This window comes from Lagenorhynchus albirostris, chromosome 6 (genome assembly GCF_949774975.1).
Source record: "Lagenorhynchus albirostris chromosome 6, mLagAlb1.1, whole genome shotgun sequence".
NCBI lineage: Eukaryota > Metazoa > Chordata > Mammalia > Artiodactyla > Delphinidae > Lagenorhynchus > Lagenorhynchus albirostris.
The window spans coordinates 68,803,139-69,379,854 of record NC_083100.1 but is presented as its reverse complement, the minus strand read 5'-3'; the positions used below and the strand labels follow the sequence as shown (position 1 = coordinate 69,379,854).

At 36.3% G+C, this 576,716-nt stretch overlaps 3 protein-coding genes and 2 non-coding genes across 8 annotated transcripts; 1 reads left to right on the top strand and 4 right to left on the bottom strand.

The window, feature by feature from the left end:
* Positions 1-14,374: 14,374 nt before the first annotated feature.
* On the bottom strand, positions 14,375-70,382 carry IFIH1 (interferon induced with helicase C domain 1). 2 transcript variants are annotated; one of them, XM_060152766.1, is made up of 16 exons: positions 69,614-70,375; positions 62,296-62,464; positions 57,674-57,814; positions 43,137-43,241; positions 37,671-37,891; positions 30,254-30,464; positions 28,977-29,194; positions 27,699-27,815; positions 25,167-25,290; positions 24,367-24,639; positions 22,828-23,087; positions 20,251-20,400; positions 19,275-19,436; positions 15,826-16,016; positions 15,262-15,355; positions 14,375-14,879 (listed from the first exon to the last, which is right to left on the bottom strand). In XM_060152766.1, the coding sequence occupies exons 1-16, from the start codon at positions 70,067-70,069 to the stop codon at positions 14,700-14,702; spliced, it is 3,072 nt and encodes a 1,023-aa protein (XP_060008749.1). In that variant the 5' UTR covers positions 70,070-70,375; the 3' UTR covers positions 14,375-14,699. The 2 variants fall into 2 exon arrangements, with proteins under 2 accessions (XP_060008749.1, XP_060008750.1); XM_060152767.1 differs by lacking the exons at positions 14,375-14,879; positions 15,262-15,355; positions 15,826-16,016 and adding an exon at positions 16,024-18,947 and having other exon boundaries at positions 69,614-70,382.
* Positions 70,383-91,968: 21,586 nt separating this feature from the next.
* On the top strand, positions 91,969-112,760 carry GCA (grancalcin). Of its 3 annotated transcripts, none has more exons than XM_060151479.1 (8): positions 91,969-92,113; positions 96,233-96,391; positions 101,341-101,410; positions 105,221-105,264; positions 105,539-105,686; positions 109,145-109,258; positions 109,598-109,656; positions 110,305-112,760. In XM_060151479.1, exons 1-8 carry the CDS (start codon positions 92,087-92,089, stop codon positions 110,329-110,331), a joined length of 648 nt encoding a protein of 215 aa, XP_060007462.1. In that variant the 5' UTR covers positions 91,969-92,086; the 3' UTR covers positions 110,332-112,760. The 3 variants fall into 3 exon arrangements, with proteins under 3 accessions (XP_060007462.1, XP_060007461.1, XP_060007460.1); XM_060151478.1 differs by having other exon boundaries at positions 110,032-112,760; XM_060151477.1 differs by lacking the exon at positions 110,305-112,760 and having other exon boundaries at positions 109,598-109,911.
* On the bottom strand, positions 102,550-102,658 carry LOC132522566 (U6 spliceosomal RNA). The gene has a single exon (XR_009541300.1). It is a non-coding gene; the product is annotated as a U6 spliceosomal RNA (small nuclear RNA).
* Positions 112,761-121,864: 9,104 nt separating the features above from the next.
* On the bottom strand, positions 121,865-571,937 carry KCNH7 (potassium voltage-gated channel subfamily H member 7). The gene is made up of 16 exons (XM_060151475.1): positions 571,862-571,937; positions 569,959-570,189; positions 268,339-268,494; positions 249,050-249,478; positions 244,455-244,475; positions 236,314-236,528; positions 187,275-187,700; positions 175,097-175,496; positions 168,888-169,087; positions 149,658-149,910; positions 146,513-146,718; positions 144,654-144,753; positions 135,928-136,179; positions 130,943-131,111; positions 123,499-123,691; positions 121,865-122,134 (listed from the first exon to the last, which is right to left on the bottom strand). Exons 1-16 carry the CDS (start codon positions 571,935-571,937, stop codon positions 121,865-121,867), a joined length of 3,597 nt encoding a protein of 1,198 aa, XP_060007458.1.
* LOC132522507 (U11 spliceosomal RNA) lies at positions 293,479-293,612 on the bottom strand. Its single transcript, XR_009541249.1, has one exon. It is a non-coding gene; the product is annotated as a U11 spliceosomal RNA (small nuclear RNA).
* Positions 571,938-576,716: the final 4,779 nt, after the last annotated feature.

Here is a 576,716-nt window from a genome sequence, read left to right as displayed (position 1 = left end):
TTCCTCAGCAAATCTGTGAGGATCTTCAGTTACTCTGGAAAAATCTTTGGCTGTGGCTCGCAGTTCAGCTTTGCTTCAGGGGATATAAGAAATTAAAGGTTTAGCCTCTGAATCCACAGAAGGCTTAATTTAAAAAGGACAATTTCTGACAAGTTCAGAGGAAAAGGGAGTGGGTAGAGTTTCAGAAAAGGGGAAGTCTGGCAAGAGAATGAGTATAAGGGAACTGAGGGTATAGAGGAGACGTGGGTGGTGTAGAAGGAAAGGAGGAAGATGGTGCTGGTGACTGGTGCCTCAGTTAATCTTAAAAATCTTATTTTGCAGAGAAGCAATTTTAGACTCCTGATAATGTTGAGAAGCCTTAAAATACCAATTGAAATAAGCATTCCACTAAGCTCTGGAAATTTTTGAGCTATTGCAGTCCAATTCAGTTTTAAGGAAATTAAATTTAGAGATTCCGAAAGTTCTCCATAATGGCCATTGATATTCTAAATTGCCTTTGGTCAGGTGGGTCCATTTTTTTGGAAATGAACATGAGGAAAAAGCACAGCTTTTAAACATAAAATTGACCAGAGACCTTGTAGGGGGACACCCTCAAAATATTTAGATAACTGGGATCCTATTCTCAGAGGTTTTTCTCTCGAGTAGAGAACAATTTTCAAACAGCTTAAACAGCTTATAGCACAAACAGCTCAATTCAAACAGCTTGCAAGCAGTACCAGCCAATTCTAAGGAAACAGCTTGGTCCCAGAAGAGTGAGGCCAAAGGCTTTTTCAGCCAGTTTCCAGAGAATAGCCCCTTCCAAAGGAATAGGCCAAAGGCTGAAAACCAGCAGTTTCAGAGAAGCAGACCCTGTTCCCAAAGGAATTAGCCGAAGGCTTTTTTAGCCAGCTTCAGTTGAAACAGACTGATCTCAAAATCAAACCAAAATGCCAAAAAGGTACTCATATAAAGAACAAGGCTTTAACCGGAAAGACAAAACCTTAAAATAGATTTCAAATAAATCCTGGAGAGCTTCGAATGCAAAGAGGATGTGAGTTCTGATCCAGGAGAAAGAAGTGCTTTCAAACTCCAGGGTTGGCAAGAAAGCAGTGAGTGACAATGGGCTCTATTGTGGATACTGCACCTGTTTGCTAACCAACCCCAGAGCCATTGGAGGTCTTCTCTGGTCCCAGTACAGGTCAACATTTTGGTAGCTGGAAATATTTATTTGGAAATAAATAGATTGCCAGATATTTCTATAGCAAAGATAGGTTCATTCAGGATCAATAGACAACTGTAATTCAGGATCTGCAACAATGTGAGCCACATGCAAGTCCCCGCACAGCAAAAGAAGAACTCTTTTACAGAGGGGAAAAGGAAGTTGAGAGGGCTATAGTAAACAAAGAGTCCATGGCTTTTCATTGGCCGAATCCTTGCCAGGAAAGAAGAGGAGGCTTTCTTCTTCCAGTTGGGCTCTGCTATCCTCCAGGGCATGAGAGCTCCCCCTTGTGGCTCCCCAACTGTACTTAATTGAGGTTTCTGTTTATTAATTTTTTACACCAGCAACTTGTAGTTTAAAATATATACATATAATAGTATCAGAATATTATAATTAATTATAAGAGCAATCATTTGATCAAATTCTAGAGAGAGAGAAAAAAGTCTGTGGAGTTCATGTGCCACATTTGTGGGACTTTAAAAACTTTTTATTGAGGTATAGTTGATGTACAATATTATATAAGTTTCAGGTGTATGACATAGTGATTCACAATTTTTAAAGGTTATACTCCATTTATAGTTATCATAAAATATTGGCTACATTCCCTGTGCTGTTCCATGCTCATGGTGGATGACTTGGTGTAACAATCAGTTTGAATGGCAAGGCTTAGCTAATGTGGTCAAGGAGTCGTATGGGAGCCTGTGGGATCCAAAAAGACTGTGGGCTGTCTGGACCATCTGGTGGCTAAGGGATTGTGCTTTTCCTCTAATTAGCACCGACTCTGATGCAGCAAGTTCTCCCTTTCATGCTGCCTCCTCAGAGCTCATACTGATGAACTGTCACAGGGGAGGAAGTTGTGAAGAAGGATAAAGGAAACAGCAGGCAGGAGAGAGGAAAAGCAGATGGTGGACTCTGTGGAAACACGCAGTCTGGTCAGGCATGAATTTGTTGTCCTATAATGTGATGCCACAACTGGTTACACTGAGGCATGAGTGCAAACCCACAATTTCTCTCTTGGCGAACACTGAAGGTCAGAGAAATTACTTTTGTTGTGATACAGAGGCATGGCCTTTTATTCTGTTGTTACCCTGTTCCTACTGTAACAGGAAAAAGGAACAACAACATTGCCTTCTCCCATATAAACTCCCATTTCCTGATGGAAGGTAAAAGAAGAAAATCCCCTTTGTTGAAAACAGGAGGGACCATGCTTGACTGCATGAGGACTTGCTCTAGTTTTGCTTTTATTCAAATAAAATATTCAATGTGCATTACTCGATATTTTCAAACGTAATCTTACAGCCCGAAGTACTATTTATGCCAGGATCTCCTTATCTGTATGATGCACACAATTTGTCCTTCGCTAAATGTAGGGTCCCTCCTTTGAAAAATCCATAGTCACTGACCTCTGGGTGCCATTACAGTATCAGCCTAGTGGTAAGCCTAATATTTCATAGAAGCACAGAGACTTCTATGGTTTCAGTATTTCTAACATGGTCATATCTTAGTTATAGACGAGATAAAAATACCCAGAAAAAAATATTTTTTCATAATACTTCAGGAAAACATCCACTTGCTCTAAAATTCTTTTCTACCACCCCTCTGAATGTTTCCAGGACGAAAGAGGCAGCAAGGTTTTTGAGGAAAAGACACACTGTCGACCTTGTGTAAGATTTTATCCAATCTTGAATTTGTGGGCTAGAAAAGATTTGCAGGACACAAAACACTTTTAATCATTATTTTGTTACACTTCATTTAACAATTAGGTAATAGAATACTCCAGACATTAAACCAGTCACAAAAGCTTTGGTAAGAGAAAAAAATCAGATGGAGAACCAAGAACTAAGTACCTCATCTTATTTAGAGGACTTGAGGTATAGGGGCAGGGAGGGGAAAATGATGGGAATGATGCCTTCCTTCTTCCACTTCCCTAGATCATAATGGTCTTCTCTGTAACAATAATCAATTGATTATGACTTGGTGAGATCTGGAAGAAAGCCATCCGAAGTGCTGTGCAGAACAAACTGTCATTAACCTGGACGAGTGTGTGTGTATGTGTGTGTAAGACAAAGATATGAAGTCATCCAAGAGGGCTAAAGGTGGAATAGTAACAGCCAACAATCTCCAGGAGAATAAAATCAGATGTTTGCGAGTCACAGATCTGTGTGGCAGACAAGCCCACGTTTTAAGACAAGGGAGATCTTGACTTCCCCCTTCAACAGGATTGATTTCCCCTTTCTCATGCTTTGACCCAGTGCTGATTCATCCCAGTTCTGACCATACCCTTTACTCAGTTGTCACTTTGGCCTTTGGGAGACAAAAGATACAGGAAAAAAAATAAAGATAATGGGAGTGAACAGACATATAGAGAGGAAGGGTCAGAGAGGGCTCTGGCCTTGTTCACCTGAAGGTTAAGTCTAGTTTAGTACCCGGATGTCAATCAAAGCATGCCTCCTGCTTTTTCCTCACTTCACTTCAAACAGTGCCTATAATCTTGCTTTTGTAGAATAAAGATGACTTTATCTTCTCTCTTTACCTGGGTTCCCTGGAAACAGATTCTGAGATAGAGAGATGCAAGCAAGGTTTGTTTTGGGGGTGAGATCGAGAGCAGAAAGATCTCTCAGCAGATCCACCAGTAGGCAAGTGAAGAGGGCAGGATGGGGCAGTGAAAGATGCTGACCAGCAGTACGATTGCAAAGGAAGCCTCATTATACGGGGACCTCAGGAGCTTGGATGGCCCTTCAGAGTGTTCCCAAATGAAGTAAGGGAGGAGAGGCTTGTGTTCCCTCATTCACCAGTCATTGGGTTCAGGCCACCCCAAAAGGGCATAACCTTAGGGGAGAATGTTCCCAGGGCCTAGGGTAGTACCAAGTGAGGGAGGCAGCTGTGGGCTCTTGGGAGCCATATTCCCAGGGCTGGGCCTGGGGGTATCCCAGTTCTGAAGATGGGATCTGAGCAGAGAACTATGGTGTCCATTATGTTCTCTCACAAGTAATTGTTTTACCAGATTAAAAAAATATGCAAAACCAGGAAGATAAGACTTTGGAGAAAATGAGAGAATTCAAAGTTGGATAGTAACTTGCAAGGAGAAGATTGGAACTTCACATTTAAGCTGAGTTTTATCTATGTCCTTCTTAAAAAATAAAATGTCTAAAATGACACTATCCACTATAATGACAACTAGCCACATGTGTCGATTGAGCCCTTGAAATATGGCAAGTCCAAATTGAGATGTATTAGACGTGTAAAATGCACGCATTTTGGAGACTTAGTGGGAAAAAAATAATGTGAAATATCTTATTAATAATTTTTACATTGTTAACATCAATATAATATTTCTGTTGTAGTGAGTTAAATAAAATGTTATTAAAATTAATCTCACCTGTGTAAATTTTTCAATGCAGCTATTGGCAAATTTTAAGTTAATTATGTGTATCATATGTGTATTGGACAGAGCTGGTCCAGAATAATCTTAAATCTTGACAAAGTGTCATGATCTCAAGCCACAGCCTAAGACAGAGCAGCACTGAAAGGGCCACAGAATGGGGAGTGCAGAAACCATCTCCCCCCCTTACCAGAAATTCACTTCCCGCAGCCGCATAGCACAGGGAGATGAGCTCGGTGCTTCGTGACCACGTAGAGGGGTGGGATAGGGAGGATGGGAGGGAGACGCAAGAGGGAGGGGATATGGGGATATATGTATATGTATAGCTGATTCACTTTGTTATACAGCAGAAACTAACACACCATTGTAAAGCAATTATACTCCAATAAATATGTTAAAAAATTAGATAAATAAATAAAACAAATTCATTTCCCTGGCCTTACTAACACGGGAACTCCAAAGCGCCTTATTTAGCTCTTGAGAGACCAAGGTAGCACCTGGGTCATACAACCAGTTGGGCCTCATTTGTAGAGTGGGAGTGGATGGAGGAAGTAAGCAAGATTCATTGTGCCATCCTCTTTGGGAACCAGAGCCTCTGGCAAGTAAAAGGTTTTGCTTTATTCACAAATCAACAGATTCTGACTCATTTCAAACCTTTTCCTCAGGACAAAGGAATTGTATCTGCCACAGCTCAGTGATCAGTTTGGGTGGACCAGGGAACAGCTGGAGCCCATGAGCAAGCTCTTGGACGTAGTGAAACAATTACTCCATATGCCAGGAACATGACCACATGCGGCACTAGATGACGACCAAACAGAACTGAGTCACACTGAGAGCAAAAATAAGGTAATGTAAAGAAGTGACTTGTATTTGTTTCTATCACCAACTGTGCAGCAGTCCTTTTGTACTGATTTTGTTGATTGCCATCAATTCTATGCCAGCCGTGTTTTCCCCAGCTCGTGATTTTATTTCAACATCATCCAGAACCACTCATTTCTCTCGCTCTCACTGCCAAAGACCGAGTCCAGATTTTCATCACCTCAGCCCGAATGACTGCAACCAGCTCCTTCCTTAATCTTTTTCCTTCCAAGTTTTCTCTCTTCAGTATGATTTAGCTTGTTAACTCCTTGTAGACCATCTTTTCTAAAACGCGTCACTCCACTGCGCAAAAAACTAGAATGACTTCATTTGTATTGGTCACCCAGTCAAACCAAGCTCGGTCTGGCATTCCAATAGATGTGCAAAGCACATTCATTTCTCTTCTTCCTTCTTCCTCATTACCTCCGTTTGTAATGTATTTCCTACTCTTTCCCTTTTAAGATTATTTTAAAGAACTATGAACATCTATTATACACAAGGTATTATTCAAATTCCTTACTTACTCTAATTCAGAAGCTTTTCTCAATCCCTGGCTTTTCAGAACTCTACAATACCTATACCACAAAATTATTGTACACTCATATTTTTCCTGATAATTTTGTGCCTATAATCTTTGAACTCTCAACCTATTTAACTCCCCAAGGTCAGAGATTACTCCTTATACTTCAATTCAGGAAAGGAAATTAATATTTATTGAATGCCTTCTTTGTGTCAGTCACTGTAAAATGTGTCCAACATTTGTTATCTGCAATTTCTCTGTATCCACTTTTCCTTGTATGTGTGCTTTCCCTTCATTGTTTCCGTATTTCCCTGCCAGACTGCCCCAGTGCCTGATGCCAAATAACACCGACTCAAGTAAGAAGCAGATTTACTTGTGTTTTGGGACAACGATGGTAGAATTTCCACTGGTAATTTCTACTTGGGCTGCAGCCTCCTGCCTTGCTTCTGGGATTCCCTCTCTCTTCGACATTTTCTCCCTTCCTCTTTAGCCCCTTCTAAATAATTCTGTTTTATGCAAAACATTTAAGCTATTTCTTTGACTCATTACCAATGCCGTAAAAAGGTCTCATCTTCAAAAATAAGCACACACATTAGTGGGGGCATTCTAAAACCAAGGTATTTCTCTCTCTCAGAGTTATTCTGCGAGTTTTAGTTATTTAAAAATATGTATATATCATACACACATTTTCTTGTTTCATCCTCTCAACAACTCATTTCATGGTCTTTCATGTAAGATAGGAATTTGGGGTTCAGTTACTGGTATTATAAACCTGATTTTTTGGATTCAGAAAATGAAATTATTTAGTGATAAAATACATTCTGTCCTTTTTCTAAATTTTTTGGTTAGAGAATTGGTCAGATGCATTTGAATCATTTCCTATGTGAAATTCAATGCTTATACACAAGAGAACATAGTTGGATATTTGAAAATTATAACTTCTTATGACTAATTCTCATATTCCTTTAGATATTACTGTATGAGTCTGAGTTCAATCTGGTTGGAGAAACCACAGAGTAATTTGAACAAGTAAATTTTAATATAAATAATTATTAACTACGATGGGATTGGAGTAACAGAGCATTAGCTAAGAAGAAGTAAAAAGAACCCTAAAGAATATCGAAATAGCAGACATAGGAAGCAGCCACTTCCCTTGTGGCTGAGATAGGGCACCCAAGGCCGATTCAGACCTTATTGGATAGGGCAACTGCAGGTTACTGGAAGCAAGGAAGTTGCCATGGTGCCACCAGAACTTGCCGGAAGTCTGTCTACCTTTTGGAGCATGCTAGAAATGTGCTCTCTAGGGACCAGGGAAAGCTGTTCAAGGGGAGGTGTCTTACTGGAGATGCTCTACACAAAACTGCCTGGGAATATGCGGTTGCTGGTCACTGAGTGCTGTGGGCTGCCATGCAAGACCCTGGTGCTGGAGAAAGCCGTGTGTACTGCAGGAACTTGTTGCTAGAGAAGCCACTCAGGCTGCCGAAGCCTGAACCAGGAAACAAAACCGTTTCTTTCTGCACTGCCTCTCCAGCACCCTCTACAGGCAAACTTTAATGTCATGCCCACAGGCAAAGCAAAAATGTTTAAAGGGCCCAGATGCATCTTTAGGGAGCAGATAAAAAGGTTGAATTTGGAGATCAAAAGCAATAAATTGATAATTATCACTGTTATTTTCTGATATTCCAGGGACTAAAAATGTTAGTATGGATATTCACAAAAATACCCCACCTCCCAGTGCACACTTCCAAGGTGGAAAAACCCTTTGTGGTTCGGGCATCCATCAAGCCTAGGATAATGAAGGGAGAGAAAGAAATGAACACAGTAAAACAATACTAATTTACATTAAAAGGAAGAGACTGGGAGAAGGAGTAGGGAAGATAAAAAGTAATACAGGATGATATAGGGAAGTAATTTTGAGGAGTTTTGAAAAGAGAAAAAGAGGTGGTGAAGTAGTTCTCATGCATAATGTTTTTGTTCTCATGTATAATGTATAATGTTCTCATGTATAATGTGTTTCTTTGGGAAACAGAGTTTAAAAGATTTGAAGATATTTTTATAATATGCAATTTCCATTTGGATTTTTTTTTTGCATGCCAGAAAAAATATTTAAATTAATTTTTAATTAGTCTGGCTGTTGATGTTAGGTTTCTTGTAATACAACTTCATGCTGAGAGAAGCTATAAACAGAACCAGCTATATTTGGGTTACACTGACCATAACATTTTAAAGCCTTGTGAGTCCATCAGATTTTTAAACATTCAGATTTTTTTCCTTTTACACACCAAGAATAAACATAACAGAACTTAGTCTAATATCCTGCACATAAATATTTATTAAAGTATTATTTCTACATTTATTATTTCCAATTAGGTTAGTTCTGATACTGTGTGGCAATCTTTTTCTCTGTTTCTAATTAGTCAGTTTGCCTTCATCAAAGCATGTTTAAAAATCTTTACTACTTTCTTTATGTCCCCAATGTCCATCCTCAAATCCCAAACCCAACTCAGCAGATAGCCTAGTGATTGATGCCAGTAGAATAATTCCATCAGCCTCCTACTTCTGTACCTTTAAGCTGTATCTTTTATTCATATTTATGTTTCTCCTGCTTTAGAAGCAGCAGCAACTATCCTTCCACCAAACTTAGTCTTTCCTGTGCTCTTGGTTTCATCCTCTTTCTTCTCCCCCACATTTTGTTTCAACAATTATGTCCTCATCTCTCCCTCTTGAATCTTGACTCTCTCCTTGTTTCTTGACTCTAACTCCTTGGCCTGTACACAGGCTTGAAACTTTGGATTCCCTTTCAAAATTTTTCCCCCATCTCTTTCCTTCTTTTATTTTTTTACAATTCCCATTTAAAGATCATGTATGCTTATTACATCCATTTCTTCACCTCCCCAAATTCACTCTCTGTTGAAGAATATCTACCAAGCTCACTTGGTATAGGTCAGTTTTCCTTAGCCCAAACACATAGTGCAGTCAAATTAAGCACTCATTTCAAAGCTTTCTAAAGAACATTTTTTAAGTATCCTAATCATTGGATATTGTGATTAAAGATGTACACAGCATCAACTATCCATCCCTCCATCCACCACCTTGGTTCCAGAGCAAACTATGATTGTCTAGGCATTCTTTTCTTCACACTGTTTATGAGGTAATGACCTTACCTGGGCCAGAAGATGACTCTTCTGGGCCAGTTGCTAAGGCCTTTGTCTTGCAGAATGTTGGAAAAATAGGATTGTGTCTCAAGTCATCTTTTGAACAGGATGGCTATGATCAGAGCACAGGCATCTTACAATTTTCCTGCTGTGTCTAGCTTCATTCAGAGAAGTCCTGACCTCTCCCCATGACTGTTACATCAAAAGTTGACATCTTCTTTCATCAGTCTAGTCCTTTTTCAAACCGTTACAGAGGAGTTGAATCTTTTTAATACTATTTTATAATTACTTAGGTAGATAAAATGATGTTTTTAAATTAAATGTTATGTTATCTACAAAACTCTCATCATTTGTTCTGGTCATTTTAGCGTGATAAAAATCCTTACATCTTAGTGAATTAAGATCATTTCCATGCCTGTTAAGAGATTCAGAATGAAAGAACTAACAATCCAACAATCCATTCATCCTATGTGTGTACAATAAAATACAAGCACTCATTAAAACAAGCAGAAGGCAGAGTTTGAAGGAAATATTTAAGCTGAAAAAATGCTCATCTTTGGTTCATTATTATTTTATATATATATATAACTGAATTAAACATTTAAATTTCTTTCATAAATGTCAAAATAATGTCCAGTTTTTAAATTAGTATGTAAAAATTAATATATTTCATCAAATATATTCAACTTAAATAGTGGTTCAAATGTATTCTAACAACTGCATGGTTAAATATTACTTCCTATAAACAGTCTGTTCCTCTTCTCACCTAGAATGTGGCCTTTAATTTGGATTTTAACTTATAAACTAATAGGGCTCAGCACTATCTAATGTCATCCTCAAATGAGATGCTTATGAGATGATTAATTTCCTGTAAAGAGGGACTTGGTAATACTCTGTGTAGAAAATATCTAAAAATTTTAAAGAATATCTGCAATGCTTTGCTTTCCATATATATTTCATATTTTATAACCTATGGTCTGAAAAAAAAAGTTTAGAGATTTAGAAACAAATAAAAAACCACCACCATTTGTACTGGACATAAATTACTGTTTATATGCTACAGTGGAATCTGTCTCTCTCTCTCTCTCTCTTATCATGCAATTGCTGGCCTGCTCAGTATAACATTATTATATTATTATTTTTTAAATTTGTATACAATTTTAAAGGTTACTTTCTATTTACAGTTATTACAAAATATTGGCTATATTCCCTGTGTTGTACAATACATCCTTAAGCCCCTCTTACACCCAATAGTTTGTACCTCCCACTCCCCCACCCCTATATTCCACCCCCATCTGCTGCTGGTAACCAGTAGTTTGTTCTCTATAGCTGTGAGTCTGCTTCTTTTTTGTTATATGCACTAGTTTGTTGTATTTTTTGTATTCCACATATAAGTGATATTATAGTGTATTTGTCATTCTCTGTCTGACTTATTTCATTTAGCATAATGCCCTCCAAGTCCATCCATATTGCTGCAAATGGCAAAATTTCATTCTTTTTTATAGCTGAGTAGTATTCCATAGTATATATATACACCACATCTTCTTTATCCATTCCTCTGTTGATGGACACTTAGGTTGCTTCCATTATTATATTCTTCTTGAAGATGAAGACAGACTCTAATTAAAATTGTATCTACATGACAGACCTACTTAAGTCCTACAGCCACTTAATAAAAAAGTGTTGATCTTTCTATTTATATTGATACCTATCTTTGTATTGCACCTATAGAAGATCTGAACATTAAATCCTTCCTCTAGCTACACTGCATAGCATATTCATAGCAATCATGTTTCACCACAGCTACTACTTACTTCTTGAGATAAGCCCTCTGGGCTAAACATTGAGTGTTTATAATACTCATAATCAAACATAGGTCTAAAATTTACTATTATTAAGCTATACCCACAGCTGTGCTTCTAATACTGCTTCTGCTTTTCTGGAAACTCTTACTAATATATTCTATACATATATTATATTGGGAAATTACGCAAGAAACCAAATGCATTTGACAACTACTGGGTGTGTTTCATGCAGTATCCAAAGTCTCATGACAGTTCCTCAAGGCTGTTATTAACTTCCTATAGTCTCAGAGAGATTAAATAACTCAAGTCACAAAGCTGGTGGGGATCCAAACCCAAGTTTGTCTCACTTCATGCTCTCCCCATAAAAACAAAGATATAAAATTGTATATCTAGTACGACTAATTAAGGAGAAATTCACAAACTGAAAAAAGACAAGCATTCACTTCAAATTAACTTCATAATTCTTAGAAGAAAATAAAATAATTTTCTTGTTTTTTCTTTATTGCTATGATTCATGTAGTTGTTTACCAGATTTTGGAAATGAGCACTTTGTTATGCTCAGGGTGCGTGAACATTACTTTCCAGGGATGTGCTCTCCGTTCTAGTTCTGAAAACATGAACTATGCTAGATGCTGGGAAGTGACACATGGATTTTGTCTTTGAAAAACAAAGGATGTCTGCTGAAGAGGTGGTAAAGAAGGACTTATACCTCTGTGGAAAGGCATCAGGATGAGAAAGGATCAGGGTGACCAGAAAATTCTGTAGCAAGAATATTTGGTAGGAAATATCAGTAACACCCAATAAGCAATTTACTTTGGGGCTGAACATCGCTAATTTTCTCACTTCCTGTAGTTCTTTCCCATTAGCACCTAAAAGTGTTCAAGTCTCTCACAGCTTAAAAGCAATGACAACAAGAAACACCAAATCAATCCTCTTTGGCTTTGGGTTCAACCAATTGAAAACAATGCCAGAAGCCTTCCTTTCCCTAAGCCTTCCTTTTCTGCTCTGATATAGGGACTATTAAATTGCAGGGAGGAAAATATTCACCTCTCTTATAGCGTTTTTCACTTTCAACAATTGCTTGTGACTTGCACTGATCATCCTGTGGAAAACCATTTCTTACCCATTTTTGTGTTGCCTCAATGCCTTATATTCAAAATATCTGTATAAACTATAAGTTACTGTATCTTAATTTCATATGGTCTGAAATGATTTCAGATTTTTGGTAGTAAGCCTTTACATTTCTTATGCCCAAGGTTGGCCAATGATCTATTGGCTTGGAAATGCTTGTTGTTGTAAAATTTCCTGACCCCTTTGGGCCTTTCAAACCTGCCTTAAGGCGCATGACTCCAGCCAGTGTACCTGTTCTGTGAGACCCCTGCAATGCCCTTCAGCAAATAGGAGCTACCTTCAAATGTGTAATGTATTCAGTAGATATTTAGCCCACAGCTGATGTTACCACAAATCACTAAACAGGGTCTCCATATGAAAGGAGCCAGGGAGCCAGAAGCATGAACTATGAGAATGCTAGCGTTGTAAGGAAACGTTGATACCATTTAATACAATCTCTGATTTTCCAGGAAAGCAAACACAAGCCCTGTGAAGTGAGGTTGCTCAGTCACCCAACTAATAGAAGGTTTTGTGGGTACTGAAACTCAGGCATCTAACAGGGTGTCTACCTGTCATGAGCATATTCTGTTAAATGACCTTAAAATGTCATGAGTATTAAACTGTTCATTAACAATCAAAACGTTAGAATGATTACAATTGTTTTTGAATGCATCGTAGTTTGAGTTCTCAAGTACAATTGCATATTAAGTTTTATGCTACTTGAAACATGTATTTCAAACCTTTTCAGTAGAAATAATACCTCTTTACTGAAAAAAATTACTAGAAAACATAGATGAAAAAACCCTGATATTTGCTGACACCTTAAAAACAGTCTACATATGTTACGGTAGTATATTTAGTTATTTTATGCATTTGGTTTCTTGCATAATTTCCAAAATGTTCTAGAAGACAGCAATACTTTAAATGGAGTCAGCTGGAGTTTTAAAAAGTATTTTAAGAAAACCACTATCATCTGTCCTCTTGACAGAATGTTCTAGAAGACAGCAATACTTTAAATGGAGTCAGCTGGATTTTTAAAAAGTATTTTAAGGAAACCACAATCATCTTCTGTCCTGTTGCATTCTGAAGAGCTCTGACTGGTTAATATTCATCTTTGCTTAGGTCTTAATCAAAAGATTCAAATCTACTGTTAGATTGAATTTAATTAATCCAAAAACCACAGAAGAATTTACTTTTCACTCCCTCCAACATTTTGTTTCTCCTTAGTCATAGGAGGTAACTTTCTCTGGAGCAGACCACCTGTGAGACGGGGTAAGTGTGGGTTAAAATGGTCAGCTGTGGTTCTGTCTTTATCATGTGGTTCTTCCATGACAAAAGAGGCTGTTTATTTGCTGGGAGAATGTTCTGTTGTACTGGGCCCTGTGTCTATCTCCAAATGATCACACTTAGTTCAGGAATGCTGACAACGTCCCAGACACAGAGAGGTTACTCTTCTGCTTAGGACTAGGGAGTGGTAGAGGTAGGCATTTTCTATTTATTCTCCAATGATCCAGCATCTGCTGCCTGCTCAACCCTGTATGAACCCTGGACATCTCCACTGACACAGGAAATCTTCTGTGTATTCATAACTAGTCTAGGATTTAGCCTCCATTCTTGTTAGGTAATTTTTGAGCACAGTGTTATGTTCATGGAGGGAAAGCTGTGGAAGTAAGCCTTGACCTGCCTGATGGCTGCTTCTCAATAATACCTTGCCTTTCATGGTGCTTCATATTTTTCAAAGTGCTTTCATATATACACACATATGACTTAATCACAAAAACTGGGAAGCAGAATTCTAAGAAGGCCTCCAAGATCTCCGCCTGCAGTGTATATTCCCTGAAAATTCCCCCGACCTTGAGTGTGGGCGGGACCTGTGAGTATGATGGGATTACAGTTAAGACTGCCTTAGCGGAGTTGAGAGAGTCTCCTGCTGGCCGTGAAGAAGCAAAGAGCTGTGAGAGGCCCCGTGAGCAGGCCACGTGGTGAGGGTGCCCGTGGAGCTTAGAATGATCCCCAGTAGACAGCTAGCAAGAAAACAGGAATCCTAGTCTTCAGCTGCAAGGAGGTGACAGCCAGCAAACTGAAAGAGCTTGGAAGTGATTCTTCCCCCAGTGTATCTGGATGAGAACATCATCTGGCTGACGCCCTGATTTCGGCCTTCTGAGACACTGAGCAGAGGACCCCGCCTTGACCTCTGGCCTACAGAACATATGCAATAATAAATGGGTGTTGTTTTAAGCCACTAAATTTGTGGTAATTTGTTATGAAGCAATAGAAAGCTAATAAAAGCAAAGGCAGATAATACCATAACCATTTCACCAACAAGGAGACTAATTCAGAAAGATGAACGGATTTGCTTAATTTTATTCTTAAAATTAGTGACAGGACTGAGATTAGTACCTCAGATCCACATTTATACCCGAGCATTCTTTCCACTGTACTATAATGCTCCACACTAATGAGTTTTACTGGTAGCTTTTCTTTACCTCTGCCCACTAACAAGGTAGAAATTGAAAGTATAATATATTGTCTTCTTGCATACAGCTCAACACAGAGTAAAGCAATGATTTTTATTTATTCTCACATCAGTTCTGTAGTATAATGAAAACAATCATCAAAATCATGTTAAATGTTAAGTTGATAATATTTTAAAAGAATCTTGAATCAAATGTCAATCTTCATCACTAAACAAACAATATTCTGAATAGTTAAGATCGGGAAATGTTATTGGTAATTCTACCCACTTTTTGTATTGTTTCTTAGGTAAATTATTTTTGAAAATGACTACAAAATTCTTTATTTTGAGACAAGGCAAATCTAGGCCTTTGTGCACCATCATCGTTCCCCAAGCCTGGAAAACAAAAGAGAGAACAAGAGGAAAAATTAAATGCACATTCATGGCTTCCCTGGTGGCACAGTGGTTAAGAATCCACCTACCAATGCAGGACACACGGGTTCGATCCCTGGTCTCGGAAGATCCCACATGTCCTGTGAGCCAACTACTGAGCCCGCGAGCCACAACTACTGAAGCCCGCGCACCCGTGCTCCGCAACAAGAGAAGCCACCGCAATGAGAAGCCCGCACACTGCAACGAAGAGTAGCCCTCCCCCATGCACAGCAATGAAGACCCAATGCAGCCAAAGATAAATATATAATTTTTTTTTAAGAAAAGCACATTCAATTAAGAATTCCTTTCGGCCAAAGTAAAATTAAGCCCACAGCAATTTACTTACTTGGCCACATTCTTTGCAGATTATCTCTCCATTTGTTTGATAGTCAGCAAACTTTGTTTGCAGTGCTTTGTTTCCTCTCACAATGTACAGTTTCCTAAAATTATCAAGGAATCAGAATCACCCCTGAGAATTCACACAGGACCAGTATGCAGCACATGGTACGCATTGCTGGGCTTGCCACTTGTCCACATGCGTGCACCAGCCAGCACCTCATCCCTTCTTCCAGATCAGCAGGCACCTCTCAAGGGGTATGTGGCCTTTTGTAGCTTCTTTCAAGTCTGCTGATTACTTTAACTAGACTTAAGTTGTTCAAGAAGTTGAGAACAAATATGAGCATTCACAAACTGATGTGCCTTGGATGAAAGTGGCTTTCACTTCTCCTTTCCTGCCCCAGTGCATATATTTGAAAACTGTACACGAAATAGGGTTTATAATTTGGGGGCTGAGAAAGGAAAGTTCTGAAAAATAATGAATCTCATTTGTACTATTTTTGGAAGAACATTTACAATACAACCTGCTTCATCCCTTATAAAGAAATTTAAAATTAAGTCTTCCTGGACTTACTTGAACTCTGGTGTCATATTGACATGGTGCATCTTTTCAATTACGTGGATATCTTCTCCAGAGCAGGCTAGCACACTACAGTTTTTACAGAGAAAACTTATTAATGATGGGTTGTCCTTGAATTGCTTTGCAATACTTCTCCTGATTTTCATTTTCTTTTCCAATATACTTTGCATCTGTAATTCCAAAATCTGCATCAAGAAAAGAATATTCAATGTGGTCTTTTTCATAGTTTCACTGAAGTAAGTCTCCTGGAATTCAGAGATCTTAGACAGTTATGAAAATGTACACTTGACTCATGAAATTCTATACTTGGTCTAGAAATAGAAGTAATGAGGTGATGGTCCCCAAAGAATTTAGTATAGAATCTTCTCCTGTAATCACAGAAATATGGAATCCTCAGGTGTTCAGAACACAGCCCATTCCATTTTAGAAAAGTTCTGTTGTGAGAAAGTCTTTGGCAATATTAAAAAAAAAAAAATCCCTCTAAGCCCCACCTCCGTTAGTTTTAATTCTGTCTCATAAAATAAGTCTAATTCTTCTTCCACGTGGAGTCTCTTTAAAGAACTAAACACTGTTACTTCATCACCCTTAGTCGTTTCTTATCCATGATAAGCCCCCGGTTTCTTTCATTTTTCTTCATATGTTGTAATTTCCAGACTCTTAGCTATCTTTATCTCCTCTATACATTTGTGACAGAAAATACTAGTTTCCCACTCAGCAGCCATTCTTCATAGGAACAGAACTATAATTTTATTCTGAGTGGAAATATGCCAGCTAAATGAGGACATTTCCAAGCCAGTGGCCTTTGAGACATAAGATGTTGAGTGAAATTTCCAGGAAAGTTCCTTAAGTATCAGATAGTTGGCATGGGCACTGTTGCCTTTTCCATCTTCCTCTTCCTTCCTTCTTAGAGTGAACATGCAGCAGCTGAAATTCTAAAAGCTTTGACCTTGAGAATGGAAGCCAAATAATAAAAGGGCAGAGAAGAGAGAGAGAGGAGTTTTGGCTTCCTCATGACGTCATGGAGCGATTGTATGGGTCTAGATTGCCCACTGCCCACATTCTTTATATGAGAGAATAAGTCCTTAAATTTTTCTATCCCCCATTCTGTGGCTAGTAGAGAAACTTATCAATATTTCATAACAGAGAAAATATAGGTTGTGAGAGATATAAAACCTGAGGTAGGGACTGGCCATTTCTCATACCTATACAATTTCACAATAGAAAACCTAGCTCTTAAATAATTTACCTCCAAACTAAACCTCTCAGAGATGACAAATTTATATTAAGTTGTGGAGGAAGCCATTGTTTTCCTTAAGATCGAAGGAAAGTTTTCAGTAAAAGTAAACTACCAGTGCTGAGGAGCAAAGCTGAATGGCCCTTCTCTTTGGCTCTCGCCTCTGTGTTTTAGACCATGATTTGAGGCAGCCATATTTAGCACAGAAAAGAGAACAAAACCTTGCAAGTGAGCCTGCAGGCTATGACATAGTTTAATCAGACAAGTATGAAGACTAATTTCCCATGTAAATTATAACAGTGTAATGAATTGAAGTATTCTGTTCTTTAAAAGTTTAATTAGGTTGTTCTTGCAAGCTATTTACAGGTCAGGGAGCTGGTGCAAAGATGATTTGGCATACAGGAACAGATACATGTGGGCAACTAAGAAACAACTATGAGCTTGACAGAAAAAAAGGCAGCAAAACCGAGGTCAGTGTTTGGAAATGTAATCAGGACACCGGAAACCAAAAGAGTAGCTCTAAACTAGTAAAGAATATGAAACAATTAGAGGGGCAAAAAGAGAAAATAAATCATAACAAATATATGGGAGGCACAGCTATGATCAAAGCCCAAATAAAATGTAAAAATGTGGCAAATGTTGTTGGGTGAAGGCCAGGGAACATGTTTAACACCTTCAACTTGCTCCCAGAAGTCTGATTTGATTGAAGAAGCTTTTGGTTATGTATAAACTCAGTATAGGACATGGAAAATAAACCTCCCCTTATGTGTCAACTCTCACCATTGATTAGTGGTTGCTGAAAGTTGTGTTGAGGAAGTTCTTAAATCAGAAGAAAGGAGTTCTTTGACCTGGTGGCAATGGGTGCTGGGGGCTTTGTACAGAGTAGTGGTGGCATATACCCCACGCCATTGCCATCCCTTCTCTGGGGTTGTCTACCTGGAGTAGTTTCAGGAGAGTAGGTCTCTTAGCCAAAGGAGACCTAAAAATGTAGTCCATTCCAGGGCCCCCAAAGGGACTGGGTCTTTTTCTAGAGATTATCTGGAAAAATGTGACTCATAAACTCCAGAGATGGTTCTAGAGTTTATACAGAACAACAGGTCTTGAAATATCAACCTTTGAAAACATCCCACTTGACTGATTTATTTAGGACTTTAAATGTAAAACAATAACTTTCCAGGGGTATTATATGGCCACAAATGTTTGATCTGACGCCACAAAATGTTTGGTTTGCCTTATATTTAAAGGGGTTTTAAAATATAAATTCATGTAGAAACCTGGCCAGGAAACCTTGGAGTTGGTTATAGCAATGCACACCAATTTGAAAGCATCCCTTTTGTGAAACTCTATTTAGGGTAGAGCCAATTCCAATGTTAAGAAACTAACATTCACACCCATATGCAAGGGTGTGAATTTTCTTCTAAATGGATTGTTTGCTATTATAGTAGTTACAGTCTTTAATTCAGTGGTATGGGGGATTTCCTGAAATATTGTAGAACTACATTCTTCCTTCACTGCATTCCTCTCACAACTCAAATGACTCCATGCTAGTAAACTGAGATGCAGCTAGATGATATATGATGTATTTTCTTACCATTCAGGGCTAGCCTCAATGTCTCTCCCTCTAAGAAGCCTTTCCCAAACACCAAACCTAAAGTGCTCATCTAGAAGCTTGTTTCACATTGTCCTGTTCTAATTCTCCAGCTCTTCTTTCCATTCGATGTATAAGTTGCCTTATTTCTATTTATTGTTTCCCCTCCTCAAATCTCACCATGTACGTACTCGAATATAAGTTTCATGCAGCAGGGGTCTATCTGCGTTGCTTGCCACTATGTTCTGTTTCTACAATGTTGCCTGACACACAGTAGGCAGTTCACAGATATTTCTGGAATGAAAAAATTGTGCCTGTACCGATTAGACCCGACCAAAATGACCAGGTGTCGTTGAACGAGTGAGTTGCACTAGTCTTTCTGGATTAGTGACAACCTAAATTTATATTATCCAAGTTTATAGAACGGCTCCCTGACAATTTCTGCCCACCATGGATCTTGATTCTTTGTATGTGAATCTGGACTCAGCACAGCTCATCAAACTGGAATTTATAATTCAGCACAGTTTCTGTCTGGAGACTTAGCCACAGAGATATCAATGGTAACCACAGGCAGCCATTTTCAAGGGAAAACCAAAATTCAGAGCTGGCCCAAAACAATACCTTACGAGCATACTCCTCTGGTTTCATATTTTGAACACGGTCTATAGCTTTATACATCATTTTCTCTCGGAAATCATTAACTGTCTCACGTTCAATAACTCCTGAGCCTCTTTGGGCAACCAGGACGTAGGTGCTCTCGTCAGCTCTGGCTCGACCACGACTCTGAGAACAGAAAGAAATCAAGTCAATGAAGGACTATGCCTTGCTGTGAATGCTCCCATTTTTGTCCTGGAATGATATTCACTGCTCAGTCTCCCAGTCCTCCAATGATCCCTCTATTCTCTGTAAAGTTAATTATTTTTCAGTCTTTATTAGTCGGCTATTTCAAACTCAAAATGTACCTTAATGCAGAAAAAATGTTCTAGAATGAGGGTGGTTAAGTCCCCACACCAGCCTTCAAAAGCCTCAATAACACAAGACTGTCCTGTCCCGCCTTTCTGTTCCCCGGGGCACCCCTCTCAAACCCTGTGAACCATCAACAGTGGTTTGGACTGGGGAAGTCCCACTGCCCCCCTCCTCGTAGGAGGGATGAATGGGGAGAAGGGCATCTCTGACCTTGCCACCAGACCTGTGGAGAATGGTGCTCTGTTCCTGGCATCCTACCTTCAACGTTGAGCACGTATTTCCATGAAAACATGCTCAACATGGTGATACATTTCTATAGTCTTCTGTATAAAGTGATAATATTTAGGTACATTTTCAGTAAAAGAAAATGTTATGGCCTTGCCCAGGAACCTCACTATCAACTCTAATATCACCCTCATGAAAAATGCATTCTGAGTAGTGAGGCACTGAATAACACATGGACCCCTGAAATCCAAGTATTTCTTAATTTGGTGGCTGTCTGGTTATCTGGTTGATTTCTATTTTCGTAGGAAAACATATATTTTTAAAACTATGTGTGCTGTTTTACTAAAAGAAAACAAAACAAGAACACAGAATCAAAAATTAACATAATTGAGGTATTTGAATGTACCTGGACCATGGCTATTTCGTTAGTGACGAGACCATAACGGATAACGATATTACATTCTTTAATATCCAGACCTTCTTCTGCCACTGTGGTAGCGATAAGCAGATTTATTTTTCCCGTGCGAAATTTACTAATGACTTCTTTTTGTTCATTCTGAAGAAACATTTTAGTAAATTAAAGGTTGTAACACTAAACACATTAAAATCTTCTAATTAGGAAAAGAAATATTAAATTGCAACTGGTCAGTGTAAATTAAAGGATTAAATCATACACGGATTTGCTGCCATCTGTTTTTGGCATTGAACAAAGACATGATGGTGAGACAACATTTGATTTCCAATCTGGGATTACTATACAATGACAAAAATATTTCCATCCTCCAGTCTGGAGGTGGGAAGGCCATCATTTATGCCAAGGAAATAAATTGATGGGTGACTTGGGAGGAAGAAAGGAGATGCTTTCAGTTGAGAAGAGGATACAGCAATGAGAAACTAAAATAGGCTTTGCTTTTTACTATTGATACATTAATTTCAGACTCTTTAACAGAGGATAAGATGCAGTGACAATTTTAAAGATATAGTTGGATTTTGAGTCACAGAGAAAATACACACGGTATACTGCATTTGGTCATTTTAAGAGACATTCAAGCAAAAAAAAAAAAAAGAAAGAAACATTCCTGGAAGAAACTGAAAACATTGGCTGCCTCCAGTGAGGGGAACTGGGAGACTGGAGGACAGTGGTACATCCTGTACCTTATTAATTTTGAAAGAGGTAAATATATTATCTGTTCAAAAGGATATAAATAAAAATGAAAAATGTTATTAAAAACATAATTAAAACAGCTATATTTGTGGGGAAATCTGAATTTTCAAAGTTAATGTAGGTAAAGAAATCAAATATGCACTCTGGCCCTTGCATAGGAGGAATGATTGAGCATAATTCTAGCTCGACGTGGCCAGTAGAGTTTTATTTTCATAACCATTCTTATCAAAGCTGTTGGTCCAGTGGCCTTTGGTGCACATTCACCCTATCTTTTGCCCCCAAACATTAAACAAAAATACACCTGTCAGACAAACGTATGTTCTCCTATTCCCATCCCTTTCTTTTCAGAGGCAGCATGTCAGGTGTCTTTATTTGACTCCTAACTGCTGGAGAATCCTGCAGAAAGATCGCTCTCCAGTCTTCTCTGATAATTTCTCCTTCTTGCACTCATATCCACTGATAAAAACTTACATGTTTTTGGATTTTAGCAGATGTTTTTGCCTTCATTCACAGGAGTAACTTTAAAAAGGAAAATTTCAGACACAGTGTCAGACCCTCAAATCATATCACATAGATGCTTAACTCCTCTTCCAATAAGTCCAGCTCAGTTTACAGGTGAGGATGTGGGGAGTGAGGAAGGGGGCATGTTCTAAATTTTGGCATGCAGCCACCAAGTCTGAAATGGATAAGGAGCAAAAACTAGCTTTGAATGCATACCTTCCATTTGTACCCCATCTCTTTTCAAAGAGGAGCTGAGGCCACATAAAATCAAAGTCTTAACACTAAAGCTAATAGAATAAAAACTTAAAAACAGGACCAAAAATGAAAGAGTATAGGTATATTACTTGCAAGGATTAACACATAGGCTGAGAAAATGAACTTCAATTTTGCCTGTGAGTTTCCTGGAAGCTAGGGCAAAAAGGGAAACATATTAAGTAAACCAGCTCTCATCATAAAAAAGGATGTAAACTCCTTACCCAACAAGGAGTTTGTTTTTTGAAAGAAAACAGTGCATTCTCTGGCATAAACTTTAGAGGCAACTTTAACATGAGTACGTGTAGAGAGTATACTGAGAGTTATGGTGAACAATTTCAAGAATGACTATTTTTCAGCAAACATTAAAACAGATTTAATTTGCTCCAGTGGACCAAATGATGATGAGCATAACAGAACTGAAGTGTCCCCTTGTCCAGCAAGACTGAGGACCAATATGACTTCAGAACATTTTACTCTAACAAGCTATCCTGGTTTCACCCATGCTTATAATCTCTATGACTGTCTTTTTTCTCTCCCAAGTGTTTTTTTAATACTGTGCACAAAAGTAGTATAATGAATTGAAAACAAAACAAAACAAATCTTAAAAAGGAAAAGAAAATCTCTCATAGTCCTAAATCTCTAACACATCAAATGTCTTAATTTTTCCAAATTCCCTTAAAGATCTCATTCTATGCAAACATATTTTACATAATTCTAATTATAATGCACACATTTTTGTGGGAATTTGATTTTTCCACTTGATATTATATTGCAATTGTTTTCCCATTTTGTTACTAAGTTTAAATGTCAATCATTTTTTGCAAAGGAAACTCAATCTAGAAAGTTCCTCCAAGACTGTGGAAAAAATGATTCCTAGAACAATGGTTAGCCTATCAAATACCACAGATTGATTGCTATTAAACAATCTTCTTTCAAGAACAAGTGTTTCATTCCATTAAAGTATTGGTGGGTTGGTGGGAAGATTGATGAACAAAAGACTACAACTAAACTGGGAAGGGAAATAACGGCATAAGGAAAAAAAATCCAAAAGGATGTTTTCACCTGTGTCATAGGCTTGAACTCACTGCTGTGTCCAGCTCCAATCAGATGGTGGGCTTTGACTCCTACTTCTGCAAATTTTTCATTTTCAGTAATCCACTGGGAAAGGGCGTATGCACTTTGTCGTGTTTTTGTGAAAATTATTCCTCGTGCTGATTCCTCGGCCCTTGTATATTGTTCCATTATGGTGTTTCTCAATTTGGTCAGCTTTTCATTTTCATGTTCTGGGTTTACAGCCAGCTTTTTCAACATTTTCTTATTTTCTTTAAGAAATAATTAGTTTATTTATTTTCTTTTTTATTGACGTATACTAGATTTACAATGTTGTGTTAGTTTCGGGTGTACGGTAAAGTGATTCAGTTATATATACATAAGTATTACATATATTCTTTTTCAGATTCTTTTCCATTATGGTTTATTACAAGATATTGAATATGATATTACAAGATATTGAATATAGTTCCCTGTGCTACACTGTAGGACCTTGTCACTCATCTATTTTATAAATAGTAGTTTGTATCTGCTCATCCCAAACTCCCAATTTATCCCTCTCCCACTATCTTTCCCCTTTGGTAACCATAAGTTTGTTTTCTATGTCTGTGAGTCTTTTTCTGTTTTATAAATAAGTTCCTTTGTATCATATTTGAGATTCCACATATAAGTGGTATCACATAATTATTTGTCTTTCTGTCTGACTTACTTCACTTAGTATGATAATCTCTAGGTCCATCCATGTTGCTGCAAATGGCATTTTTTCATTCTTTTTTATGGCTGAGTAGTATTCCATTATCTATGTATATCTATATCTATCTATCTATCTATCTATACCACATCTTTTGTATCCATTCATCTATTGGTGGACTTTTAGGTTTCTTCCATGTCTTGGCTATTATAAATAGTGCTGCTATGATTGCAGTGTTTGCATCTTTCAGAATTAGAGTTTTTTCTGGATATATGCCCAGGAGTGGGATTGCTGGATCATATAGTAACTCTATTTTTAGATTTTTGAGGAGCTTCCATATTGTTCTCCATAGTGGCTGCACCAATTTACATTTTCACCAGCAGTGTAGGAGGACTCTCTTTTCTCCACACCCTCTCCAGCATTTACTATTTGTAGACTTTTTAATGATGGCCATTCTGACTGCGTGAGGTGATACCTCATTACAGTTTTGATTTGCAAGAAATAATTAGTTTAAATTAGTAAAATATGTGAATAACTGGAAGATTTTATATAATGAAGTACTAAGATGTTCAACTACAGTTAGTCTTGTGCCATATCTAATAATTAGGCTAGTCTTTAATATAAATTTATTGCAGTCATCTTGACAATAAAACCAGATGACCAAATGATTAATTATGATCATACAGCTCATGGCTACTTAATCCCATCGATCAGAAACAGCCCCAATATGAGGGGGATTTCTTCTTTCACAATGAAAGATTATTTTAAGAGGGACTTTTGGAGAGCTCTTGAGAAGCAGTGGGTTCATGCTAAAGAGGTAAATGCATAAGACCATGCAAAAATGTTACACTGATTCTTACCCCAAAATAAAGTCATGAGAAATCCATCTGTCTCATCCAGCTTCAAAGGTTTCTTTTCATCACCTGCATCTTCATCATCATCACCATCATCATCACTCTCATCACTGTCATCTCCTAGGACTGCAAACTTCTTTTCTTGCTCATCATTGTAGAAAGTTTCAAGGTGATTATATGCATCAATCATTCGGATTGTATCATTAATTTGTAGGGCCTCATTGTACTTCCTCAGATGTTCTGCACAAACACGATCTTTGCGATTTCCTTCTCTTGCAGCTATGAAAAATATGTTATGTGGAGTGAAATAATGATAGAACACCCCCTCAACTGTGCTGTGGACTTGAATATGTTTATGATACTGACTCGAAAATAGGCTTCACCATGTTTTTGAAATGAGCAAATTAAGGCTCAAAACGTGCCATGAGCACTAAAAGGGGGCAAGTTTTTTGACTCCTAGACTTGCTACTTGTATTCTGCATCAGCAAGAAAACATACTTGACTCATGCTGACTCAGAGGAATGGCATGAAAAACATATTGTTTGCGTTTGCATTTGAAAACAGAGTTACTAATATTTATCTTAATATTTTAAATATACAATAAGTGAAAGACTCTGGAGATAAAGAGAAAATGAATTGGTGCCTCTTTCCTTAGATAAGGAATTAGAACGTGTTTATCCCTGTCCTACTCAGAACACAGAAATTCCATTGCCTATTACACTTACTTTCGGTTTGCTTGGGAATATGTGATCTGGAATCATGGCATAAGCATGGGATAAATTGTGTTATGTCAAAACCCAAATTACCTTGTTTTTCCATTTGAATGAGCCATTGTTCATAGGGTTGAGTTCCAAAATCTGACATTGGACTAATTTGGCAAAAACTTTGAATCTTTGTCATTATTTCTAGAAGTTTATCTTTAAATGGATCCTAAAAACAAATTATACACTTATTCTTACATGTTTATGTTGCTGAATGAATAACATTATCTTTGTTAAAATAATCTCCATGTTATAACAAATTTGATTCAGAATCTTTGTCTAGACAAAGTAACAAGTCACTCTGGTCACCTCTTTGTACACTGATTTTTTTATCAGCTTCTCTTCTACTTCCAGCCTCGAGCCACACCACACCAATACCAGGTATCCCTTCTGGAATTTCCAATTTAAAAGTTTACAAAAATAAAATTAATGAATGATATACACTTTGAATGCTAATAGTAATTTTAAAAATATATATTAAAGTAATGCACCAATTATTTAGAAAGCTTGTAATTTAATTTAGAAAGCATTCCTTTTTGAAGAACTGGTTTCAGTATTATTTCTACCAAAATAAAAAGTTAAAAGGTAGAGTTTTGAAAAAAGCCAGACACAGAAGAGTACATACTATAGGATTTCAATTATATAAAGTGCAAAAGCAGTCAAAAGCCATCTTTGGTGTTAGAAGTCAGGGTAGTAGTTATCCCACGGGGGGTGGGTGACTGGAGGGGAGAATGCGAAGTTTTGAGGGTTGTGGCAGTGTTCTGTCTCTTGATCTGGATTTTTCTTTTTTTGGCCGCACTGCGCAGCATGTGGGATCTTAGTTCTCCAGGAATCGAACCGGAGCCCCCCTGTATTGGAAGGGCAGAGTCTTAACTACTGGACCACCAGGGAAGTCCCTTGATCTGGATTTTGGTTATACAGGTGTGTTCAGTTTATGAAAATACAGCAATCTGTACACTTACAAGTTTGAACTTTTCTGTACGTGTGTTATGCTTCAATAAAAAGTATAACCAAAGTTAATTAAGTTAAAAGGTAAGATGGCAAATTCTTTTAAAATATACCCTGAGGGGACTTCCCTGGTGGTTCAGTAGGTAAGACTCTGCACTCCCAATGCAGGGGCCCCGGGTCTGATCCCTGATCGGGGAACTAGATCCCACATGCATCCCTCATGCATGCCGCAACTAAGAGTCCGCATGCTGCAACTAGGAAGTCCACATGCCGCAAACAAGAAGTCTGCGTGCCACCACTGGGAGCTGGCACAGCCAAAATAAATAAATTAATTAATTAATTAAAAAATAAATAAATAAAATAAAATATACTCGGAGGATGTTGTGGATTTTTTTTTTAGACTGAAGGTCAAATATATTCATTATCACATACATATAAATGAGATAAACATACCAATTAAAAGGTAAAATGCTGCGAGATTTAAAACTCAGGTATGTCCTACATACAAGAATCAAACATTCATAACATTCTCAAATTGAAAAAATTATATACAAGAGATAAATTATATAGGAGAACAGATTAATAACTATTACTTTGCTCTTTTATTGAGATATAATTGACATATGACGCTATATTAGTTTTTTTTTTACATCACTTTTTTTTTCACACACGCACACTGTATTTTATTTTTACAAGAGATAAATAAACTGACACCAAGCATTGTAAATGGATGACCACAGATGTTGTGGATTTTTTTTAATGATTATGATTAGAAACATACATTTAAACTTATCACATAAAACTGAATAAGTAACAAAAAGTGAAGAAAAATAAAGTACATTCAAATGTGCTACTTCAGCTGGAATAGATAGTGCTGTTTTTCAGAATTTCCAAAAAAGAATGACCTATGGCAATTGGTTGCTAACGTTAGTTCAGTTCCTACATTTCAAACACAATGTTATCTGTTATGCATAATTCAACATCCTTATGAGGTAGATTTGCAAAGATTACACTTATTATCAAGTACACACAGCTAAAATTTATGATGCTTTTTATATTTTACAAAAGAAAGTACTGACATAATGTACTGGTTATAATGTTCAAACTGACTCTCAGTTGGTTTTTATAATCAGTGAAGGTGTTCATCACAAAAATACCATTAAATTAAATATTTCACTGCTTTACTGTAAGTATTTTCATAAGAAAGTAAATGTGTCAGGTAGGTAGATTCCCATTATCATTGCCAACTGTAATCTGTTACCTCTCTTCAATGTCAGGAAATCAATTCTGGAATTCATCAAGAAAGTAAAAAGAATAAGAGAAACTATGGTGATCCCTCTAGTTTAGCCTTACAACCCTCCTCATCCCCTCCGCCACCCCTACCCCATCGTGGCTCACATGCAGTCAACCAACTACTGAGATACTCTTCATATAAACTAGAAAACTGAATGAAGAATTGAAGAGAGACTTCACAGCAGTGCTTTGTTGCCCAATATCAATAAAAAAGGAATAACACTGTAACTTTTTTGCTAAAAATTTAAAATAACATTCTTCACAGGGTCAGTATAAATAATCTTTGCATCGTTCAGTTGTGAACCATCAAATGAATATAAAAATTTAAGCACATACTTCTTTGGTGTCATCTGCGATTACGAACTTTTTACATGGCTCCTTTATTTGGTCTTTAAGTTGATCCGTATTTTCTTTCACGGTTTTAATGGTAAATGCATCAAGATTGGCACATATCTGAAAAAGAGACATTTTTCAATATTCAAATACTTTTCCCTTTCAATTGATTCAATGTAGAATTCTTTCTCATGTAAGAAGTAAGTAGCATGATTTGCTAAACATAGCATTTTAGTATTGTTTTACTGTGGATCTGACTAACCAAAAACATTTATTCTGATAGATTAAAAAAAGAACTTCTAAATCAAGTTGGTGAAAAATTCCAGAAAAAAAAAGTATTTATTTTCATTCCTTACATTCCATTTTCCAGCTGGAAAAATTGACATGGAGAGAGTACAGAAAATTGCAGAGATGGGAAGAGAATGGTTATGAGCTAACCATATTACATGAGGCATTTTAAGGGTCATCTTGACATCCATGGATCATATTACCACTTTCTTCTACATATAAAAGCGGGCAGTGCAAAGACAGGAGCAGCCAGAGCCCATGTGCCTGGATGTGGATTGGAGTTAGTCCTTAATGCTAGTAATAAATTATATGTTGGAACCAATAATTGTGCTCTTGTCTACTCTACGATTTTTACTGACCTCAACTTAAAGGGACTTAACATACAAATGCGATGCCTTGGTGCCAACATACTTTGTGAGTTACTCTGAATTCATTCAATGCTTGAGATCAACAATAGTACTTTATGTGTTGTTACCATTTGGGGGCAGCTGACAAGAAATACACCTTTAATTAAAGGTTCTCATATCTCCATTTTCCTATTTAATTTGAACTGCCCAGAATCCGAGTATCACACAGAACAAAAAAAGGCACAGAAGAAAATATACAATTTAGAAACTCAGGGAATGTGTATAAAAATTAGAAACTTTCATAGTTTATGCATATTTCTATATCAAGTAGATCATTAAGTTTAACAATAGGGGTAGATATTTAAAAGAAGGTATTTCATTTGTCCCAATTTTTCACTAATTACGTTTGCTTTCCACAATTTTTGTGATATTGTTCTGTGTCATAGTTGTTTATTAAGGTACTTACTGTTTTGTAGAAGATTGAGTGTATTTACTTTGAAGTGTATAGATTTCACTTAAGTGATGATCATGGAATACCATCTTTCATGCGCGCCATGGCACTTGGACTTGATCTTACCCAAGAAGCACTGGCATTTCCTTTAACTTTGGTTTTCTTGGTTATGCATAAAGTTAATGATTTACTTACTTTTAAAATGTGTTCTTCAGCTTTGGCTTGCTTTCTGGCCCCTCCAACACCTGGCGATGCTGTCAGTCCCAGTATCTGAGGTAAGGGAATCACTGGTTTGTCTTCTTTCTCAAGTCTGTTGTTTTTCAACTTCTGGTTCAAATAACGCCTCATGATGTTATTATAGACTTCTTCTTTGTTGGTGTGATGGCATTCATCAATAATGATGAGAGAAAAGTCTTAAAAGAAAATTCAAATGGTTCATTTGTCCATCTTGGCAAGGTACAGTGTAAAAGTACCTTTAAGCTAGGAAACTGAGCAGCCAAGCACCTTTCACCTTTCAAGGGGAAATGTAACTATCCTAGCCACCTGTATATACAGATGTTTGTGTATATTAATCATGAAACTATCCCTGTTAAACACTATCCCCACTTAATAGATGAGTTTTGGAAAATTTATAGATCTAAAAAGTGTTACGGGATGGACTTCAAACCCTGGCTTATTCCTCAAAACTCTCAGGATTACATTTTTGTTCTTTAAAAAATATTTAATTTTAAGTTGGTGAATTTTATTTTCATTCTATCAAATGAAAAACATGATTTAAAAAGGAGTAATTTTACCTTGTTTTAACATTGCATTTAATTATTATGATTATATATACTTCTTTCCTTACCTCTCTCCTACCTTTTCTTCCCATCCCCCACAAAATAGAAAGGATTGTATTTATTCTATGGAGAAGAAGGCATATCTTACAGGATCCACTAATATGTAAAAAGAACTTGTCGGTAATTAAAAATACGGAGTGAATGAAAAGTCCAGTAAGTGTTTGATTTAATAATTATATTCTTATGCAGAATAAAGTGATCTAATTAAAAACTTACCCAACTTTTTGTTTGCTTCCCTAAGGAAGAAGGGTTTGAATGAAAACTTAAGCAATGGAAGACAATCTAAATCAAAATTATCGAGTGGGAGGTTAGGGTTAGCAGATGTAAGCTTTTATACCTAGAATGGATAAACAACAAGATCCTACTGTACAGCACAGAGAACTATATTCAATAACCTACGATAAATGATAATGGAAAAGAATATAAAAATGAATGTATTATATGTAGAAATGAATCATTTTGTTGTACAGCAGAAATTAATACATTGTAAATCAAGTATACATCAATTAAAAATTGACAAAAAATAATAAATCAAAATTAATCAACATTTTAAAAACTATGTAACTAATACAGCCTCTGTTACTACCTTTAGTATTACTAATTCTTTTTACAAAAATAAACATTTCAACCAACCTGACAACTGTACACCATCATCTTCGCCTTCTTCTAAGTTTAAAAGGGAGTTTTCAAGGATTTGAGCTGTACTGATAATAACATCATGAGACTTGACAACTTCTGGAAATGTTATTTTCAATTGGGTATCACCACTTAATCTAGTAACATGATACCATTTCTTCAAAAATGGTTCGAACTCTTTGCGGAAGAGCTGTTCAACTAATGGTACCTTTAAAAATGCCAAAGTTAAAAAGAGAGAAAGAGCATTGTCAAACAAAAGGAGTATTGCTCAAAGGCCTACTATGTGTCGAGCATTAACAGAGGTGTTTGCGTTATCAGTTAATTAGGTGTAACAACCTATCCATCATTCCATTCATTCACGTGTCAATAAGTATTTATTGAATGTCTATTAGGTGTAGACATTGTGTCTGGGACACAAAGATGTTTAAATTATGGTTCACAACTGTCAGGAACTCATTCTAGCTGAGCACATGGACCAAGAATCAACAAAACAAAACAAATTATCACAACACAATGTGATCATTCTCCCATGGAAACACATAGAAAGTGACAGCAAAATGGAAGAAGCAACTGACCCCTCAAAAGAGGGGTTTAGGAGGAATTTTAATCTTGTAAACCATGGGTCAGTGACGAGATAAACTGAAACTAAGGCTTAATAAGAAATAAATTTTGAGATTGTAAAACAGGGTCAAGCTATAAAGGGCTGTGAACACCAAGCAGAGTACTTTAAATTTTGTATAACAGTTCATAGGACGCTTATGAATTGTTCTGTAGAGTTATTTTTTGGGAATCAGGCCAGAGGCAACCTGCCTAAGGAATTGGAGGAAGCAGAAAACCAAAGGTGAAGAGGCAAGACATTGCCTAAGGGAAAGGATGGCGGTGAAAGGATGGACTGCTGGACTAGCTTTGGTGGCTGAGAAAGAACAAAATAGCAGGTTCCTTAAAAAATAAAAATTCAGTAACCATATGATTCAGCAATCCCACTCCTGGGTGTATATCTGGAAAAGATGAAAACCCTAATTTGAAAAGACACATGCACCCCAGTGTTCATAGCAGCATTATTTACAATAGCCAAGACATGGAAGCAACCTAAATGTCAATCAGCAGGTGAATGGATAAAAAAGATTCGGTATATATACACAATGGAATATTACTCAGCCATAAAAGAGAATTAAATAACGCCACTTGCAGCAACATGGATGGACCTGGAGATTATCCTACTAAGTGAAGTAAGGCAGACAGAGAAAGACAAATAATGATATGATATCACTTATATGAGGAATCTTTAAAAATGATACAAATGAACTTATTTTAGAAATAGACTCACAGACATAGAAAACAAACTTATGGGAGTTCCCTAGTGACCTAGTGGTTAGGATTCCAACCTTTCACTGCCATGGCCCAGGTTCAATCCCTGGTCGGGGAACTGAGATCCCACAAGCTGCATGGTGCAGTCAAAAAGAAAAAAAAAAAGAAAGAAAAGAAAAACAAACTTATGATTACCAAAGGGGAAAGGCGGGGGAGGCATAAATTGGGAATTTGGGATTAACAGATACACACTACTATATATAAAATAGATAAATAATAAGGACCTACTGTATAGAACAGGGAACTATGTTCAATATCTTGTAATAACCTATAGTGGAAAAGAATCTGAAAAAGAGTATATATAATATATATATATATAAAACTGAAGCACTGTGTTGTACACCTGAAACACTGTAAATCAATTATACTTCAATTAAAAAACAAAACAAAAACAAAAACACCAAATCAGTGAAAACTCTTTCAGAGAGGCTGTCCAGTGAGTGCGTTGGCACTGAGGTGACTCCACCTGATTGCTGACTCACAGTATTTTCACATTTGCTAACAGGTCAAAGTGCAAATCTCCGTGAAGACCCTGACCTGCAGGACCATCACCCTGGAGGAGGAACCCAGTGATTTCATGGAGGATATAAGTGAAAGCTAAAATCCAGAATAAAGAAGGCATCCCCACTGGCCAGCAGAGCTCCTCTCTACAGGCAAGCAGATGGAAGATAGCCCCACTCTATCTGACTACAACTTCCAGAAAACATTGCCCTTGCACCTGCTCCTCTGTTGGAGGGGTGGCTGTCAATTCTTCAGTCTTTCATTCACAATGCCCAAATGATGGCATTACTCTTTGTTCTACCCCAATTTACACTTAGAAATTACCAGCTTCGGTAATAGCTGAACCTGTTCAAAGTGTTAATAAAGGTTTTGTTGCATGTAGAGAAAGAAAGAGCTGACTCTCTGTATGTTGTAGTGCCTGCTGAAGGTGGCTGAGTTGACACCTCAAGGCTACACATCACTAGTCATTCAGAATAGCTCCTATACTGGGGAAAGGAATAGCCAGGCCATCTTGAAGGTCATATCCTAGGAGAATTTGTACAATGGAAGCCCAGGAGTGTACAGTGTGGCAAATAGAGTTGGCAGGAAGAGTTTCAAGGCCAAACATCAAAGAATGTGCATTATACTCCTCATAATTTAATTACCTGATAATGTGATCAGTGGTTATCTCTCTGCAAGGTATGCATTATTCTTTTTTTTTTTTTTTTTTTTTTTTACCTGAGATGAACTCCACTTATGTGAAAAATAAGGGCTGGCTGATCCTCCTGGCTGGAGAGAACTGTGTAGGAAGAACACATCTTTGTATTATTATTTAGTAGAAATGTTGAGGGCTTCTAAGAGTGAATGTGGAGGGGAGGAGGGGTTAAATGGAATCCATGAATTCCAAGGAAACAAAGTGAATCAATAACCAAGTTTGGTAAGTGAAAGAGCATAACACAGGGTAGAAAGAGAAATTTTCAGTTAGTGTTTCCCGCCTACCCACCCACCTCCAAGCCCAAAGTGAAGTCTCTTGTCTACTTGCCACAAAATCAATTCAGAGATTTGGAAAATACAGACTCCTGAGCCCCACCCAAGAACTACTTAATCTAGGGACCGACCATCTCTGGGGACTGAGTCTTAAAGCTTGTGCTTCTTTTTTTTTTTTTAATTTATTTATTTATTTATTTATTTTTGGCTGCATTACGTCTTTGTTGCTGCGCGTGGGCTTTCTCTAGTTGCCGCCAGCAGGGGCTGCTCTTCGTTGCGGTGCGCAGGCTTCTCATTGCGGTGGCTTCTCTTGTTGCAGAGCACGGTCTCTAGGCGCGCGGGCTTCAGCAGTTGTGGCTTGCGGGCTCTACAGCACAGGCTCAGTAGTTGTGGAGCATGGCTTAGTTGCTCCGTGGCATGTGGGCTTTTCCCGGACCAGGACTCAAACCCGTGTCCCCTGCATTGGCAGGTGGATTCTTAACCACTGAGCCACCAGGGAAGCGGAAGTTTGCCCTTTTATGAAGCTTCCAATATGACATTTAGTTCTTTTTAAAATCTGAGAACCACAGCTCTTATCTTTCTTCCACAAAGTCATTTCCAATTCACTTTTCTAGAACCATTCTTTTCCTTCTACTTATACAAGAAAGAGGAAATAATCTAAGAAGGAAGTCAGCAAAAAAGATTCTGGGGAAGAGAAGGAAAATTAAATTTAGTGAGATAGCATGCTCCAGAGGAGAGAAAGTGAGCTCTGAAAACAACTGCTCCAGCTACTTGCTTATTGTGTGACCTTGGACAAGGCTCTTAATCATCTCGATTTCCACATTAATAAAGTCAGGAAAATATTAACCTGTGGTGGAATTGTTATGAAAATTAAATGAAATAGAGGCTGACATATTGCCAGTACTCAGAAAACTTCCCTGGTATTTCACCATCCTTTTATTCTAGCAGTGGAGAATGACAGAAGGGAGGACCAGTTCACTTCAGAAGAAAAGCATTCAAGTCTCAGCTCTGCTGCTAATTGGCTGGATGACCCCTGACAGGCCAATCAAAGCCTCAAAGCCTCTGTTTCCTGATTGGTAAAATGGAGATAATTATGGTTACTTCAAAGAATAGCTGTGTGGTTTTAATGAGATAATATAAAGTGTAATACAATATTTATTATTATATTAATACATATCTCTCATTTCCTAGACTGTAGATTCCTTGAGGGCAGGATCTGCATTTGATTTGTCTTTAAATACTCTCATGTTGTTGAATGATTTAAGAATCTCTATACTATGGAGTGGCATAAAAACCTGAGGTTCTGCCCACAAAGGGTGGGCCGAGATCTTCCAAAGAAGCCGCATCTTCTGGTCTACAGAACAAAAAGACAGTGTCACGGGTGGTAGCAGGTGTTGGAAATCCTGAGACTCACTTTGGGTGGTGTTGACTCCCTACTGAAGGACACAGAGAGAGCCAGATGCAAGCCTGACATGGCTAACTGGGAGGCATGTGGGCCTCTGGGAGCCTTTTCCTGAGGTGTGACAGAGTGCCTGCCAAGACTAATCAAACCCAACTGCTACCCACTTCTGCTGAATCATATGGGGCTGCATTATAGCATCTGAAGGAACCTGGGACTTCTCTCTCATGATGTTGAAGCCCTAGATAGGAAATAGAAAGTCTGGGAACACAGGTGGTGTTTTCATCTTTCCCTGCCTGTAAAGGTGATAACTTTGGAAAGGATGGAGGGTGATAAAAGTAAATGGTGTTAGGAACAGGATTTCTCCTTCCTAGATCAAGGGTTATAATGCCTTGCCATTGGGCCAAATACAGAACGCAGGTTATATTGACTTATTGGGTCTGAGATTACCTGACTCAATCAAAAAGAATTAAAGCTGAAATTAGTTTAAAATTCAAAGAAATGGGATAATAGAGTAAACGATTATGACATAGATGGACGATCTAGTGGAGGGATTTCTAATAATTCTTAGGGAAAAACAACAGGGAAACAGATGAGGAATTAGACCCATGTCCTTAAATGTCTACACAACAATGCAATGAATATGAGTAACTAATGAGGATAATTTAACATTTAAACATGGCTGCAAAGGTGCATTTGTAAGTAACACCTTGATCCAATGGGACAAAAGATTCGCAACCAGAATACAGCACTGAGAGGATAAGGAGTTATACAAAAAGGAAGGTGCGTGAGATGCATACAAAAACATGAGACCTGAAAAGATCAATCAAGGTGAATAATATGAAAAAAATAAATGTAAGTATTTGCATTTAGGCTCAAAATTAACTGCACAAAAATAACAAGAGAGGCCTAGTGTCACAGATTTTCAAATGAAAAGGAGCTGAGGATTCTTAGGTTATAGAAAACTCCAGATGAATCTGTGGTGCCAGAACTGGTGACAAAGACAAACCCAGTCACGGATCAAATGTCACATCTCATCTCTCCCATACTCTGCACTGAGACTATATCTATAGTATTTTGTCCAGCCCTAGACACTGTGTTTTAACAGGGTTTTAGATAATGTCTGGAAAAGTATGAGCTCTCAGGATGATGAAAAGTCTGGAAACCATGTTATATGAAGAACATATAAAGCAACTGGAAGTATTTATCCCAGGAAACTAAGAGAAAAATCACTTTAGGGTCACATGATGCAAGCCTTCCTTCTCTATGTGAAGGGCTGTCATAAGGCAGAAGAATTAAGGCTCAGCTTACTCTGTATAATCACAGAGGAACGAACACTAACAAATCAGTGTGTATTCCAGAGAAACAGATTTTGATGAATGCAGGTAGGGCTTTCCAGCAGTGACAGTTGTTCAAAGAATGGATTGAGCTGTCTTGTTAGAAGGAGGACCTCCTTGATATGAGAAGTTACTCAGCAGAGGTGAGAGAACCACTCAGCAATGGATAAAAACTGGATCTCGAAGGAGTCTTTCAACTCTAATAGTCGATGATGCGGTGACCCGATGAGGGAAGAAAAGGAAGGTGATGAATCAAAAATAATTCATAGGTTTTGAGGCTATGTGCTTCGGAGGAGGTAATATAACGAACAGAGAGACAGGCAAGTAGGGAAGGAGAGCTCTTTGGGAGAGTAGATGAAGGGAATGAGTTTGAGGAAATGGCAGAATGTTCAAATGGTATCAAGAGCATCAGCTTAAGTGGTTTCAAATCCAATTAACTTTGTTCTCTTCTCTGGACCTGGCACTTAAGGCCCTGCTCACTGGTTAAGGAATTCCACTTTATTAGTTATAAAGGAAGAAGGGATGGAAGAAAGAACTAATATTTACTGAGTCACTCTTAGGCTTTAGATAGATTATCTAATTTAAACTTCCAACCCTGTATAGGGTAGTATTCTTTTATTCACTTTACAGATGAGGAAACTAAAGTAAGAGAAGTTAGTGATTTGCCCGAGATCAAATTACTGGTAGGTAGAAGTTGTATTAACACCTGGATTTCTTTTATTCCAAAAGATAATATCCTTAATAAAGGAAATACATGAAAAGCTATGGAAAAAAATTCTAACGTATCACCATTACCACACACACACACATACACAAAAACTGTTCTAATAGTGGGCATGTAAGAATAAAGGAGCAATCTTTAGGCTTAGCATGTACATACAAAGTACATTTGGAGCTACATGACGTAAATCATTAAGATAGTGGATTCTGAGTATGTTTCTTTAGTACTGAAAAGCAGGTTGCAACTAAAACTTTCAGCAGAACAGAAATCCAAAAAATAGAGGAAAGTTACATATATAGTCTATTACTATAATTTCTGTAAAGGAGTAAATGAGAATCTAGTTACCATAAGTAATGGGAAAAAAGACTGTTTCTGGTCATGGAAAAGTGTACTCAATTTTACTCCATAAAATGGCAAATTTATAAGTATAAAATTTGCAAATTTATAAATTAATAAACTCTGATGTATCTGAATAAAGTTCAGGTAACTAGATTTTGTTTAAAATGAAGGAGACCTATACCTGTTTGTGAAGATAGCCTTCAAAAATCCTAAGATATAAACACTAAAGAAAATCTCAGTTGCATTGAATGATATATGTATATATTTACATATACAAAATATCTGAAAATTATTTATCGATTTAATTTGATATAAATCAGCCAAATATTCACTTAATTTTCTCTTCATCTTCAAACCACATTGCATATATTCTGAATAAAGAGACTTGCCACTTTTGACTAAGGGTCAGTGGTTAAAGAGACTCTAGAACACAATGTTTAACCCTAGATTCCAGGGATATTTTGAGGTCATTTATGTTCATATGCAGTGATAAATTAGTACCAGTTCACCTTAAAGAAAATCTGGGTAAAATACGCTTTATACCTCAGTTACAGCCATTTAACTTAATGTTCTGGCTTAAGAGAAAAAAAATCGACTTTAACAGCTAATAACTGAGATAGTACATATAGCTGGAAAAGCAAAGATTTAAAATAAATTACTTATTTTGACATTTTTCCTAATTAAACTAAATGTGTGATCCATTGTTACAAATGTCACTATACAAATGCTTCAGAAAAATAAAATGAAAATAAACCATGTTCTATTTATGTGCTGTTTGAATACCTTATTGACAAGGACTATAACTTTTCCAAGTTCAGATGCTTTTTTCTTCTTGTCCAAGTGATCCTTGGCAATGTAAACGGCCACTCTGGTTTTCCCACTCCCTGTAGGGAGGCATATAATGCTATTCTTCCCCTCCAAGGCTGGCTGGGCCACTTCCAGTTGGTAAGGCCTGAGATGCATTTCTGGCTCAGGGGATGCTCTTGGTACCGCATTCTCTTCATCTGAAGGAGGTGAAAAGGAAGAAAAATAAGGAAATAGGCAACAAAATAACTAAGGCTAGGAGGCCTGAAACTGAACACAAATATTGTGGCTTAAATTCCCTTTCACGTGTGGTCCAAACCAAATTTCTATTTCCTGTACCAAATGCGTGTCAGCTCTCTGCAACTGCAGGATACAACCCAAGCGCTATGGAAGTGGCCTGGGGAGATGGGGGTACAGAGGGAATGAATTAACAGGATGGAGGCCTAGGAGGGGGCAACACAGAAGAGTCTTTTCACAGAGTGGACAAAGCCAAGTGGAAACGACTGTGGTGCAGACTTGGCAGTTTATGGTTCTTAGTGCATCAGACTTGCCATTTCTCTGTGGAATCATTCTGCCCCACTTTTTTCTCTTAGCCTTTCCACCAACAGATCAAGAGGAACTGGGAAAGTAGGACTCATTAGTCCTCCTTGTTCTGTATTTCCCTTCACTTTTTATTGCAGAGAAGTATTAGAGCTGATGCTACTTTCCTTCATTTGAAAAACTTTACCTGACAAACCAAATACCAAAGAGCACTTCTATCTATCTATCTATCTATCTATCTATCTATCTATCTATCATCTATCTCAAATATCTAAAAATGGTTTCCCCCAAATCCCATTTTTGCCATTTAAGACAAACAGATTAAACAGAAGCAATATTTAGGGAAAAGGAAAACCTCCCGTGCTAGCCTTTAGTTTTTATGTTTTCACTGAAAGATGAAAAACGATTTTGTTGGTTTTAACTGAATTGTAACTAATTTTGCCATTTGGTTTTGAATGTGATTTTTATCACTTCTTTATAAGTATGTCTCCACGTATTCATATTTTCCTGAAATTCAAAGCACAATATATTAAAAATATTTCCAACTAACATAGATTTCTAAATTTAAAATACTGACAAAATAAGTACTAACATACATTAATTTTATAAACATTAGAATCAAATCATTATAATATATCTTAGTTTAAATATATTTTGTTTAGAAGTGACCATATTTATCTAATCAGTCAGGGGAAAAGATCTAAAAATGTATAACTTACCATGTGGAATGCAGTAAAATAAATATTACATCAATTTAAAAGCCCATCTTATGCTTTACGTAATTACAGAAAAAATGAAATGACAGCACTTATCAGTATTTCATTACACGTGAAGTAAGCGTTCTTTCTCTTATCAATGATTGCAATAAAACTAAACTAACATAATCCCATTAACTTCAAAAAAGTTGCTGATTGTTCCGTTTCAGGAACTGGATGATTCTATTTAACTGGGTTTTAACTTGTTGTTATAGCACTATCTGAACAGGTAGGAAAATTCACACCAAACACCACTTAGTAAGGGTCATCTACTAACCTGGCAGGAAATTTGTCTTCTGTATGGATGAGTAAACACATGCAATACATTTGCATTATCATTGGCTCATCTGCTGATTCATTTCCTATGACTGTCAGGAAAAACTCATTCAAGATCACCAGCTTTTAAAAACATACATTGACAAGTTTTCTTTCCATGCTTGTTTTGAACTCTATAGCAATTATAATTCATCTTTATTATATTTATGTAAGATTCAAGTTGATTTAAGAATATCATTATTTCTCTAAGTGGCTTTTATAGATTATCAAAATTCTAATATTCCACCTATATTTTGAGCATTTGCCACCTAACTTTTACCAAAGAGCCAGAATGTTTGCAAAGGAAGATGTACTTTAAATTGTGTTTTAACACCAAGATCCAGGAATTTACTTTTGCTAAATTGCCATTTGAGACAGGAAATTTATTAAAAGATATTAGCAAATTCTCTCTATTTAATTTCACTCTAGGTACATTTTTTCATAGATTTAAGAAAATAATAAAATTCAGCTTCCCTCAAAATAGTTGCATGTACTTTTTTAATAATCATTTTCCCCTTTTCTTTTTCATGCTTACTACTATATCCTTGGGTAACAAAAATTAAAAAGAGAAACTGAGACCAATTTTCTAAGTCTCTTTTCCAGGAATCTAAAATGATGTCAAATGAGTAAGACATCAATATCCCTCATGTATATTAGATATTTGTTGTACTAATACGCTTAAGAAGAGTTAAGAGCTATCGTGCTCAAAATTTAATTCTTGAACCAAATGCATGACGTTTACTGTTACTTATCTAGTCATGTACCACTAATTCATTCCGAAGTAAACATTTACTGGGTGCCTACTAAATGCCAGGCACTCCCAAGAACACAGTCCTTGTTTTCAAGGACTTCAGAGGCTAGGGCACTCCACTACTGCCATTGAAAATATCTGGCTAGTGGACAGCTCAATATCTTTCATATTTTTTTGAGTCAAGTCCAGGAAACTTGATGGGTGCCCCCAAGTTTAAAAGAGAGGCACAGAGTGAATATGGAAAAATTAGAGCTGGATTCATTGTGAGGATAGCATCCAAAGAAAAAGAGCTGGGTGAGTGCTAAATATTCAGCCTGATTCTTGCCTTATCACATCCTCTGACATAGGGATGGAAGAATGTATCCACATAAGCAACGAAAAGAGAATTTTCTCTTCTCTGCCACCAGAAGGAGAGAATTGGGCTGGTATCAAGAAGCCAGGAGCCAATTTCCTTTATAAAAAAAAAAAAAAATGTTTGGGTTTTGTTTGTTTGTTGTTTTTGGCTCTCTTTGAAAAGCAAAATCAATTAAATGCAACAACGAAAATGGTATTTAAAATATGCACAGTCTTTGAATAACACTGTGCCCATCCTCTATGACAAATATTAATCAAAGATCTTAAAGTTATACTATACCATACAAATGGTCAAAAAATGAAATCAAATAGGGCTTAAATAATAACATTCTATTGGAACTACACCATGTGGCAAATTTCATTCTCACATTGATTTTGACAGCTGAGTTATTCTTGGAGAGAAAAGGTCTGTCACTGCATGTGTTTGAAATCGACAAAGTATTCCTTTACCTATAGTATGTAACCCCAGAAAAATACACCATTCCAGCTGGAGAAATATTAACAGATATTACCTCGAAATAGTAAGGAAACACTTTTTATATATCAGGCCAATGTGCACTGCCAAAAATATTGCCACTTTGAGAGAAGCAGTATATCTCTCTGAGAATGAGAAACAGAAAAACAAAAAAGCCTCCCATAGTATAATTAGAATATTTAAACTTTAACAGTGCCACTAATTATGCTTTACTAGGGCATAATAATATTTCTAAGAAGGAACTTAATGTCACGTCCATGATCCTTATGGCCCATCATGTAACCTCTGAAGGTGGACAAAGGGCATGTGGAATAGGGTCCGTTTGATGTCAACCTCAGAAGTTAAAACATAATCCCAAACACTGCAATGCTTTCAGTGATTCAATATGTGTTTAATCATTCACAGTTTACCTAAACCTGTTTTTGAATTGATTTCCACTTCAGCCTATATCATGCACCTGAGGGAAAGGAATTTCAGAATTTTATAATTTCAGAATTTTGCTACCCGCTATGCAATTTTATACCCACTAGTCTTTGTTCCTAAACACTGACCATCCAGAGCTTCAATGAGTGCCCTTTAAAAATGTGTTTGTCTTCAAATGTATTTGCCTTTGAAAATGTATTTGCTTTTTAAAAGTAGGCTGCATTCAGATTTATCATGTCTTTCATGCCACATTGAAGACTGAAAATCAGTAAATAGTTACATTTGCTAACAGCTCTAAACTGACAAAATTCCCGGCATATAGAGAATATCCATTAAATATTTATTAAATGAATGAATATTGTTGAAAAGCCCTTACTTAGACAAACAAAAATTAGGATGAGGTTCAGAAGCTTAAAGCAACCATAAAGATGTTAAATATTAGCTAGAGTATATTTTGAGTTCTAGCATCAATAGCATTTAATAAAAATGTTAAATATTAAATTTAACAGTTGTATAACAAGCATAGAAAAAACAAATACAATCTACAGATATATGCACATGGCAAGAACTTAATAAACACTGACTAAATTGAACAGAAAATTAATTAACCCTTTTTAATTAACATTAAAGTTATGACTGACATTTGGTGAATTGTGTTTCCTCAAACCAACTTGTTCTAAGAGATTCAGTGGTGTTACTAAGAGAAAAGGGCATTTAAATAAAAGAGGTGATACATTCCAATTGGGAAAGCTTTTAGGGCAGATGGCCATCTTTATGTAAACTGTTTTGCCCCTTTAGGCCTATTGTAGATGTAAATTTCTAGAATCCTTCTGACAATGCAGGATAATCTAAAGTACACAATATTTTCTCCGTGTTTTCTACAACTCAATCACAGACGAATGAAGAATGAAGTAATTTGTTCTTAATTTGCCATTTTGCTTCTGCCTCTTAGCTGGCCACATTGCAAAACATTGTTTTTTGTTTGTGCTAATTTGTTAAGTTTAATTATAAAATATTTCAAACATATAGCCAAATATTAGAAAGTAGTGTAACAGACATCCAAGGACCCATCATCCATTCTTAAAAGATGTTAACATTTTACCTCAGTAATAATAATGGAAGTGCACATTCAAAGAACAGAAAGAAGAGATTTGAAATCGATCAGACGGACAAAAGTTGGGGAGTCTGATAACAGGAAGTCTTGCTAAAGTGTGGGGATTGGGAAGAGGCACTCTTATTTATTGCTGGCGGGATATTCAACTGATATGAGGAACAATTTGGGAAATACCTAGTAAATTTCTCATTTAGTGATGAAAATATTTTGCAAACTCAAAGAGGTGTTCATACAAATTGAAATTCTTTTAACTATATGTGTAAATTCTAGCTCTTATTTTAAGAAGGACTCATTATATGCCATTAACTACAGTCATACGCATCTTATTGATAGTATTTTTTATTTATAATGTATTTTAATTTTTAAAAATTAGGGGTTGGAAATAAATGTACAAAATTGAGTACATAATTTGAAAGCAGTCAGATTAATTGAAACAGATCACATAAATAACATAGATTACATGATTCTATGGAACGTGGCATATGCCAGACCAATAAGCTATGTGCTGGATCAAAATTAGAGAGCTTGATTCTCAGACTTTTGTAAGTTGTACTTTTAAAGAAAGTGAATGGCAAAGTTCCAAAACTACTTCAACTGTAGAAAAGAATTGCTTTAATTGCATAAATACATTAGGGAGGGTATGAACAGCCCCCATGCTTTCCACTATATGGTGTCTTATTTCACACTTTTTAAGGTTTACACAACAGTTAGGCAGTACCTGAATCATTTCCCATGGCGCCTGAATCACTGCCCATGTTGCTGTTATGTCCAAGACTTTCATCTAAGCAGCTGACACTTCCTTCTGCCAAACTTGTGTCTGATTCTGCAAAGGAAAACATTTTAAAATATTTTAAAAATATTTCTGAGAATAAACGTATTTTAACTGCACACCTCTACAGCACACAGTACATACAGTTCAATGCAAGTGGAGAAGGCACACCCAGACGACTACGAATAAAAGGTAAGAGTTTCTGGCAAGCGACGTTTAAAAACTCCACCATGGATGAGCAGCTGTCGGGGACTGAATCAAATACATATATCTACCTACTTAAAGCACCATTCATCCAATATGAGAGGTCATGCAAATTTGTAAGGGTTTATGACTTTTGTCGTCCCCCTATGTGTACATTTTGTCCAAAAAAAGAAGACCTAGGCCTGATAATGTCATTTAAACAAAAGTACTATATAGAAACCATTGAGTCATTTTCATGTAAAATGGTAGAGAATTAATAAATTATAGAAAAAATTAATGAATTAATGAAGTACATGGTTCTACTGATAGGTTATGAAAACAGCAGTTCAGTGATACACATAAAATCTCACAAAGAATTTACTCAGGAAGAATATCATGAAAGCCTGGCATTGCAGTGGCACTAGGAGCTTACGTGAAGTTGGAAATAATTTTTTTTCTTTACTGTACGTCAACTAAGCTTCCATCAAAGAATTACAATTAATATGAGGGTCAAGGGTACGTCTTTCACTTATTAATCCTGATTTTTTTCTTTTCAGTACTCAGTATCAATTCCTTTTGAAAACCTTCCTTCCGTCAAGGGAAAACTTCCCTCCTTACAGTTTATTTCCAAGGATTTATGCAATCCCACCCGCAAGGATCAGAACTATTGCTAAACTGGTAAAAATAAATGAAGGATGGTTACAGATGTTGGTTTTGGAATTAGAAAGACTTGTGAAATTTTCTGTTGGCAATGCTGTGAGCCTAACTTCCTTCCCTTTATTTAAAATGGGGCCAGTAGAGGCACAGGCTATTGTAAAATAGCTTATTACAAAATAAGCTACAGGATGTATTGTACAACACAGGGAATACAGCCAATAGTTTACAATAACTATAAACAGTATAACCTTTAAAAATTGTGTGCTCCTGTAACCTATATAAATATTGTGCATCAACTATACTTCAATAAAATAACTATAAATGAATAAAAGAAAAAATAAAATGGAGTTGGCACAATTTATCTCACAGGATTTGACAGCCATGGAGTAATATTAGGTACAACAAGCTCTTTGCACTTTAATTACTGGTGATTGGAAAATGAAATTAAATTCAAGTAGTTGGTGGATTACTAGGGCAAGATGTCATTTAAAAATCTCTTGGGAATTCCCTGGCTGTCCAGTGGTTAGGACTCCGTGCTTTCACTGCTGGGGCCTGGGTTCAATCCCTGGTTGGGGAACTAAGATCCTGCAAGCCATGCGGTGCAGCTTAAATAAATAAATAAAATATCTTTACAATTCATAATATTTCATAATATTTATATGTGTTAGATAATTATTATTTTATGCTAAATCTTCAAAATGCACTAAATAAATTATATTAAAGAAGGCTTAAGGTCTGTAAAACTAGTCTGAGTGTCACATATTTAAACTGGAAATAGAAACGGGTGAAAAACAGACAGATAGTATATTATCAATAAAATGTCTCTGGAAAGGGACAACATACAACTCCTTAAAACTACAAGTATCTTCTTTTTCTTTAACCGGTTATTTCATTTTTTAAGTCAGGTATGTTGAGGTATAATTTCCATACTGTAAAATAATCACTCTTTTTAGGTGGATAGTTTGATGAGTTGACAAATGTATAGTTTTGTAACCACCATCACCATCAAGATTTTTCCGTCACCTCAAAATCCCCTCAAGCCCCTTTGTTGTCACTGCCCTCCTGCGGTCCCCTGGCAATCACTGACTTGGTTTCTGTTCCTAGGGTTTTGCCTTTTCCAGAATATCATATTAATGAATTCAGGCAATATGTAGCCTTTCTGTTTGGCTTTGTTAACTTAGCATAAGACATTCAAGATGCATCCACATTGCTGTTTATATCAGTAATTTGTTCCTTTTTATTGCCGACTACTATTCCATTGAGCATCTGTGACGTGTGTCTGTGACATCTCCCTTCCAACTTGGATAAGCCCATTTAGCTTGGGAAATATAATGGAATTACAGCCAATGCCAATTAAATATGTAAGATAGCTTTCTTAAAAGTTAAAAGAAAGCTTATAAGAAATTTGTAAAAAAAAAAATTGTCAATGGACTTACATACTGTTTAAATATATTAGCACAACACAAATATACTCATGTGAAAATACTGTGCTTACCAGTTGTCATAGATTAGCTTTGAAACTCAGATTTGAGGAATCCCTTATGATCACACGGGAAAGCCTGTATATCTCACTGAGAGGTTTTAAATATGGCACATTGCAATTCCCAGAGGTATGCCTTGTTAGGAACTCAGAGGCGAGTGTGGGATAGAACTGTCAAGTAGGAGAGCGTTTTGGGCAGATGTACTGATGAAAAGAGAATATGAGTTGTAAGGAAAAGGCAAGGTGTAAAATGAGATGGGGAAAATGTCACTGCAAGGATAATTCTAGATCTAGAAAGAGAGACCAAGATTTTTAAGGCAAAAAAAGTGAATTTTGACATGCTTTTCACTTGTTTTAAATGTGGTATTGAGAACTGAAGACAATGCCAAAAACACTGAAAAACACTAACAAATATTATCTAAAACTGAACACTGTATCTTTAAGTTTTCCACTAAGTATAATCCACATGGAAATTATACTTGATTTTCATTTCATTTTCTAATCACTAGCAGTTAAACCACTATCCTAGAACTCCTCCGTGTATATGTAAAGTCAGGATTTTCCCCAAGCTTTGTTCCAACATACATAAGGTTTGGGAGAGCTGCTTAATGCAATGTGCATGAATAATTTATGAATATTAAAGAAAGTTACTACCAAAATAGGGTATTATTAATTAAGTTTATTATCTGGATTATTCTGATTTAGCAGACAAATCTGCAATGTGTCAGAGGACACTGAGCTCAGTGCTTCCACAGATGTAATGCAAGTGATATTTTAAGCTCTCAACATCCTATGTGGTAGATACCTATTATCACCTCAGTTTCATAGGTGAGAAACCAAGTCTCAGAGAGGTTAAATGATTTATCCAGATCACACAGCTAGAATAGAGGAGAACTGGGAGTCTCATTTTCTGAATCCAAGTCTACCATTCCACTGTTTTTTTTTTTTTCAAGCAACTTAATAAAGTTTATTTTCAAAGTAACAAATGAAAACTTTTCATGGTTAAGATGAGCAACTCCAGTTTTTCTCTTCCTGTGACTTCTGAGGTTTGTTTTTTTAAATAGATGTTTATTGGAGTATAATTGCTTCACAATACTGCGTTAGTTTATGTTGCACAATAAAGCGAATCAGCCGTATGCATACACGTGTCCCCATATCCCCTCCCTCTTGAGCCTCCCTCCCATCCTCCTTATCTCACCCCTCTAGGTCATCGCAAAGCACAGAGCCGATCTCCCTGTGCTATGCTGCTGCTTCCCACCAGCCAACTATTTTACATTTGGCAGTGTATATATGTCGATGCTACTCTCACTTTGCCCCAGCTTCACCCTCCCACCCCACATCATCAAGTCCATTCTCTATGCCTACCTCTTTATTCCTGCCCTGCGACTAGAGGCCAAGAGGCACATGAAAAGATGCTCAACATCACTAATCATTAGAGAAATGCAAATCAAAACTACAATGAGGTATCACCTCATGCCAGTTAGAATGGCCATTATCAAAAAATCTGGAAACAATAAATGCTGGAAAGGATGTGGTGAAAAGGGAACCCTCCTGCACTGTTGATGGGAATGTAAGTTGATACAACCACTATGGAAAACAGTATGGAGTTTCCTTAAAAAACTAAAAATAGAATTACCATACGACCCAGCAATCCCACTACTGGGCATATACCCTGAGAAAACCATAATTCAAAAAGAGTCACATACTTCAATGTTCATTGCAGCACTATTTACAATAGCCAGGACATGGAAGCAACCTAAGTGTCCATCAACAGATGAATGGATAAAGAAGATGTGGCACATACATACGATGGAATATTACTCGGCCATAAAAAGAAATGAAATTCCAGTGCTTTTTGCCCAATGCATAGCATGGCTGATGATCATTGTAAAGCTTTGTAAACAAGAAAACAGTACTGTATCCATAGTGTTAAGTGAAATGAAAGGTTTTTTTTTTTAAGTTTTCATTGTAATGTCAAGTTTTCTATCAATCTTGAAGTAGCTTATCTTTCCAGGAAAAAAGTTAGAGATTATTTTATTTTGCTAACTAACATCTCTGATTTCACCCACAAACTTTCATTTACTTTACTTTTAAATATCCACACTGTTTTTTTATAATTTTTATTTTATATTGGAGTATAGTTGATTAAACATCTGCACTAAGTTTTAAACATTTTCTGCACACAAATAAAAGAAGAGCATTTCTATCCTTCTTAAAAATTAAAATTAATTAAAATTAATTGCAATAATTCGGCTAGAGATCATTATGAAAATGAAAGTGAACATATAGAGGTCTATTTCTTTGTCATTTTAAGGGTATATAAATCTCCAGTTTCTCAACACAAAAATAATTTTGTTTCCTTGGCAGCAAATTCTTATTCATTTGATATTTTTTTGATTTCATAGAAATAGAAGTACTAAAGGAAATAACTCTAATAATTAAAGAAAATATATTCTCTCCCATAACATTGAGAATACCTTTCCCAGAGATTTTCTTCCTGCATTCACCTAAAGAAATCATGTTACACACACACACACACACACACACACACACACACACACACACACACACACACACCAAAAAGCCAGATCAAAAATGTGTTATGTGGGGCTTCCCTGGTGGTGCAGTGGTTGAGGGTCCACCTGCCGATGCGCGGGGCGCAGGTTCGTGCCCCGGTCCGGGAGGATCCCACGTGCCGCGGAGCGGCTGGGCCTGCATGTCCGGAGCCTGTGCTCCGCAGTGGGAGAGGCCGCAACAGTGAGAGGCCCGCGTACCGCAAAAAAAAAAAAAAAAAATGTGTTCTGTGATGACAAAATTAAGCCAACCTATTGAGTTTATAAGCCAAGAATTCCTACAATTGATTATATAGGATTATCATGTTTCATTCTTTGTATCAATATTTTTCACAGTATCAATCTGGACTTATGTCCTAATGAATAGTCATGTGTCTATGATTTTAAAATAGATCAGATAAATAGTCAATTGGAGACTGGGTGTTCCCATGAAAAGAACATGTGCTGTGGAGTCAAACGGATCAGTCTCCAGATCTGAGCTCAGCCACTGCTGACACGTGACTTAATCTTTAAAATTTTTAAAAATATCGATAGCAGTTTCTACTTTCTCCTTTATCTTGAGAATGATTCTGTTAGATCAAGGAAATAAATCTTTAAGAGAAACAAATCTTAAATTCTCATGAAGTTGCTATTTAAATGAGCTTTGAATATTAGAGTTAGATTATATAATAAGTTTAGTTAACTTTTAGATAGGTGTCATTTCCTCTAGGAAAAATATCAAAGCTAGCTATGAAACAGATTAGAAAACACTGGTGATTCCTGTTAAAGAAAAGCTGTTATTCCTATCAAAATCTATTGGAATGAAGAAAAACAATTCTCATCCAGTTAAAAGATAGGATTTCTAGAATAATTTTGTAAACAACACAATACAGAACAGCTTTGCTTACAATAATAGTGTCTAAGACCAGTCCATAAGCCATGGAAAAAAACTGCCTCATTTTATAATCACATCTTGAATAGCTTACTAATATGGAAGAAATATTAACTTGAATCTGAGAAATTTTATATTTAACATCTTCTGGAACTTTAAATACTTTAAAATATTTTTAAACCATTTAGAAGCCAAAGAAAATTGAAATTAAAAAATTTCAATTGAAAAAAACCTCTTCCTTGAAAGCCTTTTTAGATCTATTCCAATGTAAAGTATGCCCTCTGCTGGAGAAATGCTATTATAACAATTAGTTGATAAGTATACTGTTTATTCAGCCCAAGAACTGAGTGAGTTTCACTAGATAAGATACAGATTGGTTCTTCTACCCCTACCAGGTAGTGTCCCTCCTATTTTCAGCCTAAGATGCATGTCTAACTCCACAAAAGATTTCTCCTCTTACCCCTCGCCTCAGGCTCTCAGTCTCTTTGCTGGAAAATCGTTTTGCATTACATTAGGAAGGGGGCCAAGCCTCTGTGCTACTGAGAAAGAGGAAGGGCACCAACAGATCCATTCTCCTGAGAGGTAGTGCTTACAGGGTCTGCAAATAGTCTACTTTCACCTGCTAGTTAATGGTATATTTATTCTAGTTCTGACCTCGTGACGCACATCAGCTTCACTTCTTCAATTATCCCCACCTTCCCTCCAGTTGCATAATCTCCACAGTCTGGAACAGCAAAGACCACCCCTAAAGCTTCAAACACATGTGCACGTATGGGCACAGACTCATGAGCTTCTTAAGTGTGCTTACTGTCATACTAATAATACCTAATTCCTTTCCTTTTGAAATAATCTTTTTTGAGAGGAGATAGAGGACTTTTATTTTCAGCTCTATGTATATGGATTTGTGTGTGTGCGCACACACACACACACACGCTAACATTTTGGTCTGTCAGACTCTGCTCTCTGTGCTGGGGAACATGTGTTCCCACAGAATGGAGAGAAGCCACCTCCACCCACCTTGCATATTCTCTCCTGGATCCAAGCTTCTAGGAAATGAGTTCCCCAAAGAGAAAAAAAAAAAATCTCCTAGAGCCACAGGCCCACGTCGCTATCCATGGAGCTCCTGTGCTCCTGTTTATAGAATTCACACTGCTGAAATGTTTCAGCCAGAATTAAATTGGAATTGTGTATATTGATGTTGGCTGAAATTGTATCATCCATGCCCTTTAGCCTTTGGACTTGGGTCTCAAAGGGAAAGATGATGATTCAAGTACAGGGTTGTGGGGATAACCATACCCACTAGAGTGACCCATTCATTCATTGCTAGTCAGCAGCAGAGGCAAAAAGTCCAAGAGCAGAGTCAGTTAAGAGTGATAAGCCTGATGACCACATGGGAAGTAAGTCTTGGCAATCCAAGGTGGCAAGATAGAAGATCATGAACTGGAAACCTCTTTGGCTGGCAGGCACCCTTAAGGAAGAGCTATTCAAGTTAAGTAGACCTGAGGAAAGTATGGGGAGAGATTTGTTTAAAGGTATCCTGGTAAATATTCAATAGCAGCTCTTGGGGAGAAAAAAGCGACAATTTTAAAGTGTTTGCCAATATTGCTGGTATTCATATTCCCACCATGGCTGATTTCAAGCTACCAGCATGACGTCACCAAGTGGAACTGGGAAGACACTTGCACACTGGGCTCCTGCAAGCTGGAAGGAGCCCATTCCAGCACCCTGATGGATACATCCCTCTAACTAAGGACTTTCCCACAAACGCCATCTGAAATAATCACACGTGCTTTGGGCTAATATTCCATAATTGTCCAAACAACGAATGATAAACATTTAAGTATTGTTTTGCCTTAGGACAAGGCTTTGTAAAAATCATAGTAAGAGAAACCCACTAATTCTCATTGATCCTAGAAGGCTTCTCTCCAGCCACCCTCCTCCATAAATGTTCCCCTCTAATCCAACTGTTTCCCTACCCACACTTTTTATAAAACTTTGCTATGTTTATTACAGCTGGATTTTGATGTGTTTATTATAGCTGGATGAATTTTTTATAGATTTTCTTTCCTAGAATTTTAGTTTTGCAGCAAAATTGAGTGGAAGGTAGAGAGATTACCCATATCCCCCCACTCCCACATAGGGATAGCCTCCTCCATTATCAATATCCCCTCAACACACACACACACACACACACACAACACATTTTGAACTTCCCTATACCTGCACTTTTGCTCATGGTGTCCGTGTAACGGGAAGTGTTGGCTACCACTTCTGTTTACAGGTCCAACACAGGACCTTCAAGGTGCAGATGAACTGCCTCACATTCCTCCTCTCTGGTAAGCTTTCTCTAAGTTTTCCTTCTTTCACCAGGCTTCTCCCCTCATCCTTTAATACCTTCTCTTTTGCTAGAGATAGATTACTGTCTCTCTTTGAGGACATGAAACTTGTTTTCTTGAACGGGATTATAAACTCTCTGAGGGTGAGGACAATACCCCAGTGCTTGGTTTTCTCAGTAATATGACCTGACTAACTCATTCTTAGCTTCTAGTTCTCATTCATATGCCAAAATAGAGAAGGTAAGGTCTAATGATCAAATTAAAACACTGCTTTTGTTAAAACTCTGCTAAAAAAGCTTTAGGCTTGTAGTCATAAAAAGATGTCATGAAAATAAATCCAACATGTATTAGCTGCGCAGTAAAGCGGTTTCTCTCCATCAAAATACTTACATTCTCACTCCTGAGATATGAACAGTCACCCTCCTAGAACTATTATGCAATTTGGAGGTCATATAACTACCCTAGACGGCTCTTGGTGGGTTTCATATAAAATACAAACCTATATTATCCTTTAACAAACACCAATATCAGCATCTGTAACAGCATCTCTTCCCCCCTCTCCCTCTCTCTCTCTCTCTCTCTCTCTCTCTCTCTCTTTCTCAGCTCATAATAATATTTGCCTTTTGGATTGCCGTAGTAGTATTTCTACTTCCCAATAATTAATGTAACTAAATTTAGAAAAAATATAGATGTAAAGGAGAGCTATCTTAATTCAGAGCAATCATGTAACAGTATGGGCGATCTCCCACAGTATTATTGCAGACCGCTACATCAATTATCTTTCCCACTAAGCTCTCAAGGTCTATGTGGTATGTATTTCTAGAGATTCTAAAAATCTCTAAATTTCTAGAGGTTAGTATTATAGAACATTATTCTGGTCCTCAAGTGCAAGGATAAATTTTGTGGCATTTTTACAGAGATTACTATAGACCAAATCTAAGATTGGACTTCGGTCTATAAAAAGGGAAAACAAAACAACAACAAAAAAAGTGCACTAACAGATTGGGCCAGAAAGAAGGAGGCTGTTTTATAAAGGTCAATTTTTAAACCCCTCCTACAGAAGATGATCTATGCAAAATATATCCACAATATATTCCAAAGCATAATGTCACCGGATAAACCTAAGGAGTGGAACATATGGGGGAATATGAAAAAGAAGGTACTAAAGTCTGAAAACAAGCAGGTTGGTAAGCTCATTAGCTTGGGTGGAATTTTAAAATCTTCACGTGAACGAATATATAAATCAAAATATACACATGCACTCACAGTCATGCGCACTGTGTATTCACACATGGCACACTCACCCTGTACGTTATAATCGTCCACCCTGGAACAGTGACATTCCATTCTCTTTATAAATGTCAAAGCGCCCTCTGCTGGCCAACCTGCGGTACTTGCATTTTCTAGTTTCATAACAGGGAGATCAACAAAGGATGATAGAAGAAATTTGGGGGATTTTCTGTGGAACTCTGCATAAAAGTAAGTTCATTCCAAATACAGTAAATTTTATTATTTCGTTTTGAACCTCATTTGCTTTATTTTTTATTTTATATATGTCATTAATTCCTAAAATAGTATATTAAAAAAGTCAATGTAAAATAACCACTCACTTATTTTAACAAAGCAACAGTAGCAGACAATTAAAAATGATTGCATAACCAATTTTACTGTAAGCCTATAGGATTAACATAAACCAGATAACTGTGTATTTTCTATAATTAAAATATTTTTAATAGAAGAAAATGAATGTGGGCATTGTGCCCCTCTGATGTTTTCTAGGGAAGTGTGGTCTAGAGAAACACCAAAGTTTTCCAATAATTTCTTGTTAGAAAATAACCAGTGACCTCAGAAAGCAGAATTATTACATCCAGCAGTAAAGTTCTATGAATAGTCTGAGAACTATTCAAATATCCTTTATAAATGGTTGTATTCGTGTGGAAAAAGCAAATTTAAAAAAATGGGGTATATCTTAATTATTAACCACTTTTTAATGGGAAGAAGTTGAAAGGAGAAAGGAAGAAGAAATGCCAGCCTCCGATGTGGAGGCATGACAAAATCCCTGTCCAGAACTGTCCACTAGGGAATTCTCATCTATCACCCCAGGCTGAAGGAGAGATTAAATTTGGTGATTAAATCACTGATTTAATCACTGAAGGAGTGATTAAAATTGGTTTCAGGGTGGGCCACTATTACTAATACTAGTGTGTCTTACCTGTCAGGTGTGTTAAGGAGTAAAAAAGGCTAAAAACAATATATAAAGAATCTTTGCATTAAAACTATAAATAATTAACATTTGTATCCACAAAGACTATTATGCACTGAAAAACAATATTTTAGAAACTGATGTGGAAATAAAAATTAGAGAAGTCTTAATTTAAAATCAGAAATAATTCAAGTCACATTTTTTTTCCTATGAAAATTCATATTTATAGAATGTGTGTAGCTTAAGTAATAAGTTTCTTTCAATGCTACCTTGGTAACTGTATTTGAAATCTAAACCCAATGTACCGAAATTCAAAATAAAGATTATATATTGTAAATATCATTAAGCTACACACAAAAAATTATGCAAATAAATATTACAGATTATTGAATATTATCTTATTTATTTTGATGGTTAATCCTGTAAAAGAATGCCAACGTAGGCAAAATCCTTCTACAGTTAATTTTGCAACAAAAACTTCAGTCCAAAGAACTACAATAACTTCTTTGGGTTAATGATACTTTACAAGTCATTTACATCAGTAATTCTTTCTGAAGAGCAGCAAGAAAAGAAATGAATACCTGGAATGATCCACAACATCTATCAGAAGAAGAGGCAAAGGCCTAAAGCAGAAGCACTCCATTTTCATAAATCAGATACCCTTTCTTACTGCTCTGGAAAGGACCAGAATGCATTGGACGAACCTGTTCCCAAATCCACATGAGAAGTCCAGACACCACAAGAACCTTACAGACTAGAAGACTGCTAAAGTCTGTGAATTGGATGGAGTCCTCAGGTTACTGTACAGTTTGTTGTACTCTCACATGTTCTCAGACTAGTACACATTTTAATAGTCTGTACTTTTCTTTCACAGCACTTACTGTGCAGCTATAGAGTGACTACCGTTTGACATGCCCATCATTTGAAAGCTCCATGGGAGCAGAAGCCACATCTGGTTTGCTCCACCACAATATTTACAGTGCTGAACACTGAACAGTGCATGCCTGGCACATGATAGGAGTTTAATAAGATTCGTTAAATGAAAGAAGTGAAAGGAAGGGAGGGAGGGGACTCGAAGAGGGAAAAACAAACCCCTTTCTGTCCCTTAAGGCCATTATTAAGATCCAGATTTTTTTCACTTGATGCAGCTTTAAGTTTTATATTAAATAGTAAGAAAACAGATTTTTTAAAAAAGGTTTTGTCTTTAATTTTGTCCTTGTTGAGACTCAGAATGCTCCACAGATAAATAAACTACAGGCTGACAAGATGCATTAGGTTGGCAACCTTGGATGAAAAACCTTCATTTGAGATGCAGGATCAATTCCCAGCCTCAGTTCTGGCTTCAATTCTTTCCAGTGCGAATTTAGAAAATAGCCAGTAACCCACAGAGATGTCGGGTAGCCTACCAAGGAAGTTTATTAAAACGTGAAAAACCCACATTCAGGTAGTGGTTTTGGCATTCCTATGCAATCATGATTTCTGAAAGAAAGCGTAGCTGCTCAAATGAAGAAAAAAAAAAAAAGGTCCTCTAGAATTCAGGGTTAAAAGCTTTGCTATTCTGCACCGTAAACCTTGCTACTTAAAGTGTAGTCCAAGACCAGCAGTAGCAGCATCACCTGGGAGCAAGTGAGAAAGGCAGAATCTCAGGCTTCGTACAGAACCTACCGAATCAAAATCTGCATATCAGTAAGACCTCCACTTCCAGGGGACACATAAGCACACTAACGCTTCAGAAGTATTCCACTAAAAGAACAAACACCTTAAACAAGGCTAAATAGCAGGCAAACTATAAAAGATCTTGATACTATTTTATGACAAAAGATTGCTATCCTGTATATTTAGCTAATTCACATAAACCAGCAAGAAGAATATAAAATACCCTAATAAAAAAATAGGCAATTAGCAACAACAAAAAGAATGAACTTGTAAAAACATTTTTCATTAGAAAATAATTCAAGTAGTAAAATACCAAACTGGCAAAGTTTAAAAATAATATTACCCACTCTTATAGAATAGACTTCAGGGCAGTAAGTACTCTCCTGTACTGTTAGAGCACATGTAATTTGGTACAAGTTCCTGGAGTGAAATATAACATTAAGTATCAAATGTCTAAAAACTGTAGAAATCATTGATCCAGAAATTTCAATTATGTAATATGTTTTTAAGAATTAAACTGGGTGGGGTAGGAATGGATTGGGAGTTTGGGGTTAGCAGATGCAAACTATTATATAGAGGATGGGTAAACAACAAGGTCCTACTGTGTAGCACAAAGAACTATAGTCAATATCCTGTTATAAACCATAATGTGAAAAAGCATGTATATATATAACTGAATTACTTTGCTGTACAGCAGAAGTTAACACAACATTGTAAATCAACTATACTTCAATAAAATAAATTTTAAAAATAAATTTAAAAAGAATTAAACTGAGACATAAATATGAAGAGAGTTATGCAGCATTATTCATGATGTAGAAATTTGGAAACATCCTACATGTTCAACAGTTGGTTAATTAATCACAAAGCATCCAATGGATAGAATTATTATTCAATTGTTAAAAACCATGCTGTAGAAGAACATCTAATGAATTCAGGAGAAATGCCATTATATATAAACATCCAGGTATGTAAACAAAACGGGATACCCAAATGTGAAGAGTAATATATCTTACTGTAAAAGTGTGCGCGACTTTTTCTTTGTAGGATTCTATGTTTTCCAAATCTCCTGCAATGTAGCTATATTACTTTTCTGAGTCGAAAATAGTATACTTTGTAATAGTGTGATGGAGTCAGCTCATACAGCACAAGAACAATTGTTAAATTTTCTAGAATTTCATGAGCCAGTTGTTAATGTTAAGCACAGGCAATTTTAAAAATTAAATTATATGGACTTACTAAAAAAATTATATTAAAACAAAGGTAAGGAATACTTAAAACTCATCAATTTCTAATCATTTTACTAGATTTTACAATCATCAATGATGTTGAGGCTATTTAAGCCTATTGTTTCCGTATAATGGAAATGGCAAATAGTGGTGCGCTACTGCACATCTCTTCCTGACTTAGTGTTCGGTGACATTATGTGGGCACTTGAAAGTAGCCTTAGTGGGAGTATTTACACCATGAAGATTGGCATATGCTACAAATCAGGGCTTTTTTCTTTTCCTCCGAGAGCCACTTGGTAAACATTTACCAGCACACCAGACTTCAACCTGACTATTTCTAGTGAAAAATGAATGTGGCCATTTGGGGGACAGAGGGAAGGAGAGAAGGATTCTCCTATTATGAGCAAATTAGGGAGGGGAAATAATTAAATTAGTTTGATTCTTCCAGGGCTGTTTCATATCTAAAAGGCGGACATGGTGGATCTAGTACCCACACCAATTAGTTACTGAAATTCAAACCAACTCCTGTTTAGCACTCATTCATCTTCTTTTCTAAAGCCTTGGTTTTGATCTCTATAACCCAGTTGAACCTCTCTGTGACACGCCAGTCTGTAAAAAGGGGAAAACGTAACGGCCTCATTTAATTCTCAGAAATTTGAATGAGTCAAACTAATTCATGGGGACTACCCTGGTGGTCCAGTGAGTAAGACTCCATGCTCTCAATGCAGGGGCCTGGGTTCGATCTCTGGTCGGGGAACTAGATCCCGCATGCTGCAACTAAGAGTTCACATGTTGCAACTAAGAAGCCCACATGCCACAACTAAGAAGTCGCATGCCACAACTAAAAGATCCCACGTGCTGTAATGAAGATCTCACGTGCCACAGCTAAGACCCGGTACAGCCAAAATAGATAAGTAAATAAATAAATCTTTTTTTAAAAAAACCCACTAATTCATATATTTGAAAGTACTTCGAAAATCATGAAATGCAGGACTTGCTTATGATATTTACCACATGACAAGGACCATGGATACCTTATAAAATAAAATTAGAACCCACTGTGCTCATGTTCATAACATATTAATATTGCATTAGTTTTAAAACATTTTTAGACACAAAGAGCAATTATTTTCATTTAATCTCCTCCAGAAATATTATTTTAACATAAATACTCACAAAACCCCAAAGCCCCAAATTTCTCCCTCTGTTTAATAAATCCTAATGTCATCAATGCAGCAACTGATTTTTCCAGAAGTAGTTAATTAGTGCATGTAAAAGTATGTGTGTGTCCCAAGTACCTGAAGCTACAGAAGAATCTGCAAAAGACGGTTCCAATGAATTATTCTCTATGTCCCAGGCCTCCAGACTGGGCTGATCTGTGGCTAAAAGGAGGGGCTCTTTGACCTCAGGACCATCTTCTGGCGATAGATTCTCAGACTCTGTGAATAAAAGTATTAGAATATAAACAATAGTGCCATGCAAGTTTTTATACAGTATAAATAACTGTCATTGTTATTTTGAAAACAGAATAGGGGTTCCTAATAGAGATTAACCTGAATATACTTAAATACTTTGAAATTCTAAACAGAATGTAAATTGTATTGCAATGCAAGTTTTTATACAATATAAAGAGCTGTTATTTTTATTTTGAAAACCAACTGGGGTGCCTAGTAGAGATCTGCCTAAATATACTACAATACTTTGACATTTTGTAAGGCTTGGAACATGTTTTTATGTTGTGACAAAGTATTTTTATTTTTTTATATGAACACAGTGAGTAATTCTTTTGTGATGACTAAATTTTATCTAAAAAGCCAATATAATAAGTATTATGCTAATCATAAGTGTGACGATTTCCTATCTGACCATCAACTTTAGGAAGTAAGCCCCTTGTTCAGTGACACAAAGTCACACGTAAGGCTGCATTAATGAAAATGCAAACTTGATGGTAGTTTTCTTCAGCTTGTGCTCTAGCCTTTTTGTTCTCTCACTGCGTGTTCTACACGAGATGTACATATGCTTTAATGTCAGCCTACATTCATGTATTCTGAATTTCTGGAGATTTTTTTTAGAAATTTAATGAAATATTCTGAATCCTTCCTTTCTCCTTCCCACCATTTCTTCCACCTGACCTTTTTTTCTCTTCAGCCAACATGTATTGAGTGTTTTCTTAAGACTTTTGAAAGAAAGTTACAAAGAAAGGCAAGAGTTTCTGCCCTTCTGAAGTACAATGTGTCAGAGACTGATGCCATAAAGAAAATTTCTTAAAGTATCATTTTCGATTAACCCATCTTAAAGAATAAAGAGAAAATGTGTGCTGTGTATGGAGAATTTCCTGAAGAAAACTGTTCTGACTTTGGAGTTTGTCTTTAGACAGGATGATTTTATAATATTTGTAGGTACCTATTAAGTATGTTTGGGGTTTATAATAATAATAGTCAATTTATTTTGTGCTTTACAAATGTTAAATCTTTTAACCCTCAAAATAATCCTGGGTAATCAGTAATATTATGTCACAGAGGAGTAAACTGAGGCACAGAGAGGGCAAGTACCCGGTGAAAGTCACACATCCAGGGACATGAAGGAGCCAGGACTCATTAAGTGTCAGGATCCAGAGCCCAGGCCCCTGTGTTAGTCAGCATGGGCCAACATGATAAAGTACCATAGATTGAGTGACTTAAGTCACAGAAAAGTATTTTCTCACGGTTCTAGAAATAGGAAGTCCACGGTCAATGTACCAGCAGGTTGGAGTCTGGTGAGAGCATGTTCCTGAGGTTGCAGAATGTCACCTTCTCGCTGTGAACTCACATGGTGGGGAGAGAGAAAGAGACAGACATCTCTCTTCCTCTTCGTATAAGGCCTCAGTCCTATCAGATTGGGACCCAACCTTTGGATCTCATTTAACCTTAATTACCTCCTAAAGACCTAGCTCCAGATACAGTCAACATTGGGGGTTAAGGCTTCAATATATGAATTTGGTGGCAGGGGGGCTCGATTCCATCCACAGCAGCTCCTACCACAGCTAACTTTGAATAATGACAGCTAACTTTGTTCTGGGCATCAAGACCTGCTAGAAAAATGGTTAGATTCCCTTAATAATATGTACAGGTTAGCAAACAATATTTAAATTCCTGACTCCCCTGATTGGATTTTCAGTGGAGGACATGAGAAGTAAGCCCTACTTATTTGGAATGAGTTGGTCAGAAGCACCCTGACTGCTGGTAGGGGTAGTGAGAGTGTAAGGATGCTGAGTTCCAGAAGGGGATTGCATCTTCCATCCAACCTTCAAAAGAAGCTTAGAAATCCCTTTCTACTGGGCTCCCTGTCTTTGTAAGAGCCCACATATCTGGGGTAATAGCCATCATCACCCACTTTGGTTGAAAGAAGGAAAAGCCCCAAATGTAAGAGGATCCTGTCAGGGGACCAGGGAGGGCGAAAAGGATGATGGATAATTGGTGCCACTTTTTTCTTTTCAGGAGGCCTTTATCCCTTTTATAAAGTGTTTGGCCTTGGCCAGCCGACATTATGTGCACAGGCTAGGAGAGTTTGGATAAACTAGTCCCCAAGCCATTCTGAAACAGACATGTAAAGACTTAATCATAATACGAAGTTATGGCATATTATAAGGAAAGTAAAGAGGAAGGCATGTGAATATTAGATGAGGTATATGATGAGGCGTGTTATTATACAGGTATTATGTGTATATATACTTTACCTAGGATTGCTATCGTTCAAAGCATTAGAATTTGAAAAACCGCATTAGCTTCCAACAAGGCACCTTGTAAAGTGGAACTTAAAAATATCTTAGAAAGAAATATGTTGTATGTAACTTGTTGCTCCGCTCCCCCCCAACAAAAAAAAGACAGAAATATGGCGAGACGTTGTCTATGTCAGGAGAAGCTAGAAGACTCTTAGAGTTGATCTTTTAGACTTTTTCCTAAACTAGTACACAACCGTAAAATGGGTAAGTACCCTCTACTTTGGGGGATGGATATAATAAGGTCTTTTGTGATCTGCAAGGCTGCTCTTTCTAATATCCCTCGATACACTGAGGCCAAAATTTCCCAGGGAACAAAAAAATTGAGACTGCAGTCATTTCCCTTTGAAGTTCAAGTCCTAGGGTGTTTGTCATGGATGGAAATGGTCCCACGAGGTCTTGAAAGGGAACTCATCATGAGAGGGTGTGATCTGCACTGGAGTCCAGCTCATCCTTGAGGTATGTAGGAGAAATTTGGCCCCATTATTGTATGTAAGTTTGGCCTGAAGTCCCTTTAGAATTAGCAAACTGGCAATAGAGTTACATTGTGGAAATAATAGCTGGGCCATAATATATAAATGCAAAAGAACCCATAATCTTGATGTTGCAAGCAAGTGGCACCACTGAGCCCATTCCAGAGAACTGAAGCAAAATCAAGGTGCTTCTACTGAGAGGGATTTTTTTTTAAATACAGTTACACTTTGCTGTGGAAATAGAAACAATGACAGTAGAAACTGGGGGACCTGCTAGTGGACAGATCATGGAATTACTGCTTGGCTTTTGAAAGCTGGATTAACCACATTTGGCTGAATAAATCCCCCTCAAATCCCTAGATAATCTCAAAAAGGGGAGCCTCTTGAGCTTTTCACTTTGTGGCCATCCCAAACATATGACACCATACAGCATTTGCTTTGGGCTGAAGCAAGAAGACCTTCCCTAAACATGGATTACACTTCACTCCCCACGATTCATTTACACACAGGTCCATTAATACTATTTTGTAATTCTTCTGGGCTTTTCAATATTTCATAGTAAAAATATTTGTGTGTGTTTATGTTTGTCTCTCTCGCTATATATACATATACACACACATACGTACACACCGTTGTGTGTATGTGTATATATACACTAGATATATATACACACAGATATATATGTGTATATATATTGTGTGTATTTCTAACCACTGAGCAAAATTAAGCTATTTCATAAATAATACAGCATAAAATCATAATATGCTGTTTACTCTAATAATTTAGTAACTATCTGTTTTTCTTTTGCATAAGTAACTTAGAAAATTGTTCACTGTGTTTTTTATTCCATTAGGAAGTGTGGTTTATGGGAATGGGGACTTTGTCTCATTTAAATCCATATCCCCAGCACCTAGAACAGTGTCTGGAACTCATTACATGTTGATTGAATGACTGACTGAATAAAAGAAGTGAAGTAAGCTTGAAATGATTATAATCATTTAACTTATATATAATTGTGAATAAATTATACCAATTATAAGTTGGTAATCATTCATTCCCAATTAAACTTCAATTTGTCTTACATATGATATTTTTAAAAGCACAGGAAACATACTCTGTAAAGAAAAATAAGATGGCAGATTATATTAGATTTACAAATGATATATGTAAAAGAGCTCTAGAATGTTATTTTTATTATTATAATTGAATACTTTTAAAAACTCCCAGAAAGGAACACTGTGATATGTTAGCAATTACAGACCTTTTATCAAATGTTTAATAAATTCCTTAAAAATTTATATAAATGTCCAGAAGACTATGCAGCAGTTGTAATAATCACTAAAATATTTTCTTCCAATTTATTTGTCTAGGCAATGTTAAAATTATCTTGATAAAAATCTCAGACAATCACTTTGTTTCCAAAATAAGATGGGAAATGGAAAACATGTTGGACAAGGAGTCAGCTGCCAATATTCCAGCCCAGCTTGCTGAGTGCTGTGGTCTTTGGAAGGTTCATCTTTTCCCAAGCAGCAGTTTCCTCATTTGTAAAACGAAGAAAACATACCTCTCAAAATCGCTTGAAATTTTGATTCTAAATACCCTAGTATTTGGCACTGTGTCTACAGGTTTCATTAAACTCTCAGTCACTAGGCGAAACGCAAAAACCCTTCCTTTGTGGAATTAGCAATACCTGCATTGCTTTCATAGCAATCGGTGCCTGTTAACTCCTGGGCAAGCGCATCGTTTCCTGTTTCCCTCAGCACAGTCACAAACGTAGAAAACCAGTTTTCTTTCTGCACGATCCTTTTCAGTAGCTCTCTTACCCCTGCTTCATTTCCATTATTTTCTGCAGCAGAAACCTGTTTTAAGAGAAAAGTAGAATTAAAGAAGTCCAACTACCTTATGAATAAATTTAAACAGGAACTAGCCTTTAGAAAAATTGCACAATTAAGCATATGTATAAAGGCTCATATTCAAATACTAAAGAAAACAGCAATACCGCTTACAGAAATTTTGGATTCTAGGGGGAAAAAAATCCCTGGGCCAATCCCCCTTTTAAATATACACTATTTTTTTAAGCTATTGAGATATTCAAAGCTGACACTTAGGAAACATATTTTACCTCCGCCATTCTGAATAAGGGGTGCAAAAGAAGGCGTCTTTAATTTCTAGCCATGTTATGTCTATTTGCATCAATTTCTTTCTGTATATCTAGGGCTTGCTACATCTTTTCAACTCATGGAGTCTATAAACAGGAAATCAAACATTTCTTATCCGACCTCTCTTTCTTCACTATTACCACTATGGAATAAGTAATTACTATCAAACATTTATATTCTTTAATATTTGTATTATTTATTACTGCTATAATATATTTTTTAAAAAATTTGTATTTACTTAACATTATAAGACATTTATTTCTATATTCCTTTTTTTAAGTATTGGGCAGAAGCATTTCTATATCCATTCATTACTATTTTTAACCTTCATTTAATTTCTCCTTTAGATTAATCTAGTAAATCTTTTTAAATGTGAATCATTTGTGTAATCCTTATTACAGTGCATCTCCGCAGTTCTTAATACAGCACCATACATTTGGAGAAAAGATCACATTTAGACCAGAAATAAATTAGGCAGGACACCATCAACTTGCTGGGCCATTAGTCAAGCCACTTCCTCTCCAGACCTCAGTTTCTACATGTGTAAAATGAAGCAACTGAAATAAAATTACAGCATTTGTCCATCCTAGCTGCATGTTAGAATCACCTGAGGAGCTTTAGAAAATACTGATGTCTGAAATCTACCCCCAGAGATTCTGATTTGTCCATGGGGGGAAACCAGAAATTTTTTTCAAAAGCACCTCTTGATTCTAATCAGCAGCTTAGGTAAGAAGTACTAACTTACATACTCTCAAAGGTCTTTCTCAACATTTGCCCATCTTCTACATGTATAATATGGACTATTCAGCTAGATTAATTGTTTCCTACGAATTTGTGTATTTTCTAGTCCTATAAATATACACAATAACCATTTAATTTCAGGAATTCACATTTTTGGAACAATGTCTGGTACAAATTCAGTGTTTAGTATTATGATGACTGGGAAAAGCATCTATCTTTACAAACATTTCACCAGCAGACACTACTTCGTACAAGATTATACCACATGATTTCTACCCAAAGAATATGTTCGTTTCATCAGCTAATAGATAATGTTATTATACATGTTTTGCATATATCAACCCAACAACTCTGAAGAAGATACCGATATTAACCCACTTTACAGATCAGAAATCCAAGGCTCAGAGAAGCCCAGTTACCTCCCTAAGGCCACAAAGCTAGTAAATGGCAGAGGTAGAATTAGATCCCAGGCATTGGCTTCAGAGGCTGAATACTGCCTTACTGAGCTGTAAATATAGCTGGTAATTGTCTCCAATTTTAAGTTCATTTTCTGACAAGAAGTGGTTAAAATGACTACTTGACTTAATAAAATTTAGGCGATTTCAGTCCATCTCCCCCACAGCATTTCTAAGCAGATTCTTGCTCCTTTCCTACTTTTCTTTAATTTTGTTAATTTTCTAATGGAAATTCTTTGTCTTCTCTGATGTTTGTAACATCTCTATTTATTACCTGCTAATTTAAGCAGTAGTCTCTAAAGATGCTAAATGAGACTGGTTTGAGCACCTTATTTTAACTCAACCATTTCCATTTTTAATTATCTCAGCCTTTTATCAGCTTTAAACTCATTCCACAAAAGTAGTAATCAGAAAGCATTTCTCTAAAATGAACAAGTGAAGCACTGTAATAAATACTTATACTTAAAAACCTAAGCATATTATATCCACTAAATTTTCTTTGACTATTAACCAGTTAGTCGATCTTTACTGTAGAATTGTATTTGTCAAGCTTGCTTTGTCCTTACTGAGTTCGGGCATTTGAGAATCATTATGCCATTATTTCCTGCAAGTATTTTTATTATTTGAATGTGGAACTACATATATAATACCCGTGCAATTTTAGCAGGGTCATCAAGATTCTGAATTTTTAAGAAATCTTCCTAGTTTGGGTGCTAGAAAGTACATCAAATCCCTTTAAAGCAATCACACAATGTTTTTTACTTAATCTGTTCTCCTATATATAAGATCCCAATAGGGCTTCCCTGGTGGCGCAGTGGTTGAGAGTCTGCCTGCCCATGCAGGGGACGCGGGTTCGTGCCCCGGTCCGGGAAGATCCCACATGCCGCGGAGCGGCTGGGCCCGTGAGCCATGGCCGCTGAGCCTGCGCGTCTGGAGCCTGTGCTCCGCAACGGGAGAGGCCACAACAGTGAGAGGCCCGCGTACCTCAAAAAAAAAAAAAAAAAAATCCCAATATATACACTTGATTACTGAAATTCTTGAGAAATGAATATTTAGACTTGAGCCTGAAACAGGACATATAATGATTCCCACTCATGTTCCTTCCCCACTGAATGTATTCTCTGAATATGAAGTTAAAAATGTCTATGGATACATTGTTAACTAATTTATAGAGTGTAAAATAAATATGAGTTTGTGGGTAATACAGTTCAATGCTTTCATATCCTGAATTCTTTTTTTTTTTTTTTTTTTTTTTTTTGCGGTACGCGGACCTCTCACTGCTGTGGCCTTTCCCGTTGCGGAGCACAGGCTCCGGACGCGCGGGCTCAGCGGCCATGGCTCACGGGCCCAGCCGCTCCGCGACATGTGGGATCTTCACGGACCGGGGCACGAACCCATGTCCCCTGCATCGGCAGGCGAACTCTCAACCACTGCGCCACCGGGGAAGCTCCCTGAATTCTTTGATCTATGTTTTTTCTAACAGAAATCAGTAGAGAAACCAAAGATATTTCGTTTAAGCACTGGCTTGCCAACACAACTGTAAAGTTAGATAAAAATGCTTTCTTCCCCCTCAGAACAACCGTAGATAGCTATTTAAATATAATGGTGACCTTTTAATATAGCAGAGCTCAACCCTCAGTACCAGTAAATCAGGAAGCAAAACTCTTACGTTAAAAACAAAGAATTTTTAAAGAACAAGTTCCCTCCAAAAGTTAATGTCTTTCTGAATAACTATGTATTGTCACAATGACATAACTAATTTCTTATTTGTACTTTTTGTTGCTAATAAAATTCTTACCCATCCTAATTTACCTGACATTACAATGAGCTAGAAGGAGATTAACTCTAATACTCAACTTCATGTAGATGGAACTGGAGGGTTTCTAGTTGGACTGGTGATATTATCTGCGGTTCTACTGTGTAAATGAAAGGTACAGAGTGTCTTCTAGGACTATAGATGTTTGATGCTTTGAACTGGGCAGGGCTGAAACATGCAGCTTACTTAATCTGTTCAAATTGATATTAAGACAGTGTGGAGGGGCTTCCCTGGTGGTGCAGTGGTTAAGAATCCGCCTGCCAATGCAGGGGACACGGGTTCGAGCCCTGGTCCAGGAAGATCCCACGTGCCGCGGAGCAACTAAGCCCATGTGCCACAACTACTGAGCCTGGGCTCTAGAGCCCGTGAGCCACAGCTACTGAGCTTGTGTGCCACAACTACTGAAGCCGGCGTACCTAGAGCCCTTGCTCTGCAACAAAAAGAGAAGCCACTGCAGTGAGATGCCCGCGCACCACAATGAAGAGTGGGCCCCGCCTGAGGCAACTAGAGAATGCCTGCACAGCAACGAAGACCCAACACAGCCAAAAATAAATAAATGAATAAACAAATTAATTAATTTTTTTAAAAAACACTATAGAAATGTTTACCTGATCCACAGTTCATGGCTGTCTAAGTCATGGATGTGCTACGATGTCACTTAGCATCCTAAATAGAAGCAGGCCAGTACAGGGACACCCCCTTGCTGTTAGGGAGCGTTCTATTATAATGATCTATAAAGTGATTCTTGTATTTATTGCTGAGTCCTCAGTGTTTGCAATAGTGCCTCACATATACTAGACATTCTTTAATTATTTGTTAGAAGAATGAACACTGATCAACACTGCATCGTAAACTCCATGAAAACACAGACAGTATTTGTGTTATTCTCCAATCATTTCAGCACTAGCATGGTGTCTGATGCAAGGTGCCGCTCCATAAATTTAAACCGAATGAATGAAAAATCAGGCGATTAAATAAATTTCTTTGGGTACCTGCTGGTCACAAAACTAAATCTAGAATCATGTTTTTAGAAGTGCTTACGTAAGAGGGACAGGGATTGGGAGGTGGAGGTGAGAATCCAAGACCAAGTAGAAAGTGTCAACCGGAAAACAGGAAAAGCATTAAAATAAAATGTTTTTTAGAAGTTCTGATTTCTTAGTTAAATGCTATTTTAAGGTGTCAAAAAAGCAGATTTAGAGATCTTATATTCATCATCCACCCATCCATTCCCCAATGCCTGGCAAGGCAATTCATTACTCCAAGTGTTTTCATTTCTTATTCCAGACAATTTCTTGGAAATAAATCCAATCAATCAACACTTATTAAGCACCAATATTATACTTAGTCCTAACTGGGTTCTGTTTCATCCTTAGATGAAAAACATTGTTTCTCCCTCAAATCACAGTTTAATCCAGGGACTTCAGGAGGCAGATCTCAATTTCAACATGGGGTATTTACCTAAATCCCTGAAACTTTAAATTCACAAGGAAATGTGACCAAATAAATAATAGAAGTCACCATCATAAGCAAACAGCTCTTTCTTATTTATAAAGCCTTTTCATAAACACTATTTCTCACTCATGTTCAATAAAATACTGTGAATGAGAGAGGAAATTATTATTATGTCCATTTTCATGGGTACACTTAGGATCAGTAAACAAATAATGTAGTCCAAAGTAACGCAGATGGTAAGAAACAGAGATAGATCTCAAATCCAGGTCTTGCCATTCCAAATTCCCATGCTTTCCCCACTACCCTTTGCTGTTATACGATAAACATTCCTCAAGGACCCCATATCAACATGCTGGGGATTCTTCTAAACCCAGTGGTGCCTTTCCATCGTCCGCCATTGATTCCTTTTGAGACTGATGGTACCTGGAAAATGACATGTACAAAAACTATTCCAAAGTTTCACGCAGACACTATTGCTCCTTTGAAAGCCTCAGATACATAGCTCCTCTAGCTTTCAGGGCCTCCTTTGAAATACGACTCTGAGGGAGAATTTGGGTTGCTTTGGCCTTAACTGCTACCACTACACAAATGTCCCTTTACTCTGTATCTTCTTTGTGTCAAATCCCTTGCATTCCTGCTAGCTGCCTCCAAGCTTGCCAGAATCAAGAACTTGGATAAAAACTAGCTGGCAGAAATTCAATCCAGGCAAGACAAAAGTGATGCTGATAGGCAGACATATTTAGAGTAAATAAGGAGAAGTGCTGTTTCGCTGGCAATCGGGACATCGTACCCACTAAACATAAACAGCTTTGTGGTGTTACTGGACTCTGTTGCTTCTGGACTTCCTAACAGCTACTGTGGCTGGAAATGCCATCTTCCATCTCCAGCTGGCTTGAAGGCTGCATACTGTCTTCCAAATTAAGTTTCTGCCACAGTGATGTACACATTTGTCATATCCAGCTGGACTACTATAATGCGTTCTAGCTGGTTCTCAATACACAAAACTACATAAACGTTACCGACAACAGTGTAATGTAATTTACTAGTTGGGAAAACCAGTCCTCAGAATTAGAAGCATGCTTGGGTCTTTGGACAGGCCCTATGGCTGTCAAGTGGACGAAGGAGTATTAACTTTAGTCACTAAAGACCAAGTCACATCATAGGCTGATATGAGTCCCGTGCCCAGAACTTTGTAACAAGGATACAAACAGTTGATGAATTAAAAAGAAAGAGAGAAAGAAAGTGTCAAAAATCATAGCATGTTAGACTTTGACCCTCAAAATGGGTTTATTTGCCTACATGCCTTTCAAAATAAGACTTTTGACGCACACCCTGAGTAAGTCAGATTTAAATAGGTAAGCATTTCTATACTCCACAGGACATCCTCGCTCATTGAAAAACAATGAACAATAAAACATTAAGTGTAAAGTCACCTGTAAAATCCATCCTGTCAAAATGCCACGTAAAAAGTCCACTATTCTTTTATTAATATGAAAAACTGCAACTAGCAACATATTTTTTCAGTTAATTATCTCCAATTTTTGATTCCCAGAGAGTTGAAACTTTGAGTAAAGAAAAAAAAAAGTGTGTGTGTCTGTGTGTGTGTACTATGTAGTTTCCCCATTTGGACCAAAATTAAATGGTATAGTGCATAATATAGGCCAGAGATGGGCAAATGTTTTGTTTAAAGCCCAGATAATAAATATTTTAGGCTTTGTGGGCTATACGTCTCTGTACAAATGCTCTTAAAGCGCAAGAGCAATCATAGCATGTAAATGAATCAGCACTGGCTGTGTTCCAAGAAAACTTTCTTTATGAACTGAAAATTTACAAATTTAAACACCATTCTTAGCTTTCGGGCTGGATTTAGTCCATGGATCATGGTTTGCTGATCCCTGTTCTATGGGACTTTATAAAATAAGACATAAAATTTCACACCATCAGGAACTAAATCCCTAGCTCTGCTAATGTCTTCCTGGGAGAACTTCGGCAAGTTATTTAAACTGCCTCAGTCTTCTCACCTGTAAAACGGCACAGTTAATAACATAAAAAAACCTCAATAGATTATTGCGAGCATGAACTCTGATAATACATTTTGCAAATGATACTAATTGCACACAGTAAGTGTTTAATAAATGTTGTCTATTAGCATACATTATTATTCTAAAGTTAACTCCTCTTTAGTTTATTTCAGTGAAAGAATTAGAAAAGTAGCCGTTTTCAAAATTATGTTTTTAAAAGCCTAGATATTCTCTTCTCAAGGAGGGATCCAAATTTACCAAAAGATATCAAAGAACATTTGGAATGGGGCAAATGGAGGAACAACCCCGAGTTGCAATACCTGTACCTGCCTACAAGTCCAGCTCCATTTGAACTGACACCTACCCGATTTCTGTCTTCAACTGTCAACAGCTCTTCCATCACACATCTATCCAAGACATCTGTAACCAGAAGCTTGTCCACCAGTGTGGGCTGAAGGAGGTTCAGCAATTGGAGACACTCATCGTGAGCATTCTCAAAGGATGGAGAGGGCAAGTCTGTGAGCTCAGGGTTCACGTAGCGGGCGGCTAAGGGGTTGCCTGCTAGCCGGAGGGCGTCCACAAACATCCTAGTCCAGCCGAGGGGCCAGACCCCCTTCTCCAAGGTGTTCAGAAGCAGATCAGCTGCCTGCATGTTCCCGGTGGTGGCGGCCGTCCTCTGAATCTGCTCTTTCACCTCTGCAGGTAGAAAGGTCAGGTAGTCCAGTACTGGCTCCACCTGGATGTACATTTTCACTCGGGCCCTGAAACACGAAATGAGATAGCAGAAATTCTTGTCTGCGGAATACCCATCCGACGACATCTTTCCTTCTCAGAGGTCGGAGAAGATTCTCCCCAATAGACGGACAAGTTGCTGTTCTCAGCTCAGCGGATGAGATGTGTGGCCCGCTGCTTTGGAGCGGCAGGGTCTGCAGCGATGCTGCTGACAACGACGGGGTTGCCTGCACGACGCCCAGGTGGGCGCGCGAGGGCGCGGTCGCACCTGGGCAGGCGGGCAGGTAGGCAGGACGCGGCGGCGGCGGCGGCGGCGGGCGCTCGCAGGGGCTGGGGACCGGTGCGCCTCGTCTGCGCACTGGGGTGGAAGCTTCTGGGCCAGCTTTCCGCCAGGCAGTTTTATAGTTTGCCTGATTACGGTTTCTGTTTCGATTCTCGTCTTCAGGACTTTCCACACGTAATCCTCCGGGCGGGGAGTGTCTGGTCTGGGAGGAGCTACCCTTTGGTCGGTTCCGGTATGCACAGTCCTTCGGTCAAGGGCCCTGTGGGAAAAAGAAAAAGAAAGGGAATTCTCTCTTCCAGCGAGTAAGACAGCAGCGCTCCAGCAATGCCAGCGGGTATTTCGTCTACCTTGCAGGGTTCGGCCTTAAAATTCAGACTTCTTTCCCAGGGCCGTCTCACATCACCCCTCGTCAGCTAAGATGTGGAGGGGGTGCAAGCGCGTGACTGGGGGCTTCCCAGCCCAGAGGGGAAGAGAAACTGCCACAGACCCTGATGTCAGCAGCAAGGTGTTAGCCTTGGCTGGTGAATGCAGGCAGCCCCTGGCCGCGCCTGAGTGGTCAGATTACAGGGGACAGGCAGAGAGATGAAGCTAAGAAGACATCTTTTCAGAGATGTGTTAAGCCCAGAACCCCAGGATGAAGTGACCGCTGTACCCTTTCCAGAACAAACCTGCCCTTCTGTGGGTCCCCAAGAAGTAACTCTTTGGGAATTTGTGGGTGGGTATGCAAACGAGCAAGTAATGATAAGCAATTAACTGTATCGCCTCATGCATAGATAGTAGTATTTATTTGGCTTTGACCAAGGCCTGGTGACAGATGCTGAAGGACTTGAACCACCAACTCAGCTTAGGAGGAAGCCAAGACTGAGGGTTTCCCATCACCCAGTATGTAAGTTCCCCATATTCTTTAATATACAACTTTCCTTTAATAAAACAAAACAAAATCCCCAACAACTTATTTTTGATGTAGCTGCCATTCTTTTCTTGGATTCAATACAGCAAGTTTTGGCTGAAGCAGCTAGGAACTTAATTAGCAACTAATGTACCAACTTGTAGTAAACATCAACATTTGTCTATGTCATGAGGGAAGAGACACCCACACTAAGAAGTGGCAGCTTTGGTTCAGTACAGAAGCCACATAAATGTGAGTCCTTCACGTGGCTACTCATTCAGGTGTTCTGCAACCCTGGGTGACTGTGGGTGGTAGTTTATCTGCTTCATAATGAGAACCTCATGGTCCAGAATTATATGGAGGAGGAAGGGGTCATTTAGGCTGTCAAAAAGATATATTTAGGAAAAGGAATCTGCTAGCAATGCACATTCAATGAAGTTTGGATAGGCCAGGGAAGCTTGGTGGAGTTTGGGACTGGATAAGTGAAACACAGAATCTTTGTATTTACCGGAGGCATAGAAAATACCCAATTGAGTACTTTATAGCTGTCGTCTTATATTATTTGCTAATTATATTATGTAGCTAAGCCTTTTTTCTTCCCCAAGGATTGTAAGCTGCTTGAAGAAAGGACATATTTACACAGGACCAATACAATACTCTACAAATAGTAGGCCCTTGCTGATTTTCCCCCTGAATGGGAATTTTATTTGCCTTGACCCGGCAGCTGGCTTAATGTCAAACACACAGTGAAAGTTGTTGAAGTGAAATAGAACCTTGGCCTTGCAGGTGAGCCTGATTTATGCTATTCTTTGCTGTTTCTTCATAAAATATTACCATATCTTTATTTACTTTGGAGAGTTTATCTTGTAGGTAGAAGATAACCACATTAGACATTTCTACAGAAGTATTCAAATTATCAATTTTAGTTATGTGTCTACAAAGATATCTGTTAGGGCTATTAAAGTCCCCCTCACCCCCTCAGGTGCTGGCAGGTTTTATTCAGTATGTTAAAGCAAGAACAAACAAACCAAAAAATATTCTGTCCCCTGTTACTCATCCGTCCGTCCTTTAGTTTCAAACATTGGGGAATAAAAAGGGGTTGCTTATTAAATATGGGGAAATAATGACATCTTCTTAACACCACAGAATTGCTGTCCTGGTGAAAGAGGGTCAAAAGTGGAAGTTTAAATGTTTGGTATTTAGATTATATCATTCATTCAATCACTTAAAAAATTGTTATTAAGAACCTACTATGTGGGGCTTCCCTGGTGGCACTTAAGAATCCGCCTGCCAATGCAGGAGACATGGGTTCGAGCCCTGGTCCGGGAAGATCCCACATGCCGCGGAGCAACTAAGCCTAAGCCCATGTGCCACAACTACTGAGCCTGTGTGCCACAACTACTGAAGCCTGCGCACCTAGAGCCCGTGCTCCACAGCAAGAGAAGCCACCGCAATGAGAAGCCCTCGCACTGCCAACGAAGAGTAGTCCCCGCTCACTGCAACTAGAGAAAGCCCGCGCACAGCAACGAAGACCCAAAGCAGCCAAAAAATAAATTAACTAAGTAAATCTTTTTTTTAAAAAAAAAAGAACCTACTATGTGACCAGTGTTGCTCTAAGAGCAGTTTATAAAACTAAACAAAGTTCCTACTTTTATGGGTCTGACATTCTAATGGGAGTGGGAAGACAGAAAATAAATAATAACTAGAAAATATACAGTGTGCCAGGTGAGGATAAGTGCTATGAGGACTCTGGTAAGATCTAGCTAATAATGCACATTGCAATTTCACTGGTTGATTTTTCATATAGATGCCCTCTCCTGACCCTCACCGTTAGCATCACATAATACCCATCAATAAAAATTATCAATACATATTTACTTTCAGGTAAGAGTCACTTTGCTGCATGAAGATTGAGTGATGAGGACTGATCCTGCGGGAAAATATAAACCTCTTTATTTTCAGGAATCTACCATAGTTTTTTTTTTTTTTTTTTTGTGGTACGCGGGCCTCTCACTGTTGTGGCCTCTCCTGTTGAGGAGCACAGGCACCGGACGCATAGGCTCAGCGGCCATGGCTCACGGGCCCAGCCTCTCTGCGGCATGTGGGATCCTCCCGGACCGGGGCACGAACCCGCGTCCCCTGCATCAACAGGCGGACTCTCAACCACTGCGCCACCAGGAAAGCCCTACCATAGTCTTGATAGAACCACTGCTGGAGGAAAGAAGTTGAGGAAAAAGAAAGCCAATCTCTCAAAATGTATCCTTTTTCTTCATCTATATTTTTGCACCATGGTTTAGTTTAGTTTATTTTTTGTTTTAATAGGGGTTTCCTCTGTCACATTTCTTCATATAACTTTTATTATCATCCTCCTTATTGTTTCTAAACATAAGTTTCTGTTTCCTTTCTCCTTTGAGGTAGGAAGTCATACTGTACTGTATCTTTTCCTTTTTTCTAGAGCTGCCTTTTCTTTTTAAACCCAAAAGAAGTATTTCAGTCTCCATCAGTTTTAAAAGTCACCTTTTAGCATTTTGTTTTTTAAATTGTAGTTCAGGAAGATGCTAGATAACAGATTCTTGCTGTTATCCAACTTACCATTTGAGTTTTCTACAGCTAAGAAGTAGTAAAAATCATAACTGCCACTTCTTTGACAAACTAGAACTACAATTTAATGGCCACACATGGCAGTAATGCCTTTTCCAAAGAAAATGACAATAAATTTAATTTGATGAGGAAATGCTTCTAGAATTGATGCTCTGTTTTTTTCACTTGTTTACTAAATTGTATCAATAAAGAGCCTATTCTGTGTAATTTACAGTTAGATGCCCTTTGACTAGCAGAATAGAGCTGTGATTAAGCTTAGAGACTGTGAGCTCAGGATATCAGGATTCACATCTCAGCACTGCCTCTTAATTGCTGTGTGATCTTAGGAAAATAACCTCAAATTTCTCAGTTGTAAAACGAGAATGATAATGATACCAGTACTATGTCATAAGGTTGTTGGAAGCACTTAGCACTAGTCCTGGCATGTTATACATGCCCTATACATGACTGCCAGCATTTTTATACAAACGATGAGTAAGAGATGTTGCTAGCCCTCAACGAATGTACAGTTGATAGAGGAAATAACTTAGTTATACACATAAACATTATATAATAACTAGCCATCTAACTGATACTTACACAGGATCCCTTTTTGCAAGAAACAAAAGCTGATAGGCTGATTTAGCAGAAAAGTTTATTGAAAGGATACCGTTTATATGTCAATGCTACTCTCTCACTTCGTCCCAGCTTACCCTTCCCCTTCCCCGTGTCCTCAGGTCCATTCTCAAATAGGTAGCTAGTGGGAAGCAGCCGCATAGTGCACGGAGGTCAGCTGGGTGCTTTGTGACCACCTAGAGGGATGGGATAGGGAGGGTGGCAGGGAGGCACAAGAGGGAGGGGATATGGGGATATATGTATATGTATAACTGATTCACTTTGCTGCACAGCAGAAACTAACACAACTCTGTAAAGCAAGTATATGCCAATAAAGATGTTAAAAAAAGGATATTGTTTATATTTCAAAAACATAAATAGGTCCAAAATAGAAAAAAATTCTAAGTTTACTAGATCATGATACCCATTTCTTAATTACTTCCAAAAATTCAGTTATAAACTTTTGGTTTTAAGTGTGCACATGTGAAAGCTTTTCAACATAATGAAAAGTTTTGGCAAAAAAAATCAGGTGTCAGTGAAACATTTTCCAAACATCCATTTTTCTCAATACTTCCTCCATAGCTTAATTCCTTTTAAAAGCAGTTACTTGCATATTTTCACACCTTTAAAACAACACCTTTACCTCAAAGGCATAAATTGGCTGAGCTTTTCTTTTTCTTTTACTTTATTTTACAATAAATGCTCAAGAACAAACTACAGTCAACTGTAGGTAGAGTGCCATTGTCTTTTCCTTGAAATCCTGGTTGACATTTAGCTGGTGAGCACTGTGTGGTTAGGTGTCTCGGCCTGTGTCCATTCTGAGTGAGGAGTGCCTGCTCTAGTTGCTTAATACCCACCCCATATACTTAGTTAAATATTTTCATTTCACCTCTGCTCCTATATAGCTGACAAAGTCTTGAAGTAGGATTAGGAGACAGAAGTTATTGCTGTAGAATGAGTTATTGAAATCAAATATTGAGATAAATTGAACCAAACTTTTGAGCTGCTAAATCACATGGTTACACTAAGATTTCAAAAAAAAAAATAAAGCATTGTCAATTACAAATTATTTTTATTATTAATACAGTAGATTATATCAGTTGCATTTTAAAATCTTATTTCACTTTTGTCTGATCACTTACTTTTTTTTTCTTTGAGGTATGCGGGCCTCTCAGGGAAGGAAGCCCTGATCCCTTACTTTTAAGTTTGTATTGTTGTTTGTATTTTAGGATATGTCATTATATTTGTACATGTAAAGATTTTCTAAATATACATATATATATATTTATTGGGGTCCGTGTTCAAATATTTTAACTGATAGGGATCAAGAACAAAGTACTTGGGGCTTCCCTGGTGGCGCAGTAGTTGAGAATCTGCCTGCCAGTGCAGGGGATACGGGTTCGAGCCCTGGTCTGGGAAGATCCCACATGCCGCGGAGCAACTGGGCCCGTGAGCCACAACTACTGAGCCTGCGCATCTGGAGCCTGTGCTCCGCAACAAGAGAAGCCACGATAGTGAGAGGCCTGCGCACCGCGATGAAGAGTGGCCCCCGCTTGCCACAACTAGAGAAAGCCCTCGCACAGAAACAAAGACCCAACGCAGCAAAAAAAAAAATACATTTATAAAAAATAAAAGAACAAAGTACTTGGAGACTACAGCTCTAGAGAGCTTCCCAAGGGCTAGAGATTGTGTTAAGTTTGAAGAGCAGTATTAATAAGAATGAAGGGGGAAGGTGTGGAGGTGAAAGGAGAGAAAGCTCCGGGAGGAAAAGAAATTCAACGTTTAGATCGTAGAAGTAGAATATTCCAAGTTGCTAGCGTTATTATTGCTTTGTGACAAGTGTTGGTATATTAAGTTAATACACGGAACTTGAATATATTTCATAGCCTATTGCCAGACATGCTGCCCAGCAGATTTGTTCCAGAATTGGACCCTTTTTAAAAAATTAATTTTTATTTAAAAAATAGTTTATATTCACTGTAGAAATTTCAGAGGGAAAATCACATCATATTGAAGAAGATTATATGAATTACTTATAATCCTATCACCCAGAGATAGGCATTATTAATATTTCAAATGCATTTCCTACCAATATTTAATTGCACAAATATATGTGTAAATGCATGTGTGTGCACATACCTATACACACTCAACATCTGTTCATCAGAGAGTGAGCTGAGGTGACCTCAACTGTGAGGAAGAGATCTCCAAGGAAGAGATCTCCATTGGTAGATTGTATTGACATTCCAAGGGGAGAAAGAATCTGTGAGAGATTCCCTGCGGCAGGCGTGGCCAGGATATAATAAGTTCATTCCTGAGTTGCCTTTGCTGTACTGACTCTTCTTAGTCCCAGGTCTTCCGTGAAAGGCTGCCACGTGTAATGGGTTTGTGTTGTGGTGCTTTGGTTAATAAAGGAGAGGCAGTGGCCCCATGTGGTGGAGCAGAGCTACACAGAGAGAAAAGTGTATCTGTAGAAAGTGAGACAGGGAGCATAGATTGAGAATTCCATCCAAGAGAGACAATGAGAGCATAAGCCCTCTAGGGATTGTCAGACATCTTAGGAACTGTGCCAGACTCACCATGCTCTACAGGATACGAAGGGCCATCTCAGTAGGCATACTTTCAGCTGCCAGGTAAAGACGATGCCTGAGTAGGTGTGGCCCAGCAACAGGAACTGATTTTTCTCACATAACAAGAAGAGCCAATGATTCATTGAGGTCAGAACTCTGGGATGTGTCCTGTAATCTTCTTGGCTTTTCTCTCATGGTTGCAAAATGGCTGCTACAGCTCTGAACATCATTTCTTCCTACAACTCCAGTTAAAAGTAGGTTGTAGCAGCATGGAACATAGAGCTTCTCCCACTTGCCTTCTCCACAGTGAAGGAAAACAAAAGTGTCCCTGGAGTCTCAGAGCAGAATTTTTTTTATATGTCTCATTGGCTAGAACTGGGCTGTGACACCGCCCCTAAAATAAAGTGATACCTGCTCAAAATACTAAAATATTCTGATTTCTAATAGTAAGACACTGTTTGTCACAGGAGCTCAAGCCATTTTATTTGACCATTAAAATACAAAAATAACCCAGAGAAAGCTAGAAAAATTTGTTTTTTAGATGCTTTCCTTACCTGAGCACACACATTGCCCTTGAAGAGCACCCCCAATAGGAAGTACCAAAGCAGCCATTCAATTCTTTGTTGTGGTGGCAAAGTGAGCTAGAAAGTTGTTCTCAAGCCCAGTTGTATATTTGACTCACAGGGAGACATATATACAATTATTTATTGCATCAGAATCTCCACAATTGGAACTTTATTGTCAATTATTTCTCCTTTCAATTCCACCTGTGATTCCACTCTCTAGCCAGAGTTGAGAACTAGAGATGAGGGCCTCTGCTAGCCTGGGGCCAACAGAGAGTACAGTGGAGTCTCGTTACTCGCTATAAACTCACCCTGAATTAGCAAATATGGAACGACTTCTCCTGGGGAAGTATTAGGTTCCTGAGAGCCTAATTCACAACATTTTTAAAACCAATCAATGCATAACCTTGCTCTGTGTGTGTTTCTATTTAAAGACCCCTTATTTAATATATATTGTTAATTCACTGACATTATACTCAGGGTCAACAACACTGTAACTCACACCTGAATGAAGCTTATCTAACACATATTTCTCTTTGAGGCACATCACAGCCTTCCAGTGCTTGGATACACTAGATAACACCTCAGGACTATGCTTGGGGCCATTTAAAACAGTGAAATCACCAACAAAAAGCACAAAAATATAAAAAATTAGCACTAAACATATGATGAAAAGGACACTGGTTTGCAAGGTGAAAACTGAAACGAGTAGTAGAGCATCCCCTGGTTCAACCTCAGCTAGGAAAATTAAATTTTATAATATTTAAAAATATTTAAAATAAAATATTTCCTGATATACGCCTAAGAGAATTTAATTTTTCTCCTCCAAATTCCTAATTAGAACGTGTGTATCCGTGTGTTGCATTTGTGTGTCTATATGCATATTTGTGTTGAGGGTATAAAGATTCAACAGCTCTAGGGGAGCTTGCATGGTCCTTCCCACCCCTCAGAAGTGGTACACAATTTTAGAACTTAATTAGCACAGAGGGTTTCATTTCATTGACTCTCCCTCAAATGCAATTAAAAACCTCAAGAGGGACGTATCGTACTATGTGGGAGATTTTAAAAATTTTAATGATAGCGTGGTCCAAATTATTTTGTTACTACAAATGATCTCTTTTAAAATACTTTAAGATGAAGGATTTATGATTTTAACAGATGGATGACTGTAAATAAGACTGCAAGCTTAGACTGTAAGTGATGTTTTACATGTCAGAAATATTTTGTTTTTCAGGAATAGACTGCTTATGTGCACATAAATGTGCTGTGTGTTGTTAATTAGGGATTAAGAATAATAGTAACATACAGTATTAGTAGAACATCACAATGAACTCTAGAGAAAACCTGAACTTCCTCACAAAATGAATTCTAAAAGCTGGCCCAGAATCTCAGGTGAGGCCAAGCACTGCCTGTGGCTTAGTAAGTTCCCTGGACCCTAGATGACCCAGCAGACCCAGAGCAGCACAGGCCAAGTCCTAGACATTCAGGTGTATGCACGCCCTTCCCAGAAAGGCACTTGCCTTGATTCCTTCCTTCCTTAGGCTCCTCTGTAGAGCTGCTGGCTGCTGATGGTGTTGCCTCTGCCGCCACCTTGTGGGGTTTTAACTAACAAATCTTAATTGTGTCAGCACTGGTTTGGCTGGTCTCAAGTAAATGAAACTGTAACTAGGTACAATTATAGATTTTTTTTTTTTGCCAGATAACAGAAAAGGGATATAATCTACATTCCCCAATGGGAAGATAATTTAGTATAAAGTATTATATCTTATAAAAACAGAGAACAGAAAGAGGACTAATTTATCTGCTAGTAGGGAATTTCCCCATTTTGCAAAGGTGCACTGAGATTCATAGAAGTTGTATTATTCTGCCCAACGTCACACAGCCAATAGACGAACTTGGAGTCAATTATCAATCTCTAAAATATTTATTGCACAGTTCCTTCAAGAGTTAAAATAGACAATAATGACTAGAACCAATTGTTTTAAAATGAAGGTTTTATTGTTATTCCAGTATGATGAGGACAACAGATCAGGAGGCGATTGCCATTGAAAAAACAGTTTGTTAGGGGCGTCCCTGGTGGCGCAGTGGTTGAGAGTCCGCCTGCCGATGCAGGGGACACGGGTTCGTGCCCCGGTCTGGGAAGATCCCACATGCCGTGGAGCGGCTGGGCCCGTGAGCCATGGCCGCTGAGCCTGCGCGCCCGGAGCCTGTGCTCCCCAACGCGAGAGGCCACAACAGTGAGAGGCCCACATACCGCAAAAAAAAAACACACAAAAAAACAGTTTGTTACAGTTTCCAAGAGGAGGGGGCACACCAGACCGTGCAGGACCACATAGGGAAGCACCAGGGTCAGTCAGGAGGTAGAAGGAGTAAGGGGAAAGCCTGGGGTGGGAGCCTTTATTTTGGTTTCCATGGGAATGACCAGGCAAGGCAGGGTAAGCAGGGTTAGAATTGGCTGGTTTGAATAATTTTAGCAGGCTCTGGGGCAGAGAAGCTGTTTCTTCTAGGTGCCTGGTATCTGGCCCCAGGAAGATTAGTGCAGAGGATACTGCCTCTTGACAAGTAAGAGCCAGAGAGAGGAGATAGTTCAGAGTTTGGGCTCTGGACTGGCTAGTTTGCGATGAAAGGCACACTCCCTGTTCAGTCTTTTGCTACCTCTAAGAAGTGGTTATTCCTGGGAGGGACAGTCAGTGAGGACCCAGATCCCAGAACATTAAAAATACAGAAAATAAGAAAATGTAGTTAGTGTGCCAATTAACATATTCTCTTGAAGTCAGAGAGTGTGTCTGAATGAATGAAATCAGTAAATAAAGGGAAATTGTTCTGTTATAGGTATTATTATCTGCATGATATGGTTAGCTGATAGTTTTCTACATGAATGTTTCTCAGATATCAATCAGGAGGAAATATCAAAATTGATCTAAATATCAACTATTTTTTTCATTCTTGAATAACTATCATAGGGTCATAAGCTTGAAGATACATGTTTGCTTAGTTAATACTTTAAGGTGGAGACTATAATCATTTAATTTTTCCAATTTATACTGAAAAACCTCTATTTTAGGCACGTGCATTTTCCAATAGAAATCAGTTCTGTTTCCTTCCAAACAGTTTTTTACTTTATGTGTACATGTATTTAAAATACTATACAGAAAGACATTTTGCACAGGAATTTTAATTTTTAAAAATATTTGATCTTTCTTACTCATATACCTAGATATTTGCTATGTCCTCACTCACACCTTTTTGGTACTTTCTCTTGATTTAATTACGTTTTCTGATATCACTAACTTCCATTTTGAAAATTTATGAGCAAACTGCGGCCTAAAGATTCTGTTGCTAGGTTACATCCTCCTTTCTCCTCCCTGCACCACCCCACCTCCTCTTCTGGGCTGGTTGCCACAGTGCTTCTTGTAATGGGTGGCTCGAGTCTATACTGGAATCATGGTGGCTGAATAAAAACCTGGATTCTCTTTCATTCTCCCTCTCTCATCTCCATAGCCTAGTTGCTCAATCAAGCATTTGGATTTAATTAAAGAGAGATTCACCATTTGATATAATTATTCTATAAATACTAACTTTAGGCAACTTATCTGGATTTTTGCCTTACAGAAAAATTATGTAAGTTGAGTCTCTAACTGAAGAGTCATTAAACTTTGGCAGGATTATAAATGTAAGTTACGGGATTTATTTTTGTTCACTGTGTTTGATCTTTTCCACTTGCCTCTAAGGATCCATGCTCCACCCTCCTCTACATTGAACTGTTCCCTGGGAGGCTGACCTTTATGAATTGTGTCCTTGAATTCTCTTTTTTCTGATTGGGATTAGCCAGTGGAAGCATTGAAAGGAAATCGGAGGCAGGGAAGAGAGTGAGGCTGTGGTATTTGTTCCTCAGTTCCCTTCCATCCAGTTCATTGTGCATCCCTCTACTGAAGGTCACGTCAGGTGGTCCACTCCACACAGCTACTACCTCCAGGTTTCAGTGGCTGCTTCCTTGCCTTGCCCCCTCAGTCTAAGGGTGGTAACAGATTCTCACTTTTGCTTGCACTGAGATGCTATATCATCCCTCTTTTTTTTTTTTTTTTTTGCAGTATGCGGGCCTCTCACTGTTGTGGTGTCTCCCGTTGCGGAGCACAGGCTCTGGACGCGCAGGCTCAACGGCCATGGCTCACGGGCCCAGCCGCTCTGCGGCATGTGGGATCCTCCCGGACCGGGGCACGAACCCGTGTCCCCTGCATCGGCAGACGGACTCTCAACCACTGCACCACCAGGGAAGCCCTTTTCATGTGTTTTTGGCAATCTGTATATCTTCTTTGGAGAAACGTCTATTTAGGTCTTCTGCCCATTTTTGCATTGGGATGTTTGTTTTTTTGATACTGAGCTGCAAAGAGCTGCTTGTATAGTTTGGAGATTAACCCTTTGTCAATTGCTTCATTTGCAAATATTTTCTCCCATTCTGAGGGTTGTCTTTTCATCTTGTTTATAGTTTCCTTTGTTGTGCAAAAGCTTTTAAGTTTCATTAGGTCCCATTTGTTTATTTTTATTTCCAGTTCTCTAGGAGCTGGGTCAAAAAGGATCTTGCTGTGATTTATGTCATAGAGTGCTCTGCCTATGTTTTCTTCTAAGAGTTTTATAGTGTATGGCCTTACATTTAGGTCTTTAATCCTTTTTTTTTTTTTTTTTTTTTTGTGGTACGCGGGCCTCTCACTGTTGTGGCCTCTCCCGTTGCAGAGCACAGGTTCTGGAGGCGCAGGCTCAGTGGCCATGGCTCACGGGCCCAGCCGCTCCACGGCATGTGGGATCTTCCCAGACCGGGGCACGAACCCGTGTCCCCTGCATCAGCAGGCGGACTCTCAACCACTGCGCCACCAGGGAAGCCCTTTTAATCCATTTTGAGTTTATTTTTGTTTGTGGTGTTAGGAAGTGTTCTAACTGCATTATTTTACATGTAGCTGTCCAGTTTTCCCAGCACCACTTATTGAAGAGGCTGTCTTTTCTCCATTGTATACTCTTGCCTCCTGTATCAAAGATAAGGTGACCACATGTGCATGGGTTTATCTCTGGGCTTTCTATCCTGATCCATTGGTCTATACTTCTGATTTTGTGCCAGTACCATACTGTCTTGATTACTGTAGCTTTGTAGTATAGTCTGAAGTCTGGGAGCCTGATTCCTCCAGCTCCATTTTTCTTTCTCAAGGTTGTTTTGGCTATTCAGCGTCTTTTGTGTTTCCATACACATTGTAAAATTTTTTGTTCTAATTCTGCGAAAAATGCCATTTGTGGTTTGATAAGTATTGCATTGAATCTGTAGATGCTTTGGGGTAGTATAATCATTTTCACAATGTTGATTCTTCCAATCCAAGAACATAGTATATCTCTCCATCTGTTTATATCATCTTTAATTTCTTTCAACAGTGTCTTATAGTTTCCTGCATACAGGTCTTTTGTATCCTTAGGTAGGTTTATTCCTAGGTATTTTATTCTTTTTGTTGCAATGGTAAATGGGAGTGTTTCCTTAATTTCTCTTTCAGGTTTTTTGTCATTAGTGTATAGGAATGCAAGAGATTTCTGTGCATTAATTTTGTATCCTGCTACTTTACCAAATTCATTGATTAGCTCTAGTAGTTTTCTGGTAGCATCTTTAGGATTCTCTATGTATAGTATCATGTCATCTGCAAACAGTGACAGTTTTACTTCTTTTCCAATTTGGATTGCTTTTATTTCTTTTTCATCTCTGATTGCTGTGGCTAAAACTTCCAAAACTATGTTGAATAATAGTGGTGAGAGTGGGCAACTTTGTCTTTTTCCTGATCTTAGAGGAAATGCTTTCAGTTTTTCACCATTGAGAATGATGCTGGCTGTGGGTTTGTCATATATGGACTTTATTATGTTGGGGTAAGTTCCCTCTATGCCTACTTTCTGGAGAGTTTTTAATCATAAATGGGTGTTGAATTTTCTCAAAAGCTTTTTCTGCATCTGTTGAGATTATCATATGGTTTTTATCCTTCAATTTGTTAATATGGTGTATCACATTGATTGACTTGCATATATTGAAGAATTCTTGCATTCCTGGGGTAAACCCCATTTGATCATGGTGTATAATCCTTTTAATGTGCTATTGGATTCTGTTTGCTAGTATTTTGTTGAGGATTTTTGCATCTATGTTCATCAGAGATATTGGCCTATAGTTTTCTTTTTTTGTGACATCTTTGTCTGGTTTTGGTATCAGGGTGATGGTGGCCTCGTAGAATGAGTTTGGGAGTGTTCCTCCCTCTGCTATACTTTGGAAGAGTTTGAGAAGGATAGGTGTCAGCTCTTCTCTAAATGTTTGATAGAGTTCGCCTGTGAAGCCATCTGGCACTGGGCTTTTGTTTGTTGGAAGATTTTTAATCACAGTTTCAATTTCAGCTCTTCTGATTGGTCTGTTCATATTTTCTATTTCTTCCTGGTTCAGTCTCAGAAGGTTGTGATTTTCTAAGAATTTGTCCATTTCTTCCAGGTTGTCCATTTTATTGGCATATAGTTGCTTGTAGTAATCTCTTATGATCCTTTGTATTTCTGCAATGTCAGTTGTTACTTCTCCTTTTTCATTTCAAATCCTTTTGATTTGAGTCATCTCCCTTTTTTTCTTGATGAGTCTGGCTAATGGTTTATCAATTTTGTTTATCTTCTCAAGGAACCAGCTTTTAGGTTTATTGATCCTTGCTACTGTTTCCTCATTTCTTTTTCATTTATTTCTGATCTTATCTTTATGATTTCTTTCCTTCTGCTAACTTTGCAGGGTTTTTTTGTTCTTCTTTCTCTAATTGCTTTAGGTGTAAGGTTAGGTTGTTTATTTGAGATGTTTCTTGAGGCAGGATTGTATTGCTATAAACTTTCCTCTTAGAAGTGCTTTTGCTGCATCCCATAGGTTTTGAGTCATCGTGTTTTCATTGTCATTTGTTTCTAGGTATTTTTTAATTTCCTCTTTGATTTCTTCAGTGATCTCTTGGTTATTTAGTAGCATATTGTTTAGCCTTCATATGTTTGTATTTTTTAGTTTTTTTTCCTGTAATTGATGTCTAGTCTCATAGCGTTGTGGTCAGAAAAGATACTTGATATGATTTCAATTTTTTTAATTTACCAAAGCTTGATTTGTGACCCAAGATATAGCCTATCCTGAAGAATGTTCCATGAGCACTTGAGAAGAAAGTGTATTCTGTTGTTTTTGGGTGAAAATGTCCTATAAATATCAATTCAGTCCATCTTGTTTAATGTGTCATTTAAAGCTTGTGTTTCCTTATTTATTTTCATTTTGGATGATCTGTCCCTTGGTGAAAGTGGGGTGTTAAAGTCCCCTACTATGATTGTGTTACTGTTGATTTCTCCTTTTATGGCTGTTAGCATTTGCCTTATGTATTGAGGTGCTCCTATGTTGGGTGCATAAATATTTACAATTGTTATATCTTCTTCTTGGATTGATCCCTTGATCATTATGTAGTGTCCTTCTTTGTCTCTTATAACAGTCTTTATCTTAAAGTCTATTTTGTCTGATACGAGAATTGCTACTCCAGCTTTCTTCTGATTTCCGTTTGCATGGAATATCCTTTTCCAACCCCTCATTTTCAGTCTGTATTTGTCCCTAGGTCTGACGTGGGTCTCTTGTAGACAGCATATGTACCAGTCTTGTTTTTGTATCCATTCAGCCAGTCCATGTCTTTTGGTTGGAGCATTTAATCCATTTACATTTAAGGTAATTATCGATATGTATGTTCCTATTACCATGTTCTTAATTGGTTTGTGTTTGTGTTTGTAGGTGTTTTCCTTGTCTTGTGTTTCCTGCCTAGAGAAGATCCCTTAGCATTTGTTGTAAAGCTGGTTTGGTGGTGCTGAAATCTCTTAACTTTTGCTTATCTGTAAACGTTTTAATTTCTCCATCGAATCTGAATGAGATCCTTGCTAGGTAGAGTAATCTTGGGTGTAGGTTTTTCCATTTAATCACTTTAAATATATCCTTCCATGTCCTTCTGGCTTTCAGAGTTTCTGCTGAAAAATCAGTTGTTAACCTTATGGGGATTCCCTTGTATGTTATTTGTTGCTTTTTCCTTGCTGCTTTTAATATTTTTTCTTTGTATTCAATTTTTGATAGTTTGATTAATACGTGTCTAAGCGTGTTTGACTTTTCGTTTATTCTGTATGGTACTCTCCGTGCTTCCTGGACTTGTTCACTATTTCACTTCCCATATTAGGGAAGTTTTTGACTATAATGTCTTCAAATATTTTCTCAGACCCTTTCCTTTTTTCTTCTCCTTCTGGGACCCCTATAATTTGATTGTTGCTGCATTTAATGTTTTCCCAGAGGTCTCTGAGACTGTCCTCAGTGCTTTTCATTCTTTTTTCTTTATTCTGCTCTGCAGTAGTTATTTCCACTATTTTATCTTCCCGGTCACTTATCCGTTCTTCTACCTCAGTTATTCTGCTATTGATTCCTTCTTGAGTATTTTTAATTTCAGCAACTGTGTTGTTCATAACTGCTTGTGTGCTCTTTAGTTCTTCTAGATCCTTGTTAAGTGTTTCTTGTATTTTCTCTATTCTGTTTCCAATATTTTGGATTTGATAGTAAAATGATTTACTATCATTTCTCTGAATTCTTTTTCAGGTAGGTTGCCTATCTCATCTACATTTATTTGATCTTGTAAGCTTTTACCTTGCTCCATCATCTGTAACTTTTTTTTTTGTCTTTTTTTTTTTTTTTTTTTTTTATGGTTGGTGCTGTACTCCTGTCTTATTGGTTGTTTGACCTGAGATGTCCAGCACTGGAATTTGCAGGCAGTTGGATAGAGCTGAGTCTTGGTGCTGAGATGAGGACTTCTGGGAGGCCTCACTCTGATTGATATTCCCTGGGGTCTGAGGTTCTCTGTTAGTCCAGTGGTTTGGACTTGGAGCTCCCAGCACAGGAGCTTGGGCCCGACCTCTGGCCTGGGAACCAAAATCCCACAAACTTCATGGCACAGTAAAAAAAAAAAAAAAAAAAAAAAAGGAAGAAAGAAAGAAAAAAAGGAGGAGTACAATATCAAAGAATAAAAAACAAAATAAAATTAGAAAGATAAAAAATATATTAGGGGGCTTCCCTGGTGGCGCAGTGGTTAAGAATCCGCCTGCCAATGCAGGAGACACAGGTTCGAGCCCTGGTCTGGGAAGATCCCACATGCCGTGGAGCAACTAAGCCCATGAGCCACAATTACTGAAGCCCGTCCACCCTAGAGCCCGTGCTCCGCAACGGGAGAGGACGCCGCGATGAGAGGCCTGCGCACCACAGCGAAGAGTAGCCCCCGCTCGCCGCAACTAGAGAGAGCCCACACGCAGCAACGAAGACCCAACGCAACCAAAAATAAATAAACAAAATAAATTTAAAAAAAAAACCTACAAAGAATTAACTTATAAAAATATATATATATATATTAGGAAAAATAAAAGTATAATTGAAACGACTGCCACAAGGAAAAAGGTTGGGGAGGGGACGGGGCAACAAGCCAAAAGGAGGGATCACTAACAAAGTATAAAGAATAAAATAAAATTAGAAAAATAAAAGATTTATTAGGAAAAATAAAAATATAAAAGAATCAACAACAATGAATCAACAAGGTAAAACAGAGCCCCAATCTAAAAGAGGAAAAAATAAAGAAAAAGCCTTGGCAATGGGTGCGGAGTTTAGCCGGGGGTGGGGTGGATCTCAGGCAGGGGTGGGGTTTAGGCTGGGGTGGGACCTTCGCGGGTGGGGAGTTGACGTTTAAGCGTGGGGCGGGGCCTCTGCTAGGACCTGCTGAAGAAGGTAGAGGCAGCACATTGAAATGAGGGCCTCCAGAGGGTGGAGTTCTGGAGTTTGCAGGTAGGGCCCTGAGTGAGGGTGTGTGGGTGGGGTTTAGGCCCAGCTCGTTGGAGGGGGTCTCCGAGTGTAGAGGTGGGGCCCTGGGTGGGGGTGTAGGGGCGGGGCTTGGGTTCTGCACAGCAGGAGGGAGGCTCCGAGGGCAGAGGATTAGGCCCGGGAGCCCAACAGGCTTCCCCGTGCCTGAGTGGACAGGGAAAGCACTGGCCCCTTTCCCTTCTGTTCCTTTACGCCCTGCCGTACCGTCTCCCCCAGTGTCTCCCCCGTCGCTGCTGGACCCCTAACCGTGTGTGGGTCCCGCTGGGTGTAGGAACTCCTCCCCTCCCCCAGCTGCCCCTCAGGGGTCCCGGAGGTTCGGCCTTTACTTTTGCTCCCCCTTCCGTCCCTCAGGACCTGCACAGCTGGAGAGAGCCTAGGTGGGCAGAGGATCAGGCCCCGGATCTCAACAGGTTCCTGGGGGTCCGAGTGGGCAGGGGAAACCTGGCCACGCCCCCTTTTGATCCTCTGCCCTCCCAGTTGTTCCCTAATTTCCCCCTTCGGGCGTGGGATCCCTTCCCCTCCCCCAGCTGCCCCTCAGGGGCGCCTGTCCCGTCCCGCCTCCACTTCTCCTCCCCCTTCACTCCCCCCATGCCCCACGTCCTACCCGGTCGCTGGGGGTCCCTCCCATCCCCTTAGGTGTCCGTGGTCCCCCACCGGTGCCTGGTAGGTGCCCTAGTTGTGAGGAGACGTGAATTCCATATCCTCCTAATATGCCATCTTGATTCCGCCCCTAAAATTGTTTTTTATGCATTACATTTTCATAAGATGATATTGTTCATACAATGCTCCCTGAATCATGGAGCAAATTTTCATTACTATTACTGTTGGGCTGCACTAAGCAGCCCTGCAAGCCCTGTACTTAACCAGTTTCAACACGGAAGAAAGAGCCCGGAGTCAGCAACAGAGACATCAGTGGTTTATTGGATGGGGGAGCTTAGACATCTGAAGCAAGGTCCTGGAGCGACACCCCTCCATGTGTGGGGGACAGTGGGAGGACATGGGGCAGTCTTTGCTCCGGGGACAGTGGGTTACCAATTATAGGGGGAATTGACATCAGGTTGGCTCATTGGTTACCAGGAAAACCAGCAGAGGAGCACGCCTCTCACTGCCCCTTTGATAAGCTATCCCTGTGGCTAAAGTAACAGCGATTAGCTAAGGCAAGTATGTGGGGAGGTTAGTCAGGTGAGTAGGGTGTAGGTGAAGCAGGACTGGTCAAGCAGGGGATGTACAGAGACCAAGAGAACAGCCATCTTGGGTGGCCTGATGATACAGTTACTTTAAAAAAATACTCTTTATTGACTTATTGTAAGTTCCTATACTAGAAAATTTATAATATGAAAATTTATAATATGAAATACTAGGTTTAGAGACAGAGATACAGCAGACTATAGTGTAGAAAATCCTTTCTGTATCTCACATGAGAGTGTATGGGAGGTAAAATCAATTTCCCTTTACCCTTCTGAGTTCTTGGCTGAGATCTCCACGACAAAAAACAGATGAACAAGAGAAAAAAAAAGCCCAGAGGTTTATTAACACGAATCCTCATGTATGCATAGGAGATACCCAGAGAAAAATGAATAATTCTCAGAGGTGTCTTAGAACTTCAGCTTAAATACCATCTTCAGCTAAAGAGAAAAGAAAGGTGTGGGGAAACTAGCTATGGGGAGGTTACCAGGAAAAGAAAGATAAACAAACATAAGATTTGTTATGCAGATTTAAGTCCCTGCCTTCTTTATTGATAAGGGACTAAACTTGTCTCAGAGTATTCATTTCTGTCCTTGGTAGAGAGGGGAAGAGGGACCCTTTGGTCCTGTTGTTAGGCAACTGGCGAGTAGAGAGCTTTTCTTGTATCTGTTTCTTCTCAGTTGCCTTCAGTTTAAAATAATCCTTATGCCAAAGTGGCATGTTTTGGGGTGGCATATTCTGCTACCCTTCAGTAGGAACTTCCCTGCGTAGTTCTTTCTCTAAGAAAGAGACACATTGCCTAGAACTTCAAAGGATCAGATATTTTATCCTACTTGCAAGCTAACAAGTAGCCTGCCACAATTTCATAGAAGTTGACAGAAGGCATGAGATTCCTCTGTCAGAGACAAAGAACTTTGTTACTTACAGCACAGGCAGCATGAGCTTCAGGTTCTCATGCATTCCTTTTGCTCCCAAGTTCCACTGAGTGAAATGGAGCTCCTAGGTGAGTGATGCAGAAGCAGTGGGTTTGAATCAGCACGAAGGAACTCTAAGCTTAGGAAAGTCCTGCTAGCAAACCTAAGCAAACTTTGCCCTGGAAGGAGAAATTAGCTTTGCTATCTTACAGCAAATCTTCTCTCTGCCCTTGAGGAAAATACAATCCCTATCTTGAAACCACATGTGTAGAAATGCAAGGAACCCATGGAGTTTTGAAAAAAATGTAATGCATTGGTAAGGCTAGTATGATGAAAAGAAGATGCACAAAAATTCTGACCAGAGATTTAGACTAAGATTGTAAACGTAAAACACTTGATCCTCTCTGAGTATTTCTTTGAATACGCAGTTAATCAATTAGAATAAAACTTCGCAATGATTTGTTTTGCTTTGTAATGCTTTATCACTTGATGCTTTAATGAGTCAAATGTTCTTTCCTCTTATCAAATTGGTTTTACCATCCCCCTTTATTTATTTATGCCAATAATTTAACCTCACGGGCTAAAGTATTTCTTATTGTGTTAGGGGAACCAATGCACATTTTGTCAAGAGTGGCTTGTACCTTAGCAATCTTCCTTTCTATCTCTTCCTGAGAAAATTAGGTTTCACAAAGTTCAACAGGTTCCTCCTCTGTAATATAACTGACCAACAGTTACTCAGCTTTGCAAGGTTGATTTCCTCTGCTAATAGATGACATTTTCTTCCACATTCTTATTTTTAAGAAACATTTTAGTAGTTGTCTTATTCTTCAGAGATAACTCAAAATAATATCATTATGGTCTTTTTGTTTGTTTTTAAACTAAGTCTACAGCTGTCTGGTCACTGTGTGTGTCCTGTCCTTTTCAAGCTGGAGCTACAAAATTCATTTGAGCTCCAGAGAAAAGCAGAACTGTCAATGACTATTACTTAATAAATCAAAGTAATTGAGCATTTAACTTTGCACCAAGTGATTAAAAACCAAGCTGTTCCTCGGTGGATATTGTGAGGCCAACTGGCCCGAGGCAGGGGAACACAATCAGATTCACAGATTGCATCAGACCGAAATCTCCGGACCACCCAGTTCCAGAAACTGCCCTGGAGACATTCCGGACCACCCAGTTCCAGGAACTGACCTGGGGACTTTGAACCCAGACCAGCCTTCCCGCCTTTCGAGGGGCGGGACTAACGGTCCCCCAGGATACCCAAAAAGACCACCAAATAAGGAATACCCTGCGCCCTCCCAGATTCACCACACCCTTTTCCCTTCTTCCCCTATAAAATCTTGCCCAACCCTTGCCCGGGTGCGACTTCTCTGGCCCCTTTCTCTCGTACCAGTGAACCTCGCCCGCGAGCGCTCCCTAATAAAGCTCACTTGAAGCTTTCCTCTGTTTCGCGGTGCCGTTTGTTAAGATCCGACCTTACAGATATAATTAGGAGGCACAACTTAAAGAGTTTGCCCAAATGTTGAGTCATTTGTCGGGTTGCCAGATAATATATAGGATGCCTTGTATATTATCAGCGTGTAAACAGCGAATAATTTTTTTGGTATAAGTATGATCCAGGCAATGTTTGGGACATACTCATATTTTAAAATTTTCATTTTTTTTTTTTAGAATAAAATTTAACTAGGGCTTCCCTGGTGGTGCAGTGGTTGAGAGTCCGCCTGCCGATGCAGGGGACACGGGTTCGTGCCCCGATCCAGGAGGATCCCACATGCCGCAGAGTTTCTGGGTGCGTGAGCCATGGCCGCTGGACCTGCGCGTCCGGAGCCTGTGCTCCACGGCGGGAGAGGCCACAGCAGTGAGAGGCCCGCGTACCGCAAAAAAAAAAAAAAAAAAAAAAAAATTTAACTGGACATCTGTATTTTTATTTGCTAAATCTGGCAACTGCTGGTCACCATTTATGTAACAAACTATAATAACCTTTTGGTAAAACTTGGTGTCAAGAGAGTTTTAGCCCAGAAGCACTACCTTTGGAGTAGAGGTCAAGGTTTCATAGTTTTGATGATGTGACATCAACGCTACGGAAAAATAGATGTTAGTAACTCTTCAAGTTTTGAAATTCATAGATAAGTATTCGGTAGCCCAGCTTCAAAAGAGTGGAGGTTAAAAGAAGTCATGCACTTGCTGGTCTGGGTTTCTAAGGAGAAAAGAAACCGACCTACAGAGCCTTTCCAAAGAGGGTTGAAGTTACTGTTGCAAAGGATTCTCTGTTTAGCGAGGAGAGAGCGCAAGACCCGAGCGAGTCAATAAAAGAGGAGTAGGAAAAGGCTGGCCGCGTGAAGCCAATCAGAGACGAGATGGATGGGACTAGCCTCGGGGAAGGGGCGGGCTTAGGTACTATAGGCTCCGAAGGGCCGGTCTCAGCCAATCCAAGCTGAGTAGGGCAGAGCTGGACTCCGGGGGGGGGGTTGGTCTCGAGGAAGTGAACGGCGCGGCCAGCGAGTCGGTCAACCTCACCTTCACCTGCAGCTGTACCTCCGCTTTTCTCCCAGCCTGGCGGACGCTGACTCGGAGGGTGACGGTTGACGTTCGCAAGATTGTCATGGCCTACCCGCGATACGGAGGAGGGGTGAGTCCTGGCCGCTTCGGCGCGGCCTCTGCCTCCGCGGGGTGTGGCGCTCCGGCGGGCGGTGCCAACGTGCCGGATCCGCCTTCGGTCGGTCCCTGCTAACTTCGCCCGCCTCTGGTACCCGGCGGCGCCGGGACTTCGCGCCGTGTAGGAAGCCGGGGCTGGGGCCGAGCGGGGAGCCGCAGGTGTTCTGGTCCCTGAGGAACCCTTAGACGAGTCCTTGTGGAGCCAAGGGTGTGGAGTGTTTTTAGAAATTTCTTCCCTGGAATGGAGGAACAAAGCATCCTTTTTCTTGTTCCAGTAATCTTTTGTGGTCCGCCCTCTGTCCAATCCTCCTTACTCCCTCCTCCCCGGTTTTGCTAGACATCCTTTTCCTGAATTTTTTGACCACTTCTTTTCTGTTCTCTATGTTGCTTATGAATAAATTAAGGTATGCTAAATGTCTCCTAATGTTTACTATTCTACCAAGGACAGTGTTCTTCTAGAATTTTGGGGCGGGGATGGGGGAGTGGGGAGGTGGAGAAGATTATACTTTCTTACGTAACTGTTTATCCTGCATCACTTTTGGGAGTTGGGAGTTGTGACTGTAGTATCCATTATGGTAACAGGAAATAAAACAAAATTTAAAATTTCAGTTTACATACATATTTTTATTTTAGGTAAGTGTTATAGTGTGATCAGTATTTTCAAGCATAATGATACATTTTAAGCATAGAAAGCTTATACAGATGAGGAAGAAATAGAATAAAAAATATGTTCCAAGAATAAAAGGAAAAAGGTAAAATTTCTGAGTGTTCCAGAAGAGCCTTTTCATTTCTCTTAAAAAAAAAAAATGGGTAGGAGCAAGTATCAGGTCATTATAGTATGTAGATAGCAACGGATACTTTCCAAAGAGTGATGTAAGACATCATTTGTGAATGTCAAGATTTACAGTGTATTAGGCATTGCTTAATGCCTAATACATTTGACTTAAGAACGTCAAGTGTCAGCATAAACTGTGGGGAAAAGTATATAACTTTTCAACATTGTTTTAGGGATAGGGAAGCAAATGTTTGAAGAACACTGACATAAGGTACAGCTGGTATCCTGAGGTATGAAGTGGAGTTCTATGCAGCCTGTTGTGACTTATTACACAGTTTATATGTGCAGAATTCTCCAGGGTTACAGATTATATGATCTAGTTTATCCAAAGTAACCCTCACAAAATGGACAAGTAGTTGAAAATTTCTGGGACGAAACTAGGGATCAAAGATAGTACTAAAGATTCAAAAGTGTGCAAAACTACATGAAAATGACATTGCTGACACAAGTCCAAGGTTTTCTTCAGTCGCATTACCAGGTCATGACAATGATGACCTAATGGTCAGTTTTGATTCATTTGAAACTATTGGGAAGACAACTTGAAATATGAATTTATTATAAACTACTTTTCAGGGTTTACTTTGTAGGCTAGGGGTCTGAGTTTCCCTCCATGTGGGCCCTTCCACATGGGTCTTGAGCTTCTTCATGCTGGCCATGTTCTAAGAGAGAAACTAAAGCTGTGTGTCCTCTTAAAAGTCTTAAGCCTGGAATGCATGTGGTGCAGTTTCTACCAGATAAAGCTGAAACAGGCCCAGCCCAGATTCAAGGGAGTAGAGAAAGTCTTTGCCTTTGCAGGGGAAAGGTTGCAAAGAATTTGCAACCATCTTTAATCTGGCCTCCAGCAGGCTCTGACATTTTTGGATTTTGGAGAAGTTAATATTGCGAGACAGGAAGGAAAGGTAGATAGAAGGTTATTCCTAAGGCCAGGTTCTTCATATAATACTGCTTGCCTGACTTTGATTAAAAAACAAGTATGCTGAACCCTCCAGGCATACATGGAGATGCCACAGTAGAGGGTCTATAGCCAGTCTCCTGGCACCACCTCAATATGAGCTTTTCGCTAATAGGCTTATATTTAGTTTGGCCTCTCTTCTTAGAAAAAAGTTTTTTCAGTTTTCCTTCTGTGAAGCTTAAGGTGTGAGGGTCTCCAGTAAGCCTTAATTTCTTGGATGTGCCCCAGGCCTTGATTGCCCTCCACGTCCTTGGAGGCCTTGGAACCAAAGTCTAGGTGTTTGTTTTTTGCGTCAGAGCAAAAGCTGCTTTGGGAATTTTGCTAATCCTTTTACCTCTGGGTCTAGACTTGTCCCCCAGTATTGGCCTGGAAGTGTTTCCCCGTATGAGTGAGGAAATTTTACCTTTTTCCTTTAATATTAAAAAATAATATTTTATGAAAATTTTTTGTGTGTGTGTGAAGATTGATCTTATCCTAGTTACCCTTATTAGAAATAGGAAGTTTTTTTTTCCTTGAATCAATATTTGTAATTTATAGAATTTAGATACTTTTAGAAGGCCCATTTCATTTACATTTTTTTTTTAATTTTTAAACTTTATTTTATTTTACTTTTGGCTGTGTTGGGTCTTCATTGCTGCGTGCGGGCTTTCTCTAGTTGGGGAGAGCCGGGGCTACTCTTCATTGCGTGCATGGGCTTCTCACTGCGGTGGCTTCTCTTGTTGTGGAGCATGGGCTCTAGGCACGCGGGCTTCAGTAGTTGTGGCTCATGGCTCGCAGACTCTAGAGTGCAGGCTCAGTAGTTGTGACACACGGGCTTAGTTGCTCTGCGGCATGTGGGATCTTCCCGGACCAGGGCTCGAACCCATGGCCCTTGCATTGGCAGGCGGATTCTTAACCACTGCGCCACGAGGGAAGCCCCTACATTTTCAAATGTATTGGTAAAGAGGTGTTCATGAGCATTTGTTAATATGTATTTTTTAATTTGAATTCTCTTTGTGGTTATATACACTTCTCTTTTTTATTCCAGAAACTGGCCTGTCCTTTGACAGTCTGTCTCTTTTCAAAGAATAACTTTTAAACAGTTACTTTTTTTTCGAATTCATTATATTGTTTTAATGTTTATTGTTCCCTTTCTTATACTTCATTGCTTCATAATCTAGTTTTTGATCCTTGAACACATTTCCTGGAGCTCCCATACTTTCTGCATACCTTTTGCCTTTACCATATCCCATGCTGCAGCTTTTCAAACTGCCACTAAAGCCTCCTACCTTTTGCCTTTTTCCCCCTCTTAGAATTCTTTTCTCTTTTTGCCCATCAATCTCTGCTTATTCTTCAAAGATGCAGATCAAGATTTTTGTTCCAAATGGAATAATGAACAATCTTGATACTTATTCCTCCTCCAGACTCATTAAAAACAGTGAGCAAAATATCTCTCTAAGATATAAAAAAATGTATACCAAGTTCCAAAGTGAAAAGAAGACAGTAACCAGAGCCATAGCAGGAAACAAACAGTATGTAGTCTCTGGGGTCAGCTTTATATTTGAATCATGATCTATTTCTTACTAGCCATTTGACCTTAACTAATTCAGGAAACCTCTTGAAGTTTCACATCCTCACCTGAAAAAAGGTTAGTACTTTCATATCTCACTGAGTTGTTGGGAAATCAAATCACATGGTAGATGGAAAGTAGTTAGAACAGTACCTGCAATATAAAAAGCTCTCAATAAACATTAGCTGAGTATTATTATTGTTGGTATTCTTGTTGTTGTTATTCTTATTATCAGTTTTGAAGAGGACTATTGTTGGAATTATCACTTTATTGTTCTGTTCATTGATATCTTGCTTTTTAAAAAATAAATATTTTCTAATGGAGGGGATGTTTCAGCCCTATGCATCTTCCCATGATTCATTCACAGTTTTGTTGTATTGTATTTACCATGTATTTGTATGTGTCTTTAGGTATACTACTTCTTAGTTTTACTCTAGGTGAAATTTTCTTGTATTTTTTACTTTTTGCTTCTTGTATTTTTTACTTTTTTAAAGTGTGCCTCATTCTTAGAGGCTAGAGACTTCTTTTTTCTTCAACACTTTAAAACATGTTGGATAACATTTGTTGATGAGCTGAATTAAGTAATGCAGGGCATCTCGCAGTTTGTAGTTAACAGCTTTTGTGATAATTTGGGAGCTTTCAGTAACTCGAGTTTGCTTTTCAATGGACTTCTCATAAGTATTTTCTTTTAAACCACCTTCAGTGGATAATAGGTAATATTTGTATTAATAACCTTCTCCTTTTTCACTCTTAATAGCTTGGAAATTTTAGCAATCAGATGCAAATGGGACAGCCAATGCCAGGAACAGGGCCAGCTGTGCTCCCTGGTGGATACCCTGCATACCCAGCTTATCCGGACAGTTATTCCTCAGCGGGAGACCCCATGTGGACATACTTCACTGCTGTTGCTGACCAGGTAAAATCCTAAATATATAGCACAAATATCAGTTTTAAAAACTGATTGCAACTTAAAACAAATGTCAGCTCTTTTATTTAGTGTGTCATTTTAAATGTATATGAAACTTGCATTTTAAACTTATCTAGACTCATTTTCTTCTTGAGATCAGAGATGAGGGTAGTCATAATTACCTCATTAAAAAGTCTGTTAGTTTGATGTCTGACATGTTAGGAGTAACCAGGGTGGTGCGTGGAGATTGAGCCAGATAGGATCTGCGAAAAAGAGATCTGTATGTAAATCTCCTTGAGGAAGCTGGGGCAGAGTATCACAAAGGAGACTTGTAAATTGTGGGTGTTTCCGGGAGAGGCTTGAGGATGGTAAAGCAAATCAGGAAAAGATAAAGGAAACAAGGCAGAACGAAGGGACAAATACCAGACTAATGAGCAGAGACAGAGATTCATACTTGGGTCTCAGTCACAGTCCATGTCTCTTTTCTTTTATAGTGGTCAAGAATGATTTATTGAGTGCATAGAATTTCATAGAAGTTTGGTAACATTTTCCATTCATTATTCAATCACTTAAATGTTCACTAGGTCCCATGTGCCCTTCTAGAAATAGAGGATATGCACAGAATTATTACGTGTGGCAGACACTTTGTTTTGGCTACCCGAATTCCATTCAAAACCTCCTTTTCCCTTTTCACGTGTGGTAGCGGTTGGAAAGCCCTAATACCATCTCAGACACCTTTCTATAAAGGCAACCATGTGCCATAAGACTGGCCATTGAGATGTAGGTGTAATTTCTTTGGGATGCTTTCCTTTTCCAAATGAGGAAAGCTTTCCTGGAACTAGTGTTGGCCCTTTCTCTGCCTTCATCCTACTGCCTGGAAAGGGGACTTGCAGTATGGAGGTGCTGCAGCCACATTGTGATCTTGAGGCAACAAGCTTGAGATAAAGGCCTATGGATGGGGAATGTGGAAACATGGAAAGAGACTGATGGCCTCATTAAGTTGCCACAGAGTCTTGTTCTGCATAGCCCCAGACTTCTTGTATAAAAACAATAAACATTGATTTGTTTAAGCCCCTTTTATAACATTTTCTAATTGTTTTGTAGTTAAATGCAATCCTAACTGTTGCATTATGCCACTCTTATCTGCAAGGAACTCTTAAGTATAATACTGGGAATAAGTATGTTATCTATAGCTGACTATATAATAAATCCATTTTATAAAATTACAACTTAAAACATAAGAACCAGACATATATATTTAGAGACTTTTTTTGACTTAAGAACTATTTCATTGTAACAGTTGTCAACAATAATTTGCTATGATTGTACTATTTGATACTTTCCTTAAATTTTTCAGTCTTGTGCTTTTGAATAATTAAATTCCATAAGGACGTGGCCCTTGTCATATTGTCTTTTACCCAGGAGGCACTAGGATTATATTAGTCATTGAATGGATGCATAAACTATCTCATTTTCAATTTTTCATCCAAATATTTAGACAGTTCTCTTATATGATGAATTTTGTCTGGCTTTAAGGGTTCAAGTGTAGTATCAGATTTATACATTATGATCCTAGAACCTAGTTACCAAACTCACCTCTGCAGCTATATTCTTTTTTGATAGGCCTCATAATTAAAGATACTCTGAGAAATGTCCAATTAAAAGTTTCTGCAGTGTCCCTTTTTATAGGAGGATGTTTTCCTAACAGTAATGATTCAATCATCAGTTGATTCAGGGAAATTCTGGTTAGTACGTTCATAAATACACATAGGAACACACACGTATACACACAGAAGTATCTTGATAATACCAACAACTTTAACTTTAATGTGCACACTGCTTGCATTTTTCCACACAGCAGCTCTGTGAGGTAGGTCAGATGGATGTGCTCTTTTATTATAGATGAGTAAGTAGAGATTAAGATTGATTAGCCTAACAAATAGGACTTGAACTTGAATATCATTTCGAAATCTTGCTGCCTATCAGTTAACCCAACCAAGGGCAATTGATTTTTTGTTAATTATCTATCTAAAGCTCTTAATATTTAATTAGAAAATGCAGTTTTCTACCCCTAATGATAGGTAATTTAGTTGAGGGTTTAGATAGTTGATCACAATCCTCAGCTCAAACTGCCTGTAAAGAGATCCAAAATGATCCCTTGGATTTTCTCCTTATAATTTAGGAAGACACTGCTTGTTAGTTAATTAAGATAACATATTTTTATAAAATGTATTAAATACTAGTGTGATGTAGTGTACCAGGATAATGCTTTCTGATAGTGATAAATAACTTTCTGCAAAGCTATTCAGGTTATTAGAAAAACTCCAAAATTCTATAAAAACACATGCAAAATAGAATTTCATTCGTTAATTAGGTTTTAGACTTTTAAATTTAATCCATACTTGAATGAGAAATTGTAATAGTTTCAACCTTTTGAAATAGTAAATGAATATGGCTACAACTGTCAGAAATGACTACAGTTTAGTGAAGAACCAAAGGAATTATCTACATTCTACCAAACAGCTAACTTGCTTTGTACTAGATACTGGGCTAGGGTCTGGGGATGAAAGGTAAATGAAACTCAGATACTGACCTAGACGATCTCTGTCTAGTCAGGGAGATAGACCTGTGGGAAATGATAACGGTACAGGGAGAGGCGTGCTCAAGGTGAGTGAGTGAAGATGATAGCAACACCAAGAACATCCTCCGACCCTTATACTTGTTCTCTTTGCCTAGAACTGCACTGTCCAAATTAAATAGAGTGTGAGCCACAAACGCAAGCCACATGTGTAGTTCTCAAGCCTCCAAGTAGTGCATTTTAAGGAGTAAAAAGAAATAGGTGAAATTAATTTTAATAGAATATTTTATCTAACCCAGTGTATCAAAAAAGATTAACATTTCAACATGTAATCATGTAAAACTTATTAATAAGATATTTTACTCTATGTCGTGGTTACTAAGTCTTGGAAATCTGGTGTGTATTTTACACTAACAGAACATCTCTCTTCAGACTAGGCACATTTAAGTGCTCGGTGGAATGTAGGGCTAGTGGCTTCTGTTTTGGACAACTCGGGCCCAGAGCACTCTGCCTCAGATGTCTGCATAGCTCGCTCCTTCACTTTCTTCAAATCTCTCAAAATTCGCCTGCTTTACCAAAAGGCTCTGCTTTACCATCTATGTAAAATACCATTGGCCTCCTCGCCGTACTCCACAACACTCCTTCTTAGCACCTTTACTCTGCTGTATTTTTTCCCTCAGCACTTACTACCATCAGATGTAATTTCTGCTTTACCGCCTGTCTCCCACCACTAAAATGTAACCTCTATGAAGGCGAGGAATTTGTTTTGGACACGGCTTGGTACTTAGTCCATTTAATGGTGCTTGAACATGTTAGGTTGTTCAATAGATATGTGTTAAATGGATGAATTTCTTATTCTTTCTAAATGGAACATATCTGTTCATTTATTTCTCTGCATTTTCTTAGCATACTTGTTTTAATGATTGCTCTATAAAATTCTTTCATCCTGTATGAATTTGTTCTGAAATGGTTCATTCTTGTGGACTGTCTTTCTGAACATTAGATTTTTCCACATACTTTGGAATATTGGTTCCTTAAACTTACAGTGAGTGAAGTTTTTGTTTATTCTCCTCACCCCTCCCCTAACCTTTTGTCCCCTTCCACGTTTCCCTTCCTCTCTCCGTGTCACCCTTCCGTACCTAGTGGTTTTGTGATTTTCCCCACCTAGATTGTGTCCAGAATCAGACTTCACTGAAATATAAAATCCTTTCCCTTGAGTTAAGTTGTTCTAATAAATACTTGGGTTTATTTTCCAGAAACAAGCAGACTAAAATACAATAAATAAACCAGTACATACTTTAATATCTTAAAAATGTAAAACCGTCAGGTAAATCTAACAGGCTTGATAGACCTAAACAGGGTCAAAATCAAGAGACAAATGAAGTGAATGATGCAAGCACAGGGTCAGATCCTTTGTTTAAAAACTGGATATTTATTCACAGAATTTTTGCGTTAATTTTTTTAATATCGCATTAAAACATAACTGTGACTACTGAGTTTTCTTAAACTTCCTTATATTTAAAGGTTAGTCTCTCACTTGCCTGATAATGTTTATAATACTCCTTAGAAGTGTCTATAATACTTCTTAGAAGTAGTTTGTAAAAGTTTTGTTTTTTTCTTGGGTTCTTACAAATTACGTGTTTTAAATTTGCCTCCTTAATCCTTTCTCAGAGCTGTTGTTTTGAATTTGTGACAGTGTATGTGATGCTTCCAAGTAAATTACTCTTTATTTTTGTAGAAAATAGGATGAGGTACTGAAACATAATGAGAGTATTCAACCTGTTTCACTTCCATTGTGGTTACTTGTGATAAAAAAAATTTTTTTCCCATAGGAAGGTCAAACAAGAATATTTGGACAAAAAATCAGAGGGGACTCTAAAACTTTGCTGAGGTTAATGCTGTGGAGGAAAAAGATATTTTCTCTTCCCAGTTAAAGATTCAGTATCCTTTAGAAATAATCTCCTCTCAAAATGGGCATGAAAGGAAAGTGTTTGAGACTTCTCTGAACGCATTTTAGCATTTTAGGCATTTTTCTAACTATTTTAAGTAGAGGTATAATGATTCTCACAAGGTATTACTTTGCACTATTATAGGACAGAGTGATTATGCTATTTTTCAGAAGTAGAGAATACAACTTATATTTGAAATACCTGAATAATTTAATAGAATAAAATTCGATTGTGAAAAAAGTATTCATGTTGTGTGATGTTCTCTAATGTGCCTTTGCCGTCAATAATTATCTCTATAATTTTGTAGTTGATAATAGAGTAGTATTTTGAAGATTGCATATTTATTGATCGGCCTAGAACAGTTAGTTAGCATTTTAGTATGCTTTTATACAGCTGATTTTATTAATCAGGTTATAATTATTTTGTAACAGGATGGTGAAGTGGATGCTGAAGAACTTCAGAAATGTTTAACACAGTCTGGAATTAGTGGAACTTTTTCTCGTGAGATCTTTTTTTTTCTCTGTTAAAATTGGACTAGGAAATTCATTTTCTAACTTTTTTGTTTCTATACTTAAAATATTAAAAAAAATTTTTATCACATATACATGCACATAGTTCAAAGAACCAAATAATTCTGCAAAGCCTGTTATGAAAATACTGTTCAGCATGCATTCCTCCCTCCCCAATGTTAACCGCTCGCAGAGAAAATCTCTTTAAAGTTCTTCAGCTAATTCTTTTGAAATTTGCCTCCATATCTCAAAATAGCATGCCTTTATCACTATGGATTTTCACTTTTAATGATCATCAATTATTATGTCCTGCCGTGGGTGATGAGGATGTAACCCTCTCACCTGTGTCCCTGTACTCTACACAGGAGCTCCCTCATCCATCTGCTGTTAAGTAATTTTCATTAGCTCACTAATCAATATTTGCCTTATTGTTACTATCTAAATGCTCTTCCTGAGTCTTATAATAATATATGATTAATTTTTCTTTTAATGTAACTTTTTGCTTTTTCTGAAATTAATCTTCATCCAGGAGCTTTCTGTTGTGCTTCGTTTTCTGTGCATAGCTGTCATGCTTGCACTCCTGGAGCCCTTTCTTCTCTCTCTTGAGTTGGATCTCCCCTTCATTCCATCCCTTGTTGTCATTTTAAATTTGATAAAATATATTGAATTAGCTTCTTAATAAAAGTGCATGGGAGGTAAATTTTTTGAGACTTTCTCTGAAAATGCTTTCATTCTATCCTCAGAATTAAGTGATTGGCCAGGTATAGAACTCCAGATTACAAATCATTTTGACTTAGAATTTTAAAGGTATTGCTCCATTGTTTCCAGCTTCCATTGTTGCTTTATCTTTTGTTTCCTGCCTGTATGTCGTTTATTATTACTGTGTGGAGGCTTGTGAGATCTTCTTTGTCCCTAGTCTGAAATGTCACAGTGCTGTGCCTGGTTGTGTGGGGAATGCAGTGGGCACTCCTAATCTGAGGACTCATTTGCATTAGTTCAGCACTGTTTTCTCCATTTTTTCTTTCTGGAATGTGTCTTTGGACTGGGTCACTTTTCTTACCTTTTCTCTCCTACCTCTTATTTTCCTCTACTTTTGGGGAAATTTCCTCAACTTTATTTTCTTTTTCTTTTTTAACTATGGGACGCTTCACAGAACAAACTTGCGTGTCATCCTTGTGCAAGGGCCATGCTACTTTCTGTATTGTTCCAATTTTAGTATATGTGCTGCTGAAGCGAGCACTCAGCTTTATTTTCGAAACCTTCCATTGAGTCTTTCATTTCTCCTATCATGTTTTTAAAATCCAAGAGGCTTTGTTCTTTTTTCATGAATGCGATGTCTTCCCTTATCTCTGAGATTGTTAATGTATTTTTTTTTAAGCTTTTTTCTTCCTACATAACCTACTTCCTCCAGTTTTTTTCCCCACGTTGTTTGTTTGGCTGTCTTTCATGTTAGGTGCTTTTCTCAGGTGTCTGATGATCCTAGCTTGCTCATATTTAACTAAAATGCCAGTTAGAAGCCCTGAGAGCCAGGCTGGGTGTTGACTGTAGACTTCAGAGTCTGGTGGTTTGGCTGGGCAGTGTGTCCTCCAGCACTGGGTATCAGGATCTTTCGGGATTTCCTTTGGGGCTGGTTGTCCAGTTGATCTTCTGTCTGGAGCGGAGGAGGGAGGACTCATCAGGGTTCTCAGGCTTTTGTAAATTGTCATTGAATTTCCTTGTCTTAGTAGATAGTCCTGTCCTCATCTGTGCCTGGTTTCCTGCAGTGCACAGCCCTCTCCAGAGAATAAAACCCCAGATGTCTACCGGCGTGGGAGTAGCCATCCATGTAGCTGAAGCAAAGAGGGGAATTTGGGGCTCTAAAGGCTCCTTAGATAGACATTCAGTCAGTCCTTCGGTTTTTGTCTCTACATTCACACCCATTTTCAGACGTACTGCCAGTCCTTAAACGTTTGGAGTCTCCTCCAGGATAACCAGGCTGCTTCTCAGGTTGTCTTATTGCAAGTTCAGGAAGCCACTTTCTCAGATCTAGGTTGTCAACTTAGGTCCACCTACTTTTCCAACTTGCAAAATTTTATTCCTTTGTTTTCTCTCTCATTCTCTTCTTCTCTAAAGGATTACAACTTTTAGAAATTCAGTTTAATTCTGCCCATTCTAATGGAGTGTGGGAAGAAAGGGAAAATCTGTCAACTTTCCTAAAAATTCTCTCCCTCCAGTCTTCGTCAGACATATTTAATCTTACATATACTTGGTCCTATTTTGAGATTGATTGAAGGTCTGCTTATTTGATGACTCAATTTTTGTCATTTATTATCATCAATTCAGATTCTCCCACTTAATGAATGTGTGCCATGTTAACTTTAAGGCAAAACAGATGTCATTTACTTGACAAAATGATGGAATGCCATTCCAGAGATTTCTCCCCCTCCTTGCCTGAGTAGTTTTTGTATGAAGGAGCACTGGGCTCCAATCCTGACTCTTCCACCTGTTAGCTAGTGAACGTGGGAAACTTTATCTTTCTGGGCCACAGTTGCTTTATTTGTAAAATTGGGGCTAGGATAGGTTTGGCATGTTTATGTGAAATCACAAAACACACACTACCTGGCTCATAGTAAATGCTATTCACTGTCAGTTGAATTGTCAGTCTGAAAATACTGTAACCACCTATTCTAACATTGACACCATATGAAACATTCAAAGAAAGCTCTTTTAACTTTTGGATTGTTTTATAATTTTCTTTAATGGGTCTAAAATTTAGCTGAAATAGTTTTTTTCTTTATAAAAATTTCAAAATATTTTATCAAATAGCATAAAGTAAAATAATTTTAAGCATTTTTATTTATTCATTCATTTATTTTAATGAGCTACTAGTAAGAACTTTGTAAACTTGACTGTACTGACATATCTCCTTTATCAGGACTATGTGTAATTAGTCTTGAGATAAATCAGCATGCTAGTTGAATGTAATTGTGATAAGGTTTAGAAAAATTAAATTCTGCCTAGTGAGTCCTCAGTTATAGTTCTTTAAATATGAAAGTGTTAATATTTCTAATAACCCCTGATTTTAAGATAGCAAACTATCTTGTTATCTTTATTTCTTCTTCCTTTCTTTTCCCCTCCCCCAAGAAAAAACAGTTGCTTTCAGTTCTGAAGCTCATCTTTTTCTTACTTGGTTGATTGCAGTAAACTACCAGATGGTTTACCTACATCCAGGTCCATCTTACTTTACTCTCTAGTATGTTCTTTGTCAATTACTGTTTCTGAAATGGAAATTTTAGAATTGCCCCTCTGTTTCTTAAAATCCTTTAGTAACTTCCATTGGTCTAAAACTTTAGGGTGGCATTCAAGACTTTCGTGACCTGGTCCTCATCTGGCTTTCTGAAGTCATTATATGCATATGCCTCTCCTTCCCATATACCCCAAGCTTTAACCAAATCTCTAACACTTTCAAGTTATGTGATCTCAGCGTATGACAACTTCTACTTAAACCTGACTTGGCATTTGTGTTAGGAAGACTGAAGCCCTCCTTTTCACTTGTTTAATTTTCAGTATTTTATAATTGCTTATTTAATTACCCAAATCCCCTTACTAGATGTGAGTAGTATGAAGGTAGTAATTTTTATTTTAGTCTCTCTTTTTTTTTTTTTTTTTTTACTATGCATGCCTAACATTCAAAGTTTGTTCATTGGGTGATTGTGTATGTTTGGCAATGTGTAAATGTTTTGTTTTGGAAACAGAAATTGTTGTAATTTTATATAAATAAAATCGGGCAGAATTTAATTCAAATAATAAATATGTTTTATAGCCTTCAGTTTGGAAACCTGCAGAATTATGATTGCCATGTTGGATGTATCCTTGACTAAAAATAGAAAATATTGGAATATAGACTATTAAGGCAATTGTTAGAGATAAATGATCATAGTAAACTAGAGAGTTTAACAATACTTTGTAACATCCTGTTTGAATTCCATTCTTTTCCATTTTTACACAAATCTATTTATATGCTAAATTTGGCTAACTCTTGCAGAAGTGAACTTAACAATATTTTAGTCAATTATTTGGAGTTTGGGGTCCAGGTAGATTCTTTGGTATCAAAATTTATTTTTGTTAATAAAACTATCAGAGAGATTACACAGGAAAAATGGGATTTAATGAATTCAAAGAACTTTGGGCAGCTCTTAATGCCTGGAAGCAAAATTTCATAACTGTTGATAAAGACGGAAGTGGCACAGTAGAGCGTCATGAATTGAATCAAGCCATTGCTGCTATGGGTAAGAATATTAAATTCTTTAGAGTCGATCCAGGTCATCTTTGTTCAGATGAATATTAATTGTTTAAATTTGCTAAGTAATAAAAGGGTATATTATTTCACCAGCTGTTGTCCAATTTGATTTCAAGGTTATAGATACATTCTGATTTAAGACCTTCAACAAAACCATTTTATTTCTGAGTTTTCCAAAGATGATCTTTCATACACTCTGGTTGATAAAACAATTTCTGAATTTCCTTTGTTGAGTATACTTAAATTTATTCTAATTGTTTGTACTCACTTGCCATTTATATTGTATTCTTTTGTAACTTGGTAAGATCTCTAATTTGACAGCAAAGCCTTATCTCAATTACAGGTCTCCATACATAGTCTAGCTTTCTAGCAGTAAAACCTGTTTTTTTGGTTTTTCTTCTTTTTTTTATGTAGTGTAGAACACACAGCAGACACCGGAAGACCTCAAAATGGGAAGTCTACATTTTAGAATATCTTAAAAGACTGTAAATTTATTTTTAGCACATCTCTGATAAGCTGAGGTTCTCAGTCTATTTTCTTTCAAAAAGTGATAATATAAATGGTGTTTAACTTGTTTACAGTTAATGCAATTTTAAGTAGGTTTCTTAATTGTATTTACTTTCGTGATTTTATTTACACTCATTTTTAAACAAAATTCTTTTGTAACAGAACTCACTTTTTGAAAGATTTTATTTAACTTTCAGAAATCTGAACCAAGTGCAAATTACCTCAAATTCCAATTTAAAGTCAAAGCCATGATTAGTTTCGTTGTATCAATAGATGTTTTAATAGATGGTCATTTTAGGGACAGTCCTGGCCATATAAACATGTATAGTTCAACTATAGTCTTAATTCCTAATGAATTAAACTTGGTTCTTAATTCAGCACAGTGTTGGAAAATTAATATAACCAATTGCAAAAAAGAAAACCACCGAAGAGTTCACATAGGCAGTTGAGTGTAACAAAGAGGTATTCTGTATTTTTCAAGTTTAAGGTCTTCAGATATATTTTAAGATATTCAAATTATTTTTGCTGAGAATGCTATGGAAAATCTTATGAATTTTATCAGTCCCACATCCAGATCATAATTCTCTAATAGAAAGCTCAGGGCTTATTTGCATATAATTACATTAGTTTGCATATATGACTTCTATTAATTTATACCTTTCATTTACTTTTAGCAAGTTTCCTGGATTGTATTTCATTATAGCTATGCATAGAATTATCTTCTGTTGCATTTGTTTTTATTATTTTTCCCTTTGACTAGATTAATGTCTTTTGTCTAAATCTACTAATCCATTAATATATAAAGACAATAATTCTAGGCCAGCATTCTTCATAGTAAAGTGTACACGTTCATTAAATACATAAGACAATCTCTAGGGGTGCAACAAGTGGAATATATTAATTTATATTTTTAATTACTTTTATTCCATTCTTTTTAAATTTTAGTTTTATATATACTTTAAAATGTAAATAATCAAATAGTAATTCATGTATAGAATTTAAAACTAAATGAATACACATATAATGGGAGTGAGTGATCCAAAACTTTTTACTCATAGAAGTACACATTCAAAAACTTTTGGAGTCCACTGGGCTAGACAATAAAGAACCAAGGAAATAGTAAGAAGACTGTGGTTAAGATGAAAATCTGTGAAGAAACAGAATAAGGGTTATAGGACAAAATGGAATAACATTTTCCTATTTCTCCCCCCTCTGAGTAACCATGTTGATTCTCAAATTTTCTTTGACTATAAAAGACACTTGTAAGCAATATAGTCAATGGGAAATATAGGTTTGAATGATAGCAAAGATCACTAATAACCTTTGCTTTGATTTTCTTTTTTTTAATAGATTTGTTGTATTTATTTATTTATTTATGGCTGTGTTGGGTCTTTGTTGCTGTGCACGGGCTTTCTCTAGTTGCAGCGAGCAGGGGTGCTCTTCATTGCAGTGTGCAAGCTTCTCATTGTGGTGGCTTCCCTTGTTGTGGAGCATGGGCTCTAGGCATGTGGGCTTCAGTAGTTGTGGCTCGCGGGCTCTAGAGCGCAGGCTCAGTAGTTGTGGCGCACAGGCTTAGTTGCTCTGTGACATGTGAGATCTTCCTGGACCAGGGCTCGAACCTGTGTCCCCTGCACTGGCAGGCAGATTCTTAACCACTGCACCATCAGGGAAGCCCTCAATTTCATTCCCTTTTATGGCTGAGTAATATTTCATTGTGTATATATACCACATTTTCTGTATCCATTCATCTGTTGATGGACAATTAGGCTGCTTACATGACACGGCTATCGTAAATAGTGCTGCAGTGAACACTGGGGTATCATTCCTTTTTATGGCTGAGTAATATTCCATTGTATATATGTACCACATTTTCTGTATCCAGTCATCTATCATTGGACGTTTAGGTTGTTTACACGTCCTGACTATTGTAAATAGTGCTGCAATGCATATTGGGGTACATGTGTCCTTTGAGTTATGGTTTTCTCAGGGTATAGTAGTGGGATTGCTGGGTCATGTAGTAGTTCTATTTTTAGTTTTTTAGTGAATCTCCATACTGTTCTCCATAGTGGCTGTATCAATTTACATTACCACCAACAGTGCAAGAGGGTTCCCTTTTCACCACACCCTCTCCAGCATTTATTGTTTATAGATTTTTTGATGATTGCCATTCCAAAGCAATCTACAGATTCAATGCAGTCCCTATCAAATTACCAATGGCATTCTTCACAGAATTAGAACAAAAAATTTTACAATTTGTATGGAAACACAAAAGGCCCCGAATAGCCAAAGCAATCTTGACAAAGAAAAATGGAGCTGGAGGAATCAGGCTCCCCGACTTTAAACTATACTACAAAGCTACAGTAATCAAGACAGTATGGTACTGGCACAAAAACAGAAATATAGTTCAATGGTACAGGATAGAAAGCCCAGAGATAAACCCACACACATGGTCACCTAATTTATGACACAGGAGGCAAGAACATACAATGGAGAAAAGACAGCCTCTTTAATAAGTGGTGCTGGGAAAACTGGACAGCTACCTCCAGTCCTCCCAGAAACACCCAGAGCTCTGATATTCTTTAAAGAACTATAAAATTACAGGGTTGAAATATTGATGCATTAAAAAAACCTGTGACATACACTAGACCTTATTTCAAAATCAAAATATATTTTAAAAACACAAAAAGATAATTATTTTCTTTTTCCTAGCTATCACTTTTTTACAAAGCTAGAATTGTGAGAATTATGTACCACCTCACTATTAGTAATGAAACCTTTGATCAATTTCAATTGGAATGTGTTTTGTTTCTAATGTATATTTTTATGTAATGAATTTTGAATGTTAATTTGTTTTATGACTTTATTAACAAGAATGCATTGTTTGTTGTGTTCTTTTGATGTTTAGTTTTGGAAGTTTTAATCTAGCATCCCTTTTTCTAGGTTATAGGTTGAGTCCTCAAACATTAACTGCTATTGTTAAACGTTATAGCAAGAATGGCAGAATTTTCTTTGATGATTATGTTGCTTGCTGTGTGAAGCTTCGAGCATTGACAGGTATGGACCATTTATGGGTACAGTATCATGTAGCTTTTTTCTTGAATGGTGTCCCTCACTTTCTTCAGCAAGTTGATGGTATTATGTATTTTCCCCCTTTATTCATCTATTAAATCTAATCAGAGCTTTAAGGCTTTAAAAATTTAGGATTATAAATAGTGAAAAATTGTTATAGCTCAGTTTTGGAAAGTTTTCTTCATATCTCAGTTGCCTGGGACATAAAATCACTTAAGATTTACTTGAGTATAAAATTATTCATTTTTTAGTACCTGGGGACACCAAGTATTTAAAACTATAGATTTTAAATTATAACAGAAAAAGTAATTTTTTTGTTTAAAGATTTCTTTAGGAGAAGAGACCACTTGCGACAAGGGGTTGTGAGTTTCATATATGAAGATGTAAGTATCCTGTATTACACTTTTGATATTTATACTGTGTTCTGTATATGTTTACAGTTGTCAAAAAATTTAAGTGATCTCTGGTTTCAGTACTGGAAATAATATATTTTAGAGACCATATTCTTTATGTTTTTCAGCTTAACGCAAATGTAAGATTCAATCGTGGTAGAAATACCAATTTGACTTTATAGTAAACATAAAAATACTTTTAAATTTTATGACAGACTTTTGGCAGTTTATGTTCCAAATCATTTTTAAGGGCAAAACTACCATTGCTTTTATAAAGAGTAATTTACTTGTGATGGTCTTTCTTCTAAGAGAGAGAGGAAATTTTCATCTATGATAGGTAATGGAACTGTTCATTTCTCATTTCAGATGGTTGCTGTTAACCTGATTCCAAGTTTGTTTTGTTTTTAACTGAAGGAGAGGTTATATTTCACATGTTCTTTAGTGTTTCAAGGTTTTGTTTTATTTTTGTTATGTAGGAATTATAGGGTCAACTTCACCCTACTAGTATAATACTGGTTTGAGTTACAAGCCTTAGAAACTCAAAATTTCTCCTCTTGTGAAAATGCTTCTGTAGAATATAATTAATCAAAACCAAAACCATTTTGTTGTTACCAGCTGGTGATTTTGCTTATGTATTAGTTTTTGCAGGGCACTATGACAATTTGATAGTCTAGAATTTGAAGGCTGAAGAAATACTGTGAATTTCTCTGCTTGGAAGAAACGAACTGAACTACTTTGAATTAAAGCTTTTGGGGCTTTTCCATGTTCCTGTCTGTTAAATCTCTTCTCTTTCTATGTGTTTTTACTTTAGCTCACCATGCAAAGCAGTAAAAGAGATGTTTTTGTATTTGTAATATTTATATAAATTTATAACTTTAGGGATATCTGCATAATAAATATTGGTATATGATTAAGTGATATAAATACCTCTTAGTTTTAATTTTCTTTCTTACTTACAAGATAGATTATATAAGAAGCCAAATGATGAAGGCCTAGATAAAACTAATTTATACTTACCTGAAGGTTATAAATTATACTTGGAAATTTTGTTTGTAGTTGTTGGTATTTGAGGGTGAGCCAGAAGGGGAAGCCTAGATTTTGCGCCATCTTTGTAATAGGGTTTGTTCTTTGATCACATAATCAGAGAACAGAAACTCATGAGTCTTTGCCTGTGAAGAAGAAAATTGTACTTCCTAAAATTTTATCTTAAATCACCTTAGGTGAACCATAAATTAAACTATGGTGAAATAAAACTACAGGAGGCATTGTTTTTCCTTTTTAAATTTTTTGCAGTATATATTTTTCTTCAATATGTTTTATTGTCTCCTGTGGAAAAAAATTATTAATAAACATAACTTTTTTCTCTGTGCTTTATAGGTAACCTAAAATGGCATCTTTTTCTAAATCTAGATTTTCTGGAAATGACGTATTTTTAATGAAATGTCAATATTTAAATTTGTCCTTTTAAACTAAATTGTTTATACATAATGCTGTTAACTGTATAGAAAGTTTAAAAAACTCCAGTAATCTACCACTTTGTTTAAATGTTCAGAAATTATAAGTTTGACTTTCTTGACAACATTAGCCAGTGATTTTGGCATTAGTAAACCAGTAAGTCTTTACCACTAGGTGTAATGTGGGTCCTAAGCATGGTAGGCATCATGGAAGCATTTTTGAGTGGTGTTTTTAACAAAAATTGCAAAGTGGAGTCACCAGGTCCTTAGCATTTAAGATTCCTGGTATAAGCTGCTGCAGTTAATCCAGTCCCTTTCTGGGCAAACCCCAAAGTCTTTCTTAATGAAGTTTTAATAAACCACATATTTTTTCTTACACTTTAACTGACTATCTTCCAGCTTAACGGTGCAAATGGCATAATCTTAATATGGCTCGTGACCAAATTAATAGTTTTTCATTTAAAAATTTTTCATTAAAAATGGAGGATGAATGGTAGTATCTTGAACAAAAACCTTTTATAAACTTTCACTTTAAAAAAATCCTAGAAAGGAAGTAATGTATATTCATGTTGATATTGATAATTTTATGTAATTACCTGTCGAATTCATTTGGTCAGCTTTATAAAAATGTGTGAATAAATAATCCATGTAATTTTGTCCTCTGGCTGTTAATTTTTTTTTCATGAACATATATTTGATAATGTGAGAGCATGTTAACTGAGTCATAAAAGATATCGAATTCTAATTAGAAGTGTTGTAGGAAAAAGCTAATGTAAACACACTATATCATTCATGTTGAATAAGGGTGATACTATGACTCAGTAGCATGGAATCTTAACATCCGATTTATACAGGTGGTTGTTACTGTCCTATTCTGAGGTCAATTATAATTTTCCTTATTTGGATGCTCATAGTTGAGGTAAAACTTTTAAAATGGCTTGACATGACTCATGTAAGTTTTGCCAAATGGCACTTTGTGTTAGAACTTCTTCACACAATTCTCTAAGTCATCCTTTTCCAAAGGTGTTCCTATGACTTTTGGTCATAGGAGGTCTGTGAAGAAGGAGTTTCCATGACCAAACGTATTTGGGAAAGTCTCACCTTCCTCAGGGAGCTTAATAAAGCCTAAGGTACAGAAAATCTCATTTAATTTTATTTGACCCAGTTTTTTCCGAACTTTTTTTTAAACCACAGAACACTTCCTCTTAGCAAAACTAATGTTCCATGCCAATCCACCCCAGTTGTCAGACAGTTCTTTTGCACTTTACATTAGATGGATAATTACATAAACATTAGCCTTAGAGAATATATTACTAGGATTTTTTTGCTGAAATGCAATTCACATTTTTGATGCTTTAAAATAATTAATGTAAACAGACATCCATTACTAAGGTAAAAATTAAATAGTTTTACAGGGAGTATGACTGGAATATGAATATAGTTTGGTAGTTTGTACTGGTTAACTCATGCCCCAGTTTTCTTATGATGATGTAAATTATTGAATAATGTACACTCTTAATGTCTAAGTGCTTTTATTTATCCAATAAACATGTTTCCATGTCATTTTGAGAATTTTTTTAATAAACATTCAAATAGCTTGCTGTAAAGTTTTGCATCATACAAAATCTGTTACATATATATTATGAGATGCTTCAGTTCAAATAACAGTGCAGTAATTCACCTATGCCTAAAAGACTGCCAAATGATTAAATGTCAGGAATTACACTTCTATTTCGAGTGGCAGTTTACACATTTTAAATTACATCAAGGGGAGATTAACACTATTGGAATCTTAATTTGGTCCACTTTAAATGTTATTTCAAGGACTGCGCTCAATTGATCTATCAAGCATGAATTCAGAAACAAAAAGTAATAAAAAAAATGTCAAGTGATATGTTTATTTCCAGAAAAGGCATTTACCCTGGAAGAAAGTAAAATTTATCAATGTAGTTAAAATCTGTGTAATTAAGAACATAAAAAAATTAATTTGTGATGATTTCTTTAAATATACAAATCAAGTTCACCTGTTATGGCATTACTAAACGACAAACAAAAGAAATACTACTTGTCAGAAGGGTGCTTTTCTTTGTCCTTTTATGTTTGACAGACTCATAAATGATATGTTTTTTTTGTAGCAGTTTTCTGGGAAATTAATAGGAATAGATTTGTCAAAATCTGGTAAAATAAATCTAGTGAGTAAAATTCAATACATTTTTCAGGTTAGCATATTTTTCTTTTAAACTTTAAAATGCAACCATGGGTGTTTGATTACTTTGAAACTTGTATTAAAAGATCACATTTTTGTTGGTCTTAATCAAATCATTTTCATAGCAAATTAAGCATTTTGAAATAAATGTACAATGCTAAGTTATCATCTAAGAGTATATCTTGACTTCATAATAATATTAGATGATACAAAGAAAAAATAAATATTTAGAACTTCTGTTATTATAGTGATGAATGCAGGCAGGATTTTAAATGACTACTGTTCAGATAATTTGTAGTCTAGAATAAGATCATAACATCACATATGTCCATATTGAATTCAAATTGTCCTGTAACTTAGGATTCTGAGCACAAAACTACTTGCCAGAAAACTGGGAAAGTTATGAAAAATTTCTCTGTCTCACTATCAGCTCAGTATTTGAATGCTGGGAAACCTGCGTTTTTGTTTCTTGCCATGTCTTTTTCTACTTATTTTAAAAAACATATAGTAAAGAAAAGAACCTTATATTACTTAACATTCGTTTTACCCATGTAGCTTGGTAATATGCAGCTTTGTGTATTACATTTTGAGCATTCAAAGCTCAGATGTGCTTCTATATCTGAATATATAGTAAGTAGACCTTGGTGGCACTTCTGTGCTGCTATGATGTACCACAGAGGGAATGAGTAGGCTCCTTGCCTATGTGCTACTTACGTTTTTAGGTGTGCCCCTTCTGCAACATCAGAGATGGTGGCAATTTGGAAATCTTACAGGGAGTGAGAAGAATTGGTCTAGGTCATTTAATACCTATATTCAGAGACAAGTATGCCAGGAATTAGTACCCCTTCTGATACTGTGTGTGTGTGGGTGTGGGTGCAACCTTTTCCCATAAGCGTAAAAATATGAATATGTACTTTACAGATATACACATATAGTCATTTGCATTTTAGTTGACTGTATTTAATCACGTTTTATCTTGTTATGATTACTGAAATTGCAAAGGATAACCTGAACATTGCTAGTATGGATGTTCTAGAAACATACTAATTAAAGATCCATATTCTTTTGAAAATTATAGGCCATTTAAAAATGATTTTCGGATTAATTGAACTTGTGGATACATATTTAATTGCCCAAAGCTATCTAAATGCATTACCCCCAATTTATCTTAAGGCAAGAGACTAAGTTTTTAAATATTTTGCTTTTTCATACTTTGATACTTATTTTCTAATCAGCTTCACTTGTAGATATCAATGCAGTGCTTTCTGCTACTCTGATTTCATTTTTTATTTATCAAGTAGAGAATGTTCTCTTGGTTTTTTAAACGTTAAAAATGAATGGTAGGTATTCTCAACCTTAAACAGACTAAACAGCCCTTAGCTTAAAACATGCCATATTATGATGAACCAATTTTATTTAAAAGTTTTCTTTGAAGATAGTTTGATGTTTTAAAAAGTAATAGATAAATGATTCCAGGGGAAGAATTAAGAATGTATGAAACTTAGGCAAATGAAAATAATATCCCAGTGTTTTCATTCTAGATGAAAAATATGTATCAAGCATACATTATGAAAAACTTTGTCTCACATGTAAATTAAAGCCTGATTAGCCATCAAAAATTTTAAATAATCAAACAATAAATGTTTTAGTAAGTTACTGTTGTGTTCTCAAGAGGCAAAAAGTGCAGTGTTTTTATGTTTCTTTAATTTGAGATTTAATGCTTTTTACCACTCAGTCCAGCTTACTAGCGCCTCAGTGGAACTCAGTAAAACTGTAGCACTGTTACAATTATGTGATTTTGTGAAATACATCAGCACCACCATGCCTGTATCTATCACTGTACCTAGCAAAATGTTGGAAAGAGTTGGCTTCTCTAATAAAAGTATCCTAAGTAGCTAATGAGATTTACTTTCTTTTTCCCCAAAATAATTTCTTTTACAAATTCTTGAATTTTCATGTATAAATAGATCAGAAATTATATGCTTCATTCTTAAATTATGTATATATACTATATTTTCAATACAACTTGTACACTTTTAGCTACCAAAAATTTGCAACCATTTTTACATGAAATTTACAGTTTTCTTATTTACAGTTATTTGTGGAAGGTTATTGCAAAACTAGTTGTGCAAGTAGATTACACTGTCAATATCACATACCAATCTTTGAAGAAAATATTTGCTAAAAAATAAATATTTCTGCACAGAGTATTTCAAAAGCATCATGATTTCATGCTACGCTATGTGCATAAAGACTAGGAAATATACGTGTTTTGGTAGATTGTTTCATTATGTTTAAAGCATTCCAAAGTACTACTACTTAACCAATGTGAGCGAGCTTCTTTATATCAGATGACTGACGTTTTCAAGTAATTACACACATTACTGTTTGAAATGTATTATTTTTTAACTGGCAAACATTCTGGTATACATATTCCTAACAAAAGTATGGAACACAAATTTCAGCTAAAAATAGGTAATATGCCTTTAATTAAAATTGGCAGGTGCCTAGGAGATTAAAAACTAGGGATCCCCCAATATTTTTATCCTATTTCCTTAATATTTGGAAAAAGAGTACCGTATTATTTCAGTGCTATTGTAATTACAGGGCCATTTTGATGAGGCTCTTTGGAGGAGTTAATTATAAGATTACTGATCTTTGAATTTTACACCTAAATAACATAAGAATGATGGAATTGTGTGGAATTTTCTCAAATACTCAAACAATGTATTGTCAGTATTAAAAAACACAGTTTAAATGTTAACAGTTGTGATTATTTGATTATTTTCAACTTAAAAACACCATTAATATACAGACAGTGGAAGTACAAAGAACATAGGTAAAACATATAGTACTTTAAAACCACAGCTGTGCTAAATTATTCTGTGTCTCTCAAAATATAAATGAATTAATGTAAGTCACAGATGTCATGACTGCAATTCAGTAATTCATCTGGGTTTTGATACTAGCTTTTCAAGAATAACCATGTTAATATTGCCACTTCTCAAAATAAAAATATTTTATTGGGAGCATTTCTGTATTAATTCTTGGTATTCTCACTTAAAAGTTGGATTATGATTGGAAGAACAATGCAATTGGTCAGTTTTATGGTTCTGTGTTCTTAACATTGCATTCCTCGAGATGTGTTATTCTATTCATAGTAATAATGTGTCAGTTTTAAATAAATTTTAGACATCTCTCTCAACCCCCACTTAATAGTTTACATAAGCCTTGTAATAATTTCTTTTATGCTGTCAATTATTAATAGTTATTAATAATTCATGTCTTTTGTGTATTGCATATTCTTAAAGTGTACTTGTACCACAAGAGCATGTAATGAATTATTGTAAGCTTGGGCACTGATCACTCACAATACCTAATGCTTTATAAAGCATTTAAAAACACAATCCATTTAGTTTTTAAAAGGTTGACATCACTGCATAGTAAGTTAACGAGAACCACAAGAAAAACACCTTTAAATGAAAACAGGTGAGAGGGAGAAGGGGCAGCTATTGCATACCTAGAAAACAATTGCAATGTAAATGTAATTTTATGGATCTTGGACAAATGTAATATTTGACAAATATTGGGGTGCTATGGCAGAGGAAGCTTCCCTAATGCTGGCGTTCTCCTCTGACCAGATGCATCTTTGAGAGTTGTGTGAGAAACACCTTATAGATTTTTCTCATAAAGGTTAAATGCAGGCAGTGTCAGGCAGGGGAAAGAGCACTGAAAGGTTTTTAGAAGACCTAAGTAGTGCTACTGCACTGGTACCACGAGACCACCACCTTTGTGATGATGCATAAGTCACACGATGATCTTATAGTTTTACGGTGCCTTGTGGTTTACAAAGCACTTCTGCAAATATATTTCAGAGACCCCTCAACACCCCTTCAAGATATTTAAGATGTTGTCTCATTTTTATAGTTTTGGATACTGGGGCTCACTGAGGGTCTGTCTTGACAGTGAGTAGAGGAGGTAGGATCTGAATTCAGGCTTACCACACTGAGTCTCTTGCCGTTGCTACCACTGCACACTAAAGCTTAGGCAGGCTACGTCTGTGTAATGTAATGTCTGTGCCATGAGGGAGTGGGCCTAGATGCCTGAAAAGAGCCATTACAACTGTGAAATTCTATTTTCTGAAAAAACACTATTTTCTTCCAAAATTGTACTTTGAAAATTATTTTTAAATATCCATTTGGGAACTATCATGGATGTAAAGAGGCTTCCTTAGTGAACCAGTCTTCACGGAATACATTCTAGTCATACTGAATTCAACAGATCATCTTTGCACACTTGGCATTTAACATCACTTCAGAGTAGAGATGTTTGTAAAGATGAGATTCATAGTCTCACAATTATTATTGTGAATAGTATTACTTTAAAGCTATAAACCTAATAGTGCAAAATACAATTAGGAGAGAGACACCAATAGCTACACTTGAGTTTTTCTGAATCGAAAACTTTAGTCTCGGTAACAGCTATTTAGTTGGAGACATTGCACGTTGTGCAAAAGCTAAATTGTGGAAAATTGTTTGTTTTCCTGATTGAACATAATGTTATGTTCCTGGATGAGAGCCAAAGAATCTAGCATTTTTGAGCACCTACCATGTGCCAGGCACTTTCCTACATGTTATCTCATTTCCTCCTCAGGTGTCTTCAGGGCAGGTGCCATTATCTCTGGAAAAAGACTCAGGGAGGTTAATTAACTTGCTCAGGGTCACACAGCTATTAATGGAAGAACTCATGGTGAGACCCAAGTTGGTCTGACCACAGAACCCTGCATGGGTGATTCTCAAAGTGTTCACGTGCATCAGAATCAGAATCGTATGGAGAAGGGCTTGTTATAATGTGATTACTGGCCCCACCCCCAAAGCTTCTGATTTAATAGGTATGGGTGACGCCCAAAAATATGTTTCTAACAAGTTCCCAGGTAGTTGGAGCTAGTGCAGCTAATTCGAGGGCCGCCCTTAAGGATATCATCATCCTGTCTTTCAGGTGCCTCTTTGAACTCACATGATAGACACATTTGTTTTACTGCAAAAAATGTGATTAGAAATCGAATAACATTTAAATTTTTTTGTAATTTATAAACATTTTAATTTACAGTTAGAAATCCACTTAAATAATTGATCTACTTTTGGTTTTAACCATGGATAACCCATTTGAAAAACTCCAATTCACTTTTAGTAACTAGTTCTACCAGATTCCTTTTTTTAACCATGAAAGGCATTCAGAGGAAAGATACTATTGTTAATAATTCTTATTTTAGATAGGCAGATCAGGTGATCAATTTTTTCCTTAGATAATATATGATGGGATTTTAAAATAACATTTGTATTAGGACTTTGTTCTTTTAAGTATTTGAGAACCACTGCTAAAGATCAACCTCCAAAAGGACCTTGTGAGTAACATACATTAAACCCTCATACACACATTAAACCTGACACCAAATTCTACTATGGCCTGATTCGGTTTCCTTACGTTCTGACTAGAAGAGTCAGAAAGTTCAACTCTGATGACCAACCCATTATAATAGACTTAAGAAACTGTACTGTCCCAGATGTGCCCCTACCTTCCCACGTTTGTTGAATGAGTGATTATTTAAAAACCCTACAAGGACATTGCTTCAGCGTTTTTCATTCCTGGTTTTCTCAACTAATTAAGAGTATGGGACTCCTCTATAGGAGGATAAGATCTGATAAGTCTTTCAGATCTCTGCCTAGCAAATAATACCATCAGAAAACATCTAACCCAAATAAACTTTAGATATTAGATGTCATTTTATTTAGGCCTGGAGACCTAAATATTAATATTATATATTATTTTAAATATAAATATTTATATTAATATAAATATTAATATTATTTTTAGGTGGAAGGCAAAAAGAATTATGTTAGTGCTTTTAATTACCTAGAAGGAGAGCGGTTGCTATACTGCTGTTAAACCTACAGCAGTGAAACCTGGCTCTCAGCAGGCTCCCAAGATGGAGGGCTCAGACTGTTTTTGCTACCGCCCATGGGGAAAGTGACAGTGACTTCAGGCATTAGATAGATATTCGGCTAGGACAAGAGGATGAATCTTGTAAATTAAGATAATTCCTTTGGTTTAAGTCATTGTAGCTACTAAGTCTTCTGACTTTTATGCCTGACTCACCACATCTTTATACTGCTTGGGCTCTTTTAAAGCTAATATCCTGTAGGAATGGGCCTTCCTAATCCTGTCCAACTCTCTGAGATTTTATCAAGCAATTCTTTTATGTTGAGGAATTAAGAAGAAAAAAGGTTTATGTTATACTAGAATTTAAACAATCTGGATGCTTGCACACCCGTCCCCATCTTCCTATTTCTTCGTGCTTAGTTTTTATAAAGAAGTATAGAGACTATGTGTGGAAGGCTGAATTTTATGCATGTCATACCAAATGTTGCAGCTGAAGCGTTCACTAATCAAACAATCAGATCTAAATTCCTCACCTGCCAAATCCTCTCCTTCTACAAATGAACATCCTCTGGTGAATTCATTCTGAATTTCTCTGGAGCGTGGACTGACAATCCTTACGAAACTTGTTGCAGCTGCAAAGATCTGCCTACATATGGAAGTAAAATCCCTAAGTTGTCCTCTGAATCAGAGGCAGCCATTTCTCTCTTCCCTGCTAGGTACCCATAAAAGTTTGTTGAATGAGGAAAAGAAAGCATTGGTTAGTCCCTAAATTTCTATCTGCGTAACACCAAATGGTTTGGAAAGCTGGTTAGAATTATTATACTCCTATTGAATTGACTGGTCATTCTGTCATGTGTACTTGATCGTTAATGTTTTTGTCTGCACAAATTTAGCAGGGATAAGAACATGCCTGTGCCTACAGATCGCATCCCCCTACAGATTAGCAATTTATGGAACCATTAAAAAACATATATGGAGTAATTTAAGGTCGCTTTAATCATATTTTAAGTAGTGCAAAGTTTTTTGTAAATTTAAATAAATTGCTTGTATCTGAAACTAATATTCTAGTGTCAAAGGTAAAAGTAAGTCAATAGATTATATTTCTATCCTGGAGGGATAGATATTAATCCATTTAATAATGTATACAGATATAATGTCTCTTTAAAAATATATGTGAGTATAAAAATTAGTAAAGGATAAAGAAACTTGGAAGGATTTTCACAATTTTGTTCAGAAGGAGAGGATACAATGGGCCAGTCCATAATAAGTTAAAAATTGTATTCAAATGAATTGAAAAATAAAATTTCTCAACTAGAATTTGACTAATCAGAATCTTAAATTAGCTTGCAATTTTTCTGTACCCTGATTTTATGAGAGGCATATACCACCACTCCCCCAAAATAATCTAACAGTCGAATATATTAAAATATATTCCATGGTATATTCTGATATTCTGGAGTCAATATATATTCAGCCCAATCCATACAGGATAGATTTTCATTTAATCTTTGATTAGCAAATGTATTTGAGTAACCAAATAAAATTAAAATTTTTCTGCTGGTTTGTGCATTTTCTTTATACGTAGGTAAATGCACGTTGTTCTTTTACAGCCGGGATTAGAAAGCCGTAGCACGGCATATACTTCATGGAAGCTAGTTTCGCCACACAAATCCACTAAAATTGTACGTTTTGGGGGGAAGAAAACAATGTGCATCAATAAACTCTTTTGATCAAATTCAGGATTGCCCTAAAATATAAGTCAGAAGAAAGCTGTGGATATCAGTTTGCGTCTGTAGCACTTTAGCAGTTCTGAAGAAGAATCCCTCCCACCCCACCCCCGCCACCAAAGAAAAAGAAAAATTAGAGAAACTTGTTTCTGAGCATTCAAGGAAACATGCCAGTGGAAAATATTTTAGGGAGTTTGTGAATTCAGTTAGAGACAGAATTTTAAATAGAAAGGCCTTTTTGTCCTCATTAAAGCTGGCCTATATTCATGTATTTGGAGACGGTTTCCTCTACTGTCAGAGATTTATAACTCTAAAACTGTATATATATATATATATATATATATATATATTTTTTAGCGTGCGGGAATGAATGTAATTTACTATAAACATCTCAATCCAGAAGGGTATCTGTCCTCAAAAGTGACAAGGTTCCCTATCTCCCCCTTGAACTTCCATGAGTTGAGGATCATCTGAGTTGCATCCACGAACAATTTTATCCTTTGCTTTCTTATTTGCTTGGAAGGCATTTTCGTAACAAAGTATGGGTTTAGTAAAAGCAGTAACTAGGAGTCTCCATGCAAGAGAAATTGGAGTTTCCTAACATGCACATGATTTAAAAAATAAAAATAAAAAATGAGGTGCCTTGAGATGCTGGCAGTTTTAACATTTGGAACAAAAGAGTTCATAGATATATTTACATCCTAACTGCTCAATTTTACCTTACAAGCTTCAATTTAGGAAAATATACAGTACTTTTGCATATAATGGTAACTTGTGAGCCCCTGAGTCAAGTAGAGAGGATTTAAATACAAAAAAGGAAATCAGCCATTAAAAGCACTTACATTGTATGTGGAATAAATAGTACAAAATGATTATTTCCCCGGAAGACCAGGATCAGAAACATGCCTATGAAGACCCAAGATTCCTACAGTGCTTAGGGATGAATCTGTCAAAGAAGGATGCCTAATTGGATGAAGGCAAGTTTTTCTTTGCCTCGGGGGGTGAAGCTCTAAAGAGAGATCACTGTCTTGTTTTAAAAGTGAAGTCAAGTTGTCTTCCGAAGCTGTGTTCAGATGCACCCCACTTGAGAGGGATTCTTTGGATTTAAGTTTAGATTTTTCAAGGTCTAGAAATTCAGGACACTGATAGAAAGAAAAGAGAAGAAAACATGCTTTTATAATTCATTTGGATGTATTTCTAAAATGACACTCATGAAATCTAAACATGTTTTCTTTTTCCATAAATCTGTATTTGATTAGTGGTATTAACCAATCTTTCCCTCTCAAAGGTGAGTCAAAATACTGAAGGTCAGGTATCAGTTTAGATAATCCTATATAACCATTCCAAGATCTTTAATTTTACTTTGAAGCCATATCAGATTATTATTATTATTATTTTAAACACAATATTTCACATTGAGTTTTCCAGATGAGTTTTAATTCAAAATTCCCAACAAAACTAGGATCAAAAAGGTGGGTCATTGGGTGAGTACATTTGGAAAACAAGGAGAAAGAAAAAAGAAAGGAAGGAAAATCACCCATCCCTTGGCAGAAAATATTATCTAAATCCACTGAAAGCAAAAAACAAAGTACATGGTTTTGCATGTTTCTCAGCCATTCAAAACTCGAGATAAATTATGCTTTCATATTTTAGAAAAATTGCATTATTTTCCTTCAGTCACATTACCTCGTGCTATTAATATAGTTTCATTCCCCAGAGCATTTTGCACTCAATTCCCAAACTTCTAAAAAAGTTTTTACAAGATAGTTCTGTAAATTCTTGTTTAAATCATTGTTCTTAGGTCCAGTTTGGCCACAGTGTTTAAGTAATTAAGAATGATTCCCAAAATAGAATTCCAAAGGAGTTGGACTTTTCATATTAACATAATTCAAAGGGTTCCTCACAGGACTTCAGAGGAAAGATAAGGACACTAACATTCCTCTTACCATCACCAAGGTGAGAAAAGTTTAGAGCTCCCTGGTGATGGGTGGGGCACAGATGTGGTTACTAGTCTGGTTACACTTGGATCTCAGGTCTTGCTATTGCTTGTTATTGCTGCTATTTCTCTGCCCCTTCCTTCCTGAGACCCTGCTCAAGGGTGCCTCTTGTCACTAGAGCAAATTACAAACCTTTATTTGAAGCATTTTTTGGACCCAGGGCTAATCCTTAGCTTTCAAAGCTCTACCATTTATAAACTTAAGTAGATTGATATTTGAAAAAAAGCTTTTTCTTTAAAAAAAAAAAATACTAGTGTTTTAAGATCATTCTTCTAGGTCCATTGTTCCCAAAGTTTAAATGAGCAAAAGAATCAGGGGTGAAGGTCGGGGTTGGGGAGCTTGTTTAAGATGGAGATTACAGGGCTCATTCCCAGATGTTCTAGTTGAGGAAAAACAGAGATGGGGATGAGAATCTGTATTTTCCACTGCAGCCCAGGTGATTCTGATTGAGGTGGTCCCTGGAAACACACTTTGAGAGGCACTCTTGGTTATATGCTATCTATACTCACTTGTGAGGAAGGACTGAAACTTCGATCCGTCTTGATGGATGCTACCGGATGACTGGTTCTCATCAGGCGGATGACGGGTCTCTGATACTCTGTTCCTGTAGTTACCATACTGTAGGCTGGGGGGACCACAGTGGTTTGTTTCTGCAGCAGCTGTAAGATGGTCTGGACGTCTGCAGTCATTTGGGATTCAAGTCTGCAGGACAGACAGAAATGGGGGAAGACAGTCCTAAAACTGTCCAGGATTGCAAAGCATTTGAGAAAATTGCAGCAACACCAAAGAACAGAATTATGGCCCTGCTTTAAACAAGAAGGACAGGAGAGGGAGCATGGAGATGCTCACTTTCTATATCCCACTAATGGCTCTGATAAAGATCGTTGCTTTCCTGTTCGTTGATCTTAACAAAGAAACAGCTGACTGAAGAGGCTACATTTTCACAGTGTACATTGTATTGCATTTTTACAATTAAGCTTTATAGATTTCAAAATGTACAACGCATTCAGAATCCATTTTTAATCAGTCATTCTCTGCTTTTTATCAGGTTTTGGTCAGTTTCTTGTGAATATTTTATTTACTGTTTAAAAAGATTTCATAGCACATTTCTCTTATAGCTGCAACAAGTGGATAATTTCTTATGTGTTCCAAATTTATATTATCTATATTTTACTTTACCTCTCTCCTATAAACATCAAATATTGTATATCATTCACTGTATTCTTTCCTTAATGTTAAGTACTGTCAAATGCTAAATTCCTTTCCCATCTACAGTTTGGAACCTTTGGTAATTAAGAAACAGACCAAACATAAAAGTTCACTTGCTTCTGTAACCCATCTGGTTTGCAAAATACCAGTCTGATCATTTTTTATCCCTAAAGCTCACAAGTAGCCTACTGGCCTGTTAATTTCATTCTCACTTTAAATTAAAATTCAAGGGAAAGATAGCAAAATACAATGGATCTGATTCCCCTCCTTTGCATGTGTTAACAGTATTAAAAAAGGATTTTGTGGGTCTAAGAACAGAAAATTTGGACCATAGGCCTCTTTAGAAAACTTTTCTTTTAACTCTTTACTTATTTGTGCTTACTATTTTGTTTCAATGAAAAATACAAGGAAAAGGTAAATCTTACCAAAAATTTTAAATCATAGACTAATTTTGCTCAGTTACATACATGCTGCATTTGTGAAATTCAAAGTGGAGAGAACTTAGCCTTTGATTTGAGAGAGAAGAGAATAAACCTGGACAACATGAGAAAAAATCATTTTTTTCCTTTTAGTTTTTAACATTGACATTACAAACCCTCCTTCTGAGAATCATGTTAACACATGATTTGTGCAGGTTTTCTATATTTGGTATACATAGCCATATAGCTTAGCGTCTTCTAAACAAATAGCTATAAATTATACATGATTGTGCCTTGCAAATGTCAAAACCACACACTGAAAAAGAAAATTTGAATTATCAACTAGTTTATGTATCTATTTGTTACCCATTGTTCCGATCTAATATTTTTATGGTGCCAGCTAAACAGAGGAGACTCATTATTTTATTATGCATCAATTTTTTCTTTCACACTTCAAGGTACAGCACCCCCAAATCTTCCCTTATTCGGAATTAATTTCTCTCTCCTCTGAGCCCCCAAGGAAAATTCTACATCCATTGTAAATATTTCTGTGTGAATTTATGCCATCATTAACAGCATTGAATATGTAGGGAGTGGCTTACACATTACATGTAAAAGGCTTTGGGCGTGGGGAGTGGAATAATGAAAGCTTCATCAACAAATGGGATTCAAGACCCAATAGAGAGTCAAAAATTATGATAACGATTTTGAGTCCTCACAAAACCTTTGTCAAACAGCAGGGGTCTCCAAGAAACAGGAGCTCTGTCTCATAGATTCTATCTATTTGAATAGTGTCGATGAGGGAAAAACCTATTGGAAGTGTGTAATAGCAACATGCTACCATGAGTGGGATTCCCAAACACAAGACCATCACATGCTGGTGCAGGGTGAGAACAAGACTGTGTCAACATGACTTAGCTAAGACAGCAGACGACCTCTGTCAACATGACTTAGTTGTTCCAGGAAAACTCTGCCTGGGAAAAATAAGTCTAAGGGAATAAATAACTTTACTCCTTCAGGAAATTTCTATAGATTAACTCACTGGAGACAGCAATCTGCTCTTTTGAACAAATAAACTTGCTTAATCAAACAAATTTTATTTATCCATACTTGCTTCAAGGTCCTCATTTCACTGTGTCCATCAATTCTGAACTATTATATTATGAATTTTGCCCAGATCCACTCAGTTTCCCACCTTGAAAGGCCCAGGCTCCAAAATCCTATAAATATCCTACTTCTGACTTCCCCTTCTGAGATAACACTTCAGACTCTGTCTAGGTGGTGGTCTCTCTTCCTGCAGTGACTTTGAACCAAACCTTAGTTTGGTTTTATTAACCAGTAATCTGATATTTTGGGTAGTTCAATGCAATGGATTCAATGTTTATGTTGAAATGCTAATGGTGAAATCCTAACCCCCCATGTGATGGTATTAAGAGGTGTGGCCTGTGGGATTTAATTAGGTCATGAGGGTAGAGCCCTCATGAATGGCATTAGTGCCTCATAAACCAGAGCCCCAAAGAGCTCCCTTCCTTCTTCTACCATGTGAGGACAGAGTGAGAAGTCAGCCGTCTATGAACCAGGAAGCTGGCTCTCAGTAGATACTAAATCTCCCAGCAGTTTGATCTTGAACTTTCCAGTCTGCAGAACTGAGAAATAAATATCTGTTGTTTATAAACCACCCAGTCTATTGTATTTTTGTTATAGCAGCCCAAACAGACCAAAACATTCAACAAAGAAGAGCTTTAGTGAGGAATTTCTTTACCATGCATAGGTTGTATTTTCATGTTTCATGGCTAGGTTCTATCAGCTTAATTGGAATGGACTCTTCTAATGACACAAGTAATCTGCTCTACTCTGGAAGAATTACAGAGAATTTAGAAAAAGTCCAGCTTTGTCTTTAAAACAGAAAAGAATAACTCAATTTTATAACTTTTTTTTTTTGTCAGTGAAGGCATATGCCACTCCAAAACAAGCCACTTTGGCATATTGATTCTTTTGAGCTGTAGGCACTTGGAGAACAGCAAGTGTGGGGAAAAGCTTTCTCTGAACTTCCCTTATCTGCCTAAAGGCAGATCTTCCAGAAGGAACTCAGTTGTCATAAATCCCCTCCCTGGGAGTTTCAACAACCAGGGAAGATCGACTTCTGTCACAGAAGAGGCATCACACTGAGACAAACTTTGTCACAAACTGTCATACCTCCCATCTATTCTTCTAAGGACCCATTCACCTTCCTAATGATCATTCATTCTCCTCTAAGAGACCTACATCCCCCAGCCCCTTTCCCTATTAAGATGGTATTAAATCTTCAGTTCTAAGGCACCTCAGGGAGTTACTAATTTTCCCTTGAGTATCTCCCATATGTACGTGAGGTACACATGTTAATAAATTTATGTTTGTTTTTTCTTATTAATCTGTCTTTTATTATAGGGGTTTCAGCCAAGAACGCAGAAAGGTAGAGGAAAATTTACTTTTCTTCCCCTACATCAGCATAGCTATACAGCTGTGTAAAATGAATGTTTTCATTCACTTATGCAAAGACCCACAGTGTACCAGGCACAGAGTTCTGCAAGGGATGGAATCCTCACTGAAAGCTTTTACATCCTCTAGGGCCTCGCTATGCAAAGCATGGTCAAATCTGGGAGCTTGTTAGAATGTGGAATCTCTGCCGATTCCAGACCTAGACTTAGAATCTACCTTTTAACAAAATCCCCAGGTGATTCGAAAGCACATTAAAGTTTGAGAAGCACTGCTTTAGGATCCCGATATATGTATATCTGTAGGCATAATACATAAATATGTAAGAACATTTCTTAGGTAAACTTTTAACCCTGCATATAGTTTAATTGGCCATTAAAGCAGAAAAGCAGCAGCGGCCAGGACGATTCAAGATGGACCATTTATATTTGTTTTTATTGCACTGTGTACTTAATATGTGTATTTGGGTGAAACAAATGGGATAGAATTCACAGTTCTACTACATTTGAACAGAATACTGAGGCTAAACAGAGTAGACCCAACTCTAGAAAGAGTCCCAGGATTCTTACCCTGCAAAGTTGAAGTCTAAATTGAGCTCCCCTTTTCAAACTTGTTTTCTATACTTTTGCCTTCTAGAGTAAACTGGAGGTAAGAGGTTCTTGGAGATGGCAGTGCAGTAAAAATGCCATGTTTTGGATTTTAAACCCAAAAGAGGCTAAGGTGAGTCAGGCAATAAAATGTTTGTGACAATTTCAGAGCTAAATAGGAAGAAGTTAGTCAAAGAAAATAATTATGTTAAAAAACATACAGATGCTAGGACATGTCAAAAAAGATTTAGTTGCAGTTTGGCTGTGAAAAAAAGTATCATAAAAAATTCATTCTAAAACTAATGTAATAAAGTAACAAGAATTATTAGTATTAAAGTACGGTTACTAGCCAAATGGGTCCTGGATGTATATGCCCTTAAAAGTTTACACTTTCGGCCCCAGGACATATTAAAGGCAAGTATTTTCAGTAATCTTTGATTTACACTAGCAGCAATGATTGGTATCCATGACGAGGCAACAAGGGAATCTTAAAATCTCAATTTTCATCCAGAAGAAAGGTCCAAATCAGGAAACACAGAAACATATGAAAAGCAAGAGAACATACTCAGACAAACATCAATAATGGAAGTTAAGCTCATTGTTAATCATATTTTACTGGGGCTTCCCTGGTGGTCCAGTGGTAAAAAATCCGCCTTCCAATGCAGGGGACATGGGTTCGATCCCTGATCGGGCGATTAAGATCCCACATGCTGCGCGGCAACTAAGCCCATGTGCCACAACTACTGAGCCCACACGCCCTGGAGCCCTCATGACACAACTAGAGAGAGAAAACCCGCATGCCACAACTAGAGAGAAGCCCGCGCACCGAATCGAAGACCAGACGCAGCCAGAAAAAATAATCATATTTTACCTAATTACAGCACTTTCTATTTTGTAGCATATACACTCTCCACATGTATTACCTTAGTCTTTACAACAGTAATGCAGGTCAGTATAGGGCAAAGAAAGAAACTGAGGCTGGAGAAATTTAAATGACCTGACCTAGTCATCCTATTAGTAGTTAAGTAGAAGAGTTATGACTTTATCTAGGCTAACCAATTGCAAGTGCTGTGTGAGTATCATGCTGAAGAAATCACTGCTGTCCCTGTCATTAATCCATTCATTCAGTAATTTTCCCATTTACTCCAGGAATTGAATGCATACCATATGTTTCACAATAAAGGAATGGGCAGGAATCAAGGAAGTTAAAGTTCAGAGATCACCCTTTTATCAATTCTTTCGTGTGTACAGTGTATATTTTGACATATGTTATGGCTAAAAGATCAATGTAGCTTGGTATAAATAGCAGGGAGAGATAGTAAATGTACTAATTAACTAAATATGCTTCTCTGAGCAATAATAAGTATGATCGTGTCAAGTTCTTAAACCTTAATTAGGAATTACTGACTCTAAGTAAATGATAGTTTGTTTTAATTTTCTCAGATAAGTTTCAATTTTACAAGACTTTCATTTGGCACTTGAGAATGGGATATAGACCTCAGTTTTTTAACTTTTAAACTTTGATTAAATTACATGAAAACAAAAAATACAAAATTAAATCTTTAATTCATATAGTATTGTCATACTTCTGTTTGAAATTAAGGCATACAAATTTATTTCAATTTACAAATTTGTAGGTTTTCTGATTCCTTTTGTCTGTTTTAATTGCTAATTCATCTTTCATGGTAATGTATGTGTGTGTGCATACATTTTTATGTTTACTGTATTGTCTGACACTGTTCAATTCAGGCATAAAGATTTAAAAAAGTGATAAAACTACAAGCAGCATTGATGAAACACAGAACAAAAATTAAGCATAGATAGCTAGCTTATGTAGTATAAACAAAACTCATAGAATGTGGTAAGTATAGAGAACAAGAAAGCAAGTAGCTTGTTACACATGGGCAGAATTCATAAGATGCATTAAATACACACAGCATGGTAGCAACCTGCAAGACATCCCAAGGATAGAATCGAAATATGATGTAACAAACCAGAGCATGGCTTATACATGGAAAGAGATGGAAAGAACAAATTATTCTCCTGTCACCTCTGGGTAGATGACTGCCACCCCCAAGTTTGGTCACCCACTGGTGACACACACACAGTATAATCTCCTTCTGACGCCTCACGTTTTTTACCTATAAAGGCCAATAAAACACATGGCTGTTCGGCAGGCTAACTGAAATGCCACAGCTGTGGCCAGGTGTACTTGGCCTTACATGTCTGTGATAGAGCAAGTGTGTCATTGGCACTGGGGAATTATTTTTATCTGTGGACCCCTTTTGTGCAAATCTAAACTCTGGTCCTCATAACCACACCTTCAGCCTGGAAGGCTGATGAGGTATATATATATATAATTGCATAAATCAGGATACAGGTTGTATGGTTCTTTTACCAGGATTGCGCTTATTAGAAATGTGTTAATTACCCCATCTGGAGCCCCTCATCACTCACTGTGTGTTTTAAATTGATTTAGTAAATCCTGTGATTTGAACATTTTAGTTTAATCCATGCAGTTTTCGGTCTGTGACTACTGGAATACCTTGCCCAGTGATGTCCTGGAAACTACCTTGAATCCAGGTCACTTTCCACATGTAACACAACTAAAGCAATATCATGCTTATACATCTATTTTTTTTTTTCCCTGAATGTCATTGATCAGTTTAATTTTAAGGAATCCATGTAGATTTGGGTTAAGGGGTTCCATCCTTCCTAAAACCAAAATTTATTCTTTATCTTAAAAGGTTAGAGATCAAAGATGGAGGGAAAATGGAGAGGATCTGGGTTCTTAACTCAATCACATTTTTGACAAGTTGGTTGAAAAACTAAATGTTTAAATCATTTTGTCAATATTCTTAAAAAAATACCGTACCACATAACTAAGTTACCATGAACAGCCAAAAAGTGCAAAAGGAGGATTGAAAGAGGAAGGGTGTTAGTCAACAAACTAAATATGAATTATTTTGAAGGGCTAAAAAACGTTTCTTAGGCAGCCAATGCTGATGATATACACTAATTTTATGACAAGTAAAGAAAAAATAGGATTCATGCTGCCAAAAGTGTGAAGCGTTCTAAGTAAATGCTCTTTGAAAAACAGATTAATAATTCTGTCAACGTGTAGTCTTCTTTTAAATAAGTAAGTGTATAAAGAAGTGTATATGCCATCTATGGTAGGACGAATTTGCTATTTACAAAGAGTAAGGCTAGACCCAGCTAAGGGCTTGGATTATGTTTTCCCTTTGCCTAGCTATTGCTTATACCTGTTAAGCTGTTCTTGGAGCAGATCTAATCTTTGCTCCACTTCTCCGTAGGCGAGGTCACTTTCGGTTTCAGAGATGCCCCAGGCAGCTCTCGGAAGCGCTGAGGGACTAGACTCATCAGCCTGAGTTCCGGCAGTCTCTCTTTCCCAGCTTCTGGTGTCAGCGATATCTGTGGGAAACGGCAAGATGGAGGTCAACTTCTTTGGGTGCCCATTTGTAGCTCCAGAGACATCCACAATACAAGCAGGAAGGGATCTTGGAGTTTAATGGGAAGACAGAGAACCAGAGTGACTCAGGGACCTGTCCAGGGGCCACAACCAGTTGGTAGCTGAATCTCATCCACCCCGATCCTGTCTGCCACTTCCCACACCCATTTCCATACGAATAAAAACATACAGCCAGTTATGAGTCTTGAATACAATTTTGTCTTCTTTCTATTTTGTGCTAAGAGGAAAACATGGATGGTCAACCCCGAGCTCTGGTTAGAGAGCAATGACTTTGTGCTTTACATTTGGGAAGAAACAGCACCATTTGTATGTACTGCTGCACCTCAGGTTGAAGATTTTAGGGCTCTTTCACCCAGAATAATTTGCATACTTCATGATTCAGAGGGGGCTCAAGAAGAGACAGCCACGGGGAAGTGAGGATGTTCAGAGGGATTCCCTTAGGCCAACCCAACTCAAAGCAGAGCCAAGGAACCATGAGCCATTAAAGATGGGAAGAGTCCTAAAGTCTCTAGTCCTATGACATTATTTCATGTTTTTATGTTTCCTTGTAGCTCCTTCTACACTGTCCTTTAACGTATTCTGTCCATTAATTTCCAATATTTTTTCTTGGGACTCTTCTATTTAGAATATTTTTATGCTGCTATACTTTAAAACATATTGTTTATCTGTTCAAGTCCACTTTTCAGATGGTCCTCATGTCTGTTATGTTCCAGACACTCTGCTAAACGTGGGGGAGTTAGAGATGAAGAAAACATAGGCCCTGCCCTTGAAGAATTCAGTCTAGCAAGGTTTTAGTCATTTTCCTCACGGAGATTCATTTTCTGAGCCTCATTTAATTTACCGTTTCTCCTACAATCTGTATTTGCAAGTTGTCAATATTTGAGGGCAAATATAATATCTTACTTTCCCTCTCAGTCCTGCCATAAACGTTTGATGGCTTTTGCTACGCTTTCTTCCCCTCTACATTTCACGTATCTAGAGAAGTACTTAGAATGATTAAAAGGCTGGGAAATAAAACCCAGGAAAAAATACCAGTGGAGTTGGGAGTTTATTTCAGAGATAAAGAAGGAGCATCTTTTCCTCACTGGGAGGGCTGGTGGGAGGAAAATACTGTCTAGAACTGGTCTTCATTTTTACGTGGAAATAGACTTGAATAACAAAAAGTGATTTTGCTTTGATAGAAAGCCTTTTTTTCCCCCCCTTTGGACAAGTAGTTATGATTAAACACTGACAAAAGTATGTAAAATTAAGGAATTTATATCCTTGGCTATTTTAAAAATTGGATAGAAAGTAACTGATTTGCAGAGGGTTAGCTATGATTCTAGAAACAAGGAACAGGATTTGTAGGACTTCTTGAAGTCCCTTTCCTACAGTTTCTCCAAAAGTACAGTCAGATAGCTCAAAAGCACCTCCTATTCTCCAGCAGCAGACACAATTTCTGTATCTTTTCTTCATGGTTTTTCTATCACTATACTTTTATCACTGAATACACAGACATATCTACTGAGGTGCCTACAATTTCGGCTTCAGATGGGTGAAGCTCTAACAAAGGGATTAGCATATCCAAAGACAGTATTAGAAAAATATAAGGTCAGGGTTCCCTGTACTATTGAAATGGCTAACAGACCTCAGAGAGCTTGCTATGAATTCCAGAACAGTTCTTTGTGATTAAGGCTTCCTTAGACTATGGAAGGCTGGTGTTTTGTTCTTTTTAAAGTGACAATATATAATTACCCTTGATACTTAATCAAACACAACAAATGAAAATGAACATCAAAAAACGATAATGCTGAACTTTTAAGTGCAGTAATACATCAGCAGATTTTCACTGAAAAGTATGATTTATTATTCACAGACATGTGACTATTTAAAAGGCAAAACAATAATATGATGTCTTAGTACACTAGGTTTTCAATTTTGGAGAATTATTGCCAAACAAATATTCAGAACACACATACTAATGGTCAGATGATGCCAGTGTTTCTCCCTGTCTAGCCTCTTGCTAGACAATAAAACAAAAACAGTAAAAACTGATAGGATGGAAGTTACATATTATGCTCAGAAGTTTTGTGCTGAGAAAGCTTAGAGAATTTCCACTTATGCCTAATAGCTCTCATTCTCAAATCATATATAATAAACTGATTTTTAAATAACAGTGGTGAATCACATGCAATAAATTACATAGGATTCTATTTTTTCTTCAGTGCTCAAGAACAAAACCTGATAATCTTCTCTTAACAAAAAAGAATAACTGTAAACTATTGGGTAAAGTCTTCCTTGATGATAATTTACTCTTTTATTAAAATCAGTAATGTGTGATTAGCTTATTTTAACAGCAATATGAAAGAAAAAAGGAGTTCAAAGGGGAAATCCTGCTTAGTAGTCTTAATCAAAATGAACATCCTTGTAGATACTTTCTAAATATAGCTCAGAAAAAATCTGCACTTGGTTGCCTTGGAAAATGTTGCTATAGTTGCAAGACACATTTCTAGAAATGGATGAACAGAAAGTAAACTTTCACTTTGCTCTGGGTACACAATTTTCCTACAGTCAACTTTTGACCTCAATCTAAGTAGGATCAGAGTCCATTTAGTTTAATTTTTTCTTTTCAGTTTTGTCTAAAGGTGCTCCTCTGTTGGATTCAGCATGACAAATGCTAGAAATGTAAGTGGCATTTCCATTGATGATAAAACTAAAATTTGTGGGGATTTAGGAGCTCAAGCTGCAGCAGTTCCAGCTACACCCTACATCTTATTCAAACCCTTTAACATTGCACAGTATCTCACCTTAGAAAATCACTAGGGAATGAAATTTGCAGTGAATAAAGTTTTAGAATTCTCCATCGGTTGATCGTATTGATTATCCAGGTTAACCATGTGTCACACTGATAGACTCTATAACAACATCAATCATGCTTATTCAATTGACATGAGTATTTAACTATGAATTGTAAAGGTAATTATTTATTTGAATAGGGATCGCATTGTAAACTTTTGAAAATTAAAATTTTAGATAGGTAGATATTAAAATGATCTGTTAGAATACTATCTTTTATTGTGCATGTAGAATAGCTAATTAAAAATAATTGGAAGAAGTGGCAAAGCAAAATATAAGATGAAGGGCATGAGAATTCACCATCAGCGAGAGTCACTATAAAGTCAAATCAAATCCCCAAAATGTATCATTAACGACTTGTCACTTGAGACTTTAAAACGCAAGAGGAAAACAACAAAAAGTATTTTGAAAAATGTCAGGCCCACGTTATGCTGACTCTTGGAAATAGTAGGATGGTTCAGCAAGTTCTTCAGAACTTCTGCCTTCCATGATACAACCTGTTTCAATTTTTAGTACTTCCCAGAATCCGTTTTCATAAATAACTAAAACGGGACGTTTGGTAATCACATCTAATATTCCATTCTTCCACTGTGATAAATGAGGTACTATTTTCATCCACTTCATCAAGATTTTAGATTGTCCAGAGAAAATCTGCATATATTCTTAGCTTACTTCAACTTGGGGTCATGGCAAAAGCTGATTTGATAATATAGGGAAAGTAACTCAGGAAAAATGTAAAGCCTAAACATCCTAGATTCAGTAAAACTTTTGTTGTCAGATATAGTCACTTCAAATAATGGTGACAATGACAGGTAATATTTACTTACTCTGTGTCATAATTTTGTATCCTGCCAGGTCAAGAACATCCTATTTTTCCTTCATTTCTGTTATATTCTTTTGATTTTTTTGCTACACCTTCTTCATCTCTACATTTTTATATATCTAGGAATATGTTCAATGATTAAAGGGTTAGAAAAGAAAAGCTGTGAGAAAATACTAAGCAGAGTTGGGGATTTTATCTCAGAGAAAGTAATTTATGCATGTTCTCTTGTTTAGTAATCACAACAGACCAGTTGGTTAGAAGATATTATTCCTATTCTGAAGATGTGCAAACTGAGTCTTAGTGGGGTCTGTCAAATCACTTACTGAAAGACATAAAGGGAGTAAGTCACAGAGTTGAACTTGGAACCCAAGCAGCCTGCCTGTACCTGTTCTTGCACCCACTTAGCAAGATTTAACAAGATCCGTATATCTAGCTCCTGATGAGAAGTTAATTGTTCTTTCATGTGACAGTCCTCAAGTTTTCCTGAGTTTTCCACCCTTTAGCATCTAATCTGGATATACTGATTAAGCACAATTACCCAGTTATGCATATTTTCTACAACAAAACCCATATATTTGGGTATCCGTTTTAAACAAATGTGTTCAACTGAGTTGGATCTAAAAGCATATTTTATTTAGGAGCATTTCTCCCCATTTTCTCATAATTCTCAGTAAACTGAAATTCTTTTTGGTATTTATTGCATTTTTATTGCATTGGTCTTTCATGCTATTAAAAAAACAGGTTTGGGGGTGAGGAATGGATACAGAAGATACATACAAGAATCAATGGGTTTGCTCTCTTCACTCATCGATCTCCTCTCCCCACGGAGTCACTACAACAGACATTCCTACAATGTCCTATGTGGCATTATGTTAAGTCTGCCTGGCCACACAGACCCTCCTATGCTATAATTGGGAATAATGACCACTATTCCAGAACCCTGAAAACACTTCGTAGATGATCTAAGGTTTGATCTTTGCAAATATATCACAAAATTGCAGATTAGATTAATGTGCGGTATGGTTCTTCATTTGTGCGAAGTCACCATTTTGTGATTAGTCCTGAGGAAAGACAACGAGATTCTGGAGAAACTTGATTACCTTTGCAAGAGTGACTTCTTTTATCTATGGGAATTCTTCCTGAGGTGGGTACTGTTTCTTCAAGATCAAGTCCAGTTACTTTCCCTATTTCTGGAGGAGAATCTACAATTCCTGAGAAGAGAGGCTTTTGTTCATCGTCAATAGAGGAGATGAAAGATGAAGATCTGCTTTTTTTCTCTTCAAAGTGTTTCTTGGACCTCTGATAATGTCTTATGGTATCTACAGAGTCTTCGGGATCATTTGTAGTGCTTCCTTTGCCAAAATCTATCAAAGAAAAGTTATTTTATAGAAGAGAATCAAATGTGAGACTCTATGCCTACTGCACTATCTAGTGCTACATAAACTACCTTTGTCATAGTGATTTTTTTTTGGAATAACTTTAACATAGATTTTTTTTAAACTGCCAGAAAAGTTGTTCTTTCTCTTTTTCCTACTGAGAATGGAACTACTTAAGAAGACTTTTTTTTTTCATAATTCACAGGACATTAGATTATCTTAATGAGATATGCTATTTGTTCCAAAATTAAAAGAATATCTGTGGTAGTAATAGCATTTATATCTCTGAAAAAAAAACTTTAGGATAACTTAAACCTTATTTATACATGCTCAACAGTCATTTGTATTCTTAAAATATGGTGTACTATTTCTTGAAGGAAATGAAAAAGTGAAGAAAAATGTGTCCCAATTCTAAAATGTCACCGCTATGCAGCTTACTGTTTGTTTTTAACCTTCATGCCCTCTCATCTGTGGTGGTCATTCCACATTGTGAAGGTCAAAACCGGAAGCCTCCTTGTGGTACAGGCTGGCAGGCTGTACTTCAACCCTAGTTCAATGCATGTAATGGCCTTGACATTCCAGGCAGTTTGGTTGTGCAGGATATTGCAAAGAATATAAAGCTTAAATACAGTAATTAAGGTAGGTTTACTTAATTACATTAAAGACAGTAGTGCATATTAGCTGCTTTATACTGAAATGTCAGGATAATTTCAGCCTTGCAGGTTGTGTTAGAACATATTTCAGCAGGAAAAACTCCAAGAGACAAAACCCAGAACTTGTTCCCATTAGTGTCCTGGGGAGACAGTATAATTCTCCATCTGGTTACTGCTAATAACTAACCCACATACTCCAGAAGGTATATCATTTTCTAGAGAAATGTTTAAGACGGTGTCTCCATCTATTCTCCGCCTGGTTGTGCTTACTTTGTTATTTATAGAAGGCCAAATGAACTGATTTAAGGCCACTCCAGAGAAACTTCCAACTGTTTTTTAAAATTCCCATATGGCACAGAAATTAAACAGAGATCTTTTTCTTTTATTTAAAAAAATCATAATTTAAAATATGAGAAGCTAGAAAGCAGCCCAAGGTAAAAATGGATAGAGTTTAAAAACCAGTTCATGGGGCTTCCCTGGTGGCGCAGTGGTTGAGAGTCCGCCTGCCGATGCAGGGGACAGGGGTTCGTGCCCCGGTCCGGGAAGATCCCACATGCCGCGGAGCGGCTGGGCCCGTGAGCCATAGCCGCTGAGCCTGCGCATCCGGAGCCTGCGCTCCGCAACGTGAGAGGCCACAACAGTGAGAGGCCCGCATACCACACACACACACAAAAAAAACCAGTTCATGTGAAATGGTTATTAAGGAGTTAGTTTACACCTTGCCAATTAAAGTTCAATGTAGTGCAAGCAGATTGCTTAATTTATTTTCTTTAAGATTCCCCACTTGCTCAGTGATTTCATCATTACTGAGAAGACCACAGACCTTTCCAATCTCAAGCATTGTTGACATCATTGATTACTCAGTATCACTTATATTTCTCTGCTCAACCACTAGTCTAGGTGCCTGTAAATCTCCAGATCAACTCTTCTTACACAAGCCCTTTCTCTCCAGTGTCACGGACACAGCCTTCCTTCATTCTTGTCATCTCTTCCTCTGTTTCCTTTGATTTTAACTTCTCCCCTCCTGAAAATCTGATCAACATTTCCCCACTTTATAAACATATCATTTCATTCCTCAAAAAATAATAGTTTCCAATTTTATGCTAGTAAATGTGAAAAAAATTAGACACTTCACTTCTCTAAATTATATTCATACCTGCTTTGTGAATTGCATCAGTTTGTTGCTCCTAAGTAAATTTTTGTGCAGTTTGGGCACCAATGGAATTTGAACCAACAAAGGCTTCTCATCTTCCCCAAAATGCTTTTCTTTTAAACACTTTCGTGGAATCTTTTCCAGCAGAATCAAATGTAAACTGAATTAACATCGAACTCATATGTCTCTGATATAAGTAAGGATAATGCTAACATGGATATTTGTAATGAATGGACATCACACATCATTAAATCACTTCGCCTGTTTGGCTTGAAAGACCTTGGGAGTTCTCTGTAGATTTGTAAATCCTCATACATAGTAAAATGTTCTGTCCCACCTACCACATGGGCCTTGGTCTTAGTTTACTAAATTATGGCTTGATTTTGGATGCTTAGGCACAAATTCATCAGTCAACGTATATTGTTAAACTGAATTATAACCTGTTGATTTCAACTCGGGACATGTGTTCACAAAATGTGGTGAATGAGGGATTATTATTTAGTTCTCTAGTGAACCGGAGCAAATTATTTCATATACATGGCATCTAAATCCTTTAGCAAGAATTTCAGGTAAAAGTAGGATCATGAAAGAAGAAGACGTTTGATATCCTTGAATTTTTTCTAATACAGAGGGGAAATGACTCCACATTTACTTCTGTGTTCATTGCCACTGGATCATCAGCCAGCTGCGTTTTGGAACTCAGGCCATGTGAACGGTTTCTCTGATGCAGCCCAACTGCAACATTTTTCTATTCCATACTAGGTAAATCAAAGCTTCAAATCTGATCATTTAAAATGACAGTTGAAATGACAATCTATTTGTGGATTAAAAATGGAAACTGCTGGAGGTTGGCTAATGGAATACATGATATTGGGCTGAAATGCATTATAATTGGCTTCCAGGTACCTCTAGATTTTGATGGCTTGTTCCATTTCTGGTTAAACTGGATTATTTAATAGACATTAAGTAGCATTAGGTACTATTTTCCTTAATGTTATTCTTAATGCTATTTTATTTTATTTTATTTATTTATTTGCGGTATGCGGGCCTCTCACTGCTGTGGCCTCTCCCGTTGCGGAGCACAGGCTCCGGACGCGCAAGCTCAGCGGCCATGGCTCACGGGCCCAGCCGCTCTGCGGCATGTGGGATCTTCCTGGACCGGGGCACGAACCCGTGTCCCCCTGCATCGGCAGGCAGACTCTCAACCACTGCGCCACAAGGGAAGCCCTGCTATTTTATTATTATTATTTCTTAATGTTGTTTTCTTAAATGCTATGTAGAAATAGTATTCCGAATAGTAATCTGAGTAGTTTTTACATTTTCCCTTTTGCTAGAAATGAGACTGTATAATCATTCCTGTTACCATCGTTTTACAAAGAAAAAAACCCCTGCCTATTTAATTAAGCCTCGAATTTTTCTCATTTAGATGACTGAAAACTTTTTTAAAAATCCCTTGTTTCTGTAGGCTGACAGTTCACCTCCTTCCCTTTCCTCACAGGATCCAATTCTAAAGCAGTTGTGAATTGTCTTGTAGGTGTCTCTCTGTGTTCAGGATGGATTGAAGAGCATGGAACGAATGTCCTGATGGAGTGGTTGACCCATCCATCTTAAGAATGATTATATAAAATTCTTACATTTCAAACAATCTGGGAACAAATGCTTGTGCTCTCTCCGTTATTTATGGAGTCTTTCTCTCAGGTGATTTATCATTTTTATTTGTCAGACCCAACAGGTGGACCCAACTTTTGGTAAAAGAGAGGCATTTAATGTACTCTCTCAGCATTCGCGTTTAAGATTTCCTACTGGTAACGATTTTGAGATGAGTTGAGCATTTTCCAGCCGAATGCATTAAAAAACATTTATTTCATTGGAAAATTGGAGTCCAAAATAAATTTCTTCATTTGATCTCAAGTACTTTAGTTCTTCTCTAGCATCAAAGAAAGTTGAAAGTGGATTAGACTCATTTTTCTATATAAATAAAGTTAAAGAATTTATCTTAAAAATTAAAATAAAGATACATTTATGTATTACTGAAATGGATAACAAAAGCTAATCATTATTTATTATTGGAGAAGATATTCCAAAGAGATGCCAAAGTATAATAGCAATATATTTAAAAACTTAATAAAATTAGAATTTGACCCACCTCTATTCTGTAAAAACAAGTTTAACAGTGTATATATTTACTCCTAACTTCAATAACTTTCACAGAAGTTACTTATTTTGGAGAAACACTTTCAAAACTTTACTGACTTTTGTATGGCAATGTGAAATCACTAAACCAACATTACAAGGAGATAAGCTTTATTGCTATTCTTTGAAACACAGGTATGATGAGTTCAAGACCTCTTTCCACTCATTTTCTGGAACACTAGATTTTACTAGTTGATATATATAGAAGTGCCCATTTCAATAAAAATTACATGGGTAGGGAAATGAGAAAATTGCTCTTAGGATGTGTATATCTCTTAAAATGGGTTCCTGTTTTTTAATGAAATGTGTGGCACTATCTAAATCCAAAGTAAAGAAGATGCTGAACATTTTTCACCTTAATTTCCATCCCTTTGGTTGGTACAGTCATATCTTTAGCACATTTTAATTTTTTTTCTGTTTTCTGTGGAGGCCTGTTAATTGCTGTTCTCATTGCATTATTCTCTCTCAAAAGGTCACTGTCTCCCTAAGTCAGCCATTAGTAGCTACTTTGATATTGCATTTTCCGTTCATAGAAAAAGGTGAACAGAATATTCCAAATATTTGGTCACAAAAGTGCTATCAGTAAAAAATATATATATGCTTGTGTGTGTATCTCATGTGTCATTTTACATGCTATTGTACTAAAATTTATGTATATTATAAAATATACACAACATAAAATTTTATTTTATTTTATTTTGGCTGTGCCGCACAGCTTGTGGGATCTTAGCTCCACATCACAAAATTTTAAAAGAAGTATTCCCATAACCCAATAAACCACACTGACACACTCTGAAGTAAGTACAATCCAACTCTGAAGACCAGTTAGAGACTATTTTTCAACATGTTCCAAACGGTTATACCACATTTATTTCTATTCTGTCCAGCTATTTTGCCAATGCTTGTGATCACTAAGGAAGTCATTGAAGATACATTTTTATTCTTCACTTTCTGTAAAAATAACATTTTACTTCCCTCTCAGGAACTATAACATCTCCCCCTACAATGACCATAGTCAGTTCGGGGAGGTCCTGGGTACCTCCATGCCAGAATTTTAGGAAGGAAAGAGAACTTCTTGAATATATCTTCAAAAAAATACAAGGTGTCCTCAAATTTGGACAACTCTTACTTGTCAGGAACTGAGTTTATATTCTTAAAAGAAATGTGCAGCCTATGAGGACAAGCCACTTTCATCTACAAATGCATTTTAGGAGAGAAGTGATCCGATACGTTAAGCTTCTATTTAGTTCAAGTCAACGTGCAGAGGTTCTATATATATCTTTTCATTTTTAATATCTCTTTTTGAATGTAAGCTCCTTAGCACCACGTGGTAGACATGATGGGGGGCGCTGTGCAGGTGAGAGTTGAAGCCTGAAGAGTTCCAGTGTTGTATTGAGTAGGTCGTGAGTGGTAATTGTAAGACTCAACCTCTGTCTGTCTCCAATGGCTAACCACGTGTTCTTCCCTCTGGTTCTTGATGCCTCTGCTGATTAATTCACAGTCATCAGCACTCTTGGATATCTGCCCTCAAGGTATTGTTTCAAATGAGCAGTAAACCAACTCTAAAGTAATCAATACATTTCATGGGCAGCTTTTAGTTTATGTACCCTCCATATCATTTAGTATCAATTATCTTCTGAAAGTTCTCTGCTCTTTATACTTACTTATATGCATTTTCCTCCCAGATATTGATTCTATATCAAGAAATATAGAATGAGCGGCCCTTTCAGATCTTTAGATTGGGGTGATTGGGATTAAATTGCTTTCAGCAAATTTTAAACTTGCCTATTGCACCATGGAGTCCTGAAGACTGGAATAGGCTCTCAGGCTCTGGATAACTGGAGTTAATTGTGTTTTCATGTTGACCAAAAAGTGCTTACTCACTGACACACCAGGAAACTTCAAAGAGCTACAGGCAGGCAAATCCCTTACCATCAACACTTTATATAAAATGGGTCTTATAGACTAAGCCTGTGATTAAAGGAAAAGTTTTCAGAGTCAATAGAAATGTCTACATGCATGAGCACAATATAAATTGTGACACACTCAGGGCCTTGTCAGGAGATAAAAACGTTAAGTTATTTAGCTTGAGAATGAAGAAACTAAACAAGATTGAAAGGAGATTTAATAAATCTTCAACTGTATGGGGGACATTATTATATAGACAATATCGTCAAGCTGTTCTTCATTTCTAGTGAGATCAAAATATGAGATTAACTTCAGGATAAGGGATTTAGATTAAGTTGACAGAAGAACAGCTTGACTGTTATGGTTCTGATTTTAGAAAAAGTCACTAGGAGAATAATGAAGGACATTGCAGTAATAAATTATCACCTATCTATGAATGGTTTATTGTTCTGCAATCAGCCAGAGGAGTCAACAGTTAGCCCAATTCAACAGATATTTATCAACCATGATTTGCTAAAAGAATCTGCAGTTTGATAGAGAAAAAAGACAAATGTACCAATAACCACTGTACAGGGCAGATTTTGAAAATAAAGATCTTCCTTGATTTACAATGGGGTTACAGCCCAATAAACCCATTGTAAGTTGAAAACATCATAAGTTGAAAATGCATTTAATATATCTAACATACTGAACATCATAGCTTAACCTAATCTACCTTAAACATGCTCAGAACACTTACATTCGTCTATGGTTGGGCAAAATCATCTAACAAAAGCTTATTTTACAATAAACTGTTGAATATCTCATGTAATTTATTGGATACTGCACTGAAAGTGAAAAACAAAATGGTTGTAAGTGTATTGGCTGTTTCCCTCTTGACCATGTGGCTGACTGGGAGTGGCGCTGCCCAGCATCACAAGAGAGCGTCACAGCGTATTGCTAGCTGGGAAAAGATCAAAATTCAAAATTTGAAGTATGGTTTCTTCTAAATGTGTATTGTTTCCACACTATTGTAAAGTGAAAAAAATCACAAATTGTTTCATTGTAAGTCAAGGACCATCCGTATAACAACGGGGAAGTGGCTTAGGAATTCAGGAAAGAAAGAAAACCTATATTTTTGAGGAAATCAAGAAAGGGTTCACACTGAATATCACTGAAGATTAACCTTGACAAAAAAATGTAATTTAACGGATGAAAAAGTGGTGTGGTATAGTTGTGTGTGAGTGTGTGTGTGTGTTTGAGGATAGGGAAGTAAATTCCAATTAAGGAAAGGATATAAGCAAAAACACAAAAATGATGTACGTGAAAGAGAGGGTAGCTGAGTTCATTTGAAATATAGGGCAAGTTAAAGCTAGTAGATGCTCTCCCCTTGGGAGAGAATCCAGAGGGAAGAGGGCCAAGAAAGAACTTGGATTAAGAAGGCAAAAGGAGGAAGAGAGTCATATGGAAAATGCTCAAATGCTAGTTCATTAACTCAGTCATTCTTTCAACAAATATTTGTTGAAGACCTGCTGTGAGGCAAGCACTGAAGCTTCAGGTGACTAAATATTTCCCATGGGGCTTGTGATCTACAGGCAGATATCACGATTAAATGATGATGCAAATCATATGGAAGTACAGCTGGAATAAATGCTGCAAAAGAGAGGAGCTGATGGGGAAGGCCAGGTTAGGGTAGTGAAGGAAAGGATGGTATGAGATAAGACTGAAGAGGTAGGCATAAACCTACCCTATGGAGAATTTAGGGAATGGGAAGTCTTTAGAGGGCGTTAAATATGTGGGTGACATAAACATACCTGCATTTAGAAAAAAAAAAAAATCACCAGTGGTCCATTGTGGAGAATAGATGACAGAGGGCAAGTTGGGAAGGTGAGTTGAAATGTGTTTCAGTATTATGGTAGCTTGGTCCAGAGTTGTGGCTCTGAAGATGGAGAAAAGTGAAACAATAGAGACCTAGTTTGAAGAGTAAATGGATGTGTTGCAGGTGCCACTAACAAGACTTGTTACCAGGGTGGATGAAGAGGTTGAGAGATGGCTGGTTCCTAGATAGATCTGTTTTGTGCAGTTTATAGAATGGTGATGCCATTTAGAGACACGGCAATTGATGGAGAGAGAGGTTTCCAGCGGGACATCATGATTTCAATTTAAGAAATGTTGAGTTTGAGCTGCCCTTGCGATTTCAAGTAGATGGCTTAATAGGCATTTGGATATATGAGACTGAAGCTCAGATGATCTGGGATTAAGATATAAATATGTACATCTCCTATGTGAAAATATAATTAAACTATGGGTATAAATGAGATTACCCAGGGAAAGAGTATGACATAGAATAAGAAAAGAAGAGGGCCTAGGATCAGGTCTTGAGAAACACTGTTGAGAGCTGTCAATCAGAAACCATATCATTAGCTACTGAACAAAGCAAAGGATTTGCCTTCTTAAAATCTGAATAAAGTTTATCCTTGAAATCAGAAGTATAATGAGCATTTAAGTAAGAAGAACTGATAACAACATGTTCTGCATTTAAATTTTAGAAAAGAATGAATTACCTTTCTCTCCTTCACTATCAAATGACAATCTCCTTCTGCGTAGTTTACAGTTGTCTCCTTCAGAATCATTCATGGACTGGGATTGTAATAAGAGATCAGCCTTTGTTAATGGAACGTGAAGATAAAAATGGAAGATTATTCAATTTGAACACAATATATCATCAGTAAACTCTTTACTATTTCATATTATTTCAACCACTTTGAGATTTAATTATTAGATTGCAGGCAGATAGCTACAATACTTTGCTTAATGGTTTTCTCTAAATTATAAAATAGTCTGCTAGAATAATCCTAGTAGTTTCTCCACCTAATGGGGAAATCAGAGTTGTAGAAGTTATTTATCAGAAATGTTTGGGGATGATGTTGTCAACATTTAGAGACAACATATTCCTTCATGCGGAATATATTTTATGTAACTTGGTAAAGTTAAATAAAAATAATAATAATTTTAAAAATTGCAGAATCTGCATTACTGCAGAGAAAAAAGTGTAAACCAATTATAATTAGCTATGATGTTTAAATTACATGGTAATGATGGCAAGGTTAAATTTCACAAGAATAAATATAAGGTTGAATTCAATAAACACTATGCTCTGAACCCTTGATTATTTTGTTCCCCATTCCTCCTTCCTCCCTCTTGTAAACAAAACTGGAAGTTTCCAAATATTTTTTTGGTTGCTGCCTAAACTTTTTATGTAAATAAGTTATCTGAGGTAGATGCCTGTTGTTTTTAAAAGCAAAGTAAGAATGAGGCTGGTGATCTCAAACTGCAATTTGATAGAATTCTGAATTAAAATCATTATAAAAAGAATATACTCTTGGTAACGAACCTCTTACCACCTAATTATTTTTCAACTTTTCAGCTTTTTGAAAAGAAGTAACTATCTGAGCTGGTGCTTCAGGTTATCGAATGGTACTCTTGTGACCTTAAAATCTTTGTCTCTCACAGCACCCTGGGAATGACTGTAACTCCAGGGAGAATGAAATATACCACATTTTACCTAACTCTTGACTTGAGGATCTTTTATTTGTTAGCATTAAAATACACTGGCAAGTGTCAAAACATTTGGTTTCTGACAAAAAAGTATTTAGAATTGGAGTTGGGGTTATGAGGTTTGGGGGGAAGGGGATGGAGGAATAACCTAGCAATAAATTGTGGGCTGCAAGATAAAGTCTATATTCTTAGAATACTCGTAGGTCATAAGGAAACATTTTCATAGTGGAAGAGGGTGAGGGATATAAGGGTTACACTCTCAAAATTCATCCTAGGTGAAATCATATGTAGAATTATTTAAAATATTATTTCTAGTAGAGTAAATGTTCTTCATTCTGTAGCATTAATTTTGACTCAGGTATAAGCCTGATTAATTTATACTTCTGCAATTTAGAAATTGTGTTAAATATGGGCCTAAATTTTAAGAGTTTAACTTCTTCATAATTATTGAAAAGGTATCAGTAAACAGTTTATGGTGTAAATAATAGCTGAGAGAATATTTTAACCTCTTTATAAGATAAACTCTTCTAGGCAATTTTCAATAGACTAGAATCACCCATTTATTACGAATAATTGTCACACTTAATATAAACCAAGGCTATTATAAATCAAATATGTCACCCAAGAGTTCCTAAAAGGTCAAATTTAATTGAACTACCTAAAATTATTCAATATACTTGAAAGAAATTAGACTGAATTCCTTCTCTATAATTGAGAAATTCCAATATTAAGTTAGCTTTTCCTTTCAAATATTCACAATTGCTTAAGTTTTTCTACACTAGTCCACTTGATCTTTCAGAGGTATCTGGGCAATCCAAGAATAAAATAAAATGTCAGAGTACAAAAGTAAGCAGGCAACATATACCTTTGCACTTTCATGCCTTAGGTTGAAAGTCAACTCTAGGTTTGTGAGAAAGTGATCAGAAAACTCAGGATACATGTCCAAAACCTCTAGCAAGTCTTCTCTCTGGATCTTATGCAAGTCACAGTACGTGAGAGCTCTTACATCTGCATTAGACTTTCCAGGTTTGGCATAAAGATGAACCATTTCTCCAAATATATCATTTTTTCCTAAAAAAGATAAAAGGAGAAAAGGAAAAAAAGGAAATAAAAGGAATCTGAACTTAATGTTTTCCTTCTGAAAGTAGAAGGGGACCACTGACCAATCCCTGAACCAAAAATTTCATAGGTAAGACCCTACAGCCAACAGACACTTGGGCAGCAAAATTCCAGTACCTCGTACTGGCTGCCCCAGTCATGTTTGTTCACTGACCGGAATTTTGTCTCTTAGAGCACTGGTCCTGGTATAATCCCCATTACTTCCTTGTTTTGATTCTTTGGCTAAGCATCTGGAATGCAGCAAACACGGCTCTAGTCTGCTATGCCACACATTGCTAGAAAAGAGTCTTGCCAATAGTAGGTGTGGTCTAATTTTGTCAACCTAGGAATATGGGAAAGGCTGTGGAGAGTCAAATTTTAAAACTTTCTATCTCAGGATGGTCTCGGGAGGTGACGCCAAACATGGGGTTTTGGTGGAACTCTTTTAACACTTAGAGGACTAAGGGTACAATTTGAACATACCCTGTTTCCTTTAGTAACCACTTTTGGATTTGCCCTTAATAAAGTTGCCCAATTGTTTAATAAATCTAGTTACATTTTCTCAAAAAAAAAATACAGTCATGCTTTTTTACTATATGGCCTTTCTTCTAAAAGTGTGCCCTTCCTGCTTTTTTGCCAAACCTGGGGTTATTTCACTGTCTGGCTTCTGATGGGCACCCTCCGCATCCCCTCTGCCTAGCCACGTGTCACCTCTTTCCTAGGTGCCCTTCAGTGACGAGGATGATAATGACAGCAACAACAAACGCTGAGGACTAAGTAGGTGTCAGGCACTGTGTCAAATGCTTAGTTGTATTATCTCACTTGATCCCCAAAATAACCTCATGAAAAAATTACTAATTATTATCCAAATTTTATGAATATGGAAAGAAGATTAAAGAGAGTAAACGGATTAGGTCAAGGTCACCTTCTTAGTTGGGTGAAGTAAAGGGAGGGAGAGAGTGGCCATGACTAAATCCCATGCATTCTGACTCCAGTCATAATCTTTGCACCCTTGATATATTTCATCTTCTCCCAATATTCTCCCTGAAAGTCATGGCCACTTAGATTTTTCTGTCTCTGAATGTCAAGGCACTTAAAAATCATACCTATGGAATACATGCGTAATAACTACTGATGGATTCTTGATTACATAACTTTTAAAGGTAGTCAATGGCAGCGTAAAATGTACCTTCTTACATATATCCTGAAGCGTCTTTTCAGATTTAGAAAAAACTCCCTGGATCTGTTACTGTAGTTTTTGGTAGACAAGTTCATATATACCCGACTATGGAAACTACCAAGACTTTTAAACAATAATGTTCATGTAAAAGAAAAATGCTGTAATGTTCTTATTCTAAATGTGAATATAACGGGGAGAAATCAGATGCCATATCTTTATAAGAAAAATTAACATTGGAGAGAATACATTAACTGTAGTTTAAATAAATACTTAGCTTTTCGAAATAGAATAAATAATCACTATTTCTGAGGATTTTAAGTGCAGATTTACATGGAAATGGAGACAGAAAAGGAGAATCTCTTGAAATTCTTTATAGTTTTGATACTTCAGTATAGATATTATCAGAGAAAAGCTCTGAACTAAATTCAGCATGAGCTCCGTATTTTAATTAGCTACGTGACTGTAAATGAGCAAAGGGTAAAAAATTATTATTTTATAAAGCAACAAGGCTTGTTACCTTCCTGTAGAAGTTAGGGATGGCTGATTTGAAGATCAGGAATGCAATGATGTGTGCTCCTTCCCTGGCAACATACTAGAGCAAACTGTCAAAGCCAAATCTGGTGAAAATCCCACTTTATTGTTTAGCTGCTAAGTGATTTAGAATATGTTTTTAGCCTGCTTATTGGATCGTAAACCAAATTGTGCATCTGGTCAATTTTGAAAAAATTTTCAAAAGGCTCTCATAATAAAATTATCAAAATAAATAGGAATCTCTCAAACATCTTCATTCATGTATTGGGTCCTGTGCTATGCCCATTTTGGTTCTGCGTAGCAGTGAAGAAAACAGACAATATCCTCGTCCTTTTGGATGTTAACATCAAGAGTCAAGTGAAAGGAAATCACTGACTTATTTGCTTCTTATTTAAATAGAACCAGATTTAATCTGCAGGAAAAAAGAAGTGCACATGTTCACAGCCATTGGGGGTGGGTATTCTCATGGGGAGACGGAGGCTTCAACATACTGGCTAGGGGATAGGAGAGGACAACAACTGATCTAGTTTCTCTCTGCTCCCTTGTTCTTCCCCATTGTTCTAATATTCTAAAGAAATCTTACAAGTTCGCAATGACTAAATTTATTTTTGAAGTGGCAGATTGGATAGATGGACTTTCTTTTGCACCCAAACCAGTTTAACTTATTACTAATTTTCATCTCCTCACCACTTTTATCCCTAGGTGTTAAGTTTATAGCCCTATATTACCCAGGTAAGGACTCATATAATTCTGTTTGATGGGACACAGCAGGTAAAGTGCACAGCAAGTAGATGAAATTCATCAACATATAAACCCACTTCATGACAGGGCATTGGCACATGCTAGCAAGTATGCTTACTACGTATATATTTTATTTAAGGTGATAAGATCTCAGCATGAATCCAAGATCCTCTAACATGAAAAGGAAAATGCTGACTATTTTCATATATCTGGCCTCAAAAGCTTAAGTAGGTGCCAAGATGGAAGCACTTACACACCAGAGAAAAAGTGAGACAGTCAAGAAAACATATTTTCTGCAAGGTTAATTTGATTTGAATTGAATTTTAAATAAAGCTTTAAAATCACTCATCAGTCTTAGTACTCATAAATAAATAGGAAAGCCCTCTTTTCTATCATTTTAAACTATGCATTGCACTAGCTAATAACTGAATTTGTGACTATCCAATTCTAAAACACTCACCCAGAATAGCTACCACAATGTCATCTTTGAGGATTTCAATGGAGCCTCTGGATAAGAAATAAAGTGCAGTGAGGACGTCCCCACAGTGAACCAGGGTATCTCCTGGAGGTGCATGGGTGGTCTTGAACTTCATTGCCAAAGCTCTAAGGCAACCTTTACTTGCCCCTCGAAAGGCTTTGCAGTTTTGCAGCAAAGTCTGGTTGAGATGTAGACAAATGTCAGCTTGTAAACATTCTGGGAAACCCTTTAGGACCTGAAGAAAAAAAAAGAAAGAGTTTCATACTACCGGCGCACAGGGTTACCTCCACCTGAAATAAAGTATATTTCGCGTTCACAGAACTGCAGGTGTAGTAAATGTCACAAAGGAGTTTTTACAATGCTTCTACCTCGCCTGCCTTAATGAATACTTGCTTTGCTGAACATGTCAGAATTTTAACTCAAATACTTGTTCTCTGAATTAACTGCAGGCATTCAGACGCAACGCAAATGCTGTCTCATTAAAATGTAATGCCTACAACGTTTCACACTGCTTCTCATTTCCTGCATTGTTATGTAGCACCATACTGTGCACAGATATAATGCAATGTGACGATTAATAAGACATAACTAATGAAAGGTGGTACAACTAGAAAGACAACCTTTAGAAGGAATCTCAAGTCAATTTGGACTACTATCTCTGGTACACATCTTCGCTATAATTGGGAAAAATAATGATCCTGAAATAGCCACGGTATTTGTGTCATATACCAGACAGTGTCATATACCATATTGTTAGACCTTAGCTAACAATACTTGGGATATTTATGTTTCATATGCACATTATTAGTACTAAATATTTTGATAAGCACTGAAACTAGAGAAAGGGAAGGAGACAGGCAAACGTACTGTAAAACTGTAGTTCAGTTTTCAGAAATGGAAATTGTGTCAGAAGTTACGATGCATACAGAAACCTCCTAACAGCTCTACTGTTTTGACAACCTATTCAGTGACTAAATTAAAACTCGTAAAAAAAGATTAAACAATAGCTTGTGATGAGTGCTACTCAATTTAAATTGAATAAAATTTTATGTTATTAAAAAAAATGTCCAGTATACAATGGGTCAAGGATACTCAACTCTTCTGTATGTGTCTTAGCTATTTTGGGTGGCATATAGAAATTTTAATTCTCAGGTTGACTCTCTTCTGTCAGTAAAAATGAATCCATTTAAATATTCTTTGGAGTGGAGGGAGAAGGCCTTATATAGTGCCTAAAAATGTAATTTTAGGATTTCCTACCTTTTTGGGTCAACCTTCTTATTGCTGTCCACTATAGCTAAAAGTAATAATAAATTATTTGTGCAGATAATTCAAATGCATGTGGCCCGTAGAGAAACTTCAAATTAGATCATATTTGAGTTAACTCACAATTTTTACTATGTTAAATATTAAAGTAACTACAGGGGTCCTGTGTCTGCAGGACCACTGTGTGATGCAATTGGTCAGACTGATTGTGATGAGATACAAAAGGATCAATGAGAGACCTGAAACATGACAGCCACTGTTTCCAGTCTTATTTCCTTCATTGTAGGGTCACCCACAGACATGGGTCAAGGGTGTTTTAGAAGAAAAGCCACAGGATATAAATTCTGGTCATGAATTTGCCACAGGCTGATGCTTGTGCAAGTCACTTGATCCATCTGTGTTTCTTTGCCAGAGAATAAGAGCCTTTGCAATATTGGAATTTGTCGTAAGTTACCAATAAATAGTGTGTTGATTGTAGGACCCTGCTCATCCAGCTCCAATCAGCCATAGAAACTCAGACTTTTACCTTAAAGATCCTGTATTACCTGGCTCAGAGTCCCAAAAAAGGAGCTCTCCTCTGTCTGAGTTCCTAGGCACTCCTCTGAAACCTCTCCCCTTAACTGTAACCTTCAGGCTTCACCTCCATGACTGGACACGGGTCCGATTGCCTGCTTAGACTGGAGACCTCTCCAGAATGATAACTTGTCTTTGCCCATTTCTGCCTTTGGAGTTGGAGACTCTTTTCCCACGCTTTGCTGGGATCACAAACAACCCAGCTCCTCTCATGGAAGCAACCCTCTAGTTTGCTGGTCCTTCTACCTGTCTAAACTAATCACATTCAATTCTTTGGCACGTGATGCTAGACTAGAGTTAAGCTAGGTTTGGACACTGTCTTCTGAAATGGGGCCACTTTATTTGGAGGTGCTATGTTAGGAGCAAACCCCAGTTCACTGGCTTCTCTGCATATGATTTACTTTTCCTGCTTGAAGCCCACTATTGTGGTCTCAGTGTAACTCTCAGATGTCCCCATACAGATAAAAACATAAAGAACATTAGCCCAAGTAACAGATATGCCTATTTTTCTCTTAGGGTTTATCTATAAAGGCATTTTATATTTCACATAAATGGAGATATTGCTACCGTTATAGTAGTTGGAATGAGAATACTGAGCTTACAGCTGTTCTTTCTGTCATTTTCCTGAAGTTTCTCAATTATACTTTCTGAATATAGCCTGGTTATAGAAGGAAAAATTGTGCACATGTGCGTGTGTGTGTGTGTGTGTATGCATGCTTTGAACTGGAAGATGCAGATGAGATGATGAGATAGAGGTAGGGGTTATTCACTTCTCTGGGTGCGATATGAGCTATGGAATCAGATAGGCATGAGCTCAAGTCCTTACTTTACTATGTAAAGTTCCATCCCTTACTAGCTGTGACTTTTGTCAAGTCAATTAAATTTTCTTGAGATTCAGTTTCCTTTATTGTAAAAATAATAATTACCTCACAGGGTTGTGCCCACAATTAAATGTCATAATGAAAGTAAATCATCCTGTGCATTGTAGATGTTCAGTGAAAAGTGTACTTCTAGCTTTTTCTGCTTTTTTTTTTCCTCACACATATTTATTGTTCCTAAAGAACTGTTGCATTCTCTTTGCTAGAAATTGAGAGATACATGCCCAATGTGTTCTTTTCGTTGGTCTCTTTGGTGAGTAGGAAATTCACCACTAAATTTTGTGTTCCATTGCCTCAAGAGAGTTTAAGAATTCTTTTTCCTTTCATCTCTCTAACTTTTGTTTCCTGTTTCTGACTTGTGTTAAATATTTTGGTTTACTTTCACTTAGGTTTTCACTGTGAATTGTCTTAAATCCTTTTTGAGAGTGGTCAGTTACTAAATCAATGTACAAATATGTTCTTGGAATTCCAATATTCTTAGAATCATCCACAAAACCTTAAGAGCACTTGAGAAAGTTTTTCAACATCATTCTCAAGTGTCTTTACTATATGTTGTCAGCCCCTAACACTCAACCTATTAGGAGTGGCAATCACTGGAGAGAACGACCTCTAATAGGAGGTACCATAGAGTTCCGTGGAGAGGACTTTGTTTGCATGGGGGGAAGATACACAGATCTTAGCATGAAGGACTTGTCTAGATTAAGTAATTCTCCTGTGTTAGCCCTTAACTGACTTTCTTAATTTTCTTAAGTGAGTTACATAGATCATTCAGGTAACACTCAATAGAAGTTAAGATTTAATAATTGAATCTCTTCCTAGCCCAGAGGTTTGGATGTCTAAAATAAGTTAGCAGCATCGGAATCTGGCTATGCCTAAGTAAAGGGATTTTAAAGTGGGAGTTATAAGAGAGGGAGCTGTATTGGAACAGAGGTAGAAGAAGATTGAAAAGAGTGGGAAGAAAGGGTAAGTTTAAGTGGATATTTATCCAAGGCACCCCTTTCCATTGGGCCCAGCCATTTTACCTTTCTTGCTTCCAATGGATAATCCTTTTTTGTCAGGTTTGGTTCCTCTGCTAAATTACCTAACTTGGAGCTTCCTCATTCAGCACTCAGATAGTGGCATTTTACCAGGCCTAGCAGATCTGGCTAAAAGACTATCTATGCCAAGTACACAAGTACAAACCAGGACACAAGCTGGTTTAATGATTATTATAGTCATGTTGCTACCCTCTATACAACCTTCTAGTTTGTCAAGCTCTGGAGCTGCTGTGAGGGTACTTAGCACCTTTCACTGTGCATCTGGAGCCATTGTTTTATGGAGTTAGCCTGTTTTCAAAGACTAAGGAGCATCACCCAGAATTCGTTTCATGGCCTGCAGCTTGGAAAAGCAGTCCTCATTCTTTTAGCAAATATTTATTAAGTATCTACTGTATACCGAGCAGTATGCTAAGCATGAGAGCATAGCAATGAATAAAACATGTTCTGAAAATATCCCTGGTCCTCAAGCCTTTAAATGCTCAGATTAAAAAAAATTATAGGGTTAATCAGAATTTCCCACATTTTCAGGCCAAATCTGGACATCTATAATGCACATTTACAATACTAATTGTTGTTCAAAGGAACCCTCAAGGGAACAGTTAATTTAAGGTGAGTAAAAAGCTGTAATTTCACTTTTCTAAAGTTCCTGAAAGTTCCAGAACATTTTTTTCAAGGCTGATAAAAATTCCATATCTTAATTATGGTATAAAGTCACTTGAATATTTTATAAATGTAAGATTAACTTCCCTTTACTTGAATTTAGGTAGACAAAACTCTGTGGAACTCTCAAATTATGTAAGACAAATGAGACATTTGTTCTTTTAAGTGAGTATGGAGTGCTTTTTGTGATTATTAAAAGAAATCAATCCCATAACTTAGCATTAGAGAGCCCAAAGTTTAGGGACATTCAAACAAGAAGCACCCAACAACCACAAAACAGGACAGAAGTATTAAATCAAAGTAAAACTGAAGAAATTATACAAAGAGAGAGCAAAAATAGAAATAACTATGCCATAGAAAACATCTATCAAACCCTATTATTCCTTCCTCAAATTTAAGATACCAGATTTAGTGTTTGCTGTTTCTTAGCCTGGATCGCAAAACACTCTCTTTTGGTGGTATGTACACGTTCTAGGTTATGTTGGAAGAGCATCAACAATTGAGTTTTTACCAAAAAAACACCCTCTTCCATAGTGTTTTGAAGTTTTGTATTTGCTTTTGAAAAAAATCAAAATATATTCTTTAATAGATGCCCCTTATCTAGATAGTATTGGAAAGGTGACCATGGTGAAATGAATGGTTTCTGGTTTGTTTCACTTAGCACAGCTGCAGAGAAGGAAGAATTCCTAAAGAGACGCTAAAAAGGGCACATTGAGAAAGACAATCTGAGTGTGGCAAATGGTTCCCCTAAATAGCAAATTAATCATAGAAACAGCTTTGGTAACTGTGATAACTGACATTAGGAAATTTTCTGGGGAAATTCATTGGGTCATTAAATACATGTAAATCTTGACAAATTAAAATTAATCAAAACACAAATTAACATTCCTTATGAAACACTAAACCTCAAGCATGATTATTAAGTAGATTATGCAAGAAATATATCAAATCTTAAATTCTGCCCTAGAGTACAACCTTAATATTTTATAGCATTTTTGATTCTAATAGAATTATTGCTTGCTATGTGAGCACTCTAGGCTTGATAAATCTTTAGCACTTAAAATACACTGAACCTTGCTTTTTGTTGTTTCTAGAAGTTAATATTCTTCTTTAATGGATTCCATAATTTTGAGGTCATCCCAGATTATATTATTTCTATGATTATGGTTTATCATTAAGTGATAAGAAGCAGATATTTTTCATATTTCCTCGGCAATTACACATTTAACCACTAATCAAGGTAGGTAGATTCTTTTAGTAGTTTTAAACATATAAATATATATAGCTCTAGTCTGAAGCTCAAATTGCTTTTTCATCTACTTTCTTATTTTACTTTCATGCGGCTTATTATTTTATTGCATAGGGCCATCGTACCTGGCCAGATTGCTGGCAAAGCAGGGCACTGTAGAATCCATGACTAAGGGCTTTTATAAGCCTTGGGAAAAATAACTAATTTTCTACATGCAACTTTTCAACATATATCATATGGTTACATCATTTAGGAAAAAAAATAACAAAATCTTACTGCACACAGACACGGAAAACAATGTCATAAATCCTGAACAAGTTCTGGTGCAAGTAAAGGTTCCTTGAAAAATGACACAGAGTCCTCCCTCCTGCATCTTCCCCTCCCCTCTCCTGCAGTTCCCATCCCCAGTTAACAGCATAACTATGAGATGTTCCTTTGCTTTCAGAAGGACACAGTCGGGGCCTAGGATGAGTTGGAGTGTGGGTGATGATGCGCAGGCAGAGGGGATTTATTACTTTTGCATACATATTCTTGCTACTCCAACTCTGGAGCCTTCTGCTAAATCAGCAAAAACCTGACTTAAAAGGATGCGTTAGGATTTCTGAAATACGGCCTCAGGGGAAAACCTTGGAACTCACTAGGGTTTCTAAAGGTAACAGGAGGGATCAGCATCCTGAGAAGCAATTTGAGGACCTTCCCCTCAACTGCCCAGTTACTTGAGAGAGGGAATGAAGGAGGGGATGGACAGAATTTAACCACAGTGGATGAATGGACATTTTTGCAAATACTTTTTTACAAGTGGATTGATTGTAGACGATCTGAGCTTGCTTACAAAGTAAGGAAAAGGGAGGTGCAATCTGCCAGGTGATGAAAAGAGTGATTTAAGTACCACTTCACACTTGATATACCATCTTGAACTTGGATCTAGTTTTATATTTCAGAAAAAATTTCTCGTGTATAATATTTTAAAATCAAATCTTCTTTTGATTTATCAACTTTATATAAGGAATATAGAATGGTGATTTCCCCATTTTTCATGTGAAAGCTGAAGTATAAGTGCATTAAGGGATTTTATTTGTGGAAGAATTAAGACTCCAAACTTACTCCAGGATTCTTCCAACTATTGTGACTTGCCATAGCTGTTCATCAGATTGGATTTCAAAAGTCGCTACTAGTATGGTGAAATACAAAATGTTTCCCACTCATTTTATTTATTGGTTTATCAGTAAGTAAGAAAGAATAAAAATGTAGCATAAATGCCATTTTCTTTTTGTACCAGTTAGGGAATTTGTTCCTCAGAAAGATTAAGGCTAGACAGCAATTCAATTGCTTTCTAAGGAAACTGATGGTTGTATCAGCAATTATATAACTTTTGCAAAATAGCAGAAGCTCTCAAAATAGTAGAAGTTCTCTTCCTCCACCTATTAGATTCCGCTTCTGTAAACTATGTTGATTCTCGTTACCCAACGCTCTGAATGTTACATATTGTTGTGTCCCTACACATTTCTACTTCTACCAGTTGAGTTACAAACCAGCAGTGTATGTTCTGAAACCTATTTATGTCAGCTGTACTTGTTCAAGAAATTATGTAATTCAATCGTACTACACATAAAAGAATGAAATAAGTACGTGTAAAGAAAGAGAGCAGGGTTGCCCCATCCCCACGAAAATAAAGCTAAATGTTTTGGAAAACCTTTATAAAGGTGAGTCATTTTAAACAAATGCAAGCATAGATAATTTTTGCACTACATGTGAGTGCTTAAATATTTATAATAGTAGAAAAGTTTATAAAGTCCCTTAACTCTGACTGTAATCCAAAAAACAAGAAAAAAAATTATTAAAATGTGACTAAAAAAATCAGAAGTACGTGAAAATTAAGAACCACACTCTATGATAACCTTTGGATCCAAAAAGAAATAATTTACAAAGCAACAGAAGGAGAACATTTCATGTCAAAACCCATGGAACCACAGAAAAACTTGCATTGAAAGGAAAATATATAGTCTTAATGTCTTAGATATTATAGAAGGAAAGACTCAAACAATAAAAAACCTTAAAACAACTGTTAAGAATAATAGGACAATACAAAGAAATAAAAAAGAGGTACGGTAATGAAGGCAAATTCTGAAAATGAAAAGAATAGTAGCAAGAATAAATTAATCCAAAGGCTAATTCCTTGAAAAAGATCCAGTGAAATCAATGAATCTTTCAAAGGCCTGCTACAGGAAAGAACAAAAATATACAAATTTAGCAATGATAAGGCAGACGTACCTACTTATACAGAAAAGACTGAATAAATGAATTAAAAGAGAATCCTACAAGCAATATTGTAACAACTTTGAAAACCTAGATGAAATGGATGAATTTTTCACAAAATATGAATCACCAATATTGACTAAGAAAGAAATGTAATAAATAATTACTGTAGTAGAGTTAGTGATTAAAGAACTACCATTAAAACCACCAGGACCACATGGCTTAACAGATGATTTCTTTCTAACATTTAAAGAGTGTATAGGGAGACCTTCAAGATGGCAGAAGAGTAAGACGTGGAGATCACCTTCCTCCCCACAAATACATCAGAAGTACATCTAATACGACCCAGCAATCCTACTACTGGGCATATACCCTGAGAAAACCGTAATTCAAAAAGAGTCATGTACCACAATGTTCATTGTAGCACTATTTACAATAGCCAGGACAGGGAAGCAACCTAAGTGTCCATCGACAGATGAATGGATAAAGAAGATGTGGCACATATATACAATGGAATATTACTCAGCCATAAAAAGAAACGAAATTGAGCTATTTGTAGTGAGGTGGATGGACTTAGAGTCTGTCATACAGAGTGAAGTAAGTCAGAAAGAGAAAAACAAATACCATATGCTAACACATATATATGGAATTAAAAAGAGAAAAAGGTTCTGAAGAACCTAGGGGCAGGCCAGGAATAAGGACACAGATGTAGAGAATGGACTTGAGGACACAAGGATGGGGAAGGGTAAGCTCGGACGAAGTGAGAGAGTGGCATGGACATATACACACTACCAAATGTAAAATAGATAGCTAGTGGGAAGCAGCCGCATAGCACAGGGTGATCAGCTCGGTGCTTTGTGACCACCTAGAGGGGTAGGATAGGGAGTGTGGGAGGCAGACACTAGAAGGAGGGGATATGGGGATATATGCATATGTATAGCTGATTCACTTTGTTATAAAGCAGAAACTAACACACCACTGTAAAGAAATTATACTCCAATAAAGATGTTAAAAAAAAGGGAAAAGTAAATAACAATAAAGTGGATTTAAATAATAAAGAAGAGCTTATAACTATAGATCAATATCACTATAAAATAGTTGCAAAATTCTAAATAATTTACTAGACGATAAACTCAACAAAGTATCAAAAAAACTATGACCAAGTAGGATTTATTGGAGGAATGCAAGGAGATTTTTAAAGTATTAGTGTTAACGGTGAAGCTATTTTCATAAAGTCAGCTATTACTATTCAAAATTATTCTGGAGAATCTAATGAACTAATAAAGAAAATAAATAGTATTTTTTAAAAAAGAGAATGAATTTATCTCTTTTTGTTGCTGATATAATTGCATACCTAGAACATCCAAGAGTTAATCGAACAAACAAAAAAAGAATGAGGCAAATAATTTGTTAAGGTGGCTATAAGGAAGATAAATAGTTTATATATTATTTATAAGCAGGTAAAAATGGAAATGTGTAATATATTTCATTTGTTTGACTAAGCTATATAAATTTAAGAATAAATTTAATAACAAAGGTAAGAATTTCTAAGAACATTATAAAATCCTGTTGAAGGAGATGTAATTTTTTAGGATCTAAATCAGTGGCTCTCAATCCTGGCTACATGTTAGAATAGAAATATAAAAATACTGATGCTCTGACTTAGCTATAAGCAATTCTGGTTTAATTGTTGTAGGGTGGGTCTGAAGCACTAAAATTTGTTTAACATATTTCAGATGATTTTAACGTGGGGCAAAGATGAGAATTTAATATTGAAATTTCAAAATTATGTAAAAATTAATATAAAATTCATAGAAAGGAAAGTGTTAGCAACAGGAATACAGTCCATTCTCTATCCTTGCTGAGGAATACCGGGAAAGAAAAGTGACCAGCTAATGACAAAGATTAGTGACCTGCTCCTGGCAAGCACACTAAGGGTGTGGGGCAGCTCCTATCTATGGAGTGTTTTTGGCAGGACGTGTCTAGTTTAAATTGCTTATGATAAACAAAACTTTCATCAGTAGATTTTGGTGTTTTTTTTACCTTCACCTTAGATCATTTTATTTCACATTATTTAAACCCTGTGTTTGATTAGGATAGTGAACAAGCTGTGACAAAATTCAGTGTATGTTAGATTAACTAAAAGTAATGTTGCATAGAAGTTTTGCAAAAGAAATGTTGTCTGGTTTTAACATATACTATCGACAGGGAAATGCAGCATGACCTGGCTGTGAATGGTGTTAATAACCTGTTCAGGTAGAAGTAGGTGTGATAAAGATCCTGCTGCCCAACTTTAAAGAATGAGCAGCCTTTTATCTATCTTCTACCCAGAACTAGACTTTTCTCTACTGTTTCTTCACAGATGATACAGAAGTTGGGAAGTATTCGGTCACATCCATCCACGCATCCACCAACAATTTCCCATTAAAGTGAATCCCTGTGTTCACTCCTCACTCATAAGAAATAAATTTCAAAGGCAGCTTGTACTGGAATAAACTGATCTGAAGGCTTGCAAAGCACTTGGTATCTTCTTAAGATCTTGGAGTCTTTAAATTATAGCTCATATTAATTTTACTATTATTGTTATTTTACTTTATTAATAACTGTTAGGCTAATGTTCTTTCAAAAGCAGATTTGTTTTTTTTTTTTTTTTTTTTTTTTGCGGTACGCGGGCCTCTCACTGTTGTGGCCTCCCCCGTTGCGGAGCACAGGCTCCGGACGCGCAGGCTCAGCGGCCATGGCTCACGGGCCCAGCCGCTCCGCGGCATGTGGGATCTTCCCGGACCGGGGCACGAACCCGCGTCCCCTGCATCGGCAGGCGGACTCTCAACCACTGCGCCACCAGGGAAGCCCAAAAGCAGATTTGTTTTAATGTCATCAATAGACCTATAGGACATGACTTTCTGGAAAATGTCATGTAAGCTATGTAACTTCCAGACTATAAAATGTGAATGTTTAATGACCCAAAATGTTACATTCTGCTTAAGTGTTATGTCATTGCATACACAGTTTAGGGACCTCCCATGTTAAATCTGAGTCAGAACACATACTAATATGCAAAGAAGGATCTCTATGCTTTGCTTATGCCTTATGATTACATATATTCTTGAAATTATTAGTAAACTTTAATATTGGTTACAAGTTCTGATTTTTGTGTGCCAGATTTGACAGCCTGATCTTTGGGTTGTCTCAAAAGCCCAACACGGAGTTTGTTGTAAATGAGTTAAAATAGTCATACATTTTATATGGAAGAATAAATACTCTCAAATGCCCCCCAAAATAAGAAAAACAAGATTAGTAAGAGTGGACCTATCTTGTCAGAAATTGAAGTATGGCATAAAGCCACTAAGTATAAATCTTTATTATATTGCCATAGGAATGGACAAATAGAGCCAATTTGGGAGTAAAGATAAGTATTCCAATTATACCTAATAATTTAATGTGTAAATCAGGTGGTATTTAAAATCAACAGAAAAAGTACTATCTTCTATTCATGTGAAGAAAATTTACAGAACTACATGTCAAACATATTCAGAATTTCTTCCAAATCATATAACAAAACTTAAAACCTAGGAAACTACTTGTACAATCCATAGGTTTAGTGAGACCTTTGTAAAACAGGACAGGATCTCTGAACTGTACAAGAAAAGCTGACTCATTGGATGATATTAAAAAACAAAAAAACTTTACAATTCAAAAGATACCCTAAACAAAACCAGCATATTGAAAAGAGATTAGGAACAAATTGCAATATAGATGACAGATACAGTGTCAATGAACTCTTTGTCTATAAATTATAAAGAGTTCTTAAAAAATGAGAAGAAGGGCTTCCCTGGTGGCTCAGTGGTTGAGAACCCGCCTGCCAATGCAGGGGACACGGGTTCGATCCCTGGTCCGGGAAGATCCCACATGCGAGGAGCAACTAAGCCCGTGCGCCACAACTACTGAGCTTGCGCTCTAAAGCCCGCAAGCCACAACTACTGAGCCTGCGTGCCACAACTACTGAAGCCCGTGCGCGTAGAGCCTGTGCTCCGCAACAAGAGAAGCCTCCACAATGAGAAGCCCGCGCTCGCCACAACTAGAGAAAGCCCGCGCGCAGCAACGAAGACCCAATGCAGCCAAAAATAAACAAGTAAATTAATTAATTAATTATTTTAAAAAATGAGAAGAAAAAAGTAACCAAAAACTATGCAAAAATGTTATAAGTAATTCATAGAAAAGAACATCTTGATTAACTACTCTTCATTATAATGCTCTGACCTCATTGCTGGTGTTACCTACTGTTAAATATTAAGCACAGCTCATAGATAATGCAGGTAAAATCAGAGTTAGAATCTGGGCCAAAGCGCCCATCTTAGAAAACACTACTAAGGCCCGATTTTCCCAGCGTCCACATATTGTGACTCACAGTCAAAACTAGATAATGGCTCGACATGGACCTCTATGATTCAAGTACAATAATTACACCTGTGTGGACTGAGTCTTTGGTTTTCCCTCCCACTATGGTAGGTGTTTCTAACTACTGATTTGTTTCAGTTTCGTGTGTATTGTAGAGCACTCTGATCTAAGGAGATGACCAGTAAAGTGGGAAAAATTATCTACAGCACATATGTAAATGATTTAGCATCGCTCCAGAGCATTAAAATGCACTATATGAGGTGCTGGACCCCAAGTGAGGAAGATTCTTATCAGATAGTCCCTAAGATGAGTGTAGAGTTCTGCTGGGGGTAGCCCACTTGACTAATAGGAGCCCAAGATGCAAACTAAAATAGGTTCTTTAGGAATATCTGGCACGAAAGAGGCATGATTATATATTTTTTTCCATCCACATTCAACTCCATGGATAGCAATATGTCTAAACCAAGAAAAACAATTAAAATATATGTACTTTTCCTGAGTCTGATGCCTTAAGGCTATATAATCAATTGGATTAGATGAACTACTTGTGCTTATTTTCACCTTTAAAAAATGATTTAAAATATCTGGTATATTGGGTGGAACTTTACATATCCATTTTCAATATAAATCCTCAGGCTATTGGTAACGTCTCAGAAAATTCTTTAACTAAAGTAAATATTGGACTTTTATTTTGGGAGAAATTGTGAATGGTTTGATTTTATTAGGTTTGATAAGTGCTGAGTTCCTCTAATATTTTAATTTAATGGACCGAAATTCATATTTCCAAAGAATATTTTTAAAGTGAACTTTGATGTCTCTATTTTTTGTTATTGGCTAAACCTGTGTTGAGTATTAACTGAGCCTAAACTGAATTGAGCTTGAATTACTCCTGTGCTTCTACTACTCCAAAGAAAGTATTTGGCAACACATCACACTCTTCAGCATAAGAAATTGCGCTCGAGTCCTGTTTGAATAGTACCATAATTTTTAAAAGTTGAAAAACAACTTGAGATATCATTTCCACCATCCTACTACTGTGAGAGGAACATTATTAACAAATGGAGACACTGAAGCATAGAAGTGTGTTCATCACCTCAGCATGGTATTTCTGCAATGACTCTTTTTCATGTGTAAAGCCCCAGACCATGCTGTCATTATTTTTCTTGACTCAGAAATGGCTAAAGATCAGATCCCACTGTTGATGAACTTGCTTTGCATTAAAACAGCACGGTGTCAGATGTAAATAAGTCTTTCTTGTTGATGGTTGGAGACCAGGCTGAAGTGACCATCATCATTTGTGAAACTTGATTGAGCATATACAATTTGTAACCTGAAAATACCAGATGCTTGTCTTAAGCTCGATATTGTTCATGTCAGGGGGCTCCAGATGGTATTTGTTGTGTTCTGTGGCATTTTTGAGACTTTAGGATAAATAGCCTTGGGGAAAAATAGGAAGGACATGTGACTTGCCCTTTCTTAAGCACCTGTGGTTCAGGTACTGGCTACAGTTGGTAAGTATGTGTGTTAATAGTAGATTTCTTGTGAGTGCAAAATTTTACTACCTATCCAGTTTTTGCAGAGCCAGGCAATTCCTATCAACTAATCAGCATGGAGATGAAAACATCTCTTAAGGTGCATTGTAAACAGCATTACTTTAATTCCACTCCTAAGTAGTAACTAAGTATTTCGTTTTTAAATGGGTGGATTTACTTGTTAGGCCATTTGGACCTAAGTGTAGAGAAGAAGCGTATGTCTTTCAAATTAGGCAATATTTGTAAAGCTTTCTATACCTTGACTGCTAATTTTGAACCGATGCTTTTTTGTTAAACTATTACTGGTCAAATAAAAAATATCAATCTAAATTGTAGGCTCACCTATGCAAAAATTGTATTATGCTGTTTATATCTTTAAACATGAGTGATTTTATTTTCTGAAGACTTCTTGAAAACAGGGTCCCCATTGGAGGGGTGGTCAGACATGAAGGGCATCATATTTGTAGTCATTTTATTTTAGCTCTATGAAGAACTAGTTAAAGGTTTTTTATTGTATGTATCAACTTCAGTATATAAGGGTCATTAGAAAAAGGTAAAGGGGGATAAAAATATTATGGTAGAGACAAGCCATGCTATTTTATAAATTTTGCTTTCCTATGGGGTTTAATGTCACAAGGATTATTTTATCTGAGTTGCTTAATTGGACATACTGAAAGAGCTTGAAATTACATTTCACTATGGTGTATCAAAACAGGACATGAGTGGAGTGTATTTGAATGTGAAGGTCTGCCACAGATGAAGTTATTTAAATCAGTATAGAGAATGGATGCAACAAAATTTTTGATGGAGTAGAGTTAGATTGTAGATGCAGGTTAATATTAGTAGTTACTAGTTAAATAGATAGTAGTTAGTAGTAGTAGTAAGCAGTTAGTAGTAGTAGTTATGGTCAGTAGTCAGAGTTAGCAGATAACAGAGGAGCAGGAAAAGAGTCATGGAAGGAAATGAAATCAGATTGTTATTAAAATGCTCCTTAGAAATAACATCAGCCTCATGAAGTAGGAATTTCTATTAAACAATATGTCATTCTTCATTACTTTCCTTTCCATTTTGATTGGCTTTGCTTGTTGGGTCCATGATAAGTGTATGTTTTGTCACTCAGAGTCCTACTGGGATTCTAAGCAATTTTAGCCGACTAGGTTGACTCTTGATTGAAATCTCTAAAAATTCTCCCTTGTTCAACTCTTCTCCTATCCTACACCTTCTCCTTTCTGAGGAATTCATTTAGTCTCTGCTTGATCAAGGAGACTGGACCATGTAGTACAAGTACCATTGGGTCTTCCCCTTTATTCCTCAAAACCAATGCCGTCACCATTTTTCTTTTCTCCCCTGCTTATCTTTAAGGAAACCTCACCAATCTGCCTTGCTGAAGAATTTATTTCTCTTTCTAGGTTCTTATTCCAACTCCTTTCTACAACTGTTTCCCAAATTTTTCTCCATTAATGTCCCAGACTAAAAAAAAACTCAATTGTTCCCCTTTCTTCCTAAAATAAATTAAACAAAAATGTTTCTGGATTACCTGCCTTAATTCTGCCCTGGATGTCACAAATATGTGCCTCTATTCCTGTCCTTGTCTTTACCTGAAATGATCCCCTTGGGTTCTCTGCCTTCCACAGTTCTACCACTCACTTAGTTCTGTGGTTTTTGAATAATATTCAAAGCAGAATAAAATGTTCCATGAAGGAGACTCAGAGGGAACAAGAGAGTAGGCAGCAGGCAGATGAGACTCTACATCCTCAAGCAGAAAAACTCCCATGATAATTGTTTTACACATTTAGCAAATGCAGTTTTGGCGCTTTAAAACTATTTGAAAATGACGTGTTGAATGAAATTGCTGAGAGGTTAAGTGACTTGTCCAAGAAAAGTGGCATGTTGAGAACTAGTACTTGGGTCTTCTGAATTTTTATTCTGTATTTTTTTCTATTATTCAGGCATTACTAGGGAGGCATTTTTAGGTAAGGAATAACATTTTTCATTGAATGTTCATAAAGGCTTTTCTTCCACGCAAATATAACTTAAAATTATGGAGTGGTTTCTGTCATAAGTGATTTATTTCTCTCCATCCAGAATGATGGATAGACCATGGTTATTGGTGCCTTTATTCATTCAAGCCATGCTCCTCTGTGTGCATGGCTCAATTCTACAATGACATGGAAGGTGATTTTCTGTGTTTGGCAATGTTGTAACTAAAATCTCTGTTGGATAATGTCTGAAAGTTTCAGTTTGGGTTATAAGAAAGCTTTAACTTGGAGAAATTCGTTGAGATGCTTTCAGTCCTAATCTGAGAAAGTATTGCAGAAGGGAAAGGATTTTCCGGACTTGACCTAGGGACATTTTTGAGCTAATTTTTACTACTCCTAGGCCTGACATAATATGCAAAAGAACACCTTCCTTTCACTAGCTTCATTATTCTGACCCCTTTCCTTTTGCAACCTGAACAATTTGGTTCAACTGAAAGGAAGCCCATAAGTGTTCCCAGAATGCGTTTGGTTCTGGAACATTCTGGTAATAGCTGTTTCACAAAAAGCAAAAGATGCAGGGAATAAGAAATATGGGTACATATTCTTTCTTATGGAGTAAGGAATATGGCTACAATTCTTTCTTATGTTTTGTGATCTATCAAGGAATCAAATATTTTGGCTTATGAAAAATAATTTTAGGTCAATTAATAGAGTGTGACTGAACATCTTATACTTCATTTGGACATGGTTAAACAGCAAAAATGACCTGAAATGTTTCATGAGAAATTATGTTTAAGGTTATACTTAAATGAAATAACATGGAATGCTGATGTAAAATACAACAGTTTGATGTACTTTTATGTATCACAATACATAAAGTTAAATCACTTTAAATTGTTATTAAATTACAATTTAGTTAACAATAAACTAACAAGACAGGGATTTAACGATGTGCTGTTAGAGGTAAAAAATCCACTTAGATTTTTTTTTTAACCTCTCAATAGTCTAAGAGTACAGTTGCTTTATTCTAATCAACTTTCTTTTGCACATTGTTCTTAATTAGCAAGCATCTTCCATTTGCTGAGTTTTCAGAGTTATGTTGCACTTTGATTTTTTACTCACATTGCAGTCACAAGATGAGAAATGTAGACACTGTGAACAAACAAGAAGTTCGTGCAAAGTCAAGCTCTCAAAACCACATGCAAGACTTAGTGGCACATGGTTTAGAGCTCACACACTCCAGGATCATGTGAGACAGGCATGCAGATGAGAGGAAAGAAAAGCACCTACATCATGAAAATAGAGGATGATGAAAGAGAATGACATTTTCTTCATGACAGTTATCTAATGCAAACCGTATACCCATAACCTTTACCAGAGTGAAGGAAGGGGCAGATAAGTGACTTTTTGTGGGGAGGGGGAAACTTTATATAAACGTTATTAGAGGTCAAGTTGTTGTTAAAGTTAAGGATTTCTATTTTGTACTTGGCCTCTTCCAAGTTATCTTTCCCAGTTTCTTGCTTTGTATTTCCTCTGCTACATCATGCAAAAAAAATCAGAACTAACATTGGAAATCATTTAACAAGCTCTAAACCTGACAGATAACAAGGGTGATCTCCACAATTTACACGAGAATTAAATTGGATATAAATACCTCCTGTTCTTACCGGTGGGTGTTGTGATTCCATGTATTAAGGTGTGAAGCAGACAGGAAAGAGATAAATCTTTCATAAGTACATTGTAAATAGGCAAGTGGTATATAAACCATATTCATAGGTAATAGAGTCAAACAATGAAAGGTCAATAGTTTTCACAAAATAGACTTTATCACACAAAAAAATGGCCACGAAACTAGAGTTATATGGAGAGGGGAAGTAAAATAAATAATTGTTTTACTCCGGTTATTGAAATAATCTGGCAGTATGGAACAACAAAATTGAGCGACATGTGTTTTGATTAAAAATTCTTGACACTGCTTCAGCCAACCCAGCATTAGAGAATCCCCAATAGTTTCTGAATGCTGATATCTTCATTAAACAATAATAGGGATGGAAGTACATAAAAGTGACCAATTTGTAGGTAATTTCTTATGAGATTAAAGTGTTACCTTGGTGAGATCAATTTATCAAATGAATTTTCACAAGTAACTTTGGGATAATCAGAAATAACTCATGGGATTCAGTTATGGCTTTGTATGAAATGTGCTGATTGATTAGCTCTTCAAATTAAAAATTTTATGATGGCATGCCCTTACTTCTCCATCAAATAAATCATGCACAGCTATGATAAGCATCATATAAAAATATATCTTTCAAACTGGGCAATATTTGCAATGCGTTCTGTACCTTAACTGCTAATTTTGAACCTTTTCTTTTTTTGTTAGGATATTGCTGATCAAATTTTAAAAAGTCAATCTAAATTGCATAGGCTCACTTATGCAAAAATTGTATCATGCTGTTGATGTCGTTAAATTTTAAAGATTCCATTTTCTGAAGAATTTTTAGAAACAGGATCCTTGCCCAATGGAGAAGTAGCTAGATGGGAAGGTACTATAATTCTAATTTTTTTTTAATAGGTCTATGATATGCTATATAGCTTGTATTTATCATATATCTTTAGTAATCAATCTCTATAGCCAAATAGCTAGGTCAAAAAGATGTATGCAATTCTCCTAATAATAAAAGAAGCTCTTTGGATCAATTAATCTTATTAGTTGTATTGATTTTTGAGCACTGATAAAGGAGGGAAGGGTTATGAAAAGTGATTGTTGATGTTGAATTTGCTTGAGTTATGAAGGAATCCATATTTCCCCCTTGAAAGGAAAGATGCATTAAACCAGGTACAGTAAAAGGGCACATAGTTAATTGATTAAAATATAGAAAAATTGTCCTTAACAGAAACATGAAACTTCCTATTATAAAATGTTTATGGTATACTTAAGCTCCTTAACCTCTCCCACAAATCCTCAAAATGTCCTATTTTAAAAAAATATTTCTGTTTGGGGGCATTATAGTTATTATTGTTTATTTGTAATGTCTTAATGCACATGGGTCCACCTATTTTTTGGGGTGCTTGGCAGCTAAGCCAAGTGGTGAAAGCCCAAGTCCCAACTTAGCAATGCTCTCCCTAACCAGAAGTGGGAGCTCTAATACACACAGTTATATCAGTTTGCATCATGTTATAATGCCTTTGCCACACAGTGTAACTAGATATAGCACCATGCAATGCCATGAATTGAGAATGAAAGACTATCTCCAGGGGAGAAAATAAACATCCGAGAGAGGGAAACAAAAGCAAGGGGTTCAAAGCTGGTGAGACTGGCTTATCCATTTTGGCTGTAGCTATAACGCCTGAGGGGCTCCAGTTTTGGAAAACAGAAATACGTACCATGTTCATGTCAATGCCATTGGTGTAAGTCCATGCATGCTGGAAATATTCTTCAAGCCGTTGCCTCAGAGGGTTGGGGATTTGGTGAAAGCGAATGAACTCTTTTACTCGCAGCATCTGCATGTGGTACCTGGCAGTTCCGGAGTATAGTCTTTGGATAATTGCTGATACGTTCCCAAAAATGCTTGCATACATTAGTGCTGGATTGGATAAAAAACAAAGTTATGGGGGAACGACTGCACTTGGGGATATTACATCTTGTCAGAATCTCAAATATGTAGATTTTTACTATCTCAATCCGTTTGTGAGGGTTTACCACTGGCCCTAGGGGAACAAAGAAGTCAAGTCAAAACTATTGTAAAATTTATAATTTTGATGGTAAATTTGGAGAGGAAAAATATACAAATTCCCCATGGATTCTCTATATATTCAAGTAGAAACTCAGACTGTTTACAATATCAACCTGTAACCAACCTAGACTATTGACTAGAGATAAAATGTGTTTAAAATAAACATTTCATTTGTAATGTGATAAGAAGGTATGTCATGGGGTTACCACACAGATCTGTTTTCTGGAAGTGGAGTAAAAATGATAATTTTTAAATTGTGACAACTCCACCTTAGCCTCAAAGCTAACCTTGCAATATTATAAACCTACTATAAATTTTAAGATTATTCAGAAGATTTTGGATTTCCTAAGGAATAATAAATTGTTTTAAGGAACTCATAGTTTCCTTAGAATGTTTATTTATATGTAATTTTTAATCTATTAAAATTCATTTTTATAGTATTTCTATATGAGAAACAGATATCTTTGGCTTAGACTGTGAGAATATAGTTTTATTTTTTTTTAAGAGAAAAATAGAATACCTCTTTGTTCTTTCATCTATGGGAAGAAAAAAACTAACATTCAATACTTAGAATGCCCTTTTTAAAGCTTCCAGGGCTAAATATTTATGATTTAACATAAGCTTTTTAAGCATCTTGTCTTTCTTTTTAAATTTGTATTTAGTTTCTAATAATCGTAAGAAAAATACTACATACTGTACAGAAAGTCACATGATGATACAAGCCCTAATGTCTTGACCTTTGGACATGTGTCAGACACTTACAGAGGAGGTAACACACATTTAAGGCACTGGAACTGCAAGGTACCAAGTAGGTGGGGAAAAAAACCCAACAACTCCTTGAAGTGTTTATTTCAACAATATCCAACCAACATATTTTTTTCCCCAACACGTCTTACAAATCACTACCTATATAAAACACTTCATCATTTTTAAAGTAGATGTTGGCCAGATTCAGTCTGTGTTTTAAAATGACTTATCTTCTTGGTCATTTGTTTTCTTTTCCATCTTATTTTTGTCTCTTGGTTAGCATGGTCCTTGTTTACCATAGAAGTCCCAGGTAAGAGAATGTCCCAGACAAAGAGGCAGCCCTTTATTTTTAATCTATTTAAAGGGATAAAAATTGGGGAGATCTATAGGGAGGCTGAACTGGGATTTGTGAAAGACAGTAATTCTCATTAAGGTAGAAAAGCTGTTTAGGTAGTATCTTCCACAGGGGGGCAGAAAAACAAAACCTGGGCCTAATTTGAGTAAATGCATAGTTGATTAAGAAGGGAGTTAGCAATACTTGTCTGAAATGGATTTCTGCGATTCAAGGAGATTCATGTGAGAAATACGTCCTACTCTGCCTAATTTTAGTGTTGGAAATATTTATGCCTGTTGTTAGGTGTCCAAAGTACCTATCATGTTCTCAGGAAATAGTTTAGTTAGTACAGATTTTCACTTGATTTAATTAGAAGGCACATAATCAGTGCTAGTTATTTTACTTAAACCACATAATTCCGCAAAGAAGAGTCAGGGAAAACATTCTTATTTTGCTTTTAATAAATACTGTGGTTTTAACTGCATACTGTCATAAAAATGAACCAAACATTAGTCTGGATCATAAACACGTATTTCCACTCATTGACAGGATGGCAAAAATCTAGATTATAAGTATATAGTTGAATACATGAATAGTGTATATTTTTCTAAGGAAATTCTATGCTAATGGATTTTTAAATTATAATAAAGGCATACTTTTTTTTCTATTTTTTAGGAAGCAAATGGAGCTAAAGTCTGTAAGCCAGAGAGAAGCACAAAATGATTATATTCTGTATACGTTAATTAGTTAATGCCCATCGACTGGCATAAAATATGACTCAAAAGCAAGTTGGTAGACTATATAGGCATTTCTTTCAACTCAATATTTTGTTTAGCTTTCCTTAATAGAAAATTCTTCCTTCACCAGAATGGTTTGTTTTACGTTGCAGTATTATAAAAATAAAACAGGTATAATTTAAAATGTCAGCACGCCACACTCAAAATCTGAGATGCTCACCAAACTAATGAATTTAGGGTCACTGGGTAATAGCTGAAACATGCTGATAGAACAAATACACTTGCTTTTCTATCTAGTACACAAACTTAAAAAAAATTTTAACTTAAAGAAGTAAATTTTAGTGATGTGTAATTTAGATATAACAAAATGAATCTGTTTTAAATGTATAGCTCAGTTAGTTGACAAATGTATACACCTCTGTTAGCACAATCAAGATATAGAACATTTTCAACATCCCCAAAAGATTCCTCTGTGTCCCTTGGCTGTCTGCCCACTGGTTTCTAGGTTGACCCTAGACAACCACTGAGTTCCTTTATGTCATCACAGATTAGTTAGCATTTCTTAGAAGTTCATGTAAATAGAATCATAATGTACATATTCATTTGTGTCTGACTTCTTTTTGCTCAGCATATTGTTTTTGAAATTCATTGTTTTGTATTTATCAGTGGTTTGTTCTTCTTTTAATTGATGAGTAGATTTGCATCACATGGCTCTACCACAGTCCATTTATCTCTTCTGTTGATGAAATCTCACTGCTTCTAGTTTTTGGCTATTATGAATAAAACTGCTATGAACATTTGTGTACAAGTCTTTGTGTGGGCATATATTTTCGTTTCCCTTTGAAACATCTAGGAATAGGACTGCTGATCTGTGTGGTATGTTTAACTTTATAAGGAACTGCCAAACGATTTCCCAAAGATGGTGTGATTTTACATTCCCACCAGCGATATTTGAGAATATCATTGTTCCTCAACCTTTCCAACATTTGGTATTATCTTATTTTAACCATCACAGAGTTTTAATTGCATTTCCCTGATGACTAATAACATCTTTTCATGTATTTATTGGCCATTAATATATCTTCTTTTGTGAAATGTCTGTTTAAAATCTTGCTCATTTTTAAATTGTCTTATTACGGAGTTGTAAGAATTCTTGATATATACTGAATAAAGGTCCTTTTTTAGATCTAACTATTGAGACTATTCTCTTCCAGTCTATCATTTTCCTGTTCCCTTTCAAAGTGTCCTTTGAAAAGTTGAAGTTACTAATTTTGATGAAATCCAAATGCCTGTATATTTTGTTCAGTTTTCTGTTATTTAAAAAAAAAATTATAGGGGTATGGTAAGGTTTCAGTTACTCCATCATGGTTAAAAGCAGATATGCAATAACTTTTTTTTACATGTTATAAAAAGATGTTTGTCAAGCAGGTCAGAGATGAAATACATTTGTCTTTGGATACTGATTTATGTGTTTTTAAATTTAAATGTATATATTATATTTATAATATTTTAATAAAGATATAAACATATATTAGAACACATAGATATAAATATGTGAGCATAGCTTGTATTCCTATTTATTTAATGGCCGCTTACATTTTTCTTTATTTTTCGTCTTGAATTGTGTATATATGTATATTTTTAAAAAGAATTCTCTGGTTACTGTTCTCTGTACACATTCAGCAGCACAACTGGTGACTGTCTTTGCAAATAGATGCTTTTAAAAATGTATCTATAGGTATTTGTGTTATTTGAATTTAATTAGATGATAGCTTTAATGTTTAATTTTTAGTTTCCTTGAATTATATTGTTGTAACAGGGATTGTACATTGCATTGCTTTCTACAACTTTGCTTCAAACTTTTATTTTAGAATGAAGATTAGTTTTAAAGAAGCTTAGGGATAATGAGAGTTCAACTTGATAACTAGACTATATCAACTTTAACGCGCAGTAGTATATATACAAAATTTTACATTATATTTTGGATATTTTATTTTTAGGTTTAAATCAAGTCACTCATGTAACTGAGGTGTATGTACTTAGTATAAAAATATAACCAAATACAGAAAACCAAATCATTTTCTAATACAGTTGGATCTAAATGGAAATATCATGTGTAGATATACACATATACATCAAATGGCTAAGAAAATTTCAAGGCATGCTATTATTGCTAAGTTTCTAGTCTTATTTTACCTTTTATGGCATAATAGCTCATGATAGAATTCTCTAGGAATATCTATAAACTTTTTCCTATGTGACACTAAGCTTTACATAATCCCATTTTGATTAAGTTTTGTACAAGCAAGTCTATTCATATAAAAGATATTATGTGGAATATGGATGTATCTTAGTCTACTCAATTAACAAGAGTGTTTTCTCTTTTCTTAAAAGATAGAATTCATCTGCAGGAAACAAATATTCTTCCTAAAGAATCAATAGAAATAGGCTAGTGCCACTTTTAAAAAAAGAAGGCAGAAACACAGAAAGGAAGGAAAGAAGGAAGGAAGGAAGGGAGGGAGGGAGGGAGGAAGGAAGGAAGGAAGGAAGGAAAAAGACAGGAATAAAGGAAGAATAAAAACTGCCAATAATTTCCTGATTTAAGGATTAGAGATTGGGTATAGAGCAAGTAAAGAACTGAGTTCTCTTTAGTTTAAAATAATTCACATGATAAACAGTACTATGTATTTCACTTAATCCTCACAAGCGGTAAGGATTCCTAAGTGGTGAACACGTTAAACTTCAATGCACTTAAAAAATTCTTCCTTGCAAATTCTAAGTTTCAAGATGCAAGTTGTGTTTTCTTTAAAAAGAGTATACATACATATATATATATATTTTTTTCCTATATGGGTGTATAAATAATTAAAAACAGACATTTTTCTTTTCTTTTTTTGTTACCAATGCCACTGAAATTGATAACCACTATAACGTATTAACTAGCAGTTTCAATCACAGAGTGGGACTGTGTTTGTTCTGAAAGATTCAGTCTCTCTGGAATGAATTTTTCTATTTTTTCAAGTAGGCCTCACTTCCATTTCCTTCTGAGTGCAATTCTACTTTTGTGTTTGTGGCAAGACCTGGTCTGAATTTGCAGAATATCTTGAGTTATTTAAATAGAATGTTATCTGCCTATACAATCTTACTAAAATAAAGACACATATATGAAAAGCAAATTTTAAATACAGTGAACAGTAAACTGGGTGAATCTACTTAAGTTTCATTAATAAAGCTTATCTAAGCACATTTTATTAGACAACATGTTAACATTTAAAAATTAACTCTCTGGATCTACTTTCTAATTTGTATGCAATGTAAGGATGATGCTCTTTTTCAAGCTTTAAAAATCCATCATGCTTTTGTCAACTGCTGTCTGCTATCAGCAAGGTTATCTTTAGTGGTTCCACAGTGTGATTTTTTGAAAAAATATATTAATATTAAAGTATCTTTAGTTTTACACAGATTTTTTTTCTTATTCCAAAGACTATACCTTATAAATGATGCACATGTCAATACCCATTGCAGGGTAAAGGGCAGTCACTTAGGTCCCTGACATAATGTCACAGGGAAAGGAATTTTTAGTCAATGACAGGGGGAAAAATATATATATATCTGTATGTATGAAAGGTTATCTTACATTATAATTAGTAGGGTGATATTTATATATCTATATCTATAGATACGTAAATGTAAGCTAGTCTTTCCCATTCTAATCTGGCCTCAGCTTGAAACAGAAAATAACCATTAGTAGTAAATTACAGACATGTTTTTACATCAGTAAACGTAAACTGCAAGTCTCAGTTCCTGAATCCCAAGATCCATGTCATTCCAGTTTTATGCTCCTGAGGTCATGAAAGACCTTTGGTGTCTCCCCTTCACAGAGAGAATCAGATCTGATAGAATATAATACCCGTATATTTAATCCTATTATTTCTACAACTTTCTATAATTTTTTTCTTTGCCTTATTCTGAATGTTCTAGAGATATCAATTTTCTGATATTATTTTATCCTAATAGATAACAAAAGAGAAATCTACTTACAGCCAATCAACATGACACAAATTGAAAAGATTTTCTCCGAATTGGTGTTAGGCGACACATTCCCAAATCCTACACTCGTTAAACTGCTGAAGGTAAAATAAAGTGCTGTGACATATTTGTCTTTAATGGATGGCCCAGAACTTGAGTCACTGTCATTGTAACGTTTCCCAATTTGTTGTCCTAAGGAATCCAACCATCCGATTTTGTCAGTCAGGTAGGGCCTTTCTACGTTCCCAATCGCATACCAAATACAAGCCAGCCAGTGAGCAATCAGGGCAAATATGCACATTAAGAGCATTAGAACAGCAGCCCCATATTCTGAATATCGATCAAGTTTTCGGGCCACTCTCACAAGACGAAGGAGTCGAGCTGTCTTCAAAAGACCAATTAATGTTGTTGTCTGTGGAAATAAATGTGCATGGTCAGAAACAGTTGGTAAACAATTCAGTGTATGTTCCTGTGAAGCAAAGTAAGTAGAAACAGGTTACAACAATATGGTAGCACTGAAGATGACTATGTATTTGAATTAAGTATTAAGGTTAGTTGTTTGTTTTTTTTTAAATTTTACACCTGCTTTGGAAAGTACCTTGAAAGTTTGTAGTACATTAATTCAGTATCTTGGCATGTAAGACTTATGGGACAGAGGCTCTATCTGCTTGGTTTCATGCTCTAACCACATGCCTGGCACATAATGAACACTCAGTAAATCATTCATTCACCAACAAACATTCCAGAGTGCTACTGGTGGGCCTACCAAGGGCCACACACTGGGATTATAGTATTGAACAAACAGTCATGGTTACTTTTATAATAGAAAAAGACATTTATTTACTAGACAAATTGTCTTATGAAGTGAAACAAGGGCTACTGTCTGTTGGGGAGAGATACATATTTTTAAAATAAACATATAATAAGATCATTTCAGAGAGTGAAAAGTGTGATGATGATAGTAAAACAGAGTGATACGATAGAGGATGTTCAGGGGCTTGGGTTGGGATGGGGACCACTTTAGGAAGGAAGACCAAAGAGAATCTTGCTGGGGGGCTGACATTAGAGTTTAGAAGGGTTTGAATAATGCGAAGGAGCTAGTCAAGAAGGCAACTGGGAAACATATTGGATGACTGCATGCATGCATGAAGTACTATATTTAAATTCATTTTTTCTTCCTAAATGTGTTGAATTGATAAATTGCTTCTTGATATCCCAATGATATTATGTGTTTTGCTTTGGGGTATGATATGTGTAACTAACTGCACGATTATTACTGACCAGGTATCTAATGATAGGACACTTCTATATAATAACATGATACTTAACTGGTTGTTTGGATTTGAAATCTGATAAGTACAAATTACAAGTTCATTTCTTGGGTTTCCTAAATAATGTCAACTATAAGTACTATATAATTCACAGGGCATATAATTATTTCAGAGTTACATGGCGTTTACTGATCAATTATTGAGTCATTTTATGTGTTTATTGTTGTTTATTTCTCAAAGTACATCCATCTATGTTAAGAACACATGTTTTAATTAAAGAAATAACATGTGGTATAACTATCACCCTATATCTTCATATTGACTTGGTGGAAAAAGAGCTCTAAATATCAAGAAAATATTTTCATTAACATTCTATAATAAGTGTTATAGTTTTTTTTTTCTTGAGCCAGAGTGGACACAAGGGAAGGGAAGATTTCTCAGCCTCCCCTGACTTCTTTTCAGTTAGTATTCAAATCCTCTAGAGATGAGAGGAGCTTGTGTAGTTGAGATGTTCTTATCACAATTGGATTCTGGTCTTTGCTCATTTAGGGATGGGTGGAGAGGAGAGTCTTCTCTGTTTCCAAAGCTGAGTTATTATTTTTCAGGGTGCAATAAGGGAAACAGTGTTTTCTTCATCACAAATTTAAAATTATATCTCTTCAAAGAATGAATGGTGAGTTTAAGTGAGTATGAGGTGTTTTCCTGGGAGAGATGTCAACTTTCCACTACTTGTATTGTCAGTGTTTCAGTTTAGCAGTTATAAGTTAGAACTTCAGAACAAACTTAGGTCTGAAATTCTGCTTCCATACCAGTGTGTCACCTTGGACAAGTTATTTACTTAATCTCTAAGTGTCAATTTTTTCATCTGTAAATGGTCATAATAATAACTCCTTCTAGGGTTGTAGGTAATACCCAGTAAATTTTAACTGTGTTTTTATTTGAATATCCCACACACTTTCGCTTCCATCACTAAGCAGGAACTTTATATTGTAAAATGGGTTGACAGAGCTACATATTTTCCAAACGTGTTACTTTGATAGCTGGAATTTCAAATGGAGGCTTTTGGACACTGGTCATTCAGCTCCCTATGGAAATTGCAGGGATTTTTAAAGACAAGAACGTCATCTATATTCATTGACTACTCAGACTCTGGTAACAGAAATCACCCTGGTTCAGCGTAACTCCATTTCTACATTTCACAGCTTAAGTTTGCATGTTTATTTTTCCTCCTAGCTTGGTTATCTATTTACTTGTGTTGAGAAATCAGAAATATTTGAGGGTTATTATTATTTGATTTATTATCAAAACTGCCTTTCGTTGGAACAATATTTCTGAACCTCAAAATAAATCACATATAATGACATTTCTATAGGTATTTGGTTAACGAAGAGAAATGCTTCAAAACAAATGAGCTGTTTTAATAACATATTGTGATAAAAGTACTAATGACTCTTCTGGCTGTAAAGATGGTAGAGTAAAATGACGTTATGAAAAGAAAAGGAATCAAATCTGCTGTATATGCCACTTCCCTTCTTTTTGCCTTCCCCCCAAAGAAACCTCTGGTGTTTCTTCTAGAGTTATGTCAGAATGAGGTGAAACCTAGATGACAGTAAGTTAAGATAAATAAATATAATATATAATAATACACAAATGACCTCTTTTCTGGACCAAAAAAGTTTAAGAAATAAGGTACATGTTGAAGTCTCAAGCCAGCTGACACAAAATAACTGCAGAAGGAGGGGGAGATGGAAAAGAAAAGGGAGAGGGAGATGTAAGGGTCGGGGAGAGAGATTACTTTCACCTGCATCATAAGGATGAATGAATATTGACCTCGACAGTCAAAGCCATTCTCTTGTGATTCTGTAACGTGTACCCAAGCATAACTACATATGCTAGTTTGACAATGTAACAAATGACTTGGGTTTTTTTCTGTTGTTATCAAGATGCTGCTAACACGCCTGGGCATTCTTCCTTAGCTACAGTTGTGTACAGCACATCTTGTAGATGACACTTAGGCTTGCAATAACTCTTTCTTCTTCTTCTTTAAATGTCTCTTTAAAGATTTAAGGCATTTTGCCCCAGATTACACAACAGAGAGAAGTGATTGCACCAAAATCTCAGAAAATGTAGACTAAAAAATGATCCATCTCCTCTTTCAGATTTGTTGGAGACTGTTAGTCTCCATAGTTTAGTTCAACGAGCTACTATCTTTGTATTATCTGCAAGTCAAAAATGGGACCAACAACCACCTTATAATTGTAGTTGTTGGCTGATTAGAATATCTTCAGAATGCATGGTTATCTCACAGTATATCTAATTTCATGTAATACCCAGACATATGAAAATCTACCTTCGTTTTTTTTTTTCATTTTTTGAAAATAGAAATAAAACTACCCTTAAACTAATGACAACAACTTTTAAATTGTAGAGGTAAAGAAGTTTCTCTTAGGTGGTATTTATTGAACTTCTCACTGGGAGACAAATATTGTCTTTATTGTTACTTTTGGTAGAGATTGAAAAGGCATAAAAGCTCACTGGAGGTAAGTGTAATCATTATTATAAAATATAAAGACATCATGATAATAAATAAGATCTAGAAAACGGTTAACTATTTTGCAGTAGATTGAAACAAGGTCAACTGTTTTCCAGTCCTGTCCATGAATATATAGCAAAGGAGATCATAATAAACTCTAATAGGTCAACTCTCCACCTCATCAGTGCCCATGTCATCTCAAAATTCAACTCCTTCACTGTGATTGAATGACATTTCAAACTCTTTTTTCCTGAATGCCACAGTAAAGAAGGCCTACTTGACTTTCATTTTGTCAGAATTTTCAAAAAATGTAAAATGATTCTTCCTCTGAAAATTTAATTATTCAAATTTCTGAGTAGCTGATGAATATCATCGAATTTCAATTTTTAAAAAATGTACCCACATCCATAGTTCATTAAAGCCCTAGGTACTTTTTTTTTATATTGAGGTAAAAGTTAGTTTCCTTTATTAAGTATGACTTTCTTAACTGAACTTTAATTAAAAATATATACTCTAAACAACTACAATTTTGTCACTATGTTAGATACTAGACCCAGACTCAAGAAAACTATGTGATTTTTTTTTTTTACTAGACAATTCATAATAGTTCAGGCATTCTCTCTTAATGTAAGCGGAATTCTTTTTGAAGAGCTAGAATTAGAATAGGTGATTTCTTATCAGTATTAAACAACTCTCTACTTAAGAATAAGTTTGGTTACAGTTAAACTGAGAAAGCATCATCAATAAGAGAAAATCTCATGCTCAAGAATTTTTCAAAATAATTTTGAAAAATAATTCTTTCTTTTTAGTAAGCATTTTCAAATACCTTACATTTAAAATGCTTTATTTCAGAGGTTTACTCCCTAAAATCTTTGCCTATAGTAAGTGGATAGAATTATTCTTTTATAAATGAGGAAATATAAGTATGTGATCTTTGGTTTTGCCTACAGGTTGTTAGGATGAATTGTCATTGAAACTTTCTACTTAATCCATCATTCTGTCCTCTTTGTCAAGTAATATTTAGGTACAAATGGGGAAAAGGGAACACTTAGTGAGTAATACATTTTATAACTCCACACTCATGTTTTATTTTAGATTTCATTTCTATTCCCTCTAAGTTCTGGTACTTGTATTCATCATTCAATAAATTGCCCAATAAAACTCAATAGTATTGAAACTAGTTTCCATTTGTTTTGTTCAGCTTGAGTCACACTATTTCAATATTTCTAAAACACACTCACTACTACAATCAAAGAGCTATATTTTGAGTGTGTAAAAAACCTTGCGGGGGGGGACATGTAGCTTAGCCTTCCTTAGTCCGTACCAAACCTCACAAATTCCTCCAAAAATGGGCTTTTAAAAAGAAGATTTTAGGGACTTCCTTGGTGGTCCAGTGGTTAAGAATCCACCTTCCAATGCAGGGACGTGGGTTCGATCCCTGGCAGGGGAACTAAGATCCCACGTGCCACAGGGCAGCTAAGCCCACACAACAGCTAAGCCTCCACAACTGCTGAGCCCGCGAGCTCTAGAGCCCGCGCGCCACAACAAAAAGATCCTGCATGCCGCTACAAAGACCTAAGACCTGATGCAGCCAAATAAATAAATATTTTAAAAATAATAAATAAAAAGATTTTACAACCTCCATTATTTAATAGCTTTTACTGTCAAGACACTTTTATTTTTGTTTTGTTTTGTAATTAACATTCTATTTTGCTGCAATTTGACCTCTTTCTCTTTAGTTATAGTAACATGGAAAACTGGTTATCAAATGATTCTAAATAGTATTAGGCAAATGTTACAGTAAATAAACAATTATGAATGTTATGTTATATTTTTAAAATTGGAATTTGACTTGTTCTGGAAACATTTAACCAAAAATTGTATCTTATGCCATCTTTAGCAAATTTTATCAGTGGATCACATGTAAATAATGGATAAGTGATGAACTTAATGCAAAATTTTTTGATGGAATACACTTATATTTCCTTAGTTCAAAAATTATTCCATTGTGGACCTGTGTGTCTTTGCTTGTCATGGCACAGATTTTTGGAGACATGACCAGTAGCCTCAAGTACAAGCCAATGGAAACTTCTGCCTTAATTCCCAAGAACTATCTAATAAGAGACTTTATGTGTAGACACATATATGCATGCAGGTCTTCAAAATGTTTTTTGTCACTTAACTTTGAACATGAGTATGTCTAATGTTTTATAAATTCATTTCCAACAAACTAATGACAACTATTGTAGAGATCAGGTTCGGAAAGAATCCTGACAAGATGATCAGAGTTTCTATACAGAGGCCTGCTACGTTTTTCCTTGTATCCATTCCATGATTCATCTATCAGACTAATGAAGCAAACATATCAATGTGAGCTGAAACTCCTCTTTTCTGTGAACTTTCTGTCAAAGGCCTTGCCTGCATTCAGAATTCATAAAAAATAGCAGTGAAGTGTGAAAGGAGAGAGGTCAACAAAGCAAGTAATTAATCAAAAGAATATTACTAATTTTCAGGGGAGGAAGAGTTTAATGAAGCAAGTAACTAAACAGGGAGCTCTAGATTCTAACTACTAATATCTCTGAAAGTAAAATTTGCCACAGAGAAGCAAACTATGGAAAAATTTGAGGCAGATAATGAAAAGTTGACTTTCTGGAGACTGAACCAATAATACTGTTCCTTCGCATCAATGATATTGAGGTAATTTGCTATGGATGGCACGATGCTTGATGATGCAAAAATTAAGAAATAGAGAATCTTTTCCTTGGTCTGTCCAGATGGCATTAGCATCAGGAAGATATTAGTATTAATGACATAGGCAAGCCCAGTTACTGCCACTATTCATTTTCAATGACAACAGGTCTTGTGGTATTTGTATACTATATGGTATACAGCACAGCTATATCAGTAAACATTTGTAGTTATCACAGTCACAGTATTTCTAGCTATCTACATATTAATATATGCATATAAACATATCTATCTGTATAAATGCATGTACACACATATATATCAATACATTTATAAGTGCACACATTCTATGCAACCCTTTATTAAAATGCAACTGTAAAGAAAACTAACAATATCCCATTTCATATTGAATTTATTGTTTAAATATGGACTTTCTCATTATCAGTAGGTACAAGCATCTGATAACTTCATTATATCTTTTTATGCAGACATGCCTGAAGCATTTACATATTCTACTAGGTATTTTATTATGAACATTTCTTTTGTTTTTCCTTTATATTAAGGGTGAGCATTATACATTATATTTGTGAAATTATGTATGTAAGAAAGCTATATTATCTATGACTTTTATTTAACAATACTAGAAAGGGGCATTATAAAATATTTGTTATGTTAGCTCTGATAGGGCTGGAAACCAACACTTTATAGCTCCATGACTCTAATGGGCATGACTTTTCTACCCTTTCTACCTGGAAAACTTCCACTGGTAGTCAGAAACTTCCCCTTCCATGCTCACATGTCCCCTTGAATATAGTACTATTAAAGCTGTTACCAGATAGTACTCTACCTGCTCATCCGCTGCTCTCCCAGTCTAGGATGCAAGCTCTCAGGCAGTGGGGTCCTCGTCTCACTCTTTTCTATAAACTCAGAGTCTAGTGCATTGGCACTTAGGACTTTTCCAATAAATGCTAATTGAATGAATGAACCTACTTGAGAAGGGAGTTACCATAACCTTTTCTAGAAATGGCAAAATGAATTAGGTCAATTCTTGTTAAAACTATTGAAAATTTACTTGAAACTCTAATCAGTAAAGCAGATAAAATCAAGCTACTCTTTGTATAGTGGAGATGGATGGTTCTGAGTCTTATCAGCCTGTCTTCTGTCAACCTTTGAGGGCCTCTGAGACTCTCGGGCACCTCCATGAAACCCCAGTTTGAAAAACCCTGGACTAGATTACCCCTCATCAGAGTGACCTCTAGCTTAATGATTTTAGAATTTGTCACTTAATTTGGGGGCCAAAATCCAAAGAGGTTTTTTTTTTTCATATTCATATGATGAAACTTTCCAAATTAGTCCATTTGAATGTAAGATCTCTTTTCTCTGGAAGCATTTCTTTTCTTTTTTTCTCAGAAACAAAAATGAATGCTGAATAGTTTTTATACTCTTGTAATATGGTATATTATACACTTTTGGGGAAATTTTATTCTGAAATATCATTACATCCTGAAAATCCTGATTATAGTTATGGTTTGTATGTAAAAGGGGTATCTTCATTGTCACTCTTGAAAAATGTATGAAGTAATCCGATCTGTCACTGGTCTTGTTACCCTTCATAGTTGATTCTTTTTTGTTGTTGTTGTTATCCATGGGTACTTTTTTTATTAGAGAAGAAATTAACCATTCACACTAGAGGCTACAGAAGGAAATTAGCTTAATTTTGCAGTTCTAGAACAACCTTCACAATAAGGGATTCTGAAGTTTTCAGAGTGAAGAGGGGAAAAGGAGAGAGAGAAAATCATTTAGAACAGTGTTTCCCAAATTTGGCTACTTTCACAGACATATTCTTGGGGGAGGGGGATACAAGTTTTCTATGATAACATTTAAAATTTTATGTTTTACTTTTGTTTATAATCTAAACAAATTAATACACACTTGCTAAGGATCCCTGGACAGCCATCTTACATAACAGAGTGTTGCTATGTGATTGCAGCATCTGCTCTTGTACCTCTGATCCCCGTGGCACCAACTGAGGACCTCACTTGTCATGTGACGTCTCTCAAATTGGGTGCTCAGACCCTTTGCAGAATTGAACATTTCCTGTGAGATCTGTGAGTTGTCAAGTTTCAGAACACCGTTAAAGTAGGATAGGGTGGGGTGGGGATGGTGGCTAGGGAGACACTCTTTGACAATACACATTCAAAATACCTACTGATTTCATAATGCAAATTCTATAAAGTTAAACTCAACAAAATGTTTCAGACAGTAGCGGAAAACCAACTATAGATTCATCCTAGGGTGCCTGTGATACACTTGGTTGAGAAACACTGATGTAGAGGTAGAAGAGTCCCAGCACATTGAGAACAGTTGGTAAGAAATGTGTGCCAAAGAGAAGGAACATCTTTTGGGTCAGTGAGTGAATCCTAAGCCATAACTTGTCATGGTCTTTTGGAACCCTAAGGGCCAATCCACAAGAAACCCAAGACATCCATCAAACTTCTCAGACCTGTCATTTTGGGCAGGTTGGTCCACTTTTAATACTGAGTCAAACGAAGAAAAAGCTCTTTTTGCCCCCCAACCTGCCCCCCTCCCCCTTTATTTGGGTTAACATATTTTAGAATTTTAAGTAAACAGTTGCTGTAGTTTGGTAAAAGTAGCCCCAGGTCCATCCACCAGGAAGTTTCATCTCTGATTCTTTATGCTCCTTCCAGACACACCCCTCCACTTCCTATCCTTGATGCAGACCTACTTCTCCCTACCACATACCCCAAATTCCTGTGCTTTGCAAGACAATAACTGTCCTCAAAACATTTCCTTTCTGTCTCTTTCTTCAGGATTCCTAGCTGCAACTAGCTAATCTAATAACTACTATACGATAGTCTATCAATAAATCTCAATAAATCTACTCAGTAAATCTTGTTGAATAATTTAGATATTTATGGATTAATGTGGTAACACGTACTTTTTAAAGGGAGACTTCATTAAGAAACAGGGACTTTAATCCAAAGGGATGGGAAGAAGAAAAGAAGCAACCTTTGGTAAGCAAGTACTACCTACCTGCTACTGGTCTAGTCTCTTCATATATGCTGCTTTATTTTTAGAAATCACAAGAACCTACCTCTCACCATTTTACAGAAAAGAAATAAAGTCCTAAATGAATTAAATATCTTGCTTAAATACAGCAAGTAAGAGGCACAAAGGCGAATCAAACCCAGGTGTGTCTGACTCCAAAGCCAGGATCCTTCCCATATCATATCACATTTCAAAAGAGAGAGGAGCAGCTTTGGAAACAGGGAGGAATCTGGGAAATTATACAAATCAGAGTGAAGAACTGGAATTGCTTTACTTGAGGCAAACTTCATCTTTTCCTTTATGCTACATGAGAAAGATGATCCAGACACCATTTTTTCCCAAGACTATTTCATCCTATATTAATGTGAATCACATAAATTTTCTCTTGTTTCAGCTCACTTGAAGTTCTGTCTGAAACAGTGATTACTTGAATTACATACTTTAATAAACTTTTATTTTCAAGTGATGATATAGTAATTGAAATTCAACTGATCAAGTGCTGCATCTTAGAATAATTAGCATATTCTAATACTTGTTCGATTGCTATTGATTAAATATCATTGGTAAATCAACTTGCCCTAACAATCTTGTTTGCCTATTTATTGTTTACCCATTCTTTCATTTCACTAAGCTGAAATTTAATTTGCTGTTGGTGTATATATTTTAAAATTTGAAAGTGAGGTTTTACTCTATTTATCAATAAGAACTTATTTGGTGTAATTACATGGATTCCCCCATTGTAAGAAAATCATAAAGATAAATATTGTTTAAAGAAGTATTTCACTTTCTTGCCTTTTAATTAAAAACCAAAGTTAGGAATATCTAACATTAAGAGTTCAACTAGTTTAGCAGCAGCTGATTTTTTTTGAGTATTTTGCTAGAGTTTTACATATATTATCTCATTAGAGTCTCAAATTAAGAAAAAAAACTTAAGCAGGGAAAGTAATATTATCATCCTTATAGATGCAGAAAGTCAAGTTTGAGACTTTGTCTAAGGTTTGTAGAATCCAGGAAGAATATATTGTTTCATTACCCTGCTCTTAATTCATCCACAGTTAGATGGGCATGCTCTGTGGGAGAGAATTTACTTCTAAACCTATTGTTTCCCTCGGCTGAGGAGAATTCTCTTGTCCTCAAGTGCTAATTGGTTAGGGAGCAACCATCTGCAGAGGGCGTTTATGATATTCGATCTCCTCTTGAAAAAAACCCAAAACGATGGTGAGGCACTGACTGATACTTAGGTAGAAAAGGACGCTGAATTTTAGTTCTTTTTTTTTTGGCCACGCTGCGTGGTTTGTGGGATCTCAGTTCCTGACCAAGGATTGAACCCAGGACCAGGGCAGTGAAAGCAGAGTCCTAACCACTGGACCACCAGGGAATTCCTGACCCTGAATTTAAAAAATTCAACACACCCAGGTTATCTTTCTCAATCTAATCCCTTAGATCTACTTTCACACCTTCTGTAAAACTTTGTTATAGGATCCAGGAAATTTATTTACAAAAAATTAGTGCAATAAATTGGACGAGATTTTAGGAGAACATAACTTGTTTTAGATCAAAGAACACTTTGAGAAGAATCTGATTAAAAATATGGACTTTCTATCCAGAATATGCACATCCACTTGTCAGATTTCCTTAAAATTTCCAACTTTAGGGGACTTTCCTGGTGGTCCAGTGGCTAAGACTCTGCGCTCCCAATGCAGGGGGCCCAGGTTCAATCCCTGGTTAGGGAACTAGATCCCACACCCCGCGACTTAGAGTTCACATGCCACAACTAAGATCCCATGTGTGGCAACGAATATCCCTCATGCTGCAACTAAGACCCGGCACAGACAAATAAATAAGTAAATATTTAAAATAAAAAATAATAGGGTGAAATAATATTTTTAAGAAATTTCCAACTTTATAAGATAGTGGGGACACGAAATATTTTCTAACCTAGGTATTATTATGATTATTATTTTTTTTTTTTTTTGCGGTACGCGGGCCTCTCACTGTTGTGGCCTCTCCCATTGCGGAGCACAGGCTCCGGACGCGCAGGCTCAGGGGCCATGGCTCACGGGCCCAGCCGCTCCGCGGCATGTGGGATCCTCCCGGACCGGGGCACGAACCCGTGTCCGCTGCATCGGCAGGCGGACTCTCAACCACTGCGCCACCAGGGAAGCCCCCAACCTAGGTATTATTTAAGAGAGAGTTTTGAATAAAACATTTCAGAAGATGCCTCTTACACATAATTTGAACATAAAACAAGTCCCTGCTCTTGCAAACCACAATTATGAGTTAAGAAAGAAAGAGGCATCTTCATCTTTGACAGTTTTATATCCATAAAGTTAATATGTAGAAATTATACATTCTGGGAATGTGCTATGTGCTATGAAACACTTGTCTCAAAGTTTAATTTGTTGTTTAAAAGATAGTCTTTACTATTTCTTAGCAAAAATAGAAAGAACTGTGAATTATTTGCAATGGCAAAAATGTTCCATTTCATTTTATAGCATTTCCAATTGAAAATGAATTTTATCTGTGTGATATAGAAAGTTTGTAAAGCAACCGCTGTTTTTGCAGTTAAAATAGCTTCATTTTTATAACTTCAATCTTTCAGAAAATAAGATTCTTAAGCAGCTCTTACCTCATCAGAACCAGATCCAAAAATCAGCAAGTCAAAAGGAATTGCTGCAACCATGTCAATCAGGAACCAGCCTTTGAAGTAGTGTATTGCTATTTTGGCTGGATCACTTACCACTTCTTCATTTTGATTTACATATGTTGTTCTGAAGTTTATTAGAATATCTATGATAAACATAATATCCACAATCAAGTCTACCACATTCAAAGGGCTACAGGAATAGCCACATTCTCGTCTTTTCTGTTCTTCTCTGTCATTGAGGAGAAAGGCTGCAGAGTAGGGAGTGAATATAGCAGTGTATATGACCAACAGCAGAATAAGCCAATCCCAGACGGCCTTGAAAGGACTGTAGTGCAATATTGTAAACTTGTTGATGCGTGGTGTCTGCAGTTTATATTCTGGTAGGACATCTGCTCCTAAAGAGAGAACCTGAATACAGAAAAGAGAATCATACACTACATAAAAATGTGATTATTTAATCTCCAAATCTATAAAAATATTAAGGTAATTATACAGCAAAATCTTCTAGAAAAAATCATGGAATTGTGAAGTATGTACATTTAAAGGAACCCATATAAGCCCCTACCATCCAGTATATTTGACCCCAGAAAACCTCATTGGTGTTTCTTGATAAATATAATTTTCACTAAAAAATAGTGAATATTGTCACTGAGATACTAAGGGTTACTGGTTCCTTTGGAACATACTACTACTCAGAAATAAAAATACATAGCAGTTTTTAGAAAATCATAAAATCAGTTTAATACATGAATAATTGTTTTCAAACTTAAGAAAGGATTGGCTGTAATGATTAGAAAACAGTCTACTTGGATTCATGGTCATATTTAATTTACATATATTTAATTTATAATTAAACTTTGATAAATTAAACTCAACTCATTCAAATCTTTAATTAAAATTTCCCACCTGCAAATCTGTTTTTAACATTAGAAAAAAAGGGACATGGGATTAAAATAAACACAAAGGAGACTTTTTCCTAAAAGGTTGGATTATTTTATATTCTGGGACAAATATACTTTCACCTGAACTCCTTCATCACATTTAAAGAACCATGTGGAAAGAATGGTGCAAGGAGATATTCAGAATATTGACCTGGAGAGGCTGCAAGATTCTTAGCCATCAAGGGGTACTTAAACTCTAAGATTCATTCTACTTAATAAAGCATTGGGTAGACTAAACTAATTCACCTTTTAGAGTCTTAGTTTATCTGAAAAAATAAGAGCTAAACTTGAATTGTGACACTACCCAGTAGAAAATTTCCATGTAGATTTTAACTTGTTTATAATAATAAATTATCATGGCAAATTTCAATTTTAAGTCTCATTTTCATTGTCATATACCATATGTTTTTTCACATACGAGTTACTGTTCTTATCTTAAAAAGAACTTGAGAAGTTAAATAACCCCAAATGAAGTGAAACATGACTTTTAAATATAACCTTAGTTCAGTTAAAATAGACAAAGCTGTTTTTAGATAACAGCTAAACTGATTTAATTAGCTTTGAAAAAAATAATAAAGAATTGAGAGTAAAGCCCAGAGTAAATTTGAACTACAATTATATGGTGGAAAAGGAATATTATTTTAAGTTGTGAGAAATGACAGGAATTATTAGTCAAAGAGAACTCTGGAAAATAAGTGACTTCACTGTTTATGAAATACTAAAAATCCTTAGAATCCAAGATCTATATCTATATCTGTATCTATATCTGTATCTATATCTAATTTCCAATATCCAAATAAGAATAATGTTTGGATAATCTATCAATTGATAAGTGCAGACTGATAGAACTCTATCCTGTTATGCTTAATATAGAAACCAATGTATGATATTTTGGTTTGGAAGGAATGGATCATCTTATAAGACGTCATTATGTAACGTTCCTTTCTCAAAAACCAGGGACTACTCAGTATGTAGAAAGTAAAATCCAAAACCTTATTTTGGCTCTCAAAGTCATCTAAAATATGGACACATTCTATCTTTCAGTTCCTTCTCCTATTCTCTGTGCACTCAGTTTACTCTGGCAACATGACTACATTTTTGAGATCTTCCCAAATCCCTGAAGTCACAAATTTCTCTCATTAAAAAAAAAAGAGTATATAATCATCCAAAGAGAACAAAAAAAATTATTTCTAAATATGGGGATATTGTCTGAGCTTGCTTCCTGATTAAGTTTCATACTTCTGATACCTATCTCCCAGACGGGACTATTTGAATACTTGTTTTAGCAGAAGTATAAGTTAGAATACATCCAGCACCTTGGAGTTACCCTTGAGAACTAAAAACTGTGGGTGGAACTCTTTCCATCCCACATATGCAAACATTCATTTAACAGTTAGAAGACTGTTGTGCTAAGAGTGGAGACTGAAAAACTGGGAAGACACTGTCCCTGAAATCACAGTTTATTGTCGATTGGTAGAGAGACGAGGAAGAAAATGAGAGCCTTGCTGAGGTTCACTCAGCTCCTGGGGTTGGTGGTAGCGCTGCGGGGTGTCATCATAGGGGACTTTTAGGCGAAGATGGCACTTGAACTGAGACTTCGAGTAGGAAGTGGTAGGGGTGATGAAGTTGGAATGGGAAGGCCATTACAGGCAGAGGAAACAGAATGAACAAAGGTGGGGATGCATAAAACAATGCATTGTGTGTTCAGGAATTATAAGCTGCCTTATGTTGCTGATGGATTAAATGCAAGGGAGTGGTGGTGAAGGATGGCAGCAAAAGACCTAATGTGACATGACAGAGATCTCAGGCTTTCTCCTTAGGTTAGCGTTGCTCACGTTTGAATAAAATACAGACTCCTTTTGAAGGGAAAGATACTTAGGGCAGAACTCCAATGATGATTATATTATTCTTATTTATAGTGGTAGGTAAATATGTACAAAAATAAAACTAGGTTGAAACTTTTCAAGCTTACACATCTTACTATGACTCTTGTGGGCTGAATTGTGGACCCCAAAGATACGTTGAGGTCCTAATCCCCGTGAATGTGACTTTATTTGGAAATAGCACCTTTGTAGATGTCATCAAATAAAAATGAGGTTCTAGTGGCTTGGGGTGGGCCCTGATGCAATAACTGAAGTCCTTATAAAAAAAGGGAAGTTTGGATACAGAGACACGAAGACACACAGGGAGAATGCTACAAAGACAGAGAGAATGAAGGCAGATAGAGATGCAAGCCAAGGAACACCAAGGATTGCTGGCAGCCCCCAGAACCTAGAAGAGAAGCATGAAACAAATTCTCCCCCGGTAACTCCAGAAGGAACCAGCCTTGCCAATACCGTGACTTTGGACTCCTGGGCTCCGGAACTGTGAGAGAATAAGCTTCCATTGTTTTAAGCCACCCATTTTGTGGTATTTTGTTACGGTAGCCCTAGTGAACTAATACAAGGACAAATAATGAAAACAAATGATTTACAAAAATATTTACAAAACCAGTGAATTCATACTACCATCACTAATTCAATATTTGACATATCTGTAGGTCAAAAATGGTTGAACTTTGGCTATCATGTGTGGTTTGATCTAATAGGTAAAATAATTTTCTCTCTTCTAACCTCAGTGCTTTTTTTGCAAAAAGTATGTAGTCAGAATAGAATTACAAACTTCAAAGATTTTATTGCTGTATTAGGATAATCTAATCTAATCTTTAATTCAAATTATGCTCCTACTAGGCTTTGAAAGCCCATTTAAATGGTGCTACTTAATACTCTAAAAGTTTTTTATTTACTTGGAGTTGACTTTAACTTTGAGGCATTATTGAATTCTATATTAAGTAATAAATCAAATTATCTCTGGAACTGGGATCAGAAATGTAGTTCATTTGTTAACTTCCAACATACCTATCAATACTGAACCACTGAAATTTGGTACATACAACAATGGAGTGTGTTTTGACGATGCATTTTTAGTAACTGGTATGGTAACAAACCTTATGATATAGGTTCTTAAGCTTCTTCATGGCTATACCTGTGTTATATGATCACTCAATTCTGTCACAAATTTTATTAGCCAAATGACTTCAAAAACTTATTTATACAGCATGCTTTGGTATCATGAACTCTCGTAAATCCACATGCCATCATAGGCACTGAAATCAGGTAGATGGCAGTACTCTGTTATGAAGTGATTATCTTATTGATTCAGAAGATTATTGTACTGTTTTAGGTTTTACCAAGAGAGATGAATTTTTAAGATTTTCCAGGAGCACTCATGGACATTTGAGAATATTCCTTTCTGTGGTTGTTGGTTTGAGAATTGTTAGTTTACTAAGCAAGGAGGTTGAGGTGGCCAAGTTTAGTTGCAAATACATGCATCTGGCGGTGGAATGGAGGAGAAAGCAAAGAGGAGTAGAGAGGCTTAGAGATCACTTAAGACTTCGGTACTAAGAAACATAGGTAAATGAGGAGAGATCAGGAAATCCTGTACTAGGAACCAGGTGGCAGAGACAGAGAGGAAGGACACATTTCAGAAATAAATTCATCTCCGGGTGTAAGAATGAGGAGTGGAGAAGCATTTGTTTCTTTATGGTTCCAATAATGAGTCTTATTAGAGCCAATCATGGTAATTACAATCTTTGAAGGCTCAACCAGGTTTGGAATAAGGGAAAGAGCCCTAAATTTTAAATTTGAAAAGCTGGGTTTAAGTTCTGGATACAATTTTTCTGGTAAATCATTTAATCTCTTCGGATCTTTTTCTTATCATCTGTGTGATGGGGACAGTAATCTTTGCTCAAATAACCTATCCATACAGAGCTACCATATCACATCAGATACTTTCTATAGAAGTAGCTGATAAAATGGGAAATATTTACATAAAGTAATTTCATTATTTTTTAGTGTTCTTGAGTTACTTGTTTAAATCTTGAATCTAACGAACCAAATATAACCAAAACATATATGAACCAATTGGAGAAAGTTGAACACTGCCTGGATGTTGATAATATTACGGTATTGTTTCAGTTATCTTCTCCTTAGAATAAATTAGCTAACACATAGTGGCTTAAAACAATAGTTATTTTATTATTCATGATTATATGGATGAAAAGTTTAGGCAGGGCTTGGCTGGGCCATTCTTCTGTTCCACACAGTGTCAATTGGGGTTTCTCAGTCATAATCAGCTGGTGGCTGAGCTTGTGTGGAGTATCCAGGAAGGATTCTCTCACATGTCCAGTACCTTGGTGTGAACAGTTCGAAGGCATGGTTCACTCAAGATGCTGGAACAAATCGGTCTCTCTCTCTATATAATGTAATATAATATAATATAATATAATAAATATAATGTAATATAATATAAATAATATAATAATCATATTTACATATATATGGTTTCTCCATATGGTCTTTCCTTTCCTTGGAGCTTCTCCATACGGTTTTTTTTTTTAGCTAACAGGGTAGTAAGATGTCTTATGTGGATGTTTAGTACTCCCAAGAGAGAAGTAGAAATATCTAATCCTCTTAAAGTCAAGGAGTAGAAGTAGTATAGCATTACTCCTGTCATATACTACTGGCCAAAACAGTCATAGCCTAGCATAGATTCAAAAAAGTAGAGAATTAGTCTTTACATTTTGATAGGAGAATGGCATGCGTGTGGAAAGAAGGAATTAACTGTGGCCATCTTGGAGACAAGCTATTGCAGAAATTGTTGACGAGTATTGTTTTTAGATGTGACAATGATGTTGTGCTTATGTTTTAAAAATTGTCTTAACCTTTTAGAGATACATAAATATTTGTGGATGAAATGCTATAATATTTGAGGTGGGCTCCAATAAAATCCAGAGTGAGGGAAGGGAAAGGTGAGAGAAAGTCTGGTTATATGCAGTGTTAGATGTATGTTGATTTTTATTGAAACTGGGTGATGGGTATATACTATTCTCTCTATTTTTACAATATGTCTAAATTGTTCAAAATAAAAACTTTTAAAAAAAGAATTATAGAATCTCAGTTAGAAAGGTCTAAGATATTGAGGATGGGTCTACACATATCACCACGGGGGCTTGCTCCTATCAGAATTGAGTTGGTTCCTTGTTAGGCAAGTTAGGATTCCTTTTTCTACAACAGAATGTTTACTTTACTCTCTGCATATCTAATTCATATTATGTTTATCTCCATTCAGTCCACGCAGACTGCACACAATCCCAACTTTGCCCAGACTTGAACTGTTTCTCCTTAAATTTGTGTCACATTGGTGGCTGGGACAAATCACATTATAAGAAGATAATTGGATGTGCTAAGTCTGTAGATGTCCATTCCTCTGAGTATCTTTAGCCATATTGCTCATCAAGTTAGATTAAAATAAGCCACTTTTCAAGATCCATCAGGTTAGGCCTCTTATTAAAATATTTTTACTTCATTAGCATTTCAGATTCAAGCGTTAAGCTTTCATTCTGGATTGATATAAGAAGCATGTTTTTGCATTCTTTCCTCATAAAACTAAATGCAATGTTTATGTTGTTTAGTGTCATTTTTTGCAAATATTTGCATGATATATACATATTTATAATTCATTTCTAGAAAAAAATGGATCTCTCTTGAGAAATCAAAAGGTTTCATATCTTTTTTGTTTCAAAAGTGACAGTTATTTCATTACTTATAGTTACTTTTTTTAATCTTACAAAAAGCTGTATGAGTTTAGAATTTCAGTACCATTATTTCTCTTTCCCTTTATATTGTTTTAATCATCTTATTTCCATTTTAATGTTCTAAGTGCATATATCTTTTATAATGCCACCTCATACTTACTTTGGAATTGGATAAATGAATGAATCGTTAAGTCCCCCAAAAGTTAAAATTAATTATGACAGTGCCTGGTAGTCATTCTGTTGGAAACAAAATATTAGATAGGTAACTAATTGTTCCAAAAGATGTAAATAGGATTCTAAGGGGCCAATGATTGAAAAGAAAAAGTGTGCTATACAGTCTGTTACATTTTGCTGAGAGCCAGCTTCTCCCACGCATTTGAGTAATAACACACTTTAGAAAGATAAAACATGATTAATTGAACTATTATAAGGATTTTCTTTTAAGAGAGAAAGAAAAGCGGGGAAGAAACCTCACTGTATAAAAAAGGGGAACTTCATGGTCTCCAGAAAGACACTTCTATTTTCTTTCCTCAAAACCACCACTTAAATGTACAGTTTAATACAGCCGAAAATGTGGTTTTCTTTACCAAATACAGTTTTTCTCTTTGCTAGCACATTACTATTTGTTTAACCTCGAACAGTTAAGTGTTACATAAAACCAAAATCTTTATAGGAAACAGCATTATTTATTCAATGAAGATCTACTGTGAAAATTTTGTGTGAACACCAGGATTAATAACCACTCTTCTCTTTTGAAAAGTGCAATAGGGAACCATTAAGCCTTCCAAAAGATTATACAGTACTTTGGGCAGCTGTTAAACGCCATGCTGAGGTGTTGGTAGAGACTGCTCATGTGTTATTTATCCTTTTCTTGGGACTTGCAGTTAACTAATAGGCTAGCTGTATTTTTATCTATCAAAAGAGTAGTCAGTAACAAAATGAATCAGATAGATTATACAGCATCAGAAAAGATTGAAACTCCCCTGGCTTTTAAGCATCTGATTTGAGAAATAAAGTAAAACCTGAGTAATTTTCATTGAAACAGGCAGCTCCACTGATGGTTACCCAGATATTTAAATTAAAAGATGAAAAATAGTCACACAAATAAATCAGATCTGTACCATAGGAAATTTTTTTAAATAAATAAAATACTAAAATTAGGTAGTAGAATCACTGCAGCATTCTGTATTCAAATAACTTTCTAAGGCTTAAAGTAGACATTTAGTCATTTGTGTGTATGTGTGCACACACGTGTGTGTATTTGTGTGTGAGTGTTGGATTGAGCCGTGAAGATTGTATGAATTTGTGAAAATAAGAGTCATCTAGCTAAATGTCAGGTTTAGTGTTTTGTTTTTGTATGTTCTGTGTATGTTAATATGAGAAATATCTGCTTCTTGGGCTTCCCTGGTGGCGCAGTGGTTAAGAATCCGCTTGCCAATGCAGGGGACACAGGTTTGATCCCTGGTCCGGGAAGATCCCACATGCCGTGGAGCAACTAAACGTGTGTGCCACACTACTGAGCCTGTGCTCTAGAGCCCGCAAGCCACAACTACTGAGCCTGCGTGCTGCAACTACTAAAGCCCGTGCGCCTAGAGCCCGTGCTCCGCAACAAGAGAAGCCACCACTGTAAGACGCTGCTCACCGCAACTAAGAGTAGCCCCCGCTCGGTGCAACTACAGAAAGCCCAAGTGCAGCAATGAAGACCCAACGCAGCCCAAAATAAATAAATACAATAAATAAAGTTAAAAAAAATAAAAGAAAAATATCTGCTCCTCAAAATACGTGTGACTCTCAGAATATGAAAGAAATAGGTTAAATAATATCTTAAACATTTATAATACTCTTGTATTACTTCAAATATATGCATATTAAAAATGACAGTTTCTTCCAGAACCATAAACTCCTCTTAACTTCCACACCGATGGCCAGCTGGACAGTGGCCCTCGGTTCCGGCTCTGTATTCAAATAATTTTGAATCAGCCCCACCCCTATGCCAGGCTGATCTGAGAAGCTTGGGGTATCACCTTGTTGCTGATACCAGATACTTTCTGGCCTAATGTTTGCTTTCTTGCCTGCCTCTTCTCTCCTCTTTCCTTTCTCATGGAAACTATACACATGCACGCTTCTCTCCATTTTCTTCATATTTGTTTTTAAATGGACATAATTTAAGGAAAAATGGAAATCAGGAAAAGGAGCACTTGGCACAGCAGTTCAAATGCACGGAGGAATGAGGAACAGCCTTAAAGATCAGGGAGAAGTACAGGGTTTAGATAGGACAGTTTGAGATCGATGTGCCAGATACCAATTCAAGGAGTTGCCCGATAGATGGAAGGTCTGGGATTGGGCTCCTGAGGGGGTAGGAGCCTGATATTTCATCCTGCAGAGGCAGTGGCTCAAGTTCTGGAAACTAGACTCATTTGCCAGGAGGCTGTAAAGAAAGAGGGAATCCACTGGAAATAACTACAATGTGGGATGGAGAAAAAAGCAAGGGAATATTCCCAGGACTTAGCACCTTACCTGAATATACATAGCAAGTGCTCAAAATAGTTGAACGGGCATATTTGTAGCTTAAGAAAAAGAGACAATGACAGTGGCAAGAAAGAAGATTCACGAGAGAAAGGATTATGATAGAAATAGCTGCTGTCACCAAAATTTGTTGTTCTCCCTTCCACGGAGTAGAGTTGTTGCCAGAATGTGTCTGTCTGTCCAGCCAAGAACACATTACTCAGCCTCATCTGCATCTAGCTATGGTCATGTGTCATGAATAGTTCTTCCTGGCCAAAGCCTTCAAGAAGCAGGTGTGTGATTCTCTATTCTCTCTTTTTCCTTCCATGGCATAAGTCAGATGCTTCCAAGGCTTCAGGTCTGTAAGTCCTATGGGATAGGGGAGCCCCCAGAGGTAGGAAACCTTGGTCACTGAATTACCAAGAGGAGGAAATTATTCACTGCATAGAAATACAGTTTCTGGTATTGCTTGAGCATGAAATATAATATTGGGATAAGCCTCAATGTTATGGGGGTTTATTAGTTCCAGTGCTAGCATTAGTGCTAACTGATACTTGGATATTTAATAAGACAAAGTCCTCAAACAGGCAGGAGGGAAACATCAAGTCCATGGTGTATCCCATCTCTTCCCTCTGCTCTCCCTTGAGGTTTAGTTTAATAGAGTCACATCACCGGTGTTAACAACTTGTAAAAGACCAAGAGAGCCACATCTAAATCCAGCTAAGTCACATGAACCAGCACACTCATTATTCTGGTGACTTTTTCAAGGGTGGGGTGAATAAGGGGTAAAAAACCACAAAGGAATAGTTATGTTCATGCTCACTTCACTCAGTCAGACTCTTTCTGCCCAGGCGTCCCCAGAATCACTATCACGGAAAGGAGGACAATGGGGAATGACTGATACTAAGTGCTTTCTCCAACACCTTCTTCCTTAGGCAGGGGAAGACCGAACTCATGGCCACAGCTGCCACCACCGCGACCTGGGAAAGGAGCGGAGCTGCCCTGCTCAATGTCTTCTGTCAACCTATTTTGACCCTTGCTCTTTTCTCCTTGAAATATGGTGTATTTGATGACACTGGACTCCTGAGAGAGTTCCTGCTCACCTCATCAATGCTATCTCTTGGAGAAAGAGGAGAGTTAACCCTGAGTTACCAGAGCCAGTATTGAATTATGACATTCAATTCTCTCAACAGTTCTTTGAAATAAACATTATTATCTCCACTTTTTATAGAAAAGGAAACTGACTCAAGAGAGGCTGAATAATTTATCTGAGGTCTCAGAGCCAACTATAGTATTATCAGTCATAACATCCCTTAACTTTATTGAGTGCCTATTATTTACTGAAGGCTTGACAGGCACTCTCACATTTAAATATTACAATTTTACATCAGAGGTGCTTGCTATGAGTTCAATTGTGTCCCCCCCCCAAAGATGTGCTCTACTTCTAACCCCCAGTACCTGTGAATGAGACCTTATTTGGAAGTAGGGTCTTTGCAGATGTCATCAAGGTAAGATGAGGTCATACTGGATTGAGGGGGGCTCTAATCCAATGTGACTGGTGTCCTTAGTAGAAGAGGAGAAGAGATGCAGAGACAGACACACAGGAAGAATGCCATGTGATGACGGAGACAGAGATTGGAGAGTTGCATCTACAAGCCATGGAACACCAAGATTTCCAGCAACAAAGGAGATGAGAGAAAGGCATGGAATAGATTTTCCCCTGAACCTTCAAAGAGAGAAGTGGCTCTGCTAACACCTGGATTTGAGACTTTCAGCTTCCAGAACTGTAAGAGAATAAACATAGGTTGTTTTAAGCCACCTAGTTTGTGGTAAGATAAGATAAGATATCTTATCTGTGTAAGATAACCCAGGAAATTAAGACAATGCTATTGTTTATTCCACTCTACAGATTCAAAAACTGAAGCTAGAGGCTAACTTCCCAAAGTTGTCTGGTTCCATAGGCCTGTGTTCTTATTTACAGCAGCATATCAGTATTCAATTCATTTTGTCTTGGAGACAAAGCCTGTGGTTCTGTTTTTTTTTTAAACTATACATATGTTTCCAGAAGAAGAAATTATTTTGCAAGGGTATGTATATTTTCATAGTTGTCAAAATGCCTTTAATAAAATCCTAATCACCTTTGCCAAAATAGTGAATAAAGAGAATTATGTACAACCCCTTCTTGCCAAGAGCCTAAATGCCACTCGTTTGGACAAACACACGTGTATAGGATACAGGAAGAACAAAATAGAAATGTTAGATGGCCATGATGGGCACCAAAAATAATAATAAAGACAATTTTAATTAGCAACCCATAATCTGTCAAATATTGCAGAATAAGCCAGACTCCTGACTGAGACAGCCCTGTTACATATTCCAGCTTGGCCATTTCAAAAAATGTCCCTGAGTATCAGATTTCTTAACAGCAAAATGAGGACAGCAATCGCTACCTCATAGGCATCTGTAAACTAAGTAAGACAACAAACATAAAGTTCCATATATAACTCCTGTTTGGTTCACTATAAACATCCAATAAGTGGGTATTACTATTATGATTTTAGGCATATTTAACTTGAACAGCTCAAAATTAAATGATAAATAACATTCAATGTCAATTATAATTACTGACTGAAGCCAGTTCTCTGATGTGACCTTTGGAGCAAGTCAATTATGCAAAGATAGAGACAGCAGAAGACAGATGGTTAGGCCTCTTGGTTATGTGTGCTTGCTGGTAAGATAAAATTTTTTCTTTGTTTTTGAACATCTGTTACGCTATATTGGCCTGTGGGCCATGCATAGAGTGGTAATTTAGAGAATCAACTATTTTTTGAAAGCCCTCAAACACTTTGAAAGGACCCAGTTTAAGCAAGCAATAGGAGAGTTCCTCATAAAGCATATGTCGTGGAACTAGGGAACATTCAGTGGCCTGCTTGGAGTGCCTATCGTAAAGGAAACTGAACACCTGATGGGTGGTTGGGGAAAATGACTCTTGGGTATCTTCAGAGAGTATATGAATTTCTCTATTTTGCTGTAAGTAAGGGTACTTCTTTTAAATGAATTCAGTAAGTATTTGTGGAATCCCTGTCAGTTTTAAATCTTGAGTGTACTTCCTAAGGATCCTGTAGAAATTATACATGCAACAAAATCAGTATAGCTGATCTCTGAGATTCTGCAGTTCTCCTATCTCTCTTATCTCACACTGGTTGTTTACTCAGTTACACTATAACAGTGTGGTTTCATTGTGTTTGCTGTATTATCATTGGGTTAAGGCTTAATGTATTTTAAGGAAAAAAATCAGAAACAGTCTCCATAAAGATTCCAGGATAAAGTTCTCATCACAGGAGATTTTTTTTTCTTTTTATTGTATCTATATGAGATGATGGATGTTGACTGAAACTTTTGTGATACTCATTTCACAGTATGTGTAAATTAAACCATCATGCTGTACATCTTAAACTTACATAGTCATGTATGTCAATTATTTTTCAATAAAATGAAAAAAATTCCAGGATGATGGGGAAATGTAAATGTGTATATATATATATATATATGAGCAATCACATGATTATCTAACACAGTGTATTATTCCGGGATATATGGGTGGGTTTTTGTGAACTTCCTGAAATTATTTTTAAAAAAATTTAAGAAGTATGGTGGTATTTTTTTTAGGGAAAATGTGTTCATGTTCTTTTTTTGGATTCTCAAAGTCATCCAAGACCTACAACAGTTAAAAATCCTAACTTATGACGTGAACTTCTATGGGTCTCTGAATTCCATAGAACCACAACACATGTATAATCATCAAGTGAGAGGAAATGATAGAGAAGGAGAGGCAAAAGAGTAAGAATAGGAAATGTTTAGAGAGAAAATGAAGCATAAATTAATGGAGGTGGGCACTAGCAGGAAATGTGCTCAAAATTAGAGTGAACTCAAAGATGGCATCTTGACTGAAGCACAGGTGAGCTCTTTCTCCATTACTGACAGATATTTTCTGAGTACAGTTGGCCCTTGAACAATGCAGGGGTTAGGGGCACCAACCCTGCTCCCAGTTGAAAATCCATGTATAACTTATAGTTGACGCTCTGTATCCATGGTTCCTCTGTATCCAAGGTCCCAACCAATGGCAGATCATGTAGTACTGCAGTATTTACTATTGAAAAAAATCTGTGAATAAATGAACCCACACAGGTCAAACCCGTGTTGTCCAAGGGTCCAACTGTATCTACAAGATGAACGGTCTACTAATTCTAAGGCCTATGTTTTGCTTTTAAATAACTTGGGTTCAGAGATGGTTTCTCATTCCTGTTAACTTCCCAAATGAGAAATGCCCTCCTGTCAAGTTTGAGAATATCCAGTTACTAAGTAGCCTTAGCAACTGTGACCTTCCTACCAAATTTGCAGTTGACAAGTCTTACTCGGTTGGGCCAGGTCTGATGATAGTTAGTAAAACTTGACTCTAATTGCGGGAATCCACTCAAGTGGTTTACTTTAGTAACAAGTTCTTGGAAGGCCACCATTTGCCTCCTGGATTTGTTCTTTTTGGAGGTCTGACAAGTTTCATTAGGGACCCAGAAGAGCAATAAATAGAAAATGCCAGACTATCTATAGATCAACTCAATACAACTATAAGAAGTAAAACAAGATGCCTTCTACAGAATCAGGTGTTAAATCATCAATTTTTCTTTGTTTTTCCTTTCTCCCATCCCCCTATCTTCTTTCTCCCTTCTTCTCTCCCCTCCCTCCCTCCCTCCCTTCCTTCCTTCCTTCCCTTCCTTCCTCCCTTCCAAAATGAAAAGGTTTAACAGAAGTCAAACTTCTGCAAAGAGGAATTATGAATTAGTTCATAAAATTGTTTACTAGATTCTAAACTCCCTGATGGACTTAACCACGTTTGCTATTTTTTTGTACTTCAAACCACCCCATATCCATTGCTGCTGACACAGTTATTCAATACATATTTTTCACTGGATGACTAACCTGCAACACAAGTGGTCAAAAATACATAAGAAGAAAGTTGGTTATGTGACAAATTATTTTCCTGTTGTTTTAAATTCAAAAGGCTTATGAAAAATGTCTTACTAGGACTCAGAAATAGCCCCTAAATATGGTATGGTCAGCCCAATTACTAAAACTCTGAATGTTTTCTCCATGTTCAAACAATGGCAAAAACAAACAAAAAACTACCAAAAAACAACAAAAAAAAACCCTACAAACAGCAACAACAAAAAAGGTTAAAAAAAAAAAAGCATTCTATATTCTAAAAATTACTGAATATACCTGCACAACAAGAGAAAATTTGAAAACGATATTAGATTTTAATCATGATGTATTATCTGCCCTTCTAAGAGAGAAAATAAGCCAAATGTTTTACTGAAAGCCGTCACAAATCTTGGAATTAAATCTGAGACTGATTCTACCATAGCTAAGAAAGAGTTATACCTAAATGCTGGCTAGAAGTGGCAATGAGATAACTGTTTTTGAGAGCCAACTATCAATCAAAGTTGCTCTTTCAAAGTCATACAGAGGAATCTTTGGTAGTTCATTCAAGAAAATCACATTTGACCTTTTAAGTACATAACTTTAAAGCAATGGGTATATGAATTATCTGAAATAAGTAAAAAGAAATAAATATGGCATTCTTGATTATTTAGAAGACTTGATGTGGAAGCATAATTTTGTAGCAGAGATCCATTAGTTTGCTTTTGTGCATCACCTCGCAGGAGTAACTTCCTAGGAGGTAATTTATCTTGATTCTAAATGGTCCTGAATTCCATTTTGCCTGATATTATTCTTAACATCTCACTAGACATTTTTTGTACCTTGACATTCTTTGAAAAAAACCTACTAAGATATTTGACTCCTATCCATGTCTCCTGGGGTGAGGTATGAATCTGCAAATGCCTATCTGAAACAAAAAGGATTATGCAAGTGACACAGAAGAAATGAAAATCAAGCCAGTTTGTGCCTTCTGATGACAAGTATTGCTTTCTCCATAACCTTTATCCTAATAACTGTGTAATAATATGATTATGTTCATGCTTCAATCTCCTTGATTTCTTTGTTCTTGCAGTTTTTAAGTCTTACTGATAGATAAAATATGCCAGTTTTTTCAAATACAGCTAAAAACTGTTACAGTTTCTCTTTTGTCAGAGACACATATGAAGAGCCAAAGACATATTATTGCATTTGAGACCTTTTGCCACATTTTACATGGTAAACAGGAGCAATGTCCTTTAACATAGCTCATTGCGTAAATAACCCTTCTTACTAATTTTGCTTTATGATAAATTTGTGTGTCTCATATATTAAAGAGTCAATGGAAGAAATTTTATATTGGCATCTAACTCAGTGGTTCCCCAAGTCTTGGATTTCACAGTTTGGTTAAATTAAAAAGAAATGGGGTATATCACAGGGTTGTCAGGGTTTTATTTAATCAATTACAAATGTCAGGGAAAGCAAATATCTTTTTCTATCATCATCATTTAATAAGATATGTTAATATAAAAAATATAAGGAAGGACAAACTCTTAGAATAAAAGGCAATAATTTTAAGTAAGTATATTTAGTTTTATGAAAACCCGACTATACCGCTTTATTTTTCTCATTTTGTTATGGACAGTACAAAAGGTGTTATCAGAAAGTACTGCTCTGCAGACCAGGGTTTGGAAAAATTGTCATATTAATTATGTTAATTATAAAATACTTGGGTTCAGTTAAGTGACCTCTAAAATCTCTTCCAGCCCTAACATACTCTAAGTTTCTGACTGTTAACTGCATTTTTTGTACTGTAATTTACTCTGCTAGTCAAGAGTGGTTACTGTGTTGCCGATATTGAATTCAAGCTCTATTAGGAGAGGGAAGATTTCCAAAATATAAATGTAGGATGCATTTTTAATGCATAAGGATGTATCCTATATACTTATTGGATAGGCATTTGCCTTGGGATGCATAAGGATGTATCCTATATACTTATTTAGGATACATCCTAAATGCATAAGGATGCATAAGGATGTATCCTATATACATAGGATACATCCTTTTTTAATGCATAAGGATGCATAAGGATGCATCCTATATACTTTTTTTAATGCATAAGGATGCATTAGGATGCATCCTTATGCATAAGGATGTATCCTTATGCATAAGGATGTATCCTATATACTTATTGGATAGGCATAAGGATGCATCCTTATGCCTAAGGATGTATCCTATATACTTATTGGATAGGCATTTGCCTTGGTAGAGCAGGACTTAATACCAGCAGGCCACTGAGTACAAAGATTTCTGCCCAAATATATTTCATGTTTAATCCCACTGTCCTAGAGTGAAAGCTGCCTCAGATCAATAACTTTGGTCACAAAGATATTATTCTGTGTAGGGACAATTCAGTGAGGTATGCTGAGTAATGATGTGCACCGTATTCTTGTTGAGGGTATAAGCACGACCTGACAATAGTTAACTGTATATTAATGTTATACATTTACCCCAAATCCATTTAGTATCACGTAAATGTGCATACTGCCATATAGTCATGCATCTCTTTATCCCATTTTTATCTTTTCCTCTATGCACTTTTAAGTAGCAATGGATCCAGAAAAGGCATCTATTTCCTAGATAATAGACTGTTTACCGTTCAATTATTTTTCAAATCCACCTTTAATATTTCTTTTTATAGAGTGTTCCTTTGAGCTAAACTCAACCTCTGAAGTAATCAGAATTTACTCAGCATCGCAGTCAAACTTACATATTGTTAGTGTGCTGTCTTATTTCCCTTTGTTTAATTGAATGCATCTACTTTGCCACTATAAGCTGGGTGGTTAGGGGCTAAACTTATAACTGTGTTGAGAATGAGTGTATACATATAATGTGTGTGTGTGTGTGTGCTTAATCGATGTTGGTATGTTGCCTAGAGTCTGAAAATAGCAAGAGAGACACTACATTTTTAATGTGCTAGGGAACTCTTGCTTGGCAATGTTGTGTCATGAAAGAAACTTAGATGTCAAAAACACATTTCTGTAATTCACTGTACATGTTGTAGATTAGGAATGATTAATTCTCTTATAAAGCAAGTGGCAGCTCAGGCTGCCATCTTGACTAGTATTACCTCCCTAGTAACTAGTTTTGGTTCCTCATTCAATTTGAGGACTGGTAATGGGTTTTATGTAATTGCCACTCAGCAAAAATACTCAAAATTATCTAATTGCTGGTAAATTCTGGAACAATTTAACTGGGCACTAACATTATAAATAAGTTGTGGAATGAGGACAGGTAATTCTAATATATTAAATATCAAATAGAGTAATAATGAATACTAATAGAGTAAAGGGAAAAATCTCTCACAAATGAAGAAATGCATTGTTTTATCAATCTTTGCTTATATCTGCTCTTGAGGGAAAGAGGTAGATTACCCCATAACCAGCATGTCATTTCCAAATAATTCTGTTTGACTTCAGGATGGATTTTAGTTCTTTCCTATGACAGTGGAAGGCTTTGTTTGGGGAATTCACAAGATATTAAAAGAGAAACCATGCAGCCTAAAGGATCCCACACTGACTGTGGGCTTGGAAGGCTATGTAAATTGTCTGCCTTTCAGGGAGAGTTTAGTCAGCAGAAGTTATCATGTCACAGAGTAGCTGGAAGTGACTCTTTCACCAAAGTTTGTGAAATCAATGTCAACTGAATTCTAAGTGTAATCCAACATGTCCGATCAGCTGGTGACCTTGCACATTTACGTGACAGCAGCAGACGTTGTCAGCTGCTCAGGTGTTTTGATGCTACATCTCTTGGTCCTCTCCAACTTGAGAGTAGCCACCTTGGCAGTGGTGGACTCAGCAGTGACCCCCTTTAAAATGCATTTGGTTATGAACCTTGGCAATTGTTTTTCTTAAGTTGGAGGAATCTGATTACTGGCTACTTAATACACTCCAAGTTCCAGTTAGAGAAGAAAACTTCAGTAGCAATCTTAAAGCATTAAAATAATTGGGCCACCAAAATATAAATAAAAATACAAACACATTCTGACCTTATGCCTTTGTACTAAGGAATATAAAACTGTTAAGTCAACACAACTGAAATTTGTACATTACCTAGCTTGCAGTTAGCTATTCCAAATTATGCAAGATTATTGACAAAATATCTTGGCAGAAGAATTTAATATCCTACTTCTATATCTTGGACAAGCTATTTATTCTTTTTTATAATGTATTTGAAAAGTTAAAGTGGTATGTAGTAGCTAAACACTGTTACGATATTCTTATTTTGTATAGAAAAAGTTGTCTTATGGACTCATACAAGATAACACATTTGAGAACAAAAATAGACTTCAATGTAATGGCTAAAATTGCAGGAAATACGAACTGAGCAATGACGATTTTTGACCTTGTGCCAGAAGTGCTGTCAGAGGTGGTCCCTGCACTCAAGTTGCTCTTGAACTAACCCGGGGAATGAATGCGCAAACTAATAATTTTCATAAAACGTGCCAAGGGCCAGCCAAGCAAGGTCCATCAATTGCTGTGAGGCCATCTAGGGATGCTTGACAAGGGTGCTGAGTAAATCCTGAAATCTTTTTTTTTCTTTTTCAGTTGGAAATGACATGCTTTTCATGAAGAAGCCACGACAGTAGTAAAGTTTGGAGACATGCTCACCAAGATCATTTAGTGGGACAAGGGCTGTGGTCTTTAAGGCTTTCTATGAATAAGAACTACCTAGAAAGCTTGCCAAAGGCTGATTTCCTCCCCTTTGCCCTCTGAGTCTAGGTGAGACTCAGAAATCTGAATTTTAACAAGCATCTAGAGTAAATCCAAAGCAGTGAGTCTCCTGGTATATAGCTGTGTGTTGGTAGATGTGTGTATGTATGCTGTGTGTGTGTTTAGTACATGTGTGTATGTCTGTGTGTGTATGTATTTGAGAATGGGCAAAGGAAGATTGGGGGTGTGGAGATGGTGTGGATAAAGAGATCTGTGGGGAGCAGACTGTGTGAAGTTTTAAATGCCCATCTAAGGAGTTTGGCTTGGGAAGCAACGCAGTTATTATGAAGTTGTAGACTTCAAACTCCTAAATAACCGGAAGTCAGTGGAAGAAATACACTTGTGCCAAGAGTTGCACAAGGATTATTTTATTTAATTCTCACAATAATTCTATAAAATAAGTATCATTACTGTTTCAAGTTTCAATGAGGAAATTAAAATGATGTTAATAAACCTGCCCAAGGGTATAAAACTGATAAATTGTGGAGCCAGGATTAGAACCCAGGCAGCCTAGCTTTAAATGAACTTAGAGACCATTTAATATTGTCTTTATGCTCTGTGTATAAAGGGTCTTATATGTCCCATTAAGAAGCTTAGACACGTTCCTAAGGACGATTAGCAGATTTTAGCTGACATATCAAGATTTGCAGTTTTTTTTTTTTTTTGCGGTACGCAGACCTCTCACTGCTGTGGCCTCTCCCGCTGCGAAGCACAGGCTCCGGACACGCAGGCCCAGCGGCCATGGCTCACAGGCCCAGCCGCTCTGCGGCATGTGGGATCTTCCCGGACCGGGGCACGAACCCGTGTCCCCTGCATCGGCAGGCGGACTCTCAACCACTGCTCCACCAGGGAAGCCCAAGATTTGCAGTTTTTAAAGACCACTTTGCCATAGCAAGGATAGTTTGATTAGAAGAGATCAAAATCAGGCCCTAAGACTAATTAGAGGTAGTAGCTATAATTCCGGAGAGAAATATTGAGGCCCTGAATTAATTCCCTCAGTGTGATAGGCAGCCTCTATGATGACCCCCATTGATTTCTGTCTCCTGAGAATTAAGGTCTTTATATAATCCCTTTCCCTCGAGTGTAGGGTGGACATATTTGCTTGTTTCTAATGGATAGAATACAGCAGATGTGATGGGCTGCCGCTCTCGATATTAGGTCATAAAAAGACTGTGGCTTCAGTCTTGTGTGTGCTCTCCCACCCTCTCTTGGGCCGCTTCTCTGGAGGAAGCCAGCTACCACCGTGTGAAGCAGCCCTGTGGGGAGGCCACATGGTACCCTCAGAAGAGAATCTTCCGAGGCCAGTTATCAGCCTTGGGAGTGAGCTTGGAAGCAGAGTCCTCTCTAGTCTAGCTTTGAGATGACTGCAGCCATGACTGTCACCTGACTGCTGCCTTGTGAAAGACCCTAAGCAGAACTACCTACCTAAGCGTCTCCTTGATTCCTGACCCACAGAAACGGTGAGATAATAAATTCTTGTTATGTTCAGTCACTAAGATTTTGTAATTTGTTTCTCGGCAAAAGATCACTAATACATTGAGAACTCTCATCCTAATCATCATATATTCCACAGAGCCCTGGAGACACTTGGTATATACGTGGCAGGTTGACACTGTTTTATGATGTCATTTGTGTACAGAATACTATGTAGGAGGATTTTTTCAAGAGGATACTCCTGCCTCTAATTGACAGTAAAGGTCTGACAAGTTCAAATTGCCTTATAATAAACTGGTTTTGTCTACTTTTCTAACAAAATGTATTTTTGGCATTTCCAGTATAATTTTGGAAGACCTGATAGCGAACACTTCTGCCGGCTAGCATGGCATGAGGCCAGAGAATGGAGCTTGCATTCCCAGCCTCCGTCCCAGACTGCCCCTCACCCTGGATATTAAGCCAGCTCTTTATGCCATATTTATGTAACAGGTGTTCCAGTATAGCTGTTATTGTAACACATACAGTACAGCCAAGTGACTGTTGAGATATACAGCACATGTTTTTGATAAAGGTGAGATTATTATATACTCCTATAGCTGAATTTCACAAGTATATAGGATATTTATAACCCTTAAATAACTGCCTTTCATTATGTATTCTCCCCCAAACAGCTGACGAAGAGGGCAAAGTGGAGTCCTTGAAGGTCCCCGCCCACCTGCAGCGTGTACTTTCTCAGTCCCATGAGTCATGGGCTATGTGCCTACAGTTGGCTCAGAGGAGCTGGCACCCTTGAAACTGCAGCAGTTGCACTAAACAATTACCAGGCTCTGACTGAGAAAATTTCCCATGGGGGACAAAGAGCCAGCTGGGCATTGCTGGTGCTTGCCTGGTGGACGTTTGTTCGTTTGTATGAACACTGAAATTCCTAAGGCAGCAATCAGTGGGTGAGATAATTCAGCCCAGAATACATTAACGCAGAAAACTGCAACTGGAGAAGACCCTTTTGTGGGGGGACCTCTTTGCCTTCAGCAAAGCAAATTGGCAAGCCTTGTCCTGAACATTTAGAACCCGGATGAAGCCTCCGAAGCTTGGCATCTCATTAAAGGAGCCTGGCGCCCATTAATGAAATTCCATCTATCAATCCTCAGCTTTCTCATTGTAACCTGCTAAAATAATGTCCTTAAACTTTCTGGTCAAAATTACACTGGAATTTTATACACAGAGCGAACTTCTAGTGCTAATCTTCCAAGACATATTCATTACATCAAAGGCTGTATCAAAATATTAATATTCACCTGGATTACTGTCAGATAATACCTCAGAGCACCTTTAATACATTCAGTAATTCAGAAAAACTCATTATCTTGAAACTATCATTTACTTTGTTATGAAGACAGGTGTTAAATGAGGTGATTTTTATAACAGATTTTATATCTTTAATGTAATATATATTTAAAATACAAGTTATAAATCTTAAATTAATGAAGGATTTCTTACCAGTTCATTTTAAATTATTTCCATTTTGCCAAGCTATATATCACTTGCTCTGCATCTTTAAAATTATAGCTTCATCAGTGCATTTTATCAATACATTTAAAAACATCTTTAAACACAACTAATCTTGAGATAATCAATAGAACAGAGGTTAATGCCTATGCTCTCTGTAGTAAATAATAATGGCAGAAAACATTATGCGTCATTTCCTTATGAGTTGAAGAAAGAATACCTTTCCAGAGAATATCTGCCAATTTGAAGCTTCAAAAAATAAGATCCAGGGGCTTCCCTGGTGGCGCAGTGGTTGGGGGTCCGCCTGCCGATGTAGGGGACGCGGGTTCGTGCCCCGGTCCGGGAGGGTCCCACATGCCGCGGAGCGGCTGGGCCCGTGAGCCATGGCCTCTGAGCCTGCGCGTCCGGAGCCTGTGCTCCGCAACGGGAGAGGCCACAACAGTGAGAGGCCCACGTAACGCAAAAAAAATAAATAAATAAAATAAGATCCAGTTGTTACCTCTAGTAGAAACATAGCCTCTCAGATTTTAAAAGTGGTTATGCATATGATTAAGTCTCACATACAAGCTTTTATTACAGCAATAAAAATGTGCATTGGTCAGAAGCAGGAGATGCACGGCTGAATCTCATTTACGTTTCATTTGCCTCGGGTGTTAGGGAATAGGACATGTAAGGCTCAGGCCAGCCACATGAACCTTGTCGCTCACTAGCATCTATTAAAACTGAGATTTAAAGAAAAATTTTCTAACTGCAAGGAGAAGAAAAAGAAGAGTGAAAGAGGGGCATAAAATGCCTGCCTGGGACTTGGTAACAATTAAGGGCAGTATCTTGAAAGTTCAGGGGTTTATGCTCGTTCCTGACATTCTGCAGATTTTCCTGCCATGATACTTCTTCAGGGTTGGGAGTGCTCACCTCCTAGCGTGGACTCACTCAGCAGGAGACGAAAGCCCTGCAAGCATCACAAGCGTTCAGAGCTTAAGGAGCCTTTGGAGAGTAAAGGAGCAGGGGGGTGCAAGAGGCAAAGCCAAGACCCAGGGTTTGTGGAGTACAAAGGTGCCTGGCAGCCTCACCAGCCACGTTCTTTTCTTTTGACTCTTTCTCCAGTTCCAGTTCTATCTTCCCCGACAAGCAGACTTGAGAAAAAAAGTCAACAGGGTCTTCCCTGTAAGCTTCAGTGATAGGGTAGGGAAGGAAAGATTTTAAATGGAAGAAGCTTTACTTATTTTATTTTTGTGCAGTTGGCAAGCCCTAAAAAAATCAGCCTGCGGGCTTCCCTGGTGGTGCAGGTTGAGAGTCCGCCTGCTGATGCAGGGGACACGGGTTCGTGCCCTGGTCCAGGAAGATCCCACATGCCGTGGAGCGGCTGGGCCCGTGAGCCATGGCCGCTGGGCCTGCGCGTCTGGAGCCTGTGCTCCGCAACGGGATAGGCCACAACAGTGAGAGGCCCGCATACCGCAAAAAAAAAAAAAAAAAAAAAAAATCAGCCTGCCATTTCTGTCTTCACAAGGAATAATACTGACACATACATATATGAAGCAAAAGTACTATAAACTCTACAAGATATATTGTTCTAATGCTTCCTTATTTTCAGTCTCTTTATATTACTGAATGAAATGTTCAGCTCTTAAAAGCCAAATACCATAATAGATTTAAGAGGGAACTTGGTAGAAATCTGGCTCCACCTTGCCCCCTCAAATATATGCCTACTCTTCCTATATAGCCATCTATCCATCCATCCATCCATCCATCCACTCATCCATCCACCCAACATTTACTGAGCACCTACAATGTATCAGATACTGGGAAAGCCATGGAAAACAAAAAAAATGCAGTTCTGTCTTCATTGAGCTTACATACTAGTGGGGGAAGGCAGGCATAACACAAATAACTACACAAAGATTTGACTACAATTGTGATATGTATGATAAGTGATAAGAAGAAGGTGCCATGAGGGTGTAAAACTGGATGAATTTAACTTAGTCTGGTGGGGTGGTGGTTTAGGAGAGCAGCCTGAGGAAATGGTATTTCAGCTGAAATGGGTTAGATATATAGTGGCACATAGGGTGAGACTACAGACAGGTCAGGATCACACACCTGGAATAACTGCCTTGAGGCTCCCAATCACTTCCTGGACCGAGGAATCTAGGCTTCTCCTGTAAGAAGCTCTCTCCATCTCCCATTAATACCTCACCTCTTCCCACTTAGTTGTTCTTTACAGCTTTGGGAGCTTCACTGGTTTTCCCATGTGGATTATAGAATTACAGATTTTTAGAGATGCAAGTGGGCTAATAGTTTGTCCTGCATGCAACCGTGACCTGCTTAAGGGCACGGAACATCATGTGTTACCTTGGTGGGGAACATCCTGTAGATTTCATCTACTTGTTTGGCATAAAAATTTTAAGTTTAATAATAATTATTTGTAATTAGCACATTCATTCTGTGACTCTTCTGAAGTAATCCTTGAATGTATATTTTGGTCTCTACTCTCATAGGCTAAACATTTCCTTAACCCATTGTGCAAATTCTCCTCTCCACCTCACCTCGACCCACGTTAGAGAATGCACAAAACTATTTCGAACCAGGTCGTCTTCTGAATTAATTCAAATTCAAAACTGCATAAGTCTGAATGAATTCAGTTTTTAAGCCTTCAGTATTGAACATTATAGCTCTTCATCTTCCAGACCAACGTGAAGCCACCGAATCATAAGCCATTGCAATTTATGGTGCTAATTTAATTTCAAACCTGCTTACCTTTGGTCTAAGTTAGGCCCATGGGCAGGTTAAGCTCCTGACCTACTTCAGAGTTTCTTTTATGCTCTGGAATTCAGCACATTTTATAGAGCAGGTAAACTCTAGAACAGGTCATTAATCATTGTAGCTCCCTGGGCTAGCTTGGTGCTTTTAAGAAGGAAGCAGAACTGATACAAATAAAACATGGGGAATCTTTATTTTGAAAGCTTCAGATTTGTTCACAGAAATCACCAGCGAGGGGAGAGAGGTAGTATACCCTAAATTTAGGTAAGTGGAGATGACTCAATTACTGGAAAGCGTTAACTTCCTCTAACAGGAATGGGGAAGATGAGGATTTAAAAGTCTTCTTTTAAATTACATGAAAGGTCATTCAATATCTTGAACTTATATCTAATATTTACTGGTAAATTGAATATACATTATTTATCTTTTAAAACAAATTCCAAGGAAGCATATTTATTATTAATGAGAGCAAATGATCTGTACCCTACCAAAATTCGGTTGAATGAGCAATCAGCTTTCACAGTCTAAGCGTAAATTAAGTAATAATACATATTTTGATCCTTGTTCAATTTTTATAGATTAGATAACATTTATATGTACAGTCATAAGACAAATAAGCACTCCAGGGGCACTACCTGAGGAAACTGAAGGACCTAAGATAATTTGGTATGGAAATTAAAAAGTAGGAGGTCATAATGACAACTATAATGAGAACAGAGCATTGTTCTGGATGCTGTCTTCTCAGTTCCACCGCTGGTCCTTGGCCCAGCTCATCCTCATATCTATAGCACCCTCTCCACTATTCCAAATGCTGCTCATCATTCACGGGCCAGAACAAGTCCTCTGTTTTCCATGCAGTTTCTCCCAACCATGTTGATAAAACCTTCATCTGAATGCTAACTTCAAATATAGTCTGGCCCATACATGTTACTCTTTAATTATAGACAGCTCTGTAATGTATTTTCTGATTATGTCATGTATTGTAGTCTCCCTACCTAGACTTATCAGAGGAAGTCTCTGTGGAACGCTGCTTGTGAATAGCAAGTAGACAGTGTCTTGTGTCACAGGTACACAATAAATGATGTCTCCCAAGGTCAGAGGCAGCAGAATTAAACTCAAAATAAGGAATCGTGTGTGTGTATGTGTGTGCTGTGAAAATTGTTCCTACTTGTATGATGACTGAAGTATAGACTGGAACCAGAACTCCAGAGCTGTATAAAATATTTTTACTACTTGGGGATGCTTTTGGAGAGGTCTTGATATAATCCTTACTAATGCCTTTTTAAAGTTCTATTAGTTCCTGACTTTTCATCATTCTTAGAATGGAAATACGTGCAGGCTGATCCTCAAGATAGAGGGATGGAATTTCTTTTAATTTCCACCTCATGACAATGTCATTTTAGATTTTATTTGAAGATATTGCAAATGTAACCTGATATTCTGTGAAGAATGATTTTGCCAAGGAGACCATGATTTCTTGAGGGTTTAATGAAGCTATTTCAAGACTTAAGGAGAGGAAGGAAAATCTCTAGTTGAAGGCAGCCTTTAGATTAAGCTATGAAAAATGGAGTTCTGATTCATTCATGTAAGAATTTTGTTTTTTTTTTTAAAATCTAGGTTATGGAAATGCTACTATTTTAAATAGCCACCTGTGGTGTATGCATTTTTCTTGCTTTTCCTGACCAGTTACTATATTGCAAATGGTCCAGTCTATGGTAAACACAGGAAGCCCACCACATTTATAATTTATTTTGAATCACTGATGCCCATATTTCAGGAGAAGCCTGTTTTACTTGAACCCCTAACTCCTTCTGAGGGTAAAGAAAGGGGGATAATTATGGCAAAGGGGATTGGGTATTACCTGAGGAAGGTGGAGTGGTAGGGAATTTGGGAGGATACAGATAGAACCAGAACACCTGCTTTTTAAAAGTATCTTTTCTTTCACCTGTCATCTCTTCAGCTCCTTCGCCCATGTTTCCATCAATAAAAGATTCATTTGAGTTAATGAGTTTCTCCTTCAAGATACAAATATATCCCAGAGAGAATAAAATTCCATTTTTCATGCAGCTATTTATTTATTTGGCTGTGCTGTGCGACTTGCGGGATCTAGTTCCCTGACCAGGGATCGAACCTGCACCCTCGGCAGTGAAAGCGCTGTGTTCTAACCACTGGGCAGCCAGGGAATTCCCTCATGCCGTTTTTTATATGAAATACTCTAATCAAATTAGCAACATCCAGAAAACGTGGATTTTTTTATTACAAGAGAAGAACTGAGGGAATTTATTTTTAAACAAACTCTGTTTATAATTTTGTACATTACTTTAGAGCGTGTGGGTAGTCTATCAGATAGTCATCCATGATACGGAAGGAGCATTATGGAGTGGAATATAGACCAGGTAGAAGCGCCTACCTTATAGAGCCAGAAGTTATGAGGTTTAAAAATCTCTGCACTGGAATAAAGATGCAGATGTAGAGAATGGACTTGAGGACGCGGGTGTGGGGTGGGAGGGTAAGCTGGGACGAAGTGAGAGAGTGGCATGGACATATATACACTACCAAATGTAAAATAGCTAGTGGGAAGCAGCCACATAGCACAGGGAGATCTGCTCGGTGCTTTGTGACCACCTAGAGGTGTGGGATAGGGAGGGTGGGAGGGAGACGCAAGAGGGAGGAGATATGGGGTTATATGTATACATATAGTTAATTCACTTTGTTATACAGCAGAAACTAACACAACATTGTAAAGCATTATATTCCAATAAAGATGTTAAAAAAAAATCTCTGCACTAATGTTTGTGTGTGTCTTATGCCCTCACTGCCCATGTCTCTAGCTGGCTACCATCCTTTAACTTCTCGCCTCTTTCATGTTGCAATGTAGGCATTACCTCCCCTGCCTCCTCCAGGCTAGGTATGATGTCCCTTCTCTGCTCACAGATAACCCCTTTCTCCACAGTAGAACCTTTATCACACTTTGTTATGGGTTCTGTTAATCTTTCTATTTTTGCCCACTTGATGGGATGGCAGGGACATGTCACCATTGTAACCAGACTTTCTAACACAGCATCCTATCAGAGTAAGCACTCCACATGTATCTGGAGAATGCCTTGGACCTGACACTAAACATTAATGAGTGCCTACAACAAGAAAGATATTATCCCTACTTAGATGCTAATTAAGGATCCAAGACAAAGAAGGATCAAACAATGTAGCCTAGAACATTGGCACTGTTAGGTGATGGGGGCTGGTATTTGAATTCAGGTAACATTCTCTTATCTCCACTCAGAAACTAATGGTATCAGAGTCTCAACCTCTTACAGTTAAGCCCAGACTGGTCCACCTCAAGGTGTGCTATCCGGCACACCGACTCCCTATCATTTCCTGCCTCTTTCCTCATTGGTAAAAAAGACAGAGTATATAAAAGGAGGAATACAGTTAACTTTCATGTGTCTTATTTGACCTGCCTGGAACTTATAAGGAACTCAATAATGTTAAATGAATGGACATATGAGGTCCTTATTCCTTCTTACCAAAAAAGCATTATCAGAAGTTAGAATCTTCTCTTGTGCATATGAAGAATGTACCATATAAATGACATTTTATCTAGTCTAGTCTGATTACCAAATGATCAGTGTGCTAGGTTCTTTGGGGTATATTTTTAAAAGATGTGATAAATTCTATTTCTCAAGGTATAGTTAAGAAGATGAAAGAAACTCATAAACTCATGCATATACACAAATATCTATATATCTATCAATCTATCATTTATCCATTTACCAAGAAATACAAAGCATCGTGGAAATAAATCATTTGGTTGTGTGAAAATAAACCAAGTATTCTTAGATTAAAGATGGGAGAGGTCAATGCAAGCTGGGAAGCCTGACAAATTTACCTGGAGATGATATGGATCTCAGAAATGGGTAGGATTTGATATACAGAGAAAAGGATGGTAATATTGTAAGTCTAAGGATCACTGCAAACAAACCTCCAGGTCTTGTCATAAGCAGGGCGAGTGGAACTTAAAGGAGACTGTTTGCCCAGAGCAGACAGTATGTGCTTGCAGGAAAGTGGGAAAGCACACATAGTGTTAGAGGGCTTTCGGGAGAGGGAATATTCAAATGTCTTCTACAGAGTGTGTGTGTGTGTGTGTGTGTGTGTGTGTGTGTGTGTGTGTGTGTGTGTGTGTGTGTGTGTGTGTGTGTGTGTGTGTGTGTGTGTGTGTGTGTGTGTTGCTTTCCAGGAAGATGAGAAAAGTTGATTCCAAAGTATATATGAAAGTTAGTTCATGTGGGTTCTAGTACAAAAAAGGAATTTACCCATTAAAGTTTTCTAAGACAGTGTTGGGAATAACTGTTTCAAACAATTCCAGTACTTGTAAATAAATACATTAAGCTCACAGGTTGAACCAGAATCAAGGTGTGCAGCAGGTCACTAAGGTTAAGCATTAACAAAGCAAGAGAAGAGAATGATGTTATTGGTCTGTTACTTTGTGCAGCTACAGAACCTTGGGAAATTAAAAATGCTGCAGAAGCAGGTTCTCCTGGGCTTTATACAGATTAATCAGGAATCTTTCCTTCCTCTACTGGATAACTACACTAAAATAAATACTTCCCTGCAAACTTCAAAGTCTGTTCTTAATGTTTTCTGGAACACAAACTGAATACCAAGTGCCAGTTGAATATAATTATATCGCAACTACTAGCAGGTTAATTTTCACATGTTGTAACTTAAAATTCCTAAAACTGTCATGTGCTAATAATTGTGCTCTGAGTTTATTCTCAAGAGTTGGGGATGAGGATTAATTCCTATTAATAAGGAATTAACTCTCCATCAGCTGTGGAAATAAAAATAGAATTCAGAACAAATAACAAAGTATATTTCTGATCTTAGTATGTTTTCAAATTTCATTCTTGAATTTTATAGATTTTAAAATAGATAATTTAATATTCCATATGGGTGGGAACGAGAGATGTGTGTGTGTTAACTACATCAAAAATATTTTAACAAAAGTCTTCCATTACAACCAATAATTTCAAAACTTTACACTGTAACCTCTTCAAATACTGTGGACAATGGGCCATGCTGCCTAAATCAAGTTTCAGGTTATTTCCTCCATCCATGAGGCATATATTTCTGTGTTTTGCTATGGTCTTTTGATATGAGCTTCAATTTTACATACAATGAAAGAGGTTCTGCAATATGAATTACTGTTCTTGATAACATTTAGGAATTCTTTCTTTCAATGATAAAATCAATTTCTTAAGAAACAGAAGTTCACCACTTTGTTGCTTTTTTATGTTCTTGTATATTGTGTCTCTTCTCAACAATTAATATAAATTTTACATTTGAACCTGCTGGCACAAAAATAGCATTAGATTCTTTTTTTCTGAGAATATTCTCAGAACGAAAGAGTAATAGCAGTTTAAATTTCAGTGACTGTGTTAAAAAAGTTGTTCGCTTCCCCACAAAGATAATTTTCTGTCCTATACCCGAGGCAGATAATAGACTATTGGAACAATCTCATTGACAATTTTTATTTTATAAAGGAGGTTTCCTTCAAGGCAGCACTACAGTATTTCTCTCTATTACATTCTATGTTTTCTTTATTGCCGAGTCAGAAACATGGCAAAGAAGCCAGAAGACCACACTGTTAGGATGAACCCTAACTTATCCAACGTGCGATAATTCTTTTCTTGGCAGTTTGATACGCCAGAGAAGATTACTGCATGGAAATGAAATAGGAACTAAGGAACCTGTGTCTCTGTTGTTTTCCCTGAACTTAAAAAAAAGGGAGTTTCACGATTCAGGATGGAACAAAACTGCCTTCAAAGCGAGACTCCTTCAACCTCCCTACACACTGATCGTTTTCCCCTCTCTACCTGAGTAATTCTAAAGGAGTAGTTTGGATTCAAAATGCAGACAAATCTGGGGTAATCTGTGTAAGAACCATATTCAGAATCTTAAAATGGCTAATCAGAAGACTAAGCTGAGGGGTTATTCTAATTTATTATAAAAACAATATAAAACAATTCTAAAATGCAAAAATACGGTAATGAACTCTCTCTTTTTAAATATCCAGCAGTTCATACCTTAGTTTTTACTCACTTTAAGTAATAGATTGTGTAGAGTGGACAGTAATACTTATTCTTTGGAAAATACTTTTGTTTTAAAGTTAACCTTATACTGAAATCTCATGCTTGCAGTTGTTCATTTACTAGCATTAAAGTTCTCTGTTCATCAGAATTTTTTCATTCATTCCTAAGGCAGAAAGCCTAGGAAGAGGAAAGAAGTCTTTCTTCACTGGAAACAAAAAGTAGGCTGGTAGGATCAGACAGTGGTAGAAAAAGAATGAAAGGGCCTGACAGGTAATAGAGTAGTCAATTTTGGAAGTAATTCAGGTGCCTGCAGGTAGGAACACTTGGGCGCCTGAAATCATTCTTTGCCAATACCAACCCATGAATAATGAATACAGCTATGGGCATAATTTACAAATGACAGCTTATCACCTGAAACAGGATTGTACAGCTCAACTGACAGCTGCCATTCAACCAAGAAACAGCACCAGAATATTCCTCTCTACTATTAATACATTCTTTTTCCCTTTTGGCTTGCGTTGCTCAGTCTCACCTAATGTTGTTGCCGTGACCTGAAAATTAAGCCTGTGTTCCTCACAATGGTATAGGGATTTCTCAGCTTGACTCTTCACTTCAAATGAAAGAAGGATCAACAGGCACCAGAAACTAGATCTGCCTGCAGATCCTTTTTTAATATGTTCTGCCACATCTGAAAAGGAGAACTGAGACACCAATAGGAAATAAAGGAGCCAAGGAAGTACGGAAAGTAGCATGATTATGTGCCCTGGTTCTCACACCACAGACCACCTTGTCTCTGTTCCCACCATTACAGTAACATCCTTAGTGCCACCAACCTCAGGACACTGGAACAAGGGGCAGAAAGAGAGGTTTTTCCATTCTCAGCCTATGGCCAACTTTAGCTATGCTACTCTCAGAAGAAAGAATTAGACACTTTTTATGTATGACCCTGCATCCCACATTTTTCCATTTCTACCTAATTGAATCTAAAAGAGTAGGCTTCAAAATACAGGTATACTTATAACAAATATTTAAAACAGAAAAGGAAATAAACATGGTATTTAGAACAGAGAAGGAAATATATACGGTATTTTTTCCAGCTCTTCTGTACTGAGTTCTATATTTGGTACATTGTTAGGAAAAAAACCTGAGTGGACTTCACTAAAACAAGGAAGAAAAATGTACTTCCTATTATGTACTACCTCCTTCCCACCAGTATTACCTCATGCTTGTCCTAACCCTCTTTCTTTTAAAAATTAAAAAAATTTCTAACACATCCATGTTTGAGTTGAACATATAGTGCTCACAGTCATCTGTGAAAAAACATTTTGTCTAGGCTAGTATTTCCTAAAAAATCTTTCCTCGGGTTTCCCTGGTGGTGCAGTGGTTGAGAGTCCGCCTGCCGATGCAGGGGATGCGGGTTCGTGCCCCGGTCTGGGAAGATCCCACATGCCGCGGAGCGGCTGGGTCCGTGAGCCATGGCCTCTGAGCCTGCGCGTCCGGAGCCTGTGCTCCGCAACGGGATAGGCCACAACAGTGAGAGGCCCGCGTACCGCAAAAAAAAAAAAAAAAAAAAAAAAAATCTTTCCTCAAATATGAATTCACGATATCAATAGATGTTATATAAAGAAAAAGGCAAATTAAAAATGAATTTTGTCATCAAAAATGTTTGAGAAGTGTTGGGTAAATTTTTTTTTCAGATTTCTTTAATTTAGGACTTCACAGAACTTTTGTGTTAATTTGCCATGTTAATTTCTTGGGGGAGCAGGTATTACTTGACTAAGAAAAGCTTCTTCTAGGAAACAATTGTGAGACCCATGTTTTGAGGAAGACACTTGAAGCACTCTGGCCTAGGCAAACTCTTAAATGGACATTGTTTCTTAGAGGGTTTACACGAGAAATCAATATGGCAGTAAGCCTGTTTCTCCAATATGAGTTGTGTAAGTAAGCTTGAACATGTTTTTATTTCAAAAACAAATACACTGTAATTAAAACATCATAAGAATATATAACTGAACCAGTTACCTCATTGAGAAATCTACAGAAAGAGTGAAAATGTACAATAACAATGAGGAAATACAAACGCTAGGTCTCTACTAGGTTCTTTTTTCAGCTTTAACTTTACAGGCAGAATGGAAGATTGGGCTACACCCATGTTTCCCAAATTTGCCTGATCTTAATAATGTGGGAGTAGAGGCTGCAAATAGAGTGAGAATTGTTAAAAAGTCACAATCCTCAGGTTCCACTGAAAATTACTGAATTTCCAGGGGGTGGGAGGACACAGAGAGAGAGAGAGAGAGAGAGAGAGAGAGAGAGAGAGAGAGAGAGAGAGATTTAGTTCCAGATGATTCCATTGATCAAAGAGTTTAAAAAAATAAACCAAAAACCTGGGCAAGATGATATTTAAGTGTCCTTTAAATTTTAAAATTCTGTGAAGATTAACTGCTTTTTAATGAACTCTTTCGGAGCAATTGAGTTTCAGTGGGTTTATATCTAACTACATATTTTCCATTATAAATGAGATTAGCACAATACAGAGAAGTAGAGCTAAAGAGAAAAATATATTACTCACAATTTCACCACCAAGATAACCAATGAGACCTTTTATTTTATTTTACTTTCTTATTTGGGATTTCCTTCAAATTAGATTCCATGGTTGAATTCACTTCCTAACTCAAGGAACAGTCCACAGCTACTTAACATTACAAGACCTTGGGTTGCTTGGGTATGTGAAAATGCCATGTCTGCTCTGAATTTCCATAGCTGATAAAAATAATTAATTCTCATCCTATGAAACATGAAAAATTACTGCTTCTGCCCACTCTCAGTAGGCAACCCACCTTGAATTTTGTTTGTCCCAACCCCTAGGCCATGAGGGCAAAAGAACAAAGGAACTCTCTGTCCAGTGCTTCCTTTCTGCTCCAGAGTTTGACTTTAACCCAAGGCTTATACTGACTGGGGGGATACAAACTGAACCACCTTGGCAACAGATAGCTGCAATCTTTGTCTTGGTTGCCATAGCAACCAGGCGATTGCTATGTATGCTAAGCAAAATTATTTTTACCTGTCTATTCTGACCACTGGTATTTTACTTCTTTATTTCAAGCATCTATTTTCAATCTGGTTTCTTTGGCTGACAGAACTTTTAAAGGAAAGGGGTATTTTTCCTCCTTTCATTTAAAAATGTCTGATGAATGTACAAAACCAAACAGGTGCTTTTTAAAAGCAATTTGTACATAAATGATTGCTTTACAAGCTATGGCTCTTAGTCAGCGGCTACCAGGGATGTTATTCCTTCATCATTTAGAATATAGAGAAGTATAACTTTTGAGCTAATTAAGATTTTTAAAACTGGAAAGAAACTTTATTTATTTATTTTATTTTTATTATTATTATTTTTTTTGGCAGGCCTCTCACTGTTGTGGCCTCTCCCATTGTGGAGCACAGGCTCGTGACGCGCAGGCTCAGCGGCCATGGCTCACGGGCCCAGCTGCTCCGCGACATGTGGGATCCTCCCGGACCGGGGCACGAACCCGTGTCCCCTGCATCGGCAGGCGGACTCTCGACCACTGCGCCACCAGGGAAGCCCAAGAAACTTTATTTTAATTTCAAATATGTCAGCAAGTGATGAATTTTGATGTGCATATAGTAATTAGTGAAAATAGAAAATTAATCTTTTACTTTTTAAAATTACACACGTGTTTTCAAAATAGCATCCTTATTTTACGTTTAATATCTATATAGCACACAACATGTTTGCAGTAGTCAATTGCTACTTACATGTCTATAGTTTTTATCTTTTCCTCATCATTCCCTAGATTATATATTTATTTGCCCAGAGAGAACTAGAAGACATAATCCAGGATCTCAAAGATCAAAGCTTTGCATTCAATCAAAGGCCACCAAAGGCAAGGACGTTGACTTATACATTTTTGTATCACCATTGTACATAAGACTTTGACTTACATTTAGTAAGCACTCACAAAGATTGAATCAATAATTATCCTGATGAATGTGCTTTACTCCTACTTGCAGTACCCACATATATTGTTTTTCATTTCAATTTGCATGTATAGACACAGACCAAATCCAGAATAGGAGGAAAATATTGGATGGTGATTTCTGTTTTGCTGAACCAAGTTTGATGGTATTCTATAAATAACAGTAAGATAATAGATGCAAAATTAATGTCACATTAAATTGGAAGTGTTCAGAGGCAATTTGGGACTCCTGCACTGCATTTCAAATTTAATTTGGAATTTTGTGTTTGTTACTATTTCTGGCAGTTCAAGATGATCTGTACAGTTTTATTGAGGTTTGCAGGATACTTAGTTTAGGCAAACAATGAGGTTTAGGAAAACATTTAAATCATACTGTAGAAGTATTGTGAATGTTGTTTTTTGTAATTTCAAGAGTGAAGAATCAATGAGGCTTTATAAAAATAACTGTTGAAAAAACAGACTTTTCAATTAAGTGTTATTTTTATTTTTTTTGTGGTACGCGGGCCTCTCACTGTTGTGGCCTCTCCCATTGCGGAGCACAGGCTCCGGACGCGCAGGCTCAGCGGCCATGGCTCATGGGCCCAGCGGCTCCGCGGCATGTGGGATCCTCCCGGACTGGGGCATGAACCCGTGTCCCCTGCATCAGCAGGCAGACTCTCAACCACTGCGCCGCCAGGGAAGTCCTAAGTGTTATTTTTAATTCATGACTGTGATATTGCGATTTATAATGAGAAATATATATTTGGTCTTAGTCCTCATTCCTGGCACAGAACTCTTAAATCTTTGGAATTTCCTACATGCTGAGAGAGATAAGTTGTCATTTGTTATGTCAGTGAGATGACTTTTGGAAAGCTTCTAAGTCAGCTAAGGATGGGGGTTGGTCAACAGTGGAATCAACCTCTTGATTAAACGGTTGGAACTGTCAGTCCCACTCCTGATCTCCAGGGTGGGGAGAAGGGCTGGAGGTTGAATACATAGACAATAGCCAATGAATTAATTAATCATGCCCATGTAATGAAGCCTCAATAAAAACCCTAAAAGGAGGGGGTTCTGAGAGCTTCCAGGCTGGTGAAACAGAAGTCTTCCTTGTGCCATCATGCTGGGCCCAAGCACCACAGGGACATAAGCTCCTTCATTCAGGATCTCACCCTATGTATCTCTTCATCTGGCTGTTGATTTGTATCCTTTAATATCTTTTGTAATACATTGGTAATCTAGTGAGTAAACAGGTTTCCTGAATTCTGTGAGTCTCTAGCAAGTTAATCTAACTGACGGAGGGGGTCATGGGAGCCTTCAGTTTAAAGCCAGTTGGTCAGAAGCACAGGTGATACTTGTATTGCAATTGACATCTGAAGTGGGGGACAGTCTTGAGGGACTGAGCCTTTAATCTGTGGCCTCTGATGCTATCTCTGGGTAGATAGTGTCAGAATTGAGTTGAGTTGTGTAGAACACCCAGCTGGTGTCAGAGTCTGAATTGGAGTCATAATTAAAATGACATTATTATTGAAAGTATTTTTAATTTGTAGTTGCATCTAGAAGATATTTTTTAATACTGTCAAAGAAGAAAATTTAGGAATAAGTTTCTCTAGTTTGAGGGAAACTACAGAAAGCATTAAGAAAGTTTGTACTATTTACCTGAGATGATATATATTTTCTTTAGCTTTACTGAAGTATAATTGATATACAAAAATTACACACATTTATAATTTTAAACATTAGCAAATAATATGAAATCAATGCTATCTCTCCATTACAAATCAATCTCCATTTCTAAAGAAGTACTGAATTACAAATATTGTTTTGGATTTCTGTCAAAAGTAAGTATAAATTGAGAACACTGAATCATGAAGAGATAATGAGCATATTTACAATGGACAAAATTCAGTGAAAAGTGAAAAGCTAATACTTAGAGCTCTTTATGTCAGCAATATCAGTGTAATTTTGCTTTTCCTGCATCCAAGTGGCATGCCACCAATAAAAAAAAAATTTCATCATAATCAAAAATTAGCTTAAGAAAAATGGGACATGGGGAGACCTTCAAGATGGTGGAGAAATAAGACGAAGAGATCACCTTCCTCCCCACAAATACATCAGAAATACATCTACATGTGGAACAACTCCTACAGAACACCTACTGAATGCTGCAGAAGACCTCAGACTTCCCAAAAGGCAAAAAACTGCCCACGTACCTGGCCATGTGGCTGACAGGGTATTTGTGCTCTGGCTGGGTGTCAGGCCTGTGCCTCTGATGTGGGAGAGCCAATTTCAGGACATTGGTCCACCAGAGACCTCCCAGCTCCACGTAATATCAAATGGTGAAAGCTCTGCCTGACATTTCCATCTCAACGCTAAGACCCACCTCCACTCAACGAACGCAAGCTACAGTGCTGGCCACCTACTGCCAAACAACTAGCAAGACAGGAACACAACCCCACACATTAGCAGAGAGGCTGCCTAAAATCATAATAAGGTCACAGACACCCCAAAACACACCACGGGGTATGGTCCTGCCCATCAGAAAGACAAGATCCAGCCTCATCCACCAGAACACACGCACCAGTCCCCTCCACCAGGAAGCCTATACAACCAACTGAAACAACCTTAGACACTCGGGGGAGACACCAGAAACAACGGGAACTGTGAACCTGGAGCCTGCAAAAAGAAGACCCCAAACACAGTAAGTTAAGCAAAATGAGAAGACAGAGAAACACACAGCAGATGAAGGATCAAGGTAAAAACCCACCAGACCAAACAAATGAAGAAGAAATAGGCAGTCTACCTGAAAAAGAATTCAGAGTAATGATAGTAAAGAGCATCCAAAATCTTGGAAATAGAATGGAGAAAATGCAAGAAACGTTTAACAAGGACCTAGAAGAACTAAAGAGCAAACATACAATGATGAACAACACAATCAATGAAATAAAAAATTCTCTAGAAGGAAACAATAACAGAATAACTGAGGCAGAAGAATGGATAAGTGACTTGGAAGATAAAATAGTGGAAATAACTCCCGCAGAGCAGAATAAAGAAAAAAGAAGGAAAAGAACTGAGGACCGCCTCAGAGACCTGGGACAACATTAAATGCACCAACATTTGAATTATAGGGGTCCCAGAAGAAGAAGAGAAGAAAAGGGACTGAGAAAATATTTGAAGAGATTATAGTTGAAAACTTCCCTAATATGGGAAAGGAAATTGTCAATCAAGTCCAGGAAGCGCAGAGAGTCCCATACAGGATAAATCCAAGGAGAAACACGCAAAGACACATATTAATCAAACTATCAAAAATTAAATACAAAGAAAAAATATTAAAAGCAGCAAGGGAAAAACAACAAATAATATACAAGGGAATCCACATAAGGTTAACAGCTAATCTTTCAGCAGAAACTCTGCAAGCCAAAGGGGCGTGGCAGGACATATTTAAAGTGATGAAAGGGAAAAACCTACAATCAAGATTACTCTACCCAGCAAGGATCTCATTCATATTCGACGGAGAAATTAAAACCTTTACAGAAAAGCAAAAGCTAAGAGAATTCAGCACCACCAAACCAGCTTTACAACAAATGCTAAATAAACTTCTCTAGGCAAGAAACACAAAAGAAGGAAAAGGCCTACAATAACAAACCAAAATCAGTTAAGAAAATGGTAATAGGAACATACATATCAATAACTACCTTAAATGTAAATGGATTAAACGCTCCATCAAAAGATATAGACTGGCTGAATGGATACAAAAACAAGACCCGTATATATGCTGTCTACAAGAGACCCACTTCAGACCTAGGGACACATACAGACTGAAAGTGAGGGGGTGGAATAAGATATTCCATGCAAATGGAAATCAAAAGAAAGCTGGAGTAGCAATTCTCATATCATACATAATAGACTTTAAAATAAAGACTATCAGAAGAGACAAAGAAGGACACTACATAATGATCAAGGGATTGATCGAAGAAGAAGATATAACAATTGTAAATATTTATGCACCCAACATAGGAGCACCTCAATACATAAGACAGATGCTAACAGCCATAAAAGGGGAAATTGACAGTAACACAATCAAAGTAGGGGACTTTAACACCTCACTTTCACCAATGGACAGAACATCCAAAATGAAAATAAATAAGGAAACACAAGCTTTAAATGATACATTAAACAAGATCGACTTAATTGATATTTATAGGACATTCCATTCCAAAACAACAGAATACACTTTCTTCTCAAGTGCTCATGGAACATTTTCCAGGATATATCATATCTTGGGTCACAAATCAAGCCTTTAAGAAATTTAAGAAAATTTAAGAAAATTGAAATTTAAGAAAATTGAAATCATATCCACTATCTTTCCTGACCACAATGCTGTAAGACTAGATAACAATTAAAGGAAAAAAAAAACTGTAAAAAATACAAACACATGGAGGCTAAACAATACACTACTAAATAACCAAGAGATCACTGAAGAAATCAAAGAGGAAATCAAAAAATACCTAGAAACAAATGACAATGAAAACACGATGACCCAAAACTTATGGGATGCAGCGAAAGCAGTTCTGGGAGGGAAGTTTATAGCAACACAATCCTACCTCAAGAAACAAGAAACACCTCAAATAAACAACCTAACTTTACACCTAAAGCAATCAGAGAAAGAAGAACAAAAAAATCACAAAGTTAGCAGAAGGAAAGAAATCATAAAAATCAGAGCAGAAATAAATGAAAAAGAAATGAAGGAAACAACAGCAAAGATCAATAAAACTAAAAGCTGGTTCTTTGAGAAGATAAACAAAGTTGATAAACCATTACTAGACTAATCAAGAAGAAAAGGGAGAAGACTCAAATCAATAGAATTAGTAATGAAAAAGGAGAAGTAACAACTGACACTGCAGAAATACAAAGGATCATAAGAGATTACTACAAGCAACTATATGCCAATAAAATGGACAACCTGGAAGAAATGGACAAATTCTTAGAAAACCACAACTTTCCAAGACTGAACCAGGAAGAAATAGAAAATATGAACAGACAATCAAAAGCACTGAAATTGAGACTGTGATTAAAAATCTTCCAACAAACAAAAGCCCAGGACCAGATGGCTTCACAGGTGAATTCTATCAAACATTTAGAGAAGAGCTAACACCTATCATTCTCAAACTCTTTCAAAATAAAGCAGAGGGAGAAACACTCCCAAACTCATTCTACGAGGTCACCATCACCCTGATACCAAAACCAGACAAAGATGTCACCATGAAAGAAAACTAGAGGCCAATATCACTGATGAACATAGATGCAAAAATCCTCAACAAAATATTAGCAAACAGAATCCAACAGCACATTGAAAGGAGCATATACCATGATCAAGTGGAGTTTACCCCAGGAATGAAAGGATTCTTCAATATATTCAAATCAATCAATGTGATAGACCATACAACAAACTGAAGGATAAAAACCATATGATCATCTTAATAGATGCAGAAAAAGCTTTCGACAAAATTGAACACCCATTTATGATAAAAATCCTCCAGAAAGTAGGCATAGAGGGTATTTACCTCAACATAATAAAGGCCATATATGACAAACCCACAGTCAACATTGTTCCCAATGGTGAAAAACTGAAACCATTTCCTCCAAGATCAGGAACAAGACAAGGTTGTCCACTCTCACCACTATTGTTCAATATAGTTTTGGAAGTTTTAGCCACAGCAATCAGAGATGAAAAAGAAATAAAAGCAATCCAAATTGGAAAAGAAGAAGTAAAGCTGTCAGTGCAGATGAGATGATACTATACATAGAGTATCCTAAAGATGCTACCAGAAAACTACTAGAGCTAATCAATGAATGTGGTAAAGTAGCAGGATACAAAAGTAATGCACACAAATCTCTGGCATTCCTGTACACTAATGATGAAAAATCTGAAAGAGAAATTAAGGAAACACTCCCACTTATCATTGCAGCAAAAAGAATAAATACCTAGGAATACACCTACCTAAGGAGACAAAAGACCTGTATGCAGAAAACTATAAGCCATGATGAAAGAAATTAAAGATGGCACAAAGAGATGGAGAGATATACCATGGTGTTGGATAGGACGAATCCACATTGTGAAAATGACTATTGTACCCAAAGCAATCTACAGATTCATTGCAATCCCTATCAAACTACCAATGGCATTTTTCACAGAACTAGAACAGAAAATTTCACTTTGTATGGAAACACAAAAGACCCTGAATAGCCAAAGCAATCTGGTGAAAGAAAAACAGAGCTGGAGGAATCAGGCTCCAGGACCTCTGACTATACTACAAAGCTACAGTAATCAAGACAGTATGGTACTGGCACAAAAACAGAAATACAAATCAATGGAACAGTATAGAAAGCCCAGAGATAAACCCACACACCTATGGTCACCTTATTTTTGAAAAAGGAAGGAAGAATATACAATGGAGAAAAGACAGCCTCTTCAATAAGTGGTGCTGGGAAATCTGGACAGCTACATGTAAAAGAATGAAATCAGAACACTCCCTAACACCATACACAAAAATAAACCAAAATGGATTAAAGACCTAAATGTAAGGCCAGACCTTATAAAACTCTGAGAGCAAAACATAGGCAGAACACTCTATGACATTAATCACAGCAGCAAGATCCTTTTTGACCCACCTCATAGAGAAATGGAAATAAAAACAAAAATAAAGAAATGGGACCTAATGAAACTCAAAAGCTTTTGCACAGCAAAGGAAACCATAAACAAGATGAAAAGAAAACCCTCAGAATGGGAGTAAATATTTGCAAACGAAGCAACGGACAAAGGATTAATCTCCAAAATTTATAAGCAGCACATGCAGCTCAATATCAAAAAAACAAACAACCCAATCCAAAAATGGGCAGAAGACCTAAATAAACATTTCTCCAAAGATATACAGATTGCCAACAAACACATGAAAGGATGCTCAACATCACTAATCATTAGAGAAATGCAAATCAGAACTACAGTGAGGTATCACCTCACGCCAGTCAGAATGGTCATCATAAAAAATCTACAAACAATAAATGCTGGAGAGGGTGTGGAGAAAAGAGAACCCTCTTGCACTGTTGGTGGGAATGTAAATTGATATAGCCACTATGGAGAACAGTACGGAGGTTCCTTAAAAAACTAAAAATAGAACTACCATATGACCCAGCAATCTCACTACTGGGCATATACCCTGAGAAAATCATAATTCAAAAAGAGTCATGTACCACAATGTTCACTGATCTCTATTTACAGTAGCCAGGACATGGAAGCAACCTAAGTGTCCATCAACAGATAAATGCGTAAAGAAGACGTAGCACATATATACAATGGAATATTAGCCATAAAAAGAAACGATATTGAGTTATTTGGAGTGAGGTGGATGGACCTAGAGTCTGTCATACAGAGTGAAGTAAGTCAGAAAAAGAAAAACACATACCGTATGCTAACACACATATATGGAATCTAAAAAAAAAAAAAGTTTCTGAAGAACCTAGGGGCAGGACAGGAATAAAGATGCAGACGTAGAGAATGGACATGGGGAGGGGGAAAGGTAAGCTGGGACGAAGTGAGAGAGTGGCATGGATTTATATACACTACCAAATGTCAAATAGATAGCTAGTGTAAAGCACAGCTGCATAGTACAGGGAGATCAGCTCGGTGCTTTGTGACCACCTAGTGATGTGTTATAAGGAGGGTGGGAGGGAGACACAAGAGGGAGGAGATATGAGGATATATGTATATGTATAGCTGATTCACTTTGTCATAAAGCAGAAACTAACACACCATTGTAAAGAAATTATACTCCAATAAAGATGTTAAACAAAAAATAAAGAAAAATGGGATATGAACTTAAACAAGAGATAATGCATCCTGAATGATGGTTTTATTCACCTGCTTTTTGCAGAGTTTGAGGAGTTTTAGAGAAAATATACCACATTCTCTTCCTTATTTCTGTAGACTCACTTCTCTAATCAGTTACTAGTAAACATTTAGATTAGGATATTTTGCCATACAGCCAAATGTTACAGGTATTCCCCAATGCCATGCTAACTTCTGAGTAGATTTAGGGGACAGATAAGAAAACAAAACAGAATTAAAGAGGATGTACTTTAGAGATTAAGATCTTCACTCTTCGAGTCAGATGATCTCGGTCTGAAGCCCACTTTCACCATCTACCGTGTGACCTAGGTAAGTTGCTTCCTTCTTCCTAAGCTTGATTCCTCTTCTATGAACTAGAGATGATAATAATAGTACCAACTCACAGGAGTGTTATGTGGATTAAAACTGATAATCTGTTAAACCACTTAGCATAGAGCCTGGCACATAGTAAATGCTCAATCAGTGTCACCTATTATTAAATCTATCATAATTCTATTTTCACGCCAATAATATACTTAAATAAATCCCAGATAATGGGAATTTATTTTAGGTTTAAGGTTCTATGTAGATTTCAAAATTATATGGCCTTTTAAACATTCAGAAATTTCTCTCTTGTGACCTAAGTCTCTTAGTGATTACTCCTGAAACTAATTATTTTGAGTATTCTCCTTAGTAAAGCTATAAGAAAACTATAGTTGTGGACTAGTAGTAATTCTTTTCTTCACCATATGTCTTTCTCATGACCACAATATGGGTTTCTATTAAGTTCACTAGACATTTCTTTTAAGTAGTAAAATAATAAGTTGCGGAACTATTTGCTCATAATTTGGCCAGTACTGTATATAAAGGACACTCAAACTACCTTTAGTTTCATAATATGATCTTGTAGTACTTATTATATTAGCATTTGCAAATGCTATTATTATATGTTGCTGTAATATTTTTCTCCAAGTAGTTTATAACCCCTTGAGTAATGGTACTACGTTTTATACTTCTGTGTCACTAGAGCCTACCCAGCATATAATGTGCATTTATTTTGTGTGTGTGTGTGTGTGTGTGTGTGTGTGTGTGTGTGTGTGTGTGTGTGTGAGATGCTGTTAGTCTGCATTCTTATCTTCATCTACACAATGGGCCACTGTTGTTTTGTTTTCTTTCCTTAGAGCCCTTCCTTCCCCGCTGCTTTTTTCTGGTGTGGTCTGCAGTCAAGGGCTATACTTCTTCCACCACATGGCTGAGCACAGGACTCAGGTTGGCCAATCAGAGTCCACTATCTCGGGAATTGATATGGACACTGGTGGAGAGAAAGCCTTTCCCATCAGATCACCAACTGTGAGTATTAGGTAAGACAGAAGAGTCTAAGGACCTTGCTTCCATCAGATGTAGCATGAAGTCAATACAGAAGAAAGCAAGGCTGAGAGGAGAGAATGTCATCAGCTGTTCAAACAATGAATGTAGCTGTGGCCCAAAGCAGACCTGCCCCTGCACTTTTCAGTTATGTGACCCTATAAGCTGACCCTCCTCCTTTCATTTTTTGCTTAAAGTGGTTTCACTCAGGCTTCTATTACTTGCATTCTGTTACAGCACTGACTGATAGAGCCTTATGTGACTGGCCAATAAAGATTTGAAACCCACAATGCCATCTTCTTAAACCTTCTGACATTCTTATGCCTGTCTAGGGAGAGTGATCTAGTACAAAATTTGTAAGAGCTGAATGTGACAACAAAATGATACATTTAATCCTAAAGCTCAGCATAACATCTGAACTAGAACTAGCCTCAAAAATAATGAAATGATATGAGAGTGTAAAAGTTTGGTTTACTTTTATTTAAAAGGGGGCAGATACAGCCAAGAATTTGATCCTTTACTGAGAAATGCAATCGCATGGTGAAAGCAGATCTTTGCTCTTCACCCACACATTTCTTCCAATTCATTGTTTTCTCTCCATCACTCCACTGAAATTTGGTAGTAATTATCCAACCAAGGCCCCACTTCCCCAAAGTGGACCCTACTACACATTTGCCTGTACCAGGTGGATTGTAGTTAAGGAAGAAAAAACCCACATCCTCTGAGAGTTATTTTCTACTTCCTTCAATGAATAGAGAAGGTCAGATGGAATATGACATAAAGAGCTGATGCACGCAGAAGTTTGGCCTCTCAGACCAGCCACTAAAAGGAATCTTTGGACCTAAAACAACAGCAAGAATGAGAATCTTGCTTGAGGGAAGAGTTTGGAAGGCAAGCATTTGCCTTGGGAATTTTTTACCCACAGATTTACTCTTGCTTAATTCTCTCCAACACCTTTGGTGGTGCATTTCTGAATTTTTTAAGATTCTTAGGTGCTGTGTCTTACGTTAGGCTCTAGTAATACAAACACCTCATGCTTCATTCATCCATTGGTATTCACAGTTTCCCAAATGTGCCCCACTCCAGATTCTAACACACAATCTCAGAAAATTCTCAAGTTTCAAAACTCATCTAAGAGTTTATATTTCCCAATCACCACCCCAACCTCCCAATATAGGCAATGTTTCCTCTCCCAGCACTCTCTGCTCTCTGAGTTTACCTATAGTGTAATACTTCACATTGCATTACAATGCCTATGTACCGAACTTGTCTGTCTCCATCACTTCTTGAAGGCAGAGAATTTGCCTTTTAATATGAATTCCCGGAACCTAACACTGTACATACTAGCTCTCAATAAATGCTTGTTGAGTGAATAAAAAAATGCACAGATGCATGAATGAATGAATAGATGAATGGATAGCAACATGGTCCCTGCTCAATAAACTCAATCTAGCTGGGGAGGCAAACAACTAACTGGCTAATTAATAATTAGCAAAAGTACAACAGAGATAAGATCCAAATGGTGAGAGAGTATAACAATGAACAGAGATGAATTGTTTCTTTCATTTATGCCTTTTTTTTTTCTTGATGTCTGCTCTATTGTTTGTGCTCAGAGGAGTGTTTAAAAATCCTTATTGAATGACTGATGAACAAAGCCCTGATATCTTTTGAAAAAAGGATTACCATACAAGTCCATCAAGGGAATAAAACATATTAGAACATTAGATAACGGAAATACTGCTGGCTGCCTACAGCAAATACGTTGAGAATATCTTGACAAGGAGGATTTCCATGTAGTCCTAACAAAGGTAATAGTAAAGTTTCTGAGTCACTACAAAATTATTTCTAGAGACTAGGAGGCAAGTGATACTATATGTTGTGAATATGGGGGTTCCAGAGATAGCTACAATCAGGAAACTTCACAAACACTAAATGAGAAAATAGTTATAGGCTCGCTCTGCTTTCAAGTGCTTAAAAAAATTTCCAGAGGCTACGTTTGCAGGAGGAATGTCTCAGTATTTGATCTCCACCTTGTTTGGTTTGACATGTTGACAACTGGAAGCTTTGCTACTAAGAGCTAAAGGGGGCCTAAAAAGAAGATAGAGCGAGCCTACATATCCCCTTCTTTCTAATTTTCAGTCTCAATCTTTTTCCAGTCCCTCATCATTTCTGGCCAGAACCATAGCTACTTAAGTGTTCTGTCTCCAGAATCTCCTTCCTATCACTGTATCTTGTACATTGTTAAAAAAAAAGTGGAAAAACAAAAAAAAGTGTTGTGGCCTCTCCCATTGCGGAGCACAGGCTCCGGACGCGCAGGCTTAGCGGCCATGGCTCACGGGCCCAGCCGCTCCGCGGCATGTGGGATCTTCCCAGACCGGGGCACGAACCCGTGTCCCCCGCATCGGCATGCGGACTCTCAACCGCTGCGCCACCGGGAAAGCCCACCTTTGAAAGGTTTTTTGCCTGCTCCTCAGCCTGGGGTAGTTCAGAGGCTGTGGGGAGGGGCACTCCATGATGATTTGGGTGAAGTATAAGAAACTGTAGGAAAACTATGGGGTTTTGTTGTGGGCCTCAGTGTCCCTCAGTGCTAAGTAACAGTTTTAAACATTTTTTTAAATGTTAAAACAAGTATTGTAATGTTATGGAGCTAAATATGAAAGTCACAGGATTTTAAAGAGAAAGCATGAGACCTTAAAAGAATGCTCACCTTTTGATGGCAGCTGTTGCATTTTACTCAAACCCCCAAGGCACTTGAGGAGAAAGGTATTGAAGAACCATCTAGAGGGGAAAGTTCCAGCAGCTCCCCAATCTGTAACAAGCCCCTGCCCAGCCTAGCAACTCCCTGGCTCAAGAACCTACTTGTTAGGAGAAGGCACGTGGACTTTTGTGCCTCTACAACTTTGTTCTTGCTGTTTCCTCTACCTGGGATTCTCACCCCTTCCCTTGTCTGCTCGGTCAACTTCTCTTGCCTTCCTTCCTTCAGTAAACGTTCATGAACTCTACTCTGCCAGGTGTTTTACTAGGTCGTGGCAGGGTGCAGATAAAAGGATCCTGCAGCGATAGTGCAGAGGGCCAGGAGAAGTCATACAAGAACATTAATAAACAGAATAATGGTTGATGTTGCTTGCCATGTACATAGCACCTTGATGAACACTTTCCACACATCATTCTATTTAATTCTTATATCAACACTGAGAAATGAGTTTTGTCATCACTAAAACTTGCCTCCGTGTCACAATAAATGACTTAGCCAGAATTAAAGCACAAGAGCATGCGACTCTGAGTTATGCTTTTAAACATCACTCACTACCCAGTTTGATAAGTAACCTTCTGGATCCGTCTTAAATGTCCCATCTCATCTGTTTTTCTTCTCTGAAATTTCCTCCCTTAAAGTATAATTACTTTCCCTCGACCTGTGTTCCTGTATTCTTTAACACCACGATTTCATTAGCGCTATTGGTATAAATGTTTCCTCTCACCAGGCTCAGAAAGTCCCAGTAGAGGTGCCACCTCCGATCCATGTGTACATTCATCTCCTCCTGGCACAGTGGACCTGCTGAAGGTGGCAGGATAAGGTAGGCCCTGTAGTGAACCAAGCTCATGAAAACTTTGCAAAGATCAAACTTGGCTGCCCACAGGCCTTAGGTATGTTTTGTTTGGCCTATAAAAGCATTTTGAATTAGTTTGCCAACTTTTAGAAATAAAGAGTTTATCTTAAATTCTGGATTTCTAGATTCTTTTTAAAATTGGAAGATTTGAAAACATTGGTCAAGCATTCTTGCATGACCACAGTTAGCTGGAGCTGAGTGGCAGCCATCTGCTCAGGAGGGACTCTGGGCTCCGTAAGTCCCTGTAGCCCCTACCATGCCTGCTGTGCTACCATGACTACTTTACTCACTTACGCTACTGGCAGGACCCTGACCCTAATATCTGCAACCAGCCCACTGTTCAATTTCTAAAATCTCTTTCTATATATCCATATGATGATTATGGTCTACAAATAATATATTTTTTGAGTTAATTGCAAGTAAAATTCAAAGCTATCAAAACGGTGTCAGTACAACACAAATAACAGTAGACTATTCATTTATCACTGTTGGGCTCAGTTTACTAAGTATAAGTTGAGAAAAACAAAATGCCAAGGGTAGAAAGCCTAATTACTACATAAATATCAAAATATATATTTGAGTATGGCATGTATAATCTCTCATCTCAAATAAATAGAGACTACTCAGGTCTATTTACAACTGATTCATGGTCTTTACATAGCTATTTTAGCTCACATTTAAGACATTATTTACAAACTACTATAGTGTTGTTTGTAGTGATTACAATTACAAAAAACTATATTAATGTAAAATCTTAAATGCTTGGGATAGAGATTGGGGTCAAGTTTATCTTTATATTGTGACTGTTTATAAAAAGATTTGCTAAGCAAATATACTAGGTTAAATTGTTTGTAAAAAAACAAAAACTGTTTACTTGGCACAAATTTTAGACTCATGAATTCCCAACAATGTAAGTGCATTGTAAGCAAAAGCTGGGTATTGCTTAGGTTGGTATTTTGATATAATAAATACAAATCATTTTTCTTTATTCTTTAAAACAGGACTCTTGCTAGACAGTACCTTTTTACCTTAGTTCAACTTGCAATATTTTTTTAAAAAACAATAAAATATTGTTCCTGTGAAATATATTGTTTCACTCTGACTTTTCATCAACTCAGACAGTTCTTTTCCCCAATTCCACTGACTTATACCTGACTCTACTTAGTAGTGTAAGTGCAAAAAGAGGGCCACAGTTAAGAGTAAATCCCAATTAGTTGCCTAAACCTTCGATAGACACATCCATTATATTAAAAAAAAACACATGCTTTAATAATGCAAGAGTTGGCAGCAAAACAATAAATGCCCAAACATGATGAATAGCTGGTTAACCACTTCTGCAACAAAAGGAACAAGAAAACCAAGCCAGCCCATTTTTGCTTAGTCTTGCAATAGATAAAATCATAGTCTGTAGTTTTATTTATCTATTACATTAGAGGGTCACCCAACTTCTGAGAAATTGGAGTGCAAATAAATGGCTTACCTCTCTTAATATTCATTCATAGGAAAAGGAATGAGTTTTATGGTGCAGAAAATAACTTTAAAAACAGTTAAAATTGATAGTAAAATCGTGTCCTACCTGGGTAACTTTCTCTGTCACATTGTGTGTTCGATCTTTAACTTTGGGTGCAATAATGGTTTTATCTGAAGAAGGAGGGGATGTGTTCTTTTTTTCAGTTTTGACATCTGAAAAATTCAGAGTGAGCTGTGGAATCTTGTTAATGGTGCTGTATTTGTTGAGGTTTGAATCCGACGTGGATCCCAGGAGGCTTGACTTGATATGATTAAAAGGCCCTAAAAAATTGGAAAGTATTTGTAAAAGCAATATCAGGAAAAATTAAGAAAGAGATGGTCTTGAATGACCTGTTAGTAATCCATGACCATTGTGACCCTGATTCAGATGTGACTAAATGCAGCTGGCTGATACCTGTTCACCATCTGACATATGGAGAGGCATGTGAGTATCCAAGGATAAGATGGTGCCCTAGGTGTGCACCCAGAGAGCAGATGACAGCTTTAGCTGTTAACTGGCTTCTTTCATTAAAGGCTGGAATAAAAGAACGAACTCTACTCCCTATTATTGGCTAAATTCTACTTTCAAAGTTTCTCAAGAATTTCTTTTTTTATAATTTAAGAATTATTCATGGAAGGACTTTTATAATTTAGGAATTATTCAAGGAAGGTGAAAATCATGTTGGCCATGAAACTTCTGAATGGCTGTCTAGCCTGCTCCAATTCGTATTACTCCCTTCTCTGTGCCATAACAAGTGACAAGCCAGTTGTGTTCTTCATATGCTTCTATTATATGTATGAGATGCTTCCCAGAGATTCTGAGAGTTAAGTCCAGACAGGAATTTCAGGTAACAATGAGAAGGACAAATGTCATTTATGTGTATGGGTGTGTGTGTGTGTGTGTGTGTGTGTGTGTGTGTGTGTGTGTGTGTGTGTGTGTGTGTGTGTGTGTGTGTGTGTGTGTGTGTGTGTGTGTTATGTGGACTATATTGAAAAATTTGGCTCCTATGGGAGAGTTTTAAATCTTTCCTTTCTTTTCTTTTTTTCCCTTTTATTTAGATTTAAGACTGACCACTTTTTGAGGGGGAAAAAAAACATAGCAGAAGAATGCTTTGGCAAACATAACTTAAAATTGAAGTGACCATAGTTGGGTAAATAAGACTTGTCTGGGGTTGGCAGCACCTGGTTACATCTTTTTTTTTTTTTAACCATGCTATACATTAGATACCCAGATCTTATTCCTGGAAATTTGGACTCTTTGACCAACGCTAGTCACTTCTCACATTCCTTTCTTACGAAGACAATCTGGCACTGTGCCAAGACCCTGGGCCCCTTAGTTGAGGATAAGTACACTGACCAGCTACATATTCTTTTGAGATGAACCTATTGTCTGTTGCTTATAGAGAGTCAAGAAATGCTCCAAAGAGTTTCTCCTTTCTTGTATCATTCTATGGCTACATTCCCAGCCTATATCTTAATATTTAAATTTGTAAAATATTCTAGGACTTCAGATTTCTTAGATATTGTCTTTTTCCCAACTCTAATGTCATATTTTCACTGCTTAGGTGACTTTACTGCACACAGGGATATTGACATGAAATTATATAACACTGAGCTCAGGTATATACTTAAATTGTATTTCAAACCCTTAAGCATACTTTTCACACTGTAACAGTACTTCACCCTAGAGGCATCTGTGGGGGAATTTTTGTTTGTTACAGTGATGGGAGGTGTCTATTCTCTCACCATGAAAAATTGACCCAGATGTCCCAACGGGCATTCATGTAGGTGAAAAGCCTATTTATAATGATCTGAGCCTTGAACTTGTTTCACATATTTTAATATACACTGAAACTTTCAGAGCTACAACTGCCATATAGAATGAAGATTTTTACTTTTTTTTGTTCATAACTTTACCAAAAGTTGTTCACCATTTTGGAAGACCAAATCACTTGGAGATACACTACTTGTGTTATTTGAGTTGCCAGTACAAAATTTCAGACTTCAGGTTACAGTCTGTGTTTGTAGCTGTCACATGCAAACATATAAATGAAGATATTTGAATCTTTTTAAAACAATGTTGGAACAAAATATTATTAAATTTGCAGACAATTATAGGAATCACACCTCAAATCATTAATAAAATTTCTGCTAAAATATTTTATATTATTGATCTCCTATATATGTAAAATGATATATGATACAACAAAAAGAAGCCTATGTTAATTTTTAGGTAAAAAATAAACACCTGGAATGATTTAAGAACTCCCTAGAGATCTGCCACAATGTCTCCATAATGTCTTTTTTATTGAAGTATAGTCAGTTTACAATACTAGATTAGTTTCAGGTATGCAACATAGTGATTCAATATTTTTATAAATTATACTCCATACTACAAAATAATGGCTCTATTTCCCTTTGCTGCACAATATATCCTTGTTGCTTATTTATTTTATACAAAGTAGTTTGTATCGCTTAATCCCATACCCCTATCGTGCCCCTTCCCCCTTTCCTTTTGCCCACTGGTAACCACTAGTTTGTTCTTTATGTCTGTGTTCTCTATAATGTCTTGATTGCCATTTCTTCTTCTAATCCATCTTCTAGTTCCCATTGCTTCTGAAGGCGTATGGTCTGCAAGGTCTTTTTTAAGTATTGGAGGATAAATATACATCCTGATGTTTAGTGGGATTTCTTTCTCCTGTGCAATGCATTACTATTGCATTGCATGTTATCCCATAGGGAATCATTTTGACATTAAACTTAAAACCAAGGGCCAGTTCATTTTTGTGGATATCATACTTTCTCACTTTCTCCCCAGTTGATTCTGGCTTTATTCCTAATTTAATTTTGATTATTTACTATTTTAAAAATTTATATATAAATAAGTCCGATCTGTCATTATTTATTCCAATAGTGGTTTTTACTTGGTTATCCCTCAGTACTCCTGCTCTATCATTTTAGCCAGTACTTATGTGGATTGTTTTATATGTCTTTAATGTTCTTAAAACCAAATTTTTTTCTTATTTCTGATAATCACATTATGTCTTCTAGTATAGTTATATTTGAACATTAACATATTGAGAGAAATATTTTATTATAAACTACTTTCCTTTTAACTCCTCCTTTAAATTAAAGTTAAGGAATAATGTTGAACTTTTAGAAATAGGTTAAATCATCTCTGAACGTCATTTCAGGATAGTAAAATGAGTATAACAAAAAGTTGAAACGAGGGGACATTAGTCTGATAGGGCTGAGAAACCAGTGGCCAATACACATCACACTAAGATTTGGCCTCAGAATATTACTTTATTGCAATCTGTGTTTTAGCTTCTCTTACTTACTAATGGAAAACCTTTCTAAACTGTTACTCTATTCTGTTTTTTTTTAATGTTAAATCTAGGCATTTAAAGAATTCAGCAGAACTTAAAATACTGCTTAAAATAATTCATGCATGCTTAGATAAGGCATTCAAAATCTATTTCATCTTGTATAATAAAAATCATTATGCTATTTTCCACTGATTTTGAAGCAGATGTTTACATGCTGGGGTCTGTTAGTGTCTGCAAGATAATCAGTGTCAGCTTAGGTTTCTCTGAAATCTGTCTAAACTCTAATCAAAATAATTTCCTACACTTTAATTAAGAAACATATTAGTAATATCCTCATTTTACCAGTTGTAAGCCCAAGCAGACACAATAGGAGGCCAAAATGGAATAAGAATCAAGGACCAGAAATTAGAATGCAGGGTTTCCTATCTCCTAGGTCTATATTCAGAAAGGCCTTGGTTGAGGACTTAAAGGTGAAAGGCAGCCTCCCTGAGTGTGATCATAAACAGATGGCATTTAAAATTCTAAAGAAAGAAAGGAAGATAACCTAAAAAACAAAGTAAATGAATTTAAAGAAAATAAATGGGCAGAAATAAAGGGAAATAGTAGATTCAATAGAAAAGAATGTAAAGCTCAAAAGTATTCAGGAGGACTTGATATTCTTCAGAGAAACATTTGCAGAATGGATGACCAGATTAAATTTTCTAATATACTAGTAGGAGATGGAAAACAGGTGGCCAAGAAGACTAAACCAACAGCTGGATAAAGCTCTAATATATTACAAGTGTCTGAGTAAATATAAAATAAGCCAGGTTCTAGCTACAAAGAAATATACTGCATTTAAAGATCAAGCTAGAGGCTAAAGCAACATCTAGGAAGAATTTTAGACTAAACGTATTTAAAATTTTTATGATAAGGTTATTTCAATTTATCATGAGTTACAAGATGCTAAAGGAGAATATATTCTCCTTAAGATGGTGCTGGAAATATAGCTAAGGACATCTGATAAATTTTAAAAAATAATAATGTTAAAAAAAATAAATAAATAAAGATTATTGCTCTTGAGAGCCAAATGGGACGGGAGGGAAAGAAACCAAAAAGATTAAGGTTGTTTTCAAATCATCAGGTCTTTATACAATATACCTTACAGCATGAGTTTATCTGGCTAAAGTTTAGTAAAACCTAAATTGCTGAAGTGGCTTAACATCAAAGAAAATGTGAATGCAGTGTTCATTAATTGGATTTTATAAAAGATAACTGTCAATAAGCATAAGGTAACCAGTTTAACATTAAAAAATATATAAGAATTAGTCACCAAATTATTTATACTCAATATCCATATTGTTTGTTTCAGTGCATAACATATACTTTATAGAAGAAAACTGTCATGACTGAAGATCAATGTGCAAATTCTTATAAGATCACAAATACTTGGTATGGCCAATGCAGCATATGAGATACAAGTTGTATCAGATCTGTTGATTTCCTTTGTGTGTCTGATAGGTTTTGTAGCTAGAGAAATCTTGGGGGTAGTTTTGTTTCTGACTCATATGCCAGATTCACAGACAAGTTGGAAACTGAACATATCATTGTCAGTGGGATACAGAGTTACTTGGGATAATGAAGAGGTGGATGCAATAGAAGGGTAAAATTATTTTAATGACTGACTTACTAATAAGGGTAAGTGGGGTTAATTTTTATGATGACTTGGAAGGCAGAATAAACAGAAAAACCACTAGGATTAAGTTTGCCTCCCACATGTTAGAGAAATTGTTTAAAAAGTGATGCACACACTCACACATACATATAAATAGCATATGCAATTTATCTGAATTAACTTTTTCACTCTTTGATAATGGGTTACAATTTTGGAACTCTGAAGTCTTATTTTAAAGAGTCAGAGTGCTAAGGGAATTATTAAAGGAAAACAAAATTGATCTTAAGAAAGGAGGTAAAATGGAAATTGTTCCATTTTAGCAGAAAAGCTTGAGTACCAATTTGCTGTTTTTATACTGTGATGTTACATCAAGAATAGAAGTAACCGGCTAGTATCTCTGTCCACTCAGGATAGATGAAGGGGAAAACAATTACATTTCAGCAAGAAGGATTTCAGTTAGCTCTTTGTATAATAGGCAGTAAAATAGATTTTCCAAGAAAGTTAAAGAATGGAATCCTCTAGAGATAAAGATGCTTCTACCACCTGTGCAAGAGATTTAGCCAATACTCTTGCCTGAGGGGAATAAACTGCAGTGGATGATATTGAAGACCTTCCAAGTGCATTTCTAAATCATTTATTTTATTTTGTTAAAGAAATTATTTTTGGTTGAGTTAGATACTGAAAAAACTGTAATTATGTATTTGCATACAAAGAAGTGTAGAAATTTATTATTATTATTATTGTGTTACACGGGCCTCTCACTCTTGTGAGAAGACGCGCAGGCTCAGCGGCCATGGCCCACGGGCCCAGCCGCTCCGCGGCATGTGGGATCCTCCCAGACTGGGGCACGAACCCGTGTCCCCTGCATCGGCAGGTGGACTCTCAACCACTGCGCCACCAGGGAAGCCCCTGTTTTTTATTTTTAAAATTTTTATTTAAATGTGGTTTAGTGACAAGGTCACAAAAATTTAAAAAGCACACTAATTCATTGTTCTATATCTAATTAGCATATTAACTGCTCTGTGAAAATCTCAAAGAGCCAGGCACTTAAATATTTTTTAAAGTTTTCAAAATCAGAGCCTGAACACATAATAAGGACATTGGAGGGCGCATTTACATTAAATTTTTATTAAATTGCACATGTTTTATCTAATTTAGGAGTTTAACTTTATAAATATTAATATGTGAAAACTTTCTGCAATGGGTTAGAATTTCCTAATCCCAAATTCTGACTTTTATGATTCATTTTTATTCAAGGACTATTGCTATTAAAAAATGGAGGATTATGCCCATCGACAGACGAATGGATAGAGAAGATGTAGTATATATGTACAATGGAATATATTACTCAGCCATAAAAAGGAACAAAACTGGGTCATCTGTAGAGACGTGGATGGACCTAGAGACTGTCAAACAGAGTGAAGTAAGTCAGAAAGAGAAAAACAAATACCGTATATTAATGCATATATGTGGAATCTAGAAAAATGGTACAGATGAACCGGTTTGCAAGGCAGAAATAGAGACACAGATGTACAGAACAAACGTATGGACACCAAGGGGGGAAAGTGGCAGTGGGCGGGTGGTGGTGGTGGGATGAGTTCGGAGATTGGGACTGACATGTATACACTAATATGTATAAAACAGATAACTAATAAGAACCTGCTGTTTAAAAATAAATAAAATTCAAAAAAAAAAGAAAAAATGGAGGATTGAGGAAAAAAGGGTTGGAGATTAAATGGATTAGTTTGCAAGAAAAAAATGAAATTAATGTAGTTTGAAAGACAACTATGTGAACTACTAGTTTGAAAGATTAGCAAGCTCAATTTTCTATTTATTGAGAAAAATTAGATTTATTTCTCACTGCATTTAAAGATCACTGGAAAATTAATGTCTAATAATTTATTGCTAATTGTTAAATGCTAAAGCCAGTCATATTTCACACAGACCAGTTGTCAAGAGCTGTCTGTATTCTGTTTCTTGAGGTTATGTTCTGAATTATATCAATGCAAATCACTACCCACAGCTGACACTAATTTGCTCCCTTTTAGAAATCTGAGTGGACAGGCCAAGGATAGAATAATCATGTGTATGAAATTCCATCCTGCAATTGGAGGTCCTCTACATAGACCCTTTTTGAAGTGCTTACAAAATAAAGTTAGGCTGGGGAGAAGCTGCCATGATTTCTCTTATTTTCAAATTACCCTGCGCTGCTGACCAGAAAAGATCTTTAGCTTCTAGTGGTCTTAATTCATAATCATCACCAGCTCTGAGTTAGTTAGGGAAGCACTTGAGAAATCAATATACAAAACTTCACAGTGATCGGAGCAGCAGTGACATACAGAAGAGGCCAAAACAGTGAATTCTAAGTAATGATGGTTACTGGTGGAGACGTGTCCATGCAACACACATGCACAAATGAGTCATTGTCATCATATGCACACCGACAGCAGCATGCATAGCCTATGTTAAAGGACTAAGCTCCAAAAGTTTTCAACTGGATGAAAATATAATATGTTATATTTTGTGATTATTTGCATCTACTATAATAGAGTAGAAAAACTGAAGTGAATTTCCAATTTTTAGTCAAATCCAGATTTATACAGAGGTATTGCCCAGTTAAACATTACCCTACAGTAGCTGTAGGTCATGCTAGTGATTTCAGACTTATATAGGACACAATTAAAATGACTGAAATGTAATATAGAAAAATAGAAAATGACTATCATGCATATACAGTTTACTACTACAGTAAGCTTAAAACCATACCCCCTGCCATCCAGGAACGTGAAACTAGTTTTAAGGAAACAAAAGAGGAACAAGTGAAGTGATGCTGTCATGTAGCACTTTGCTTATTTTATTTATTCTTGTACTCAAAAAGGCTTTTTTCTTTTTGGCTGAAATAGGCTTATGTGCCTCTTTTATACCGGAATATATTTAGCTTAATATTTGCTTCTTTCCAAATTATTCAAATATTTAGGAAGTCTTCAATGTCAACCTAGGCTTATACTTCTTGCAGGAAAAAGGAGTTCATAGTCATATTGGTGGCACAGCTGAGAAAGTAACAATGTCTCCAGCAAAATCAAGCCATGATGTCTCCACCAGGCACCTGGGCTCACTAAGGGCAGCATGATGTTGCATTGAACACGGCATACAGCAGGCAAGTTAACATGCCGAGTAAAGGGGCAATCTAAGCATCAGATGATGAAATTTGAGTTCATACATTACCTTTAACATTGCGACCATTGTCTGTTTTGAGCACATAAGGAAAAAAAGAGAGAAATATAAAAAGAAGACTAAAATTATGTTATATGCACTGAATAACTTCTGTAACAACAATCAGAGAAAACAGGATGTAATGATTGAAAATTTATCTTTGAAATTAACATTTTGTACTATTCAACCAAGTAAGATGCATATGCTAAAAATATCTGCCATCATAAGCATCTGTGTTCAAATATGTGAAACATTTATCTCACTTAATTTAAATGGATTCCAAGATCCAGATTTGGAGAAAGCCATACCCACATGCCTGCAATTGTGACAAAAACTTTCAAACTTGTCAGAAGTCAATTTTAGTGTTACTTCAGCCATCACTTACAAAGAAAAACTACACAGCATTTTGCATGTTAAGTAACGTTTTTCATATTTAACCTAGTGTGTTAATAGAAAAATGCTTCTAAGACAATGGTTTACTTTAACAAACCAACTTGCATTATTAATCACAATTTTATGAACTGTTCTTCCCACAAGTGTTCTTCAATGTACATTTTGAAAATACCAAATAGTACTCAAAGAGCCATTCTTAGGCAAAAGTAATTATAAGAAATCAGTGAAAGATTTGACTATTTAAAGGTAATGTGAGCTTTAAAAATTTATGTTGTCCACAATGCACTCAGTGTAATACCTAGAAAATTTAGGAAATTTGTTTATATTATAATGGATTTGTTGTCAAATCTCAGAATGGAGTGTTTGCAGATTTATTCTGAGATTAGCATTCTGACTCTTTGTTGCATATATGCTACTAAAAAAATATTCATTACTAGTTTTGAAACAAACAAGCTTAATGTAAATGAAGTCATGTTAAAATCATTTAAATATATCCAAAATTTGAAAAATCTGTTCCACATTTGTTGACATTTATGCTAATGCTGTTCATATTTAAAATCTTGGGATATATAATAATTGTTTCAAATCTTACAACTGAGGCAATTTCAATAATGCAGTATATTGAATTGCTAGCATAGACACTACCTCACATAGAGATGCACAAATAAAGTTGTGACCTTACATGTCAATGCTCTGCTCTCTTTGAGGGACCATAACAAACAAATAGCGTTAATGGAAGAGACCTCGATTACACAGAATTAATTATCTCCATCAGAAGCTAGGCCAACAATCATTAGTAAAGTAATAACTGCTTGCAAGCAAGTAGTTAAATATTACAATTCTATTCATCAACCTGGAAATTACATATAAAGAGTTGCAATTTCCAAAAAACCAAATGCTCCGAAGTTACATTATATAGTTAATGCTGCTTTGACATTCTGAGGCAGAGCATGTGGTCTGTGTGCTGGTGCTAGCTGAGATCTGCTTGTTGACAATGTAAGTGCAGAAATTGACACTGTATGTGCAGAAATTAGAGTAAGCACTAAGAGTGCTTGACACTGTAAGTGCAGAAATTACACTGTAAGTGCTGACATTAGAGTAAGCAGTAAGAGTCTTGTAGCAGTTTGACAGAGTAATTTTACGTCTTTTCAATTTAATAATACAACAATTGGGGTTTATATTTTGTATGTCTATTTTTTAAAATTTCATTTTCTTGTAGTGCAATTTTACTGTATTTACAAATATATTGGTATGTGATGGATAAGAAAAACATATTCTGGTCCTTCACCACAAATGATTTGAGAACTATGGTTCTAAGGTATTTGATAATATAGATTAAATGAAAAGATAATATAAAATATTATGCACTGATATATTTGCAAATTATTTAAAGTTCTATAAATATAGCCTATAGAGGAGGGAATTTTTCTTCTTGAGTGAAGAGACAACAATCTGAATTCGAAATCTGGTGCATGTGGGATTTAACCTATTAAAGAGCTACATGAATTCATAAAATTAAAATCAGGTTTAAAAGTTTTCCATCTTGCCTTATCAGTGGCTCAGTTTCTAAAGTATATTAATTTATAAAGCTTTAGGAATTATAGGTTCGCCTATGCTAATCAATGACTTTGTAGCTAAAATTGAAGTACAAAATACCCTCTGAATTTATCTGTTGGTAGTCAGACATTGACATTAGCATCTGCAAGCAAGTGATACAGTTTTTTGGAAATAACATAGCTTGGGTGGGAGAAGAAAATTGAGGATGATCTCAACACTGAGTGTCCCTGAATAGAACCTGTACTGAGAAGCCCAAAATATTAACACATCCTCTTCCATAATTGTATCAGTAACTGTGTGCTAAATGGAGACCATATAAAATTGAAAACAATAAAGTTAAATCGTGAAATCTGATCTAACCTACTCAGCACCACTGTCAGAACACAGGCTAAAAGTCTGTACCATGCACCGAATATGTATCATTTAATATTGTTTCTGAATGTTATTACACTGTAACTCAGGTTCTAGGCAATAAGGCCAATCTCTGAAAAGTCAGTATGCTTCCTAAAGATGACTACACAAATTGGACTAACAAACAAAAATATATGCTGGTCATTTGAATTATCATATTGGATTTACTGTTGTTCAGCCATAGGATCCATTGCTCAAAGACCAAATTTCAGAGATTTCATTTAGTCAGGAGAGAGTGAGCATGCTGTGACTGGATGCTGTAGAGCCTTACACAATGATCCAGTTTGGAAATTGTCCTTGATTTTATTTTCCTTTTCCCTTTGACTTTCTTTGGACTAGAGATTAAAGTGGATTTGCTAATTGCTCTTGTACCACATCAAATCTATCTCACAGAAAACTGTTCTTTTTGTTTCTTTGACATTGATTTGTCTCTCTTTGAAGTTTTTCCTGCCAACTCATTTTCTTTCACCTCTTCTGCCTTCTCTACTTCACTGCACCCTTTAAATAAAGATCCCCACATGATTCAATCCTAAAACTGGTTTAAATTTCAGAGTACTACGGAACAGATAACTCATTATTTCCTGATGGTGTAGTTCTGGAACATAATTCATGAGCACGATCCTCTCAATGTCACACCAAGGCTTATTGAGTTCCTTCCATGAAACAGGCAACTGTGCTGGAGACCAAGGCCATGGAGCCAACTATGCCAGAACTCCTGTGCTAGAGAAGCTCTCAGCGACATCATTATTTGTTTGTATATCTAATAGGAACGCAAGACATATAATGTGGAATAAATGTAGAATGTAAGAAATGCTATAATATATGTAAACACTGCCTTGCACACTCAGGTGTGAAACCATTTAATTCTTCGGGTTTGGAAAGGAGAGACGGGTCCTTATGACTATGAGTAGTAGTGTGAGGAGGGACAAAGTGAGGAAGAGTATTCCCAGCAGAACAAAGAAATGAAGCACAAAAATGCATGATATATTTTTGGGAAAGGCAATTATTTTTGTGCAGGTTTAGAATTGAGTATATAGTAGGGGAGGAAATCTTGCAGGGGCTAGAAATGAGGCTTGAACACTAACTGTGGAGAGTTGGAAAATTGTCTAGTACCCTACACTAAGGAGCCCCGTGATCAGATATATGTTTTAAAAAGAAAACTAGTGGCAGCGTGGATGACGATGGGATCTCGAAGGAATAAATACCACAGAAAGGACAGTGGGCCTCTCAAGAACCCAAATCTGTAGAAAAGTGAGACTAATGTATGCATGCAATGGGTACCCTGAATCTGGACCTCCCCAGAGAAGATGCAATGACTCAACAGACCCTTGCAGCAAAGTTTCATAGAACAGGAGCGAAGGAAGAAAAGCTTTGCATGGATAGATTGTGGATTCTGGAGACCAGTCCTGGGTTTGAGGGCCAGCTCTGACATTCTATAACCTTGGACCAATTATTTATTTAACATATCTAAGCCTTAGTTTCCTCATCTATAAAATGGGCTTAATAATAGATCCTAACTCATAGGGTTGTTGTTATGAGAATTATAAGAGAATCAATGTGTGTCAAGCACTTACATTGCCTCACTCATGTAAATATCCAACAAATGTTATCCATCATGTTCATGATGGATTGCTTTTAGCATTGCCTTTTACTTTCACTACTGGCTAATACATGAATGTGACCTTGAAGCGGGCAGAGAGAAATAAATGAATTTTGACTTTGCACGTCAAGTTGTTTTTGGTTGAGCCCCTTCCCCCTACCTATCCTTTCCCTGCTCCCAATTAGTGTATAGATTTCTGATCACTCAGTATATCACATTTCATACACCTCTTCCTTTAGAGAGAGTTGGTCGATAGAATAGTCCTGTGACAGCACACTACTCTTTTTTGCCCAGGTCTTGACTATTTACTAAATGTAGCACAATTAATTATGCTTGAGATGATAGTGTCATCACCTAAACAGGTCTTATATTAAGCATTAGTTAATTAACACTCCATAAAGTAAGCAGATAATAGTCATCATTCTATCTCAGAAAAGGATGAAGAAGCCGGGAGAAACCAAATTATTCACTAGGGCTCAAAGAGGAAATCAGTAACAACTCTGAATGTAGAACTCATATTTTTAATAGACTCTACTCACATTTCTTCTCCAAAGGTATAAAGATTAATGTCAAAATTAAACACAATAAGAAATACCTTTCTTTACCCCGTAACATATGTTTCCATATTTTAAAAATACAAACATACCTTCACTGGCATGTCGGTCTCTAAATATGTTCTTGGGGTGGACACTGAATCCTTCTATATCCTGAACCGATGAAGCCCTCCGTATACTACAAATGCTTTCCTTTGATCTGGAATGAGTCAGCTGGGAGCTTGACTGCAGCATGTCGGGATAGAGTCGGTCCCATTGCCTTTTGGGAGAGGAATGGTCAAGAGGTCCGGATATATTCACCAAGGGGGAACATTTGCTGGGCTGTATCAAGGCTTTTGTATCATCTGCTTCCGAGGGGCTGCAGCTTTCTTTAGTAGGAGACTTAAAGTGCTTCATGGCTACGGAATCATCGCTGTGCTTAGATGAATCGATCACTACCACATCGGGATCTTCTTGTGGTAAAGATTGCTTTCTGTAAGTGAGAACTCTCAGACCAGGGAACTTGAACCCAAAAAGTTTCCCTACAAATACAAACAGGAAAGAACACTGTTACAAGACAAAGGATATAGCGCCTAAAACAAACAAATGAACCTTGTTGACTCATATTTAAATACTGTGTAAAAAATTATTAATACTTAAGTCATTTTACAGTCAGAATGAGGTATATTGTAGAAAACTTCTCTAGGACCAATGTGAATTATCATATAGGTTGTAAGAAAATAGTGAAATAATTTTACCATGTTTCTGATGGTTAGATATACTCCAGCTAAATAAAAGCATTATTTGGATGACGCAAGGTTTTTTTTTAATAAACTGAAAAAAAAATCACTATCCATCCATTTTTTTAAAGGGAAACTGAAGTTTGGAGCACAGTTTAGAAAGGAATGGATACTTTGTATAAAAGGGCCAGCTACAGGAAAGATTATATTATATTATATTGTATTATATTATATTATGTTGGGGTGGAGGTAGAGGGGGATGTAATTGCATTGGAAGTGGAGGAAAGGGAATGGGGGGGGTAAGGCGTTGGCCTGACATACCTGGAAGGTTTGTATTGGATAATATTGCTAGTCAAGTGTGGATGGGAAAAGTGGGATCAATTACATATGTCCTCATTCTGTTTGGGATTCTTGAAAAGCTTTTGGTTTCAGAGAGAGATGTACACATAAGAATTTCTTTTTCCTGATTATTTTTTGTTCCCGTGTCAAAGAATATGGCATGGAATGTTAAACATATCTCAGAGAGGTTGATGCTTAGAAGTGCAACTAAATATAAACATTAAAAGGTAGATATTAAAAATGAAAATATTAGCTAATAAATTTACTGGTAGTAAAAAATGCAAATTAAGACAAGATAATATCATTTTCCACTCTTCAATTTAGCAGTAAATGAAGAAAAGAAACATAACATCTGGTGCTGGCAAAGAAAGCTGACGAGCATTCTGACGCTTTGCTGGTAGAAATGCAAATCGTTACAAATTCTTTGGAAAGTCATCCTACAATATCTATTAAAGTGAAAAAATACACTTTTCACTTGACTCAGCAATCTCATCTATAGGATATTACTGTACAAAGGCACAAAAACTAGATACAATCTTAATATCCACTAGAAGGAGACTAGTTGAATAAATGTGGCATTTTTATACTTTGGAATCTTATGATGTTCTTTAAAAAACAATAATATGTTTTGATTAGAAGGTTATTCAAATACAGTTTTATGTGAAAAGGCAAGTTTCAGCTTAATGTGCTTATGGTGATATTATTTCATTAAAAATAATAAAACCTTATATTTGCCCATATAAGTTGCATGGCAGTAGAGAAAGATGTGGAAGAACATATTCCACAGTTTTAATGTCGACTGGCTCAGTATAATGTATGCATTCCTCTTTATATATCTTTATTGTTTGTTTCATTGAGCATGCATTCTTTTATAAATTAAAAAAAAATAAAAAGGTAAAACTTCTACCCCTAGAAGAAATGAAAAGATAAGAGAAAGCATTCAAAAACTACTGCATAATTCAAAGCTTTTCTAAGTATTGTCTACAAGAAAATGCCAATTCTAATTTTTGTTTCTGTTCTACAGTAGCCTAGGTCCACATCGTCCCATGGCTTTACAATCACATGTTGCCCTTCGAGTCAGTCAGCTGGTGTATCTGGGCTACAATATTATCTACCTCCTTATATTCTTTAAATGTCATGGGCACCATTATCTTTAATATATTTACTATGAACTTTTTCTCAATGCATTGATGATTGTTTTAAAACATGGAAGAACACTCTCAAAACTTATGAAATTTTCTGCATTATATTTGAGTATACTCTTCCAGCAGATGGTCTTATCTACACACATATTTTCAATTCCATCTTTAGCCCAAAGACTCATAAATCTATAACTCAAGCCTAGACTTATTCTCTTAGCTCCAAACCTGCATTTTTTTAATGCCAAACATTATTCTTTTTTTTTAAGACAACAAGAGTTTATTTATTTACTTTTTTAACATCTTCATTGGAGTATAATTGCCCCACAATGGTGTGTTAGCCCCTGCCCCACAACAAAATGAATCAGCCACATATATACACATGTTCCCACATCTCCTCCTTCCTGCGCCTCCCTCCCTCCCACCCTCCCCATCCCACCCCTCCAGGCCGTCACAAAGCACGGAGCTGACCTCCCCGTGCTATGTGGCTGCCTCCCACCAGCCATCTACCTTACGTTTGCCAGTGTATATATGTCCATGCCTCTCTCTCGCTTTGTCACAGCTTACCCTCCCCCCTTCCCATATCCTCAAGTCCATTCTCTAGTAGGTCTGTGTCTTTATTCCTGTCTTACCCCTAGGTTCTTCATGATATTTTTTTTTCTTAAATTCCATATATATGTGTTAGCATACAGTATTTGTCTTTCTCTTTCTGACTTACTTCACTCTGTATGACAGACTCTAGGTCTATCCACCTCACTACAAATAACTCAATTTCGTTTCTTTTTATGGCTGAGTAATATTCCATTGTATATATGTGCCACATCTTCTTTATCCATTCATCCGATGATGGACACTTAGGTTGTTTCCATCTCCGGGCTATTGTAAATAGAGCTGCAATGAACATTTTGGTGGCTTCATCAACATCTTCTCTTAGAAGTCTTAAAGACACCTCAAAATCCTGTAGCAAATCCAATCTCATAATCTACCCCTCAAAGTCCAGCCCTTTTTTTCAGTGAATGGCATCACAGTCCCTCTAGTGGTATAAGCCTGAGACTTGCTGGCTATTCTAGTAGTTACTCTTCTCTCTCACCTTCATCCCCTGAATCCAATTAACCCACTAATTGTGTTCATTTCACCTCCTGAATATCTTTTTAGTGTTTTCACTTCTCTTATCTCCACTGCTCTCACTTTCTGGAGATAAGTAATTACAGTTCACCTGATTTCTTGCGATAAGATGCTAATCATTTTCCACATTTGAATCATATTGTCTGTCCTTTAAAAAATACTAACTTCTGATCACGTTAGCTATTATTTAACCTTTTATTACTCCCAGTAACTTCCTGCTTTGGGCATGAAGATATCACTAGCCCCACTATCTGCAGCTTAATTTTTCCTCGTTGCTCTCTAGAATCCAGCCATATGAACTTTTTTTTTTGCGGTACTCGGGCCTCTCACTGTTGTGGCCTCTCCCATTGCAGAGCACAGGCTCCAGACGCGCAGGCTCAGCGGCCATGGCTCACGGGCCCAGCCGCTCCACGGCATGTGGGTTCTTCCCTGACTGGGGCACGAACCCGTATCCCCTGCATCGGCAGGCGGGCTCTGAACCACTGCGCCACCAGGGACGCCCCCATATGAACTTTTTAATTCCTCCAGAGGCCTGTGCTTCTTACAGATTCAGGGCTTCCTTGTGTTTGATAATTTTTACTCTTCCTACTTAGTACATCCTTTAGGGTTTTTTTGTTTTGTTTTACGGAAATCTGTTGCATTTCTTTTTTAAAAAATTTTTACTTTATATTGGAGTATAGTAGATTAATAACGTTGTGTTAGTTTCAGGTGTACAGCAGAGTGATTCAGTTATACATACTCTATAAGAACATCCTTTAGGTTTTAGCTCCAAAGTCATTTCCCATGGGAAGCTTTTCCTTCCTTCTGAACTAGATTAGCATTCCCTTCATAATTTTCATAACAGCTCATAGTTATACACTTGTTGACCTTCTGATTAACATTTCTCTCCCCTAGTGGACTGTAGGAAGAGCCCCTATTTTGCTCACCAAATCCCAGTTCTAACAGAATGTCTGAGAACTGTAAATGAATTTCCACTGGCAGATTCTAAACTGATAATATCCTTCAATTTTGACTGTGGAAAAACTAATATTTAATTGCTCTGACCAACTTAACCAGAGAATCTTAGTCTCCTGGAACTGTGTTTACTCATATTTACCAAAAATGATTAATTGAGTAGAACCCAGTAGCTGATGGAAATGGTAAACTTTATACCATGCCCTATATACTTGATACAACATAGTTAATTTTCACCTTTTTTCCGAGGTTATTAATTGTTACCATTCTGATTCTAGAGCATACACAAAAGTGTTTTCAAACTCCTCAACATCTAGTGAATTTTATGTAAAATACCTATTACAGAAAATTTTAGAATTAAGCAGGCTAAGTTCTTACTCTAAGCTTTCATTTGTGTGCTAGTAGTTAACAGTGGTAAATATAATTGAAATAGAATTTATTGTTCTGATAAAAGACATGACACAGTGCACAAACTCCAAGTACGTTCAGCATTAAACTCTGGATTAATTAGTAGATGAGAGTAACCACTGTGTGCATATACAATTAAATAATGGTGCATCACAGTATCTATTTTGCAAGCACTCTTACATAATTCTACTAACAACTTTTATATGCTCAAGTAAATTGCCAAGTTAAAAATCAGTGAACCGCATCAAAGTCATTTGATTAGTTTTTAATGCACTAGGAATTGAGTTATAAAGCAGTTTACAAATAATTCTGCAAGCTTATTACAATTCACTGAGGTCAATGTCTACTCTTATTCATTTTTCATCAGTTATTACCCTCCTCCTTTAAAAATAATTCACTGCCTTTCTTAAATTAATGACTGCACAAGGCATTTAGTTTGCTCCTACAGTTTAGTCATATCCAAGGTGGTACAGATGGTCTTTTCTGCATCACTAGGTTAATACGACCATGCTATATTGCATTACAGATTTAGTTGTCGAACCGCAGTTCATCCGGAAAGAATACACATTGAGAATTTTGCTCAACGTTAGCACTTTCAGGCATGAAGTATAAAACTTAGATGAGTATAATCCTGTTATGATTCTTAACATTAAAAAAACACCCTTGTAAGTTGTCTCCATATTTAGTATATTTGCTTTCTAACTTGAATAACTAAAAGAGATTCTACTTAGCCTATTAGCTACTAAAATGTTCAATAAATCTGAAATAATAACAACAGAATCAGGGGTGCTTTGCACATTTTTTAACACATTCCCCAAAATAATTATAAGTATTGATAAACTACTTACATAAAAACATAGTTTTGTTTAAATGCACCATTTTTCACTTGAGAGAAGTGAAACTTATAATGAACTTATAATTAACTACCACTACAATGTCTTTCTCAGGACATGTCACTTCTGTGAAGCTGCTGAAAATAAATTTGGAAGCTGCATCTTCATACACGCTGTGTTACATTTAACTAAGAGCTTTTTACATCTCAACCAAGAAGGCACACAGATATTCCCAGTGTCTTTCTCTTTAGAAAGCCTGTAATTATGACTTCAATCTATATATGAATAAATGTTAAATACTTGGCCCAAGGTCAAATAGGAAATCAAGGTAAAATCAAAATAAAACAGCAATTTCCTTGATTTAATTTCAGTTTTACCCCAAACTTGGTGTTTTCTTGGTCCTTAAATATCCACAAGAGAATCTAATGAGAATCCTAACTCTCTCCTCTAAATAATGCAGATAAATGCATACACACTTTTTTTTATGATCTCAGAGGTCGAATAACAAAATCCTTCTCCTCCAACCAAAAACCCCTCCATTAACCTCCCCTAGGATTCCCTAGGATTAGTTGACTCTTAATATTCCTTCCAGTTTTGAGTTTCTTTGCATGTATATTTATACTAATCACAGTTCACAAAAAATTACAATGATCACAACTACATTTCTACCCTTATGTCCTGTGGGAATGGGACTTTAGAAAATGGTTTTACCAGCTTTTCTAAATTAAGAAAACCTCATCAATCTGAATTATTTCTCTGTCTTTCTCTGTCTCTGTCTCTGTCTCTCTCCCTCTCTCTTTCTCTCCTCTGGGAGCTGATTCTTATCTCCTAGAGTTTGGAAGAAAACTATTATGCTAATCTTGACATGAAACAATTTTCTAACTTAAGAATATACCTAGGGATAGTAGAAACAGTAATATTTTTTGCAGAAAACCAACTATATCTGAAAAGTTCTCCATATATTCCCAATCACTTAATTTCCTCACAATTACAAATTCCCAATCATTCCCTTGGTTTAATTTCTCATCATTTCTACAAACTCTTAGAACTTTGACTACTTAATAATTTTACTACTAAAATCCAGTTAAAGATGAATTAGAAGCATCTTACTCTTGCTTGGTTCTGCTTAGCTGAATTATAAACTGAAAAGCAGAGAAAAATTTTAGTTCCAGCAGTCATTCAAATCAGAGAATAGAGTGGGGTAAGGAGAGGACATATGTGCGTGTATTTGGGTGGGGGGAAGTTGTGAAGGCTACGAGCAGAGATATTTCCCCTCACAAAGGATTAGGGGTGCTGGCAGGTATCTTGATTGGATCCCTGAAAACAGACTGTGCAAAAGGGTTTTGGGGAAGTGTTTTCAGGAGATATGCCTATAAGGAAAAGAGGAAGGAAGGATTGATAAAAGCAAGTAAAACTGATTAGAAAATGTAGCTAAAGCTTCAGTCAGTTCTCCTGGGAGCTGTGGAGCTGGGGTAGCCCTTCAGAGTTATGCCAAAATGAAGTTAGTGTATCTGGTTTTTATCTCCCTGTTGCAGCCAGTCACTGGCTACAGCTACCCCATGGGAAGGGCCATGACCTTGGGTAAGGCAGTTCCTCGCCTTTGACTACAGCTTCCAATGAGGGGTGGAGCTGTGTCCTGAAGTGGCCAATTTCCAGCAGCTGTCCCCCCTCCCGAGGAAGGTGTCTGAGGCACAGTGCCTATGGTACAGATGGGGAAGGATAGCCAGTTTGGGGTCTGAAAAAAAATTATGATCTGAATAAGTCTACTATCAGCTACTATCAGGCAAAATAAGAATTCATGAATTAACATCAATGTACCTTTCTATAATCAGGGTATTCACAAGTCTGACATTTAAATTGGAAGCCTTAAAATCACTGTGGGACTTTTCTCCAACCAAATAGCTCTGGATGTGCAGAGAAATAAAACTTTAATCTCTGAGTCAGAGACAGCAGCAGATCAAATTTCTTTGGAGAAACAGGGAAGATAATTGACATATCTGACTTTTCTCTTTAGGAAGAAATTTCCACAGAGGCACCCAGCAAGGAGATGTCTTTCTTACTAATGTGTTAGGAGTATATGATGATGCCCATGGGCTGCTAGAGCAACCCGTAATATTGTCAAAGAAGGCAGTACTTAGCTGTTAGACTGGGGAAAAAATATAATTCAGTGTGAACTCAGTACTGACCTGGCTAACCTGATTAGTGGGTGACACATGGGGCAGTGCAGACAGTGCAGTCCTGGTGTTAGTGACAACAAAAGGTCACCAGGGAGTCCAACGACCTGGTAAACCTGCAGCTAAATTTGGGACCCTTTAAAGGAGCAGATGTGGTCAGTAAGGCCTTGAAAGACTAAGACTCCTTGGACATTTCCTAGGGCGAGAGATACCAAAGAAAAAGCAACATCTTACAATAAAGCAGTAAGTATAAGACCAAATAGGAATCTTGAAGCAATGTGAGTCCTGATCCAGTAGTGCAGGACACATGTGTGGAGATCAGGAGAAGTCACTGCTGTAGCAGGAGTGAGAGTAATCATAGGAGCTGTAGCAGCAGCAGAGATCTTCTGGAACAAGTTCACAAATGTTGATGATATCTGAGAGACACTGCTTCCAACCTAGCTGGGTCATCATGAGAGCAAAGAAGCAGAAAACACAGGTTTAGAATAAGGGAGATAGGGCAGAAAATAGGACGGGCTGGTGGACTGCTTTTGCCACCCAAGGTTAAAATCTGTCCACGAGGAGGCACTGGAAATTAAAGCAAACACATCAGTATTATATATACCTAATTAGTTTCCATTTCTATGTGATAACAGCTTAATAAATCAATGTATGATTTACCATACTGCTATTTTGCTTCTGTTTTATAGAATTCTTTCTTTTCCAAATGCCAAGTTAAAGAGTCCACTCATGTTGTGTGAAAGTAGTAACATCTTTTACCTAGATTGACCCAAGATGGCCATGTAGTCATTACGTTGACAGGGACTCTTTTGATGGAGTGTTCCAAACACAAATGGTACAGAAGCCAGTTACCCACATGCTGTAAGAATAGGGACTGTCCCTGATTTGGGTGTTGCTAGGTAACAAATTCTTCCAAATGGTATGCACACCGGGTCTCTGATGTGGACATGCTGATTTAGGCCATCATTAACATTCATTGCTAACGAAAGGATAAAGCATATTTTTTCAACTGTGAGTAATTTTCTTGATCTTAGAAATACGTATTTTGCTCACATCCTAGGGAGGAAACGGTATAAAGTTGACTGCAACTTATGACTGAACTTTTCTCGGATTTCTTTTAGCAACCATGTCACGGTTCCTTTTTCTACAGCAAATTTAATCTTTAAAAAGAGGAAACTTCCAAACACATGATAATAGTAAACATTAGTTATGTTGTAAAACCTTTAATTAAATTCATCTGAATAACAGATTGTTTCTATAGTAATGCTTGCTGAGTGGGAAACTCTGTATTACTACCGTAGCTCTTCATCTTTAAAGAATGACTTTCAGCTCCAATGGAGAATAGCAAAAACATTGTGAATGCCCTTTTATAAACCAGCTATACAGAAAATTTCTTTGTTCCTTAGCTTCAGGTCTGAACACTGAAATACAAATTTGAAGGAGTAAGGTAGCTATACAGGCAAATATATTTTTTATGTGTCAGTTATTCAAAATATTGAGTCCAAAGCATATGAATGCATTTTTAATGGCTTAAATTAGCTAGGTAGTTGCCTAAATGACCAACTGTATTTTTGTGTATAGACTTTGCTTCAGTTGAAGCTTTTAGAGTAATTCAAACTTTTATTTTAGTAAGCATAAAGATAAAAATTCTCTTTTGATTTGGAGAGTATAATTTTAATCATTTCAAAGATAATGGAATCTCCTTTATAATACCTTAATGAAATGAAATGAAAAAGTACACTTTTGAAAATAACTGTGAGAATAAGATGCTATAGAAATTTAACTTTATTTTACTATATTTTTACTTTTAGCTTCACTTAAAATTTATCTTTATGGTTTTATCTAACCATTAAGTAACTTAGACTAGTAGTTCTCAAACTTCAATGTGGATCAGAATGACCTGAAGGGCTTGTCAAAACACAGGTTGCTGAATTTCTGTGTTTTTTTTTTTTTTGCGGTACACGAGCCTCTCACTGTTGTGGCCTCTCCCGTTGCGGAGCACAGGCTCCGGACGCACAGGCTCAGCGGCCGTGGCTCACGGGCCCAGCCGCTCCGCGGCATGTGGGATCTTCCCGGGCCGGGGCACGAACCCGTGTCCCCTGCATCGGCAGGCGGACTCTCAACCACTGCACCACCAGGGAAGCCCTGAATTCCTGTGTTTCTGAATCAGTTGTTCTGGTGTAAGGCCCAAGGACTTGCACTTCAAACATGCTACAAGATGATGCTGACGGTCTTACTCTTGGAGAATCACTGACTAATATGCATTCAGTAGGGAAAAAACCCTTAATTACTCAATATAACAATAACATTCATAAATTTATACATTCTACAAGTATGTATTGGGTACTCACTATTTGCCAGATATTGGGGATACGGAAGAAAACACAACAGCCCTCCTACGAACTGGAGCTTAAGTGTTCCTGGCTACTTTAAACAAGGTAGGCTTCCTTAGTTTTCCACAGCTCTCACCTCTCTTGCTCTCTATTTTTATTCCTGGCCTTACTTAGTCATTTATGTTTCTTGTCTACTAGGCAAACGGATGTGTCAGTGTGGTAGCAGAGACACGTGTGAGGTATCATCATGTCACAGGGTTAAGAACAGGAAAATCTATCTGGGTGAATTAGGAACTCCCCATAGGTAAAGGGTCCTTTGGAGAAGGTATGCTAGAGAAAGGAAGGCAGTCTAGTAGAGAGGGCACTATGCTATACAAACAAGGTGGTATAAAATGTATGTGGTTTCAAAACACCACCACTGAAACATGGGGTATGACGGCGATGGCTTGGGGGGCGCTGTGATGGGAGATGAGGCTACAGAGGTATCTGAGGCCACAACGTGTGTCTTTTGCTTAATGCACAGGGTTTCGGAGTTTTCTAATCTTAGGCAATAGAGAACCATTATAAAGAATATAAACAGTGGAGTATTATGATCTGATGCACAGTAGTGGGACATGGGATCCTGAGGAAAAGAAGCTGAAAGCAGAGATACCAATTTTGAGATCACTGCAGCAGATGTGTTGAGGGCCTGAGTAGGTAATTACAGTGGGCTGTATGAGAGAGATATTCAGGAGGTGTGCTTGAGAGAATTTGATCACTCTTCGGTTGGGAAAAGAGAGGATTAGAGAGAAGGAGAAGTTTAGCATGATGCCCAGGTTTCTGGCTTGGGTGGCTGGGATGATGACACCATTCACAACGTATGAAGAGCAAGAGTTTTTGACGGAATAGAGTAGATGGTAATTGGGACGGAAAGGCAAGTCTTAGCTTGAAAATGCTACATTTCCAGAAGTGCTAAAATCTTCCAGAAAAGATGTCCAGTGGGCAGTTGGATATATGAAGTTATAAGTGATTGGAAAAGTCTAGAGACAGGTGTGGTCTGGAGATACTGATTTGAAAGGGAGCCTTTATCCTGTAGGTCACAGATAAGTTTGCCCAAGCAGGGTGTACAGAGAAGATGACTAAGAAGAGGAGAATACTAAGAGCAGCTTCTCTGGGATAAACAGTGTTTAAGAGTTTCTTGTTTAAGAGGAACAAGAAAATGGTACTAAAATAGCTGTCACAGAGATCAAAAGAAGCAAAGGAGCGTGGTGTCATGAAACATAAAAGAACCGAGAGAAGGGAATCGAATTTAGCACAGTACCTTCAACCTAGAGGATAACACTGAGAGCACAACGTAGAAAGCTCATTACAGTGGGCAGAGGAAGAAAGGAAATAAGGGAGATGATGAGAAGGTGTGGAAAATCCAAATGCCTGTAAGAAGAGTCAGGGGACAAAAGTAAAGAAAGCCAAGTATGAACAGCAACAAGGAGAGTTGAGGACTGTGGCAAACTGGGGAGTACACACCGTCTAAAGGTGCGGTCAGTATTCTCTTCCAGCTTATTGCAAATGTGTGGCCACATACTCATCTTTTTCCAAAATAAGCTAGATATGTTGTTTTGGCTGTGCCATGCGACTGCAGGATCTTAGTTTCCCAACCCGGGATTGAACCCGGGCTCACGGCAGTGAAAGTCCAGAGTCCTAACCACTGGATGGCCAGGGAATTCCCCAGACATCGTAATTTTAGGTGTAATCTTCCAATTTTTAAATGTTGGCAACACATTTAACTAATTGAAACTTTGAGAAAATATTATTTGATGTAAACAGAATGTATCTATTGAAGTATAGGCTATTCTCAGCAGCATGAGCAAAAGGGAAAGCCGGTAGAAAACATAGCTGACAGAGGGGCACTGGTAAGGACAGATTTGGAAGGAATGGCAGAGGGAATGGGTTTCAAGTGGAGATGTGGACCCCAGTTAAGATTTGCCTCCAGGGGTTGAGATATATTTGTTGAGGGTGGGCTGATTAAGGGACTTCTTGCCCAAGCCCTCCCCTTGCTCGGAGGTGTGGAAGGGGAGGTGATTTGTCTGACATAGGAGGTGGATTTGACATGAGAGTCATGAAGAGCCTGGTGGAGTTCTGAAATACTTGCTAAGGGAAAGAGATGAAAAGTACCTAAAAAATTAGGATCTCATGTATAATTTTGACTTGTAGTGTAATCATTTATAAATTAATAAATGATAAAATTCAGTATTTTTCTGTGACTAAAAAGACTTAACTTGGGCCTGCTTTCTTGTTGGGATATGTTTCAAGTTTAGTAAAATGAGAAAATTTCATGGATTTTTTTGACCGTGGTGGAAACAGTAAGTTAAGTACACTTAAACAAAAAACTATTTTAAAATGATAAGAGGAGTGAATGTTATTAGTTAAAATTTATTTGGGGATATGAGCTTAAGGTCAACATTTATAGTGGCTCAACTGACTCTTTGGTTTTCAGACAGGATAAGAACATAGAATGCATTAATTTTCTGTTGGTTGTATATTGTTAAATCAGGAATTTTTTGTTTAATTCAGGTTCCCCCCAATCCCCTTAAAGAAATTTTTAACAAATGAAAATGTGTATGTGTGTTTGTGTGAACCAGACTGGCGATCCTAGATTTCTGCTATAAAATAGAAGAAATATAAGACTTAAATATACTTGTAAGTAATGTAAAATAAAACTTTAAAATATTTTATTTAAAATAATGAAAACAAAAGCCTCACACTTGACAATTAACTTTGAAATTAATAGTGTAAGCAAGGACACATAATTTGGTTATCTTTCCTGTTGTGCAAATATTTCATAGAAACAGATATTAGAGCAGAAAAAAAGAGAACACATCTTCCCATTGCTCTTAGTTCCTTTAGATGTGGCCCCCTTTTAGTTGGTAGTAAAAGTAGAATTTTCTCTTCTACTCAGTATCATTTCCACTTTTCAGATTGCAGAGTTTAAACCATCAGTGAGAAAATGTTTAATTATATCTTTTATTTGGTATTTATATTTATTATGTAGTAATTAATCAACTCCGTTGTGCAGTATATATCAATTTGATAGACCTATCAGAATAATACTCCCTCCTGTACTTGCTTCATTCCAGGGGACTTAAGACATCTATTTGTGGCTGGTCCTGTATCTTCGACAGAGATTAAGTTTGTGAAAAATGAGTTCTTCCCAGAGAAAGTTGCTCACTTTTGCTGTGCTGTGTTCCTGACCCAGAAACTAGATATTTGTACTGAGAATTGATCCACCTTTTTATTCAATACAAGTCTCTAGGTTTCCAGAATTTACTCAGCCAATTGATCATAGTGCCTTTTCATGATACATCTTTTCTATTGTGTACTTAGCTCCTTTTCTATTACTTAATATTCTCAATTTAATACTTCATTTCTTTTTCATCTAAGTTTCTTACAGCTCCTTCACATTTTTCCCCTTATTTTGTTTACATTTCAGGAGAGGCAGTTGAATATATAGAAACCCACATCATCTCAAACAAACAGTAGCCTCTCCCCATTACTTTCACTTAAATTCCAACACAAGGGCATGCCTACCCCCGCAGACACACACACACTTACACCCTCCTTATTTAGATAAGAAATTAAACTTTTTGAAAGTTGAGATGTTTCTGCAAAAAAGGGTGTATCAAAATTTGATTTGCTTTTATTTCCTTATTGGGTTATTTGTTTTAGAGGCTACCGATGGAGCAACAATGTTTGAAATAGCCAACATGTTATTTCACACAGGTAATAAAATTATACTTTAAGAAAAAAAAGGAGTTTTCCAAAGATCAGAAATGATACAAAGTAGAAACTGGATAGTATCAGAAGCTACCAAATATAATTTGTCTCTCTTTAACTTTTCTGCTTGATTTAACAATCAACTCCTCAAAAACTGACACCAAGAGAAATTTAAAGCATATAATGACAGGAGGTATAATCGAAACCAATATAATGGTTGTAAATAATAGGTCTTTGTAATGCTCTGGAAACAATTTTATCTGCATATTTGTACTCTCTCCAAGATTCCCTATATGAGGGACAGCTGCAGTGTAGGGAAACCATTCATGTTCACATAATAAGAAACAAACTACTGAATTTGCTATATGACTTGCACAAGAGATGCCATTTTAATCCTAGTATAAAGTTGCATAGATTATGTATGATACCTGGGAGGCTACTGTATAGATAGTCTTCCATTCAAGATATCAAAGTTTCAAGTCTCCATTTGTATTTCAGTTTGAAATGAATACGTTTTTTTTAAATCCCCTTTTTTGTCATAGGGCTGATACACTACTCCCTTTTTTACTCCCATCCAACTTGATGGACCATGAAAAACAGCTATTTTGGGAGGAAAATGAAGACTTTTTGAAGACAATAAAGAAACAAAACTAGGCTTCCCCCAGAAAAATTATCTCATTGACATTCACTACCAAAATACAGGCTGACATTACCTAAGGTATACTCTCAGGAACCATTCAGTAATGACTAAGTTGGTTAGTAGAAAATATAAAGATATCAAAAACAGTCATCAACTTAAAGGAACAAGTCTTTAGTATTACAATAGTTTTTTATAGTAATTCAGTTTTGTTCTAAACATGTCACCTGGGAGACTGACAGATTGGTGGTTTTAATAGAGAGTTTTTCCCAAGTGTGATATTGCTCAGAATAAAATATTCAAAATATTGGAATTGTATTACACTAATATATTTGTCCCAATATTGCCTTAACAGGATACTGTACTGTCATTTAGACGTACCTAAGGCAGTAACTGACTATGAGAAATTTTCAGCTGGAGTACATTTGATTTAGTATTAATTCAGTTTACAACATAGGCTTTTGGGACTGTGTTTTATATTTTACATATATTTTGCTATCTGATTTACATATAATATAACAATTTCTTTATGCAAATACTACAGTTTTGTGACAAGGCTTCCAGCTTCCCACAGACAATGACAGTAACTTAAATTTTCATTTGCTCATAGATCCTCCTAAAAACCACAGAGATCAATAAGGGAGGCAAATAAAAATACCCATAAACTATGCCTAAAGAGTAATTAGAGAAAGAGACATTACAAACTTTAATTTATATGTAGTCAGGGAAATAAATGCCGAAGACCAGCAGAATTGGCTAAGAAGAGTACACGGCAATAGTCAGGCAGAAGCTAAGTGGAAAAAGTGGTGGGGCGGGAGTTCAGAAGTCTCCTTAGAGTAATGGAACACATATCAAATAGGGTTTAACCTTGGGAGAAGAGGTTTAACACTGAGTGAGAAATACTGAGAGAAGTTCTGTGACCTTAATGGACAAAGCATTGCTTACTAGAGAGACAATAGAAAGTGGCTAGAAAAGTGCACAAGACTCCAGATATCAGCCTTGGAAAAGCACTACATCTTGGAGAGGGGGAGGGATATTCAAAGGTGGAACTGTCCCTTGGAGGCTGGGAAATAAGGAAGCAGATAAACATAAGGTCCCCTTATTAATATAAGAGGGGACAGAATATTCAGAAGACAAAAACAAGCAAACAACAAAAACAGGCAGTACCATATATTTTAAAGAACAAGTAACCCCCCTACCCACAAACCCTCCAAATTTACAAACTCCTTGCTATATATGAATGAGACTTGGAACTGAAAAATTTTTAAAGGCATGCAAACAAGACCTATTCCCTTTGCCCCCCCCTCAGATTTCTTGCTAGTGATGGTCCAGGAAAGACCTTCATGAATAGCTATAAACAAGAATACTCTAATATTCATACAAAAATATCATAAAAGAAAAACAGGAAATGGGAATAAAAACATACTTTGCAGAGGAAAGTGTGCTAAATATCTGGTTATGAAACAGGATAGATATATAACATCCCAAAATAAATTTAAAAAATTCAAACCAGTAATTAGAGATATGAAATAAGATTATAAATTAGGAACTCAAAAACATAGAATAAAAACTGGACAAATAAGAAAATGCAAAGCAAGAACTGAAAGAATACAGGTACTAAATTCAGGAAAGAAAAAGACAAAATCATCTAAAAAATTAAGACACATTACAAGCAAACCACAAGAACAGAGGCTAGAAATGAGAGAAGCTAAGAAAATAAAATAGAATAAAGAGAGAAAAAAGGACCAGAGGAAAGTGATGGATATGAAAGACAGGCAAAGAAGGTGCAACATCCATATTATTTGCGTTCCTGAGGAAGACAAACCAAAAGAAATAAAATATTAAAAATTATAATTCAATAAAATTTCCTGAACTATAACATGAATTGAATGTACGTATTGAAAGGGCCCACCATGTATCCAGGAATATTGACTTAGAACGTCAAATCCAGACATACGCAAGCAATAGTTTTGGGCTTTAAAAGTCTGTCTTGGTTTGAAATAGGAGTATTAAAATCTACCATTATTAATTTATTTCTGAAATTTTCTGGGACTTGGAAAATTAACAAAATCCCTTACAAAGGGCAGACAAGTGGATTGGCATCCCATTCCTCATTAGCAACATTTGATGCAAGAAGAGTGGAACACTATCTACCAGGTTCACAGGGCAAAAAGTGTGGGCCAAATATCTTATATGTACCCAGGCTGTCCTCCAAGTGTGAAGGCTATAGAAAAATAGTGTTGATTTACTCATGAACATTTACTGAAAAGGTGAACTTTATCCAAGAAGTTATGTTTGCGGAAACTTTGACAAAAAGACAAGTAGTGAGCATTGAATACATTTCACTAGAAGTTTAAGGCCAAAACAAAAGTGAAAAGTATGTAAATTACATCCTCTGAGAAGCTAGAAGTATCACAACCAAACAAAATGGAAGGAGAAGGAAATATAAAATAAGTTCACTGAGTGCCTTGTTGGTAAAAACTGGGAGTGAAATGATATGATTTGACAAACTGAACGGTAGAAGACTAAGCATACTTAGGAGTGCAAAGATACTGATACTAGTTGAGCTGGATAATCTGAATAGTCCAGTCTCTGGAGAAAATAATTGTTAAAAAGCTACTCCACAAATAAGTACCAGGTTTAGATGATTTTACAGGGGAATTGTACTTAACTTTTAAAGTCCAGATCATCCCCAAACTCTTTAAATGGTTATGTAGAGCATAAAATAGAGAAGAAACTCCAAATTATTTTCCTAAGTAATTCTAACATTGATAATAATACCTAACGAAATTGCATATACATATTCAAAAATTGGAGAGCAATTTCCCTGACGAGGATCGATGCAAAATCCTAAATTAATTTTAGATGAAAAGAATTCAGTATTACAAGATGAAATACATCATGTCCAAACGTGGTTCCTTTCAGGAATGTAAGAATAGTTCCATGTTAGTAACTCTATTAATAAAATTTACCATAAAAATAAGGAAACAGAATAGCACATTCATTTCCACAGATGATGAAAAGGCAATTTACAAATTTTAACACCCATTCTTAATAAATACAAGTCAATGGAAACTTCTATAAAATTATAAAACACATTCCACTCAACCACATGCCATCATTTGAATTAATGGGAATCACTGGTGGCGTTCACACAAAATTCAGGAACAATTGATGTTCACTATCAGTTTCTTTTTAATGATATGTTGGAGGTAATACCCAGCACAATTAGACAAGAGAAAACTATTAGATGTATAAGAATTGGAAAGGAAAATGTAAAGTAATCTTTATTTGATATTATAGAACATCTGAAAGCCTCAGAACAATGTATAAGCCACTGCAAACTAAGAAAACTCACTAAGATAGACCATAAAATTAACATACTCAGAAAAAATCAGTAGCCTTAAAAATTATTAGAAGATAATAATTAAAGAGAAGATCCTATTTATAATAGCAGCGACAACAAAACATGTTAAATGTCAAGTAGCAAAGTAAACAATAAGGAAAAATTTTAAACACTCCTGAAAGACACAAAAATTAGATTTAAAAATGAAAATACATATACATATTCCTGTATAGAATGACTCAACATCATAAAAATGTTACTTTTCCCCCAATTAATTTATAAAATTAATCTGAATCCAATAAAAATACCATAGGGAATTTTTTTTTATCCAGACAAGTTGTTTCTAATGTTCATGTGGAATATGCAACAAGAAATAACCTTAAACCCTGAAAATTAATATTAAAGAGAGTATGTCATATAAGAGGTTAACCGTATATTGAAAACAGTGTGATTCTCAATGACACAGATCAAGAGAACAGAATAGAAAGACCAGAATATACTCAAGCACGTAAGAAAGTTTAGTATGTGATAAAAGTGATATCTCAAATTACTGGTGAAAGACAGACTTTCTAATAAATGATGTTAGAACAACTGGAAAACCATTGATAAAATGACAAATTAAATTTATAACTTGCACTATAAACCAAGCTAAACTTAAAATGGATTAGAGATCCTAAAACGTAAGTCTAGAAAAAAATATGAATTTATTTACAACCTTGGAATGGAGAAAGCTTTTCTAATTATGACTCAAAAATTCAGAATCGACAAAAGAAAAGGTTGATAAATTTAGCCACATTACAAAAAAATAAAGGCTTCGTGTGACAAAAATTAGGAAAAAGATAAAAGACAATTTGCTGGGGAAGCGATTTGCCATTTATTCCACAATTTAAAAGAAAAAGACAAAAAAGCTGAAAATGTATACAAGTAATGGACAATTGACAGAAAAAGAAATGTCCACAGTGCTTAAATATGTGAACCTCACTCATAATAAGAGAAATGTAAACTAAGCTAATTGAGGTATTGCTTCTCACTTATCATGACAAAAATCGAGCAGACTGACTCACTCTGTTAGCAAGGCTTTGGAGGAAAGATATAATACATTGTATTTTATACATTGTATATACAATATTATATACAATGTATATACAATACATTGTATTGTATTATATAATACATTGGTATTCGTGTAAAATGGTTCAAACATAAGGAGAGGAGTTTGGCAGTATCTAAAAAGATTACATATTCATTTACCCTTTGACCCAGGAATACCACTTATAGAACCTTACTCTGAAGATAATTTTGTCGAAGAATGTACATATACACATGAAAATACATATGCACAATTCATTCTGCCATTATTACAATAGCCAAAATTTGGAAACAACCTAAATGCCCATCAGTAGGGGACTGGCTAAATAAGTTTGGTATAACCAAGTCAAATGGCTTTGAAAGCAGCTGAACACTTCTGTTAGGCACTGATGGGTAATGTCAGCTATGGCTTTTTTATATACAAATTATTTTACATAAAATGCAAACATATTTTGAGAACTGAATCAAAATGAAGCATGTATTAAAATTACTACAGTAGCAGAGTATCAAGAGCATTACGTTGTCTTTTACTTACGGTTTACAGTTTTGACTGGTAATATTGTATTTAGCCTCTCTGGGGAAGCAGAATTTTCTTCATCTGACACATATTCAAAATTAATGATGAACATCATAGCCACGCCCTCTTGGTTTTTCACTGGAATGATGTGAGTGTTACAAATGAAAGTAGAACCTAAGGAGATTAAAAAAAAATGAGTGTAAGGTCAAAAATATGCCTTCATTTTGGAGTGTCAGTAACATTAAAATTCTAACAAAGCCCTCAATGACCACTGAAATTCAATTAAAATTTGATTTTTTTATTTCATATTTTATTGCACATATATTTATGTAAAAATGCACAGATTTCCCAGAAAGATTTTACAGGCAAATTCAAGTACTACAGTATGGAAAAATGGAATCAAATCTTATTTGTTTTTATACTCACCACTTTAATAATAATAAAAAAAGACATATTCTTTAACTTTATAGAAATAACTGTCAGCCTTTTCTTATATATTTTAATTCTGAATCTATATAAAATATAGCTCTATAAATAATTAAGATAACTCATTTTTTCTCATCCTGAAATAATCTCAAATTATTTCCTTTTTCTTCTTTAATTTCTTAGACATCAAATAAAAAATGACTGACTCTGTCTTAAACATGTCCTAATAATTCTTTCCTTTTCCGTGTAAAATTCACAATGCCCAAATCACAATGATTTTGTTTGGTTTGTATTCTGTTAGAAAATAAGAACAAAACTTTTGTCTATATTATTGTGTTAATTTGATCTTTTTAACCGGGAAGGTGATATTCTTTTAAAAGCACAATTATAGGGCTAATAAGATACATTTTATTAGAATCTCCTGGAAATGAAATGAACAAAGGGATGACACAGTTTACAACTAACCACTGACATCCATCCTTGAACAGAAAACCCAAGTCCCAAGATTTAGAGAAGACAGTCAAGAAGCTAACTTCTTTTAAATCAACTGACTTCTGGGGTCTGACTTCTAAAGCTGAGTATTCCCTCAGAGCAGTTTCCTCACACATTGACCCTCTGAATATTTTCTTTAGTCGTGGTGATGGAAATCTCACAGGTTAGGGATTTATTTGGGTTCAAAAAATATTGTATTTTTTAAAATGCAAAACCTTCAGGAAGAGTTCAATCATTTAGGCAATAGAGAGTATTTTGATTGCTTTCTCTCTCTCTCTCTTTCTTTTTTCTAAACAATTAGCTGGGACCCTTTTGCATCTTGAGGAGAAGGACGGTTCAATGTAGAGGCAGGATCAGGGTGGGAGCAAGATCTGTCTGGCGTGAAACTCCGAAGGGAGATGTGCAAAAGTGAGACTGTCACTGGCAAAGCCCATTGGGTCCCCAGGAAGAATAAGATGGAATCTAGGTGATAAGATAAGGTCTAACTTCTTCTTTTGTGCTTAGTCTAGCTTCACTTGCTCATAGGGTGCCTCGGGCAGCAGCCTTGCACCCAGCACTTCAGACCAGAGTTCCTAGTGCAAAATGGCTGCGCCCGAAACCCCAACTCAGTGGGCCGCGTGCAGAGTTGCTGCGCCCTTGGCACTGCAATCTGGAGCCTAGAGGAGCCTTAGTTCCACCCCACTCACCAGAACTCCACCCCGCTTCCCCACAGTTGGAGCACTATAAAGCAGCCCCGCCCACAGCCTTTGGGGGCCGGGTAGGCGGGCGTGGGTGGAGGGAGAGCGTGGACTCTAGAGCAGGAGCTCACACCTCCTCTCCATGCTTTGATCAAAGAATAAACTTTCCTTTGCTTCTGAACTGCACTCAGTCTTCTTTTGTTGGCTCGAATGACATTGGGCAGGAGGACCCTCGTTGAGGACCAACTCAGGAGGGTCGGTAATAAGGGGACCTCAAGAGGCTAGAGACAGGGTCATTGAGAGCTCCAACATCTACTGTGGACGCTCGTATTCCGAAATGGTGTTCCATGTATGCTCTCACTATTAAAAACAAAGTAGGAGAAAACTCTTTCCTTTCTTCTCATCCCTGTGAATTGGCTCCTGCTGCCAGAGCTGAGAACAAAGGCTACTGCTAATATTGCTATAGATTGAGACATCACAGGTCGCAGGGCTTTTGAGGGTGGCCCTGGAGACCTAATTATTATTTATGAAATTGTTTCTATGGGTTAATGTGTTCCAATTTCCAAGGAACTGATTTACAAATACACTTTTAGAACATAGACTCTCTGTAAGTTGGGGATGCCTACGTGCTAGTTTTGATTCAGATTTTCAAATGTGGGTAAGCCTCGCCAGTTTGAAATGTAGACAACCTTATTCATAATTAATTTCATTTTTTTCTATAGATATGGCCATAGTTTTGCAGCTATTGGAAAGGACGTTTTAAGAATGATGTGCTGCACCTTCACAGTCTTCAGCTACATCTTCAATTCATTTAATAAAATAGTTAGCTAGAGCAGTTGTCAGTTTCCATGGTAACAAACAGGATGACTTTAGTAAACAGAAAATAAGCAATTTAGGGCTATTCCATTAGCACTAAAAATAGAATTGCTTCAGGCCAGGCATCACAATACAAAATGATTAAACAGAGAGTCTGAGGAGATGCTAGAAATAGCCATTATGTATTTTGCTAATGAACCAAAATACATATTGATTTTACCACTTAAAATGACATTTCCTGGATCATTTAGAATACCATTGTGAATTCACAGATTTGTTACTTCACAGTTTCAAATCTTTCAACGTTTGAGGTTTACTGCTGATTGTACAATAAAACATAAAGCACAGATTTTTGAGAGATCAATAAATAGAAGATGTAGGGATAGAGATCTAATAGGTTTGTAATAGGGCAGAGTAATTTTGCTTTCAGTAATAAGGGACAAAAATCCTGTTTTTCAATACTAAGGCTGGTACATTTACTGTCCAGTGCAAAAAATCATACAATTATAGTGCTTTATAAAAAAGTTTGGCCATATGCATTGGTTCCATAAACATACTGAGTAAGTGTAATTAATCTAGGATTACTGCCCACTATCATTGTTCCCTGCATGTTTCTATTGAGCAATATATCTCCTTTAAAGTCAACTGAAGACTCACATTTACATTTTTTTCTCTTTTAGTTTTTGGATTTAATGTCTCCATCAATCTTGCATAGACTCCTGGAAAGCAGATACTGAAAGGAGATATATGGAATTTATAAGAGGAGAAGAATCTAATACATTTTACAGTGCAAAAACAGTTTAGCTTGCATAATGCTACGAACTCCAAGTTCTGTTAAGATACTACTTTTGTAAAGTAACATTACTCTAAAAAGTCATTATTGTGTGTTCCTAAATACTTTTCTTATTGCAACAGTGGGAGCAAGAGAAATGGAAGCATAACCCAGCAAATACTAATCTAGCAATGAAGACAAAAATAGACACTTTCAATAATGTATAAATAAGAGAACTAAAAAAACAAAAATCTGGAAATAAAAAGTTCAGGCCTTGGTGAAATAAACCTTGTATTCAAATGAAATTAATAATGTTTTTTTAAGAAGCAGCTTATTTAAAATAACATTATCCAATGATTATAAAATTATACATGCAATTATACTAATATTAGTTAGGTTCATTTCCATGTTTTGTCTCCTGAGTGAAAACACTGTCAAAGTGGGAAAGCCTGCTTAGAAGGAACAGTGCGAATTTTAATAAAATGTTTAGAATGTTAATTTTTAACTGTAGCCACAGAGCAAGCAAACTCGTGATAATCTGAATAGTTACTCCTTTATTAATTAACTCCTAGGGGCATTTTTAAATAAAATACCAAGACTCTTCCTTCTGAGCTGCTTGAAAGATGTTTTATTCTACTTTTGTACTCATAGGGTATCCTTACCCTGAAATCAAAAAATGTCTACTGAGCGCCTAATATTGGGTCAGGCACTGGTCTGAGTTCTCAGATGGTAATGAGAAGAACAGCAGTGAGAAGACAAATCAAGGTCTTGAACTTGTAAAACTTATATCCTACTGGGGGGACATAATTAATAAACACATATATCAAGTAAAAATAAGTACAATGATGAAGAAGAATGCAGAACAAGGTGGTAGATGACGACAGTGGTAAGGAAATGCTTCTCCTGCAGAATGGCATGTAAGCAAAGACATTTAGGAAATGGGGAGGGGGGCTATGTAGCTCTGTCAGTGCAAAATCCTTTAGGTGGAAGCATGGCTGTGAGCTCAAGGAACAGTACGGAAGCCAGCGTGGCGGTTGTGGTGTAGGAAGGGCTTGGACAGTAGGTAAAGTTAAAGGGGAAGTAGGGAGCCATACCTTGTAGATTGTGGGGAAAGGATAAAGGGTAGGAGGTTGAAGCTGGCTTCCCATTGCCTCTGACCTGAAGCTGGTTGGGAACTGTAATTTTAAAAGTGAGACCGTTTGCGTAACAGAAAGTAACCAGAAGGCTTTATTATCTGGGAATGACCTAATAAGGGAAGGATCTGCCAAACATCATCCAAAGTAAGTGGGGAGTTACTCTGGGGAATAAAGTTTAATGGGACGATGAAAAATAGAAGTTAGCTGCATTTTGTTCATAGTCTGAGCTTTGCACTGTTCAGTAGAACTCATACGGGTGTAAAGCTCTTAGAACAGTATCTGACATGGAGCAAAACTTAACAATGTGAGCTATGCCTCTTGTTGGAGGGTCTCCAGAGGGGCAAGTTAACTCTCAAGTCTATGTAATTTCCTCCAAGCTTTTACCATTCTTGGAACCACAAGCTACACTGTTTGCTTGTATTTCTGGGCACCAAGTGGAGATTCTTCTTCTCTGAGCTGATAGGTTTAGTGAATGCCTCAGAGTTTTAAATTCCTTTCTTTCTAGTAGATTGGGGGGGGGGGGAGGTGCTCTTTGAAGATTAAAAAAATATCATTGGAGACCTGTACTAGAAGAAAAACTAAACATAGCAAACTTGGGATACAAAGGCCTTATCAAAGAGGCAGCATTGTTTTTTAAATTGAAGAGCCTATTAGAAAAGCAAAAAAGGACTGTTATACCTCTTAGAAGGAGAAAGCTACCCAGTCACAAATGACTTAAGATATAGCCAAGTGGAGACACAAGAGAGAAACAAGACAAATTTGTACTTGACTCTTCAGTATGTAATGTTTCCTTTTATTTCATTTTTTTAGAACCTCTTCCATCTTCTTCTGCTCTCTCCAAGCCTTCAAGATGAAATATTATGCCTATCAATGAGGTGCATCATTAGATATATTAATTTCTCATAGAATATTGATGACATAATGGATTACCACTTTCTGGATACTTTTTTTAAGGGGAGTAGTGAAAAACAACAATCATCACAAGGTGAGCTCTAATGTGGCCTCTATATAGAAGAAATATTTTGGTTGTGTGAATAAGACCTTTCAGATATCCCTCAGTTCACACCACGTAAGTCATTGCTTGCTGATATCAATATCACTTTTGGACAATTTACGACCTAAAGAACGGGAGAGGACCATCATGGAATCCTGGAACAAGATTCATCCCCGATGTGACTATACTCAGGAGGTAAGGCCTACAAGGAGGTAATTAAGGCTAAATGAGGACATAAGGGTGGGGCCCTAATCTAATAGGACTAGCATTCTTATAAGAAGAAGAAAAGATATCAGGAGTCTGCACACACAGAAGAAAGGCCATGTGAGGACCCAGTGAGAAGGCAGCCATCTGCAAGCCAAGAAGAGAGTTCCTACCAGAAACTAATGCTGCTAGCACCTTGACCTTGGACTTTGTGCCTCCAGACTATGAGAAAATAATTTTCTGTTATTTAAGCCACTCAGTCTGTGGTGCTTGGTTATGGCAGCCTGATCTGACTAAGATGCCCTGAGGTGGAGCTTGTCAGGGCAGGCAGCCAGTGTTGCTAAAACAGATTAAGCTGAGAGGAAAGTGGTAAGAGATCCAGGTCAGAGAGATAACAGAGCAGGGGAGTGGGGTGGGAGTGGAGGGTGGCTGAGGAAGCAGCGCTTTGTGGACATTGCAGTGACTTGGGCTAACCATGTGAAGCCGTTGGGTGGATTGAGAAAGGGAAGTGGTAGGCTCTGGCTGCTGGAAAGACATGGACACATGAAACATTTTTTGTTAGTTTGTCAAGTAATTTGGTTTACATAGACTAACTGTATACTAGAGCACAGAGTGTGAACTGGGAAGTGATGGACAAGGCTTGAGCCATAAAAGGTCATGTCCTGACGGCCTTCTATGTTCTTGAAATTCACCTTTTGGTCTTGGGGATGCAGTGATTGTTTCAAGTATGAGAGTATCTTCAGAGGAAGTAGTTTAGTGTACAGACTGAGGACATGGCTCTTTCAGGTCCTAGTGATGTGTTAGAGAAGTAATTTCAAAAGGTAGAGGAGCTATTTGAAGAGACAGAAGGCACATTTAGAAAGACTATTAATAACTCATACAATATCATATCAACAAGAATAAATGGAATAGGTAATTCCAATGAGCCCATATAGTCTGTTTGGACTTGTGGACTGGGTCAAACTTGACTGCTTGTGGGAGGCAAGTCTTCTAAGATTCGCCCATTCTCTTACTTTACCAGTCACCTGCTTAAACCTAAAGGAGTCTAGTGAGAGCACAAGAGGAGGAACTATGTGAGCTAACAAAAACACTTTATACAAAAAACATTATTAACAAAAGAAGTGAGCTGCGCCTCTGACAATGCATTAGGTCTAAAGAAACAAGCTTAACGTAATAGTCACCAACATACACAGATTTAACGTAACAATCACCAACATGATTAAGTTGAACAATTGTGAACGTATTTAGATAGTTTAGGTATCTGATGGAGTAACATGGGACTAGAAGTACCCTTTCCAAATTTCCAGGAGAGATTATATATATGCCTTTTATTTGCAAAATGAAGAACTAGCCTAATTTACACAAGCCTGGTTGTCACGCTCATACCCTGTGCGGTAGTGTTAGCACTGAAATGTCAACAGCATGAATTATTTATTTTTAATTACGTCTTATTTAAAACAATTTTAAACATTCAGAAAGTGCTGAGGCAGTGCCAGTGAGTAGTAAATTCCTTGGATATGTAGCTCTGTGTAGTCCCTGGAATTGGACAGACATGGCTCTGCTATTATTTGCTGAGTGACCTTGGGCAGGTTACTTAATCTCTCCAAGACTTAGATTCCTCATCTGAAAAGTGAGGAAAGGAAGAGAGAGTACCCCACTTCACAGTACTGTTGGGAAGGTGAAATTAGGCAATACATTGAAAGTACTTAGCATGGAGTCTGGTATGTAGAAAGTAAGCAATAAACAAGTTTTATTGTTATTAAATGGAGTAGGAAAACCACTTTCTCAACCATTGAAATGGTGGTTCAATTTCCTTCAAAGGTTTGATGATGAAATTGAGTCATTCAGCTCTTAAGGAACTTCAGAGATAAATCCATCAGCTTAATCCCCTTGTCTTCAGAGGAGAAAGTACATCAAACAGCAATTTGAACAGAATGAGAGCTTAGTAGATGGAAGATTCTTTTATCTTCTAGTGTCTTAAAATGTGTCTCCTTAACTTTGTAGTGACGAGGCCCTTAGTTTGATTCCCATATTTTTCCTGTCCCTGTGGACTGTCCTATTGTCTGTAAAAAGTATACTATATACCAGGTAACTTTTGTGATAACAGAACTCTGTCTCTTTTGGCAAGCTCCATAGTGCAAAGAATTTGGTATGTAGTAGAAATGTATGAAGCAATCTTTATTTCTGGATTTGCTCGAGAAGTACCATGATCAGTAATGAAAGCACATTTTAGAAAGAAAGGTAATAATAATAGCGAACGTCTATTGGGTGCCAGCCACTGTTCTAATGGCTTTATGTGCCTTAATACATTTGCACCTTCACAAAAGCTTGATGATGGTACCATTATCATTCCTATTTGCAGATGAAAAGTAAGCCATGCACAGTCTCTCCTTGCCCTTGATTTTGGGGCATTTCTTCCCCTTTCCATGACTCGGTAGAATACTTGGTTCCAATTCCTTCTTTATGCCAAGACCCTGAGTTCCATGATTTTTAAATCAGGTAAGTTCTAAGAGGTTTTTATCTTTTATAAGCAATGGCCTGAGAACTAAAATTCTTTCCACTTCTTTCTCTCAGTCTTGCACTGTCCTCCTGGCTTAGGCAGAATTCCCTTCTGCTACTTGGGAGGCAGGAAGGCATCATCTATCTGTCCAGGCTTGCCCAGCCCCACATTCCATTTGAATCCATCCAGTCATACATTGCCCCATGACCACTTTCCATCTCTCCTTCTTTTTATCAGCTCTGGGCTTTCTGAGAATAAAGGTGCTCCACTCTGCTCCCTCAGTCCCTGTATACTATCTTTACTACTACTATTAACAACTATATAATTAAATCATGGCTACTATTTTCTGAATGTCTTCTACGTGCCACATGTTTCTCATGAGAAAACTTTATCTCAAAGAAGTTTCTCAAGTAAGTAGTAGAACCAGGCTTTGAACTCAGACTTTTACAGTTTTCGCTCTTTCTCTTACATCAGTGTTTCCCAAACAGTGAGATGTTAATCGATGCTACCGGAAAGGGCTTTCTGTTAATGATCCAGTTTGGGAAATGTTCTCCTCTAGAAGATGCTCAACGCACATCATTGTATTAGAGGTTTTGAGAAGTTCTGTAAAAACAAGTATATATTTACTTTGTTTAATGCAGCACTTCCCAAATCAACTTGACTCTGAAATACTATTTTAGAGAAATTTGCAATAACATCCAGCTCCTTGGAATGCCATTGGAAAACAGTGAATTGGGTTAGCTCCCTCCCTGCTTTAAAGACATCCTGCTGAGAGGGAGGAAAATAAATATCATAGGTCACCTAGATGCTTAAGTGACAGGGAACAAGGGGCTGAAGCAGGAGGGGAAAGAGAATGGCACAGGCCAGTGTTACCTATGCAATACATTTTGTGTGGTGTTGGTCCTGATCTATGCTCTCAGAAATCCAACTAAAATAGCATTGGCATATTTGATCACATATTTTGCAGCAATGGTTTTCCCATAAGCTAGAAGGTTACCACTAAATGAAATATGATAGAGCACTTCACAGACTAGGTCTAGTTCATACCATTTGACAGAGATCAGGTGTTAAAGCACAGAAGCCCTCATTCAATATCCATTACTATTCTGCATCAGATATTGCATGAGAAAACTCTGAAATCTGCAAGGAAATATTTTCACTCTGTTTTCTCAGGAAGTCTTTCCTCTTCATTTTCAAAATGTGAACATATGTGAACTTACAATTATTTGTTGACTCTCACTCCTTTCCACTGACGCTTCCTCTGTTAACATTAATGTTCAGGTGTTAGGTTCTCATCATACTTGTAAACTTGATGTTTGAAAAAAGCAAGTTTAATTGTCTTTCTAAACTTGATAAACCGCTAAGAAATTATTTGGGAATTGAAATAAGGAAGAAAAACTCTTACACCTTGTCTGATTCATAAATTAGACTGTCTCTGTAGATGTACTATTATGATTACCCACTTCCTAGCCCTGGTTCCCATTTAATTTTTGAGATTTTTGGATTGAATTAGTGTATTGGGACATATAAGTGTTAGAACAAGCTGAGGCTGATTTACAGGCAAACCAAGTCTACATTTGTAATCAGGAACTTTTGGGGCATGTTTATGACAATTTTTTAATGCTTTGTGGTTTTTACACCAAGTAAATGTTTGTTATTTGGTTCAAAATTTTTTTCATAAGACATACTCATGTTACCAAGCCTCTGATACACCTCAAGCAAGTCCATCCCACCCAACTGCCATTTACCCAGTAAAACTGCATTAACACTGAACCAACTGGACTGACTCAACATAAGAGCAAATCTGCACTTCACCCTGGTATGTACACACTACTGTCAAGGTCAAACACAAGTAGAATCCTGAGGCCAGGCACCGCCACGCGGATGTCGTTGCTGATGAAGGCTGCGCACGGCCATATGCCTGGTGTGCTGTGTGCACGGTGTATTCTTGGTTGTTGGTTTGCTCTCACTGTGTTTGCACAGAACTTGATGGGGTTAAAATTAGGCTCTGTAGGCCTGTCTGGGACAAAAGTGATAGAAGCAGAAAAAGGTGAAATTGAAGATATTTCTCTAGGTAACTTAACCCTCCTCTCTTTTCACAAAATTTCCTATTCCGTTTGACCATTATAACTTAGGATTTTCATTTTTATTTTTTAAATGCCTAGGCTATTTTCACAAAATAGCAGAAGGAGCAGAAAGGATGTCCTGTCCTGGAAACTAGTGAAAGCAGGGCTTTTTCTCCCATTGGCAGCGTTAGTGGGGAACTGCTGGGCTTTGACACCAGGCTTTGGGGCATGTGGCTACTACAGATGTTCTCTATTCCCGAAGGCTGCCAGAGGCATGGACCTGCCGCAGACGCCTTATGGAGGGATTGCTTTGCAGTGGTTCATCTTGCCCTGCATATATTTTTCCAGAAACGGTTGCACAGCTACACAGAGAGATGTTCTATTTAAAATTCACCCAGACCACACTTCTTGTTGCTTTTGCGTTTTACCCATACCAGGATTCACGACCAAGCCTAGTGCCTTTTCAAGGTAGCAGAGTAGTGACTGCCCTGGTCCAGCTACACACTGAGACCACAGAGAAAGATGTGGGGTGGGATGATCTGATTGATGCACACAGCAACATGTTAATCTGAGGGGCAAGATGTACTTTCTGTATCCACGAGAGAATGTACAGTGTAATGGTTAAGCATAGAGCCTCTGCATCAGAATGTCAGGGGCTAATTCCTGGATCTGCCACTTGGCAGTGTTTGATATTAGAATAAGTGACTTCAATGCTCTGAGACTCAGTTTTTTCCTATCTGTAATATCAGGATGATGATGTTACCCATTTCACGGAGTTATTGTGAGGATGAAATGAGCCAATATCTGCAAAAGTTTAAAACCTTGCCTTGTATATTGAAAGAAGTGTCTCATCATAAAGAGATGATCAAAGCATAATTTTGAGTTCTGTAGCCAATCATATCTTTAAGTTGGGGAGAGGGGACAAAATGTGCTTGTAATATACCCATTTCCCTTGTGAGCATCTAACTGCCTACGCACACTCCGGATTTCCAGTCCTATTGGCCTCTAACTTTATAATTCCCTCCCCAGACCTTGCCTCTGATGTGCCCTTAGCCCTAAACTTCTCCTGTCTTATCTTTTATGAAAATTTACCAGTCCATATATCTAACCAAAGGTCTTCCCTAAGCACTTGCTGACAGAGATACCTGGGGCTTAATTTTCAGATAAATCTCAGCTCTAGTATTTGAGATTTTTTGCAGATAAACCCTCTGCTCTTTGGTTTTACCCATGACTAGAAATAGGCTGGACATGTGCATTGGGAGGAGGCTGAGGTCTGTGAAAGCCAACCACATGCTCCTGCATTGTACCTCCAATGGGTTTTATTATTTTTTTTTAATTAATGAAAATATGTAATATTAATAGTTATTATTTACTGGTGCAGATGGCTGACATTTTCCCCTAGTTTCCTCACTTTATGGAAGAGTTAGAAAAGAACATTTTTAAAACCAGAGGACAAAAGGGGTTAATGTTACTTTAAAATTACATTCTCTCTCTATATAAATATATATTAAAATACCAAGTTTTTTCTCTGGATGCAAAGATGTTCATTCTTTTAAAAATGTCTAAAAAAAAAGGAAAAACATCCCCTTTCCTCCCCTCAAGTCAACTTCTGTGCTCCAGAAAATCTTCTATTCCATAAGTCTGATCGTAAAAACTTCAAGTATTAAAGTAATTTGTACATGTAGAGAGAAAAATGACTTTTTCAAAATATACAGGGGCAGCTGTCAAATTGATGTATTATATATTGTGGTTCTGTTTCTTGAAAGAATTTTTTCGTTATTTTTACATCTAACAAAGGAAAAAATTAAAAAGAGGATAAGAAACGATTCCAGTGGGATGATTTTAACATGCAAAATGCCCCTGGGGTTTCTTCTTTGCTTGCTTTCTTCCTCCTTACCTGCCCACCCACCCCCTCCAACACACACACACACACACACACACACACACACACACACACACACACACACACACACACACACACACACACACACACACACACACTCTTTCTGTAAAACTTGAAAATAGAAAGCAAAAACCCTCAACTTGTAAATCATGGGATTAAAGTTGATTACTTACAAATGTGAACTTTGGATCACTGTATAGACTGTTAAGTTTGATTTCTTACTATCTATTGTTAAATAAACTGAGACAGGAAAAAAAAAAAAGCCAGGGTTAATTCCATCAGCTGAAGGTTAAGCCTTTAGCTTCTCTAAATGGGAACCTCCATCTGAATGTCAATGACTCTTTCTTTTTGCCTGATGACTTTGAAGCTGATTAGTGATTCTGTATGTCAACATGTTACCTCTCTTAGTTAATCTAAACCCACTTGATAGGAACTTCCTGGAGATAAAGTCCTATATCAGAGAAGTTTCTCTAAAGATGGGAATTTCAGGCACTATGGTGAGCCAATGGTAGAGATGTTTTGATGGCAATGGAGACTTTTATCACCCCTCAAACGGTAAAGAAGAACTGAAAAAAATATTAGATAGAACACACTGGTGAGATTTCAGTAGACATTATAAAACCACTAGCAAGGTTGATCTATCATGTATTACATTTGAGAAGAAAGAGATTCAGAGTTTTAAGATGAAAAGACTATTTCTTAGATTCCTTTCCTTTACTGTCATTGTAAATTTCTAGGGACAAAGAAAACAGACAATATTATTACAATTAGTGCTAACAAGAACAGGAAACGAATCAACATTGAGTCATCTAGTAACATCACTGGAAAGCACAGTAAGAAGGCCCTATTCCAAAATTTTGATTGACCAGAAGAGATTGGATTGATGCCATTAATGTTCTTTAAAATGCTGCTCCTTCTAAGAACTGCACCTAAGAAACAATCATGTATTTCAAAGTGTCTTCGTGTGGACTTTATGGAAAGCTTCCCAGAGAGGTGACAACAAGTTGCATCTTAATTAAGAATGCGTTAAGTATTTCCAAGCTCATCTCAGAAGCCATGGTGATAGGGAATGCTTGACAAAATGTATGGACAGTGAATGGTATCTGAGAGCCCAGTTGGAGGGAGAAAAATTGAACAATGGCATATGCTGCTCCAAAGCCACATCCTCTCTAACAAGGCATTGAGATTGGGGTATAAGCATTGTTGGTGTTTCTGCTGGATTTCTTCAGTTTCCCTTCCAGGCTCACTCTGCATCCTTTTTTTCCTGCTCAGAATGAAGAGAAGATGCTGAAAGGACTCTGTTATCCTCTGAATTCCAGTTGGGTTTTAGCCAGTGGGGATTTCCGGTAGGAAATCGAAGGAAGGGAGGAAAGTGATGGAGTATTTTTTCCTTACACTCTAGTCCTACTGGGTTGCAGAGAGTTGGATGCATCCATCACTAAATTTCAGTTTCTGGCAGCCCTCCTATAGCCTCAGGGTTCCAGTAATTATCACTCCCTCTGCCTGCCTCTTCGAATGGCTCTTCACTGTTACTCAGCCTGGAACACTGCACCATTCCTTATTGTGCTTTTATATGTTATTCTTTTGTTAACTCTCTTCAAATTACTCGATTTGAGCATTCAAAAAATATTTGAATATTGATTCATCCAAGATAAAAATACTACAAAACAAGGGAAGTAAGTGGAAACTTGGTAAGCAGACATTCCATATTTAAGGAATAAAGATGTAGCAAAATACTGGGACAATGAGAATAAATCATACATGTTAAACAAGACAAAGAGAACCCAAAAAATTAAGCCAGATAGTAGTAATAAGGCAGCACATTTGTCCCCATATAGATTGGCAGAAATCGTAACCATGACTAAATGTGGGTGTCAGGTATTTGGATATGATAAATGACTTTTTGAGATAAAATTCCTTTAGAATTTCAAGGAAGCTGAAATGTCATAGGTTTAGCTCTGAGCAGTGGTCAGAAGAGTGGTAATTATTAAGTAGTAATAGCATGATCAAATTCAACATTTTAATAAAAGTGAGGGGAACCAAAAATATCCATTGGAAGGAGGGTGCCTAATGATAGAAAACAAAGAAACAGCCAAACTGACAGAATATTTAAAACATTTTTTAAAAACTACTCATTAATATCCCAGGGGAAACCTTTAAGTCATTTAAAAGCACCACAATGTATTTCGAAGAAAGTAACTTGACCACAAGTCCTGCATGATTAAGTGATAAAACTACACACTTGAATGAAGAAAAAAAAAAAAATTAAGACTTTTTTCCGAAGTGAAGAAATTATGAAAAAAGAATCAGGGAACCTAGTAAGAGTCAAATGTCAAGTGTAAAAAATTAAGCAAAAACTAATTTGAGGGACACTTGCAAATAATTTCTAAGTGATTAATTAAGTTAACTAAGTTATTGGATGATTAAAAAAAACAAAGGCAATGAACTGGGGAACAAATTTGATCCCTGTAGAAAAGGAAACTCAGCTAAGAATTCTATTAGACGTGGAGTAGTTCTAGAACCGCATTATATAAGCGGAACGCATTAAATGTGTTGTACAAAACCAATATAAATAAATCACCTCCCATGATCAATATTTAAAGTACTCAAGGTGTGGTGCTGGCGCCCAAAGTATGTAATTTATTATTTTGATGATCAATATGCTGGTGAGCGTGATTCCCATGATAAGCATTTTAAGAGGGATCAACAAATTAGAGCTCTTCCATACCAGGCAAGGTGTTGGCAATGGTAATAAATTGTAGAATACTGTAACCCTGTTGAGAATAATGTGTTGGTGGAACGGTAACATTTTTCTGTAAGGCAAAATCTGGTCTATTTGATCTATTGCAGATTTCTGAGTTTAAATAAAAACCAAGCAGAACCAAAATGAAAAGATAAATAAAATGAAGGAAAAGGAGAGAAACTGTTAGCTGGCTACTCTGAACCTAGCATTGTGGTAAGAATTTTAACACACCCATTAAATACTGACAGCACTCCAGAGGTGGGAATTACTGTCTCCATCTTATAGAGGGAAACAGACTGAAAGGGTTCCATAACTACATCACTAAACTGGCTGAGGTCGAGTCACCATGAAGAAGGAGAATCCAGACCCTTGCCCAGGTTTGGCGGGTTCTAAGTACCCTGTTTATTTAAGTAATTCATTTAGACTTAAAAAAAAATTTTAACAGATATTTACCAGAGATTTTAAAAATTGAATGACAGTCTCATTTGGACAGTGTTTTGCAAAGATAAGGAGCTGATTCAAAAATAAGAAAGAAAAAAGGAGAGAAATAATCAGGCATTTCTATGCCTAGGACTTGTTAACAGTGTTTGGTAGGTAGAATTCTAAAATGGTCCCCAAGATTTTCTGTCTCTGGTGTACACATCCTGCATAATCCTAGCCACAGTGAATATGATGGGTTTAACTCTCACAATTCATTTACATCATATGGCACAGTTGACTTTAAGAAAGGGAGATTATCCAGGGGAACCTAACGTAATCATTTGGGACATTTGAAGGCAGAAATTTTTCTCTGGCTGGTCACAGGAGGGGGAGTCTTTGCTGGTCCGGAAGAAAGCAAACACCCTATTTTGAACAGCTGAGATCAGGAGCCCCTAGAAGCTGAATGTGGCACCAAACTAAGAGTTAACAGGAAAGCAGGGACACAGACCTACAACCACAGAAAATGAATTCTGCCATCAACCAGTACACCTGAAGAAGACCTGAGCTCAGGTGAGAACCACAGCCTGGGATGATAGCTTGATTTCAACCTGGTAAGACCCTGAGCAGAGAACCCAGCCACACCGTGCCCAGACTTCTGACCTCCAGAACCATGAGCTAATATATGGGCATGGTTTTTAGCTGCTAATTTGTAGTATTTTATCAGGCATCTGTAAGAAACTACTACACAGCAAAAATTACTTCTGGAACTTGTCTTATCTGACATTTTTACAAAAGTTCAGTAAAATCACAGGGAGCTTGTGCATGTTGTATAATTCTGACCTATGGGGAATACACTGAATAGAGATTTAGTTATGTTGACTGTGTGGAATGGCAGAAAAAGTTTCAGTGTGGGTTTGAAGGCAAGGCATTTTAGGAATAATTAATCCAGATGATATTTGCAAGATGATGGATTGGTCTCAACCAGCAATTATGAGTCATTAGAAAGCTACAGTGAGCATTTTCATTGCTGCCCATAGACATAGGCTCAGCATGCTCCTGTTGAGTAGACCAACAACATTTCTGAGCACATCCTTAGGAAAGGTATTGGAAACTCACTAGAAACAAAAGGTCTGTAAAAAGTATAGGGTTAATCCATTCCCAGGATAATATAAAGAGTTACCCTTCTTAACTAGACATCAGGAAGTGCATAAGTGATAGACAAGTTCCCCAGATATGCAATTAAAACGAGCAACAGGCCAAACTTTCTTAGGAAGTATACATCTTACAGATATACCCCTTATCTGGAAAATTAAAGATTAACGGACTATTCTCAAGGTTTATAAAAATAGATAAACAGAAGGACTGCATATTAGGTGTATTGGAAAGAATCTGTGAGTCCAGTTAGTGGGGAAATGCTGCTTCTTTTCTTTCCAGATGTTTCCTTTCATGTCCAGAAAGCTAGATTCGCATAATACTCCCGACCCCTCTCCATCCCTTTGGTCACTTTGCCCTTGGGAAGGTAGTGTGATTTATCTGGTTGGCAGAATTGGGACAGTATGTTGGGAATGTTTGACTCAGCTCTTCTTTTTACCTCTTAAGAATAAGCCTGACCAAAGGGAGCACATTTTCTTCTCTCATGTCTCTAACTGAGTAGATAAGGCTGTTGTATTCTGGGGTTTAATATTAGGAAGTCTAAACCTCCCAAAAATATAACCAGAAAATGCTATTCGAGACATTTTTTTGAGTAGTAAAGGTGAAGTTTTGTTCCAGGAATTGCACGCTTTTATCATATTTTTCCACTAGTTTAATGTTTGGTGTGTGGTAGGGAAGGAGGTGCTATTTATTGGGTCTCCTCAAAGGTCTTAATTAGAACAAGAGAGTTCCTCCTAATGTTACAAAAAGGAATTCTTAAAATTGAAACTAAAACAAAGCATAGTTTTATTCATAATTATTAGTATATTTAAGAAATTTGTTACTTCAAGATGTACAGGATGAAATTACAAAGGACATCAAGAAGGGTTTAATGAATCTAATTATGATACATTTAAAAGGATTGATCCCCTTATTTCTGAGATGACATAACTGGGTTGTTATATCATTTTGTATAGTATCCTTGGTATGTTTTAATTCCTTTGCTCATTATTCATGCAATAATCTAAACCCTTGTGGCATTTTTAACATTTGAAAAAATTTCCAGCATTGGAAAGATTCCTTATGTCAACATATAAAGACTAAAAATCACCTTTAAGCCTCAACATGGAAGATTGGCAATCCTCGTTCTCCTGAGTATTTTTCTTTATTCACTACCACTTTACAGCTTGGGTTTTTAATTACTAAATTCTTGGTACAGATTGTGAATTTTACATTTCATAATTATTCTAAGAGTTGTTATGAGCACTATGGAACCAATGGAAAAGTATGACAAAGAGTAATTAACCTTTTAAATACAAATCTTCCTAACAAGACAAAAGAAGTGACAAAAGAAAGTCTAAAATGAAGACACTAACTGGCCATGTTAGACACCTCATTCTCATAGTTCCTTGGACCCAGCAGTGAGAAAGATACATGTTGCCTTCATCTAAAAAACACAATTTAAGAATCGTAGCTTTTCTCTTCTCTTTGCAGGAATCTAGGGAGTCAAGGGCAATGTAACAGACAATCCCAAAGGGCTCCACTTACCTTTTAATCTGAATCTCCCCAGCACTTTTAAAAGGATTCTGTACTTTATTATTCCAGTGTACACTGATAGTCTATTTCACAGGATTCTCTTGTGTTATTCCTGTATAAGTTAACTTCCCAATTTGAGTATAAAATGAAATTATGCCACTCTTGGCTTGTTTATGTTTATTAAAAACCACATAACCCTTCTGCACAAAGGTTTTGATTCAAGTTTAATGAATAAATAAACTTCCAATAGTAGGTTCTACCAGAAACTGCATGGCTATAACTCATAGTAGATTTGGATCTGAAGTAACTATGTTAGTTGCATTTGCTTACACACCCCCGGTGTACTTCTTTATAAGATTTAGGGAATATTGGGTTATCAGTGACTTAGGGATCCTAACTTCAAGAAACAAGTCGCTTCATCCTTGGCATAGCTACAGAGATAGTTCAAAATCATTGTGACAAAAAGCAGTAAAAGTAAGATGTAGTTTACTCCATACCCTTTTGTGTCATTTTGGAAGGATACAACTAGAATGAACTTATGCGTGAACACTGAGGGAAATGAGTGAGGATTACAAAGAGAGGTATAAAATATAACCACGCTTGTGTTCTTATCAGAATTCAGCACGTGAATATTTCTATGACAAGTGTCTCTAGCTAGTCATACTCTTCTTAAACTTTACATATTTGGCTACTTTACTGTGAAGAAATGAGCTATGCAATTCTTTGTCGTGACATACCTCACTGGGAGTGTATTAGTTTCCTATTGCTGCTACAACAAATTATTACAAACCTAGTAAGTTAAAACAATATGAATTAATTATTTTACAGTTCTGGAGGTCAGAAATCCAAAATGGGCTGGCAGGGCTGCATTCTGGAGGCTCTAGGGATGAATAAGTTTTTTTGTTTTTTACAGCTTCTAGAGGTCATCTGCATTCCTTGGTTCATAACCCCTTCCTCCATTTTCAAGCTATTAATGTCACATCGTCTTCATACTCTCTTCCTTCCCTCTGCTTCTGGGGTCACATCACCTTCACTGACTGTGACATTCCTGCCCCAATTTTATAAAGACCCTTGTGATGACATTGGGTCCACATGGAAAATCCAGAAGAATCTACCCATCTCAAGATCCTTAACCTAATCATACCTGCAGAGTCCCTTTTGCAGTGTAAAGTAATACATTCACAGGTTCTGGGGTTTAGGGCATAGACCTCTTTCCAGGGCCATCATTCCGTGTACCATAGGGGATATACTTTATTTATGCATGTATTTGTCTACAACACTTCTAGAAAAAGAAGACTTCATATGAATCTAAGAAGCCAAAAGCTTCTGGTAAAACATTTCATACATGCGTCCACATGACTCCATGTAAAAGATTTATTATGTGAAAGTTGCCCAAACATCTAGCAGTCAGTGGGGAATCCAGAATTGTCAAATGAGAGGAACTTGGTTAGAAGGCGAGGAATAGGAAACTGGTCAGAGCTGTGTTTTCATAGCAAGCTTGATGTTTCTACAGGGATCTTACATGTATTTGTAGGAGGATTGAGATCAGGGGCTAATGAAACTATTGGAGTCAAATTCTTCCCTTCCTCTCCTCCATCAAGCCAAACCTCTTGGCTCTATCACTGTTAGTGTTTGAATATCCTGCTTAAAGGAGCAGAGAAGAAGAGATAAGACGGGCAGGTTGGTCCCGCTGTGTGAAATTTACTTGGGGTTAATACCAATTAAATAACTCACTCTCTGACATTTTGTATTAATCTTTATGTCAGTTCAATGTTAGCATGCTAATACCTCAGTTTCATTCAATTTGTCAGTATCTATGGTTGATATTCTTTACCCAAATTCTGTCTTCAGATATTCACATATGTTTGGAACTTACTTAGTCTTTGATTAGAATTTTACATGACATAATGAAATAAAGGTTCTCTTCATGACATGCTGAACATAATACAGGCACCCAAAGTCCTTAACTAAACTTGATTATTTATGGAGCCTGATAATATTATGGGGAGTTTAGGTTTTTGATTTTTCTAGTTTTTGTGGTCCTACATATTGGTTTTATTAGAATTTTATCTGCATGTAGATGAGCAGACTCATGGTTTCTATAAGGGTTTAGAGTTAATAAAGCATATGCCATATGATCATAAAATATTCTGATCTATTTGAGTAAAAAGTTCCATATATTTTAAGATACTATTTTTTCTGGTTTTCTTGTTTATAGAATCCTATGTGTGAGATACTTTTTAAAATAAGAATGTTCATTGCAGTGTTTTATATAATAGCTCAAATTGTAAAAAAAGAAAAAAATAATTAAAATAGAACTCTGGGTACATTTTACATATGTTTTTGTAAATTAGAATACAATGTGGTCATAAGGAGAAATGAGGCATATTTCTATGTATTGTTGTAAAACTATATCCCTATGATATAGTGAAGAGTTAAAAAAATTAGCTTGAAAACTAAGCATTTATGATTCCACAAAGTTTTGCTAAAAATGTATACATGTAATTATGCACGCTTAGAATAGAAATCTGGAAGGAAACACACTTATACATCAAACTGTTACTAATTAAAACTAACACTGAATACTTATTTTATTCCAGACTCTGTTATATGTATTCTGCATGTATCATTTTATGTAGTTCCACAGAAAGCCTAAGAATTATTATTATTTTGATTTTGTAGATGAAATTGAATCACAGAGAGATGAAATAACTTGCCAAAGACACTTGATTATCTAACACTATCTTTGGGATGTGAATATTAAAATGACTCTTACCTCTACTTTTTTTTACAGTCTATGCTGGAATTCTCAATAATGAGTGTGTATTACTTTTATAATTATAAAGAAGAAGAAAGGTATTTTTCATTTGGGGAAAAAAAAAGATCCCCACAAAAGAGGAAATCAGTGGGTAACACCTGGTTGCAATTTACCAGCTATGATACATTATTTAAAATGCAAGAAAACTGACACTTGAAAACCTGTCTTACTGAGTCTTCAAAATCCATTATTTTTAAAATAATGGATAAATAAATAATAAATAAAATTCAGTTTAGATCCCCAAATCCCCACGCAAATAACTGAATAAAAATTCAATGTTTTGTCTTCGCATGCTAGTTCCATCTTTTCCTAAAAATTTTTACAGTAAGCTTCAAAACGTGAAATAATGTCTTCATTTTAAAGTTAGTTTATAGAATTTTAAAAACACATAGCATCAATATAATGAAATCACTAAATGATTTTAAAAATCATGTTGGTTTTAGTTAAATTGTATTAATGGATTTATAGAATGAAACAAAGGACAATCACGTCTGGAAAATCATGCAGTAGATAGTGTTCTGGTAGCTATTGCTATGTAGCAAACCACCCCAACAAATAAATAATTTTTTATTATTTTGCATCGTTCTGTAGGTTAAGTTCTGAGCTGACTTGTTCAAGCTTAGTTTCCTTCATGTTTCAGTGAGATTTCGGTTGTCATTGCAGTCATCTGAAGGCTGGACTGGACTGGCTATCCAAGATGGTGCACTTTACATGGCTGGCAGTTGAAGCTGGCTGATGATTGAGAGCTTAAGTAGAGCTACTGACTGGAATGCTTACATGGACCTTCAAATAGCTTGGGCTTCTCAGAGAATCGTGCCTTAGTTTCTAGAGGAAGCATCCCAAGAATGAGTGTTCAGTTGTGAGCTTTACAGGAGGCAGAAAGGGGAAGCTGCCAGGCCAATGAAAGCCTAAGCCTGGAACTAGGATAGCATTATTTCTTTCATGTTCTATTGGTCAAAGAGGCCACAGGGTCCACCTATATTTAAAGGAATAAAGAAATAGGCTCTCTCTTTTGATAGGACAGTGGCAAGAGATGAGAGATAGGGGAGATATTGGTACAGCTGTCTTTGGAAAATGCAACCTGCTGCAGTCGCTTAAAAAGCAACCTTTGCCTAATCTTTGCAAAATATATCTGATATAAAAAAGTTATTATGTCATTGACAAGGAAAGGTTAAATTCCTGGATATATGAGCTTGGTTACCACAGGCTATCTCTTCCTAACTGATAGTGACTACTATAAATAAAGCTGCCTAGGCCCCTTTACATTTCTGACTGTCTATTTTTCTGTCTCAGTTTGTTTTTTTCTTTTGATCACTGGTGACTGGGAAATGGAGTATGCAGAGTGGGAAAAAAAGGTTGGGAGTAAAGAGTGAATCCACAGAGGGGATATTTCTGGTCAAACCATGAGAAGTCTGTGGATAATTGCTGTTGACCTACAAAGTTAATGATCAAAAGAGGGAAGATCATTCTTTCTATATAACTGTGACAATATCATACATCTTTGTACCTCATAATTTATAAAGACCTTTCATGTATATTTCTTGTTTTGAGCCTGCATCAAACTCATCTTATGGATCAGTAACCTGAGTGATAAGTAAGTTAAGTGATGCCCTTAAAGTCACATAGCTAGTAATGGAGAGTGAAACAGGTCTTCTGTCTTCAGAACCCTTTCCTTTGTATCACAGTACCTTTACAGACTTTTACTGCCAAAACTGTTTGAAAAGCAGGTAAGAAACAAGAATGAGAAGTGGGTAAGAGTGAAGACAGACGTGATTTTGGGCAAATAACTTAATTTTTTTAACCTAGAAAAGAAAAATGCCTTCCATGTATAAGTGTTGGGAAGATGAAGTATGAAAGTGTAATAAAGTCAAAGAGTGTGTCTGATAGATGTCACTCATAGTCCTATTACAGCAATTATCATTAGTATTACATTAAAGGGAATTTGGTACAGTAGATAAATCATGGAGTCAGACAGATCTAGTTTTTATTTTTCAATGTAATCAGTGGAAATTTCTACATTTTTTAAGGCAGAAAGTCACTTTGTGAGAATAATTTTCTGACATTAAAATTACCTGGGAAACTATTGTTGAACTTTGTCCATGTATATTAGTCATATTTTGAAGACTACACTGTGGATAAAGCAAGTTTCCAAATCTCAGTAACCTACTCAAAAAATGCCTTAGTTTTTGCTCCTACTAATATAGACTAAGGTAGCTGTGGGCTGTCATTGGCTCTGTTCCTAGATCCTTCTTTATTCCAGGATCCAGGATAAAGGGGCTGTCACTATTTGGGGCACATTGTTCTCATGGCAGAGGAAAATTCAATGACTGAACCACGCAATGCCTTTTAAAACTTTTGTTCAAATGCAACATATATCACTTACACTCATATTTCATTAGCCTAAAACATATGGTTAAACTCAACATCAATGTGACAAGCATACTTAATTCTTCTACAGGAAGATGATTAAATAATTAGAAACAATAAAAGTCTATTTTAATCCAAGATAGGAATCATGTGACTGCTAAACTTAAAGTTCCTGGAGGCAAAAAGAAACATTTGAAATATTTTTAAGTACTCGTTTCTCAGTGCCTAGCACACAACTTCGTACACTGTAGGTGCTCATTAAATATTAATAGATGAATGCATGATATAGGCAAACGTTAACATGTAGCAAACCCTTACACTGTGACCCTTCGTCTCTCCATGCTCCAAACTGAAGAAGCAATGATTAAAATTTAAATTTCTATTGTTAGCCTAGATGCGTATTCAAATATACTCAGAAAATGAATAAAACACCCTTTATATAACTGCAATCATAATGAAGGAGAGCAAGCTATTACATGCCATTAGGTGGAGTTAGAGTAGTTAGTTCATTCATTCAGTAAACAGGTTATTAGACCTTTCTATTTGCCAGGCACTGTCACAAAGATGTATTTAAAGATGAGTAAGGACTTCCCTGGTGGTGCAGTGGTTAAGAATCCACCTGCCAATGCAGGGGACACAGGTTTGAGCCCTGGTCCGGGAAGATCCCACATGCCGCCGAGCAATTAAGCCCGTGTACAACAACTACTGAGCTTGCACCCTACAGCCCACACGCTGTAACTACTGAGCCCACACGCCGCAACTACTGAGCCCACATGCTGCAACTACTGAAGCCCGCATGCTCTAGGGCCTGTGTGCCACAACTACTGAGCCCGCGCGCCTAGAGCCTGTGCTCGGCAACAAGAGAAGCCACTGCAATGAAAAGCCCGCCCACAGCAATGAGGAGCAGCCCGGCTTGCTGCAGCTAGAGAAAGCGCGCGCGCAGCAACAAAGACCAAACGGAGCCCCCCCCCAAAAAAAAAATTTAATAAAAAAAAAAAATGAGTAAGACTCAGGTGCAGCCCTTGCCCTTAATGAGCTGTAGTGACACCTTAGCAGGTTCATAGTAAGTTTGATGGTGAAAAGTTTTGCAGATTAATTTGTTGTTTTGATTTTAAATTCCCAAACTAGAGTGGGGGAAGTGTCTGTGTGGGGATATATAATTATTTTAATAAATCCATTTTCTTTGAATAATAGTCCACCTAATCTAAAGAATATGGTAATTTATTTTGAATATCCTTAAAAGTAGGAGGAAACATTGCATAGACAGATGTCTCAAAGATGCCTCAAATCATGAGCAAAATTATCTTTATATTATGGGAAGCAACTATTTAGAAGTGTATGCATTGTACAAAGTATTAGATTTCAACCTTCAAACTCTGTATCATCTTGTGAAAAGAATTTTAAATTATTTTGATAAGACATATATATGTGCAGAAAAAATAATACGGAGTGCTTTAATTGACACTTTCTTCTGCAAAGACACCATATTCAAGAATTTTGCACTTCCTTTTTTTTTTAACATAACAAGACATATCTCAGCTACATACCCAAGAGATATCTAGAGACTGATTAGGGTGTAGAGTGAATACTGGTGGAAACAAAAGGAACATTTCCTAACGTAACTTAAGCATTAAGAGCCAGAGAATTTAAGGAACTAGATTCCAGAGTAATAGACAATTTCTAAAGAACTCAGTTACAAGAACACAATTAAAGAGCTCTATATTAAAGAATCCTAATGAATCATTTGAAGGAAAATCAATGTAAAGAGTCAGCTGTGAATTGAATATAAGTTGATAAATAAAATTACATCTTCCAAGATCTCTTCCTAATTATCAATCTATTACAGAAAACAGGTGGGTTTTTTGATATTCAAATAGCTTCATAAGTTATTAAAAATTACAAAGGACATATTAATTCCCTAGCGAAACAGTTTTACATTAAAAAGCATTCTGAAAATTGGCTTATTGCCTTAACTGTGGGATCTGTTTCTGTGGTTAATTAACATGACATTTGATTCTTTTTTTTTTTTCATCAAAAAATTTATTGCTAGAGCTCTAGAAATTACAAAACCTGTGACAACACGCATGTTTGGAAAAACTCTACATTACCATTCTAGCTGACTGGAAAAAAACACTCTGCTTTTCCAGACTAAAAAGCAGGGGCATCAGGACCAACGATCACCAGCTGCCCAGATACCAAAAAATTATGCTTCTGATATCTCTCAATGTTGATTCCAGACGAAGAGCAAACGAGCTACCTTACGTGTGCCACTCTCGACAGAAGCCCTTTTTTTTTTTTTTTTTTTAAAAAACACTTCGGTAGCTATTCTTTTTTTTTTTTTTTTAATTATTTATTTATTTATGACTGTGTTGGGTCTTCGTTTCTGTGCGAAGGCTTTCTCTAGTTGTGGCAAGCGGGGGCCACTCTTCATCGCGGTGCGCGGGCCTCTCACTATCGCGGGCTCTCTTGTTGCGGAGCACAGGCTCCAGACGCGCAGGCTCAGTAATTATGGCTCACGGGGCTTAGTTGCTCCGCGGCATGTGGGATCCTCCCAGACCAGGGCTCGAACCCGTGTCCCCTGCATTGGCAGGCAGACTCTCAACCACTGCGCCACCAGGGAAGCCCCAGAAGCCCTTTTTGACATTTGATTTTTCCTAATAAAAAATAACTCACACAATGCTTTTTAAGATTATTATAATTTGAGGTTATTTACTTAGGTTCATATAGACGTCATTTTAGGGACATTTATAAGAAGTGTCTTTAAAATAAATTTTTTCCCCTCATATACTACAGAATAATTTTGGAAATAAATATAAAGAAGAGTCAAAATTAAGTTATTCATCCTCCTGCATGCCCACAACCAAGTGAGGTCTGTGATGGGGGCAGTGATCAAGGGACACTTCTAGTGTATGTGCCACCCAGGTACTCTGCTCCACAGCAGCTGCGCTGTGACTGTTTTTTCCCCTCGCAGTACTTGAGCTGGGTTTTACTCTTTCCAGTTGGTTCTCCCATCTCTCTACCAATACGGCAGTGCTCTTGATCTGAATCACTTACCTACACTCTGTGAATTTCTGCAAAGGCTTTAACTCTCTCCTTTCTTCTGCCTCTCTGTCCACCTCCTCCAGAACTACAGTGAAACCCAGTTCAGGTGACAATCAGAAGAATCCCACTTTCTCCCTCAAGTTGCAATTACCCCTTGCAGCACAATGCACTAGGTATTCCACCTACTATGGGCTATGGTACAAATGTATGCTTTGAGTCCAAAATCAAAAATCTGGAAAAAAAAAAAAAAACATGTCAAACTATATTAATTAGAGAGTAAACTGATCACAAATTGCAATGTGGAAGGTATGGTTAAAAATAAAATATGCCTTTTTAAAAATTTTACTCAAACTTGAGTACCATTTTATGTGCCCCACTTTTATGTGTCCTACTCAAATCTGGTGTTTTTAAAAAAATAAAGTTCACTTTGAAATTCTTATATCCAAAGCTCTGTTAAAGGAACCATTTTTATAGATGTTGTGAGGTCTTGTGAGTTATTTTAGATAAATTTTAGTCTGTACACAGCCTAAAATAAATAAGTGAAAGAAGTAAATAGTGTTGGGGTAGGAAATTTACAAATAAGAATAAAAATAGTTATGCAGAGATGCATTTTGGGGGAATTCATACCCAGCCCTAAACTTTTTCTTTTTGCTTTGATCCACTAAAGGGGGGTGCAAGGGAATAAGAATAAAGTGCATCAAGTTCTGATATAAACCTAAAATACAAAATAGAGCCTTTTCTTAAAAGAGTTGTACCAGTGTAAAAGAATAAATAGATGGTCTACCGGTGGAAAAGGCGTAAAAACCTTTTGATGTCAAATGGTTTAGAAGTCATGGAACGATAGCATTTTAGAACTCATCAGATTCAGGCTCTTCAGTTAACAGATGAGGGATCTGAGCCAGAACATTGAAGGAACGAGACTCCAGAGTAATGAACAATTTGTAAAGAACTCAATTATAAGACCACACTTAAAGAGTTCCATATTAAAGAAGAGTAATGAATCGTTTGGAGAAAAATCAATGAGTCAGCTGTGATTAGTAATGGCAGAATTAGTAATAAAAGTGATGAATTATGCCAGAAGCTGCATAAAATGTTCTTAATATTTACCATTAATCCCAGTACCAATATTGTTATTTGCAAAGATATTATATTTTAGAATGTTTAAAAGCAAGGATATAAAAAACAAAAGCTCATCTCTCTCTTAGTTTACCATTTCTATGACTTCACACTTCACTACGAAGAAACCCATAACCATTATTTCCAAGTTGTCCAACTGTTTCTTTTGTGTCATTGCCACTGTCAGTCTTTGGTGTAACTGTTTTAAAATCGAAGCTTCATTGAATGCACCATGCATGAAACAAATGGGACCAATGAAATGATGATGATATTTATATTGATGGGGTAAGGTAGCCCTCCAAAATGTGACTGCATAAACTGTATAGCTGAGTTATGGCTGTTTCTATGTGGATAATGGCAGGCAAAGGGTGTGAGTGGGTGTGTAACTGAAGTACATTTGTCTCAGTGATATTTAATAGATGGAGTTCTGAATTATGTGAACACAATTTATAATGTAGAGCTGTAGCACAGAAATGTATTGGTTAACGAAACAGGATAGACTTGTTCTCATCTTTAACAATGGACACCCACTGTGGGCATTAGTTACAGCTTTCTGAAATATTGACTTTCTGACATATAAACTTGACCTGTATGTTTGTCTGTGATGAAGTTGATTCTCTTTGGGGGTAACTTCCAAAAAATGGTGAGGATGCCAAGTATAAGAATAATCCTTGTGTGGCAAGTAGCCAGAACATTGTGTTCCCCAAGTTCAGTAAAGTCAATGCCAAATTTCATTGCCACAAAATTTATGAATCGGGGAAACAAGTTTTTCTCTGTGTTTGGAAGTTTACATTTCTGAAGCATTTCTCTGCCATTTCAACGTTTCCTATGAATGTATCTGGTCTTAGAGGTATCTGTGCTGGAAAGTTTTTTTCACCTCCCTGCAAGTAACTACCTTGTAACTACCACATCAGAAGAGGAACAAAAGTAGCATGCCATTCTGGCCTCCAGGAGAATTCAGGGCAGAGCAGAAGCCCTAGGTCCAAAGGGAAGGCTGTTCCCACTTAGCCAGGCTGGGAACACCTGGGAATCATCATATAGCTGGGTGACCAGCAACCAGGATTAAAAAGGGGACAGAGGGACAGAAGAGAATATGTCCCCCATAAACAGTCACACCCAAGCTCTGACTGTTTAACCTTTGTGTATAAAAGGATACCTGCAATATTCGAGGTTAGAAGTGTTATGCCTTTGAAGTAGTCAAGTATGAAAAACTTGTGTTTTTCATATGAACACACAGTTTTAATGTCTATATCATACTTCCAATACTGAAACTGAAGGATAAAACAGATAAAGCTATCTTGATTTCGTGAGCTGTTTGTTCTAAATACAAATTTTATTTTACAAGTAGTTGTGATTTAAACATATTGCAAAGTTACAGAAAATTAAAGCGGCTGTAATCAGACTTCTTAAAAGGTGACTCTTCAGGCAATGGCTCATTCTCTGATTCACCTTCTTGAAATAACTAAGTATGAGGCCATTTTTCCAAAATGTGAGTTTCTGCAAAGATGTCTGCTGTTAAAACGGAATGATTCTTATATAAAACCAAGGCAATCGGCCAGCTTCATACTTAAAATATAGAATTGGAATAACATTTCTCTTTTCTTTCTACAATTTGGAAGTATCACTTCCACTGACTATTGAATTTCATAGGCTCAAATATTTTTGCTCAGTAGGAGATTTCTCTCAGATCAGTAATTTTTATTTACATTCAACCCAGGCCATCCTTATGCATCTAATTTATATTAAAAACCCATGACGTATAATAGGTATGCTTTCCTCTTCTTTTCCCTTTAAGCACTTTCCTTTCCTTTTATTTATTTACATTTTTGTTGTAGCTGTTGTTTTTGTTGTGAAGTAGTAGCTGTCGTTGTTAAAAAAAAACAGCATCTCATTTTCTTTAAAACAATTTTAAGTGAAAATGAAAACTTTGCCTTTGCATTGTGATTACAAAATTTTAATTAAAATGTATTATTGATTCACAGTGTGGGTAATTTTATTAAAATATTGCTCAGATATGTAATTAAAGAGTTAGGTAATTGAGACAGGCTTTAGTTGTAAGGGTGTGGGTTTCATAGGGTAACAGACAGCTCCTTCAGTATGTAACATGCTGTTGCATGAACGCTGAACCTATCTCTTACTGGAGCGTGGGTGTCCTGGGTAGTGTTCTGAACTGGCTCAGCCGTGGCGCTGGGGTGATTCTGTGCTGCTGTGTGAAGGCAAAGTATAAAGTAGTGGATATTTCTGGTGTTAGCTACTCAGAGAAGAGAGGCCTGCCCTTAGCTCAGATGTCAGAATATGGGAGGCAGACTTGTCTCTTTGTGGGCCCTTCTCACTTGGGGCCGGGCTTTGAGAAAGCCGAGAGTATCGCCAGGTGGTCAGGGAAGGGTGACCTCTGCCGGGGAGAAGCAACTTGCTGGAGAATGGCAAATGGAACGGGATCTTCCAAACTGGCTCTCCAGTGTCTATGTTACTTTCTTTGTCTTGCCCATGTTGCTATTCCTGGGCTCTCAGTAAAGTCTGATTTAAATATTCTAGCATAAACTCAGCCCTTCTAGAATCCACCTTCCGGTTGGGTGTCCACACTGGCGCCACCACAGCCCGGTGGGACCACAGCCCGGTGGGACCGTGGTAATAGAAAAGAATGCTTGTCCTTGTGGAGATCCTACTGCTATTGCTAACATTTGAGATAAGGGTAGAGCTTTGGTCTTTCTTCCAGCTATCACTTATCTGACTCAGAAACACAAGGTCACTTTCCATAGCATAACTATTTTAGACGCTTGTAATTTAAATGACTGCCACTAAATGAAAGGTGGCATATCCACTGAGTTTAAATGTGCAAGTTATAAGCACCTCCCAGGCAAGGACAACTGACAAGGGTTTGAGTTGGGTCTCTGCCATGTATTATCTGAGGAAACTTGCTTACTTTATCTGAGAACTCAGTTAATACTCCCTTGTGGCTGGTTTTCAGCATGAAATCATATAATGACTTACATGAAAGTGCTAGACACATAAACAGTACCATTTAGTAAGCAGCAACTGATAACACCTCTAAGGTATGTAGGCATTTACGTTTTAATTATACCACCTCATACTGTACTTTTTGGTATGGAAATTTACACACACCCTTCTCAGTGATGGTTTTATTTGCATGGCTTAGAACACAAGGTGGTTATGCTTTTTCTAACTAATGGTAAAGCTAGGATGAAATGGCTTAAGTCTATCAGATAAAAAAATGCCTTTGCAAAGAGTCAACAGCTTCCTGTGTTGTGCCCTTGAATTTCCAGATATGACTGCTTACCTACTATTCTTTAAAAAAAAAGAAGTAAAAACTGAGTTCAAAGTTTATAAAGTGCAAACTAGAAAAACTAACCCAGCATGTTGACTGTTGGATGAAAGCATATAATTAGAGTTCTGCAAATGAGATCCTTTTGGATATTAAGAGGTGACTTCATGGCATTGTCTCTTTATGGCTATAGACAGTGTCTCAATCTAACAATCTGTCAAGTTAAAAAAAAAAAAATTAGGGCTTCCCTGGTGGTGCAGTGGTTGAGAGTCCACCTGCCGATGCAGGGGACGCAGGTTCGTGCCCCAGTCCGGGAAGATCCCACATGCCGCGGAGCGGCTGGGCCTGTGAGCCATGGCTGCTGGGCCTGCGCGTCCGGAGCCTGTGCTCCGCAATGGGAGAGGCCACAACAGTGAGAGGCCCGCTTACCGCAAAAAAAAAAATCCTAGTTCTCTCCTTTTCCCTTATCATTCTCTTGTCCCTGGTGTTTACAACAATGATTTATTGTGTGATTATTTAAGGGATATATTTTCCCAATAAAACTAACAGTTATTCTTATCAGAGGCTTAAAAATTTAAAGTTTTCATTTGTTAATAGCAATAAACTATTAAAGTTCAAAATTACTTTCTTTCAAAACTTAAAACTGATGTATTACATTTTCTTCTTCTATATCCTCCTCTCCACATAAAATTCATTTTAAAACAATTATAACGCCATATATGTTGCTTCTTTGATACTGTTTTTCCACCTTCATTTTTACCTTTTTTTTTTTTTTAACCTCTTTTCCAGAATCTCTGTGTAGCATGGTTAGGACTTGTATTTTTCCTACCTGGTTTACAGATATGACCCAGAGAGTTTAAATGACATGACCAAAGTTAAGGAACAAGGCAGAAATTTCACAGATGCCGAGTCCAGTTAAAAGCATTAGCGCAGACCTTGAAACAGAATGTTATATTTGCAGAATTCTTAATGAATTTTTTTAGCTCTGCCAACATGAAGCAGGCCATGCACCCCTGAGGAAATTGAGGTCCAGAAAGGTAAAAGGTAATTCATTAACCCCTAAAATTGCTTATACAATTAATCTGTTCTGTTTTCTTTCTTGGAAAACCTTGGGAAGACCCTTTGTGGTAAATCTAAAGAGAAATTTATACAGGTTATTTTTCTTTATTATATATTGCAGAATATTTTATAAGTGACCTTGACCACTAATTCTTTGTAACATTAAGGATGAGAAGGATTATTGGTTTAGGATTAAGGAAGTACAACATAGTATTTTTGCATCCATAAAATTACTTCATGATTCTACTTCTGAGGGTCATTAAGGGCTAGATCTCCACTCTCTTTATTTTTAGCATCCCCAGATCAATATATCATCTTCTGTATCGAACTTCTTATTCCATATTTGATGAGTTCAGAATATTTATAATAGCTTTCTACAGTCTCTCCAAAACCCCACCTGGTTAAAATAAGTTTAGCATTAGGTTAAACATGTTATTGGGAGCGATTTTTATTTTTGAAGGCTAATTCAGCTCAGCGATGGATTAGTGATAGCATATCCCCTTAACCTCCAAAGTAATTTGTTTTTATGTTCTCAGCTTGGAATCATGTCCTCATATTAATATTTCATACCAACAAGTAGGGGCCTCAATGTGTCCATCTGTTATACTGGCATAATGCCTGCCACCCATATCTGAATATTGCCCTTAGGAATGAGTAATAATTTTCAGCCTTCTTCAGTTATGTTTTTGGTTTTTGGGTGTTTTTTTTTTTTTTTTTTGCATTTGGTCTTTTCTAAATGATGCTTAGACTAGAGTAACATACGATATATTTCTTTCCTGATCATCACTCATTAAAATAACATGTGCAAATAAATTGCTTTGTTCAGAAAAAAATAACTAGCCCTAAGAAACATCTCCATTACATGAGTTAGACAACAAAGGCAATCTAAATAGATTTTAATTATTTAGTATATTCCTCCACTGGGATATGTTTTACATATAAATGTCGGGAAAATTAGCAGCATACAAAATATCTTGATAAGAAGTACCAAAGGGTGACAATTTTTACTGATTGGTAAAATAAGATGGAAAGGAAAAAAAGGCAGCATTATGTTTCTGTATGAAAGATCTCAACATGTCCTGTTAAACAGTCACCAGTCGAATGGTGGTTCAGTTACCCTGATGCTGTAGAGCAGAGACTTGTTCCCGTGATTCTAAACACATACAAGAACAATGCAAATCTAAAGTCAGTCCTTGGTCCTCCAAGATCACTGCAAGGGATGTGAAACTGTATTTTAAAAATTTCATCATCTGAAGAGTTTTCTTGCTATATTTTAAGTTTGGGAGCAGAATAGTGGGTAGGAATGTACTGACACCTTGGATTCAACTATTAGCTTTTTTATTCTGAGGTATCTGACCTTGGACAAATTACCAGACTTTTTGTGCCTCTGTTTCCTCATCTATAAAATACAAGGATAATAAAGGGTTTTGTGGGGATAAATATAATAATGGCTATAAAGTGCCTAGTATACTAAATAATAAATATTAGCTTATTATTTATTGCTTTAAGATACTATAAGTCACTTTCATCTATCCGGGAACCATGCCCTGCCCAGTTAATGCTCACAGTGGAGAACAGAATGTCTTTGAAAGATGTTAACCTAAAAGGCCACCACCTTCTGCGGAGTCTACCACCACCAACCCTTTCCTTCTCAAAAGAGGTATCTGTTGTTTGTTACTCTGCATTTTCCTTTTCCATCATATTTCAAGGAGTTCACCAACCTCACAGTCAGAACAGTTACCTGGATTTATTATGTTTTCTAAATCTATTTTTATGTAAAGCATGGTCACTTTGTCCTAGTCCAATTTTATTTAGGGATAGCATAAAATTTTGAAACTTTCAGGTGCTCAATAAAATCTTCATAGGTATTTTCAGCTCATTTATTTATAATAAGATGAGAATGAGGTTTCCTCAGACTTAGTCCCCTATGGCCTAGCCTGTGGGCAAAAACAACCTGCCTAAATTGAACTACTTGTCTTGAAATATATAATCATTAAGTACAGGAAGGGAAAATAAGAGATTGTCAATTTACCACCTTATGTAAACGACATTTATTCATTAACTCATTATTCATTTAATCAGGAAACATTTATTAAGTACCTAGTAAAGACCAGGTACTTTTTACTAGAAGCTGCAAAGACAAGACAGTTAATTGCCATTGAAGGGTTTTCAGTCTGGTGAGCAAAGGTGAGGGTTAGGAAGAGATCAAATCTGTAAACACCAAAGTATAACATTTTCATTTCAGCAGCTGTGAGTGAATTAGAGTGGCACCCAAAGGAAAAGTGGAACAATTCTACCTGGGTGGCTAAGTGTTGGGAAGTGCGTTTATTGTTCAAAAACCTTTGGGGAGCCTAGTCTTAAAAGATGAGCAGGATTTGATCAGCTGAAGGGGGATGGGGGAATTCAGGTATTCAAAGGATATGGTCTAATGATGACATGTGAGTAGTGTGAGTTTTCACTGAACAAAGACAGAACTATTACTATTGATATAGCTGTTTATGACATGAACTCAATACATACTACAAGAAAACAAGATAACTGAAAAATATGACCATTCCTTAGGAGGAAGATGATAATTACAAAATTATCAGTTCAGCTATATATCATACTCCAAAATAACTCTCCACATTCTGAAGTCAAATCTTTTTCTAATAAAATTGGAATTTACAAAGGGTTCAGCACAAATAAGACACCTCCTTTTAACTCTCCTTCCTTCCTTTCTTTCTGAATAATTCAGTCCAAAGGCCATTAGGTGAGGTTAAATAAGGTCGGCATCTATGTAAAACTGGGAGCTGGAATTGAGTAAAAGTGAGAACATGTATCACTATCATACATGTTAATTGTCTGAACCCTCCATGAGGGCAAGTTTTTTTCAGGCTTCTTCCTTCTCATCCACCTCCCTACCCCCAAGCTGAAAGCAAGTATGGCTCATGGGAAGCAACTGATGGAAACGGTAGGAAATGCTGTAAGTCACACCTACTGTAAGTTTTACTTATTTATTTTTATTGTTGACCTCTTTTCTCTAGAATGTAAGCTTTATAGGGTAAGTGTTTTTACTATTCTTCTCACTGGCTACCATAGAGCCTGGCACACAGCAAGATCTCAATAAATAATTTTCAAATTTAAAAAGTGAAAAGAATGATTTGCACAATACAAATGCATATGAAACATTGTCATTTATTTTAACATCTTTAAGGCATTAAATTAAATACTTTGTATAATCTCTATTTCTAGTTGATTACATAATTGAAGCATTATAATGAAGCAAAGGTTAGTGACATTTTAATAAGCATTTTTTTCTGTGTTTGGAATTTATTGCTGAGTTGCATGGTGAGCAGACTCAGTGTTTTCGGTATATATGTGTTGAAGAATGAAGTTAAAGCTATTAGACAGTATAAAAAAAAAGAAAATCTAAAGGTATATAAGAAATATGTAAAGGAAAGAAGTCTAGCCAGAGATAGTGAGAAGAATGTAAAATTTGGGGGGATTTTATGAAAGTTATTTTAAATAAAATCAAATGTAAATAGAGCTCAAATAGCATAAGAGAGATTTATCTTATCTTTTTTTAAAAATACATTTTTGGCTTCTTATAGTATCTTTACAGTTTTTCTCAGATATTGCACATATGACATAAATACAACTGTAATTTTAAAAGAAGTCATAAATTTTGGTTCTGAAAATAATTTTCATGAAAAAACAAATATAGCCTAATAATTTTCAGACGGTGTCTGAAACTAATCCCTTCAAAAAATATTGTGAAATGGTGGGGGAAAAAACCTATATAAATTAAATATCTTAAATTGTATAGTACCTAGCAAAGTCAAAAGGGAAATTGTATTAGGAGATGGAAGAATTCTGAAATCAAGCCATGATTGACTGAGAGACCCTTAAGGATGAGAGTACTAGCTCATTCCTGTTTATTGTGGCCTTATCTAGCCCCCAATGCCTGAAAAAGAGGAGGTAAATAAATATTTCTGGAAGAAATAAATAAAAAATGAATGAAAGTTTCCATTTAACAAAGGCACTATTAATAACAATTAAATTATAATTAAAAATAGATGTAGAGATTCAAGCTGAAAAACCATAGAAAACACCAAGCTAATATAATTACTTTGCTTGGGAATTTAGAAAAATTTTATTTATTAATTACATGTTCACAGAATTGTTATAAAATGTTTATTATTTTAATATGTCTCCAGAGAAGATTATTTCCTTCAGTCCACTAGATAGGTACAAATATATCTGCTACCTTTTATTTTGTGTTTACATTGTATAAATCTAAGTTAGAATTAGACAAATTATTCTAGGTCCTAGTTTGGAAGAATTATTCAACGTGTTACGTTCAGTAAGGTTACTCAACTATTTTACAGATATATTGCTATATATTTAATTAGCAGGAAATTTTTGTTCTAACTTTTAAGGTAAAGAGATATTTGTATCATAGTTTAATACATATGCAAGTAGTTTGTTGCATATATTTACCAGGAAAAAATACCTGTGAGAATGGGTTGCTATATAAAGTATGAATGTTATAAAAAGGGCAGAATAAGCATATTTGTGAATCATAATTTGTCATTTGTTCAAATTATCAAACCTCTTACTCTCAAGTGGGTAACTTTTTATGAATTTGAAATTTGTCTTAAGTTTTGGTATTTAATCACCTTCAGTTACATAATTCACCGACTATCCATTGAACAAGTCTATAAAACACAGGTGTATTTGCATCTCTATGGCATAGATATTTATATTTCTCATTGGACATCACAAACCATATACACTAAAGATCAATAAACATGAATGTTTAATATGGTGCAAATGTTACTGCTTGAGAGAGCTTGGGCTGTACGTACTAACTTTTCATTAGTCATTCTTCAATTTGACAGAAGAGCCTGTCTCAGCTCATTATTTCTGGGTTTTAATGGTCTCTTTTTAACTTTAGCACAGTTTTTTTTTTTTTAGTCTTAATATCTTCTCTTTGTTAAAAAAAAAAGAAGGCATAAAAACTCAATCATATACCTGTTAAAAAGTTGGCTCAATAGAAATGTAATATTCCTTTATTATGGTCTCTTAATACAGTTATATAAATGCACTTGAAGTGTAGGCTATTTACCTAATAGATAATAGGTAATAGATTGTAATGACTTTCTGAAGCAACTGAGGGCAAAGCCCTTTTTTTTGGTTTTTCATTTAAAAAAATTTTTTTTCATTTGTTTTTCATTTGAGCATTCAATGTTATGAATGCCACGTGAACTGTCTAGAAGAGAAATCCCCAAATACTTTAGTAGTGTTTATCCCTTCCGGAACGAAAATATAGAAAGCTGGGGCTGAAAGGAAACTGAGCTCATCCTGCAAGTATGAACATGACAAGAACAAAACTGGGTGGTGGCTGTGATACCACAGCCAGCCCTTGCAGGTCCAGAAAGCCTACTCCTTGCAGACTCAGTTCCATATTTTTTCTCTATTATAGTATTACCAAAATAGGTTTACAAAAGTAGACCATTAACTGTTGTTTCTTGTCAGGATCAAATAGTTTTCAGGTAGAATACTAAACGCTTGGGTAGATGACAAGAGTAAATATCGCATGAGTTAACCTTGGCATAGAACATTAAATGCCAGTAGAAGTGTTGGGCACGGGAGACTTCCACTCTCCCGATTTTCCAGTTACTGTGGTAAAACTGTAGTGCTCATTCCAGGCATGGCCTCAGAACAGCCCCAGGCCCCTCCTCTCTAGCTAAGTCAGTTGGCTGGCAGGCTTAGCCCACCATCCAGAGCTGGGAATCTAAATCTGGGAGGTTTAGAGCTGTAAAGCCTTCTATTCGGGGACACAGGATCAAATCACATCTGCTGCTGGTTTGCTCCTGACCTTGAAGATCAAGTAGACTAATTGGCCTTCTGCCTTATTCTTCAACCCTGTATCCCTTTCCACACTTACCCTACTCCTGCCTTCGTGTCTGAATCCCAGCCTTTGTAACCTGCTTTGCTCTCTACTCCTCTAGGCTAGTCTCCCATGGGAGACTTCTGCCTCTATCTATTGTCTGGGGCTCTGCTACATGCAGAGAAACTGCTCACCTGCCTGCCTGGAGTTCCTGACACTGTGCTTTACTGCCTGTCCAGTCACCATCTTAACTTCAGTTGGATCTCCTCATGCCAAATGACGTCCAGGATGACCACCTTTGCTTCCAACCAACCATGTTTCCTGCATGTTTTGTTCTATTATGGTGCTTCTTCCAGCACCAGAAGCTGCATCTCACACCCTAGAGACTGACATTCCCAGGGAATAGATACAATTTCAGGTCTGGCCACTATTGTCTGCCCCTTTCTTCTGCATGTAACTACATTGCCTGGCTACATCCCAATGGCATTTTCAAATACTTTCTTACGTCTTTAAAAAAAAAATAGCATTTATTTGTGAATTCACTAGGAGTATAATATTTTACTTTGAAACTAAGAAGATTATGCTTAAGTGATTTGAAATGGGAGAAATAACTAAAAAAAAAATTGCTTAACCAAATCACTACTTTAGTTAAAAAAAAATCCAAAACTAGCTCACAGAGATATTTCAATTTCCCAGTTAGCCATAGAACTGTAAAATTAATTTAAGCCAAACAATTATTTTTGCAGTGCTTGAAGCATTATGAATGATGTTACAGATAGTTGACTCACTTACAGGAAATGGGGTTTTGCCATGCATAAACAGTTTTGAGAACCACATAATTTGGGCTGGATTTAAAATAGAACCCATCAGTTTTGAAAGAGGTATGAATTTGGCAAAGTGCGTTTTTCGAATAGCAACATTCATTCTTCGCATAAAGAGAAATCATGGCTGCACACCAAGTAACTGGTTTTTTTTTTCTTCTTCTTAATTGATGTAAAGAATTCAAATTCTCTCATGGAATTTTCCCTGTGACTTTACTAACTGTTGGTTTGTTAAACTTTTTTCTCTAACACTATTTGAGGGTAAGAATGAGGAGTTCTTGAGGCAAAAGACAAGAAAAATTGCTGCTCCTTTAAGTTCTCTGCAACTTTGCTTGAGTTACATACCCGCTCTGGCTTTCCTTTTCTTTTTCTGTAAAATCAGGGGCTTGAGGATAGTGAGAAGGAAGGAGAGGAAATATCTGCCAAGTCTAACATCAAGATTTAGGAGTCAGGGAACTTGAAATGGAACCGATTCCTTACTGAGCTCTGTTCCTTAAAGGCAGAAAACAAAACAACCTGGAACTGTTATTAAAATCAGCCACCCCTTCTTTTTATCTAGTCTTAATGTTTCCCTATCTTTCTCTTAAATCTGTTTTTCCTCAACAATGTACCTCATTCCACTTCCCCTCAGAATTCCATCACAGCCACAAAAATATTTGTCGTTTTCTTCCCTTTTGGCAAGAGAAGTATCAAGGAAAAAAGTGGTGAATCATAGATTTTTAGAGCTAGCAGGGACTGTGAGGACGACCAAAAAAGTATTGTAAACAAGAGATAAGACATGAAAAAGAGAAAGGAAAGTTTGAACTGGATCTGGTAGGACTGGGAAGAACAGAGGCTCTTTCTACCAGAATAATGTATTGTAAGCTCTTCCTGCAATTTCTGTTCTCCCTCTACCTCACTTAATGCCACATCAAATTATATTAATATCTTTAATTTCATAGACAGGGAAGAAAGCAGGAGCAGTCACATAATGAGAAACCAAAAGAGGTTTCAAAGTTTGCTGCTCTGGAAACTTCTCTGGAAGCTGGCCTAATATGGGGGAAAAAAATTGGTGAGCCTTAGGTCAAAAGCCTTGAACTTTGGACTTTGGACTCTGGACCCAGCTTGGCCATTTGTATGAGTTTTCCTGAAACTTTAGCCAAGGCACTTAACCTAATTTCAGTTATTTCTATAAAATAGAGGGAATATAACCTGTTCTTTTCCTCACAGAGTTCTATTAACTTAGATGAGAAAGATTTCTAGGGAGAGAATTTTATAAACTACAAAACACTCTTGCATAAAGTACTTCAATTATTTATTTTTCCTGGGGTGGACTTGCCCAGTCCTCACTCAGGTAGCATGATTTTATTTAAAAGACAGTCTTTTCTAGAATTTTCTGCAAGTTCCTGATTAAATGAATGAAAAAAATAACTTCATATATTTATATTACCAGTGTCAGGTTCTTACCACGTAGGAGTTGCTATTTTCATTTCACAATTGAAGCAATAGCACCTAACAAGGTTAAGTCACCTGTCCAAGGTCATAGAGCTCCTAAGTGGCTAAGATATGATTCCAATCTGCCTAATTCCAAAGTCTATGATTCTTCCACTAGAATGCTGTGCGCTATGGTTCCAAGGAATACTGAGACAAATCCCTATGCTGCAATACATACACAGGTCAAATGTGCTTTAGTGATTTGCGACATTTCCCACAGAAAGTTTTTCCATAGCATCTCTAGAGCATGACACTCATTGGATATTCTCTTCTCCCATCATTTTTACTGATTTATTTGGTGCTGACTCAGATCCTCTATAAGCACTGAGTGGAATCAAATTTGGGAACTGACCAGAACAAAAGGCAGAGACATTTTTTAAAAGATGGGGTAGATTTGAGCAAAATTGTCAAGAAGGTGAGCATGTGTTTACTCTTGCCCAGGGCTCAGTCTGCATCTTTTCTTTCTTTTAGTCCTTTTTCCCTTTTGATCTTTCTGTCAGAACTAATTCTCAGGAGGCATCTGTTTTTAATTGTTTATATCTTAGTGGGAAGAAATGTGGTTGTTAAGCAGCCCTGCCCTGGGAATATTCATTATAATTCATTATCTATCATCTAGTGAAATAATTTGTTTCTGGATAGAAGACTATCATGAATCAAAGAAGTGGGAGAGGGCTTTGGAGTGGGGGGTGTGTGTGTGTGTGTGTGTGTGTGTGTGTGTGTGTGTGTTTACTTATTGATTTGCTCATTCAATGAGTGCCTTCAAAATGCCAGGTCCTGACAAGACAAAGATGAACAAAATAAACATACTCCTGGTCTTCATAGAGCTTAAAGTCAAGTAAGGAAGGCAATAAATAATCAATTACAAATAAAATGTAATGAATGCTATGACGGAATGTCATGAGAAAATACTGACCTTGCAAATCTACTGTGTGTCTGTGTGTCTATGTGTGATTTTTGGAAAAGAGTGAGCCCTTCAATAGTAGCTTAGGCAATAGCAAAGGGGGAGAGATGAAAGTAACATTTACTGAACAGTAACTTTATTTGCCAAACAAATATCTATTTATTCAGGCATTCAATATAAGTTATTTCAAGGTGTTTAAATAGTTGTATTTATTTTGTGCTTTAAGCTCTCAAGTGTGTTCCACATACATATTGTCAGTCTTCATTATAGCCCTGTAAAGTAGGTATTATCATTCCCAATTCACAGATGTTAATGACGTGTCTAATAAATGACAAACCAGTTAGTGATACAACCAAGGCTTCTGATCCCCAGGTTTGGGCTCTTGCCAGTGTCTGAAGGTCAATTCAATGCCCAAGTATGGCAGACAAGGTAGGGCACTGCACCTAGGACCTCAGGGAGACGGGGTTGAAGCTTAGATGACAGTGAAAGAAGAAATTGGAGTACTTTGCTTACATCAGGGTTTTTCCTTGGGCTGACTCTGAAGGTGGCACCCAGAGAGATCATGCTGTCTCATTCATGGCATAGGAACTGAGGGTTGGAATATATCTATTTACATATGGAAAAAAGAATAATTGCTGGTTGTGGAAGTGAGACCTACTTCTTTTAATAAGCATCCTTTGCTATCAACTGGGAAAATAAATAGAGTTCCTATGAGGACAGTCCTACCAAATTACTATTATTTTCAGTTCTACTAAAAACAAAAATTAAGTTTTCATTCAGGTTTACGAGATTTTTACCTAGCAAGGTAATCAATTTTACATTATATCTGCCTGTCTACTGAGACACCTACATTTGGACTGACTGGGTAATAAAATAATTCTATTTATTATTGAAATCCAGCCATAGCATTGAGAAAAACATATGTCAGGTTTATTTATTTTTCTCTAGGGTCATTTATGAGGCTTATGGGGGCTGTGTGAATCCTTAAAAGAGTGATATAAATTATTTGAGCAGAGAGCAAAGGCATTTCTCATTTGTGCTGACTGAGGGGGAATGAGGCTGAAGTGAGATTTCACTGCTTCTGACTATGAAACTTATCAGTCCCCAAGAAACAGTATCACAAACAACTGGTCACATGGCTCCTTTGTGGACTTGAGTCACTCTTTACCCCTTCCTGGGCAAAAGAAGGAGAATACGAGCCTAAGTGTGGGTTTATTCAACTTACTTCCTGTAGAGGGAGATGCAGTATTTCTTGGCTGATGGAAGTTTTTGGAAAGAACAAGTGCAATCACATTTCCAAGGAGGGAATGTTCACCCTGTTCCTTTGCTATGTCAGCATGAAAATTTGGTTTTCCCCAGTTTCAGTGAGCAACTTGGAGACCCTTTAATCTCCCTCGTGTCTGACTTATCAATTGCAGCAGAGAAACCTGTAAGGTTTCTCATCCTTGGTGGAGTGAAACAGTTGAAGGGTAAGTTCAGGGATGTTGACAGATAAACTGCCCCTGCTTATTAGCTCACCCCTCACATGATGTGCACATCTGAAACATGCACAGGCTTCCTGAAAGTCTATATAATGACCATAGAGGTGGTCATTGAATGAGGAGCCCTACCCACAGTAGATACATAGTGGATAGAATATTTAATCATAGATAGAAAACACTTTTTTTCCAGAAAGGTTAGCAACTGTATCTGTGAAAAAGAAAAAAGGTACAAAGAGACAATGATTTCTTATTTGTGAAATATCCTGGTAATGATTTTTAAATGAGTCTTTATGGAAAAGTAAAATTTGCTTTCTGTAGATGAAAACAAAAAGATAACACCCTCATGGGTAGCTACTGCCACTTCATGTAGTATTTCTCCTTCATTCAAAGTGGACTTGACTACAGGTCAGGACACATGAACTCTAGGCTATTTTCTTCAAAGTGTTCAGATAATGCAACACTGTGACCTTCCTGGCTTGTGCTATAGGCACTATAGCTCAAAGCCAGGAAAGTCTTTCTAAGTTGTAAATGAACTCTTGTTCTCTGACAGGGCTAACATGTTTACATTATTTATGGTTCGCTGTCCACACCTATCACTTAGAAATGGTATAAGTTGGGTTTTCAAACAAACAAACAAAAAGTTGCCAAATGCCTACAAGGAATGAATAAGACCTAGTTCCCCTCCTTCAGGAAGATATAATATTTCATAATAGTGATTTTTTTAAAATTAAAATGGGTGTAAATAAGGAGCTATCAGCCCAAAAAGTGAACCTTGGGATCGCTACAAGAGTACAAACAGGGGTGGCTTCAAAGAGGAGGGGGTCTAGTACCAAGGTATCCCATTCCAGTCTCTCCCATCATAGTCCGATCCACTCCATTGCATTCAAGTCAATTTAATTCACTTCATTTTTATTTGATGCAACTCAACCCAACAATCTTTAATTCTAAGAGCTTTCACGTATTTCTATAGAAAGGAGGTTCCCTCTGTGAATATATCTTGGAAGACCAATGAATGACTTGGGTGAGAAAAAGAGGACCTGCGAGAAGCGATCCAACCATTCCACCAACAGCGATGACATCGGAGAACCTCTTTTAGCAGAATAGCACCAGGGAGAATAAGAGGGCTTGGTTTGGGGTAGAAAGCAGAGAGCACAGCCTCAAGCAAAGTATCCTATGGGCATTGAGGAGGATGTAGGAGAAGCCTTTAAGATTCCTATATAGACATGATCCCAGGATGTCAAGAGGCCTGCCTGATATTCTTACAGAGAAAGGAGAGAGCGAGACTAACAGAGCTTTTTTTAAAGCGTGTAATTTTCTATACTGGCTGTGCACATTGAGAGTCCTGGAGTGTTCATTGATACTGTTTTACTATAATTTAAAGCTCAGGGAGAAAAAGCATATACAGCAACATGATTTTCCCAAGTTTTGAAGAATGTGGAGTGATTATGATGGGTAATGATGGGAAACTTCATGTAAGTGAAATTGGGTAAATCCCTGAATTTTTACAAGCAGAAGAACTTCCATTTTGATTTCAAATAATAAAGTTGTGTCCTTATTTATGACACATTCAAGTCAATAGACAAAATAAACTCAAACTTTAAAACCTGTTTTGTTTTTTAAATTCCAATCCAAGTATGGCATACTGCACAACTTACTTTGCTAATTGCACTTTTGTATTCTTAAGTGACGGAAGAGACTTCGATATATCAAACAACAATGGATAGCTAACTTCAGAACTGCATGGAATATATGAATGACTGAACAATTCAACAATCTTCTATAACAGCTTAGCAAAAACAGAATCATTGTTTTATTATATCCTTTAACAAGGTATTTGGTTCACATTCTTTTGGAGGTGAGAGTTTATTCTCTACTTTGTTATAAGAAGTGGTATTGTAGGTCATAGACCTTGCTTGTGTCCTTTCTGGACATGGAAAATTACCATTTGTTTTATTACAATTCTTTTACGTTTTTTTAAAAAGTATATTTAAATTCAGATTTTTTTCTCAAGACACAAACTTTGTTCTACACAATGGTATCTTATTAGATCACTAGACTGATTGAAAATTAATATTTATTTTGAGTAATATTTACAGTTATTGGGAAAAATATAATATCAAATGCCAGGAACAAAACCACAATGTAATGTCATATATCTCAATTGATTGGAATTTGGTTTGATTTATAATTAAGAAAACTCCAATAATCCAGAAAGATGCTCAAACCTTTTTTACTGCAAAGGGACCCACCTGACCTGAGAAATAAAAAGCAGTGACGAGATGAGATACTCATTGTTAAAGAATAAACTGCTGTGTTGGAATCTTATTCGTTCCCCTCAGGCTTCTCATTTGAAGACGATAAGCACACAGCATCTGATGAAAGGACTGGGGAGATCTCCATGTACAAGCTAGCTTGCATAGCAAAATGGGCTGGATAAACTGAAGGGCCGTTTAGACAGGGCTGGATAAGCATGGCTGCACAATACTGTCGTTCACAATTTGAGATTTATGAGAAAGGTGATTCTAAAAGGTCAAGATGATCTCTGCTGGGATAGGACATAAGACCCCATCTGGCTTTGCACATAGTTAGCTACCTAAGTGGTTGGTTTGGTGGATGTTAGGCTGAGATGTGCTGCCCTAAACAACCTGCCATTCTTTTTTTAGGACTGAAGAAGGTCTTCTGGAATCCCTTATTAAAATTTAACATAATAAACCTGAGAAGCATTACACTGAACTCTCTTGTATGATGTGATACATTAGCATCTCACCCTTTAGTAAGGATTAGCAGGGATAAAATATTAGGACTGGTGGGAAGCCTCCTTAGAGAAACTCCTCTATTTCATGATTTGGTTGGGGCTTTCTGTCCTTTCACATGTGGGTTAAGGCCAGGAACGCACAGTGCCTTTACTCTGCAATCTAATTTTCAGTGACTCAGCTTCGAAGCCAGCCCTGCTGAAGGGGGTCTGGCTGAGTCACGCTCTTTGTTCCTGGACTCAACTACTGCTTTGTCACTTGGGGACAATTTATCTTCAAGCTTTGGGACAGATAAGGTCACTTCCTTCTTAGATTTAAAGCATGGCATTTCAAATGATAACAAAACTTCAACCATTTGGACTCAAATTGAGGGGACTTGACTCTGACACTAATTAGCTGCATGACCACACACAATCTATGAAGCCTCTCAAAACCTCATTTTCTTCCTCAGATCAAAGGGACCAAAGAGATTGCTCTAGGATCATTGCCTTGGATATTAGGTGACACCTGTTATCTAGAAAGTAAAACCAGCAACAACTCAATGTGCGTTTGCTATAATTGCTTGCTTATTATTCCCACAGTAGTGTTTTCCCAGAGTAGTGTTTTAAATGTTACATTTTAGTTGCTTAGTAAGAGTGAGATATTTATTATCTATTTTTGGCATAGACAATGGAGACAACTTCTGCAGTAAATGCTAAATTTTAAAATTGCATCCCTGTTTGTAATTTTGAAGTTTTAAAGCATCCCAACCATTGAAACAAGACTGATTGACTAATAGCTATAAATTGTTTGTAGTTAGTTACTATATATTTAGAGAAATTTTCATTTCCCAGAATCTAAAGATGCTTCAGGTAGGTGACCAGATGGTTAGTAGCAAAGATAGGCTGGATATTTGTTTGTTGCAAAGAGAAGATACAGATTTCCTACAGCAAAGGGACTGGGATTTTCCTATAATAAAGAGACTACATGTAAAGTATAGATATATTTTCATGATCATGTTACAAGTAGTAAAAAGTGTTTTCCCTGGTACATAGAAAAATATCACAGTCATATTTTAGGCTATAGCTACATTTTCCCTAGAGTAATTTTGTCAGTACACAAGGCTTTAAAAGGTTGAAAATCACTCCAAACTACTACCTTGTTATCCTTGTTCTAGTTGCTAAGTATAATGTTAATAGGATTAATATGCCTGTGTTTAAACAAGCAAAGAAAAATACCTAGTGAACCTTTCAGTGCTGACCTAAAATACTTTTATTATAATAATATAGAAAACATCTAAAGACATAAAATTCAGGATTAATTTCAAATGTCCACAATTCTTAACACACTTGCAACCCAAATGCATTTATAAGTTTAATATAAACAAAACAAAACAAAAAACCCACACAATCAAAATCAATATCAGTAATTAATTATGATGGTTGGTGTTGCCTTGCTGAAAAACACCAGCAATGAAAATAGGGCACTAATGTCTCAATAAAGCTGTCATTAAAAGTAAAGACTAGCACACTGTCCACCTGATGCAGATTCCTTTGCGGTATCACACACATACAGGTGCACAACCTGTCCTTTGAAACCACTGGGTCAAGATCTATTTTAGAATTCAAAGTATTTCAGATTTTAGAAAGAGACAGTACCCAATAATCAAGCATATTACCATCTCTGCATAATAATATACGAATACATACATATTCACAGTAAAAGATATAAATAAAAATTATAAGTGACCTCATGTCTACACAGGTCAAGTTTGCTAACAAATGAGTCAAAAGCACTTATTTACTTTTTTTTTTTTGGCTTTCAGAACTTACTGCATTTAGAATTGTGGAAACATGTCTATAGGCCTCTACTATGCTGTGTGATGATTTACTTTACATTCTGTAAAACCTTCCTTCACAAAGCACAATGTGAAATTTTTTGGTTTTCATGGGATGAAAACATCATACATGTATTAAGTCAATTTCCATTGTTTTTATATTAGCACGTTCAATAAGGTCAAAATAATTCTTGCAGAGTATCTGCTTATCCTCAAGAATATGTCCTTGAACTTCCAAGAGACTTAGACCCTAGTTTGAGAAATGAACGAAGATCTAATACACTTGAGAGCCAAGAATTTGTACCTCAGATACCACCCAAAGTGGTTTAGCTCTTGAAATAACCAAAAAGGGCTTGTTATAAAATGGTGAGAGTTGGTCTTGTGACCTAAATCCTAGAGCTATGGTAAGAATGGAGGTATTTAGAAACTACCACATGCTAGAACCCATCCTTTGGTTTTTACATACATTACCTCATGAGGAAACTATGATAGCTGAGGAATCTAGATCTTATGGTCACATAGTATGATACCTCGGAGCCATTACATTTTGCAGTGTTTGTGAACTAACACATGCTATTGAAAAATTAAGCTTTTACCCACCAATACTGCTTCCAATTTGCTCCATATAGAAAGAAAAAAGCAATGGGATGAGCACAGGGCCTAGGTTTTGCCCTAATTTATGTCATTTTAATTTTTTTTTTTTTTTTTTGGCGGTACGCAGGCCTCTCACTGTTGTGGCCTCTCCTGTTGCGGAGCACAGTCTACAGACGCACAGGCTCAGTGGCCATGGATCACGGGTCCAGCCACTCCGCGGCATGTGGGATCTTCCTGGACTGGGGCACGAACCTGTATCCCCTGCATCGGCAGGCAGATTCTCAACCACTGTGCCACCAGGGAAGCCCCATTTTAATTTTTTGTTTAGCTCTGGGCAAGTTACTTTCCCTAATTCATCTCCAGCTGCTTAATCTGTTAAACAAGAGTTCTAACTGTCTCACTGAGTGTTGTAGAATTTACTGAGAATACGGATGTCAATGAAAGTGTTTGTGGAAAAAAAGACGTGAGAATCTGAGAGAATACTTATCAACCACCACACTTCTGGGCACCAGCAAAGACTAGGCTGGCCTGTGCTGTAGTGCTCCAGATGGTGACTTTTAGGTGTTGGGAGCGGGCTTTTTCCTTGTTCTTTCCCCTCTCAATTTACTCCTCTCAACCAGCAGATTTAAAAGTGACCAATTTGGAAACATAAATGTGATAACTTTGAAGCCTGTATGTTTCTTGATTTCTATTTTCTGAACATGTTTGCGTTGTTTTTGTGCTTATATCTTACCATTGGTAGATTGTAAACTCTTTTGGTCAGGATCTGTTTACTCTGTTGTTGTTTTTTTTTAATTTAACATCTTTAATTGTAAAGCATAATTGCTTTACAATGGTGTGTTAATTTCTGCTGTATAACAAAGTGAATCAGCTATACGTACACATATATCCCTATATCTCCTCCCTCTTGCGTCTCCCTCCCACCCTCCCTATCCCACCCCTCTAGGTGGTCACAAAGCACCGAGCTGATCTCCCTGTGCTAACCCACTGCTATCTATTTTACATTTGGTAGGGCGTATATGTCAATGCCACTCTCTCACTTCATCCCAGTTTACCCTTCCCCCCCCCCGTGTCCTCAAGCCCATTCTCTATGTCTGCATCTTTATTCCTGTCCTGCCCCTAGGTTCATCAGAACCGTTTTGTTTTTTGTTTTTTTTTTAGATTCCATATAGGATCTGTTTATTCTTAATTATATCTCTCACAGTCTCACTCCTGACCCATGAGTAGCAAATTTCTTTTCATAAAGCAACAGTTGAGGAATTGTCTCTGTTTAATAAAATATAAGAAAATGTAGCATATAAAACATTTAAAAGTGTAGTATATCTAAAAACCCACTTTTTCCAAACTTGGATACATCTAATCACATTTAGATTTTTATTCTAATAATTCAGATTTGGGGAGAAAATGAAATTTGAATTCAGTTTTTGATAATGATTAGTAATTTCTAAAATATCCTCTAATATATGACTGAATAATAGTCTTTAGTGTAAATGGGCACAACTGGATAAATGACTACATAAAAAAGAAGTGGGTGGGCTTCCCTGGTGGCGCAGTGGTTGAGAGTCTGCCTGCCAATGCAGGGGACATGGGTTCGTGCCCCAGTCCGGGAAGATCCCACATGTCGTGGAGCGGCTGGGCCTGTGAGCCATGGCCGCGGAGCCTGTGCGTCCGGAGCCTGTGCTCCGCAACGGGAGAGGCCACAGCAGTGAGAGGCCGGCGTATCGCAAAAAAAAAAAAAAAAAAAAAAAAAGAACTGGGTAAAAGATTAAATATTGCACAGTTTGCTGTGACATATCTTGTTGATCCAAACTTAGAGCAAGAATTTTCAGGAACACTGTTAGATTAGTATTAAACAGGTTAGAAATGTGTTGGAATTGATCATGTTGGCAAGTCTTATGTATACTTTTTTTTTTTTAAAGGAAGGAATTGTATGTATTATAGAGAAATGCAACAAGTGTGTGACTTCATAAAGCCATAGAAAGATTTTTCCAGAATCTCAGAATATTTAAAACAGTTTATCAGATGTAAAATAGACTTTTACACAATAAAAGTCTTTTATTTAAATAAAAATTTAAACTCACAGGATTTTCTTCCTATATATTCATGTTTGGGTTACTATTAATATACCAAAGTATTGTTCCTTTTTTAAATTTGATGATTGTGATAGATTGCAAAATATGACCCTAAATTCCTCCTGTCCTTATTACAAGGTGATGCTCCGCTCACCAAAGGGTAGAGTCCCTTTCCTACCTCACCCCTTGAATCAACTTGCTTTGATAAATAGAATGTGGAGGAGGTGACACTGTGCAAATTTTGATATGAGACCTCAAAAGGCCTCATAGCTTCTCTTCTGTCCTTCTGGAACTCTGAGAGCACCAGGCTCTGAAGAAGCTTGGAAGAGGAGCCACATGGAAAGAAAGAGCCAGCGCCCCCAGCCATTCTACCATCTCACCACAGGCCTCAAACCTAAAGCCATGCTAGACGTCCCACCCCCAGTCAACTGATTTGATCGTGAGTAATGCCAGGCAAGTCCAGCCAAAAAACTGCCCAGCTAAGCTGATTTCAAGTTGCAGAATTATGAGCAAACAAATGATTTTTCCTTTAAGCCACTAAATTTGAGATGGTTTGAAATGCCTAAATAACTGATGAAGTGAATAGCTAATGTATTGATAATGGTATCTTCTCTGTTTTCATTTTCCTCCTAAAAATAGAAAGTTGGGTTTTGAAATCAATATGAGTTGTAAGTTAATTTGAAATTAGAAATAGAATGATGTATATGGATTTCTTAATACAAATAATTTTCACCATGTCATAAAATCCTATTAAAATTTAAAAATGAAAATAATAAACAGTTGTATCAACTTAATTTATCGCCATCTATATTATACCTAGATGACTTTATAGATGAAGTTGATACACATGTATTTGTATTTGCACATACTCCCATCATTATGATGAGCAAAATTTAGTCCAATTTAAAACCTGATTAATACATTATACATACACTTTTTTTCTTTCCCATGGAAAGAATAGCTTCATGTCCTTTCATCTCAAATTCTACTGCTTAAATGTTACTTGTAAACAAAGCTTTTGGTTGGTGTTAAATGAATCCATGTACATGAATCCTGTCATGGTGTGGCTGAAATTTTTTTGCCTGTAATCTATGCATTTAATTTTATGCTTGTTTATTATGCTATTTACTTCATATTTATGAGTGATCTGCCAGTCCCATTAGGGAAACTTGCATAAGCTTCATCAAACACTTGGACTACATTTGGTTTCCAGTTGGAAAATATTTTAAGGTCCAGATTTTTTTCTGGGAAACTGTCGTTGAGATGTTAGACCCAAACAAAACTTTTAGAATACAGTGTAATAAGTTTTTCTTTAAAATAAGGGTTTACCTCCTGCATTCTGTATGACATGCACTTACAATAACTTCTCCCATCTATCACAAGCTTGTGGTGAAAGAACAAATACAGAATCAATTTTATTGTGGAGCCTTTGTCTTTATAGCATTTAGACATTTTTTTTTAATGTAAGATAGCAGAAGCAGCAGCAATACACTTTTATTTTTAGTTAAACACATATATGCTGTGTCATCCATACACTCTGTGTGTTCTTGTGACTCTATTTTGGTTTATATAGTTTCTTTTTCCAGCTTTGTTCAGAGAAGACATTATCATGTCTTTGCTGATAAACAGCAAATAAAAAAGTATATCCCTTTTTGCACTGTAGTGATTGGCAATAACTTTGGAGTGTTCAAACATTTGCTTCTTACAACAATGTATGTTACCTTTCATTTGCCTTGCCTTTGTTATCCATAAGATGCCAAATTCATTTAGCTATGTCTTTGTTTTTTCATACCCTAAGAACACATGATGAGTCAGTACACATAACTATATAGGCTAGTACAGCAGAGATATACAGAAGTTCTGCTGAATCTACCAAAAAGAACATTTTCCAGGAAGCAGCTTTACATCTGTAATTGCTGCCAAGACAAGGAAACCAGTCCTACTACTGAATAGCAACAAAGGTGCCACTGGCAAACCATCCCTTCTCCCTCCCACTGCTACTGCTCTGAACGAGCTATTAAAAGACCATGGAATATAGACAAGGGAGAAGCACTGTCACATAAGTAACACATGAAAAGAAGCATCGGTAATGACGACCCAATTCCTCACATTCTCACTTCTGAATATTACCCAATTTATGACACCTGGAGGAAAAGTTAGGAAAAAATTAAGAAACAGCACAAATCTAAATTTAGTCATTTTCCTGAAATCAAAGACAATATATTTTTATGGTATCTTTACCCAGTAAGAAACCTCTATTTGTTATAGATCCTGGTAGCTTCCTTGTCATATTTAATGTGAAGCAGATCTAAATATTTATGAATTTGTTACTATTCACTGACTGAATAATTAATATGTTATTAGTAGTAGTGTGTTACTATTACTATGGTCTTTTCCATACATCCCCCCCACCAAAAGCAAAAGTTGGGTATTTGTCAGATTGAGATATATGTAATGAAATTATGAACCTCTTGTTGAAGTCAAAGTTGGCTTTCTTAATTCATTATTTATTTGAAACATTCTAGATTCATTTATCCAAGAATGATGATGCATCGTCGGTTAACCTGTTTATCCTCTTGCCTCTCCTTTCATGGGATCAATGGCAAGTATAATCCCAAACCTGCACTGCTATAGTCAGGAACTAAAACTTGCCTAACCAGGACCCACGGAAGAGGCCTTGCGATTTTTCTGAAACCCTCTCTCACCCCAACCACATTTTCATGAGTAGATAATATGGAGAGTTAATTTGCCTCTGTAAATGTGGTCTGAGTTCTTCACATTTGAACCTGTACTAAAGATTTCATCCCTGTTTACCTCACAAGGCTGATGTAGAAATAACTGAAACAAGACTTCTGGGTGGAGAGTAGCAACGTAGCCATCGTGCCCTCGAACCTTCTGGGCTAAACAACCCCCAATGGAGGCCATAAACTACATGAATCAGGGGAGCGGTGGGGAGGGTCCAAAAAGCTGGCCTCGTTATTTATAGAACAAAACTCCACTTCTGAAGAAGGTGGTCTTTTCGATGTTTATCAAGAGAATAGAATATTCTTCTTAGTAGCATGATCTTAGGATTCAGAGAGGTGAGTGTGTGTGTATATGTGTGTGTGTGCACGCACACGCTTGTGACATGCATCATCAGGATTGGTGAATTTCAGTCATACAAGTAGAACAAGTAGGAAAGTTCCAAATCTGACATTTTAAAGAAGCAGATTCAGAATAATGTTTTTAGCACTGAGGTTTCAAAGTGCATTTTGTCGAGCATGAAATTTCCTATGGATATATGTCTCAAGCATAATCACAGGGTATGTAGAGGAGACCTAAAGCATGGCTCATCTTCATTTTCCAGCAGAGCAGCTCTCCTCTTATGTATTTTACGTACTGGGAGCTGGGGTCCCACATAGGATTCTGTGTGAGGAATGATTCCAGTGATAAAATAAGTTTTAAAACCATGGATTTAACATAAGAGGAAACTATTTTCAGATTTCATATGTGGGTGGCTTTCGATACAAAAGATAACTATAAAGATGATTTATGAAGTACCATTACTGTTATTACCTCTAGTATTTACTGTGGTATATCCATGGGCACACATAATCCATTAAACATGCAGTATGTTATTAAAGTATTTGTACGTGTAGGTAAGAACTGATACATTGAGGAACGAATGAAGGGAAAAAATGCAAAATAAAGAAGAAAACCACGCATGTGATGTGGAAAGCTAGATTAACTTATTCAATGCAGAAGACATTAGTTAAGTGATAAAATCTAAATATGTAGCTTTGGATGGAACTTGAGAGTAGAGGAGGGAAAGGAGACATTCAATTATGAAACACCAATGCAACTGGAGAAAATGGACTTTAGAGTCTTTTATGTAGAAATACACTTGAAGATAGTTTTGTCCCGCTAAAATGAAAGCAACTTTGGAAGTTCCCAACCACAGCATGCCAGGAAAGAAGATGTCTTGTACTAGGCATTTATCCTACTGCATTTCAGTGGGTGGAGAGCTGCACCTCCTGAAGTTCTGGCAAATGCAACAGCTGGGGAGAGGAAAGAGTGAGTGCAAATATTTTTAAAGCTGCAATGGGAGACAAAAACAGAAAAAGCCTTTGAGATTCACATTTTAGCTCCAACAAAGGGAAGAGACTAGAGTTATTGGAATCTTAATGAATCAACGCCTAATCTGAAGTGGACTGGAAGATTGACAAGGAAGGGGACTTAGGTCCAGGAAAATAGCAAAGGAAGACAAGTGAAAGGCTATGTTCTCTAGTCTTCCTCATGCTCAAGGCAAACACTAAGAGTCTATTCTTTTCCTATCACCCAAATTACCAGCACAAAGGTCTCTGTCCAGTCTATCAGCAGCAAGTCTTTAGGTTATATTTCCAAAATATGTACTAAATCTATCCATCAATCCCCATTTCAACCATCATTACTCTAGTGACTACCTCTGTAGCCTGGATGAATATGTAGCCCCACTTCTACTCTTCCTTCCTTTAGCCTACTTTCCTTCCACATTTGCCAGAATAATTTTTAAAGTATGTACTTCAGAGCATGTCTTTAAAGTCCTCCAATGGCTTCCCAACAAACCAAGAATCAAATTCAAACTCCTGACCCCAGCCCATAAGGACCACGATCTGGCCCTTGCCTACTATCTGACCTCATCTTAACCACTCTCATCTCCACTCACTATTTTAGCCACAATCAACTTTCTGTTCCTGGAACATGTCCAACCTCAATTTCCACCAAGGGACATTTACTGGTCCCTCTCCTTTGAATGCATTTCCTCAGCTCTTCAATAGCCGGCTCCATCTCCACCTTCAAAGCTCGGTTAGACTTACACCTTCTCAGGAAGAGCTTTTTGAACAACCAACCCACCTTCCTCAACAAGGTTATTTTCTTTGTACATTATCCAATTTATTATCCACATCACATTATCTGAAATTATGCATTTCTTTTATTATTATTTATGGTCTGTATCTCACACCAGAATGTAATTTCCCCACAGCAAGGATTCTCTTTCACATGTGTCTCTGCAGACCATATATCTGTGTCCAGCATATTACAAGCATATAACAAGAGCTCAATAATTATTTATTTTAAAAAATAATCTCTGGTCACTTCTGTTTCTATTTCAGAATTCCACCTTTACAAAAGTGATTTTTCTCCAGAATTAAACAGCTACATATATATTGTGGAAGACATAGAAAGCAAAATAAAAACCACATATGGCATGAAAAGAAATGGCCAGTCTTCATAGTGGCTGCAATTAACACGCAGGTTAGCTTTCATAAGTGGCTGAACAACTAAATCTCAGTATGTCATCAACTGACTTAGGTCGCACAGTTTTGTCATGCCACTGTGTCAAAACTGGGTAACTGTAGGTATTTGACTGTTATATAAAGTCTATAGAATATTTTTCTATCGTTAAAATTTAAATTGTGGTTGGAACATTTTTTCATATTACAGAAGTGGTGAAGAATTTTTCTTTTCTTTCTTTTTTTTTTTTAATGGGCTGGGGCCACCCTCAGTGAGCCCCTACAGGGGAGAGACCTCTCTTCTGAGTGGATGCCGCACCTCTCCTGCTGCTGCCTGAATGGGGAAGGCACGCATGCGGCACAGAAGATGAGCATCAGAATTTCTCTCTGGTAAATATGAGCGTCAAGTCCTCCCAATTTGAAGGCTCAAGTATGAAGTGTGAGGTAGCAGAGTGGCAGTGGAGAGACAGGACCTGGGATTATGTGGACCTGGATTGGAGTCCTGGCTCCATGCCTTGTGACCTGCGTGTGACCCTAACAAATCACTTCCTCTCTCATTCTGCGTTTCCGATTTGTAAAATGGGAAGGAGTGGGGAGGCTCATGTTATATCTCTAAGTATGGTGCAAAAAAGGAACACAGTTTTGGATACAGAAGACATCATTCTTTTTTTTTTCTTATTAGTCATCAGTTTAATACATATCAGTGTACACATGTCAATGCCAATCGCCCAATTCATCACCCCCCACCCCCACCCCCCCGGTCGCTTTCCCCCCTTGGTGTCCATACGTTTGTTCTCTACATCTGTGTCTCAATTTCTGCCCTGCAAACCGGTTCACCTGTACCATTTTTCTAGGTTCCACATACATGCATTAATATACGATATTTGTTTTTCTCTTTCCGATTTACTTCACTCTGTATGACAGTCTATAGATCCATCCATGTCTCAACAAATGACCCAATTTCGTGCCTTTAAATGGCTGAGTAATATTCCATTGTATATATATGTACCACATCTTCTTTATCCATTCCTTCCTCTGCAATTTTTTGGAAGAGTTTGAGAAGGATGAGTGTTAGCTCTTCTCTAAATGTTTGATAGAATTCACCTGTGAAGCCATCTGGTCCTGGAATTTTGTTTGTTGGAAGATTTTTAATCACAGGTTCAATTTCATTACTTGTGATTGTTCTGTTCATATTTTCTCTTTCTTCCTGGTTCAGTCTTGGAAGGTTATACCTTTCTAAGAATTTGTCCATTTCTTCCAGGTTGTCCATTTTATTGGCATACAGTTGCTTGTAGTAGAGTCTTAGGATGCTTTGTATTTTTGCGGTGTCTGTTGTAACTTCTCCTTTTTCATTTCTAATTTTATTGATTTGAGTCTTCTCCCTCTTCTTCTTGATGAGTCTGGCTAATGGTTTGTCAATTTTGTTTATCTTCTCAAAGAACCAGCTTTTAGTTTTATTGATCTTTGCTATCGTTTTCCTTGTTTCTATTTCATTTATTTCTGCTCTGATTTTTATGATTTCTTTCCTTCTGCTAACTTTGGGTTTGTTCTTCTTTCTCTAGTTCCCTTAGGTGTAAGGTTAGATTGTTTATTTGAGATTTTTCTTGTTTCTTGATGCAGGCTTGTATAGCTATAAACTTCCGTCTTAGAACTGCTTTTGCTGCATCCCATAGGTTTTGGATCATCATGTTTTCATTGTTATTTGTCTCTAGGTATTTTTTGATTTGATTTCTTCAGTCATCTCTTGGTTATTTAGTAACGTATTGTTTAGCCTCCATGTATTTGTTTTTTTTACGTTTTTCCCCCTGTAATTCACATAGCGTTGTGGTCAGAAAAGATGCTTGATATGATTTCAGTTTTCTTAAATTTACTGAGGCTTGATTTGTGACCCAAGATGTGATCTATCCTGGAGAATGTTCCATGCACACTTGAGAAGAAAGTGTAATCTGCTGTTTTTGGATGGAATGTCCTATAAATATCAATTAAATCTATCTGGTCTATTGTGTCATTTAAAGCTTCTGTTTCCTTATTTATTTTCATTTTGGATGATCTGTCCATTGGTGTAAGTGAGGTGTTAAAGTCCCCCACTATGACTGTGTTACTGTCGATTTCCTCTTTTATAGCTGTTAGCAGTTGCCTTATGGATTGAGGTGCTCCTATGTTGGGTACATATATATTTATAATTGTTATATCTTCTTCTTGGATTGATCCCTTGATCATTATGTAGTGTCCTTCCTTCTCTCTTGTAACATTCTTTCTTTTAGAGTCTATTTTATCTGTTATGAGTATTGCTACTCCAGCTTTCTTTTGATTTCCATTTGCATGGAATATCTTTTTCCATTCCCTCACTTTCAGTGTGTATGTGTCCCTAGGTCTGAAGTGGGTCTCTTGTAGACAGCATATATATGGGTCTTGTTTTTGTATCCATTCAGCAAGCCTGTGTCTTTTGGTTGGAGTATTTAATCCATTCACATTTAAGGTAACTATCAATATGTATGTTCCTATGACCATTTTCTTAATTGTTTTGGGTTTGTTTTTGTAGGTCCTTTTCTTCTCTTTTCTTCTCTTCACTTAGAGAAGTTCCTTTAGCATTTGTTGTAGAGCTGGTTTGGTGGTGCTGAATTCTCTTAGCTTTTGCTTGTCTATAAAGCTTTTGATTTTTCCATCGAATCTGAATGAGATCCTTGCCGGGTAGATTAATCTTGGTTGTAGGTTCTTCACTTTCATCACTTTAAGTATATCATGCCACTCCCTTCTGACTTGTAGAGTTTCTGCTGAGAAATCATCTTTTAACCTTATGGGAGTTCCCTTGTATGTTATTTGTCGTTTCTTCCTTGCTGCTTTCAATAATTTTTCTGTGTCTTTAATTTTTGCCAATTTGATTACTATGTGTCTCGGCGTGTTTCTCCTTGGATTTATCCTGTATGGGACCCACTGTGATTCTTGGACTTGGGTGGCTATTTCCTTTCCCATGTTAGGGAAGTTTTCGACTATAATCTCTTCAAATATTTTCTCACGTCCTTTCTCTCTCTCTTCTCCTTCTGGGACGCCTATAATGTGAATGTTGTTGCATTTAATATTGTCCCAGAGGTCTCTCAGGCTGTCTTCATTTCTTTTCATTCTTTTTTCTTTATTCTGTTCCACAGCAGTTAATTCCACCATTCTGTCTTCCAGGTCACTTATCCATTCTTCTGCCTCAGTTATTCTGCTATTGATTTCTTCTAGTGTAGTTTCCATTTCAGTTATTGTATTAACTGTATTTCATTCAGTTATTGTATTCATCTCTGTTTGTTTGTTCTTTAATTCTTCTAGGTCTTTGTTAAACATTTCTTGCATCTTCTCGATCTTTGCCTCCATTCTTTTTCCGAGGTCCTGGATCATTCAGAATTCTGAATTCTTTTTCTGCAAGGTTGACTATCTCCACTTCATTTAGTTGTTTTTCTGGGGTTTTATCTTGTTCCTTCATCTGGTACATAGTCCTCTGCCTTTTCATCTTGTCTATCTTTCTGTGAATGTGGTTTTTGTCCCACAGCCTGCAGGCTTGTAGTTCTTCTTGCTTCTGCTGTCTGCTCTCTGGTGGATGAGGCTATCTAAGAGGCTTGTGCAAGTTTCCTGATGCGAGGGACTGGTGGTGGGTAGAGCTGACTGTTATTTTCATTTTTGAAATCTAAACTCTCAGTTTTAATAGTTTCTTTTTCCCTCAGTTGTGAATCAACACACCTCTTATGACTGTTAGTGCTCCTTTCTCTTCCTTTCACAGATTACATTCCTAGTTTCAGTGTTCTAAGGGAGCTGTTTACATACAACAGTTAATACACTTTTTGAGAAACCCACTGAAGACTTGTGAATGTTGAGGTAATGGGGAAAGTCCCATGCAGAATCAATGGATTTTAGTCCATTTTCAGTTTTTCCTTATAGTAGACTGATGGAAAGAGAGAGAAAAAGAGAAAGAGAGAGAGAGAGAGAGAGAGAGAGAGAGAGAGAGAGAAGGCATCCTTATCCTTTTCCCTTTAACAACAACACTGACAAAGAAACAGTTAAGAAGAGTGTGTGAGGTTGGTGGGGTGATTCAAGTCTCCCACAGCTGAAAGGTTACTTAATTCAGAGTTGTGCTGAGCTTCCTGATCTATTCCTCGTCTCCTGATAGACAAAGGTTTCACCCACAATCTGCAGTCAGCACTAGAGTTATATTAAGGTGAAGAGGTTAATGCGTTCGTAAGTACATCAGCAAGGAAAGCAGTAGAAACCATCAGAGGCAGAGAGGACATCATTAAGTATTGGAGAGTCCAGCCTAATAAATATAGTCCCCAGGCATGTGTGTGGGGAGAATGGAAAAAACAGTGAGCATCCTCATTTTATCAGGTTTTCTCTGTGACCCTTCTTTCCACAAAAATCTAGTGTGCTTTGGGAAAATGGCCTCTTGGCTAAAGACAATGGGCAGGCTTAGAAATTTAACAGCCAGAACAGATATCAAGACTTAGATGATCTGGCTCAACAGGACCAGACGAAAGTTGCAAAAGTTGGCTGCAGCTAATGCTTACAATCTCTCCCTGCAGTGACCCTCAGAGCCTTTATTTACTTACGGGAGAATTTAACACAACTTTATTTGTATATCTCTGTTACTATAATGATGTTTATATATATAATTATATACATATATATATATTTTTATATATATATTTATATATATATATAATTATATATTATATATATATAATTATATATATATATAAAATTTTTATTTTGTGACTCCTATTAATTGACCTTACTGGCAAAGATTTTTTGTCAATTTTTTTATCTTCTGTTGAGCCAGCCAAGTTTACAAATGGAAAAACTTCTTTCTTCTTGATTTCAAAATATCGCTGTGTTTTTGACATCACGTCAACTAATTCTACATCAGAAGCATATCACAGCATTTTGGAAATTAAATGAGTATCTGTATTCCATTTCTATTTTCTAGGTTTAAATATATTCCATTTTATCCAAATCATTTAATTTACTAATAATCAACCACTTCAGTTACTTTTAAAGAAACTATACTATTAATAGCCCTGTAAAAGGCCGAACAGTAAAGATTCTAAGTTTTGTGGGCCACCTAAGATCTCTGTCACTGCATATCTTTTTATAAAATAAGCCTTTAAAAACATAAAAATCATTCTTAGTTCTAGGGTCATGTAGAAAAGAGGCTGCAGACTGAATTTGGCCCATGGACCTTAATTTGCTGACCCCTGACATAATTAATGGAAATTATATTTTAAAATTTGCTTTGCTATAACCAAATAGCTTTGCTTTTCCTCCACAGTATAATGGGGATAATAATGTAGGCAGACAGAATTGATAGGTATTCTGTAATATGGGAGAGATGGCTCACTTTGAGAGTAGCGTTGTTAAACATTTCTAAATGCTCACAGTAATGTAGTCAATCTTAGTCTAGCCTAGTAAAATCTTAGAAAAAATGTGACCCAATTTAGCACTGGTAGCAAAATTTTTTTTGTTTCCAGAAAAGGCACCCTATGTAATTCTGAAACGTCATCTTCAATGCTGTTTTTCGTTGAAGTTGGAGTAGGTTGGGCAGGTATAAGACTTGTCACTTCTCACCTGTGATAATATGATTTTCCACCCTTTTTTCCTGATTTCTAGCCAAATCTTCATTCTTGATAACTAACAACAACAGTAATAGGGCTGTGTGCCTATTTGACGTTTCTCAGTTTGCAGAGTTCTCATTTCTAAATGAAAATAAAGCTGATTTCTCTGTGTTTTTTCATTTCTAATAATACTTGTCAAAGATTCAATCTCATAACCAAGGAGAGATAGCTGAATCAAATTATCTTCAATACATACCAATGTATGTGTTTATTGACTCAAAATATCCAAGGACAAGCACTCGGATATTGCGCATTTTCATTCAAATATTGCGTACGCTCATTCTAGTGTTATCTTTCCTGTCTTGCACTTTCACTGGCTAATCTTACCTATGAAGGATGAGGAAAGGACTATGGCCTTAGCAGAATCATGTTGAGCAGGAGTCTTGTCTTCCATGACCTTTTGGAATCTGGTCTTCTCTCATTTGGTGGCAGTTTTCTCTGGTTGTATAGCATTCATCTACTTTATCATATTCCAAATTAGACTTGTAATTTGCGAAAGTCTTGAGAATTCAGGGTGGGAGGGAGCACATCCCTATCATTGTCTTTCAGAAGGTTCTAGCTTAACTCACAGATATGCTAGTTAATAATCAGTGAATAGTCCTCTCGGAACCACAGGCTTCATGCAGTTGCTTCAGCCACATTTAATCTTTGTCAATCTCTCTCTCTCATACCCCATTCCTTCTCAACCCAAGCAAGGTTTCTCACTGAGGGTGGACACTGAAATGGGGACAAGGGAAAGGGAATGTAGCCCAACCAAATCAACATTTTAGAAAATCCATTTTTTCCTATTATTGGAAATGGAAATATTTTCAGATATTCCTTGAATCAGATATGTAAATTGTGATGAAATCTAAGTTAGAATTCTGTTTGGGCGCTGTTTCCCAGAGAAAATTTCAACTCCTGAGTCCCAGTATTTCCAACCAATCTCCAACCTCTTTGTCACCCTGTACCAGTATTCATGCTTCCCTTACTCCCTCTTCTTACTCAAGTGGCATGGCCACAGCCAGTGCTACAGATGCCAACATTTCTCCCATGGTAAGGAAGCTGCTGAAACATTGTACACACAAGTTAAACTGTTCAGAATCTAGCTGTGTGCTAAAGAGGAATTTGGGTAGTTCCTTTAGAACACCTATGAGGTTAATGTGGAAGTTACCATACAGTTTTTCTTTGTTTATAAGCTGAGGTTGCAACAACAGAGGTGGAATCTTGCAAAAAGTGACATTTTGCAGCAAATTAAGAACACAGTGAGAAAAATCCCTTTAATTATACGAAGACTCATCTGAAGGATGTTAAATGCAAATATAAGCTCTTCATATCCAAATGCATAAATAGTCTTTTAAACTGCTAAAATTCAGTGCCACATGTCACAAAAAAATCCCTCTAGGTATTTAAGAAATGCAGTATTTAAAAAATATATAGCTATATATTTTATGTGCATTTAAACAAATTTAAAGTTTCCTTTACTGAGTGATTTGGTCAATTAAAAAATGTTACTGCACACTGAAGAGGACTGTGTGGTTATCATTTCAGGTATTTATAATTATTAAAGGTGTTGTTACATTAACTTTGCCAAATGAGAGGATTGATGGGATTAGGTCAAAAGTCTTTTCTAGCATTTAAGTTTCACGGATAATATAGAAGATTTCACACCGGTTTTTCTTGCTTTACATAACAGAGATATGATACGGTATCAGCACTGCTAAGGAATGTCACATATTCTTTGTGATGTTCTATATCAAATAGTATTAAAGATTTTATAAAAGTTTTAAAAGAATTTTGTAATTTCTCAATAGCTGAAATAATAATTTTGTAATCACTTATTATGAAAGGTTATGCAACTCAATCTATTCTTATAAATTAGCATTTCTTCAGAGAGATAAATTAAAAATCCACATAAACACTACTCCCTTAAGAGATCACAGAATCCTAGTTCTTTTGCACTGTTGAATTCAGGCAAAGCTGTAAATTAACAGCCTAGATTGACATCATCTCTAGGAAATAACATTCCAAAATCAAGTCAGAGTTTATAACATTCAAGATCTCTTATTTATAGCCTAAATCCTTTATGATCTTATTTAACATATTTTCTCTTCATTTCTCTTTGGACAGTGAACAGCTTTGCACTATCATCATTTCCAAATTCTTTTGTTAATATTTCCTAACTTTTCTATTTTCCTTGTAATTATTTTCATCCTAGGCCTCTGATTCTTTTTCAGGGTTTCCAAGCCTATCTTAATTTATATACCTCATAAATTAATTTAGAAATGTCACTTAATGGTTAATCTACATTAGTTCATGAACAAAATTATACACTATATTTAATCAAATATTTGATCGTACATCTCACTAACTTTCTAGTCAGCAGAACAAAGTTGACCAAAGTATAGCTTACAACTCACTAGGTAACAACCAGCATCTTCTCAGCTCACCCACTTCAAGCTTGATTTGTGCAGTCTGGGGTGTGTTAAGTATGTTGCTGCACAGTTGATTTTAGGGAACTCAATTTCATTTGCTTGTAATCATTTTTCCAACTGTGAAGGTCATTTTTAATTCTAATCCTGTCTTTCAAGGTGCTCACTCATCCTGACGATGTGATGTACTTGGCAAATTTAATGACCACTCTCTCCAGCTCGTAATCAATCACATACAGAGATGTTAAATGTACGCAGGACTGCTCTCTGCAAAACATCACCTGTTAAGGGCTTAGGGGCAATGGTTCTACATTGTGTTATTTTTAAATTCTCATGATTGCCTTATTCTCCACACTGAACCTCAGAGAAAGAAAACTACAAGTATTGCTGAATTAAATGAGACCAAATAGATACAGGAATGAGATCACCCTTGGGTGGCATCTTCCCTCAGGGCACTTTGTAATCATGGCACCCTACCTTGATATTATTTCATGGACAAACCAGATAATTTGAGGGTGGGATATTTTTGCCTATGCCAAATTTACTGTTCTTCTGATTTGCAAGACAAGCAACATGTTGCCCAGTATTTAGGAAAACTTTATTTTGTCCACATGAAAAGAATTAGTTTCAGTGACAACGCCTTAAATGCTCTATTATTTTTGCGTAGAGTAAAAATGATAAAGTGAGCCTTTCAAGTTGTCAGCTCTGTACCAAACAGATCTACCTTCTATATGTTTTGCTTCAGGAACTGGAGCAAAGAAGATTAAAGTTTTATTTCCTGTGTAGACCAATTTGCTTTCAAGATTATAGACTGAATCTCCAACACAGTTGCAAATGAGTTCTGGGTCTCTGTTTCCTTAACTGTAAAATGGAAATTTGGACTAGATCAGGTGCAGCAGGTGGTTTTTACCTGCAGTACCAGCTAACTTGAAGTGGCTACCCTTAAGCTCTCTACTGCAAATTGTGAACTGGATTCTGTTTCACGGGAAAGAATGCTCTATGGAGTAGTGATGTCTCCCATGAGGAGATAAAAAGAGGAAAAAGATACTATGTATGTTATTTATTATCCCTGAACTAAATGATTTTTAAAGCCCTCTTTTGCTCTAAGATTGAATGAGAACTTATCCAAAAGGAAAAAAAAGAAGAAAGAGAAATTAACTCATATTATTCACATGAATACTCCCGAGAGAATATTACCTAGTTGGAGTTCTGTTCCACCAGCTGGTTGGAGAAGAGAACCTGTGTTCAATATGATCAAGTAAAGGTTTGTGACCCACTGGTGGCCAGTGGTTTGCAGATAAAGGGGCAAATGATGTTAGTTGACCAGAGAAGCTTTTATTTAAGATGAGCGTGTGAGTCCCCCCTTCTGTGTTCTGGGCCTTTGACTCTAACTTCTTATACTCAATCATTTGTGTACACTGCATCTTTCTGACTTCCCAATTAAAAAATACTTATTTTTTTTGGTGTTTTTAACATTTCTCAGGCTAAATATCTAAATCAGGGCACAAGTGACCTTTCATGATCTTGCCATTCATTATTCAATTTATACTTCAATGTCACGTTCCCTAACAAACCATACTATTAATCTCTTTAACTTTTGTTTGGCCCATGAGTGGTAAAATTTATTCTAACTTGTCTTCTTTGAAGGTTAATAATTCATATAATTATCTGTGTAATGAAGGATGCACTCAGTCACAGCTGATCAACTTTAAGTGTTGGATTTTATCTTATCAAGATATATGAACTATTGTAAACACTCAGGTGTGTGCAGGCTCCCTTTCATGTGTTAAATATGGATTGCACTCTTTTCCCTAATAACCTTTTCATGACATGACCACTTTAACTTTTATCAGGAATGAACGGTTTGTAGCATTTTATGAATTCATGTTCACTGACAAGTAGATTAATGCAGAAGTTAGGAAGCAAAGTGAGAATAGTTTTGTTGTGAGTTTAAAAAAAAACACATTCTATTCCAAAATATTATAAACCAGACATGAAAAAATTAAATGCTCCTAGATCTGACTGGGAAAGGAACTAGAACTGGAAGTGTCCACCAGGATGTGAGGGTTGTTGCAGAGGAGGGGACTGAGGTGACAGTGGCGCAGGGCACACATGGGAGAATCCATTACGATATTTTGGAATAAATTGCATTTCATTTTCTTTTACTCCCTACTTCCAAGTGGGTGAGGAACAAGGTCCAGTAATCTGAACAGAGATAATAAGTATGAGGCCCAGAAAGAAGTTTGCAACAGGAGCCTCCGAGTAAGAGCTAAAACCCTGCAGGTGGAAAGGGTTTAGACAGATTGCAAAAAGATAATATATGACAATAAAATAGAACACGGTCATTTTACTCTTTATTGCTTTAAAAAAATCTATACTCTCTGGAAGCATTGACAATGCTCCCAAATTCTCATTTTTTTCTTAGATTTGTTGTATTTCTGGAAGATTGAGTTTTGTTTCTATGTAGATACCACACTTTTGTTATTTATATGGCCAAGTATTTCTTTCTATTGTATATTTTCAAATATTTAATGAAAGATGCAAAGTGGCGGTGAAATATTATTTTCACTATGTTCAAGAAAAATAACAATTATAGAGTTTTGACATCTAGAGAGAGATTTTTCCACGTACTTCCATTTAAGAAATAAATAAACTATGAGCCTTCAGAAAATGTTTGTCTACTCTGAATCACTTCTTTTTTTCCTATTCTCTATGTGTTTTATGTTTAAACCATGTCTTTAGTCTGGTCTTCTCCTAGAATTTAAAGATTTAGTCCCAAAATTGATTAACTTATTATCCCTTAATATTTTAGTACTGTGTTTAAAAATATGTATATAAAACAAACATGCAGTGCTGCTTGTACTTCTCATAGGTAGCAGTAAAATATTAACAGTTAAAATATACACCTTAAAATAAAATCTCAATCCATAAAATAATTTAAATTATCTAAGAAGCTTGATTTTTTGATTCTTCTTTCATTGACATGAAAATATGGGAGTGGCAAATACATTTATAAGGGAGAATTTACCTCCTTAGCTAGAGGAAGTTGTGTTTCATACTAGGCATTCTCTTTCAAATTTGATTCAGGAAGAAGGCTCATATTTTCCCAAATTATGGCTATTGGCCTCCTTATCTCTTTAAGAATTTAATAAATTTATGTTGTTCATGATTGATGAACAAAAAATATAGTAAGGAGAAGATATGAACATTCCAGAAAACCTACCCTTTGGTTCAAAAATGGATTATTCATTGGCCCTAAAATTTTTAAAAATTTAATATTTTCCATTGAGATACTAGGCATCGATTTATAAACTACTGACACTCTACTGCGCTGCTCCAACTCAGTCCTATGGATTCATGACCTTTCAGGTGTTGAGGATTCCTAGATCTATTATTGTTTGTAAGCCCAGACCTCTCTCAAGCACCCACCTGCATAACAGACTGCCTATTCCACACATACTTTGTAAACAATATGCCCAAAGTTGAACTCTTTGTTTTCTCTTCTAATTTCTTCCTCATTCTGTATTTCCTATCTTTACAAAAGATGCCTTCAGCTGCCCAGTGTCTAAAGCCAGAAGTAGGGGAGTTATTCTGGAAGTATTCCTCTTCTTCACCTTTGCCTCACCTCAAATCTTTTCGACCTTTTGATTTTACTTTCTCCAAATCCTTTGCATCCATCCTCTCTTTTATCAAGCTAAGGTATTACTTGAGATATTTTTACCTTAGGAGAAAGGAAAATAACAATCAACTTGACCTGTAAAGCAGGAAAGGACCTCCTCTCCCTAATTTTTGATATTAAGAGCTGGGTTTTAGGATTAGTATATCAGAATTCAGTTCTGATGAACAGCTAAAAATATTGTTTTTATCTATCTGTACTCAAAAATAGTAGTACATAGGGGAAAACAACCTCAAATATTTATTATTTAATAAATTAGTCCTAAAGTATCATCAACTTATTATCAATGTCTTTACAAGCTACCATAGAGCTTCCCAATTAATTCTCTTTTTCCTACCAGAAAACAGAAAAGTATCTGATTTCACATGAAAGAACTGTAAAGAGGAAATGCCTATCAGAAGCTTCATTTTCTTGGGAGATATCAAAAGTGTGTAAACATGCCAATCTCTCTTCATCCTGTGTGGCTGAAATGAAACTCAACAGGTTTTCCACATACCTAAATTATTACTATGTTTCTTGGGCTGAGCACAGAAGGAAGGCTAAAGCAGCATTAATTACTGTCACAGACTACATGATAGGCTAGAGTTCACCTTTACAGAGGCAGATTAATTTTGCTTTTCAATTTAGTCTGCTCTATAGCTATGACAAGATAAATCATTTCAGAGAAGGTCTGTTAAATCTGATTAGGATTCCTGTTTTAGCAGCTATCAAACTTATAATGGCCCAGTGGTCAGCAGTAAACAGACACCCAGAGGGTAACAACTAGAAATGTTTGGGAAAGAAATACAGAATGCATTTTTATTTTTCAAATCTCCGAGAAAATGTAAAACCTCCACTCTTTTGAAAGAATTTCCTTGCTGTGATTCCCAGATGCCTAGTAGGTAATAGATGTGAGCGCTAAAATTCCACTTTCATGTGAATTCCACAACAATCATTTCTCTAATGGAAAATATTCTAAATGGAAAAAGACATTCTGGTTGTGTAAAGTGTCAGTTTTCAGCTTTGACCCTTTTCCCTTGAAAGCTTGCACCATCCATGCTACTGAGCTTGATAATTTGCTTTCCTCATTATTAAAACAGACCCTTGACAAAGTCAGTGAGAAAAATTCCTCAAAAATCTGGGGTTCCACTTATAGCATATACACAACTAGGGTTCTGAATAATTATTTTAAGTTTACTCCAATTTATCAAGACTGTTTGGACTTCTCTATTAGTATATAAGGTTGGCATAGTGCATGCCTTCTTGGTAAATTCCACGCATAGTATTTTCTTTATTTTGGTTGTGCTAGAAAGATTAATATTCTGTTCAGGAAAGATTTTATAAGCGACGGCTGACTACACAGTAGAAGATCCCTTTGTGTATAAATAAATCTCTCTCACTACCTTTAAATTCTATTGTTAAAGATTTATTTCTCTGATCCATGAATTTTTTTTCAGATCCTTTTTGGCTGCTACTCAGTAGTAAGTTTGAGTGTGTGGGATGGGATATGTGGCCTGGAAGAAAAGGCATGAAGTAAGTGAAAGAAAACTGTAACAATGTACAAATCTTCAGTGAGAAATTTGATTTAGGATTTCAAAAGTAAAAGCCAAGCCTTAAAAAAACACTAAAACCAAATTGAGTAAAAAACTGTTGTGTTAATTAAAATCCTCATTGAGTTAACTGAGAGTAAATTAAAAGTTGATTAATTTTTAAGTATTCATTTAATTACAAGGTGACATTTACTGTTACTATTTTTTAAATTATTTTTTAACTCAGTGTTTTAAATCCTAAATTCTATTCAATTTATCAGAAAGAGACAGAAGTATAATAGATGATATGAACAGTTAATAGAAGCAGTACAAATGGCTTATAAATATGAAAAATGTTCCACCTCACTGTTACCACATCAATATAAATTTGAGCAGGCGACCATTATCTGCCTATCATCGTAACCAAGATAAATACACAGTGCTGTTGAGGATTTCAGGCTCATACACCAGAGAATAAATTGGTTTTAAAAAAATAAACCTTCCCAAGAAGGCGATAAGATAACCTTTAAGGTTCACATATTTTGATTAATTCACCTAGAAATCTATCTTATTAAAATAATCAGAATCTTAAATAAGATATGTAAACAAAGATATCCATTAAAAATATTACTTTTGGGCTTCCCTGGTGGCGCAGTGGTTGACAGTCCGCCCGCCGATGCAGGGGACACGGGTTCGCGCCCCGGTCCGGGAAGATCCCACATGCCGCGGAGCGGCTGGGCCCGTGAGCCATGGCCGCTGAGCTTGCGCGTCCGGAGCCTGTGCTCCGCAATGGGAGAGGCCACAACAGTGAGAGGCCCGCGTACCGCAAAAAAAAAAAAAAAAATATATATATATATATATATATAATTACTTTTAATAAGAAAAAAGCTGAAAACAGCCTGATACTATTAAAATTGGTAGTTTTTAAGAGCACATACTGACTTGGAATAATGTTCAAAAAAGATAATACAGAAAAGGTTGATACAACATGCATATATAATGACCTCAATTTTTTAAAATACATATATAGATTAGAAATAAGACTAGAAATGAATATATCAAACTATAAGTAGTAATTATTTGTAGGTGATGAGATTACAAATTATGTTTTCTTCATGTCTTTATTTGCCTAAGAACACATTAATTTTACAATTAGGAAAATAAAAGTTTTTGAAAATTAATAGAAAAGTGGCTTGTATATTATCAGAAAGGAAGCTGACTGAAGTTGCTAAATTTTGAGAGTGAAAACATGTTTGGAATAAGAGAAAAAGCCTTGAATTATTACCTAGTTTTTAATTTGCATCAAATAGACATTAATAAATAATAATACAAGGTGTGTGACATTATCTTCATTAACAATATTTCAATGCCCTTAACTATATAATTAAGTTGAATGAAAATTCTAAATACATTATAGTTTATACAAATTATTTCCCGAACGTATAATAGTTAATATTTTACATTTCACATATCTTTGAATGAAAACAGAAAAGTTTAAAGTACTAGATTTTACCCCCCAAAAAACATTTTGCTCTCCTCCCAGTCTAACAAATTCAGCCAGCTTGATGATATGAATATATTACAGTGGTCTGAAAATATAGACTCTGCTGCCTTACAAGATTTCGTAATTTATAAAATTTGACTTACTCCTTTAGCTGTTTGTAAACCTAATAAATATTCCATACTTATATTTCTTAGGTTCATTCTGCTATGTTAGGTCCCAAATCTAGTTAGTATTTGGGGTTGTACTTGGCTGTGGTGTTTACAAAAGGAGCCATATTTTAAAGACAGAATGTGACTTCCGTTCATTGACCATATCTACACACAGGAAACAAAAACAAATAGCTCAGCTTGTGGGACGCTGCTTCGGCACTGAGCAGATACAGATTCTGCGTGAGAGGTTGACGGTATGATTAGCTGATGAGAAACAAGCAGCTGGCAGAACTAGGTACTCTCAAATGAAATCTGTTTCAATAGTGTTGAAGTTTATACTACAGGCTATAACCAGGGCGCTTCTAGTATGGACTGTAGCTGGGCATAAGGTGGCCACAATTCTGTGCTGAGTAGAAGCCAGTTCACTCTGATTTTCTAAATTAGTGCAATTTCCCCTCCCTCCCAGTGCACAAGGGGGATTCTTTGGAGCTATCGAAATTCTGCTTTTTATTCAGCAATAGGAGGAAGGCATATTTCGAGGTAGCAACTTTTGCCTAGAGAATTCCTATTCATACCCTGACTTTTGTCAGATGGGCCTGCCTACACTTCACTGAAAATTTCATGCATTCTTCTGACTGCCTTTGTTCATACTGTTAACTCTACTAGAAATTACTTATCATCGTATCTTCCCCACATGTGTAACTGTAGCTAATTTCAAGTAACACCCGTTAATCAACTTCTGAAGTTATAGCATTTTATTTACCTCACACAACTGGCAATTCACTTGTTATTTTCTGTGATAGTGTCTGCCTTGTACATGAGTGTAAGGTTTTATACTGCTGTTTAAATGTTTTCCAGTCAGACTAAACTACTATTAGTTTCCTGAAGAAGAGTTATCCCTACTCTAATTTCTGGACCTTTACAAGTGCGACTCCCTTTGCTCATATCATTGTCCTGCTCTGATTCAATTTAATCATGGCTCCACTACACACGTGCGTGCACACACACACTTATGCACAGAGTCTTCATATCTTAGCTGAGATAACACTTTTTTCCAAGAAGACAATTCTACCTTCCCATCTGGGAGGTGGCTGGGTACTCTTCCTACATGAACCCAAATATCCTCTACTTTCCCTATTGTGGTTCCTTGTAATTGCAATTGCATACTTTATCATCTTCAATAAAGACCCAGAAGACTGTGAGTTCTTTCCTCATTCATGAATAAATGAATGAATAAATGAATGGACTTCTCAAATAGTATTTAACTTTTCTTGCATGTAGGTCTTCTATGCTTAATAATGAGGTTATAATAACTAGGGAATGTACCCCCCCTTTTTTTTTTTGAGTCTTCTATCACTCAGCATTTCACAAATAATGGATTTTCAAAACTTACAGAATTTTTTTTGAGGACTGAATTGGATTTCTGAATTGGATTTTTCCTGTGTATTTTTGTCCTCATATGAAGTCATAGAACTCTTCTCTAGAAGGTCCCTTAGAGATCACTTAGTCCAACCTTTTCATTGATATTTCTTTTGGATTTTACTGTGAGGGTATTTTAGGTAATTTGGCCCAGAGGCAAGATGAGTTAGTTAAGGGAGAAAGTGCTAAGAGTGCATAAATGAAGTTAAGGCAAACTTTTTACTGCTTTTTCCTCCTTTTGAAGGGAGATTTGGCAGAAAGGGAGGGGAGAATTGTGGAGTGGAGTAACAACAATTGAAAGAGATGCAGACTCTAATGGTGACTCTGGAAGAATCAAGGGTTCAAATGAGTGGAGGGTCAGAGGGAGATGACACAGCACCATAAGACAATGGGGGCTGGCTTGGGCTGGGGGCAAACCGGCCAGAAAGTTATAGTCTGGAAGAGTCTGAATCTATATCTAATTCAGTCTAGTTCAGGCTCAAAGCAGATCATCCCTAGGAGCACTGAGATTCTAAACTCTCCTTAGGAGAATGGGGAGCTTGGGGATGATTACACTCACTGTGCGTCTCTTTCTCTCACCAGCATTTTTATAGAAAAAGAACACATTAAACTGAACAACAGAATGAACTTGGAAACGAAAACAGGAACATATCACCCAAAAGTTGGAAATAAGGTCAAGAGTGCGACATATCCTTCCAATATCATATTGGAGCACTGTTCTTAACTGTTGGAAAAGTACCTTGTAGCAATATAACTTGAGAGGTTAGAAAGCCCAGGCAAGGAAGCCTCAACTGATTGCCTAGGAAGACATTTATGTGTTTATTTTATGTATCACAGCTCCTTTAGGAACAGCTAAATGAGTTCTTCTTCCCACTTAGATCTGGCTACCCACAACATTTTTAAGAAGCACTGCCTCTGTGGAGTTCTGTTCTCCCAAAGCCTAGATGCTGGGAGATCAACTCAAGTCACTACATGCTATGGCTATTTGGTCATCGAGCCAGAAAATAAAAGTAGGTAGAGAATTGTTTATATATGTGTTTTTCTGGAGACAACAGAGTCCTAATTTTATTAACTTACATGTGACCCACAATTTATTAAAATATCTTTCAATTTCCTAGTCCCAGGTCTTTGATAATATCATGCAAACGAAGCAAAGATTACTGATTTAGCAATTTTTATCTTCATTCATCTTGTCTCTGACAAGGTATTCATATAATATTTGGGTTAACATTCTGAAAATTATTAATATCTTTTCTCTTTTGCCTTTCTGAGTACTAGGCCCTCACCCTGCTTGCCTCAAGGTAAAGAGTGAGAAATGTGGTAAAAATTAGGATTTGTTATAGAAGGTATTAAATGGCATGCAAAAAAGAGACTGTTCTGCGAGACTATGGGTGTGAAAGCCAGGTTCAGTAAAAACATAATATTGGCCCAAACGGGAAGGTGTGTTAGATAACTGAGGCAAAGGAGGACTCCAGGTCCTACTCCCTTTAGGGACCATGAAAAGAAGCCACACTATTTTTCATCAGTCAAGGGTACAGAATAAGAAAGTAAACTTGATGGCCCTGAAGTTTAGCTTTTCCAGCCATCTTCAGTCCCACTTGGCATGGGTGCAAATCAGAGAGCCAAGGGGCCCACCATGGGGCTCACTGTGGTGGCACTGGGGTGAACCATCAGGCAGAGGGGCAAATAAAGTTTGTAGCAGAGTCAAAAGTGGTTCCAGACCAGAGTCAAAAGAGATAAGATCTTGAGTCACATAGGCCTTATTCATTATCTAAGAGTTCTAGCAGGGCAAGCTCTAACCAAGTGAACAAGAGATCTAGCCCCACGACATGAGTAGCTAGATAGCATCACACCTCTAGACTTTGACTTTTGCTCTCTGATACAAGGTTCTATAAGATACACTCTGCTCTCTAATACTCTGATGCCATTCTAGGGTAGAACTGAGAATGGGATAATGAGCTAAGAGATATGAGATATTAAGAGATCTTTTTCTAGAGAGAGTAAACATTATTTAAAGGAACTAACTAAAACAGCAGAGTTGAAAAAGAATGGAATGGATTAGGCATTAAGTTAATGTTCTAAGGCTATGATGTACTTGAGGTTAGGGGAAAAGACAGCCCTAGTAATGGGATTAAAAAAAAAGAGTTGTATTTTCTTTGCACATTTAAGTAATTTTACCTCACAGCAATGTACCAGATATATCCTGAGGAAGAGTAGCACCCATTTCCTCTCCCAAGACACTTAAAATTGCGTAGAAATCTAGATAGTATTATTGCTTCACTGGTGTCTGACTCCTATCCCATGTTGTGAGGTTCACTTAAAGGTGGGATCATCAAGGAACACTTCAGAATGGAGGCAGAAGTTGAGTTGAGTCTTAATTTATGCCTAGGGCTTAGGAAAATGGAGAAAGTCACTGTAGGAAGAGTGGATGTTTGGAACAAAGCTGTGGAGTCAGGAACATATATAGTGTGGCTAATAGAAAGGATAGAATTTCACTTCCATTTTTGGCGTTATGGCGTATTTGATAATTTGAAAAACTCTGTGGATACAAAATATCTAGAAATGTTGGATAAAATGTAGCAAACATTCATTTTAGACTCAGAACTGAGCTTCCAAGAGATGAAGGAAAATAACAAGAATCAAGAGTGAAAAGTATGCTAAAATCCAGAATGGAAGATGAAATAGACAGCATGGTTGCTTTGGAAGGGTTTCCCAGTCTTAGTAACTAAGTATTAATTGTTATGCAAGCTTAGAGCAGAGAGCACCACCCAAAGCCAGGATCCATGAAAGACTAGACCCTTGGTGAAAGGTGAACTTGAAAAAAACAACAAGTAAACTCATCTATCTTGACCTGAGCTTGAGTGGGAAAAAAGTCTCCTCTTGAAAATCTGTCATCACTAGCCTACATTCACATGGGTTTAAAGCTCAAATCTGCACTCTGTAGGTGGTCTCAGAGACCCTAAATTAAAAATTACCACCAGTAATTGGTATTTATTGATTGGTATTGTACCAGGACATCTGGCAGAAGGAAAAGGAACATCTCAGGGTTCCCAGAGATAAAGCTCAGCCAAACATAAACCCAAAGTCTACAACTACAAAACACATGAGGAAGAATCAGCAAAGTACTCAATTAAAATCAGACTTACAAGTACAGCAAATAATTTAGTTATTAAATATATAATGTAAATACATATATTTAAAATGCTTAGAGAAAAACAGGTTGAAACATGGGAAAGAAAAATGTCTTTTTCAAAGATAGTCATAATATAAAAAGAACTTATAAGATATATACATACTAGGGATGTAATGTACAACATGGTTAATATAACTGACACTGCCCTATGTTATATACGAAAGTTGTTAAGAGAGGAAATTCTAAGAGTTCTTATCACAAGGAAAAATTTTTTTCCTTTTTCTTTTATTTTGTATCTGTATATGATATGATGAATGTTCACTAAACTCATGGAAATCATTTCATGATGTATGTAAGTGAAATTATTATGCTGTACACCTTAAACTTATACAGTGCTGTCTTTCAATTATAGCTCAATAAAAATGGAAGAACTTAAAGAAGTAAAGAATATTAATAAATTAAAATTTAAAACTCAATGGAAGGCTTAAATAACAGGTTACTCCAGACAACAGCTGAAGGGATAACTAATAAATAAATAATATGTATTAAAAGAAGTATCCACATATGTATAGCTGATTCACTCTGTTGTACAGCAGAAACTAACACACCTAATTAAAAAAAGATAAAAATAAAAGAAGTACCCAGAAATTATCACAGAGACACAAGATGAAAACTATGACAGTGTTTAAGGGACTTGGAGGACTGAATGAGAGTCTAACTGGGCTTCTGGTAAAAGGATTCTATATAATGAGAAAAGGTAAGAGAGGAAAAACCACAGATGTTTTGTAGAATTTAAAAACATGCATCTTCAGACTGCGGGAAGCTAATAAATCTCAAGTAAATAAAAAAGAATCCATAGCTAGACATGTAATGTCACAGTGAAACTACAGAACACTAAATACAACAAGTATTTCAAAAACAGCCTGAATTTCCTCCGAAGGACTATAATTAGAGTGACTGCAAACATCTCAGTAGCATCGTTAAAAATCAGGAGACATTAGTCCAATTCTATATGCTAAGAGAAAATGCTGTCATGCAGAATTTTATTCAAGGGAAGAATATGTTTTAGTCAAAACAGCACTAAGAATTTGCCATCAAGAGACTTTCAGTGAATGAAAAAATTCTAAAGCACTAAAACTTCTCAGTTACTAAGAATAAAATTATTCTAGAAAAAACGATAAGACGCTCAAAACGTATTGAGGCAAAAAATGGTTAAAATTTAGGTGATCCAAACAATCACTGATGGTATAAAACAATAATAACTATTAATTTGAATGGTAAAAAAATGAGATGGAAAAATATACTAGATAAAAATAACAAGGAAGAGGGGAGAGAATGATTGTAGATAAGTACACACATGAAATATTTGACGGTTCATCACTAAAAGAACAGAAATAGAGTGTTTAAATTCTACAGTAGAGGGGAAATGAAATAGAAACTGAATAATCTCTATGCCAAAAGAAAGTTTTAAAAATAAGCATAGCAAAAGCAGAGTATCTACAGCACGGAGGAAAAAAGATTCTTCCACACTTCTAGTGCGAATCTAAATCAGCACAACCTTTCTGAAGAACAACTGGCAATATTTTAAAGATTAAGTAATGCACACTCCATGACAACACAATCCTATCCCAAGGTATATAGACTACAGCAATACTTCTTAAGCTATCTATGGTTTAAAACAACTTTTTAAATGCATAATCCACCGCAGAACAATAATTTTGCAAAATACAAAATCACATGCACAGATGTTGTAGCAATGTCAAATTTTCTATAACAGTTTTCACTTGCTTACTCTCAGTGGTTGTACCTACCTCTTCATAGATAACTAGTAATTCACTGATACTGATCCATACTATATTTTGAGTAGCACTGCTCTATACAAAGTCTTAAACACACCCATAGGGAGAAACATACCAGAGTAATCTACTACTTCTGGATGGTGGGAAAGAAAGAAAAACCTACTGGAGAGGGTTCATGAACTCTGTATTGTTATACTTTAGTTGAGCAGCAGTTTCAAGTGTGTTCATTATACTACTCATTATATCTTTTTGTATGTCTGAAGCATTTCACAGTTAAAAAAAGGAAGAAGATACATTGATAAAAATATTTCTTAAATTGCGAGTAAAAATCATAGTCATAGGGTTTAAATGTCAGCAATCATTCAGATCTGCCATTCTTTAAAATACCTGAAGAGTTGTTTTTCACAGTTTACAGAACTCCAAATTGTGTTCAGTTAATATCTCAAGCTAGCATAACACCTGTGGCTTCTGGTCACTAATACTCCATGGTTGAGTCCTACTTCTACACAGAGCAAGCGTTTGTAGGCACCAGTGTACAGGCAGCCTGGAGCCCATCAGAGGAGATTTTTCCAGGAAGATTCTAATAAGCAAAGAAAAGTGCTATGCCTTCCACATTGGGATTCAAGCTTAACTACTATACTCTTTTCATTTTCTTATTCAGCACTTTAAACATTGTCTACAAACATTTAATTGTAAATAAATAGGCAATTGCTTTACTCTGCTGACTGTTTACATAAAAGACATTAAAAATATATCACTCAAGGGACTCAATTAACAACTGAACACTAGCTAGGATTTGCCTCAGTGGTCAGGGTGACTTGTGCATTCTTTGTTAGATTCTCCTGAGGCTTAAAAAATGTATTAAGGTTCTCAAATGTCAGGTGACAAGGCAAAGTCATAATCTTACCTTTAAGAATCATATTACCACTCTGCACACACAGAAAGTATTATCTATCAATTGTTCCTCTTAATTACAATTATTACTTATTATTTATGCAGCAGTCTCAATACAGAGTAATTGAGCCATTTTATTTATTGTTAAGGTAGCAAAACAATGAGGTTATTAAACTCTCCCATTGCTTTACTCTATTTTTGTTCTTTTTAAAAGATTGTGATCAGCAAAAAGTCCTAGCTCTGGGAGACTGTTTATGAATGTAATTATAATTATGAATGCACATGCAAAAACGTACAAATGAGCCATACTTTAAATACACCAGCAAAAAAAGTACAACTTTTTTCCTGGATTGCTTATAAGTTAGTTTTCAAGTAATTAACAAAATGATTTCCTATTTCACACTAAATTAGAAGTTACCAAATTAGAGGTAGGAAAATTGCTGAGATGAGTTTCTAATACTATGGTTTTCTAAACTGTCTTCAAATCCAAAGTATTCCTAGAGTGGAACTCAGGCATATTTCAAAAAAAAAAAAAAAAGCCAAAGATTCTGCTTGTGTGCTGGCTATGGCACAAATTCACTTTGAAGTTTTCCACGTTAGTCTGATCTAAAGTTCGGTTTCTGACGCACGGGACAAAAGAGTGAAATTCAACTTCACCTAACTCATACAGATTACATAAACCCTGTGTTCTTCACATGCTAACCTATGTGGAGGCTGAAAATGCAGTGGATGACATTGTCTTCCTCATCAGGATTCTTGAAGGCTTTGCAGGAGACAAGACTTGGCAATGTTAAATCTTTTGAGTGAAAAAATAATCACACAATGATGGGTCATATCTGGTGGAGAAGAGAAGGAACATGACTTTAAGGAAACTTGTATTATTGTCCTGGGTCACTAACTAGTTGTATAACTTTGGTCAAATACCACTTTTAGCCTCCCTGGGTCTTCAGTTTCCTCATCTGTAAAATAAGCAGATCAGATTACATGCTATTTCAATTCCCTCCCAGTCTTCCTATGCCATCAATTGTCCTGGCCTCTTTGTCCTTACATAGGGTTTGCCATTGGCCTCAGCTTCACCTTCTTCACCGGGTTGGTGTGGGTGGAAGAATGAAAAAAACAGCAGCAAAGAAATGCAAATTCTGTCAAAGTCATTAAAGATGACTCTTGTCCTTAGGGTTTCTCTTTAACACAGGGGAAACATAAAATGATAGAAAGCACTTGTACAATTTATATTACAAAGAAAATGTATTTCTACTTAGAAAAGTATTCTATTTTTTTTTTTTTTCCAAAATGCCACTTACTTTTTGGCTTAAAAGTATGTACTCATTCTAGGATTTTCATTCTAAAGAGGAAAATTCGGTAATCCTATCTATGCCTGCTGTGCGGCTTTCAGTTTCTGTATGGTTGTGTTCTTCTTATTTTTGTAAACATGTTTCTCAGGCTCCACATATATTGTCACAGTCCTGAAAAGGTGAAGTTTAAGGTCGGGGAACACTGGGATTGAGAACCAGGGAGTCCGTTACCAGTGGCATTGGAGAAACTGGGGGAGAGAGAAGCAAAGCAGAGACCCATGTTTCGGCTTTAGAAGTTAGACAAACCAAAGCCACAAGCCTCCAACAGAGGTTTCACTGGGGCAGATGATAGAGGCATGAAGGGCAAGACAGAAAAACACAAAAACAAAGTCATAAATATAAAGCTGAGCTGAGTGAGGATTTTCAGAGCATTAACTCTAGTCTCAACTCATATGTACAGACTGTGTTTGGAGAACACTTGTCCCACAACCAATATGAGTGTAACCTTTCTAATGGATTAAGTGGGTTATTCATGTACAAAACAATAAAAACTGTTTGAAACTCAATGTGGATTAGTTCTAAATAAAATAACTGTAAAAATAACTAGGCAATTCAATTTATAAATAAGGTGAAAAACCTTTTGCGTTCATTGAAATGATACATCATTTAAAATATTTTTTCTAATTTCTTTTTTCTCTTTAATGGTCTTATATAAATCACAGAAGTAAGCATTTATAATTTGAGCTTTCTTAATTCTGATAATCACCAGCCTAAAATTTAGGGGAAATTTTAATACTTTGTTTATTTTTATACTAAAAAATGAAATAAGAAATTAATGTTAGTATTTCCAGGTAAACCTAGCTTTAGTAAAGAAATATCTATTATTAATTTATCCTATCAAGCAGGATAATGAAGGAAAACAGACTGATTATATTTTTCTAAGTAAATGCATAATAACAGTCAAATAATTGTAAGGTCATCTAATCATAGATTACTGCAGCCGCAAGAGCTTTATCTACCTCTTTCCCCCATCATTTAGTCTCAGGCTACTTTATTTTGTACATGAGAAATGCCCTGTTAGTAGCTCTTGGAGGTAGCATGGCCAGGAAGGATAAAACCAGAGCATATTCCTGACCCCTGATGCGGTTCAGGACAGGCTACCCCCAAATATGGTATATTGGCATACTATTTCAAGTTGAAGGAATGTGGAAAGTGGCAGGTGCAGGGAGGACTTTCTGACTTTCACCTGAAGCAGGTCATAAGGGTCTCATGTGAGAGGTGCCTTCCCTACACCCAGAGGAAAGGAGCATCCTTGCCTCTGAAGACACAGTGATGCACAGGGGAGTCTGAATGACAGGCCTTAGTAAGTTCCCTCCAGTTTACTACACTTAACCCTTTGTCCTATCACATCTCTTGACTGTTCATCAAATCTAGCATAAAAACACACTGATTTAACCATTTCTTCTGGTCTTCATTTCCTTATGAAGCCTCCTGTGTCATGTAAAACATCTATTTTATACATTTGTATGTATGTTTTTCTCCTGTTAACCTGTCTTTGTCAGTCTAATTTTCAGATTCAGCCAGGGGCTGAGGGTCAAGGAAACCTTTTTCCTCCCCTACATTTCTAGTACTGACTGTTACAACATAGATCCTACAACATCATTAAATGAGATTATTATAAAATCTGCACCTTAAAGATCATTTTAGAGGGCCCACACATGTACACACACAAGCTTACACAGAATTTTAGCTTAAATGTATACAAAGAAATCATTAGTTAAAAAAATTCAAATGCTAATTTGGAAATAAAACTATATCCAATTTTATTTTTCAAACTCCAATCTTTTATAAACTGCCACATTTGGTTTAAACATTCTTTTGTATTTTATTACTTGTGATCTGTAAAAATCTATGAATATATGGTCTTAGGTGTAAATGGGTTCATGGATCAACAGAATTTTCTCTCAAATGAACTGATTTAGCTTAATAAATGTCTCTGATTCTCTTCTACGTGCACTAGAGGAGGTGTGGAAAACTGTTTGCTGTCCAATCAGCAAACTGATTTTAAGTTACATTATTATATAGACTAATTAAGTGGGAATGCAAAAGAGTAGAGTAGCTAGCTTAGGAAACACTAGGTCAGGCAGTGCTGCTATAGCTCATTAGCATATTCAGATCTTCTAGGCACTGTTAGGGCTAGGGAGATGGAAAGGAAAATGTTCCCGTCCTTTAGGATACTATAATCTTGTCCAGCTTTTGTTGAATATTCAGCTTATCTCTCTATCCATTCACTCATTTATTCATTCATTCAATTATGCTTCATCAGTTATTGTGTGTCAAGAACTATGCTAGACTATTCACTCACTAAGCACGGAAAGTACAAATTTACTAATCTAAAAAATTATCCACCTTAATAAATATGATATACTCTATTAAGCTATACCTAAAATAACAAAGCCTAAAAAGATATTGCTAAGAGAATGAGGACAAAATAAGAAAATACCAAATTTCATTAACTAGGTATATCCTAACTAGGCAGTCAGGACAAAAGGCCAAGGGTGATATTGAAGAGCTCCTTGAGGAAAATTAATTATACCTTTTATAATTCTCCCTAAAATGGAACAACAAGCAGAATTAACCTTTGGTCCAGGATACTCAATTCTTTCTGTAAAACCAATCCCTTTCCCTAATCTCCCTCTAGAAAACCTTCCAAAAATCAATGTTAGATGACAGCCAATCTATTAATGTTTTTCTCTGTGACAATACAAACTGAAAACAAACTAGAAGGCATTTATGTCCTTCCTCCAAAGGAATTCTTTTAATAGATAAGCCAATGTATATCCCTATCATTGATGAAATAATTCTTTTAGCTCAAGTATTTGCTGACAACTAAAGACTTTGTTGACAATTGCAAATTAATCTCCAGATCCTGGAAGATGCGTCACAGAAATTAAACTCATGTCCCAGAGATCTGGTCCCAAACTATATAGCTTGGCAGTCTCATTTGTTATTTGTTATTCAACTTTTATCTTTATACCTTACTTTTAAAAGGACATGAGGAATTTGCATAAATATGTAAATTAAATATAATACTCCTCAACCTTTAAGCTTTTGGAATTTCACCACGACTTGTTCTGTGGAAGCAGATAAATTATAATGGATCACTGGGTTCAAAATACTGGGAGATCTGTGGTCAGTCCTCAGATCCACTGCTTTGTAGTCAGCTGATCCTACATGGAATTATTACATATTCCTTCGATTGATCAATTGATCCACAGACAGACAGAGATGTCTATGTAGAGATATATAGACATAGATATTGGACTCCAAGTTGGACACTGTCCATGAAGATGCTGGATTCCAAGATCTCTACATTCCCTTTTAGGGATTTAAATGTCAACTTGGTCCAGAAATTTTAAGATCTTTGTAAAATCACTTATGTGCTAATGGTTTCAAAGGTGTATTTCCTGTTTCTTTAGACTCCTACTTGTTGATTATTATAGGATGATACAAATTCCTTGGCTTGCCATTTTTGACCCCCAGAAAATGATATTTTAGATAGTGAGCTCCTTATTTTCTCTTTAGAATATTTTTTTCCAACATTTCATCCCTGTTATTGACAATGTCATTTACCAAGTACCCTAGATTCACAACTTATATCTACTTTTGAGATCCTTTACCCATCATAATTATTTTAAATCATTTAAAAATTCTGTATGTTACCCCTTTATGAGGTCTTATGGATCCTCCTCGTTATTTGTGTCTTAATCACTAAGTAAGAGTCAACTCATGTATAGACAAATGGAAAAACCTCTCAGTTTTTCCTGCCTCCCTTTGTTCCAGGTGCCAAGAAATCACAGAAAAATCTTACTGTCACAGACCCTCTGTCTCATAATTCCTTTGCTCAGTAATATACAGAACACCTCTAATACCTAGCATTAGCATGATGTATTATTCAAAATGGATATTATGCTGGAACAAAAGGCATGAACTGGGAATGCTCCAGTCAGCTGGGGACATATGGTCACTTTAAATGGAAGTGACCCAAAACATCTTTTTCTGACTTCCAAATATCTTCACCAGTTAACTTATCCCATACTATCTTCCATTTCACACATATTATGTGTGTGTGTGTGTGTGTGTGTGTGTGTGTGTGTGAGTTGTTCTGGTTAAACAATTTTTTTTAGTTACCCCCATTAGAACATTGCTAACTTTTAATTTTATAGCTTCTATAGAGGCAATTCTATAATTTTATTTTGTGATTTCTGGTTTTTCCTCTGCTTCAAATTCTGGGTAAAATCATTGCTAAAGTCAGAGAATACACATAAGGGTGATCCATGGCATGGGGGACATTAAATGTGTGTCCCTGCTGGCAATAATCTTCTAACTAATAAAGAGCCAGAGCATATAGACACCCCCCTCAACTGAGGACGCTCCTCTGCTCTGCCACACTTAGGAACTTAACGAATTTATCTCACTTTGTGTTGTAAAGTAGGAAAGAAGGCTGGAACCTTTTTCCAGGTGCTGTACCCCTATACATGTTTCTCTGGGATTTTGAAAATAATTTGTGCTTAATACATTTGTCTTGACAACTGATTATACACTCTTAACCATGCGGCTGGATAAAATCACACAGAATATTATATATATGTATGTAATACATGATATATACGTATAAAATATGTGAAATATATCACAGATTTCAAATAAATTCCATAAGTACACATTCAATACCTACTGTGTGCTGGGGGTATATGTGTAGAAAAAGCAAAAGGGTTAAATATTATTTGCTTGTTAAATTTCACCAGAGGCTGAAATTTTACATAAAATCTTGTTTTACAGAAGAGGTTCAATACACAAAGCATGCTGTTTTCACAAAACAGAAGTAGCTTATTTAGTTATATACGTTAAAGAATTAGTTTGCATTATTCTCTGATCATCATTCGTTATATGCACAGCACAAATATTTCTTTTATGAGAAATGCTACCAAAACACCACAAGATAAAATTGCTATTAAAGGGTATTTTCCTCTTGCCACTTCTCTTGTGAGTCTTTTTAAAGAATATTCAGTCTAATTTCTTTCTTGATATATAGTTTGCTATTCTATTTCTGCAAAATGAGAACATTCTGTTCTTTTCATTCTCCCACTACTTTTAGAAACTGCAGAAAGGCTTAAATTAAACTCCTAAAGAAATTAACTGCCATTCTTATGCACAGTTATCAAATATACAACACTCCTGTGTCGGCTGTTCACAGGAGTTGTGCCATGCTGTGAGAGTGAGCAGCTCTGCATTCATATAAAACATCACGTGAAGGAGTACCAAAAGTGGGTCAGTACCATCTCATCATGTGCTGATATTCAGGCTACACTTGTGGGAGACAGTGAGGGAAAAGGGAAAGGGTATTGACCACCCGCTCACAATGGGAAAGACAGAATGGTTTCTTTGGCTTTAACATAACTACATTGCTCCTTATTTCACTGCAAATCGATAACAAGTGTTATCAAACTGGTCTTTCAAGGCTGGTAGAGGCAAAGTGAAGTTAAATTAGTTTTAATACAGATGGTTATAGTTAAATACCTATGTGCCAAAGGAAGCTTTAGTGCCTCCCTTGGTTTCAATTTCATACTTTATTGGAGATGGGGTGAAAGATGGGATTGATCTTTCAGTTTTCTTCTAGGTCTAAAATTTTGTTTTTTTAATGCCTAGACTTCTGGAATGCAATAGTAAATTCTCCAATTTGTATTTATGTATGTGCCACTAAGAACCCAGTTGTAACTGGTCATAAAACATGATCACAGGGGCTTCCCTGGTGGCGCAGTGGTGGAGAGTCCACCTGCCGATGCAGGGGACACGGGTTTGTGCCCCGGTCCGGGAAGATCCCACATGCCGCGGAGCGGCTGGACCCGTGAGCCATGGCCGCTGAGCCTGCGCGTCCGGAGCCTGTGCTCGGCAACGGGAGAGGCCACAACAGTCAAGAGGCCTGCGTACCGCAAAAAAAACCAAAACCAAAACAAAACAAAAAAACATGATCATAGATTTCCTAAGAATAAAAAGTCCTGATTATAGATGATCAGAGAAGCAAAAGCTATCAGGGGATGTGATTAGGAAACAAATACAGAAGACCGGTATGGGATTTGTCCTTTGAGTCTTGGCTTTGCCTCTCATACGTTTTGTCTCACAGATTTTTTGTTGTTGTTAATGATCCATAGATTTCTATTCTGTAAAACAAAGGGGCACTGGGAGAGTATTGTACATTTTTATCCTATGATCTTCATCATTAGTGAGAAGCATTATTAGCCCAAAGATGGAAAAGGGCAAGCAATTTCTACTTCAGAGAAATTCTTGCATTATTTATGGCTGAGATGGGTGGGCCACATAACAGAGTTAGAGTTTTGGGCTTGAAAACTTCCTTCACATTGTAAATTGTAAGGCTATTTGTAAAAACCTCATGGATTATCTAGCTTTGTATTCTGTATTTCATAAGGGATGATTTGTACTAGGGAATGGTGATTTTCCACAACGTTAACCTATACAAGTTGAAGATGTCTTCCCGTATCTCTCGTTTCTATTAGAAGCAAGTATTTGTCAATCACTTACAGCTCACTACGTTAGAGTTTTCTAAAATGCTTGTATGTCACTGAACCATTTGCTCAGAGATACTGTATATCATAACCTCTCTCTTGTTGCCAGTTTTGTAAGTATAAAATCGTTGACTATTAGCGATTTCATATAATTTAACCTATGATGATAATTTAAATGTAAGATTTATATGATACATATTCTTATTAAAGGATCCGATATGTTGACAGAAATAAACTGGTTTGACTACAGAACTGTTTTTTTATGCGTGGCCTATTAATACTGTAGATACACACTAAAAAACACTGATCTAATTAAAATTTCTCTTACCATGGTTTAGTATGGCGGTTAAGCTTGCCGATGGAAAAGCTAGACTACTTGGGTTCAAAACCCAGCTCTGTGAATCAGTCATATCACCTTGAGCAAATTATATAGCCTCCCTGTACCTCAGTTTCCTGTAAAATGGGGATAATAATACCTAATGGGGCTGTGGTAAATATTAAATGAGCTAATATTTATACAATGTTTTGAATAGTCAATGTACCTAGTTCATACGATGTATGTGTTAGCTAATATCATTATCTTTTGACCCGATAATTTGAGGAGTCTTTGAGAGGCAGAAGAACACATAGATTAGGAGGAAGGGCTGAAAGATCAGAGAAATGAACATTTGAATCCTTAATCCTTTCAATTTGTTTCCCCATTTGAAAAATGGGAAGCAATAATGCTTATAAATGCAGTGTAAAACTGGATCTGATATCATTTGCTGTGTTCCAGATGATTAGAGGCAAATAAGGTTTATAAGGTACATACATAGTTTGGGGTGTTAAAGTCCAGAGCTTAACTCACAAAAAGTGAATTCTCTACCTTTTAGGTGAGTGGGGGAAATCAACCTGCTCATTTTTTAGAAGAAACACAAACCAGTGTCATGATTCCCCTTGACAGATTCCACCCTCCTCCCCTTTTAATCTGCAAATGTCCCCTCTAAGATGCAGATAAGTCCTTATTTATTTTAATAATATCGTTTGTGATTTTATGGCCTGCCATCACACACATGTTCCCAGAATAAGGAATTTTTAGTAACTCCTTACGTGTTAACTTTGCCTATTTCTAAAACTTTTCTCCTAATCTTCTCTAATTCCAATGTTGGTTACATAATGATTAATTTCATTGTACCAAAGCAAGTTTCAGATAGTATTAAGTAGCATCCTGGTTAAATGTTTAACTCCCTGGCTTCCATTCCTGGCTCTATCACTTACTAGTCCAATGCCATGGACAATTTACTTAACACCTTGGGGCCTTCATTTTCTCACCTATAAAAGAAGGGAAAAAAGAGCACCTGCCTCCTAGCAGTGTTGTGAAGATTAAATGAGTAAATGCAGGTAGAGCACTTAGAACTTTACCTGGCCCATGGTAAGTATTCAACAAATGTTGCCTAAGTCTTCTCACTTTATGTAAATAGGAGCTAGAGGCGGGTGAGGGGAATGGTGAGGAATAAAGAGTTTTAGAGACAAAGCTGCTTTAGGCAGAATCAAGGCCCAGGCAGCAAGATCCTCTTTAAAAAAAAAAAAAAAAAGCTCTATAGTTATTACATAATTAAAAACTATAATTGCATAACCAGAAAAAAAATTAATGAACCTTCACAACACAACCCTTCCCCACAGGGTTTTGTTATTCAGCTTTCTAGTTCTCTGTGGAAGAGCTGCAGAATTAAGGATTACACTGGATAGTTTACACTGGAAAGAGGAAAAGCTGTAACAACAAAAAAACGGAGTTCAACAAGAAAGGCAGGGATAGGAGCTGGAATAAAAAGGCATCGACTAAGTTGTGGGTGAGGAGAGCAAGGAGGAGAGTCTTGGTCACCTGGGGGAAAAAGGCTTCTAAAAAGTCTTACTGTGGGAATCTTAGTACACATCTGAAATCAAAAAAAAAAAAAAAACAATTCTTGATCAAGTGAAGTTCATTTGAATGTGATCCTGCCACAGAGCTGGGACTCTAGGGCAGTCTAGTTATAGTCTGGTTAAACTTTTTGTATAGTGGCATGCTACGGATATGGAGAGATTTTATTTCTATTAACATGTGATTGTTTAGCTCAATTTTCAATAAAAATATACTATCCACATGGTATGCAATTTCAGTTACATTTCCAAATACAAAATTTTAATTGTGGGGAAAATGAGCAAAAATGTAAGCAAACACAGCCATCTGTTAAGATAATAAATATTTAGAGACACAGAGTACCCACAGAAAGCTTTGACATATTTGCATTAAGGCCTTATATAAACATTTAGTTTTATACCCTTTGTAGTACATTCCCAATGTCTCATAAAACAATTATATACTATTAATATTCATAAAGCAAATTTAAAAAATGGAAGACACTGCTATTTGGAAGAACAGAGGAGTAGTTAATGAGAGAAAACTGGAATTTTGAATGTCATTAAGTAGACCGATATATTTTCTGTGATTAAAAATCCAAAGTTTCTTTTACCTACAAAAATAAGTGATGGAATCTTGCCACTTGTGACAACATGGATGGCCCTAGAGGGTATTATGCTGATTGAAATAAGTCAGACAGAGAAAGACAAATACTTTATGATTTCACGTATATGTGGAATCTATGAAACAAAAAAATTGAACAGACACAACAAAACAGAAGAAGTCATATATACAGAGAACAAACAGGTGGTTGCCAGATAAGAAGGGGTTGGTGGAAGAGAGAAATAGGTGAGGAAGACTGAGGCATAAACTTCCAGTTACAAAATAAATGAGCCACAGATATGAAGTGTACAGTGTGGGGAACACAGTCAATAATTACATAACACCTTTGTACAGTGGACAGATGGTAACTAGACTTATGGTGATCATGTTGAAATGTATAGAAATATCAAATCACTATGTTGTGCACCAGGAACTAACACAGTGTTGTAAGTCAGTTATACTTCAAAAATAAACAAACATAGAAAAAGAGATCAGATCTGTGGTTCTCAGGTGTGGGAGGAGGGGGAATTGGATGAAGGTAGTCAAAAGGTACAAAATTCCAGTTATAAGGTAAATAAGTACTATGGATATATTGTACAACATGATGAATATAATTAACACCGCTGTACATTATATATGAAAGTTGTTAAGAGAATAAATCCTAAGAGAGTAAATCATCACAAGAAAAAATTTTTTTTTCCTATTTCTTTTATTTTGTATCTATATGAGATGATGGACACTCACTAAACTTACTGTGGTAATCATTTTGTGATGTATCAATACGTAATGTATTGATACATTTGATTGTATCAATTGATACATTTGATACAATGTATCAAATCATTGTTCTGTACAAAAAAAGTGACTGGCATATGTGTAGAGGGTAACCTAAATTCAGTATGAGGAGTAATGGACCCTGTGACATAACAAATTCAGTCATAATACCTGAGCTGAGATTAATTTACTGATTTTTCTGAATTGTAGGCTAGCAGCACCATCATTAGGGGATTAGATACTACCTATTGCTGCATAGACAAATCAATCTATACTGATTATAGATCACTATTAAAGATTTATGTAGCTACAGAATTAGCAACTTAATTCTCAGTAATACCAGTTGTAGACATAAAGGCAATTAGTTGAAAAGTCAATTATCAATATAGGAAATACAGGGGAAATAAACTGACGGAACTTCAGTATGTTATGCTTCATTATTTCTCTAAAACCTTAAGAGTGACTGTGTTTTTCACTTCATACTCTAACAATCAGAGAAGAATTTTTAAAATATATTGCCTTTGACTTCCTGCATTGCGGCAACTTAAATGATCATGCTCATAGAATGCACTCAAATAAAAATATTTGTTGAATTAGTGAGTGAATTCCTTCATAGTCCTGAGAGAGGCTTCTCAACCATATGCATTCTTTTACATCTATGTGGAAATTAAAGTCTATCCTCTCACGTCTGCCAGAGGCATTCAGCCTGGGGATTTGATTTCTCCTGCATCTGAGACTTTTGAGAGTGCACTACAATCTAGATTCACTCAGGGCAGGCAACTGCAGTTACTGTAGAGGTCCATGATTGGTGGCCAATTTCCCCATCTGTCTGTACTGTAACTGGTGTCACAGACAAGGTGAGACAGTGAATAAAATACCATTACCTTATGTCATAGTTAAATATATGAAAAATATAAAATCCAAGTACAGGAAGCTAAATTAATATGCATTTCCTTGTATAAACTGTCTTCCTAAATACAGTTTTGAAACAAAACCGTATTTCAAAAATACAGTTTTGAAACAAAACCGTATTTCAAAAATACAGTTTTTTGAAACAAAAAATTTGAGATACCTGAAAACTTTAACTTGTTTCTGAGTAATAAGTACTTACATAATACATAGTCTATAGAAATGATTTTAAATTCATGGCTAAATACATTTTACTGAAGTAAAAACTGAAGGGTATGAGACTACCAGTGATTTTCTTTTTTTTAAAATCATCTTTATTGGAGTATAATTGCTTTACAATGGTGTGCTAGATTCTACTGTATCACAGAGTGAATCAGCTACACGTATACATATATCCCCATAGCCCCTCCCTCTTGCGTCTCCCTCCCACCCTCCCTATCCCACCCCTCTAGGTGGTCACAAAGCACCAAGCTGATCTCCCTGGGCTATGCGGCCGCTTCCAACTAGCTTTGTAGTTTACATTTGGTAGTGTATACATGTCCATGCCATTCTCTCACTTCGTCCTAGCTTACCCTTCCCCCTCCCCGTGTCCCATGTCCTCAAGTCCATTCTCTACGTCTGCATCTTTATTCCTGTCCTGCCCCTACGTTCTTCAGAATCATGTTTTTCAGATTCCATATATATGTGTTAGCAAACGGTATTTTTCTCTTTCTCACTTACTTCACTCTGTATGATAGACAATGGGTCCATCCACCTCACTACACGTAACTCAATTTTGTTTCTTTTTATGGCTGAGTAATATTCCATTGTATATATGTGCCACATCTTCTTTATCCATTCATCTGTCAATGGACACTTAGGTTGCTTCCATGTCTGGCTATTGTAAATAGTGCTGCAATGAACATTGTGGTACATGACTCTTTTTGAATTATTGTTTTCTCATGGTATGTGCCCAGTAGTGGGATTGCTGGGTCATATGGTAGTCCTGTTTTTACTTTTTAGGAACCTTCATACTGTTCTCGATAGTGCCTGTATCAATTGACATTCCCACCAACAGTGCAAGAGGTTTCCCTTTTCTCCACACCCTCCCTAGCATTTATTGTTTCTAGACTTTTTGATGATGGCCACCGTGACCAGTATGAGGTGATACCTCATTGTTGTTTTGATTTGCATTTCTCTAATGATTGTGATGTTGAGCATCTTTTCATGTGTTTTTAGCAATCTGTATACCTTCTTTGGAGAAATGTCTGTTTAGGTCTTCAGCCCATTTTTGGATTGGGTTGTTTGGGTTTTTTTGGATATTGAGCTGCATGAGCTGCTTGTATATTTTGGAGATTAACTCTGTCATTTGCTTCATTTCCAAATATTTTCTCCCATTCTGAGGGTTGCCTTTTCATCTTGTTTATGGTTTCCTTTGCTGTGAAAAAGCTTTGAAGTTTCATTAGGTCCCATTTGTTTATTTTTATTTCCATTTCTCTAGGAGGTGGGTCAAAAAGGATCTGGCGGTGATTTATGTCATACAGTGTTCTGCCTATGTTTTCCTCTAAGAGTTTCATAATGTCTGGCCTCACACTTAGGTCTCTAATCCATTTTGAGTTTATTTTTGTGTATGGTGTTAGGAAGTGTTCTAATTTCATTCTTTTACATGTAGCTGTCCAGTTTTCCCAGCACCACTTATTGAAGAGGCTGTCTTTTCTCCATTGTATATTCTTGCCTCCTTTATCAAAGATAAGGTGACCATAGGTGCGTGGGTTTATCTCTGGGCTTTCTATCCTGTTCCATTGATCAATATTTCTGTTTTTGTGCCAGTACCATACTGTCTTGATTACTGTAGCTTTGTAGTATAGTCTGAAGTACAGGAGCCTGATTCCTCCAGTTCTGTTTTTTTCCCTCAAGATTGCTTTGGCAATTTGGGGTCTTTTGTGTTTCCATACAAATTGTGAAATTTTTTTATCTAGTTCTGTGAAAAAAGCCATGGGTAGTTTGATAGGGATTGCATTGAATCTGTAGATTGCTTTGGGTAGTATAGTCATTTTCACAATGTTGATTCTTCCAATCCAAGAACATGGTATATCTCTCCATCTGTTTGTATCATCTTTAACTTCCTTCATCAGTGTCTTATAGTTTTCTGCATACAGGTCTTTTGTCTCCTTAGGTAGGATTATTCCTAGGCACTTTATTCTTTATGTTGCAGTGGTAAATGGGAGTGTTTCTTCAATTTCTCTTCCAGATTTTTAATCATTAGTGTATAGGAATGCCAGAGATTTCTGTGCATTAATTTTGTATCCTGCTACTTTACCAAATTCATTGATTAGCTCTAGCAGTTTTCCGGTAGCATCTTTAGGATTGTCTATGTATAGTACCATGCCATCTGCAAACAGTGACAGTTTTACTTCTTTTTCTGATTTGGATTCCTTTTATTTCTTTTTCTTCTCGGATTGCTGTGGCTAAAACTCCCAAAACTATCTTGAATAATAGTGGTGAGGGTGGGCAACCTTGTCTTGTTCCTGATCCTAGTGGAAATGGCTTCAGTTTTTCACCAATGAGAATGATGTTGGCTGTGGGGTTGTCATAATTGGCCTTTATTATGTTAAGTTCCCTCTTTGCCTACTTTCTGGAGGTTTTTTTTTTTATCATAAATGGGTGCAGAATTTTGTTGAAAGCTTTTCCTGCATCTATTGAGATGATCATATGGTTTTTTATCCTTCAATTTGTTAATATGGTGTTTCACATTGATTGATTTGCGTATATTGACAAATCCTTGCATTCCTGGGATAAAACCCATTTGATCATGGTGTATTATCCTTTTAATGTGCTGTTAGAGTCTGATTGATGGTATTTTGTTCAAGATTTCTGCATCTCTGTTCATCAGTGATATTGGCCTGTAGTTTTCTTTCTTTGTGACATCTTTGTCTGGTTTTGGTATCAGGGTGACCGTGGCCTCATAGAATGAGTTTCGGAGTGTTCCTCCCTTTGCTATATTTTGGAAGAGTTTGAAAGGATAGGTGTTAGCTCTTCTCTAAATGTTTGATAGAATTCACCTGTGAAGCCATCTGGTCCTGGGCTTTTGTTTGTGGGAAGATTTTTAATCACATTTGCATTTCGGTGCTTGTGATTGGTCTATTTATATTTTCTATTTTGTCCTGGTTCAGTCTCAGATGTTTGTGCTTTTCTAAGAATTTGTCCATTTCTTCCAGGTGGTCCATTTTATTGGCATATAGTTGCTTGTAGTAATCTCTCATGATCCTTTGTATTTCTGCAGTGTCAGTTGTTACTTCTCCTTTTTCATTTCTAATTCTGTTGATTTGAGTCTTTCCCTTTTTTTCTTGATGAGTCTGGCTAATGGTTTATCAATTTTATCTTCTCAAAGAATCAGCTTTTAGTTTTACTGATCTTTGCTATCGTTTCCATCATTTCTTTTTCATTTATTTCTGATCTGATCTTTATGATATCTTTCCTTCTACTAACTTTGGGGTTTTTTTTGTTCTTCTTTCTGTAATTGCTTTAGGTGTAAGGTTAGGTTGTTAATTTGAGATTTTTCTTGTTTCTTGAGGTAGGATTGTATTGCTATAAACTTCCCTCTTAGAACTGCTTTTGCTGCATCCCATAGGTTTTGGGTAGTTGTATTTTCATTGTCATTTTTTCTAGACATTTTTTGATTTCCTCTTTGATTTCTTCAGTGATCTCTTGGTTATTTAGTAGTGTATTGTTTAGCCTCCATGTGTTTGTACTTTTTACAATATTTTTCCTGTGATTCATATGTAGTCTTACAGCGTTGTGGTCAGAAAAGATACTGATACGATTTCAATTTTCTTAAATTTACCAAGGCTTCATTTTTGACCCAGGATATGATCTATCCCGGAGAATGTTCCATGAGCACTTGAGAAGAAAGCATATTCTTTTGTTTTTGGATGCAATGTCCTGTAAATATCAATTAAGTCCATCTTGTTTAATGTATCATTTAAAGCTTCTGTTTCCTTATTTATTTTCATTTTGGATGATCTGTCCATTGGTGAAAGTGGGGTGTTAACGTCCCCTACTATGATTGTGTTACTGTTGATCTCCCCTTTTATGGCTCTCAGCATTTGCCTTATGTACTGAGGTGTTCCTATGTTGGGTGTATAAGTTTTTACACTTGTTATATCTTCTTGGTTGATGCCTTGATCATTATGTAGTGTCCTTCTTTGTCTCTTGTAATAGTCTTTATTTTAAAGTCTATTTTGTCTGATATGAGAATTGCTACTCCAGCTTTCTTTTGATTTCCGTTTGCATGGAATAAATTTTTCCATCCCCTCACTTTCAGTCCATAGGTGTCCCTAGGTCTGAAGTGGGCCTCTTATAGACAGCATATATACAGTCTTGTTTTTGTATCCATTCAGTTAGTCCATGTCTTTTGGTTGAAGCAATTAATCCATTTACATTTAAGGTAGTTATCGATATGTATGTTCCTCTTACCATTTTCTTAATTTTTTGGGGGTTTGTTATAGTAGGTCTTTTCCTTCTCTTGTGTTTCCTGCCTAGAGAAATTCCCTTAGCATTTGTTGTATAGCTGGTTTGGTGGTGCTGAATTCTCTTAGCTTTTGCTTGTCTGTAAAGGTTTTAATTTCTCCATCAAATCTGAATGAGATCCTTGCTGGGTAGAGTAAGCTTGGTTGTAGGTTTTTCCCTTACATCACTTTAAATATGTCCTGCCACTCCCTTCTGGCTTGCAGAGTTTCTGCTGAAAGATTAGCTGTTAACCTTATGGGGTTAACCTTGTATGTTATTTATTGCTTTTTCCTTGCTGTTTTTAATACTTTTTCCTTGTATTTAATTTTTGATAGTTTGATTAATATGTTTCTTGTTGTGTTTCTCCTTGGAGTTATCCTGTATGGGACTCTCTGTACTTCCTGGACTTGACTGACTATTTCCTTTTCCATATTAGGGTAGTTTTCAACTATAATCTCTTCAAATATTTTCTCAGTCCCTTTCTTTTTCTCTTCTTCTTCTGGTACCCCTATAATTCGAATATTGGTCTATTTAATGTTGTCCCAGAGGTCTCTGAGGCTGTCCTCACTTCTTTTCATTCTTTTTTCTTTATCCTGTTCTGTGGTAGTTATTTCCACTATTTTATCTTCCAGGTCACTTATCCATTCTTCTGCCTCAGTTATTCTGTTATTGATTCCTTCTAGAGAATTTAATTTCATTTATTGTGTTGTTTATCATTGTTTGTTCGCTCTTTAGTTCTTCTAGGTCCTTGTTAAACGTTTGTGTTTTCTCCATTCTATTTCCAAGATTTTGCATCATCTTTACTATCATTGCTCTGAATTCTTTTTCAGGTAGGCTGCCTATTTCCTCTTCATTTGTTTGGTCTGGTGATTTTTTACCTTGCTCCTTAATCTGCTGTGTTTTTCTCTGTCTTCTCGTTTTGCTTAAGTTACTGTGTTTGGGGTCTCCTTTTCGCAGGCTGCACGTTCACAGTTCCTGTTGTTTTTGGTGTCTGCCCACGGTGGGTAAGTTTGGTTCAGTGGGTTGTGTAGGCTTCCTGGTGGAGGGGACTGGTGCCTGTGTTCTGGTGGGTGAGGCTGGATGTTGTCTTTCTGGTGGGCAGGACCGCATCCGGTGCTGTCTTCTGAGGTGTCTGTGACCTCATTATGATTTTAGGCAGCCTCCCTGCTAATGTGTGGTGTTGTGTTCCTGTCTTGCCAGTTGTTTGGCATGGGGTGTCCAGCACTGGAGCTTGCTGGTTGTTGAGTGGAGCTGGGTCTTAGCGTTGAGATGGAGATCTCTGGGAAAGCTCTCACCGATATTACAAGGGGCCAGGAGGTCTCTGGTGAACCAATGTCCTGTACTCAGCTCTCCCACCTCAGGGGCTCAGGCCTGACACCCGGCCTGAGCACCAAGACCCTGTCAGCCACACAGCTGTCCTCAGTGAGGTGTCTGCAGATGGCTGGCCTGCCACTATGCCAATCTGTGGTTGTGGACCAAGATCTTGGGTTACAACAGCAGCTGCACTGGCCTTCTTCCCTGGAAGAAGTTGTTTAACCCCAAATCTGCTGCTGCCCCTGACCAACTCCAGTGCCTACCAGTGATTTTCATATCTCATTGTTTGTATAATGAAATTTTAATGTGTGACATAGAACTACGGTGGCTTAGTGGCTGGCCTGGACTGTGGAGTAATCTGGCCATAACATCTGTCTCTTCACTGACTGCCAGGATAGGTCTGGATAATTGAACGATTAACATGGGCAATGTTTAAAGTTTCCTAGTGAATAAAATCCTTGAAAGAAGAAATTGTATCTTCTTTTTCCTCTTTAGTTTCAGAGTACAGTAGTGACTTGTGCTTATGGATACTTAGAAATTGTTAATCAAAAGAATGATTGATTTATTGACTATATGATTTAAGGAAGTCACATATGTATACTACCTTTGCAGTTTCTATTGAAAACATCAAATTGCATAAAAATAAAAAATGATGAATTAGAATTATTAAAAAATCAAGACACACATCTGTGTATACACATATTCCTCTATGATTCCAAATTTTAGAGGACAGATGGATAATCTTTTTATGAGTGTATTGGCATTACGAGGAAAATGCATTTCTTTCTTTCTTGTGGTACTAGAGAAAACAAACTTCCCTCCCTTTTTGAAGCATACCCTACCAGGATCATATGGAACAAAAAAACTAGATTACTGATGTCACAGAAAAGCAGGTTTTTCATCCTTCCCTTGCTCCAGGCAGAGATGTAATATTAACCAGAAACAGGAAAAGGGTCTTAGGCCAAAGAATTTTTATGATTCTTTAGTTTCTGATGCTTTACCCATTCTTTCCACACAGTCTCCTTCCTCTGTGTAGAGTGGGGAACACTCATTCGCTTTCCTTATAAGGAATCTTTATTCCTGGAGAGACTCTTCACAGCAGTTTGTAGGTATTTCTGAACATGGGGCCCAGTATGCACTGCAGGTGCCACTATGTTACTAGCTCTGTGCATTTACATTAAGTTTTTGTTTCTGTACATTGGAAAACTTGTACTTTTTTTCATGTGTCTCCGGGTATCTATCAAACCACATCTCTCCATGATAACTGTGTATTACAGAGTAGTTAAGATATGGTGTGTTCATTTCAGAAGCTGGTGTAACTAAAGTGCAAAAAAATAAGGAAACAAAAATAGCCTTTCAAAATATTCTGGAGAAAAATCTCATCAGAATGTTTCTTACGAATGGATATGTTTGATATCTAACTCCTAAGTAAGAGTGAAGTTGAAATAAGTTTATAATATATTACTTTAAAATTTTAATTTATAATATTTTGTTTAAAATATTAAATTCTCTACAGGAAAGCGTGCAAAGGAAAAAAAGTTTATTTTTAAGTCATGGAATAACATGACTTCACTTCAGCTTCATATAATTGGTAAATGTAGCTATAGTACTCCCAAAGTATGTGAAACATCAGAAAAAAAAGGAACTGTAAAAAAAACAAAACACTAGATGGCAAAGAATTAAAGAAAAAATAAAATTAACAGTCCATTGAGAGGGAAGAAGTTGAAGTCAGAAAGAGTGGAAAAACTAACAGAGTATTAAGAAAAATGTAAATGTAGTTTGAAAAGAGAAATATAAAATTAAAGCATTGCAAGGAATTTTGCTTCCAAATGTCATTAATTAATTAAAATAATTAAAACAATAAAGTGTTCCTTTAAATATTTTCCTTTTTCTTGTAAAAACATTGAATAGAGTTTTTCTCTCTATTTTACACTATCTTGCTCCACCCATTTTTCAGGCATCTATCTCCCAGGAAAAAACTCTAATATCTCTTTCACCAACTGAATGGCCCCCAGGATGTGGAATAGTTTGAAAAGGGGAGGAAAAAACCTTCCTAACCCCAATGAGGATTATCTACTGGAAATAAAAAATATTATACTTGTGGTTAAATATTAGAAACATTCCTATTAATAAATATTAGGGACAATAATACTATTTAACATCATACATAGGCCCTCTTCATTTAAAGAAAAAGAAAGATAAGTAAAGGAAGGTATAAATGTTGTAAAGGAAGATACAAAGCTTTTAATATGTGATGATGATAAGATTATCTAACAGAAAATCCATGTGAATCAACTGAAAATTTCTCTAAAGCAGGAATACCCAATCAGAAAATTTGGTGGGGAAAAGAATATCATTTGCAATAGTGATGACAATAAACAAAAAACATAAAATACTTGAGAATAAATTGAAAAAAAGGAATCTATGTGGCTATATGAAGAAAATTGCAAGTTTATTGAAAATGTGATGTTAAAAATAACTCAATAGTAAGAGAAATATATCAAAGCCCAGAATTTAAAAACTTAGTTTTTTAGAATGTCAATTTTTAACTAATCTATAAATTTATAGCAATTCCAATCAAAACCTCAACATTATATTTATAGAACCCGTTATTTCAAAATTCATATAAAAATCCAATAATAGAAACTTTTAATAAAGAACACTGTCCTAAAAGAGATCAAAACATAAAGGCATAGTAATTAAAATAAGGAGTTTGTTTGAGGAGTAGATGAATAAATCAGTGGAAAAAAATAGAGTCCAGAAAAAATACCTATAAATAAATAGTAACATAGCTTGAATAAATGGCATTTAAAACTTTTGGAAAGGATAGACTATTCAAGAAATAGTGTGTGAGAATCTGTTGATCGTTTAAAATTAAAGTAGACCATCTACAGTGCCTTACCCTAACAAATAAATTTTATATGGATTTAAAATCAAAACACTAGATAAAAACAGAGCAGAATATTTTTGCAATCATGTCAAGGAAGTTGAAAAGGTGAAGACTTTCTAAATAAAATGGAAAACCCAGAGACATGAAGGAAAAATCTGATAGAATTGACTAAATAAAAATTTAAAAATTCTCCCTTACAAAAGACAGGAAAAATAAAAGTGAAACCAAATAACTATCTTGGAAAAATGAAAGACCCATATGAGAAAAAGAGTAATATATATTAATATTCATAATCTATAAAACCACATAGCAAGGATAGTAACCCTTTGTTATTTTTAGGTCACCATTTATTGAGTATTTTAACTATGTTTTAGGTAATTCACTGATGGGTTGTTTTTTTTCCCCCAGTTTTATTTATTTATTTATTTTAAAACTTTTATATTGGAGTATAGTTGATTTACAATGTTGTGTTAGTTTCAGGTGTACAGCAAAGTGATTCAGTTATACATATGCACACATATATTATTTTTCAAATTCTTTTCCCATTTACGTTATTACAGAGTATTGAGTAGAGTTCCCTGTGCTATACAGTAGGTCCTTGTTGATTATCTATAATTCACTGATGCTTTAAACATTTTAAAATTTGTCATGTTAACCCAATGAAGTATTTTATTTCAAAGTTTCATTTTAAGGAAATGAAAGAAGAAGAAAACAAACATTTGGGTGAAATAATTTGCCTAAGGTTGCATCATTATGGGATCCTGCCAACATTTGAACCAAGGGCTTTAGTTGAAGAATTCCTAACTGCAGTACTCTATGAACTTCCCTTTCATCGTGAATATAAAACGTTTTTTTCAGTTTCTGGTTTATAATTAATTTTGTTCATATGTTTATGATGATAAAAAGTTGAAAGATTCTATAGACATACAACCATTAATTGTTAACTGCATGATTTACTTTCTTTGATGTTTAGTATGCCTTCCCCACAACAGACAGGTTTTCTTCTTGTTTCTTGTAATTTCATATAACCCCTTAATCCATCTAGAATTTATTAGAATAGAATACTATTCACCATACCACTACATAGCATGAAGTGATATGCTGAATGGATCTTTTTTCCCATGTAGGTGACCCTATGTTAAACTCTTATTTTCTCTAGCGGTCATTTTGAATTCATCTGTTTAATTCCACTTATTATATGTCTATTCTTGTACCTATATTATCCTGGCTTACTTACTGAAGCCCTGTAATTTGTTTTAATACTTGGTAAGGTAAGCTTATTTTTCAAAACTTTCTGGAAATCCACAAACCATTGATTTTGAAAGGTATTATGTTTCTCTACAACATTTAATCTTCCTATCCAAGAACAAGGTACATCTTTGCATTAACTAGAGTCTTTATATATATTTGATAATTTATATAAATATATATAAATTTACTAATTTTATTCCCACGGATCTTTCACATTAATTGTTAACTATTTGCCTAGATTACTTATTTACCATGTGCGTGTGATGGAGTTGTGTGTAACATGAATGTTACTATAGTTAATGGGATGTTTTCTGTTCTATTGCATTTTCTATTTGTAGCTATCGCTGGTTGCTTGTTTGTTTGTTTGTTTGTTTGTTTTCCTTTAGTAGCAGCAGTGAAGACTGTATTTTTATATTGTTCAAATTCAATAATCATTTTTAAGCACTGACTAAGCACCAGGTTCTATTCTAGGAGTATGAAGATATAGATAAGACAGGAATCTCTTCCTCAAAAGCATGCAGGGCCTGATAGAAATGCCTGTAATCTTTGTATCAGGGGCTAGGATTAATGACATATTGATAAGGGACAGAAAAAAACTATTGGTATTTACATAGAATAAATGAATGTTTTAGGAAATCATTCTAAAAAGTCAAGGGCTATACTGTATCCTTCAACATCCTCACGGCACTTAGCACATCATTTTACCCTTGAGGCCAACTGCAGTAGTAACAGCTACCATTTACTATCTCTTAGGTTTCAAGCACTGCAGAAACTAAGAATAATTTCATTAATCCTCCCAACAGTTTACCATGTGGGTGTTCTAATCCCCATTAAACTGATGAGAGAACTGAGACTCAGAGAACTTAAGGAACATACCCACAGACTCTCTGCAAGTACTTGGCAGACTTAGGATTCAAACAGGTCTGTGTGCCTGGTATTCCTCCAGGATGCTGTGCTGTAGACACAGAGTTCATGATTATGAGATGGACAAGTGATGTTTACTCATTGCAAATAAACAATGAAAACACTAGTCACTTTTTTTACTGGATTTTTTTAAGGCTGTTGAAATTTGTCCTTTATTTTTTTAATAGAGTTTTTAAAGGTTACTTTCCATTTACAATTATTACAAAATATTGTCTATATTCCCCATGTTGACAATACATGCTTGAGTCTGTTTTACACCTAATAGTTTATGCCTTCCACTCCTCCACCCCTAAGACTAGTCACTTTTTTAAAATATTTTAACTTTATTGGAGTATAGTTGATTTACAATGTTGTGTTAGTTTCAGATGTACAGCAAAGTGATTCAGTTTACATATGTATATATGTATTCTTTTTCAGATTCTCTTCCCATTTAGGTTATCACAGAGTATTGAGCAGAGTTCCCTGTGCTATACAGTAGGTCCTTGTTGCTTACATACAGTAGTGTGTGTGTGTTCATCCCAAGCTCCTGATTTATCCCTCCCCTGCCACATTTCCCCCTAGATAACCATAAGTTTGTTTTCGATATCTGTAAGTCTGCTTCTGTTTTGGAAATAAGTTCATTTGTATCTTTTTAAAAATTAGATTCCACACATGAGTGATATCATGGGATATTTGTCTTTCTCTGTCTGATTTACTTCACTTAGTATGATAATCTTTAGGTCCATCCATGTTGCTGCAAATGGCATTAGTTCATTCTTTTGTTTTGTTTTGTTTTTGTTTTTTTTTGGCGGTACGCAGGCCTCTCACTGTCGCGGCCTCTCCCGTCGCGGAGCACAGGCTCCGGACGCGCAGGCTCAGCGGCCATGGCTTGTGGGCCCAGCGGCTCTGCGGCATGTGGGATCTTCCCGGACCGGGGCACGAACCCGTGTCCCCTGCATCGGCAGGCTGACTCTCAACCACTGCGCCACCAGGGAAGCCCTAGTTCATTCTTTTTTATGGCTGAATAATATTCCATTGTATATATGTACCACATCTTCTTTATCCATTCCTCTGTTGATGGACATTTAGGTTGCTTCCATGTCTTGGCTATTGTAAATAGTGCTGCAATGAACATTGGGGTGCATGTATCCTTTTGGATTATGGTTTTCTCCAGATATATGCCCAGGAGTGGGCCTGCTGGATCATAAGGTAGTTCTATTTTAAGTTTCTTAAAGAACTTCCATACTGTTCTCCATAGTGGTTGTACCAATTTACATTCCCACCAACAGTGTAGGAGGGTTCCCTTTTTCCCACACCCTCTCCAGCATTTATTGTTTGTAGATTTTTAAAAATTTTTCGTTTATTGGAGTATAGTTGATTTACAATGTTATATCAGTTTCAGGTGTACAGCAAAGTGAATCAGTTATACATATATCCACTCTTCTAGATTCTTTTCCCATATAAGCCATTACAGAGTACTGAGTAGAGTTTCCTGTGCCATACAGTAGGTCCTTATTAGTTATATATTTTATATATAGTACTGTGTATATGTCAATCCCAATCTTCCAATTTATCCCTCCTTCCCTTACACCTTAGTAACCATAAGTTTGTTTTCTACATCTGTAACTATATTTCTGTTTTGTTGATAAATTCATTTGCACCCTTTTTTTAGATTCCACATATAAGTAATATCATATGTAGACTTTCTGATGGTGGCCATTCTGACAAGTGTGAGGTGATACCTCATTGTAGTTTTGATTTGCATTTCTCTGATAATTAGTGATGTTGAGCATCTTTTCATGTACTTTTTGGCCATTTTTTATGTCTAGCTATATGCCAATAAAAAGGACAACCTAGAAGAAATGGACAAATTCTGAGAAAGATACAAACTTCCAAGACACAGCCAGGAAGAAATAGAAAATATGAACAGACCAATCACAAGTATTGAAATTGACATAGTGATTTAAAAAACTTCCAACAAACAAAAATCCAGGACCAGATGGCTTCACAGGTGAATTCTATCAAGCATTTAGAGAAGAGCTAACTTCTATCCTTCTCAAACTCTTCCAAAAAATTGCAGAGGAAGGAATGCTCCAAAGCTCATTCTATGAGACACCATCACCCTGATACCCAAACCAGACAAAGATACCACAAAAAAAGAAAATTACAGGCTAATATCGCTGATGAACATAGACACAAAAATACTCAACAAAATACTAGCAAACTGGATCCAACAACACATTAAAAGGATCGTACACCATGATCAAGTGGGATTTATCCCAGGAATGCAAGGATTCTTCAATATCTGTAAATCAATTAATGTGATATACCACATTAAGAAACTAAAGAATAAAAACCATATGATCATCTCAATAGATGCAGAAAAAGCTTCTGACAAATTCAACACCGATTTATGAGAAAAGCTCTCCAGAAAGTGGAAATAGAGGGAGCTTACCTCAACATAATAAAGGCCATATATGACAAACCCACAGCTAACATCATTCTCAACAGTGAAAACCTGAACGCATTCCCTCTAAGACCAGGAACAAGGCACGGATGTCCATAGTCACTTTTAACTAACCTGAAATATGGGACTATATTTTCTCTTGGGATTTCTTACTTGATGAAAGATGATAAATTGGGAGGAGGGGAGATGGATGATAGTCGAATAGTATTAAAATAGCAGGATATGAAACCAATAACTTCTGTTCCCTTTGCTCTTTTGCAAAATTAGCACTACACTGTCCAACATGTGGCTACTAAATTTTATGTTTAAATTATTTAAAATTAAATAAAATTAATAATGCAGTTCCTCAGTTGCATTAGCCACATTTCAAGTTCCTAATAGCTACACTTGGCTGCAGCTATCAAATTTGGGCAGTGCCAAAAATTTCCATCATCACAGAAATCTCTATTGAACAGTGTTGATTTAGCCCATCTGACCCAGACTTCATATTCTGGAGTTGGTTTGTAATTTCACTTCCTCCATGAATATTTTACATGCACTATGTGCCAGGACATGAGCTAGGCACTGGGATACAAAAACACGTAAGACACAGTCTCCTTCTGGGGGTTTCTCAGTATCCAGTGGGAAACAAATGCAATGAAATTGCTCTTCTTGGGAATAATAATAATAATAATCATAATAGTTTCCTAAAAGATTACTGTACTTTTTCTGGTCTCTTTCCCTGCACCAGTGTATAATTTTTGACTATTTCAGACTGATCTGCGGTACTCTGAATTATCTATTGCCCTAAAATTTTATGAGTTTAGTTCTGATTTTTGGCCTTAGAGTTTTGCAAATCTTAGTGTTGATTTTTACACCCACCCACACAGTCCCAGAACTGCTGCCTTTGCAGCATACATCTGAATCACAATTTCTGCTAATTCTTTTTAGATAATAACTGTGTCGGGAGTGATCTATTCACAGGTTCTTTGTTTATGTTACCTAATGAAAAATAGAAAATCTTGACCTAGAATTCCCCCATTTCATCTTGCACAAAATAACTAATGATGAAATTATCAGCAAAACAGTTTGATTCTTTACTGTGAAGCATTTGAAATTTCTCACTTGTCTGCTGGAAAACCCTGTTCTCTCCCTGTGTGAGAGTAAGCTTGTCTTCCCTATGAGTTTTCATCTACAAGCCAGAGTGGCTTCTGAAAACATCTTGCTGCCAGTTAAAAGCTATCAAATATGACCCCAATGGGGGCTCTCTCTTCACCCACAGTTAGTAAGAGTAATTCTGTTTCTCACTTTAAAAAATACAATAAAAACTCACTTCACCTTTGCTGGAAAAGCCATATCCATTTCATCAGGGCCTCATTTTTGCACCTACTTTGATTTGGGGTATTTTAGATCCTATGCACAAAATGTCTCCTTTCCAAATTGATGTTTAGTAGTATTTATTTAGCACATTTAAAAAAATTTGGCACAAGAACATTTTATGGGGCATTATTTCATGAAAACAGCCTAAAATTAACACTATCAAATAAGGGGTAAATCAGAATCTCAGCCAGTGTCAGAAATGGAGAAGAAATGATTAAATGTGTCTAAACATTCATCTTCCTCTGAGGAAAGATTTGCCACTGAATGTTGCTCAGCTTTTACCTGAATCATTCTGTCTGTCTGTAGGACATCCATTACAGCTGTTGCCAGGTGCTGCAAACCAGAGGGCCAACGTCATGTTGACTGCTGCTTTCTGCTACTGTTGGACCCTCATTGTGTTTCATGCAAAATCAGTCTTGGAAGCTTTCTCACACTTTATTTTTCTCACTGTCTAGATAAAATTTTCCCTTTTGTTTCCAGCCCTGCAAGATTCAGGGCTCCAGTGTTTTAATTCCAAACAAATGACTGAATAAATGAAAGCTCAATGACATGACATAATCATCACATACTACATATGTCGCACATAGTGCATTTTTTAAATAAACTGACCATGATCAGTTGCTTTTAAGGTATTTATTTTCTTTCATATAAATGGAAGCAATATATCTCATTGACATTAATGGAAGCAAATAATCCCACTGGGTTAACCTATAAATTCCTCGAGGGCAAGAAACAAAGACTTCCCCAGGTGGGAAGGGGGAGCAGGACGAATTGGGAGATCGGGATTGACATATATAGAGTATTGATACTATGTATGAAATAGATAACTAATGAGAACCTACTGTATAGCACAGGAAACTCTACTCAGTGCTATGTGCTGACCTAAATGGGAAGGAAATCCAAAAAAGAGGGGATATATGTATATGTAAATCCAAAAAAGAGGGGATATATGTATATGCAAAGTTAGTTTCACTTTGCTGTACAACAGAAACTAACACATTGTAAAGCAACTATACTCCAATAAAAATTTTTAAAAAAGAATGAACAACAACAAAAAAGAAACAAAGCTACTCATTCTATTTTTCTCCAATGCCCAAGTCTTGCACTGTGATTTGCAAGGCCAGCCTGATACATACCACTGAGTAACAGGGCTTGTCTTTGTCATTTGCAGTTTAACTCTCATTTAACCTTCCTCCAATCTATTCCTCACCTAATCCAGGGCCACCAGGCTGTCCTTCTCTTCCTCCTCTTACCTCCATTCTTCTCAATTATAGAATCTTACATGAGGGGCCCACTTTTAGGGAATTCATTAGGGCCTCAATCAAGAGGACTCAACATTGGGACTGTCTTCTTTATTCTTTACAATCCCCCATCATTTTACCTCCATGAAAATGCATCTCCTTTGTGCCTTCTGTTTTCTCGTCTCTGACAGTTGATCACGCTATTTTCCATGTTATGGGCCAGGGGAACCCTCATCCTTATGTTTCCCGCATTTATGGCTTCTATCTACATCATTTAAGCCCTCATTTATGTTACCTGGTCTTCTTGTCTCCTTGGGCAGGACCTATATGTTGAGGCAGGGATTTCCCCTTGCAGCTTGCCAGGTAAGTATCTGCTTTTGTAGACCATCCCTTGGATCATTTTGCATTAGCGGAAGAAACATATCAGATACACCTAAGTCTCCAAATATCTAAAACTTACCCTCTAATCCATATGACTAGCTAGAAGGCTGATGGATTAATCCCCACCTGATTTTGAATTGGAAAAAACTGTAATTTCTTTGTCCCTTTAGATTCAAACATTAATATGTTAGCTTGTATGCAAGCTGATGAAAAACTTTAGTACATTTCCTCTCTTGGTGCTTATACCGGTATTATCTTTTGACAGTCCCTTGTGAGAAACACAATGTTTTAACTCAGAAGGTTTACTGTGATGGCAGGAATTTAGGCTCAGTGGCACCTGTAGGAGAGCATTTTTGGAATACGATGCACCTCTCAAAGCTTATCCTTTAAAGAAAAGCACACTCTAGCTATAGGTATGATGATTGAGAATAAAGTTCTTGACTAGTTTATTTTTGATACTGAGGTGATATTTTCAACATGACCTAGAGGTAATCCTGAACATTTCTATTTCCACCTTCAGAGACCAGGGGTTATGCTGTAAAAGTGCTTGTGATCAGTAGAAAATCTCACAGCAGGCAAAAACAGTCACCAAAGGTATTTGAATTCAGATTCTGCTTCAGATTGGTTTCCTTGGAAAAGAATTTGTACTCAATCATCAGTTGAATTTTTCTACTGATTTTGAGTCAGTTTTTCAAATGTTGATTTTAATATCAATATGAATTCATATTATATACATTGCTGTTTAGGGTGTTTCTAACAGAAAATATTAATGACGAGCATACACTGAAAGCATTTTGAAAGGAAAAGAGCAATTTTCTAGCACGGCTACTGAATTTTATTGGTAGACAAGGTGTCACATCATTAATTCTTAGGAGTTGCTAAAATAGGCATAAAGAAAAGCATAAATTTTAAAAGTAACCAGAGTTAAAGACCAAAGAAGCAAAGTCAAAGGAAGAGTTATTAAACATATTTAATGACTATCAGCCATGTGTACTAGCAAAGTGGAATTGCTCCCAAAGAATATACAGTCCCTGCATGCAAACATTCGCTCTCTGGCTAGTGAACCAATTCAGATCCACGAGTATAAATTAATATATTATTGAAAGGGTGACAGACCAAGGGCAGTTCTGAATTTGAGGTGGCCAATCAAAGAAGGGATCCTGGAGAATGGGTTTAGGCCAAGGGTTAAAGGGGAGCATGGGGATTCACTGGTAAACTATAAGTGATTTTTAACATCTTCACACATAGAAATCTATCATCCATCTAAATCAGGTTTTCTTAACCTTGGTACCATGGATATTTTGGGCTGGATAATCCTTCATTAGGAAGGGCTGTCTTATGCATTGTAGGATGCTTAGCAACATCCTTGATACCTACTAGATACCAATAACACATCCTTCCCCTGGTTGTGGCAGCCAAAAATGTCTCCAGACATTTCCTAATGTCCCTTGCGTTGGGGATAAGGTCATTCCTCTTGCCCCGAGAACCACTGATTCACTGCATTGTTATAGGTAAATCTTTCATTTGATAGTCATGGTCAAATAATAATAGTGATAATAAAGTTTAAATTCTTACCTTAGGCTATGTATTTTGCCAGCATTATGTTAGTCAATTCTCACAACTCTGTGAGATAAGCAGGCACTTTTATTATCAAGTTTTTTAAACACTGAATTTAAATTTATTGAATGAATAAGTGCATTGTATCATTTAGCAGTTGAAGAAGCTGAGGCTTAGAGGGGTTATGAAACTTGCCCTAGGTAACATTGCTAGGAGGAGATAGAGCATGGAATCACACCTACTTCTGACTAAACCCAAAGCAGAGGCATGTAAGCAGTACATTACAAGGTCTTTCAGTACAGTCTTTCCTTGACCTATTATGAAAGCAAACAAAAAAATGTTAAAAACTGACATACAATCTAATCATAATGCTAAGATTTTGGAAAGGAAGCAATAAAACTGCCCCATTTGTAGATAACATGATTAGTTATATAGGAAACTTCAAGGAATCTGTCAAAAAACTCCTGAGCTGATAAGTGAGTTCAAAAGGTCACAGGATATGAGATAAGCATACAAAAATCAATTTTATCTCTCTATATTAGCAATGAACCAAATTTTTAAAATGTCCAATTGTCCACAAATTGAAATACTTAAGGGTAAATCTAACAAATGTGTACAGAACATGTGTGCCGGAAACTATACAATGCTGATGAAAGAAATCAAAGAAGATTCATAAATATATAATACATATTTATAAATATTTATAAAAATTATAAAAATATAAATATTTATAAATAAAAGGAGTAACCTATTTGTTCGTGGATTTGAAGACTCAACGGTAAATATTTCAATTTCCCCCAAATTAGTATAAAGGTTTAACAATATCCCTATCAAAATACCAGCAAGGTTTTTTAAAGTGGATATAGGCATGATTATTCAAAAATTTATATGGAAAAGACAAAGGAAGTAGAATAGTAAAAACAATTTTGAAAAAGAAAATGAAGTAGAAAGGATTTCAAAACTTATTACATAGCTACAATTATGAAGACTATGATCTTTGCATAATTGCAAAGATCGTTGGAACAGAACAGGGAACCCAGAAATAGATCCACACGAATATGCCCTACTAATTTTTTACAAAGATGCAAAAGCAATTCAAGGAAGAAAGATAACATTTTCGACAAATGGAGATGGAGTAATTGGCCCTTCCAGCCACAGGCAAAAAGGAAAATGAACCTCAACCTAAGTCTCACACCTTGTACAAAAATTAACTTATACTCAAATTTAAATCTACAAAAAATTTAGAAAAAACGTAGAAGAATATCCTCAGCATCTAGATTAGGCAAAGATAATTTGGACTTCATCAAAACTAAAAAAAAAAAAAAAAAAAAAAAAAGATAGATAAAACAGACAAGGTACAGGGCAAGAGAAAATATTTGCAAACCACATATTCAACAAAAGACTAGTATCTACTATACATAAAGAACTCTCAAGGCTCAACAGTAAAAGGAACAAACAAATTAATTAGAAAGTGAACAAAACGCATGAAAAGATGATTCACTAAGATATACAGGTGGCAAATAATCACATGAAAAGATATTCAGTCCTACTGGTCATTAGGAAAATGAAAATTAAAACCACAATGAGGTATCACTACACATCTGTCAAAATGACTAAAAAAAGAAAAAGAAAAAGTACTAACACCACCAAAAGCTAGTGAAGATTTAGAGATACTGGATCACTTATACACTGCTGGTGAGAATGTAAAATGGTACAGCCACTCTGCAAAATAGTTTGGCAATTTCTTAAAAACTAAACATGTAACTACCACGTGATCAAGCAATTGCTTTCCTGGAGACTCCCCCCTGAGAAGTGTAGAGTATGTTCACACAAAACCTGTACATGAATGTTTATAGCAGCTTAATTCATAATAGCCAAAACCCAGAAATAACACAGATACACTTTAACAAATGAATGACTAAACAAACTATGGTACATCCATACCTCGGAATACTATTCAGCAATAAAATGAACTACTGATACATGCAAAACCCTGAATGAATATTCAAGAAATTATGCTGTGAAAAAGCTAATACCAAAAGGTTTCATACTGTATGATTCTACTTACATAACATTCTTGAAATGACAAAATTACAGGCATGACTCAGAGATATTGCAGGTTCAGTTCCAGACTACCGCAATAAAGCAAATACTGCAATAAAGTGAGTCATATGAATTTTTGGTTTCCAAGTGCATATAAAACTTATGTTTACACTATACTGTTTTCTATCACTAGTACAATAGCATTATGTCTAAAAAACAATGTTAAAACCTTAATTAAAAAATAACGTATTACTAAAAAATGCTAACCGTCCTCTGAGCCTTCAGCAAGTCGTAATCTTTTTGCAATAATAACATCAAAGATCTCTGATCACAGATCACCCTAACAAATATAATAATAGGGAAAGTTTGAAATATTGTGAGAATTACCAAAATGTGACACAGAGACATGAAGTGAGCACATGCTTTTGGAAAAATGGCACCATCAAATTGCTCGAAGCAAGGTTATCACAAACCTTCAATTTGTAAAAAACACAGTATCTGCAAAGTACAATAAAATGAGGTTATGTCTGTATAAAAATGGAGAATGGATTGGGGGTTATCAGGAATTAACAAAGGAGTGGGAGACAGGTAGCAGCAAACATAAGGGCGACCTAAGGGATTCTAGTTGTGATGAAAATGTTTTTGACCTTGACTGCATCAATGATAATATCCTGGTTATCTTGTAGTATAGTTTTGCAAGATGCTACTATTGGGGGAAACTAGGTAAAGTGTATGTGGAATCTCTCTGTATTATTTCTTATATATGCATTTCTTACAATTATCTCAGAATAAAAAGTATAATTAAAAAAAATGCCATAGAAAAAAATCAGAGAGTCTGGGACATCTAGATAAGTTTAACAATTGGAACACCTTAAACATTCCAGTTTCAGTGAAGCCCAACTGGTCATTTTCTTTTATTTGCTCATAAAGAAGAAGGACAATGATGTAGCCATGCAGAGTACCTCTTTCAAGTGGAACTAAAGACTCCTGAACCCAGTAAGTTCCAGTAGGTAGGTATAAAGTATGGGGAGTTTTGCCTTGATTAAATTCACTGTCTCAGGACTTCCCTGGCAGTCCAGTGGTTAGGACTTCGCCCTCCAATACAGGGGGTGCACATCTGATCCCTGGTCAGGGAGCTAAGATCCCACATGTCTTGTGGCCAAAAAACCAAAACATAAAAAAAATAAAAGCAATATTGTAACAAATTCAATAAAGACTTTAAAAATGGTCCATATCAAATAAATAAATAATAAATAAATAAATTCACTGTCTCAAGCCCTACCCATCCTTAACACAACAATCCAGTTCAAATTTCCTGAAGTTTCCACAGAGATGGCTCCTGTCTGGACTCATAAAGCACTCAGGGGTATATTAATCGTGACAACTAATATGTATTGACTATCCCCCATATGTAAGACACTGAGCTAGAACACAGTACCTTTTGCATCGTTATCTTGTCATTTGATTTTTATGCTATTTAATTTTCATTTGCACATCATTTTTTTAACAAATAGACTGTAAGATCCTTAAAGTTAATTATTGTTTCTTAATCTTGTCTGTGTATCCGTCATGATTCTGTTGCAATGTCTTATGTGCAGTAGGCATACAGCATGTATTTTTGAATTATGTGATTAACTGAAAGATTTCCAATTTAGCTCTGTACAGTACTTTCCCAAGAAAAGGCATAACATACATTTCAGGCTCTTAAAAAGGGTGTATTGTTGTCAATATTTGAATGATTCAGGCAGGGTCATTTCTGCTGCTAGGTCGCTTTTTTCGTTTGCATCACTTTGGTGATTCCTGGGAGCAAGAGAGCCCCTGGCAACAGAAATACCTGCACATTTCTGATGGAAGTCACAGATGTGCTTTACGGTTGCAGTGACATTCGCTTAACTTAAAATCCACATCAGCATGCAGCTGTTTTCTTGCTATTCTTATAGAAGGGAGAGTAGATAAACAGGAAGCCGGAGCAGCACTAAGTAACCAGAAAATTAGCGTGTAAAGTGCCAGAGATTTTAATATGTTTGCTGTTATGCTAAAACAATTTAACAAGGCAAAGCACAGTGGTCAAATTATGGGCATTTGTGGAAGTGTAAGATGAAAGAATGCTTATGGTTTGAGAATTTAAAAAATACTTGTGGAGTGCAATGAAGAGAAAATAGAAATATTTATGCAATTAAAATTTGAAACTGTTCACAGCTCAAGCTGTTACTGAGAGAAAACCTCTGAGTTAATGGAATTTCTTCCTTTGAAATATTATTTTAATGACTCTAAGAACTGCCCTCCCAGTGATTTTATGGTGATTTTTATCAAATAATACTAAGCCAGCTTACCTTCCAAATTTATTGTTTCAAATCAGCAACCGGCTGGCTCAGAGCATCCCTAATTGATGATCATTCAGACTATTGATTTTGTTTTAGACACCACACTGAACAATTTGTCAGAACCTATTTGCAAAAATTGTCCCAGAATATATTCTTTCACCCTAATTGCACAGTAAATGTAGGTGTAAATTTTAGGGAAAGTATATGTGAAATTTTATAGTCGAAATAAATTTGCATTTACATTATGGAAAACAATGAAATGGATTTAATTATTTAAAGAAGAATGCTTAACAAAGAAGATTGATACACTATTTGATAATATTTGTCTGGACCTTTAAAAATAGTGGCTCTGACTCTCAGAGGATTAGGGAGACATAATAATGGATGGCTGTAACTAGTGGGCAGGTAGTATGGTTCCTCAGTGTATGACCTTGAAGCCATCACCGTACTGCTCTCTTTCTACGTACTACTTTTTTTACTGTATGTTTTTTTTCTTTTCTGCATCTCCCTGCCCTACGTCATCTGTCCAGTATTTAAGAAAGTCCTTGTGTGTAACTTCAGGAAAAATAGGCTTGAGAAAATGTACAGCATCTGTGCTATTTACAATGACTCATTCAGTATCAACAGTCTTTTGCCCCAAAAGGAAACCTTAGCAAGTAAGAAGTCATTTATATGAGAGGAAATTGGTGGTATATCCCTTTAGTGTGTTAAAGCATTATTTTTTTAAGTAAAGTTGTAAAAGATTAACAGTGACTGATGATTCCAGAACAATATCCAATAGCTTTATATATTGGATCTACTTGTTTTTATCAGCCACAAAATGATAATTTCCTTGATTTCTATGACAATATATCAGAATTCTTTCTTGCCAAAACAGTGAGCTAAGCCAGGCTGTCCTACTATGCACAAAAAGGCAGCTCAATGGTTTGAAATCTGAACTACATTAACACTGTTAATGAGCAACAACATCTGAACAACATAAACTCTAAAACATTTAGAGTTTTTCCAAAGCAGAAATATAGGATTTTATCAATATCTCTATAAAAGAAACATAATAGGTATTCATTTTTATTATTAGTTATAGTTAAGCGAAGTCACAATTCAGAATAAGTTGTGGGGTTTTTTTGGTACTAATGTGTCATATATCTAGGAAGAAGGAACCACCTTGCTTTTGCTATTCTAAATAAACTGACACCAAATGCTTTCTTTAACAGTTCTATTTCTTCTTTAATTATTTTATTTTTCTTCTCTGAAAACCCTTAAACACGCTTACAGCAAATACAGACTACACTCAATGCATTGCTTTATTAAAGCTCAGATACTGCTAAACATAATGTCTGTTTGATGGGGATTTCTTGACTATAGAAGTTAATAATCTTATAAATTCAATTTAGTTGAGATATATATATATATTTAATTTCTAAAAATTACCACTTTGTTTATTCATATATAACTTTTGACCTGTACAATTAGTAAAACGTTTCTGCTCTGCTTTAGCAAGACCAATCTCTTTCAGAAGATTTAAAAAAAAAAAAAAAAAGAATCCCTATGGCATTACTATGTATTGCCTCGGCTTGATTGAGCTTATATTTACTGAAGCATTTTTATAATCTGTATTTTTTTCATTTCACCATGTAAGAGGGAGACAAGTCTCTGTAGCCAAGGTTGTTTGCAATTTTCATGAGCATATGCTACACTCTACCACCTCTATGACCATGAAATTTAAACAGGATATTGCTCTTTTCAGGTATGTGAAATCTTAGAAAAACTGTATCTCGATTTTCTGAGACTATAGCCACACACATTTCGCATCTGCTTTCCTGGGGAGTGACTTCCCTTGCAAAAGAGGCTAAGTCAATTTGTAAATTTTCATTATGCATTGAGTATGGGTGGAATGTGCAGCAGTATTTCATTGCTTCAAACTCTCTGTTCTCTCTTCCAAATGAGGTCACGCTGAGAATTTCTGGTGACACCTAGAGAATGTATATTTTCCTGAGAAAGTTTTTTACATTGATACACTGAGAGAATTTGAATTTCTTATATGACACATCTTTCAACGCACATGAATCATCTCTTTTTCCCAGGTTGATAAGCCAATGACAGTTATTTGCCCATCTAATTCTAGAAAGACATAAATGACTGGTTTCTAAACACCAGGAAAATTCAAGAGATTTAATAAAAACATATGCAATCTGTGCGGTCAAAGTATACAAGGTTTTGTGAACTCAATGCATACAGCAAAACATGCCACAGTTTGATGTTCAAGCCATTAAAAGCCATAAGCTCTCTGTATTTGCAAATCTACATATTTATGTTTTATCCTCATAGTAGGTGAATGAGAATTTCTGTGTAGGAGAGAGTAAAAGGTTTTACTAAAATTCAACATGATCACATCTGCTTCTCGTATATCTGTATCATCTGTGACACTATCACAAAGAAGGATGAATTTAGCTGATGTAGTATGCACTTCATGGAGCCCCAACATGTAACCCATGGTACTCACTCTTCTTCCTTTTTGATTATTCTCTTACCACTTTGTTTTTGCTAGTCTCCATTTGTCCCCACCCCACTCTATAGCATGGTAGATAGAATTTCTAGAATGGTGCCTCACCACAAAGAAGTCATGTTCTCATCCTCAAAACCTGGAGTACGATGACATATCACTCCGGTGATCATGTTATGTTAAACAGCACAGTTGCCCTTAAAGAGTTTATCCAAGTGGCTGGTTGGTCTAATCACAGGAGTCCTTAAAAGCAGAGTGCTTCCTCTAACTGGTGGCAGAAGGGGAAAGCAGAAAGACGCAAAGCGTAAGAAGGACTTGATGGTTTGGAGATGCAGGAGGCTGTGAAAGAAGGAATAAGAGTGAACTCTAGGAGCAGAGAGCAGCCCCCAGCTGACAGCCTCCAGGGAAAGAGGAACCTCAGACTTTCAACCACTAGGGACTGGATTTTGCCAACAACCTGACGAGACTGTAAGAGGATTTTCCCTCAAAACCTCCAGATAAAAGCCCACCTGGGGTGACATCTTGATTTCAGTTTTTGAGACCTTAAGCAGAGAACCCAACAGAGTCCATCCAGATTTCTAACCGACAGAACTGTGAGATAATAAATGAATTTTTGTAACCTGCTAAGTTAGTGGTAATTTGTTACTTAGCAACGAAATATGGCCTTCGTCTAAAGTCTGTCAGTAGCATTAATAAATACAGAAGGGCTTCAATAGTGTCTTCTCAGAGTCAAGAGGCTGGTTGTTCTAAGCGAAAAAGAGATGGAGAGCCTCAACTATGTGTCTATATGATAGCACCGGGGGCCATATGTGGATAAGTTAAGTTGTTCCTGGTCCAAGCTGCTGAAAGAATTTCAGTTCCCTGACTTTGCTCCAGTCTCCTAAACTCCCTTCTCAACCAGGACTCTGAAAAGTGTGTGTTTGTGTGTTTGCACATGTGTGTATTTGAGTGTGTTTTGGAGGTACAGTTATAAGTAATGCATATAGTAGCTACTCTTATTACATAGGCTTTTGCAGAATATTTGATGATTTTTGGAAGCCGATAAGGGGTCATTCTTAAATTTGTGTGGCCACAATTTACAAATTCCTCATATTGATATCCTTTATTATGGTTTATGACACATAAGACTGTAAATACCTAAGGAATAAGAACTATGCTATATGTATTGTCATACTCTTAATTAGCCTATAGTAAGCATAAAACAAAGATTGCTGAATCAATGTTGGTCACAAGAAGCAAGAAATCATAGAGGTTAGAATATAAGATTTGGAGTCACACTTCAGAGAGCATATTATTGGCCCACACTAAGTGGTCAATAAATGCCACTAATAAATGACCTATTATAAACCTGCAGTGGTTCCCATTAACTAAACTTTAACACATCACATTATACCCTCCATGATCTGGCTTCTAATATATTTCCAGATATACCTCCTCCTATGCCTTTTCACATTCAAAGAACACACAACTCTGTGCTTTTGCTTATGCTTTTTCTCAGCCCAGAAAATCTTAGTCATTCTTTAAGTCAGGGGTCAACAAACTATGCCCTGCAGCCAAATGCAGCCCTTCACCTGTTTTTTGTCCAGACCACAAGCTAAGAATGGCTTTTACATTTTTAAATAGTTGCATTTTTGATGGTCACATAAGTACCTACCTAATATCCTCAGTTTTGCCTCTTGGCCCACAGAACCTTAACTATTTACTATCTGGCCCTTCATAGGAAAAGTTTGCTCACCTCTGCTTTAAGTCCAATTCAAATGCCACCTTCTTCATGAAACCCACCTAAATTCTTCCAAGTGGGAAAAAAGTCTTCTTTTAAATCTCTTCAGTAGATTGTTTTCAACTTTATTAAGCAGTTATTTCACATTGCTTTACTTTTTACTACATATAAAATACTCAGGCATGTTTCTCCAGGTTTTATCTGTTACATGCCATTCCTGTCGATGAATGAACCATTAAACATACAGAAACCACTTGAATAGCATAACTTCTAATTTACAAATGTTATTGGTAGGTGACAGGTAATGAGTGAGTGTTTATAAAATCTCTCTTCATAGCTGACATTTATTGGGTTGGCCAAAAAGTTCGTTTGGTTTTACGTAAAAATAAAAGACACATTTTTCATTTTCACCGAGACAACGTATTCATTAACCGAATGAACTTTTTGGCCAGCCCAATATTTATTCAGTATTGCTAAAACTCGGCCTGAAATTTCATACACGCTATTAATAGGTTTTGCATATTTTGCACGAAATATTTGTATTTGTGAGTGTTTATTGAATGATTTTATATATTGTTGAGGATATATACATTTTTAATTTAAAAGCTTTTTAAAAGAGAAAAATAGCTGAACCATGTAAAACAACTTTGAGAACGCACATAAGAAATGCTAACAGTATGTTAGAAGGAATCCAAATCCAAATTGCAATGACCTTGAGATGCCATGATAGGATGGTGAAGATGGATAAGAACACCGAAAAAAAATGTAAGCAAGTTGAATCCGAGTAATAACAGTGAAACTCCTTAATATTGATCAAATCAAAGTACTGGATATCAATAATCAACAAGTTGTGGTCAGCATGGAAGGCTGTAGTATGGAAAATAATGCTACAGCTAAGAGATGGTGGGTCCTAGTGTTGAACACATCAAATAAATATATGAAATGCTATAATGATAGAAAGGTTTGGATTGGCCTGCTGTCTCAGACATCTACTCTCCTATATAAAGATGCTTATAGGAGATACACTCACAGCAAAACCTCAAAGAGAACCTAAATTAGAGAGCAACTGAGAAGTGGCATTTACATTCATGGCATCAATACGCATTCACTGCCTGGAAATGGCCCATGTGAGTTTCAAATACAAGGCTAGATAAAGAGATTGTTAATACTTTATTAATAACTATTAAGGCTTATTACAACAGCATTTATTACGAGAGGGTTGGTAAGTATTAGAATTATTTGCTAGGCTGTCTCCCTGCTATGATTTTGAGCTTTTCTTGGACAGACAGTATGTATTATCTATGTCCATATCCTATCTGTATCATTTTTGCGTAAAATAAGTATTAAATAAGTACTTTTTAAATGAATGAAAGTGTGAAAATTGAATTAATGAATTTTAAATGAACCTCTTACCACCCTTACTCTCAAACTAAGGGATGCATGTTGTATGGGTACATGAAGTTAACTAGGGCATAAAAGGTTCCTTGGCACTTCTCAAAGCTTCAGTTTTGTTAAAAAATTTTGGATAAAAAACACATATAAATAGAATAATTATGTATTACTCAGTAAAGTATAAAATTTGCATTAATTTTTAAGTTGAGAAACAAAACTTCCAAGAAGAGCATGTTCATTGTTAGGCATGAGTGTATTCTGAAATCAAAAGAAATGTATAGCCTATGCAAGGGACTGTTTTTCAATTACATTGCAAAGATACATTTTCACTAATCTCTGCCATTAGGAATATTTTGATGAGAAAGTTTAAGGTGCTTTAACCTAAGTGATGGGGGAGAAGAGAAATAGAGACCAAACTCTCTCTGAATCCCAAAATATGAAGTCCAAATAGAGCTAAGAGTGATACGCAGATTAGAACTCTGGTGTCTCATCTTTGTGATAGCAGTGTCAAAAGAGATGTTGGTCTTGAGATCAGCAGTTCAGAGTCCTTGCATGTTAGTTCAGATCCAGCACTTACTAGTTCTATTAACATCTCTGAGCCTTGTCAACACTAGGGGCAAGTTTATTTTAATTAATTAAGTAGTGGGTGGATGACACAAAGTACTTAACACCTTGGGTGTCAGACACACCTGGTCAAGTCCTGTTTTTGTTACCAACTAGAATTATGATCTTTGGCAAATTAGTTTCTAGAAACCTTATTTTTACTCATCTGTAAAATGGGCTTAATAATAATATATTGTTCAAAATATTATAATACATAGAAGAAATAATACATGTAGAAGATTTAGCATGGTGCCTGGCATAAATGAATCACTCAATTAATTTTATATATTAGCATTAAAGAAAATTCCCTGAGGAGGAAAGAGTAGTCATTCCTAAATAATCTCCTAGGAAATACTGGCATCTTCTTCAGAAATGTATAGCTTCCTTACAGCACCAGTAATGCTAATGAATGCTTAACAGCCTTCAAGGTGCTTCCAGCTAATGTCTGACCTACTTATTAGGAAGGAAGCTCCAAAAATCTGGCCCTTACAAAGGTTCTGTTTTCCTGGATGGAGGAGATTGCATAATTGCTACTTTATATATACATTGCTATAGAATGATTTCAATTATATTAAAGTACTACAATCCTCAAAGTAATGAATTGGTTACAGTTCCTCAATTTATCCTTTTTAGCTCATTATAAATGTCTCACATCCCCAGAAAAAAATACAATAAATGAAAATTTTATAAAATGTGCTCGTAATGTGGATATTATCATTAAAAATCATACTCTAGAGTAGTTAAGATGAGCTTTAAAGAAATGTTACAAACACGATACTAAAATAATATAATTTTACATTAATTACATACTTATGATATGTATATAATAATTAATTATATATAATATAAATTTTAGTAGCCACACTAAGAATAGCCTCTCTGAACTCTATAGTGTCCAGTGAGATGAAAATCAGATTATTACAGTCTTCTATTCTTCATATCACGTTTTGAAAAGGGAATTGATAGAATAAAATCCTAAGGGAAAGAGGTAACAAAAGATTTAAATTTGGAAGGAAAGTCCATATGAGGAATGCGTGAAAGGATTAAAAAGGGGGAGGAGAGAAGTTCCCCAAAGGGCCATGAGAGCTGCAATCAGAGATGAAAGACAATTATGGAAGAGAAAGAAGAATTACTGTGATTACACATGGAAGAACGGGGACCAATAAATAAAAGTTACAAATAGCATTGTTCAAAAGTGAAATGGACAATTTAGGAGCAGTTTGGGGCTCCCAGTCCTTGGGCATTCCAGCAGATAGCAGATATTGTTACTTCCTCAGGATGATGAGGTGCTAAGGACACTCTTCATTTATAGTCTCTGATTTGGTGATTCTAGAACATTAGTCAATTGAAGTTCATTTCTTTCTGGACTTGAGGAGCTTCAGATTTATAAAATAAAAAGTGTCAGAGTGGGAGTGGCCCTAATATTGATATTTGATGATTCTTTCCAAATGTAATGATTCAACGAATGATTATTTTGCGAACTTTATTTAATGTAAGTGAAAATGAATCCACTTTGAAAGTGGCGGTTTTGAATTTAGGTGACTCCCCAGAACACCTGCAAAAATAATCTGTTTTAATGAAATATTACCATTAATAATATCCAGTCTCTGAAAAACAAATACTCATTTAAATTAAAATGTGTTGAGCAAGAACACACACTTCTATCATGAGAATTGTCTCTTCACCACTGCTTGATTGGTATTATTTGAGATTAATGGAGAGAGATTAGTGCTTGAAAAAAGTTTCCACTGCATGTACTTTATATTGCTAATAAGGGTTGCAGCTCACCTATGTCAGGTAACTACACACATCAGTATTAGGTGACAATAAAAAGTAATAAATACAGAGTTCATGTTTCAGGAAGATGGAAATTTCATTAAGACTCTATTTCCACTATCAATTATTAAATAAATTCACCTGAGTGTTTTCTTCTCCTAACCAATTCAAGACAAAACCTTCTCAGAGGAAGATCATGTTCATTGTTATGCATGAGTGTATTTTTAAATAAAAGGTACTAAAGCCGTTTTTGAATGCTAAAGATTTCTTAGAGGTTAATAATTATGCCACAAGGCTTTTTGTTTCTAGAAAAGGTCAAATCTATACAAATGGTAAGTTGTTAGAGAATAAAAGTATGCCAGAAAAATCTGAAAATGATTTTTACCTTTAGCTTTATAATAACAACCACAACCATCTGGTACTATTTTGCATTCAATGAATTTTTAAATATTCTCTTATTATTATTTTGAAGTCGTTTGAATATTCACTCTCTCTTGAGAAGTCACATTGCCTATGCCTAGTAGTACAGCGTGTGTTTTCTTGTTCTGGGCACTGGCACAGAGGAGATGCCTCATGAGAACTCAGTGAGACAATAGCAGAACCTGAGAACAAATCCTGGGTCTTAATTTCCCATTTCTGCATGAAAGACTTCTTTGTTGATATATTGCCACTGAACACTCATATCAAAAAAAATAAAAGGTGGAATTTTCAGAGGTTATTCACAACCCAGAATATTTAATTCAAGTTAAAAGGGATTCTGCTATCTATCATTGTTGGGTCAGTAACAGAGCATAATTAAACATCACTGCATTTACATTCAACTATACAATTATACAGAAATGATAATATATCCTTATGTTAACTACAGAGTTGGTTGATAGCATGTTTACTCATATAATTAATTCATTCCTAATATATTGAGCCTTTAGGTAAAGCCAAACAATGCAGTGAAGAGTAAAGGAAAAAAGTAATTGCTCCCACCTTTATGTTTTTATAGCACTTTAAGTTAAAGAGTTTGACCCTTGGCATAATTAGATGATATTTCACTCATTGCTCATCTTTGGTTGGATTATGGTCTCTCAGAGCACAGGGGCCTTATCTTACATTTCTTTGAATCTCTAACATCTAGCACAACTCCTGGCAAATTGTGGTAATTTGTGAGGTCTTTAATGAACTCACACAGCTAAAGCTTGTGCACATTTCTCCACAATCGTAGGGCATAGAGTATAGTTACCTCACATGTCAACGGAAATGCTCCATAAGTACTTCTATGATAGGATGGTAAAAAATCCTTTCGTGTATGTAAAGATATGTATGAAACAAAGACTTTTGTATGATTTAAACAATTAATTTATAATTCTTTAGTGGGTCTTTTTCATAATTCAGAACCCACATGTTTAGTTATACTCTTGAGGGCTATGTTTTAATATTTGATATCAATGAAAGAAGAACACAAGTATGAAAGAAGCTAACAAGAAGCCTTGGCATATGCTGCTACTATAAGGGGAACTTTTTTCTTCTCTCTTCACTTGGTCAATGCTTATGCATTCCTCAGACCCAGGTTTAAATGTCACCTCTTCAGCAAGGTCTTCTCCAACCCTCCTGACAAGGTTAAATTTTCTTGTCAAGTACCTTCACACACAGTACCATTTATCTCTTCCTTGTGGAACTTATCTCTGCTGCCAATTTTCATCTTTTCAGTGTGATTATTGATGTGATATATGTGTCCCCTACTAGGCTTTCAGCCACACCAGACTAGGGGCCATTTATGCTTTTGTATTCACTCTCTTAGCAAAATACCCGGCATGTAGGAGGCCTTCCATCAAAATTCAATGAATGAGGGAATAAATAAACAGAGGAACCTGTGATGATTAAACTAAGACTCTCACGTAGCAGGTAGGTATATGTAACTAAAGCCATACCCTCCCCCAGAACATTCTGAAAAGAATCACACCATGAATAGTATTCAAAGACAGCATACTAAAAAATATAAATAATTGCTTCTTATTTTGAAAAAATGCATACTTTCATACTGAAGAAGGACTGCTAAGTTTTGGAAACTTTTGGAGGAATAACATTGCCCAAATGTATATTGACCATTTTTTATTCATTAAAAAGTAAACTATGGCCTTTTTTCCCCTGTATGCTCAAGATCAATTCTGCAATATGAATACGTACAATGTGGGAGAGAAATAGCTTAGAGCATGATTTTGCTTATAGTGTCTTAAGCAAAAGAAAATGTTTGTTTCCTAACACTTCATAGTTATCTCCAGTTTAATTAGGAAAACTCAAAAGCAGTACACTTTAAGCTTTTGATGCGGTGGAAAGAGCAGAGACTACGATCTATCTGGATGGGTTGAAAACCACATACTCGTTGCATACTCATGGAAAAATCTAAATTTCTAAGCCTTTAACTTCTCATTCTCAAAATGGAAATAATAATATCATTTAGCAGGAGTGTTACGAGATTAAATAAGATTTTTTGAATAAAATATCATATTCTGTAGGTATTTTATAAAGACTAATTCCAATTTCAATACTTTTATAACAATAAGCATTATTCAGCAGTTGCTTTTCTCTATACAACAAACACTTTAAGTCCCTGAAAATACATAGACTATTTGAAGAGAGGTAGACATCAAGGAATCTGGATCCAGGTAGCACCTTTCAATTTGTCTTTGGAATTAACATGGCTGCAGATACCATTGAGTGATTCCTATGTGCCAGGGCTTTACTTTATCTCATTTAATCCCCCAAAACCCCAGAATTATAATTCCATTTCATTCGGAAGAAACTGAGGCATAAGGGACAAGTCTGACTCCAATGTCACAGACCTTAACCTTGTTTTAGTAGATTTTAGACAAGTAAAATGCCTAAAGCTCTGGGTTTAGAATGCAGCATGTTGGCACTAGAAAAGCTATGCAACCTAAGTATGTGCTTGCTTTTTGTACATTGACACAGGTACTCTGTTGAACCTAACAGAAGTTATTGATGGAATTTTAATATCTTTAAAGCACTAGGATTCAAAGTCTTAGGTACTCTAGAGTATGATTATTAATGATAATATATACATTATGAGCATATTTTATAAAGTTTTCATTTATTATATTTTTTCTGTGGATTTGAGACATTTATAATGAGATAAAAAGGATAAATTTATACATATACATATATGTATATGTATACATGTACATATACTCATATATATAGATTTGAAATACTCAGCGTATGAGGAGTGAACATTCAGGTGGGGGTCTCTTGAATCCAGCTCTCTTCTTTCTGCTTGGTTGCCCTTTGCCTTCCTATCCATCATTTTTATGAGAAAAGAAATCATAGACTGAAAGTATACAGGGCATACGTAGAAGACTGAAAAGGCATTACTTTAGTGATAATTATTTGGAAAGAAAGACAAGCATAAGGGCCACAAATCATCTCTTCTCCTTTCTATTCTTCTGACAGTATGTATACCCAGGACACTGCATTTTGACTGGCACATTTGGTAATATGGCAGAAAACCAATAAGTGAGCAGATTGCATCAATGGTGAAGCGTGTAAGATGTTCCTTATGGAGAATCAAAAAAGAGGGAAGAAAAATAAACAGGAAAAATGCAATGATTTGTTCAGCTACATTCAGCTTAAAAGAAATACTGAATATTAGAGATGATTAATCATCAAGCTCAAGGGTTGCAAGTTTAAATAATTACAGATGAGAAAAAGGAGAAACAAGCTAGGAAGGACTACGGCAGTTTGGACAGCATGTCCTCTCTAAAGGTGTTAGGTAGCTATAACAGGTTGCTGCTAGAAAAAGGGATATTTACTTGTGTGAAACTTCCAATTTTTTAAAATAAACTTTTTTTTGTTTGTTTGTTTGTTTTTGGTTTTTTTTTGCGGTACGCGGGCCTCTCACTGTTGTGGCCTCTCCCGCTGCGGAGCACAGGCTCCGGACGCGCAGGCTCAGCGGCCATGGCCCATGGGCCCAGCCGCTCCGCGGCACGTGGGATCCTCCCGAACCGGGGCACGAACCCGCGCCCCCCGCATCAGCAGGCAGACTCTCAACCACTGCGCCACCAGGGAAGCCCTAAAATAAACTTTTTTAAAGCAGTTTTAGGTTCACAGAAAAACTGAGCAGAAAGTTCTCATATACCCCCTGCCCCCACTGTTTTGTTCCATGTATTGTCTTTGCTCCTTTGTCAAAGATCAACTGACTGTATCTATGTAGGTCGAATTCCAGGCTCTCTATTCTGTTTCATTGATGCATTTGTCTATTCTCTTACCAGTATTACGTTTTCTTGATTACAGTAGCTTTATAGTAAGTCTTAATGTTGTCAGTCCTGGAACTTTGTTCTTTTCTATTGTTTTGGCTATCCTGGGTCTTTTGCCTGTCCATATAAACTTTAGAATCAGCTTGTTGATATCCACAAAATAACCTGGTGAATTCTATTGGGATTTTGTTGAATCTATAGATTGAGTTGGAAAGCCTTCCTATCTATAACATTGGAATAACTCTCCATTTAGTTAGTTGTTCTTTGATTTCTTTCATCAGATTTCTAACACTATAAAGTTTTCCTCATATAGATCTTATGCATATTTTGTTATATTTATACCTAAGTATTTCATTTTGAGGGGTGCCAATATAAATGACATTGTGTTTTTAATTTCAAATTCCTATTGTTCATTGCTGGTATACAGGAAAGTAATTGGCTTTTTTATGCTAATATTGTATCTCATAACCTTACTATTATCACTAATTAGTTACAGAAGGTTTTTTGCCAACTCTTCTGAATTTTTTACATGGATAGTCATGTTATCTGCAAACAAAGATAGTTTTATTTTTCCTTTCCAATCTGCATCTTTTGTTTATTATTTTTGTCTTGTTGCATTAGCTAGGACTTCCCATATGATGTTAAAAAGAAGTATTGACAGGGAACATCTTTGCCAATTCTGATCTTAGCAGGAAAGCCTCAAGTTTCTCACCACTAAGTATGATGTTAGCTGTAGATTTTTGTGTACATACTTTATCAAGTTGAAGAAGTTATTATCTAATTCCTAGTAAGATGAGAGTTTTTATCACAAATGGTGTTGGATTTTGTCAAATACTTTCCCTATATCTATTGATATGGACGTGTGACTTTTTCCTCTTCAGCCTGTTAATGTGATGGATTCTATTAATTGATTTTTGAACTACACTTGCATACCTGAAAAAATTCCAGCTGGTTGTTGTATAATTCTCTCTACATATTGTCAGATTCAGTTTTACAGTATTTTGTCGAAGATTTTTGAATCTGTGTTCATGAGAGATATTGGTCTCTAGTTTGCTTTTCCTGCAATGTCTTTGTCTTGTTTGATATTAGGGTAATGTTAACATCAAAAAATGTTTGGAAGCATTCCCTCTGCTTCTATCTTCTGGAAGAGATTATACAGAATTGGTATAAGTTCTTCATTAAATATTTGGTAGAATTTAATAGTAAACCCATCTGGGTCTAGTGCTTCCTGTTTTGGAAGGTTATTAATTATTGATTCAATTTCTTTAATAGCTACAGGCCTATTTTCCACTTCTCCTTGTGTGAATTTTGGTAGATTGCGTCTTTTAAGGATTAGCTACATTTCATCTAGGTTATCACATTTGTAAGCATAGAGTTGTTCATAATATCCCTTTACTATCCTTTTAACGTGCATAGTATTTGCAGTGATGTCTCCTCTTTCATTTCTGCTGTTAGTAATTTGTATCTTCTCTCTCTTTTTTTCCTCAGTTAACTTGACTAAAGTCTTATCAATTTTATTGCTCTTTTCAAAGAACCAGCTTTTGGTTTTGTTAATATTCTCTATTGATTTCCTTTTTTAAAAATTTCATTGATATCTGCTCTAATTTTTATTACTTTTTTCTTCTTCTTACTTTGAATTTGATTTCTTTTCCTTTTCTAGTTTCCTAAAGTTGAAGCTTAGATTGATTTTGGATTGTTCTTCTTATTTAATAAAAGCATTCAATGCTATAAATTTCCTACCACACAGTTTTCCTAAATCCCCCAAATTTTGAGAAGTTATATTTTCATTTAGTTCAAACTTTTTTATTTCTTTTGAGATATCTTCTTTGACCTATGAGTTATTTAGTCTTGAAGTATTTGGGGATTTTCTAGCTCTCTTTCTGCTGCTGATTTCTAGTTTAATTCCATGGTGGTTTAAGAGCAGACACTGTATAATTCCTATTCTTTAAAATTTTTAAATGTGTGTTCTATGGCCTAGAATGTGGCTTGGTGAATGTTCCATGCAAGCTTGAGAAGAATGTGTGTTCTGCTATTGTTGGATGAAATATTCTGTAAATATCAATTATATCTGACTGATTGATAGTGCAGTTGAGTTGAACTATGTCCTTCCTGATTTTCTGTCTTCTAGATCCATCCAAAAACACCCAATTTTTAACCTCATAAATTAATTTGATTATTTTGTATGCGATGGCAAGCCAAAAACACACATGTTGTGAAACACTGCAGTTTGAATTTCAATCCAGTACAACTTTTCAAATTGGGTATGTAGATATTAAGACCAAGAAAAGGTAAAAATATGTATGTCCTGTAGCTATTTAATGGTGAGACTGAGACAAGGACTTAGTTCATTAGATACCAGCAGACTCAAATTTTATGTTCACTGTGATCGACTGCCTGATAATTCTCAACAAAAAGTTATGTTTAATAATAAAGTACTTTTCTTTGGCAAAGGGATTTATCTTAGAGAATTTTTAAGAAAATTTTATTTATTAATATTTTGAAGAACTATGACAAATTAAAATAATTCTCAACATGCTCTGAAGAAAGGCATTTTCCACAGGCAAGATTGAATGTGACAATACTATGATCCCAATGTCCCAAGAATACAGTGTTCCAGTACAGTCACTACCTCCTGCCTGCACCAGTTCAAATGGAGAAATGCTCTCTCAATATAAACACTGTGGATCTACACTTGTGCAAAAGCAAAATCAATTCTTACCCCCACAGTTGCAGAAGGTTACCAAAATGCTAAAAGTTGCTCTTTGAGATATGAAGTTGGAGAGGTAGAGAATTTAGAGTTGGAGGAAAGACAGTAAAAAAAAAAAAAGTAAGTTTATAGAAGATCAACCAAATGTTAAACAGAAACTGGAATATGGCATCTTTAACAAAATTCAATGCAGAAATGAATATAGTTGGGAATATTTGATTTTTTCAGATAATATTATTTTTATTCAAGAATATAAAAGGTCATCGTATATAACAGAATATTGTTTCTTTGAGAATCTAAACATCTTCACTCATCCAAATCATGAATTTTCAAGTAAGCTATGTGTGTCAATTGTTGATATTACAGAGGTCCATTCTCTGCGATAAGGAAAAGGAACTGTGAACTGTAATAGACAGATCAAAATGACTCTGTAAGAAGATATTTCAGATAATGAAAATTTCATAAATTTTATAGGATAAAGGTTATGTACTACTGAGGAGACAGTCCAGATTTAGAAAGGATGTGAGAGGCAAAAGTTATCTAATGACACCGAAAGATATTTCCAATGAGCTTTTTCATCGTATCTCCTTTGGTGTCTGCATACATTGTTACAAAAGGTCTGAATGCTAATTGGTTGGTTCTAGGTAAGTAACAATTTAAAAAATTTTATATTATAGTTGCATGCTTTTTTTTTTACAACATTATAGAAAACTTAATGTGCATTAAAATTCTCATTTTTCATGTAAAAATTTATTGCTGAGTAAAATGTATTCATTGTATACCCTCACACCTACACACTATGGAATATATATATATATATAGTGTGTTTTATACATATTTGTGTGTATATATATATATTCTTCAGCAGACTTATTTTCAGGTAAATTGATGGTTGATACTGGATATACTAATCAATTTATGTCAGCTCTTTATTTGATAGGCACATTTCATCCTCTGTGCAAAAAAAAAAGTCTTTGCTTGACCATTGTGTTTATTCGGAGTTAATAAATCTAGTCTCTTTCTTATCTCAGAGCCTTTGCACATGCTCTTCCATCCGGCTAGAACATACTTTCTCTTTTCATAGCTGATTCCTAGAGGTCCTCTCTCATCACCTTCTTTCTTTACTCTCAATAAGTTACTTTTTCTCTATGGTTCTTGTTTGTTTGCTTGTGTAAAATCTGTTTCCCATAATAGTTTATAAACTCTATTAGAATAAGGGCCATGACTGTTATGTTCACCATGATTTTAGATATAGCATTTAACAAAATGTCTGGCAAATATAAGGTACACAATAAATACTTGTTCTGAGAATAAATAAATGAATAAATATGACACAGTAGAAAGCATTGAATCTGAGGTCAAGAGATGTGGGTTCTTCCTACTTCTATGACACCTTTCTATCTATATACATAGGCAAGTTATTTAACTTGTCTTGGCCTTAGTTGTCATTTATAAACATGAATAATAGCAGTAAGACTCCTCTTACATTGTGGTGAGGATTTGAGGCAATAGATAAAAATTACTAACACCTGTTAGGCACTTGGTAAATAGAAATCACGATTGTGTAGCCTTGGGTATTCATAACTTTCAAAGCTGCCATTTATTCATCTATAAAATCAGGAAATGAGTTATTATGAAATTAAAATATGATTCCTATAAGCTTTGTGCTTGGCACAGAGTAGACATGCAGTAGATGTTTGCTGAATATGCATTTTCAGAAAGTACATTCTCTAATACGGATCCTAGGATTTCTCATATAGCTTCATTTTATATTTTTAAGAAAAAATTAACATTTGAAGAAATTTTGCTTATTATGATTTCATCATTTCTGTTTTCTTTCCATTTTCAGTCTTATCCTAAGATATGTTTTGATGACAATTTTGATAATTTATTAATAACAATGAACTCAAGTAGAATTTCTCTTATTTACTTTCCTCTCAGAGTAACACATACTTTTGATTATCACTAAATTTTCCTTTTTAATAGAGAGCTGATTAGTTTGCTCTTCCAGAAAACCATCGTTAACTTTTTTTGTCCCCTCTTAAAATGTTCAAGAGAATCAAATGATCAACTGTCAGAGAGAACAGAAACTGAAATGCAAATCTAAACATTTAATCTGTGTATGAAAGAGCTCTCTGAATAAGCTACATCAAACTCTAATATCAGTTTTTGAGGATAAGTAACATCAAGCAAATGATAATATAACGGTGATGAAATAGCTTAGATGTCTCAAAATGGGGTAGAATTACCAATATACAACACATAATACAATACGCTGAACTATGTAAATGGTTCTGAGTAACAAGGAAAGATAAAACAGAAGCAATGTGAAATATAATAGCTTCCCAGGAATCTGTGAAGAGTCGCTGCCCTTACTGCAGCCCCCATTACAAAGCTGCAGTGTTTTCTACTTGGCTGTGTTAATTCTGTGTGACTTCATCTACTCATTTCTGCCAACTCTACCTTCTCTTCAAGACCATAGCAATGCTACAGTCTCCTTTCACTGTGAATTCTCCACATTAGTTTCCCTGTTTCAAGTCATGAGTCCCTGTTTAGTTGCTGTCCTTATTCCCTGGTTCTTCATTTGTTTCTCTTTCCATGCCATTCCTTCTCCTCTTTTTGCCAACTTTTCTTCAATCACTTCTTCTTCTTAAGTATTTTCAATTCAAAACATCCTTTAAGAATCTTACAGATGCTGTGGACCCTCTCCCCAGAGGAGTGTGTATGCAGATACAACCCGTTTTACTTGCAATTTTAGGGAATTATTGGATTGGACATTCTAAGGAGTAACATGGATAACGTGTTCTCCAGGTGAAGAACACGTGCTTTAGCAATCTTCTTCCAATTCTCAGAACAGTAGCAGTAGTTACCATTTACTGAGTAATTGTCATGCACCCAATGCTGTCTTCTATTCTTTGTCTCTAAACCTCATGAGCCCCATTTCACAGAAGATGAAGTTGAATGGAAAAGAAGTTTAACAATTTATCCAAAATTACAATCAGTTTATAGTGGAATTGGGTTGTGAATCCAAGTCTAATTCTAAATACATACTTTTCCCACTGTACCTCACCAAGTGGTGAGAAGGAAAATGAGACAGAGAAGAAAAACAATTGAAATACCACAGACTTACAGGTAATAAATTGGAGCTTGTGTAGTTATCCTATATACAGTATATAGCATCTGTATAATTATCCATATATGATATCCATATAACTATGGAATATGGACAGTTACTCCATATACAGAGGATAGCACCTACCTGAATAAAGGTGTTAGGTGGTGATGGACAATATTGTTTTGTAGCTAGTATGCAGTAGAACATACATACTGGTTGTTAAATTATGAAAACACTATTTACCAGTAAGAAAATATTCAGCTTTAAGTTCCCTAAACACTCTTCTGGATGATCCAGTTTCCCAGCCTCTCTCAAAGGACACCCAGCAATTGAGGAATTAAGACTTGTCACAGCAGGGCCCCAGCTATGACCAGTTCAGATTTGTAGATGTCAAATATTTTGAATATTCCTCTTGGTTACAGAAGAACATAAAAAGTTGCCCAATTCTTCCTCCTGAAGTTTCTCCACTTCTTTTTTTCAGGTCACACTCAACTCATATTTTTTATCACCTATGATAACATTTGAAGGTGTACTTTTATTTCTAGAAAAGCATTATTTAAAAAATGGAAAAAAGCCTTTGGATTTTGCTCACAATTTTGATATTTATTCCAATTGCCTAAATTTCTCATTTCTTTCCTTAAATTCTGTAAGAACTTAATTGATTTGAAATAGTCTTGAAAAAATCTTGCCAAAGTCATGCCAAATTATAATTGTGTTCTTTGATTTTCTTATCTCTATTGAATGTAAAAATCAAACAAACAAAATCCTCATTTTCACTATAGGTATACTGAAAAAATCCAAAGTTACATTTAAGTGTTTGGTTTATGTACAATTAGAAAAAGAGTTTATCTACAACCAAGAATTTTAAAACTCACTTAGACTTTAAATAAGAACAAAATTCTAAATACAGCTCACTGATTTTTTTATTATTCATGTATTTTGATAAAAGTTATGTCTAACTGGCTCTAAATAAAGTGAAATTATGGAAAAAACTAAACTTGCTCTTTTAAAAAAGAACCTTTTTTCTAATATCTGTCTTTAAAAAATAATGAAAGAAAAATATTCAAAATGCTCACGGAAACTGTTGCAAGCTAAAAAGATGGAGCTGTTTCTAACCTGCTGTTTTATCTAGAATCAACTCATTTATGAGCTGTTATTAAAAAAAAAGTTTAATCCGTTTTCCCCTCTACTTCCTATCTTCCAAAGATTCAAGTGTTTTGCTATTTGGATTCCATATCCTGATTAGCTTCCTTTATTCTGATTCAATTAAAATGTATCTTTCAGGCAGATTTCTTTACTTGTTTACATACATTTCTCTGATTTTAACTGGCCTCCTTATTCTTCCTTAATCTTATGGAATTTGCTGCCTGAAAACTTTCATGAACATGAAAAGGTAAGTGGAAATCAGTATGTCTCAAAATATGGTATGTATATAACATGGTATATATATAAATGTTATGTACATACACGGAAAGAACAGTTTTCATTTTCATAGTTTTATCTTTATTTTAGTGTAGATTAGATAGAACAAAACAAACAAACACAAAACCCCTGAAGAACTATCACATCAGGCATTTCCCTTTCATGGAAACTATTGTTTAGAATCAACTTGTGATGACCACCCTCCCTAAGATCTTCCAGTGCCTTGTGCTCCAGGGGACAGCTAGACTGAAGCCAAGTAGGAGGTGAGCTACCCTGGGTTTTCAATCACTGGAGCGTGCTCCAACTTCCAGCACTAATGCCATCATGCCTCACACTTCCGTTTATCTCTAACAGCATCAGGAACCCAATCTTCCCATATTCTCACACATCTTACTGATGATCATCTTCCAAATCTTCTCCGTACAATCCTAATAAGTCCTGTCCTTCACCTCTCCCCACCACTACTTTCATAAATCATTCCACCATGTCTTTCAGAATTCCACCATGTCTTTCAGAATTCTCATTGTGTCTTTCCTCCTGCTTCAAAATTTTCTATGATGTCCTTCATCTCTACTTTCAGTGAAACCTCACTCTATCCTCAGCCAGGTTTTTCCCCCCCTTTCCTCCCATACCTTATGTGCCTTAGGTTCCAAAGCTACAGTGAGGGTCCTCCTTGCTCTCTACAGCTGCATTCTGTCTCCACTCCCTCCTCCTTCAAAAATCTCAACTCCTTTAAGCCACATCATCAAACTTTACCATCCTTTATCTCTCTTCTTTATTGTCCTCTACTAATCATCTGGTCATTTTATATCATTCACTGATAACGTCAGCAGCTAGCTTTTGACTTCTCCAATGTTCTTGGAGATTTCTACTACCTTAAACATTCATCCCAAACGAGGCCTCTCAGTTCCTCTAGTTCTTGAAAATAATCATCTTTTCTTTGGTCATTAGTCATTGCCATATCCTCTGACTTTCAGGTTGAATCCCAGCATGTCTCAATTCCCCATTCACCTCCAACACCTCAGCACCTCAGCCACCCCACTCTTTTGGTAGAACCATACCCTAGATCTTGTCATCACTCCAATACATGCACCTCCTGCAATATATTGGCTTTGATATCCACCTCACTGGCAAGCATCTGTTCTCCTTCCAGTCCTTCTTCTCTAGCACATCCAATCCAATTCTCTGAGTGCAATAAATCTGTGATCCTGCTTCCTACAAGTGCTTCCTTATCTAGGCTAGATTTCATGATCCAGTACTATAATTACTTTTTTTGCAAACATCATAACTGCCTAATCCCTTTCTACTGCTATCAAAATTGCCTAATAAAATGCCAACCCTGATTAATCCAAGTACCTGCAGCTGAAAGTTGCTAGTGAAATTATGCAACTGGATTGACTGGACTCATTTTAATTTCATGGACACTTATCTGAAAAGTACACCCCCCACCCGGTTTTCTTCTTCATTTTCATTTGCTGGTATGTTCCTCTCTACTACGCCAATAATTGCTGAATTACTCCTATTCTTTGTCCTTAGTTCTTTCCTTCCCTAGGAAAGATTCTGTCTTTTAAGGTTTTGGAAACAACAGTGGATCCTATCAAGTAATCAGTAATCACTCTTCCTCTATGTAAGAAACCTCAGCTAATTCAAGGGCTTAAAATAATACAAAACTTTGATGATGCTCAACTTTTTTCTCTATCTTAGACTTTTAACTAGTTACAGACTATGCAACTACCTTCTTAATATATCTAATTGCATATCTAATAGACATCTCAAACTTAAAATGTTAACAAAATAACTGTTGTGTTTCAAAAACTGTTTTCCTATCAACCTTCCCTATTTCAGTAAATACCATTCTTGGAGTCAGCCTTTATTCCTCTCTTCCTCATACCTTTAATTTATTAGTTATACTTACACATGTATCCCAAGACAACCTTTCTTACTATCACCTCTTCTCCAACCCTAATGCAAGCTTTTCTATGACCTTGTGTGGATGACAAAAACATTCTTACCAGTCTACTTTTGTCCTTGCATCCTCCAGTACATTCTTTATACAGCAGCCCGGGCTACCTTTCAGAAGTGTAAATTAGAACGTCACTCGCACGCAAAAAGCTTTACAATGGTTCCACATTCCACTTACTAAAATATCCAAATCCCTCACCATGGCCTACATGTTTTATTATTTGCCATGTGCCTTTATCTCTCTCTCTCTACTCATCTCCTCATCTTCTGTACTTAGTTAGAACAGCCATCTTTCCTCAAACTCTCAAGCTATGCATCTCAGGACCTCTGCAATTTCTTCTGTTTGGAACACCCTTCGCCTTTGAATGAGTATCTAGTTCTCATCATTCAGACCTCAACTAATATTTCACTTCCTCAGAGTTACTGGTTCCAACTCCTAGATAAATCAGGCTCCTTATCCCAGATAACTCTATCACATCATCCTATCTTATTTTCTTTATAGCACTCACTGGTGTCCAAAGTGATTCTCTTTATGTATTTGTTTTGTGTTAATTATCTTTTACCCCCACTAGAATGTAATAATTTATTATCTTCTAATAATTATTCATTTACAGAAAGAAGGCATGGATTCTGTCTTTTAAGGTTTTGAAAACAACAGTGGAACCTATCATGTAACAGTAAGAAATCTCATTGAAGGCACCTCCAAATCTGTTAGACTTAAATAGAAAGCAATCTTACAAGTAAAATGGATTTATTTCACATTCTTATTCAGTTATGAAATAATTATAAATTTCTGAGTCACTAGGATATAGGACTTAGGAAACCATCCAAGAGAAGAGCCAAATGTTCCATTTCCTCTGTTCCTATTGACAAAGTTGCATAAGACAATATCTAACAAAAAAGAGATGAAACAGAAGAAAAAAATTAAACTTTCACTAGCAAGCAAGTCAGTTCCAATTTCTATTTCTATGTCTAGGAGATGTTCAACTGCCACAGAGGACATTCCCTGGAGCTTTTGAAGTAATTTTAAAAGAAATCCAGAACTAAATGGTGCAAACAGAAGTACCCTTGGAGAGCTCCAATAGTTACTACTATCATGGGTTTTAAATTTGAAATAATAATGAAGTCTTCCAAAGTAACTTCACAGAAAACTCTTCCTGTTCTGTACTACCACATGAGCCTTCCTTTGTGATAGAATACTCACTCTCTCATTTCATTTGTCTGATGTTTCCCTGAGAAAAATCACCCATGCTTAGAGAATTTGCAAGGTTATCATTTATGAAAAAACAAAAACAAACAAATAAGAAATCCTTTGGCACCATTGCTTAAAGATAGGAAACATTTTTTAATCAAAATGTAGAAAATTTTCTAAAATATTACTCTATAGCACAAACTCATTATTTTAATCCAGTAATTTGTTTAATTGTGCCAAACAAGTTGGTTAACTGAATGTAAAAATATTTACATATTTATATGAAATGAATTGGTTCTTGTGAATTTTGGCAGATTATGTAGCATAAAGTATAGAGGTCTGGAAATACGTACTCTGAAAATGTTTACTTATTTGGTCATTAACTAATTAATATTTATTTTGGAAATGTCATCATGTTATTTTTAACATTATATTGAAATATATAACACAGAAGAGTGAGAAAAGTATAAGTACACAACCTAATGAATTTTTACAAACTGAACATACCCATTTTACCAACACTCAGATTAAGAAACTGACTCCCTGACCTCAGATTACAAAGCTATGGTAATCAAAACAGTATAGTACAGGCACAAAAACAGACATACAGATCAATGGAATAGGAGAAAAAACCCAGAAATAAATCCATGCATTTATGGTCAATTAATCTATGACAAAGGAGGCAAGAATATACAACAGAGAAAAGAGAGTTTCTACAATAAGTGGTGCTGGGAAAACTGGACAGCTACATGTAAAAGACTGAAATTAGGACATTCTCAAACACCATATACAAAAATAAACTCAAAATGGATTAAGACCTAAATGTAAGAACACATACTATAAAACTCCTAGAGGAAAACACAGGCAGAACAATCTTTGACATAAATTGCAGTGATATTTTTTTTGGATCAGTCTCCTAGACTAATGGAAATAAAAACAAAAATAAATAAATGGGACCTAGTTAAACTTAAAAGCTTTTGCACAGCAAAGGAAATCATAAAACGAAAAGGCAACCTCTGGACTAGGAGAAAAGGGATTCATCTCCGAAATATACAAACAGCTCATACAACTCAACAACAAAAAACAAACAACCCAATTGAAAAATGGGCAGAAGACCTAAATAGACATTTCTCCAAAGACGACATACAGATGGCCATCAGGCACATGCAAAGATGCTCAACATCGCTAATTATTAGAGAAATGCAAATCAAAACTATAATGAGGTACTGCCTCACACCAGTCAGAATGGCCATCATTAAAATGTCTACCAATAACAAACGCTAGAGAGGGTGTGGAGAAAAGGGAATCCTCCTACACTGCTGGTGGGAATGTAAGCTGGTGCAGTCACTATGGAAAAAGTATGGATGTTCCTCAAAAAACTAAAAATAGAGTTGCACAAATGGACTTATCTACAAAACAGAAACGGATTCACAGACATAGAGAACAGGCCTGTGGTTGCCAAGCGTGGAGGTGGGAGAGGGATGACGTGGGAGTTTGGGGTTAACGGATGCAAACTCATATATAGAATGAATAAAAACAAGGTCCTACAGTATAGCACTACATAGGGAACTATATTCAATATGCTGTGATAAACCATAATGGAAAAGGATACGTATAAAAAAAGAATGTTTACATATGTATAACTGAATCACTTTGCTGTACAGCAGAAATTAACACAACATTGTAATTTGTAATGTCAATAAAATTGTAATTTATATGTCAATAAAAAATAAATTTCATAAATGCTCCCATTAAGCATTGAGAACATTGTTAAGGAATGATGGTACCCCTGAATGAGACTGACCTCAATATCCAAACAAACCAAGGAAAAACTCGTAGTTGATTAAACGTTTTCATCAACAGTGAAGACCTGTTTCTAATAAGAATCTCTTCATGTAACTGCACACACTGGGGAGAAAGAACAGTGTGTGACGTTTGCCAATAACTTTAGAATGCTCTGGGAAGGATGGCAGCCTGAGGACTATAGCTCCATCAGCCTTGTTACACAACATGTCAAACTCAAATAAGTATATCCTGGAGGCTTTGTCTGTGGGGATTTTACTTTAGACCCTTGGAGAGTAAGAAACTTCTTTAACTCTTAATGCTAACAGACTTTGGAGACCAATGTTTAGGCTGGGTAACCTAACAACCTAGTGATCACAGTCAAGGAACTCTTTCAAAGTTCTTGGGGTAGGGCATATTTTCCTAGCATATTGGACATATTTAAGGGAGGGGGGTAATATCAGACTTATGTAGGATATTTATCCAAATACAGAGTGAGAAAAATCTGGAACACTGAGATTGATTGAAAAGATGATGATTACACATACACTCAAAAATTAACCTAACAGTATGAAGCAAATATGATAGCAGATGCTTTTGAGGAGTCTCAGAGTTTTATATTCCAAAGTGGACTTTAGGAAGTATAAATATATGCTGGGGTTAAATGTGAAATAACAGGTCACGGGTGTGAAATTGGAAACAACAGCAGCATATAGATTATTCTGGAGCGCAAGCTTTCAGAAACAGAGCGGCTCTTTTTACACAAATTGATAATAAGCTCTTGAGATACAAAGGGAAGGGAAGAGCCCCATACAATAGGGTTGGCAAACAGCAGTTTCCCAGGACATCAGTCTTGCTAGTGCAGTTCTCAAAACAAAGAATTGCTATCATGTAGCCATACTTTTAAGTCATCTCAGAGTAACGTTCAACAAGTAATATTGCAACATTTTCAGGATTACATGTGTAAACTAATGTGTGAGTATTTAATATATTAAAGTGGATTGGTAGATGATTGAGATATATTGTTTTAATTTAAATTATTTGCATGTTATGCTTTGGGGAAGGCAGATTACTAAAGCTTAAAAAACTCCTAGACTGGGCTACCCTGGTGGCACAGTGGTTGAGAGTCCGCCTGCTGATGCAAGGGACACAGGTTCGGGCCCCAGTCCGGGAAGATCCCACATGCCGCGGAGCGGCTAGGCCCGTGAGCCATGGCCACTGAGCCTGCGCGTCCGGAGCCTGTGCTCCACAGCGGGAGAGGCCACGGCAGTGAGAGGCCCACGTACCACCAAAAAAAAAGAAAAAAACTCCCAGACTTAAGACCATCATTCTATATTAATGCATCCCTGATGTGCTAATTACTGAAACACTCTGAGCAGCTGTTTACAATGTAAGAGCAATTTAGAGAGTTAAATACAGAACAACAACATCAAACTATGCATTTTCTTGCTATTATGTTATGAGTTTCACATTCAACTTTGCCTTTATGTCATTATCTTCACTTCTCATCCATTCACTAACCCAGGAGTCATATGAAAAATACTTCACAGTGTTGTTTTTAATTATCTTTCTTTGAAAACCAAGGCATGGTTCAGCTTTGTGTTAATTTATGTATTGTGCCTTATTTACGTCTGCACCCCTAATTTCTCAATTTTAATGACGTTCTGAAATATCTCTCTGAATTTGATTCAATTTGCTTTTAAAATTTCATTTAAAAAACTTCTTTGAGAACATTTAAAGTCTGTGGTATCCTTAGAATTTACATAATTTAAGAACACTGAAAATTAAAATTTTCTTTACAGAAGTAGAAAAAAATGCCATATTTAAACCTACTGCAGAAACAAAATAAATAAAGAATAGAGCATTAGGACTTCCCTGGTGGCACAGTGGTTAAGAATCTGCCTGCCACCTGGGGTAGCTATGCCACCTGCTGGGGCTGAGCTGTGGAGCACCAATCCCAAGTCAGCCACCATTGAAGGGCCAGAAACCAGATTACTTTCTGACTTGCCCATCCTCCACCTGTGTGGCTGACCGGGTCTTGGTGCTCCAGCCAGGTATCAGGCCTGAGCCTCTGAGATGGGAGAGCTGATTCAGGACATTGGACCAACAGTGACCTACCAGCCCCATGGAATATCAATGGGCAAAAGCTCTCCCACAGCTCCCCATCTCAACACTAAGACCCAGCTCCACACAACAACCAGCAAGCTACAGTGCTGGACGCCCCATGCCAAATAACTAACAAGACAGGAACACAACCCCACCCATTAGCAGAGAGGCTGCCTAAAATCATTATAAGGTCACAGACACCTCAGAACACACCACCAGACACTGTCCTACCCACCAGAAAGACAACATCCAGCCTCATCCACCAGAACACAGGCACAAGTCCCCTCCACCAGGAAGCCGACACAACCCACTGAGCCAACCTTACCCACTGGGGGCAGACAACAAAAACAACGGGAACTATGAACCAACAGCCTGTGAAAAGGAGACACCAAACACAGTAAGTTAAGCAAAGTGAGAAGACAGGGAAATAGGCAGCAGACTAAAGAGCAAGGTAAAAACCCACCAGACCAAACAACTGAAGAGGAAATAGGCAGTCTACCAGAAAAAGAATTCAGAGTAAGGATAGTAAAGATGATCCAAAATCTTGGAAATAGAATGGAGAAAATGCAAGAAACGTTTAACAAGGACCTAGAAGAACTAAAGAGTAAACATACAATGATGAACAACACAAAAATGAAATTAAAAATTCTCTAGAAGGAATCAATAGCAGAATAACTAAGGCAGAAGAATGGATAAGTGACCTGGAAGATAAAATAGTGGAAATAACTCCTGCAGAGGACAATAAAGAAAAAAGAAAGAAAATAACCGAGGACAGCCTCAGAGACATCTGGGACAACATTAAACACACCAACATTCGAATTATAGGGGTCCCAGAAGAAGAAGAGAAAAAGAAAGGGACTGAGAAAACATTTGAAGAGATTATAGTTGAAAACTTCCCTAATATGGAAAAGGAAATAGTCAATCAAGTCCAGGAAGTACAGAGAGTCCCATACAGGATAAATCCAAGGAGAAACATGTCAAGACACATATTAATCAAACTTTCAAAAATTAAATACTAAGAAAAAATATTAAAAGCAGCAAGGGAAAAACAACAGATAACATACAAGGGAATACCCATAAGGTTAACAGTTGCTCTTTCGGCAGAAACTCTGCAAGCCAGAAGGGAGTGGCAGGACATATTTAAAGTGATGAAAGGGAAAAACCTACAACCAAGATTACTCTACCCAGCAAGGACCTCATTCAGATTCGGCAGAGAAATTAAAGCCTTTACAGACAAGCAAAAACTAAGAGAATTCAGCACCACCAAACCAGCTTTACAACAAATGCTAAATAAACTTCTCTAGGCAAGAAACACAAAAGAAGGAAAAGGCCTACAATAGCACACACGAAACAATTAAGAGAATGGTAATAGGAACATACATATGGATAATTACCTTAAATGTAAATGGATTAAATGCTCCAAACAAAAGACATAGACTGGCTGAATGGATACAAAAAAAAGACCCATACATATGCTGTCTGCAAGAGACCCACTTCAGACCTAGGGAGACGTATGGACTGAAAGTGAGGGGATGGAAAAGGACAATCCATGCAAATGGAAACTGAAAGAAAGCTGGAGTAGCAATTCTCATATCAGACAAAAAAAACTTTAAAATAAAGACTATTACAACAGAAAAAGAAGTACACTACATAATGACCAAGGGATCAATCCAAGAAGATATAACAATTGTAAATATTTATGCATCCAACAATGAAACACCACAATACATATGGCAAATGCTAACAGCCATAAAAGGGGGAATCAACAGTAACACAATCATAGTAGGGGACTTTAAAACCCCACTTTCACCAATGGGCAGATGATACAAAATGAAATTAAATAAGCAAACACAAGCTTTAAATGACACATTAAACAACATGGACTTAACTGATATTTATAGAACATTGCATCCAAAAATAACAGAATACACTTTCTTCTCAAGTGCTCATGGAACATTCTCCAGGATAGATCATATCTTGGGCCAAAAATCAAGCCTTCATAAATTTAAGAAAATTGAAATCATATCAACTATCTTTTCCGACCACAATGCTGTAAGACTAGATATCAATTAAAGGAAAAAAAAAAACTGTAAAAAATACAAACACATGGAGGCTAAACAATACACTACTAAATAACCAAGAGATCACTGAAGAAATCAAAGAGGAAATCAAAAAATACCTAGAAACAAATAACAATGAAAACACGACGACCCAAAGCCTATGAGAAACAGCAAAAGTAGTTCTAAGAGGGAAGTTTATAGCAACACAATCCTACCTCAAGAAACAAGAAAAATTTCAAATGAACAACCTAACCTTATACCCAACGCAATTAGAGAAAGAAGAACAAAAAACCCCACAAAGTTAGCAGAAGGAAAGAAATCATAAAGATCAGATCAGAAATAAATGAAAAAGAAATGAGCTAAATGATAACAAAGATCAGTAAAACTAAAAGCTGGTTCTATGAGAAGATAAAATTGATAAACCATTAGCCAGACTCATCAAGAAAAAAAAGGAAAAGACTCAAATCAACAGAATTAGAAATGAAAAAGAAGTAACAACTGACACTGCAGAAATACAAAGGATCATAAGAGATTACTGCAAGCAACTAAATGCCAATAAAATGGACAACCTGGAAGAAATGGACAAATTCTTAGAATAGCAAGACCTTCCAAGACTGAACCAGGAAGAAATAGAAAATATAAACAAACAAATCACAAGCACTGAAATTGATACTGTGAAACAAACAAAAGCCCAGGACCAGATGGCTTCACAAATTCTATCAAAAATTTAGAGAAGAGCTAACACCTATCCTTCTCAAACTCTTCCAAACTATAGAAGAGGGAGGAACACTCTCAAACTCATTTTACAAGGCCACCATCACTCTGATACCAAAAGCAGACAAAGATGTCACAAAGAAAGAAAACTACAGGCCAATATCACTAATGAACATAGATGCAAAAATCCTCAACAAAATACTAGCAAACAGAATCCAACAGCACATTAAAAGGATCATACACCTAGATCAAGTGGGGTTTATCCCAGGAATTCAAGGATTCTTCAATATATGCAAATCAATCCATGTGATACACCGTATTAACAAACTGAAGGATAAAAACTATAGGATCATCTCAATAGATGCAGGAAAAGCTTTCAACAAAATCCAGCACACATTTATGACAAAAACCCTCCAGAAAGTAGTCATAGAGGGAACTTATCTCAACATAATAAACACCATATATGACAATCCCCTAGCCAATATCATTCTCAATGGTGAAAAACTGAAACTATTTCCACTAAGACCAGGAACAAGACAAGGTTGTCCACTCTCACCAATATTATTCAACATAGTTTTGGAAGTTTTAGCCACAGCAATCAGAGAAGAAAAAGAAATAAAAGGAATCCAAATCAGAAAAAGAAGAAGTAAAATTCTCACTGTTTGCAGATGACATGATACTATACATAGAGAATCCTAAGGACACTACCAGAAAACTACTAGAGCTAATCTATGAATTTGGTAAAGTAGCAGGATACAAAAGTAATGCACACAAATCTCTTTCATTCCTATACACTAATGAAGAAAAATATGAAAGAGAAATTAAGGAAACACTCCCATTTACCATTGCAACAAAAAGAATAAAATGCCTAGGAACAAACCTACCCAAGGAGAAAAAAGAACTGTATGCAGAAGACTATAAGACACTGATGAAAGAAATTAAAGATGATACAAACAGATGGAGAGATATACCATGTTCTTGGGTTGGAAGAATCAACATTGTGAAAATGACTATATTACCCAAAGCAATCTACAGATTCAATGCAATCCTTCTCAAACTACCAATGGCATTTTTCAGAGAACTAGAACAGAAAATTTCACAGTTTGTATGGAAACACAAAATACCCTGAATAGCCAAAGCAATCCTGAGAAAGAGAAACAGAGCTGGAGGAATCAGGCTCCCTGACTTCAGACTATACTACAAAGCTACAGTAATCAAGACAGTATGGTACTGGCATAAAAACAGAAATATATGTCAATGGAACAGGATAGAAATCCCAGAGATAAACCCACACACCTATGGTCACCTTATCTTTGATAAAGGAGGCAAGAATATACAATGGAAAAAAGACATCCTCGTCAATAAGTGGTGTTGGGAAAACTGGACAGCTACATGTAAAAGAATAAAATTAGAACACTCCCTAACACCATACACAAAAATAAACTCAAAATGGATTAAAGACCTAAATGTAAGGTCAGACACTATAAAACTCTTAGAGGAAACACAGGCAGAACACTCTATGACATAATCACAGCAAGATCCTTTTTGACCCACCTCCTAGAGAAATGGAAATAAAAACAGAAATAAACATATGGGATCTAATGAAACTTCAAAGCTTTTGCACAGCAAAGGAAACCATAAACAAGACGAAAAGACAACCCTCAGAATAGGACAAAATATTTCAAATGAAGCAACTGACAAAGGATTAATCTCCAAAATATACAAGCAGCTCATGCAGTTCAATATCAAAAGAACAAATAACCCAATCCAAAAATGGGCAGAAGACCTAAATAGACATTTCTCCAAAGAAGATATACAGATTGCCAACAAATACATGAAAAGATGCTCAACATCACTAATCATTAGAGAAATGCAAATCCAAACTACAATGTGGTATCACCCCTCCGGTCAGAATGGCCATCATCAAAAAATCAAACAATAAATGCTGGAGAGGGTGTGGAGAAAAGGGATCCCTCTTGCACTGTTGGTGGGAATGTAAATTGATACAGCCACTATGGAGAACAGTATGGAGTTTCTTAAAAAACTAAAAATAGGGGCTTCCCTGGTGGTTCAGTGGTTGGGAGTCCGCCTGCCGATGTTGGGACGTGAGTTCGTGCCCCGGTCTGGGAGGATCCCACATGACGCGGAGCGGCTGGGCCCGTGAGCCATGGCCACTAAGCCTGCGCGTCCGGAGCCTGTGCTCCGCAACGGGAGAGGCCACAATGGTGAGAGGCCCGCGTACCGCAAAAACAAAACAAAACAAAACAAAAAACTAAAAATAGAACTAACATGCAACCCAGCAATCCCACTACTGGGCATATACCCTGAGAAAACAATAATTCAAAAAGAGTCCTGTACCACAATGTTCACTGCAGCTCTATTTACAATAGCTAGGTCATGGAAGCAACCCAAATGTCCATGGACAGATGAATGGATAAAGAAGATGTGGCACATATATACAATGGAATATTACTCAGCCATAAAAAGAAATGAAATTGAGTTATCTGGAGTGAGGTGGATGGACGTAGAGTCTGTCATACAGAGTGAAGTAAATCAGAAAGAGAAAACAAATACCATATGCTAACACATATATATATGGAATCTAAAAAAAAAAAAAGTGATTCTGAAGAATATAGGGGCAGGAGAGGAATAAAGACACAGACGTAGAGAATGGACTTGAAGACACGGGGTGGGGGAAGGATAAGCTGGGATGAAGTGAAAGAGTGGCATTGACATATATGCAGTGCCAAATGTAAAATAGCTAGCTGGAAGCAGCTGCATCCCACAGGGAGTTCAGCTCGGTGATTTTGACCGAGAAGGGGTGGAATAGGGACTGTGAGAGGGATATGCAAGAGGGAGGAGATATGGGGATATATGTATACATATAGCTGATTCACTTTGTTATACAGCAGAAACTAACACAACATTGTAAAGCAATTATACTCCAATAAAGATGTTAAAAAAAAAGAATTTGCCTGCCATCCTGGGGACACGGGTTTGATCCCTGGTCTGGGAAGATCCCACATGCCACGGAGCAACTAAGCCCATGAGCCACAACTACTGAAGCCTGCATACCTAGAGCCTGTGGTCCGCAACAAGAGAAGCCACCACAATGAGAAGCCCGCACACCGCAGTGAAGAGTAGCCTGCTCGCCATGACGCCCACGCTCAGCAATGAAGGCCCAACACAGCCAAAAATAAATAAATTTTTAAAAATATAATAAATAAATAAAAAGAATATAGCATCTTTCTAGATAAATAATGGCAATATATAGCAAACTGACATTCTGCAATTTTAATGGCTTATTGGTATTCGACATTACAGTCTCAGTATTTTGTGCTGATTCACTTTTAAGGATCAAAACTGAAAAGGAAGCAATTTTTCCTAGAACTGTACCAAAATTATTCCCAGAGAAGAGGGGAAGGCAGGGTGGTGATCACATAGTGGGCCACCTCCCTCTAACAATATTTTCATTCAAGTAAAAGCAGTCTAGCAGTTTTGAGGAGGAAGAGAAGGCAGAGAGGACATGATGAAAGAAGCAACTTACAATCAAAGAAATGTGAGAAAACGGAAACAGAAGACACAGTTGCTGTACAGGCTGCTCATTGGTGGAATGAGTAGAACTTGGGGAGGAATGCAAGGAGTTAGATTTACACAGCGTCTATGTATACAATGTGGGAGAAACAAGTCTTTTCTATTTTTTCCATACACCAGCTGGATGTCTATGAAATTGGTAAACATATAAATAAATATTCAGCCTCCACTCCATCCACCCATCCATTCAGTAGATATATAGCGGCATACCTTGGAGACATGGAGGGTTTAGTTCCATACCACTACAATAAAGTGGATATCACAATAAAGTGAGTCATACAATTTTCTTGATTTCCCAGTGCAAATATTGAATAAGTTATGTTTACACTATACTGTAGTTTATTAAGTGTGCAATAACATTATGTCTAAAAAATGTACACCCCTTAATTAAAAAATACCTTATTGTTAAAAAATGCTACCCATCATCTGAGCCTTCAACAAGTCATAATGTTTTTTGCTGGTGGAGCATCTTGCCCCCATGTTGATGGCTGCTAACTGATCAGGGGGATGGTTGCTGAAGGTTAGGGTGACTGGGGCAATTTCATAAAATAAGACAGTGAATTTAGCTTATTTTATTAATTTTATTAATGGACTCTTCCTTTCACAGAGGATTTTTCTGTAGCATGGAATGCTGTTTGATAGCATTTTACCCACAGTGGAACTTTTAAAATTGTAGTCAGTCCTCTCAAAACCTGCCACTGCCTTATCAATATTCTAAATATTCTAAATGTAATATTCTAAATGTTTTGTTGTCATTTCAACAATTTTCACAGCATCATCACCCGGAGTAGTTTCCATTTCAAGAAACCACTTTCTTTGCTCATCCATAAGAAGCAACTCCTCATTCATTAAAGTTTCATTATGAGATTGTAGCAATACAGTCACATCTTCAGGCTCCACTTCCAGTTCTACTTCTCTTGCTATTTCCACCACAACTGCAGTCACTTCCTCCACTGAAGCCTTGAACCCCTCCAAGTCATCCATGACATTTGGAGTCAACTTCTTCCCAACATGTTCTTAATGGCATCTAGAATGATAAATCCTTTCCAGAAGGTTTTCAATTTACTTTGCCCAGATCCATCAGAGGAATCATCATCTATGATAGCCAGAGTCTTATGAAATGTATTTCCTAAATAATAAGACATGAAAGTCAAAACCATTCCTTGATCCATGGGCTGCAAAATGGATGCTGTGTTAGCAGGCATGAAAACAACATGAATCTCATACATCTCCACAGTGGTCTTGGGTGACCAGGTGCTTTGTCAATGAACAGTAAGATTTTGAAAGAATCTTTTTTTCAGAGCAGTAGGGTCTCAACTATAGGCTTAAAATAATCAGTAACCCACATTATAAACAGATGTGCTATCATTCAGGCTTTGTTGTTCCATTCATAGATCACAGGCAGAGTAGGTTTAGCATAATTCTTAAAGGCCCTAGGATTTTCAGGATGGTAAATGTGCACTGGCTTCAATTTCAAGTTATCAGCTGCATTAGCCCCTAACAAGAGAGTCAGCCTGTCTTTTGAAGCTTTGAAGCCAGGCATTGACTTCTCTTCTCTAGCTATGAAAGTCCTAGATGGCATCTTCTTCCAATAGAAGGCTGTTTCGTCTAAGGCTGTTTCTTCTGAAAATCTGTTGTTTAGCGTAGCCACCTTCATTCATTATTTTATCTAGATCTTCTAGATAATTTGCTGCAACTTCTACATCAGCACTTGCTGATTCACCTTGCACTTTTTGTTATGGAGACGGCTTCTTTCCTTCAACCTCATGAACCAACTTTTGCTAGCTTCAGACTTTACTTTTGTAGCATCCTCATCTCGTTCAGCCTTCACAGAATTGAAGAGAGCTAGCCTTGTTCTGGATAAGGCTTTGGCTTAAGGAAATGTTGTGGCTGGTTTGATCATCTGTCCAGACCACTAAAATGTTCTCCATATCAGCAATAAGGGGCTTTTGCTTTCTTATCATTCGTGTGTTCACTGAAGTAGCTTTTAATTTCCTTCAAGAACTTTTCCTTTGCATTCACAACTTGGCTAACCATTGGGTGCAAGAGGCCTAGCTTTCAGCCTATCTCAGTTTTCAACATGCCTTCCTCACTAAGCTTGATCATTTTTATCTTTTGATTTAAAGTGAGAGATGTGCAACTCTTCCTTTCACTTGAGCACTTAGGGGCCATTGTAGGGTTATTAACTGAGCTAATTTCAATATTGTGGTATCACAAGGAAGAAGGAGGCCCAAAGAGAGGGAGAGAGATGGGGAATGTGGTTGGCGGAGCAGTCAGAACACACAATATCCATTAAGTTCTCTGACTTATAAGGGCATGGTTCATGGCACCCCAAAACAATTACAGGAGTGACATCAAAGTTCACTGATTGCAGATCACAATAATAAATATAATAATAATGAAAAAGTTTGAAATATTGGGAGAATTACCAAAATGTGACACAGAGACATGAATTGAGCAAATGTTGTTGGAAAAATGGTACCTATAGACTTGCTCCACACAGGGTTGCTACAGACTTTCAATTTGTAAAAAAAAATGCAATATCTGCAAAGTGCAAAGAGCTAAGCACAATTAAATGAGGTGTGCCTGTATTAAGCTTCAGTAATTACTGAATTACTGGGGATTACAATGATGTATAAGATACATATGTGTTCTACCTTCACGGAGCTTACAAGACAGCGGGAGAATGCCAATATGTGAATAGGCTACAAATAATTATGTAATTATAGTCATGATCCTTCCATAAAGGTGAAGTTCTAGGTGCCATGACAGCATTTATCAGATCTCAAATCTGGTATGGGAGTCCAGGAAAAACAGTGTGGAATAGTGGCTAAGAACTTGAACTCTGGAATCAAGAGTCCTCAGTTTGGTTCACTTACTGGCTATGTGGATCTTGGTTTTTAAACGTTCTAACCCTTCATGTACTCACTTTTAAATGACTATAGTACTAGTAGCTACTTTACAAATTTTCTGTAAAAAGTAAAGAGGCAACACTCTGAAGAAGGGGAGATGGGAGATGCGATTGGCCCATGGAAATTTCGGTTGGTAATGCTATGTTTCCTAGGTTGCTAGTAGATCACACCTCATGGCTATCATGCTGATATATCACATATATTCTTTTGTGTTTATCAAATTCTTTACATATGATCTTTAAAAACAATTTCTAGAAAAGCTAAAGAAAGTAAGATATCTGAAGTCTTTTACATGTTATCGCTGTAGTGTAGGATTCTGGGGACTTTTACCTTATTATTCATTTCTGGATAGTTTTAATTTCTAAAAATAAAACTAAAATATCCGTTTAAAACATGACACAGAGATGAAAGAAAAATAAATAAGAGGATACTAAGTGTAAAATGCTCATCTCCAGGTAGTCAAATGAAGAGCCTAAGCAAGGGGGCTTGGACCATGTAGGAAATTCGAAAGGTTAGGGTGTAGCTGAAGATTAGGAACACAAGAAAAGTGGCCAACCCTGGGGCTACAAAGTGGAGAAGGAAGGTCATGATGGCTTTGGCCAAGTCAAGTTCAGATGAGGTAGTGTCTCAAGAAGAGAACAGATAGATGTGAATAAGTGCTAAATTGATTAGAATTAACTGGCTGATAAGTACTGTCCAGAGAAGAGGTTCAGATCTATTAAAATTTGTATAAACTCAATGGTTCTTTAAGTTTTTTTGATGAAAGAACCCACTGGACGTCACTTTTTAAAACTTTTAAACACCATGCTTTTTGAGTAAACTATGACGTCTTCATGTACTTAAAATGAACAAACTCTAGGAATAATTTTGCCAAAGGGAGGAAGAAAAACAAACAAACTTTAAATCAATATAAAGGTAACAACAAAGAGGAAATCTGCGTGCTACTTTATGGGGTGACCCTAGCACCATCACATCATTCATGATGTGAGGCATCACATCATGTGATGCTCTGGGGAGCATCTTAGGGTTCTCTCCCCACACATCCATCATTTCACCTCTAAAAGCATACATGAGAACCACAGCTGTTAGCCAAAGGACAGAGCTCAAATTGATCCAGGGAGAGGGGGCTGTGAGAACCCAGCTGAAGATACCAATAGGGACAGAGGCAGAGACTGGATGAGTTAGTAATTTTCATTAAAAAGAGGAGCAGATTGTGCTTCTCAAAATACCCTATTCGGGTCTACTTTGCATTTCTCAGTGACTTTCTAAGGTCACTCATTGAAACTTTGCTCATTCGTAGTACATTATAGAAGCAATCTTTGTAAAGCATAGATCATGTTTGACAAAAGAAATAGCCAATAATACTTGAAATTCACTTTTATGTCCAGTAGGTACAGCATGTCTAATATCATTCAACAATTATAAAATAATATTGAGTGATAACAGGCAGTATCTGTCTTTAGTTGCTCATTTCTTTTACTGATAGTTGGTGAGTCTCTCTGTAGTGGGCAAGGTATAGAGATGATTATTCTATGTGATTATGCTCTGGTCAATTGCCATTTATAAGAAAAGATTTGTTTCTCATTCCTTATACTCAGTTTTTCTTGGACAGGAGTCACACACATTTGTTTAGATATAGGGGAGGAAGAGCTTCCAAAATTTCTGTATGAGAAATCCTAAAACTGACTTTGAATTTCCGTGATAATCTAAAAAATTAAAACAGTTCTATATTTGATCATGTGGATTACTCCCTTATAACTGGTACTGCCGGGTGATGCCCATGCCTCTGTGTATTTTTGAGTTTTCCGTGAAGTTGGTGCCACATGATACTTTTGAAAATGTTTAAATTTAAAAATTTTAAGAGGGCATAGCAGGGTAGGTAATTAAAGGCATAGACACGAGCTGAACCATTTGGGCTTGAATCTTGGAACACTAATATATATGCTGTATGACCTTGGGCAGGTTATTTACCCTCGCTGTGCCTGTTTCCTCATCTGTAAAATGAGAAGAATAATAATATCTGCTTTGTAGTCTTATTTGAAGATTAAACAAGTTCATTCCATGTTAAGCATTTAGTGTCCAGCACATAGTAAGCACATGATAAATGCTAGCTATCATTCCTAGTGGGAAAAATGTGGACCTAACACATAAATAATGAATTTGTGTCAAAATAAAAAGGCAAATGGTATCACTGACTGCTACAAAAACAAAGGTTTCATAATAGTTTAGGAAGAGAAGAGAGTAGAAGTGGAGTAGTTCGAAGAATGCAGTAGTGGAAACATGTCACACACACAAACTAGTGCTGGGTGGTCTTTAGGAAGGAGAGTGGACGTAGAGACTGGATGGGACACAAGGGAGGTGTGTGAGTTGATGGTAATATTCTACTTCTTGATCTGGGCTATTATGTGGGTATGTTCATTTTGTGATCATTCAGAAACTCTATGTTTATGATTTGTGCACTTTTATTTATGTCTATAAATAATTAATAAATAATTTAATAATTATTAAATTTTAATAAATATTTTAATAAATAATTTAAGTGAAAATAAAGAAGAAGGTGTGGACTTCTCCCTCTTGTCCTCCCCCAAAACGGATGCCTTGGTGGTCAGCCCCATATTAATGCTCTTCATGCTATGAAAATGGTTTAGTTTGTACAAAAAAAAATCACCCCATTAGTGTTGCTGATCGAAATGTTACTAGTTTTGTAATTTTGTTTGGAGTTAATATAAATTTAGATTTCGTAATTATAGGTGTACTAAAAGCATAACAGGAGTTTGCAACTAGTTTTAAGTGTATACACCTTTAAGTGTAACATAAAGATAGTTCAGTTCAAGACTGTGATTTTTTTCCCTTTAAAAGGAGTCCCGATTTATTTAATTTGCTTTGGTGCATTTGGGAGAATAAAGGTTTAAAAACAAAATGCACAAGAGGTAAAGAAAGTTCTGGAAGTCTTAACTCTTTAGCACTTGTCACTTGCTTCCTGTTACTGAAAATTGTTTTCCTTCTCCTCCTTTTTTCTTTTTTTTCAAAACTAACTTTATTCTTTTTTTTTTTTTTTTTTTTTTCCGGTACACGGTCCTCTCACTGTTGCCTCTCCCATTGCGGAGCGCAGGCTCAGCGGCCATGGCTCACGGGCCCAGCCGCTCCGCGGCATGTGGGATCCTCCCGGACCGGGGCACGAACCCATGTCCCCTGCATCGGCAGGCGGACCCTCAACCACTGCGCCACCAGGGAAGCCCCTAACTTTATTCTTATAGGAACTGGTTGGAGTGAATGTATCCCCATGACTTATTCAGCAAGATAAAGTCATAAACCTGTATTTTTGACCCTTCTAAGTGATGGGTCAGATCTTAGAGTTCAGTATCAATACCAACGCAGAGGGATTCCATGAAGCTAGAATGGGATAGCCAGACCTCTCTTTCTTTCAATTCAATATGTATCCATTAATTGAAGAAATATTTATCTGATGCCAAATAGGTGCCAGGTACTAGTCCAAGCAATGGAGACTCAGGAATGGTAATACATGTATGTAGTATACATAGCAATAGAAAGAAATCTGTTACTCAGGAACCATTTTTAGAAACATAAAGCCTGCTGTTGCTATTACCCACTTCCTGCCAATTGTAAGAACTGATTTATTAACAAGTCAAGTTGTTCTGAGAGGGAAAGAAGGGCTATAAGAATTTGGGAAAATTTATAACAAAATACTTAGATCTAATATACCATGGTCACAGTTCAGTCAATCTGTATTTCAGGGTTTGTAGAAACATCTATAGGTTGATAAAGTGACATCTATTTATTTTTCAAAAGACACAGATATTATAACAAAATACTGGAAGAATATTCAACAAAATGTTATCCATGGTTAATTCTGTGTGGTGGGGTTATATATGATTTTACTTTCTTCTTTGTTCTTTCTGTAATTTACAATTTTAAATAAAGAGACATTGTTTTTGTAATCAGAGAGAAGTAGTAAATTTTAAATTGTAGACCTTGAAACTAAGTTTAAAAAGGTACTAATAGACCTGCTTGTGTCTATAGTGATCAATATCACAACATTTAGATAGAACCACAGAGAACCATCATTTCCTGATGGTTCATTCTGGAAAAACCCAGACAATAAGTAATTTGTCAATCAATGCATTTCAGTTTAAGAAAACCTTTCTTACATAGTGCCTTGCACAAATTTGCCTTGCTTAATATATGAAAGTATAGATTTTTTTCACATTCCTCTTCTCAAGGACATGGATCAAAAAATAGGCACAGAAGAAAGATGATATTGAAATAGGAAGTATTGAAGCACACAGTTAAAACTTTAAGCATTGTGGGTAGGAGAACGTGTGATACAGAAATGGTTTTCCTGCTGAATGAACCAGAACTCTCTATTGAAGGGCATGACAAGGTGATGGTGTCTTTATTTACAGAGAGACACATTATTTTAGTATTTAGACATTTACCTCCCTCTAGGAAGTAAATCAGAATGTCAGGTTTCTTAAATGTACATCTATCACTCGATATTCAAACAAAGCATATAATTCCTTATTCAGATCATGCAGCTATTGAAAGAATTAATTTAATATCTTTAGATCTCCAAGTCAAAAGTTCCTCAGTTATAAAAATTTCTCACTTAGAAATTAGGGTATATTAGAGCTGAAAATAGTCTTTGGATTCATCAACTATAATTTCCTCATTTTTGAGATGAAGGCATTGATGATAGAGAAATTAGATGGTTCATTCAAAGTCATCTAAATGGTAAAAAGCAGAACCCACTTTTGAACCTTGTTCTTCTATTTCTCACCTGGTATCTTTCTGTTAATCTTGTCTAAAATGATTCTTACTTATTCAACCAACCTCTTCTAATATACCATTTCGACAGCTTACTCTTTGCAAGTATTTTTCCCCTTTGATTTTCTGTTTATTTATTTATACATCTAAAGTCATCCTTAACACGACCTCATTTGATTCACTAAAAGCAACTCAAGATAAGATTTCAAGTAAACTACCCCAGTAAGTATGTCAGAATTCACAAATGTGAGACACAGTGAAGACATTTCTAATCTGAGACATGAGGTCACATTAGGAAACTGCCTAATTCCCTAGTATAAAAGGATCTTTCCTGCTCATCTAAATTTATTTAGATATAGTATTTCTCTAACTAAATCAGAATACTTTCTGGTATCAACAAGCAATTTTTTAGTACCAGTTGGGTCCCTCAAAAATGATTAGTCAGTAAGAGCAATATAAAAATATTTTTGGACCATACCTTCAGGGAAGCTAGCATGTTATTAAGAGATAAAATGTGCAATTAGAAAATAAGTATAGTACAAGATAATATAAAACAAAAGGCCACATGAATGTGTTCTAGTGACAGAATGTACAGTAAGAAGACGCCTTGTTATGGATGGTCAGAAGGAAATGCTGGAATTATTGAGAATGCCTCTATGATTAAGCTGGAACTGAGATGGTGCAGAGAGACTGGAAGATATTCAAGGTGGAAATTTATTAGCAAGAAAACAGAAGCAAAGTCTGGGGGGCAGTGACAGAAATGCCTGGTGACGGGGCTATTTCAGATATATTAGGACCAGTAAAATGAGGCCAGAGTGGGAAGTTAGAGATGTGTATGAGAGGCTCATTGAAGTCATGTGGGGAGGACTGTGCCAGGGCCTGGCCCACAGAACTGAAAAGAAAGGGACAACACTAAAAATCAGGAGAAAGGGAAATTAAAAGAGGAAATAAAAACAGATGGATTTACTCAAACCTTAATAATGATTTATTATCACTCATCCAGTCAGGGAAAATAAAACAAAGCAGAACAAAGCAATAAAACAGATGTCTCATGCTAAAACAAGAATCAGCTCACTGAATCTTAGCCCTTTCTTTTCCTAATCAGGTGACTGATAATCTAACTACAGAGGAACAAAAAACAGTTTAGCCGTTGTTCTCTGACGTTACTGCCCACGTTAGAAACTAGTTGTTTTTTGTTACATCTTTATTGGAGTATAATTGCTTTACAATGGTGTGCTAGTTTCTGCTTTATAACAAAGTGAATCAGTTATACATATACATATGTTCCCATATCTCTTCCCTCTTGCGTCTCCCTCCCTCCCACCCTCCCTATCCCACCCCTCTAGGTGGTCACAAAGCACCAAGCTGATCTCCCTGTGCTATGCGGCTGCCAACCAGGTCAAGGAGACTGAGACAGAAAACAGGAAAGTGCATTCATCTGGATAGCAGGAAAAGTTTAGTGTATGATGGGGCAATGACTTTGCCTTCCGATGGGCGTAAAAATGATCTTAAAGGATTTTCTGTCGTTCTATATACTCCTCTTTTATAGCAGAGGAGTTAAGCACTAAAATGATAAAAGCAATCTCCAAATGTCAAAACCTAAACTTAAACACATGTTGGCGTTCTTCTTTAGCTTGGGGTTAAAAAGCCAAACAATCCAAGGAGGTTAACTTCTCTGCCAATCAGAGAAGCGAATATACCAGTCAATTTTTAATCCTGAGTTTTTGCTAGTATCACCAAAATAATAAATTTTATTAGCCAGGATTAGCGAGTGCAAACTATCCTCTATTTCAGTGCCAGAGATAATATTATCAACCTTGGCTAGTCATGTTATAAATGTGTGTCATGGTTTGGTCATAAAAGACCAAATCATGTACTCAGAGAGACATTGTGGATCACATTTTTCAAATCTCACTCTACAAGAGATGCAAATCAGTTTAGGCCTTAGGAGAGGTCTGGAAGGGGTTCATCTAAAAATCTGAACAGTTTCACGTCTTAAAAGAATGATCTCTACTTTTCTCCCTTGAAATATCTCCTGAAGTCCCTTCCGCAATTCTATATTTTCTTCCGTATTCCAACCTTTCTTAAATGTGCCGGTCCCTTATAGGTCCAAATCAGTTTCACAGACTGCCTAGGCCAGTACAAATTCTCGAAGGTCATCAGCCTGCCTGGCATACAAACTATCTCAGATGAAGTTTCAACCCCTGCTTCATTAGAGATGAACAATTTTCTATTCATCAGAATCTCCAGATCTCCAGTAAAGCCCATTTTCAGTATGGGAAAGTTTGTTTTTTCAGAAGAAAGTATTTTTATCAGAGTAGTTTGGCTATTAGCTGTCTCCAGAATTCCTTGACTAGATTTATTAAGGTCATCATGAGCAGGGAAAAACCAAAAAATGTAGTGTCCAGCCATCTTTCCCCCCAAATCAAAATGCCCATTAGGAAGAATATGGATGATAACAACCTCAGCCTTGAAATTCACCCTGATTGCTTAACTGTGGACCATTTTCCAGTCAGTACTGTCTTCATGCCCTACTCCCTCATTTTCAAAACCTTGATGCTTCGCACTGCTATGTAGTTACGGAGGAAAAAGATGTGCTTAGTACCAGCTGGGGCTGCTCATACTGCCCATTCTAGTTCACAATGACTCCCAAGAAGGGATTGGTACATTTTCAGGATGATTGTGAGACAGCAGCTAAACATAGCTATTACTAAAATCAAATTACATAAATTTACAATTGAATAAACTATATTAAAAGCAAAGGTAACAATTATGCAGAACACTCACTTCCTAATTATTTTATAACATTTTATTATTATCTATACTCTTGAGGTTAGTTATGTTACTGTATCTATATAGTGGAAATACTCCGTAAGGTGTATTACTGTGCATTTCTTCACAACTCTGAGTTCAGTGATGTCACATTGGTAGATTGAGATCAGCCACGTTGAAAGTATTTACCACAAAAACTGGCAAACACTACAAATCAGAGCTCCCTTCCTCGCCAGAAAACCAGTTGTTAAACATTTACTATCATACTAATAGTAAGAATCCACTATTTTGAGGGTTGAGCAATGGGGCAGAATAAAGACTATGTTATTTAAAATTCACCTTTCTCATGCATAATAATCACCAGACTGATTTTCTCTTAGAAGTGTACATTTAAAAGATGGGTTTCTGAGTAAAATGGCCCAAGGGCCTTTCAAGTAAATAAAAACTACATGTGTGCAATCTGAGTTACTTTTATCAAGCGTTTCATCAAGAAATTTTCTTTGCTTTTTTGATTATCTGTGAAAATTGGAATAAACAAGCAACTTAATAATATAAATAAAAGTTTAGGGAAATCATTAATAAACAGTAAAAGACAAGACTGTTTCCAAATATTTTGGCATATATTAATGTATCATTAATTTATGGGATTAGAAATCAGTTTCAATTTATTGTTAAAACACATCCTTCATCAAGAAATTTTTAATTAAAGCATATTTCATTGCACAGGGGAATAATTAAATAGCAAATTTACTAGTGATGGTTTATAATATATAGGACTAATATTTAAATCTTGAAAATGAAATAAAAACTCATTAAGCAATTAGGAGTTTCATAGCTCCTACTAAGCTATTTCATTGCATTAGGTAGGAGTATAGGGCTAACTCTCTTTAGGACACTCAATTTAAAGTGAACGCACATTTTTTCAATGGAGCTATGACTTATCAAGCAATCCAGTGAGACACATCCTTTTGCTGTTATGAATTTTGAACATGGTACAAGAATTCTTCAGGTAATTCTCTGCTTCTATATCTTTATCTCTCTAAGTACTAACCTCTCCTGCTCCAACTCTTTTCCTTTTTGGTCTCTGCTTTCTACATTGCAATTTAATAACATGTTGTGTTTCATTGTTATTCAACAGGTATGTGTAGGTGCCTTATTTCCCAGGGTTTTATAAACTGCTATAGTGCAAAGAGCCCAGAGGTAGAGTAAGAAAGATCTGGAATGAATTCATTCTCTGCCACTTAATAGCCGTGTAACTTTTGAGCCTCAATTTTCGTGTCTATAAAATGGGCATATCACCCGCTATCTTGCCAGAGGTGTTGTAAACCTGAGTAATAATGCAATAATGGTCACCAATTTCCCAAGTCAATAGCTGGCACATAGTTCATTTTACATAAAGAGTATCTATTACTATAGTCCTGTGATACTAAATACTGAAGACAATACTTAATTATTGTATTAGCTTTAATAATTATGGTTATTTAGGCTTTTCTCTTATTCAGTAGCACAGAAATCTTAAAAAAAAAATTGCTCTGAAAAGACAAACCTGATGCCTAGTATAAATAAATTCAATTCAAGAACTACAATATTTAGGGCTTCCCTGGTGGTGCAGCGGTTGAGAGTCCGCCTGCCGATGCAGGGGACACGGGTTCGTGTCCTGGTCTGGGAAGATCCCACATGCCGCAGAGCGGCTGGGCCCGTGAGCCATGGCCGCTGAGCCTGCGCGTCCGGAGCCTGTGCTCCGCAACGGGAGAGGCCACAACAGTGAGAGGCCCGCGTACCGCAAAAAAAAAAAAAACAAAAAAACCCTACAATATTCAAGGTTCAGTTAAATCTGCTCGTACTGTTTCCAATTAAAATGTATTTAGTGCCTTTTAGAACCTTATTGACTCAAGGAAACAGTGGTGCTTATCTATCATGTGCTTCTCTAGGATTGTGGCATGAACTATTTAATCTAAAACTAAGTAGTTTCTAGAGCTTCTATATTATAGAGGAAATGTATGAACATTTCAATATGCCTTTCAGATAAAAATATCTGAGAAGGATGAGAATGGCTACCTTATTTTATTTTTTTTGCGGTACGCGGGCCTCCCACTGCTGCGGCCTCTCCCGTTGGCACAGGCTCCGGATGCGCAGGCTCAGTGGCCATGGCTCACGGGCCCAGCCGCTCCGCGGCATGTGGGATCCTCCCGGACCGGGGCACGAACCCGCGCCCCCTGCATCGGCAGGCGGACTCTCAACCACTGTGCCACCAGGGAAGCCCTGGTTACCTTATTTATAGGCAGTGGCTCTAAGAACAATCTGCCGTCTATGGGCATGCTAGGACTCATTTTTACACAATCCAGTAGGATAAGTGCAGGAAAGAGAAATGTCTGTCTTTAAACAGTAGAATTTGGTCTATTGGGTTGCCCAAAACGTTCGTTCGAGCTTTTCCATAAGATGTTATGGAAAAACCCAAATGAACTTTTTGGCCAACCCCATATATTACTGTCTCGAATAATTGACATTTTAATCACGCTTTTATTTAGGGAGAGGAAACTTTCACAGGAAAAGTTCACTTTTTATTTCTGCAGAGGAAGTCGATTGCCTATCCCATTTTCAGCACTACTCATTTGCTGGAATTTCGTGGTTGGTTGTCTGCACTCCTTACTTAGGCAGATATCAGGTCAATTTCAATTATTGCTTCTCCTGATTCTCATTGTTAATGGAGATATAGAGGGATTTGCTGGCTTCCTGGCCCCAGATTTCACTTAGTAGTGTTATTTCCATCCATGAATGATAGAGATGGACTACTAAATCAAAACAACAGATTCTAAATCTCTCTAAATATCAAACTTGAGATTAAATGAAAATACATCTTAACTATGATAGAAATCGTGCTGATATGTCAAAATCCATAGAGAAAGTGAAGTGGAGGTTTCCTCTGGATTATTTTGAATTATTTTCTTTTCCTAGGACCATTGTTAGCAATTGCTTTTCTACACCATTGTTGTTTATTTTTTAAGTTTTATATGCTGTCTGTGGTCACTCTAGGCCAGTTAATTTTTTTCTAACCTATGAAGACCTTAGTTTGAATGAATTTTTACCTCTAATCTTATTTTGGAAACAGGCCCCATCTCTGTCGAGATTTTATATGCATGGCTCTCAATAACTCAGTTATTCTCCCATGAAAATTTTTCAGTAGCAAACTATTAAAAATTATGTTATGCAGAAAATAATAAATATTTTATACGTAACTCTTTATAACTCAAGTAAGTCCACTATAGCAAGTTTGGGAATAATCTGATTGGTTAGATCATAGTTACATGTGGAAACAACAGACTAGGAGGTTATATTTTCCACATATGTACGAGGTCCATTCTAAAATTCCACTGTAATAAGGCTGAAAACCATACCTTGGTCCTACATTTTCTTCACCCACCTTCAGTTAAATAGCAAACCAAGACTACTGGTAAAATTTGACAATTGCCTCCAAAAAATACCTTTTATTTTAACAGATAACCTCACATTATTTTTTCAAGTCAAATATTACTGTTCTATGACTTTTAAAAAACCAATTAATTAAAAATTGATACCAGTTATTTGAAAGCATGTGAAACAATTCTATCCTTTGAGGAAGACATCAAACACCAATGTTCCTGAGATTGTTAGGACTGGATAATAATCTCTTGACAGCTTCAAAGCAAAACCTTACCTTTTCCCCCCTGTGATTTCTACTTCTGCTGATCTATTAGAATCATGGCAATTGTGTTTAGTTTTGAAAATATGATAGCTTGCATCTACTTATTATTAACACCATGACATTGGTATTATCTAAGGGAAGTTAATCTTGATGTGAATAACATTAGATTTCATAATCAAAGTTACATCATGACCACAATGAATCGTGGATCTCCGAATCCATGTAAGACTTCTCTAAACAAAATCCCCTAGTGAACACACACACACTCACGTGTACACCCAACACACACACACACATTTTTGTATCTGAAACATCAGTTAAAGTGTTTGAGCACTTTAATAAAAATATAGTATGCCAAATTTTGAAAAAGACTATGTGACAGCAGGGAACAAGACCGTTTACTACTTCATTGTTTTACTGAAAAATCCAATAGGTACAAGGGAATCTCCAGATAATTTGATGTTTTCCTCTATTGATGTTTTAGAGTATATGCTGGCACTACACTGTTAAGGATAAAAGCAGTACTTGAAGTGAGCTGGTAAATGTTGAGAGAAGTTCATATTTGTGCTTTATTTTCAATCATGGGAAAAGAAAACAAATATTGGTGTTCAAGAATTAGGGGCCACATGGGAGAATTTGGAAGCCACTTCAAAAATAAATGTAATCCAATAAAAGTGAATATTGTAAAGCCCTCAGCATGCTGCAAGTAATCCAGCAAAAGAAAGTGTGAAAGAGAGAGAGAGATATTGATAAGGAAGAGAGTGCTAAAGTTCCACAGAAAACTTTTAAATAATCCAGAGAGAAGAACAAAAGAAGTAAATGAAAGAAAAATTGCATGGTCTTTTATTTTGTTTAATTTGTAAAAAGGTAAATGGTCAGATTTAAATTACGGCTACATGGGTAAGAATGTCAAATAGTTCGCATACAAGTATGCTGAGTAAGTGAGGAAAAGATGTTTTTGGAGGAAGGGACTCTAAATAGTTTATCTACGTGGACTATTTGATAAGGACTTTTTACTCATTAAAAATTGTCCGTTGAAAACCACATCCCAGAGCCCCTTAGCTTAACTTGATTCTTCATTTCAAAGGAGCTCTTGAGCACACTGAACACCAAAAAATGACCACATTCAGCACATATGCATCTGTAACACCAAGAAATAACTTAAAGATAAAAAGTTATAAAGGAAAGAAGTGGCTACATTTTCAAGGGGGATATGGTGAGTAAGGTTAAATCGGTAATTTTCAACTCTAGCATGAGATTTGTGTTTTCTCCAGATCAGTTCTAACCAGACTTCAGCAGAATGCTATATATTCAGGAAGTATTAAAAATGAGTAAGGTAACACTGAAGAATTATTCCATGTCTAAACAGCATCAGGTCAGTGGAAGGTCATTTTCAATGTTCAATGTGTTATGACATGAGAACATACAACCAACTGCAAATTAGAACAGTTAAGGAAGAGAAAAAAAACCACTGATGGCAAGAGACAGAAGGCTGCACGATGCTGGGGACGTACTGGCAATATGATGCCTCTTAGGAAAAAAGCTGGCTGAGGGACGAGACACTGCTGATCAGGTGGGTGAGAAAATAACACAAAGACCTTATAAAAGAAAGATGACATTTCTGATTTAATGAGTGAAAAGAATAAGGACAACTTCCAAATCTATGAAACATACGTGGCAATAAAAGCTGAACACGAACATTAAACCTTTCTCATGTTAACAAATATAGAAAGAAGAAAGACTAGCTGTTATCTTAGAGGAGATTACAGATAATAAGGAGTCAATTAAGATATTATGGGTAGAAACTGTACCCTATAGAAACTGTATTCTATTATTGCCAATTTTGAATGGTGCAGTAATTTCATAATTTAATAAATAAAGCTTGTGAGGATTAATGAGCTACTGTTTTCAAAGTCCCTTAGAGAAAGGTGTTATACAAGCATAAAGTCTAGCTATTAAAAGCATCTACATATTTTTAACAGTACCTACTCTCATTGAAAACGTTTGAGGAACTATAGTTAATCACCTCCACTTTAACGCACAGATCTTTCAGGATACATAGTGTATTGTTAAGAACTCTCATCAACACATCTGAACTCGAGAAATAGTGAACAGACTTCTACTATAGTTTGGAGGCTGGGCTTTTACAACAAATATAAAAACAGGCATCTGATATCATTAAGGAAGATAACTACAATAGGTCATTGTTATATTAACTCAGAACTCAGATTTCTTTCTCCACCCTAGCAATTCAACTTTTAATAGGATCATTTCACTCTGGCAGAGAGGCAGTGAGCATTCACAGATCTTTAGCATATTGAGCACTCAGACAATCATATGGGGTGTGTGTGTGTGTGTGTGTGTGTGTGTGTGTACATGATACTCACATGAGGAGTCTGAACTCTTATGATTCTTGAAGCCTCTCACTCAGGAATCTGGTGTTATAGTCTCTGGGAATGAGTACGCATCATCAGAGGCTATACTGTGGGTTCTTGTTCTTTCAAGGCATTTGCTTCCCAGGAATGGAGGACAGGTTATGACAAAATAACTAAGAAGAGGTAGGGAAGTAGGAGCACACTTCTCAGAGTCAAGAGATTGCCTGGAACACAATCGTCTAGCTTAGAATTAAAAAACAAAACAAAACTGAAGTCCTTCAAGTTATTTTCTCAATTAGTGGAGATTTTTACTAAATCTAGATATCCTTACTTTGCAGTGTTTTTGGATATTAATGATATTAAGGGAATAAAATTCCATGTTTTTGCTAAGGAAGAAACTTGTGATCCCATTGTTTGTGTTATTTATGTGGAGTATTTTTATGTCTCTATTCAATAATAACCAGTTATTGGATTTTGGAAGGATGGCAATGTCATCAGTACAGAATAGTTTTCAGTACAAAAATAGATAGATTAATCACATAGCAAAACCAAAAACTTATGGACAACAATTATAAGAAAACTGGGTGACAAGATATTCCCATGAACCCCAAAGTACAAGTTTCTGAGGACAAACCACGGCCAGACACAGGCTACTTGAGCCTTTGTGGAATAAGCAGAGGGAAGTAATAGGGCATCTGGTGGTCCTGAGAATCCAGAAACAGTCAAGAGGTTTTCACTGGATAGCACAATGGGCCAACTGGAGAACAGTAGTTGAAACCGGGAGTGGTTTCACCTAGTACAATAGCCAGAGAGTGCAAGAGACCTCAGCTAGGTGGGTCTTCAGAGCACAGAAGGCTATAGCAGTTTAGTCACTGTATCTCTTAAAACTGACATCACGGGGCCCCACTCCAGAAGAAAACTACTGGACGAGAATCAAAACTGGACTGCTTGTTAACAAAGGGAATTAAGGAGAGAGAAGGTCCATGTAAAAGCAGGTGAGGGAAACAGCTCCAGGAAATCTTGGAAAGCAAGCCACCATAGTTTTTGGATCACTACAAGAAAACAACCAAAAGAGAATCTGTGTAATTAGAAAAGATACTTGGTCCCTACCTCTTCCTAAAAATTCAGAAACACAAATTGCATATAAAGGCATATTGTTCACATAAGCTCTTCTTGATGAATCTACCAAATAATGATCTTCAAACAAGTCCAATGACTAAAGGAGGCAAAGAAATGAGGATGGAGGTGATCATTAAGTATATGGTTACTTGGAGAACTAAGACTAAGTGACAGTTACAAAGGAGAGAAAAGGCTACATATTTAGGCAATGAAGATATAATATTGCTTAAAAAAGAAGGGGAAAAATAATATGTTAAAACATTTTATAAATGTTTTTAGGAATTATAATTATAGTAACAATGTATTTAGAAAGTATATATACATGTAGTACTATTATCTATCATCTATCTATCATCCCCTGAGTCCTTCACTACTAGAATTTTTAATGTGGAAGATACAGAAGAAGTTAAATAATACATCATAATAATAAATCCTAGAGTCCTGATGTAAATGAGAAGTGTCCATAGAAATTCATGAAACATTTTAGTTTTACAGATATATTTTCTAGTACTCTCTATTGAAGAGGTCTGGAAACAATGATCAATGCACCAGCAATAAGCATCTCTTACACTCAACTTGTGGCCTTGAAATACCCTTTCCAACAAAAAGGAACCAGGACTTCTTGAAGAAGTGGCTGATTCCAGGTCTGAGGCAGGAACTGTATAAATGATCCTGAGAAATCTTGTCATATCAGATATCAAAGAAGTTAGCAACATTTCAAAAAGACAAGCCTCATTTCAAAAGGACTCAGGAGTCAAAGTAAAGATGCTTCCCTTTACCAAAAGTGGGACTATTTGAGCTTCCAAAAAATAATAATTGCAATTGACTGTAATCCTTCAAATATGTTTAAATTCATAGCTGATCACAATATTTGAAAAATCAAATTGACTTTTGGAAAGTGATAGGAAGCCAATTCATTTTATCTTGACAACTGGTAAATAAATGGAAAGGATCAAGCATCTAGTCTTGGTTCTTTCCACTTAGCTAGTCTTTTCTTTATGAACCCCTGCTAACTAAATAAAAGATGGGGCAAGTACCTCTTTATAAAACTATTTCAAGTAATAAATGAAAAAGAAATGCCAAAAGTTTGTAATAGCCAATAAATAAATGGATCTAGGCATTGAACGCCGATGACTGTTATCATTCCAAAAAGAGAGGCAACCAGATATCATGTGCCACCTGAGAAAAGAATATACCGCTACCCACAGTCTTGCCAAAGTGATGGAAGTGAGTCAGATCCAGTCTCTGAATCCATCTGCTAACTTGTAGGAAATACAGAGGACAGAGAATCATGTTGCACTATACCATGAGTATGCAATCAGCAAAATGCAGATTATGCGAATGCTACAGGTCAAATGACATGGGTGCTAGTAAAAATAAACTAAAAGAAAAATCAAGGGCTGGAGGGAGAAACTGTAGCTTGAAACACACTAAGTTGAAAAAGAGTGGGCAACACTAAATAAACTATGTTTTCTATGGCTACACATGGGTGATAAATCTAAAAAGAAATTCTAGGAATTAATGAATATTAAGGGCAGAGTAATGGTTATTTGGGGGGAGGAAAAGGAGAGGTTGATACTGGTAAGGAGTAGGAAAGAGCTTCTGGGGTAGGTGATTATAGTTATATTTCTTGACCTAGGTGGGGGTAGAAGAATATCTATCTTATAATAACTCATAACGCTATGCATTTGTTTTGTGTGGTTTTCTGTATCTTCACTTTATTTTATAATAAAGTGTTAAAAATAAAAATAATAATAACCAGTTGTCAATCTATTGCTGAGAAGACTTAATGAGTGGACAACTAGCTTTGGTTTACCTCAGCTGCCTCGCCTTATATTCCTGTTGTTTCTACTTTTAATCTCTTACCTCTGATTTTCTATCTAAGAAAAATAACTTCATATTATTTGAGTCTCAATTTCTGGCCATGAAAACTAAGAATATTAATTTTCCTACAGTAGATTGTTAACAGTTTGAGTGTAAGATTTTAGGCTTCCTAAAATTAATGCCACCCTATTACCCTCCTAGTATTCAATAGCACTTACAAATTAGATTCAAAGCTCAGATACCTGGGATAGGTAAACTGAAAATCAGAGCCTTTAGCTCATTTTGTCTCTAATTCCCTCTCCTCACTGTTAAGCCTGTTACTCTTCTGTTTTTATTTCAGATCCATAAAACATTTAATTCCTACAAGAAGATGATATTTCACATATATGAATGGAATACTACAGATATCAATGAGAGAAAGAGTGTTTTATCCTGTTAAATTAATGCCTCTGTCTGGAAATGATATGTACTCTAGCACTTAAGATTATGGATAGAAAGCCATGACAACTTGTAAGCAATAAATCTTACTTTTAATTATTCCTCCTGACTGTGATTCTTTTCTCTGGGTCAGTGAAGATAAGTTTTCATTTCATAGGATAACTGCAATCTACCTCTTTTTTTATTTTCATTGCATAAATTAATCTTTCCAAGTCTTATTAATATGCTATATTTTCTCAGAAAAACTTTTCTACTTCATATGACTCTCATTCCTTTTTATAACTGTTCAAAATTAGAGGCTCCTAAGAATCAATTGTATGTGAGCAAAACTCAAATAACTGGATGTTAGAAAGCGCACCAGCTTTGAGTTAAACAGACCTGTATTTTATTCTTAGGCTCTGCACTACTTGGAGGGGAAATTATTCCATGAGCTTCAGTTTCTTCATCTACAAAATGGAGACCATAAGACCAACATCACAAGGTTGCTGTTAAGTGAGAAAATGCATCTAAAATATTTGGATTCATAGAACTAATATTGTTAAAGTGACCACACTACCCAAATCAATCTACACATTCAATGCAATCCCTATCAAAATACCAATGGCATTTTTTCACAGAACTTGAAAAAGTAATTTTAAAATTTGTATGGAAACACAAAAGACCCTGAATAGCCAAAACAGTCTTGAGAAAGAAAAATAGAGCTAGACGAGTCATGCTCCCTGACTTCAGACTATACTACAAAGCTATAGTAATCAAAAGAGTATGGTACTGGCACAAAAACAGACATATAGATCAATGGAACAGAATACACAGCCCAGAAATAAACCTATATACTTATGGTCAATTAATCTATAATAAAGGAGGCAAGACTATACAATGACGAAAGAAAAACAGTCTCTTCAATAACAACTGGGAAAACTGGACAGCTGAGAAAACTGGATAGCTAACATGAAAAGAATGAACTAGAACATTCTCTAACATATAAAAATAAACTCAAAATAGATTAAAGACCTAAATGTAAGACCAGAAATCATAAAACTCCTAGAGGAAAGCATAGTCAGAACACTCTTTGACATAAATCATAGCATTTTTTAAAATCTGTCTCCTAAAGCAAAGGAAATAAAAGTGAAAATAAACAAATGGGACCTAATTAAACTTAAAAGCTTTTGCACAGCAAAGGAAACCATTGACAAAACAAAAAGACAACCTACTGAATGGGAGAAAATATTTGCGAATGATATGACCGATAAGTGGTTAATACCTAACATATATAAATAGCTCATACAACTCAACATCAGAAAAAAATAAAATAAAATAAAAAACGGGCAGAACTATATAAATATTTTTCCAAAGAAAAAATGCATATGGCCAACAGCACATGAAAAGATGCTCAACATAGCTAACCATCAGTGAAATGCAAATCAAAACCACTATGAGATATCACCTCATACCTGTCAGAATGGCTATCATCAAAAAGAACATTAACAAGTGTTGGTAAGGATGTGGAGAAAAGAGAATCCTCTACACTGTTGGTGGGAATGTAGGTTGGTGTAGCCACTGTGGAAAACAGTATGGAGGCTTCTCAAAAAACTGAAAATAGAACTACCATATGACTCAGCAATTCCACTCCCGGGTATATATCTGAAAAAAACAAAGACACTAATTTGGAAAGATACACGCACCCCGATGTTCATAGCAGCATTATTCACAATTGCCAAGATATGGAAGCAACCTAAGTGTTCATCAATAGAAGAATAAATAAAGAAGATGTGGTATATATGTACAATGGAATACTATTCAGCCATAAAATAAATGAAACTTTTCCATTTGCAGCAACATGAACAGACTTGGAGGGCATTATGCTAAGTGAAATAAGTCAGAAGAGAAAGACAAATACTGTATGATATCACTTATATGTGGAATCTAAAAAATACAACAAACTAGTGAATATAACAGAAAAGAAGCAGACTCACAGATATAGAGAACAAACTAGTGGTTATCAGTGGTGAGAAGGGCAAAATAGGAGTAGGGGAGTAAGAGGTAGAGACTATTACGTACAAACTAAGCTGCAAGGATATATCGTACAACATGGGGAATGTAGCCAATATTTTATAATAACTATAAATATAGTATAACCTTTAATAACTGTGAATCACTATATTGTACACCTGTAACATATAATATTGTACATCAACGATACTTCAATTAAAATAAATAAATTAAATATTTGGTGCATTTCAGATATCCTCTAAATGATGATTATGTTCTGTTACCCGTTAAGTATTATATTCTCAAGTTTGTTTTATGCTAGAGTAGAGTTAATTCTGAAATAGTTACTGATCAGAAAGATATTTTCTTTGGCCAGGCATATTTGTAGTTTTAAACCTCTTCCTACCCTCATTCTCAAATTTTTTGATTAAAAAGATATAGTAGAACTGTATCAGGTGTGCATTCAGTAGTCTACAACTGACTTCTCTAAGTGATGGAATCTTTTCTTAGTTCAGATTATATCTTTCTTCAAACATTCATATTTTTAAACTTACGACATTTGTGATCTGCTTGAAATTTGATAGCCTCTTTTTTACTTGCTTTTACCTTAGTAAGGGCTGACAAACAGCCAATAATCACTTCTAACAACTTAAAAAAATGGTCTTTCCTGTTTCTGGTGAGCACAGTTTTCTCTCTCATAAATGCTCAAAATAAAAGATTTTCCTTTGAACAGCAGAGAAAGAAACATTCAATTCTACAGCTCTAAGCCTGTGTCCCTCTTTCCACTGCCCATTTTCTGAAGGAGTATGTAAGTGAAAGGGTAAGGAAAGAAACAAACAACATGACCTAGGAAACCAAGAAAAGATAAATATATACACATACTTCCATTAAAAGCAGCAGTGATACCTTATAGCTTTGACCAGTCTTTCAAGTTGGCATCTGCCTCTGTAGTATGATACTAGGGGTGGTGGAAAAAACCTCAAACTTGATAAATCTTCATGTATTTCCTTTCTTTTTCAAAAAAAATTTTTGAGAGTTCCCAATGAATATGTAAATATATCAAAGGTTGAGACTGACTATCCCCTGGCTGCAGCGAGTGCTATGATGGTGGAGTGGGAAGTGCTGAGTTTTGGGAACAGAGGCATGGTGGGGTACACCATCTCCCAGGGCCTCAGCCAAGAGGAAGAGAAGAGAAAAGACATTTTAAATATCACTCTAGGAAAAGACCAAAAACAAACAGTTTCATCCATTTACAGTTTTGCTGTGGAGCCATGAGATGTTATTCCAAATCCCTGCTTGTGCTGCAAACTGACCACCCTTGTAAGTAGAAAGTCAGAGAGAGAGCTCCATGGGTCAGCTTCTCTGCTTTCCTTTCAGGGGGAAAGTTTCTACTCTGTAAGGCTCATAATGTGAAATACACACTTTTGGTGTGCATGGGAAAGGAAAAAGGGCTAAATTAAATGTGTCGGAACTGCCAGCCCTTACTCTACTAGACAGCCACTCCAGAAATCTACATGTAAAAATGTAAATGTTTGCAAGAAGACATTGCAAGAATGTTCTCTTCTTTTAAAAAATCCATTACTTTCTGACTGTCAGCATATTTGAAAAATAAAGGTCCTTTCCAACTTCTTTGAAGCTAACATAATCTGTTTCTTAGTGATTGTGTCAGAGGTTTCAAAACTGTTGCTCTCAGTTTTTTCCTTAACATTTAAGAATCTGTTTCTTTTTTGAGTCTGTCAAAGACTTTTTAAGAAATTGGAAGATTGTTGCTCTTTCAGTTAGATTTTTTTTTTTCCTGGATGAACATGATACAACAAATCTGTTTTGGTGTCTTTAAAATCAGAGTTTTGTCTTATTAAAATAGTTAAATATTGGTTGCTCTCTTTAAGGTTTTGGGGTTGTTCTTTTGAAACTGAATTATCTTGTGTTTGCCCTCTGTGCCAGGGCATTGGTTTTATAACTAACTGGACCAACAGTTTTTTCCGTAATCAGATGCTCAATTAGTAAGAAATGACAAGCATATTGTACTTCCGGCTCTTTCAGAACTATCACAATACAGTCAATGTATTGTTACTAAGGACACTGTCAAAATACAATGGTTTTAAGGACTCATCAGGGAACAACAAAAAAAAGAAAGACATTTTGAATATTATCAGGTATAAATAATTAGGACACATTCATTCTTGTGGTTTAGATTTTATTGATAGTTAATCTAGTGTAAACAACTGAAAAATTTTTTTCTATGGAACATGAATAATAAAAATTTTGCTAGTGAGGTTATCATTGATGAGTTACCTGGAGAATTATTATATTTAGCAAATATATCAATATATCTATTTTTCATAATAATCTATTTTATATCCTAGAAATGCTTAATAAATGCCTACAGACCATTTCTAAAAACTTACCCTGATTAAAATCTATTTACATAGTATTTTAGTCTCTTCAAAGTAATTTTACTTACTATTTTCAGCACCAAAGTGTCCAGAAAAAGATGACATTGACAGAAGAAGCCAGATATGCTAGTTTCAGATAGGAATAACTATTTTTTGGGCACACATAACATTGTCTTCAAAATTATCATCTCAAAACCCCTCAAAATACCTCTAAAAGCCAGTACCTAGACAATTTAAAATGAAACTTAAGGGTTAGAGTTTAATCTCATAAACATGTAAAATCAAATTAAAGCTTCTATCTAGGTGCTCATCAGCATTGTATAATTCAACCAATTTCAATTTCTAAAGGGCATTACAAGGAGATAAAATATGATTGTTAAAATGTTAAGTTCTTTTAGAAATAAAAGGAATCCAAATCAGAGAAGAAGAAGTAAAACTGTCACTGCTCACAGATGACATGATACTATACATAGAGAATCCTAAGGATGCTACCAGAAAAATACTAGAGCTAATCTATGACTTTGGTAAAGTAGCAGGATATAGAATTAATGCACAGAAATCTCTTGCATTCCTATACACTAATGATGAAAAATCTGAAAGAGAAATTAAGGAAACACTCCCATTTACCATTGCAACAAAGAGAATAAAATACCTAGGAATAAACCTACCTATGGAGAAAAAAGACCTGTATGCAGAAAACTATAAGATACTGATGAAAGAAATTAAAGCTGATACAAACAGATGGAGGGATATACCATGTTCATGGATTGGAAGAATCAACAATGTGAAAATGACTATACTACCCAAAGCAATCTACAGATTCAATGCAATCCCTATCAAACTACCAATGGCATTTTTCACAGAACTAGAACAAAATATTTCACAATTTGTATGGAAACACAAAAGACCCCGAATAGCCAAAGCAATCCTGAGAAAGAAAAACAGAGCTGGAGGAATCAGGCTCCCTGACTTCAGACTATACTACAAAGCTACAGTAATCAAGACAGTATGGCACTGGCACAAAAACAGAAATATTGATCAATGGAACAGAATAGAAATCCCAGAGATAAACCCACGCACCTATGGTCACCTTATCTTTGATAAAGGAGGCAAGAATATACAATGGAGAAAAGACAGCCTCTTCAATAAGTGGTGCTGGGAAAACTGGACAGCTACATGTAAAAGAATGAAATTAGAACACTTCCTAACACCATACACAAAAATAAACTCAAAATGGATTAGAGACCTAAGTGTAAGGCCAGACATTATGAAACTCTTAGAGGAAAACATAGGCAGAACACTGTACGACATAAATCACAGCAAGATCCTTTTTGACCCACCTCCTAGAGAAATGGAAATAAAAACAAAAATAAACAAATGGGACCTAATGAAACTTAAACGCTTTTGCACAGCAAAGGAAACCATAAACTAGACGAAAAAACAACCCTCAGAATGGGAGGAAATATTTGCAAATGAAGCAACAGACAAAGGATTAATCTCCAAAATTTACAAGCAGCTCATGCAGCTCAATATCAAAAAAACAAACAACCCAATCCAAAAATGGGCAGAAGACCTTCATTTCTCCAAAGAAGATATACAGATTGCCAACAAACACATGAAAGAATGTTCAACATCACTAATCATTAGAGAAATGCCAATCAAAACTACAATGAGGTATCACCTCACACCAGTCAGAATGGCCATCATCAAAAAATCTACAAACAATGAATGCTGGAGAGGGTGTGGAGAAAAGGAAACCCTCTTGCATTGTTGGTGGGAACGTAAATTGATACAGCCACCACGGAGAACAGTATGGAGGTTCCTCAAATAACTAAAAATAGAACTACCATACAACCCAGCAATCCCACTACTGGGAAAACCATAATTTCCCACCCTGAGAAAACCATAATTCAAAAAGAGTCATGTACCACAATGTTCATTGCAGCTCTATTTACAGTAGCCAGAACATGGAAGCAACCTAAGTGTCCATCGACAGATGAATGGATAAAGAAGATGTGGCACATATATACAATGAAATATTACTCAACCATAAAAAGAAATGAAACTGAGTTATTTGCAGTGAGGTGGATGGACCTAGAGTCTGTTATACAGAGTGAAGTAAGTCAGAAAGAGAAAAACAAATACCATATGCTAACACATATATATGGAATCTTAAAAAAAAAAAAAAAAGTGGTTCTGAAGAGCCTAGTGGCAGGACAGGAATAAAGATGCAGACATAGAAAATGGACTTGAGGACATGGGGAGGGGGAAGGGTAAACTGGGACAAAGTGGGAGAGTGGCATGGATTTATATATGCTACCAAATGTAAAACAGATAGCTAGTGGGAAGCAGCTGCATAGCACAGGTGACCGGCTCGGTGCTTTGTGACCACCTAGAGGGGTGGAATAGGGAGGGTGGGAGGGAGACACAGAGGGAGGAGATATGGGGATATATGTACATGTATAGCTGATTCACTTTGTTATAAAGCTGAAACTAACACATCATTGTAAAGCAATTATACTCTAATAAAGATGTTAAAAAAAAAAGATGTAATAGCTGAAAACTTCCCAAATTTAGCAAAAGACATAAAGCTACAGAATCAGGAAGCTGTGTGAAATCCAGATAGAATAAGCTCAGAGAAGTCCACAACAAGACACATGATGAAACTTTTGAAAGGCAAAGAAAAAAATCTTGAAAATAGCAAAATAACACTTTGCCTATAGGGGAATAATAATTTCAGTGAGGATGAACTTATTAGAAAACATGAAAGTCACAGGAGGTAGCACAAGATTTTCCCAGAATTCTATATCCAGCAAATGTATAATGCAGGGTTTTAGATATATTTAAGAAACATTCAATTATATTGAGGTGAGTCCACTTAATCCTACAATTTAAAGGATTATTCCCAAGACAGACTTTTAAATTGTCAAGCTATATAACACATTTAGTTTAATTCTCAAACTTCTTTGTCTCAGGGTTTGTTTTATGATCTTAAGAAGTATTCAGAATCCCCAAAGTCCTGTGTTTATGTGAGCTATGCCTACCCATATTTCCTGTATTAGAAATTAGAGCTGAGGTATTTTAAAAATATTTATTTATCTTGTTTTAAAGTAACAGTAATAAACTCATTACATGTTAACATAAATATCATATTTATAAATATAATTTTTCAAAACAAAAATTACTCATGAGAAGGTTGGCATTGTTATACATTTTGCAAATCACTTCAACGCCTGGCTTAATCTCAAAAAAAAAATGTTGAAATCTCAAAAAAAAAATGTTTAGTCCTCGTAAAGACAAACAAGAAGAGTGAGAAATATCAGCCAGTATGAATCATAAACAGCATTGAATATATTATCATCATCATTGTTATTACTGATTGTGATAAGCACAATATTCACTTTGGAAATCTGACAGAGCAACACCTCTATCCAGTATCTCCCTCCTTCCTGCCAGAGTATTGAATTCTGAGGCCATTACACTATATTATGCATAGATTAGCCACAGTAGTAAAATAAGTTGTATGATATCAATTTGTTCTGTCAAATAAATGACTCACCAGCAGGGAGAGACATCTGGTTCCAACCTTGAATATAATGTGTTACTACTTTAGTGAAATCAATGAAATGCTGTGCCTCAAATGATATTACTCATCATTTACTGGAATTGCTTAAAAATAGTCTAAAATTAATTGCAACAATTACCCCATGATAATCTGTCAAATAGTTAATACTCTGTAGACGTGACAGGAAAGAATGCAAGACGTGTTCTAATATTTGAACAAAAAAGAAGTCAAATTCTAAGTTAAATTGTTATTCATACAGCGAAAGCACTGCATTTCTAATTCTTCTTTCTCTTAGCACTCTGTCCCTTAGAACAAGCTGATGTCTTTGTCTGGAGTACCCTCTCTTAACTGTTACTTTTACCAGGTTAGTTTTTTTTTTTTTAATCCTCTTTAGTCATATTAATTGTAAATCTCTGTCAATTTTTTTTCTTCCTCATCAGCCTGCATACTTCTTGAGGAAGCATGTTTGATTCATTTTTGGAAATCCAGAGTTCCTAAAATACTAGATCTTTGTAGGACCTCAATAAATGTTTGTGTAAAGATGTATATATAGAGAGATAGATATATAGATATATATCTATATATATGTATATATTGCAGTAGTTCAGGAGGGCATCAAGGACCTAGACTATCATCAGGGTGGTATGAATGATTTAAAAAATGCTGGATTTGATAAATATTACAAAGGATCAGTTTTGATATCTAATTATGTATAGTAGTTGGAGGTAAATAACAATAATAGATAAAAATAGTTGGTAGTAGATATGACTATACACCATGCATTATGCAATATCTCATTTGATCCTCACAACAACCCATGAAGTGGCTAGCATTATCTTTACACTATATATGAGATACCTCAATTACAGAGAGCTTAAGCATCTATACTTGATAGAATGCGAGTGGCAGAAATATGAAATATCAGAGAATGAAATAGTTTGGATGAATATCTAATATCTCATCATATATGGCAAAATTTCAAAAGACACATCTGTATTTAAACACACATAATGTTAAACTTATATATAACATCTACATGATAGCAATCTCTTTTTAAGGAGCAGGTGTTTTTTTAAATGATGAAACAAATAAAGAAACATACAACTTAAACTTAACTACTTCACAATTTGGCCAAAGACTAACATTGACTTTTTCCAGACAGGCATTACCTGTCACCACAGTCACAATGGCACTAGAAGGGTAACAGAAGTCACTTGAAATGGTGATTCAATTATCTCATAGCTAGAACTTCTAGCACTTCTGAGGTGTCATATATGATCTTAAGAAAGTGACAGAAACAGAAGGTACCCTAATCAAGTAATCAATCTGCCAACTGCTCAAAAATCGTATGTGAATTTCTCAGAAAAGGGCAGAGAAAAGAATAGTAGAATGCTTTTCATTCACATGGAAAATATATAAAGGTGCAAAACATCAGTTTATAGTAATACTATGACTTCTGCTACTCAAATATATTAAAGGGTTACCGTCAAAACTATATTAGCAAATAACTATGTATGTGACCTTTTTGATAATATTTTCCAGAGTAGAAATATCATTTTAGATGTCCTATCTCCCTAGCCACTGAAATTATGTTTGACCTTGACTAAATCACATAATATTTCCTGTACTTTAGTTTCCCCAGAGAAATGTGCCTGTTTGCAGGGTAGGTGGGTGTTGATAGATTTGAAAATTAAAAGGTGCAAAATAATGGCAAAGCATTATTCTTACTTTACTGTGTCCAATGAAAAAAATAAAGTCAATTAGGGAAGCAATCAAATTATTGAAATCTCAGAGAAAGACATTACGGACATTATCTTTTCTCCCATGAGTTTAAACTGATTTGAAATGCAACACTTGGTTGTACAGAAATTATAGCCTATATTTTATGAATTGGTTTGTCTTGGTTTAGGGTGAAAGTAAGGGTCAAATTTTCAGAGCAGCTTTTGTCTTTGGAAGAGTTATTATTTTTATTTTTTTAACATCTTTATTGGGGTATAATTGCTTTACAATGGTGTGTTAGTTTCTGCTTTATAACACAGTGAATCAGTTATACATATACATATGTTCCCATATCTCTTCCCTCTTGCGTCTCCCTCTCTCCCACCCTCCCTATCCCACCCCTCTAGGTAGTCACAAAGCACTGAGCTGATCTCCCTGTGCTATGCGGCTGCTTCCCACTAGCTATCTACCTTACGTTTGGTAGTGTATATATGTCCATGCCTCTCTCTCGCTTTGAAGAGTTATTATTTTTAAATACATGATTCAAAGAAAAATCCACAGCCTCATCCAGCTAGAGTTTCCTCTTTCCAGCTCCATAAGACAGGAAAAGAACCCTACTGGGCAATGCGAGAGACAATTTCTTTCCATCCCCCTCCCTGTTTCCCTGCTGTTTTGAGTCTGAGTATTAGCCAGCTGTCTCTGAAATCCCAAACCCCATTTGGCATCTCTAGGTGATTAAAGTCAAAATGACTTTATGGCCAGGAAGAGTATACAAAGATACCAGAAACCTAAATGAGTATTTGTTTTTATCTGCTCTCTTAATTAAAGTCTGATTTGAAGTAGAGTTGAAGGAAAGGAAGAAGAAATTCAAAGAAAAAAACCTTACAGCGAGAAAGATTCTCATATTTTTGAAAATCTGTGTTTTGGCAAAATTAAAATGGGTAAAACTTAAAATAAATGAGTTAATTTCTTAACACTTCTAAATAGTTTGTCATTATGGATTTTTTCTTTTGTAAATCACAATTCATTTCTATTACCATGCATTCTATTCACAAACTCAAAGCTATATGGAACTCATTAAATCATACTAGAATCAAGAGAAAAGCTGATAAAAACTTTTCATAGTTGTTAGGAAATTTATTCCAAAATAATCTAATAACTAACAATGGATGAATATCCTATAGAATTTACATGCAAATCACACAGCATATTCAGTAACAGGGTTGTATTGGAACCATAGGCACATGCTCTATGCCTGTTTCTTGACATAGAACTAGAGATAATAGCTATTTAAAGTGAAACAAGGTATTGGGTGGCATATTTTTTAAGTATTTAAAGAGCAGAAATTTTGAGTAGCCGAAGGGTGTAGTGGCAATTTTATTATCACTAGGGTCCTGCTCAAACAGATAAGATTTATAAATCTTGAACTACCCTCCTCACTTATGGGAAGACTGTAACATTACATAACATTTGCCTTTTCAGAGCATTGAAACAATAAGGTGGATTCAAGTTGTTTGCCACATGCCTCAAAGGGAAAAATTATGTCTGGACATAACTCTTTTGTGTCTTGCCTGGTATATTAGTAAAAACAGTGTAAACTGTAAAAATGTTCTACATTGGTGTTTAGAGATTTGTCCAATTAACGATACCCATTGTTATCCTTGGGCTGCTAAAATGGACTATGTTGTATATTATAAGTGACCAGGAAGACCCAAGTCAAGTAATTTCAGACTTTAAATTAGCCTTTGCCCATTTAAACCTTGATGTGAGCATCCAGCAAAAAGTTGGTATTTAATAATAAAGCCAGCAAATCTTTTCCTTATCAATGAATTTTGGGGAATGAATTGGAAAAATCCTTAAAATGCATTTAAAATTAAGTTAAAACACTCTAAACCAACTGTCAGCCAGTGCTTCCAGCTGGAGCATTCATAATGCAATAATATTAGAACGTTGGGAAGAAAACACAGTCTACGCAAACATACTTGATTTAAAAGTCAGATTTCACATTTCAAAGTTCCTGATATTTCTGCTGAGCTTCTGCTGTGCATGCCCACAGAGGTACACTTTGAGTCACGGAAGAGTGCCCTGCTAAATGTAAAATCTTTTGTGCTCCATTACCCAAAGACAGAAGTGCTTAGGGAGCTTTGCTGGAGACCATGGTGCTTTGTTGCAGTTAAGATGACTTAGCCAACATGGTAAACCCTGGAAATATTTAAAGTTCACCTTTTAATCTACAATAACATTAAGAAACCAAGAACCTTTCCAAAAATAAAAAACTGGTGGAGGGGTAACTATAATCTCCTAAAAAATGGCTTTAGTAATTTTGTAGATGACCTTGATAATAATATGAATGATGGTGATAATAGGAACATTTCTCATATACTGAATGTTCGCTACACACTTCATGTCCACTATTCGATCCTTATAAAAGCTCTAGGGAAGGCACCCCTGGTATCTCCATTTTACAGAGGCAAATACTGAAGTACAGAGATGACAGGTAACCTGACAAGGTCACAGAAAGCATATGGCTGATCCCAGTCAGGAGCTCAGACAGGCCCTCCTACAAAGTTTTTTACCTTTGATCATCCTACCATTTCACATAATCAAGGGTGTTCAGACTCCTTCTAAAAAATATACTATCTGGGGCTTCCCTGGTGGCGCAGTGGTTGAGAGTCCGCCTGCCGATGCAGGGGACACGAATTCGTGCCCCGGTCCGGGAAGATCCCACATGCCGCGGAGCAACTAGGCCCGTGAGCCGTGGCCGCTGAGCCTGCGTGTCCGGAGCCTGTGCTCCGCAACGGGAGAGGCCACAACAGTGAGAGGCCCGCGTAATGCAAAAACAAAACAAAACAAAAACAAAACAAAACAAATATACTATCTGGTACCTCTGCAACATATTTTTATTTCAGAAGCTTGCAGAGCTCTTGATAAACTATTTTCCTCTAATTGCCTCCATACACAGGGAAGTGACTCTGAAATGCAGCTGACTGGAGGAGGGAAGAGGCTTGGAATCATGCTTGTCCACACAGGAAATAAAAACTGCTTTAAACTGTATCTCACACTTAAAAAGGTAATAACCACAGTTAGAGGTTGGTCGGTCGTTTAAACCAACACTTTATTCTTTACAATGTTTGTTACGGAGAACTTTAACGAGCACAGTTGGAGTGGGGAAGTTTTACATTTCTGAAAGCCACAGAACATCTCCAGTTTCTTGGTGTTCCCTCACAGCACATTAGAACATGCATCCACTTAAGCCCAAGGACACAACTTATTAACACACCTTTTGACAGTCCATAATTTTTCCCCTAAGAGGTTTCACATTTAGAGAATGTTATTTCTTCTCCTTGCCTTTGGAAATCAAAGGAAGAGAATCCAAATCATGGGACTATAAAACATCTAATGGATTCCATTTCTGTTTAGTTCTTTTTAATCTTGGCTAGAAATTTGAGGTTACATTTGGAAACTCATTCAATACTCCTTTAGATTTAAAAAATCAAGTGCAGAATTCATGAATTCAAAAAAGGTAAAAAGCACTAGGCTCATAAACCTTTAAGGAGAAGGTTTTAACATCAGTAGATAATGGCCAAATTTAGATATCATTCTGCTTAAGGCTGCAGTACATGAACTATACAGTTTTTATTATATACTATGTAGTTAGCACCCAATGTCATCCGAAAAAATTTAAAGAAATAATTTTAAATATGTTTAAAAAGAAATGCTTCATTTTTAAAGTCATAATTTATTTCATTTATTTCCAAGCACATCTATCATATCGTAAAAACGAAAGTAGGGGCTGTGAGGGATGCAACAACGAACAAGATCACACCCTACTGTAAAGAAAATGATGTTCAATGGAGATGGGGCATGTGTGTAAATAGCTTTGACATAAAGATATAACAAGTACCCAAAACAGGTAAAAGATGGGGTGGGATAGAGCAGAAGCAAAGTGACATCATCTGACATCATCTCTTCCTGCCACTCTCCCTCTCAGTTGGCTCTGGGCAGACTAACCTCCTTCTAGTTTTGTTGAATAACCAGGAACTCTTCAACCTTGAGGCCTTAGCACTTGCTGTCTTCTCTGCCCAGATATCACTTTCATTTAAATGCTCCTCCAATGTTGTTTCTCAGTGACCCCTTCCCTTACTGCCCCATTTTAAATGATAGCCCACCATCACCCTTGCCTACTTATTTAACTTCTTGGCTCTTATTAATGTTAAAACATAGTATAATATTGTCTTATAATGTATACTGTTGTTTCCTTCCTACCATATAATAGCCACAGGGACAGAGACTTTTATTCCAAGCTCATTCACTAGAGTTTGGAATAGTTTTTAGCATATAGCAGGCACTCAACAGTTATTTGTTGATTAAATAAGTAACGTATTGACTAGCTTTAGGGGGATCCTTAGGAAAAAACAATTAAACAACTACAACTAGGATAGTAGCTAGAGTATTATCAGGGTCCAGAAAGAGTCTGGGTTTACTAAAAGTAAGGTAGGTTTAAACATATTTGTATGCCAAGGAATAGGAGGTAGGGACTAGAGAAAGAAAAAAAAATTAAGAAAAATTAAACTATTGAGAATCAAAATCCTGAAAAAAAAATCAAAGGACACAGGCTTAGAGGCATAAGTAGAGCAATTAGCTTCCTCTCTAGGGGAAGATCTCATCGTTTAAGACAGGATAAAAGTAGGGGAGAGAGATAGGTGAGGATAAAGAGGAACTTGTAAACCTTAAAACAGCGAAGCTAAGGAAGCTCATTTTCTCCATGGCCATTTACTAAGAATGACGAGTGTAGGACAGAAACTGGGAACTTCTGGGAGGGTAAAAGACTGGAATAGCTGTCCAACAAAGTGCAAAAGAGAAATACTAGGAATAAGTAGAATGGCTTTTAAGGGTAGTAAGTATTTGAGTGAAAGTATATGATATGCACCTAAAAGGCGTCAATCAGCCACCTTCTATATACTCCCTATCATCCTGGATAAAGACCAAAGAAAGAATATTGTGGGTGTCATCCAGGCCTAGAGACAGGGAAGATCAGAGTGACAGAATGCCAGATGGGACAGCTATGAAATAGAAAAAGTGAGTATATTTTTAGAATCACCTAATATTAGTTTCAACATATAGTGTGGAAACACATGGTAGGCACCTAATAAATGATCTTATGTTGTTGTTGCTACATTTAAAGAATCACACAGATGAAAGAATCAAGGTTAGATTCAGTGTTATTAGTGGGGCAGTAGAGCTTGTCAGTGTAGTTTTAATCATCCACAAATTTCCAAATATGCCTCAACTTTATCATCTATAAAACTGATAATATAAAACCTATTAAACCTATGAGATGGTTTTAGGTTTATTGTGGTGATTAAATGGAATTCATTCTAATCCTTGAGAAAAAAAATGATTAAAAACTAATATAAGTTTAAGATAAAGTATCTAAAACAGTGTCTGGCTTTAAGTAAGCACTATATAAGTGTTGGCTTTTAAAAAAAAGAAATAACACATGATGGTGAAGTGTTGAGAATCCCTGGACCCAGGTGTTTGCTCCTTGTTGGTGGTGATTGTCTGAGCAAAATCCTGAAAACCAAACCTCTCAATCCAGTGCTATTGGCATTTTCTCCATTCCTTAAAACAACTGAGTGATAAGATGGGCAACCATCTGTAACATTGGTTCCTTAGAGCAGAGGTTCTTAACTGCTCATGTAGAAGGTGCAGTGGGGATGTCAGAACACTTCAGTATGGCTGAAGACAAGACAGCATGGATGGTGTGTGTGTGTGTGTGTGTGTGTGTGTGTGTGTGTGTGTGTGTGTGTGTGTGTGTGTGTGTGTGTGTGTGTGTGTGTGTGTGTGTGTGTGTGTGTGTGTGTGTGTGTGTGTGTGTCTGCATATGTATGTGTTTGATGTAGAGCTATAAGTAGCAGCTTTGTATTTTTAATAACACCCTAAATAGTCTTCCTGTGTTTTGCTTGTTTCTTCTATGATTAATTCTACATTTTGATCTCTTCATTCATGTTTGTATTTTTAGCACTTAGAACAGTGTGCGTGGTATATAACACGTACTTAGTACATATTTATTGAATGAAGAAACTCTTTTTCCCCATTAGCTGCATGAAAGCTATGTCATCACCCCCTGGTCTGAGTCTTCTGTGACTATTTCTTATCTATACAGAATACACTTTGAGCTCCTAAGCTTGGAACTGAAGGCCCCCAGTTTCTCTTGCAAACCTTTACTCCACCAACAGATGTGTTCATACTTCTTCCGACATCTCAAGCTCCCTATCTCTAAGCCTTTGTTTTTCTCACTGTATGTGTTTAGAATACCTTTGCCTGGCTTATTAGTCATCATTCCCTCTGCTAATGCTCTACTCAAGCTGTTCCTAAGCACTTCTGTGTTTGCCCCAACCGTTAGAAATACCTTTCCCTGCTGAATGTTTGTTGAACTCAAAATCTGTACCCTTGCAGGTTGCCCAATATATACTCAAAAAATGTGCATTGCCACTAAAATTATGAAGGCTTACAGCTTGGTCATTAAACAGTGGACGTTGAAGGAATGAAACTTGTTCATTTAAGAGTGAATTTTGAAGGGAACTCATCCTTCTGTACATGCATGATTATCCAACAAGAAAGATGAGAAAAGAATGAGTAGGAATACACTAGTTTCAAAGAGTGACAGCCAAGGAGTCACCAATCATAGAGCAGAGATGGTCAAATGTTAAATAGCTTAGCTTCATAGTTACATGAAATGAATCTGACATCCAAAATTACCTCCAAGATTCAAAAGGAGCTTTGAAATCCAGTTGCTCAGAATTAGCCCAGTAAATCCTTTATAGACTCTAAAGCACTAAAATGACTATGGGAACCACCATAGTAATTTGAAACAACAATGTTAACCCAGAAAATACAAAAAACATGCATGTATGATAAAGTTAGATTAGTTTATTTCTAGATATTTTTGATCAAGATTCTGGGTTAGTTTAAAACTTTCTGTTTTTGTTTCTTTCTGATTTTCTGATGACCCAGGCCTATTGTCAGTTTTTTGGTACTGATGCTATGGAAAGCTGAGTGCACCAGGCGATAGAATTGCACAAACTCTCATCATAAACCAGTATTCACGTACACACACTCAGAAAGTGCCAACATGTTAGCTCTATTATCCATTAATATTTGGAAGAAGACACACTCCAGTTTTAATATTTTAGTGGAACAAGGATCACACAGTCAAAGTCTGAAGAGCAGGTGACATACATGAATGCAGTGAGAGGAGTGTAGGTACATAATACATGCACTGTCTAAGGACATGGACTGGCGTCAGGGATTCTGGCAAACACTGGCCAGAGCTGCCATTTAGGAGCTGCTGTTACTTAGCTCAAGGTCAATTTTGTCATTTGAGAATACAGGCCTAGTGTCTTCTAAGAAGTCTTCCAAGTTTTCAGGAGAAGCTGGAAATCTCTACTTTTTAAAGTGAAATTTAAAGAATTTAAAAGTTGGCTCAAATTTTTCTAAAATATTATAGATCAAACTGAACTCATCTGTGGTCCAGATATGGCCTGCAAACCCCCATTTTGCAATTTTGCTTTGGATTCCTACGGTGACCCTCTTCAGTGTCACTTCAATAACCACATAAAAAACTTACCTATCAGATGTTTAAAATAACCATTACACTTTCTGTAATACGTTTCCACACAGCTGAAAAAAAATCCTTATCTAAAAATAACAGGAAAGGCTTTGAAATGATATGTGGAAACCAAGTGGCAAGGGGCAGACATTTTTAAGGGGAAATGTAGATTGCACGATATTCCTGCCCCTGTTTCATTCAGTGTATGCCCTCTGGGATGAATATTTTCCTAAAGCAATATCCAGATATCATTTCTGAGCCTTCTGTATCAGCAGAGATTGTGAAGGGTACCATATTTTTAGAACTCTTTCACTGAGGCTGCTATTGCTACCATTTATCTATTGGTCTCTGCCTTTGCCAGGAACGTACCAAGAAAATAGTCTCTGAAGAGCAATACCTTGATAAAGTTTAAATGGGTAAAACAGGGAACAGGTTATATGCGTAAAAGGCTTTTGCAAACTGTGTTGCACAGTGAAAGTCACAAAACATTGCCACTCCTCCACCTACATCCTGCATTTTCAGTGAGAGATTTCAGCAGGAATTTAGTTTATATTCTTTTCATTAAAAGAACAACTCTGGAGCTATTGCGTGCCCATACAACCGGGCAGAACCTTTTCCTAGTGACCAAAAGTCCTGTTTCTCTTCAGCAGTTAACATAACTCAAAAATTGGGAAGGGTAAAATATGCTCTCAACTTGGAAGTCGGACCTCCAGAGTAAGTTCTGAATGCTTCACACAGTAAGGGTGCTTTTGTTCCCATAAAAGAAGGAACACGCGGCAGAAGCCTCAGTTCCTGCAGTGAAGCAGCTTTACAGTAGTTATTACCTTCAAAAGGAGAGGGGAGAAAAAGGACCAAAACAAACACCCAAACAAACGCTTGCTATAGGCAATAAATCTGAAAGGGTAAAGAGTGAGAAGAAGACAAAAGGAGAGCAGTTTCCTCACCCTCTCTTCCCATCTGTCTTTGTCCCTTTTTCATTGTTATGTGTTTAGGATGTTGCATTTTCTCTTCAAAGCTTCACAACAGGACCTGAATACTTTGATGCAAGGGCGCTTTGCCCTCTTGTACAAGACTTTTCACTCGGCACTTTAATTGGTTATATTTTTTACTCAAGGCTTTTCCCCTCATATTTTTAGCCAGTGAATTTTTGGCATCTTTCGAATTTAAAAAACAAAGTGAACAATTTTAATGTCAGCTGAACAAAAGTAGATTTTGAGGATCACAGAAAAATGCTTCAATGCTGCACACCCTCCGCAGTTCTCAGCACACGTCGGTGTTCTTTGTGAGAATGTTTCCCGTTTTACTTGATTATCATCTCCAAGTCCCACCTCCACCCCACTCAGTAAAGCAGCTCTCCGGCACTGGCAGAGGGCTCTGCAAGAGTCCTTCTCCACAGCCCCTCCGCTATTCTCTCCTCTCGCTTTCCATGAACAAGCAACTGTCTCTTTGCTGCATAAGGGAAAAGTGGTTGAGATAAAATTACTCATCTACACTCCGAGTGGTCTAAAATAACAAGAATTTGAAATAGACAACTATCAGAGTGATTTTCAAACCAAGGAGAATGAAAGATTAAGTGAACAAACCGTTCTCCAAACGTTCTTGAAACAGGTTAATTCATCCTTTTTAAAACATCTATGTTGGTATTTTATGGTACATGAAAGCCTCAATACGACTCTTTTCCCTACTTGTTTGCTATGAGTTTTTTGCCAAGCGTCACGTGGGATCTTTAGTTCCCTGGCCAGGGAGCGAACCTGGGCCCCGGCAGTGAAAGCACTAAGTCCTGACCACCGGACCTCCAGGGAATTCCCTCAACACGTCTGGTAACTTTAGATACCTTTTTAATAACTTTTAGATAACTTTTTAAAAAGTATTTGAAGCTAATTTAAACTTTTACATTTTAAACATCACTTATTAGAGCAATTCCCTGAACTTTACTAGGAAGAAGATATTTGCTACATTATTTAAACAAGTAAAGGGGCACCTATTCATTCACATTTGATTGTGAAATGCCAGCTGAATGACGTTGTTGCAAGATGTAGCTACCTGGCTCTAATCTCCCTCTTCTTCAGTATGTGGAAGGAAAGAGGTGTATGGAGTTCAAATAACTGATTCAGGATGTTGGAACAATTCCTTATAATTGGAGAAACTAGTCATAGATAAGTGATTCACTGTCAAGAGAAGGAATCACATGGAAAATTCTTGCTTTACCAGTTGAGACAGAGTGACTGGGAAGACAAAGAAATGATAAGAAAACTGCCGTCTGAGCCAGAAAATCTGATAGGCAGAGGACCTGCCTTGTGGCTAGTAGCTATGGGCAAAATTGATGGTATTTTGATCCCCAAATACACTGAACACCTCGAACCTGATGTTAGCATCGAGGGCAGGCTAATTCCAAAGTAAGAAATGGAGGTGAGTTAGAAAGGAACTTTATACAAGGTCGAGGATAAAAACAGAACTATATAAAATTATTCATGCTAGTTTAGTGACTATTCATAACATCAAATATATAGATAAATGAAAGCACTCCAAATTGAAAGTCAGTAAATATAAGCATAATGTTAAGCTCGAATGTAGGGTTTTAATTCTGATGTGTAATTATCTAACAAAACGTTATATATTCGATTTCTTGAATAAGGAGGAAGTGGAAAGTGTAAGTGTGAGCTAAACATCTAATGAACTATGCCTATACGATGATATAGCACTATTCTCATAAATACAGTCAGAATATCTGAGTTTGCACCAGGCTATTTCTTTTACTAACTATCCACTTATTTCTGAGTAGTTCTCTACTTGGAGCCTAAGTGTTAGGGCAGAGCCAGCAGGCTACAGCTGGGGGATTATAGTTCTTGCTGCCTCTGATAGATGGGGAGTATTGGTGGGGTGCTTCCAGAACTGGACTTCTCCTTGAGATGAACTTCACAGGGAACAACTGGTCACTGAGACTCACATCAGTCAATTGTCCAAACCTGAGCTGGAAGGACACTGCAGAGGGATAGCCAGCTAGTGTGAAGTTGAAAGACTAAATAAAGCAAAAGAGCACTGAGGGGAAAGAATAAGGTAGGAGTTTAGCTGACAAAGCAGGTACATTATCAGTACTGCTAGTCAAAAGTCATATAACTCCTGACCCTTCCAAATATATTCACTGAAGGGTTTTAGAGGAATGACCCATATAACTGTGCTAGACTTATTTAGAAATGTCTGCTTAAAACTCTAAGATCCATATAAGTATTCTACAACAGAGAGTCAGCAAACGTTTTCTGTAAAGAGCCAGATAGTAAATATTTTAGCTGCTGTGGTCCACATGATTTCTGTGGCTATTATTCAACTCTGCCACTCACCGTAGCATAGAAGTAGCTATACTCAATATGTAAACTATTGAGCATGGCTGTGTCCCAATAAAACCTTCTTTATAGACACTGATATTTGAATCTCATATAATTTTAACATGATACAAAATATTATCATTAAAATTTAATTTTTTCAACCACTGAAAAATGTAAACCCATTATTAGCTTGAAGGCTGTGTAAACAGAAGCAATAGGACAAATGGGGCCCAGGAACCAAAGTTTGATGACCCCTGTTCTAAATTTATGTCAGTCAAGGCAGATTTATTTTAAATGTCATGTTAATAATGAGAATGTCTATAAAAACACAATGGGCAAAATATAATTTACAAAGGGCTTTAAAGTATATTATTTCATCTTCACAATAACCCTATGTAATAAGTTAGTGTGGTTGATTGATCACATAATGGCCCCCGTTCTTCAGCTTTCTCTGTATCCGTGCCCATTGCCAGGACTTTGTTACTTTTTACAGCAAAAATTTGTAGTATATTCCACTGCCCCTTATTCTGAGTTCAGCCATGCTATTTGCTTTGGCCAATAGTATGTTATCAATTGTGACACAAGCAGAAATTTGAAAAGTGCTTGAATGCTTCCACTTAGTGCTTACCCCTCAGTGTTAGAGAACATGCTGGAGGTAGCCTGCTGAAGGGTAAAAAAAACACATAGAGTTGATGAACAAAATCAAAGAATAACTATATAAATGGAGAGATATTTTATGTTCATGGATAGAAAGACTCAGTGTTGTCAAGATGTCAGTTCTTTCAAACTTAATCTATAGGTTAAATGCAATTCCCATCAAAATCCAAGTAAGTTATTTTGTGGACATTGACACACTGATTCTAAAGTTTATATGAAGAAACAAAAGACCCAGAATGGCCAACATAATATTGAAGGAGAAGAACAAAGCTGGAGGACTAACACTACTTGACGTTAAGGCTTACTATAAAGCTACAATAATTCAAGACAGTGTGGTATCAGTGAAAGAATACACAAATAGATCAGTAGAACAGAATAGAGAGCCCAGAAATAGACCCACATACATATAGTCAACTAATCTTTGACAAAAGAGCAAAGACAATACATGGAACAAAACCAGTCTTTTCAATAAATGGTGATAAAACAGCTGGATATCCACATGCAAAAAAATGAATCTAGACACAGACCTTACACCCTTCACAAAAATTAACACAAAATTGATAGCAGACCTATAAGCAAAATGCAAAACTATAATACTCCTAGAAGATGACATAGGAGAAAATCTAGATGACTTTGGATATGGTGATGACTTTTTAGATATGAGTACTACCCAAGAAGTATTGATAAGCTAGACTTCACTAATATGAAAAATTTCTGCTTTGTGAAAGGCAATGTTAAGAGAATAAAAAGACAAGCCATAAACTGGGAGAAAATATTTGCAAAAGACATATCAAATAAAGAACTCTTATCCAAAACATATATAGAGCTCTTAAAAGTCAACAATAAGCTCATTAAAACAACAAACAAGCTCATTAAAAACGGGCTGAAGACCTTAACAGACACCTCACCAAAGAAGATATACGATGGCAAATGGGTTTATGAAAAGATGCTCCACATCATATGTCATCAGGGAAATGCAAATTAAAACAACAATGAGATACTACTACACATCTATTAGAATGGCCAAAATCTGGAATACTGATAACACCAAATGCAGGTGATGATATGGAGCAACAGGAACTCTCATTCATCACTGGTAGGGATGCAAAATGGTTTAGTCACTTTGGAAGACAATTTAGTAGTTTCTTATAAAACTAAACATACTCATATATGATCCAGTGATTGTGCTCCTTGGTATTTACCCTGAGGAGCTGAAAACTTATGTCCCTCAAAATGCTGCAGATAGATGCTTATAGTCAAAGCATGAATTAATTGCCAAAACTTATTATCAACCAAAGTGTCCTTCCATATGTGAATGGATAAATAGTGGTACACCTAGACAATGAAATATTATTCAGTGCTAAAAATAAATGAGCTACCAAGCCATGAAAAAATGTGGAGGAATCTTAAATGCATATTACTAAGTGAAAAAAACCAATCTCAGAGGCTACATACTATATGATTCCAACTGTATGACATTCTAGAAAAGGCAAAACTACCGAGACAGTAAAAATATCAGAGGTTCCCGGCGTGGGGGTGAGGAGAAAGATGAATAAGCAGAGTACAGAGAATTTTTAGGGCAGTGCAAACACTCTGTATAATATAAAGATAGATATATGTCATTACACATTTGTCCAAATTCAGAGAATGTACAACACCAAGAGTGAAACTTTAGGTAAACCATTGTCTTTAGGTGATTATGATGTGTCAATGTGGGTTCATCTTTGGTAAAATCTGTGAGTGAGGTTGATAATAGGGGAGGCTCAGCATGTGGGGGGCAGTAGCCAGTATATGGGAAATCTCTGTACCTTCTTCTTAATTTTGCTGTGAACCTAGAACTGCTCTAAAAATATAAAGTCTCAAAACATGTACACAAAATCAGAACTTTAAAGAGAAGATTTATTTTTGACACTAGACAAGATAATATAGAAAAAAGACTTAACATGTAGAAATCCAGCTTTTTTAGACCTATTTTATCTAGGTCAATATTCTACTTGGAAACTTCTAGAGCAAGAAGCACAGAAGTGGAGGAAAAATGTTATGGAATAATAAAATCTCTTTAAATCTGTTTTAAGAATTGCTAAGATTTGTTAAAGGAACATACACACACACACTGAGAAAGACATGCCCCTAGATGAAAAGATTTATACTGTAAAAATGTCAAATCACTACAAATTTATTTATTAATTTAACAGAATTTCAATCAAAATTAATTCCAAGAATACATTTTAAAATTTCTTCTCATGTATTTACTTTTATTCTTAAATATTTTTTTTTATTTTGAGATAACTGTAGTTTCAAAGCAGTTGTAAAAAATAATACAGAGAGATCCTATATAGGCTTTACCTAATTTCCCCTAAAGGTAACAACTTGTAAAACTATAGTACATTATCACAGCCAGAATATTGACAGTGACACAGTCAAGACACAGAACACTTCCATCATCACAGGATCACTCATCCTGTCCCTTTTAGCCACATTTACTTACTTCTACCCACACCCCATCCTTAATCCCTAGCAAACACTAATCTGATCTATATTTCTATAATTTTGTCATTTCAAGAATATTATATAAATGGAATCATGTGGTATGTAACCGTTTGGGACAGACTTTTTTCACTCAACATAATTCTCTGGAGCTTCATCCAAGTTGTTGCATGTATCAATAAATAGTTCATTCTTTTCACTGCAGAGTAATGTTCCATGTTATAGGTAAACCTCAATCTGTTTAATCACTCATCTGTTGATGAACAACTGAGGTGTTTCCAGTTTTTAGCAATAATGAATAAAGCTGCTATGAAATTCCTGTACAGGTTTTTGTGTGAACATAAGTTTTCATTTCTCTGGGAAAAAAGCCCAGGAATGCAATTACCAGGTCATATGGTAGTTTCATGTTAGTTTTTAAAAGAAACTAGCAAACTGTTTTCCAGAGTGGCTGTACCATTTTGCATTCGCACCAGCAGTTTATGAGTGATCCAGTTTCTCAGCATCCTTGCCAACATTTCAGAGTGTTACTTTTTGTTTTTTTAATTAGCCTTTCTGATATCAGTATAGTAACAAATCCCTGGGGTTTTAATTTGCATTTTCCTATAATAGCTAATGATATGAAGCGGAGGAAGAAAGGTGAGGAATAAAGAACTTCTTTTAAATTTGAGATTCAGTAAAACACACACACACACACACACACACACACACACACACACACTCACAGAGAAAGACATGAATATTCCCAGATGAAAAGATTTACCATGTAAAAATGTCAGATCTTCCAAATTCACATATAACTTTAACACAATTCCAATAAAAACCCTCAAAATGCTTTTTTTAGTTTGATAAAATAATGTAAACTTTATCTGGAAATGTAATAGATGATGAGTAGACAAAGTTACGCTGATAAACGATAATGCATAATAAAATTTCCTACAATATATTTGAAGTTTATAATATTACTATATATTGCATATATTTACTTCTAATGTCAAATCATTAAACTAATGTCATACAGGCTCAGGAAAAGACAGCTGAAGGAAACAACGAAAGACCAAAACATACACAACCAATTTTTATACATTTAGTGTTTGAGAGAGACTGTTCTTCAATTTAGGAATGAACTATATTTTGCCTTTAAAAAAAATTAGTTAGGGCCCCTGTGTACCATACAGTAAAATAAAATTGATATGTAAACATAAAGTCATGAAATATGATCAACTATTTACTACAATATTGAATCACTGGAAATGGTTCAATTTACTAATATTTACATGATTTACGGTTATGTGGAAAGATATTCTCTGATTACAACAATGATGGATATTATATTCTTATATTTATATTTCTGTGCTTTGAAAAAACTTTTCCTTTAACAAACATGTAATACTTCTGTGTTTATGAAGAAAGGCATAAAAGTTATTAAAGTTGTGTTTTTATAAAGATCTTGCATTAAAGGAGCTAAACCGAAAAGCAAATAATGGCAGCTGATGCAGGAGGTGTTGAAAGAAATAACTGCTTGGAAACTGCGAATCATTAGCTTGATCTAGAAAGTTAATTTTTTTAAGGTTTTCCCTTTCAATAGGTGAACAGATATTTAACTCTTTTTTGGAAAGACACAACCTCATGTCTCTACTCTCTCTTCCTTCATCGGATACTTCATCACTGATGGTGCTATGTGTCCAGTGCTGTGTTCTCGTCTTTAATTGCCACACCTATGAGATGGTGCTGCTGTTATTTGTATTTGGAGCAGCTGGGGATTTGAGACCTGGAAAGGTAAACTGCACACAGATAATAATTGATGGAGCTAATACGTAGGCCCAGGGCATTAACTGCTTTCCTATATACCACTCTGAGATTGGGGCTGTTACTACCAGCCCCTCCTCACTCCTCTTCAGCCTCACTGGCACCTGATTGTTCTTCAAGGTCCTAAGGATCTTTGCACTTGTTCTCTTTGGTAGGAAAACATTCCAACTGTGAGTATTCAGATAGGTGATCATTTGTCAACCACTCAAAGAGGACTTTCTGATCACACTACCTGAAATCGTGTCCCCAGTACACCCTTACCTTTCTTAATTTTTCCTCATAGCTATTCTCACCACCTGACCTTGTATTATACATTTGGGTGTTTATTGCCAGCTTCTTCCACTAGAAGGTAAGCACCTGTTTTCTTTCAGCTATATTCCTAGCATCTAAATGAATAGATGAATGAGATAGTAGCTGTTTGTGGAAAATGAATTCAGCAGTACCTGAAAAGGACAACAATTTTAAAGATGATCCCTAAAGAATGAAATTCCTTAACTTACATCTAAAAGAAGCTCTAGAAACTCTGGACGCCGCTATTTGATTTTAAAACCCTATGTCACATTTAATTTAACAAAATCTACCATGTTCCTGAGAAGCAATGTGACTTGTTAAATGAAACATACCAGGTCGTACACTTCTAAGTAATGCTTTCACCTCAAAATCGTCCCCTTGGTAGGCAGTGCTCTGACCCCAGTGATTCTAGCATTGTTCAGACATGTTTCTTAACAACTCTTAGCCAGTACCTTCAGAACTTGTGAAAATTTAGCTTTAATATACTCAATAATGGATATTTGTATCCAGTGAGAGTAGGTATGGTCTCAGAAATAGCCAGAAGTCATTTAAAGCCCACTGTGGGAAACATGATATGGACAAAGCAGGTCTTATGAATTTTTCATCAAAAAAGTGATGTGACTAGAACATAACGAGACTCCGTTTTTCACTGATTGCTCATAAGGTGGCTCTGGAAGAACTTGCAAAATTGGACTGTGAGACTTCTTTTGAATGTTGTAGTATAACAGGAACCATGGTACTTGCTCCCCGAATTGCTACTTTCGTTGGAACAATGCTCATTTTGATGTTTGAATTATAATATGTTTGATTTATGTTAAAAAATGGCAGTCTATTTTATAGTTAATATGTACAGAGTTTAGAATAAATATTTTTTCCTCCAGTCTATATGTCTCCTTTAATTTCAAATGTCTCTGATTCTGCATATAGATACATTTTTAGCTACTCTCTATAAAGTCATATTAACTAGGTAGGTGGATAACTTCATTTTGCCCAGTGGATATGTTTCTGGCATGCTGCATAGCAACCCAATTTTAACAGTCAGAATGGCATAAAACTCTAAATACAGAGAAGAAATTGGTTTCGGAAAAGGAAAAACTATGGCGACAAAAAAAAGATTAGTAGTTGCTAGAAGTTGGGGTGGGACTGGGGAAAGGATGAACAGGCGGAGCATGGAGGATGTTTAGGGCAGTGAACTACTCTTCATGATACTGTAACGTTGGATACAAGGCATTACACATTTGTACAAACTCATAGAATATACAACACCAAGAGTGAACCCTAATGTAAACTATGGACTTTGGGTGATTATGACATGTCAGTGTAGATTCTACAGTTGTAACAAATGTACCACTCTACTAGGGGATGTTGATTACGTGGGTGGCTATACATGTATGGGGGCAGGGGGTACAGGAAAAATCTCTGTACTGTCCCCACAATTGTTCTGTGAACCTAAAACTGCTCTAAAAATATAGTATTAATTTTAAAAATTAACCTAAAGGACACCTAAGAAAATATAGTTACTCTAAAGAGTAGGGCTGGGAGCTGAGATTGTTTAAAGGTCAAATTTCATATTTTAGTGTATTCCTTTCCATACTGTTCAAATTGTACATTCATGGTTTTCTCTTATATAAGACCTGTAGGGAATGTCACACACTTGCTAATGTTTAATTTTCTACCAGTTTTATACAGGACAAATTTTAATATTTAAAAATTATATTTATAATGATGTTTTAGAAGGACTGAAATTACTTAAGTGCTTTCTAAATCATTTAAAAAGATTAAATTAAGTTCAGTATAATTTTATGCCAAGAATATTTTATGTTCTAATTCTTTGTAAATGTATTATATATAATAAATATATAATACATATAATAGCTGGTAACTCTCAATTAACCTGAACACTCCCTTCTCCAAATATTTAGAATAAATATAAATATTCAAAATTTTTAAAGAATGAAGAGAATTTGGTCTATCACCTCCCACCTGTCTTCCAACTCAGTGATAATATCACTTTCTCTGAAAAGAAGGGATATCAGGAGATACAAGTTCTTGTGCCAAATTGGAAACAGAGTAGCTGTAGATCTCATAGAAGATACCTAACTGTTCTGGGCCTCAGTTTCTACTGTGTCGATGTGAATGCAGGACTAATCATCACAGTTCCTTCCAGTCCTAGATATTCTTTTATCCAGTGCATTAGTGGGAGCTTGCTATTTCAAAAAACCTTACTGTAAAATATCTTGTAATGTTAATATCTATTCTTACTTTATCCTCTTTAAGAAAATGTAGTAAGTCTGCATGAAACATGGTAAAATAACATAGTTTATTTTCAGTACATACAGTTAAACGTGTAAGCTATGGAGATTTTTGTTTTTTCTTGATGAATGAGATATTAAAAATCCAAACATGCATTCTAAAAGGTTGACATGTCAAAATGCTAAATAACCAAGGATACTTATGAGAGGATTTTTTTTAAGTGAACTGAGTTGTAGACTATTCTTTTCTAATATACAGAAAATATCTCTAATTTCTTAGGAATAAAGGTTTCATCATGTTTTAGCAAGAAGCATTTTATGAGATTAAAAAAGAACACCCTGACTATGCAAATACCAGTTTTAAACAGATGGAGTGAAAACCCTAATTTTTGCAACCTTGTTTTTAAATAGGAATATGTGGGCTAGATACTAAATACAGATCCATGCCTTCAACCTACTCACTATCCCAAATTGCTTTCTATTTTCAATCAACATCCTCAAGTCCAAGAGTAAACAAACAAAAAGCTCCCAAGACAGAAAAGTCTACCTGAATTTGTCATTCAACTTACCATACCCTTTCTCTTGTATTAACAATCTTTGTTTAAATGGTTCAGGTGTACAGCATTATACATCTGCATACACTATAAAGTGATCACTACCACAAGTCTAGTTGCCATCCATCACCAATCAATCCCCTTCACCCCTTCCCTCCCAACCACCTTCCCTTCTGGTAACCACTAATCTGTTCTCTGTATCTATGAGTTTGTTTTTCTTTTGTTTTGTTTTGTTAGTTGGTTTTTTTGTTTGTTTATTTGTTTTTTAGATTTCACGTATGAGTGAAATCATATGGTATTTGTCTTTTTATGTAATTGTAAGGAGGAAACAAACAAAATTCTCTTTACTACATATGCAGGAAGAGACTCTGTATAGATTTAAAAACCCAAACGTAAGAGGTAAAAGGTATAATTATGAAGAGATAATGTCCTGTGACCCAGGACTTCTTAAAAGAAGTATAGAGCACATAAGAGAACATTAATATCTTAGTTCTGATGTTAGAATCATGAAGGCTACAATCATAAGTAAGGACCAATTCACACAGTTCAAATACAAGTCCTTATCAAGTTTTACTGGAAAGATGTTGTATTTGATAAAGATTCGGTTATAAAAAGTTAGAATTAAAAGTTTTCTAATAACTCTAGTTTAAGTTTGAATTTGGAAAATGAGATAAAACAAATCAACAACTTTGGAGTAATAGGTAATGTTGAAGCATAATAAATTCTGCCTGTCTAATAGCTTTCTCGCTGAGAAAAATAGTTAATTTGCTTAGATCTATTATTAACATACTTAAATCTACGCCGTGTGTGTGTTTGTGTGAGTGTGTACCACATAGCATTAAAAATCAATATATCGAAATACATATAATGGCAACTGATTGCATCAAAGGAAAGGGTTACTTCTTTCAAATCTCATGCAACATCCCTGGAAAATACTTTTTTTTTTTTCATGACTCAGTGAAAGTGTGTTTTATTTTTAGAATGTCTTCTGAAAAGCTAAGGTCACATTAGCCAACAGCTTGCTGATGAACATTTCTGTAATGTGGAAAAGAAAGCTTATAACCCTAATTCTAGCCATATCTGTGGTTTTCTCAATTTAATTACATTTTGATTAAAAGGACATTTCAAATATTTTTGATAACATGATAAGATTTAGATATGACTTTAATAATGCAAATGCAGATTTGTTATTTGTAATATTAATTTCTATATGTTACATCACACTGATTATTTCTTCCTACTGCAATAGTTTAATATATAGCAAAAGTGAAATCACATTGATATAAAAGTCTACCTTAACATTTTTCCAAATTATCTTTAAATTTAGGAAAAAAACACATTTATTACCATCTTGGCTTACATTTTTATAATGAATATTCTTTAGGGCAGGATTTCTCTTTAAAAAATTATTATAAACAAAGATCCTTAATCTTAGGGTAACCACAAGCACTCTGGAAGATACGTTCAGAATGTGTTCATACGTTCATGCAGTCTTTTTACAAAAGGTACTCAATATTATCTGAGGCTTAATTGCCTTGTCCTACTTCATCTCATGTCACTATACTAAAATAATTGGAGCATTCAGAGGTTATTCGGGAACAAGACCATCAAAAGGAAGAAGGCAAGATTTTCCTTCTTTTCTTTTTCTTTAATCACATTTAGATCTTGTCTCTTTTTTTTTTTTTTTCCCCACACTGAGTATATAGGGCACAAGTGATTTTATTCCCAGGTGGACATTTTAAAACTTTTTAAAATTTTTTAAATTTCTAATAACATTCACAATTAGAGATAGTGGGGTAAAACCATCTGATGCAATCAATATTCAGCTTACATAATTATCAATTCATGGGTAATGTTTCATTTATATCCATATCCCTGAAGCATCAGATTATTTTGTAGCAAATTTCAGACATCATATCATATCATCTTCACATATTTCCATACCTATTTCTAAAAGAATATTTTCTTTAAAAAATATATAACTACAATGCTATTATGATGCTTTTAAAAACTAGCAATATCCTCTTAATTTTATTAGATACCCCATCAATATACAAATTTTCCTGATTTTTAAAAGTTTGAATTGAGGTACAATAAAGTCTACTCATTACACTTAGTAGGTACAATATATATCTTATCTCTTTTGATCTATAGGCTTTAAACTATAAATTTTAATTAATAGATTTAGAACCCTCTATTTTTATCCCTTTTTATATGTTTTAAATCTGTATCATTTGTTCTTAGAATTTTCCACAGATTGGGCATGGTCATGTTTTTCGTGCTTCTTTGTCATATATATTTTCTGTTAATTGATGATTAGACCATGAGATTCAGAGATTGATTGGTTTCAGGTTCTAGTTTTTTGTACTTCTATTTCTTAGGTGCTGTTGGGTACTTTAATCAGGAGATATGGGATATCTGCTCATCTCCTTTTCTTATGATGTAAGCAACAGTTGATAATCATTGATGGCATCCATCATTTCAACAGAGGTTCCAAAAAGGTGTGATTCTATTTCTATCATTCATTTTTTTATTTATTATCTGAAATGTTTCTTTTAAAAAATTCCCTCATCAATTACTGGGTCACTGAAGGTAACCAAAGGTATAATTTGTACAGAAAAGCAGGATAAGTGTTCAAGTATTTCCTTTGTCTTCCAGTTTTCAAAACAATGAGTTGGTTTTCTCAAATGGTGATGAGTGAGGGTTTTTTTTTTTTAAGTATTATTTTAAACTCATATTTCAACATGTTTCAATCTATGGAGGTTATTATTCTTTTTCTTGTTCAGGTTATACCATCTTTGGCTAGTGGAAGCCTCTTCAACCGGTTCCATTGTCTTTTTGATATGTCCTTAGTGGCTTTAATAGTTTCCTTAGCCTCTGACATGACTTTCTGAGCTCACACATACATTTCCCACTCTAGACCTGAGAGAAGTCAACCATTCCCCAAGGAATGCTGGTTCGTTTTACTAGGAAATTATACTTAGGGGTTATAAATATCAGGGAAGAGGCTTATCACTGCTGGGCCAGTCCTTATTTTTAGGGTTTGCTTTTTAGTGGACAAAGCCTGATATTTTTTTTTAAAAGATAAAAACACAATGAGTTTATGCAGATACTTCAATTCAAATTTAGTACTACCGAGTTTTACTTAAATGTATCTATCTTGTTTGTTTCCCCCAAGAATCCTGGCTTCCAAAGATAACATAATTACTTCTATATTGTATGCTAGAGTTCACCTATATAACTCTTAGAATAATAATACTAACACTACAAACAAAAATATGATGAAAGAGTTTAAGATCTTTTTTGTTAAGGTTTTGTTTTGGTTTGAATTTTTTTGTCTGAGGGCATAGCCTTACAGAGATATATAACAAAATTATTTGGGTTTTTAAGATCTTCTTTTTTAAGTATAATTGGCATGCAATAATATTAACAATTTTAAATGTATAGTTTTGACAAAGGTATGGACTCCACCATAATCAATAAAGGACCACTTCCATCATCACAAAATTTTCCTGTGTTCCTTTATAGTCAATCTCCCCCTTGTCCACCCATGGCCCCAGACATTGATGTAGTTTCTATTATTATAATTTAAACTTTTTAAGAATTTGACATATTGTTTTTGAGATTCATCCATTTGTTAGTATCTCCTTGTAGTAGCTGAGTATTATTCCATTTTATGGATATATTACTGTTTGTTTATCCATCCTCTTATTGATAGACATCTGGGCAGTTTCCAAGTTTGAGGCTATTATTAATAAATCCATAACATTCATGTACAAATTTCTGTGAGTACATATGCTTTCATTTCTCTTGTGAAAATACTCAGGAGAGGTATTTCTGGGTTATACAGTAAGTGAATGCTTACTATTATTTAAAAAAAAAAAAAACTGCTCAAGCTGTTTTCCGTTCACATCAGCAATAAATGAGAGGTCTAGTTGATAAACTTTCTAATACTAAGACTTATCATTTTTTTTTAATTTAGACATTTAAAAAAAGATGCAGTGGTGGGCTTCCCTGGTGGCACAGTGGTTAAGAATCCGCCTGCCAATGCAGGGGACACGGGTTCGAGCCCTGGTCCGCGAAGATCCCACATGCCGTGGAGCAACTAAGCCCATGCGCCACAACTACTGAGCCTGTGCTCTAGAGCCTGCAAGCCACAACTACTGAGCCCAAGTGCCACAACTGCTTCAGTCCACATGCCTAGAGCCCGTGCTCCACAACTAGAGAAGCCACCACAAAGAGAAGCCCACACACCTCAACAACGACCCAACGCAGACAAAAATAAATAAATAAAAAATATGCAGTGGTATCTCATTGTGGTTTTAAGTTGCATTTGCTTAATGACTAATGATCTCACTAAATTTTTTATGTGCTGTTTTACCATTTGTATATTATTTGTGGTGAAATGCCTGTACAAAGATTTTGCCTCTTTTGAAATAAATTTGTTTGAGTTGCAAGTATTCTTTATATTTTCTGGGTCAAAATATTTTATCAGAAATACATTTTCTACAGCAGGTGGCTTGCCTCTTTATTTTCCTCACAGTGTCTTTCAAAGAGCAAAAGTTTAATGTTTTGGTGGAGCTCAATTTATCACATTTCTATTTTATGGTTCATTTTTTTTGTTCCCATCTTAAAATTTTTTGCTTAATCCAAAGTTATGAAGATTTTATCCTAAGATTTCTTTTAAGAGTTTTTTTGGTTTATCTCTTATATGTAGGTCAGTGATCTATTTTGAGTTAATTTTTTAATATGGTGTGAAGTAAGGTTTAAGGTTTTGCTTTTTTTCTTTGTTCTCATATGACTATCTAATCATTACAACACTGTTTGTTTAAAAGACTATTTTTCCCCATTGAATTACTTTGGCATATTTGTCCAAAATCAATTGACCATATATACTAAGTGAAGTAAGTCCGAAAGAGAAAGACAAATACCATATGATATCACCTATATGGGGAATCTAAAATATGACACAAATGAACTTACTTACAAAACAGAAACAGACTCACAGATACACAAAACAAACTTAAGGTTACCAAAGGGGAAAGGGGGTGGGGGAGGGATAAATCAGGAGTTTGGAATTAGCAGATACACACTACTATATATAAAATAGATAAACAACAAGGTCTTACTGTATAGCACCGGGAACTATATTTAATATCCTGTAACAAACCATAATGAAAAAGAATATGAAAAAGAATATATATTTCTGAATCATTTTGCTGTACCCCAGAAACACAACATTTTAAATTAACTATACTGCAATAAAATAAGTTTTTTAAGATGCCCTAAAGTTTGAGAAATTACTATTTTATTGGTAGATTTGTATCCTGGGTGGGTGTTGAATTATTTTGTGAAATGTTTTTCTGCGTTTAGTGAGATGATCATATGGTTTTATTTTTAGCAATAAAATCAAGTCTATAAAATAAGTAGATTTAAATGTATTACATATAGAAAAAGGAATTGAAAATATAGAAAAAAGCAAGACAATCTGAACATGAAAAGGCTGATTTAAAAAAAAAATGAAACACAATTTGTGGAAATTGTATTACACTTCCTAAAATAAGAAACTTAAAGTGTGATATAAACATCTTACTAGACACAGCTGAATTAGGAAACTGGAAGATTTTAAATGAAAGGAGATAGAAAATATAAAAAAGAAATTAAGAATCATGGATCCAAATGATTCTAATATTTCTAGAAAGAATAGTGAATGGAGAATGAATCAAGATTGATAATTATTACAGTTGACTTTTCCAGATATTATTCTACAAAATTTTATTCACTAAATAGGGATTAAAGAATGATACATGCACATTAGGAAGTGAGAAAGTGGATAAAAAGAAACAACAATAAAAAACTCAAGATAGTTGAAATTAATCCAAATATGTGAGAAATCATAATACATGTATATAAGATAAGCTTACCTTTATAAACAACACCACAACAAAGCTTATCTTATATCCACACAACTGTATAATTGCTATGTGCTATTTACAAAAGGCACTAAAAATCTCAAGAATATGTAAAAATCAAAAGTAAATGAATGGAAAAATATAGATTGGGCATATACTAATAAAAAGTAACTAGTGGTTTTAGCAACAGTAACATCAGACAAAATTTGTTTTAAAGCAAAAGATAATAGGGTGAAAGAGGGTCAATAATAATGTCAAGAAAATAATTGCCAAAATCATAAGTCTAAATTTAGATGTAACTAATATATATTAGAGCCTCAAAATGTATAAAGCTAACATTGCAGAAAAAAATAGAAATCGGCAACCATTGTTTCTAAAAAGTTATTAATGTGTTAAAAATTATTTATTTGCAAAAAATTGACTGAAACAGCTTATTTGCAAAAAAAATACTACAGAAAAATCTCATAGCTAAAGAATTGATATCAAACAAGTTGCATTCATTAACTACATGTAATTAAACTGAAAATAATAGTAGAAAATTAACTAGAAAAAATACATTTGGAAATTTTACAAAATAAAACTGCTTCTAAATAGCTCATAGATGAAAACAGAAGTCATATCCGAAGTTAGAAAATTAAAATATATACAAATCTTTAAAAAATTAAATATTATAAAATAAATTTGTGGAATTAAATCTTGTAGAATATAACTGAGGTCGAGAAGAAAATGTGTAGCTATAAATTCTTGCATTAGAAAATCATAAACTGTAAATTAACTATGCTTGCAACTTAAAAACTGGGAAAAACAGCGAAAACCTGATGAAATTTCTAAAAATGAACTAGGCAATTACAGTAAAGAGAATAAAGAACTAGAATGTCAACAATTAATAAAACCAATGGCTGATTCTTTAAAAAAAAAAGTAATGAAATAGACAACTCTGACCATATGTTAAGGAAACCAAAGAAGGCACAAGTAAACAATATTAGAAATGAAAGGCTCAAAACTAAAGACATAGTGGTTTAATAAATCATAAGAGAACACTCAATAAATTTCTACATTTACCTCTGAATATGACTGACATGAGAATAAACTAAAAACCTGACTTACTAATGACAATTCAAACTGAAGCAATAGTTGAAAACTGTTCATTTCTCCCCAAATAGCCTTCCCTCAAAAGTTGCCAACAATGCTACATGGTTTTACAGGTAATCTCTACCAATCTTACATAAATTATGGCAAAAACTAGAAATAAAGAGAGAAACTCTGTAATTCATTTAACCAGCTAGTAAAAACCTGATATCAAAACCTGACAAAGATAGGAGAAAGGAAAATACATTCCAATATTGTTTGTGAACACAGATACAAAAATTCTAAACAAAATTAAAGGTGTTGGAACAACTGGTTATCAAAATAAGAAAGGAAGGGAAGCTAAACAAAAAAATGTGTTTATTCTTATACTATACACAAAATTAAATTGCAGTAAGTTATTGACCTAATGTGAAAATTAAAGTGCATAATAAAGAATAAGAGAAAAATCTTTATTTACTCAGAATGAAAGGATTTCTTAAATAAGAAGCAAAATATAAAACAAACAAATGCTAGAAATTCATAGCATTAGAATTAGAAACTTCTCTCTCAGAAAAAGAAAAAAAATTAAAGCCTGAGAAGACTATTGGTAACTCATATAAACTCTTAAAGAATTTATGTCCTGCATATATAAAGAGCCCCTTGAAATCAATAAAAGAGATTATCTTCCCCAAATTGCACAAAGGTATGAATAAACAATTCACTACAGAGGAAGCCTAAATGGGAAATAAACATAAGATGTTCAAACTCACTAATGGGATATAATTGTGTATCCAACACAGTGAACAAACTAAGAAGTCTGATAATTACTGAGATTGTGAAACACTGTGCTATTTCACACACTGTTGGGAGAAAGTTACATCTATAGCATTCATTTGGAGAGTAATTTGGCAATATTTAGTAAAGTTGAAGGTATGTATATTTTTAATACAGCAATTCTAATTCACGTACATTAGAAAATTCTTGCATATGTGCACAAGAAGCTGCTCCTGTAACTTTTTTTGAATATGAGCTAAAAGAAGAAAAGGAAAAAAAGAAAAAAAGAAAGAAAAAAACCCCCTAAATGTCCATAAACAGAATATTGACAAATAGTCTCTTGTATATTCATTCTACTGAATCCTATGCAATGATTTAAAATAAACGTGTGCTATGTGTATCAATATGGATAAACAGTACTGAACAAAAAGTATGCATGTAGAAAATAAACATTTTATAATATTTTATAAAACATGCAGAGCAATGCCTATTTTTATTAATATAAGCTATGAATAAAAGTACATAAACGTCTATGGAAATGATCTATACAAAATTCAGGATAGAAGATTACCTCTGGGAAGGTTATGGAGGGGAGTGAAATACAATTTGGGAGAGTTTTTGTTTAGGGGTTCTTTTTTAACTGAAATAATTGTGGCAAAAGTTAAATTTGGTAAAGCTTGATTGTGGGTATAGGGATGTCAAATATATTATTTTTATTTTGTCTATACCTGAAATATTTCTTAATTATAAAAATATAAATATGAAAAGAAGTCTGCTGGTTTAGAAACCTGAATGGCTGACAGCTGGCAAATAAAGTTGGTAGAAGTAAGGCACTTGCATTTCCTGCTAAATGACAGAGTAAGCTCATAGCTACAGACACTACACAGATGCTGAGCGGGGTGGCCCCTGCTCTCCTCTGCAGCCATGGAAGCATCACTGCCACCATGGTGGTGGAGGCAAGATGCCCCGGGAGTGGGCAGATTCTATAGCCATTGAGAGGGACTGTGTGTGAGGAAGACGTAGACTTTCTTTTTCTGTTTCAGTAGGAAGCTGTTCTCCTGAGTTCATGTTGGAAGTTAAAGGGACATTTGACTGACTATGTGACAGTCTCTGAAGCAAGCTATAGCTGGGAATGCCAAAAATGATCCACGATCTTTGAAACCAATAGGATCTATATAGAAAAAAGGAAACCTGATATATACAGATACTCTATTCGCTTATATCTTTCTTGAAAGGATATACTCCCTTGGAGTTTATATGTTCATGTAGATAAGCAATGCTTCACATTTATTTGGTTACTGGTTAAAGAATGTATGCTTATAAAATCAAGCATCAGGGATCCAGTAGGTAGAACTAAACTGAATGCAAGCTATAATGGAAGGAAAACAGAAGTAGGGATCTGTTGACCTGCATTTTCAATTAAAAGATATGTTTACCTCAGCCAGTGACTTTGTTTCTTTGAACTTTAATATCCCCATTTATAACTGTAAAATTAAAATTGTTAATATCCACCTCAAAGAATTACTATGAGATATGGAAAAGATGATGGGATATGGGAAAAAACTGTATAGGCATCTGTTACTTTTATTATGCCTATTACACATAAGGATACAGACAGACAGGTAGACAGGCAGATAAATAAAATAATAGATAGATAGATGATAGATAGATAGGTAGACCTAAAATCCTTCTCTAAAGGATGTGGCTAAAATCCTTCTCTCTAAGTAATCCAGTCATTCATTCAGGCCAAGTGATTCAAATATAATAATAATAAAGTAAAATAAACTTGCATTCCTGTTCTCCAGGATCTGTGTTGCTAAATAATTAGCATATTAAATGGGGGGGGCAATTGTTTTGATAGAAATATCTATATTATCCTGAATATTAATTCATTTAATAGGATATTGAGCACCTGTTTTTGTGTCACATAGTCTGCTAGGTGATGAAGATACAAAGATAGATAGAATGCCGTATCTTCCCTTTACCTAAATGTTCATACGCCTTTAATGTGGCCTTTGGGGTCCTAATTCTAGATGACAGCAAGTACTAGGATATCTAATGGAAAGATATGGAGGAGGGGAGGTCTTGACCTCCATGTGCTTAAGACACAAAATGCAAATTCTTTTTAGATATAAAAGGAAAAATGAAGTTCAATTAGCTGATTTTAATTTACTGTGAGTGATTTCTTATTATGGCTATGAGTCTCTGTTTAATGTCAATTGTCTGATAGCATGAGTTTTACATCCAGTTAATATATCTTTCTGCCATGATTTTTATGGTACATTAAATATAAAATTGCAGTAATAATGATGCCAGTCATCTTTTTAATTTCAAAATTGTAAAGATTTCCGTTGTATTATGGCTTTATGAACATTTACAAATTCAAATTTAGAAATAACTTAAAATACCAGTTGATCATTGTTCATTTTTATTAATTCTATCACTTTAAATGTTTTGTGTGGTGAAACAAATCCTTCACTTTCTACCTAAACACTCTAGACATGTCAGTCACACAAAAATGAGGTCCCTAGAAGCTGGCATTCCCCGACAATGGAAAAAGAGAACGGCCTACTCATTTATCATGTAGCAATCTGACACCTTGTTTGATTACCCCCTCTCAGAAGCTGCCGATTCAGGACAGTGGAGGGATCCCAAGCTACAGCACCATCATTATTCAGAAACTGTGGTCAGTGAGCCAGACTTTGCAAAAACCATGTTTTGTGAGTCTGGCATTGTGTTTTTAAAATACTTGAATCTACTGATGATAGATAGGATATAAAGCTTTTACATAAAATTCCAGATCCCCAGCCTGTCTTGAAAATTTGGTGTGTTTAGCAACAGTGAGTATCCATTCCTTCCAGCCCTGGCATATACTTATTACACCTGGTATTAGAGCTCTAGGGGGCCTGGACTCGTCCAGGAGCTGGATTTGGCTCAGAGAACTATGAATAGACAAAAGTCCCCAGTCCTCAGCTTTTTTTGGAAAACTATACCTGACAACACTGGGTCCACAATCCTGCATGGCAGCAAATAAACTGGAGCTGAGTAGATAGCTATCAGTACTGCCCACCGTTCTCTATTGTTTATATCTTGTCTTCTTTACATGCATTTACTTGTGCCCACTTTGTTAGACTGTGTTACTGATCACCATATTTGTTACCTCCCCCTACTGCAGGATTTTTTTCTTCCCAACCCAATGACATCAGGCTTGGCTACGTAACTTACTGTGGCCAATGAATTGGGGCATATGCCACTTCCAAGCAGAAGCTTTAAGAGCCATCATGTAGCTCTGCCTTCTGCATTTTTCCCTCAGCCAAGAGATCAGGATTCCCCAGATGGTGGCTGCTTCTTTGGTCCCAGAAAGAAGATGATAAGAACTGAAGCAAACTCATGATGTGCATGTAGCATGAGCAAAAATAAGAGACTGGGGTGTCATATTCTATCACAGAAGAGCTTAGCCTAAGCTAAACCATACATCCCTCTAGTTCCTCTAGCCATGCTATTCTCTCCAACATCAGCAACTATCTCTTGCTTGTCTAAAAAAGAAGACGTATTTGATCCAGTGATCTAAACCTGAATGTTTTGAGAAAGGGGAGTATATAGAGCATGGTAAAAATGTCCAGTTGTTATATAAAATGACATATATATTTCCTCCATTGGTTTATAATTTAGAGTGAAATGGATGTAAATTAATATTAACCGTGTGCTGGGTGTTTTTCATGCTTTACCTCATTTTAAAAGATCAGTATTACTTAAATGTAGAGTTAGTATTCTTCCGAGTTTTCAAACAAGTAAATTGAGGCTCAGAAACTTGGACGAACGCCTGTATTCAAATATGTGTTTATTTTTTAGTCCAAAGCTTATGTTCTTTTTTTCTAAGCCCACTCAATTCTTGAAAGTGCAGATTCTAGGAAGTCTTCTTCAAAAAACTCTACTCAACAATATGGCAGCATTTAAGTTTTACCTGACTTTTGAATAGAGACAGCGATTCCTTCATGGGTCTGTGACATCCCATGATAAAGTTGTATTCCACCCCTCTGGATGTGGATAAATGATATAAATAGGAAAATATGGCACTTTTTTTCTCCCAAAATGTTCCATGTCACCCATAAAGAAAGAACTGTCATTTATTTTTAGTTATGACCTTTCTGTGTTTTTATAACAAAATGTGTTTTTCTGTGAGAAATGATAATGGCCATAGATGTTGATTTTATGGAATGTCTTTATCTGGAAACATGAAGTCACCATGATGTAGTCTTCACTTTCTGTTATTACTGCAATTGTCCTGCCCTTGTGTGCTGGGATGTGTTTTGAAACATGAAAAAACTGTGCTGTTTTTCTCCCCCTGTAATCCTTTTTAACGTGAAAACCCTCCTCACCATGAAAACTAGACATCAGGCACTTTTTGCCTCAGGGAAAGATCATTTAAACAGAAATGAAGTGTTTTGAGTTTTGAAATGGACTTTTAAAACTCACAGCATGGATAATTTAAAAGAAATCTTTTTTAACCTCAAAATCTTGGCTTTAAATATTAAACGCTACTGCTCAGTAGAATGCAAGACGTAAAGCTTATGTCATAAGCCATGGTCATAGAAAAATCTATGATTGGTTTGAATCAATTTTTCTCACAATCTTTCTTAAGTTAACAAATATGAATAGGGACAGGAGACAGGTATTAAAGAAAAGGAGTCACTGTGGTTGCCAAGGGGGCAGGAGGGTGGGAGAGGGATGAATTGGGAGTTTGGGGTCAGCAGATGCAAACCATTATATATAGCATGGATAAACAACAAGGTCCTCCTGTATAGCACAGGGAAATATATTCAATATGCCGTGAGAAACCATAAAGGAATAGAATTTTTAAAAGAATATATATATATGTATAAGTGAATCACTTTGCTGTACAGCAGAAATTAATACGACGTTGTATATTAACTATAGATTAATTTAAAAATTAAATAAACAAAAAAATATAAAGAAAAGGAGTCACAAGCAAAAGTAGGAGATTTAGATGTTGATGTGAGCCTTTGAAAAGGAGCTTTGGATCCTGTTCCTTGTACTACTTTGCCTCCAAGCCTGGTATTTGGGGATCTTAAAGCCAACAGAATCACTGCCTCCATCTCTGGGAGATGCCAAGCCTTACAGTCAGTCTCACGTGGTATGAAATAGCAGGAAACGGCTGTGACGTGTCTAGACAAGCAAGGCTTGGCAGAGCGCCCACCAATCATTTCACAGCCTACAGGACTATCCTTGACCAAAGATTGGAGTTAGTGAGAAAAAGTCTGTAGATCTGAAGGGCCTGTGATCAGGGTAAGGACGCTAAGTGACTTGTATGGGCCAATGACTTAAGCATGGAAAGAATGGACCTTTTGGATGGATGTCTGTTGGGATTGATGCTGATGACAAAACAAACAAACAGAAAGAAAGTGCAAACTCTGCTAACTGATACCAGCCTGGGCTGAGGATGAAGACTCTTGACCGCGTTTCCTGACATGGCCTCGGGAGAAAGGAGGTAACCTCGCACAGACTAAAAATCCTAACTGGACCAAGGAAACCCTGCTAATTGAGTAAAATGCAGGTCCATAATCAAAATTAATTTCAGTTATTAAAAAAAAAGCAAAGTTACTTTTTGCATGTATCATTGTAAGAAATCCAAACTTTTTGCCCGTTACACATAAACCCCCAACATCTGCAGTCTTACAGCTGTTGATGCCTGTTTCATTGTGGTCCCTATTAGATATGATTTACACCAAAATAGAGGCTTTTATGGGATAGTGTTCTGTATAATAAATGACACAAGGTGACTGCCCTTATAAAGCAAATGTGAGAGGTTATAGAATGAAAAGGGAGTTGCCAACTGGAAGTTACTCAGAAGGTAAATGACCCATTTATGGTTAAGGGATATTTAAACAGCTCATCCGTCATAGATGATGTGCTGTTCTCCAATAACAGGAAATCACAGAAGGAGCAATGGGTGTGTTGGACAGTGGTGGATAATAAGAGGAAGGTAGGAAGCAACAAGAAGTACCTTCAGAATTTAAAGAATGACAGCAAGAGGCACTGGGGCTTCCTGAAGAAAAGGGGCACAGGATAAGGGCTATTGCTAAAAGACTTTGTAGGAGTTCTGTTATTTTCTCACATATCACTATTTTTATTGTGTTTTCTCACACTGAATGGCAATTAGACACTTTCTTTAAAAGATTCATATTCTCATTCTGAGGATTCAGCAACTATAGCCCCTTTGCTGGGAAAGTATAGCCTTTTTATGACCCAATTATATTCATAGGTTCAGACAACTAAAACAAACAAACAAAAAAACAGTGTTATAGTTCTGGAAAGAAGATGCCCCAAACTCTGTAGCTTGGAGAGAAAGAAAGAATCTCACCGAAAACCAGTTGTGGACCTAGAATTTGATCTCTAGTTAACAGTAAGATGACAATGTATACAAATTCCTAGTGAAGCATAAAGCCCATTTCCACCTTCCTATGGATTTATACCTGACACAGAGTGCGCAAAGAGATGAAACTTTGAAATCCTTTCAGAGGAAAACTGTCCTTACAGTTTCTAGTGAGAAAAATACAGTGTTTTGGAGAAAATGGGTTTTGTTTGGGGCCACCAAAATTTGAACAGCAAATACCCTTACATTATTTGTGGTATGACTGGTATTTGGTGAAGTGAGCTAAAGACACATACTTCAATCTGGACTCTTATGTCTTTTTTGAATCCATCAAAGGCATCTGGGAAGGAAAAGGTAATCAATCCCAAGCGTGGTTGGGCTAGAGATTGTCTTTCTGTTCTGCGGGAGGTGGCTTTCTCTGTCTGAGCGACATGGGAACCCAGAGCAGTAGGTGAGGGCTTGTGAGCCCCAAGAGAAGCAGCTGCTAACAGATTTGAAGAGGACCCTATTCACGGTCCAGGAGCAGAACAGTAGAAGAGCACTGCCTGTGACCAGCACAAGGCAAAGTGCCACCATCGGAGCAGGAAGGAGGCAATGAGACGTGGCCACAAGGGCACTGTGGAAGTCTGAGTACCCAGGGATTCTCTGAAATATCTGACAGAGGTGTCAAGGTTCTGCTGTCACACAGGTGAGAGAGAAAATATAGACCTTTGGGCTATGTATATTATTTAAGATCCCTAATGGGGAAAATATGTACAGAGACTAAATAGAGTAACACTTGAAAATAATGCTTTGAAAATCACATACAGTATTTAAAGAAAGTGATACTAATGACGGATAGAAACTACAACATCAGAGACAAGAAAAATAATACTCAAAGTCAATCACAAACACACTCTGCAATTTTACTGCCGGAGTCTAAAACATTTTGCCGACTTCACCATTACTGCACTTTCCTGCTGTAAAGTCAAGGGGGTTGAACACAGGATTATATTGCTCAGCTTTTGAAAAGAGTTGTAAAAAGTGAATAGCTCTACTTGGTCCCTGCTACTATGTGGTAGACTATTTCTACAATAAGTTCCTTTTTAAAATTATTTTTATTTTATTCATCAGAAGTTTAATATTCTCTTTCTTTTTTTGGATATATATTTTTTTACATCTTTATTGGAGTATAATTGCTTTACAATGGTGTGTTAGTTTCTGCTTTATTACAAAGTGAATCAGTTACACATATACATATGTTCCCATATCTCCTCCCTCTTGCATCTCCCTCCCACCCTCCCTATCCCACCCCTCCAGGCGGTCACAAAGCACCGAGCTGATCTCCCTGTGCTATGCGGCTGCTTCCCACTAGCTATCTATTTTACATTTGGTAGTGTATATATGTCCATGCCACTCTCTTCATCCCAGCTTACCCTTCCCACTCCCCATGTCCTCAAGTCCATTCTCTGCTTCTGCATCTTTATTCCTGTCCTGCCCCCTAGGTTCTTCAGAACCATTTTTTATTTTGTTATATTCCATATATCTGTCAGCATATAGTATTTATTTCTCTCTTTCTGACTTACTTCACTCTGTATGACAGACTCTCGGTCCACCTTAAAAGCTAGTAGCCAAGCCATTGGTCAGATCTGTTCATATGTGTTTGTATGTGTGCGTGTGTGTGTGTGTGTATCTATACACATATACACATAAAAATGTGCTGTTGGTTCTCATTTGCAAAGGCCCTCCTCCCTCTGTGTGTGACCACTTGCTGAGTGAGGTCTTAGTGACCCTCCCTTATTGACAACCAAGCGGTCTGTCCCCACAGTGTTCTTCAGCACAGAGAAGCACCCCTTTTATATGTTAAGATGATCAGTGCCCTAATTTGACATTTTTCAAAGGATGACCTCGCCTTGGTAGCTTTCATTTAATCAGGGTTCCACAGAACTTGCGACAAAGGCTTTCTCTGACTCAGTCAGGAGGCCTCTGAACTCCATAGCTTCATGCAGAATGCTACCTAATTTGACCCAGTTCTTCCTGGCGAACAAGAATCCTTTTAAAGGAAACACTGGAATGGAGTCAGTGCCAACACAGCACACTGGACAGATGTTCAAAAATAAAGCTCGGAGCCCCATTTGCCCTGTTTTCTGATATTTGTCTGGCTGTTAAGGAATTTAGTCTTCCTGAGACTCATCCAGAAAATGAGGGAAACATTTACCTCATGCAGGCTCCAAGGAGGATGAGAGAAATAATAAATATAAAGCAACATCTAATGCATCTTAATGGTCGTCCCTCTCTTGTTGAGATCCGGATAATCAAGTTGTCCACCTGCCTTCACCCCATCTCTGCTGAACTCCATCACAACATAAATTTGGTAAAAGCAGAACACAGCTTTCATCAGGTCTAAGACAGGCCCACCCTAATTCCTGGTCCAAAATCACTTCTCACCAGATTCCCACCCTGAGAGACCTAGTTCTGCCTCTGCTTCTGGATATGAACTCACACCTGCACATGAGCTCAACTTCCCCTGAGCTCCCCATGCCTGCTGGCATCAGGCCCTTCTGAAATACAGATGCCCATTGTCTTTGGGAGCCTGAGACTTTCTCTGCCCTGTGTGCTCCAGTTCTTAGAAATGCACTTCTGCCCTGATGCCTTTTTTCAATTCCTCTTTCCAAACCTCCTCCGCACGCCTGCCCTCTCTTGGCTCTAACTTTCCTTCTCACTACTCTCACCCCACTTCCTGACTCAAAGGCTGTGAACCATGCTTCAAATTCCTGCTAACTGGCTAAGACCCACCTTCCAGCTGATTCATCCCCAAACCAACTGTCTACTGCCTTTTCTGAGTACTCTCACCATAGATCCTCATATGCCTCATCACCATCACACTTTTACTTTGTCTCAAACATCTGGATTGCCAGCCACATGCACCTAGATGCTCTCTATTTTTGCCTTACTACCTGAGGAACCATGTTTATTTTTTTCTAGTTGCTAGTTTAAATTTTTTTTTAACCATTTATGCCACTGCATCATTGAGGACCATCCTGTGCTATTACGGGCGACTGAGATATTGTATGCTAGATCCTGCATAAGATTTCTCTAAGTAAGTCTTTTCTTTGGAGGCACTGAGGGCACTACAGGCCTAGCTGTGGTCCTATGTAAGGCCTGGGCATTGGGAGCACCTCCTCAATTTTTTTCTGTGTAACTTGGTCTGGCTCCAGGGAGTGGCCAGAATTCCAGATTCCAGACTACTTCTTCCTGCCCCATGTTACTACAAGTAATCTGAAGTCAGTATGATCATATATATATCATATATCACATATGATCACTCAAACACAATAAGAATAGACACCACTGTGAGGTATGGAATATTAGGGTGGCAGTGCATGGGTGAGGAAGGCTGGGGGTTGAGTTGAGTCCTAGAAGTGCCTATTCACTAAAGCACTACACATGCAGAGAACTAACTGGATATCAAAAACTAATCTAGACATTACCTGGGGTGAAAAGTGGGTGATTCCAGTTCAGTAGATGGTGCATAAAAGCAGTGACAACTCAGTGACAGACAATAATATCAAGTCATCATTGCTCATAGAGATCTACCCTTTGTGTCAGGCCCCCAGTCAAAAGCTAGACAGCAGATGTTTGTGACTCAAAGAGAAAGGAAGAGCTAAATACTCAGAGGAGGAAAAGACTTACTACAAAAATCAATTTGGAGCAACATAGCAGTCTTACGTGTGACATTAGGCACCTAACGAAGTAGATGTACAGGAGTTAGAAAGCATTGGGAGTGAAAGGCCAAGGTGATCCCAGGGCTCTTTCCAGCATATCAGGCACTGACAAGGTTAGTAGCACAGCCAGCATCAGATGGAGAGAGTAGGGACACTGACCTTCCTTTCTGACTGGAGGGAAATAAGTTTGGGTCTGCAAGTGAAATTCATGACTACATCCAATTAAAGAGAAAAGCACGGGATACAGGAAAAATTATTATAGTTACACCATTGCTCAATGACTTTGATGATGCCTCAAAAAGGATCGAATTTGAATCCTCAAACTGTTACCTACAGCCTGTCAATCATATGGCAGGTTCCAGTCCTTTCACTTCCTGGCCAGATCTTTAGTAGTGAGCTTCCAGTTCTACATCATGGCATCGAGTACAACTCCTCAAACTTTCTGCTGTTTATGCCTCTGTGACTTTGCTCTAGTGCCTCATCTGCAATTTGCTTTTCTCTTTCTGTTACCTTCCCAAGGCCTGACAAGTCATCAGAAATGCTCTAGCTCTTGTGGTCACTGTGTATCCATAAAGCACTTTTCTGAGCTTTGAACTGTTAGTTTGCTGTATGTGAGGGTTTGAAATCATCTCAGGGACATGAATTCTTTGGAATTCTTTCTGAATCTTAATTCAAAACCTTGCATATGATAGAGACTTCAGAAATATTTGATGATTGATGAATTAGGCATGCATACCCAGACACAAGTTAACTCAGTATTCTCAAGGTGAAAGTCAAGCAATGTTTCAAAGGAAGGGTGTTGGTATTACCCAATGGCATACTAGTATGCTTGCACTATACATACTATCTATGTTCATGTTAAGTTAAAAAATAAAAATTAAAAGCAAAATCATTTTGTAATTGTTATGTATTTTATATTATAAATTAAATAGGGTTATTATATATATTGTTATATACCATATGTTCTATGTTATATATTATTTATTAGATGTTATATATTATATATTTTATCCATATATCACTACTGTTTTACCAATATGCCCGTGACTAATTGTAATTGCATGGTAGTCAACAGTCTTAATGGATTTCAGCTTTTAAGTATGAAAATCTCAACTTTCATCATCTCTATTGTGACCTTCTGGAGAAATATGGATAGCCATCAGTACATACCATAAAAATACTGGTGTTTACATTTATATAAGCTTTACAAAACACTTTACATTTCTCAAGGTGCTTTCATACCTTAGCTCCATTTATAAAATATCCTCCCATTTTTTTGAAGCAATGTGGGATATGTATAAAATTCTAAAACTCAGTCTACAGTTAAAAAGTCTTGTTTTCTTGCAGTTAAGATAATTTATTTTCTTTGAAGCAATCATATTGCCTGTGAATAGATTTATGGATGCAGAGAATCATTGGATTTAACTTTAGGCTTTGTTTTGAAAATATATTTTATCACTTGTGATGGGATAATCAAGGTTCAAAGTGATTCTATGGAGAATTCCAAATGTTGTCTTTAAGACCAGGAGGGAACTTCAAAGGTCCAAATTACGACACAAGCTCTGGGCCTAAAAGCCACATCTCCAGATATTTGTGTTGCCGAGACACAATGTCAAAGAATGAAAGAACCCAGAATGAGGAGTGGTATGAATAATTACAATCAAGGTGACCTGAAAATGGTCCAGAGCAATGTGTGTGGTAAGAGTGACAGAGGGAATTGGTTTTTCTTTGAACTTTAATCCTGTATTTGTTAATAGAATAGTAGTAAAATGGGCTTCCTCTCACTTCATTTCTATATTTTTACAGATTATATGTTTTTCCTCTTGTTTCTTTATTGACTATAAAATTTCTTTAAAATCTTTTTGTTGTTTCTAGAAGTTAAATGTTAACTTGAATCTGTCTATTGATTACATCAATATATTTTGCATATTTTATCCTTTTTGTTATCTATACTACTTTGCACACTATACCTTTCATATTTCATTCCTTGGTAAGAATGAAATGCTTTTACTTTTTTCTTCTTTCCTTTTTCCTCTTGAGAACTAAATTTTTTAAAAATATTTCTTCAGAGAGAACAAAATAACATTTTAAACAAATTATCTGCAATTCAACTAAGTGTATGATTAACACAGTACAGATGTTTTCATTTTAGGCTTCCTTCTTTGCATTACACTTTCCTCTGGCATTAACTTGCTACTACAGAAGAGAAGAACAGAGACTGAGAACTCCCTGTGGTTGATGGTACACTTGAAACTTTGCAAAGACACATCTCTTGTTTGTGACATGTCTTAACAGCTTATGCAACAAAAATTAGAGCTATGTCCAGTTACCTCAGGTAGCCGAAGTTTATTGTCAGGACACAAAACACAGGAGTGAGAAATATCTCAGAAGTAACACATTCAGGTTTTCGGTGAATTGGTATGCTATCCTTCACTTGTGGTAATCTGCCACAGATTCTGTTCTGATGGGCCAGCAGAAATTCTAGTTGTCTGCATGTTGGGGTCTAACTTTTCCTTCTGTGATTTTCTCACTAGTTGCTGCTTACTCCTGTTTCATTGATTTCTCCTGTCAACTTCTGTGATTTACGTTTCTCCCTCCCCCCTGCCCCCTTTGGTCCTTAGGACATCACTCTATTTGATAGAGTCTATCATCTGCATGTCTCTCTCTTACTGGTCACAGGTGGCAACTTCCGGCAAGTGGAAGTCAACGGTTAGAGACCAGAGGTGAGAGCATTTTTTATAGTTTTTAGCATGCCTTGTGTATTTATTTTGACCGATCTCCTTTTTGACATTCAAGGAGCCAAAGTGTTCGAAGATATTTTATCTCTGGAAGACATTAAAACATTGAAATTTGAGATTACCCCTTGTACAACTCCTTGACTTCGTGTGACCTTGACTAGTAGAGCTTTTAGCCATTTTATAGACAGAGGTGACATATAGGGGTCTTGTCAACGATCATGAAATATGAAGCAATTTGACTTAGTCATTTGTCAGTTCAATCTCAACTCTGTTTTTAAGCTTCTTTTACCTTAATGAGGTTCACCCGCCTCTATTCAACCACTGTATGTGACCTACCTTTTATAACTGGAGCTTGACAAAATGAAAGTGTTACTATCTAAAACCTTTTTTTAAACTAAAGAGCCCATTATGAATGGCCAAGAATATTAGACAAGATATCTAGGAAGTGCTATAGGTTAAACTCCCTAATCGAGCTTTTCCTTTAGTTTGAAAAATAAGAGTCTTACCAGGTTATTTCAATAAAAATTCTCCTTAAGAAATAGTATTATTTCTTAAAAGAATATTCCCTGAAAAAGTAACATTTCCCACAGAAGATATTTCCTAAAGGAACTAACTGAATATTAAACATAGTAGAATAAAATCATACATAACAGTATGTCATTTCCTACTTCTAAACTGTGTTTGTTTAATCACAGTTCAAAAAGACCAAAACAAATAGAAAATGGTAATAAATATTTTTATTCTAAGCATGCACTAGATAAAACTTCTTTCCAATTGCCTTTTTCTTAGTTTATTTCCTCTTAAAAAAAAAAGCTTTCTGCTTTTATGTCAGTGTCTTTATTTATAAAAAAGGTATTAAAGAACACAAGTGTATTATAGTTGTTTCCTCGTAAATCAGACTGCTGCCTCCCAGTTAACACATTGATACTTGAAGCTGATGTAACTTTATAAAGACTATTGTTTTTATGTGTGTATAATTTGCAAAACAAAACTCATGAGCTTGCTGTATTCTAAGTTAAAGGGCTGTTGTTCTAATTCCTACAACTGCGCGTCTTTTAAAACAAGTACATAACTATTATTTCCTTTCAATCTCCCTTTCCTATGATATTTCTTTCGATTTTCAGATTTTCGAGCTAGAAGTGCGATATAAATATAGGAATTAACATTGCCAGAAAAATGGGTTTAATAATTGCATAACTCTCGCTGACTTTGCATTTCAGCCAAATCATTCTCAATAATGCTACAGCAAAATTTATGGTTTTCAAGTAGTAATTTGTCATCTTAGCCTGTAAAAAGATGACTGATTTGGACAGTAATGTTATGAGTGTTAATATCTAAAAAGGAATTTGAGTTAGAGGTCAGAAAGTATTTTTATCTTGAAAATATTTATAGTGAATGTGGCTTCAGTTCCTGTGGGTTCCTATCCCTTGAGGATTTCTTTGAGATCCAGGTTTAAATGAACCAGAAAACTTAAACTCAAAACTCATCTCACACTGCCAAACTACATGGTTTCTGCCTGAAATAATAAATCAAACTTGAAATTCAGCCCAGATTTGTTCAAAACTCCAATTTCATGAAATCACCAAGGTCCTTCAACTTTAATAAAACTTGCTGTAAACCTAAAGCAAGTATGTAAATCAGAAATCAGGTAAAATACTAATAAATCCACACACTCAATATGGATCAATTTATTAGTAAATAATCTTTGCTCATCATGATTTCTGCAGATTATATATGGGGACCCTATAGATAATTAACATAGGAAATTTAAAAGGCAACATATTAAACATTAAAAAATTGAAGTTATCGATGAAGCTTCTCAAAATAGCACAGAAAAAGAAATGAAAACAAGGGAAGACTCTCTTCTTCATCTTTCCTGGATTACCATGAAGTTCCAAATCATCCTGTCCTCAACCATTAATAATAATTCTGCCCACATGGAAGTGATAATGAAGGCAAAGTAGCAAAAAAAGGAAAAGAAATATGAAAATTCTGAATCATTTTATTGGATAAAGATATAAAACTGCCTATGAAGTATTCTTAATGCCTTCATTTTCAGAGTTTTAAACTTTAACTTCACAGTGTCACTGACTTGAGTATTCCATTGCATGGAGGAGGAGAGAGATGAAGTGATAAGAAAAAAGTTTTAAACATAAGGTAGCAAAAAAGCCATCTGGTGGGAACAGCAATTGAATACGAAAACTGTGACTCTTCGAAAGAAGTTTTATCTAAATGTGAGTTAGATTCTGAGGGTTTAACAGTGATGAAAGTTAAAAAAAAATTTTAATTAAAATAAAAACATTAAGAACTTTGATCTGTTAGCATTGATAAACACAAGAAGCCAGTATCTTAGCTCCTGGGAATTATTCCCAAGAGTTTTCAAAAGCAAGTACATATTCTCTACTTTTCATGGCTGAGAACAAAATGCTTGTGTTTTCATTGCTTTTTGTTGACGTATTTTAAAAGTATTGTTTGTACATTCTAGTTGGGTGTGGGTTGAGCAGCTGGGATTTTGTGGAGTGACAGCAAATATGTGGGCAGAACTGAACTCAATATCCCAACCAATTGGCTACTTCAAGATGGTAGCGTGGCTTGCTAACTGAAGTCACCCTACCAGTTGAACTGAATTTAAAGACTTCTCAGAAAATGGAGCCCACTGAGATGATGGAAAGCTACCAAAACTAACCAGGTTTAATGTTTATAACTGCAAGTGTAGAACTGGATTCTTGATATTCAAATGCACTCACTATTCATATAATCATTTTTTGAAAGGGGCAATGCGTTATATCATAACCTAGTGACTCTTAAGAACTACTTAGAGTACTTCCTACATTGGCTCAATAAAAGGATGGAGTGATTATATTATGAGTCTATCTCCCCTATGAACAAACACTCATTCTGATTTTTCATTCTTACCTTTCTTGAGAGCTTTTCTGTAGTTTAGAGAGTGTGGCTGGTGTGGCTGCCTGGGAGTCAAAGCATATAGTAAACCTTGAATTGATAATCTCTGGATATCTATGGCATCATTTTATTGTGAAAAGTCTTCAAAAGACACCAAACACGGTATGTATAGACTTGCACAAAGGAAATGCAAATACCCGTGTGGCCTTAGTATTTCATGGCCCTCAGGGAAATCCTCTGGGACAACAATGCTCAGAACACATTATAAGGTTCCTCATACCATAGAGTTTTGATATGGCTCCTGTGAAATGTGTCTTAAGTGCCATCAGTGTAGTTTTTAAATTCCATGTGCTACCTAGTGATATCCATATTGGATTTTTCAGCTAGAACAATAATCCTTTTGCTGAGATGAGATATACTACATTTTCATGCCTTTCCCCAGATTCAACTCCTCATTTTTCAGCCTAGTCAAGCTGTTTAATGAACCATTATATTATGTGTATGTGAAATACTGAATACCTATGCCAATGCATTGATGATAAAAGGAAAATTGTAGATTCTTTATGCATGAGGGTTGTCTAAATGTAATACATAGTCGCAGTGACTTAGCTGATATGGCTGCTAGACAGGCATCCCCTTTCTCTCCCTCTTGACAGACAAAATAGAATCGCTCTCTGATAGTAGTATACAAGTGGCTATTCGCTTTTTGCAATAACTTTCAAAAAAACTATTAAAAATTATGAAGATGTGACTGTGAACCAAAGAGATAAGACACTAACAAAGCAAGACTTAAAGTCAAAAGGCATCACTTTTCTTTTCTTTTCCTTTCTTTCTCCCCGTTCCTATCACCTGCCCCCCTCCTCTTCTCCTCCTCCTTCTTCTGTGACTGTATATCTATCCAATTTAAATTTTGACCACCTTTTTGGAAACACACTGCACTAAGTACTAAGGAGCATGACAACAGGACACAATGCAGAAGACTGATATTATTCATTCATTCAACAACTATTTCTGGAGCACATACTATATATTCAGTACTATTCTAGGTTCATAGAATATACTGGTGAACAAAATAACAAAAATCTCTGTCCTTGTGGGAGTTATCTTCTAGTGATAAAGTCAGACCATAGACAACAACATAATATATATATAAACAAACTTTACAATATGTGTTGTGGGATGTGACAAGTCAAGTGTAAAACATTCAGCAGGCCAAGGGGTTCAGGAATGTGGAGGTGACAAGCATGAGAAGAGGGGTGGGTAGCAAATAACATTTGAAATAGTAAGCCTTTTGAAACAGCTGACATTTGAGCAACGATTTGAAGGAGTTAGCCAACCCTCAAGTTAGACAACCTCCAAGACACTCAAAGTTATGGGCAAGAAGTACATAGATAGACTAAACATGACAGAAAACACTAAAAAGCAACATATCTACCAAAGAACAAATTGGTAGAATATAGTGGGTCTCTGTGGGTGCTGAAGAAATGCATAGCACAGAAATGATTAGAATTTACGATGATAATAAGTATTGAATGAAGGAAAGAGAACATTCCTGCTGAGAGCTGAGTAGGGTTTAAAGGTGGAAAGAAAGAAATGCTGTGATATGAATGAGTAAATCTTTTTAATGAGTCAACTTAATTTTATCCTACTGATGACCTGGAAAGACCTTCAAACTGGAGCTTCTCTACTTTCAATCATGAAACTTACACTGGGGATTTATGTGAGCCTAGGAAGGTTAATCAGATTAATTAAAAGGAATGACAAATCTGGATTCAACCTATTAACATAGAGGAGATAAGGATGAAAACTTTAAAATTATTAATGATGGTAAATCAAGCTTTGCAAAGCTAGGGAGTCAACAGAATACCCTGCGGCATGAACTTCGAGGTAATGGTGCCACAGGAAGAAGGTGACAGTGGGATGGGATACAGAGAGAACCACAAGCCTTGCTGTGTTCTGAATGGAAATACAAAGATGGCACAGAGAATGTCTTGGAACGGAACTTTTAATCTCACAAAGGAAAAAAAAAATCATGTGGACTTCCCTGGTGGTGCAGTAGTTAAGAATCCGCCTGCCAAAGCAGGGGACACAGGTTTGAGCCCTGCTCCAGGAAGATCCCACATCCTGCGGAGCAACTAAGCCTGTGTGCCACGGCTGAGACTGCGCTCTAGAGCCCACGAGCCACAACTACTGAGCCCACGTGCCACAACTACTGAAGCCCGCGCGCCTGGAGTCCGTGCTCCGCAACAAGCGAAGCCACCGCAATGAGAAGCCCACGCACCGCAACGAAGAATGGCCCCCCACAACTAGAGAAAGCCTGCACAGCAACAAAGACCCAACACAGTCAAAAATAAATAAATAAAAATAAATTTATTTTAAAAAAATCATGTGAGCAAACAAATACTGGAAAAACTTTAGTTTATGTAGTAAACTAGTAAACTAGTTTAGTTTATGTAGTAAAAGAAATTATAAGACAGCAATTTTAGATAAGCCGAAAATTGAATAAAATGTTACTAGTATTGGATAAACTTTATGCTAAAATGGATAAAATGGTTATAGAATTCAGAGAAGTAATATAACTCAAAGTGTATGCAAGATAATTAATATAGCTTATAAAATATTTTCCAAGTTAAGGTTATATTTAATGAATGAATTTGTATGAATACCTGTAACAGAGGTAATTTAAAGGTACAAGAAGTACATTAAGCCATTTATAAAAGTTAAAAGGCAAGTTAATAGATATATTTAACATTGTAGAACAGTTTGCTTTATATAATTTTCATCAGCATTTACATTTTGTTTGACTTAGGTTTTGTGGGTGTATGGAAGAATCTGTCACCTTGGAATTATTTTTGCTCAAGTTCTCACGCATGGGATCAAGAAGGAAAGAAAGTTATGCCTCCCAATATTTTTATGGAAAACGTGCCAAATCTGAAAGAATCTCATGAAAATCTGTACCCCTTTCTATTATACTTAATAAATAATTTTTTTTTTTTTTTGCGGTACGCAGGCCTCTCACTGTTGTGGCCTCTCCTGTTGCGGAGCACAGGCTCCGGACGCGCAGGCTCAGCGGCCATGGCTCACAGGCCCAGCCGCTCCGCGGCATGTGGGATCCTCCCGGACCGGGGCACGAACCCGTGTCCCCTGCATCGGCAGGCGGACTCTCAACCACTGCACCACCAGGGAAGCCCAATAAATACATATTTTTAAATATCCTTTAAAAAAATGTAACTGGCTTAGTTTTTTTTTTTTTTTTCTTTGAATTTGCCAAGACTTAGTTCACTTATATTCAACTTCTAGGACAAATTAAAACAAATTAAAATCAAGACCACAACATCATCAACAACCAGTTATTTCCTGAGCACATGATTCTACCCTCAAGTTTCTTTTACTACCAGCATAATACGGTCTCAGAACAGGAGTCCATTGGTGTGATACTCTGGCCCTTCTGATTTCTGAATGTCTTGGATTTCTTATCCTATGTAACATTATATTTAACCTTTCTCGTAAGAGGAAAGCATTCATGCTTTCCAAAGAATGAATTAAAATGGAAATGGAAATTCATGATACTCATTATACAGGTAAGCTACTTTTCCCCAAAGTATTATATTTTCATTTAATGTTCTACAAGAAGAATGATGTGTAAAAGAGATAAGCAAAATAAATTAGAGAAGCAATTTAGGTTTTCCTGTTTATATTAAATTCCACATGAGCATTTCTTCTGTTGTTTCTTTCTTGCCATAATTTATATTTTCTACAGTATAAGTCAATAAAACTTACTGATATAATCATCAGGTAACTGATGATTATATTTACCTAAGATGGAGACCAGTCATGAAATAATCCATTACATAAAGTATTTCCTCAAAAGTATTAAAAAGAAAATACTTTTATAACCAGCTGCATTTTTAGCAGAAACTAATAACGTATTTTAATGCTGAAACAAAACCAAAAAAATCTCTCTAAGGACACCAACCAAGGTCTAACTACCCAAGACCACGGAGAATACAGAGAAAGATTTTCAAGATGAAAATAAGACACGTTTGTTTTTTCAAGTATGTTTGCTTTCTAGGATATAATTTCCACCTTTTAAAAAACAAAATCATCTAAAGTCCTCCTTATGTTTGTCTAATTATTTCCTCTTGTCAACTTTTTAACAAGTTACTTTTCAGCTGAAAACATCAGGTTAGAATAACTAAGCAGAAATCACCTAAGTAACTTCTCTGTGCTCAAGCAGGATCATACTTTGAAGTTATTTGAGGTCAGGGATTTTTACCTGTGATTCAGGAAGTCCATGAAGTTGGAGGGGAAAATTTCACCACAATGCCATTAAAAAGTTTTTCAACTTTGTTACCAATAGAAGGTAAAGATAGTTTCATATCAACTATAATGTTGTAAATATCCCAAGCTATGATTTATACTCATCACCTTTGGTCTTCTTACTTAATGGGTTATTGAAGAAACATATATTTATATATTGTAAATTTCATATTTTTAAAGCGATTTAAATGGTTTTATAAGAAGGGATAGGGAGGGTATGAAAAGTAAAAAAATTAAGATTGCTAGCAAAAGTGAAATTAATGCATGGACAAGAAAAATGTTGGGGAGAAAATGATGAAAACAATTAGTGTATTTTAAACATCAAGAGAGGTTGAGGTGTGGGTAAGCTTTCCATGTGGAGACATCCAAGAGATCAGGCCTGGGTCTATAAATTTATAAATTACATAACAGATGTAATTATTGAAATAATAAGACCAGAAGAGTTAGTCCAGGGACAGAATCTTGGGGAATTTATAATTACTTTTAAGAGATTAGGAGATTTAAGAGACAGGTAGAGGAAGAGCAGCTGGAAAAGAAGAAGATACTCAGAAGAGTCAAACCCAGAGAATATAATTCTTTCCTACACAAATAAATAAAATGCAAAGAAAAAAATGAAGCTATGAAGAAACCATTGGATTCAACACACAGCAAACTTTTGGACACTTAAGAAAGCAGCTTTGGTAGAGTACAAAGAACAGGAGTCACTCTGCAAGGACCTCATTTTGGCCCAAATTATACGTATGAATTACCTGGCCACTAAGGTCCACATTGGGTGGGAAATCTACTCCACTCTCCATCCAATGACTGCCACATAGCTGTCTGCACAGAAAGGAGAAGTTTCATACTTTACAGCATTCTTCCTGTTTATCTATGTTTAGCGTTCTCAGTCATTATTTTCTCTAGAAAAATAGCAACAAAAATTAAACTCTTTCCAAAAGAATCAATTTTCTTTTGAACAAAGGATATTTTCTATACAGTTGATGTTTAAATACTACATATTTATTACGTAATAAAGACCCCCAATTTTATCAATCTGCTTCACTTAATGTAATTTAATAGTTTTCCTCAGGAGTGTTTAGTTAGAATCCTCACATGATACTGTGTGACTGGAGATTTGAATGTTAAGATGATCAGAGTGAACAGTTCCCAGCAAGACACATGTTGGAAGAGGTACAGTATATCTACCTTAAGATGTAATGACAAAAATTTCAATCCACTTGCAGACATATCCAAACAGATATTATCACTTCATTATTGACTTATGAAAATCTTTACCACACTATTTATGTTATGACATGAAATACTAATTATGAGGCATATACTTGGTAAATCTAAACGGCAGTTTTAAAGAAATCGGAAAGTAGTGTGTACTACAACCAGAACAGTCCTATTTATAACCGCTTTATTGTTGTTAAGTAGATTGAGATCTTAATCTCAACAAAATACTATGTTAAGAGAAGTAGTCAAGAGAAGCAAGTGACATTTTTAAATTCATTGTTTCATATTTTATTTTAAGGCCTATGTTCTATTCTAATTATGTTAACTAAAAGAATTCTATTTTGAGTTTTCATAAATTAATCATCATAAATGAGTTCTAAAATACACACAAAAAATATTAGTTTGATTATTCAATAGACTTCAAAGACTGACAGAATTTTATATATCTTCCTTTCAAAGTAAATAAAAATTTCAAGAGTATAAACTTAACAGGACACCAGTCTTATTTAACAAAATAGCCACAAGAGGTAGAATGATGTACCAAGTTTCCAATTTTAGTAAAAGTCATAGGTTTGAATGTAAACTATGTGAGAGCAAAGACCTAGCCCATTTGTTTGCTGCTGTACCCAGAATCTAGGACAAATCCCGGCATATATTAGACTCTCAATAAATACTTGTTGTTGAAGCACTTCTCCCACTTCAGGCTCCTTTCTATTACATCTAAGGAAAAAATCTCATCTCTGTTGCTTTCAGTTGAAACTGTTAACTAAACTAAATAAAAACCTTTAGAGGACTTGTTTTAGAGAACAATTTAATTTAATTTGTATATAGGGTGTTTCTAAAGTGGGATTTGATCTTAGATAATGCAAATTCAAAAAAAAAAAAACCGGCTTATCCTTTAGCTAAATAATCCTAAAATTTAAATTAATAGGGCCTGAATCTATATCATTTTTTAAAAGAAAGTCCAAGTTAGTCAGCAAAACATACCAGTGGTTAAATTAGGTCCTGTTTACATTTCACTGTGGAATTTATTTTCCACCATTTGGGAGAGTATGAGGGGAAAAAAATCTCTTAGTTTAAGAATATTTTCTATGTTTAATTTTAGTTCTGTATTTTTCATTTTTAGGTTATTATTTTTTATTTGAATCTGTAAAGCTGTTAGAAAATGTGGAATAAATTACTGAGGTAATCATCTGCTGTTTTACCATTTCCTTCTGGTGCCAGTTAAAATTAAAACAGGAATATCAGTGTTTAGAGATTTAAATGTTAGGCAGGATTGAAATAGTATCATTTGAAAGAAAGGCTCCCAGACAAATCTCTCAACATGTATTGAAAAGGCAGCTGATTTTAATGACTACCCTTCAGGTTCCTCAATCAGTCTACTTTTTTTGCCTTTCTGAAAGTGTGGTCTTGATCAGACTACTGATGAAATTGTATAGCTTTATTTCTAGAATTTAAATCTGGTAAGGAGTAAAAAATAAAATCTCTCCAAAATGAGAGTTAGCCACCCTTTTCCTCCCAAAATGTATATTTCTAGAAGCTTTTGACCACAAAGGTATCTAAGTTACCAGGTTTCTAAATAAAGGAACTGCAGTGCAGAGATTATTATTTCTTCTGAGCTAACAAACATGCTACAAAGACTGAGGTAAAAGGATTATCCTCCCCCCACCCTGCCCCTGTGTTCTGGAATCAGACCCTAGATTTCTCACAAGATGGTAACCGGGGAATCTATTTCTAGTACAAGTAAATAGCAGCTGAAGACCCTGTTTCTTGGGACAAGTGTCAAGTTATACAATTTCTCCAATAATTTTGCACTTATCAGACACACTGTCATTGAGTGCTATATTTTCATGGACTCAACCATGTGAGTTTGTACCATGCACTATTGAGATGTCCTTATTCTCAATGAGCTCACTGTACCTGGGCAGGACCAAAGCCTGAGTCACTACAATGAGAAAGACTACAATGAGAAAGGATATATGCAAATCTTGCCTGTTAACACCAGGAGAAAAGGGACAATAATCTATCCTTTGTCTGTTACTTCCCTGAGACCCATTGTGCCTGAAACATAGTTAAGACCCGAGTAAATATTTGTTGAATAAACAAATGGAGCTTTAATGGTTTGTTCTAGGAAACATGGGACATACACCTTGAGATAAGGGAAAGTCAGGAAAATCAGGCAAATTCTTGCCAGATTTGAATTCTAACAATAAAGCCATATCACTTCATCAGTAATCTGATCAAGACTACATTTTTATCCCTGGAGGGTGTGACAGCCTGAGCTCATGGACAGACATTAAAGATTGAGCAGGGGGCTTCACTGGTGGCGCAGTGGTTGAGAGTCTGCCTGTTGATGCAGGGGACATGGGTTCGTGCCCCGGTCCGGGAAGATCCCACATGCGGAGCGGCTGGGCCCGTGAGCCATGGCCGCTGAGCCTGCGCGTCTGGAGCCTGTCCTCTGCAACGGGAGAGGCCACAACAGTGAGAGGCCCGTGTACAGCAAAAAAAAAAAAAGATTGAGCAGGATCTAGTGTAAGCAGCAAGGCTATATTGGCATTGGAGGATATATTGTTTAGTCAAACTGAAACAAACAAAAAAAGAATTTATTTTTGATGTAACCAGCAAGCCAAAAAATGTTGAAAAACTTCTTAGCTTTAGGTAGTAACTTAATTTTAGTTGCTTTTAAAATAATGTTTCTATAATTGTGTCAATCATTTAGACACCAAAATATATGCAAGTGACTTTGATAAAGCATTCAATTCAGAAGGAATTTTTCCTATACTAAAAGCTTTAACATTGAATCCCCTTTTAGACTCATCCTGTATACTTAAATGTGAATCAATTTACAGAACTTTCAACAAAAGCTGAACACAAACAAGCAATAACTCTATTGCCTTTTAGCTAAACTTTGAACTCTCATGATTTGCTATGCACAGGAGGAAACTCAAGGGTACCATATGAATTCATTTTGAGGCCAAAGAAATATAAAGGAAAAATGTAATTATTTAAGGAAGCAAAGGATGACACAAAGCATATTCAAATACTGATCCAATAAAAAGTCCCTGTTGAATGACCTAAGAAATTTTGGTCTCTTCAAGAAAGAAGGACAGGTATTTTGCCACCCTTTCCCAGATCTGTAGATAAGGATTGGGTCTGAGCTTCTTCTACCTCCAGAAGCAGTAGTCCTTTATGTTTGAAAAGGTAGCTCTTTGAAGAGATTATTCAACTGTTTTTGCCTGTGTAAAGAAGTGACTGACTAGAGCCTTGGGGCTCCTGGATAGAAAGGGAAGTTGCCCAAGACAGAGAAGTGAAATAGAGTATCTTTTCTGTTAATGGTGAAGACCTGCAACCCAGTCTCACACACAGGTCCTAGGAAGTGGGACATCCCCTGAGGAGGGGTAGCTGATGAATGTTGTTAGAATCTGGGGAGAACTGCCCAGCATGGCACTGAGAGAGTGAACATGACAGCAGAAATGCCATCTTTTAAGTAGATCCCCCAGATAAGTCAAGGTGCGTCTTCAGTGGTGACTATAATAGATCAACCAATCAAGTCTTCTCAATCCACTTTCTTGGACTATGTAAACCCTAGGGTCTCTACAACCCAAGAAGAGTGAGGGTGAATTAAAATGATTGCTCTTTCACCTATCTCGGCATGGGCTAGGAAAAAGTTGCAAGCCAGGTTTGATTGGATTAAGGACCAAACATAAGGAAGAAGGAAGAAAGGAAGAAAGGGAGAGAGGGAGAAGGGTCAAAGGAAGGAGGGAAGAGGGAACAAGGGGAGACGAGAAAAGAAAAAAGAAAAAAGAAAAAAAGTGGAGAAAAGAAAACTTTTAGAATTCTTAAAACCAGAGACTCAAAATAATTTAAACCTGTTACAGATATATCAGTAATTACTTTCCAGGTGATAATGGGTATTTGTTTCCATTAATTGTTCTCAACTTTGCTACTAACATTGCCAAATTAGGCTTCAGAGGAGGAGTGCCCACTCCAAAACCATTCAAAAGAGGCAAAGCCCTCAAAAGTCAATATGTGGTAACTTTGTGTACAGTGTGTTTACTGAAAACAGGAGATAATCATGTAGCTTAAGTGGAAAGTGTTTTAGTATTTTCATAGTGTTAACTGTGTGGCACGCAGCAGATAATTTCTTAATGCTATAAATTAATATAGCTGATGATGCTAGACAGAATATTTATCTTCAACACAGTTTAGAAATAGAAAATGACCCCAAATCATTGTCCAGTAATTAATTTACATTTTATCAGTCTCAACATCTTCTCCTTATATTAGAAAAAATTCATATGTATGCAAAACGTTTTTTTTTTCAATCTTCAGATAATGCTCATTTCTCATGGAATTTATGATAATTCTACATCCCTTTAAGGTCTGTGATCCACAGGTTGGCAAAGTATAATCACTTTGTTACTTTTAAAAGTGCAAAAGATTGTAAATTTGGCTTTGGGACTAAGTGATATTAATTTAAGATTCCTCCTTTGGTTCCCTAAATGGTATCTTCTGGTCATATACTAATATTCTTAATGTGATCAAAAGTAGTGAATCACTTGTCTTTAAAAACTAATTACAACAGAAATGTTGTTTCTGGTATGCATACAAATAAGCTCAGCTTCAATATTTTATTTCATGGCAGCATTTGTTTACCCATGATTTCCTTTTTAAGTATATACTTTATTGAATGCGTAAACATGGTTTTTTTGAACAGCATACTTAAAATGTCTTTGGATGTTTGAGCAATAAAACTTCCTGAGAAAGATCAACAGAGTATTATTCTTTCAATTATGAACAATACATTATTTACATGTAGAACAGCAGCTAATTATTATTTAGATATCATTCTAGTTGCCTGGCAGTGACTTCTAAGTTTATGAATGCATTCTAAAAGTTCTCTATATAAGAATCAGATTGATACATTACATTAAAAATACACTTATTTTTTATTCTATAAAAACAGACAAAATGCCTATCTTTTGACCATGCAATATTTATCTAATCTATGTCTCTGGTTCTCTTCATTTACTTTTATACCTATATTTACATCAATATCTGTATCAGGCATTCATTTAGAGACCTACTCAAGCAAGCTTAATTGAAGGGAGATTTTGTGTAGACTTAGGATAAATATTGTGGATATCTATCTGTGGTGAGCACCCATTTCTTGATCAGCTCCACGTCCCTCCCATCTCTTTTTCTGGAAATATCCCTCCTCTTCTGACTTTAAACTTGTAGTTCCAAAGTCCCTGTATCCTTACAGCCTGAACATGTGACCATACCTAGGATAGCTGGTGACTTTCTCAAGTTGTTTTCAACCTAGAACCTAGGAAAGAGAGACTGTCTCTCTCAGGCAACAGCACTGTGAGAAGTGAGTTCCCAAATCCAAAATATCTGTTTCAATAACAACAACAGTTGATATCAAACACTCTGCTAAACACTTAAAATGTTTTGCGACAATCCTATCATTAGTCACCACATTATACAGGTATGGAAACTATAGGTTCAGAGTTGTTACTCAAGTCTCAGCGCAAATGAGTGGTGGTCTCATGTTTGAAGTCAGGCAGTCTGATCTTAATCTGGCCACTTTTCAAAGTACACCCCTCTCCTACCAGCGGGATGAAATCCAGTGAGAATGTGATGCACATCACACAGGAATTAGACAAGACTGCCTGGCTGTATTTGAGTCTGTGATTCTAGTTGCTTCTGAGTTATGGCTATAGCAGCTGTCCAGCCTCTGCCCTTCCTACTGTTTGCTTAAAAACTCCTTTAATTTTGACAGAATCTCAAATTCTTCCAATAAATCTCACTTTTTTTTCCCTTAAGCTAGTTTGAGTTGGGTTGCTCATATTCCAAGGAAAGGAAGCATAGTAAAGGTGAGTCCCTTAGAGATGGATAGAGGATTTGGGAGGCCAGATCCAGTGGTTCTCTGCCCCCTCCAAGGGCAGCAAGGCCTCCTTCTTTCTGCATCCTTCTGTCTTCTTTAGATCTTTCTCTCTCTCTCTCTCCCCCACTGGTTTCCCCCATCTAGACATTCTACTTTCCAGGGCTAAGACCTTCCTCACTTCCTAGGGTCTTTGTTTCTGTTTTCCCCTATATAGTATACAATTTCTTTTGAACAGATCATGAATCAATATATACATGAATGAGTCCTTGTTATAATACCTGGGCAGTAAATTACTTGAGTTAATAAAGATCTTGTTGGCGGAGAAGGAAGCCTAGGATAGGGGGTAGGGCTGGGAGGTGTATGGGGGGACGGGTTATACCTTTTGGAGGAGTGAGGTGAAAGGGAGTGGTTTTTAAGATTCACTCTGGTCTAATCAGCAGAGGAATCAACAAAGCCCATCCCATGGTACAAACTGAAAGATATCCTCTCAATACTAGATGTACTGTACATATAGTTCATTTAGAACTTATTCTGATGTCTCAGGTGTTTGTGTTTTTACATCCTTTTGAAAGTTTGGGCTCCTTTCAGGGAGTCGGAAGAAAGCTTGCCAGGGCCATGAGAATTGGATTTTAGTCGTATTATCTCTGTGCCTCACACTCATTGTTTCCACAATAAGTATACTAACTCCTGGACTGTCCACTTTATAAAACTGTGAGATGTAAAATTACATAATTAATATGAATATACTAAGGAAACTGTAAAGAGTTAAGATGGGAGGTATGATTCTTAACCTGTGTTTTATCCAGAATAAGTACTCAATATATTCTATGCATTTAAGAAACTATTATTTCAGCAGTTTTTTCGACTTGACTGAGAGGAAAGGAGGACATTCAGCTACTAAAATAACAGATTTATAATGACACCTTGAAAGCATTTTATTATATGTTGGATAGAATAGAGATGATAAGATCCATCACTGCTACTGTAATTCTTTCTTCTGTCCAATTTTTTATCCACCCTTCTAAGTGTAGTTCAGGAACCATGTCCCAAGATCCCCTTTAATTGACACATTTCTTTAAACTTCTATAACTTTGTCTGAATTATACAAATTGACTTTTATAAGACAATGCATACGCCTTTAAGACAGCAACCAGAGTTCACTGAGCACCAATCTGAGTACTCAATAGACACTAACATTTTTATTTCTGAGTCATTTTTAAACACTCAATTGGTCACTATTTTTTTTAAAAAAGTCTTGCATCTAAATTTATTCTTATATCAATTATCACTCTGCCAATTTTCCTTCCCATGTATAAGCCAAGTAGATATAATTTGTTCACTGCAAATAGCATCTATACACTACTGAATTTTATTATTTAAAACTGCAAGTTACTCACTGCAATTTACACAGTATGCTTCTTTCTAGTTTCTATCACCATGCTCATATTTTAAATAATCAGAAAAAAATCCAAAATTGGTAGGAAATAGGGTGGTCAGTGCTTGATGACTCAGCAGATAGTAAATGTTCAACTTAATTAGACAGGAGAAAGAAAGGAGGTATTAGGAACTGGTTAAAAGAGATGAATGACCAGGGATATCAGAGGGCTGGTAATTTTGCCTGTGTTAGGTTGATCATCTGGTGGCAAATGAACCTGAAGGAAAGCATTTGCAGCAGGAGTGCTGTACACTACTTGTGCTTGCTGGTTCCTTCATTCATTGAATATTTATTCAGTACCTACTGTGTGTCAACTACTATAGTAGTCTCTGGAGATAAAATTTAGCTTTTTTGTCTTTAATCAGACTGATGTGCGGAAAATGTGACAAATACTCTAGTGGATCAAGGAGAGGATAATAAAGATGCCTTAGGGTTTAGGTGTGTATGTGTTATGGGGTAAGGGAGTGTCTCTACCTTAAGGAAAGATTTTATACCAGTAGACAGTCTTTGTAAACTTCTTTCTTTCTAGTGTTTTCCTTCCAGATACTTGTCTTTTCCTATGCTATAGTTTCCATATCAGAAGTGGGTAAATATTATTCAATAATATATTACATGACTATAAAATTCCCGAAAGTTTCATGTAAATCTCAAGTCAGACAACTGTAAGTCAGGAACTGGAAGATCTACAGTCAGTACGGTGTCTCAGAAAGTTTCATTTTATAAAAGAAAAATATCAACATCTACAAGAACCAGTGATCCTTTGATTTTATGGCTGGTGTGACTATAAAAATTTAAGCTACAAGACTAATATTTGATATGAGTATTAAGAAGAAAATCCTTTCCAAGGGAATATTTTTCTCCACTTAGCTTCCTTTATACTCTCTTACAATTAGACAGCACATTGTATGTTCTTCCCCAAATATCTAAACGTTGATAAAGTTGATTAAATCTAGTACAAACCAGCAAGATTATTCTAAGTTATTATTAGGAACTGCTAAAAATGCAAACTGATACATAAACACTTCTTAAAAAAATGGTCAAAGAGACTGATTGTTCCACTTGAATGATGCCCAGGCATAAATAATCACTCCCTCTACAAATTACTATGAGTACAACAGCTAGAACAAAACTGACAGGGGATAAACAATGTAGGCTTGGATACAGATATTTTAAAAATCAATTTATGAATTACTTTTCAAAAACTAAATGCATTTATCCAATGTAAACATAAGTATCTCTAAGTAGATGCAGTTTCAACTTTAAATTTATTTTCCCAAATTCATGATATTTTACCATGTTATGAAGCATCATATGTTTACTCCAGTCAAAATAAATTTAGGCAACATATTTTGGCTAGTTAACATAATTTTTTAAAGCTGTTTTATTTTTTAATGGTCACACATATATAACCATATAAGCATCAAACAGAACCGTAAAAAGAAATTCAAAAAATATTAAAATGTCATGATGCTGACATCAATATTTACACTGACTTTATTTTGTTTGATGTTACTAGGAAAAGGATATAGAAGGAGGAAAAGAATACAGGCGAGCAAAAAATAGAAGACCAGTCTGCTACTAACACCAACATTCAATGATAAACTTACTCTTCAGAAGGCAAGGGAGAAGATGAGAAAAAAAGCCTAAACAGACCTGAATTCAAGATGCAGGAAGAGAAAAATTAATAGAAGGTATATCAAAATGCCTTTAATATGTGATACTTGAATCCTGGTATGTGTACCAGTCCAAAAACTACATACACATGTAACTTCTTGTCTATCTAAATATTTAAATACCCATCAGCTTACTCCTGACATTATGTTGAAGAATGAGTCCTAGGATTGTAAAGGCTGAGCGTGCATACCTTATACCTCACTCTGTTACAATTTTTCTTAATGGGTTTCAATTTTTTCAATTCTGCAGGGCTTCTAATACATGATAGGTCCTTTGCTATGTACTCAAGTGTCCTCTTCACAGAGCCTGGAGGTGATAGGTCCTACTTTGCTGACACCACACTGTTTTCCTAACAGTTGGTGTTTGTAAGGATAAGGAAAAATGTTTATTGACTATAATGGAAGGTATGCTTAGTACAATTGGGGAGTGGTCACATTACTGTCTTTCATAGAGCTGGTCCAATTGATAATGAAAGTGAATATATAATACAACTGTAATAAATGAATAAATTTCACATAAGTGAAATTCACCTGATGACAAAGTTCTCCATTTTTTCTTTTACAACAGATGTTCTGCTTTTCACATGATTTTCCTCCTTTCCTCCACTTTAACTACTTAAAAAACTTAATATTTCATTTACTTTCCTTTATCCTTCTTTTTCTTTTTAAAGAATGTGTGTGTGTGTGTGTGTGTGTGTGTGTGTGTGTGTGTGTGTGTGTAACACAAAAAGCCATTACTGATGCCCCTTATTGACTGGGAAATTCCACTTCCAGCACCAAAGTTGCTCACATTTTGCACATGTACCTTAACATGAAACAAAAGTTTATGTAAAATTAAACAAAACAAAAATCCAAATAGAAAAAAGGGACTGTAAATTTGTGAAAGTCCTGATTATTAGTAAAAAGGAAGGTCTTGAACAGGGAAACGAAATCCCTTTTGCTAAATTTCCAAATCTGTCTAGCACCTCTTTGTTGTCAAAATATTTTCTCATAAGTCCACATTCTACAATTGATTAAAAAATCAATGAGTTCTTCAACAATGAAACAAAAAAGCTTGGTCAGTAGAGACCTGATTTTCAGCTTGGCTCCTATCTATATATTTTAGTCAGTTTTGTTATTCTTCACATCTATGATATTATAGAGTTATTTTTGTTTTAAAAAAATATTACCTGGCTAACTGTGCATATTAATCTCATCTAAGGGAAATAGTTTCCAAAAGTAGGGTTATTTCTAGAAAGCACCAAAAAAATTTCATGACACTTAATGATATACTATGGTTGATCCTGTATCTCGTAACTCTATTTTTTTAAAGCAATATTTCCTCATTTATTTAATTTACTTTAAATATTAATTCAGGAATACATTAAATTCATTATGCAGTGCTATAAAAAAGAAACCCTTCTGTCTCCATAGAAACTTGTTTATCAGTCAGAAAATTATGTAAGAATGTGAAATAATGAATCAAAACTCATATACTATGCTTTCAAATAACTACAATTCTTTTTCGGTCCATATAAGCTGGAATCTAAACATTTAAAAAAAAATAAGAAATACTACTAAGTAACTGATAATGCAATTAGAATAAATATTGGCAAAACAGATTGAGGTACACCATTTCTGAAAATGCTAAATAATTCTGAAAGTGCCATTTCGTTAAATCAAGACAACTTATGCTTAACTCTACAAAATATTCAATTACTTCTTAAATTTAATGGGTTTCAAGTGTGTATAAATCATGTAGGAAGCTATCACTCCAATTTTTTAAAAAGTCAGATGATTGAGATACATTTATGGAAACTAGAAATTATTTAGTCCAAACATGTTCTAGCAACTCTCGTCAAAGAGATTTTAGAACAGGCATTTTGTACAGCTTCCCATCAAGAAGGTTAATGTTTGAACTTATAAAACAAATGACCAGAGAATCCTACTATGCGATTTCAATTCTACTCTACTTAAAAATAATGTTCATGGCTGTCAAACTTTCTTTTTATTTATTCAGTTTTTCCCATTTTATTGAGATATAATTGACATGCATCACTGTATAAGTTTAAGGTGTACAGCATAATGGTTTGACTTACATATATTGCTAATCTGTTCTGCTTTTTAAAAATACTTTTATTGGAGTATAGTTGATTTACAATGTTGTGTTAGTTCCAGGTGTACAGCAAAGTAAATCAGTTATACATATACATACATCCACTCTTTTTTAGATTCTTTTCCCATATAAAGATTTTAACTTTCACATAAACAAATTTTAACAGAGTTAGCCCCAGTGAGAAGGCCTACTTCAAGGTGTTACTGGGTATTAAGGTCTTTTTATAAAAGGCCATGCTATACATTTAAAAGAAGACTAGTACCCTACAACATTTCCTTGCCAAGACAGAATATTTAAGTGACATGAAGGATAAATAGATCTGTCTTAGCAATACAGCCATGATCTGTGTTAGCAGGATAGTTAACAGATAGTATCCACATCAAAATATGTTCCAAGTTTTAAATTACTGATTTAAAAAACAATTTTAAGTAGCTAAATTATTGATTTCAAAACTAATTTGGGAATACAAGCACTCAGTGAAATGAAGGCTGACCAGCAAAAGAGATACAAAATTAAAGGTATTTTTGATAGGCTAATCAAAACCAAACTTTGTGGGACATTAAAACTGAGATGAAATGACTTGAATTTTAATTATTTGAGACAGGTTTTCTGAAGCTGAGTTCATCTTGATAAACTATGCCTGCATTTTCTACCATTTGGAGAAACACAATGATAACATTGAGTGTGTGGCACCACCCATTTACCTCTGAAGTCAAAACTGTCCTAACTTTAGCACAATTCAGTAGCAACCGTGGAATCAGCAGTCACAGATTGCTTGCAGCCATGTTGTGTTTGGCTCGTAGGCATGGACATGGGCTAGGGAAGAAAACTGAAACAAAAAGCAGAGGTGCAAGAGACATCATTGCTTCATCAAGTGGGAATGAGAGATGCCAGCAGTATTTTTAAGGAGGATAAAGAAAAGTTAGGGAATCAAGCAAGCGGGTGGCCCAGTATGAATTTCTGCAGCCTTTTCATAAGCTTTGGCCAGGTGCAAGTCTTCCAGCTCCTGCAAAGTATAAATGCAAACTGAAGTGTTCACGCTGCCCCACCCCCTCAGGTGCAGTCAAATCACCATCATCGTTTCTGTCCAAGGGCAGTCTACACTGGTGCACAAAAGGAAAAGAGGGAGGGGTGAAACGGAGGAATTGGCTAGTGTTAAAGGAGAGCTTTTTCCACAGAGTTCTCTGGTTGCTATAGTAACAGCTTCTTTTGTTTTTCCATATTCAGAACAGCTGCTTCTTTTGGGCTTCTGGTGGCCGGGATATTATGGAGGTAACTGAGAGGGAAAGAAGCACCACTCTGACCATGGAAAACAGTTTTCCATAGTCAGATCATTCTTGTTTAAATGGGTTTAATTTCATACTAGGGTTAAACGTGGGTTTTGAATGTTGGGAACAAGAACTTTTAAGAGATGAATTCCACCAAGGAAAGACCTAGGTGTGCTGTGATCTCAAGATGTCTTCAGCTCACTTGAACAACAGACCTCCACTCCCCTGTGCCCTTAGGACTTGAAACCCTCCATTCTCTTTCTAACCGTTGTATAGGCAAACTGTAGTTCAATCTCCCCAGCGAGGTATTTTTCTCAACAGGAAATAGCAGTCTTTCCAAATGCTCACAAATCCCTGTTCACCTTTCCAAGTCCTAATTAATTCCTTTAATTAGAGCTTTTTCTGGCTGCAACCATTTACAAAGTTGAATGGCTGCTCAAAACAAATTAATGAATATTCATAAACTAATAACGTTCACTGAATTAACAGTCCTGTTGCCCACCTACTGTCCTTACAACAAGCCTATTAACACCTTCTATAGACCTTAGTAAAGACGAGGCATCCCCCAAGGGAAAGGTAGAGACAAATGTGGTTTCATTCTAAGGAACAAAGGCCCTATCCGTCTATCTATCTATGTAAAAGTATGGTTTTAGTTTTTAAGAAACAAGTGCCTCACCAACATCTCTCTCTCTATATATATATAGATAGATATACACATATATACATACATACCCATATATACATATATATACACCCATACATATATACATATATCTGTAAGTACATGGCATAATGTAGAAACCCAAGGGGTTAAAAATAATGAAGCAAAACATTAAAAATGGCACCTGCTGGTTGAGTAGTCAAATTCTGTAAATATACAAACTTAAGATGTAAATAAGCAAAGCAGAAGGCACAGGTGTCCTTATAAACAAATTGATATTGAACAGGGTGTACTATCGTATTTCTAACCCTTTGGGATTTTGGAAAAGTGCAATATGAAAGCAAAGTGATGCTCTTGTTTTTTCATTAAAATTTATTCACAAACTGCCCAGTGAAGGGTTTTAAACTTTGAATTTTAGTAAAATCCATGAAATATTTGGTTGGTTTAATTTGCCAACTGCAGGTATTCCCAGGTGCAACATCCTAAGCCTCAGTTCATGGCAACTTGATTACATATTTGCCTAAGAATTCTCACAACAACCCACTCATTTTATCCTGATATCACATTGAATCTGAATGAACTAACTTCGATTGATTCAAATTTGAAGCAAACAGTAAAGATGTTTAGATTATTTCATTAAATATAGAAATTCTGCATTAGTATTGGATCTCATATGTATATATGTTTATTTCACTTATTTAATAATAATATTTTTGAACCCCAAGATTCTGTATTAACTTCAGTTAATTATAAATTAGTAAAGGTGAAATGCTGAGTCCTAAAATAAGCACAAGTATTCCAATTTCTGTGCCTTCTGACTGCTTGACTTGGGGCAAACTGTCTAAGCTCTTTGGGCATCAGTCTCACAAACTGTAAAACAATGATACTAACACCTTTGGGATACGTTTCTGAGAGAATCAGTTAAGACAAGACATAAATTCATGCAGAAACTGTAAATATCATACGATGCGATTACAATAATATATATTATTAAGAGAAAGTAACCAGTTTTTATTGTTTTTTCATCTCATTAAGTGTTTTGATTTCACTTTTATCCTCTGCTTATATTCTTATTATTATCAATATGGTGATGACATCAAAATCTCTAAACTTAGTCCAATTTTCTCCCAAATTCCAGATCTGGATTTTCCAAATGTTTGCCACTGAAGTCCCTTTTGATAGCTCAAATGCCTTGGCCCCAAATCTGAACAACTCATTTCATCTTCCAAATCTCTTCTCCTTCTACCATATTTCTGTTAAAGGCATTACCTTTCTTCCAGTTCCCAAGGCTTAAAAATCTCAGTTATCTTTTCCTTATGCCCAGACTATTAAGTGTTATACCTTCACAACTTGGAGCTGTCTCATCGATTTGAGCTCTCACTTTCATTCCTATTCAACTCTGGATGAAATAACATGAATTTGCTGGAACTACTGCAGACAGTCTCCAGAGTTCCATGTTCCCCAACGTACTGCAGACCAACTCTTTTTGCCAAACATGTTTGTCTTCCTCAAGTATTCGATGGTTTTTGGCTTCCAACTATACAGCTGAAACTTCTCAGCCTGACCCAGGGAATTCCAGGATCAAAATCCAGCGTAAACGTTATTGCTATTTTCATTGTAAAATAAAATTTCTCATGATCTCCTAACATTATTCATGCCTTTACAACTCTGCACTTTGCAAGTCTTTGCTTTCTCTGTTTCCCTTGCATGTGTAGCCTTCCTCTAGCCCAACTTTTTGAAATCAAGTGCCACTTTATGAAGTTTTTCTTAATTCCCACTCTCGTATTAAGGTAGACCTTGTCGGTCCTTCCTCTGGCACTTATATTTGACTTTGTGTCACTCTTATTTTTGTATATTTCTGATTGCCTTGAGAGATTTTTAGATATATTATTTATTCAATTTAGAGTTCACTATAGCAACTATTATAATACACTTTAATATGAAAGGTATTTTAAATGAATAAATTTCTACATACCTAAACAGTTTACACATGACTCCATAGAAATTACTATCTATCAATAAAGTAAGTCTCAGAGTGAAACTCAGATTTTTTTCCAACCTTTTATCTGATTTCATACTGTTTAATCTTCAGAATATTTCTTTTGGAATACTTCATGAATAGCTTCAAAACTATTAGTATAATGCTATATAGTTTACAAATAAAATTATTGCTGAGATATACCTAATGAGTGGCCACTGCTTTTACAGAAAAATGAACAAGAAAGACAACTCTTTTTCCTCCTGTAGACAGCTGATGCCTAAGACTGAGGTATCTACCTGGGGACCCTCAAAGTGGCCAGCTTAAGAGGATACGCCTAGAGGCTGAGGTAGAGATACATAAAAATAAGAACAACCTGGGTCCATGACTACATAGCTGAGCTACTGAGTTACCAACTCCGGATATGTTCTACCTCCAAACTTTTTGTTAAATAAATTAACAAATCCTTTGTTGTACAGCCCCCTTGTAAGAGGATTTTGTTACTCCGGGCCCAAAACAAAAAGAATGGCACAGGAATTCAGAGAAATGAGTTGATGATAGACACAAGATCTCAGGGAGAGAAAGGGGCAGATAAAGAGAATAGAGTCATAGTGACTTTCAAATTTTATGAGCTAGGCTATACTTCTTTTGATTAATGGATTAGCCACTAATTTCCTTATCTCTCTTTAAAATATATTTCTATTTTATTTGAGTTAGGAAATGGATTTCAGGTTCTTGAATCCAAATGTGTCCTAAAAAGGAAAACATATATTATCACATTCAATTAATCATGACAATAACTATGTAAGTAAAATATTAGTATTCCCTCCATTTTAGAGATGAGAAAACTGAGGGTTGCAAAGGTCATAGTCAGTAACCCAAGGAAACTTTGAACCTGAACCCAGATTTTGACTAAAAAGCTGTTCTTTTTCACCATACTATGTCCTTCCCATTGCATTCATTTCATTGCCTCATCATAGTCTTTTTTTTTTTTTTTTTTGCGGTACGCGGGCCTCTCACTGCTGTGGCCTCTCCCGTTGCAGAGCACAGGCTCCGGACGCGCAGGCTCAGCGGCCATGGCCCACGGGCCTAGCCGCTCTGCGGCATGTGGGATCCTCCTGGACTGGGACACGAACTCGTGTCCCCTGCATCGGCAGGCGGACTCTCAACCACTGAGTCACCAGGGAAGCCCCATCATAGTCTTTTATTTCCAACTTCTCCAGTAATGTCAATTATATCACCTCTTTGGCTTCACAGCAATGAAATTGTTTTCTAGCCCATTATATATTTTGTGTCCCAATTCATTCAGTATAGTATAGTTTTTCATCTTGGAGTATTTATTAAAGCTGCCTTCCTTTTCCCCACTGTTCATCAGCCACAGGTATTGTTAAAGTCAAGCAAGTACAGAGCAGCCAGCTCAGATACAGCTGGAAACACATCACTCTGTTTCAAACTTAAGATCCTCAAAGCCCATAGAATCAATAGTGGAGGCCAATTAGGAGTATGATTAAACTAAATATGATCTTTTTAAAAAATTTTATTTACTTAATTAATTAATTTATTTTTAGCTGGTCTTCATTGTGGTGCGCGGGCTTCTCATTGCGGTGGCTTCTCTTGTTGTGGAGCACGGGCTCTAGGCACGCGGGCTTCAGTAGTTGTGGCTCACAGGCTCAGCTGCTCCATGGCATATGGGTTCTTCCCAGACCAGGGCTCAAACCCATGCCCCCTGCATTGGCAGACGGATTCTTAACCACTGCACCACCAGGGAAGCCCAAACTAAATATGATCTTAACTTTGACATCTCCACACATTTTGCCTCTCCCTACTTTCTCCTACTTCAATAAATTCAATGCATTAACCATTTATTTAGTGTGTGCCAAAGTGAAGGTTACCATCCTTGTCTTTGAGAAGCTTATACAGTGGAGGAAAGAGACACATAGACAACTCAGAGAAGAAAAGCAAAGAGCACCACTTTCCACTATTTCCACAAACAGGAAAAACTGATCCCTACACGTGGCTAGCCTAATCACTCTCCTTGAAGCTTTGAACTATCTTTTTCCAAGTGACTGTTATCAAGTGTCACCTCATATTGGATCAGTTCACCTCAATCATTATAGTGATCTTTTATATACATTTATATACAACTGTACCTGGTTAATTTTCCTCCCATGTCAGAATTTTTCCAAAAGCAAAACATGACTATGTTTTCTTAAATTAAATGATAATTTGTAACAGTCAAATGGTAGAAACTGTCTGTCCTTCAGTATCAAAGTCAAAGGAAGAGAGTCATTGAAAGAAGATAAACAACAGGTCTTGTTAAAAATAAAAATGTATCTCAAATCAATATTTTCCATGTCTTAAACTGGGAATTTCTGAGATTATAATACTCACAAATTTGACAAAAACCCATCAACATGTTTCCCTGGAGTTTCATTAATTTATTCAATATACATTTATTAAATAGGCATTGTGGATATAAAGACAAATAAGAAATGAGTATTAGGCTTCCAGGAATTTATGAACTTGCAGAACAAATAACTCCTTTCATATCAAGTGAAGATTTCTTATTTTTTTTGTGTGTGGTAGGCGGGCCTCTCACTGCTGTGGCCTCTCCCGTTGCGGAGCACAGGCTCTGGATGCGCAGGCTCAGCGGCCATGGCTCACGGGCCCATCCACTCTGCAGCACGTGGGATCTTCCCAGACCGGGGCACGAACCCATGTCCCCTGCATCGGCAGGTGGACTCTCAACCACTGCGCCACCAGGGAAGCCCCTCAAATGAAGATTTCTAAATAAACTCTTTGGTGGACACTTTAGCTACTATTTTCTCTGGGTCTCATTATTAGTAGCTGACAAGGGCAAGTTTAATTTGACATAACAGTTTTCAATGGTCAAAAAAGTACATATAATAAAGAAGATTACAGGCTATACTTCAGTTGATATCAAACTAAAAGCCCTTTGAATATTGCAGTCACAAAAAAGTATCACTCTAAATAATTCCATTATGTCTTTATAAGGAGCAACAATATTTTTAAGAACCTGTATCTTGTCAACTTGAACTGAAGGTGTTGGCAATGACAATTCAAAGAAAAAGGAGTAAGAATTGTGTTAATTTATGACTCACAAGTAAAATGAAACAGAAAGCACACTGAGGAACAAAAATAAATAAAAACCTCTTAAAGCAAAAACAAAAAAAAGAGTAGAAGTCAATCTTTTTATACCTATGAAATAACACTTCATTTTGTAGCTAGAATCAAACTTTAGTTTACCAAAATCAGTGTCATCACAAAACAATACTTAAACCAGTTCTGAAGAGTATCCGTATTTTATAAATGTTTAAAATCTGATTATCATCCACTATGTTTTTAATAATAATTAAATGATGTGATAAGCAGTGGACTTTTTTAAAAAAAAATACAAATGCAAAAAATGTTTATCACTGCTTTCACAAACGCTAATAATTTATTTTCAAAACAAACTGAAATATTTCTAAGAATTTTTTTATGTTTATAAACATTTTCATTAAAGAAATAATTTGAGGTACTATTTTGATTGAACTTCATAGTTCCTATGTCATGGTCTTAGTGATTTCATTTTTTGAGAGTAAATTCAGGGAATTTATCATGAAACACAAATCTAAGAAAAAAATAATATGTACAGCCTTTCAGATAAAGAGGAGAAACTCCTAACCCTTCTTTTAATTTCCTCATTTTAAATCATTATTTAAAATATTTTCTTATTTCATATTCATTTTGCACTTTAAGCTTAAACTTGTATAAATTTTTGTTCTCTCTTTATTCTCTTATATTGCACTAATTTTATCACTTGCTTTTATAATCATCAGCAAAACAAGGATCAGAAGTGGAGAGATCTCTTGTCCTCAACAGGGAATGGGCAGAGGGAAAGAGTTGGATGAAAACACTTATCTCTATGCTGCTGTGAGATAACAGAAATATATATTGGTCTCTGTCCCCGGTCCCTGACACAGGGCTCCTAAACCCTTATAAATTCCTAAATAAGAGTACTAGGAGCATCTTTTGCTCTAATGAGGCACTACTGGGTAGGCTCCTGGATAACTCCTGGATGGGGCTGGTCCCCAGAAAGACCAAGCCATGATTAAACGATTGGAATTTTCAGCCCAACCTCTCATTCTCCAGAGATAGGGGAGGGGCTAGAAACTGAGTTAATAATTGATCACACTGACATGAGGAAGGCTGCATAAAATCCCAATTGTAAGGGGTTCAAAGAGCTTCCAGTTAGGTGAACACTTCCTGTGGTAAGTGCTAGGAAAACAGCTGATACCTTCTTAATTAGCCTGCTCATATAGCCTCTGGAGGTGGGGCTTAACTTAGATATCACGTGAGCACACTCTCAAGTATGCTCAACCTCATACCTAGGAAGGCCAACCCATTGGCTAGTACAAATGATCTGTGCCAAACCTGCTCCTCTTTGGGAAGTGCAGTTACAGTAGTGAAATACCGAGCCAATTATTCTTGGGTGATGAGATAAAAGGATATATTGATTTAAAGACTGCGTGTTGAACCAACTACAAGTGGAAAATACTGGGGTGGGAGGGAGAGAGAGAGGAGGAGGAAAGAGAGAGGGAGAGAGAGAGAGAGAAAAGGCAGAGGTGAGATAAAGGAGAGAAAGGGGTTGAGAGAAAAGAAAGAGAAGGGGAGAGAGGGGTTTCAGAGGGTGGTTTGGGAGAGAGAAGAGAAAGGATAAGAAAGGACAGAAGATGGAAACCATGTAGCCTCGGAAAGAGAGAGAGTAGCTCAGTGTAGGACTTAGCAATTCCCGATTTCCTTTTCCATGGGGTATGACTGTACTTCGTAATCTTGCATGACAGTGGCATTTACTCTCATATCCTTATAGTATCTGCTACTATTCCACTCTCATTTTTACTTGAGATGTCAAGGTGTGGTTTTGTTTCTCATTCCTCAGAGAGTTTTAACTAAGGCCATACACAGCAGATGAATATGAAGTAACTTCCTGGCTTGGGTAGAGTATAGGCATGGGGCCAGCTCTTCGACAAGAAGTTTCCTATATAAATCCTCCAGTAACTATTTTCTCTCTCTCTATCCCTGTTCTCAGTCCTCTGTTGTTGGAGTTGGTACTTGGAGCCCAGGGTCCACTCACCATTTCAGGATCCATACATATAGGCTGAGTGATTTATCTTACAATGGGGTCCTGCAATCTTTATTATCATTCGTTGTTCACTAAACAAGTATCACATCTTTTATTGGCATTAAAAATAGGAGAGTAAATATTGAAGTTGAGGAGACTAGTACATGTTGAGCATGTCTTATATAAGTTAAGCACTATACTAAGTACTTTATATATACTAATTATATTACCTCATTTTACTCTCCAGCAACCTTGTGAGCTTTGTACCATCCTCATAAAGAAGAAAACTGACAGTCTGAGTAAAATGAAGCAACTTACCAATGGCCTTAAGGACAGTTGCAGAGCCAAGATTTTAACCAGAATTAAAATACATGGCTCTGAGTAAATTCACAAGAGCATGCCATAGAGAAGACCTACCAGGTACTATATTTGGCCCCTTGTGTGAAACAAGGTAAACTCATGGCATAAATTAACACTGATGCATTATCACACTGAATATAATACTAAGTTGAAACAGATTTTAAAACACAGGTATCGTTTTTCTAAGATTAGTTACTGTTATTTGTTAAAATTTTTTAAAAATGATTGTAACTTTGGCCTATGTAATGATAAAGAATCATTAAATACAAACCCAATGTGTGCACTAAGAAAGATTTGAAATTAACAGAGTTCAGCAGTAAGCTTAAACTCACTGCCAATTGCTTTAAAAGATGAGCCATCGGAGTACCACCCATCAAGGTGAAATCACACAAAAAGTGAAACCATGATTGCATGAGGGATAAAAGATTAGCAATAAAATAAATACCAATGTCAGTGGTGTGATAAAACATCAGAATCAGGACAACTGAAAATACTTGACACATAAGAGGATACATGTCAGAGGAGACAGATAAAGGAAGGTTAAAAGAATAAGATTTTTGAGGGAAACTTTACGAAATGGTTTGAGATAAACACTGCAGTTCTGTTGCTTCAGAATAACCTGGGGGCATTTAGCTTTCTACTCCTGTGCTCACACATGTCTAAAGGTAAGAAAGAGTTCTAAGAATAAACTGATATCCTGGGTAAACACTTACTCCCTTACTCTTAATGTTTCCATGCAGAGAAACTTTTGTTAGACTAACACTCTCGGCCTTTCACCTCTCTCTTAAGTGGAAATGCTTAAGGTTCAATTTAACAAGAAGTGTTATAAGGTCTATTTACTTGCATCTAAGCCAAAGCTAGTTTTCATCAGTAATAAAATTGACCCAGCTGTTTGACCACTGCAACTAATTCTCAATTTGTTTCTAAATCAGGTAGGAAAGAAAAGGTATTCTTTTTTTTACTTCTTAAAAGTTTAATAGCTAAGACTGATTATATGGGGGAGGGGTGTGTGTGTATAATACCTTACAAGCCTTTACACTGTACATATGACCATTTATGTATGTATAAGACCTCTTTATTGACATTTACGTTAGAAAGGAGTTGTTTTGCTATACTTAATTTTGATTTCACTACTTGATTCATGGGTAATATTGTAACAAACATAGAATGATCAGTGAGGAGTAGAACGGCAAAGAGAAGAAAAAAATTCATCTGGAGGAATTCTTGGGTGACTAGGCAGGTAGCTATACCAGACTAATTATGCCCCGGGATAGCTGTAGAAAGAAAAATGGTGAGGTTGAAGCATTTATTAAAAATAAAAATAAATGTGAAGTGGGAATACTAAAGTTTCAGAAGAGAATAATCTGATCACATCCTATAATTCCATTAAAATTATACCAATTACAACAAATAATTCTGTAATGCTAATGAATCATTTTAATTTATTCTTCAATGCCAAAGAAATTGACATTACACTAGAAAGTTTCCTACTTGGGCATGTACATGACAAATTATCTAGCTGTCTATTAAGAAAGAAAGTATAAAGAGAGATGATTGAATAAGAAGAAGAAATAGGCCACAGTCAAGCTAGAGGTTCACTTTTGACACAAATGAAAATGAAATCTCCTTTACTGTAATGTAATACTTGTAATGATGGCCTAATTTGAATAGCATTTTGAAATATAACAACTTGCTTATTATCGCTACAATTAACTAATATGTCCCAAGCACAATGCTAATAAGTATATGGCATCTCATTTTGACCTCCCCAAAAGCCTCCAGAGCAGGCACCGTTATCCTCATGTTACAGATAAGGAAACAGCCTGAAAAGGTTATTTTCCCCATGTCACATGTGTACAAGTGGAAAAGCTGGGACTCGAATGCAGGTCTCAGACCTGAAGTCTATGCTCTTCCCACTCTGCCACATTTAATGCATTACACGTTTCTAAAATAAATGTCTCCGTCTTCCTCTATACTGTTTCCTTTTCTGACTTTCTTATTTCTGCACTCATTCACCCAGGTCCTTTGGATCAGCCTTTGATGTTCCCCCTCGACTCCTGCATTCCATCAGTTCCCAAGGTCACTCCTATCCTTTCCTCCTTAGTCCCACCTAGGCGAGGTTCCCATCACTTCGTTCCTGCAATAGTGGCATAATTCCCTACAAATTCATCCTGCGTGAACAACCATGTTAACTTGTCTATATATATGTGTGTGTGTGTATATATATATATATATACACACACACACATATATATAATTTGCCATTTTATATGTTCCACATAATCCTTTTCATTTGCTAACAACTTTCAACAGCTCTATTTTTTCCCTGTAAGATAGGAATAGGCAAAGTTTTTTCTGGAAAGGACCAGATAGAAACTATTTTAGGCTGTGTGGGGCTCCACGGTCTCTCCATCAATATGGTGCAAAAGTCGCCGTAGATAATATGTAAATGTGAGCCACAGACTCACATGAGGGAATGCGTCATATTCCAATAAAACTTTACTTAAAGAAAACAGAGGGCAGGCTGGATTTGGCCCACAGACCGTAGTTTATCAACGTCTGGTATAGGATAAAATAAAACTAAGAACTTCTACTTGTTCTTCAACACTCTTTATAAATGAATAAATAAAATACAAATATTATTAATGAAACATTTAATTCAGCAAGTCAGGTAACTCATTGCCCCTACTCCCTGGCTTTTCTTTCAGGGTCAAGTTTCAAGAAAGAATTGTGTACACAAAGCATGCATCTTCTCTCTACCCAAATCCCCACTCCTCCACGCCACATTCTGCAATCTTGCTTCCTTCGCTGCCAATCGTGTTGGAGACACTGAGAGTTTCATAGTGAGGCAGATCTGGGTTCTTATACCAGCTTATTTGCTATCTGACCTTGGGTAATATATTTAACATCTCTGCTTCTAGGTCTTTTCATCTGTAAAATGAGTATCGTAATATTACTGCTATTGTGAAGATTAAACAGTTACATAAACTGTAAAATAACATAGCTACAAATACATTGCGAGTGATAATAAATACTAGCTCACCCTCTTCTCTCTTCTTCCTAAATCCACCAATCAATAAATCTAACTGATAGCCTATGGGCTTTTTCAGACTTGATTTATCTGATTCGAGAATTCTGACCACTCTTTCTTTGGACTCTTTCCTTCCTCCTCTTAGACAGCAAAACTGAACTCCTTTCCCTTCTATAACTCTGACTACTCCTTCTCAGTCCTTTTGACCAGCTCTCTTTTCTGCTCGCCCCTATATATCCTTCTGCCCAAAGCAGGTTTTTCTCTTGATTTTCTCAGGTCCGGCTTCTTGTTGCCACATAGACATCAGCCATCATCTCCCAGAGATCACCTAATCCAAGTGATCCCTAAGTTACTCTCTCTCATATCAACCTGTTTCAACCCTCTGCATAATCAGTAACTGATATTTTCTTCTGGTTCTTATGTGCTTCTTTGTTTATTATCTCCCTCCACCAGGATACAAACTTCAAGCATCCATTCACCACTATTTCTCAAGCACTTGGAATAGTACCGGGCACACAGCAGGTAAATGCTCAATAAGCATTTATATAATTAAATTGTATCGGCATCTTGATAGTCCCTTGGCTTCTTCCCCTAGCCCACATCTTCTCTTATTATACAAGATGTCCCTGAGCAAAATTATCTACTCCCAGAACGTTGTCAACAAAAACTATTCTAAGTGTGAGCTGCCAGTCTTTGCCCCCTCCAGAAGCCTAACTTCTTTCCTGCCTCCCTTCTTTTCTCCCTAGACTTTAACTGGTGACATAGTTATTTTTCTAAGCCTTAAATCTGAACTCCTAACATCTTAGATTAAACCCCTTCAGTGGTTCCTCACTGCTCATAGAACAGAGTTTAGACTCCTTAGTTTATCAGACAAGTTCTGTCCCTTGTCTAACTTTCCAGTGTTATTTCTTACCACATCTTCAGATAAAAATAATAACAGTTTGATAAACTTTCATTGAGTTCCTATGGTGAACACAAAGACAGGAAAGACAGAGACCCTCCCTTCCCACAGAAGGAGGCTTTGTAGAAAAAAATACCTAAAGGCCCATAAACCAAAGGAGAAGAGAACTGCTCTTTATTGGGAGCCAATTTGTTTCTAGAACTGATCCCAGTACTCTATATTTTTTCATTCAATCTTTATTGCAATGAGATTGTTATTATTATGTTTTTTATCTGATGGAGAAGCTGATATGTAAGCTCCTTAAGGACAAGGATTTTTTATCTGTTTTATTCACTCACTCCCATTTGCCCATCACCTTAAACTGTAGTGGGCACATGGGAGATCCTTCATAAATATTTTTTGAATACATGGAGAATTATTTAGAGAAGCTAATTACTTTGTCAGCATTACAAGGTTAACAAACAACATGTTGGGATATCAGTCAGGTCTAACTCCCAATACTTTACTTTTTCATAATCATACACCATGAGCATTGGGACTGTGTACATTTTTTCATCATCTTTTTTTCAGTGTATGCACAGAGCTTGGCACAGAGTAGGTAACCAGGAATATTCTTGAATAAATAATTTCACAAGATTCCTTTCTACATAAAACAGATATCAAAAATATATTTTAGGACATGGTCTTAAAATTATTAAATCACGTAAATGGAGTTGATAGAAAATAAATGGATACAATTCATATTTATTTACTTCATGTAAAACTGATATTTTAGATATTCATATTTCAAACTAATATGTTTGCTATCAGACATCACTGCCTAAGATGGTATTCTGAAATAGGCATGAGTCTACTATACAAAATGTATCCACTGGGTTATGTGCATGTGTCTACTATACAAAATGTATCCACTGTGTCTACTATACTACTATACAAAATGTGTCTACTATACAAAATGTATCCACTGGGTTATGTGCATTTACTACTCAGTCAGTTATTGATCGAATGAGTCTGACACCTTTTTGGAGAGAAGCCCAATATTTTTTTCTTTTTCTGAAGGGTTCAACTTCCTAGGTTATTCAACTCAAATATTAGTGCAACTCAAAACCTCTGTTGCCATCTTCTTTACTTATATCAACTGCTTTAATATAGAAAACAGTTCACTTTGTTTGATTTTTCTGACAAAATTTATGGAGAAAAATATTTTTCAAAGCCATAATATGAATTCTAACATTAAGGAAAATGATAACTTTTAAGCAAACCTTAAACAGTTTTATACACACACACATAATATGATTTTTTTCATAAGAAGCACTATCCGTGTAAGAACTGAGTTGTTACGTATGTGTTTCTTCTGAATAATTGTTACATATGTATTTCTTCTGAAACATAAGTGTTTCTTCTCATACACTGCTTTCCACTTCCTAATCTGAAAGCCATTTCATTTTTACCCTCCCTCTAACCTGTAATAAGTAACCCATAGCATCCAAACTGTCTTGGGTTGATGATGCCACCTGGTGGCAGAAAACAGTCTGAACCAATTATGTTCCCCCAGGGTTTCTTCTCCCTTCTCAAAGAAATTCTGCACAATCTAGTGTCACTTTTCTTCCTTTCTACATCTGAATTAACGGCACCGTAAATAATTTCTCCTTGTACTCATACGTCCTGTTAAGCCCTCTTCCTCTCAACAGCCTTCATTTCCTCTAGGTGTACACCTGTTTTCTTCTTCCTTCTCTTGCAATTGTGAATTTAAATAAAAACCTTCTTTCTGGTGTATGGCTGATTAGTATAGCAAGAGTGCTACCCATATAAATGTATCCAAGGAGATGGAAAAAAAATTTAAACTGTGTCTTATGAATTCATTTTGATAAGGAGCAGAAAAAATAAGTCTCCCTCTCCACCTTCCTTGTTTCTAGAAAAGCAATTCCCTCCCTTAGAGATAGTAACAGTTAGTAATACTCCACAGACATAACCATAGCAATATTTTCTTCAACAAAAGTCATAGCTTATAAGTCAGACCTTTCTGCGCCTTGTTTCATTTCCACAATAACATATTTTAGTGATGTTTTCATTTAAGTACACAAAGAGCTGCCTTATCCTTTTTAAGGGCTGCATAGTATTTCACTGTACAGTTGTGCCTTGTTTATGTAACAAATTCTCCACTGAAGGATTTTCAGGGGTTTTTTTCCCCTAATCTTTTGCTACTATAAAAAAATGACGCATTGTGCTACTGCTAGGGTAGTTGTACATTGAACACCTAGAAAGAGTCACTGAGTCTTAAGGGTAAGGGCGGAAAATAGTAACATGTTGAGATGAAATAAAAATAAAACACTAGTACCCTAAGTTTTGTGACAATATCCAAACACAACTTTCAGACTCTGTAAAACCCCTATCCTAATTTTTATCTACACCCTTATCCTAATTGAACGCACTTTTTCCCAAGCATGGAAAACACGGCTTCTTTTCCAAACTTATGCCCTTATAAAAGGTTTTAGAGTTCCAAACTTACAAATTTGAGGACAGAATGTGTTTCTAAGAATGGTATTTCCTGCAGAAGACATTATTTCAACTAGTTATTAAACATAAATACACAATTTGAAAAGTGCACTGCCTTGAATTAATATGATTTGATTCCTTCTCAAGAGAAATAGCTGTTAGAACAGCTAATTGTCATATATAATGACTGTAATAAACTGATGTGATGATTTATATGTTCCATTACCGTCACTGTCTAATTGATTTAAGAGAAATTCAATAGAGATTATGTCATATGTTTATATATCCAAACATGCCCATTTATACACATAATCTATAATTTTGAAATATTGATAATTCAATATTGATAATTTGAACATTGATGGTAACATGGATTTAATGTGTGCTATGTCTTCAGCATTGTGCTAAATGTCTTATGTGTATTCACTCATCTAATCCTCATAAAGATAGAATCTATTATTATCTATTGTTATTTAAACAGATGAGACTCAGAGAAATAAAAAGTTTTCAGAATGTTAAGCTGCAGTAAATGGTAAAGAAAGAAAGTGAATTTGGGTTGTTAATTCTTATTCACATATTATTAAGTCCTTATGTTTATTAACTAAACCCATATGTTAATTGATTAACTCTTAACGTTATTTATGCATATGCTCATGACTAGGAAAATGGAAGCAACTAAATGTGGCAGAAGAGAATGAGGAAGATAAAAATTGGATTGAAAGTAGAAAAAATGAAAGAAGTAGTGGAAGTGATGAGAGCAGTGGCATAATAAGTAAAGGCGTTTCTGGATTTAGTTATATAATTTTTTCAAAAGCTCTCTTTGATCATGGTTTCCCTAACAATTAGTCAAATGTGGGAAATCTAGACAGTTGGTTTTGAATTGTCCTTCCCTTAAGTCTCTAAGCTCAAGTCTTTTAGATTTCAGGGGGATCACTTAGAAAAGTGACTAATTCAGGGCTCTGAGAGGAGAGCAAACTTCTTACCAGGGCTGAGAAAATCCTTTTGTGATTTGCTGTCACAAAGGTAGAAATTTAGATAGGTAGGTAAATTCAACAAATATTCCTTCATGTTGCAAGTCTCATCATCAGTGGAATAAAAAGTCAGAATGAAAAACTAACTGGAATTTAGATATTTCCAGTGTAAGTAATTTTGAAATATGGCATTTAAAATTACCCCTTGCATTCAAAACACAAAGCCCCTCACAATCCTTATGAATAGACCAAACAATTTTGTGACTCTAATTATTTCACTGAATATATTCAACAAATACTTGTGGGGTTCCTACTGACTTATCTGCTCATCAAGTGCCAAGCACAGCAGTAAAGAAAACAGACACAAATTTCTGCCCTCATGGAGCTTACATTCTTGTACGGGTGAAAAGATAGCACACGAAATACATACGGAATATAAATAGTCTGTTAAATAATGAAAAGGACAGAGGAAAAAAATAGACCAGGAAAGATAAATAGGGAGTTAGGGGTACAGTTTTAAATAAAATAGTCATGAAAAGCTTTTCTGAGAAGTTGATATTTGAAGAAAGACCAGAAAGAGGTGATGGAATGAGTCATGTGGCTATTTTGTAGAAAAGCATTTCAGGAACAGCAAGTGCACAGGCACTAAAGCAGGAGAAGGTCTGACATTTTCAAGGAAACATGAGGGGGCCAGGGTGGCTGGAATGAGGGAGGGGACAGAGAAGCCTGGGGGATAAGGTCAGAGAGGACATGGGGAGTCCAAGCTTCAAAAGCTTTTAGGTCATTTTAAGGTCTTTAGATTAACCACTGAGGAAGAAACAGAAAGCCACTGGAGAGGTTAAATGAAGAAAATATCCAAGCAGAAAACCAATGGTTCCAAGGGTTTCTGCTGCATTATTCTGAGAACAGAATGAAGTCAAACAGCTTCAAAAGGAAACTAAACGTCCCTCACCAAAGCCAGCAATGGAATGGGCATCCATAGCGTGGATTCCGGAACATGTCATGGTTTGTACTGTGTATATCGTTAAGCTAGAAACCGTGTTTCCCAAAGCCCCTCTCTGTATGTGACACCTGGAAGGCGGAAGTGGAGCAGTCCAGCAGTCATTACTCTGTGAGGGTCGTCATCGTCAGATGCCATGATAGACAGGTGCAGAGATACCAGGCAGGTTTCAGCCTGTCCTAACTCTCCTCCACTCCCCATCTAGCATCTTCTTGGTCGCTGATCCTGTTATCCAGCAGTGGTCAGGGCCACCACCGAGCGCTTCACTGTGAAGCCACAGAGGTGGTAACTTACCAGAGGTAAGAAGTGCCTACAAACTCCCTCCCCAGCTTGCCCCTGGCAGTCCAATGTGGTAGCTGGAAGTACATGTTTTCTCAGACTGATTGTTTCTCTGATGATCCAACTATCCTTTCTGACCTTCACTTCCACAGTTCCTTCTACAGTTGTGGACGGCCTAATTTTTACGATAAATTCTTTATCCCATAACAGTCATTAGTGACTCTGCTCCCTTGCCTGGACTTGCCCCAATCCGGTCCATCTACAGAAAACTGTCCATTTGTTCGACATCTCATTAATTTAGCTAATATCAGCAAGTTTGGGAAAATCTGTAAAGTAAACTTAAGTACTTTGCAGGACATGTTTGGCTCAGGCCAACAATGTTTTGAGATGTTTTCAGAAAGGCTTTTCTGCAGCAGACGGAATGCGGTTTTATAGCCTGATCCAAGGTTTAAGAATAACATCTAATCCCAAATTCTGCTTCCGAATGCTGTCGGTTTGGAAAATGAAAGCAGATGTTGACAGAGATGTATTTGCCAATGTGATGCCTCAGCAAACACTCTGAAGGGAAGACAATGTGAGACTAGATTGGATAAATATCCTCTTTTAAATTTATTTTACAAACCCTCTTAGCTGTATCCCCTAAAGGTGACATCTCTAAGATGATGAATACAAAAGGGTGTTGTCATTAAAACCCAGCGAAGTTTTTATACTTTAATACCACAGCTCCGAACATCAGATACCCACATTAACGAGAATCTTTCTGCATGTTTCAGTTTGCAGTGTAAACGAATGTCTGATGTATTCATCAGTGAATCCAGACTTCAGAGTTTCTCCTTTCTAAACGTATTGAGTGCATTCAAGTTGCAGCTCAAAGAGCTAATAACTGGTAAGTCTGATTAAACGATGTGTAGGTACACTTTGAAAAAAAATACAAGTTGTGAGGAATTCCCTTGATTTTTTTTCAAGCAAAATTCCCATTTAATCTGAATTTACATTGTTTCTACAATCCAGTGTTTGGATTTTGAGAAATGCAGAATGCCTGTATAAGAATGGAAGTCTTCAACAAATTAAAGATTAAAAAAAAAAAAGACATGTTACTTGATACTATTGATCCAAAGCCAACAATGATTTACTGAGTTAATATATGTCACAGATTCTCTATTACGCTGTTTTCTTAATCCTCCTGATCATCCTGTGGTCTAGCTTTACAGAATATGGACGTTCCGAGAGCAAGTAATTTGCACATATTCTTAGCGCCAGTGAGTGGCAGAACTACTACGTGGGCCCTGGCATATTGACTACAAATTAGCGTTCCTTCCTTCAATCTCTGTAATGTTAGGTGTGGAAATAACACTACTGACCCCAATATTTATTTATTTCTCACTTAACCCTTACCAGAGATGTGTTAATTCTCCTCTCATCAATTATATAGACACTGACTGGAGCAGTAAAGAATTGACTTCTAGTTGAGTGGTTTTGTGCTAAATTGTATTTAAGTTTCCTTTCTAATTCCATTAAGGAGTGGAAAGAACGTAAGCCAGAGGACTCCACATCCACCCCTTGGAAACTTGGCAACACTAGGCAAACGACTCTCTGAGCTTCTCTGTCCTCATCCACAAAAACAGCAGCCAGATCACCTTACCCCCAGGACTGCAGTGAGGATCGAACGCAGTCAGTCAATAAGCATTAGTTCACTTCCTTTCCTGAAGATTTCAGAAAGTAGTACTAGTTGGGATACATTATTGTTTTGGAAATTTTCAGCAAATACTTAAAGGAAAAAAAAATCTTTGATAAAGTTGCTCCATGTAACCCACAGTAATATTTCAGAAGTTTTTCATTTAGAATAAAGTCTGGACCAGTGGGGTATAAATGCTTTTTAACTTGTGGTTAATCTCCACAGTGTTAACCAGCTCTCAAGGGGAGGAATGGGGCAGGGAGAAAGCTGGTGAGTTTGTTTAAAAGAGAGTCATTGTCTCCTACATCTCTTCCAACTGGTGCTCACGATTTGTCAGTAAGAGTTGACATGGGCCCAATAAGGACAGCCCTGCTATGCAAAGAGTCTGTACTATTTCCTGATTTTTTAAATGAGCCTCAAATATTGTCATTTATACATATATTTCACTTTTGAAAGAAAATATTAACTTGTCATGAAACAGCATAAACCAAGAAAGTCAGTCTTTTTAACAGCCATGAATCACATTTAGCTGGAGATAAATATACCAGTTGGCAATGTCCATTCTTAAGATTAATGGTCTTAAATGTAATACTTTAATAAAACCCTTTCTTTTCTATTAACTTCTTATTCTATCATTATTGCTCTTGCTTAATATAGTTATTTTTAGTATATCACCACCACTTAGTAATTTATATCAGAAGTTTTTCAACATTTCACTGACTTATTGACTTATGATCATAATATGCTTTAGTTAGATATCCTGACATTCTTCTTTGGAGTTTTTTGCAGTCACTTAAATTTAATTTGCTTTAAAAGGAAACCATCAATAAAACAAAAAGTCTATGGAATGGGAGAAAATGTTTGAGAACGATGTAACTGACAAGGAGTTAATTTCCAAAATGTACAAACAGCTCTTACAACTCAATATCAAAAAAACAAACAACTCAATCAAAAAATGGGCAGAAGACCTAAATAGACATTTCTCCAAAGAAGACATACAGATGGCCAACAGGCACATGGAAAGATGCACAACATCACTAACTATTAGAGAAACACAAATCAAAACCACAATGAGGTATCACCTCACACCAGTCAGAATGGCTATCATCAAAAGTCTACAAATAATAAATGCTGAAGAGGGTGCAGAGAAAAGGGAACCCTCCTACACTGTTGGTGGGAACGTAAATTGGTGAAACCACTATGGAAAACAGTATGGAGGTTCCTTAAAAAACTAAAAACAGAGCTACCATACGATCCAGAAATCCCATTCCAGGATTTATCCAGAAAAGGGCATATAACTGGAAAAGATGAAAACTCTAATTCAAAAAGAAACATGTACCCCAGTGTTCACTGCAGCACTATTTACAATAGCCAGGACATGGAAACAACTCGAGTGCCCATCAACAGATGATTGGTTTAAAAAGATGTGGTATAGATACAATGGAATATTACTCAGCCATAAAAAAATAGTGAAATATTGCCATTTGCAGCAACATGGATGGACCTAGAGAATACCATACTAAGTGAAGTGAGTCAGACAAAGACAAATATTATACGATATCATTTATATATGGAATGTAAAAAACAGTACAAATGAATCTATATACAAAACAGAAACAGACTCACAGACATAGAAAACGAACTTATGGTTACCAAAGAGGAAAGGGAAGAGGGGAGCAATAAATTAGGAGTATAGGAGTCACAGGTACAAACTACATAAAAGAGATAAGCAACAAGGATTTGCTGTATAGCACAGGGAATAATATTCAATATCTTGTAATAACCTATAATGGAAAATAATCTGAAAAAAACATATATATAACTGAATCACTTTGCTGTACACCTGAAACTAACACAATATTGTAAATCAACTAACTACACTTCAACTAAAAAAAGTAAAACCGATCTAACTTGCTTTAGACATTCAAGCGAGTGGGGTAAAAAGGAAACCTTTTCTGCATTTTGGATTTTCATTTCTTCTGATTTTTATTACTACTCTCTACTGAGGGTGGATGGGGAGTTTTCTGTTTTTGTTTTTGTTTTGTGGGAGTTGGGGAGTAGGTAGGACTTCTGTTTTCATTGTTGCTTTTGCTTGTTCATTGTTTGGGTTGTTCCGGCATTTTGGGACAACTTTTTCAGGAAAGAATCTGAAACCAGTGCTGCTTAGAACCCCCTGAGAGTGGGCACTGAATTGTGACTGCACCACACTTATTGGGCTATTAATTTTCCAATTATTTAATGAACTTCCATTTTTAATGGTTCTGAAAACCTCTACTGAGACAAGTAATATGAGCCAACACTCACAGAGTATATTATTTGCCAGGCACTGTGTTTTGATCTTGACACATATCAACTCTTCCTTACTATACGACGCCAGCAGGTAGGTACTATTACCCCATTCTACACACAAGGAAATAGGCACAGAGCTAAGTAACCTGCCCAGGGGCACATGAGGAAGAAGCCACAGAGCCAGGATTTGAACCCTAGGAGTGTGGCTTCAGAGCTCTCATGCGTCTATTAAAAACAAAACAAGTTCAAAAACCTACATGGTTTTATAGATTATTTGAATAAATAAATATTATATGACGTCTTTGAAAATACGTTCAAAAATTTAAGTATATTTAAAATAAAGTATTTTTGAACAATGTTTTCATTTTAAGCAAACATTCTGAATATAAGCTACTGTCCAACATAAGTGCGCTTGAATTTACCAAGCATGAACTGTAACTCTGAGTATTATCTAGATGTTCAACTTTTTAAGCTGAATTATTAAAACAAAATTTACTTGTTTCTCATCTCAGAATTTTTCAGGCATACTTTTGGAAATTAAAAAATTTTTAGTTTTCATATCAGATGGAAATTGTATGGTAAAATAAAGAAGTAAAGATAGATGGATGGATAGCTATCTAGCTAGCTAGTAGAAAGAAGGAAAGGAAGAAAGAGAGAGAGAAAGGAAGGAAAGAAGGAAGAATCTGACCACCTATGCACCAGCGACTAACTCAGATGAATCATGTACCTGGTGTCTGTGCATGTAAAATCACTCCCTGTTCTTGTCCATAAAGAACAGGTACACTGCAGATAGTATCACATTTCCCCTCCTCAAACACAACTCCACTCAGTGCCGGGCTGGAAAAAGATCTGAGAGACACTGGAGAAAAGATTAGAGCTGTGGTTCTATACACTCACTGTGGTACTCATATCTTAACTGCCAGAATAATCTCCACAAGTATTTAAGAACCACCGTCCTGTTACGTTTACTGTCTTTTTCTCTCATACATATGTTCTTTAGTACACATGTACTCTTAAGCCTACTTCTATTGCCCATATGGGAAAACAGAGTCTCAGAGAGATCTCACTGGAGTGAATTGCCCAAAGTCACCCTACTAATTAGGCTTAGCAAACCAATTTTTATTGTACCATTTATATGTTCCTATTATTAATACATAATAATGCCTTCCAAAAAGGAAGCCTAACTTCAAACTATAATATGGTTTAGGTCCTAGAAGAATCTGACATTGAAAAAATGACCTTATTAATATGTATAAAACACATTAATTTTATTTCTTGATATCCTGCAGTTCTAATAGTTTTAAAAGTTCTGATTCATGACCTTGAGTAAAAAACATATCAGAGTTAGTGAAATTATACTGTTTTTTTTTTTCTTTTTAAGCTATTCATCACACTCAACTATTTTGCCCAGTTAGTTAAGAACGTGCTTTAGTTTGTTTTGGTTTTTTACCTTTAGTTTTTGGTTTTTTTTTTAAACGCACACCGTGAGAGCTGTGAGTTTCGGGGGGTTTTTTTGTTTTGTTCTTTTAATTTACTCATTTATTTATTTTTGGCTGTGTTGGGTCTTCGTTTCTGTGCGAGGGCTTTCTCCAGTTGCAGCGAGCGGGGCCCACTCTTCATCGCGGTGCGCGGGCCTCTCACTGTCGCGGCCTCTCTTGTTGCGGAGCACAGGCTCCAGACGTGCAGGCTCAGTAATTGTGGCTCACAGGCCCAGTTGCTCCGCGGCATGTGGGATCCTCCCAGACCAGGGCTCGAACCCATGTCCCCTGCATTGGCAGGCAGATTCTCAACCACTGCGCCACCAGGGAAGCCCTAGTTTTTGTTTTTAATTATTTATTTATTTTTGGCTGCCTTGCCTCTTCATTGATGCGTGCGGGCTTTCTCTAGTTGCGGTGAGCGGTGGCTACTCTTAGTTGTGGTGCATGGGCTTCTCATTGCAGTGGCTTCTCTTGTTGCAGAGCAGAGGGCTCTAGGCGGGCGGGCTTCAGTAGTTGTGGCACGTGGGCTTAGTTGCTCCACAGCATGTGGGATCTTCCCGGACCAGGGCTTGAACCCATGTCCCGTGCATTGGCAGGTGGATTCCTAACCACTGAGCCACCAGGGAAGCCCCGTGCTTTAGTTTTTAATATCATTAAAGTGAATAAGTAACCACAAAATCTATATTCTCAGTTAACTCATTTCATAGATATAAAGGGGCTCATTAATTAGTTGTAGATTAAGGTTTGCCTTGCATATTGTCAATGATTTAATGTTATATGATTCAGTAATTCAATAACATAATCACATTCTATTAAAATCTTTTTCATCATTACAGAATTTAGTGGGTAAATTGGAAGGAAAGTGGTTAAAACTTTATACTTGTGGGAGAGTCTGGTGGTGAAGGGGGAGAGAGAAGATAGAGAAAGAGGAGGCAGCAACAATTATGAGGAATCTAGACTACACCAGTGCGGTTCAGATTTCTTTTTTTTGTTCCAGGGACACTCTTGTTTTCAAAGGACATCGCCCTCAGATGGAGCTCCTCTGGTTAAAGCAGGGTGAAGTCTGTCCTGAGGACAAGCCCTCACTACTGGCTCCTTACAGCCCTTGAGTTCTGTCTTCAGGATCCACACTTTGATATCCACTGACTATTAGCTCTGAAAATTTACGAGTGCAAATCTAGTACATGAGAAGAACAGCAAGGAAGCAGTGAAGGAGGTCCTTGTCTCCATTAAGATTCTGACACTGAGGGCTCTTCTAGTCATACTGAGAAACATCACGAAACCTCCTCTGTAGAACAGGGACCATTTCTCTTTATCTTATCTTGAGACATGCCCAGAATAGGAGTGTACGTCTGTGGGATTCATAAACAATTTATGACAATAATTGTGGACACCTTGTTCTGACCGCTTCCATTTTTACAGTGAGAGAGGAAAGCATCCTGGGTCCCTCCTATGAGCAAGTCTAAGAGCACAGGGTCATGCACGTGCTCTGTGCACAGAATCACAGGCAGATATTGGCTGTTTTACTTCTGTGAAGTGAAAGGACGACTGAGTAAAAAGAAGAAACAACGAAGAGTAAGAATGCTGCCTCAGAAAATAAATCTGAAGACAAGCACAGTCAGGCCCAAGGAACAAACAAACAGGAAATTTGAAATTCTACAATAAGTTTGTTCATACCAATAGCATCTATGTGTTGCTTAAATGAAAAGTTGTTTATGTACACCACGAATGACAACAAAGAGCGAGCATGGGCACTGGAATCAGAGAAGCCTGAGTCTGAATCTCATAACTACACTGATCAGCTTCATGACACTGGGAAAACTATTTAATCTTTCGAAACCTTAGTTTTCTCATCTGTAATATGGGTACAACAATATGAATCTGAAAGGGTTCTTGAGAGGACTGAATGTGATAACGTACACAGGGTGCCAGGAAGGAGCACAGCACATAACAGGCTGCAAGCCAACACTGACAAGAATTGCCCGCTGATACAGAGTGAACCAGAGCCCATTGGAATGCCAACAGTTTGTCCAATGAGATGCTCAAACATCTACCCCAGTGAGCTAAATGGGCTCAAGACTTCCTAATGATAGCAAATTTAGAGGTCTTCTCCTCATGTAATCCAGGTAATACAACTGATCTATGGTCATACACTACCCAGCTTGTCTTAGATAATGTAAAATACGTGATAGTATTTCACATCTCTTATTATCAGAAAAATGTTTCCGAGGACAGGTACTACTTGTGGTTCCTACGCAGTAGCAGCTACATACACCATATTCTGTATTGTGCTTAGTATAATGCATATGTGAACATTTAACAAGCCATAGTTCCTATGCACTAGCAACTGCAGGGCATCTGAAAGAGAGCTGTAGCTTCAATAAAATAATCTGTGTTCATGTTTGATAGTCAATACTCAGAATTTTTTTAAGAATGTTTTTTGCTTAATACTATTTTATTTTTAAATTTGGAATCCCTTTGTAGGTAAAGTTGCAGCAGGAGATAGAGGGTCAAGAAACATCTCCTCCTCTGACCTAGCTGAATTTCATTCCAATCATATAGGTAGCTTTCCATGCGTAAAGCTCTAAGATGGGTGCCACAAGGATACTTAGATAATCTGGTTGCATACACACCTAGTGGGTTACAATCTCATTGAAGAATGGTGGGGCAATATGGTAAGTACATAATTATAAAGCATAATAAGGTAAATTCTCATCTACTGGAACTATAAAAGTTGATAAACCCTAATCTCCAACAGTCTGTGGCCACCAATAACTATAGTCTCTCACTACACTTGGATTTGGTCTCAGAAATCTTGCCACCATGATGCTCTGTCAAGCCAACAACCTTGATCAGGGTAAATAATCGATTTAGTATCCCTAGATTATGACACTGGTGATTCCTGCTGGAAACACACAAACTACCTAAGAGAACTGATCCATTCATTAGTAGTTACTGGAATATTTACATTTCTTATTTGGACAGAGAAGTCTAACTTTACTCAGGAGAAAACAAGAGCTTTCATAGGGATGAAGAGCTAACATATCTTCAGGGTCCAAATGATTATTATCAATGTGTGTAATGGGTTGGAACTGAAAACAGAAACTGGTTGGACTGAGGTTATAGCAAAATAGACACAAAGGCATTCAAACAAAACAGCATCAAGAACAGAAGGAAAGCAAACTGAGGGATTCTTACACATGGGCCATTGTTTGCAAACCCCTGATCTGTGACCTAAATGTTAAAGGTATAGGAACGAAATTGTCAATGCAGATCTTTAAATGTGATAGCACAGTTGGCAGCTCTGACCCACAGGAAGTCCTTAGCAGAGTCCTGAGCACAAGAAGTAAGTTCGCCATTTTGCCTGAGGCAGGGCCTAACTACACTAAGGCTAGTAACTAGATGTACAGGCCAAGTTATAGCTCTGGAAATCCAGCAAAGGTTAGAGGGAGATAATATGAACATATGCAAATTAATCAAGTGTATAACATTATGGAACTGGAAGTTTCAATTGTCTCAGTAGCTGTCTATAGCAAGCCATTTCTGAATTAAATGGGAGACTAATTTTGATCTTTTTTCCTACTTGATAGAATAAAGAATAGTGTGAATAGTGACAAGAATAATAATACTATTTATAATGTGCCTTCAAGCAAACTTTAAAAATATATAAATTTACCTTCCTTCAGTAAATGAAAAAGGTAAAAAGCTTTGTTCCCTTGTGCCCCTACATACACTATATATAGATATAGGTATAGTTTATAGCACTTTTCCATTTTCCTTACTAGAAACTTCCTTTCTAGAAACAGTATTTTAACCAGAAAATGAAAGTGGTTGGCCCTATGGCTTTTTAAATTTTACTTTTTATTCCCCTGCAGATTTGCTATCCCAGAGAATTGCTGGAGTATTGCAGAGCTAACACCTTCGAAAAAAAATATTCGAACAAGCTAATTTTTGCCAAAGCTTGCATTTGCATTGTAATTGGTATTAGTACGGTAAGATTCTCAAAGAGACACATGAATTTTAGAAAATTATACATGGATATTTCCAAGGCTTCATTGCACATTCTACATGTTGTGTGATAAAATCTTGAATAAACTTCTAGGATTTATTTTCTAAGAATTTTTTGTTTCTCTGGTATAGGAATATAATGACAGATCTACTCCAAATGCATAATAGTTGAAATCTGGGCTCAAATCAAAATAATCAACAATATACATTGAACCCCTCATGTCCATATTTAATTCTGTCACGTCCTTAAAAAATAGGCAATATGAATAAATCCTTCTTTTTTTTTAAATGTTGTCTTAATATAATTTTTAAGATTCAAAAATAGAAAAATGTCCCATAGAATGTGCTGATGGAAGAGCTATAACAATCTTCGTATTCTTTTTTTTCTTATCAAGTGCTTAATATGGGCTAGGCACTGACTGCACTGTGAATGAAAAGTGGTTCCCACCCATAAGGAGCTCGAGATTCAACAACGGAGATAGAAATGTAAACAGTAATTACAGAGTTGCTGTGGGAGAACAGACATCATGTTTCATCTAACAGGCCATGTGTCTTGGATCTGCTACTCAATGGTGCAACACTTGTAGACAAACTCTGAATGGTTATTTAGGATTAATACTGATACACTCTTTTTTTAAATTGTAGTAAAAATATTTAATATGAAATCTATCCTCAAAAATGTTAAGTGCAGTACAGCAGAAACTAACACAACACTGTAAAGTAACTATACTCCAATTTAAAAAAGAAGAAAAATCCGTGAGATAAAAAAAAAAAAGTTAAGTGCACAACACAGTACTGCTAGCTATAGGCGCGATGCTGTACAGTGGATCTCTAGAACTTACTCACCTTGCATAACTGAAACTTTACACCCCTCGAATAGCAACTCCCCATTTCCCTCTCCCTGCCCAGCCCTTGGTAACCACCATTCTACTCTCTGTTTCTATGAGTTTGACTATTTAAGACATCTAGGTGGAATCACACAGTATTTGTCTTTCTCTGACTGGCTTATTTCACTTAGCATTATTTCCTCAAGCTCAGTTCATGTTGTTACATAATGCAGGATTTCCTTCTTTTTAAAGGCTGAATAATAGCCCATTGTATGTATATACTACATTTTTCTTTATCCATTCGTCTGTTGATGGACATTTAGGGTTTTCCATATCTTGGCTATAGTGAATGATGCTGCAATGAACATGGGAATGTGAATGTCTTTTCGAGTTCTTGATTTCAATGATTTTTAGATGAATACCTAGAAGTGGGATTACTGGATCACATGTAGTTATATTTTTAGTTTTTTGAGGAACCTCCATACTGTTTTCCATAGGGGCTGCACCATTTTATATTCCCACCAACAGTGCACAAGGGTTCCAATTTCTCCACGTCATTGAAAACACTTGTAATCTTTTAGTTTTTCAATAATAGTCGATATTCTTCATTTGCTTTTCTTATCTAAAAAAAAAATCTGATTCCTACATGACAGAGGATTCGGTATCTCAAATTACGGCAGATAAAAGAATTTTAGGGCTTCCCTGGTGGCACAGTGGTTGAGAGTCCGCCTGGCGATGCAGGGGACATGGGTTCGTGCCCCAGTCCGGGAGGATCCCACATGCCGCGGAGCGGCTGGGCCCGTGAGCCATGGCCGCTGAGCCTGCGCGTCCGGAGCCTGTGCTCCGCAACGGGAGAGGCCACAACAGTGAGAGGCCCGCATACCGCAAAAAAAAAAAAAAAAAAAAAAAAAAAAAAAAAAAAAAGAATTTTAAATTGACTCTAATTCAGCAAAAATAAAACGGAAAGAAATGGGAATAACAGAAGATTCTGAAAGATATTCTTGCTAGAAATTCTCAGTTTTGTCCTTGAAATAAAACAAGTTGACTGTTAATGCACTGTTGATGATTTTCATCCATGGACCCTAAAAGAAATGAGCTCTTTCACCAGGTTTGCTGTTGGGTGGTATCTGAGCAAAGTTAGTTATATATCTATTACCAAAGACCCTCTGGGTGAAAACCCACTGAGGAAATAACTTTTATTTTTTAAGTAATAGAGAGAGCTTTGCTTCCCTGAGAAACAGATGTTTTCTCCTTTTTAACTGGCCCTTTCTACATTTTCCTTAAGCCGTCAAGGAATTCAGTGCCAAAATCTGTGCTCAAATATAGCAGTTGAGGGGTCTGAATGGTCTATATATTATTTTTTTCTCCATAAATTTTCCATTTAATTTTTGGAAAAAAGTGAGTTCCTGTTTTCATTTTTGGAAAAAAATATTTTATTATTGAACTACATACATTTTTGCTAAAGTGGTTATATATTCCTTGTGGAATGACATGCAGCATGTCATTAGTATTTTTTTAAAGATTAGGTAAACACCAATATCATCAATCATTATAACCCAGATCTTAAATATTTAGAAGACTGGTTTTTTTTTTTTTTTTTTTGGCGGTACGCGGGCCTCTCACTGTTGTGGCCTCTCCCGTTGCGGAGCACAGGCTCCGGACGCGCAGGCTCAGCGGCCATGGCTCACAGGCTCAGCGGCCATGGCTCACGGGCCCAGCCGCTCTGCGGCATGTGGGATCTTCCCGGACCGGGGCACGAGCCCGTGTCCCCTGCATCAGCAGGCGGACTCTCAACCACTGCGCCACCAGGGAAGCCCCTAGAAGACTGTTTTGTGTGTCACTGTAAATAGTTTTAAGTAATCTTTCTTATTTTATCAAATAGTCCTATTCAAAAAAAAATTATCTTATATTCATAAAATTAAAATTCATCTCAAATCAGATGTAAGAGTACATAAATGGGCAAGTCCCTTATTTTCCCTAGAATACTTATACATTTTGAGGCTAAAAGTATGCCAAGAGCCAATTTCAACCAATTTGTGAATCACAGCAAAGCACAGATGCAGCTGGAACAAACTGCCGCCATACAAGAGGATATTTTCATTTTTGGTAAAACAATTTTGCGTGTCTGGTTTTCATTTCAAAGCCTTAGAAAGTCTAGGGCATCATCAATTATACATTTGCCTTTTCTGTATTTCTGTACTACCAGTGTTTATCTACGTGTAAGAGAAGGGGCTTTGTATTATAAACATAAAATACTGTTTCACACCTGTGTGTATATACACACACACATATCTATATGCATGTGTACAAATACACTATAAATAACTACTCAGAATGGAGGGAACCAACTCAAAGCCTTCAAATGCAAGAAAATATAAATCTACATATTTTATCTTTTATGAGAGAAACAGATCTCTTACCCACCCATCACCATAACATACAATGGCAAGAGCCTGGGGCCCTACACTGAACCCTCTGAATAGATGAAAGGAGGACTGTTGGTGGAAGAACTTAAACAAGTTTAGAAAAATGACCAGGTGCAGCACTGTAGAAAATGAAAGTAAACAGCTTGCCTAGGGCTTTGCCAGATCATTTTACTGAAAGTCACGTATAGCATTAGTGTTTTTTAAATTTTTACTGGACATGTTATGATCACCTATGTTAATTAGTTTGTTTGTTTTTACCCATCATCTTCAAAACTCTGATTAAAACAGTTTGACACCAGGATACCTCAAGCCCTGATTCCAAACACTCCATTAAGTGCCCTTTGAAGCATTTAAGCCCACCTGCCATGGTAAAGAACAGTATTTCTCTTTTACCCGCTCAAAATGGACTAGAGCATGGACTAGAGCACTGGACTTCTCAAAAATGGACTACATTTTTGAGAAGGCATTAGTCATGCACATGAACAAGAATAGTCCTTGTTAACACTAATGAAGACAAAAGCTCCAACGGCTTTTATTACTGCTATGCTTTAGATTATAAAATACAACAGTCAGCAATGTTGACATGGATGTTGCTTGCCAAAGTGCTAGGCCTTTGATACCTTCACGATGGTTAAAACTCTTTGAAGAATGCCTAGCTTTAGAGTGGTGAAAGTAATCCTGTGTCCTTGTATGCTTGTCCTGTTTATTTAAAAATTTTGTCTTATGTGTTTAGGGTAGTGTTTGGAAAAGGAGGCTTTAGGGTTGACAATAGTTAACAGAGCTTTCTTGCTGGATTTTCTCTCTTTGTAACAAAGGGAAAATGTACTCAAGTAGTACATGCATATATTGACTTTTTATTTTACAATTTAATGTAAAATTCATGTTTTATTTCTTTAAGTCCATATTTAGGTTTATGTGGGGATTGAGAAAAAGGTTGTCCATTTTTAAAAGAAGGAAAAATTCATTTTGATATATTTGGAACTAACTTGAAAGGGGTAGATATGTTTAGAAAACAGGTGCACAATATTCTACAGACTTGAATAAAACCATCCAAAAAAGTAAATGAACAATAAAGGAGAAAGTGCATTATTGGGAATTTAGAATACAAAATAGATAAGCTTTCCCTTCTTAAGTATTTAAATGTAAAAATCGAAAGTGCTAAAATTAACAGCAGGGATGGCAAAAAAAAGTAATTCTTTTTAATTTTAATTTACACAAGCAAAACTGGAATAAAAAATTAGTCAGATTCTGAAGTAATTTCTTGAAGCACCCTTTTTTCCTTACCAAGAATGTCACATCCAAAATAATTTAGCACCATAAAAGTTACATAATCATTCTGACATTTTAAAAAAGCAACACAATCGCTTTTCATCAAAATGGAAGCATACTGGAGTGCCTTAGTGCCTTCAAACTAGCCTATTATCCCATTCAGCAATTCTTCTGTGTACACTATAAAAGCAAAACCATTGTGGTCGATTAGACTCACTTACATCACAATAAACCAGGAGTTGTTTGAGAAATGCTAAGCAGTAAAATCCATTAAGGCAACTGATAATTAAATAGTAAACCAGGAAAATCCCTATCCAGGTCTTCCTGAAGACTAATGATTTAATACAAGAAGCTGTTGGAAGAGGGAGACATGATTGTACTTTCATGAGTTCTTTACAGCCTCAGTGCTTAATTACAGCCTTTTAGTTAGTTATTCACTAAATATCTGTTGACTTACTGATATCTCAGCCTACTTTAGTGAATTTTATTCATCAGTTAGCAAGAATATTATATTCCAATACAAGAATATTATATTCCAGGGGTTCACAATCTTAGTGCACCAGAATCATCTGAGGGGCTTACTTCAGAGATTTCTGATCCCCATTCCCAGAGTTTCTGATTCAGTAGATCTGGAGTGGGCCTGGAGAATTTGTATTTGTAGTAAGATTGCCAGCTGACGCTGATGATGTTGGTTCTAGCACTGTGAGAATTACTCTTCTGGTTTAATAAATTTCCAGTTTCTTTTCCAAAGAATGAGAGATACAGTATCATCAAAAGTTTCCCAATACTCAAGTGAATTGGGAAAACCTAAGCTATTACAGGTTAGGTAAAGCTGTCAGTAGCACTCTAGCTAAAAGACAGTTTTATACACTAGCTGCTAAGACAACTCTACAGTGAAGTAGAATCTGTAAGAGCAGACAACTTTTGTTCCCTTCTGCCACAAGCTACCCTTGCTCTCCCAGGTCACATTCTAAGCCTGATTTGACTTATCTGAGGCTTGCATTTACTTCTCAGTGTTGGATTTTTTATTCAGCCATCTCTCTATACCAGCATTGTCTAACAGAAATGGAATGAATGCCATAAGTTTCATTTTAAATTTTCTAGTGGCTACAGGAAACAAAGAAAGAAAAAAGGTGAAATAAATTTTAACAGTATATTTTACTTAACCCAATATATCAAAAATATTATCATTGCAACACGTAATAATATCCAAAAATTGTTAATGTGATATTTTACTGTTTGGCATTAAATCTTTGAAAATTTGGTATCCATTTTATACTTAGAGTACATTTCAATTCAGATGCTAAACTTTCAGTGGTTTAAATTAAAATGTAGTTTCACAAAGATAACAGTTTTGCTTAACAGAAAAGTATTTAACTTCAAGTTTACTTAAATCTAATTTAATAAAAAAACAGAAAATAAAAAATTCAGTTTCTCAGTCATACTAATCTGATATTCATTTCAAGTTCCTGCTCACTACATATGGCTAAGTGGCTACCATAAAGGACAACACAATTTTATATGTTTAACAACCACATACCCCATAAATTCTACTGAATGTAGCAGAGGAAGAACTGAGCAACTTGAAGAGAAGCAAATCTCTGTGATGTGATGTCACCAAGCCAGAAGAAGAAGGACTCTATCCTCATTGAAAATGCCTTTTGTTTAAATAATAAAGCACAGCTGAGAGTATAAAATTCAATGATCCCATACAATTTACTACTCTATTGTATTTATTACTCTTAATTTCTCCCAAATTTTTATTTTGAAAACTAAATACTATTCTAACTTGAATATGAATAATTTTACAATTCAAACATTACTAGTGAGATAGCCAATTTATTTACAACTAAAATTCTAAACTTCTCTACAGACTTCTTCAGAAGGAATAGTTCAACAATTTAAAATATTTCAATTTTAGACCAGTTTCCCTTAGAAATTTACTTCAATTAATATAATTTTAGAAGTAGACAAAAGGGAAGAGTAGGAATTTAAAAATACTTCTGAAATAGCTGCCATTGACAATGTTTCTAATAAACATAAGGTGTTTTTATTGACATACTTTAATTATAACATTGGACTTAACTTTCCACTCATAGAGGGTTACCATCCCTGTTTTAAGTGATACTTAGAGTATGTGATTTTCAAAAGGACACACAGCTAGTAAATAAAACTTTTCTGCCTATGGAGAAGCTTAAATTCTTTCTACTGTAAGACTCTGGTACCACGAGATAATATACAATTTCACTTTGTGAAGACATTATTCACAGGCCAATAATCTGAGAACTAAAGTTATTGACATATATTTCATTCTAATCAGAGAACTACCTCTGGAATCCTAGTGCCTGAAGAGAACAGTTTTTACTTTGGTATATAATTCACAGAATAATATTTAGAGCAATAAAAGAACGAAAGAATTTATTGGAATGTGGACCTAAGCTGAAGCTGCACTGCAAATCACGGGTGTTATTTCCTTGTGTTCCCTTGTCTTCATTCCTTAGTTACAGGACCTGTGAGCAATGGCACATTTGGTAGACATATTAAGGTATCTCCAATTATCTCCAAAAAAACAAGGACTGTTCCTCCAAAAATATTTTAGAATCAAAGTAACTTCACTTCATTTTCATCTCCCTTGGCATCAATTATAGTATTTCTGGGAATACCTAAGTTCACAGATATGAAATCTTCTAATATCACTGCCTCAAAAAATTATGCAAATTTATAAAACCACTCTAAACTAACTCTAAGTTTAGGTAACTCAATCCTAGGAATAACAGCTTGTTTCTCCATACTCCATCTTGAATAGAAAGGCTTTTGGATGAAGATAATAAAATGCTATTTATAACTCACAACTTATTGAGTTCTTACTATGTGCTCTGGTCTGTGATACCAGAAAATAGCAAAGTGCCTTTCAGTTGTAACTAACACAAATTGTTACTGTAGTTTACAGATTTCCTTATCTCAGTAATTCATGGGTAGAGAGCAGGCAGTTACCAATAGCTGTCATTACTGTCAATAAAAAGTTCATTATTTGGCTTTCTAGTCCTCAAATGTAGCTCTGCAGTATTACAATTTACACTGTGCTTAGGGCATTCTCTTAAAGTTATCAATGGAAGAAATATTAGTAATCTGAGATAATATGAGTTGTCCTGATAAATACCTTGTATTCCATTAGGCATTCACACCACTGGCAATACTAGATGTTTGAATGGAATTTGTGGTTTCAGTAAAATTGAAGTTGTTTGTGGGAACAAAGAGTATTATTTTTTAATGAGGTCAAAACAGGGAATGAATAAATAATTATTAGTAACAAGATTAACTCTTAAAACAAACTGGAAGTACTCCTTAAACTATCTGATATTGACCATAATATAGATCACTATATCACCTATGTGTTTAAAGATATTATATAGAAAATCACTAAAATAAGAAACTATTATAGCATTAGAAACAGAAATTATAGCATAAAAATAGAAAGTATAATAAAAGAATTAGAATTGTATAGAAATAGAACATAGGAAACTGTAGTAATATAAATGCAATAGGTGAATAATAAACGCTCTCATGGAAGAAAAGTAAAAAACAACAACAAAACAAAAAAACCTGTAAAATATTCATCTCTAAGTGTTAATTTTAATAGTAAGTAGAGATTCAAAAAACAATCTTGGGGTTCATTTGCATGTGTAAAACCTAAAGTCTAACATCCCTCTGCATCCCTCTGCAAGTTGAAAATAAAGAGGACATGAAGTAGAAAAGTTATTTTCAATAGTTTATATATTATAGACCTTGAAACCATTTATATTCTTTGCATTAATTCATTCTTTATCCTCATTTATTTATTTAAGTAAACTTTATTTTTTAGAGCAACTTTAGGTTCACAGCAAAACTGAGGGGAAGATACAGAGATTTCTTATTATTTCCCCTGCTCCCACACATGCATCCCCTACCCCATCATCAATATCACCAACTGACAGACCTACACTGATACATCATTATCACTCAGAGTCCATAGTTTACATTAAGGTTTGCTCTTGGTATTGTACATTCTATGGCTTTGGACAAATGTATGATACGTATCCACCATTATAGTATCATAAAGAGTATTTTCACTGTCCTAAAATTCCTCTATCCCCTGCCTATTTATCCTTCTTCCACCCTTAACCTCTGGCAACCACTAATCTTTTTACTGTCTCCACAATTTTGTCTTTTCCAGAATGTCATATAGTTAGAATCACAGAGTATAGTAGCCTTCATAGATTGGAGTCTTTCACTTAGTAATAAGCAGTTATGGTCCTTCCATGTCTTTTCGTGGTTTGATAACTCATTTCTTTTTAACACTGAATAATATTCCATTGTATGGATGTACCACAGTATATTTATCATTCATCCAGTGAAAGACATCTTGATTGCTTCTAATTTTTGGTAATTATGAGTAAAGCTGCTATAAACATCCATGTGCAGGTTTTTCTGTGGACATATGTTTTCAACTCCTTTGGGCAAATACCAAAGAGCATGATTTCTGGATTACGTATAAGAGTACATTTAGATTTGTAAGAAATTGCCAAACTGTCTTCCAAAGTGGCTGTATGATTTTGATTTCCCATCAGCAACAAATGAGAATTCTTGTTGCTCCACATCCTCACTAGCATTTAGTATTGTCTGTGTTCCAGATTTTGGCCATTCTAATAGGTGTCTAGTGGTATTTCAATGTTGTTTTAATTTGCATTTCCCTTATTTGCCATCTGTATATCTTCTTTGGTAAGGTGTTTTTTAAGGTCTTTGGCCATTTTTTTTTAATATTGTTTTGTTCATGATCTTATTGTCGAGTTTTAAGAGTTCTTTACATATTTTGGAAAAGAGTCTCTTATCAGATGTGCTTTTTGAAAATGTTTTCTCCCAGTCTGTGGTTTGTTTTTTCATTCTCTTTACTGTGTCTTTCACAGAAGAAATTTTTTATTTTAATGAAGTCCAGCTTATCAATTCTTTTTTTTCTTGGATCATATGTTTGGTGTTACATAAAAAGTCAATGCCTAATCTAAGGTCATCTAGCTTTTCTCTTATAGTATCTTCTAGAAGTTTTATAGTTTTTTGTTTTACACTTAGGTCTGTGATTCAATTTGCAATAGTTTTTGTGAGGGGTGTAAGGTCTGTGTCTAGACGCTTCTTTTTTTTTTTTCCCACATGTGGATGTCCAGTTGTTTCAGCACCACTTGTTGAAAAGACTTTGTTCCATTGAATCATCTTTGCTCTTTTGTCAAAGATCCAATAACTATATTTATGTGAGTCTATTTCTGGCCTTTCTATTCTGTCCCATTTATCTATTTGTTTATTCTTTTGCCAATACCACATTGCCTTGATTATGGTAGCTTTATAATAAGTCATGAGGTCACATAGTGTCAGTCCTCCAGCTTTGTTCTTCTCCTTCAAAATTGCATTAGCTATTCTGGGTCTTTTAACTCTCCATATAAACTTTAGAAAAGTTTTTTTGGTATCTACAGAATAACTTGCTGGAATTTTTATTGGGATTACATTAAATCTATAGATCAGGTATGAAAGAACTGACATCTTGACAATATTGAGTTTTCTTATCCATGAACATGAAATATCTCTCCATTTATTTTAGTTCTTCTTTGACATCCATTCTATTTCTTTTTCAATAAATATTCAGTGAATGCCTAGTATATGCCAGATGCTGTGTGAGGCTCTGGATCCATGGTGATAGTCATTTCAAAGGAAGATAAGTAAGACTCTCACTTTTTACTTTGTACTACATAGTCAGCTTGATCTTCTTTTTTAACTAAATTTTTATTATTAAAAATATTTTTTTGTTTGTTTGTTTGCAGTATGCGGGCCTCTCACTGTTGTGGCCTCTCCCGTTGAGGAGCACAGGCTCCGGACGCGCAGGCTCAGCGGCCATGGCTCACGGGCCCAGCCGCTCCGCGGCATGTGGGATCTTCCCGGACTGGGGCACGAACCCGTGTCCCCTGCATCGGCAGGCGGACTCTCAACCACTGCGCCACCAAGGAAGCCCTATTAAAAATATTTTTATTTTTCAACTTAGAAACTGTCAATCCCCATGTGAAGATCAGGTCAAGAAGAAATATAACAATGGAGTACAAATGTTAACAGATTTTGAAAATGTGAGCCACTATCTTATAACCTCTTTCTCCAATTTACTTCCATTTTGAAGTGCGCCATATATACGCACGCACACACATACGTACATGCATAATGTGCATATTTATATGTATGTATGTATATACATACATAAATAAAATAATCCTAATTATATTTTTCATATAGTAATTTTGGAATTAGTTTCCAGTCCCTAAATACAAGCAGCTGCACAACAGAAAACAACAGGAAGAAGGGTTCTGGGTAGTGAGATAACAGCAGCTGGTAGTTGAATTTTGCTCAAGATAAGCCATCATGCTAGTCCTAATGTAGACAGTCTAGTGTTTGCTCTGCAAGGCTCAGTGCTTGGAGCGTGAGGGCTGTCTGTACACATTAGTGATCAGCCAGAATCTCCAAATAGATTTTTCTAATCCACTAATAATTGAATTCTGCAGACAAATCTGAGTCATGATTTAGATGGAGTCACTTTTGAGATCCATCAGCCAAGACCTAGTTTAACTTAAGGATGATTATCATTATTGACTATATAGTGATATGAAACTAAATTATTTTATGAAGCCATTGTTACAAAAGAAAATTCAAAGAAAAAATTTACCTGGCTACTGTTTCCACCCTTTTCTTGAGGCAATCTGAATAAGAAATTTTAAAATTTGTATTTTGTACTTATAACATTTATGTCATATGTCTTTTGACATTTTTTACCTTCTTGTTTCTTATATGAATTTATTAAGAACCAGATTTTTTCAGAAGATGCTATTCCTTTAACTTACAATACTAAAAATTATTGGAATGACATTTTAGAAATTCTTTTTCTGCCTCTTCCTAGAATAAGGTCAATGCTTTTTATTGATATGTAACTCAACCTCATTGAAGGTAAAGCTTTATTCAGTAATTATGACTCCTATAATAACTATCATTGCTCATTTTACTAAGAAACAAATGTCAGACTTGTATATCAGAAGTGAATTTTGCTGAAAATATTTTAGGGAGCATAATAAGACCATTGGATCTTATAAGAATTAAAGCCTTATAAAAGTATCTTTCTTTTAGGATACTCAAGATAACCCAGGTCTAACTAGTCCATGTCACAAAAACATTTCTAGACATCCTTAGATTAGTAAATATATAAGCAAAAGATAATTTTCAAATTGTCCATACTAATTGACAGGAGCAGAGATAATCTGGAACTAGAATAACATTAACTGGTATATTTGAGTCGATAAAAGTTTTTATAATTTTTTGATTGATATACATTCAAATATTTCAGAATTCTTTTGTAGATCATCCATTCTTATTATAATATACATCAACAATCTAATAATAATGTTTATAATAAACCTATATTATAATATTCATATTATAGTTGAATAAACTGAGACCAACAGAGGTTATGCTTTTAACAGGTTGATACAAAATAAGTTTAAAATGTTAAGAACACACCCTTCAAATGGGGAGAAAAGTGAGTAAGGAAAGCAAGATAGGAAGTGGGTGTCAGCAGAAAGTCCGTCAGAAATATGTCATCACACCAAAAGTTACATGTTTAACACATATAATAAAAATCAAATGAAACAGAAAAGAAAAAATATTTTATATTGAATTTAATTTGAGGGTAGAGGTCAACTAATAATAGGAAAGTCATGTTTATATTCATGTTTGCTTATCTCACCCCCATCTTTAGCCTTTATGTCTGCTTTCAGTCTCTACTGCTTATGCCATCTAACTGATTCTAGATAATTTATGCCAGCAAGTTCCATTCTTGGGAGACTTGGTGAGTAAAAAAACTATTTTTTAAATTTAAAATGCTTAACAGACATGATTTTATGTGTGTCACTTTCCTTTTAATCTGCATATATCATTGCACAGAAAGTTGAAAATGAATTTAAATTTAGTTCTAAAATCTGATGCAATATGTGCCTCTAAAACTTAGTGTCCTAGTTTATCTTAAAATACAAAAACCTTCCTTTCACAAATTTAAAATAAAATAGCATCTCATAATTGGTCAAATAACTAGTTATCCTAAAGGCCAAACCACCACCTTTCCAAAAATAATGGGGAATTAGCTCAAAACATTTGCTTTTTTATTTCAGAAACTTTTAAAATTTTTAAGTAAAACATTTAATTTGGAATAATGAACCTTCAGATTTGGAGGTAGCAAATCTTATGATGAAAGACTCTCCTCCAAAGGACACATGATTTAGAAGTTGGTTGTACCTCTTTAGAGAGTCAGGTATTGCGTACTACATAGGGAGACAAGGACCTGAAGACATCCATAATTTTCCCATTTATTGTTTGTTAGACTTTGTCTCGAGCATAAAATTTAGAAAAATATGTCTAGTAGGTAATTGGCATAATCAGAAAAGAGTAACAGGAAAACTAGAGAAAGGACTATATTTGAAAATATTATAAACAAATAGGAAGAAAACCAAGAAAGAAATGTGATAAAATGGTTATGTGCCAGGACAGGATATTTAACAACAAATATTCACTGTGCATCTAGTATACACCAGGGGTTTTCACAAACCTTCTCATTTTATCTTTTTGGCAATTTTCTGAGATGTTAAGAATTTTGCCCAAGATCATGTCTTGCAAAGAGTAGAGCTAAGATTTGTATTTAGACTCCTGAAAGTAAGTTCTTTTCACATCATCATACAGATCCAGCAGTTTGAAAAATGAATTAATTACTAGCTTATTGTCCTATCAACTTAAAAAGTACTTAATATCTTTGTTTTGACCACTTAGAGTGCTATGGGGAACACGGTGCTATTCAAGGATGGAGAGGGTAGTGTTGAAATGCAGAGAGAAGGTAGGAAGAAGAAATCTAAGAATTCTTAGGTGGAAAGAAAGGGACAAAAATCAGAGAGTAACCAACAGGAAGATAACAGATCTCCTCTACCCGCCTTCTAAAATTTAGGCAATGTCTTTGAATGTTCAGAGTCAGACAAGACAAAACTACAGAAACAGGGGATTGGAAATGTTGAAGTTGAGAAGGTAAATCAGAAAATGTGGCCTGTGTAGCTAACACTAGATACCTTTTCTCCCCAGAACCCAAGCAGGCCCAGGCATTATTGACACATGCTCAACTTCAATTCAAAGAAAGGTAAAATAACCATGGATGAAAATTAAAGCCAAATTTGCACTCTTCTCCTCTGCCAGAACAGTCTCCTCATCAGGGGCACTTTTTGTATACACAATAGTGTCACGAACAGTAGCAAAATATTAGGTTGATTGGTGAGGCTTGCTAAAACCTGGTGAAATTCCTAACACCTTTAAATCAGCACTTCATGTCTATCATTCACTCTTTCTCAATTTTTAGTGGGAAAAGCTATTCAGGCACTGAGAGACTGAATTATTTACAAATATAACAAATATTTGTAATTATTTACAAATACAACAATTCACCTGAATTTCTCTTAAGTCTGCCATTAGGAAAATTTGATTTTAATATTTGCATTCTTTTTCACAGTTTTACACACCAAACATGACAGAAACACTTAATAAGCCATGCCTTAGCATTATCTAGATCTCTGGAAGAAATCAGACTTACGTGAATGGTCCTATCAGTGATATCATCTATCTCTTTCAAGACAGTTCTTATAACTTCCAAATTTCATTTACTAAGAAACCTCTAAGCAGACATGATAAAGTAATTTACAAAAATTCCTCAGCTTTTTTCTTTGAATAGCTGTTATTGAGACAAATTCAGGTGTGTTGTAACAATTCAGCTACAGTAAAAGAAATTGTGAATCATTTCATCAATACATTCTTGATAAAAAAGAATTTTAAATATAAAAACCTATTATTACATACATGAATGGTACAATCTTCCACATTCCCCCCCAATAAGTAACTCCCCTCCTCAATATGACTCTAGTGAATTTTCTATAGTAGAGAAAGAAATTTACCGCACCAAGCTTTCCTAATGGATACTTGCATTCAAGAATGAAAATCACTTAACACTATGTAGCCACTAGTAGTCCACATTTCAAGGAATTTTGAAACCCTGGTATAATTAGAATTCTAATGAATATTAAGAGATAATGTTGGACTTAGCTGATAAATAATAGTTTCCTCTCATTCTAAACTTAAACCAAGCAAGCAACCTAGTTACACTGTTTATACTGAGGAAAAAATCCGTATGTGTAATGAATAGAATATAATAATAAGGCATAATAAGAAAGGGGGAAGGGCAAGATAGGGGTAGGGGATTAACTATTCAGTATAATAGTTTGTACTATTATGTGTGAAATAAATAAGCTATGAGAATATATTGTACAATACAGGGACTACAGCCAATATTTTATAATAACTATAAATGGAGTATAACCTTTAAAAATTGTGAATTACTATGTTGTATACCTGTAACTTATATAATATTAGACATCAACTATATCTCAATAAAAAATATTAAGGCATAAATAATATATGTATATGATCAATACATATATGATAATTTGGTAATTACACTCAGTATAGCCATTCCTGTTAATAAAATTCTGAAGTACTTCTGCATATTTTGGCAAACAGCCACTAATCACGGCCCTTTGAATGTTGCCCACACTACTTTGGCTGCACCAGACCCCATAAATTACCACATGATCCAGTAACTACAGGTTTATTCCTGGCACATCAGAGGCCTCCAGGGACCTGCTCCAGCCTACTCTGGCTGGCTCTCTACCTTTCTGGGAAGTAGTCTTCTGACTGGCGGTCTAAGCCCATGTCTTACAGATTGATTAATATTTCATCTGTCTTCTCACGTAAGTGAAAAAGCCAGCCATATCATTTTTATGATTCCCAACTTTAGAATCCTTTATCTTCTTAAATACTATACTGCATTTTAGCGGCAGTTATACTGTTATAATTAGTTTCTAATGAAAGTTAGTAATAAGATTTGTATCAAAAGCTGCTTCGATAATGATCCCCTCCTATGTTTAGACTTCTCAGATACCTTGTACTACAACATAATAGTAAATGAGAAAAAGATATATTATTGCAATATTATATTATAAAAGTTTCTTTCCCTAATTACCATTTAGGAATTAAATTAAAAAATGATTTGTAAAAATAACCAAGCCACAGACACATACATCTTTGAATAAAATAGAAAATATGACTCTCACTCAACACTATTATTTTTTTTAAAGATTTGAGGCATAAATACCTTAACAACACACATACACAATAAAATGTCAGGGCAACAAAGACATTATCTACCAAATGAAGGTAGCGGCAAATGGAACTGTATATTTTCAAAACTCTAACCAAACACCCTCTCAAGAGACGGACTTTAAAAAAATTGAATGTTTCATTATTTTCCACAATTGGGCAAATTAAAAGTACAGTCAGCAGGACAGATCATACAGAAGGAAAATATCACTAACTGGGGTTTCTGTAATTGTCCTACCACCAGTGTCCTCTTAGACACAACTGGGAGCCAAAAGGGCACTGGATAAAAATAGTTTGCAGGATGGAGGTACTTCAGATAGGGAGTAATCTTTAAGAATTGTATTCAATTTCTGAAACCATACTCAGAAAAACACAAAAACTCCAAAAATCTAGCTATAACTAGAATGTACTGTCCTCCTTTGATTATTTTCCTCCACAGTGAACATGAACTGTCTTCATGACAAAGATAAGCCTGGATGATATTAACATTTCTTATGGACACAAATACTAACATTCTCTAAAACTATCTGCAACAGCTCATTACCCAAAACTACCTGCAGGAGCTCATAAAACAGAATAAATCAGATTCACCAACTCAAACAGATCAGCATTCTGTTTCATTTCTAATGCCCCTGTAGATACTCCGTGACATATAAGCTCCCCTCTTAGGATATTGCAGTATCATTTTTATGGCAAATAGTGATGCCTTACTATTTTAATATACAGTACAAATAGCACCATCCCTTCTCAAGTGGCTTAAATCAATTTATAGATTTGTACACTTCATGTATTATAATTGGGAGAAAAAAAGTGTCATGAAAGGTTGTTTAAAAACACCAAAAGAGCAAATGAAATGCTCACTGAGGAAATAAAAAGCTATACGATTACTCAAACTCAGCAAGAAATGCTGCTTTGAAATTCAGGCAGAGTGTTCCTCATCATCAAGAAAAGGAAACTAAATCTTTATTTATACTTATAAGAATACTGCTTGTTTGCGAGCATGAGCAAGAAGACAAGGTTTTCACCATATAATGGGAAATCCAGCCCTGTTTTAGAAACTGTAACATGTGGGCCCTGGTCCTGCTGCCAAGTGAGCTTGGACTAGTCGCTTGGCCTTGGTTTCTTCATTTGTAAAATAAAGGTCGTTGAAGGAAAGAAGAAAGGGAAGGAGGTCGGGAGGGAGGAAAAAAGAAAGGGAGGAAAAGAGGCAGGGAGGCAGGCAAGCAGGGAGCTGGTTAGTTAGCATTTGGCGGGCAGCTACTCTGCGTCACTTCCCAAGAAAGCATTACAGATGATCCAGTTTTTCGCCATCCCAAAATTCTGTGATTCTGCAGCATTTCATCTCTAGATAGCATTGTTCTAAATTGACTCAAGGGTGAAAATGCCACTATCATTACTATCTTGTTTTCCATGAAGCTTAATTTAGTTACTTCACCAATGAGGTGTGGCAGGCAAAATATGCCCCCAAGTATCAGCTTCTACTTCTAGAAAAGTAAATCTCTTGTTTGGAACAAAGACCTGTTATCTATAGAGGGGAAGTTCTTTCATCTGTGTAACTGTCAATATATGGTTCTCACACAATAAGATATAATGAAGTCCAGCCTTTGTTACACAGACAATTAGGGTATCCTGTTATCCATTATTCATCACTCTTGCCTCAGCTCCAAATAGAACAGTAAACAGATCTAAGGAATAAATATTCTTCACACTGAAGAATTCATCCTTCTAGGATCATGGTGTCTAAGTCTCAGATAACCCTCTTGAACTTGTGCTTGTCTGAGACTTCACTGGCATGTTTTCTTTTGAGGGAAGGAAGCAGCAGTCTATTTTTTTTTTAATTCTTTCTATTATTCCCTCATTGCCTTGAAGCAGTTTTCCTATCTTATTCACTCTCTACTACAGGCTTATATATTTGTTTTCTTTCCACTTAACAGATTTGTTTTCCTGCATTTGAATCTTCCCTCCTTTTCTTTCTTTCTTTCTTTTTCAATTTTTTTTTTTTGCTTTTCCACTTCTGTTTTAGCCCCTTCTAATTTCTAAGTAGCAAATACAAACTTTTATATACTCTGAAAGTAATATTTTATCGCAGAAAGTAATCTCCCCAAATATTTCAAGTTTAAAGAACATACATCTCAATTTAATGTTTACTACAATTAAAGAAGAAGTTATATCTCATCCTCCTACTTATTCTAAACATGCTAGTTCAGTTTATAATTAGAGGAACGGTATCAAAATAAAGCCTCTGTTTTAAACAAGTGAAGTTTTAAATATTCCAAACTGATAGAAGTAATCAGAATAAAGTAAAATGAGACACATGATTTTTCCCTACTACATATAAATATGAATACATATAAATATGTATTCAATTATCTTTAGTGGCCTATCACATGACAAAAAATTAGAATACAGTTAAACTCTCATTATGATAAATGTGAGAAAATATTCTGCCATTAGAAAACTCTTATGAAGTAATGCAATTGCATATGCACTGGGTTAAGGTGTGGTTCTGAGTTGATTTTAAGCCATTGAACATAAAGAAGAATAAAAGAAAATGAGAAATACAAAACTTGGGTCAGAATGCCCTGATGCATTATGTATATTGAAAAGCAAAGTGGGCACAGAGGGATGGCCACTGAGGAAAACTGGTTGCCCTTCACGTTAATGTCAAAGTCAATAAAATGTTAAGTTTGCATCTCTAACTGGTCTATCTCAACTCTGGCAACACAAATAAACTTTCCATTTAAGACATATTTATAAATTCAACCAATATCATCTCTTGGGGGCAGTCATATTAATCCCAATATAACTATACACTTAAACATGATTTCTTTCAGTCTTCAAAGAAAGCTCCGTCGTTCTAGATTTCAGTATTCTGGTGAAGAAGTTATGCATCTGGCCACATGAGTAGCATGCATGTATCTTTTGAATTACACAATTAATTTTCTCATAACTTTTATCCTTCCTACCAGTCTTGCTTCCTTTCTTCACTGACCCATGTTTTTAGTAGCACTCTTTGGATTGGCATCTAAGAAAAAATGACTCTCATTAAAATGGTCATTTCTGCCCTTTCCCATAATATAATCTTGAAAACTACAAGCAGAAATCAATGGAGAGCACCCTACCCTGAAGGGTTCACAGATTACTGAAGATCCACTTTCCACTTAAAAATAAAAATACTGCCCTTAAATAAAACTAAGATACCATTGACTAATGGAGGAAAGAATTGAACGCCATTGGTTTAGACATAGTTTTAAGAGGATGAAATATTGAATTTAAAATTATAAATTACCACTTTTACAAGGGGGGAAAGTCAATAGAAATAGGTCAACATATAATAAACAACAGATTTAGTTCCTTTGAGGCATTGCTAAAATCTGAGAGGCCACTGGGGAAAACAAACAAAACTAGTTGCTAATCAAATACGTAAACCTTTTTTCCTAAATGATGAAAATAAATCCTTATTGGTAATCAGGACATTATGAATGTCTTTCAACTTTGAAAAAAAAGAAAATGAGTTATGGACTGTGATTTTTATCTTTATGATGAAAATCCAATCAGTGGAATATTCAATATAATGCTAATTCCCCTATATGTTGAAGTAAATGCCCAGAATTTAAAGAATTTAAAGAATACATGCCTTGATGCATTTATTTAAGTCTTACTGAAGTCTGTGTAAAGATTGGTTATAGAAAAAATAGTCTGACTCTGAAAGTAAACAGTGACATTATTAAATTAAGGGAAAATTTATGTACAGTGAAATGCAAATTGAGGTATACAATTTGTTGAATTTGGACCAATATAGAGACTCAATACCCCAGTCAAGATAGAGAATATGTCCACCACTCCCAAAAGTTCCCATGAGCCCCCTTCCAGTCAATTCCTACTCCCCCCCACTCCACAGGCAACCTGTTTTGACTTCTATCACCATAGATTAGGTTTTTTCCTAAACCTGAAGTTTATATAAATGGAATTGTGCGGTGTTTATTCTTTTATCTATGGCTTTTTCCCCCCCAACATGTTTCTGAGAGCCACTCATGGCATTTTTTTGTATCAATAGTTTCTTATTGTTTATTACTAACTGGTGTACTGTCGATGGCTATACCACAATTTATTTAGCTGTCTGCCTGCTGATGAACATTTGGGTTGTTTCCCAATTTGGGCTATTATAAATAAAGCTGTTGTAAACAATTTAAACAAATCATTTTATAGACATATATTTTAATTTCTCTTGGAGAAAGACCTAGAAGAGGAATTGCTAGACCATAAAGTAGGTGTGTGTTTAATTTTATAATGAAACACTAAACAGTTCTTCAGTGTTTACACTATTTGGCAATCCTACTGGCAGTGGATGAGAGGTTCAGTCACTCCACATCCTCACCAACATTTGATGTTGTCAGTCTTTAATTTTATCTATTCTGGTGGGTATGAAATGGTACCTTCCTTTGGTTTTAAATTACATTTCCCTTTTTTTTTTTTTTTTTTTTGCGGTACGCGGGCCTCTCACTGTTGTGGCCTCTCCCGTTGCGGAGCACAGACTCCGGACGCGCAGGCTCAGCGGCCATGGCTCACGGGCCCAGCCACTCCGCGGCATGTGGGATCTTCCCGGACCGGGGCACAAACCTGTGTCCCCTGCATCAGCAGGCAGACTCTCAACCACTGTGCCACCAGGGAAGCCCTTACATTTCCCTTTTCATGTGCTTAATGGTCACTGTGTATCTTTTTTTATGAAATATCTATACAAGTCTTTTGCCCATCATTTTTATTTGGATCATTTATCTTTTTATTACTGATTTATAGACACATACATATATTTGTTATATGTTATATCTACACACATATATAGAAAATAATTCCTCAGTCAAATAAATGCATTGATAATATTTTCTCCCAGTCTGTCAATTTTCATGTCCTTTATGGAAGTTTTGAAGTACTACATAAGTTTTTAATTTTGATGATTGTCCAATTCGTCATTTTCATTCTTATGGGTAGTGCCTTTTGTATACTTTCTTAGAAATCTTTGCCCAGTGAAAGTTACAAAGATTTGGGGGGAGGGTATTTCTAGAAAACTTATAATTTTAACTTTTATGTTTAGGTCTACAAACCATATCAAATTAATTTTTGTGCAAAGTATAATGTAAGAGTCAAGGTCCACTTATTCCCATATATTTTTACAGTTAATTTGGCTCATTTGTTGAAATGAGTCATCTTTCCCCAACTGAATTTCCTGTGCCTTTATCAAAAATCAGTTAACTATATATGTGAGGATCTATTTATGAACTATTCTGTTCCATCGATCTATTTATCTATATGTATGCCAATTCCCCTTGTCATGATTCCTATAGCTTTAAAGTAATTCCTAAAATCAGGTGGTTAGAGTTCTCCAACTTTGTTCTTTACTGTGATTTTTTTTTTTTTGGCTGTCTATATCCTTTGCATTTTCATATAAATTTCTGAATCAGCCTGTTACTTTACATTAAAAAATCTGCTATAATTTTGGTTAGGATTGCAGGTCAACTTGGGAAGCCTGGACATCTTTACAATATTGAGACTTTCAATTCATGAACATGGAACATCTCTCCATTTACTTATTTGCTCCATAACTTCTCTTAATAATATGTGTGATTATTTTCCTATAGATGTCTTGAACATTTTTGTTAAATTTATTCTATCGATGCTGATCTTAAGGGTATTTTTAAATTTCATTTTCCAATTTTTGATCAAACCATGTGAAAAAATGGCATGAAAACTGATCAAAGTTAACATCACCAATAATAGGACAAACTGACATTAGGTGTTTCTGGCAATTTTGAAGAGAATACGGCATAACTTATGTGTTATATATGACAAAAATCTACAACTTGAATCAAGTTATGAGGATTCAACAAACAAACCCAAACTAAACATTCTGCAAAACAGTGAGCTTGTACCTTTAAAGAATATAAATATCATAAAGACAAGAAAGGCTGAGGAAGTGATTCAAATTAAAGGAGACTAAAGATGGACTGGGAGGGCTTCCCTGGTGGCTCAGTGGTTGAGAGTCCGCCTGCCGATGCAGGGGACATGGGTTCGTGCCCCGGTCCGGGAAGATCCCACATGCCGCGGAGCGGCTGGGCCCGTGAGCCATGGCCGCTGGGCCTGCGCATCCGGACCCTGTGCTCCGCAACGGGAGAGGCCGCAGCAGTGAGAGGCCCGTGTAGCGCAAAAAAAAAAAAAAAAAGATGGAGTGGGAGGTTAGGGTTAGCAGATGTAAGCTATTATATATAGAATGCATAAACAACAACGTCCTACTGTACAGCACAGAGAACTATACTCAAATATCCTATGATGAACCATAATGGAAAAGGATATTAAAAATGTTTATATATATATGTATATGTGTGACTGAATCACTTTGCTGTACAGCAGAAATTAACACAACATTGTAAATCAACTACACTTCAAAAAAGTAATTTTAAAAAAAGGAGACTAAAGAGACCTGACAACAAACTGCAATGTATGATACTGGTTTAAATCCTGAAATGTTAAAAACTAATTAGCTAAAGGACAATATTGGGACAACTGGCAAAATATGAAGATAGGGTGTTTAGATAATAGTACTGGATCAATGTAAAATTTCCTGAATTTGATAATTAAGCTGTAGCTATAATACATAAATGAGTTTCCTTATTATTAATAAAACATTGAAGTACTTAAGGATGAAGGGTCGTGAACTGTGCAAATAATTTTCAAATGGCTTAGCAAAATAAGTAAATAGACGTAAAATAACAATGTGTATATATATTATGCAGAAAATATATACAGAGATAAAGCAAATGTGGCAACTTGTAAAATAGGTTAGTCTATATCAAGGTAGTGTGAGAGTTCATTATAACATTTCTGCAGGCTTCCCTGGTGGCACAGTGGTTAAGAATCTGCCTGCCAATGCAAGAGAAGGGTTCGAGCCCTGGTCCGGGAAGATCCCACATGCTGCAGAGCAACTAAGCCCATGCGCCACAACTACTGAGCCTGCGCTCTAGAGCCCGTGAGCCACAACTACTGAGCCCGCGTGCCTAGAGCCCATGCTCCGCAACAAGAGAAGCCACCACAATGAGAAGCCTGTGCACCGCAATGAAGAGTAGCCCCCTCTCGCCACAACTAGAGAAAGCCCGCACGCAGCAACGAAGGCCCAATGCAGCCAAAAATAAATAAATTTATAAAAAAAAAGAATGAATATTTTTGCAATTCTTCTGTAGGTCTGAATATTTTTCAAAATAAAACTTTTAATTAAAGTGATAATAGTAGACTTAGACATATGGATCAATCTTTCCTGTAAATTTGCAAGAATAATGCTAATTTTGTTGTACTTGAAAGACAGTAGTTAATTTTGAGCTTTTGAACTGCCAAAGATTTCTACCCTGTCTAGTTCATTATTCTTTGTTTGGAGGCAGGGCAATGTTTCTCTAGAATAAGGAGTTGAGGAATAATGCAGGGTAAGGGACTAGAAGAAATCGTTCCTTAACTAAGAGTATCCTATGCTGCTCTTTTCTATAACTAACTTTTCATTAAGGTCAAATTGACAATAATACTGATTGACAGCCTGTGTTTTTTTTTCCATACTAGTTCATTAAAAGGGGAGGGACACATTTTCAGTGAAAAAACATAACCACCCACAATAATACAACTTCTATTTCCACATATCATATAAGTTCTTCAATATGTTTATTCAGGTACTTCTTTATTCTATGAACTTTCATTTAGCAGTTATAAAGTGAATGGGACACCATAAGTCAAAAGGAAAAGAGACAGCTGAGTGTGGAGGGTATAATTTCTCATGCCTCCAGATTTTTCCCACACCCTTCTGGTGATGTTTTATCATGGGCAATGATCTCAACAACCAGTGGTAATTTAAAAGGAATAATTAGTTGGATCTAGAAGGGAAGAAGTATTTTTATGATTACTGTTATTCATAGGCTTTTTATTCTTTTCTAATTGTAGCAATGCAAAAGCTAAATTTGTTTACAAACTCAATTTTAACAGACAAAGATGATTTCCTTTATGTTTGTACTGGATCTGGAAAAAATACAAACAATATAAGAATACCAGCTGTACCACTTTCATCTAACTTTCCTCTGAAAAAAAATTTCTCACTCCTTAATTTTGATTTTCGGATACTTGCACTTTCTCCTCAAATTCGGAGAGATCAATTTTCATTTAAATTCATGAGAATGAGTAAGTTCACTTCGTATTGAAAATCTGAATTAACTAATTACCTTTTAAATTGTTTTTATTAGAATGTTGATAACTCTAAGCTTAATGCTGTCTGTCCCAACTTTTCTGGAGTTGTCCTTCCTACTTAATCCTCTAGACAATTAATTTTACCCCCAAAGCAAGGCTAATTTTACCACGGGATTACAAATAGACAAACACATGTGACTAAAGCCTAACAGAGAAGCTGGAAAAAAAGATGGCTGTGCACACGCCCTGTGCACACACATGCTTTAACAGATTCAAAGATAAAGATTCTTTATAAGATCTTTGAGAGTCAAAGATATCCTATAAAGAACTGTTGGCATTCAACAAGGAACTCAGTCTCTTTACCTTTAGTCCATTCTGCTCTCATGACTCACTGTGGCTCACAAAGTGGTTAAGGTTAATTCCTTTGCTAAGAAACTTCAACATGGTATTTATAGAGAGAGTCATTTGTAGTCTTAGTTCAAAGAGGTCAGCAGGTGCAATATATTCTTTAGAAGAATCCTGACTCATTTCTCCAGATTGCAAGATACTGCCTTTGTCTACACAGTAAGCATTTTAGGCATCACAGGAATGAGTGGCTACATTTTTAAACTCACTAGTTTCAGGAACCTAAAAATTGTTAAAGATAAATCTGTACTATAGAATGGATTACGTTTTGAAGACTCTGATACACAGGGCCAAATATAGGTTGTATTTAGAGTATTCATACATTCAATTTGTCTGGACAGTCCTGGATTTTTCTGTTCTCCTGTTATAATTATTAATAACTTTCCCTTTTATGTTAAAAAGAATCCTTCTTTGGATTACAAATGATATGGTCACTTTAGTTATGGTGCCTATATTTGAATATTTATATCTACATATTTTCTCCAAGTCAATAGGTTTCAATTAATTCCACATCTTTGTTTTAAACAAGATTTATCTTGATTCCCAGTAAATCCTGGGAGGAAGAGGGGTAAACTGAGCTTACACCTCCCTGTGACTTGAGGAACTACTGCTTTCAAAATACACTGGTTTCTGGAATACCATTCTGGAACTGGTGCAGTGTAGCTGAAAGATAGCTGTGCAGAGAAAAACTGTAAAAGCCCAAGTTGCTCAGACTGCTGACATTTTCAGGGCAACCACACCTAAAACAAAACGAGTTTCAGCATTTCAAAATAGGTCTAAAAATAAATTAAATTATACAGAATTTGATTGAGGCCATAATCACCCCCGGAATTTCACATTTTAAATTTTCAAGAAATACTGCTGATACATTCTTTTACCTACTGACGTCAAAATTTGGTCCACATTTTTTACTCAGTCACACATGCAGCTCCAAATTTCCTTTTGAGCACAACACTCAGTAAGAATATCAACTTAATATGTATTTTTAACCCAATTCCTTTTCACATTTTTTAAATGTTCATATCATTTTATTTGTTAACACTTACATTGCACTTACGAGGTACCAAGAGCTTTTGTAAGTGCTTTTACAAATATAGACACTTTTAGTCCTCATAAATCCCTGTAAGATAGGTCCTATTATTATCATAGTCCCCATTTCACTGATGATGAAGTTGAGGACAGGGCAGTTAGGTAACTTGCAGATCACATGATGAATATTTCAGGATTTAGACCCAAGCACCTGACTACAGAGTCCATGGCCTTAGCCACTATGCTATGCTCCTTCTTTATCACCTGTTTCAAATAGGCAAGAGACAACTTCCACATTATTGAAGAAGTAACCGACAGATCAAATGTTCAGACAGTTTTCCCCAAGTTTAATTTATTCGTTTATTTATTTAAAGAAATTATTTGTTGAGTAACTACTTTAGGCAATGGGGAAAGAGAGGTGAATTTAAAGTATTTCTGAAACACCAGAAGTGTTTGTCTAAATGCATTTGAGAGAAGATTAGGAGCCTCCAAATTTAAAACATTTAAATGTTTAAAATCCGAAAACAATTTACATTTTTCTATCAAGATGGAAGGTGACTCTATGTCAAATATGGGTGCACTATGTTTTAGAGACCCTACATGGACAGGAGGGGTTTGAGGTGGTACAGTAGTGTTCCGAGGGTTCAGGCTCTGAAAGAAGACAACCTACACTTAAATCACAGCTTTGTTATATGCTACCTGTGTAGCCTTGAGAAAGCTTATTGACTTCAGCTTTTCAATCTGGAAAATGGGAATAATCAAATACCTACTTCATAAGATGTCGTGAGGATTAGGAAAAACTGAGATTTCAGAAGAGTATTGGCACACTGTAAGTGCTCAGGGAATGATAGTTACTATTAATATCAGTTGAAGTGTTCATACCACACTCTACTACTTCATTCATCCCAGTTATAGAATAACATATAAGTTACCATAGATAATTTTGCAAGCCCAGTCTTTGAACTCATTAGCAAGATACCAGTGTACACAGATATAAATAAACTAAAATCAAGAAAAAGAAAAAATTCCAGGATCTGATTTTTCACTTGAGTTAGATAAACTCAAGTTTATCTAACTTGGGGATAGGGATAGGGAGGGAGGGATTATTCCAATTCTGGAACAATGCAATTGGGAGCAAGAAGGTCCTGCCTGGTTATATTATAATCTCATTACTTCAGAAAAAGTTTTCTGCTTTTTTTAGTGCATATTTCTTGGAATCCTTAACAGAAGTTAGCACGTATTACTTCTGCTGGAATGAAAAGAAAATGCCTGGAATTTCTTGTTTGTTTTTTCTGGGTATTTCAACATTCAGCTAAAATAATTAGAAGGTCGGCTTCACCTTCATTTTTTATATTTTAACATTTTAATTCTATAACCTCAGATATTCTAGCTAAAATTTGTAAGCCCTCTCTTCTGAAAAAAAAAATTTTATTGTTACTAGTGATTTTTCAAATGCCACATAGGAAGTACTTATGAAATTACTCTTGCCTATTTGTTTACACTCGAGAGTAATTTTCATTTCTATAGCTGAACTGTAGTTCAACCAGACATTTAGCTCTAGTTTCTATTACTGAAGAAAAAGCAAGAATATTATAAAATTCTTACTTGGTAAAGATTTAGAGAACACAATCACTATCCCTCACATTTTCAAAAAATTTAGATTAATAATAAAAAGTACTAACAGAACTCTTTTAAATTAATTATGCTCCAGAGGGGAATTCATCATTGAAGTTATTGGCATCCTCAAAGGAGCCAATAATTAAAACAAATGTTGTGTAACTTGCACTATACTCACATTGTTCTGAATATATTTAAAATAATGAATGTTAGGGGGTGTGAAATTTCAGTAGGACACCTTCTGCTCAACTCTAGAAACATGAACTGTGCAAAGATACAAGTCCTGCAATTACAGAATGAGAACTCAATAGAAACCAACGCACAGGACAGTTGGGGCTGTGCATGATTAGTGGCATTTTTGTGTAGTGCTTCATTCGGGGAGCAAATTCTGAGAATAGCAGTTTAGGAATCTATATATCCTACTGAGTCTTGGTTAAGTGATATTCATTACGAAGAACACCTGGAGGGAAGACCCGAGAACTGAGTCACAGCTAGAAAGATGAGATTACCTGAGCTCTGCATGTCTTGATTAAGTTCCTCTGCAACCTAGGAAGAGAGCGATCTTTCTCTGCAGTCACTTCAGTAGTATTATACTGGGATAGAGTTAGCAGCTTATCTAATACTATGCTGAGTTTCTGTTGCTTGTATATTTCCTCACACATTATTGTGTAATTTTGAGTAACTGATACCACTTATGATTATAAGTATATTTCATTTCTGTTACATGGTATCTTAGCTGAAAGTTTATTTATTATGGATTTATTACCTTTCATGCCTATCACTTGAATCTAAACAAAACTACAAAAATGTGAATATATTTATGTATATGTAGATATATTCATATGCGAGTTACTGAATAAAAACTTTTCACTAATCAAGCTTTTCATCGTAATTTTCACAGATAATAAGCAATACCGAAAATAACTTAAAATCCAACTCATTCTAAATAGAAACAGTCAAAAATTGGTATTAGTTTCTGAATCCAAGACTTGGAAAACTGCCAGCAAATTACTGAACTGAAAATATGAATGTGAAAAGCAGTTTTTGGAAGACAGACCCTGGTGTGGGGAGGGGCATCTAGACAGGACAGTCCCATAGCTCCATAGGTTCAGCAATATTGAGCACTGTTAGCTCTAAGTATTTTCTACACATTTTTCAATAACGATTTGGGGTTAAATTCAGTGATCAGACAATAAGATACTATTTTTACTGGTCAACAAAAATTAAAAAGAATAACAATTTTATTATACACAGAAAATGTGCAATTAAATGGAATATAATTTGACAGGAGGTACCAAAGGTTTTTAGGTACACATACTGTTTTACCCAGCAATTATACTTCTAGTAGTATATACTAAGGAAAAATTAGTATGTTTTTACAATTGTGAAGAGTTGGAAATGGTAGTGTTCAATAATAGGGTATTGTTGGTAGTATGTTCTTTCCTTCAATGCAATACTTTGTGAATATTAAAATAATTTATGGACTGGACATGTTATAAAGATTATACAATCATTAAAATATATACACACTCAGGATAAAGTTTTCAGTGAGGAAAACAGGCTAGAGTTTGGTATATATAATGCTCTCCTGATCATATAAAACAAAAGTGGGTGTGTGTGCATATGTGAGTGTATGTGTCTTTGGTAGAAAAATTATAGACAATACATGCCATCATTTTAACAGTGGCTATCTCTGAGGTTCAAGATTATAGGTGTTTTTTTTTTCTATCTATTCTCTTATTTTCTAATTTTTTGACAGTCAAGTTACACCACATTGACAGAGAGTAGACGTGAAGTCCTTGCTGAGGTGGTGAAATCCTGTATCAGGATGTGACTGATGAAGTGTCTGCTGATACCATACAGGCCTTACGATCTCAATCCATGACTCAGAGTTGGGGCAAAAGAATTAAATGTGTTTGGAGACACATGGAAGTTCGAGACTGTATTCAGTGTGTGGAGAAACACAGCAGAAAAAGACATCAGAATAATTGCAAAGTTTTATGAGTATTTGATCACGTGTATTCAACTAAGAAGACCCAGGGACAGCTAGGATGGCTTCCAAATTTGCATACATTATTATAAGAACATGTAGACATATTCTCCCTTTTATTGACCTGTGTTTGCCCCACCAGAATCAGCTGACTGTGTAGACATTAAGGATCTATCTGGACTGTCCTAACCATTCACGTCTCTCCTTCTAGGTGAACTGAAGAAGGCTGATTAGTTGTTATGTCTTTCTAGAAAAAGCTACAGGTTATTGAGTACTAGAACAAACTGCTTCATAAGATACAAGCCACATGGCAGCAAGTTAAATTACTCAACTAATAAACAACATAAGTTGTTAATTTTTACAACTCCCATATCTAGGCACAGGATGTTGAATGAGTGAGACTTCTCTAGAACGTGCTACCTGACATTTTCATCAGTCAACAGGTGTATTCCTGGGTTCTTTTAAATTAATTTTTTGCTCTCCTTCCATTTCCTCCCTTTTCAAAATAAGTGCATTGATAAGTCCCTTCAGAGAGTTTAACTTTGAGTGGAAGAGACAGACATAGAAACAAATTATTACAAGAAAATTTCATAGGTGTTCTTGTAGAGACAAGGGGAAAAAACGTTAGGAACTGTGGACAAGGTTGCCTGAGAAATTTAGATATCATGTAAAGGAGAGAACAGCAGGCTCTGGGAGGAGCTGGAAGGCACCAGATCGTAGGGTGTGTAGCAGGAACTGAGTCTGACATTTGGCCCAAGATGAAAAAAGCTGGAGATGTTTTAAATAAACCAAACCCTCTTCATACCAGTAAATTAGATTTCCCTTTTAAATACTTTGGTGACTTTTGTTAAATCACATAATTTTGCCAGGAAATAAAACCTTGTTGTAGGAAGGAGAGAGGATAAGAATACATTAGGGCTTCTGCTCCTGAATCACACTACCCCATGCATTTTCTTCTGGATTTCCTGGATAAGGAAACAGACACATAGTAGCTGAGGGGGCCTTAAGTAAAAATGTCCCCCAAACCTAAGCTGACAGTCCAAAACAGAGACACATTCAAGAATAAAAAAGAGTTCCATTAATAATAATGCAAACATTACAGGCACACACCACCTATAATCAACCTACTGAAATCGAACATCCTGCCAAACAGAGATTCATTTTGAATGATCGTCCTGTTTAAAATACAAAATACCTAGGATAAAGCTTGCTTCATTCATTCACCCTTTGGTGCAAATTAAATTAATCAGATTCACACCTCAAACAATCAATAAGAATCTATGATTAATAACTAGAATTGGGACATATAGGATGGGGTAGAGTAAGGTTTAAAAAGTGTATCATTTGGAGGCAACAAAGTTTGTAAGCATAGACAAATCTAGATTTTAAACCGCATCTCCACTTTGCCCTGTGATCATCAGCACTTTACTCTGAGCTTCATGTTAATCTGTAAAGTGGGATAATGTCTACTCCCAAAGCTGTCATGAAAATCAGATAAAGTAATTTATATAAAGAGCCTGTACAGAATTGAAACTCAATTAACATTAATCCTTTGGGAAAAGATCTATATTGGGTGGAGGACTATGGTCCATGAACTACAACCAGAAGAATTAAAACCCAGAGTGCACAACCATGTATATAAAAGACCTAAATAAATGTGTAGCTAAACATTAACTGATTAACACGATTAAAGAAAATGGATGGTGTACATGGAAATTTTTAGCAAAACCGGAAGAAAATTTAACTAATTTAGCTAAGAGAAGTAAATGGGAACGTGTTTAAAAATTAGTCACACAACATATAATGTTGCATGTTGCATTTACTGAATTTTTTTTTTTTTTTTTGCGGTATGCAGGCCTCTCACTGTTCTGGCCTCTCCCGTTGCGAGGCACAGGCTCCGGATGCGCAGGCTCAGCGGGCATGGCTCACGGGCCTAGCCGCTCCGCGGCATGTGGGATCTTCCCGGACCAGGGCACGAACCTGTGTCCCCTGCCTCGGCAGGCGGACTCTCAACCACTGCACCACCAGGGAAGCCCACATTTACTGAATTAATGCAGTCTTAATTAGTATATTCAAAGCCCTTAGGGCTGTGATTTCAATAGGTGATCTTTTCTAACACAAATAGTTTTTTTTTTTACATATAAATACCTTATTTAGTTTTTCCTAGATTTTGTTCTTTACTTGATCTTTGAGAAATTGATTATGAAACCACCACCAATTTTGTACTTTAATTTTTGTCATCACATCCATCATCTTGAGTAATTAATACAGATTTCACTGAATAGAATTAAGAAGGGTGTTTGGAACACAGAGGTCAGTATGAGAAGAGACAGTCATTTTAAGTTGTCTTGAACCCACGCAGTTATTACATGTTTCTCAAAACCGATATTTCAAACAACGTGCAAGAATTAATGTCCTATCAAAACAGTGAAGGACAATAGAAACACTCCTAATGATTCTCAGGAAAGAAGGAAAAAAGGAGACAACAAAACCAGTAATGGTGAGATTCCACCTGCTGTAACAACGTCTTCTGACTGGTTGTCCTGGAGGAAAAAGCCAGGTGAACCAAAGCAGCATGGCTCCGACAGCCCTGCCCACCAGTGCAGTCCAGTTTGAGGTTATTTTAGAAACTGAGTGGGACTAAGGTCCAAAATACACCCCAGTCCTCTCTCACTCCTTCTCCCCAATTCTTATCCACCAAGCACCAGCTAAGGCTATTTTACCCTTTTTAGAAGTAAAAAGTAGTGCGAGACACTCCACAAAACAGTGGAAACCACAAAAAGGAGCGCTTGTACACACACAGATCCACTTAACTGAGCAAAGGGCGTGGGACTGCCTCAACAACAATTTAACTGTCTACAGAAAGAGTACTTTGATTTTCTTAATTAGATATTTCATACAAATTAAAGAAGCAAGAGGAAGATATGAAATGTTCAGTCATGGTGATAGAAGCCTGGTGCTCGGTTTTCTTGTAACGCATCTGTGACAAGTGGTAATGTGACCTTCCTAATCGTTCAGTTAACAGGACAAATTTCCTCACTATGGTGATTAATGCCTTACTACTGCCTGATTCCATTGCTTCTTGGTAGTTCTATAATTTTGCTAAATGTAGACAGCACAGTAAAGAGAGAGAAAACGTTCACTTGACAATAATAATTATTATTATTTGTATTGTTTTTAATAAGCTAACTTTATTATTGTAGATTTAACACTCATTATTGAGTGACCCTAAGATCAAGCTTCACTACCAATTAAGAATTCTCAAGGGAAACAGAGAGGGATGAGATGTTCTACAAGATATAAAATGCCAATACTGCGTAACTTCTATGGTCGGTTGGGTAACTGTGTAAAACATAGCAATGAATTCAAGTCACAAGAGAACTTTGTGTCTGGCTATTACACAGAGATTATTGGAGACACTAGTGAGAGACATTTTGATTTGGTGGCAAGTGAATACGGGTAACGGCTTAATAGTTCCTAGTTACCAACTCTTCTCTTTATTAAATATTTTTCTAGTTATCTACATAGTTATAGGCTATGAAGATTATTTAATACCTTAGTTTATTAAGCAAAGAAATAGGTCCGTTAATAAAATTAAGGTGAAAATTGTTTCTAAGAACAGGCCAATATCATTGATGAACACTGATGCAAAAATCCTCAACAAAATACTAGCAAACAGAATCCAACAGCACATTAAAAGGATCATACACCATGATCAAGTGGGGTTTATCCCAGGAATGCAAGGATTCTTCAATATACGTAAATCAATCAATGTGATACACCATATTAACAAAGAGGGATAAAAACCATATGATAATCTCAATAGATGCAGAAAAAGCTTTCAACAAAATTCAACACCCATTTATGATAAAAACTCTCCAGAAAATAGGCATAGAGGAAACATACCTCAACATAATAAAGGTCATATATGACAAACCCACAGCCAACATCATTCTCAATGGTGAAAAACTGAAACCATTTCCTCTACGATCAGGAACAAGGCAAGGTGTGCCACTCTCACCACTATTATTCAACATAGTTTTGGAAATTTTAGCCACAGCAAACAGAGAAGAAAAAGAAATAAAAGGAATCCAAATTGGAAAAGAAGTAAAACTGTCACTGTTTGCAGATGAGATGATACCATACATAGAGAATCCTCAAGATGCTACCAGAAAACTACTAGAGGTAATCAATGAATGTGGTAGAGTAGCAGGATACAAAATTAATGCATAGAAATCTCTTGCATTCCTATGCACTAATGATGAAAAATCTGAAAGAGAAATGAAGGAAGCACTCCCATTTACCACTGCAACAAAAAGAATAAAATATCTAGGAATAAACCTACCTAAGGAGACAAAAGACCTGTATGCAGAAAATTATAAGACACTGATGAAAGAGATTAAAGATGATACAAATCGATGGAGAGATATACCATGTTCTGGGATAGAAATCATCAACATTGTGAAAATGCTATACTACCAAAGCAATATACAGATTCAATGCAATCCCTATCAAACTACCAATGGCATTTTTCACAGAACTAGAACAAAAGATTGCACAATTTGTATGGAAACACAAAAGATCCCCAATAGCCAAAGCAATCTTGAGAAAGAAAAACGGAGCTGGAGGAATCAGGCTCCCTGACTTCAGACTATACTACAAAGCTACAGTAATCAAAACAGTATGGCACTGGCACAAAAACAGAAAGATAGATCAATGGAACAGGATAGAAAGCCCAGAGATAAACCCACGCACCTATGGTCACCTTATCTTTGATAAAGGAGGCAAGAATATACAATGGAGAAAAGACAGTCTCTTCAATAAGTGGTGCTGGGAAAACTGGACAGCTACATGTAAAAGAATGAAATTAGAACACTCCCTATCACCATACACAAAAATAAACTCCAACTGGATTAAAGACCTAAATATAAGGCCAGATGCTATAAAACTCTTAGAGGAAAACATAGGCAGAACACTGTATGACATAAGTCACAGCAAGATCCTTTTTGAACCACCTCCTAGAGAACTGGAAATAAAAACAAAAATAAACAAATGGGACCTAATGAAACTTAAAAGCTTTTGTACAGCAAAGGAAACCATAAGCAAGACCAAAAGACAACCCTCAGAATGGGAGAAAATATTGCAAATGAAGAAACTGACAAAGGATTAATCTCCAAAATATATAAGCAGCTCATGCAGCTCAATATCAAAAAAACAAACAACCTAATCCAAAAATGGGCAGAAGACCTAAATAGACATTTCTCAAAAGAAGATATACAGATTGCCAGCAATCATATGAAAGGATGCTCAACATCACTAATCATTAGAGAAATGCAAATCAAAACTACAATGAGGTATCTCATCACACCAGTCAGAATGGCCATCATCAAAAAATCTACAAATAATAAATGCTGGAGAGGGTGTGGAGAAAATGGAACCCTCTTGCACTGTTGGTGGGAATGTAAATTGATACAGCCACCCTGGAGAACAGTATGGAGGTTCCTTACAAACTAAAAATAGAACTAACATACAACCCAGCAATCCCACTCCTGGGCATATACCCTGAGAAAATCATAATTCAAAAAGAGTCATGTACCACAATGTTCCCTGCAGCATTATTTACAATAGCCAGGACATAGAAGCAACCTAAGTGTCCATCGACAGATGAATGGGTAAAGAAGATGTGGCACATGTATACAATGGAATATTACTCAGCCATAGAAAGAAACGAAATTGAGTTTTTTGTAGTGAGGCAGATGGACCTAGAGTCTGTCATACAGAGTGAAGTAAGTCAGAAAGAGAAAAACAAATACCGTATGTTAACACATATATATGGAATCTAAAAAAAAAAAAAAAAGTGGTTCTAAAGAACCTAGGGGCAGGACAGGAATAAAGACACAGACTTAGAGAATGGACTTGAGGACACGGTGAGGAGTAAGGGTAAGCTGGGACGAAGTGAGAGAGTGGCGTGGACATATATACACTACCAAATGTAAAACAGATAGCTCTTGGGAAGCAGCTGCCTAGCACAGGGAGATCAGCTCAGTGCTTTGTGACCACCTAGAGGGGTGGGATAGGGAGTGTGGGAGGCAGACACAGAAGACGGGGATATGGGGATATATGTATACGTATAGCTGATTCACTTTGTTATACAGCAGAAACTAACACACCGTTGTAAAGCAATTATACTCCAATAAAGATGTTAAAAAAAAAAGAAGAAGAATCAAAACATCACACTTTCCCTATAACACACTTTGCACATCTCCTGATGTTAATCGGTTTTTTGTTTCCCCAGCTCTATGGTTCCATTTCTTATCTTCTCTGTGTTCTTTGTGTGAATGCTAATTGAGCACGTAGTTCATACCAGGCAGTCTTCCATACATTCTGGACACAGAAATTAATAAGACTTGGTATTTCCTTTGGATGAGTTCAAAATTAACTACAATAACATATAATGACATGTAGCACATCCCAGGGGTGCTACCCTGGAGTCGAGAACCAAGGGTTGTAGAGATACGGAGGAATGTTAATGTTCAGAAACAGGCAGTGGGGGCGTCAGGAAGAACATCACAGAGATTTGTTTTGATCTGTCTTTGGAAGGATGATAATGCTTTCTTTAGGGTGAGAAGCTGAGGGAAATGCAATCCCGTCACAGAGACTTTGCGGTGTTTATCATAGGTAAAGGAAGACTTCTGAAGGGTGAACAAAGCCTTGGTGAAATAAAAGCGCATGGCTTCTTTGAGAAACTCTGAGCAGTCCAGTATTATGGGAACATAAGATTTGTAGGAGAAATGGAGTTGCAAGATATTCAACTAATTGATATTTATCAAACACTTATTATAGGCAAGAAACCATACTATAAATAATGCTATGTACTTTGTTCTATATAAAACATTCAATCAGCCTAACAAAGTAGATGTTATTCTCCAAATATATATCAGAAAAGGAAACTGAGGCACCAAGAAGGTAAACTTGATCAAGTTCACCTAGTTACTGTCAGAGCTGGGGGTCCAGCTAGTTCCTCTGAACACATCCTACTTAAAAACCCAAGTGAATTCAACTCTGAAGGCACCAAGTATCATACTAAAGAGTCCAGAACTTTATCAGTGAGAGTTTTAAGGAGTTAAGATAGCTTTTTAAGCCAAGGCATGACCTAAGTACTTTGAGCAAAAAATATGGAAAAGTTTTTAAGGGCTTGGGCATCACCACTTAAGTGTGATTTGGCGAGTTCATCTCTCTCAGGTGCAGGGTTCTCCTCATAAAATAAGGATAAGAAGAGCATGTATCTTATGGGATTGCTGTACTCATTATTTAGTACATGAAATTCATTTACAATGACTTTTGGCTCTGATAAGTCATCAGTGGTATGCGATTTTTATTTCAGAAATAGCTCTCTGATGGTATTGTAGAGAATGAATTGTAAAGGGAGGGAAGCTTCAGTCCTCAATCCTCCAGAAGAAGGATGAAGAGGGCTTCAACAGAGCACTTGGCAATGATGGAAACGTGGGGTTGGATTAGGAGATATTTCAGATGTAAATATTGAAAGGAATTGGTGACCAACTGGGTTTAGGGAGAACAGAGAGCAAACAACAGAAAATGACCCTGAGGTTTCTAGACTAGATGGCCAGATGAATGTTGATGTCTTAACATTTTATACTCCAACTGCTACTTCCCTGCGAATGAATTATCCTAGGACTCTCTCTGCCGCCACCAGTAATTGATTTAGTGACTATTTATTGCCAAAAAATAAAAATAAAAACAACATTGGAAGCCAGTAGAAGCCAGAGAAGTCGGTTCCTCCCACTAAGTCTAGCCTATGCCTATAGCCCTAAGCTGACCGTGTTCTCAAGACCCTTGGGTGAGAAAGTAACTGAGTAGTTATTCCACAAGCTGGCAGACAAGACAGCTTCTTTTCAGCACCAACCCTGTTTAGAGGTATGGTGCTGGTGGTGGGGAAAAGGGCTGATGAACAGAGCCCACCCACAGTTTTAGGACATTTTGTTTTCACTTGGGACAATACTGAAATAAAATTTTCAAACTGTGAGGAGGAGTGTTTCTTGAGAATTCTTATTTTATCAACAAATACAATTGATCAAATCTGAATTCTATACAATAACTAGAGTCCATGAAATGTTATGAAGTTTAGGTATGTAAAATGTAGTTTATGTTACTGTTGTTACTATATACTACTGGACGGAGCATGAAAATGTATAAACTGAAAGTTTAAATGAACACCGAAACACATTCTAGGCAAGCTCCTCCCTGGAAAACTTTCTTGTTGCTTGAATTACATGCACACAAAATATATTTCTAGTTTTCTCTAAAGACTACCATCTTTATCTCTACTTATACAATTCAGGAATTGAGAGGGCTGAATATTTGCATGCCATATAACATATAAAGCTATTATAAAATTTATTTTGGAGCTATTAAACTTTTAACTAAACTACACTGCCTCTTTAATAAGTTTGTATTATGTATAGTGACAAAAGGTGAGAGGAAATAGACAAGTTTATTTTAGATTTGGGGAACAAAGGAAGAGTGGTAATTAACCTGAAATTCTGGTCTCCATTTATATAAAAGCTTCTTCAATTCATAGTCTATATAGTGTTTTTCTTTAAAAATAATTTCAAGAAAACATCTTGGGGTTTAGAAGATGGAAATGCACATTAGTCACTCTATGATTCAAACATCCTGAAAGCAGAGATAAGGTTGGATACTCCTTTGCATCTCCTCCTACTGTTTCTCTAGTGCCTAAGACCTTACCTGAGAGAGAGGTGGCACTCGGTATGCATCTTCACCTATACTCCTAACAACACAGCATTTTCTATAAGGCCTTTCCTCATAATTCTTAGAGATGGTAGACTCAATCTTACCAAACCAAAACCTCTTTTGAGTTGAGTTGAATCAAACAATACCTCTGGAACTTTGTACTGGTCTCAGCATGACTGGTGCCCTGTCTGGATCTGGTCTCTGACTGGATCAGAAAAGGACTTCCCTCAGTCCCTTCTCATCCTTTAGTTCTTTAAAAGCAACACAAAGATAGGGACATTTCTGATTTGCTAAAAAAAAAAAAAAAAAAAAAAGTTGCCATTGCACTATGTCTGAAAGCATAGTGGCAAAAATACAGAAACACTCTGACCTCTAAAAATAATGCATTTTAAGTCCTGTTTTCCTACTGAGTTAAGACCTTTATTTCTCTTGGAGAAATTTACTTTGATTTTTCCAAATGCTTAGAGTGGCTTGATAATTTAAGGTAAAAGTCACATATCTAGATGTGATGGAAGCAGTTTAGCCCTTCAACTAGCTAGCTCTGTTGCACGACACACCCCAAACCAGATGAGCAATAAATTAAAGGATGACCAACTAAATGGTTCTTCTGTTACCTTACTATTAACATCATCTCCAAACTATGAGCTAGTTAATAGCTGAAGTGTTTGCTATTTCTCAATCACTATTGCTTAAAAAAGGTGTTTTTAAAGTACATGTATTATGCTATTAAAATACATGCCCATCCTTATATAAGCTTCAGCGTAATTATAGTTTTGTATAATTAGAGTTTTATGTCAAAAGATTTACAGCTTTATCACCTCAAGCAATATTTCACAGCTGCCAAGAATGATTTATGCAATAATGACTTAAGCCGTAAAATAGAATCCTCAAAGGAAGGGCTGTCAAATATTCCTACTGCAAATAACTAGGTTTTAAAAAATTGATTTTCTGGTAAACAGCAAGCCCAACTGGACCTGGTAAAATCACATAAAGGAATATTGTAGGAAGCATTGCTTCACAGTGGTGATCATGCAGCTCACCATACACCACGTCAATGTGAACTCCTTGCATAGATCAAAAGTTTAAACTGCTTATAAAGCCTCTGGGTCACTTTGGAAAACAAGCTTTCAGAAATAATGCCATGGGCATGTTTTTGTTACTCCAGTGGGAGTGAATGGAAAAAGTGGAAACAGTATATCTCAACTTTTTGTTAATTTGCTCATTGTGCTTATTGCATCACGATTCATATTACAATGAAATGCTAAATAAAGCATAAATAAAGGAAGCATTTACTGCATATACTTACGAAACCAAGAACCTCTCAAAAGTAAATGACCTCAATTTTAAAGGATTAAGGAAACTTTGGGAAACAAACCAATGAAAATGCTGGCGATCTTGTCCTTTCCTGCTTTTATAAATGTAGAGTGGCTGGCAGGGAAGACTTTCAAAGCATTTGAACTTCACAAGCTCTGACTGATTTTGCAGTTGCCATGTGAATAAAACTAATACACTCAGAAGATTCTATTCAAGGTATCTGAACTAGTAGCAAAAACACAAGTTTATTACATTCAGAGCAAATAAGTCTAACTGTGTCTTCTCAATCTACAAAGGTCATTCAAATTAATATTTTTCTCTGGAAAAAAAGAAAAAGCTGGCCCATCACCTCATTTTCCCCATTATCAATAAAAGCAAAATAGGCAGCATTTGTCATTGACTCTGAGGATACTCAAGCCCTTGTAGATTGAGTCACAACTGAAAATGAAGGCAACAGAATCAAAATTATCACCAAAGGTTGATATTTATATACCTAAACAAGCTCCCAAATAAAGATTCCTTGTCTAAAACAAGGAGGTTTTAATTCATATAACCAAGCAAATCACTGATGGTATGATTTGCATCAGTCAATGTACCAGCACTTTTACTGTAGAAATTTTTATATCCATGTTTGTGACTCCACATTAAATTGGTTTTTAAAGGTGTTTTGAGATCATTTTACACAGTCACATTGTACAAGTTAAACTAGGCTTCCAAACATCACCATTTTACTTGCAGTTTAATAAATAACACTCTTTTCTATCTGAAAATATGGTCTGAAAAATATAGTTAGTATCTAAGTGATCCATACAGTCCAGATTCATTTTATACTTAAATTCTACAAGTTGAAAAAACTCTTAAATGTATCAGAAAACATTAGGACCAACACACCCTACAGTAACCACAATACAGACTATGGGACATCATGATAGATACTCATATGGGAAAAAATGTCAGACATTCAACTGTTGGCATCAGATACACACACAAAAAAGACGAACTGCATTTGAGTAGTGAGAGCCTCTGTCCAAGAAATGCTTTCAAGACAACAGAGCAATTAAGCTATTTCTAGTATGCCAACCCTACTGATTGAAAAGTAGGGGGAAAATGAGAACTTTAAACCCTATCTCTATTTTGACTGGTAATGATATAACTAATTTCATTCCAGATTAATCCAAAGTTATACAAACCTGTTCCAGTCACTTTGTTATTCATACCCACTTAAGATGATGTTAAGGAAAATCCAGTAATTAAGAGTTGTACATTTTCTATCATGAAATATTTAATTATAAGAAAATAAGAGGAAGAGCTAAAGCTTTTCCCTGTTAGAATGTATTTTACCAAATGATGAGTCATTATATGAGATAAGCTATAACATATCACTCATTTACTCGTTTATAAATCTTAAGAGTTACCTAAAAATCTGACCAGATACCCCTCTGCCTCACTGATTTCTATCAATGGAATTTAAAAAATGATAAGCAATATCAACAAAACAAACTATAACATGCATTTTTAATTGATTTATCTTTAAGTTCTAAATTGTCAGATATCATTAAGCGTTCACATTTGAGAATGTATATACTTTAAAATGGGTATATCTGAATATTCGTACATGTGAGTTAATATGCATACATTATGTATATAATGAATGCATGCCCATTTCTTCGAGAACTATTACAGGTCTAACATGCTTATGCTCCCATAGCAAGACTAAAAGGAGGAGGAGTGCCCTTGAAGTTGAGGTATGACCTTAAGTTTCAGATGCCAGTTTTGCTGCAGCTATAAAAATGAATACTAATAATTCTACATATCATAGTTCCTTTTCTCCATTTCTTACTTTAGGAAAAATCTTGAATACATGAACAGGCTTTATTACTTGAATAGACATAGGTTTACTAGACCAATTTTATAAGTTCCTATATATCATCCTTAATCTTATATAAAAAGGATCAAAAGAAACAAGAGGCACTGCCTACCAAATAAAGCCGAAGAGCCAAGAGACATCTATAACAGTAACAGTCCTAGTTCCAGATATACATTTTTCTACAAGACTGTGAAATCTTTTCAAGTTCAAGCAAAAAACCTTATTTCTCTCCTACTAAATGCGTATCAACGCAACCAGGAAATTATTGGCTTTTAAGTTATTCCTTAGGGAAGACAGTGAGATTGATTTGTGGCATTTTGTCCTCAGTGACATTAAGTTACTGGACTTTTGAAGAGTACAGGGTACCCTTATTCAAAAGACAAATTGTCCCTACTAGTCCACTAATGAGAGTCTCCACATTTCTTGAATCCTGCAACACCACAAGCAAATCATATATCTCCAATTGAATATTAGGGGCTTCTCTCACTATGAACTTTCAGTAATCAATTGTCAAAATTTCATTTCAATGGAATAAAACATAAGGAATCCTAAATGGATAAACTTTACCATTTTTGTGATAGTAGGTGACCTCCACTTTCCTCTCCTCTGACCCCAGCAACGCCTGGGCAATTTGGGCAATATCATGCCTCTTGGTCTCGGGCCCATGGAGGAAGTCGCAGGTGCATGGCTTTTGCATGACATCTGGCCTGGAGAAACCAGTCATCTCGCAGAACCCATCGTTGCAGTAGATGATGGCACAGTTCTGCACTCTGGCATTTGCAATGATAAATTTTTTATCTGTAATAAAAAGATAGTAAGGCACCTTTTAAAAAGCTTCCTCAAGATTCTCATAAACACTGGAACAATTTGTTGCATAATAGGAGATCTGAAATGCAGGTGCTTCCCAAATTGCTAACTGCCCAGATTTTAAAAGGAAAAAAGAACTCTAAATAAGAAATTAATGGTCCTAAGTAGTTTTAACAAAAAGTATTAAGAAGCTTTTCTTCATATTTTGAGAATATCATTTCCCAAATAGTCTAGTTCTCAAGCCCTGTAACTCTCAAGGGTCCTAATGCACCCTCAGATAAGCAGCTGGCCCATTGATAGTTCCAGAATGCCATTTAATTGTAAGGTATTTTCGATGCCAAAACAGTGAAGCATCCTGTAGCTGTCAGGTTCCTCATTTCAACCTTGGCCCTTAGAGTACAACTTTCTTAAAGTAGTTATTATTCCTGGATTTGGCTTTTCTCTATCTCTCTAAGGCATACCACACACATCATGTTAAAAAAAAAAAAAACCTGAAACTATTAGCAATGAAATTATTTCACGTTAATTAGTAGTTTAATAATGCAAAGGTTCACCTTTTCATAATATATATTATCCAGAAGACAAAAATATTTACACACACACACACAGTAAATATCATGTTATCTATCACCTTTTCACATTTACTTTGGGGAACCCTGCATTTTTGTATGGTAGTAGGGATTTTAGTACAAAGGGCTTATTAATTCTGATCACAAATTATATTTACTATTCCCAAATAAAATATGAAACAGGATACACAAGTTTATTTTGAACACAAAGTACTATATCCTCCCATCACTAGATGCAGTGCCAAAATAACTGCATAATGCACAAAATAAATGTGTGTTAATGTAGTTTTAAGGAAATGTCAAATATAAATGAACAAGTATAGGATCTAAAATTAATGTATTTATATAACAATTATTTATTCCTCATAATTAGTGCATATGAGAATATTACAGTTCTCTGCATTCAGTCTTTGTGCGATTTACTTATTACACTTCAATTTTTAAATTTCTAGTGGAAATTTAAGGGGATAATGAAGGGACAAAAATATTCTTTAAATAATGAACTGTTTGCCTTGGGAATCAACACGGATCAGATATTACTTTTCCCAAATTATCCAGCTTGGGATTTGCATTGATTCAATGCAAAGTTTAGCTTCTATAAACTAGCAAAAGCAAGCATCCCTGTCATACCACAGCCTTGCAGTTTAACCAAGGTAATAAAATACAGTTTGCATAGCCATTTACATCGCTGCTACCATTAACATTCTCTTGTTCCAATAATATGTTCTGCCCTGCTCCCGACTTTCTGGAAGTCTACAATAAAACGGCCACAAAATATAAACCCATGTTACACTAGTTCGTTCCCTGTAAGATAGTAGAAGAGTAGGGCATTAAGTAGCAAGGCACATAATGGAGCAGTGGGAGAGGAGGATCAAATTGCCTCCTATAATGGAGACCATAATCTAAAATGTAAATCAAAATTAATATCACAGGCAGAACACTCGAACTGCCATTCGAACCTCCTGACTCGGTTTCACAGCCTCTGAACTTGACAGAGCCCCGGAGTTGCCGTCTCCTCAGCTTGGAAGCGGCGGACGCCAAGTGCACTATCAAAGCAGAAAGCGAGGGAGAGAGAAGAGAACAAATGAACTTACTTTGCCCTTCAAATTTCCGTATGATTGTCCCCAAAAATGTGTTTTGTGGTGCCACATGCCCCCTGCGAACAGGCATGTTGACCCCGGTCTTCCGAGGAGCGCTCCCCGCGAGCTCCGGAGTTCTCCCGGGATCTCTCCTCGGCTAGAGCCCAGGCCAGCGCGCGAGCCGCTCTTTGTGGCAGAGCATCCTCTTTTGAAACCAGAAATCTCTTCCCATTAGCACCACTTCTAGACACCCGCTTTCCCCACCGGAGTCCAATCCATTCCCCTCACCTTCCGGAGGGGGCCTCGCACCGGACTGCCGCGGCGGAGAGGCTTTGGGGGTGGGGAGCGGGAAGGAGGCGGGGTGAGGGGAGCTGGCGGGGGACGGAAGGAGGGAGGGAGCGGTGGGGGGCGGGGTGCGGTGGGGAGGGGGCGGGGAGTCACAAGGGCAATCGATCTGTTTCTCTTCTCCCAAACAGCGTCGATTTCCCAGCGCAAATGGGCTTAACCTGGCGGTGGCCCAGAGCTGTGAGGATGGCTAAGGGGCGGGGGGGGGGTGGGGGGGGGGGGCGGCGGCGGGACGGAAGACTTGGGCGGCTTTTGCAGGAAAGGGAGAAAGAATAGGAGGCTGGGGAGTGGGGGGTGGTTGACGTTTCTATCCCCGCCCTCTCCCTCTACACACACACACACACACACACACACACACACGCACGCACGCACACACACACGCACACACACACACACGCACACACGCACGCACGCGCGCGCTGCCTTTATCCCGGGAGCTTGGGCGCCGCCACAGCTCGGATTACTCAAGCGTGCTTTAGCGGAAGCCAGCCAAGAAATCTCCAAAACTCAGTGACAAACAGCTACTCTGGGAAGGTGATCTCCATGGCCACCAGCTCCAGGGCCCCATTCCTGAGCTCCTCACGCCGCGGTAGCTAAAACACCCTTAGCTGCAAAGATAAGACAGGTGGGAAAACGGTCCCTCAGTGAAGACTATTTCTAAGCCCTGGTGGCTCAGGAGGTTGAAGATTGAGGATGAACCACTGAAGGCTGCAGGTTGCGCCTCGGGGCGCAGCTCGGAAGCCTGGGCTCAGCGGAGGTGGGTGCTGAAGCCTGGGCTCAATTGGCACTATGTCCCAGCCCGGCGCTGAGCCGCGCCTCCCAAAGACCGGAGGCTGCTGGCGCCGCGCTGAGCATGCCCGGTTTCACTGCTTGAACCCCTGAGGAGTTGCAAGGTTGGGGGTGATAAGGTCTGCGAGAAAGATAAGAAGGCCAAAGACTGTGTAAGCAACTGGTACAAAACAAAGAAGGAGTTTGAAATGGGCGAGGCTGGGCAAGAGGGGGCAGGAACAAAAGGTGGGTGGGGCTAAGAGTTACCAGCCTTGGTGTGACCTCCCATGCCACTCATCTCCTGAACACACTAGGGACACCATTCTGCTTTCTTCTACCATTTCTAAGAAACCACCTCGTATATGATAGGAAAGGGTTCAAGGGAGAGAATAGTCCTCTCTGCTCTTGCTTCTCAGAGCCTGCCAACACGGCAATCTCGTGGTATACATACACTTCTGCCCAAATAGTCCTCCTGGAGACTTAGGAAATCATATGTGACAAGCCATGCCAGGGGAGGGTGTTTTCTAAGTTGTTTCTCTAGTTTTTCATGCTTCTTTCCCTTCATTTATGTCATCTCCTCCCTTAACCAAGTAGTCAGCCCTTTCCACGCCCCTTTCTCTAAATGGAATTTGCCACCACTACAACCTACAGAACAAGAAGACGGACAAATCTCTCATTTCTGCTGGCGATAAGGGTCCTATCAAAACACCTAGTTACATGATGGAGTTTTGGGTGTTCTCGCAGCCCATTAACCTGCTCTGCCTGTGCCTTGAGTAACTCGGGTTCATAATTTTTCAGTTACAACCTCGAAGTCTGAAGTGAAAAAAATGAGAATGGAACTGCAAAGGGCTAAGAAGAAGTGAGTCATGTGGACTGTAATAAATAACGAGGAAGTAAACATAACTTTTATTTATGCTCCAGAAAACTCAAGCCAAGGGGAAAAAAAGAAAAAAAAAAAAAACAAGAACCTAAGCAATTCTCAATCTTTCCTATCAGAAAAACGAAAATAAATCAGGAACATTGCCTGGGAATGTTGAATTTTCCGGTTAGATTTACTTAAAAAGAAGAAATCTATGACAACCCTTAGGCTCTTATGGTAGCTTCAGCTTTCCTGAATCCGTGAAGTTCCCTCTCTCGGAATATAAAAAGGCACGCTCCTCCAATGTACGGCTTTATTTTCTCCCCGTTTTCAGTAAAAGTAGATCTTTCTGTTTGCTGACTGCAGCTGGGCTTGTGAAACGACAAGAGTTCGTCTCCCAGGTACTAAACGTGTGGAGCTATCCATGGTGCTGACTCTGACTATGCCGTTAGCAACTGCTCTCTGTCTACATCCAGCCACAGACAATAGAACTGCAAACTCAGGCAAGTGTCCCTGATATGTTCACATAGACTACTTGTCTTCACTGGATGTCCGAAGAAACACAGAACTCTACTTGCATCCCATTTCTAAAATACCTTCTTTTTCTACTTAGCTTCTCAGCTGAACCCAAGCTCAAATGTATTCCTCCCAAAATGCATCAAGAACTCCAGAAAAAAAATGAACAAACCACACATTGTATGCATTGTAATTAAGGTTTCATGTACACTATAAAGGCATAATAACACAACACTAAGCTATGGAAAGGTTGTATGGCAAAATTTTGTTTTCAAATCACATGTAAATTCAGTGAATGAATATTGCTTTAAAGAGAAAGGGGCATTTCCAAATGCACACATTGGAAACACAGTTATCTGTCATATGACAAGATGTATTGGCATGCAGAAGGTAACAGTGCATAATGTCTCTATTTATGAGTCTGATACAAACTTTCACAGATTATTGAGTCTGGAAACCCTTGAAATTCCACCTTAAGGGAGGGAAAGTGGCTTCTTCAAGAGGAAAAGCGACTTTTTTGTTCCCCAAAGTATTCTTTCTTTCCCTACCACCTTCAGTGTGGTCTCTGTTCATTGGTTCTGGGTAATTACACAATATAATGGTTAAAGTTCCATTGTCTGTGTTCATATGAGCAATCGCTGTGGGCTTCACATTTTTTCCAAGTTCATTTAGCTCTAAGATTAGTTCTATTAAGGATTCAGTGTAAGATCATAGGACATTCTATAACTTATATATCGTAATTGATTGATCTGAGCAGAAGATTAAAGGCATCCTGTTTCTAAATTACCCCAGTAATCGTGTTCATGCATTATACAGTGGTACAGTGGAGACAAGTACATCAATCCATATTCAGCCAATAATAGAATCAAACGAGAAGATGGCAATCATGGCTGCTTGCTGGCTGGAAAATCACCCCTCCCTTCAGTCCCCTTCTATAAAAATGAACTTTAGATTTTGTGTTGAAGCCAGGTTTCATAAGTTTTTAGCAATTTGGGACTTTTTTTTGGAAGTCCCAATACTGAAAAAAGCACATAAGTTCCACTGCTGAAATCCTATCAAGTGTACAGATTAACACTGAACACAGGACACTTATGGGTGAGGATAGAGAATAGATTCAGATGTATTCTTAAAATTACTTGTCTCTGTTACTTTAAAATTAAGTAGTTTAGGATTTACAGTATGTTAAAACTTTTTAACAATGCCTACCACATAGTAAGTACTCCATAAATTTCATACACACAAAATTATGTTTTGCAAGTATGCAAGCCCACAGAATTAATGGAGCCCTGCTTAAGAATCCTACGTTAGAAATTATTTAAGTATCGTACATTAATGCTTGAATCTTTAAGGAAATAGTATCAACCATTATGGGATATTTAAGTGCATTCTTATACTGACAGAGAATGAAAACTTTTTGGATCAAATAAACAATATAATTTGTTTCATATTTTTCAATAGCATAGAATAGAAATCAATGAAATTAATGTGAAGTTTTATCAATTTGGCAAAAATAGTTTAATGATCTAATGACCACAATGCAGCATTACAAATGCTGTTTTAATGTGGCCTTCTATGGTAATCCTGGGTATTATCGTAGTAACTGGGTCACATTAAACCTAAGAAACATCTGACTTTACAAGTTAGGCAAATTTTGGCCTGTATTATCATATGTAGCTCTACAATATCTTAAGAGGCAGAAATGTTGAGGGCATCCATTAAAATAACAATATTTCTCTGCAGCATGGACTAGTGAAAAAGGCAGGAAAAAAACTGGGCTCTAACCTGAAATTGCCATTTACAGCAGAAACCAATAAAAATAGTTAAGCCCTCTTGTTCAGAGCTTCATTTCTAAAATCAGTATAATTCCAATTTTCAGTTTTGTGTAAAGAATAACCAGGAAACAGATATAAAATGCTTAGTATAAACTCTGACAGGTAGTGAACATTTAAATAACAGCTGTTCTACAATCTAAAATTAGTAAACTAACAATATTAACATTAACATATAGGACTTAACTAATTTATATTAAGGCCATGCTAGTTGTGCGTGGTGGGGTGAGGGGCATGAAAAGTAAGAATGGGTAGGTGAATTGTAGTCATACTCATTAGTCTAAGTGATTGGGACTGATACCAGTGACTGTTCCTAACATATTAAAGTAACATATTTCGTTAGAAACTTGAATATTCCTTCAGAAAATTTAGATGCTTTTCTGATAATGTGTTTTATATATTAGTTTTAATCCAAATGGCTATTGTTCATTTCACCTGAGATACTTTTGTGATAACATACTCCACATTATAGTTTTTATCCAAATGGCTAATATTTGGCTTATCTCATTGATTACATGTAAGTCTTACTGTATGTTTAGACGTCTCCTCTGTG

Excerpts from the sequence above, each read along its gene's own strand:
- GCA (XM_060151477.1), top strand. The coding sequence starts at position 92,087 with ATGGCCTACCCGCGATACGGAGGAGGG. Across the intron at positions 105,687-109,144 it reads TCAAGCCATTGCTGCTATGG|GTTATAGGTTGAGTCCTCAA; the intron begins GTAAGAATATTA and ends CCCTTTTTCTAG. Across the intron at positions 109,259-109,597 it reads GAAGCTTCGAGCATTGACAG|ATTTCTTTAGGAGAAGAGAC; the intron begins GTATGGACCATT and ends TTTTGTTTAAAG.
- IFIH1 (XM_060152766.1), bottom strand. The coding sequence starts at position 70,069 with ATGTCGTCGGATGGGTATTCCGCAGACAAGAATTTCTGCTATCTCATT. Across the intron at positions 27,816-28,976 it reads CTGAAGAACACATTTTAAAA|ATATGTGCCAATCTTGATGC; the intron begins GTAAGTAAATCA and ends TCTCTTTTTCAG. Across the intron at positions 19,437-20,250 it reads ACGAAATAGCCATGGTCCAG|AGTCGTGGTCGAGCCAGAGC; the intron begins GTACATTCAAAT and ends TTCTGTTCTCAG.
- KCNH7 (XM_060151475.1), bottom strand. The coding sequence starts at position 571,937 with ATGCCTGTTCGCAGGGGGCATGTGGCACCACAAAACACATTTTTGGGG. Across the intron at positions 268,495-569,958 it reads CACCTACTATCACAAAAATG|GTTCTACTTTCATTTGTAAC; the intron begins GTAAAGTTTATC and ends TAATCTCCTTAG. Across the intron at positions 131,112-135,927 it reads AAGAAGTCACTCTTGCAAAG|ATATCGCTGACACCAGAAGC; the intron begins GTAATCAAGTTT and ends CGTTTCCCACAG.